Source organism: Mustela nigripes, chromosome 2 (genome assembly GCF_022355385.1).
Source record: "Mustela nigripes isolate SB6536 chromosome 2, MUSNIG.SB6536, whole genome shotgun sequence".
Classification (NCBI taxonomy): Eukaryota; Metazoa; Chordata; class Mammalia; order Carnivora; family Mustelidae; genus Mustela; species Mustela nigripes.
In genome coordinates, this window is record NC_081558.1 from 133,585,718 (window position 1) to 134,162,433 (window position 576,716).

A 576,716-nucleotide genomic window follows, 5' to 3' on the forward strand; every position below is an offset into this window, starting at 1 on the left:
AGCCCTTTGGAAACTATATATATATTTTTGCTAACTTGGGACATCCTCATTATCACCCCTTTGCCATAACAGGGGAGAGGCAGCAGTTTGCCCTTTACCACTGAGCCCTGGATAGAACAAGCCCTTCCTTAATCCCCCACCAGAGCTAAGTTGGCAAGGGAAGCTTAGTACAGGCAGTCACTCCTTACTGCTCTTAGAAATGGTTTCTGTCAAAGATGCCTTCCCCAGTGGGGCCCTGCCTTGAGTGCCTCTCCGTTTGGCCCACATTTATCTTGATGTCTCAAGATCCACATCATACTCCCAGTAAGAACTCAAAAGAGAAAAAAGTTCTTCTTCTCTAGTTCCTGTACCTCCTCCATCCTTAAATTTTGCAACCCAGTAATTTATAATTACTAGTCAAGTGAATGATCTCCAATAGAATTGTTTCCCTTCAAAAGAATCACCATCCAAACAGGGCTTTGGTTATTCTAAGCTCCACCCCACTCTTACCCCTCAGGATAATTATGACCCAGTGGCAGACAACATCAGGACATTCTGAGTTATGGAATCTCAGTGAGCATATCCATAATCCACCCTGCTAAACTGGACTAAGTCCAAGTCATTTCTTCAAAGTCCCAGAGATAGATCAGGTATGACTATCTCTCCTACAGCTTTCAGGTTCTGCTCCTAATTCTCTGTGTTACTCCACAAAGAAGAACACGTATCTACACATCTCCAGCAATAAAAACCAAACAGAATAAAATCTAAAGCCAAATCTGGAAAATAATCCATTCTCCTGTGGAAGACACAAGTCTGCATGGTCTTGCTTTGCTAAAATACCAGTCTTTGGCAAGACACATCAGTTTTTCATTACAAAATAAAATATCAGGCTTAGCTTCTCAATCTAAACTTCTCCATTCTGGTAGCCTCAGTTTCCCTCAGGCAATACCTTTGTGTCTCTAGAAGTGAGGAACATTCCAAAACAACACACACAAAGACTCCTCTTCCATTGAAGATTACTGTTTCAGTAGCCCATTTGTTGGCTACTGAAAGCTTATAAAGATTAGGGTACAGTGTCAATACACTGTGTGTGTGTGTGTACCATATTGCAATCTGTGGGGGTGATACATGATAATGTGTGAATATCCCATTGCCCAATAATCCTCAAAAATCTTCCATCCAATAATTTCAGCATCCGTTGATGATCCTTGCCTGAATGATAACAATAGTGGTTGCAAATGGTGATTTTCCTAATTCTGTAATTTTTTTCACATTTATTAGCTGGCAGCCTTTGAAAGAAGATAGCTCACCTCCACCACCACCTTTGTTTTGAGTGTCACTATGGACTAATGGGTTCTTTTCTGACTCAAGATGGTATAAGCTATTATCATCATTGCTCTTTTTGATGTTCAATGTATCATAAATTTGGGCAGCAGGAAAAACTTTAAGCTAATTCCTGTATCTTTTTGACATGTCCCCATTAATTTTTAGCAATTTCTCAGTTTTTCACACAAGATGTTTTCAACTTACTGTGTATTTCCTGTATCCCAGACATAAAATCAGCCATTTCCTCAAAGAACCTGGGTTCCTTTAGAAACTGTGTACGAGGTATGCCCAGTATTACTGGAACATTATTGCTTCAAGGCTTCTTCAGGAGACAGAGCTAGGAAATAAACACTTTTAAAGAAGTATGAGCTAATACTGATATTCCAATTCAATTAAATCTAATTAAACACACACACACACAGCCTGATTCTTCTTAATCTCCTCCTATTCCAGTTGGAATCTCCCTTCTCCCATAGTGAGGAAAGATCTCCTGGTTTCCAACAATTCTCTTAACATGTAAAAAATAATTTCAGAATTTCTTTACTGATAGCATTCTAAAAACCAGACCTATGAAGAAAATGTCATTATTCTGTTAAGGAAGTACTGTGCTTAAAAGTAAACGGAATTAAATTTTTTTTTCTGAGTGATTATGTTACCAATGCAGTAGTTTAATTAGTGAGGTTAATTTGTAGCAGTGTTCAACATTAGGGTTTGTTTTTAAATTTTTATTGATTTAATATGCAGAACATTTACATGGTTCAAAAGTGAAAACTACATAAAGAAGTAAGCTCAGAGAAGTCATACTATTTCAACATTTTTATTCATTTCTGGTGTATCCTTGTATTTCTCTTTAAAATTAGATGCAAATACAGGGGCACGTGGGTGGCTCAGTTGGTTAAGTGTCCAACGTGGATTTTGGTTCAAGTCATGATCTCAGGATCATAAGATTGAGCCCCACGTTGGGCCCCACTGCTTGGGACTCTCCCTCTCCCTTTTCCCTCCCCTCCCACTCCCCATCCTCATTGGAGTGTGCTCTAAAAAAATAGTAATAATAATATGCAAATATCTAGTCATCTTATTTCTCCCATTCCTATAAAAATGTTTGTATTATAGTAGTATATATACTCTTCCACAACTTGCTTTTTTTTTTTTTTAAACAATATTCCTTGAAAACACTCCATGGTGGTTTACAGAGATCTCTACTGCATAGGTTGTTCTCTATCCCTGCCATGAAAACTGATTTGTTTAAACTTTTATCTCTACTAGGGACAATTTTGGAAATTTAAGTTTCCTAGTAAATTATTTATTTCAACTAGATTTTCAAGGGCATTTGCACAAAGTTGTACAAAGTAGTCTCTAACTTTAAAAATTTTCTATTGCAAAGCTTAGGTCTTCCTTGTCATTTCTTGTTTTGTGTATTTACGCTCTGTTTCCTCTCCTGATTAGGTTATCTGGTAGTATGTCTATTTAATTTTTGCCTAGAACTATTTTGTTTCCTTTTCCCAAGGATTTATTTATTAGTTCTGTAATTTATGCTTTTCCAATAATTAATTTCTGCTTTATTATTTTATTTTTCCTGCTTTCTTTGGTTCTTTTACTCTTCACTTTCTAGGCTTGGAATTGAAAGTTTAGTTCATTTATTTCCATTTTCCCGTACTTTTACTAATACAATTTTTTTTAAGGATTTTAAAATCCTTTAAAAAGATCATACAGATCACAAGTAGGCAGAGAGAGAGGAGGAAGCAGGCTCGAAGCAGAGAGCCCAATGCGGGGCTCGATCCCAGGCCTGGGATCATGACCTGAGCCGAAGGCAAAGGCTTTACCCCACTGAGCCACTGAGCCACCCAGGTGCCCCACTAATAAAATTATTTTAAGCTATTGATGTTTCTCCTATCACTGCTCTAATTATGCCTCTGTCCCCCATATTTCCTGTTAGGTGAGTTAGAAGCCTAATTAGATTTTTTTATGCAAGAATACTTAACTGATTTGTGAATTAATAATGTACTCCAATTATATCAAATGGTTGTGTATGTCCAATTACATCACACCACAAAGTACACATTTTTGTCCTAGCTTTATTATTACTAAAAGTGATCATTGGGTTCTAGTGGTATAGCCAGTTTTCTCTATTGTAAAGTTACCTATCAACATTTTACCTAATATGTCAGTGATGTTTCCCAGATAGCCTTTACATCACTAGAGGATGCAAAATGGTGATGGTCTATCCTATCATTGTTTCCTTATTCATTAGCTGGCACTCATCTACAAAAAACTTTTCCTCAGGGCACCTGGCAGGCTCAGTGGGTGGAATGCATGACTCTTGATCTCGGGGTATTAGTGCAGGCCCCACATTTGGTGTAGAGATTACTAAAAGTAAAATCTTAAAAAAAAAAAAAAAACCAAAGGGGCACCTGGGTGGCTCAGTGGGTTCAGCTCAGGTCATGATCTCAGGGTCCTGGGATCGAGCCCCGCATCGGGCTCTCTGCCCAGCGGGGGCCTGCTTCCCTTCCTCTCTCTCTGCCTGCCTCTCTGCCTACTTGTGATCTCTCTCTGTCAAATAAATAAATGAAATTAAAAAAACACACACACACACAAAAACAAAAACCCTTCCTCACCTACAAAGAACTCTTTCTTATCAATTATTCCATTTATACAGGAAAGGCAGGATACTTGACTACCCCCTCACTCATTAATGTTTAAATGACATTACTTAGTAATCTGGCAAATTCCAATGGTAACCAATGTGTTCTTCAAAGCATCGTCATGAACAGATTTATATACATTTGACATTTCAATTCATTACAGTCATTACTGTTTTTACTTAACTTTTGAAATTTTATACTTTTCTTTTGCAGTGAAAATCTCAAATTCTAATGGTATTAACACAATTATTTATCTGTCTTTTTCTCCTGTCATCACTATTTTTACTACAGATAAGACAACTAAATGCAGTGTAAAATTTCTTCACAGTTCTTTTTTCTTTAGAATACATCCCATGAGGGGTATGTTGTATTTTAAAATGAAGTAATTATTTTATCTACATAGCTACGGTACCAAATTGATATATGGTTATGTTCATTTGTTTCCATTTGTTTTCAATTTTAGGGGTTTATTTTTCCCATTTTCTAATTATAGAAACCACTTATATGCTTCAGAAGCCACAACTATATAACAAGATGCACCAACAGAACTTTTTCTTCTCTTTCTCCTTTGATCCTGCACTCTCTCTCCCAATATAGGAAGCCATTTTTATTAGTTTTTGATGTATTGTTTCATTGTTACTTTGTGAAAAATACAAACAAGGGTTTTCTCACCGTACCAATATTTTCTCACCATTTCTCATACAAAAGGTAGTGTACCATAAAAAACTCTTGCATTTTGCTTTATTTCACTTAACAATATAGCCTGGAGATTGTTCCATACCAATATATCAAGATATTTCTCATTCCTTTCCACAGCTTCATAGTTCTCCACTGCTTAGATGCACCAAGTTATTAAACCAGTTCCCTGTCACTGGACATTTGGGTGGTTTACAGTTTTATAGGTTTGTGCCTGTAATTTCATATTTTTCCAAGTATATCTTTGGGAGACATTCCTAGAAGTGAGATTGTTGGGTCAAAGGTAACATTGCCAAATTCCACTCCCCGCCCCCATGGTGCTTATACATTTTGCCTTTCCACAAGCGAGAAGACTCCAGTGTCATGAAGATTTTCCTCTACCTTTTCTCCTATGAGTTTTATGGTTTTAGCTTCTATGTGTAAATATCCGATCCATTTTTAGTTAAGTTTTGTATATGTTGTTAGGGCAGAGTCCAACTTCATTCTTTTCGACATGGCTATCCAGTTTTCCCAGCACCATTTGTTGAAAAGACTGTACTTTCACCATGAATGATATTGGCACCTTTGTTGAAGTCATTCAAACATATATACGACAGATTATTTCCGGGGTCTCTATTCTATCCCCTTGGTCTTACTGCCAATACCACACTGTTTTGATTAGCTATAGCTCTGAAATAAGTATTTAAATCAGGAAATGAGACCTACAACTTTGTTCTTTTCAAGATTATTTTGGTTATTCAGGGGTCCCCTGAGATTCTGACAAATTTTAAAATGGATTTTTCTATTTCTGCAAAAAAAGTGCTATTGAATTCTAATAGGGATTGCACTGAATCTGTAGATCACTTCAGGTAATACTGACATTTTACCACTATTAAGCCTTTCAGTCCATGAATACAGAATATCTTTTTTTTTTTTTAAGATTTTATTTATTTATGAGAGACAGTGGCAGGGAGGGGGAGAGCAGGGAGTGCTGAGTGAAGAGTCTGATATGGGGCTTGATCTTAGGACCCTGAGATCATGGCCTGAGCCAAAACCAAGATGGGATGCTTACCTGGCTGAGCCACCCAGGCATCCCCAGAATATCTTTTCATTTATTCATGTCTTCCTTCATTTCTTTGAGCAATGTTTTATAGTTTCCAACATATGAGTCTTTTACCTCCTTGGTTAATTCCTAAGCATTTTATTCTTTTTGATGCTGCTGTAAATAGAGTTGTGTTCTTAATTTCCTTTTCTGATTATTAATTGTTAAATATTTCCCTTATTATAGACAGATTGAGCATCTTTTCATACATTTAGAGGCTATTTGTATTTCTTTTTTTTGGTGAAATTGTCTGTTCATATCTTATACTCGTTTTTTTTTATTGTGTTGGTATTTGTCTTCTCAATTTTTACTCTTTATATATTACTATTATCTGTGGATAGGGGTTTGAGTTACACAGGTGTATGCATGTCAAAAATCAATAAATGCACACTTAAGTTTTGTGTATTCATTGCATTTAAATTTTATATCTGCAGACACCTGTAAACAAATATTTAACTGTGATTAATGATAAACATGAAGAAGTACTTAAAAAGCAGTATAATGATGTTTAAAGTTTACTTCAAAACAAATAAAAAATGAGTGCATATATAGGTGTTCCCTGCATAATTTTTCAAATTTGCTATGTTTGACAATGTTCATAATGAAAATACTGAGGAAAAATAGTGGCCCTTTAATCATATACAACACAAATATTTTCTCCAAGTTGTCAATTTTTTCTACTTTTCTTTAAAGATTTTTCTCAAAAAAAGTTTTTAAAATTGTTTATAGATACATTTGTGAATCTATTATTGCTCAATTTTGAGTCACATTATGCAGAATTTTCCTTCTCTCTCTTTTTTAAAATATTATTTATTTATTTATTTATTTATTTATTTGACAGACAGAGATCACAATTAGGCAGAGAGGCAGGTGGAAGCAGGCTCCACAAAGAGCCCGATGCGGGGCTTGATGCAGGGCTTGATCCCAGGACCCTGGGATCATGACCTGAGCTGAAGGCAGAGGCTTTAACCCACTGAGCCACCCAGGCACCCCCAGAATTTTCCTTCTCTTAAAAAGTAATTTTCCGTTATTTTTTTCTAGTACTTGCATTATTTCCTCTGTGTGTGTGTCTGTCTCAGCCAAAACATTATTTTTTAAGAAACAAATCATTGTGGATCCAGTGAAGCGCCCTGGGCACTCTGGTCTCTGTCTTTTTATCCCATCCCCAAAAGTAATCACTGAGCTGATTTTGGCATTTATCACTTTTGTGCTTTGTTATATATGTTTACCATACATGTGTATTGACAAACAATATATAGCTATGGGCTTTCACGTCTATAAAATATATTCATAAATAACACCTTTCTAGAACTTGCTTTCTTTGATCAATATTATATTTTTGAAATCTATCCAAGAACAGAAATAGAGTTCTAATCCATCCATTTCTACTGTTACATAAAATTCTTCTTAAGAAAATACTGCATTTATTTATCAGCCTCCCATTTGTTTATTTTCAGTTTGTTTTAAATTCCTCTCGGTGTAAGACCTCTGTCATAAACTTTCTTGCAGATGTCTTCTTGTTCACATGTGCAAGAGTTTCTCCAGGGAAGACACCTGAGTGCAGTTGCTGGTTTACAGGACAGGTATACATCTTCAGTCTTGCTAGAGAGGTGGTACAACTTGCTAGAGAAGTGATACACAATACCTTCACCAGCAGTGATGATATACTAACAACAGGGTATTACTAGATTTTAAAATTTCTGGGGGTATGAAAGTATATCTCATTGTGCCTTTAATTTGCATTTCCTTGGTTCCTATGAAAATGTGCATCTTTTCAAACACTTATTGACCATGCAGATTTCCTCTTCAGTGAATTTCCTCTTCATATCTTTTGTTAGTTTTTCTCTTGGTCTTGCAGGGCAGACTTCATGGTCATGGAATTTCATGCATTTAGAACTGTGCTTTGTTTAATGCTCTGCTGCTGCTATCCTGAATTTAATAATTTAACAAGGGTCCCTGCATTTTCATTTTGCACTGGGCTCCACAAATTATATAGCTGGTTGGAGGTTGAGCCGTGTTTGAAATGAGTTTTGAAGAATGAAAAGGGATTTGTATAGATTTGCAGTGTTCAACATGGTGGCCACTTAGCTACATGTGGCTACTTAAAATTAAGTAAAATTTAAAAGTGCAATTCTTCAGTCTCATTAGCTACATTTCAAGTGCTCAATAGGTACAAGTGATTAGTGTCCACAGTATTAAAAAAGAGACAGCATGTTTATCTTTACAGAAAGTTCTATTGGACATTGCAGATCTAGATTCTTCTCCTTGAGGTGTGGCCCACCCACTAGCAGTATCCTATCACCAATCAGTCTGTTAAAGTGCAGAATTTCATACTCCATCCAGGGACTTACTGAATCAGAATCTGCTTGTAACAAGACACCAATGCCCCCCACCCACACCCCTGGCAATTCTCACGCATATTCAAGTTTGAGAAATACTACTACAGAAAGCATGGACCTTGAGTGAGGTACATAGGTGAGTTTCCAGGGTGGAGGGATTCAGAGAGTGAAACTACATTCTGAGGGTACAGTGGGTGCAAAGACAAGTGCATGAAAATGTGCCCACAGTAGGAACCAGACAGGAGAAACTTGTAGGCTGAGAGAGATTGTGAAGAGCTTTATAGCCCTTTGGACTATACCCTGCAGGGAACCACTGACCAATTTAAAACAAGAGTGCTTGAAAAGATTTGGGTTTGAGGAAGACTGCTCAACGTGAAAGACCAGACAGGCAACCCGGATGTCAGGGGAGCAGATAGAGAGCTCAGACATAAACCCAGGTGTGAGATAAAGCTTTCTAGGAAGCAGGTGATGGATCAGAAGGGTCGTGGTCTGAGAGAGAGAGAGAGAATCCACAGGATCTTGGTGACTGACTGGACCTGTGGAATTTAGGGAGAAAATGAAAGAACTGAAGGTCAAATTTGGGTGACTGATAAATGGGGCTGCTTTTAACCAACTCAGGTATCTGGAGAATAAAAAGATTTTATAAGGTTGACTTGGACATGTTAAATTTGAGGTATTCTGGGACATCTGTCCACTGGTTTCCTCACCTGACAAATGAAGACAGTGATAGCATCCATCGCACAGGACTGATGCATTAACAATCAGGTGATACAGTATATGTGAATACACTTTGTTAACGCTCAAGTCATAAGATATGTCATCTAGTATCAGCCCTGCATGTATTCACAGTCTGATGGAAGGACACAGAGAAGAGACTGAAATACTGCCTGCCTTTGCACAAAAGCAGCACCATCCATCTAGTTCAGTAAGACAGGATACACTGGAGGAAATGCTGAAGAGAATGAAAAATGTGGACAGTCAAGTAAGAAATATAAGATAACAAATCATCAATTAGAAAGCCACCCCAGCTGCTTCTAAACATAATAAATTGTCAAAGCTTTCCATCAAATAGAAGAAGACAGAGTTACAATGAGATTTGGGAGAAAACATATATTAAGAAATTCAACCGAGCAATTAGTAGCAGCATTTACTGTAGATTAGAAACCCTCTCTGGAATCACTTTTGCCTTGGAACATACCCAGCATATATTACAAACTGTTATTACGTTTCGATTTTCACCTGCAGACACATTTAAAGTTAAAATGTAGTAAGTCTTTAAAGGTGATTGCTAGCTCAAACTTATCATTAAGCAGACTGCTTCCTAACTCTTGACTATGTGTTTGGAAAATGTCTAGGAAGTTTAACCTTCTGATTGGTTAGACAGGATCTGGGTATGAAATATAATTCTTTGATGCATGCTATTCTTCTAGAATGTATAGGTAGTACTGGGATTCTTAAATTTGTTTTTCTTTTGTGAAGTAAGCAAATAATCAGACTTTAAGCTTCAGAAAACTATTCAGTTAAATTCAATACGTATCTGTGGAAGATATATCACAGTGGGCAGGTATAATCACTTCTCCCAGGCAGTGGATAATCACAAGGCAGAGGCACTTCTAAACAAGTAGTGAGGAAAGTGAGTCAATGCGCACAGAATCAGAAACAGGATGTTAAGTATAATGGCATCATAAAGTGTGAGGGATTCTTTCCATCTAATCAAATCTCTCAACCTTCCTGCTAGCTTACAGGAAACGCAGGAGTAAAGGATACAGGAAGACAATAAGCTCCCATCAGAGATCATAAATTTGAAGTTTTATGACTCAATCTGAAATGATCCGAATAAGGCTCTCAGAGCCAGTCTAATGTCAAGGTCATCATCCACCCTTGATCTTCCTTGGTGGGGCACACAGTGGAAATCTGCCATTTAGTTCCGCTAGCTGCAGCCACAGTATCTACAGCAACTCCCATAGAGAGTGAGAGACTATTTGCCGAGCCCTTGAATGCATGGTGGCCTCTGGATTTCCTCTGATCCACAGAATGTGACATAGGTGACCTTGTTGATTCCCCAGGCTATGCTTTAACAAGTCTGACACCCTCCACCTGCATAGATGCTGCCCACACAAGGACAGTGTAGCCTGTGAAGGATGACGGGCCACATCCTCCTACGAAAGAATCCTCCTGGAAAAAGGAGGACTCCTTCTTCCTTCAGGAGAAGACTTGTGGCCCTCCGTGGATAGCATCACCGGCGGCCAGACATGTGAGACTACTTTGGACCTTCAGTTCAGCTGACTCTCCAGTTCAGCATTTGGAAAACAACGGGGCAAATCTGGCCCTCAGCCTGTTGTATGTTGGGCCCTTGAACTAAGAACAGCTTTTGCTTTTCAAAGGTTTATTAAAAAAAATGAAATAAATAGGTAATAGAATAATAGGTAACACAGACAAAGCCTTAAATATGCATTATCCGGCCCTTTATAGAAAATTTTGCTGATCCCTGCTACAGCTGAACATAACTATGTAAGCCCAAACAAAACCACAAAGGAACCAACCAACCAACTCTCAGAATCATGAGAAATATCAAATGTGTATTTTTTTTAAAAGATTTTATTATTTATTTGACAGACATAGATCACAAGTAGCAGACAGGCAGGCAGAGAGAGAGAGAGGAAGGGAAGCAGGCTCCCTGCTGAGCAGAGAGCCCAATGTGGGGCTTGATCCCAGGACTCTGGGATCATGACCTGAGCCGAAGGCAGAGGCTTTAACCCACTGAGCCATCCAGGCACCCCTCAAACATGTATTTTTAATATGTGGGAAAGTTCATTCTACTGCAGTGGATAACTGAATCACAAGCTTCTAAATGCTACACAATGAACAAAGAAACTGCCTCAAAGGAAATAATCTCTTAAAGGTTTTGGACCTTTTCTTCTCACTTGTTTAATTTAGGTGGATTTCTTATCCCAATCTGGCTGTCCACGGCTCTGTTTCGCATTCTAGGAGGATTCTGGCAGCTACAAGCACACATACATGCTAGTTATTCATGGGGCATTAAAAACATTTTTAAAACAAGTATTGGAGGGCTCCTGGCTGGCTCAGTGAGCAGAGCCCGTGACTCTTGATCTAGGGGTTATGAGTTCGAGCCCCTCATTGGGTGTAGAGATTACTTTTAAAAAATTAAAAACAACAACAACAACAACAACAACATGTATTAAACTGTAACTTTCTAAAATAAAAACACAAAATTTGTAAGATATATTATCAATGTCCTACAGCATCCTTCCAGATACAGAGGTCTTTTCCTCCCCTAGATTAATCTATCTGCAATGGAGCCTGCCTAGTTTTGTTATCAACGGACTTCCTTTACTTAGTGAGGTAAACTGTTAGCCAAGGTGGGGTGAAGAATGGCTGTGACAAAGGATTAGCTAGCAGTAATCACTTTACCCTTTGCAAAGGGTGCACAGCCACCCGCCAGGGCTGAAACCAGGAAAAGAATCACAACAATGATTTAGATCTGAATATTCATTTCCACTACTACTGTCTAAATGTAGTTTCTTTGTACACCCATTTTATTTATTTTTTTGGTGTTTTTTTTTTTTTTTAAGATTTTATTTATTTGACAGACAGCAAATACAAGTAGAGAGGCAGGCAGGGCGGAGGGAAGCAGGCTCACTGCAGAGCAGAGAGCCCAATGTGGGGCTCCATCCTAGGACCCTGAAATCATGACCTGAGCTGAAGGCAGAGGCTTTTTAACCCACTAAGCCACCCAGGAGCCCCTGTACACCAATTTTAACTCCTATATTCACCTATCTTATTTTCAAAGAGCCTTCAAATGATTACAAATGATTTTTAAATGCATGTTTCACTCCTCTATCCTTTCCCTTTTGCAGACAAAGGGAAGCAGCAGTATGATAAGGAAGCAGTAGCAGGTGGATCAAGGAATCTGTAAACAAAAAGAAATTGTGGGCCTTATTTACAGCTGATGCAAATGTGTGCGTCACAACTGGGGATGGGCAGTTATGACTAGGCTCAAAGTCAATAGATGACCCAGACCCACTAGATTTTGAACAAAGGACTAATATGATCAATAGTACACATCTAAATTTGCATTTGGCATAGTGCAGTGTAGTAGCTCCCTTCCAAATATTTCCCTCCTCTCTCACAGTGGGCCTCATCTCCTGGTGATCATGCCTTGTCTGATCTCCTCCATTTGAATCCTGAATAGTCCGACACTTGCTTTTGACCAATATACTGTGACAAAAATGACGCCACATCACTTACAGGGCTCACTTCTGCTTAGCAGCTTCTGGTCTTAGGGCTTTCAGTACGCGGACTCTGATGAAATTCAGATCAACTGTTAGGGGCAACAGCAGATGATAATTAGCCAATGCAAACGAAAATTCACTGATACAACCCGGTGACTCAGACCAGCTTACTAAAAATTGTCCTCTTTTGAGAAGTGGGGATATGGGCTGTTTAGAACTCTCCATTTGTGCACTAGATGATGCCCTTTGAGAGTTCTCTTGTGGAAGTTGAGGCAGCCATTGTTACATAGAGTAAACTTGGCATAACTCTTGCCCAGCACAGCTTATAAGCTTAAAACGGATGAGCTTACATAGATATTTATATGAGCCAGAGACCAGAAGACCACAGGCAGAAATAACACACAGCATTACATACTCCTGATTAGTTTCTGCTATTAGAACAGAGCTGGTAGTATACATCAGGTATGCCCAGGTAAACATAGGACACTCCTGGATCTTATAAAATCATCTTAAAACATGCATCACAAGGCTTGTAGAAAAACCCACTGCTTTTACAGAATTAGCCACAAGAACTCTAAAGTGGCCCAAACTCTGAAGAGACCAGAGTTTTGCTGTTCTTTGAATAAAGCTAGAATTTAATTCACTGAAGCATCTATTACAAGGTGACCTGCAGTAGGAGGTACCAGAATGAACCAGATGATTACCCTACCCACCCAGGTCAATGGATTTTTAACCTGTGTTCTCCTCACAGGAATCTAAGGTATTCTCTTACAAGGAGTTCCAAAGTCTCCACTGTCTGGATTATCTATTAACCACAAATGGGAAAGTAGACTTTATAATGGACTATATGAAGAAATCCGGACGACAATTCAGATTTCAGTTATTAATACTGGGGCAACCTAATATTATATATTTAAAGGTTAATATTACGTGTTTAATATTTAATACTATGTTCTTCTGGATGGGAAACAATATGAAGAGCACCTCTTAAAGTCCGAAAGATTCTTGACATCTAACCAAACCTCCTGATCTTTCTTCTACTTTACAGTAAATAGGGAAGCTAGAGAAGAGGTTGAATGATATCAGGAGGAATAAAAGGTCAAACAAATGGAAAGAGCCGAAATCTCTGCCCGGTAACTGTCCTAGACTCTCCAAAAAGTTACTACCATGAAAACAAAAATGTGGGGGGAGGTTGTTCTGCATTAAAAGAGAGGAGCATAACAAATGCAATGCATGAATTGCATTTGGACTATCCTTTTACAAAACCAATATATAAAACATCTTTTGACAATCAGAGAAATTTGCGTATGGGCTAGAGATCAGGTTAAATTATCACATTACTAAGTTTCTTAGATGCGATTTTCTATTTTTTTTAAAAGAGATTTCCATTTTTTAAAATAAGATTTTATTTATTTATTTATTTGGCAGACAAAGATCACAAGTAGGGGGGGGCGCAGCAGGCCCCCCGCTGAGCAGAGAGCACGTTATGGGGCTCGATCCCAGGCCCCTGAGATCATCACCTGAGCGGAAGGCAGAGGCTTAACCCACTGAGTCACCCAGGTGCCCTTTAGATGTGATTTTCTGATGTGGTTGCACAGAAGGACGTCTGTCTTTATTCTTACGCAGGCTGAAATATTTAGGAGACATGAAAACCAATTATGGCAAATGTTAACATTTATTCACCCCTGGAGTTAGGTACTTGGGTGCTCCCTGAACTATTCTTTCAACTTTCCACGTGGTGATGCTGGAACCAAGCTGTTGACAGTCCCAAAGCCAAGCGGCCTCAATGGGGAACTGTTTTCATAGGGCACTATGCCAGCGGTGCCGAGAAAAGAGGAAACATTATTTCTGGATTAATTCTACCACCTCCACCCAAAGACGTGCACGACCAGAAGAACCCATACAGCAACACCCAGCTCGTACGCCTAAAAGCCTCACCGCTTCTTCCAGTTAGTGACGACTGTGGGTAGGACAGACTCTGAATTCTCCAGACCAAAGAAGAGCTTCGAGATGAATCCCGAAAGCAAGCAACTTCCTGGGACTCCTGTTCTTACACCAAACCATTGTAACCTGACGTTTCCACCCCCGCCCCCCTTCACTCTCCATCGATTCTAAGAAGAACGCACATTTCTTCTGAGATACGGAACTTCCCGAAGTTTCTTCGGTCCTTAGCAGCTCTCTGCGCACTCTAACAAGTAAATCCCTCCAGGACTGCCCGGAGGCCTAGCACTTACGCCTCTAGTAAACAAGGCAAAATCCTTGCCGGAGGTCCGTCACTAAGTTACCCAACCTCGGCCCGCTGCAAATGGAAAACGCCTACCGTCCTCCGAACGCAAGGTGATGGCGAGGAGCAACAGGGCGCGCCCAGGAGAGTGCGCACGGCCGCCGGCCGAGCAGGGCAGCGCTCGCCGGGGCTCGGGGCCCGCGCCTGCGTGCGAGCGAGCGAGGGGGCTCCGGGCCTCCGCGCGTGGTCTGCGCGCGCCCGGCCGTGCGTGCGGCTGCGGGAGGCTGCGTGTGCGCGCGGGACGGCAGCATCGGCCGCCCGCCAGCGGGTGTGGGAGCAGGCTTCGTGCGGTGTGCGGGAGGTGAGTGTGAGGCGGGGTCGCTGGGGGCGATCCGAAAGCCCTGGAGACCCTAGGGTGGCGGGCTTGGTCCTGGGACTCGCTTCTCCCGGACGGCACTGCGGAGGCGGCGAAGCCAGGGGGCGGTCAGGGCGGTGCCGCCCACTCCGGCCCGGGCGGTGCCGCCCACTCCGGCCCTTTCCCACAGCGCCGCCGTGGTGGCGCCGGAGCAGCGGCGCCCAGGGGCTCCGGCCTCTGCGACGAACAGCTGCCGGATCCCGGTGAGCCGGGAAGAAGGAGCTCGGCGGGGCCCTGGCGACATTGAGGGAGCAGAGACGCGTGGCGGGCCCTGGCCGCGGCTGCAAGGAACACACTGTCCTGCCGGCTCTGCCTTAGGGCGCAGCCCCCGGATACCCGTTGCCCTAGGCCGCTCCGGCGACAAACTCAGGGAGCGGCCCGGGGCGCGTTGGCCGGGGCTGCGGGGGAAAGGAAGGGGACAGTGTCTCAGTTTGGGTGGATTTCCCAGCAGGCCCGGGGCGAACGCATTCCCAAGGCGTTGGGGAAGGGCCTGGGAGTAGGATTGTGGGAGGTTTCCTCTTCATCGGGAGGGGTTGTAAGGAATATGGACCCAAGGAGGAGATTGGGCGGATTGGGCAGAGAAAAAAGGAAACCCCAAGGAACTAGGGCTATCCAGAGGCGATCTTAAAGCTTACAGGCATTTTAAAAGAAATCTGAAAGGTGCAATGGAGCCTCACTTTTCCAAGCAATAAGGAATGATGCCAGTAGTAAGCAACGCCTTGCATTCCGTATTTCCTTCTCTTCCACTCCTCCCTGTTGGACTAGGAGGGAGAGTTGCAAAGCAGAAATGGGGTTTTTATCCTCTGTATTTTGCACATAGTACCAGTGTTTTGGATGGGCTGCTTTGTCTGGAAAAGCTGGTACCAAGGAACAGATTACCAAACAGTATCTTTTTTTCTGTTGTCAGAGGAAAGGAAGATTGGAGTTTGCAGTCTTCAGCTGAGAATAAGTTTGTGTTTTAGCTTTCCCCAGGTGTCTTAGAGGGATGGAGGGAGCTGATTTTGTGCTCTCAGAATGTGTTGATGCCTGATGAAAGCACATCTGAACTTGTATCAGTCTAAAGAAGGGAGCTATTTATTAAGAGATAAGAGTCTAAAACATTTTTTTTCTTCTAGACTAGAAGGTTCATTCGAATGAATGGTCATTGGGTAATTCTAGCCATGAAAATAAAGCATGTTACCAAAACAGTGGTCAAATTATAATTCCAGAGTGGGTGCATGAGGTGATTTGAGAGCAAGAAGGAAGAAGAGAGGACCAAACCTTTTCCAAAAATGAAGAGAATGCTGATGTATGGTACTTTGCTCCTGTAGCAGCTTGCTAGGTATAGAACATTGATTTTAGATGTCATATTGCTAGATGGTGTTGAGTTATGATTTAGATGTATTCTTTTTCTGTTCTTTTGTTCAGTAGTTCACAGCAAATCTTTTAATTAAGCATGGGATATGGAAAACAACAGAAAAACTTCTAGTGCTTCAGTCTCCTCTGAAATTCTGTAGGTAAGTTCATCTTATTTTAATTTAGAAATTATCCTAATTGGTTAAAACTGTGAGTCTCCTTTACAAGATTTTAAGGATCATTTACACAGCTACAAGTTCTGTTGTATATTCTAGTATATCTTTTTTCCCTGGAGGATTTGAGGAGTTGTAAAGTTAAGCTTTACTAAACCCTCCTGGATGATACATGTATTTCTAAAAATTGGGTTATTATTAAAATATTGTGGTAACTCAGGAAAAGTTAACTATGTAAACTTAATTTGGTGGCTTTCAACTTAAACTCCACTCTCTTTATTTCTAAGAAAATACTCCAGTGGATACTGTTTCCTCTGTTCTTATCCCTTGAAATGATTTGCCCTCTCTCTCTGCCCAGTCCGGAGCTCTGTTCTTTACACCATCGGGTGATACAGGTAGAATCTCCATTAAGCGCCTTTATCCCATTCACAACAATATAACGTCGAGGCCAAATACACTTTCTTCTTGCAGCTCTAACAGTTACCATTGCTCCTTCGTGCTCACTATGTGGTAACCACACTGTACAACTTCCTGAACAAGGTCAAATGTGGTGGGTCAAATAGCATGCTCTTAAATGGCCTTGCACATCAGATGCATTCAAAAGTTGCAGTTCATTTGACAGAATGTCTTTTGCAAATATCTCTTTTGGGACTGTGAACAATGGTTTTATTTCAGTAAAAAATTGCCTATTATTAATATTGATTTGCTTTTGGCACCAGAGCTCTTGGTGCATTGTGAATTATATGTGAGGAGAAGGAGAAGGTATGTGCAGGAAGAATAGCGGTTTGTAGGAGGCTTGTCTAGATGAGGGAAGTTGAAGCCACAGAATACCCAGGGTGAGGCCCTGAGACACTGCAGGATGGAAGATTTGGCCAGGAAGATGACTTCTAACCCCTGCAACTCTGAGAAATCAGGGAGTAAAACCAGAAAGCTAGGGTAGAGTATGAATTTTTCATTCTATGTGTTTCTGACCCTGAATTATGAAGCCAGGCCTTTTGTTGTCCCTTTAGAGCATCCATAGGTAGCCTAGGGTAATACTCATCAGCCCTGTCTGCCCTTCTGGAACCATTTTATGTGGGAACATGTTACCACTACTAGGATCTGCTCTTCAGTCATAAGGAAACACAGAGAAGAAAGATCTTAGGAAATTGAGTTTTTCTTTTCCCTTTTTTTTTTTTTTTTTTTTTTTTTGTAAGCTCCATGCCCAGTATAGGGCTTGAACTCACAACTCTGAGATCAAGAGTCACATGCTCTAGGGACTGAACCAGCCAGACACCCCCAGGAAATTGAGCTTTTCTTGATGTTCTAAGGTATGCCATTTCATGGGCCTAGAACAACATTTCCAGACCAGCGACCTGTTTAGTGAATAAAGTTTTTTGGAGCACAGCCACACCTATTTGTTTAATATTGTCTACGGCTCCATTTTTGCTACAAAGGCAGAATCAGGTGTCTGGGATAGAGACTGTATGGCCCGCAAAGGAAATGTTTGCTATCTGCCCTTTTATTTAAAAAAAATTTTTTTTGCCACTCCTGGAATAGAGCACAGAATTCTGCTAAATCCCAAGCTGTGTGTTTTGATCAGGCTTTTTAAAGTTAGCATAAAGAATCAGTGTGTTTGGCTCCTATTTTGGTAACAGACTTTGTTTTCAAGGATGGGGATACCCCCAAGAGAAAAAACTCTTACCAACTCTTTTCTCTTGATTAGATAGGTTCTGTAATTTTTCTTTTTATCAAGCGTCTGCACATTCTGAAAGTGCAAAGATGGCTCCGGGCCATGGACCCTGAGCACGCATTTAGAGACATAGAGTTGAGCTGGGAGGTCTCGACCCATCTTCTCCAGGTGCGCTTTACCCATCATGTTCAGTCTGAACCTTGAGGAGTCCTCAGCCTTCCTCCATGCTCTGCATGGTATCAACAACTCAAGGACAAGGCAGGGATCTTTTTCCCCATTGCTGTCCCAGCCGCTACCACAGGCCTAGCCTGTGTTAGAAATGAAGAAATGAATGAAATACGCTTAGATAACTGAGGGAAAGGTAGTTGGTGACTTAGCCTGACAGACAAGGTTACGATGACAAAGATACATAATATTCCTAGCCTGGGCAACAGTGAGAAGAAATATTAACTAGAGCAGCTTCCGCTGTCCTTTTCCTCCAATGAGTAAAGCTGTTTATAACAAAACAGAGATAGGAATCCCAGCTTTCAAGTCAGCTTTCCTGCTGTTCTGCCTGACTTGTATGATCTTTGCTCTGCTCCCATTTTCCTAGCTTCTCTCCAGACCCAGTCATCTTGTTGCCTCTTCCCATGAACATATGGCTGTTCTGTCATGTGGCTCTTTCAGATTGCTCGCCTCTGAGGGCAGAAGTACATCCACTTTTGCTCTGTTTGGGTGTTTTGGTCAGTACCATATTCTCACAGTCCAGCATGAGCCCAAGAAGTGTATGTTAAACACATGACTGGCTGTGGAAAACACATTGGCCATGGGGGATCAACCAGTTTTGAAACCAGCGAGGTGCCATTGTTGGGCTCACTTGTCCACTTCCTTCAGAAAGACCATTCAGTGCCCTGTCCTCTTCAGAGAAACTTGATTCTCATGAATGATCTAAGGCTCCCTTGATCTTCAGGTGGAGGAACCTTTTGAATATGGAGATGAGTCAGTCAGACAAGTACTCTGAATCTCTGCAGGCTCCTGACAGGTCTCTGCTTTTGTGTCTGAGTGTTTGCTAATGTGTACCGAAGCTCAGTAATTTATTCAGGGTTATTTGGAATATAAACTCATTAGCATTATTCTTTTCAGCAGTTCCTCCTTTTCTGAAACGTGTACTTGAAAGGAACACTCGTTGGATATTGTCTGGATGAGAATTCGAAAGAGCATGATCTGCTTGGAAATTGAAGAGTGTTTGCGCAAAGGATTCCCCTCCCCGCCCTTTTAAGTTTCTGGGTTAGTTTTGAAGCTCTTCATCCCTGAGGAAGATCAGAAGTGCTACACTGTGTGGAAGAAAGCATGAAGATGCCAGGCCAGTGAGATTAACACAAATTAGGAAAGATGCCTAGTGGTGCTGTGGTTGGGGAGTCCACTCAGAATGAGGACTGCGGCGGGATTCCCAGCTGCGCTTGCTGGCTGTGAGAGCCTGACTCTTGATCAGGTCTCCACGTCTCAGTCTCCTCAACGGGAACAAAGATGCTATGGTCGTAGTGCCTACCTCCTAGATTGTTTTAATCAACAAATAGTGGAAGTATGGGAAGTACTTGCCACAGTGCCAGGACCAAGCGGGGGCTTTTGCTAAACTTATGGAGAGAGGGGAATGTGAAGAAATTGGATAAAAGCAGAAAGCAAGTTTGTTTTTTTTTTTTTTTTCAATTAACTTTGTTTGCCCTGACAGAGTAAAGCATATTTCGTTTTCAAGTTATTAAATTTAAGTTATTAAATTCGGCAAGTATAGCGGTTGCAGTTCATCCATTCAGTCAATAAAATTTGATTCTCTATTATATGTCCAGCTGTGCTTCAAAGTCAGAGGGAGGAATGTAAGCTTTATCAAATATGCCCAGTCCTTAAAATAGATTGATGCCACTTGAATATTTCACGCCTCAGTTTGAAAAGATTAATGTATTTTGTAGTTCTCCGCCAGTTGCCAGAAATACCTATTGTAGGGCTATTGACAGTTCAGATCGTTCCCAGTTATGGGAGGATCATGGGGCAAGAGGAAGATCATGAAAGAGGGCAGCTTGTGTGGAAGAGGAGCCGAAAAAGTTCGTAGTTGGCATGTGAACCTCTGCTAGTAGTTCCTATGAGCTTAAATGTTCAGGGTAGCAAAACGTTGGGAACTTTAAGATGCTAGAAGAAACATCATCTTTGGATTTTAAAAGGAAGCTTTTTTTTTTTTTTTTAAGATTTTATTTATTTATTTGACAGAGACACAGCAAGAGAGGGAACGGAAGCAGAGGGAAGCAGGAGCAGGCTTCCTCCCGAGCAGGGAGCCCAGTATGGGGCTCGATTCCAGGACCCTGGGATCAGGACCTGAGCTGAAGGCAGACACTTAATGACTGAGCTACCCAGGCACCCCTAAAAGGAAGCTTATTGGGGTGCCTGGCTGGCTCAGTCGGTAGGTAGAGCACGTGACTCTTGATCACAGGGTCACAAGTTCAAGCCCTACATTGGGTGGGGAACTTACAGTGGGAAAAAAAAGAAAGCTTACTGATTTGGAGAGGGAATGTGGATAAACTAGGATTTAATTGCATGTCTACATGTGCTGTAGACCATATGGTGTCCTATAAGAGACATTGGGAGCTAGCTGTAGGGTCTGTAAATGGAACAAATACAAGCAAATAAGAGTAGGGTAGAGGATCATGTAGTGGACTTCAGTAATAATAGCAGTACCATCTACGCAGTTCTTAATGTGTGCCAGCCCCATCCTAAGTGTTTCTGATTCACTGAGTTTCGCTGCATTCAGATGGGGTTGGGCCTGAGGCTCTGCATTTCTAGCAAGCTCCTAGATGGTGCACAGGCACTGTGCTTGGAATAGTTAGGTCTAGAGCAGCACATTGGAATGATCTGGAAAACTTTAGAGGTACTGCTATCTGAGCCTCACTGTCCTCTGCAACTCTCATTTAGTTAGTCCCGGGTACAGCCCGACTTCCAGGGGTTTCCAAGTTCTCCAGGAGATTATAATACACAGCCAAGTTTAAGAACCACTGGGTTCAGAAAAGGAAGAGAGAGGTAGTGGTCAGGCATCACTGATTCTGTTTGTTTCTAATATAATCAGAGGAGGTCAGAATGGTGGAATTTTATTTTGCTTTGTTTATGAATTAATATGTTCGTTTGAAGAGGGAGCTAGTAGGGGAATTTTCTTCATGATGTGTATTGATACATGGTTCTCCCTCTATAAAAAATAGGACATGACTGTGTCTACTAAACTCACTTACACTGGGCCTTGTTGGGGCTATTAGGATTTCTGCTCTTTGCACTACTGTTCTTTATGTGGAATAAGAGTCATAGTTTACAACTGGCAGTAATTCTATAATTATCCTTAATGATAGCACATGTTTTCTCCTTGGATGACCCCTAAAGCTCATATGCCCAGGCTTTGAATTTTATTGAAATGCAGTTTTTGGTGTTTTTTTTTGTTTGTTTTTGGTTTTTCATGTCTGGACCTTTTAAAATGAAGATGATCAGAATTAGAAGAAGGCTTTGTATCATGAGAGGGCTGAAGAAAAGTAAGCATAATCTAACAGATTCAGGAGTTTGCTTTTGGATTCGGTTTATTCTTGGGGATCTTTTCTTAATATATTGAATGGATAAAAGCACATTATCGGACCATTTGCACAGCATTCAGATATCCATCTAGCACCTACTGTGAGCTAGGCTCCAGGCATGTGGGGAGAACAAGGCCTTTTCCCTCACAAACCTCAGATTCTTGGGAAGGGAACAGATAATAGAAAAACAGACAGAAAATCTGGCTGGGTTAATTGCCCAGAGGGGAATAATGAAGGGTGTGATAGAAAGTATGGGTGGGGATTAACTTGGGATAAGGGGTCAGGGAGGGAGTCTCCTAAGTGACATTTTGCTGGGATCTGAAGCAGAAGGAGCCAACCTTTTGAGAAACTGCTTTTGAGTTAGAGGGACAAGCAAGTGCAGACTTCCCAAGGTGGGAAAGTTTGACTTAGGGTTCAGAAAGGAAGCCGTTACAGCTGAAATAGGGATCGGAAGAGGCATGGCAACAGATGAAATGGGGTGGGGGGGTGTTGTGTATTCCTAAGAGACAGACAGGATAGAGATCTTCTTCAGAAAGTGTTAACATTGTTACCCTTAAGCTTTCATTGCCTGTGCTTTGTTTTTGCATTCCCAGTTCTCTAATGAACATATATCATACTTGCAGTTAGAAGAGTTTAAATGTTTTTTAAAATAATTGAATTTGCTTTCCCTTTGCAGAAAATAAGCACCATTTTTGTATCCCAGGAAAGAATTTGAGGTTATTTTGGCTTAAATAACGGTACCATTGAATGATTCTTCTGTTTCTCTGGAGTCCTTGCATTTGGACTGATCCCTCCAACCACCCTCTCAGTCCCCTAATTTTCAAGCGTCCAGCATATATATATATATATTTTTTTTAATTTTTTCTTTATTTATCTGACAGAGATCACAAGTAGGCAGAGAGGCAGGCAGAGAGAGGAGGAGGAAGCAGGCTCCCTGCAGCGCAGAGAGCCCGATGTGGGGCTCCATCCCAGGACCCTGAGATCATGACCTGAGCCGAAGGCAGAGGACTAACCCACTGAGCCACCCAGGCGCCCCCAGCATATATATTTTAAAGATTTATTTATTTGGGGGTGAAAGGGGGCAGAGGGAGAGGGAGAATCTCAAGCAGACTGTCTGCTGAGCACAGAGTCCAATGCTGGGCTCCATCTCACTGCTCTGATATTATAATCTGAGGCGAAATCAAGAGTCAGATGTTTTAACTGACTGAGCCTCCAGGTGCCCTATTGTTCCCAGCATATATCTGAAGTAAAATAAGAAAGTCTATATCTGCATAAATTATTAGTTATCATTTTTTAAAGATTTTATTTATTTGAGGTAGAGCCAGAGAGAGACGACGAGTGGGGAGGGGGATAGAGGGAGAGGTAGAAGCAGTCTCCCCGATGAGCAGGGAGGTGATGTGGGGCTCGATCCCAGGACTCTGGGATCTGCCTGAGCCGAAGGCAGACACTTAACTGACTGAGTCACGCGGGCACTCCATTATTAGTTATTATGTTTGTGGTGTTAACAACCCATATTTCAAGTTTGAGAGGGAGAATTTTGAGTCTTTCTATATAAAGACGATAAGGTTGCGATGCTCCTTTACTGTTTCAAGGTTCAGCGGTCACGAGAATTAAAACCACTCAGAGCAACTCTGGTCAGTGGGCGTGCGGCGGATTGCCTGGGATAGGAAGAGTAGTGCCAAGAACATGAAATTTGGAGTCTTGTTTGATTTTGTCTCTACCACTTAAGAGCCTTTGACTTTGGGCAAGTTTCTGGCTCTCCCTGAGCCTTAGTCTCCTCACCTCTTCAGTGCAAACAGTAAAGATTTCGAAAGTGCCTGCCTTTATTCGTGGGCTGTCTTGAAGTTCGTGAGTTATTGCTTAGTAGCAGTTCCCAGTGCTCTCAGCACAGCTGGACATCTAGGGCCAGAAAGTCATGTAGACACCTGCCAACACTGATGGTGCACAGTAACCAAATAAACAGAATGACTGATTGGATTGCCAGGCTGTTTTAAGTTTATTTATTTTTTTTCATATAGCATTCTCCCTGCAAAAAAAAATGTACAGATGAAGAAATGAAATATCACAGTGAACACACCTGTAGGCACCATCTAGGTCAAGAAATAGAACGTGCCCTGCCCCCCGGAAAGTCCCCCTCAGGCCCTACCATTTGCATTTCCTAATTATCTCCAGGGTTTACCAGTGTCCTTGATAATTTCTTAACACCATAGATTACTTTTGTCTGCTTTTCCACTTTGTGTAAATAGAATCATAGTGTCTACTCTTTATGTGTCTGGCTTCGTTAGCTCAACATGGAGTTTGAGAGACTCTCTAGAATGTCACGTGAGGATGCAGTTTGTTCACTTCCATTTTGTATAAGGCGCTGTTATAGAAATTTGTTTCTCCCTCGTACCATGATTGTTTCCAGGTTGGGGTCATCATGGATAGTGTGCTGTTACGAACTTCTCTGAACATGTTTTGGTATTCCTATTTACATATTGTTGAGTGTTCCCCCAGGACTGGGAACTGCTACATCACTGGGTACATGTTTACTCAGCTTTAGTGACTAACACTAGAAACTTTGCCCAAAAAAATGAACCAGTTTTTAAACTCCAAACTAGTGCTTAATTTTTTTTTAATTCGCCAAAATTAGTTTACCAATACAGTGACTACATGATGATCTAGGACAGGATTTTCCAAAGTGTAGAGTTCAGTCCTTGCTAGAGGCACTGAAAATTAAAATAGGTTCTTCAGATAAATTTGAGAAATGTGGCATAATATAGTCTCTTCTCAGAGAAGGTACACTAGCATATTAAAAACTGAAATACTAATTTAAGTTTATTTGAATAACTTCATTTTTTTTTTTTTTTTTTTTGGTCCATGGAGCCCTTTTGAGGACTCTGTCACACTTGTGGGCAAGACAGATGCAGCCCTCTTTGGCTCCCAGAAAGTTCTAATGTTAATAACTGAGATGCAGATTTATTCTCTGAGGGTGAAGGTTTCATTTGATGGCTAAAGCATTGGAAGCAGCTAACCTGTTTTGTTTCTGGAGGTTTTCCGGGCTTTTCTATTATTTAGATGTTTCTTCAGCTGTTGTAGATCAACCACCCAATCGACAAGAGATTTCTGGTGGCCTGCTGTGCACCAGCATAATGCTAGGCTTTTGGGGGGAGAGAAGATTTTTTGTTTAAATTATTTAGAATCTAGTTAGTGCATGTACACTTAGTTAATATAATCACAAGTTCGTCTTTTATAAAATGGAAATTATTTTAAAATTATAAGTGTAATTTCTTCACAGTGATATATGACATTATTACTTAAGAAGTTGATCATAAAATAATGGTATATTTTCTTGTTGGGCCTTTTTATATTTTTCTCTTCATCAATATTTTAGAGTCTATTTGTCCCTCTCCTGGGACATGCAATTCAGAGCAGTGTCAGGGTGCACAAAGCTCGGCCTTCCTAAGGAGGCTTGTGCTAGGAGAACAGCTGCCCTGTGCTCCCACTGTCAGAGTGTGAACCAATCCCAAGTCTCAGGGCAGGCCACTTTGACTCCCGTGTCATCAGAGTGGGTCCACATTCATCCACACACCTGAGTGTCACTTTAACTTCAAGAACTACCAAGTATACTGACTGAATAGCCCGTGTTCTCCCACAGAAACCTCACAGTAACTGAATTGGTATTGTGGCACTTGGTTTGTAGCTGAAAAAAGACACTTTTGAGAAATTAAGTCATGTCCCCAAAGTCACACAGCCATTAAGTGTTACTGAGTAAGCTGAGATTTAGGTGAGCCATTTAACTCTGATGTCCAAGCATTTTTATCATGCTTTTTTCCTGTTTTGATAAATTTTAAATACAAGGAAAACTAAAATACAAAAGAATGCCTATATTTCCATCACCTTGAACTAACAAATGCTCATACTTGGTAGTGTTTGTGGCTAGCCTTCTCTTTCCCCTTTTCACCACATGCCCCTTTCATTCTTCCCCAGCGACACCCACACTGCTGAGTGTGGGAGGTATTCCTGCAGTCTCTTTAAAAAATAATTTTGTGTGGGGGCTCCTGGGTGGCACACTTGGTTGAGTGGCTGACTGGCTCAGGTCATGATCTCAGGAGCCCTGCATCAGGCTCCCCACTCAGCAGGTGGTCTGTTTCTCCCTCCTCCTGGCTTTCCCTCCCCCTGCTGACTCTGGCTGTCCCTCTGTCTCTCTCAAATACAAATAAAATCTTTGGAGAGAAGAAAAATTTTTTGTGCATAGTTGCTTCTGAAAACCCAGTTTCTTGGGTGCTGTTTACAATGTTTAGAAGTACTTATATAAGTGGTATTACATATGTATTTAATTTTTCAACTTGTATATTTTATTCAACATTTTATATTTTAATACTATCCAAATTGATACTCTGTGCATAAATCCAGTTCATTTCTTTTAACTGTCTTATAGATAGTACCGGGTTTTATTGATTTATTATCTAATGGATAGACATTTAAATTGCCTCAGATTATGTTTTCATAGCCCCATTGTGAGCATGCTTGCACATATCTCCATGTGTCTACACATGTAAAAGTTTTTCTAGGATGTAGTCCCAGAAAAAGAAAGTCTGATTTTCAGTTTACTAGATGTAGCCGTATTGCTTGCCTACCAAAGGGGCGGTGGTGGTGTACTTCGACCCACTGTGTGTGACAAATAGCATTTACTCCAATACCTGATTAATAATAAATTCTTTGATATTTCCTGATGGGTTAAAAATTTGGTATCTGACTTCAATTTGCATATCCCTGATCACTAGTGAGACTGACCCTCTTTTCATGTTTATTAGCTTCTCTGATTTCCTCTTCTGTGAACTTCTTATTCACAGGTCACCTGTTTGCCTTTTTTTTTTTTTTTTTACTTTTTAAAATTCTCATATCCACCTGAATTTTATTTTTGAAAATAAATATGAATATGTTTTATTTTGGCCACATTTATTCTGAACCATTTACTAAATCTTTTCTGCATGGGTTTGTGATGTAGCCTCTGCCATTTTTCAGGTCCCAGTATATGTGCGGATCTGCCTCAGGTCTTGGCGCTCTTCAGCTGTTAAATCTGTTCGTCTGTGCCTCTGTTTTAATTACTGTAGCTCTTTCATAGACTTTGATAACACCCAGTCCATCCCCTGCTTCATGCTTTGTGTTCAGATTTGTATTGGTTATTCTTAGATCATTAAGTTCCTTTCATAATCCTGTGAATTTATTGATTAATTTAGGGAGGTAGAATCTTTACTTTTTACTTCTCTTACCCCTGAATATGTGTCTCTCATTTATTTTTTTATTCTTCAGAAAATATTTTTACCTTTCCACATGAGGGTCCTGCACGTTTTTTGGTTAGTTTTACTTAACACTATGTCGTTTCTGTTGTTGCTGTGTTTTTCCTTAGATTTTTGGGTTTTTTTAGTGTTTTGGATATATGTGTGAGCTCATACCCAACATCTTGGTAAACGGGTATCTGTTGTCTTTTTCTCTTTGAGTTTTCTATGTAGATGATTACATTATATGAAAAGAAGGGCACATTTTCTTCCCTTCCTTAACAGTTTTTACATCTTATTTCCTCTTCTTGGTTGTGGCAGTAACACTCTAGAAGAGCAGTGAGTAGTAGAGGCAACAGTGGGCAGCCTTGTCTTTTTTCTGGCTTTAATAGAAATAATTTAAAAAGTTTCACAATTAGGATTGCTACAGTTTCTCTAACAGATTAGGTATTTCCCTTCTCTTCCTAATGTTTGTTTTTTAAAGTAATCTTCCTTTTTGGCTTTTTTGTTTTTCTTTGTTTTCTGCTTTGTCTTTATTATTCCTTCTGTTTTCTTGTTTCTGTAATAACACTGGAATTTTTTTTTTAGCTTCTTGAGCTAAGTACTCAACTCATTTATTTTCATTCTTTTTTTTTTTTAAGATTTTATTTATTTATTTGACAGAGAGAGATCACAAGTAGACAGAGAGGCCGGCGGGGGGCGGGGAGTGGTGGGAAGCAGGCCCCCGCCGAGCAGAGAGCCTGATGCAGGGCTCCATCCCAGGATGCTGGGATCATGACCTGAGCCGAAAGCAGAGGCTTTAACCCAATGAGCGCCCCAGTGCCCCTATTTTCAGTCTTTTTTAAAAAATTTATTATTCATTATACATGAGAGTCTGCATATTGTGTTTATTCTGTTTATGTGACATATTCTGGTTTGGCAAAGCTATAGGGATGAAAAACAGTGTCAGTGGTTGCCTGGAGGTTCAGGGAAGGATTGATTAAGGGACATTAGGACAATTTTTGTTGTGATGGAATTGGCTCATATCTTGATTGTACTGGTGGTTACATGTCAGAACAGTAAAATAAAAAAGGTGAATTTTATTGTATGTAAATTGTATACCAGTTTGGAAAAATCCAGAGGACACAAAAAATATATGTAAGATAATTCTACTTTTAAAAATGTGTATTGTTTTAAAAGGCTATGAGTTTTCTGTAAGGACTGCTTTAGTTATATCCAGTGTATTTTTATATGTAACACTTTAAAATGGGGAGGGAAATTTTTAATTTTTATTTTTAGATTTTTATTTATTTTTGACATAGACACAGTGAAAGAGGGAATACAAGCAGGGGGAGTAGGAGAAAGAAAAGCAGGCTTCCCACTGAGCAAAGCCTGATGTGGGGCTTGATCCCAGGACACTGGGATCATGACCTGAGCCGAAGGCAGATGATCAATGACTGAACCACCCAGTTGCCCTTGTTTTCATTGTTTTGAATTTTAATGTATTCAGGTGTTTTAAGAATCAAATTAATGCAAAAGCTATATAACTTACAAAGTAATATTACCAAGTAAATGAGAAAGGGATACTCTCAGGGAGCCTGGGTGGCTCAGTCAGTTAAGCATCTGCTTTTGGCTCAGGTCATGAGCCCAGGGTCCTGTGATGAAGCCCTCCATTGGCCTCCTTGCTTAGTGGGGAGTATGCTTCTTCCTCTCTGTCCGCCTCTTCTACCCTTCCCCCTGCTTGTGCGCTCTCTCTCTTATTCTCTCACTCACTCTATTTCAAATAAATAAGATTATTTTATAAGATTTTATTTATTCATTGGACAGAGATCACAAGTAAGTGGAGAGACAGGCAGAGAGAGAGGAGGAAGCAGGCTCCCCACCGAGCAGAGAGCCAGATGGGATCCTGACCTTGGGATCATGACCCAAGCTGAAGGCAGAGGCTTTAACCCACTGAGCCACCCAGGCACCCCTGTAGCTGAATAGTATTCTAAGGTGTAGATATACCACATTTATTTACCCAGGAACATTTTCTTTTGTAGCCTGTTAACATATCGTACCTGAACAGATTAATAATTCTCCTGGCATCACCCAATACTTAGGTTGTATTCAGATTTCTACAGGATCCAGTCCAGGACCATACATTGCAATGTATGTGCCCTTAAATCTTTTTTAATCTACAGCTGTCTCTTTTTTCGTGGTACTGACTAGCTAAAGACACCATGCTAGCTGACAATCCCAGCTCTTGGATTTCTTTGAATGTTGCCTTTGGTGTTCCTTAGCTTGTTCTTCTATTGTCTGTATTTTTTGTACATTTTGGTTAGACTCCAGTTAACATTTTTGGCTAGGATTCATCAGAAATAATATTGTTATTTCGCACTGTTTCTCATTAGGAGATAAATAGTATGTACTAGTTCCACCATTTATAATGCTAACATTGATTATTAGCACTCTGACTCTTCCAATGTAAGGTTTATATTGCTGCTGTCCTTATGAGTAAAAGGTTATCTTTGTGGTGTTACTTTGGTACCATATAGATGTCCAATTCCTTATTAATCTTCCTTTGATGTTTAAAACACTGATTAATAATCATTGCCTGAATCAGTAATTTCATGAGAAGTTGTAAAATGATAGTTTTCTTATTCTGTCATTCTACCTACTTTTACAATTGGAGTTTTTCTATAGGAGTTTTTCCTCTTCATTCGTTGAAGCTATTTTTCTCCCTCAAACTATTGATCATTCTTTAAAGCAGGAAAAAAAAAAAATGCTTGTTTTCTTTCTAACATTTTGCCCCAAACCAATAGTTTTTCAATAAAGGAGCTGATGTAATAGTGCCTCACTGAAATGTAGTAAATTGATCTTACTCAGTTGCACATATTGTATACTTTCCAATATGGCATTCTCTTTAACTTTATGGATTAAACAGAAATTTATAAGGACGTTGAGTTTCCAAACAAGTTTTTTTTGTTTATGTGTTTTTTGAGTTATGTTTTTGTTATATTGTGGTCAAATAATGTGGCCTCTGTTAAATTGAGGTTAGTTTTTGTTTTTGTTTTTGTTTTCTTTAACTAATCTCTACACCCAGTGTGGGTCTTAAATTCCCAACCCTGAGATCAAGAGTTGCATGCTCTATCAAGAGCTAGCCAGGCGCTCCTGTTAAATTGAGTTTTAAAAAAATTCTTGAAATGGCTTATAAAACCTAACATGATCAATTTTTTAATAAATGTGTCATGTGATTTTGAAAGGTGTATTACTATTCTATTAAACCAAATTTGTTAATACTATTTGAAACATGCCTATCCTTATTTTTGGCCTGCTGATATATTAGTTATTTAGAGGGATTTGTTAAAAACCTCCCATTAGGATTATAGATTTTTCCATTTGTACTCATACATTTCAGAGTTTGCTTTATATATTTTTGAGGCTATGTTTTTATGTTTATATAACTTCACGACTGTTAAATTATTTTCTTAGATGGCTCCTTTTATTAGTAGCAAAATCTTGTTGTCCCTTTTAAATACTGTTCATTTAAAATATGTGACATTAGTATTTAATTGCAGCAGGCTTCTGATTGGCATTTTCCTGATATGTTTTCTTATTTACTAATATTAAAACTTTTGTGTTGTTTTGTTTTAGGCATGTGTCTTATAAGCAGTATAATGGCAGAATTTTAAGCCAGTTTGAGAATCTCTCGTCTTTTAGTAGGTGAGTTTATATTTACTCTGATAGTACGTTTATATTTACTTCTTTTTTATCTTTAAAAATTTTTTTTTTTACTCTTTTAGAGTGGGAGTGGGGTGGGGGCAGAGGGAGAGGGAGAGAGATTCTCAAGCAGGCTCCACGCCCAGGACAGAGCCTGACATAGGGCTCAGTCTCACGACCCTGAAATAATGAACTGAGTTGAAAGCAAGAGTCAGAGGCTCAACCAACTAAGCTAGCCAGAGGCTTCCATTTATATTTACTTCCAATATCTTTTGTATTTTCTATTTGCTATGCATTTTCTCTGCTTTTTTTTTTCTCTTATCCTACCCTCTACTGATCTGATAGCTTGCTTTGTTTATTTCTTAATCGGTATGGAAGATATACATTCCATAACTATTAATTCAGTGCTCCTTCTAAACGTTAATGTACATTCTTAAATGAATTTTTTGCACAGTCTTAAAGTTTATTACTCTCTCCTTGTTCCTCCTCAATTAGATAAGAATATTAACATGTTTTAATTTTGTGAAAATGTTTTTACAGAAACCATGTCATTTTTACATGGTATTTTACTTTCACTTTTTCACATTAAAAAATTGTTTTTGTTCTTTTTCTTCTCCCTCTCTTTTTGTTTTACTCTTTGTCTTAAATTTTACTATCTTTTTTACTTTTTACTTATTTAATTTTTACTATTTTTTATTATCTCTTTGCTTCCACTTGTTTCTTTCGTGTCATTCCTTCCTCCTGAGTTCATTTTTCTACATACTGAAATATATTCCTTTGGTGCTTTTCAGCTAGTTTATGGACTTTATAAGTCCACGTCAACTTGAAAGTGTCTTTATTTCATCTTCAATTCACTTGAAATCTCTAAAATTCATCTATAAAGTAGGTACAGTAAAACCAACTAGCCCACCATATAGAGATATTGGGGGGAAGCTAATATTTGTTGTGAACACTTCATAAATTTTTGTATTTATCTGTGTGTGTGTATATACATGTAGGTAAAATACTATTATTATTAGCTGATGTAAATCCTGTTAAATTTATATTAGAATTACTGTATTTTGAGTGGATTTTAAAAATCATTCCTTGTTATGTTAAGATAATATTCACTAAAATCAGAGAGAATTATACCTTATAGAAATATCATGAATTGTACATGGTCACACTTTGGGAGAAGAACTAGGATAAGATGAAACTCACAATCCTGACTGCTAGGTTAGGGTTACTACTATTCAATGGAACATATGCAAACATAAAATTAAATTTTTGGCTTTGCTTTTATGTATTTACAAAGGTAATACATGAATAGCATGGAATATCCAAATGATATAAAAAGAAAAACAAAAGAAAGAAGAAATTCTTCCAGAAATCCCACAGAATAGAAATATTGACATACTGGTACATATCCTTCTAGAAATCTTGCTCAGCATATGTGACTCTATGGGTTTATAATTATCTTTTCATTTTTCAAAAGGACTCATAGCACATAAGCAGTTTTACAACTGCATTTTTCATTTGGTAACATATCAGGGGGATATAGGTAAGTTTCATTGAATATAATGAATAAATATATGCTCTTGTATGGATGTACCATAATTTGTTTAACCAGTTCTCTATTGGGAGGCATTTAAATCCATTTTTTTTTTCATATTTTAAATGACACACACAGTTGCCTGCTTATTTCTTTAGGATAAATTGCCAGCAGTGGTATTGCTTGGTCAAAGGGTATGCAGGTTTAAAAGTTTGATACTTGTTTTCAAATTTCCCTCCAGAGCGCTCAAGAATGCCTTTTCCCCTCACACATGAGTATTGTCATGTTTTTTTCCTTGAATTTGCTAGTTTGGGGGTGGGGGTTGTTTGTTTTTTTAAAGATTTTATTTATTTGACAGACAGAGATCACAAGTAGGCAGAGAGACAGACAGAGAGAGAGGAGGAAGCAGGCTCCCCTCTGAGCAGAGAGCCCAATTTGGGGCTTGATCCCAAGATCCTGGGATCATGACCTGAGCCAAAGGCAGAGGCTGAGCCACCCAAATGCCCCTGCTGGTTTGTGGTTTTTGTCAATATTTCTGCTTACTTGTGAGTTTAAGTACCGTTTCTTATTTTATTGATGATTTGTAGTTCTCTTGAGAATTTCTCTTTTGGCCATTAATTCTCTTATAATATTTGTCTTGTTCTTAATTTGGGGGTCTTACAAATCTTTGCCCTAAAACTTCAGGTGTTTTTATCCCAGTTTGTTTTTTATCTTTCAACCTTGTTTGTGTTTTTCATTGTTGTTTATTTTTTCAGTTTTTTGTTTTATTTTTTTGCTTTTCAATCTCATGCAAGAAATTTTTGAAATTGTATTATTTCTTACAGTTGAGTAATTGAAAGGTCTTCCCCACTTCAAAACTATTAAAATATTTATCCATATTTTCTTTTAGTACTTTGAAAGGTGCATTTTTCTCTTACTTGAGTATTTAATCCATTGGGAACATTTTTTGTATGTCAGTGCCTCCCTGTTTTTCATGTCTTGCTCTGGTTTCCAAACTTGACTAGTAAAAACCAAAACAGGAACGTACTGAATCATGGCGGCAAGCGAGATTTGCCTCACTGTTTCTTCTTCTCAGTTTATCAATGTGCCTGGGGTATCTGTGAATAGAGATGGAGGTTCAAAGGGGAAGGGTTGGTTGGGAAGTAGTAGTCGGCAGTCCCACGCCAGGATTGCCTGCTGTGAATGCATGTGTGGAACAGAAGATGAAAGAGAGGACACCAGCACAGTGTCTCTTAGAAGTTTTGTGTTTCACTTATTTTAGTGACCCCTGCGTTCTTATTCAGGAAAGTGAAACTGTGGTAGGGTGACCGAAGATACCTGGTGATGTGAGAACTTAGATGTATGTTTTAAGCCTTGAATACCAAGTGCTCTTTTTCCATGATGAAGCCATGAGATGAAGTCTGATTTCTGTAGACTAGTGATAACTTTTTATTTCAGTATCTGTTTCTAGTTCTCAGAAAGAGCCTGGAGGAGGTGGACTTGCTTTTTTCCTCTCTTTGACCTCTGATTCCTTGACCCATAAGTAAATGCTGTAAGTTTCTTCTCTATCTTGTAGAAATTTCAAGCATTATTTGTGACTGCTGCATACTACCGACTGTTCAGTTGGTGAAATTGAAGGTCTTTCATGCAGAAGAAATAAATCAAGATGGCAAGAAATAGAAATATATTTATGGCTGTGAAACCCATTTTTCTTTAAATAGTAAGAATTCAGAAAGATTATTATTTTTTTTAAGATAACTCCTTTGACAATAAAAATCAATTTAGAGAACACAGATGGGAAAGAATAGTTGCCCAGGGAGGAACACAGCTGGTGATGACAGAATCTGTTTACTGAACACTTAATGGCCAGCTACATGTTTTGTTTTGTTTTGTACACGTCATTCCCCATTTACACTGTCCTGACATCTTCAGTGCAGAGATGCAGAAACTGGGGCTCTGAAAGATAACATACCTGCTCACCCTGTTTGTTGAAGGTCAGAGCTGGGGTGTGGACCATGGTCTGTGCCTTTAGAACCACCTGTCTAAAGTCTGTCTGGCCGGTCCTGGAAGGACCTTTCCCCTTTTCTGGGCTGGAGAGTTCTTCTTCTTATCTTTGCTGCTGCTTTATTTTCTTTGTGGGCCCACAAGCAGTAAACCTCAGAACCACAGGCACATTTTCACTCTTGGAAACCATGGTTTACAGAACGCACATAACATGACTTCCGTAATAAGATTTGCCGTTTTGAGTTCTTCCCATTACTGAAAAGTAACGGGGCCTTCATTGCCTCAATGCAACTGTAAATGCCGCTCCTCACACAGGACACTTTCCTTCTTTTAGTCTGAAGTTTATGGCTTCATTATGGCTGATTGTTGGAGTGAGGCGTAAAACTACACCTGACATGTACAACAAATGTACAGGCTATCGTTGGCCAAGGTGTAAATTGAGCATACTAAGGTTGTGCAGTGTCTAGTAGCCCAATGAGGAGAAAATGTAAGAAGAGGTTAATTACTTCTGTAATCCTTCCTGTGGGTCACTTCTGTTTCACATTTTTCCAGGAGCTGGCTGTGCAATGCTAGTAAGGGGGGGTGGGGAGGTTGGAGTGGGATTGACAGACTTACCTTTTATCCTTATTACAGCTAGAAAGAGCATAACAGTCAAGTCTGTGTTCCTTGCACTCCTGCTGTAGGTCTCTCTCTGTCTTGCACTTTGACGATTATGAGAAAAACTTCGCCACCAAGGCCATAGACTATAAATGGAGAGGGAAGACACGTGTACATGAAACTGGAGAGTTTGCCAGAACATTCCATTGTATTGTGTGACTTTAAGTACAGAAAGCAGTAGAGAAAGTGCTAGTTCTGTGACCAGAACTAGTCAGAGCAGGTACGATATGGCCAGAGAACACAAGGAGTCTTGAGATCCTGCCATCTTCATAGTATTAAAAGGCAGAAGAGCTGTGTGTCCAGAGACCTTAGACTGACCCAAAGTAGACCCCTTGGGAGGCCAGCCTTCCCATATGATGACATTAATGTGCAGCCCACTAACAATTCTGGCTCCCCAGAACACTACCCCCAGATGATTGTGGGTGAAGAGATACCATCAGAGACCCTCAGCCTGCCCCCCATTTTGTTGATCTGTCTCTTCTTCTGATATCCCTTAGTGTTTGATGTAAACAGTCTGCCATGTTTCCCTGTTGCCTTGGATTTGTCTTCTTCTCCTGTCTCCTTCCTTTCGTCTTTCTAGTGCATGATGTAGTCTGAGAATGGGGAAGATCGAAGAAACACTTAGTGTATGTTTGTCTTTAGACCATGGTGCCAGGAAAGCCCTGCAGGATCCTGAATTTCAAACCAGCCACATCCTTGGGTTCTAGCACAGAGCTGAGGCCACACTGTCATTGCGGGCTGTGTGCTCTGTGTCCCCTACCTCTGTTCTCATCTCAGCTGGGGTCTGTGTAAAAAGCACATGTTCTTGGAGATTCCATCCCATGATTCCGATCTGGCACAGGGGGGAACAATCAGTACTGGGGACCCGCCTTTAATTTAAGCATTTGCTATCCAGATAGAGCACTGAGTTCAGCCGACATGGTAAAAGGGGTGTGCTGGGATGTGTTTGGGCAAGTAAAAGCTCTGTCACAGTCTTGAGCATTTAAAAATTCTGGAAACAGTTATCCTGTTTGTATCTAGAAGATTTGCCTCTCAGGTGAAGAGTCTCTGCTTTCCTCCCATCTCGCGTGAATAATTATAGCTACTGGATTTTCCTTATTCCATGTTTGCTAGAATCCACCTCAGATCACACAGCTGAGAAAGGCCCTTGGTTTATTGGGACATGTTGCTGGTAACATCTCCTTGTGCTAATTTCTTTATGTCTTTTCCATACCAGTGAAGAAAAAAATCCAGCTTTTGTCTTGGGGTTTTTTTTGTTTTGTTTTGTTTCATTGCAGGTTTATTTTTTAACCCTAGTTACTCATCTCTCAATGTCCCTCTGGACATCCAGGACAAAATTGTATTTCACCAGTTATTTAAATCAAACAAAAAGTATTATTTTTCCCACAGTCATGAAGGATATGTTTTTAACCTTGATCTTGATGTAAAAAAGCTAAAATGCACTCTTGGTTGTTGGTATCCATTTGCTTCTAGTTAAATGAAATTAAGTAGGCTTGGATCAGGATTCTTGGTTTTGCTTGGGAACTTCTAACTAATCAGGTCTTTGATAATCTTCCAGAACCTGAGGCTCGTGTGCTTCTGAACTGCTGTGGATGGCCCTGGCTCTCTTGACCACCCTTCCAAGTAGGATGTCACTGAGATCCCTCAAATGGAGCCTCCTGCTGTTGTCACTGCTGAGTTTCCTTGTGATGTGGTACCTCAGCCTGCCCCACTACAACGTGATAGAACGTGTAAACTGGATGTACTTCTACGAGTATGAGCCCATTTACAGACAAGACTTTCGCTTCACTCTTCGAGAGCATTCAAACTGCTCTCACCAAAACCCATTTCTTGTCATCCTGGTGACCTCACACCCTTCAGATGTGAAAGCCAGACAGGCCATTAGAGTTACTTGGGGTGAAAAAAAGTCTTGGTGGGGATATGAGGTTCTTACCTTTTTCTTACTAGGCCAGCAGGCCGAAAAGGAAGACAAAATGTTAGCATTATCCTTAGAGGATGAACACCTTCTTTACGGTGACATAATACGACAGGATTTTTTAGACACCTATAATAATCTGACCTTGAAAACAATTATGGCATTCAGGTGGGTAACTGAATTTTGCCCCAATGCCAAGTACATCATGAAGACAGACACTGATGTTTTCATCAATACTGGCAATTTAGTGAAGTACCTTTTAAATGTAAACCACTCAGAGAAGTTTTTCACGGGTTATCCTCTAATTGACAACTATTCCTATAGAGGATTTTACCAGAAAGCCCATATTTCATACCAGGAGTATCCCTTCAAGGTGTTTCCTCCCTACTGCAGTGGGTTTGGTTATATAATGTCCAGAGATTTGGTGCCAAAAATCTATGAAATGATGAGTCACGTAAAACCCATCAAGTTTGAAGATGTTTATGTTGGGATCTGTTTGAATTTATTGAAAGTGGACATCCATATTCCAGAAGACACAAACCTTTTCTTTTTATATAGGATCCATTTGGATGTCTGTCAACTCAGACGTGTGATTGCAGCTCATGGCTTTTCTTCCAAGGAAATTATCACATTTTGGCAGGTTATGCTGAGGAATACCACATGCCATTATTAATTTGACAAAAGCCTAGAGAAAGTCAGGGTACCCTATGGAAAGTATTAAAATTAAAGTCTCCAGTGGAAAACTCATGAGAAGGCCACTGTGTTGATTTACACTGAACCGAGACTCATGAGGTGCCCGTGGACTGGGGACTGGAGGGTTACACTTGATTTATTTAGATGAAAAAAATCAAGTCAGGCCCTTTAAAGGTGATCATAAGAGGAATTAAACATCTCATAAAGGAATTGGAGATTTTTGTTAATAAAACTAATAGGACCAAACTATTTGAACATGCCATTCTAGAAACTAGAACTTGTTAAAAGGGTTTCATTGAATTATAAGCTCATTAGCCCATAACAACAAAGCAATGTGGAGTCCTATTTGTTGAACAGTCTAGTCAGATAAAGGTTTTGTGTATATCTTACATGGATTACCAGTTTTTAAAAATACATAGTTCTGTGTAAAAAAACTAAAGTTAACGCTGAGAAAAATTTCATCCGTTTTGGTCATTCAGAAGGTACGTCAAGATATTACAGCATTTCAAGGTTATGAATTACTGTTTAATACTACTTAGGACTTTCTGGTGTTTAAATGTTATGGTTGTTTCAATACTGTATAAAGAGAATAGTGAATCACCCTTCACATTGTAACTTTTTTCTGGTTACTTCACTGATGAGTTTATTATTTGATAGCTCCATTAATGTAAAGTCATTGGTCGTTATTGCATATTGGTAATCTCTTAGACTTTGATAAATGTTTTACTGTGGTAATGTAGAGAAGAATTAAAACAAGAAGGTCTGAATTATTGTCTTGTTTTTAAAAAATATAACTTCCAATGTTTTTATGTCACTATATCTGTCTCATTTTTCCACTTGAAAATTGGGAATACTATAGAATGCCAGGCAGCATGTTTCCTTTTGGAAAGGACTCTAAAGACAAAAAAGAAAAGAGAGAACCCAACGGCTGGGATATTATGAGTGTTGTTATTAATCTGATCCATGTGTGTGCTCATTAACAATCAATTTGAGAATAAAGAGGGAAAAAACATGCTGCTGCTGTTGTTACTAGTTTCACATCCAGAGGAAAGCCTTCATATGTGGTCAGAAATCATAACGGAATTCCATGTCCTGTGGAAGCACATTTCTTCATAGCAGTGGTGATGGAGGTCACCTCTTACCTACCAGTGGGTCAAAGAAGACTCTTTGCTCCATATTCTTGGGGTTGGGCCATTTCCCATTGTGGCTGATATGGGACAAGTGATTCCTTTTTCCTGGATGACAGGTAGGCAAAAGATCAAATCCATTGGCAGAAAATACAAACTTAAAAATATGTAGTTAGCTCTAGTAATACCCAATATTTATAATTCTGTAAGAAATGCTTGATTTCAATCAGATTTATTTTATTTTTCTAAAGATACATTTATTTGAGAGAGAGAGATAGTTGGGGGAGGGGCAGAGGGCGAGGGAGAGAGAATCTTAAGCATAGACTCCCTGCTGAGCTCAGAGCCTGACTCGGGCTTGATCTCACCACCTTGAGATCATGACCTGAACTGGAGTCAAGAGTTGGATGCGCAACTGACTGAGCCACCCAGGTGCCCCCAATTAGAACTATTTTAATGTGTGATTCTTTAATTCTTTAATGTGTGATTCTCTATAAGACGGTTATTTCCCTTATCCTGGTCTCAGACCCGATAATCACTTATCATAAAATCAATTAAGTGAAATAGTCTATGGAATCAAGCTAGGCCGTTGCTAATCCCTATTCATACAGGAGTCACTTTCTTTAAGACAGATGGTGGTTATTTTTATGGTATGATTAGAATGGTTTTGTAGAAGCTTATATTAATATTGGGGAACTAAGTCAAAGAAATTCTTAAGAGAGAACATTTAAAACAAAAAATTCTCTTTAAAACAAAAATCACAACTAAAATTTGAATAATTGCTAAATTTCAGATGATTGTTTCTTTTCAACTAGAAATTGGTACCTAAAAGATCTCTAAGAAGTTAAATGATTATGAAAAACAAGAAGCTGGGTCATTATGTTTTTTATTTTTAACTATGTGTTTCTTAATAGTCTAAACTTTCAGTAGTAAATAACAGCCAGCTCTATTATTAAAATCTTGTCCTCTTGCTGTTTAACCAAACAGTATTTTTTATTTTAACTCATAACACAGTTTAATGCTGGAGGCTAACCTGAGACCGATTCTCTCCTGCCTGCCACAGCCCCACCATCCCCATGGCCTTCCATACTGTGCCTCACTCATTTGCTTTGCTTGCCCATAGCATTGAGTTTGTGACTCCCAGCACATTAGCTTCTGCCAGATTATGCTACAAGAAGAACTCTCAAATCTCGGGGCGACCTCAGCCATGTATTCTTTTCATGCACATCACAGGCCACCAGTTGCTGGCATTGGCCACAACCTGATGCTTCTATCTCCACATCTTGGGATCTCTGCCGTAGGGCACGCTGTCTGGAACATGCCCTTCCTGTAAAGGGGAGGAAAAAGAGCAGGCAAACCACATTGGCACATATATATACACACACACACATACACTGACCAATGCCATGCCAAGCCCAGTGCCAGTAGTGGGTGGGGGCAGTGTATTCTCACAGGAAATAGTGCAAGTCATGTGGTGGCAGGCAGGACGTGTTGTATAGGATGGGGTACGGTAGTAGAATCTGCCACACTTAGTGTGTAAAAGGGAAAGGAGGCTCAGGGATCTGCACTTCTGAGTCTGCCCTGAGTGGCTCAGAAGTTGTCTGGCTCATTTGGAGCTGGTGTTGTGTTTTGTTTTGTTTAGATTTTATTTACTTATTTGACGGGCAGAGACACAGAAAGGGAACACAGGCAAGGGGAATGGGAGAGGGAGAAGCAGGCTTCTTGCTTAGCAGGGAACCCAACATGGGGCCTGATCCCAGGGTCCTGGGATCCTGACCTGAGCTGAAGGCAGACGCTTAACAACTGAGCCACCCAGTCGCCCCTGGAGCTGGTGTTTGGACCCCTCCCCTGAGCTGGCTACCCTTTCACCCCTGTTAATCTTTCCCTGCCTCCACCCTAAATGTGCTGGACATTATCGTGTTCCCAGCAACTCACCCGATGCAGAGCAGCCAGAGCTGAGCTATTTTTAACAATAGTATTTAGGAGCATTAGGCTGGGGACAAAGCCCTTCTCTCTTGCGGTCTGGTAGACAGTTGTTACAAGATGGAGGGGGAGAAAGGGGAGTTAGAAAGGGACCAGATTTCAGTGAGGGGGAGAGGGAGTATGTGGCAGGTCCATCCTGCCATCCTTGGGGTTCCATTCTTTAATCGACAGGGAATTAATCTTTATATTAATCCAACTTCTCTAGATTTTGTGTGAGCTGAAGACTAACTCTCATTGGTAATCCCCTCACACTCTCCATCAGCAACTTGGTTGTCCCAGTGTGGTTAACTTGGGGGTAAACCCTCAAGGAATCCATCAGAATAGATGGCACATGTTGATGGTGTTGGTAGGAAATGGAAGTTAGCAAGACCCTGAAAGTCAAGGGCAGATTTAAGTGGGCAGTCCCTTGACAAAATCTGTGCCCAAGGGAAGGGCCATCTCATGGGTCTTGTAAGGACAAGGAAGGGCCCAACAAGGGTAGATACCATCACTTTGTGTCAAAGGTAAATGATGGAGGCACAAAACTTAGACTTAGTCTTTGAGTACTGGGATGGTCAACACAGCCAGGGGTAGTAGTTAAGAGAGTCTACACAATTTTCAAAATTCCAAAAGTTGAGAGGAATCCATATACTTACCTAAGATAAGGTTGCCCAAGTTAAGGAAATTATTTCCACTGGCTAGAACTTAATCAGCTAGGACAGTAGCCATGATCAGCTTATAATTAACAGAAGCTTAATTGGTGGTTACTTTTGTTTGATTGATAAAATGGAGAAACCAGGGTTGCTTGGGTGGCTCAGTGGGTTAAAGCCTCTGCCTTCGGCTCAGGTCATGATCCCAGAGTCCTGGGATGGAGCCCCACATCAGGTTATCTGCTCTGCAGGGAGCCTGCTTCCTCCTCTCTCTCTCTCTCTCTGCCTGCCTCTCTGCCTGCTATCTGTCAAATAAATAAATAAAACCTTTTAAAAAAAATGAAATACTTTTAATAAATAAATAAAATGGAGAAACCAAGTTATAATTCAGTGAGTGCAAAGTCATGGGTGATGGTTCATTGAGGGCAGAGAGATCTTTGCCAACAAAAGATTTGGGAACTATTGTTCTTTGATATGAAGGCATGTAAGTTGTCCAAGGTCATTGTCAAGCCAGGACTAGAATGCTCCAGGTCCAGCTACACCGCTCCTCCCTTGCAAACATCGAGTTTGGTTAGAGAATATTCCTCAGTGGAAATGCAGAATTGGGTCATGATTACACCTGACTCAGTGGTGAGAGGAACTTGGAGGTGCCAGGCTATAGTCTCCAAAGGATTTAAGGAAATATGTGACCACCAGTCATCTTGGGAAGACGTGCAGGCTGCTGGGTAAGATGCCAGTGGGCAGTGGCCAATCGAGCCAGGGACCAGTGCTGCACCAGCAGCCTGACAGGTTCCTGTAGCCAGGCCCCAGCAAAAGAAAACCTCACAGGAAGCTTGCTGCCCAGGCATTTCAGAATAAATGTGTGTCCTAGGTACATACGTCAGGTGTTTGCTTATGGAAATGCCTTGGGCTGTGTAGGAGGTAGGGATGTCGATTTCAGGTTTTCCAGAAGGTGGCAAGGCCGAGAGCAGGGAGATACTTCCAAATAGGACCTGGGTCTATGTGCCACAGGCTTCTGCATGTTCCTTAAAATTTCAGTTACCCAGCAGAAAAGAATACAGCAAAATGTCTGTTGCAACCCTCGAGTCATTTGTCATGGGGAATATATTAATTTGCGGTTTCAGACCCCAGTGCCAGAAACACTAGAATGGATTCTCTTCTTCTTCTTGCCCGGGTTTGACTGAAGACTCCTGATTACTAGCCTTGTGTCTTGGTTTCTTTACCTACAAAAAAAGAGGAAGTGACCTAACTCATAGGATTGTTGGTACAGAGTAAATGCTATGGAACAATTAGTTGTTTTCTGTGTTGTTGATGAAAAACTGTATTTGGACTTCTAAAGGAGTAACTGAGAATTTGTCACAGTATGGCTGGTTAGAGGAGAAATCGTAGGCCAATTCAGTGTCACAGAAGAGATGCTGCATGTCCTCCTAGAGTAGGTCAAAGGAAGACTTACAGCTTTGCCTTGGTCTTCTGGAATGGGTGCTTCCGTAAGCAGTCCCGCTACCCTGAGCCCGCCACACGAAGCAAAACTAAGCTAGCCCCGTGCAAGGCCAGGTGGCGAGAGAAGTGAAGCCCGGCCAGCTGCCAGGCTCCTGTCAAGCCAGCCGAAGCACTGGACATGTGAGCAAAGAACTCATTTTGGAGTTGAGCCTTCAGACAACTCCAACCCAAACTGTTTAAGACCTTAAATGAGAGCCTCCCAACTGTCCCCCTCAACCCACAGAACCATGAGAAATCCTAAATTTTGCTTTAAGCTATCAAGCTTTGCAGGGGTTGGTCATGCACAGATCATTAAAACATCTCTCCTCAAGAAAAATTTCCCATCATCTGTAGCCCTCTGTTATGGGTGGAATGTTTGTGTCCCTCCAGATTTCTTATGTTGAAATCTAGTCCCCGTTGTGATGGTATAGGAGGTGGGGACTTTGGAGGATAATTGGGTCAAGAGGGTAGAGTCCTCATGAATGGGATTTGTGCCGTTATAAGAAGAGGTCAGGGAGTTGGCCTTCCTTTTTCCACCATAAGAGGTTGCAACAAATTTGTCATCTGTAACCAGGAAGAGGGACCCCCACAGAGCCCGTCTGTGCTGCTGCCCTCGTCTCGGACTTGCAGCTTCCACAACTGTAACAAATACTTTCTGTTCATAAGCCACGCAGTCTGTGGTACCATGTCATAGCGGGCCTCACCCTCCCCATGCCCCGGGCCAAGCCTTCCCTCCACACATTTGACCCTTTCCCTACAGCTGCAAGGCTTCACCCCTGTCTTAGGTCATCAACTAATAATTTAAAAAATGTCTCTCAATTTAGTCCTCGTTGTGTTTTACTGTTGCCTTTTAGACTGTGTGGCAGGTAGGGTGGAGATAAGTGCCACTTAATGTTTCCCTCTTAAGGAAGTCCATTGGAGACGTTTCCCAGATAAAAAGAAATCAGCTTCCCTCAAGGTAAATGACGGCATTCTCTTGAAAGTTTGCAGCAGCTGACATGAAGATTTTATTTTATTTTTTTTAAGATTTATTTATTTGAGAGAAAGCATGAGTGGGGGAAGGGCAGGTGGAGAGAATATCGAAGCAGACGCCCAATGCCAGGGCTTGATCCCACAACCCATGAGATCAGGACCAAAGCGGAAACCCAAAGTTGGATGTTTAACCAACCGAGCCACCCAGGTGCCCCTACAGTGATGATTTTAAATGCCACTCTCCCCCCTCCCCCATTACAGATGGAGAAGCTCTACAGAAATAAACAGGATGAGAATGTACCAAAATGTTAACAAGAATCGTCTCTCGATAGCATTTTCCTGTTTAAAATACCTTTTATTACTTCAAAACAAGGATAGATTACTTTTATGTTTGAACAAATATATGAACAAATTTAGGTAAAGGTGAAAAGTGGAGTCAGAAACTGTCCTGGGGAGAGGCTACTTGTCCTGGGGACAAGTACCCAGTGGTGTGCTTGCTGCTGAGCCACGGCCCCTTCCGTCGGCCCACCCTCCCACCTTCTCCCACGCCTACCACAGAGGCCACAGCTTGCAAACCAGTCCCAGCTGGTGGGACCCCAGGAGATGTCTGGGGTGGGAGGCGGTTCCTCCCTGATAAACAAAAGGCAAAGGAGAGGGCACCTGAGTGGTTCAGTTGGTTGGGAGTCTGCCTTCGGCTCAGGTCATGATCCCAAAGTCCCAGAATCGAGTCCCACATTGGGCTCCCAGCTCCATGGAGAGTCTGCGTCTCCCTCTGACCTTCTCCTTGCTCATGCTGTCTCTCACTATCTCTCTCTCAAACAAATAAATAAAATCTTAAAAAAAAAAAAAAAAAAAAGACAAAGGAGAAAGGCTCTTGGTCAGATGTTCTGTCTACAATGGGGAGCCTCCACAGCTTCCATGTTGATCCCAAGAAGCAACAAATCTGAAGATCAGGGCCGTGGACTGAGGTGATGAGACTGGACAACCCTGAGACAGCTTACTTCTAGAACTTTCATATAGGATGTAATTGCTGTGGTAAGGCCAGAAGCCTGACTCACAACAAGGGCATGCTAACTGTGGGGCCTCAAGAATGGTCTCCCAGTCTGTGGGTTGTCCTCCCAGGGGAGTGAGGAGATGTGAGGAAATAAATGAAACCCTCCTCTGGTTTGTGACCTAGGAACTTTGCGGGTGTGGGATAGAGAACGGTGCCCCCCCTGTGAGCAGTGGGGAGAGTGGAGCAAAATGCCTTCTCTCTCCCTCTCTGCCAGTGCTTGTCTTCCATTTAAGGCAGCAGGGTCTGTGCTTCCCTCTGCCAGGAGCAGAGAGAGAAGAGCAGGAGGCCAAGGGTTGTAGCCCCAAGAGTCTGTACGTACACCTCTCACCGGGGCAACCAGAGCCTCTTACTTGGATGTGAAGAGAGGTCAGCCACATTTGCTTGCCTTTTAAGGTTTGCTCCCTGGCTATTGTCAGAGAAGGTTTGTTTTATGAGCTTGGCACAAAGTAGTTTCAAGCCCTGAGTAACAACACTCAGTATGTCCTCTTCATAAATGAGGAGCTGGAAAATCTCTGGCTGTTGGTAAGGTCACAGTGAAGTGACTGGTGCTCAGGACACAGGTCTTAACCATTCTTCCTGCTCAAGGCTGCTGTAATTACTTTATTCCAAATGAAGTGTCTCAAGGTTTCAGGATAGTCGAAAACCTATAAATAGTGACTAATTTGATATTCTAAAGTCAAGTGATAATTAATCCTATCTCTTCACTCAATGAGTAGTAGGAGAGTAATTTAACCTCACTTTTGTTATTGAAATTCTTTTGATTTATACCTAAACAAAGTAAAATTTTAAAAAGCATTAAGTTTGTAGAAGTGAAATTTTATATTTCTCAGCCTTAAATTTGAAAGCAGGTAGAGGGGGCATTACCACTTTGCCTGCCAAATAACCTCTTTTCTAGAACCTTCTAGAAATTTCTGAGAAATGTGTCATCAGCTAACTCCACCTACATGATTAGTACAACTCACCATGTTAGTAAAATGTGACCCAAGAATTCCCCCTCTTAAGATCTCAGCATCCTGGAGATAGTCCATTGGTCTTCTTGACACTATTTGTCAATGGCAGACCTTCTCAAAAAATTTAGAATGAAGACTGAGCAACCCAAACTAAGAATGAGCATTGTTTCCAACTAAGGAGATAGAAATCTGAGAAATTTTATTATTACCTTTTTTTTTTCTTTCAAAATGAGATTTCATTTTTTTTAGATCAGTTTTAAATTCACAGCAAAACTGAGAGGAAGGCACAGCAACTTCCCATATGCTCCCTTGCCCCTACATGTGCACTGCCTCTCCCACTACCAAACCTCCTCACCAGAGTGGTACATTTATTATGGTGGTTGACACCACAGTGACATGCCATTATCACCCAAAACTCCATAGTTCACATTGGACTCTTGGACTCTCAATGAAACTAAGATTGTGCTCTCTGGGAAGAGCTTCAGAAGTGGAGTCCAGGACTCATAGAAGAGCAGTAGCTTATGGAAACAAAAGAAATACTCATGTTCAAATAAACCCTTAGCCAGGACCAGTGCCCCTTTTCCATGGCTGGTCTAGGGCCAGGTTGGTAGGCCTAAGACTCTATAGGTTTCTCCTTCATTAAGACCTTGCAATAGATAATAAGGATTCCCGTGGGTGCCAACCCCAGATTGGTCTCCCTACTGGGCAGGCAGATATAGGCCCAGAGGGTAAAGAGTTGATATTTGGAGTCAAAAGATCGTGATGGGGCACCTGGCACATTCAGGAGGTTTATGGTTCCAAACCCCAAATGTGTCAGTTTATTCCTCTTATTGCCAAGAATTCTTCTGTTATATGAGTAAACAGCAATTTGTTTATGCATTTTGGTTATCTCCAGTTTGGGGCTATTATGAATAAGACTGTTATGAAGATCCTTGTAGAGGGTTTTTGTGTGTGTTACTTGTTTTCGTTTCTCTTGTGTAAACACGTAGGGATGGAATTGCTGTGACATTGGGTAGATGTGTGTATAACATCTATTATAAAATGCCAAATAGTCCTCAAAAGTATATCATTATACATTTCTACACATTTTTTTCTTTTATGGTTCATGGTTTTTGTGCTCCACCCAAGAAATCTTTACCCACACAAAGGCAGGGAGATTTTTCTCTTATATTTTCTTCTAGAAGCTTTATGAATTTTAAGTTTTAGATTTAACTCTATAATCCATCTCCAATTTAAATTTTTAATGATAGTGAGAAAGGGTTTGAAGTTCATTTTTTCCATATAAATACCCAGTTTTCTTGCCAACATTAAAAAATGGGTGTTTTTAGGGGGTGCTTAGTCCATTTATATTTAATGTAATTATTGATATGAATGGGTTTAAGTACACCATACCATTATCTGCTTTCCATTTTGCACCTTTGTGGCTCCTTCCATCCCCTCTTTTGAGCTAACTAAGCACTAATATTCCACGTAATTTCCTCAATTGTCTTCTTAGGTATTTCTCTTTTTTAAAATTATTTTTTAAAGTGTTTGTTTTGGAGTAGGACTTCTCAACCATGGCATTGCAACATTTTGGGGTGTTTCTTTCTTTGTGTTTAGCTTTCCTGTGTTTTGCTGATCTTCCTGGTTCCATATATTGATATTTTCCCTAATATTTGAGAAATTTGTGATCATTATTTCTTCCAATATTTTTCTGCTCCATTCTCATTCTTGCCTCTTTCTGGCATTTGAGTAACATGTATCTTATACTGTTTTGTAGTTTCCTACCTATCCCTAAGGTTCCATTACTTTTCCTTCAACTTTCTTTTTTTCACCTTTTCTTCAAATTGTGTAATTTGACTCCTTCTTTTGCCATCTCCAAATTCTGATAAGCTAATTTGTGAATTTTTCATTCCAGTTACTTACTTTTCTGTTCTAGAATTTTCACTTTTAATTTTCCATTTCTCTGTTGAGAGTCCTTATCTATTTTTTCATTAAGATCATAACTGCCTTTAATCCCTTTAATATACTTATTATAGCTGCTGTAAAATATGCTAAGATCAATTATGTAGGCCACTCAGAGATTGTTGCTATTGACTGCCATTTCTTCTTGACTATTGGTCATGTTTTCCTATTTCTTTGGGTTTCTGGTGACTTCCTGATTTTGTATTATACCAAAAAATGTGAGTGATATGTTATAAATATATAAATATTCTGGATTCTATTATCTTTTAAAGAGTTTTTTCTTTTTATTTTTGTTCTAGTGAGTAGTTCAGTTATTACCTGGTCATCTTGACCTTGCTTGGAAGGATGAAGGGAAGAAGGATGGTACATGTTATGTTTGTTTCAGTCTGTCTATAAAAGCCTGAGGTGTTCTCAAGCCCCTTCAATTTGTTCGAATTCAACTTCCCACCTCAGCCTCCCTTGTGGATCTTGTGAGCCCTTTGTTTTAGGCTCAGTTAGGTTAGGTCTGAAGTATGCCTTAACCTACATAGTGGTTTTTACTCTTAAGGCATGGCCTAAGTGTCTCAGGCTCAATGTCTGGGTTATCAACAATGTTTTTTGTTTTGTTTTGTTTTTAAGATTTTATTTATTTATTTATTTGAAAGAGAGATTGAGAGAGAGAGAACGCGCACATATTAGTGAGGGGAGGAGCAGAGGGAGAGGGAGAAGCAGTCTCCCCACTGAGCAGGGAGGCCTCATGGGGACTCACTCTTGGGAGCCTGAGGTCGTGACCTGAGCTGAAGGCAGACACTTAACTGAGCCACCCAGGCATCCCTGGGTTATTGATAGTGTTAAGAAGGTCTCCCCACTCTGCTTGGGCCAGAACTTGGTATTCTCCAGCAATGTTCAGTATCCAGTAATTCTCTTCCACTGTCAAATGGCAGCAGCCATTTTCTGTTAAGCCTCCAATATTTCACCTCACACACACTCAGTAAAGCCCTCGGCTAAGGACTCCCGTGGGACCCACCCATAACTCCAGAAGCTCTTCTTCTGTATCGTTCTTCACAAATTCTCGTTACATCACTTGCCCCGAACTCTGTACCTTTTGTTCAGTCCAGTTTGGACTTCAGCTTGCTATGCCACAATCAGAAAACTACCTGCTTGGGGCTCCTGGGAGGCTCAGTCGGTTAAGCGTCTGCCTTCAGCTCAGGTCATGATCTCAGGGTCCTGGCATTGAGCCCCACATCGTCAGCGGGGAGACAGCTTCTCCCTCTTCCTCTACCCCTCCCCCTATCATGCTCTCTCTCTTGCTTTCAAATAAATAAATAAAAATATTTTCTAAAAAAAGAAAAAAGAAGAAAGAAAACTGTCTTCTTACAGACAGCTAAGTTGATCATGGGACAATATGTGATCCTTCTCTCAAGGATTACTATCTTGCATTGTCTGTTGTCTAAAGCCTGAGAACAGTTGCTTAATATAGCAAGTCTGGTTTTAGAGTTGTTTATGGTAGATGGCCTAGTTCAATAGCAGTTAATCTGTTTGAGCTGGAAGAGGAAATTCTGTAGACTCCTTGATAACTTCTGAGTCTTAGGTGTGAATTGTTCCCAAGACTGCACTTAAATACCGACTGACCTTGAATTTCACAAGGCACCACTTATATTGAAATCCTTAAAGTCCCCTTTCTGCTTAAGCAACCAGGATCTGTGGCTTTTACCTCAAAAAAACAGAGAGATTTCCACTACTACATTTTTAAAGCAAAACAGAAAGAATGAAAGAGAGAGAAAATACAAACCATCACTGTAAGTCAATGCAGGGTGTTTGTGGCTCTTGGTTCCTATTTCTTTGGGTCTGTGGCTGGTATTGAAAAAGTCTACCCTTCTTATTCTAACCCAGATGACAAACATCCATCCTGAAATCTTGAATCGCATCCCCCATTGTATATTGGAAAATTTCTGGGCTATCTGAGTGGCTCAGTCAGCTGAGTGTTCAACTTTGATTTTGGCTTGGGTCATGGTCTTGGGGTTATGGGGTCAAGCCTTCGTTGGGCCCCATGCTGGACATGGGGCTTGCTTGGGATTCTCTTTCTCCCTCTCCCTCTGCCCCTGTGCTCTCTCATTCCCCTCTCTCAAAGAAAGGAGGAAAGGAAGGGCGGGAAGAAGGAAGGAAGAAAGCAAGAAAGAAAACCTAGAGAAAGGGGTAGAAGACTAGAATTTCTGGGAGGCATTTTCTACTCTGGCTATCAAATATTTTAACAAAAAGGAGAAAAATAATCCAAGGCCATATTTACCTGCTTTGTTATACCCAATGCCAAATTCATTCAGCAATCTGTTGATTCAATTTTATTGTTCTTCATCTAGGCTCCAGGTACTGTTCACGCTTGAACATTTGGTCTTTAGAATACACATGTAATACTACATGTGTGCATGTGTTTAGATGCATATCTATTTCACTGTGTCCAGATTCCACAGTGTTCTTTCTGGCATCTGTGAAAAATTTTGTAGGTGGTTATCCTCTTCTTCTTTTTTTAAAAATTATTATTCCTATTCTTTATTTTTCCCAATTTAATTTATTTTATTTCTTTTCAGTGTTCCAGTATTCATTGTTTGTGCATCGTACCCAGTGCTCCATGCAATACGTGCCCTCCACACTACCCAACACCAGGCTCACACAACCTCCCACCCCTCTCCCCTCCAAAACCCTCAGTTTATTTCTCAGAGTCCACAGTCTCTTCTGAACACTCCTTAGAGGTGTGTCATGACACTAGAGTTGGCATGTAGGTACAGCTTCTCGAACCCTTATCACCTAATACTGGTTATATACTAGATCAACTTGGTTGATGAGGTATAGAGCTGGGTAAAAGTTGTATTGTGTGAACAACAAACAATTTTTGTTGCATGTACTTTTAAAAGTTACCTTGTTTTGAACCAGAGCTGGGCTTCTTCCTGTTCCAAATGAAAGCACCCAAAGTTTCAATATCTCCTGTCTCTTGCTTCTATCGTGCTTTGGTCTTGGCCTGGGAATTGTTCTTCTGCTTTCCACGTGGCATCTCATCTCAATAGCTACTCTAACTGAACAGCACTAAGAAATGATAAAACTCCAGAGGAAACATGAGAATGGAAAATGAGTTTAACCAAAAGAAAAGACTAGCAGCAGTCCCATGTATAAAGTCCAATAACTTTAATGTTTATTTTTGCTTTAATCTTGTCATCAAGGGTGAATTTTTATCTGTTCATTTTGTATACAACAACACAGAATCAGTGATTGCATGAACACATTAGTCTCTACAAGGCTAAATCTACCCCTAACACACATCAAAGGGACCCAAATGACACGCCATGCATCTCGAGTGACCGTGCACCGCCATATACTCTGAGCTCTACACCAAACTGACAATTTTCACATTTTTTCAAATGTCTCTTAGAGACAAATATAGAATAGTAGGTATAAAAACCTCTGAAGAGTACCGAGAGTAATGAGGTTTTGTTGTATTTATTATGGATAGTATACAGGGACTGACTTACCAGAAAGCCTGATTGATTTGAGTAGCTATTTTGACCTGCAATTACAACCTGAAGATTCCTAAAAGAAAGCATTGTCTAATAAATTATGGATCCTGGAATCTTTTTATAATAAACCTCTTACAATTTTTAAAATAGCAAGAAAATGCTGATGGAAAACGTTCATGATGGTGAAACTGGTTTAATAAAAGTTTATGCTAAGTCACTGTTTCCAAATCCAGCAGGGAATCAGATCAGAACTTTACAGATATAATATTCATAAAAAACACTACTCAATTATGTGTTTTTTTTTTCTCTTCCTCTCTCCAACTCTCCTTTCCTTCTTTCCTTCATTAATTATGGGGCTCCACCTCTGGTTTTAATACTACCAAATCATAAACTGTTTTGACTTAATTTGAATTTTCTTTTATATGTTCTCATGTTTAAGAATAAATGGCAACAACCCCCTCCTTCTGATCCCTATGAGATATTCCCAATCTCTTATCATTCACTTTCTATTATTCTAATTTGGTAGGATTCTAATGTAATTTGGCAGTAGCCAATATTACTTGGTAAAGAAGCAGTTGGCATAAAAAGAAAGAGATGTCTAGAGAAGATGACCAGGCAAAGAACTTAGAAGTGGTGGCCTCTGTGGGTAAAAATAAAAGTCTGGTATTTCGTTTTGCTTTGCAATACAGAAAATAGATGTTGCTATTTTGTTTAAAACATAAAACTTAAATTCCATGCCCAGACTCTGGAATGTCTAAAGTTACTATGGATACCAATTTTATGATTAAAAAAAAAAAATCTGGCATTTAGTCTTCTGTTCATATTTAAAACCAAGAAATTATTATATTCCTGAGACATGTCAATTTTCTGTGTAATGAATTCACTAATTTATTGATTCAGAAACACTGTTGATAAACACTACCGGGGAGGGTGCCTGGGTGGCTTAATCGGTTAAACATCTGCTTTCGGCTCAGGTCATAATCCCAGTGTCCTGGGACTGAGCACCCTATAGGCTCCCTGCTCAGCAGGGAGTCTGCTTCTCCCCCTCCCTCTTCTTCTCCCCTGTTTGTGCTGTCTCTCTCTCTCTATCAGATAAATAAAATCTTAAAGCAAAACAAAACACTCTCAGTTCTGGGCTCTTTTTTGGGGGAATAATGTTGTTACACTATATATCTTCTTGGGAAGAAAAAACAAGCCACGGAGGGATGTTCTCATTATTTCCTATTCTCTTTTTCTGCAATTCTCTTTCATCCAGGAAAGGATCGTGGAGGGAGACACATTGGCTTTGACCATCCTACTCCTGAGCCCTTGTATAGCTACTGTCCCACTTAGGGGGAGGCCTCCCAATGGGAATAGCCCTTACCCCTGCCCTGGTCCCCAAGGGCTCCCTGTCTTACTTCCTCACTCCATCCTTAGGAAACTTGGGTGATCTAACATGGAGTAACTATCTGATGGAATTTGATTGGATGTGAGGAGGATATACCTAATCTTTTGTCATGCGCTCTCTTATGTGTAGGGAAGAATTACTGTAATTTTGCCTCGTCCTCACAAATCCAAGGCCATGGGAGGAAATCATGAAAGATGCCAATTTTCACCCCATTCAGCCAGTTCTGAGTGTTATACTATGAAGCCTCCACTGGGCTGTAAACTCCAAGAAAGCAGAGATGAGGCCTGAGTGATCACCTCTAGATCTACTCAGACCCTCTATGCTTGGCACATCATAGGTGCTCAGGAAAAAAAAAAAAAAAAAGGAAAGGAAATAACAAAACATAAAAGCAGATGTACTTACAGCAAATATAATGACTTTTCCAATTAAATCCGTTCATAAGGTAAATCAATCTGTTATGAATGCAACGATGCTTAGATTTAAAAACATACCCTATACATTTGGCATATAGAAATTATGTACATGAACATGGTTCATGTTGGAGGGTTTTGGAATTAACTTTTTCAGTACTATCTTCCAGGCTTGTCAGAATAACTGTTCTTTGATTTTACTAAAGATTTTCTTCTTTTGTTCCTGTTTTCTTTTCCTGGATCACCATAGAAATGCCTGAGGCATCACAAAATAGATTTTAACTGGACAGCCTGAACTGATGTCCGTGTAAGTGCTATAAATCAAATCCATTTGCTTGAGTAATTAGAGGGTAAACTGGAGACGATGTCGTAGGCATTAATGTTTCAATATGAACAAGTGTTGCAGACAAATTAAAAAGGACAAACACTGCTTTCTGACTTTTTTAATAGTAATCTCTATGCCCAACGTGAAGCTTGAACTCATGACCCTGAGATCAAGAGTTGTGTGCTCCCCCAATGGAGGCAGCCCGGTGTCCCTGCTTTCTAAAATAGAAGCAAAAGTTATTGGCTCTTCTCCATTTTTGTGGTTATTACTCTATTTTCTGAATATATACCTGAGATAAAAGGACACTCAAAATGACTGACACATGAAAACCATTTGGCTGTAGTCTTGAAGCCTAAGTGGGGGCAGCAGTCTTGCTTCATGTCCCATGGTTCTACTTTTTTCTCAAACAGCAGGATTTGTATCTCATTAGCACACTCACCAATCATTGTTTGTTCTTATAGGTACTAATACAGACAGAAATTTAAAATTTGCACAGGAGACCTCATTCTCTTGGGATAAAGATGTTTAAAACATTTCTCCGCAGTTGGTGGTTTTTTTAAAAAAATTATATGAATATGACCCTTTGTCACATATGAATTAGAAAACCTCCAAAAAGCAAGAACACTGAATCACTCTGTTTTTTGTTTTTGTAATTGTTTTAAATTGCGTACTCATTGGTATTCATGTGGGTGTTTGAAAAATTATGTCTACTACAACTCGCTCTCTGTGGGAGCTGTGACTGCATTGATCTGACTTTGGTTTTATCTGGGCACTCTAAAATGAAAGTCCTATCACTTAGTCTATCTACTTTAAAAACTCCAAAAGGTGGGTATTTCCATTTAAAAACTCCAAAATGCAAAAATTGTAAGGATGCAGGGTAAAACCATGTCTAAGATTGCAAAGTAAACAGAACCTAGATTAGTAAAGGTGGTTTAGGACAGCAACAAGTAAGTACACGTATCCATTTTCATTGGGAAAGAATGGAATAAGCACTGGCTTTACAAATAACTCAATGTTCGTTTACTTATTTCAGTTTTATCTCCTTAGCTTCAGAAAAAACACAAATATCAGAAAGCATGATTCATAATGTAAGAACATATACCTCCTTTTTATAATTTAAAATATTTCATCTTATAGTATTCTCTTTTAATTTTGTCTTTTATATTTTCTGAAAAATGCTTTTCTTTACTTTCTGACTTTGACCATACTGGAAATTAATTTTGCCATTTTTTTAAATTAAGAAATGTTCCAAGCTCTTTTTCTTAGATGTGCTTTTGCCTTTTCTAACAGTCCTATACAAGCTTTAGAATTCTGTCTTTATTAATACGTAAAAAGAAAACATTAGCCAATACTCTTCATAGGAAGCCTCTCGTTTGAATAGATGAGATGTTGGAACAGCTGCCTTCCACTGATCTGTGTGCTGGTGTCCACAGTTGCCATGACCGAAGTCTGATAATCCAACTTTCAGAAAACCTACTTTTTTTATTTTTAATGTCTGGGTACCCTAAAGGTTCCCTTCCCCAATTCCTTGATTATTACTTCTGCCTTTGCTTCTACGTGAACACGTTTTAAATTAGGCATTGTCAGATTTATATAGAAGCATGATATCATCTTTAACCTCTGACTTTCCTCGTGACAAAAGGTAAAGACAGAGTGTGGCGGTTACACGGTCCCTCTCCCAGAGTCAGTGAGTGACCCAGGCACACTGTCCCCCCCCCCCAACCCTCCCCCATCACAATCTGCCAACAGAACCTTCGTAGCAATCTGCTTGTGCTCAGAGCCAAGGACTCAGGTCTTTGGAGATTTTGAGATTAATTTGGATTTGGCAAATGTCAGAGGGGATTTTTGTGGTTAAATGTCAGATTATAGGACTTCTGGAATAAATGGAACCACATCTCTAAATATAAACCACCTCTGCTGCTTGCTTGCTTGTTGGCAGGGTTTCAAACTGTGAGAAGCCCTAAGATGATTTGTTAAAATGAATAGCTACTACATGCTCTCTTCAAAGTCCTTAACTTGGCTTTATTAAAGTGATTGTACAAATGATGGTGCGGTTATTACTAAACACATCAAAATGATCATAATCCACCCTCAGTTAAACAGTGGTAAGAAGAAAAAATAATGGACAAAGCATCAACATTAAGAATTAGCAAAAAAGTTTACATATTACCAAACATGTTTAGAAGCACATATCTAATTCCACTGTCACTTGCCCTCTGAAATCTGCCACCTAGCTTAAGCAGTTCTACTGTCGGTTTTTTACTATTTTGGGTAATGTCCACAGGATGGATGTATTCCTAAACACTGGAGGTAATTCTGATTAATGGCTTTACCCTAAATTCACTGTGCACTGTGTTTGGGACTAAATTTGTTTCATCCATTATTTCGGAATTCCCTAGAGCTTCGCAGCCCTGCCCAGGCCGAGTGACGAGACTGCAGCTACAGGCAAGCCCTACATTTTAGGCAAGAGATAACTCACCAAACTTAATCCTATACATAAAATGTCAAAGGTGGGAAAACATGGGACAGGGATTTTAGAACGAATGAACTTTGATTGATTTCAGAGTTTTTTCATTGAATCTGGAAAGAATGACAGAGGAAAGTAAATAAGTGTTAATAGTTTACCTTAACATTATTATACAATGGATACATAAATTTGAAAACCTAGTTAAAATTTTAAAATGATTTATAACCAAATGACTTTTTCCCCCTTTTCTATTGTTTTAAATATATATATTTAAACTTTCACATAATGATAAAATGTAAAAATATTTATTTTGGTTCAATCTGGAAAGCAAAGATGACTTCAAAAGCACAACTGAAAGCTCTTGGAATGAAATTTGAGAACCCCCTAGCTATATGGCAAGGCTCCTGTTTATTAGTAACATTAAAGAGAGAAGTTCAGGGCTTCAGGCAGGATTGCTGGGCTTCTGTTACCAATGGGAAGCTGCTGAAGGGTCTTATTAAGTCATAGTTTCTTATCACCGCTTTCATTAACAAATTCAGTCTAACAAATTCCCAATGTGGGTCCTATGGAACACAAGCTCCTTGGAATGTTACTAGGTGTTACTCAAAAAAGTTTCTCTGGCCAAATTAATCTGGAAAACCTGAGTTGGCTGAAATTACATCTGCAGTGTGTTTCTTCCCCTCTCCCCATCGTCCACCCATAGGACATTTAAATTAAAACCTTCTATGTGCTTATATGCACTAACTTTTTAAGATAGTATGTTTCCCAAACTCATTTGACCCTGGAACCCTGTATTTGGAAGATCACTTTGGAACTCATGTTCTATGGAACACACTTGGGGGTGGGGGACACTGGATTCTATTACTCCTGCAGTGTTCAACTAAGTAGTTCAAAAGTCTAGATACCAATGATTTAATCTAGAGGCAATTACATAGGCCCCAGGGTGGTATCTAACAGTCAGGTCATTTCTGCAGAGCTAGTTCAGGAATGCTGGTGTGACGCACTAAGGCAATTTTAGAATATTGAGAGAAGAGCAGTCTAATGATGATGGATCAAAGGAGAAAAAAAGTCATTTCTGAAATCATGGAAGAATAAAGCTTCATCCCAAGCATGTATTCACATGCTTTCAAATGCACAGTGAAATATTGCCCTTTCCAAACCTTCTTCATTGACAGTTGTAAGAGTATTAGATCTAACAATAATTCAGTGGGAAGAAATCCGGAAAATCAAGGTATACTTGGCAAAGGAAAAAGTGTCACTCCCTTGTGTATCCTTCATTTATTGACAGATATCCCAATGATCCAATTCAATAATGTAATCAGTTTCCCAGAATTACTTCTAATAGGATTGAAATGATGCAATCATCCTCACGCAATCCCGTTTGCACAGAATGTATGTGGGTTGAAATCATTACAGTTGTATAAAATAAGCCTTGTTTTAAATCATCCAGATTGCATATGCTCCTTCACTCTAGAAAACACTCTCTGTAATTCTCTTATTATATAGACAAGATTCAAGAGGCCAGTACCTTCCATCTAAGGCAAAAAATAGAACATAGCCACTGGTTACTGGAAATGTGTACATATGAGTAGTCACGTTATATTAGAATTAGACTGCCTTAGACTTCAGAGCTCAGTGCCTTGGGCAAGTTGGTCACATAATGCAGGCCTTGGGAACTAGCTCTGGAGTTTGTAATGTAAGTATTGTCTACTCCTTTAATTAGAAAATTGCAAATACAGTGAGTATTCAAAAAAAATTTTCCTATCTTGTCTCCCCCACCCCAAGTCCCAAGCCATGTTAAGAGTACAAATTGCCAGTGGGGCAGCAGTGGTGCATGGAGGGGTCCTGAGCTCTGCATCTGGTGTCTTGCTGGGGGCTCATAAGCGTGTGGTCATTCATTCCCACGTCATTTCTAAAAGACTGTAAAACTGTCCCAAAATTTGGCACCATGGGGCTATTGGCAATGCGAACTCGGGATGGGGAGTCTGGGCAGCCTCATGTGACAATTCCAAAGCTTTGGCAGTGCTGTTTAAGGAAGCTTCACATGCAAACTTCTCAAATCAATTTGCCTAAAGGCTAGATTCAACTTTTCCCTTGTCCCTGGAAAATGAGCCACAGGGCACCCCGGGCAGCGGGGGATGGGGTGGGGATGTCTGCAGACCCCTAACGGCTGGACAAGGGGCAGAGAGAGAGCTCCAGGATCGGGGAAGGAAGCAAAGCTCTCTGATTTTAGATATAACTCCTAATCAAACAGCTAATATTTTGCCTAAAATGTCTGTCTTTTAAGAAAATCTAAAAGCCAAAGTGGGAGGAAAAGAGGCAGAATGAAAGGGAGTAGGAAATACACACACTAAATAGTTAAATTCAGAAATGAATAATTCCACAAAGCAAACTGTAGAAGACACCCGGTAACCTCAGGTGGAGGAGAAGGCGAGCACTGCTGCCCTCGGCACCACGAGGAAGACCCTGTGCAGGTGAAAAAACACTAATTTCCTGTAGCTTCGCTTGTTCGTCCTCACTAAAACATGTCTGTTTTCATTTTAGACAGTAGCAATGATCATGGAATTTAAAAATCTCTTTCCCTTGTCAATATGAATTTTAGGGTTAAGTTAAAAATAACTTAAAATAAAAAAGACTATGTAGCGTAAAATGCTGAAACTGCTTGTTCCTTTAGATGGTGGGCTTTGGTAACTCTCCAGAGTCAGAATGTCCTAGATCTCCAAGCAAGCTCAGGCCACCTGGCTTGCCCATCCCATCACTGAACACAACCAGCCTGTCTCCTACCTTCCTCTCCTGACCCCTGCCCCAAATACAAGAGTTCACTGTCTCTCATTAGGCAAATATTTCAATCTAAAATGGTGACAGATATTTTGTACTAGAACATTCTATAGCTAAAAAAATAATAATAATAAAATAACCAGGGTTCTAATCTAACATGGAAATTCTAATGTTACAGTTTATAAAAGTGAGCAAATCGCTTGGGAAACCATTATTAATTCTCATTGCAGTCAAAGGATGGTGAGTGTTTGGAGAAATTGAGGCAGGCTGCAGCCCTTGGCAGCCACAAGGGAATCTTTCACCCTCCCAAGTTCTCCCCTGGAACCTGCTTCAGGAAAGCTCCACAGTTGAAGAAGGGCAGGGGAGGGAGGGGCACTGTGGGCTGCAGGTGGCCTGTGAATTGGACTTCTGAGAAGCTCTAACGACAAGTGCCCACTTGAGAATGACAAAACCAAGCGGACAGCTTGACATTTCAGACACAGAGGGATGGGGACACAACAAAAATCTTGTCTGGTTTTTAGAGCCACCTCAGTCAGGCAAACGGGCTGACCCAGCACTCTCTGTCAATTAATTTACAAAATACTGACACTGGAAAGATGACTTTGGTGACAGGACACGAAGAGCAGCAAGCTTGGCCCCGAAATAACTCTGAGCCACTTAACAATACAAGCTTGATCTTGAATCCCTGCCGGCGTGGTTGCCGCGGAATGCAGGGCTGTGTGGAGCAGGTTGTGTTTGCCTGGGGAAAGCTACCTGGTAGGGACGGTGATCTACAACCAAATGTTACAGGCGGCTGCCTTTCCACCATCAAGGAGAACCACATGCCAGCATTTTGTCACCAAATGCTTGACCATGCTGATAACTGTGTACTTGGCTTCAAGGAACACACACGCAGTTCCAGGCTGTGCTTATCAGAACACCGCTTAAAAGACACTTGGAAGTTACTAGGGCGGCGGCGGGGAGGGGGGGGTGCTGCAAAAACCCACCCCAAAATGGCCGCTGGAGCTTAGTTCAGGGTGGTGACAGTCGGAGCTTTCTCTCCTGATGCAAACAGCAGATTTCCCAGGGGGGCACTGTGACTTATTTGGCCTCTATTTCCCTCTATCTACCCTTAAAGACTGAAGAAATTATGGCGTTGTGATTTGCTTTATTCATTTCCCCTAATAGGTTTCTTGGTAAGACAAAAAATCATGGTGTCTGGTGGTGAAGTTTCACAGCTGCCTATTACATAATGTAAAGTAGAAGCAAAAGGCTAAGGTCATGCACGATTAGGATAAACACACAAAGATGGGTCAGGTTGTACCCAGGGTCTATTTCAGTAAGAAAGGAAGCCAGGGGAAAAGGTTAAGTCTGCTGTACAGGCGGATCTCACCCTCCCCACTTCCCTCTGTCTCCAAAAGCAGCCACGGAATAATAAACCATTTCAAATCTGTGTCTGGGCAGCCGCTGAGCAGAAAAGCTGGGCTCAGGAGGACAAAGCCTCCTCGGGATGGCTCTGCCTCTCAGCAGCGGGCATCGACCCATCTGCCCAGACGCACAGCGGCCGCAGCAGCCTGTCTCCCGCAGCTCTGGAGGTCTGCCCCATGCACCGCTCCAAAGAGAGGACTGAGTCTGGTGGCTGGAGAATCCTGGAAGAGGTCTTGAAAAGAACCCCAAAGGGGAGACTATATGGCACATACGCCGTTCGCGTCATACATGTGAATCTACAGCTATATATTTATACATGTGGAACATCGGAGGAAAGAACTGGGAACACATGAAGAAACCATTTTCCAGCCTCTCAGCTATGTGCCAAGAGCACCCTGTGTTCATTACTGGATATAGACCTATGACCATCAGGGAGGGGAATCCCCGTCTAGGTGGCTGATCCTAACTGAAACTCCCACGCCTTTCACTACATTAAAAGAGACCAGTGTGTTTGGAGTCCTTTAGTCGAAGGCAGCCGAGACCCGGAAGGGTTCACTGCTCTTCTGTTTTGCTGCTATTCCTGAACTTCACCACCATGACCGTTATATTGTCAGGGCAGCCTCTGTAAAATGACTGTAAAACTATGCTCTTAGCCCCAAAGTGAGGTTCATCCAAGCGCTCCTTGATGAATCGAACGGCTTCTTCGTTGCTGAAAGCATCCCAGAGGCCATCTGATGCCAAGATCATGAACTCGGGCTGGAGCTTGTCCAGGTCAAAGGTCAGGATATCTGGGTCTGGGATGACCACATTGAGATTTTTCAGCGGATAATCCCCCAGAGACCGGGACATGGCCAGGATTCCCTGGACCCTCCAGGAGCCATTGAAACTGATAAAACCACCTGCAAAGACAGAATGAGCCCATTAGCTTGAGCAGCCAATATCTCACACACATGGTAGAGTCTGGGGGCACGTACATGAGGCTCACCTCCTGCGTGTGTCCCCCTCATCTCCCCCGGGCACTGCCAGGAAGGAGTAGCCTTCCCACCACATGGCTTGCGGTTTCACACACTACCAGGAGATCCTCATGTCCTCCTCCCGGGCATCTTAAAGGCTCTGAGGAACATATCAGTAAAAATACTGAGGGTAGGAAGATATATATAGGTGAGGGTATTGGTTTTAACTTAGTAACACCTTGGCGCCTCACTGACTGACACTAGGGAGCCCTAGGGTAGGGATTCAAGGACAATGGCCAAAGAGTGCTGAAAGGCACGAGGATGTGCAAGGGAGACCACCACCGGGCTACTTCATTTAGCTTGAGCCACCCATGGGTGCATCTAGATCTCAAAACAGCTCCCCAGTTAGGACTGGGATTAAAGAAGGATGTATGTTATCCCAGTGGGGAAAGGCTCAGGCTCTTGGGTTGGACTGCGCAGATTTGATTCTTGGCTCTCTCGTTTCGGATGAGAAGCCCTAGCTTTCTGATTCTAGGTTACCCTGGCTACAACATGAGGACAGTAAGAGTACCTATTCCACTGAGTTGTGAGAAATACAGGAGTTATGCCTTATAAAATCACTTTTCATAGTGCCTGCCCGTCATATGCATTCCACGTATTCAGTGTCATCTACCACTATTTTTTTCTCTAAGGGAGCTAGAACTTTGTTCATTCACATATTATTTGTCAGATATCTATTAAACGCATACTCTGTGCAAGGCAATTTGCAGGCTATAAAGTTACAGAAGGTCTGGGTCTTTTTCTAAAGAAGTAGCTAGTCTAGCAGAAAGGAGAAGCTACATGTATTAACAACTGTGAGCACAAATGGCATTCTTTTGGGAAGAAGCTAGTACCTGCTCCGTGCTGTAGTTAGATGGAGGAGGAGCAATGATGCCTGGTTGTGATGATCAGGGAGGAGTGAACAAAAAAGCAGGGCTTTGAACAACGGGTAGGACTTCTGTGGGCAGGGGCGTATGAGAACATTCCAGAAAGTGTGGTCTAGCAGGCAAGGGCGTGAGCTCTGGAGTCAGTGTCCTGGGTCTTGGCTCTCGTCTCACCGTTCACTAGCTGTGTGTCCTTGGGCACACACGCCTCTTTGAGGCTCTGCTTCTTCGGTTGTAAAATGAAGGTAACGTTAACAGCCTCAGAAGGTAAGTAAAGAGAAAGAGTACGTAAAGAACTGGGCTTAGCTCCCGGCACAGAGTGAGCAAACAATAAATGGCAGCTGGTATCATTGCTATTGTTGGAAACAACAAAAGGAGTGAAGACAGAAGGACCAACATGCAGTTGGCCCAGATTGGTCGCAGTGTATTGTGACGCTAAGCAGGACAGGAACAGTCCCTGAAAGGAGGGCTAAGGTCAGAGAAAATACACACAAAGGCAATAAAACCAATCACTGTCCCTTAAGCCTTGCTATAAAATACACCCTTGACACAGGCTAGATTAACCTCCTTGGAGACAGTGTCCAAATCGGCTCTAGAAAGCGTCCCTGGAGGTGGGAGTGCAGGTGGGGGGTATGACAGGAATGAGAAGAGAGGATAAAATGGGAATGCCATTTTAGAAGGGCACACGGGATGCTAAAGTGACATTTCCAGGTATCGTATGTACATCCTTGCCTGTGCTTCCGCAAGAGTAGGCTAGTGGAATCTTAAGCCCAGGGTCACAGCAGGTTCATGGGGAAACAGTGTCTTTGTAAGTGAAGAAGCCAGAGTAGTGCTTGCCACTCATCAGGGCTTGACAGACTCCTAAAGCATCGCTTGTTCCATCCCACCAGCAAAACCCTGACTAAAGCTTTCATTAAAAATTATTCTGCATCTCAAGCAGATACTGAAGCAGGAGGTTGTAATAAATTTCAACACTTTTTGACTCAACAGGAAGTCTCCTACTGTGAAAACTCAAATGTTGATTAGGTTCCCGGCAGAAGCTGACCTGTAGAGACCGAGAGTCAGCTGCAATTACCCTGGGCAGCAGGGGCCCGTTCTGGTTAGAGACCAGGGTATGTGAGCTCCCCTTGCACAGCTGGCATAGTGTGCAGAGCCTACATGCTGCAGCTGTCAGTTTGGAGAGGGACGGATCCCTCCTTTCCGTGGGCAGAGAAGAATTCCCCAAAGTGAATCATGAAAATGTAACCAGCAACTGATAATCTTCTTTCAAGTCTTTCTCCTGAGGTCACCTTAGTGAACCCTGGAGTGACCACCTCTAATACTCCCCATTCCCTTGCCTGCTTTATGTCTCTTCGTAGTGGTTATCATTTTATAATATACTAGATAATTTCCTTATTTTACTTATTTATTGTTAATGGATGTCTACTCCATTCCCCATCCCATCCCAATTCCAAATGTAAGTTTGTATTCCTAGTCTCTAGATGTTGATAAAATGAATGAAAAAAGGAGACCCCGGCCCCTGCCACCCCACCAACCCCAGAATATTTACATATGCCAGGCACTGAGCTAGATGCTGGGAGTATAGAGAGGAGCAAGACCAAGTTCCTGCCCTCAAAGAGCTCACAATCAGGAAGGCAGACCAGATAAGAGAGCCAAGTGTGTCTGTACATTGTGAAAGGTAACCCGACAGATTAACCACATAGGCTGTTGGGAAAATGAAGGGGCGCCAATCTAGATTGGGGAAACCTTCGGTGCAGTGACAGAGAAGGCTTACCAAAAGAATGCCCTTAAACTGGGTCTTAAAGGACAAGTAATTGTTACCCACTGGCTGGTGGGGATGGCGCTCGCCAAGGCACAGAGCTAGAAGAAACATGGTTCGTTTGGGAAACGGCTACTTTAGTATGGCTGGAGGGGAAATGTGTATGGTAAGCAGGAGCCCAGAGATCCCATTAGCCTTTTTTGGGGGGCTCTTCTGGAATCTTTGGCCATGAGGAAGGGCAAGTTCGGCGGCCATTTGACAAGAAATGTCACAAAGTCAAGTCTCAGCTGCATCAGCAGCAGCCCATGTGCTGATCTATGAATCATGAGTTAACCGAACATCATATCCCCCACAGGCAATCCAAGCAAGCCACCTGGTTCACCAAACAGGATGGCGGCCAGTGCTTGGAGGCGTTCACAAGCTCACCAGCTCTCTTTATCCTCTTTCTCTCCTTCAGTTGGTAAGGCTTGTGGTCATGAGACAGAGGAATGGCATTTCCGTCCTTGTCACACAGGACCCCTCTGGAGTCACCCACATTGGCCACCGTGAGGTCCTTATCTGATAGGAGAGCGATCAGACACGTTGTACCTGAAAAACCAGAGAGAGAGAGGCACTGTAAGAGGTTAGTGGTCTGGTGAGATTCGACCATTTCCTGTTGTTACTGGATTCTTTAGTCATTAAATCTGCTCCCGCTGGGTGAGAATTTAACTCCAGACCCTCCAGAGAATGACGGCTGTTCACTTCAACAACACTGATCAAATCTGACAGTCAATTTTCTTAATCATGTTAGGATATTACTGAAATAGGCTAAGATAACATTATCATTTCCCTCAAATCATTTTTGTTTCTGCTCCTCTTAATTTAAACACGTATCACATTTAAAAGGATTAGGAGAGAATCAAAATCAGTTTAAAGGTTCTGACAATTGATATATGTTTTTGGCTTCTCACTGGTGCCTCATTTCTGTGGAGTCCCCGTGGAAAGGGGTTGCATGGGCTCCCCAACTGGAGGGTCTCGAGGCAGTAAATGACAGAAGCTAACAGTCCAATCCAATGGCAGCGTGAGGAGCTGCCCATACAAACTTGTCTAGACAAAGTCTAGCACAAAGACTGGTAGCCAAAAACTGGTCAGCTCCAGGGTGTGATGGAGGCAGCCTATAATGGCAGAAACATATAAACCTACAGCGATGACCGAAATGAGATCTAGGTAGATGGGAGGTGGGGATAGGGAAGTCGGAGTCAGAAGGGAGCCAAAATGATGGCCTGCTTACCTGGAAATGATACAAGACACAACAGGCCAAGCTCTTTGCAAACCCTTCTTGAAATGAGAATGGATAAAAGCAAACCAGAGATGGACAGTCTGGTCCACCTGGGGCCTGGCCTTCTCTCCTGCCTGGTGTCCTCTGTCCAGTTCTTCCCTTTCTCCCTCCTCCCTCCTGACAGTGTCACTGAGTATGCAAATGCCTGCTGAAATGTACAAACCAGTAAGCTGTTGCTTCAAACTGTTAACACCTTTGTTGTGAAAACTATCCATCAATGTCTTCATTAATATTTCCCTCCTCATTTCAAAGGTCATATTCTACAACAGAATATAAACTGCATCTACACAGCTCTTTAGCCTTCACAGAACAATAAAGAGGACTGAATTCTTAAGTGGACATAAAGAATAAATACAGGTCAATATCAAGAGCAGGGAGAATGATGAGAATATTTAGCATATTGGGGTAATATTTTAGTTTGAAATTCCATTCTTATGCCTATTTAACTCAAAAGTGCCTTGATCAGAAGTGGAAACACATGAAATATTGGTTAATTCTGGATTTCTGATATGAAAAGCTTTGTGAAAGAAAAATAAAAAAAGACTAATCTTAGGGATTCCAAGCAAATTGCAAATCTTTTGCTTTTAAAAACCACCGTAAAAAGGAAAATGTAAACACAGAAACAATTCATATCATTCGAAAGCATTATTCTATTTTTGATATTAGCTGCCTTTTGGTTTTCAACCATTCTCACTTTGTCCTCGAGCCACTGATTGGGTTAACTTGTCTTACACAGTCAGAGACTATAAGGCACATTCACAAAGTCTGAAGGTGAAATAGAAACATTCTTGAATATTGCATGGCTTGGAGGTAGGGCATTCATAGATCTCTTCGAGCTGTCTCTTTGGCCCTCTTCACCTCTTTCCTTCTTACTCTGCACACTCTGGGAGACCATGTTCGTGACCTTGGCCTCCACTATCACCTAAGCCTGTGCCGTGAGCCTGGTTGACCTTCCTGAGGTCTGGATCAACTGGCATGGAGATGTTTCAATTTGCCTGTACTGCTGGGGATCCAGGGAAGGGCTCTGTGGCTGCCTTGTGAGAAGGGTGGGGGGATCCACCTGGCCCTGGGCCCTTTCCCCACCCCATTTCATTACAGCAGCTTTACACCGATCTGTTAGCTGTACTGAGCTGTCACGATAAGTCTTTTCTTAATAACAGAGGGAAGGGAGAGGTCATTCCTACAGCTGGAAAAAAAACCCTGAAATGTAATCGCATATGTGATTAGGAATCACTGAAGGCTTTTAAGCAAGATGGTGTCGTGATGAGATATGTGTTCTAAAAGATCGTTTCCGTGGCAATATGGAAGATAAAGTGGAACCAGGGAGAAAGAGATAATGAAGATCAGAATTAATGTAGTAAACAGAGATAGAGGGTAGGAGGCAGTTTTTTTAAAACCTGAAAGGAGAGGTCATAGAAAGTGAAGGAAATAAAGGAGAGGGGAACAAGTCTAGGGTAATGTCCTATTACCTAGATGGGGGGGAATTGGTGCTCCATAGACAAGGACTTCAGGGGATGTCTGCTTGGAGCTTCTGGGAGAGGCCTCTTCACTGAAGGAGACACAATGAAGAAAATGACCTACTTCTTTGGTGCAGTGTTGGCTCAGGTGTTTCCCAGAACTGTGGCAGCCATTTTGAATTATGAGGTGATATGCCTCAGGATCAAGGCACTCTGCTGCCGGTAGAGATATGCCTGAGTCCCTAAGATATCACAGAACTGCTGCACCAGCCTGAAATGGACTTGTTCTGTGAGACATCACAGAACAATATCTTCACTGCTCATGGATTTTTAGGTTGGATTTTTCTGTTCCTTGTAGCCTCCTAACAGGTTCAGGGACTTATGGTCCAATACGGGGGGGGGGGTGTCTATGGGCAGACTTCGAGTTACTGCTTTGATTTACTCACATGTTGTTGCACATACTTAAGACTCATGGCCTGCCAATTCCTTTGTCAAGGACACAATTCCATTGTGTCTGTGGGTAAAAATGATCTATCTCATGACGCGGATTTCATAAGTTTACTGCTTTGAAGCAGTGAGGACTGTCTCTGTTAGCACTAGAATCTTAGGCCTGGCCAAAACGGGTGAGGCCCAGATGGTGGAAGGAGAGCTGCAGGCAGGTTTTAGGATGGCTGAAATGTCACCGTTCCCTCTGCAGAAACCTGCCTGTACCCTGGATGGAGGCCCGAGCACAGTCTTAAAAAAAAACCAAACAAAAAACAAAAAAACCTGCTTGGCTGTAAGCAATTTATCGTTTAGACTTTGCAGTCGTGATTTGCAGTTGCAAGAGACAGTTTATAATGTAATTTTACTTTACTGAACAAACTACCTTGTTTCTGAAATACTCCAGAGAAACTTCGTCTCCGAGAGAAAATGGACAAAATCACCTTTTCTTTTGCTTGCATGGGAAAAAAAATGCCTCCCCAAATTTTGGCTACAAGTTTTGATATAAAAGGTTTATTCCACAATAGTACTATTTATACCAGGTCTGATAATTATTACTTCCTACCTCAGGCTGTTTCTATATTAACAATTTAATCTAGAAGAGAACATAATTGCAAATCTGGAAGGTATCTTGGAAATTTAACTTATGAACCTCACTTGACAGATTAAAAAAATGAAAAAAGCGAATTCACACAGACTAGACTTTGATTTCCTAAACGAGTGAGGTCTGGCAAGTTATTTAACTTTTAAGCCTCAGAAAATGGCAGCGCAATCCAGTTACTCAAGCTAGGAGTCACCCCTGTTTTTCTTGTTTCTTTCCCCCCCACCTCATTCCTGACTTTCACTCCTGCATTAAGTTCTGCCACTCTTACTTCTAAGGTGCATCTTAAACCCTGCCAGTGCTCTTGCTCTCATTGCGTTGATTCGGGTCCAAGCCACTGTCCTTTCTAAGTGCTGCTATTTCGGCAGTCAGATGAAAGAGTGGTGGCTACGTCCTGCAGGGTCTGGCCCCCACCTGAACTGTCCAACGTCATATAAAACTACTCTTTCCCTTGCTTTCCCTCCCTTCTGCTGCCCAAACATGCCAATCCTTTTGCTGTCTTCTGTTCCCTCTGCCTAGTATATTCTGTCTTTGACACTGGCTGACTATGCATATGGGATGTCTTAGGATGAGGGTGACATCATCAGACATATCTTCTCTGTTGGGGTGGATCTTATCTCCTCTTTGCTTCCCCCATTGCCCTCATAACATGCAACTGTGCAAATATCTTGCATATTTATTTAAGCAATTTAATTAATGCCACTCTTGCCCCACACAATTAAACTTCACAAGGGTAAAGACATTGCTTGTTTTCCCTACTACAAAGCTGAGGCCTAGAGCATGGCAGTTACTCAATATTTGCTGAGTAAACAAATTAATAGATGAATGAATAAATAATCACACACTGTCTCTTTGATTCTGATCTGACATAATGCTAAGCTCCTCCTGACTTGCTCTAAACATGTCCACCTAGGTCAATAATACAATGCACACCACCTCCTAGATGCTGCCACATCAGGGAGATGCTCAACTATAGCAAAATATATTTCACAGATGGATTGAAACATGAGGACTGTCCTATACAGGTATAACCACTTTCACAGGCACACTGACCATAATTAGAAAGAGCTTCCTGCCCAGGCGTGTCCCGAGTTCTTCCCTCAGGCCCAGGCTCCCGGTCCAATGGAAATGAAACATGGGTAGGGCTTCTATTGTCACCATGCCCCCCAAAGCCATGGCACCTTGAGAAGTGATGAAAGTGCCTCATGGTAGTCACTACACGTACATTCCGTGTCTGCTTCTAACCTCAATTTGTACGTAAGCAAGTCAGGATTCATGTTGTCCTGTCAATTCTTGTCTTCTTTAGGGAGAACCCACAAATGCAAATTAGTCATTAGTCTATTCCTCTATACCAGCAATCTTGCCTCTAATTTCTGGCAGGCAGACAAAGTAAAGGCACACAAGAAAATCTTTTCTAGACTTACCTAAATATTCTGGTTGGGTAATGTTGGGCACTTCATTCCCTTGGTGAGTTGAATTTGAGAAAATGTAAATCCTTTTTTGTTCTTTTAAGTGGACTCACATCTAGCATGGAACTCATGACCCTGAAATTAAGACGTGGGCTGAGATCAAGAGCTGGACGCTTAATCCACTGAGACACAGGGGCGTCCCGAGAAAAATGTAAATCCTACTGGAGCTTAAGTAACTTGGGTTAGTTCGGGCATCTTTGGAAACCCTAGCTATCAATATTTTTAAAACTTAGTTTAATTAATAGCAAAGTGGTAATAACAATTTGCTCAGCGCTATAAACGTCACAGAGTGGCTCACAAACACGCTTATAGTTGATTTCCTGACTCGTCAGGGTAGGTGAGGGGCAGGCATTATTCCTCTCTTTGAGCAGACAGGAAAATGGAGCTCAGAGACTTTCAGTGTCTTATCCACGGTGACACCGCTCAAGGCATATATACTGAGTGACTGAGTGACTGAAAAACCTGGCAGTCCAGAGAGATAACTCTAGTAAGAACAATAGACCTTACAACTGAAAATTTTCATTATAATGCCTAACACTTACTTACATTGTGTAAGTTGATCTGCACTACCCTTTGAGATCAGGCATAGCTGTCCCCATTTTCCAGATGGGGAACTAGGTCTTGGGTAGGATAACAAGCCAGCCAAGTCACATACCTGGGCCATCTGACTCCACTTTTAACAATCAGCACCTCTTCTTGTTTGAAGCTGTTCTCCTACTCCCAGAAGTAAAGATTTCCATGACCCGTTTCTACATTTCTGTTTCGAACAGTCTCCATCAACTCACCCCCTTTTACAGTGTATACTTTGGTGCAAGTCACAGAAAAGTTTGTGAATCAGGAAAAAAATTTGATCATGTGATATGAAGTTCCCGTAATAGAACTGGGGCTGTATTCACTTAAACGAAGCTGGCACAGTGAAAATTCTCAATAACAAGCAATCAGGAGGCAGCCAAAGCTGTCTGAAATAAAAAACAAGTGGCTGGGATGAGTTGACCTCTAGGTCCTTCTCAACTTTAGTATTCTGCTGCTCTTGAACTGGAACTACAAACTCCAATGCCTCCAGGGAAGTAGGCCAGGTATAAGAAACAGCTCGAGGCCCTCTTGGAGAAGCTTTATCCTATCCTCCTCTCCTTCTGAAGGGTTTTCTACCCTAAGAGAGGGCCGGCAGGAGGATAAGGAACAAGGGACCTCGGGTGTCGATGTCAGGTGCACAACATAGAATGTGCTTGGGGTTTGCGGGGAACACACGTGAAAGGGGGCAGCAGGTCCTCAGCAGTGAAGGTCACTGCCATGTAAGAATGCACGCCCCTGGTGAACAGTTCTTCAGATTTTTAAAAAAATATTTATTTAAATAACCTCTACACCTGATGTGGGGCTTGAACTCACAACCCTGAGATCAAGAGTCACATGCTCCTCTGAGCCAGCCAGGAGCCCCTTTCTTCAGATTTTTTAAGGGAAGCCATTACTATGGGAACTCTTCTGATTTTTAAGATTTTTATTTATTTATTTGACAGAGATAGATCACAAGCAGGCAGAGATGCAGGCAGAGAGAGAGGGAGAAGCAGGCTCCCTGCTGAGCAGAGAGCCTGATGTGGGCCTTGATCCCAGGACCCTGAGATCATGACACGAGCCTGAGGTAGAGGCTTAACCCACTGAGCCACCCAGGTGCCTGAACTCTCCTGATTTTTAAATGTTGGCAGCTTTTATTTAAAAAACCAACCAACCAACCAAAGAAACAAACAAACAAAAAAAACCCAAAAAAAATCAGTGTAAGCCAAACAAAAGGCAACTGTGGCCAAAAGATTCTTTGACTCATTAGATTAACACCCTCTTTTTGGGCCAGGATGATGCCTTCCTTATTCCTTGGTGTATATACATATTTTTAAAATCAGAAAGTCCTTTAAAAGAAAGTGTTTCTTATGGTATTCCATTGTGGTATTCTATAATTGTGCTCTGTACAGACCCCAAACGCTAAGGGTGATGTTAAATACTGAGGGGACATGAGATGCTTTCCCAATACGTACTGATGGGAGCATCAGTATGACTCAAACTTTGGACTTCGTAAATATATATATTCTAACCATGTAAATATTCATACACTTATTTTAAAAATGTATTTTAAAAAATATATATATAGGCAGGGTTATCTAGGTAATGAGATTTTAGACTACATTGTTTTCTTGATGCTTTTTTGTATTAAGATGAACACGATGTGTCATTGAAAACCAAAAGGTACTCACAACACTTCCGGAGCAGATCCGCTGCGTAAAGAAAGTATACAAGACATAAAACAGGAAAAGCAGAGCTGACAATCTCGGGATAGGTGGAAACAAAGCCCAGGAGAATACCAGTGACCATGGTGACAGCAGCACTGCCCACAGACGAGTTCAAGTTCAGATTCAAATTCTACCACCAGTGACTATCCATCAATGAGTCAGTGACAGACAAGCAAGCCTCAGCTTGCTTGGGTCCCGCACCTCCCCCACTCCCTGTCCAATAGCCTCACCTTATCTCTAGCAGAGCTACCTTCAACTTCTAGTCAGAGCAGAACTACCTGCCCTGATGCCAATCAAAGCACATTACCCTCTATCCTTTGCGCTCCCCACCCCCACTTTCTGTATGCCCACAGCTGTGATCTAAAAATTGGAGTCACGAGGGGCACCTGGGTGGCACAGTTAGTTAAGCATCTGACTCCTGGTTTCAGCTCTGGTCGTGATCTCAAGGTTGTGAGATGGAGCCCCATATCGGGCTCTGCTCAGTGTGGAGTCTGCCAAAGTCTCTCTCTCCCTGGGGCTCCTGGGTGGCTCAGCCAGTGAAGCATCTGACTTGGGCTCAGGTCATGATCTCAGGGTCCTAGATTGGAGCTTCGCATCATCTCTTGCTCAGCAGGGAGCCCCCTTCTCTGTTTGCTCCTGGCTCGTGCCCACTCATGCTCGTGGTTGCTCTCTCTCTAATAAAGAAACAAAAACTTAAAAAAAAAAAAAAAAAGACTCTCTCTCCCTTTGCGCCCCCTCAGACATTCTCTCTCTAAAATAAATAAATAAATAAATAAATAAATAAATCTTTAAAAAAAGATAAAAATTGGAGTCTCGAGAATCTTTATTTTCTGAAACTCACCTTGCCACAACATTTCTTTTCTTTTTTTTTTTTTTTTTAAAGATTTTATTTATTTCTTTGTCAGAGAGAGAGTGAGCGAGAGCGAGCACAGGCAGACAGAATGGCAGGCAGAGTCAGAGGGAGAAGCAGGCTCCCTGCGGAGGGCAAGGAGCCCGATGTGGGACTCGATCCCAGGACCCTGGGATCATGACCTGAGCCGAAGGCAGCTGCTTAACCAACTGAGCCACCCAGGCGTCCCGCCACAACATTTCTTATTCGAGAGACACTGTAGTTATATTTTTTCTTTGAGTGGGAATAGGAGGCTGGGCAGAATGGAGAAAACCAGCTAGAATGAATATGGTTCAGGAGCCTTGTTTCATAATGCTCCAGGACATGCTTCCACACAATGCCACATAGTGACTCCCCTCTGTGACATCAAGTCTTTTGTAAAAGTAAAAGAGTCATTTTTTCTTTAGGGAGCAAGAGATTGGGGGTGGGGTGGAAAAGAGGTCACCAGCAGTAGGGAAGGGGAGGGGAGAAGGGGACACACACACACACACACACACACACACACACACACACACGCAGCTGCATGAGAGAGAGGATTTCAGTGAAGGTGCTAACCGCTTAAAGGCCTTTCGATGTATGCAGCATAGGAAAACCAACACATTTATAGGATGAGGAGAAATAGGTTTATCTTGTAAAGTTTTGACAACGAATGTTAGCTCAGTAACATTTCCAGATTCCAGAGCCTAGATGACATGAGGGCGCAGTGACTGACAGAAATTTATTGGTAAGCACCATATTGGAAAAAGAGCAGCGAAGGCAGTCATGAATGATAAGATCATTGCCAGTGGCGACTTCCAGCCTCCACCTCCCACAGCCACCACTGTGCTGAGCCCGGAAACACAGATTAAGTGCCAGGAGTTTGTAGATAAGACTCCCCGGCCTCCATCCCTGTCTGCATAATCTTAAAGTTTGACCTGCCCAGAGCTTGTTCTCTGGTCTTTCTCGTAACAATTAACGCCACGGCAGAGACAGACCTGTCAAGGCCCGTTTGTTGTCTGGAAAACTAGAGTGAGCGCTAATCTTGCCTTCTTTATTCCTGTTCTCTCATCTACCGCCCGAGTCCTCGTAGGCCCAGATCTCAACTCCCTCAGACACAGTCCCTCTTCACAGTTGTGTTAATGCACATAGCTAGGCGGGGAGAATCACCATTCATTCGGCTAACTCCATGCTCAAAGTTATTGAATTAATACTAATTAATGATTCATACTAAAAATCAAAAGTTCCACTGTTATGAGTCTTACAGCAGTAATGAGCCTGAAAATTATTTTACACCCCGAGACCCGTGAGTAGGAGGTGTTTGGAAAGAGATCTATGTGTGTAGGGAGGCTTTCACCAGCCAAGGGCTGAGAACTACCACATACTGACCATTTACTGTGAGTTGGGCCCTGTGCCCAGTCCTTGGTATATGTAATTTCTTTAATCTTAACAGCCTATGAAGTACTATTACGTCCATTTTGCAGATGATAAAACTGAGATTAAGGGATTAGTTCAAGGTCCCACAGCTAGCAGTGGCAGCACTCAATCAGTGTGTTGGCAGAGAGTCTGTTGTTTTCAACCTTGAGGCAAGCTGTTGCTAGCCCATATTTAATGTTTTGTGCAAAGGAGAAAGACGTATTTCTTCCCTGAGACATTTTACCACCATCTCCATAAAATCACTAAAATACATATTCCGGTTGAGAATGACCACAGTGTGAACGGTACCTCTTAGAGCCATGGAGTCAAACCTGCACGACGACATGGGGAACCCTGCTTCTAGGCCATACCCTCCCCCACCCATCCTGGGAAGAGAGCCAGTACAGGAGAAGGCCACGCAATGAGGAATTCCAGCAGAAGGTTACATGAGAGGGTTTCTGCTTCACAGAGACTGGTAGGAGCCCCAAAGACAACCTGAAGAATGAAATATCATTAGCAACAACTCTAAGGCCAAATGTGGGTGTTAACTGAGGATACATCAAGGACTTCTTCACTCAGGATCTGAAGTACTAGTATGGCAAACTATCTTTACCGGTTTCCAAAGGGAGGAAACAGGGACACACCTGTATATGCAGGGAGGCTTATGGGAGTCCCTGGGCTGGGCACAGACAGAAAGTGCCTCCAAATTGCACCTTTCTGGGTCCCCCTTTGCAACCCAAAGCTGCCTCAACTCTCCCTCATTCATTCTAGAGGGCAGAACAGCAGGAATAACATTTTACGAGAAAGAGGTCTATTACAAATTGCGAATATTCCATTTCCTGAGATTTTTGCCTGAGCAAAAATTTCACCCATTGAGTTTGACACTGGCTGAACGTGAGCCGGTCAACTTGATGACAAATTCTACTATTTTAAGCCCTAGTGCTATGTAGTTTAATTCTAGATTTAGATATACTCGGGTTCTTCCTTGGTGAACATATAGTAATTAATAAAATGACTGGATGGAATAAGAAACAGTGTATAAGTGCCAGAAAGGTTTTTTCCACAAATGAGGTGTAACATCCTAAATACAAAAAATAATCAATTTAATGGGGTGGGGAGAGGTCACAATTCCAGCTTTTAGAATCTGATGGAATATTCTTTAATTGTCACACTTCACTGGAGTTAAAATATAAATGTGTTGTCTGTTTCTCTTGAATGCCGTTTTGAAATTGAAATATTCTTCAACTTCACTTTCAACTACTGTAATAATAATCTTTATTTTACCCTTGAGTGTGGTCTTATGGACACCCTTCTAATCCTTCCTTTTCAGTTAAGTATGAACATGTTAAAGAGAGTTGGTTCCTATTAAACTTGTCACATACATTGGGGAGTCTTAGAAATCCCTAGTAGGCCTTCTAGCTACAAGAGATTTCATCTAGACTCACAGGGCATGACTATTTTGAGGTACAAGTGAGCAGACAAGCTTTTGTGTTGCCTACTTCTCCTAACTACTGCTGACATTTAGTTATGATAGCATGCTACTGAACTTAATTTATAATTAAATTATCACATACTGGATCCTAAGTCCAGTATCTTTCAATGATAAATAAAGTGAATTTCATGGTTGATTCTTCCTCCATAAGCCAGAGAAGCACTGGCTACATATTTTCATATCTTCACGTTATATGAGAATTCTTCAGTGAGTTTTCTCACTTCTCTTTAGGGTTCCCAGCAAATTACAAGTACTATCTCTGCCTCTTTATGAATACCGTGGAAGTGGATATAATAGAACTTCAGAAATTGAGCTTTACAAAAGGACCTTTGCTTTTTAATAAAAGGCAGAGAGGAGGAAGGTGGAAAGAGAAGAGGGGAGAGTCGCAGCCCAAGTCTTCTAGTGCTTTAACCACAAATTACTTTTTTTTACTTCTTTTTCTCTTAGTGTAGAATCAACTCCCATTCCTTTGGTTTCAATGAAAAACAAACCAGGCCTTTCAGTTTATTCAGTTATCATTATTTAAATTACCATAGAGCTATAAATCTATTTACGTATTCATGTGTTGGAAGAATGCCATTTGCAGATAGCCACTGAAATTCCTGTCCCCTCTCGTGTACATGATCCCCCCTTCATTCAGTCTGTGGCACTTGTCTAGGATTAGGATGCTGTGGCCAAAGTGTAAAGAGAAAGTGTAAAGAGAAAGAAGTAGTCATGTTTAGCTTTCGAGCTTTAAAGAGACTATGGAAACTCACAAGGAAACAGTATTCTCAAGAGAAAAATCTTTTTGAGTATCCATCAGCCCAGGTTCTGGACTAAACTAGAGGCATTGAAGATGGAGCAAACAGCAAGCTTTCCTGCCCATGAGTCCTCCCTTCCCGCCACCACCCCCACCACTAAGGTTGGCCAAGTGGTGGGGGAGGGGAGGATGGCTGGGAGACGAAGAAGAAAACAGGAGGGAGTCTTTGATGTGTGGGTCTCCAAGAATCATGGGGAGCTTGAAGCACAGAAAACGTAGACCTTGCTTTCCAGGTACAGCCCAAGAAATCACAAGCTTTTGTCCCAGTATGGAGATGCAAAGGTTGAATGAGCTCATGTAGGCAGCCTCATGTGAAGCAGACAGAACCACTGAGAAGTGTTGGGCTTCCCTGAGGGAGGAATGCCTACTCTCGGGGGCTTCAGAGCTGGGATGAGTGGGCCTTCCAACCACAGGTTCTGGAGACCATGGGTCATGGTCATCTCAGCAGATACCAGGTCAGTAACAACATTAAGACACTCAGATCACCCCTGGGGAAGAGGGGGAAGGAAAACATGAACTTAATATAAGAACCTGAGAAAAATCAGGAAATTATGGAGTACACTTGGAACTAAGTAGAGCAAGATTTTAGTATCAGACCCAATATTCAAAGTCCAAGTTATATTCAGTCGTAGAGAGATAAATGAAGTTACATCTTTATACGTTTATCTTGTAGCTGTGCAGGGTGTGTGGTTGGATAGACAGAGGATAGGTATCTCATGTCTATTGCACATTACACATCTTAAGTTTTACGTTGGCCTAGAAATTATAAAATTTAACTTAAAAAATACTATAACCAGTACCAACAATGTTTGATAACCAAAAGTGACTTCCTTGTCACCTCGTCAGTTATCACACATCTATTACTGAGGAATTCTAGCTGGAAGGAGAAACAATCTCCAAAGCCGAGTTTGCCTTCAAGAAGCATGCCATTGGCAGGTTCTGCAGTTACACAGAAATTATTTCCAGACGATCTCTCCAGACGATCTCTCCATCCAAATACAACATAGTTACTGATCTCCCCATTTAAAGGGACAAAATAAAGCCTGTATAATTATGTTCATTTAGAACAAATAAATAAAACCAAATCAGATTTGGGGCCAATTTTATCCGTACTTATTAACTTCCCAGCTTGCTTTGGGTTCAGTGGACTATGAAACTCACCCTAACGCTGTCTCCAGGCAAGCTGCTATCCCAGAGACTGCTAAAATCCTTCTGGCCCTTCTGGGTGCATACAAAAAAGTGATATGCCATCTATGCCTCCACAACTGGGACAATACCAAATGCCTGGGTGGCGCAATCAGTTGAGTGACCCTGATTCTTGGTTTTGGCTCAGGTTATGATCTCTGGGTTATGAGATCGAGTCCAATGTTGGGCTTCGTGCTCAGCGTGGAGCCTACTTGGGATTCTCATTCCCTCTCCCTCTGCCCCTCCACCCTGCTCTCTTTCTCTAAAATAAACAAATCTTTAAAAAACAAACAAACAGGAAAACGTAACCATGTTTTTTCGTGAAAATGACCCTCTTTCTCCTCTTTCTCATAGATCTATCTCCTGTACCTAATAATAATATAAGATTGTGTATGTGTGCATGCTAAATTGTTTTATGTTCTTTGTTTCTTATTCAGTGCCTTTGGCATGCAAATTATTAGGCTTGATGCTGGAACAATAAAGATAACAAGATACAGCCCTTAATCCCAAGGAATTTATTGCCTAATGACCAGATGGAAACAGACCTGAAAATCCAGCCTGGCGAATGCTTTGACAGTGCTAGGAAAGCCTGTGTGTGCAGACGGGAGTGACGGCAGAGAGGGTGCTTGGCTCAGTTTAGGGAGATGGTAGGTGGTAGGGAACAATCCAGGAGGACGATGGGGAGCAAATGAGACCACAGCTCTCTTTCTTTCTTTTTAATAGATTTTATTTATTTGAGAGAGAGCGAGAGAGAGAGCATAAGAGAAAGCATGAATAGGGGTGGGAGCAGAGGGAGAGGGAGGAACAGACTCCCAGCTGGGCAGGGGGTTTGACGTGGGGCTCCATCCCAGGACCTTGGGACACGACCTGAGCAGAAGGCAGACACTCAGCTGGCTGAATGATCCACCCAGGTGCCCTGACCATAGCCCTCTCTTGAACATTTAGCAGGGTAATGAATTTGCATTGTCAAAAGAAAGAGGTAAAAAAAGAAAAAGAATTTATAGAATAAGAATGCACGAAAGGAACAGCTTTCTAAAGGGGATTTCTTCATATTTCATTTTTTGAAACAAAGAACAGAATAAACATTTGTTTATACTCTTTTGATACAATAATGCCAATTCTTCGATTTTATCCTAAGAAAATCAGGGATATGGGAGGTACTTGGGTGGCTCAGTCAGTTAGGCACCTGCCTTGGGCTCAGGTCATGATCCTGGAGTACCAGGATCAAGTTCCGTATCAGGCTCCCTGCTCAGCGGGGAGTCTCCTTCTCCCTTCTCTGATTAGATGCTACTGCCTAGAAAGTGACAAGGGATGACCATCGAGGGTGGAGGGCAGCAGGTACAGGTTGATGGTGACCTAATTGTTGCACAAGGACCCTTGACCAGGGAGAGCCAGTTCTCCAAGGCAGCCAGGTGGTTCCCGATGCAAGCCGTGGCTGACTGGGTGTCACATTACAGAATGGGAGGCTGAACAAAGGTTAGGGGACCGAGCAGGAGACAAAAGAGGAGGAGTTACAGGATGCCAGAATTTCAAGTCACAAAAGAAAATGAAAGTCATGAGCTCTACAAGCTAAAATGGGCCAGGCACTCTGCTTGCTGCTCATGCGTACCTGAACTGATTTAGTCTGAAAAAAATCCTGCAAGGTATATATCATCATCATCATCATCCCTCCATTGTACAGATTTGGAACAAGAGGCTCACCAAGGTCACATAAGCTTTTGGGTGGATGAGCTGTATTTTGAACCCAGGTCTGACGCCTTCCATCAAGCTTTTAAAATCTTCTCTAAGAGGGCGCCTGGGTGGCTCAGTGGGTTAAAGCCTCTACCTTCAGCTCAGGTCATGATCCCAGGGTCGTGGGATCGAGCCCCGCATCAGGCTCTCTGCTCGGCAGGAAGCCTGCTTCCTCCTCTCTCTCTCCCTGCTCTCTGCCTACTTGTGATCTCTATCTGTCAAATAAACAAATAAAATCTTAAAAAAAAAAAAAAATCTTCTCTAAGATGCAGAACCTTCTCAGGAGTGTGGCAAGGAAGCAGTCAGTCTGGGCAGCAAATAGCTTTATTTAAGGACTCTCTAAAGTTTGTATGTGCTTCTACTAAAAACCAGTACAGAACAATATATAAACTAGATATTCAAAGAAAACTTTTTTGTAAAGTATACTAATGCTGTATTAAAAAAAATTTTTTTAACTGTTTTTAAATACATGGCTGGAAAATGAGGATGTGGTTTTCCTGGAGAGCAAGAAGAATAATAAAATGAAAACCCCAAGGCGTAAGTGAAGGAGAACGGCTGGTCAATTTGGAAACACCGTTGGACACACACGGTCTCTCATATCCCTGAGACAAAGGCATTTAGAATGTAGTGTTTCCAGTGCAGCAGATGGAGGGTTGGATAGTATTCAGAGTTTGTGAAGTGATGTCAAATACTTCCTCTGATGACCTTGAGTGACATTATTAATTTCCATTTATTAAATGAGGCAACAGGCTCAGGAACTAAGATCAGCGGCTGGTTTATAAGGGGACCAGAACTTATGGTGCATTTCAGTGGCTCCTTCTGGTACTCTGGGCACCTCCTCAGAACTGGGGCATATTCCCGGCTGCTAGCATGAGCCTCTGTTGAACCTAAAAGCTCCTGTTTTCCAAATGTGAAAAGAAAGCCTCAGCAGTTAAGGGCCCAAGAGCTGAAATTGATACTTAGGGCATGAGCCTCAGGAACATAACTGATCAACGAGCTGGCCAAGTCAGGTAAGAAGGAAGAGATTCTATAAAGAAACAGGGAACACTGTGCTTTAAGTAGGTCTAAATTCCCTCTTGAGCCCTACCTTCTTACATGTGAACTGCTGGCAACATCTTTTGAACTGAAAATCAGAATAGCTCAAGGGGCACCCCGTCCGTTTATCTGTACTCTACTCCCAGCATCCCCCGAAAGCCCTCCCTCTGCTTGGCCTCGAGAGGTGAAGCTTCCCACAACCCTATGGCTCCCTTGGAGCCATTCCAAGCCGGACTGCCTTCTTCTGAAGGCAGTTTCTTCACCTGTCACCCAGTCTGTGTTCCAGGCCAATGTAATGAAGCCAACCTCTGGCTTGAACAGAAAACAAGGTTTTTAAACACGAAGTATGATTCATGTAATTGAATTTTGTTTACAGCCCCACAGGGGAATGTTTCTCTTCGCCTACTTCACTTCTTGGAGTTCCTGAATAGGCAAAATGTTTGCAGGAGGCTCGCTCATGCAGAGCTCATCCTGGCCCACAGACAGCTCGAAACTGCCAGGCAACAGGGGTGTGGGGTGGGAGAGCACCCCAGCGTGTGGTTTCCCATGTTGGTCTGGCCTCACACAGCCCCTGAAAGACCTATAAACCCCAGGGTGGCCTCTTCTCTGACTTGCTGAGTTTCTGCTGCTCTGGCTGAGCTTACAAATGATGCATATAGAGCCTCTGAACTCATCTGTGAGCTAGCCTGGGGGCTGAAGTTATTCATTCATTTAGCAAGCTTTTCACTGGCACTTTCTGGTTATAAATAGCTTCAGATATACTGTCACTGCTTGCCAGGCATTGTGATAGGACTGGGGACTCCAAAACAAAAGACGTGGTGAAGAAGTCACAGTTTAGTGGGGTGCCAGAGAGGAGAGAATAGAAAACTTCATTTGAGGTTGAAAGAGGTGAGCACAGCAACCTGTTTGCAGTGGTTTGAGAAGATATCTGAGCTGAGTTTTGAAGGATGAATAGGAGTTAGTGGAAAAAGTTGGTGGGAGGAAGGCTCAGACCATATATGTACATGTATGTGTGTGTACGTGTGTACGTGTGTGGAGGGAGTAGGGATAAAGGAAGTGAATGAAAGGGGATCTTTTTTCCTTTTCTATACTTGAGAAAGATTTTTCAAATATTCTTTTCATATGATGATGACTAGGACATCTGAGTTAACATGAGTCCAAATATATGTCAAATCTTAATATGGAAATTAGTGACATTAAGAAATGTCAAAGCTCTTAAAAATCACTGAGTTGTAAATATGAATATGGACCCACAAGCAATTTAAGAAAATTGTGTTTAGAAAGAAAACATGATAAAGAAGCAAATTCCCAGCCTGACTTTAGAATGCTCACAAATCATCCATGTGGAATTTTCTGTGATTACCTAATTAATAGTAAAAGCTCTGGCCATATGCTGTGTGCCCAATTTCCACACTGGAGATAGTAAATTACCGTACTGGATTTTCTTTTGCTCTATTTTCAGTTTACGTGCTTAACCTTCTAAAGAGCTTTTGCTTGCTTGCAAATTTAAATGAATATACAATGGGAAATTCCCAGCCTTTGGGGTCTTAAATTAAAAACACATGTTATAATTTTCTCTTTCTTAGGAAATCTGATATAACAGTCCTGACTGGCTGACTGACATTCAGTTGAGAAGTTTTAATAAAGGGTGGGAGGAATGTCTTAGCATTATTTAAGAATTAAATTTCTAAGGCTATAATTTAGAAATAATTATAAAACTATGTATTGTACTGAAAGTTTCTGATTACAAAACACTGAACTGTCACTCCATGAAAGAAATAATATAAAGAAGAAAGTAAAGGGTTATCCAGAGATAAAAGAACGTATTTCACTAAACCATCAAGGAACCGGCCAGCTAATACTTTTCAAAACATGATCATGAACTCTAGCAAACTCTTATGGCCTTCCAGAGTGTACACAAATGGAATAGTCCAACCTAGACCCAAACCTGGTAGATTTATACCTACTTTCCAAAGGGAGTATTGGATGCTTGAGATTTAGGACCACCTTTCTGGAAGTCCACTTTTTTTTTTTTTTAAAGACTTTATTTATTTATTTGACAGAGAGAGAGACACACACACAAGTAGGCAGAGAGGCAGGCGGGCAGGGAGGGGAGGGGAGGTGGGGGAAAGCAGACTCCCCGCTGAGCAGAGAGCCCAATGCAGGGCTCAATCCCAGGACCCTGAGATCATGACCTGAGAGGAAGGCAGAGGCTTTAACCCACTGAGCCACCCACGCGCCCCTCTAGAAGTCAACTTTTAAAGATCCAAAGACTTGCAGAAACCATATTTTAGCATCTATACTGGAGAAGTTTATTTAATTCAGACTCCAGATGGAAAGCAGTTTCTTTCACTCAATGCCTTTTACCTAAATTTGCCAAATGGTGCACATTATGTATAATAATTTAAAATATGATAAGGTATGAGCTTCATACAATTCTAAGAGAAACTGAACCTTGGAAGTTCCAATACTAAGATAGCTTCAGATGGAAAAAATACATGCTTCCTCCTTACTGCTTCTTCATTCAGTTACCCTGCTTTGTAACAGGGCAGAGGACCAGGAACCTGGATCATTTTTCCAGAGGGAGTCTTTGGGGCTGGCTCTTCCTTGTGTGATCAGAGGCAGAACCACTATAGAATATGGAACAATTTTCACATGATTGTCAGGCTAATTACTAAAGAGAAGAGACTGAATTATAATATGCACCAAGAAGATGAACTTATGATAAAGAATGAAAAGGTGTCAGGCAGAGTCAATTTTGCTTTTAAAAGAAAAATAAAACTCTTGGCCTCACTTATTGTTATATACAAATTGTAACTGGCCTTCTGCTATAAATTATGTGAGGCAGTGTGAATTAGCCTATTGCTGAAGAGATGGATACAAGATTCATTCATCATGACTGCAGCTTAAAACACTTATTATTTCACACAGCTTCTGAAGGAATCCTAGAATGGTCTAGCTCGGTGGTTGGGATTCAGAGCTTCTCATGAATTTGCAGTCAAGCTGTCAGTTGCCTAGGGCTCAATGAGGGGAGGGTACGCTTCCAAGTTCATTCACATGGCTTTTGGCAGGCTTCAGGTCCTCACTTTGTAGGTCTTGCCAATGGTGGCCCAAGTGTCCTCATGACATGGCAGCCTACTTCCCACTCCCTGGGATACCTCATGATGACACCTGACTTCCCTCAGAGCAAGTGATTCAAGAAACAAAGGGAGAGTACAAGAGACACCCAAGACAGAAGCCACAGTCTTTTTATAATCTAGTATCAGACATGACGTCTGGTCATTCCACAATCTCCGGTCACTAGAAGGGACATACAAAGTCCAGCCCACACTCAAAAAGGAGATAAATTAAGCTCCACCTCTTAACAGAATAAGCATCAAGGAATATGTGGGCATATCTTTAAAATCATCACTGTAAATGTTTGCTAATGGTTACCATTATCAGCAAATAAAAATCTAAACTAGCAAAGCATAGACCAGAATATGAAGAATTATTTTTAAAAGATTTTTACCTTAAATACTGACTTCCTTTGGGATTAAAAAATGAGGGACTTCCTAGAGAACTAATCCTCATCTGATCAAGAAATAGAGTCACATAAGGATGCCTGGGTGGCTCAGTTGGTTAAGCACCTGCCTTTGGCTCAGGTCATGATCTCAGGGTCCTGGGATGGAGCCCCATATCAGGCTCCTTGCTCAGCAGGGAGTCTACTTCTCTCTCTTCCTCTGCCCCTCCCCCCTTCCTGTGTGTGCTCTCTTTCTCTCTCTCTCTCTCTCAAATAAATAAATAAAACAGTCACATGGGATTTCACAGAAGCCACTTACATTCTTGGCAGGGAAAATGGACTTGTCACATACTTTTTAAGATTTAATGGGAATCTCTTAAAATCATGGATCTCACTCTGAAAGAACCCTTGAATTTCCAGTATTAAACACAAGTAGAATGCCCTGACTGGTGACCGATGGTAACATGAATAAAGAGGAAAAAAAAAAAAAAAACAGATAAACACGAAGGAATGCTTGCTATGGAACAAAAACTCCCTCACAGCTCTGTAGTCTTGCACAGCACCTGGCTTGGCTTCATCAAACTGTACTACTATATATGTAAAATTCACTATTTACTCAGAGAGAATAAAAACAGCTCACATTTATTGAGCACTACTCTGTACCAAGCATTGTCTGAGTTCATGGTGTGCTCCCATGGTTCTGGCAAGCAGGAGGTCAAGAGTTTCCCTAAGGGCACCTCTATCGTGGAGCGGCCTTCACAGTCGCCTCTGCAAATGGGCTCCATGGCCTAGCATCCCCATCCCTGTCACCAGTGATCCTGCGCAGAGGTTTCCACCCGCCCCCAAGTGACAGCACTGCAGCCATTCCCTCCAGTGGCTCACTTGTGGCCACTCACGACTATTACCGGCGACCGGCGCCACCGGGGCTTCACTTCCTAACAGCGCCTGTGGAAGTGCTGAGTATCCTGGGGAAGCCATCCCTCGCCACCCAGGTTTCCCCAAGGCCGGCCCGCTCACTGGTGGGCAAGCTGCTTTTTTGGGAAGTCTACTCTCCCGTGCATGGCTATAGGGTTTGAGTCCCCAGAAATCTCTGACTCTGCCCAGGCCTCCAGCAGAACGCTCACCTGTGAACTTGGCTCTGGAAGCCAGGAGGAAGCGGCCTAGCGGCCAGCCTGGTAAAGCCAACACAGAGCCCCATCCTGAGTGGCCAGCAGCAGACTCCCGCAGGCGCTAGCTCATCAGAGCTTCTCCCCTCCCCATAGACCAGGCAGGGGGCAGCCCAAAGAAGACAGGTGCACAGAAAAACAGCAAACACCAGAAAGGAAGTTGAGAAAACCCCACTCTTTCCGATCCAAGTCGCCCAAAAGCCTTCCTGACACCCTGTAACCCTATGCTTTTCACTAAGTGGAAAATCAGCTCCAAGCAGCCAGGTAGCCCTGAGAGAAAGAAAAGAAAGAAAAAAGAGAATTTCCTAAGAAATTCCGTGGTCCAGCTTGGGCTCCGCCTTTTCTCTATAGTTTTCAGGATCTTGAGGAGGCCATGGGGGAAGAAGAGTGGTAGGGGCGGTAAGGGTCCTGATATCAGGAATATAACCAAGTTACACCTTTAAAAAACAGCCCAGGAAGCAGAGAGCTTAGAGGCTCCCTCTTTTTTGATTCCTCTCCCTGGAGCTGTTCTGTATCCTAGCAGAATAGTAAGGAGAGAAGCATTTCCGTGGGGTGAGGGTATTAAGGGTGATGGGAGAAGGTAAGATGGTTCTCACAAAGTGGTATGTATAAAAATGAGCTCCTGTAGGGTGAGGTAAACAGCAAAGTTAAGAGGAAATGGTGATATATTAAAATCCTCTTTTGGGGGGGCTAATGAGAATATACTTTTAGAGATTATTTAGAAGCATCTTCTATATGTTCAGATACTACTTCTAATGGTAATAGTCAAAAATATCCTGCCTACATACAGCTTTCTTCCCAAAGTTTTCAAGTGCTTTCACATAGCTTATTTATCTCAAGTTTATGACATCCATATCAGGCGTGCAGGCCAATTTAACGTGCTTCCATTCTGACATGATTATTGGAAACGATAGGAACTTTGGAGTGAGATGGGCAGTGGTTTCAGGTTTTAGCTCTGTACTTACTAGTTACATGACTCAACTCCTCATTTGTTCACTAAGTCTGGCTCTTTCCCACAGATACCTCAGAGGGTGCTCGAGAGGATCCAAGGAGATAACCTACGTAAAATATCGGGCATAATGGGCACTCCATAGTGCTATTTCCCTGTGAGTGAGACTTCAAACCCACCTCTGCCCTTTTACATGAGCTGCCATTGGACTCCACAGTCAGGGTTTTTGTTTGTGTTTGCTCTGACCCTAGAGCCGAGATGAAAAAGTCAATGAGCATTACGATCACGCTAAGTGTTTAAGGGCACTGTGAGTGTAATATAAAACCACAAATCCATTAAATGTGATCAATTAGAATTCCGTTAGTACATATGACCTCCCTGAATCCACACTGACCAGAGTTCATCAAGATTACTGTTATTACATGGAGTTGCATGTTAAGGAGTATAATCTTACCAGTTAAAATTTTATAGGGCATGCACACTGGCATTCTGTCAGCATCCTGATAAGTTTTATTAATGAACACCTCAGGGATAGAGGACCTTCTCCTAACATTCTGCCATCTGGGAGGGCCTTTCTGTCTTTGATGTCATGTATCCCCCTTTACTGATGTGGGCAGGATGACAGGAAAAGAGATGTGTGGTTGCAAACAACAGGGATGCTTATGCCGGCCTGTTTGAACTGACTGCTTTAACTTGCTTTCTTCATTCATGTAGCCTAAATCAGAGAATAGCATCAACCTTAATCCAAATCCAGAGACGTGGGAGTCAATACTGATACCTTCCTCTATGCCCATAGCTAATTACCCAGGGTCTTGATAATTCTATCACTTCACTGTCTCTGATATTCCTTTTCCTGTCAGTCCCTTTCTAATTATGAGAAGAAGAGCATAGTGGTTAAAATCACTGGGGGTGCCTGGGTGGCTCAGTGGGTTAAGCCGCTGCCTTTGGCTCAGGTCATGATCTCAGGGTCCTGGGATTGAGTCCTGCATCGGGCTCTCTGCTCAGCAGGGAGCCTGCTTCCCTCTCTCTCTCTCTGCCTGCCTCTCTGCCTACTTGTGATCTCTGTCTGTCAAATAAATAAATAAAATCTTAAAAAAAAAATCACTGGCTTTGGGTCTGATTTCCTTTTACCACATAATAGCTATGTGGCCACGAACAAGGACCCTAGCCTTTCTGAGCCTTAGTTCCTTCATCTGTAAAATGGATATAACATCTATTTGCTAATGCTTTGCAAACTTGAGCACATGTGAAATTCACCTGGAGGGTTTGCTGAACCCTAGATTGCTAGGCCCCATCCCACCAGATGTGCATTTCTAGCAGGTTCCCTGGGATATTGACTCTACAGCTCCTGACCCCACACCTCAAGTGCTCCAACAGCCTAAGGGTCTCCTGGCCTGCAGTCTCCCCAAGCCCACATTTTACCTTTTCCACAGCACTGTCAAAGCCATCCTTCTAAAACATGATCTAATCTTTACATGAATTTTCTTAATAATTGCTAAGCATCAGACCATGCTAAGTGCTTAACATGAATGAACTTATGAAAGCTGAGAACAGCCTGTGAGATAGATAATATTTTCTTCATGTTATAGAGAAGGAAACTGAAGCATGGAGAGTATAATTGACTTGTCCAAGCTTGCAAAGGTAGAAAATTTCAGAACCAGAATTCGAGGCCAGATTCCAGCCTTTGATTCTGGAGCCCGGGATCATAACCATTGTACTCGATGCCCTTACACTCTGTTATTTCCCCATCTTAAAATCCTTCAATCCTTCAGCCTACGGGATTAAACCCAACCTTCAGCATGGCCTATGTGACCCTCAGGCCTCCTTTTTCACTTTCTTTCCTGAGCTTCAATCATTAAAAACTTGCTTGTCAAGTATACTTTTCCCTGCATGAAACACCCTCCTATCAACTGCTATTTATCTATTATAGAGTTGAGCTGTTAGCGCTTTTGAGAAGCGTCCTGCTCTTCCCCACCAACTGTGGATTAAGGGCCCTACTTTTGTGGAAGTTCTCGTTGCACCTAGCTGTCTTTTGGAGCTCTACCGTGCACACCTGCTTACTTGTCTAATACTTCAACAAATAGTGAGCACCCCTCCTCAGGGCAGTGCAGACTCTTGCCAATGTACCTGGCAGGCAGTTAATGATATCTGTTAATGAGTGAATGTAGACCACATCCAATGGCACCTTCAGGCCCTCTCCTACTACCTCCTCATTGGTCAATTCTTTGGGCTCCCTCAAGACTGTAGGCAGAACAAGTCTTGATTATATATATAGACACATACACGTACATATGTATTTTAAAGATTTATTTTAAATAAAAAAAATTTATTTAAAAATGTATTTTAAAGATTTATTTATTTATTTATTTTAGAAAGGGAGAAAGAGAGAGTAGGAGCAGGAGGGGCAGAGGGAGAGGGGGAGAATCTCAAGCAGACTCCATGCTGAGCACGGAGCCCCAGGCAGGGTTTGATCTCACCACTATGATATTATGGCCTGAGCCAAAACAAAGAGTTGGACATATAACCAACTGCACCACCCAGGTGCCCCTTGATTATATATTTTTAAAAAACTATTTTATGTTTATTATTGAAAATTTCCTTCAATGATAAAATGTAAAATACAACAAGTATCCATACACCAACTACCCAGCTTTAATAACTTTTAACATGTTATTTTGTTTCAGATCTTTTAAATATCATGTTACAGAAAAATACCTGCAACAACCAATCTCCTAATGAACTAGAAAAGATACTTGATCTCAAAGAGTTTTTGTTTAGAGTTAATTATTTAATTTAATTACTTAATTTTAACAAATCTATAAATGGGGGATTTCTGGAATTGCAGAGTAAGGACCTCCAAAGATCTGCTCCTCCATAAAGCAATGAGAACACTGGTAAAAGCTGTCAAAATCAACTTTTTCAGAATTCTGGAAATTAACCTAAGGAGTGTTTATTGAAGAAAAAATGGCCAAATCTTGGTAGGAAGAGTGAGCTTTGTATTTTTAACTTGCCCTATTTCCATTTCTCTCTTCCCAGCACTATGGTAACCTTGAAAACCAGAAGCCTTATGAACACAGCAACTGTAAAAATTAGTCTAATAGCCAATAGAAGGGGAAGAGCAAGTTTGGAGCTCCTAAAAAAGCTTTCTCTCCAGACAACTGTTGCTATTTGGCTTATCTGGCAGCTCCTTGGAAAGGCTCCATCTGTAAAGCTTATTATTATTTGAACTGTTTCAGAGTTTTCTCAATGGGAAAGCCACTGTAATCTCCAAAGCAATCACTAATAAAATAACTAAAAATATACAGTAAAACACACACACACACACACACACACACACACACAAAAAAAAAAACCAAGAATGGACTCAAAAGAGAAAACATCTACTTAATGCAAAAGAAAGCAATAATGAAAAAAACAGAGGGACAAAAAGACATGATATACAGAAGACAAACAGCAAACATAAATCCTACCTTATCAGTAATTACATTAAACATAAAGACTCTAATCAAAAGGCATGGATTGGCAGAATGGATTTGGAAAATGCTCCAACTGTATTCTGTCTAGGAAATATTTTAAAGACACAAATAGGTTGACAGTAAAAAGGGGGGAGAGAATATACCATAAAAAGACAATCAAAAGAGAACTGAAGTGGTTATACTAATATTAGACATAATAGACTTCACACAAAAATTATAACTAGATACATAAAGGGATATTTTAATATGAGTAAAATGTATGTATCAGGGAGATACATCAATGACAAACATGCATGCACTTAACAACAAAGCTCTTGGATTCATGAAGCCAAAGCTGACAAATGAAGGGAGAAACAGATAATGATAACTAAATGGAGACTTCAAAACTTCATTTTCAGTGATGAATAGAACAACAAGACAGAAGATCAACAAGGAAACAGAAGACTTGAACAACGCTATAAATCACAAGACCTAACAGACATCTGTAGAATAGGCCACCCAACACATTGTTATCAACTGTACATATTCTCCAGGACAGACCATATGTTAGATCATAATACAAACTTAAATAAATTTAAAAGGGTGGGATCATACAGAGTATGTTCTTTGACCACAAAGGAATGAAATTAGAAATCTACAGCAGGAATAAATTTGGGAAATTCAACAATACATAAAAAGTAATGTACACAATGATTCAAAGAAGAAATCACAAGGGAAATTAGAAAATACTTTGAGATGGATGAAAATGAAACACCTGTTTCCACCCTGAGAAACTGGAAAAAGAGGTGCAAACTAAACCTAAACTGACTGGAGAACAAATAGAAAACTTGAATAGACCTTAGCAAGTAAAAATATTGAATTAGTAATCAAAAAATTCTCACAAAGAAAAGTCCAAGTGCAGATGGATTCACGGTACATTCCACTAAACATGAAAAGAAGAATTAATACTAATCCTTCATAAACTCTTCCAAAAAATAGAAGGCAGAACACTTCTAATTCATTCTATAAGGATAGTGTTACCCTGATAACAAAACCAGACAAAGACATCTCAAGAAAACTACAGACCAGGATCTCTTCTCTCTTATGAAAATAGTCAAAAACCCTACTAGCCAAATACTAGCCAAATAAATAAAAATACTAGCCAAAAAATTCAACAACATATTAAAGTATTATATACCCTGCTCAAGAGTAATTCATCCCAGAAATGTAAGATTGATTCATCGCATGAAAATCAATGTAACATACCATCTTAAGAGAATAAAAGACAAAAACCACATGCTCATCTCAATAGACTCACAAAAAAAGCACTTGGAAAATCCAGCACATTCAGTTATTCATATAAAAACAGCTCACAAAAAAATGAGTACAAGAGAATGTGATCAACCAGGTAAAGAACATCTACCAAAAATAGAGCTAACATCATATTTAATGTTGAGAGACTGAATGCTTCCTCTCTAATTAGGGAAATAGACAAAAGATGTCCACTCATGCCACTTCTATTCAACATTGTACTGGAGCTTCTAGGCAGGGCAATTAGGCAAGAAATGAAATAAAAGTCATTCAGAGAGGAAAGGCAACATAGATAATATGATCTCGCATATGGAAAATCCAAAAGAATCCACATACATACAATACAACAACTGTTGGAATAAATAAGCTGCACAGATTGCAAGATCCAATAAAACATACCTTATCTAAACACTAGCATCAAATAACCTGAAAATGAAATTAAGAAAATAATTCCATGTATAGTAGCATTGAAAAGGTAAAATACATGTAAAATACAGGTATTTTACCTTTTCAATGCTGAATACCTGGCAGCTTCAGTCATGGAACTCTTGACCTTGAAATTGTGGTTCAAGTCCCACATCCAGCATAGAGCTTACTTTAAAAATACTTTCTTAAAGATAAAATATGGGCAAATATATTTAACAAAAGAAAAGTGAGACTTGTACACAGAAAACTATAAAACACTGTTAAAAGAAATTTTAAAAGATCAAATTAAATGCAAAGAATTCCACGTCCATGGATTAGAAAACTTAATATTGTTAAGATGGCAATATTCCCAAAATTGATCTATATATTCAACTCAATCCCTATCAAAATCACAACTCCTTTTGGGGGAAAGAAATTGACAAGCTGCTCCTAAAATTCACATAGTAATGCAAAGTATTCAGAATAGACAACACCATCTTAAAAAATGAACAAGTTGGAAAACTCAGACTTCCCAATTTCAAATACTTACAAAACTTTGTAACAAAACAATGTGATATTGCCGTAAAGATTGAACTGTCAAAGGAATAGAAATGAGAATAAAAAATAAACCCTTATATTTATGGTCAATTAATTTTTGACAAGGGTGTCAAGATAATACAATGGGGAAAGAATAGTCTTCAACAAATGGTGGTAAGACAACCAGATAACTACATGCAAAAGCGATGAATCCATGTTGATCCTTACCTCACACTATATACAAAAATGAATTTAAAATGGGTCACAGACCTAATTATAAGAATTAAAACTATGAAACTTTTAGAAGAGAACATAGGACTAAAGCTTTGTGACCTTGTATTATGCAATGGTTCTTAGATATAACACTGAAAGCAAAAGCGATAAATAAATTGGACTTCATCAAAATTAAAAATAGTTGTGTTTCAAAGAACATCACCAGAAAAGGAAAAGACAATCCACAGAATGGGAGAAAATACTGCAAATCATATATTTGATAAGGGATTTATACCTAGAATACAGAAAAAACAGTTACAACTCAACAATAAAAAGATAAACAAGCCAACTTCTAAATAGGCAAAAGGTACAGACATTTCTCCAAGAATGTATAGATGGTCAATAGACATACAGAATGATGTTCAACATCACTGATCATTAAGGAAATGTAAATCCACAGTAAGATATCACTTCCCACCTGGTTTGATGGCTAAAATTAAATATGCAATAGCACCTTTTGGCAAGGATGTAGAGAAACTGGAACCCTCATACACTGCTGGTAGGAATGTGAAATGATGCATTCAGTTTGGAAAACAGTTTAGCAGTTCCTGAAAAAGTTATACAAAGAGTGACCTTAAGACCCAGCAACTGCATTCCTATATATACATACCCAAGAGAAATGAAAAATGTGTCCACATAAAAACCTGTACATACTGTGTATTTGTCACAATAGCTAAAAAGTGGAAAGAACCTAAATGTCCATCAATTGATGTATGAATAAAGCAAATGTGGCATATCCATACAGTGGATTATTATTCATTTCTAAGGAGCAATGGAGTCGTGACAGATGCTATGACATGGATAAAATGTGACAACATGCTACATGAAAGAAACCAGCCACCAAAGAGCACATACTGTATGATTTCATTTACATGAAATGTCCAGAATAAGTACATCTAGACAGATAGAAAGTAGTTTAGTGGTTGTGTATGGAGATGAAGGACTAGGGAATAACTCTCAAAGGGCATGAGGTTTCTTTTGTGGGTGATGAAAATACTCTAAAAGTCAGTAGTGGTGATGCCTACAAAACCCTGTGTATATACTACAAACCACTGAACTGCATTCTTCAAAGGCATGCATTTTATGGTCTGTGAATTATTTGATTTTTCACAGCTGTTTTATAGATATATTAAAAAATAAGCAGGCATACTTCAAATTACTCTGGCATCTCCTGAGACCCTGAATAATCCTTCCTAAGAAGCAAAAGTCAAGCACCATATTTGTTCCTTTAGAAAAGGAAATCTGGTAGAGGCAATAACCACACTGGAATTGAAGCACTCAGCTATTGAGTCTGGGATGAGTTATCTTTCATTACTGGATCTTTCTGAGGCTGTTTACACAGACCATGTTCACGGTTCCCTGAAATCTGGACTGTATGTCTTAGGCAGAAACCGCCCATCTCTCTCTCTCCCCTCCATTCTGGTTTCTGCATGTATGGAACATGACCCCATTTGTCCAATTTAAGTCAATGGAGAAGAAGAATGCCAAGGATGGCAACATTAATAATAGTGTCTATAATTAAGCATGGATTGCAAAATGATCACATGAAATGAAATGAAAGTCTCCACATAAGCGGACCTTCATGTGAAATCTTATGTGGCGCGGTCAGGAAAGTTAATTCCCAAATAACAGAATGTCTTTCGGGGCCTCTTCATCTTTTGAATGTTCACCCCACAGAGACATCAAGCAATTTATTTCTGAACATTGGTAAAAGGACAGCAATAAAAACCAGCCCTTGGGCCAAAGGCCATGAGTAAGCTGTCTTCTATGGCTGTTTTTATATATTTTTTAAAAGTTTTTTTTTTTTTTTAAAGATTTTATTTATTTATTTGACAGAGACAGGGAGAGAGTGAGAGCATGCGCACAAGCAGGGGGAGTGAGAGAGGAAGCAGGCTCCCAGAGGAGCAGGGAACCCGATGAAGAGCTTGATCTCAGGGATCATGACCTGGGCTGAAGGTAGACACCTAACCGACTGAGCCACCCAGGCTCCCACAAAAGTTTCTTTAGAAATGAAACTAAGCAATTAAACAGATCTGTATTTAGAAGAATAGAAGAAATGTTTAGCTTATTCCTGTGATTGCTTTTCTTCATCTGTGACCCCAGGATTTTGATAGGACCCTATTTTAACTTGAAAACTGAAGCACTGTAAACAATTTCCTTTCAATGACAGCAACCTGCTTTCATCATATTCATCTAATTTTGTCTTTGGGTAAAACTGCCTAGGTATAGTGCAGACATCCAGAGAACCTGTTATAAAAGCTAATCAGCTAATCAACAGCCTGTTTCACGTGGCCATTTCTAGATATAAGACATAGTGCAAGTACAAAATGCTCTAATTATAAAACTCTGGAAGTGTCAGTTGTAGAAATATTTGTAAGCATTACCAAAAAATGGTTATTTTGTACTCCGGCTACTTTCAATCTCCTTTCAAGAAAGGAGATTCTGAAATCCTATTCAACTGACTATAAGGACAAACCCCACATTTCAAAAAAACACAAAAGGTATCATCAGTGGCCTGGCTCAAACTTCTATGGAAATGGAGGTTTATCTTTTTTTTTTTTTTTTTAAGATTTTATTTATTTGACAGAGAGAGAGACACAGCGGGAGAGGGAACACAAGCAGGGGGAGTGGGAGAGGGAGAAGAAGGCTTCCTGCGGAGCAGGGAGCCTGATGGGGCTCGATCGCAGAACCCTGGGATCATGATCTGAGCTGAAGGCAGACACTTAACGGAGAGAGCCATCCAGGCGCCCGAAATGAAGGCTTAGAATCCAAATCTGCTTCCTCCATTTCCTGCTTTCCTTCTACATAATGATTCACAAATCAGTTTAAAAGAACCTCACCATTTCTCCACACCAATGTAGTGATTCAAGCTGAGAATCAACTTCTACCAAGACCAGAGATTTTATTTATACAGGATGCTAAAGAGTGTGTGTGAGAAAACGGAGGGAGAGGGTGTGTGGCAACAGGAAAGGAGATTCTAGCGTAATTACCTTCTTCTGTCTCCCACTCTTGAGCTGCTTGTCCAAGAGCTGAGAAAGTAGAGCTATCACCACATGGTCATTTGTCCCTACCATTAAATAGTGACCTCCTTAAAGATAAAGACTGTGTTTTCTTTATCTCTGCAAGCATGGGATAGCATAGCTGCTGCTCAAAAAAAAAAAAAAAAAATATTGGTGAAGGGAAGGAAGGGAGAAGGGAAAGAGAAGAAAGGGAAGGGAGGGACAAAAGGAAGAAGGAAGGGAGGAAGAGAGGAGGAAGAAAGAGGGAAAAGGGGGAAGGGAGAAGAGAAAGGGGAAAGGAAGAAAGGAAGGGACGGAGTGAGGGAGAGAGGAAGCTTGATTTGTGCTGTCCAGGGCCAGGGTCCCCATCCTGCCAGCCCGGCCCTGGCACAGGACGAGGGTGTATCTTGGGAAGAAGAGAGGGGAGGACAGTCTGGAATGCAGGCTCCAAACTGGGGCACTCTTCTTTCTAATTCATGATGAAAGAGGAGGATATCACCTCGGGCCCGGACCCAGAAATTGAAAACTTGATGAAAATGGAAGAAGAGGAAAGAAAGGAGGGCCCGACCAGGTTGACAGCCCAGAGTTTTCGCAGTTAGAAACAGTGGCAGGAAGTGTAGTCATTTTCTGTTGCTCCGTACCAACTTGTGGCAAATTCAGTAGCTTAAAACAACACAAATCTATTTTTGTGCAATTTTTTTTGGATCCGAGGAATCTGGGCACAACTTCACTGGGTCCTCTGCTCAGAGTTGCCCCAGAGTACGGTCAAGGAGTCAGCCGAGCTGGACCGTGGTGTCCTCTCCAAGCTCTTTCATGTTGGTGACAGAATTCAGGTTCTTGAAGTTCTAGGACTGCTGCCATTTTCTTTCTGGCTGTTGGCAGGCAGGGCCTCTCAGTCCCTAGTTCCCAGCCACCCGGCCCTCTTACAACATGACAGCAGTCAAGCCAGTGGGAGCTGTAATCTTAAAGAACGTAATTTCATCATGGGATGACTGCCCCATTTACATGCTCATGTAACATGACCCAGTCCAACCATAAGCCCAACATGCTCCCATGGGCGAACCTCACAGAGGGTTTCTCTGACTTCTGATGGGATTCTGGGCCGTTGCCTGGAGGTTGTGGGGCTTGAAACTCCTCTTTCCACACCAACAAAAGAAAACCCCTTTTTAATCTTATCAAGGATATTCAGATTTAATAAAAACACCAGTTAGGCACCCAAACAGTGAAAGGCAACCTGAATACCATGCCAAACCACTGCAGCATGTGGATTCCAGCTGGGGCTGAATGGCAGAGTGACTGGGAAGCCTTTAGTTAGTATGCCCTTCTCAGACTCATCCTGCTCCCTTCCACCCTGAAGCAGGTCTTTATTAGTCCCTTGCTTTTCTTTGTAGTTTAATACACATGGACAGTTCTCTAAGCAGTATATTGTTTTGTTTTGTTATGTTTTACTTTACAAAAATAAAATCGTTCTGTGTGTATTCTTCAACTTGCTTTTTTCATCTAATATATTGAGATTTAGCTATGTTGACATAAATGTTGTAATTCATTTTCACCAATGCATACTATTCCATTCTTTGTATACACCATGTTTTATTTATTCATTTTCCTGATGATCAGTATTTTTGTTTCCAGTTTTTTCTTTAAAAAAATTTATTTATTTGAGAGAGAGAGAACACAAGTGAGAGGGGCAGAGGGAGAGAAAAATCTCAAGGAGACTCCTCGCTGAGTGTGGAGCCTGTTGAGGGGCTCGATCCCATGACCCAGAGATCACAACCTGAGCCAAAACCAAGAGTTGGATGCCCAACTGACTGTGCCCCTCCAGTTTTGTTGTTTTTTTCCCCCCTAACTATAAGGAAGTGACTTCAAATGTTGCTGCACATGTTTTCTAATACAAATATATACATTTCTCTAAGAAATATACCTAGGGATGAAACTGTTGGGTCAAAGCACATGCAATTTCAACTTTACTAGATAATGCCAAATTGTTTTCCAAAGTGATTCAGTCACTCCACAGCCTCAGCAATACTTCCTATTGCTGACTTTTTAATTCTTGTTAATCTGATGTGGATAAGATGGTGTCTCATGGTGATTTTAATTTGCATTTGTCTGATTAGTAGTGCAGCTGAACATCTTTTTAAGGGATATTCCTATCTCCTCTTCTCTTAAATGCTGTCTCATGTTGAAGTCAGGCTCCTCAATCAGCTCCTTCAAAATAAAGTTTTTATTTTGATTGCTTCTTGACTATCTCCTATGTCTTATTTCTCAATTGCTTATAAACTGTAGAGGGAAATGAGGTATTATTTTAGACGTCCTGCTGAAGCAATAAATAAAGAACAAATTTGACTACATAAGAGTTTAGGACTTAAGTACATGTTCAAGTATTTTGAAGTGCTAGAATATATTAGAGCATAAAATTGAGTCATAAGATGGCTTTTTTTTTTTAACAGTTATCCTGGTTTAAGAATTTAGAGGATAAGGCCAATAAGATGGATACATTATCTTGTCAATACGTCACTGTGATCCTAGCAGATATATGTCATGTAGTAAACACTCAGCAAATATGACCAGACTGAAAAAACACAAACCTACTCAAATTTACTCATTTGTGAATTTGCTTTATACATAAAAGTCTTACTACTAAATGGTCCTTTGATGATATTTTACTTCTGAATGAATTTTCATGTTTGTAATATTTAAAAACTAGTTATTGACCTCACCAGAAAGCATCTAGAATTTATCTTAGTAGTTAAAAAAACAAAAACAACCAATTACTAAAAATGTCTGAATTTGGATTGATATTTCAATAATGTATGTCATATTATGTAAAATTGATAATCAATGACTGAATTCATCAAATAATCATATTCTCTACTTCCGTTCTTCCCAAAGTGGCTTCCGTGGAGGACCAGTTTAACTGGAGTTAATCAGTAAAAGGGTTCATGCTTTAGTAAGTATGGAAAATACCAAGTTACCAAAATTAAATAGGTTAAACTATAGGTCTTTAGAGATCCTATAATGTACTGTCAAATGGTGGATCCCAACAAAAGGTATGGTATGCAACATACCCCAAATGTCTTTTATACCAAAATACTTGGAATGCCTGAGTTCCAAGAAATGTACATTAGAGAATGTGCAGCTCTGCTTTGACTCTCTTGTCACAGCTTCCTATAGTAATAGAAATCTTTGTTTTCTTAATTTTTCTATTGTTATCTATTTTAGAAATATTACTCTTGGATTTAAATTTTATATTGGCGTTATAAGCCATTGGACAGGGTGTAATAAATTTACACTGCAAGAAGAATATTCACAATCCTGAAACTCTACAAAATTCCTTTCTAAAAAGATACAATTCGAGTTCATTAAAATGCTAATTAACTCTAATCCTAAACTAATTAAACATTGTCATCAAGTGTAGTTTGACATCTTACAAAATATGATGGCCTAAACCCAAATTTTAAAAAAGCCCATAGCCATACTAGTAGAATTTCATTTATAAAAATATCTATGCTACCTTTCACATTAATAGAAAAAATAAGACAAGATAGGCAAACCACTTGATATTATTACGTTGAATAAACAAAGTATATCTGAAGATTTCTACTTGAGAAATTCTTGTTTAGAGCCAATTTACTTGTAAAATGAAAAGAGCACTTTTAAAAATGGACCCGTCATGGTCTTTTACGTATAAATGCAAATCCTGTATTTGTGATGTGCCGTGGAGCATTCTTCTTCAAAGATGGCCCTTTATGAAGAACCGCTGTAGAAAATAGGATTGCCAGCACTTAATCTATGTGAGACAAACACATTCACACACAGTCTGCATGCAAATTTAATTTGGTTGATAATCTGCTCACTTTCTTTTAAGATTGATAGCTGAATTAAATAATGCCAGGCTATATGCCCCATTTACTCCTATAAAGACAGGCTGGCACCTTTGCTCCAAGGACAGAATGGAACACAGAAGAGGATTTAAATGAGCTAATTACCCTCTCTCTTTGACCACTGAAATGTTTTCAACCTCCCACGACAATTCTGAGCTTTGTGAATTGTAACACGATAAGCATAATGGGCACTTACTTCTGAGGTTGGCATTTACTTATGAAGATGGAATCCAGTTGGACCTTCAATAAAACACCAAAATGGAGGCAGGCCATTAAGCAATGTGCTAGAATCCTGAAGGTCTTTGGAGAATAGGAAAATCAGTGAAGAAATGAAACTGCCACTGAAGAAACAATCAGCATAATCAGTAGAGTCAAGATGCTCAGACTCCATAATTGGGCAAAAAAGAAAAACGCAGCACTGCTCTCTATCTCCCTCAAACTCTCTACACTTCTGACAACTGGCTGTTCGCTGTATTCTGTGACAGTCCCTTTCCTCTTCAATTTTTCACTACAGCATTTATTCAAAAACTGTTTTTTAACCTGGGATCATCATGGGAAGATTATAGCCTTGTTTCTTGAGATAACTGGACACGCACCCTCAAGCCCCTCTTTCTAAAGAGTCACAGGCAAAAACCAAGGCTGTGAAGCACCTCTACTCACCGCTCTACTTTAAAAACAATGCCATCTCCAATGAAACAAGATGAAGCCAGTGAGGGAGACAAACCATGAGAGACTCTTAATCTCAGGACACCAACTGAGTGTTGCTGGGGTGTGGGAGGGGGAGGGATAGGGTGGCTGGGGGATGGACACGGGGGAGGGTATGTGCAATGGGGAGCGCTGTGAATTGTGTAAGCCGGATGGATCACAGACCTGTACCCCTGCAACATATAATAATACATATAATGTATTATATAATACATTTATATAATGTATTATATAATAATACATATAATGTATTATTATATGTATTATTATATGTTGCTAGTGATTTTAAAGAGTTAAAAAAATAAAAATAATGATGTATTCTATAAATCCATTCATTTCCAGCTAGAAATGCCAGCTGAAATATTTCAAACAAGCTCTTTCATGATCTTGTGAGACAAGCATTAAAAAAAGGAAAAAAAAAGTGAATTATGTTTGGCTCAGACAACATTTCAAACATCATCTTGTAAGAAACTAGAAAACAGAATCTTCTCCTCCGGATGAATACCCCACCCATGAACATGTGCTGTTCTCTTAAGGACTGATTAACTAGTTAACCTCTCAGTTTCCAAATAATGGACAGATTGTTATACATAGGGCCCAATCCAAATACAATTGAGAATTAGGAAAGCTGCTCTTTGCCCTCTCATTGTGTCCTCTACTCTCAGCCTTTTATTTATTTCTCTTTCCTATCAAAACCTATTTGGACTATGCTTACTTCTCTAACAGGGACGTGATAAAGGAATAGCTTCCTGCAAGAAGCAGTTCCTCATCTGTTCTCAGGAAGACACAGGTCACATCTCTCCTTTCTGTAGGATCCCCCAAAACTGGAAGGCTTTTTTAAAAAAAAAAAAAATTCAATTATTTATTTATTTATTTGAGAGAGAGAGAGAGAGAGAGAGAGAAAGAGGGAGAGTAAGCACAAGCTGGAGGAATGGTAGGCAGGGGCGGGGGCGGGGGGGAGGGAAGCAGACTCCCTGCTAAGAGAGGAGCCCGATGTGGGGCTCAATCCCAGGACCTGGGATCATAACCTGAACTGAAGCAGCCAGTTAACCAACTGAGCCACCCAGGCACCCCTGGAAGGCTCTTTTCAAGTGGGGATAAGGGATAAGGGGATATTTGCATGCCTTTTTATAAGGGCATGCAATTAAAAAGCAAACACTGGGGTCAGATGGGCTGGGGGTAACTCACAATCCCCATCTGTGCTAATGAATAAAAATGGCACTCCCGTTCGGCACAGGGTAGGATTTGTCTTCGAGGCTGCCTGCCCTCACGCTGAGCAGGTTTTCATTAGCCAGTCTAAACAGCAGTGAGCTTGGTAAACTGATTCTTGCTGAAGAAATAAACCAGACCAATAAGACAACCACTGAAACCAGTTGGACAAAAAGATTCAGAGCTAAAATATATATTCTGACATGAAACAGAAGGGTCCAGACCTGGCTCAGCTGCGTGCCACAGAAAGCCTTTGTCTGGAGACTGGTCCCAGGTGGTAGGTGTCAGATATAACTCAGGGGATTTAATTAGTGAATGCAGCTGAAGGATATAAATAATGACCCGTTTTGAGATGCAGCTCGCATCTTCTGATCAACTCGGTCAGCACCAGCATTAACACAACACATCTGCTGGAAAATCCCCTTTAGGATTTCAGATCACACTTGACAAATTGTTTTTCTACAACTGCATTATCTCCAGGCACCAGCAGTGAGGTTTTATGAAGAACTTGCACATATCAGTGGCACAGCCATATTTCAGTCTACTGCTAATTTCACCGTGGTACCTTGTAAATAACTACTTAGCTTCCCAGCAAGTTTGGAAGCACCGAAACGGAAGAAGGATCACCATATTATCTCACAAATGAGACACAGGGTCTGCAATGGGACTCTAGAGCTGAAATGCCAAAATCTGGAGAGTAGAACCCAATGTAGTGCATGATTATTAATTTAAAAATAGACTATGTCTAAATAAAAACACATATTATGATGCTTTTGTGGGGTGTGTGTGTGTGTGTGTGTGTGCAGGGAGAAGTTAGAGAATTCATTAACAATTTTCCCCATTTTCTCCTTTTCACCTTCCCTACAAACTGCCTTCCACACACTTAGACCTAGTGCTTCTTGATTTACAACTGTGACCTTTCCCCAGGTAGGTATCTGTTATTTGTCAGCTCCTTAAATACAGAAGTGGGGTTGCCAGCACAAAACTCAGGCATTCTTGTTTCGCTCTATGAGTCGCAGAATTCAGTTGCTTGGGGGTAGTGTAATATAACTCCCCAACACCCTCAAACAAAAGATGAAGGCAAGGTGGGAGAAATCTGAAGAATTAGTGCTTCCGCTACTTTCTACTGCTGGACTATTAAAAATCTTGACTGTGGAAAAAGAAAGTGATATTGTTTGGCTTTAATGAGCTGACAGTGTCAATTTCTTGTTCCCTAATTTAGAGACTAAGGACACAAAAACAACATGAATATTTTATGCTTTGGGGTTGGTGTTAGAAACAATGACCTCCGTTAATGACACACTGAATTTGAATATCTTCTACAATATACTTTCAGGAAAAGGTAAATCATGACAAGCAATGCTTTCCGTGCTTAATTAACAGAGTGCAGCAGGCCAAAATGTTTGCTTTCAAAGTACAAAGGACTTTGACTGTAGGACACATAGCATACAACTGGTTTTGAGCTTGGCGTTTGTCACCTTCTAGTTTAAAAAAAAAAAAAAAAAAGCCTCTGGAAAGAATAGAAAAGGACAGTCTATATATAGCCTTTTTATCTAGCCAACTTTTCTGACTCACACTAATTTGTGGCCAGAGGCAAGGGAGGGAGGTGGAATAACAAGCGAAATCAATAGGTTCTTACACAGCATATTAACAGGGTACCTTGAATGCTCAGGGTGGGAGATGAATGAGAAGAGGGCTTAGGTAACAAATCTAGCTGGACTGGGATTTCAAAACATCATTTTCAGTGAGATGATGGAGAGAGCTGAATTGCATCCCATTACAAAACAAAACACACCAAATACTACACCTTTAAATAGTATGGGTAATATGTAGTTACATACATACACACACACACACGTATTTTAACTTCTGGAGAAAGTTATCTTAATTTTCCATACAAAAGCTTACAGAATAGTAAATGTTCCATTCCAAAAGGAAAAATAAAAACAAAAACTGAGGGCGCCTGGGTGGCTCAGTGGGTTAAAGCCTCTGCCTGCAGCTCAGGTCATGATCTCAGGGTCCTGGGATCGAGTCCCGCATCGGGCTCTCTGCTCAGCAGAGCACAGAGACTGCTTCCTCCTCCTCTCTCTCTCTCTCTGCCTGCCTCTCTGCCTACTTGTGATCTCTGCCTGTCAAATAAATAAATAAAATCTTAAAAAAAAACAAAAACAAAAACAAAAACTGAAGCCACCTATGGGGAAAACACTGGGCAAACTATCCAGTACACTGGTCTCACCACTGATTCCAAGATCAACACCATGTACGTAAGCAAGAGCAAAGATCACACTGGCAACTGATAAAAACACTATAGAGATATGTATTAATCAGAGGCCCTTGCAAAGGAATTTTTTTTAGAGAAAGCAGTCTCCCACCTCACCAGCTGCTCCTTAGCCTCCGCAACTTCCTCATTTGTCCCACGGTGAAGGGGGCACCCTAGGGCTCAGCCCATAGAAGACTTCCTCAATTACACTTACTCCCTAGCTGGTCTCATGCAGTCTCATGACTTTAAATACCATCTATCTGCTGGTTATTTCTAGACTTTTATTTCCAACCCTGCTCTTTCCACTGAATTGTAAGTAGACTCATAGATTCAATTACCTACTTGACCTAATTTGGCATCTCAGACTTAACATGTGCAAAACTAATATCCTGATAATACCCCAGGAAGCATGCTCCTCTTGTAGCATCCCCTGTCACAGAATACAGTAACTCCATCCTGACAGCAGCTCAGGCCAAAAAGCTTGGCGTCACCCTTGATTCTTCCTTCTCTTATACTTCACGTGCAAACCATTAGAATCCCCATTGGCTCTACCTTCACGATCTATCCAGAAGCTGACACTTTTTTCACCTCTGGTGCTACCAACATTTCTGTCCTGACTTGCCTCCCTGCTTCCCTCTTCTCCCTCCTACAGTCTATTATCTACTCAGGTGTCAGAGAGACCATCTATAAGTTAGATCATCCCTCTGCTCTGCATCCTCTAATGGCTTCCATCTCACAGTAAAAAGGAAGTCAATATGATGGTCCACAGAGTCAATGCCCTGCCCCTAACTTCTCTCTGATCTGATCTCTATACCTCCCCACTTGCTTGCTCTCCTCCAGCTCCAGTGGATTCTTTGCTCTTCCCCAAACCCATCAAGCTGTCCCTGCCTCTGGGCCTTTGCTGGTAATGGGCAGTCTTCCCTCAGATATCTACCTCAGTCTTCCCTCAGATATCTACCATACATCTTCCTTCATTTTCTTCAGATATACTTACTCAAATGCCACCTTCTATGTGACGTTTCCTTGGATTACACTGAATGTAATAGCATTCCTCTTATGCCCTTGCATTCCTCTCCAGCTCACTTTATTCTACTTTCTCTAGAGCCCCTAACACCATCTGACTTACTATATATTTATTATTGTTTATTATCTGACTGCTTCCCATTAGAACAGAAGTCAAGGGCTGTAAGGATTCTGTTTTCTTCACTGCTAAATCCTACTGTCTAGAATGTCTAGCACATCGTATATGCTCAATAAATATTAAATGAATGCATGACTGGGAGGGCAAGAGGGATAATTAGAAGTGGTGCATTTTCCTAATGGCAAAAGGAAAGGAGTAACATTGGAGAGGGTAGGATTTCAGAAGGTGTTATATAGCATAAAAGCTTCAAACACCAGAGCAAAGGGGAAAAAATGGGATTTTTTTTTAGAAAACTGATAAATTAAAAAAAAATTTTTTTTTCCACTTTGTCTTCAAAGTTTATTTAAATTTAAAAAATTAACTGTGGTAAACACACACTATAAAATTTACCATCTTAGCCATTTTTAAGTATACCTTTCAGTAGTGTTAACTATATTCAAATTGTATGAATTTTTTCACTCGCAAATCTGAAACTCAATACCCATCAAACTCCCCGTTTCCCCCACCCCATCCCTAGCCCTTTGCAACCACCATCATTCTACTTTCTCTTTCCATGAATTTTATTACTCTAGATATCTTTTTCCTTTTGTGACTGGTTTATTTTACTCAGCATAATGTCCTCAAGGTTCTTTCATATTGTACTATGTAATGGAATTTCCTGTTTTAAAAAAAATATTTATTTATTTGAGAGACAGCGAGAGTTGGTGGAGGGACAAAGGGAAAAGTAGAAGCAGATTCCCTGCTAAGTCAGGGAGCCTGATGCAGGTGTTGATCCCAGGTTGCTGGGATCATGACCTGAGCAGAAGGCAGATTCTTAAAGGACTGAGCCACCCAAGTGCCGTGGAATTCCTTTCCCTCATACGTATGTGCCACATTTCTTTATACATTCATCTGTTGATGGACATCTAGGCCACTGCCATCTCCTGGTCATTGAGAATAATGTTGCAGCGAACATGGTTGTGCAAATACCTCCTTGAGATCCTTTCAGTTCTTTTGGATATAGATCCAGAAACAGGATTGCAGGATCCATATGGTAATCGCATTTTCCATTTTTTAAAAAATCTTCATACTGTTTTCCATAGTGGCCTCATCATTTTACATCACCAACAGTGCACAAGGGTCCCAATTTTTCTATATCTTCACAAACACTTGTTATTTTCTGGTTTTGATTTAGTTTTTGTTGTTGTTTATAGTGGCTATCTCAATGGATGCAAAATGATATTGTGGTTTTGATCTGCACTCTCTAATGACTAGTGATACTAAAGATCTTTTCATATGCTTGTTGACCATTTATATGCCTTTGGGGAAATGTCTATTTAGGTCTTTTGCACAATTTTGAAATCAGGTTTTGTTGTTGTCATTGTTGACAAAGTAGTTCTTTGTATTTTGGATATAACTCCTTACTAGGAATTATATTCCTTAATTCCTTATTAGATATATGATTTGTAATTTTTGTTCCCATTCTGTAGGTTGGCTTCTCATTCTATTTGTTGCTTCCTTTTATGTGTGGAAGTTTTTAAGTCTGTATAGTTCCATTTGTCTATTTTTGCTTTCGTTGCCTTTGCTTTCAGTGTCTTATCTGAGAAATTATTGTCAAATCCATTGTCAAGAAGCTTTCCCTTTATGTTTCCTTCTAGAAGTTTTATAGTTTTATGTTCCAAGTTTATTTTTTTAAATAATCACATAAGCAGTTAGTTAATACTTAAGTTTATCTTTGTTAGTAAACTTTATCCAATAATGTAAAATGTTGATGTTGTTTACTGCATTTTCTATGCTTTTTTTCCCCTCATTTTAATGGCAAACTTATTAACCCTTTAATTTCCTCTGGATCTGGATCATACCTAGGAAGGCCTTCGCCACCCTGGGATTATAAATAAAAATTATTTCTATTTCTTTTAAGACTTCTGGGGTTTAATTTCTTACATTTCAATCTTTGCTCCTTCCAAAATTCATTTCATTCTGACTCATTTTTGCATGTCTAAATCCTACTTATCCTATCTTTCAAGGTCCAATCTAAAGAATAATAGCCAATAAATCCTTTGTAGAGGACTTTCATTATGTTCTAAGGGCTTTACATGTCATCACTCAATACTCAAAAGAGATCGATAGGTAAATACTACTATTTTCATTTCATAGATGAAGAAACTGCATCATAGCTTACTGAGTACATTGCCCAAGGTCATTCATAAGTGACAGTTAGGATCTAAAACAGGCAACGCTGGTTCCAGATCCTGTTTTGTTTTGTTTTCTTAATATCTTATTTATTTATTTGACAGAGAGAGACACAGTGAGAGAGGGAAATAAGCAGGGGGAGTGGGAGAGGGAGAAGCAGACTTCCCACTGAGCAGGAAGCCTGACGTGGGGCTGGATCCCAGGACCCCGGCTGGGATCATGACCTGAGCCAAAGGCAGACCCTCAATGACTGAGCCACCCAGGTGCCCGCCAGATCCTGTTTTAATCACTATGCAGTGTTACCCTCTCAACTACCACTCTTTCATAACACTTTCCCACCCTGAGCATAATATGGCCCCTTCTTTTCCCTAAACTCTAGAAAACCTGTACTCCTTATTTTTTTTTATCTTAGATCATAGTTAATTGAACACATTTCATGCTACTTTAAAAGGTAGCTTTCATTTTTAATTCATCACCTATTTTTCACAGAAACTAGTATTACACAGAAAGCTCAATAAATATTTATTGGGTGAATAAATACATAAATTAGAAAAAATGCTTCAAATGTAAATACCTTGAGAAGGTTCATATTAAATTCACATTGTTACGAATGGCTGAGAAAAAAATCCTTTTGCAATCCTAAATTCTAATAGGAGGGAGAAGAAAGAGGGTTTGAGGGCACTGACAGCTCGTGATGTTTGATAGGAGGGAAAAAGGAGGCCTGGGGGTGTATAATCAAGTTTCTTTTTAATGGATGAGGCTGATATATAAACATATGGTATTGAGTTTCATATACTATCCTATCATTGGGAAAAATCTGGTGTTTTGTGCTTTAAAACTACAACCTTTTAGCTCTTGGGTGTTTTCTTGCAGTCTAGTCTATAGAATGCTCTAGAATTGGTCAAGCAATTGGTCTCTGAGTCTTAGGAAGATAACTGAGAGGAACAAATAGTCACTGTTATTAGCCTTGATGAGAAATTATAATTACTTATAGAAGATCTTAAATCTTAATAGTTTGAAGTATACTCAAGCCATATTCCTGAAATTAAATTCCCAGGAAGTATTTAAAATACACCTGAACCTTAGGAAGTAAAATTAATTCTTCAATAATCTTATCACGGTGTTCTTATTATTACCTGCAAGAAACCACCCAGCATAGCCTTTAACGTCATCACTTATGGGTTAAAGAGGTTTTAATCAGACATATCTTGGAGCTGTGTAAAGTGTTTACAAAAAAATATCCAATGACCTATTAAAGAATATACTCTCAGGTGCTTGCCTGGTTAAGTTGGTAGAGCATGCGACTCTGGATATTGGGGTCATGAGTTCAAACCCCATGTGTGGCACAGAGTTTACTTAAAATTTAAAAAAAAAAAAAAAGATGATACAGTGCTAATGGGGAGAAATTCTTAAAATTATTCCTGTGAAGCTGGGATCAACCCAAATGCCTATCTAACTGATTTCTCCAGTATATCTTTTCAAAAATCTTACAAAAATGACAAAAGCTTACATATTGGGAAGTAGTTTTTGTTAAAAACTGATGCAATCAATAAAAATAAGTCAGAAATGTGAAAAACTAGTCCACTGGAAATGAAATGTTAAAGGTCTCTAATAACTTTTTTGGTTGTTGCCGAATTTCTTGGCCTTCTGTCCCTCATTTGTCTTGACCTGCCTTATGTAGCTGACCCTGCTTACTGGTAGATCATGTGTTTCATTTGCTTGTTTCTATTGGTCATTTTTGAAACTCACTTCTTTCTCAGCTTCTGGTACATGCATGTTCTTGAATTTCTTCTAACCCCTCGGAATGATACTTCTCTAGTTCTTTTACCAGATCTCATTCTCCCATACTTCATGTGTGTTCCTCAAGGCTCACTCTTTGCTTTCCCATACTTTTCTGCTTTTCTCTTTAAGACCTATCTTGAATCACAGCTTCAACCTTGAATTCTTTGTTGGAAATCAGAGTGTATGTACAGCTCTCACCTCTTATCCAATTTCTGGCTTCTAACCTCTGATAACTTAAAGCACACGTGTATTTGAATGTTTTACTCTCAACTTGCTGTACTGAAGAGCTGTTCCTTTCTATGGCCTGTTTTTTCAATCATTTGCTCACACAGAGAACATTCATGTAATGTCTGTTATGTGCTAGATTCTGTAGATGCAAAGGTGTTCTGCATCTTGGGATGCAGTGTATTGAGAATGAAAAACACCTGTAAGTGAGTCCTTAAAATACAAACACACAAAAGATTTTGAAGCTATAAAACTGCCACATTAAGGGGTGCAGTTAGAATTGGGGTACACATCCCCTCCTGATTCTGGAAAGGGCATTTCTAGAAGCAAAAAATAAGAAACTTTGCTTTGTCTTTGGCGAAGTCCTGAGCAAAGCAAAATGACCCAGATTATAGACGCTGTAGACTGAGATACTGGCTTTGTATACTGAGGATGGACTTTGAAAATCATTAGGTGATTTCAACTGAACTCCCAGGAACTGCTGAAAGCTGTGTCCTTCCTGAGGTCAGAGCTGGGGGATTGAGATGGTGTTATCCACAAAATGATTAGGCCTGGCAGAGCAGCAAAATGAGGGTATGAGAAGTGAGGCAGCAAGGTAAGAAGGCCAGAAAGAAGACACTGAGCACATGGGAAGCAGTACCCCGGGAAGCAGAGCTGAGGTTTGAGAAGTTCCTATTTCCCTCAGCTGGTCGGGGCTTATGGTACAATAATCTGGATTCCAAATGTGTATTATGAGTCACAGATTAGGACAGTGAAATCTGACTTACTAAATGCCAACACAGTACGACATAAAGCTGTGGTAGACAAGAGGCCCTGGGAATCAGACTGTCCACAGTAAAGGCCTGGCTTGGTCATTTACAAGTAATGTCATCTTGAGCAAGTTACTTGACTTTTCTGTGCTTCCGTCTCTTCATCTGTAAAAACAAACACATTAATAATTCCCTCCTTCATCCTAGGACGGCTGTCAGGATTAAATGAGCTACTATATCTAGAATGCATAAAATACAAGCACACAGAAGGTGCTAAATCTACTATCATTAGGTGTTTACATTTTATTCCATGTTGCACCAAAACTGCATGTTTTGCCAGGAGGTTAGCAACCGTTATACTTTGAGTGGCTTTACTGAGAAAACATGGTTCCTTTCACAAGTATTTTTATTTTGTTTTGTTTTGTTTATTTATAGAGCCATAAAAACTGAAACCCATTCTTTTACCAGGTCAAGTTCTTTACTAAGAAAGCCATGTACCTTTGTAACTCAGTATTAATAAATCCAATTATGAAATAACTTTCAGGTCAACCCTGTCAGTTCTGGGCTTATAGGCATCATATCGCTTTCCATCCACAGTGTTTTACAAATGGTCACTGTTACAGTTATATAACTCAATGGTCAATATTTATTCTTGCCTCATAAAAATTTATACTAAAGAAAAGACTTTTTAATAATCTTGCTAATACTGCCAATAAATCTATTCATTCTTGCTCAATTTCCTAAAATGTCATCTAGGGGCTCCAAGTCTCCCCAGACACCTCTCAAAGATGTCTGTCAAAAATCTCCCTCAAGGGTGCCTGGGTGGCTCAGTGGGTTAAGCCTCTGCCTTCGGCTCAGGTCATGATTTCAGGGTCCTGGGATGGAGTCCCACATCGGGCTCTCTGCTCAGCAGGGGGCCTGCTTCCCTCCCTCTCTCTCTCCCTGCCTCTCTGCCTACTTGTGATCTCTCTCTGTCAAATAAAGAGAATTTAAATAAATAAAATTTAAATAAATAAAATTTTTTAAAAACTCCCTCGAAAAAGTATTTTTGAATTTTTGACTCTAATGAAGGTAACAACAAAGTCAGGTAAATTTATGATTTGCTATAAAGAGAAAAGGGAGGAAAGAGGGAGAAAAGCATAAGAATAACAATGATAAGAACCACATCAGATTAAACAATATTTATGTTTTGTTCCTGTTTTATCAGTTTGCATATACTTTTTGCTGGTTGGCCGATAAATACATACTCTAGCAGGGGTGATAACAAAAACATTAACAACCAGTAAGGCACAGATGCTAAACAATTAAAACAGATGCTGGTTGTAAACAACTGGAATAGTGAGTCCCAGGTGACAATCAATCCTGTTACGCCTAAGTATGGTGTTTGTGGTCATTTCAATACAATCTGGGGCACTTTCATTAAGCTGTTTCAATGGAATGTGGAAATGTCTTCCAACAGAGAGAAATTTTTCCAGCAATGTTATTTGACTTGAATGCAAAAACTACTTGTTCTTTTTTTTTCTTTCTTTCTTCCTTTTCCCTCCTTCCTCCCTTTTAGAGAGAGAGAAAGAGCATGCACACAGGCATTGAGGGTGAGGGGCCGAGGGAGAAGAAGAGAGAGAATCTTAAGCAGGCCAGAGCCAATGCAGGGCATGATCTTACAACCCTGAGATCATGACCTGAGCCCAAATCAAGAGCTGGATGCTGAACCAACTAAGCCACCCAGGAGCCCTACTACTTGTATCTTCAAAGTAATTTGTACAACTGGAACTCTTAGTTACATATCACTTTTCTTCTGTTATACTTTCAAAATAGGTTCTGTGAAAACACTCTTCTCAAGTTTCTCATCAAGACAGGAGGAATTAAGATGGCAGAGTAGTAGGGGGACCCTATGCTTGCCTTGTCCTTCAAAAATAGCTAGATAAATATCAAATTTTTCTAAAACCCAAGAACTGATCTGAGGACTGAGAGAACAAACTTCACAACCAGATGCAGAAAAGAGGCCACACTGCGGAAGGTAGGAAGTGTAGAGACATGATTTGTGGGAGAAAATAATTATGGATGCTGTGGAGGAGAGGAAGCCCTGATCACAGAGAGACAGACAGACAGAGTGAAAGCAGCACAAAGGGGATTACATAAGAAAAACTTCCCCAAAACCACTGACTGGGAAAATAAGAGGGGCTGATTATCCTGTTTTTACAAGGAATGGAGCTCAAAAACAGAAGTTTTAGAAGTCTATGCCATCACTGGGGTGGAGTCTTGTGGATGTAAAAGTTTTCCTGTGGAGAAGGAGGGCAGAGGCCCAGAACCAGCGAGCATGGACTAAGGATCCTCTGGGTTGCACTGGGAGAGATAGTTCCCCTTTTGGATTGCATTTGGGAGAGGTGGCACTGCCTTTCAGGGGACAAAAGTGCCAACAGGTGCCATTGCAAGGCTTGTTAATCAGCATAGCAGCAGAGGCAGCTGCTAAGGGTAACTAACCTGGGTATCAGCTTTTCACTGAGCTTTACCATAAACTCCAAGTTCCTGCACATTCATGCAACTACCCTTCTGGGATAAACCAGCACCAGCCCTAGTGCAGTGAGATCATCTCCTAGAGGATCAGTGCAAATCCATGCTGCACTGGGGCCCTAAACTTTTGAGTTTTGAATCCAGCCATGTCTGAGATAAAATGCAGGAATACTATGCCACCAGTTGAGCAGACAGCTCAGACACAGGGTGAAGGCAGGTATCTGAGGTTTGCCTGGGACACATGAAAAAAGATTATTTACTCTTCTGTGAGAGCTTCCCGAACAGTGGCCCACGTGAACTCCTCTCTCCTGGGACAAGAGAGCAGACTGATGCCATTTTTCCCCCACACATAAGCACAGACAGACTTCAGTAAGCAGCACAACAGCACAGCAGAGGCCTGGGCTGCTTACACCAAGCCCCATCCCCCTGTACTCTGCAGGTGCTTTTTACTGGGCCAAGTGTGCTTGAGAGTCAGAGCAGCAGCACGCCCTTCCCCCAGAAGACCAGCACTAACCCCCACATGCACCAAGTCTACTAACCATAGGGTGCTGCAAAGCTTCAGCTCTAGTGGAAATAGGATAAGGACACACACACACACTTTCTCTCTCTCTCAAGTAATCTGTATACCCAACGTAGGGCTTAAACTCAGAACGCCAAGATCAAGAGTCACATACTCTTCCAAGTCAGCTAGTCAGGAGCCTCCAGGTCTCTATTAAAAAGCAAACTAGAGCACACGTAGGTAAAACTCACCACACACTGGACAAGGTTCAAATACTCCCCACTGCAGGCAAGGAGAAACTCTGCAGAGGACTGACCTGAGGGAAAAGAGCAGCCAAAACACAATAGCAGAGTGCACAAAGACTACACCAGAAACGTTTCCTAAAGCACCTAGCCCTGGATAGTATATGACCTCTTCTTTTTTTAAAAAAGATTTTATTTATTTATTTGACAGACAGAGAATACAAGTAGGCAGAGAGGCAGGCAGAGAGAGAGGAGGAAGCAGGCTCCCCGCTGAGCTGAGAGCCCTATGCGGAACTCGATCTCAGAACCCTGAGATCATAACCTAAGCCAAAGGCAGCAGCTTAACCCACTGAGCCACCCAGGCGCCCCTATGACCTCTTCTTAATAAGGAAGGATACTAGCTGGGCTTGAGAAAAGTATAGAAGACATCAGGGAGTTCCTTACTGCTGAGATAAAAGACCTAAAAACTAATCGGACTGAAATAAAAAATGCTAGAACTGAGACAATATTTGACTGGATGTAATGACTACAAGAATGGAAGAAATAGAGGAATGAATAAGTGACATAGAAATAATAGAAATAGAAATAATGCTGGAAAGAGGGAAAAAATATTGGGTGATGAATGTAGACTTAGGGAACTCAGCAATTCCATAAAGCATTATATCATTCATATCATAGCAGTCACAGAAGAAGAAGAGAGGGGGAAAGGGGCAGAAGGTTTATTTGAGCAAATTATAGCTGAAAACTTTCTTAATCTAGGGAGGGAAACAGACACCCAAATGCAAGAGCCACAGAGAACTCCCATCAAAATCAGCAAAAACTGGCTAACACCAAGATATTTTATAGTAAAATTTGAAAAATACAAAAATAAGGAAAAACTCCTGAAAGCCACAAGGGAAAAGAAATCCATAATTTACAAGGGAAGACAAATAAGGTTAGCAGCAGATCTATCCACAGAAATCTGGCAGGCCAGAAGAGAGTGGCATGATATATTCATTGTGCTGAATGGGAAAAATATGCTGCCAAAAATACTTTACCCAACAAGACTGTCATTCAGAATAGAAGGAGAGATAAACAGTTTCCCAGAAAAATAAGCTAAAGGAGTTCATGACTACTAAACCAGCCCTGCTAGAAATACTAAAGGGGACTCTTTGAGGAGGAAAGAAAGACCAAAGGAATAAAAACTAAAAAGGAACAGTGAAAACCTCTAGAAATAACATTATAGGTAATACAATGGCACTAAATTCATATCTATCAATAACTGCTCTGAATATATATGGTCTAAATGCTCCAATCAAAAGCCATAGGGTATTAGAATTGGGGGAAAAAGAAAAAACAAGATCCATCTATATGCTGCCAATAAGAGTCTCATTTTAGACCTAAAGACACCAGCAGATGGAAAATGAGGGGATGAAGAACTAATCATCATGCTTATGGATGTCAATAGAAAGCCAGAGTAGACATACTTAAATCAGATAAACTAGATTTTAAACTAAAGATTATAACAAGAGATGAACAGGTCACTATATCATAAAAAAGAGGTCTAGAGGTGGCTCAGTGGGTTAAAGACTTTGCCTTCTACTCAGGTCGTGATCCCAGAGTCCTGGGATTGAGCCCTGCTTTGGGTTCTCTGCTCGGCAGGGAGTCTGCTTCCCTTCCTCTCTCTCTCTCTCTGCCTGCCTCTCTGCCTACTTGTCTGTCAAATTAAAAAAAAAAAAAAAAAAAGAGGTCTATCCAACAAGAAGATCTAACAATTATAACTATTTATGCCTCCAACTTGGGAGTACCCAAATATATAAATCAATTAATAATAAAAATAAACTTATTGATAATAATATAATAATGGTAGGGGATTTTAAGACCCCACTTACAGCAATGGACACATCATGTAAGCAGAAAATCAACAAGGAAATAATGGCTTTGAATGACACACTGGGTCAGATGGACTAAACAGATATATTCACAACACTTCACCCTAAAGCAACAGAACACACTGTATTTATTTATTTATTTATTTTGAGCGCAAGAAGAACATTCTCCAAAACAGATCACCAACTGGGTCACAAATCAGGCCTCAACAAATACAAAAAGACAGATCTTACCATGGACATTTTCCTACCACAAAGAGGTCAACTATGAAATTTGAAGTTAACCACAAGAAAAAATTTGCTAAGACCACTAAGACACAGAGGTTATAGAGCATCCTACTGGGGCACCTGGGTGGCTCAGTGGGTTAAAGCCTTTGCCTTCAGCTAAGTCATGACCCCAGGGTCCTGGGATTGAGCCCCGCATCAGGCTCTCTGTTCAGCAGGGAGCCTGCTTCCTCCTCTCTCTCTCTGCCTGCCTCCCTGCTACTTGTAATCTCTGCCTGTCAAATAAATAAATAAAATCTTAAAAAAAAAAAAAAAGCACCCTACTAAAGAATGAAAGGGTTAACCAGGAAACTAAGGAAGAAATAAAAAAAAATACATAGAAGCAAATGAAAATGAAAACAGGACAATCCAAAACCTTTGGGATTCAGTGGACACAGTCATAAGAGGGAAATCTATTCACTACAGGCCTGCCACAGAAGCAAGACAAAAATCTCAAATACACAACCTAATCTTATACACCTATAGGAGCTATAAAAGCAACAGCAAATGAAGCCTAAAGCTAGCAGAAGAAGGGAAATAATGAAAATTAGAGCAGGAAAAATAATATAGAAATAAACAAACAAACAAACCCCAGGAGAACAGATCAATGAAACTCGGAGTTGGTTCTTTGAAAGAATGAGTAAAATCGATAACCTCCCAGCCAGGTTTATCAAAAAGAAAAGAGAAAGGACCCAAATAAATAAATGAGAGGGAGTGTTCATAACCTACATCATATATATACAAATAATTATAAGAGAATATTATAAAAAATTATATGCCAAAAATTGGGCAATCTGGAAGAAATGGATAAATTTCTAGAAACATATAAACTTACCTCAACTGAGACAGGAATAAAAAATTTGAACAGAGGGGCACCTGAGTGGCTCAGTGGGTTAAAGCCTCTTCCTTCGGCTCGGGTCATGATCCCAGGGTCCTGGGATCGAGCCCCATATCGGCTCTCTGCTCAGTGGGGAACCTGCTTCCTCCTCTCTCTCTGCCTGCCTCTCTGCCTCCTTGTGATTTCTGTCTGTCAAATAAATAAATAAATCTTTTAAAAAAAAATTTTTGAACAGAGCCATAACTAGCAAAGAAAGTGCGTCAGTAATGAAAAATCTCCCAATAAACAAAAGTCCAGGGTGATGGCTTCCCAGGGGAATTCTACCAGATATTTAAAGAAGAGTTAATACCCATTCTTCTGAAACTGTTCCAAAAAATAGAAGTGGAAGGAAGACTTCAAAGCTATTCTATGAGGCCAGCATTACCTTGTTTCCAAAACCAGGCAAAGATCCAACTAAAAAGGAGAATTACAGGTCAATATCCCTGATGAACATGGATACAAAAATGCTAAAAAAAAAAAAAAAAAAAACAAAAAAAGTAGCACATCAAATCCAGCAGTACATTAGAAGGACTATTCACCATGAGCAAGAGGAACTTATTATTGGTCTGCAAGGGTGGTTCAACATCCTCAAAATCAATCAATGTGATATACAACATTAATAAAAGAAAGTGTAAGAATCATATGATCTTCTTGACACAGGCAGAAAAAGCATTTGACAAAGTATAGTATCTATTCTTGATTAAAAACCCTCAACAAAACAGGGATACAGGGAACATGCCTCAACATCACAAAAGGCCATATGTGAAAGACCCGCAGCGGATATCATCCTTGGTAAGGAGTAACTGAGAGCTTTTCCCCTAAGGTCAGGAACAAGACAGGTATGTCTACTTTCACCACCATAGTACTAGAGTCCATAGTACTAGAGTCCTAGCCTCAGCACTCAGACAACAAAAAGAAATAAAAAACATCCAAATCGGTGAGGAAGAAGTCAAACTTTCTCTGTTGACAGACAACATGATACTCTATGTAGAAAACCCAGAAGACTCCATCAAAAAATTGCTAGAACTGATACACAACTTCAGCAAAGTTGCAGAATATAAAATCAATATACAGAAATCTGTTGCACTTCTATATACCAATATTAAGCAGCAGAAAGAGAAATCAAGGAATTGATCTCATTTATAATGGCACTGAAAACCCAAGATACCCAGGAATAAACCTAATCAAAGAGGTGAAATATCTTTGTAAACTGCAGAACACTTATGAAAGAAATTGAGGAAGATACAAAGAAATGGAAAAAGATTCCATACTCCTGGATTGGAAGAACAAATATTGTTAAAATGCCTATACTACCCAAAGCAATCTATACATTTAATGCAATTCCTATCAAAACACCCCTAGTATTTTTCACAGTGAGAACAAAAAATCCAAAAATTTGTATGGAAACACAGAAGACCCTGAATGACCAAAGCAATCTTGAAAAAGAAAAGCAAAGTTAGAGGTATCACAATTCCAGACTTGAAGCTATATTACAAAGTTATAGTGATCAAGACAGTATGGTGCTGGCATGAGAACAGACACACAGATCAATGGAGCAGAACAGAATGGAAAACCCAGAAATGGACCAACGATGATGTGGTCAACTAATCTTCAACAAAGCAGGAAAGAATATCCAGTGGAAAAGAGTCTCTTCAACAAATGGTGTTGAACAGCAACATGCAGAAGAATGAAACTGAACCACTTTCTTACACCATACACAAAAATAAATTCAAAATGGATGAAAGACCTAAATGTGAGACAGAAAACCATCAAATCCTAGGGGATAACACAGGGAGCAACCTCTTTGATATTGGCCCTAGCAACTTCTTACTAGATCTCCTCAGAGGCAAGGGAAACAAAAGCAAAAATAAATGAGTGGGCTTTCATCAAGATAAAAAGCTTCTGCACTGTGAAGGACACAGTCAACAAAACTAAAAGGCAGGGCACCTGGGTGGCTCAGTTTGTTAAGCATCTGCCTTCAGCTCAGGTCATGATCTCAGGGGCCTGGGATGGAGTCCCATGTTGGGCTCCCTGCTCTGCAGGGAGTCTGCTTCTCCCTCTGCCATTCTTCTCACCACTCGTTCTCTCTTGCTCTCTCTCTCTCAAATAAATAAATAAAATCTTAAAAAAAAAAAAAACAAACAACTAAAAGGCAACTTACAGAATGGGAGAAGATATTTCCAAATGACATATCCCATAAAGGGTTAGTATACAATATCTGTAAAGAATTGACTGAACTCAACATCCAAAAAACAAATAATCCAGTTTAGAAATGGGCAGAAGACATGAATAGACATTTTTTCCAAAGATGAAATACACATGGCTACCAGACACATGAAAAGATGCTCAACATTACTCACCATCAGGGAAATATAAATCAAAACCATAATGAGATATCACCTCACACCAGTCAGAATGGCTAAATTAACATGCAGGAAACAACAGATGTTGGCAAGGATGTGGAGAAAGGGGAGCCCTTCTACATTGTTGGTGGGAATGCAAGCTGGTGCAGCCACTCCGGAAAACAGTACAGAGGTTCCTCAAAAAGTTAAAAATAGAATTATCTTATGATCCAGCAATTGCACTACCAGGTATTTACCCAAAGAATACAAAAATACTGATTTGAAGAGCCATATGCTTTCTAATATTTATAGCAGCATTATCAATGGTAGCCAAATTATGGAACGAGCCCAAATGTCTACCAGCTGATAAATGGATAAAGAAGTTGTGATGTGTATTTACACACTGGAATATTAGCCATCAAAAAGCATGAAATCTTGCCATTTGCAACAACATGGATGGAGCTAGAGAGCATTATGCTACGTGAAATAAGTCAGAGAAAGACAAATACCATATGCTTTCACTCATATGTGGAATTTAAGAAACAAAACAGATAAACACAGGGAAAGGAAGAAAAAAAAGAGAGGGAGGTAAGCCAGAAAACACTATGGAGAACAAGCAGGGTTGCTGGAAGGCAGGAGGGGCAGGGGATGGGCTAAGAGGTATTAAGGAGGGCACTTGTGATGAGCAACTGGGTGTTATATGTAAGTGATGAATCAATGAAATCAATATTACACTACATGTTAACTAACTAGAATTTAAATAAAAACTTTAAACAAACAAAAAGTTTCTCATTAAACCTATTTCCTGGGGCATCTGGGTGGCTCAGTGGGTTAAAGCCTCTGCCTTCAGCTCAGGTCCTGATCCCAGGGTCCTGGGATCTCTGGGATCTCTGCTCTGCAGGGAGCCTGCTTCCTCCTTTCTCTCTGCCTGCTTCTCCGCCTACTTGTGATCTCTGTCTGTCAAATAAATAAATAAAATCTTTTAAAAAACAACAAACCTATTTCCTTATCTATGAGACTAGGATCCTGCTTTTCGTATTCTCAGCTGCTCTAATTCCTGGTAAGTTCTTTAGGACAGGAACAATTTTATTTTGATCTTCAGTCTAGAAGAGAAGAAACCATCTATACTACTAGAAAAACACAACTGCAAAATATATCAGCTTCTTTGCTTCCCGCTTTTCCATTTGAGTTTTTAAAAATCCAATCAAGAGAATTTTTGAGCCAGAATAAGAGTAGCTACAAAGACCAGGAGTTACTCAGTCTCATTCAAGCTCAAACACTGTCCTGAAGATGACAAGGAGGTAGTCTTTAAATCTGCCCATTCGGCCTCTGAAATGCGACTACTTAGAACTGCCAGATTTCTATGATGTACCCAAACAGCCATAACCGACATGTATAAAAGAATCTAATAAATAATTTTCCAATCTGGTTTCCCCTGCTGGCATCCATCTATCTGCCAACAGCATTATCAGTCTCCCTCTCAGTCAAGGTCCAAAACTCAAAGGACACCTACAATGGATATTTAACATATTTGGGAATATTGCCATCTTTTGAATTAAAGGGGAGAGAGAATCCAATTCCTGTTACAGAAGTTGAAAAGCCAAGAGGCTCTCTTTTGCATTTCCCTTGCCAGCCAGGATACTGCACATGAACAAGGCCTAACCAATCACATTTCCTGGCCCAAGACACTGGAATCCAGAGTTAAGCATAAAAAAAAATTATAGGGATGTGGGAGAACTCTTTTAGGTAGTGCGAGTATCAGCCAGTTTTCAGGGGGGTGGGGGGAATGGCAGCCATTGTGTCCAGCACCCAGTGTGGGTAATAGAGATTGTGGAAACAGAGACCTTACTGGATTCCCTCAGTGAGGGTATTCTAGCTGTTGTCCTGGTAGGCCACCTCCTCTCTTCCTGCATATTTTTCAAGCCTGGTTGCCCAACCTAATCAAATTTTAAATACAGTAGAAACTCCCTTAGCCAGCACATTTGAGGCTGCTAGTTTGCCTGATCCCCAAGTTCCAGACTGTCTTTTTACATAAACCACATCCATTAGGAATCATCTGAAACAGTTCTTCTCAGAATGTGGATCACAGACCAGCTGCAGCAGCAGCATCACTTAGAACCTTGACAGAAATACAGATGTTCAGAGCCCACTCCAGACTTACTGAGTCAGAAATCCCAAGGTGGGCCTTGTGGGTGCCTCTGTTGTGTGCTGAAGACTGAGCACGACAGATCTCAGATGTCCAATTTCAGATTCTCTAAGCAGAATATGTCATCCATTTAAAGACAAGTACAAAAACAAACAAACAAAAACAAAAACAAAAAACCCACCTGCGAGCAAAATCTTCTTAATTTTTACATATTTCCCCTTGTTTATTTGCTCATTCAATAAATACCAAGCAGTTCTAAAGCACCTAGTATATACCATTAAATAGAACAAACAAAAACCCCAGCCCTGGTACAGCTGACCTTCCAGAGAAGTGCATGCTCAAGAGCAGCTATCTTCTGCGAGGGTTTGGCTTTCGTGCATGTCAGTCAGCATCAGTTTTACACGGGGACCAGAAACAGTCAGTTCATCTGACAAGTCAATTATGTGGAGGTTGGTGGGGAGACCCTCCTAAATAGACTTAGGATTTTTTTTATATTGGTTTATTTATTGCTGTTGTCTCCTTTAATTCCTAATTCATGTTTGGCCAATTATGCCTGTCGTTGCCAATAGTGAAAAGTTAGAGCAGCCTAAATGTCTAACATTAAATGAATGATTAGAACAAACTAAAGGTGCACACTAGGGATTAGCTGGAATAGCTGAAATATTCAAAATTAGTGGGTGGCTTGAATAAATTATGGTTAAATTATAAAACGGCACATACAGAATGATTTCCGTTTTCCCGAAAATAATAATATGATTATATATGTATAGAAAAAGGATTCTGGCAAAATAATACATATGATGATGGAAGCAGTATTCATCTCTAAAGAGAATTACAGATTTTTAAATATACTTAATGTTGTCTGTATTTTCTGGTTTCTCTAGAATAAGTACTTTTGCTTTTCTAATAATTAAGATAAAACATTGAAAAGTAAACCACATTTCCCCTGAATATGACATTTTAAGGTATCCATGGTATGTTTTCTATTTTAAGTGGTTTTCCCATCCAAGTACTAACCAGGCCCGACCCTGCTTAGCTTCCGAGATCAGACGAGATCTGGCACGTTCAGGGTGGTATGGCCGTAGACTTTAAGTGGTTTTCTAACTCACTTTAAGGCAATTATGTTTGCTTGCCCTTATTCATTTATATTTTTAGTTTTTACGTATAAGGCTGAAGTACATTTAGGTCATTCTAATTATTGGACATCTCTTTTTTCCATCTAGTCCTTTATTTTGAAGGACTGAGGTTGTTCCAACTAATCTTCAATGGGTGGATCTCGCAGGCTATTTTGAACTTCCAGCTTATTCCAGTTATCCCCTATTGTCAGGGATACAGATTCTCTGACTTTATGCTATTGCAAACCCAGATACTCCCTTTCTCAACCCCCTTGATAGCTGGTGACTAGCACATAGCCCAGGTCTGCCAATCAGGAGAACCAGCCCTAGACTCTGAATCCCAAGCAGTCATGCCAAGTCCCATAAGGCCCCATTTGGCTGCAAGGAAGGCTGGGGAATACAGTTTCTATTCGAGACAGCATTGAGCATTGTGTCCAAATAAAAATTGAGGTTCTAAGATATGAGCGTGGGCAGCCAGCAGGCTCTAGTCCAGACAGCATTCCCTAAAAGGAAGTTATACTCATGTCCCCCTAAAAGATCATCATGTACCTTTTGGCATGTCCCAAAAGTAGTTACTCTGTCACCATGGAAGGTTCAAGCCTCATTACCAGGACTCATTCCAATTCACCTTTATATATCCCCTAAGTTGTCCCCCATTTTGCTTCTCCCTTTTGCTGTCCCTTTCCAACTTATCCAGTATGTCTACTATAACTTCTAATCAGCATAAGCTCCTGATGCACAAAACTCTTTTTTGACCATTGCCTTCACCTTCTTGCTTCCACTAGGCCTGGTTCTAAGCAGAGGGCATTGCTTCTCCAGCATACCTCTGAAGTGGTAGTGGGCTTCTTTTCCATCCCTAACAACAAAAGATCTAAAGCAGAGCAGAGCTCTCTTCCCTTGGGGCTACCTCCACACCACTTCCCCTCCCACAAACATCCAGCTCCTTTGAAGGGTCTGCAGTTAGACAATTCAATCTCCTGCTCTATGTTGTAACCATTTACTATCCTCCTGGAGGACTGGAGGACAGCACCTCTACCGCTTTCTGTACCATTGCCATCGTCAGCATCCGCATAGACCATCCATTGGAAGCCCAGCCACTTGAATCCATCTAAGAAATCTTTCCTTGAAGCATCTTTTTCTCAAACAACTCCTCCCAACTTTCCACAGCACTCTCACTGGTACTTGGACTCCAGTAATTCTTCAGCCCAAAAGAATGTATGATCCATTAGTCTACCACTTTTTTACTATCTCCCAAACCCCTTAAATCATCATACCCTCTCTCTTGCCCAGCACATCACTGAAATTCCTCCCTTGCCCTTCCCTCTGTGGCCTGGGCTGGAAAACCTCCAAATCTGGTTAAATCCTCTTTTGACCTCATGTATGAACTCTATAAACACAATCTTCCTGATGGTTTTCACCTTTAATTTTATGACTCTAAATCTCAGGACACTCAGCATTGCATTTTTATTCTATTTTTCTGGTTAATTCCATATCTCAGTGTCTGAGTTGACTATTTCATATATTTCCACCTTTTCTCTAACTTCCAAAACTACCTTTCTTATCCTCTCTCAACTTATGACTTCCGTGTTTTACTAAGAAAAGAGACACAATCAGAGAAAACTAAGGTATTCTCCCATCGTCAATTTATTCCCTCACGGAACCAAAAATCTCGTGTCTTCCTCCCTGTTCCTGGCTCCCTCAACTACTCAAGCGTTTCCTCTTAAAATTCTTCTCTCTTCTGCACCCCATTTCTCCCATTCTACAGGACCATTCATTAGCATATCAGTATGTTGTTACTTCTTTCATCTTAAAAAAATTCTCTACCTAAACACAAACAAACCCTCTGGCTACTGGCACATTTCTTTCCTTATCTTTATAGCAAATTGAAAGCAAAATGTGTCTTTCTTTGAAATCTCCCTTTCCTATAACTTCCACAATTTTTCCTTAACCCACTTCAAAGAGGATTTTGTTCTCACAGTGCTGACAAAGCTGCCCTGGTGGAAGAGCCCAACAATGCTATCTTGCCAAACCCCACTGTCAACCTTTGGTGTTCATCTTGAACCACCACTTCATAGCATTTAAGGTCAGTCTCTTGACTCTCCTCATCTCTCTAATTTTACATCCTACGTCCACTGGCTTTCTCATTCTGTCATTCCTTGAACAGGCCGAACATTCCCGCCTCAGGGTCCCAGCATTTCCTGGTCACTTTGTCAGGAACGTTTTTGTTTTTGTTTTTTCATTTCTTCTCTGCGTAACAGAATTCATTGTTTATGCACCACACCCAGTGCTCCGTGCAATCCGTGCCCTCCGTAATACCCACCACCAGGCTCCCCCAACCTCCCACCCCCTGCCCCTTCAAAACCCTCAGGTTATTTTTCAGAGTCCATAGTCTCTCATGGTTCATCTCCCCCTCCAATTTCCCTCCACTCCCTTCTCCTCTCCATCTCCCCATGTCCTCCATGTTATTTCTTATGCTCCACAAATAAGTGAAACCATATGATAATTGACTCTCTCTGCTTGACTTATTTCACTCTAGCATAATCTCCTCCAGTCCGGTCCATGTTGATACAAAGGTTGAGTATTCATCCTTTCTGATGGAGTCATAATACTCCATAGTGTATATGGACCACATCTTCCTTATCCATTTGTCTGTTGAAGGGCATCTTGGTTCTTTCCACAGTTTGGCAATAGTGGCCATTGCTGCTATGAACATTGGGGTACAGATGGCCCTTCTTTTCACTACATCTGTATCTTTGGGGTAAATACCCAGTAGTGCAATTGCAGGAACATTCTTGCAGAGCTCTTAGAAGGCTTTGCTTTCTGGCCTGAGGTCAGATGATTTACCCATTCACCTCCACTCCTCCTTTGCCCACTCACTCACCTCTACCCCTCCTTTGCCCCACCCTCCAAGCTCTAATGTCTTGTCCTGCTTTATTTTCCTCCAAAGCACCTAATCACCATTTGCCATCCTATCAATCACTTGTTTATCATTTTGTCTCTGTCAGGACAAGGGGAACTTGTCTGCACAAGGGGAACTTGTCTGACTTGTTCACATTTAATTTCTACTACCCGGAACCATGCCTGGCATTTTTTGAATGAATGAATAAAATTTAACAACTATAATTAAGGCTATTATTATTAATGAACAGATAGAATACTTTCCCTCCAAAATAAATCTTGAGTAAGACTTGCAAAAGAGACCAGAAGAGACATTGGATGAATTTGCTTAATGCCTGGGAAAGAAACGTTCAAAGTGAAATTAACTGAGCGGCCAGAGAAAAAGGGAAAAATGGCGGGGGTGGAGGGGTGGGAATGGAAGAGGAAAGACTAGGCTTTGTGTATTAGTCCTTGATGGGAGAAAAGTGAGGAACTACAGAGGATCTGTCGGATGAGTCCAGAATGGCTCTATCATTAAAAAGAGGGGCAGATGCGAACATTATGTTTGTAGACACCATTTGAAGGCTCAGTTTTTGTAGCATGGGTGCACCTGAACGGCTACTCTGTGTTCTTGCTGGAGCACATGCTCTTCTATAAATTACATTTTTTTTTTTTTTAAACTGCAATTCTCATGTGTAGCTGCAGAACAGACTTACTGTAGGAATCTGGGCCTCTCCCCATTTACCAAATGAGTCTCCAGGGTTAAAGCACATGAGCTATAGTTTTACAAAGCTCCCCAGTTACCCAATGTATGCAGTGATGCTGAAGGTTTAGAATCATTACCAGAACAATGTTTTCCAACCGGCAGATGGAGGGCAGGCAAGAGGCAATTTTTTGCCACCTTGTGGCCATTTTATTCTGACCCTCTTTAGCATGAAAGGTTGTAGCTCAGTTCCCATGTTTTCTTACCCGACTTCCTTTTCACATCCTCAATTCTGTTTCAGAGAATCAGATAATTTATCAAACTCAAGAGCAACCTAGATTAGAAAATCTTGTGCTATAATGCATGTGTTGGTGACAAGCCTTGGGATATTGCTGCTTAGCATCACCTGAGTCCAGTATACACTGTAATGTTTTTTGGAGGACATGCATTACTGAGACAATAGCAAAAATATCATTTTCACTTATGAGCATATAATAACATCAGCTAGCAATTAATGAACTATTATCCTCTGCCAGGTACTGTTTATATATAATTCTATAACCTCATGTACAAAACAAAGAAAAAAAACCACCACATTTCCTGGACCAACAATTCCATTACAAGTCAGGAGATGCAATGGTCTGGCAATGCAGAAATAATAACAGTCAGATTCTGGCTCAGTTTGGGTCCTTGAAGCAGCGCGACCTGTTATTTGTAAATGTCCAGCATTGCTTTCCCCAGGGAGCCACCTATCTTCAAAGTCATGAGGTCCCTAGTTGCGGCCCACCCGCCTGCAGAGGGATTAGGCAGATAAGCCTGCGGCTCAGGCCGGACAATTAGAGTCCATCCTCCTTGGACCCTGTTCTTGACTCAAAGATGAGCATGTGACCCACATTGGCCAATCAAAATCTTCCCTGTGGATACCAGGAAAGAGTCTCTCTCTTCCTCTGGAATTGCAAGCAATGAACATATTTTGTGGTTTCCAGGAGGAAACTATTTGCAGTGCGTAAGAATAAGGTTAACATGCAAAGAAAAGCAGAGTACAAGGAGGGAGAGTTAGAGCTTTGATAGTGTTTGAGACCTGGATCAAGTCATTTCTAAATTGTGTGTATCCCCTGGACTTTTCACTTACAGATCCAATAAATTCCACATCCCATTTTTTTTTCTTTTCTTTTTGCTTAAAAGAGTCAGAATTGAATGTCTATGAGTGGAATGGAGAATCCTAGGCCCAAATGTTTATGAACTGATTGAAGGCTACACTTACTTTCTCAGTTTTAGAGATACTGCTGTTCATGTGTTTCTGGTTCCACTGGAATTGACACAGGTTGTTCCCCATAGACACTTAAGGAATAAAGTTCTAACAGCACTACCAGTTTTCTCAACCACCACCACCTCCAGACAATTAGCTTGATCAGACCTGGGAGCAGGATGATATTTAAAGAGGTACCATTTTATGTATTATAAATTGTCAACCCACATCCTTTACTAATACACGTGCAGCATAATGGTGAAGAGCATGTGTTCTAAAAACACAGACTGCCTGGGTTCAAATTCTGCTTTGCTACTTATTATAGAGCCTTAGGGGAGTCACTAAGCCTCTTTGTGTCTCAGTTTCCCCATGTAAAAATTCTCCGTGTAAAAAACATTTCCCGCTTAGCACTCTTGAGACAATGGAACATATGAAATGCTTGGAACAGTGTCTAGCACATAGAGGTGCTCAGTAATTGTTAATTTTCATTATTAATTATATTACAGAGGGGAAAGTAGAGATTAAGCTCTCTTCATTAATTATCAAGGCATATGCATATGTATAACTACCCATATAGAGTGAGATAAGTGGTATAAACTTACAAATACCAGGCTAGCCTATTTCTGGTTAAGCACTTTGGGTTCTCACTATTACAGGAGTGGCTTCAGGCATCTCCAATAACTCATTCCTATAGGTCATAGACCTTGGGACTGTAAGTAAGACCCAGGACTTACTGGGTAAGTAAGTTTCCAGGACTTCTCAGAAAATGAAACAATGTAAACTGCTCCTAGGAGATTCTAATACACTTACCATAGACCTAGATTAATCCTAGAAAGAAGAACATTTAAAAAATTTCATAAGATAGTTACACTATTGCCCAAGACATAACCGACCCCATTTTCTAGGTCCCTCAAGATGGTGTTTAGGCTCCCAATTCCTGCGATTGGGAGTCTTCTTTCCCTGACCAAACCTATCTTAAAGATTCTAATGAAACTCAAATGGTTTTGTAAAAGCCACAGACTGAGCATGCCATCATAACCATCATACTGTCTTTCTTTTTCCTCGGAAGATCCTAGGATCTTAAGGTTCTAATATTTGAAAATGAAACAGTCGCCCTTAGCCTCTAAAACCAAAGAAAAATAATCAAAAAACCTTCAAAATGGACTCAAAGACTCACATCTTTCATCTGAACTTCATTCTTCACCTCTGTTCCAGACTCTAGAGCACTGGTTCTGAATGGGGGCATTCTGAATATTTGTGGGGACATTTTTGGTTGTCACAGGAACTGTGAGTTCCACACACATAATTAAAACCAAGGGACAGTGACACTAGATATTCTGCAACACAATGGACAGTCTTACAAAACAAAGACTTTCCTATGGTCATATGCAACTTGCAAATAATAGAAGTGAAAAACCTGTTTGTAACCACATAAGCCTGGCCCTTCTGCTTTTCATGTTAACAAAAAGTGTTTGGGGGATGGTTTTGCTATACATTGAATTTTCCAGTAATGCAGCAACCACTGTGAAAATGAAGAGGAACTTCCACTTTGTTTTGTTCAGAACTTTACGAAGAGTTAGCTCCATCTTGGGAAAATAAGTTCATCAACAACAGAACCACTTCTTGTATTTGAGCTGTCAAAACAACCCAGTCACCAGTCTGCATTCATAACTGTTGTATTATTAGGACATTTCAATGAATTTTAAAAACATCATGCACATGAATTTCTGAATTTCATTTCAAGATGATAAGTAGAATGTTATAAAATATTTGTTATAAAAAGAACGTGTTGGTTTTGTAAGGATGAGAATTACTGTTTTAGTGTATTAATAGAAATACTTAAACTGTTCCCACTTCTAGAGGAACTTATTACAGGGCAATCATCATGTTGGGCTACAGGACTTGGTATGATAAAAATTAAAGCAAAAAAAAGGAAAAATGGGCAGTAAAGAGATCCAAAGTAAATGGATTACGAAATATTGATATGAAAGGAAACTTCAACATGAGGCACTGAAGTTCTCAAAGTCTTCAGGTGACAGATTTTCCTAAGGAATTGTTCAGTTCATTTCAGGCTATTTCCTCCTTCCCCCCTCTTAACGGCATTCACTTGAATCAATACATTGGGTTTTATACTAGCCAGCTCTGGTTTGTTCTTTTCTACAAAAGAACCATGCCTTCTTCCTTCCCATAGCAATTTTTTTTTTTTTTTTTTCTAGTAAAGGTTCTGGTTATCCTTAAAATTGGCTACTCATGAGATCCACAGACATTCCCTGGCCTCTTCTCAAGCATGAAGAATCACACAGACATCTTCAGCTAACTGCACTACTGCTATAAATTCTATCTGAACAGAAGAAGCAGGTTAGTAGAGCATAAAATTGTGGCTCCCAGGAAAGCTTTGGTAGTTAAAGACTGGCTATTCTATACTCATAGGTTGTTCTGAGACCCTGAGAAAGTCTCTCAGCCTCCCTATGAATTAGTTCTCCTAAGCAGAAAGGAAGATCAGAAGACATTTTATTTCTTTTTTAGTGCCTGCTCTAGTAGCACACACACCAAAATTGGAACCATATTTTTCCTTTGCTTACTACCCCAGGATGCTAGGCTCAGCTAAGCTGATCAGTTAAGCAGCTTGAGAATCTCCAGAAAGATGTTTCATTCGGTGTTGTTAATTATTGACCGGGACTGACATGCTAAAAGCCAAGAAAATCTGATATTTAACATCTGCTTCTAAAAGTCGGAAATCTGTAGCAGCTGTTAAATGGTTCTATCATTCTTTGATTTTCCTCAAGGTCAAAACTGTTCTCCTTTCAAAAACAAGGTTGATTTTCTCATATCATTCACTTATGGCTTAACCTGAATCCTCTCAGACCTCACTTCCTTGTCGAGGTCATTTAAAAAAAAAATAACTCAATGTCTTCCTCTTGACAGAATCAGTGCCTCCCAGGAGCTTCAGTTACCTCATAACATTTGCCTCTTCCTCTCTCTTGCCCAGGTCCCCTCTATGCACCAGACTGCTTCTGGAAGGCAGTAATATGGTGACCACTCTGGACAGCCTCTATGCTAGAGATCTCATTATTTCCTTCTCATTCATGAACTCCTCTTAGACAGCCTGCTTCTTTCAGAGCCAGGGAAGAGACTTTGGACTAATTTGGTAAGCCTGCCCCTTTGGCCAGAGCAGGCAGGACCAGAGGAATGATCCTCTGAATGAGCTGAGCCAATCAGACTCCCTAGTTCAAGAAAAGGTGGAGTCTCTGACCTTTCATTGGATCTGAGTGGGGTTTTGACTACTTTGACCAATAGCATTTGGCAGAAGTGACTCCCAGGGTAGATCAAAAAGGCAAGCAACTTCTACCTGGATCAATGATCATTCTTCAGATACCCCCCTCTTAGGACACTTCCTCCCAAAACACTACATTGCCATATAAAAAGTCTGATTATCTTTTGGCCTCCAAGCTAACCAAGCCCATGTGTAGACACTGTGGCCAATAGTACAAGGGAAGCCCATTCCTACACTGAGGTACTAGAAATTTAAATATGAAGAACCTATCTTGAAAGTGGCCTCTCCAGCACCAGGTCCCCAGCCATGTAAGTCTTTCTAGCTGAGGCCCCGCACAACAAGAGGCAAAGACAAGCCATTCCCCTTACGCCTTGACCCCTAGAATCCATGAGCACAATAAAATGTTGTGAGGTCCCACACACACAGAGAACTTGGGGTAGTTTGTTACATAGCAGTAGTGACTAAACGCCCAAACAATGCCTATCAGAGCCCCCGAATGACGATCTGCATACTCCTGTGAGAGCTTCCAGAGCTGCCTTCCTTATATCCTTCTCTAGCTCTGCCTATTCAGCTCTTCCTTAAGACCCCCAAAGATTCTATTCTTCTAATAATCCTCCCATTCCACAGACCCCTTTCTTTCGTAACTTTGGTCGGCCTGAGATGGTTCTCGTTCCCCATCTTCCTTCATATCTGCCCTCCTTCCACATTGCAAAGAACAGGATTTCCCACATTCATCAGAATCTTACAGTGTAACAGTGCTCAGAGTATAAAAACTTACTGGAGGTCGAAGGAAGGATTTGAAAGTGCGTTCTTTCACCTGGCAGACATATTTAGGGCAAGGTGTCACCCAGATGATGATCTACCCATCCATCTTCCTCCCTCCCCCCATCTTCCTTTCTTCCCTTCTATGCATGCGTCCATTCATCCATCATCTAGCTATCAATCTTAGAATGAGAATTCAGACATAAGATGACTTTTACAGAGAATTGTTTTCATATCTTTAAGTTGGAAAATGAACACGGGCATTTTCTGATAGAAAAGTAAGTCTGATTTGGCCCTTTTGTTTGACAGTAAGGACTGGCTTTAACAGTAAGCTAAAAGTTAGCCATTTCTCAAAATTTTATGATCCAAATATGTGGCTCAAGATTTGGATTAAAATATTTAAAGCTTATATGTAGTATGCCAGAAATTATATCCTTTGTAACCACTAAAACTATTAAAACGTATGGTGTAAAGTTTTATAAATGTGTAAGAGGACTCTGTAGTTTTCAAAAATTTTTTTAGAAGATATGCAAACATTTTAATTCTTTTTTATGAAGGTATGGTTTTAAAATACTAATGAGTGTTGGGTGCCTGGGTGGCTCAGTGGGTTAAGCCGCTGCCTTCCGCTCAGGTCATGATCTCAGGGTCCTGGGATCGAGTCCCGCATCGGGCTCTCTGCTTGGCAGGGAGCCTGCTTCCTCCTCACTCTCTCTGCCTGCCTCTCTGCCTACTTGTGATCTCTGTCAAATAAATAAATAAAATCTTAAAAAAAAAATACTAATGAGTGCCTTTCCCTAGCTTTTGCTTCCCACAGCTAAATAGGTGTCTGGAGCAGGGTTCATATCTGCGTGATTCAGGACAAAATATACACTGCCCAGATGTCAGTTGCTATGGGCCTCCCATTCCTACAACTCTGCTTTCTTCTAGAAACCTTAAGATCAATTACTGCTTAAACGATGATGCACTTTTTCCTGTCATCAACTCTCACTTTTGGTTGGAGGGGGTGGCTGGCCATGCTGTGATTGGTGTTCGATACTGACCTGCCCTGAATAATCAGCCTTTCTTCTGCCTTGAATCTTAATATCAGACATTTACGTTCCTTTGCTTGGGTTTTATGACCTAATCTAAAATGTAATCAGAGTATTTCTTTCCTACATCACTGTCAGAAATGATAGTAACTATCAATATAATTGCATTAAAAATCGCCTGTCTGATTCTGAAGTTGTAGAGGAAGGAAAGAATCAGCCCTGACCAAAGGCAGATTTACTTGAAATAATGAGGCTTAAAGTTGAGGGCTCATCCTTGCACAAGCCCTGTCTAAGGCCTGCATTATATGTTTTTGGAAAATCTGGAGAAGATGTTTGAAGTAAGAAGTAATCAGGTAAGACCACTGTCTTTCTTTACTCTGACAGCCCTTGGTTTTATTTTCCCTGTATAGAAGGAGGTTAGATTAGCCTCCAGTGGGGAGGAAGCTAAGAGGCACTTGAGTCCAGGATATATCAAGTTTGAGCATAGTGAAATATATTTATGTAGCTTGCAGTTACCTTCACATATAACTAGGGTTTTGCTAGCGAGTTTTCGCAGGCCCATTGGGGGAAGATTGAGGATTCAAATCAGAATTTGGTTGGCTCTCTGGCCAGTGACACTAATATTACACCATGCTGCCTTTATATGCTCCATGGTCCACCAATGGCCTTGCACTTCTTACATTAAAAGCACACCAGACAGTCTATCCTGAGGCACCTGCCAATTTTGACACTTTCCCCCTTGCCTGCCTGGCTCCAGAACAACTTCCTAGACCTCTTCCCCACTGCTTCCCTACTTATACACTACACTGCATCCAAACTGGACAACAGGCCTTTGCCAGATCATACCATTGCTCTCCTTTGACCTATAATGGCCTCTCTCAGGGGCGCCTGGGTGGCTCAGTTGGTTAAGCAGCTGACTCTTATTTTCAGCTCAGGTCATGATCTCAAGGTTGTGAGAATGAACCCCATATCTGGCTCTGTGCTCAGTGGGGAGTCTGCCTTGAGATTCTCTCTCTCTCCCTCTGCCCCTTCCCTTGCTCCTATGCTTGCTCCCTCTCTCTCTCTCAGAATAAAATAAGACTAATAAAAAAAAAAGGCCTTGCTCCATTACATCTCAGTACGTTCTTATTGGTAATCTGACATTCAATGAAGATAAATAAAACTCATAACACGCCATTACAACAAGGACAATAATAACCAATCGCTTTATGAGTATTATAAATTCAAGGAGTATTTATGATTAGCCACTGCATCAGAAAACTTCAAATGACCTAAAATCTTCCAGCTCATGCATGTAAGAAACTTTGATTGAGTTCTTCCCAGGTTTGGCAGCAATTCTCAAAACTGACATGACATTACCAATAACAAGTTGAAAAGCTGAAAGGAGACTTTCTAAAACAATTAAAAAACAAAACAAAATAAAATCCTTCAAATTTTGTTCAACCATTCTAAAGAAGAGGCTAAATTATCTTCTTAGTCCCTCTAGAGGAAATAATGTTACAAACGCATCATTATAAGAAGAGGTAAACAAAGAGTATGCCAAAAGTGTGGAAAAAATAAAGCATATGTCAGACTAGAGCATATATTAGGCAATGACTAAAAATATTATTTTGGGGGGGCACCTGGGTGGTGCAGTCAGTTAAGAATCTGACTCTTGGTTTCAGCTCAGGTTGTGATCTCAGGGTCGTGAGATTAAGCTGTGTGTTGGGCTCCACACTCAGCATGGAATCTGCTGGAGATTCTCTCTCCCTCTTCTTTTGCCCCTCCCCATCATGCCTGCTCTCTCTTTCTTAAATAAAAAAATAAAATTTTAAAAATAAAAAATAAAAATGTTATTTTCTAGGTTCTGTCATATTTGTATATTTGTTACCTCTTTAAATTTGCAAGTTATTGTGATTTTTTTTCTCATTCTAAAAAAACAAAATCTGCATTTTGTACCTGATTTTTATTCTTTTTTCTTAAAGAGTATTCTCCAAATTATGTAAGCCTTGGCCCACAGGAAAACTGAGCCTCTCCCTATCCTGTCTGAAGAAACTGACAAACCAGCAGAACACAGACAGTCCCTGGGCTCTGGGGTCACTACCACTTTCTTCCTTATTCCCATGTCCTTTGACTGCTGTCCAGCACCTACTGACAGGCTTGTGGGACACAGGTAGAAGAGCAGATTAATGACCCAAACTTTAGATGGTTCTCCATGAGTTACACCACACTCTACTCCTGTAGAGGACCCAGAGCAGGGCAATCTGATCTCCTGTGAGGCTTTGGGACAAATGTGGACAAAAACAGTTTTATCATCCACTAGGCAAGCATATGCTAATTTTTATAAATGGAATGCTTTCAACAATATAATACATCACTAAGAATAGTTCAATTTACCCTTCACTGTCAAAAGCTTTGAGATGCATTTATGGTTTTTTGGGGAGCTGGTTCGGGGTTCCCTGAGGACCTGTGCCATCAACACAAGCACTTAAAGTAAAATTAAAAATTACACATTAATAAAAAGTATACATTATAAATACTTAGAGAATATTTATTTGTTTAGAGTGACTGTCCATGCATTTGAAAATTTGGTTTTCAGTGAGAGAACATGGTTAAGAAAGGGATATGGGAGGACATATTCAAAGCAAAAAGTCTTATTAGATCCAGTTGCTTTGCCTAGCACATGGATTCAGATAGACACAAACGATGAGGCTTGTTCACCAAGTCATAAAAACACATCAGAGACCTCTGAGGAAAATAAATCAATGCTCCCAACATCCCAAATGTTAACTAAGTGAGCTTCCCTGACTAAAGCTACCTAACAAATACTTGTTATCTCCACTTACCACCAGGAGAAAGAACGTATTTTACTACACAGAACCAAGGTTCAGAAAACGAACTTCCAATATGGCCATGACAATAGAAGTTCTTGATGCTTTAAGTGCTGGCTTTAGAGAATATAAAACGTTCCCACAAACTCACTTGAATCTCACAATAATACTACAAATGGGACATTGCCCATACATCAAATCACATTTAAATAAGGCCCTTTCAGGTCTTTTAGTAAGGAAACCATCTGGGATGATGCCTTACGCTAGACTTGCCCTCCAAAATTGTTTGCTCTAAAGTAGCGGCTCTCTGCCTTGGCTGTGCACTGGAATCACCTGGGGAGATTTGAAAAAGATTGACGCCTGGGTCCCACTGCTCAGAGATTCTGATTTAATCGGTCTGAGTGCAGTCGGGGCATAAGTCCCCCCAAAATGATTCTAATATGCCACCAAGGTTGAGAACACCTGTTCCAAACCAGTTCTCAACCTCAGTGCAGCATTTGGGGCCAGATAATTCTTTGCTGTGAGGGCTGTCCTGTACATTCCAGTAAATTCTACCAGCATCCTTGGTTTCTACCCAATAAGTACCACTGGTCCTCCATGTTGACTCCTTCTCTTCAGTTGTGACACTAAAAATGCCTCCAGACATTGCCAAATGTCAGGAGAAGGGTAAATGTGTTAAAAAATTTTCCCTGGTTGAAAACCACTACTGTAGAGTATTATAGTAAACCAATTTTATTATTTTGGGCTGTTAGGAAACAATTTCTAACAAACAAAAACAGAGCAAAACAGAACCTCCTCTGAGCCTCGAGTAAGTAGGACCCAGTGCACAACAGTGAATAGTGTCGCCAAAGCATAGAATGCAACCGAGTACCCCCAAAAGTTTAGAAACAGAGATAATGCTGAGGAGGTCATAAATCTAGTATGACTTTTAAAAAGCCATTTAAAAATTAACAGAACTGCAGCTACTCAGGGATTTACAGATTAGAAGTGGACTTGACCACATCTGTCATGTATGACCTCATTCCATTTTGTAAAGCTTTCATATTACAAAGGAAAAAAAATCTTCTAAAATCTTCTCAACAGGCAACTATTTTTAGACAAGCTCATTTTCTTTGGTGGCTCTGGAATACTGATTTCCCCTACAGGGGTAAGGTTTACGAGGAAGTACAGCCAACTGAAGAGGCTTGACGTTCTGACATTACATCCAAAATGGAAAATTAACACGCCTAATTGTACTCTGAGCACTCGACCTTCCCACATTTTATTTGCAAATGCAATTACACCAGGCCCATAACATTTTCAGGTATGATTTTAAAACACATGTAGGCCTCCAGATAAGTAAAGTCTAAGTGCAAAAATCAAACACATCTCTAATTTGGTAAGGGCATTTTAATTTTCTTAGCTCTTTAATCTCAGACTGAATCTCGTGTAGATCAGAAAGCAATTTTAAAAGAGTGGTAGGTTAAAAAAAAAAGTGTATATATATATATATATATATATATATATATATGCATTCTCTCAAAAATAACACTTTTCTCAAAACATTTTTTAAAAAATCTAGCCACAGGGCCACCTAGGTGGCTCAGTCAGTTTGGTGTTCAACTACAGTTTTCGGCTCAGGTCATGATCTCAGGGTCCTGAGATGGAGCCCTCTGTGGTGCTCTGGGCTCAGCAGGGAGTCTGCTGCATATTCTCCCGTTCCCTCTGTCCCAACACCTGTTCATGTGTGTTGTCTCTCTCTTTCTCTCTCAAATACATAGATAAATCTTCTTTAAAAAAATCTTAAAAAACCCCAAAAACCTTAAAAAAAATCTGTCACAATGAAGGAGTTTGTAGTATGTGGGGGAAAGTTCTTTTTCAGTTCCATCCTCTTCTTGCACTAACACTAACACAACGAGAGACTCACTTGTTTACTGCTGTTTTCTCTAGGAGCAAAGAATCTGAGGTGGTAATGTGGCAGGAGAGGAGAAGCCCACAAGCATGGGGAATGATGGTATAGTAAAGAGTGGAAAAGACAGACAAATTCAGTGACTTCTTCATTTTTGCTTCTTTACTTTTCCTCTACACAAAAGAGAAGGCAGCCAAGAAGAAATAAAGGAGAGGAAACTCTTCACTGAGGGCAACTCTTGGGTCAAATGTAAAAATAATTTCTCTAGCTATTCTATTCATCTATTTTGAAAATGAAAAACAGAACAGATCCTCAAATTATCTAATAAATACAAAAAATTCAAATGTGATGAATTTTAGAACATAGCTAGCTAAAGGAAAGAAACAAAGAAAGAAAAATAAAGTAAGGGAATGACAAAGGAGAGACAGAGACAGAAACTACTATCAGCTAGAGATAGTATCCTTTTTTTAATCCTTTTTTTTTTTTTTAAGATATTATTTATTTTCCAGAGAGAAAGAGAGAGAAAAAGAGAAAGCACCAGGAGGGGTAGGGGTAGAGGGAGAAAGGAGACTCCCGCTGAGCAGGCAGCCCAATGCAGTTTTTGATCCCAGGACCCTGCGATCATGACCTGAGCCGAAGGCAGATGCTTAACCAACCGAGCCACCCAGGCGTCCCCCAGTGCCTTCATCTTGAAACAGTTAGGATACTGCTGTGAAATTGAAGCTGTAGTTTTATATCTGCAGACAAACCTGAAGGTTCTGGCCCAGATATTTTTCCCCCCGCCAAATTCTCCTGTTGAAATCCTAATATGATGTTATTTGCAGGTGGGAGTTGATTAGGTCATGAGAGCAGCACCCTCTGGAATGGGTTTAGTATCCTTTTAAAAGAAGCCAGAGAGGGGTGCCTGGGTGGCTCAGTGGGTTAAGCCGCTGCCTTCGGCTCGGGTCATGATCTAGGGGTCCTGGGATCGAGTCCTACATTGGGCTCTCTGATCGGCAGGGGGGCCTGCTTTCCCCCCTCTTTCTCTGCCTGCCCCTCTGCCTACTTGTGATCTTTCTCTCTGTCAAATAAATGGATAAAATCTTTAAAAAAAAAAAAAAAAAGCCAGAGAGAGCTTCCTAGCCCCTTCTACTGTGTGAGGTTGCAATGAGGAGGCAGAAGTCTATGGGCAAGAGTAGGGCCCTTACAGGATCATGCTGACATCCTGATCTCAAACTCTAGAGTGCAGAATTGTGAAAAATAAATTTCTGTTGTTTATAAAACCACCCAGTCTGTGGCACTTGTTACAGCAGCCTGAACAGACTAAGATACTAGGCATTTATTAGGAAGTTCTAGAAGGAAAGTTCATCATCAATGAGAAGGGTCAGAAGTAATATTCAAAATATTTAACAACGGATACATTGATGGCATTGGCACTGGCCAAACAAAACACAAGATGTAGTTGTGGGAAAGAATGCTAGGTCTAAACAATCCTAAGACTATCCAAGTGCTGAGTGTGGGGCTGAACGCTCTGGCTTTGGACTTAAGGGAAGCGGTGTAAAGGTATGGATGAGAAAATGAGAGGCCAGGACGAGAAGGGAGGCGAAGGAGCTGGACGAGTTAAGAGTAGATACTTTTACAACTCAGACCATGGTACCTCGCCTCCAAGATGCCCCCAGTGATCCCCACCTCCTGGTATTCATACCCTTGTGTGGTCCCCTTCTGCACCGAGTTGGGGTCAGTCTTTGTAACCAATAGCATATGGCAGAAATCACGGTATGTCACTTTCAATATTAGGTTATAAAGATCGCTACTTCAACATTGGGTACTCCCTTGCTCTCTCTTAGATCTCTTAGAGGGAAGCTTGTGGAGAAGCTATGGGGAAAGAACTGAGGCCTGTGCCAAGAGCCACGTGAGTAAGCTGGAAAGCAGTAATTCCAGCCCAGTCTTCAAAGACTGCAGTCCTGGCTGACAACTTGACTGCAACTTCACAAGAAAACCAACCAGCATTCTGGATCTTCAGAAACTGTGCGAGATGATAAACAGTTATTGTTTAAATCTGCTAAGTTTTGGATTTGTTATGCAGCAAGAGGTAATTAATACATAGGATTAGGAAAAAGCAAAACCAAAAACAGAGTACCAATACACTTGAGGAAATGCTTTTCCATTCAGGACAGCACAAGGAAGAAAGAGGAGGTTGACAGAGCTAGTATTTTGCTGGTTTTTGTTGTGCCATCTGTGAGAAGTTAGTTTCCACACAGTAGAAAATAAGTAATCCTCTCTACCTTGAAGGGGTCTGAAAAATGCCCTTGTATACCAAACTAAAATTATGCCAAGTTAGGTAACAACAAAGGGAATAACAGAAAGGCCATCACTTAGAGCATCTACCCTCTGTCCATCATTTTCTATACATTATCTTTAATCCTCATAAAAAGCCCCATAAGGCATGATATTATCGTAAGAAATTATCTTGAAGCCAGTCTGGATTCAAAGCCCAAGCTCTTTTCATTGTGTTACTACTTCCTTGCAAGAAAATCAGTAGAGGTTTGGCTATAGTTTGGGAAAGAGAATTAGACGAAAACGCCAGGTAAAGCAGCAAATCAGGTAACTTGTCAGACACAGGAAAATCAGGTGCAGGTGAGGCAGAGGCAACTACCAGGGAGAAGATCAGAAAATGGTGAATCCAATCCAGATTCAGAGGGGCTCATGCATCCCGATGTTTATAGCAGCATTATCACAATAGCCAAACTATGGAAAGAGCCCACGTGTCCAACACCTGATGAATGGATAAAGAAGATGTGGTACATATATACAACGATATATTTATTACTCAGCCATCAACAAGAATGAAATGTTGCCATTTGCAATGATATGGTTGGACCTAGTAGGTGTTATGCTAAGCAAAATAAGTCAATCGGAAAAGGACAATTGTATTTCACTCGTGTGGAATTTAAGAAACAAAACATGAGCCTAGGGCAAGGGGGGAAAAATAAAGAAGGAAACAAACCATAAGAGATTCTTAACTATAGAAAACAAACTGAGGCTTGATGGAGGGAGGTGGTTGGGGGTTGGCCTAAATGGGTGGGCCCATTCCAGAGGGTGCTGCTCTCATGACCTAATCAACTCCCAAAAGACCGCACCTGCAAATAAGGAAGGCACTTGTTGTGATGAGCGCTGGGTGATATACGTAAGTGATGAATCACTAAATTCTACTTCCAAAACCAATGTTATACTATATTTTAGCTGTAATTTAAATAAAAATTTGAAACAAAAGAAAAGAAGAATCCACATCAGCTCACTGTCCATGAGTCCTATTCTCTTTCAGGTAAACTTCCCCGCCTCCTCGCCCCCATACGGCTAGCTCACACTGTACTCTGGCACCAATGCTGGCTCAGGACACAAAGACTTCTAAGAACCCTATGGCAGAAGCCCTGGAGCCCAGGTGTTCATTGGCAGGGTACTGAGCTGGTCTCACTACTGACCTTCTCTGACCTTGACACTGCAGTTCCATGATGGCTGACCTTGTTGCTGAGTTCCTTTCTTGACTTATTCCAGGGATATACCCGATGACTTAGGGGTGAAAAGCTTTACTGAAAATAAGAATGAATTTCAGCCTTATTATATTCTATTTTCAGCATTGAAGATAAGAAGGGAAACGTACTAGAAATTTTATTTATTTTTTGAAAATTAAAAAAAAAAAAGAAAATGCATGAACAAAAGTTAAAAATTTGAACAAAACAGTAAGAGGATAAAAATGTAAGTCCGTTCCCCAGCTTCTCTCCAGAGTTGCCACTGTTGTGGGTTATCTACGGGAGGTAATTAATTTTTACACATGTGAAAAGCAGGATCTCACTGCACCACTCGGGTTGAAGAGCCCAGGTACTTGAATTCATTAGCCATAAAAATGAGGATTAGTCAGTTATTTTGGTTTGAGCTGGGAAGCTGCCAACTATTACATCAAACAAAATACCCTCTCCTTTTGTGTTCTGCTGTCTGTAAGATTTTTCTATAAATGCATTTGAACACTCTCTGCATTGGGTAGAGCCACATGCTATACCAGAGCTTTGAAAAACATGAATAATGTATCTGTGGCTTTTATAGATGGTTGTTATGCAAGAAATGACAATAAGACAAACTCACATGTGTTTCCTATGAAGTTTTCTTTTTTTTAAAGATTTCATTTGTTGTGCTCCTATGGGACATCTCCTAAGTACCATTTTACATTCTTTTGGTCCTATCTCTTAACCTGGCCCCTGGTGCAAGGACTGGTTCAGCCCAGATACAGCCTTGCCCTGAGCCATTTCTCACTTGTTTCCTTCCCAGGAGATTCCCTGATGCTAAGGTGTGGGAAGCCTGCAGAATCCACTCAGCACTCAGGCATAGGTAAATCAGAAGTGCAGAGAAGTTCATGTCTATGGCACTACCGTTGAAAAATGAGGAGTGGGACTAGTAGCTAAATGCTTCCCCTTTCCCCTCCTGGTGGATGATTCTGGAATGCAGTTCATAAGCTTCCTTTGTAGGCAAAAGCTGCAGTCACCCTCCAGGGAGGCCAAATCCATAAAGTGTCCTCATATTAGCTTTTCTTTGTTTCTCTTTTCCCTTGCTTCCTTTCTTACTCCCAAAGCCCCTCACTCTCGTTCTTTGGGAAGGCATTCCTAAATTAACTACTTGCACTTGAGCCTTTTGTTCTAGGCTCTGCTTTAAGGGAACCCAGGCTGCGATAATGTTGCTCAATGTCCCATTTACAAGGTGTCTTTTGAAAAAGTCTACCTAAGCTTAAGTACCAGAAAAGACATTGTCCCCACTGAAAAAGTTTTTATTTTGTCGGTTCTTATGGTTAGTACATTTGCTGCCTTCTCTTTTTTGGCCTTCCTTTTCTATTTTTATTGGAACTTCATCATTGTATGGGTGTATATATTGATTGTATGTAAATCCAACTCTGAGGAAGCAAGTAGGATATAAATAACAAGAGTCCCGTTTGTGTTAGTTACCTCCTTGAACGAGAAGGACTTCTCGAGATTGGAGGAATGGAAGCCCAGACTTGGAAAAGGAAGATTCTGTTAAGGTGTCATTTGGAGGCAGGTCTCTCTTAGAAGACAGATTTACAGAGACAACAGTCAACACTAGCAATAAATTCAAAGGGAAAATAAAGTCGGCAGTCCTTCCCCATTTCTTAGATTCTCAGCGCTTAGCCAGAGCCCGGTACACGGTGGACGTGTGTGTTGGACGAACAGTGTTGGTCCTAGTGACGTCTCTGTGGTTGATTTACAGTTTCTGGGGAATGATGGCAGAACGACAGTAGCACACTCAGGTGGCTCTTGAGGGGAGGTACCGTAGAGCTTCATCACACCGGCCTCGTCAGAAATAAACCACACAGCCTTGAGACAAGGACATTAACTAAAGAAAGAAACACACAAGAGAATTCCTCCAGGCAAGAGAGGGAGGCTTGAAAACAGTGCCTTTCAGAAGGCAATTTACCAAATGCAACTTCCGAGTGTCTAGTAGCTCCCAAAGATTAAATTTAACATTCTTGCAAAATGACATTAAACAGCAGTCCAGCTGCCTATGATTACAGATCTACTGAGTCTGAAAGTCAGCCAGAGGATGCATTATGCTTACATCTCGCTACTGCAAATGGACGGTCATGGTACATTAGAAATTCCGGCACTTTAAAAACTATCCTATTTTTCCCTACAGGCTGAAGGTTTTACAATTAACTCGGATCTCATTAAAATTTATTACAAGCATTCCAACGAAGTCTGTAGAATCTCGGTTACAAAATTCCAATAGTGCGGAGAGGAGGAGATACAGATAGTTATCAGCAGCCTGTCTCTGGCTGGCCAACGCCGTCTAAATTGTGACCACCTGGTCCAATTATTTTCTTTGAAGTGTCCACATTTTCTTCAGTCCTCGTAATCAAATACTACTTTAGAGCAGGTAATAACATTACTTCCCTTGTGGCAAACAATGACAACTTGATTAGAAAGATAAACACAGCTCCACTGAAATGTTTTAATCACGAGAGGTGGCCCTTCCTGATTCTAAATCTCAATGCTAGCTTGCGGTTTCCAGTATTCTCAGCAAAGTTCTTCAAAATCTAGAATTTGATTCTGCACATTACAAAACTTGGAGCAATGTCTTTTCAGAGTGGATATGAGGGTTTCTGTTAAAAATGCAAGATGAGGGGCACCTGGGTGGCTCAGTGGGTTAAGCCTCTGCCTTCGGCTCAGGTCATGATCTCAGGGTCCTTGGATCGAGCCCCGCATCAGGCTCTCTGCTCAGCAGGGAGTCTGCTTCCCCCCCTCTCTCTGCCTGCCTCTCTGTGTACTTGTGATCTCTCTCTCTCTGTCAAATAAATAAATAAAATCTTTAAAAAAAATTGTAAAAAAAAGAAATGCAAGATGAAGTTGGGGAATATGATTTAAAAAAAAAAAAAAAATAACTCCCCGCTGTACCACTTCTACAAATTCAGTCTGAATTATCTTTTCTTTGAATTTTGGAGATCTCATAAGGAAACAGGCAATGCTGACAATGTATTGATGTAAGCTAATTCATTAAGCTGATTAATATTAGTTGGAGAACAACATGTAAAATGTGGAAAGTGAGGGCACCTGGGTGGCTCAGTCAGTTAAGCATCCAGCTCTTGGTTTTGGCTCAGATAATGATCTCACGTTCCTGGGATGGAGCCCTGTGTAGGGCTCCACACTCAGCATGGAGTCTGCTTGAGATTCTCTGCCCCTTCCCTGAATCGCACGCACACACGTGTGTGCTCTCTCTCTCTCAAATAAAGAAATAAATCTTTTAAAAAATAAAGTTAAATGTGGAAGGTAATGCTATGGCAGAGGTCAAGAATAGATTCTGGCGTATAATCACAGGAAGCAAAGAAGAAATAAAGCATTAGTCACAATAAGGCTACCTTTAAAAATGGAAGTGACATTTGGATTCTCTTACGATTTTCTGATTTAAGAACATTCTTCATTCCAAACCTAATTCTTTCCTCCTCTACACATTTACTATCTTCCCAACACACCCTCTACAGCACTGACTGCACTGTCCTCTAGTTCTATGTTTCCAATGCTGTCTCTGCACACACACACACACCTGAGGAGAAGAACCACCACATGGTCACCTGGGCATTCCCAGTGGCAGGCACCATGCCTGGCTTGCAGGTGCTCAATGTTTACAGAGTGAATACACAAATAAACCAATGAATGTCAAATGAACTAAAGGCAGAATCACACATTGGTAAAGCAGAGGGCAACTGAAGAAAATACCTAATGCAATGTCCTTTTGTTTTAACAGTGGAAGAAAGCAAGCAGAGAGAGGGGCAATGTCCCATCACAGACGTGGAGATTGGCCCCAGGGCTCATAGATCACATGTCTGGATACTTTCCAACAGCTAAGGCCTACAGTCTTCTAGTTTGTAGATGGCGGTCACTTTGTTACTACTCCCTGACCCCTTATCTTTTGGCTTTTGAAATCCACGATAAAAAGGGGGAAACAGAAGAATTATAACTGAAATTCAAATTAGTATGGTTAAAAAAATTGTTATCCTTGTCCAGAGAGTTCTCAGCTTATAAGTGGATTCTGACTACCTATTTTAGTCTTCTGCTCCCACTGTTATATGACTAATAATTGGCTGCACTACAAAAGTCCTCATTATGTTTTTGTTAATAATATTACCATTCTCATCTTTTCACAGACCTCCAAATTCAGGGATTCTATATGGTGATGATAACTGAAATGTGGAAAAAAAGGGAGGCACTGAGTGCTGGAAATATGAAAAGGTTATGTGAACGGTTACTAGAGCATATCCACTCCATAGGTTATTATGCAATTATTACCAATTACTTTTCCAAGTAGTTTATAAGAGCCTAGAGAAATATGACTACATTTCAGTCTTAAATGAAATATATATATATATAATATATATATATATATATATATATATAAAATTGGGCATAAAGAACTAAAACCCAACAGAGAAAAATGAGTGAAAGTAATTATGCTAAAGATGGTGGTTAATTTAAGTGGTAGAATTAGAGATTACCTCTTCTATTTTTCCATTTAAAAAAAAATCCTAAAATGTATTTCTATTACTTTTAAAATGGAAAAATAAAACATTTAATTTTTTACAGAATTTCATTAGTTGGGGGGGCACCCAGGTGGCTCAGTCGGTTAAGCACTTGACTCTCGATCTCAGCTCAGGTCTTGATCTCAGGATTATGAGTTCAAGCCCAGTGTTGGGTTCCATGGAGCCTACTTAGAAAGAAAGAGAGAGAGGGAGGGAGGGAGGGAGAAAATTCAGAAGCTGGTTCACAGGTGGCACAATGAATACTGAATTTCCCTTAATAAGTTTCTTTTGGGTCTCTGTTTTTCCCTTTTTTCCAAATCCCATCATCAAGGCTCCAGCAAGACTATCTTTTAAGCCCAGAAATGAGATCCTGATTGAAGATACAAGGTAAGGAAACCTTAGTGCTACTCCTTCCCTCAGGACATGTTTGAGAAGCATACTGAGAAATTCACTCTATTTGTTAGAGTGAAGAACTTCCTGCAAATGCCTTTTACTGCATTTTTTATGTTCTTAGAAAACCCAAAAGGGCCCTAAATAATTCACAGTCTCTTTCCTGGGTTTGGTTTCCCGATAGGTGTTCATTTTTTCCCCCATGACAGTAAATAGCTTTCCTTTTGAGATCACTGATTACTCTGACACTAATGGCTCAATTAAATCGTAGGTGTAACTTTTAGGTAGTGTCTATTTTAAGAAGAATAACATAAGCTCAATAGGAGGTAACCCTCTGGCTACTTCCTAAATTGCTTAGAGCACATTCTCCACCCTTTTTAAAAGCTATTTCTCCACAATGTGCATTATAGTACTCGGTGTATCTTCACAGCAGGTAGCTTTGCTTGGACACAGCTCCTGGGAATTTTGAATGCAGAGCTGCATCAAGGGAATCACAAAGCCAAGGCTGAAAAATTAATGCTTCTCTTTCTTTCTCACCTCCTCTGGGAAAGTTGTAGGTGATTGTCTGACACTTGTAAATGGATCTGCAGGTCCCCAGCTTTAACCGATGCCCAAATGAACACCATAAACGGCCGGCTGAGTGCTGTCCTTCTCTCATCTGCACTCTGTTTCACTTCCTACTTGGAAGTGCTCTTTCTATGAGGTGGAAACATACGCTAGTCGGAAAGCTAAATGGGTTTCTAGTGAACTGTCCAAACAGAAATAAAATCCTTACTGGTCTTAGGTTTAACTCTGAGAAGAAGCTCTAATCAGTAACTTCGGCCCCTGTGTCTTTGGCTTGCAGCGAGATGGCACGACTGGGCAGGCCACCCTCGACAAGTACATTTGGCTGTTTCCCAAAAGAGGAGGTGGGCAGCTCTTTACTCCTGTTTCCCATGCCTCAAGGGTTTTCTGAGTGTGAGGCAGAGAATATAATTCTCAAATAACTGGGCCCACTCTCCTCACAATTCCCTCAAACATAAGGCATTACAAGCCACACCACTTTATCCTTAACAAGAGAATGTGTAGGTTATTTATTCATGCCCAAACTAAAAAAACAAAACAAACAAAAAACTCCTTAAAAACAACTTGAGATTATTTAGAGAAATATGAATAATATACCAGCATAAAAATAAACAATACAAGGAAAAATTCCCTTTTCTGTGATTTCAGCCCTATTTAACTTTTGCCCGCTATGACAAATTAAGAAAATTTATGTTAATCACACTCTGTGAGACAGTGTGAAATGCTATTTTGATCTCTTCTCAAATCATGCCACTGCTTTCTTTGTAAATGTCTCTTTGCTAAATTCAACCTACTGAAATGTGTATGAATCTGTACTTCAAATAAAAACATTAATAGATCAAATGCAAAATGTATCCTACTTCTTGCTCTGAATTTTGCTTAGTATTAATAAGTGCTAATAAAAATACCTAAGCTGTCTTAAGGAGAACCCATGAATGATGGCTCAGAACCTCTCCTTCCAAATCTAGTGCTTGATTCTTACAGTCTCATTCCCCATCCCACTAAGAAAAGTATGTCTAGGCATTTTCATGTGCAGATGCCAGAAAAGCTGAGAGGTTTTTTTTTTTTTTTTTTAGTCAGATATTTTGTACAAATTACACAGGCTACATGAGAAGAGAAGAGACATTCAATAGAGCAAGCAAAAGGTTCAAGATGAGACCACATACAACCTTGAAGAAACTATGGCAATCTGACCTTTTTTCAGTGTCAAGGGACAAGTTACAGTTTTAGAAATGGAGGATATCTATGAGATCCTGCTCATGCCTTCTTTTAAAGATTTATTTATTTATTCAAGATTTATTTATTCACTTTAGCAAGAAAGAGCATGAGCGTGGGGAAGGTCAGAGGGAGAGGGAGAAAGAAACTTTAGCAGATACTCACTGAGTGCAGAGCTTGATTCGGGGCTTCATCTCATGACTCGGAAATCATGACCTGAGCCAAAACTGAGTCAGGCATTTATTTATTTATTTTTTTAAAAAGATTTTATTTATTTATTTGACAGACAGAGATCACAAGTAGGCAGAGAGGCAGGCAGAGAGAGAGGAAGTGAAGCAGGCTCCCTGCTGAGCAGAGGGCCTGATGCAGCACCCAGGCGCCCCTGAGTTGGGTGTTTGAACAACTGTGCCACCCAGGTGCCCCTATGCCTTTGATTTATGGGAAAATAGGCCTTAGGGAGTTTTGGTGACTCACTCAAGGTCACATACCTGGTTGGCAGTAGAGTTAGAATAGAGTCTGGGTCTCTCTTGGTTCCAAGAGCTCTTTCAATTATACCACAAAACATCTTTATTCCTGTCAAAACTTAAAAATAAACCACTTGGATGAAAATCTTTCTAAACTGGTTTACACAATTCCTATTTTTATATACAAAATATAATTAACATTGTCTGTGAGTCAAGGTCACTACTATGAAGATCAAGGACGTCAATTCTATAATACAGGGTATGAATGCTGATTTCACAGCGTATAGTGCAAGGCTGAGAATACGACAGCTGCTTCTGTGGATTTCTGGGGATTCACTCTACTCGTATTTCTCACTGCCCTCAGTGTCTCTGCTCCAACTATCATCCCCTTCCAACCACCTTCTAATTCTAATTTTAAACTCATGTTTTCTAAAGTCCATTCTCTAAAGTAATATGAAATACAGTCAAATGCCCACCATATCCATTGCAGCAGAAACAAAAACCAAAACCATAAATGTCCAACATAGTAGAGGAACGTTTAGCGAGTAGTACTTTCAAGAATAGAATATTGTGCCACCATTAAAATTATCTTCACATAAAGAAGTTTTAATGAAATGAGGAAGCATTTACATACTAATGTTAAGTGAAGAAAGCAGAATATAAAACCACAGAATATCAACCATATTATAAAAATGTTTGATGAGAAATACACCAGAATGTTTACAATGGTAGGATTATTTATAATTATTATCCTCTTATACCATGCTGTCTATTTATATCTTTGTCTGCAAAGTCAGAAAAAGAATTTTAAAAAAGAAAATATCACGTTGGGAAAATGTAACCTAATTGGTCAGAACAATATAAAATAAAAATATATAGATTCTAGGTGAGACTCTGAAGCCTCTGTTATATGAGCTTGTCCATGAATTCAGCAACAAAGGATGGTTGCAGGTGATGTTTCCTTACTTCCCATTCCTTTGCTAAATTTCAGGTATGTCAGGTTGCCAGATATTTGAACTGTGGGTGAGTAAAGCATTAAGGTATGTATACTTAAAGGAAAAGAGAGAATGCTGAAGAGAAAAGATTAAGAAAGAGAAGGGAGGGAGAAAAGGTTCTAAGCCAATGCTTCCAGACAAGCATCTAAGGATTTTTTTCATTAATTGGTTTTTAGAAGTTTATAAGCCACAGATGGTGGCAACTGTCATTAAGTCACTCAGACTGATTTATCAGTGGATGAGCATTAAAGACAAATTAACCTCTCTAGAGACCGGGCTAGTGTCCAATTAACAATTAACTACTTCCTCAAACCAGGAGAGCTGAATTAAGAATGTGAGAACATCAAAGCCTTGATAGCATGAGAAGCTAAGCAGTTGAAGCAGATGAGTGTCTTCATACAGGATGTTTATACCTGAAAGTATTGGAGATATATATCTATATCTACATAAGATAAAAGATATATGTATATATTTTTACCAATTTACCAATTTGTTATCCCAATTCTTTTGTAATATGATGAAATATTTTTCTGTTAAATAGCAATATCTTTTTCATATTTTCTTTTCTTTCTTTAAATGAAATCTTTGTTACATGCGTAATGGAGGAGGAGGCAGTATGACCTTTTGATCTGACAACACACAGTGACACTCATTATTCATATACATATACTCAGCCTCCATAAAATGTGTCACCTCATACAGGAATGACCAAGGGCAAACTGAGCCCAGAGTAGATTTAACAAATAGATGTTGCCTGACTTCTCAAAGCGTCTGAAGATCATTTTTTTAAAATTTCATTTTCTAAAACTTTCCCTTTGCCTTCGTGAACATTATATGTCAAGAAAACACTCTTAAGAGTATTTTATACTGGTCTGAGGGACAGACAAGATCCAGATCTGTTCTCATTCAACATTAACAGCATTTGCGATATGATTTCTAAAGACTTCCCAAAACCTGCTATGTTTTATGATAATAACCCTGTGAGATATTATTAGCCCCACTTAACAGACGCAGAAAGAGAGGCTCTAACAGATAAATTTGCTAAAGACCATACTAATATTGAGCTAGAGGAACAGTCGCCCAATTTAGATCCCTAGCTCCCAATCCTGTATTCTTTCCACTGCTTCACGCTGCAGGCTTTACCGATAACTTCCATGTCAAAGTATTTGTCTCTAGAGTCCACGTACAAGAGCACCTCGGCAGATTAGTAACTGCTTAACAATAGGGCAGGTTGAGTGGAAAATGATACCCGAAGAAGTTATAACTGAGTGGGAAGCGGTTGAGGCTGATGTTCATTGTCACCTTCGTGTCCACTTGGGCTCCCGCATCCACGCAGACTTTGTCTCTCTTCTCTTCACAAAACCATGTGAAGGACAAAAATCCTTTGTCCTTCAGATTTAAACAAGCCTGGCCCCAGATGAAAATCTGAGCCCCTTTCACTATTCCTTTACTCCACATCCCTCAGCTTACCTCTGATAGCTCGTAGCTATGATGGAACGTGCCTCTGCCCCAGTTCCTCAGGAATTCTTTCCCCACAAGTTGTACACAGATGCTTTAGCTCCCCAACTAAGCTTTCAGTAAGATCTGTGTTTTTTACATCTCAGATTCCTCCCCGCCTTTTCGACACTCTCCCCTCTCCCCTGTCTTCCGACTGCCTAGGATATAGGATATTGCTGTGCATTCAACAAATGCCTTCTGAAGGAATGAGAACCTGCGTGAGTGTGGGGGAAAGCCCAGCTTGATTCATAATTAGGAAGCCGGAGTCCCAGCTCTACATGGAAATGTGTGTGATTTCAGGCAGGTCCTGGTTTTCTCATCATAAAATGGTTGTGGTAACAGGAAGTAGGTGGACTATATGAGTTCTAAGATTGCTAAGATACTATGAATATTTATATTATTTTGATTGGGCTGTTCACAGCCTTACTTTTGTTCATTAGGGATGAGAGAGGAGATAAATGTGAATTCCAAAGAAAAGAATGTTAAGACAAATACAGAGATCAAATAACTAACCATGTAACAGGCAGAAGGAAGTCAATGTGTCTGGAAAATTAATAAGCAAAGGAGAACAAGAGGAGTAGAGATGTCTCGGGCTAGAAGTGTGGATGCTGTCTGAAAGGAATGTAAAGGTCTTGGAGGGTGGAATGTAAATGGGAACAGATCGGTAACTAGAAAATTGCTATAGTGCTTAGGCATATGCAGTGTGATGTTTGCTTTTTTAAATTTGCTCTTCTGTTGGCTCCCCAAACTTGAAATCAAATGTTAAGAATGTCAGCACAGCGAGATCATGCACTGCTGAGATCATGAGGAAAAAAATAAAATGCAAACCAACAACTTCCTTGTGCAAATGAAGACAGAAGTTCCTGGTATTAAAATGGGGATTGATATTACCAACATCTGGCCATTAGCAGCCTATTTTCCTATATTTTCCTCCATTTGCAGGGAAGAAGGAGCAAGTAATGACAATCTTAATCAGGCTATTTCTCCAAAGTTTAATTTTATTAAAGATTTTTAAATTCCAAGTAATACTGTACTGGTTTCACTAAAATTGGGGTTTAGCTGACAGACCTTGTAAGAGATCAAAATGGTGTTATAAGGAGGTCTGTCCATGCCTTCATTAGGAAACTCCCTTAGATGGGATGAACTTATGGCAGGTAGGGAGACAAAGTCTCCAATGGGGCATTAGGGCTAAGAATTCATCTGAAGAGCTAAACCAAAAGAAAGTCAGGTTCAGCTTGAAACTTCAAGGAAAAAAAAAATGTACCTCTTTAGAAAAGAAAAATCTCTGAAATTAAAAAATAATACCTGAAGTAACAATTGTGAGATTATCAGATGTAGGAGCGTTTAGTTGGTTTCCAAACCTGAAGTGACACTTTTAACGATTAAAGCAATAAGATAACATGGTTCATAAAAGGCCAGAAAAAACTCCATTAAAAAAAGAGCAAAAGTTTTAAAGGGATTTGATTTAAGAGCCATTTTTAGAAGCCTCTTGATGAAATTTTTGATACTAAAACTGCAGAAAAGAAACTTACTGTTAATCCATGTTATATAACTTTGAATCCAGTCTGCCCTTCATCTTCTACCTCAGAAGTGGGCCTAAATTTAACCAGTCTATAAAGACATTTCTGCTGGGAAAATAGTGTGTGTGCATGTGCGCATGTGTGCATGTGTGTGTGTATGTTAAAGACAAACATACCTGCTTCATCATAGGATACAGTCAATTTTTCTAGCATTTCTCGGTCAATTGACAGAATCTGCTGTTCAAGGATGGTCTGGTAAGACAGAACACTATTTTCTTTGTCCTTCTCGTAGTCCTGAAGATGTTGTTTAAGGGCCTCTGGGAGTCTCGATTTTACATATTCAGCAGCAGTCTGCAGTTAAAACAGGTAGAGAATCCCATTAGTTTTTCTCATCTTAGGCTTTTCACTTGCCCTCATGGGCTGTGGTGAAAACTCAAAGCACCGTGAAACAAACCCTTTAGACAAGCATATCCTTGTCATTGTCAATTATTAGACTCCACTCTACCAAGTCAGATGAATCTCCACATAGACAACTCACAGACCTCTAAGAATTTTCCACCAGGTTTAAAGGTACGAAAGATGATGGATTTGGTTTGGTATACATAGAGTTAATACTCAGAGTTTCACCTATTCCACTGAACTCTGAGGGCCCCATGATCATAATTTTGCTGGCTATAAATCTGCCTTGCCCTTGTCTAGAATGCAGAAGCCCGTCATTCATCCCCGCAGTGAGCCCACCTATGGGATGGCGTCCACATCCCTGCTTTGATGTGCTATGCTCATTAATGCTTCCACGGGAACTCTTGTGAAGTGGATAGAAAGGAGAGTCCTCTGCAGGGGCTGATAATGGAATAACGGGATACACAGAGAATGAAGAGATCTAAGACAATGATGCCCCTTAACCTGAAAAAGAACTGTTCACCAGTGTCTTGGTCTTTACATATATATACGAGATACATATGTCATTCATATATATATAGCTTAACTTGTTTTTTCTCTACTACGCAATCTGCCCAAAGCACTCCTAACTAATAATCTCTGAAATTACATGCAATGATTTTTCAACCAGGTGAGCATGTTTTCGTATGAGGCAGGAAGGAAGGCATGTGTACTTCGAAAAAGGCCTCCTCAGAGAATCTGATAGGCTCTGCTGGTGGGCTGTGGAAAGCATACTCCTCTGCCTCCCAACTGAGAATCACAGTTCAAAGTTAAACAGAACTTTGAGCAAGAAATTAAGTGACACAGAGGCATGGATGAATTGGGGGAATTCTGAAATTCTTAAAACATCTCTTTTTAGAATGCCAAGAGTTTGGCATCTCCTTGAGTGCTGTCCAGCATCATACACATAGGGTCTGAAGTTGATGAAATAAAGACATACATATATTACTTAAAATTATACTCACAATGACTGGAAAATGTAATAAAATGTAATGAAAAGGAAAATGTAAATAAAAGCACTATTAAAAAGGACCACTGTTGGGGCGCCTGGGTGGCTCAGTGGATTAAAGCCTCTGCCTTCAGCTCAGGTCATGATCTCAGGGTCCTGGGATCGAGCCCCCCATTGGGCTCTCTGCTCAGCCGGGAGCCTACTTCCCCCTCTCTCTCTGCCTCCCTCTCTGCCCACTTGTGATCTCTGTCTGACTTGTGATCTGTCTGTGAAATAAATAGATAAAATCTTAAAAAAAAAAAGACCATTGTTTAGATATGTGCCTAGAAGGCCCATCCACATGGTTTAATATTTTTAAAAAATCCTGTACAGCTATTAATTGCATAATCTAAAACAAGTTGAGTTAAACACACGCACAGCCATATATCTAGTAAATGCTCATCAACAGGGGTTTGTTTTGTTTTGTTTTCATTTATCAAACAGTATTCTCTATAACCTTTGGGAAAAAATGAGATAGGCCAATATGTACCTACAAGGAAGAACGTCATGGTATTGCTGTTAAGGTTAAAAAACAAAGTCACAGAATACCAGTGACAATATATCCTTTTTACATAAAGCATACATATATGCGTATGTCAGACTCCATAATATCATTTGTGTGGGAGAAGATTATTGAGGGCTATATTCCAATTGCAGAACATACTCATTTTTTACTCTCCACATTTCTGTACTGTTTCAGTGCTCTTACTATTGCAATATTTTTTTAAATATTTTTTTATTTATTCATTTGAAAGAAAGAGACCATGAGCAGGGGAGAGAAGCAGAGGCAGAGGGGAAAGTAGACTCCCTGCTGAGCAGGGAGCCTGATATGGGGCCATCCCAGGACCCTGGGATCACAATCTGAACCAAAGGCAGACACCTAACCATCTGAACCACGCAGGCTCTGCACTATTGCAATTTTTAAGAATTATCTTTGGGGCACCTGGGTGGCTCAGTGGGTTAGGCCTCTGCCTTCCGCTCAGGTCGTGATCTCGAGGTCCTGGGATCGAGCTCCGCATCAGGCTCTCTGCTCAGCAAGGAGCCTGCTTCCGCCTCTCTGCCTACTTGTGATCTCTGTCTGTCAAATAAATAAATAAATCTTTAAAAAAATTAAAGATAATTTATTTTTTTGGTAACCTTCATTGTTTTCCTCTTAAATATTAGCACAATTTAAGATGAAGAGAAGCTTGCCAGAACAATGGACAATGGACTTTCCAGGAAAGTCTACTGGGAAATGGTGGGGAAAAGTTATAGATCAGTCTTCAGAGTGGTCATATGCAGCACACAACACTTTTTATTTCCAGATTTACATTTAGATTCCATAAGACAGTTGTTGATGGAATTACAATTTTAAAACATCACCAAACATTGTTCAATTTCTCTGCCAGCCAGCTAGTGCAGAACAAATAAAATTATTCCATAAAATGTAAATGGACTCAGCACATTAGCACAGCATATTTAATCCTAGAATTTAATAACAATTTTCTCCCGACACTGGAAAATGAAGAGACACTTTGCCAAATAACTATTTTTAGACTCCTACTACCTTACTATTCAGTTTAACATCTGTCTATAATTTTTTTTCTTGGAGATAATCTATGAGGTACCAGAAGTTATTTAAAATGCACATTTTACAAATACTGGTATACTCTCTATTATTGAAAGCATACATATTTCCTTCCAAGTGTGTCTACTGATTCACTTTTATAATTAAAATCATCACACACACACACACACATGCATACATATATGTGTGTATATATACATATATATATTTTTTACTATATTGGAGTTATATTTTGGCATTTCTTTGTTTTTTTAAGATTTTATTTATTTTAAAGAAAGAGAGAGCAGGAGGAAGAGCAGAGGAAGAGGGACAAGCAAGCTTTGCACTGAGCATAGAGCTAGATGTGGGCTCGATCTCACAACCCTGAGATCATGACCTGAAACCAAGAGTTGATGCTTAACCAACTGAGCCACCCAGGTGACCTGCCATTTCATTTCTAAGTGGTATAACTTCACGTATAGAGTTCTTTCTGTTGGAAAGTGTCTCAAGAGGAACAGAAAGAAAGCAACTCTAGCAAAATACTAGATTCTGTCAAGATATTTCAAGAAATCACCTTTATATGGAGGTGATGCCCTAGATGTATACAAATGGCAGTTAAAACCTTATGTTCAAGCATGAACCTGTATTAAAAAGAGGCTGTTTTACAAATACCATATGATCTCACTTATATATGCAATCTGAAGCCAAATAAAACAAAACCGAACTCACAGATTCTGAGAACAGACTAGTGGGGTGGAGGTGGGTAAAAAGGTAAAGGTTATCAAAAGGTACAAACTTCCAGTTATAATATAAATAGTTATGGGGATATAATGTTTTGCATGGTAGCTACAGTTGATAATACTGTATTGTATATTTGAAAGTTGCTAAGAGAACAGATCTTAAAGATTCTTACCACAAGAAAAGAAACTGAAACTCTGTGTGGTAGCAGATGTTAATTAGGCTTATTGTGGTGATCAGTTCATAATATATACAAATACCAAATCATTATGTTGTATACTTGAATCTAATATGTCAATTATACCTTAATACAAAACCAGGTTGTCATCTTATTAACTGAGATTATACTTACTCCACAAGTAGTAGATAATACAAAGAAAAATTTAAATTTAAAATTTTCACTGGAATTCTAAAAAAGTAAAAAAAAGAAATTAAAATTTAAAATTACTTATCTATTCTTTAATCAATGAGAAGTACTACTGGAAGTTTAAATTTTAAATTGCACATTCTTATAATCAACCATTCCAGAAACAATAATATTGTTACCATTACCAGTATTTTGCATTTGTGTGGTACTTTTTACTTTTCCTAGCAATTTATGTTATTACCATTCTGTTTGTTCAGAATAACTCTGAATTAAAGTAGACAACTTACTGGTTTGGGCCAGTCCCTCACATCCTTCAAAATTTGGCTCAAATGCTACAAATTCTGTTAGTGAACACACCCAAGAGCAGCCAACAGTCTTTCAAGTGTTTATATAGGCATTTGTATAGGTGCAAGTATTTTAGTTCCCCAGTTTAGCTGCCATAAGAACTGTATCTTATACATCCTTGAGTTTGCCCATTATCTATTTCAGTGCTTTGCACTGAAGAATTTAATATCTTGACTCTATCCAAGAATCAGGTACTTTGAGATAGCCTTTGGAGAAAATCTTCTGACAGTTTATAATTCTTTGCCTGCTATCTGAAGTTGCTTTCATGATTCCAGATAGAGCCTAGGAGCCATTTTCCACTGGCAAATGGTACTTAACTACACTTACTCTTTAATTATCATCAGTGCCATTTATTTTAGGAAAGCAAACTCTTAAACCCAAATCATTATTTATATGCCAAAATAGCAAATTATGTACTTCACATACAAAGCCATGAATGAAGCTTTATTTAATGTTCCTCTTAATAATTGTTTGATCTTCTCCCTCCTTGTGTTTTTTCATCCATTTGGCAATGGGCTTGCTCCTGCTAGGGACCCTCGGAGGAGTCATGTGGACCGTACCTCAGAACTGGGCCCCTTAGTTACGGGTAAGCTCAAGTCTATGCTGGTGCCGGTTGTGGCAGAGACACCTCAGGGCAGAGAGTGGAGGACATGTAGCTCCAAGGTTACACCTGAGCAGATGGTGGAAAAATGAACTTAAAGCTTGTGAGGCAGGACACAAAAGGTTCCCAGCCAGTGTACCTTCTTACAGAAGTTGTATACACCTCAAGTTCAGTCTGGAAGACAGTAACGGGCCAGAGCAGAACCTACAAAAAAATACTCAAAGGGATAAAAGAAAAGCAGAATGACTAAGGGTCTAAATTTGGGAGCTTCATGGGTAGAATGTTGATACTGTTCATCAGGCTAAAAAACTATTTACTATTATAGTGCTATGTTCTTTAAGAAACAATCAATATATATGAAAGAATGGGGGGAATGCAAAGTATTTTAAATGTAACTAAATGCTTCACAAGCCACCTTAAAATCCTGGCAACCCACCAGTTCCAACTTATTGAGTGTGTGCTGTGTAAAGTGTATTAGATCCACTGGTGCTGTGAGAACAAACCTTTGCCATCAAGGAGCCTGGAAGTATAATGTGCAAACAAAACCCACACATGAAATACTAGAAGAACACTCTTCACAGTACAGTAAAAAACAACAACAACAAACCATGCATGGATCTTAAAATAAATTAGCATATTTATTTAATACATGAGCCATATTAGGTGCTGAACGGCCTCTAGGAAGAAAAACTAAGGATGGGGATAAGAAAAGAATCAAGAAATCACTGGAGTTTAAAGAGCACTTTTGAGGTAAGAGGCACTTACCGGAGGAAAGAAAAGCAATCTAGAAAGTAGTGAAGGAGAGTTCGTAGGAAGGAATATTAAGAAATGAAGTTGTAGAGTAGGGCATTTTGATTTGTAGCAGTTAGCAATAGGAAATACTGAACCTCTTAGAGTGAAATAAATGATCACATCTCTGAGTCAGGCTCCAGGCCCAGTGTGGAGCCTGCTTAAGATTCTCTCTCTCCCTCTGCTCCACAGCCAACTCTCTCTCTCTAAAAAATAAAAATAAATAAATGAATAAAAATAAAATTTACTTGAGGGGGGCACCTGGATGGCTCAGTCGGTTAAGCACCTGACCCTTGATCTCTGATCAGGTCATGATCTCAGGGTCATGAGTTCAAGCCCTACATCAGGCTCCATGACCAGCGTGGAACCTACTTAAAAACACAAATACATTTGAATAAAATTAAAACATAGAGACAAGTAAAAAGTCTGAAGAAAAGGAAAACTGGCCTTCTACACTGTAGTTGGAGTATAAATTGAACAATGTCTTTGGACAGAAAATGAAAAAATATCATACAAATTTTAAAACACTTTATAGCTTTTACCTAGTAATTGCCTTCCTAGGAACTTATTTTAAGAAAAAAGTTAAAGAGGCGCCTAAAGACTTGGGTGTAAACATATTTATCAAAGTATTATTCATGATCATAAAAATCAGTCTTGAAATTGGTTGATTAGGGTCATCCATGCAGTGGAATACAATGCAACTATCCAAAATCAAATTATGAAAGAACGATAAATTATGTGGATAAATGTTCATAATGAAAAGCAGATTACAAAGCAAATACAAAGTTTGTATACTACATGTGTGAGGAAAAAATAGATGGAAATATATAAATATTGATCACAGTTATCTCAGAGTAATAAGAGTTCAAGGAATATTAATTTTTTTCCCTATGTAGTTTTCTGAGTTTTCCAAATTTTCTAAAATAAAAATGGCAGGAAATGCTTGCCTACTTTCTCTGTGCCAGGCACCAAGCTGAATGCCTTACGTGTATTCACTTCTTTAATCCTCATCACAACCCTGACAGATTTCTACAGATGAAGAGACAGATTAAGAAAGGTTAAATAATTTATCTCTGGCTATGTATCAAGTGGTGGCAGGCAACACCAACTCTCTGTGAGCCAAAAAAGAAAAAAAAAAAAAATTTTTAATAAAGAAGGCAATGCATACTGTGGTCATTCCTTTGTGAGGTAAAGCAGCCCCAGGCCCAGATAAAGGCCCTGAGAGTAGAACAAAAGAACACTTGAGCCAAGCGTGGTGACAGATGGGAAAGAAAAATACGTAAAATGGCTTCCCTGTTGCAAAACCAGAAACTAGAGAGGAGATAGTGACGCTGAGAGTAAATGGGAAAACTGAGTAAAGTGAAACATAGTAAATTTACTTTTGAACACTGAACTGTAAGCCTAAAGACTATACCTCCACCACCACCTCTCAAAACAGAAAACCTCCACCAGGAGAACGTATTAGACTTATTTTATAGAACTCAAAAGAAAAATACCAGACAAATGACTCTGGTTACAAGTTCTAGGAAGGCAAAAGCTATTTTCAGGAAAAGATACTAGGTGATATTGAATTAAATTCTAATAGAGCCCCCATTTGGGAAAGATCACTAGCAAATTAGACCTACGCTCAAATTGTTTTAGTGCTTTTCCCTGAAAACTTGCAGAGGTCCAGTTACTATCCATTTTGAACTTTAACAGATATAAAAACAAGCTTCTGATGTCATAAATGAAAATTTGCTTGACAATTTTTACTTAGTACTGCATATTTCATAGTTGTGGGAGTTTTAAATTGTTTGCCCCTTCTTTTCTAATCAAATATTCTATCTTATTACCAATTCTAAGACTTAGTTTATCATATTTAATTTTATATTTAAAAATTTTAGGTATGGTGTTCAAAAAAAGGAAGCTCCTTCTAAATTCTTACTGAGAAGATATTTTTAAGGGATGCCTGGGTGGCTCAGTGGGTGGTGCATCTGCCTTCAGTTTAGGTAATGATCCCAGGGTTCTGGGATTGAGTCCCACATCTCAGGGAGCCTGCTTCTCGCTCTGCCACTCCCCCTGCTTATGCTCTGCCTCTGTCTCTCTCTCTCTGACAAATAAATAAATAAAATATTTTTTAAAAAGATATTTTTAAAACCAAGGAATAGTTTTTTTTTTAAGATTTTATTTTTTAAGTCATCTCTACACCCAACATGAGGCCCAAACTCATAACCCCAACTAGATCAAGAGTCTTATGCTCCACCTACTGAACCAGACAGATGCCCCTTTTTTCATCAAGTTTGTAAAGACCTGTGTTATAAATGCTAGTCCTGGAGGTGACTGGGTGGCTCAGTGGGTTAAGCCTCTGCCTTCGGTTCTGGTCATGATCCCAGGATCCTGGGATCTAGCCCTGCATTGCGCTCTCTGCTCAGTGGGGAGCCTGATTCCCTCTCTCTCTCTCTGCCTGCCTGTCTGCCTACTTGTGATCTCTGTCTGTCAAATAAATAAATAAAATCTTAAAAAAAGAAAATGCTAGTCCTGATGTAAAGACCCAATTTCAAAGCAATGCTGAAAAACTAACAAATGAGATTCTAAGTTTACAAAATCTGGAAATGCATCTTAAAAAGACATACCCACTTTCGTCTCAAGGATGGTCTAGAGTACGCTTAAAAAAGAAGTTTCAGAATTTAGTATCTTTCAAATTCTCTGATTTTATAAATTATTCTCCCCCTTTTGTTTTATTTAATGCAAATGTGTGTGTGTACACACACTCAGCACACACACAACTGTAATTTAGCTGAAAGAAATCCTCCATTGACATGAATGGAACAATTGATGGTAGCACCATTCAGCTTATATTTATGCCACATATACGCCTGACTTGGAACACACAGAGCTATTGCTTCAGATGAGTGCTGACTGTGAATGAACACAGGCTTTTAAAACTGGATCAAAAAGAGACTAAAGGGGCTGATCCTTGGCGCCACGTTATCCTCAAACACAATAAGGGGCTGGATCTGGCTCTAAGCACATCTGATCAGTGACCCTTTAGGTGAGAAGCAGACTTCGGTGCTGATGAAGACCTCTGAGAGGTAAGTTGGAAATCAATTCCGCAAATACTGAGTAGAAGAAAAGCTGAATTTGGGGAAGTGGTGACCCAGGAATGACAGCTAGTGTTCACAAGATAAAGGAGAGCCCCGAAGGGAGATCCTTCAAAATTCGTGCCACAGGAAGATGGAAGAGAGAAGGGAGTAGGTAATATTTTTACTGCAGACAAGGTTTGCCTGACCTTGAAGGGAAGTGAGGGTGCACGTGCTGGTTTGGCAACAGCCAGCCCACAGATCACACATTAATTTACTTAGGTCCACCTTGGACTCCATCTTTCTTAGGGGAACATATCATTAACGTCTGACAACTGCTCTGTGGCTCCGGGCACTTTAAAACAAAGTCAGAGTGAATGCCCTTGCCCACCAGCAAGAGGACATAAGGCAAGGGAGCTGTTCCTCTCTCGCACCTGCCAAGAGCCTCATTTCTTGCCATTTTTAGTCTCTGCCACTTCTAACCTGGAGGGGGTTATTTAAATAAGAAAGGCATCTGTGAGAGGACCATCTTGCACTCCTGAATTCATAATCCTGGCTCAAGAAGGTGAACTTGATTCCTCCAAGAGAGACGGCATCAGGAAAAAGTTCCAGGCTCAAACCTGAAGTATATAAATGAAATCCTTTGCTTATTAGGGAGATTTGAGATTGCTCTGGAGGACCAAATCTGTGGCTGTGTAAATGTTAGTCAGTCGTGTGACAAAATGACCACCTCAGAGGGCATAAGACTCAGCAGGTGAGGGACTTGAAATCATATTACCTACTTAATATGGAGATTGAAGTTTTCGTTTAGTTTAATCATAAAGGTGCTGACTGCTAAGTTATAGATTATTCAGGACGATTCACCTGGGATTCTTCAAGTGACAAAACTTCAATAACTTTATCAGTCATCTGATCCATATTTGATCTCAGGCCTTATTCTCATAGCTCCAAGCATGTCAGAGTGTGAAAATATATATCAAATTCCACTCCTTGAATGATGGCTTCCCAGACTGCAGATGGTTGTTTTTCAGACATATAAAAACCAAACTACCTTCCTTTCTAGTTCCCTGTTCTGCCATCACAATAAGCTATAATTAACCAAGGTATCAAACGTTGTTCAGCCACATGGTCTATTTTCCTAATCTTATTACTTTAGTCAAATCTATATTCAAACTCTAAGGGATTTTTAAAAATTTCATCTCTTTACAGTCTGAAGAAAAGGTGAAATTATTTCTCTATACCAAAGTGATGGATCATGAAGCCTTTGTCCCTCATTTACTACACACATTCTAGAGAGTCGGGGGGATTAGATTATACAAGAGCCATGGTCCTTTTTCTAATTTTTTTCTTAAAAGCACACATACACATCTAAGTTCTCCTGAAAGATGGCAACATAAAAAGAGAGTACCAGCAGACTTTTACATAAATCTATTGAGAAAATAAGCAGTACTCAGCCAAAGCAGTCTTGTTAAATTTGGGGGATAGGTGAATTCCTATCATTTCAGCAGTTGTAGATAGAAGTAAGAAATTATTTCACATTCTATATACTTGAGATCTATAGAGGAAAAAAGGAAGGTAATGTTTATTTACAGGGAGAAAAATATTGCATATTTCAAAGAAAATTATAGTTAATTACTGATAAAATTCCCCTCCACTTCTGAATCTTGGGCTTGGAGAAATACTATTTTCCCTAGGTGCTATCCAAATGTGTTCCAGAAAGTTCCGTGCAGAATGCTAACTGAAAATGCCCTTGGTGATTCAGGAATTCAATGGAACCAACTGTTATAAATGAATTATAAAAAACTCATGAGTTATTAATCAAAAAGAACTCTGTAACTATAACAATTGAGCAGTCCCTCAGGGAGGCAGCCAGAACATAGTCAGACAAAATGTTCCTTGGCTGGCAATAGGGCCAGAGAACTCCTCTTTGGACTCACTTGGCTCCATAGCTACCTGTAGTCTCTTCGGGGAGCACCTCCAAACAGCAGGTGTGGCCAGGTTGGCAGGGTAGTCCAAGGCCAGAGCCAATTGAGCTGATTTCCCCAGCCTGATAGGACTTTAAAAAGTGCCTTCAAACCCAGTATTAGATTTAAGCTCCTTGTAAGTGTGGTGGAGGTTTGGAGAAGGGTCTGTCTTTCTGTCCAGAAAGCTGGGAACTATCTCATTCTACAATTTCATTTTTTGCACGGAACTTTCAATATCTGGTTTATGCTAGCTCTTCCCCTATTGAAAGGCAAACGTCTGAAGGAGTAATACCCTAAGAAATGTTCAGTCTTAACACGGACAAGATGAACAGGTACTTACATATAGGGCTACAGAATGAGAAGCAGTAAAGCACCCAGAGCAATTCCTGAGAATGAACCTCAAAGTGGGGAAAATGAAGGTCAGGAGAGACAGACATTATTATTCTGAAATTTAACTCTGCACAGAGAAAGACACAAAAATCCACACACTACTTCAAGCTTTAATTTACTCTTCTCCACCTCTGGCTCCACCTGCAAGACCTACCATCAAAACTTTTTTGAGGCTAATCTAACAAAAAAAACCCTTCATCTGTTGCACCTCACACATGGGGAAGTAAAGAATGCATTCAGTCATATCTACCGAGCACACTAGGTTCAAAATTCCTCCCGTGCAGACAGGAGTCATTCCTTAGGTTGTAAAACTAGTCTTCCAGAACAAAAGCTACCGTTTTCCTTCCCTGTCCCCGGTCCTTCGTTCGGACCTCTGTCACAGCTCTCAACCATTTGCACTGTCTCTCCAGTCACCTATTTGCCTCCTCACTAATTTATGAGCAACTGGTGGGACAAAAGTGTTTTTACATAGATGGGTTTCCCTAACATCAACTCAGTGTGGGTTTGCAGGGAGAAAAGGGTGGAGAAGGGGGTACTTGAAAATGAAGCTTAATGTGCTATGAATGTTAATTCTATACAATCACAAACACAAAAGACAAAAGGATCAAGCCTGTCATGTTTCCTCCTGTCATTCTGTCATTTGCCACTCTTCTGCCATTTATATAAATGTCATACTATTTTACACTGCTTGAGCACCAAATCTTGTTTAATAGCACAGGAAACAGGACTGTTAGCTTGGACAGAGCCAACACCTGTTGTATCTCAAACTAAGTGTTTCTTTTAGTTTTTGTATAATTTTGAACCTAAGTGAAAATCTGGGGAGAGCAATGGATCCTCTTTCCAGAAACACACACACACTATATAGAGACATACATATACATATGGAAAAAAATTAAAAATATACAAAAGAAAAAAGACTCATATGTATGTATAAAGTGTGTGTTACACACACGTGTGTGTGTGTATGTGTGTGTGTGTGTGTGTGTGTGTGTGTGTATTTATGTATGTAGTGTCCCATTTGAGGAACTCAAGTATGAAGTTCATGAACCAGGCCTCAAGAAGCCTTATTAGAGCCACTCATGGAAAGAACATTAGGGACAGGGCTTTAGTTTTCTCTACAAAATCTGGTGGATGGACTTGACCAGTGTTTCTCAGGGCTGTTAATAACACCAACTGCCTCCGAACCACCTGGAATGGGGATAAGGGATGTCTTCTTAAAAATGCAGAACTATGAGTTCTGTCCCCTCTTTAGCAAATCAAGATATTTCAGGTGGGAGGCTAGAATCTGCCTTTTAAACTTGTGCTATGATTTTTAACAAGCTCAGTAAAGGGTGAAGCCTACCAGTTTCTACCCCTTAGAGTTCTGATTTTATAAGGGGTAGGCACACATATTTTTGTAAAGCTGTACAACAAATTCTGATGTATATCCAAAGCTATACCAGATCCTTTACAGTAACAGCCCTTCTGCATCCCCCAGGACTCAGTTTGGCAAGTAAATACTTTTAATTCTTGTAAAAACCTTGACTGTTATGCACTGACATTCCCACACGGCCTGTCCACCCTCTGTGCCAGAGGCTTTTTTGATTGTATAAAATTGCCAATCTGTTCAGCCTCTCAAAGGCTGAGCCCTTCCTAAAGCATGCTAACTGACCTTGAGTACTTCTGACGCCAGGAGCACCTGGAACCCTTTTCCAACAGCTTGTGCGCAATCAAGCAAGTCTCAGCAAGCTGTGTGAAACAGGCCACAAAATGACCGGTGGCAAAGCACCTTGAAAACACAGTGATATCCTCTTGACCAAGCCCAGGCATGGTCAGAACACTGTCTTGACCTCTGCCGGGAACTGCAAGTGGAATTCCGAAGCCTGGAGAGTCTCAGCAAAACATAGCAGAAAGAAAGCAAATCAGCATCCCAGCAGTGTTGCATAACTTTGCATACAGAGTTAGAAAGGGTATCTTATTTTAGCAAGAGGAAAATGGGATACCTAATTGCGTGGCAAAGCTATAATTTAGCAGTGGGTGCACCTGCTTATGTAAATATAAAACGACACATTTTAAAATATGAATGGGCAAATAGTTCACGGACACTACAGAGAAAAATAAATCCTTTCCCAAGTCCTACTACAACCCCAAACAACGAGAGCTGGATAAGCAGGCATGCAGTCATGGGCTAGAACTACATTCTTTCAATTAATATTTGTTGTCTAGTGTGTGCTAGGCACCATCCTGGGAATAAATGGTGAGCAAAAGTAGACATATCTCTGTTCTCATCGTGAGGAGATGAAAATTAACCAAATATGTAGTCTCTTATGTAAGCGTATAAATAAAAACAGAAGCGCTCTAAGGAAAGTAATAAGGTTCTTTGAGGGGATATAACAAACCTAAACAATGTGGTGGGGGAAAGGGAAGCCTCCCTGAGAGAATGATGCTTGAGCAGAGATCTAAAAATTTAGGAGGTGCTCAGGTAAAGGGGTAAGGAGTAAAGACTTAAGAACAGGTCAATACAGGCAGTTAAAAGAGCATATTTTATTGATATGGATTTTCTAAAATGTGGATCAATGAGAGCCAAAATGAATAGAAGTTGCAATTTTATAGGAAGGAAGGCTTCAATGTGGACTTGTTCCCTGAGGGGTTAGATAATGGGCCACCGAGTCCACTGAGGAGCATGTGCAAGGGAGTAAAATGCACTACACTTGCCCAAGCTAAACCAATATTAACTTTCTATTGTGTGTGCAAGGGTTAGTTTTTGAATTTCTTTTCGTTAACGTGGGTTTCTTATAAAGAAGTTAAGAACAACGATGTGCCCCAACAAGTTCTTGACCTTCCCAATTAATGCCTCATGTATTTCTATTTTTTTATCTTTCTCACCGAGTCCTCACACCATTGCCTAGCTTTGTTTGGCACAGGCAACTGGTAGACCCTTGGCTTTCCTTCTATATTACTCTCAAGTGTTGAATTTATACCAGATTTTGACCTTTTGCAATAACATACAGAATCATAACACTTCTTTGGCAATAACATACAGAATCATAACACTTCTTGGAATCTTATTCTTTTTTTTCCCTTTAAGTCAGAGATGATGCTTGTTTTATTTATTTATTTATTTATTTTTTTAAATTGTTCATTTATAAAGAGAACCGTGAGCTAAAATAGCATCAACTAATAAGCATATAATAGCTTGGAATCATTCCTCCCAAGTTGTAAAATTCCTGCCCCTAAAGTCAGAGGAATAAAACTAAAATGAAATCAAATAAAATAAATAAAACTAAACTTTTTATAAGAAATGTATGGAAGTTGCCTTAGCAGGATAAGAAATAAGCTCAGTGGTCTCCCCACTTCATGATCCATCTACGTGGATACATGGTCCTGTTCCACACAGAAAGTTCCCCACCAACAAAAGAGTAGGGAAAAAACCCCAATGTATATATAGCTTAGTGTTTCCCATTGGGAGAGACCTCATTCAAAAAGATAAAATCTGAGTAAATGCAATTCACCTCTCCAGGGCTTTCGCTACCTACCTGGGAAGACGGCTGAAGAATCATAAGAAATGTAATTTACCCTTCTGGGTGGGCTGGCCCAGCTCTTTTGTAGACGTGTATTTGACAGCTACCATTTAATGAGTTCTTATTGTGTGCCAAGTACTATGCTTCGTACTTTATATAAATTACATCATTTAATCCTCACAACAACCCTGAAAGGTAGATATGACTGTTGATGTTTTGCAGATGTGTCCCTGCACCTCTAGTAGTCCTTTGGTCTTCAACAAAATCTGTAGTATCATAAATATTTTGTGTGGGCAAGTTTTAGGAATTTGGGGCTAAGAAAAATAAGATAGTAAAATTGAGATGAAACCAGGAATAAACTTGAGACACGAAATATATGCCTTAAGATTCCATTTACTTGTTAAAGACTAATTAAAAACCGACTGAGTTCCCTGGCACCCAAAGCAAAGAAATAAAGGCAACCATGTGCACAGGTCATAATGGCCTTAGAATGAATTATAGAAAGGGCCAAAGTAATTCTTCTGGCATTCATTACTATTCAATCGAAGAATTATTTGTCACTGAGCTCAGACCCATACTGAGAGCCCTCCTTAATACTGTATTCCAGGCAGCTGCCAATCAAAATTAGCACAAGAGGTGAATCCTGTTTATGAGCCTTGGTCTAAATCCGGGGTGGGAAACTATATCCCAATAACCCTGTTTTTGTAAATAAAGTTTTACTGGGACACAGCCTCGATCAGTTGTTTACATATTGTCTATGGCTGCTTCCAACTTGAATGGCAGAGTTGAACAGCTGAGACAGAGTACATACGATATACAAAACCTAAAATATTTATTATATGGCTCTTTACAGAAAAAGTACCAACCTTTGTATAGATGAATAGCCAAACTAAAGCAAAATCAGTAGGGGTGTGTGGGTGTGTGTGTGTGTGTGTTTGTGTATACATATTACTTATATGTATATATATTATTGATAATGTTGAGCTCACATTTATTGTTTGCCTTCATGCATTGAACAGTGTGTTGCATTCCAGGTGTATACCAGTAAGTTATACAGAGTCATCACCTATAAATAGCTCACAATCTAGCTACAGAAATGACTAGAGGTAATTACAAAACAATTTGATCAGTTCTAAAATGTTAAGTACATACTATTTTTTATGTGAACCCAACGAAGTGATTTAAAATATCTAACGCCCCAGAGAGAGAATTCTTAAACATTCTATTGCTTTCCACATGACCATATAACCTAAAAAGTCAGGGGGAACAGCAGCTCTGCAGCAATCTTCAGAGGAAATGGGTGGATAAAAATGCAGCCAGGCATTATAAAGTGCAGCTGCTTTAACTGGATGTAACATTAAAAATGTAAAGGTCATTAGGCATTCAAGTAACAATGAGCAACTGGCAATGCACCATAAAAAACTAACTTGAGCAACTTTGGATTCTCACAACTGTCATTTTTCAGGAACCACATTATCACAAGAAAATTAACAAGGTTCCAAAGAGGCATGTAAAGTTTGAATTAGGATTCATAGTAGATTGGCAGGGACATAATAAATTCATAATTATAATAATCCACAGCTGCTTCAAACTTAGAAAATAATGAATTGCTTGGTATGAGCTGGTGTCTGAAATGGCATGCAAAAACCATTTGCTCTGGAGCAGTGTCCTATCTTTATGTCCTGTACCCAGATAGTCCAAATCCAAGAAAAATCCACCTAAAGATTTATTGTTGCAACAAGCAATTTCCAAATGTCATAAATCAGCATGGAAATTGTCAGACTAGAAAAAGTATAAACTTTGCCATCTACACCTTCCTTTTACTTCACAAGATAGTACCTATGATTCTTCTTCAAAACATTATGTTGATCTAAGTGCCCTAGGATGGAAAAGGTCATAAATAAGTCAACATGACTTAGGAGACACACTCAAAAAACCAAGCTTCTTTTCTAACACAAATCATGTACCCACATTCAGGAAATTAAATAGTGAAGGTTAATAGAATTTCAGAGACAGGTAGCTGGCCATTTAGCTCTGAAAAGCTATTTATAGGTTAAGTGAGTTGCCAGTTTGTTTTGAAATCTTTCCTTCAAGACTTTTACAAAACAAAATTTTATATGTAACACATTTTAATGTAATGCTTTAATGGCATCCTTCCCAGGAACTAGGTAAATTCTCAGGGTGCATTCCAGTTCTTTAGTTAAGGAGAAAACTAGATTTGGATGTGTGTGTGTCCTATGTAATTTTTCGAATGAGAGTTCTATAAATGATAACTCAATTCTGTAGTATCTCATTTAATAACTGTCATCAGGGAATGAAGAGTTTCATGTAAGTGGATGTCCCATTTAACTCTACTACTCTAAATGATGAAAAATTATTTTAACCTCTTTTGATGGAAATGTTTCTAAAGCAAAACACATACTTCCACATCTTTTCAACGAGAATACACAGAAGAAAATCTAGCAGTTTTTTAATGACTTGAGGCCATCTTTGGAACATGAAAGAAGGTGAAAACATTCATTTCTCCTGCATATGAAGTTGGTTCCTACACTCAAGAACCCTGATTGCTGTGAGAAGCTCTTGGTTCTGCCTTCATAGGTGGATAATCCTGCAAGTAAGTGGCTACATTATTGTATAATGATCTAACCTAAAGACTTGGAAATTGTTTGACCTTCTTTATTGGAGAAAAATACATGGGGTTTGCGATTATTTTCTCCTTGGCCCTTTTTGGCTTACTGTCTAGTTCATTACAGTGCTCTAGATAGTTAAAATGGGGGGAAGGGAGTCTAGCTTTCAGATCGGTGGAGTGTAAGTAAAAAATATGAATATTGGAAGCGTATCTACTATTTACTAAAAATCGTGAGGAATCTCATATGCTCTGAGAAAATCCATCAAAATGGCATGAATAGAACCAGTAACTTTGTACTTATGAAGCTTACAAGGCACACAGATGGGTCAATGAAAATAAGGAACTCATGAAAATCTAAATGGAGTTGGTATGATTTGCCTTATGAAAAGTTATTTAGCTTTCCATTCTTACCTAAATATTCACTATTTGGGCCAAAATGGAACTATGTCTTTCATCTCTGGTTCTTTAGCACTTTGTACAATACTGGGCATTAGTTACTGAATCAAAGCTTGGGGAATGAATGAATTAAAAGAACTCAATGTCACAGAAACATTTTAAAAACTCAATATCTAGGGGCGCCTGGATGGCTCAGTGGGTTAAGCCGCTGCCTTCGGCTCAGGTCATGATCTCAGGGTCCTGGGATAGAGTCCCACATCAGGCTCTCTGCTCAGCAGGAAGCCTGCTTCCTCCTCTCTCTCTCTCTCTGCCTGCCTCTCTGCCTACTTGTGATCTCTGTCTGTCAAATAAATAAATAAAATCTTTAAAAAAAAAAAACTCAATATCTAAATTTTAGATAAACAGTTGACCCATCCTCACTTGTTACTGCACTAGATTTTTCTCCATTTTATTATAAAAACTCATATGCAGTCTAAGAATTTATACACTGGATAGCTCATTTACTCTTGGATCTCTGCCACTGGTTTTCCCTATTTCCTGTATGAAATAAAGCAACTAGAAATTAGGATCTGGGAAGTTCCTAAATTCATAAAGCTTAAATATTTTCATAAACAAGCATTATAAAACTTTTCAGTTTTATTCTATCACATACTGGAACAGGTAAACCATTTTTAGTTATATAATCATATTAGCCAAAGTAATGTTTTCAAACATTATTCATAATTGACCAACTTCTTAAAATATTAAGAAACCAAATGTACAAGAATGAAAGAACAATTATTAGGGAGGTTTTCCTGACTATGCTTCAGGAAACTTTTGTTTTAGGAAACTGTTGTAAAACAGTGGAAACTTCCATATTATTTTTCATTTTCATTTCCACACGGTTTTGGTTAAGTACGCACCTGTAGTAACTCCTCCCTCCACCAGATGGCATGCACGAATCAATCGAAATGCCCAACTTCCAAGCTAATCAAGAGGGAAACTGAATAAATGTAGTTAAGGTGTGGTTGTCCTTGTCTACTAGATGAACAATTGTCAAAAATCCAGTTATGAAATGTAGATGGATGCCTGTACTGGGTTACAAAGTAGGCTTAAGAATTCATTCGAGTGTTCACTCTTTCAACATTTATTGAGTGGTGAGGCTCCTACATTATGCTGAATACAGATAGCAAAAAAGAAGAGTCCTAGCCCTCAAAGAGCTTATGATTTAAAGAAGCCGATGAGTGGTAAAGAGACAGCTACAAAAGAGTATAATAAATCCAAGAAGGCTTGGAAATACCAAGACACACAAGATAATGTGCACTGAGTCTTGAGGGATGTAAAGGAAGAGCAGAACAAGGGCAGGGTAGCAACTGGAGCAAAGAGTACAGATTACACAAAGACAGAGGCATGAAAAATCCTGGTCTGAGGCTAGTATCGGGTTTTAGGCTGGAGGGCAGAGTGTGTACCTATGTTTCACGGAGGGAGGGAAAGGTGGAAGAAGAAGAGGCAGAAGGTGAAGAACATTAGGCTGGAACTGTGTATGTACAATTACGGCGTTAAATTCTACGATAAAAATAAAGAGCAGTAGCTAATATATATTGAAACATTTCTATGTACTGAACATTAAGCACTCATATTCATTACATAATTTATTCCTCATAATGACTCTCCCTACTTTTCAGCTAAGGCCCCCAAAAGTACACGCATCCAAAATGAGTTCAACTTAGCTTAGTAAATGGTAGAGTTGGGATTTGAACCCAAGACACAATTTGATTGTAGGATCAATATATTAAATCTGTAGTTTGTAAAGGATCTTCTTATAGCATCTACAATATAAAAGATTCCTTAATGTATTTTAAACAAAAGAACAGACCACCAGGTTTGTGACTTAAACCAGGAAGTGGGGCAGCAGTGTGGAAATGCATTGATGGGGGAGAGTCTGGCAGAAGGGAGACCTGAAGTAGATAGATTAAGTTCATTAAATTTTTAATTTAATTTAATTTTTAAATTATTTTCAAACACAACTGCTTACCAGGGCCTTAAACTGACTTTATCATATTGAGATTAAAAAGCCTTTTTTAGAAACAGTTTCCAGCCTGCACAGTTAATTATGCTTTAGGGTTTTATAAACCAAGTATTTCCCAGTGAATTTCCAAGATGTGATTGAATCAAATTTGTTCTTTTTTTTTTTTTTTCAGCTTTATTAGGGTGTAGTTGACATATAAATGTGCAAGACATTTAAAGTAGCACACATCATGGTGAATTGATATGTGTATACATTATGAAAGGATCCCTCCATCTAGTTCATTAACACATCCATTGCCTCACATTTTTCTTCTTTCTTTTCTTTTCTTTCTTTTTTGCGGGAATATCTAAGTTCTACTCTCAGCAAATTTCAATGATACAATTCACTTGTTCTTTAAGTAAGGAATAAGTAGAGAAGGAATGACTTAATACAATCTGTGAGATAACTTAACTTTTCTAATTCACTTTCTAATTGGAAAAGCAAGAAATGTTGAGCTATGAACCTGTGAATTAAATGGGTCAGAGCTTGCGAGTGCACAGAAAATGGAGTTCTTGTTCTCTCTCTGACTTTAAGAGTTGAACCAATTTTGGATGGATGTTGTTTTAAAAAATAAATTTCCCAGCTAATTCTCGGAACTCATTCTAAACAATATGTTGGAGCAGTCTTGTTGGTCTGTCCTTGTTGGACCTGTTGTAGTAACAGTCTCTCCCCACCACCCACCTACTTTAAAAACCTTTAGAAGTAGGCTAAGCATTCTTTCCTTGAGCAATTCATTCTACTCCACAGTAAACGGGAAGACAATAAAGTTTTCTGTTGTTCCAACTTCTTCTGGAAGGAGTCCCAAACAAGATAGGAAGGATGGGTCCCAGATCCCACTGCAGTTGGCCAGCTCTGCAGTTGTGTGCTCTTAACCATATTTCTTCCTTTCTTTAAAGATTTTATTTGTTTGTTTATTTATTTATTTATCTGAAAGACAGTGAACACGCGAGCGTGCGCACACACGCAAATGGGGGAAGGGCAGAGGGAGAGGGAGAGTCAGAAAGCCAAGCAGACTCCCCAGTGAGTCCGGAGCCTGTCGCAGGGCTGAATCTTATAACCCTGAGGTCATGACCTGAGTCAAAACCAACAGGTGGATCCTTAACTGACTGCATCACCCAGGAGCCCCTTGAACACATTTCTTAAATATCTCTCTGGCCTTCAGTAAAGCCATCTATAAGACAGCGGAGTGGGCTGAGGGGAAAATACTAGGTCCGAGGATCTTTAAAATCCCTTTGTGTCGGGCACCTGGGTGGCTCAGTGGGTTAAGCTTCTGCCTTCAGCTTAGGTCATGATCTCAGAGTCCTGGGATCTAGTTCTGCATTGGGCTCTCTGCTCAGCAGGGAGCCTGCTTCCTCCTCTCTCTCTCTCTCTGCCTGCCTATGATCTCTCTCTGTCAAATAAATAAATAAAATCTTTTTTAAAAAACCCCTTTGTGTCTTAAATTTTACTGTAGGATTGTTAAAATTTTATTTATCATCTGTCTGTTCATTCTGTCCCTCCATCATACCATCCTACTTTGGAGGTGCTAATGAGTAATACAAGGCAGGATACAAAGAATTTATAAGATCTATATAACCTAGAAAGCCTGAGAATTCATTATAATTCAGTACACTAATTGCAGAAGAAAAATAATAGTTCACGGGTTCCTAATATGTATTTGCAAGCTTTTTCTTTTGCAGGTCTCATAGTAAGTAGTAACCTCTCAAAGTAAAATTGCATAAGCCTAACCAACAGAAGGCATATTGATTATCTAGACAGTTAAAAATACACTCATATTTTCATGTATCATTGGAACAGAAGTTTCTTGCAAACCTCTATGTGAGCTTTAGTGACTTAGCAGCCATCAATGGGCAACATGAAGCCATTACTGAACTAACAGAACCAGTTAAGAAATCAGAGGGCTTCAAATTCCTTCTGTCACATAAGTGACAATGAACAAATCCTTTTCTTAAAGAACAGCAATTCTCTTGCTGAATCTTAAGACAGCAAAAATGAGACCTAGTTTGTCTTTCCACACTACAAGAGTGTGATATTAAAAAGTGTTCATGACTTAAGAGTAGAACAGAAAAAATTCTTGTAAGAATTTAAAAACACAACATTTAGGGAAAGCACTCTTGATGCCAGTCTTTAAAAAAAAAAAAAAAAAAAAAATTGAAGTATCAGGTGCACCTGGGTGGCTCAGTGGGTTAAGCTTCTTACTTTGTGATCTTCGCTCAGGTCATGATCTCAGGGTAATGGGATTGAGCCCTGCATCAAGACTCTGCGTTCAGTGGGGAGTCTGCTTCTCTCTGTCTCCCTCAACCTCTGCCCTTCCCCCTGTTTGCATGCACTTGCATTCTCTCTCTAAAATAAATAAATGTATTTAAAATAAAAAATATTTTAGGACCACCTGGGTAGCTCAGTGGCTTCAAGCCTCTGCCTTCGGCTCAGGTCATGATGCCAGGGTCCTGGGATCGAGCCCCCCATCGGGCTCTCTGCTCAACGGCAAGCCTGTTTCCCCCTCTCTCTCTCTCTGCCTGCCTCTTTGCCTGCTTGTGATCTCTGTCCGTCAAATAAATAAATAAAATCTTTTAAAAATATATTTTTAAAAATTAAAATACCCTCAAACTTACAACCATATGTTCTTAGTTGTATGTAGATCTATACATGTAAAAAATAACATGCAACAATAATTTAAATATGGAAATACACTTAGAAGATATCCTGAATATGTGGCATAGGTTTGTACCATTCAATGACTCACACTAATTCATTGCACTTTGGGGCCTCAAACATCTGGGACCTAAATTAACATAGGATTTTAAAAATATACAAAGTACTGAAATGCTTTAACCAGACAACAGGCATTTTATTCCTGTTTTGTCAAAGATTTCCCTTACATGATTTTGCATTCTTTTATCATCAAATGAAATGGATGATAAATTAGAAGAGTTTTAATTCAGAGATGACTATGAAATGAATTTAGATTCTTTTACTAACTCTTGGGAAACACATTTTATTAAAATTTATTCAGAGTTTATTTTTTTAATTCTGTGAGACTATGTAAATACTCAGAAATTAAATTATTTCAAACAAAAACATACGAGCTGCTACTGGAAGTAAAAAAAAAAAATTAGTGGAAATATTTTGGTGAGTATACAGAAAATGGTAACAACTGCTAACGTTTCTTGAGCGATTACTATGGGCCAGACACTAGGCTAAGAACCACACACACGTTACTGCAATGAAAGTAAACAAAAATTGGGGAGGAAAAAATATCCATTTGGTCAGCACAAAAATCCCACTAGATTGGTTTTCTCAAGTGAAAGTCACTCTACAGAGTGATTCTGCTAAGCATTGCGTAATTATTAATACATATGGGGCTCCACCTAGGTGAAATGAAAAATATAAGAAGGTAATTTTAAAAGGTCATGACCAAAACCATAATTATGGTGACAAATTAATTAAACTCTCCTAAAAAGAAATATAATATTATTAGGCAGGAATTATTAAGCCCATCTGGGAAACATAAAACTCGCAACTATTTTTAATGCTTCATAGTTTAGGTGGTTTTGCATTGTAGTGTTTCTGCCATTCGAGATCTGGTATATTACACAAGCAAAATACCTAGTATGTTAAAAACCAATTCTGTTAAATCATATTTCAAAACAAAACCAAACACAGTGTTGGGAATACTAAAAATCTACTCAAACTCTATTCATTCACGGCTGTTTAGCGAAGATACTGCAAAACTTCTTTGTGTGTTGTTAGACTGCTACCTAAGACTGAATGAATCTTGGGCCATGAAAATAATGTCAAGAAATTCAATTAAAAATTCTCCCCCAAGGGCATCTGGGTAGCTCAGGTGTTTAGCGTCCGCCTTCCGTTCCGGTCATGGTTCTAGGATCAAGTCCGGCATTGGTATCCCTGCTCAGCGGGGAGTCTGCTCCTCCCTCTGCCTCTGCAGTTCCTCCTGCTTATATGCTCGCTCTCTGTCCTCTCTCTCTCTCTCTCTCTCTCAAATAAATAAATAAAAATTTTAATAAGTAAATAAATAAAATTATCCCCCAATTCCCCACACAAGACAGTTGTAATAAATAAGAGAAACAGACAAGCAATGCCTAGATCACAGATCCACCTCAGATCTGACCCAGGTGAGTCTTAGGTTATTGCCAAATCTTGGAATTTCTTCTGCAGGGCCTCGTGAGCCCTCGGATGTCGGCCTGGCAGAGCAATGCACCCGAGGACATGGCAGCTGGGACCTCCAGCTTTGCTAGATTGTCAAAATGTTTTTCTGATCTTTCTACAGTACAACAAAACATGAACCGTTCAAAGGGAGCATGCATTCTTTAGGAGCTGATTTAGTACAAGGGCCTGATGACATTTTCCAGCTCGTAATTAAATATCAAGCGGTTAATGACCTGGCTGACTCAATGAGCTTTGATTTGGTGCAATTAGGACTCCTTCCTGAGCCTCACTCTCCTCCCGGGTTCCCGAGGTGCACAGCTCCGCGCCCCAGCACCCGGCAGCATCCGCTATTTCTATACCGCTCCTCCAGCACCGCCTCAGCCTACGCTGTCTTCACAGTTCCCAGTGTCTCTGCTGCACTGCAGCACGTTTATCCCCGGCAAAGTGGAGCTGATGGATCACTACTCTTTTGACTACACGGAACCAAATATGAGAGAGAGGCCGTTGAGACACCCATACAAAAGGATGCAGCTAGTCCCTCCCTTAGTCTCCGCCCCACCAGAAAGGTCATCCTGGCCCTTGCAAATGACACGGTTCTTTAAAGACGGAACTGGAGCAGAGATGAGATGAGATGACCAGATTCGAATCTAAACTACATTCTGCAAGTTGACAGAATTAAATGATTGCCAATATAAAGTTCGTAGGAGTCGTTACTTATAATTAAAAGGAGTTGAACAGTCCCTGTAGAGTACATGTTCTCATGGCTTTCAAGAAAAAAAGTGGTATATCAATTATCTCGTTCGCTTCAAGCGATGATAGCTGAGAAACCCTCTCCCCAGGCTTTTCTCAGCCACCCAGGGAGCGAGGCAGCAGGCAGGAGAACACAGGGATGGAGCAGTCCAGATCCTCCTCAAAGTCCTGGGGGCCCACCCAGCGCAGGTCCTCACCAGTGTGGGAGGTAAATGGACTGGGACTTACTTCTGGGGTTCAAGGCTTGAAGGCTGTTGACTTCAGATAAATACAGTTTGCCCCTTTTTTAGATACATTTAGATGATAAACCCCAAAGAGCCATCAAACACGATGAGGTGAGAGAAGTGTTAACAACGTAAAAGATTTACAATATATGGCTAATTGGAAAGAAAGTTTTCCAAGGTGCCCTATGGTGTGAACTCACGGACCTGTAAAATCAGGACACGCTTCAATACAAAGATTCACTATCAACAGCCATTCTCTCTGGGTGGAGAAATTAGAGCGATTTTCTTTTTTCTTCAAGTTTTTTGTACTTTTTAAGATTTCTAAAACGAGCACACGTTACTTTTGTAATAAAATAATCTTGGGTAAGAAGAAGAGAAGAAAAAAAGAAGCAGTAAGATCATCCCACCTCCTTTTCCCAACGAAGAGAGGGCAAAGGAACAGTGAATGTGTAATCTCTTAAATGTATGCCTTAAATGTTAACCTTCTCTCATTTCCAGTCCTTTGACTTTGGGCACAGCAGGAAACCTACCAAAAAAAGTATTTGGGGTGGGGAAGAGCAGAGCTGGCACAGAAGCAACCTACAGAAAATCAAAGTCTAAATATAGAAGATGCAGCAAGAAGTTGTTTTACATTAATCCCAGCACAGGAGAAGGGTGCTGTGAGGCATTCTTTTTAACACAGTTTAATGGTTTCCACTTTTAAAAAAAATTGATTATCTGGATTTCTTATTTTTCATATCCTCAATGTGTCAACTTACATTTAAAATGAATAATGGCTAAAGTTGAAAACATTTGCTCTTGTTACCCTTTAGCTTTGAAAGGGAAAAAAAAAAAGATAAATTCCCTGTGGGAATAGGATTAATGACATATGGTAATTACACCATTAGGTTGAAATACCCATAATATGCGTAAACCTCCATTAAACATATTCCTCAAGAGGCACTTCTATAAAGGACGAATTCAGTCATTTTAAATTCATAAACAGAAAGCTATGTATCAAAATCCTTTTTTTCTGTAATCAGATTGTCTGAAGTCATTGGTTCCACCATTCCCAGCTCAGAAACATTTCAGATAAAGAAAGTTAGGTTACATTCCAGGCAAGAGACAACGCACATGCAGATGCAATATTTGAGGCTCTCAATTCAAGAAAAGTTGTCAAGGCAACAAAAAGAATGTACATTTTCTATTTGCGCACTGCAAATACTTGGTCAACTCTGGCTCATTTCCCACCAACCTCCAGAGCTCCCATGTCGCCCATTCCCACAGATAATGAAGAAGCCAGCAGGGAGGAAGGTGGGGCATACTCCAAGAAGGACAATGAAAACTCCTGGTACACAGACAAGAAACACAAAAAACAGGGAGAGCGCTTGTTGTCCTCTTCTCTAGGAGGGACTTTTTGTTGCTTACCATCAGGCCCCGGAAGGCAGCTAGCTGCTTATCTTATTCTTGTTCCAATTACATTTTTAATTGCTTTGTTTTCTATCAGGCTTAATTTTGTAAACAGTCTCAAAAATTTTCCGAAAAAAGGTAAGATATAAATCCCATATAAAAAATAATTTACAAATAAATAAATAAATAAACAGATGCATGCACGTGGGAAAAAATAATAATTTACTCAAGTGGTGACATTCCAAATTGTAATGAAATAAAAATAAATTGCTTCCTATAATACTTCTATTAAAAAACAGCCGTCCTCAGTTCCATTATTAATAAAAGGTGTCCAATGCTAAAATATTAGAAAACAAGAGCAGAGGTGTTTAATTTTCTCAGCTGCAACATAATGTGAAAAGAAGCTGAGTCTGTGTTCATCATAACCCCTCCTCGATCCTTTCATTTTAAGAAATCTGTTTTGGGGGCACCTGGGTGGGTTCAGTGGGTTAAGCAACCGACTCTTGATTTTGGCTCAGGTCATGATCTCAGGGTCATGAGATTGAGCCCAGAGTCGCTATGGGCTCTGCACTGGGTGTGGAGTTTGCTTAGGATTCTCTCTCTCCATCTCCCTCCCTTCCTCCCTCCATCTCCTCCCCTCCGTGCTCACGCTCTCTCACTCTCTCAATAAAAAATAAACAAATAAACATAATCTTAAAATATATTATTTAATTTAACTTAGCAAAACATAGATGTTTAGGTTACCAAAAAGATTTCAGAAATTATTAAAATGTACCCAAAAAACTTCTTCTCACTTACATTTATTTAATTTCTTGTTCTCAACAATTATGTTTAGATTACTTATAAAAATTCATTATGCCATGTCATTTTCCTTACTGACGGTTCCTAACAAATCAAAATGAAATTATCAGACTAATAAACCAAGGTAAAAAAAAATTTTTTTAAATTAAAAAATCTGTTTTTGCAAATCCTGGGAGCCATACTGTTTGTTTTAAAGGGCAAGAGCACTAGCACTAATTAAAAGCCTGACACCAGGCAGTGTGTTAAGCGTTTTCATAATTTGTATCAACTAAAGTGCAGACGGAAGAAATCCACCCCCCTACTCCAGTGTATTTAGCATGAAATGACGGGGTTGAGCTTCAAACCCAGTTCTCTTGTGCTTCAGCAGACATACTTCTGGAACATATGCCGTAATGAGGAAGACCTGTATGAGCAGCAGCCATGTCAGAACCATGTCTTTCATCCAACCAAGTACACAGATGAGAGATCATAAATCTCGGCCTCAGGATCAATGAACGTGGGGAGAATGGTATCACTGGCTAAGATCAGTCATGAACAGAAAAGTCAACATCAGACAGATGGTGATGACAAGGATGTATCAAATATGAAAGTTTTTATGATCACAACATCTTAAGGTTACCTCACTTATCCTCACAACAAACCCGAGAGGCAGTGTGACAGGTACAACTGCTCCCCTCCTCTCGGACCTAGGGAAACTGAGGTAGCTACCACCACCTGACTCACCAAGGATGGCCAAAAGTCAGCGGCAAAAAAGAAGTCAGAAACCAAGCTTTCTAATGCACTGCTCAGCACTACTTCTCCCACGTTGGGCAGTATTCAGGAAATAGTTCTTACCAAAATAAAACTGAGAACTGATAGGTTGGGTAGGTGTAGCCCACACTTCAAGCAGACATCGCATCCCAGTGAAAATACAGGCCCTTTCTGAATTCATCACATTTCAGTCTAGCCAAATTGTTCTGTGTTCACAAGATGCTCCTAACCATATTCACTTTTTTGCTTTCTTGAAGGAAACGTCAAGTGGTTTGCTTTGGAGAAAATACTCTTATTAGTAAACTATTCAGAGCTAAAAATACTTTCTCACTCATCCTTCTGACCCCTCCCCTTCCCTGGGATCCCTGCTTTGACAGGGAATACACAGAAGGATTAACCACACCAATGAAAAGGCAGAAAATGAAAGAGTAACTCCTTAGGGAGCACTCTTCAGATTTCTGATTGCATGAAGCTCTCAGAGGGCAGACTTGACCACTTAGAGAAAATATTATACACAAACTTCTATTCCAGTAAACAGTGATGTCTCCCAAAGTAGTCTTTTCAAACAAATTCTAAGCTCTACTTGGAAAAAGAATAAAGCACATCCAGAAACCAACATTTGGAAGAACAGGCCTCAGTAGTACCCTTAGAAAACACACGTTCTAATCAAATGCAGTATTTCATTTAGAATTACTGACTACTGCTAGTTAATTAGGAATACATGGGAACTGCAGGCTTGGACAAATAGTGGGACCTACCCTTCATGATTCCTTTGCCAGGAAAGCCTACAGACCTGAACTCCAAACTAAGGTAGGAGATCCTTGCCCTCTCCTGTCCTATCATTATTATTCTTGTCACTTAGCACAATTTACCACTGTACAGTTAAGTGTGTATCTGTTTCCCCCATTAGATCGCATGCTCTGCTGGTTTGACTCACCACTACCTAGTGGCTAGTGTAAGCACCTGGGAAAAACAGGCATCTGGTAAATAGCTAAATGGATGAACAAGGACTTGTGGATTCCAAGTGATAAGGGCAGTTTCCACTAGCTCTCTACTCTTAGAATTTCTACAACTGTTGAGTGAAGAAAGGATTTCTTTGAGTGAAGGTTAAGATGGTCAGTTTATGGATCTTTGTAAAGTATCATAACCACTGTGTGGACGGACATGGTGTATATTTGTTCAAACTGTATTTGTACAAACTGTAGTATAAAAGAAGAGAAATGCTGGCTCTGTGGGTGATTCACCCTTCATTTCAAATGTTTGCCCCCTACTGTCTTGATTACTGCCATTTATACATATAGTTAGAAGAGCAGCACTGTGTATTATTAACAATTCTACCTTAACTAAGTAATGAGACAATGCAAAGTCACCCTAACCTATATAAATCTCTTGGAGATATTTGCTTCTTCAAGAACTACAACCACATCTTTTTCTTCATTCTATTGCATTGTGTCCCTACACCTCTTCAAGGCAAAGGGAGTTTATTGCCTAAATTTGTATAGTACTTCACAGTTTACAAAGCACTTTTTTTTTTAAGTCTGTTAAATTAGAAGTTTCAGTCATTGAGATACCAAAACAGTGGTCAAAACATTCCAGCTTGAAGTCCAGGCCCACATGCACTTTTGTCAGAGAAACACAGAACCACTTGCTTTGTGATTCTAAAAAGCCCTAAACCATGCTCAAAAGAAAAGGGTTAAGAGAATGAAAATGAAGAGTTTCTGAGGGACAATTCTTGGGAGAGTGCTGTGTTATGCGTCCCTTCTCACACATAACACAAAAGAAAGGGTACATCTCCCCTCAATTCATGTCAGGACAAGAAGGGCTTCAAAAGGGCAACTGAGGAGTGGGAAGTCAAGATGGACTCGGACTAATGGAAGTCAGAGAAGTAGCAGGCTGAGACAATATCAGGTAGATAGCTTATCAAACCTTGAGAACACCTACAACTCCAACAGGAAATCAAAGAGAAGAAGAGCAACAATTCTAGAAACAGAAAATCGACCACTTTCTGAAAGGTAGGACTGGCGGAGAAGTGGATCCAAAGTGACGGGAAGACAGACTGCGGGGGGCAGGGGCCAGCTCCTGGCAAGCGGTGGAACAACGGAGCACAAAATCAGGACTTTTAAAAGTCTACTCCACTGAGGGACATTGCTCCAGAGGCTAAACCAGGGTGAAGCCCACACCGGGTCAGCATGGCCCCAGGTCCCGCAGGGTCACAGAAGGATCGGGGGTGTCTGAGTGTCACAGAGCTCACAGGTATTAGAGCAGGGAAGCCAGCTACAGAGACAGAGCTGATGAGTGAGCTCTCAGTTCGGGGTTACCTTGAACTGGTCGCAGGCTAGATGAGCTCAGAGCACGGCTAGAGGCCAAGGAGACGGGAGTGATTGAGTGCTTTTCCCCAAGCCCGGCCAGAGGCCAGGGAGACAGGAGTGATTGAGTGCTCTTCTCTGAGGGCGCACTGAGGACTGGGGCCCTGAGCTCTTGGCTCCTGTGGGTCAGAGACTAGAAGACGCCATTTTCATTCCTGTCCTCTGGAACTCTACGGAAAGCGTTCAGGGAACAAAAGCTCCTGAAAGCGAACCAGAGCGGATTACTTAGCCTGGCCCCTGATAAGGTCGGTGCAATTCTGCCTTGGGCAAAGACACTTGAGAATGACTACAACAGGCCCCTCCCCCAGAAGGTCAATAAGAAATACAGCCAAGACCAAGTTCACTTACCAAGGAGAACAGTGGAATTCTAGAGGAGGAGAAAGCAAAGCATGGAATTCATGGCTTTCTCCCCATGATTCTTTAGTTTTGTAGTTAATTAATTTTTTTTAATTTTATTTTTTTCTTCTGCTACATTTTTTTTAACTTTTACCCTTTCCTCTTTTAACATTTTTTAAATACTTTATCTTAACAATACCTTTAATTAAAAAAGAATAATAATAATCTTTTTTGAACCTTCACTATTATAGTCATATTTTATCCTTCATTGTATCTAACTTTATTTTTTGTAACACATAGGGTTTTCTTTTCTAAAATATTTGGGGTACAGCTTCTTCTAATAGATCAAAATATACCCTAAATCTAGCTCCGGGCTTGTTCTAGTCTCCAGCCCGAGAAAATTCTCTTCACTTTCTTTTTCTTTATTCTCCCAACCAACTTACTTTATCAACTCCTTTTTTAGAAATTAAAAAAAAAATTTTTTTCTCATCTTTATAGGCATATTCCATCCCTTCATTGTGCTTACCCTTATATATGTTTTTCATTCTTTAAAATTTGGGGAGGTAGTTTCTTCTAAGAGACCAAATTACTCCCAAAATTAAGTGGGTGACCCTGTTCTAGTAACCAGTCTAATATATACATATGTATTTTCTTTTTTATATTTTTTTCTTTTTGTTTTTAACTTGTTTTTTTCTGAACTTTTTATCCCCTTTCTCCCACCCAAGATTTGGAGTTTCTTCTGATTTGGTTAAAGCACATTTTCCTGGGGTCTTTGCTACCCTTTTAGTATTTTCTTTGCTCCTTCATATATTCCTATCTGGACAAAATGACAAGGTGGGAAAACTCACCACAAAAAAAAGAACAAGAAGCAGTACCAAAGGCTAGGGACCTAATCAATACAGACATTGGTAATATGTCATATCTAGAGTTCAGAATAATGGTTCTCAAGGTGCTAACCAGGCTCAAAAAAGGCATGGAAGATATTAGAGAAACCCTCTCTGGAGAGATAAAAGCCCTTTCTGGAGAAATAAAAGAACTAAAATCTAACCACATTGAAATCAAGTTATTAAGGATGTGCAATAAAAAATGGAGGCTCTTACTGCTAGGATAAATGAGGCAGAATAAAGAATTAGGGATAAAGAAGACCAAGTGACAGAGAATAAAGAAACTGAGTAAAAGAGAGACAAACAACTATTGGACCACGAGGGGAGAATTCGAGAGATAAGTGACACCATAAGATGACACAACATTAGAAAAATTGGGATTCCAGAAGAAGAAGAAAGAAAGAGGGGAGCAGAAGGTATATTGGAGAGGAATATTGTAGAGAATTTCCCTAATATGGCAAAGGGAACAAGCATCAAAATCCAGGAAGTATAGAGAACCCCCCTCAAAATCAATAAGAATAGGTACTAATAGTAAAATTTACAAGTCTTAGCAACAAAGAGAAAATCCTGAAAGTAGCCTGGGAAAAGAAGTCTGTAACATACAATGGTAAAAATATTAGATTGGCAGCTGACTTATCCACAGAGACCTGGCAGGCCAGAAAGAACTGGCATGATATATTCAGAGCACTAAATGAGAAAAACATGCAGCCAAGAATACTATATCCAGCTAGGCTATCATTGAAAATAGAAGGAGAGATAAAAAGCTTCCAGGATAAATAAAAACTGAGAGAATCTGCAAACACGAAATCAGCTCTACAGGAAATATTGAAAGGGGTCCTCTAAGCAAAGAGAGAGCCTAAAAGTAGGAAATAAGAAAGGAACAGAGACACTCTACAGTAACAGTCATCTTACAGGCAATACAATGGCACTAAATTCCTATCTTTCAATAGTTACCCTGAATATAAATGGGCTAAATGCCCCAATCAAAAGACACAGGGTATCAGAATGGATAAAAAACAAAACCCATCAATATGCTGCCTACAAAAAACTCATTTTAGACCTGAAGACACCCCCAGATTTAAAGTGAGGGGGCGGAAAACAATGTACCATGCTAATGGACATCAGAAGAAAGCTAGGGTGGCAATCCTTATATCAGATCAATTAGATTTTAAGCCAAAGACTATAATAAGAGATGAGGAAGGACACTATATCATACTCAAAGGGGCTGTCCAACAAGAAGTTCTAACAATTTTAAATATCTATGCCCCTAACATGGGAGCAGCCAAAACTATATAAACCAATTAATGCCAAAATCAAAGAAACACATTGACAATAATACAATAATAGTAGGGGACTTTAAACTCCCCTCACTGAAATGGACAGATCATCCAAGCAAAAGATCAACAATGAAATAAAGGCCTTAAATGACATATTGGACCAGATGGACATCACAGATATATTCAGAACCTTCCATCCAAAAGCAAAAGAATACACATTCTTCTCTAGTGCACATGGAACATTCTCCAGAATAGATCACATCCTGGGTCCTAAATCAGGTCTCAACCGGTATCAAAAGATTGGGTTCATTCCCTGCATATTTTCAGACCACAATGCTCTGAAGCTAAAACTCAACCACAAGAGGAAATTTGGAAAGAACCCAAATACATGGAGACTAAACAGCATCCTTCTAAAGAATGAATGGGTCAACCAGGAAATTTAAAAAGAACTGAAAAAATTCATGGAAACAAATGATAATGAAAACACAATGTTTCAAAATCTGGGGACACAGCAAAGGCAGTCCTGAGAGAAAAATATATAGTGACACAAGCCTTTCTCAATTATAAGAACATACTATGAGCAACTCTATGCCAACAAATTTGACTATCTGGAAGAAATGGATGCATTCCTAGAGACAGAAAAACTACCACAACTGAACCAGGAAGAAACAGAAAACCTGAACAGACCCATAACCAATAAGGAGATTGAAACAGTCGTCAAAAATCTCCCAACAAACAACACCCCAGGGCCAGAAAGCTTCCCAGGGGAATTCTACCAAACATTTAAAGAAGAATTAATTCCTATTCTCCTGAAACTGTTCCAAAAAATAGAAATGGAAGGAAAACTTCCAAACTCATTTTATGAAGCCAGCATCACCTTGATCCCAAAACCAGACAAGAATCCCATCAAAAAAGAGAATTACAGTCCGATATCCTTGATGAACACAGATGCAAAAATTCTCACCAAAATACTAGCCAATGGGATCCAACAGTACATTAAAAGGATTATTCACCACAACCAAGTGAGATTTATTCCAGGGCTGCAAGGTTGGTTCAACATCCGCAAATCAATTAATGTGATACAATACATTAATAAAAGAAAGAACAAGAACCATATGATACTCTCAATAGATGCTGAAAAAGCATTTGACAAAGTACTGATCAAAACTCTTCAAAGTGTAGGGATAGAGGGCACATACCTCAATATTATCAAAGCAATCTATGAAAAACCCACCGCAAACATTATTCTCAATGGAGAAAAACTGAAAGCTTTTCCACTAAGGTCAGGAACATGGCAGGGATGTCCATTATCACCACTGCTATTCAACATAGTACTAGAAGTACTAGACTCAGCAATCAGACAACAAAAACAAATTAAAGATATCCAAATCAGCAAAGAAGAAGTCAAACTATCACTCTTTGCAGATGATATGATACTGTATGTGGAAAACCCAAAAGACTCCACTCCAAAACTGCTAGAACTTGTACAGGAATTCAGTAAAGTGTCAGGATATAAAACCAATGCACAGAAATCAGTTGCATTTCTTTACACCAACAACAAGACAGAAGAAAGAGAAATTAAGGAGTCAATCCCATTTACAATTGTACCCAAAATCTTAAGATACCTAGGAATAAACCTAACCAAAGAGGCTAAGAATCTATACTTAGAAAACTATAAAGTACTCATGAAAGAAATTGAGGAAGACACAAAGAAATGGAAAAATGTTCCATGATCCTGGATTGGAAGAATAAATATTGTGAAAATATCTATGCTACCTAAAGCAATCTACACATTTAATGCAATACCTATCAAAATCCCATCCATTTTTTTTTTTTCAAAAAAATGGAACAAATAATCCTAAAATTTATATGGAACCAGAAAAGACCTCGAATAGCCAAAGAAATATTGAAAAAGAAAACCAACGTTGATGGCATCACAATTCCGGACTTCAAGCTCTATTACAAAGCTGTCATCATCAAGACAGCATGGTACTGGCACAAAAACAGACACATAGATCAATGGAACAAAATAGAGAGCCCAGAAATAGACCTCAACTCTATGGTCAACTAATCTTCGACAAAGCAGGAAAGAATGTCCAATGGAAAAAAGACAGCCTGTTCAACAAATGGTCTTGGGAAAATTGGACAGCCACATGAGAAAAATGAACTTGGATCATTTCCTTACACCACACATGAAAATAGACTCTAAATGGATGAAGGACCTCAATGTGAGAAAGGAATCCATCAAAATCCTTGAGGAGAACACAGGCAGCCACCTCTTCGACCTCAGCCACAGCAACTTCTTCCTAGGAACATTGCCAACGGCAAGGGAAGCAAGGGCAAAAATGAACTATTGGGATTTCATCAAGATTGAAATCTTTTGCACAGCAAAGGAAACAGTTAACAAAGCCAAAAGACAACTGACAGAATGGGAGAAGATATTTGCAAACGACGTATCAGATAAAGGGCTAGTATCCAAAAATCTATAAAGAGCTTAGCAAACTCAACACCCAAAGAACAAAGAATCCAATCAAGAAATGGGCAGAGAACATGAACAGACATTTCTACAAAGAAGACATCCAGATGGCCAACAGACACATGAAAAAGTGCTCCACATTACTCGGCATCAGGGAAATACAAATCAAAATCACAATGAGATACCACCTCACACCAGTCAGAATGGCTAAAATTAACAAGTCAGGAAATGACAGATGCTGGCGAGGATGCGGTGAAAGGGAACCCCCCCTACACTGTTGGTGGGAATGCAAGCTGGTGCAACCACTCTGGAAAACAGCATGGAGGTTCCTCAGAAAGTTGAAAACAGAGCTACCCTATGACCCAGCAATTGCACTACTGGGTATTTATGCTAAAGATACAAATGTAGTGATCCGAAGGGGCACATGCACTCGAATGTTTAAAGCAGCAATGTCCACAATAGCCAAACTATGGAAAGAACCTAGATGTCCATCAACAGATGAATGGATAAAGAAGATGTGGTATATATATACAATGGAATACTATATAGCCATCAAAAGAAATGAAATCTTGCCATTTGTGACAATGTGGATGGAACTAGAGGGTATTATGCTTAGCAAAATAAATCAAGCAGCGAAAGACAACTATCATATGATCTCCCTGATATGATGAAACTGAGATGCAATGAGGGGGGTTTTGGTGGTAGGAAAAGAATAAATGAAACAAGATGGGATTGGGAGGGAGACAAACCATAAGAGACTCTTAATCTCACAAAACAAACTGAGGGTTGCTGGGGGAGGGGGGTTGGGAGAGGAGGGTGGGGTTATGGACATTGGGGGAGGGTATGTGCTATGGTGAGTGCTGTGAAGTGTGTAAACCTGGCGATTCACAGACCTGTACCTCTGGGGATAAAAATACATTATATATTTATAAAAAAAAATTTTTTTTTTTTTTAAACAGGGCCACTAACAAAGCCTAGCGTGTTCCCCAGTTAGGAGTACATGCGGGATGTAGGTCTGACTCCTGCCTGGAAAAGGTAAGGAAGGAGAGCTGAAGGAGAGTTGGGAGGGCAATGTGACTGTGCCAGACAGGCCTATACTCCCTGTCTGTCCAAGGACCATGAGGGACAGATGACATTCTGGGACAGATGTAGGCCACATGGGGGAGAGAGCTGGTCTGAAGCCACTTAGGTCATGCTCAAGAGGGCTGCCTGGAAGGATAAAGAACTCCTCAGTGCCATCAGTGTAGACCAGACCACTAAAAACCAGGAGGTAAGGAAAATGCATTGCTTACATTACAAGAAAATGCAGGGGGCACTTCTACTGCCTGAAAAATTCCCAAAAGGGAGCAGGAGAGAAAGTATGCACTTTAAGCACTTATGAGACACTGAGAGCCTGAAGTCATTTTGTGTCACTTTCAGTCCAGGAGCACTTCCCTGCCCTTTCTTCTTCTTTTTCTTCCTTTGCCAGCTTAGACCCTAGCAAGATCAGAAACTTAAGGTAGGAGTCCCAATTGTCAAAGGCCTTAGTTAAGGGACAGAGGCAGAGAGATTTAATTTCAAATCAAGTTTGAACTCATCAAACTGGCCATTCTATTGTCTGATCCAAGACATATTCAAAACTTAAAAGTGACTGTTATCAAGTGTATTTCTTACAAATTATTAGACAAGTCACAGGACTGCTCAAGTTTTTATCATGGGGCACTGGAAAAACTTCCTTTACTGAATACATTCTAATGGGCCATGGGAAACAAAAACAAAAATACCTTCTGACTAGATCCCGTGAATCCTGTTTTTTCAATTTATGGTCTAACTGAAACTCTTCAAGTAGGAAGTCGTAGACACCCAACAAAATGCCTGTTATGAGCTGTATCCTCTAAAATTCATATCTTGAAGTCTTAACCCTCAGCATCCTACAGTGTGGACTGTATTTGGAGACAGGGCCTTGGAAGAGGTTACTAAGTTAAAATGAGATTATTAAGGTGGGTCTTAATCCAATATGATTGGTACCCTTATAGGAAGAGGGGATTAAGACATAGACAGGCTTGGAGATCATGTAAAGACACAGAGAAAAGAGAGCCATCTGCAAGCCAAAGAGAGAGGCCTCAGAAGAAACCAACCTGCCAACACCTCGATTTTGGCCTCCAGCATCCAGAATTGTGAGAAAATACATTTCTGCTGCTTAGCCGCCAGTCTGTGGTACTTTATTCTGGCAGCTCCAGCACATTACCTCAGACACTAAGTAGGAATTTTGAGGTTAGAAAGGAGGAAAACTGTAGCAAAGACAAGAAGTTTACCTCATGGCCAAGGAACTTGAGACTCCCTGGCCCTTTATCTCTTACTACTCTGTCTTCTTACTCTCCAACAATGAGAACAGGAAAGCAGGGAGTAACCACTAGAAGCTCCAAGCTCAGGTCCTTACTGCAGTACCCAATAAGAAAAAAGGGCCTTGTCAGGTTTGGTTTGAAGAATCCCACAGAAAGACTCTTACTGGTGTTAAAAAGAAAACCACAGGCCCAAAATGGTATCACTTAGGCAGAGTCTCCAAACTGGGGCTTAATATATAATCTAATTGAAGTTTCAACCTCCCCCAGAAATAGTCTTAACTGGTCAGTCAGGAACTTTTGGATCAACACCAAAGAGTCTGCCTCCCAAGCCCTCTCCATCCCCCAAAGGAAGATGAGGGTAATCTGTGTGCTACCTCTCCTTGCTTTTTCCCCTAAGGGAAAGCTGGCCTTGCCTAGAACAATCCTTCTCTTTTGCTAATAAGTGTCTTGCTCCACCTTCCTTCTATGAAAACCTTCCACTTTGCACAACTCCTCAGAGTTCCCAATCTACTTGCTGGATAAGATGCTGCCCGATTCATGAGTAAAGCCAAATAGATCTTCAAATTTATTTGGCTGAATTTTGTTTCTTAACAATGGTCCTGTTTCAATCATGTTTCCACATCCCAGACCAATTGCTGTGTTCAGCTGGGGTGAGGTACTAGACCCTGTGTCCAATATTCAGGATGGGGGTGTCATCTGTTGCTAAAAGTACAAAAAGGTCCCACACAGAAAAAATTCATGAACCCTACAATTTGCATCCATTTCTCATCTTATCCTTCAGAGGGCAAAAAACTGAGTAATATATCCAAGGTCATACAAAAAAGCACGTGGTAGGGTGCCTGGTTGGCTCACTTGTTAAGCTGCCGTCTTCAGCTCATGTCCCGATACCAGGGTCCTGGGATCGAGCCCTGCATCAGGCTCCCTGCTCAGCAGGAAGCCGGCTCCTACCTCTCCCACCCCCTCTGCTTGTGTTTCCTCTCCTGCTGTGTCTCTCTGTCAAATAAATAAATAAAATCTTAAAAAAAAAAAAAAAAAAAAGCACGTGGTTACCTGGTATGGCACCCAGAGCATCAAGCTGTATATAAATCTAATACCCTTTCCCATACTCTGAAGTTCTTTTTAAGAAGATTTTCTAGAGCAAATAGATATAGTTAATTTGATATCTCCTAAGAGAGAACTAGATTGACCTCCAAGGTCACTTCCAGCTGTAGCATTATATGATTCTAAAATAGGACATTTACTGATTTATTCCAGGTTTTGTAGTATGCTCCAGAGTCATTCATCATGCTGTTTATCTAGTTCACGCAATGTCCATTTACTGAGCACCTATTACCTACTGCTGCCAGGCAACCTCTTCTCTTACTGTAGATTGCTCAGGTAGGAGCCCCAAAACAGAACTAAACTGCTGAACCACAGAGCAACAACCTGACAAAGAATGGAAAAATTAGCAATAACAAATTCATATGGTCACCAATTAAAATAAGCTAGTAGTGTCAAGATTCATTTGACCAGCCGCAGGAGAAGACAGGAGCAAACAAATTTTCTTATCGACATGTTAATCACTAACACAAACATACACACAAACACACACACACACACACACGCATACACAAGGAAATGACGGAAGTCATAAAAACGAGAAGTTTCACAATGCAAAAATCACATGATGTGTAACAGTTTCATCACCAGCATGTATAAGTGTCTAATTTAAAAAGAAAATTCCCCAGCATCAGAATCCAGACACAGCTACAGAGTAAAGGAAGAAAGTAATATTTTATGAAGGTTACTTTTTAGGCCTTAAATGTAGTTGTTCAAATAGTTCTTCTATTTATCACTTTATAATTTCTCCCTATTTTAAAAATATCCACAGTAGGTATTAAAAACCCATGATAACACACCACACAACTTCAAAAACACAACTGGAAATTATTTTGCTTTTCCAGCTGTACTTTCCTGAGAGAACTACTTTCTGGTCAGAAGAGATAACACAGCCAGCTTTGATTCTGGCCCTCTGCTGATGTTGGTGTATTAAAGAGACATAGGTTAGGGTTTTCTATCTTCCCTTCAGGCATGGGATGTTCATTGTACACACATCTGGCGAAGGCAAAGATGCAGAGAAGGGCCTCTTGCCCCACATCCTTCAGAGTATCTATTTGCACCATATGAACCCATTTGCCTTAGGTAGAAAACTTAACAACTCTGGCTTTCTTGATTCATCTGCAGCACAGAAATACTTGCTGTGAGGCATCCTGGCAGGATCAATGATTATTTATAGGGCCATAACAAGCTCCTTGGAATATACTTGAAATAAAACAAGCGTGAGTGTCTTGCTTCTTAAAGAAGTTCCTCTATCAATTCACGCTCTACACATCCAATATTCCAAACAAGTAAGGAGGCTCAGGAGAATATTTTCATGATGACCATTTATTTGGGGCAGCGTGCAGTCCCGTGAAATTAGTACTTGACTCTGTTTCCGTGCCCACAGCCATCACTGCTATAGCACATTCGTAGCGAGCCAGAAAAGGACTTCCCAAATTGAGGCAAATACCTCCCCTATTTGGTTTTGGGGGCGATGAGAGAGCCAGCACAACCAGCAGAATTCTTTTGCTCCAAAATCAATTCAGTATGTACTTCCATGACCTTAGGAACGTATTCAGCACTGTGGAATGGTCATGGAGAGATCTAAGAAGTCCTTGTCCTCCAAAAACTAAATTCTTGGTGTGGAGTCTGGCTTATTGGAATAAAACTACAGAAAACAATCATGTGGTGGAAAGACATGAAATACGAATTCTGGTTCCAGGCCTATTATTTATTAGGTGCTTCATCTCAAACATGGCAGCATCTTCACTCCACTAATCTGCACAAAGGACTTGGCTAGAAGATCTTTTGTTTGCAAATTCTGGAATTCTAATCAAGTATCAAAGTGCACTGTGCATTCTATTAAGGTTCAGAAATCATAAAGAGAGGGTACTGCTCGAGCCTTCCAGAAAGAGGAATTACTACAATTAGGATATAAGTTGGCAGAGAAGCAGATATAATCATCCACCACCCTCAACTCTGTCACCACAATCCTTGAAAAAATGCTAGCAGCCTGGAAGAATAGAATGGGTGGGGTTTCTGTGAGGCTGGCTCTCGCCTTAACTAATGCTTCAGCCCTAGACCATTTACCTCTCTAGACTTTAATTTCCTCTTTCAAAATATCGGTTTTAGTTATATCACCAATTTTATTTGAGGGAACTATGTGAAGGACTATTTGAAGGACCGAGGGGCATCTGGCTGGCTCAGCCACATTGGGTGTAAAAGCTTACTTAAAAAAATAATAACAATAAGCATGTCTACAACTTAAGCTCTCTAAAATTATAAGATAGTTCTTTTTATCCTTATTAATAATGATACAGATGTAAAAACTTAATGGGACCAAGAACTAAAAGAATTTGATATTCTACTTTTAGCAATGGTAGACTAGTCTATGCAAAACGGCCTCCTGAGAATCCAAGGACAACTGTTGTAAAAATTCAAAACCACAAATTGTGCGGTTAAAACAAAACACCAAACTCAACTCAACCATTGTTTTGATCATCAAATGGCTAGCTTAGAATAAAACTATATTTTATTTCCATCTATGTGCTCTATAACATATGGATACTAAATAAAATAAAAAGCCTCTCAAAAATTTCATGTTTCCTACTTCCAAAACTCACTGGCAGCATGGATTGGAATGAGAAGTTCAATTTTATGCATGCAAATGTGACACTTATAAATAGGGGTTTTAGGGAATGGGTAAATCAGATTTGCAGAACAGAGGCGGTTGCAAATGGTCACGACTGCTTCTCATTTGATAATAACACATAGTTTCCATATTTAAAATTCTAAGCTGATTTCAATGATTAGGAATAGCTTCTTGATTTTCTGATTTTTACAAGCTGAATTTGGACAGATGCAGTTTATTCTTAAAGGGAATATAAAACATACAGGAGAAAAATAGTCATTTTGCACACTTTTGCTGAGCTAAGTAAATATGAACCTTCTAGTTTTTCTACAATGAGGTTTCATGTCAGTGAAGAGTTGATAGGAGGATAACATAAGTGGTAGGAAATCTAAATGTGAATTATTTCCTATCATCAGACATAAGTCAGAATTTAGCTTGTAATTTTAGGTTCCCTTTGCAAAAATATGACTGACCTATCTTGGTCCCATATGGAGAAGTCAGCCAATATAACCGCTCCCTCTGCTCTAGAGATTTTTCTCTATGATATGCCATGAGATGCTATATATTACTTTTAGGTTGAGGACGACATACGCCAGTACCTCTGTCGAGCTTTTAAACAGCAAATGTTTTTCCAGGCATTTTTCTAACACTTAAGCTCTATGATTTATTAAACTATTTTATGTTATCCTAGAGAAAATGTATAGGTAGGTACGTGCTGAGTTCTGCATTTGGAAGTTGCCCCATTGATTATCAGGCTAGATTTGCCTGGCTAGATTTGATTCTCTCATTCTCTAGGTTAGAATACGCCAAAACTAAAGATGATTCCCTCTCTGGGCTAGACCTTCCTTTGATCCTGGAAATTTCAGAACAGAAAAAGACAGAGAAAACCCAAAAGTTTTAAACGTCCCTCTCAAATACAGTCTTTTATTATTACTAACACTGCTTTTAACCTTCTGCAAAAGACTGGATTCTTCACTGTATCCATCTCTCTAGGCTTTGAGTTCATGTGGCTGAGTCCACAGCCAAGCACTGTGGGAGCAACCAACGGTTCCAGAGAGAATTATTATTTTCCCAGGGACAAAAGTTGTGGCTCACAGGCAACATCCAATCATACCCTTTCATCATCTGGAAGAGATGGCAAACCTTATACTCTTTTCTAAAAGAAACAGAAACAAGTGATTAGAATTTCTAGAGACTTTTACCAGGACATTTGAAGAAAATTTTCTATCTTTCTTTTGCTAAAGTAGCTCATCCTCTGGGAAAGGGGAACACAGATCCTGGTTTAACTTGCCTAAGAATAGCAGATAATGGAGTCTGTTAATTCCATCTGCTCCCCCTGAAAAGGAAAACAAAACAAAAAAACATCTTGTGAAGGTGTCAGGACTCCCAGAGTCCCAGGAAAAGATATCCTGAGATTTTATTATTCTCAAAGGTTCAAACGCACCCTAGCATACTTCGTTGAAAAACACCATTTTGCCTAGCAGAGAATCATTTTTGGGTTCTATCAAACACAGGTAGCATCTGAATTTCCTCAATATTCATTTAAAATGATGATGACTGAAGAGGAAATGGTTATTTCCTGTGGCTAACTACTTTTCTATTTAATCTTCTAGGACCATATCCTTTGATGCTATGTCATTTGAGAGCAGTGGTGAGAGAAAAATAAATCTCTTTTCCAAGCATTGCCATGAGCTGAACTCACTTAGGAATTCACTTGCATATGCTATTTAATGACCTAAAATTTGTGAAAATAAGGCCACATTTTTTTAAGTCATCTTGAGTGATTAAAATGAGCTCTAAAAGGGCTTTTCTTGAGAATCAGGAAGTAAAACACGAAGGTCTTTAAGAATGATAAATATTCATTCAAAAAATATCTTCAAGTAGAAATAAGGCAGGAATCAGCCTAATTGGTTTCTGTAATGTGTGACTCATTCCAATTTCCAATGATCAAGTTTTATTGTGATATCTATAGTAAGATCTTAAAAGGCAGAGTAGCTTCATTCTAAAATAAAGCTCATCAGTGAATAGGGAATAAACTGACTGCTTTTAGAAGTGAACTTTTTTCTTTGTTCCATGAGGTTACTCTTGATGTAACCAAACGCAAATTCTAGTTACTTTGCTAGTAATCATCTCCAAGTCAATTTCATAACAAGTCCAACTGAACAGGCATTAGTTTCACACCATAGAAGAGGAAAATTAGTACCTTTTATTTCATTCACTGTCAGAAATCAGGCTCATATATAAATATTTGCCCTTATAGTCCCCAGATTTCATTAAGATATGGTCAACCTCACTTTATCATATGCTTTAAGAAAAGAGAATCCATGTTTGCTTTAACAATGAGTACATTCCTTTGCCTAGCAGAGTGCCTGATAAAGAGATGGTTCTAAAAAAAAAAAAAAAAAGTAAGATGTTACATAAGTTTGCTTATCTGCAAATATTAAAAATGCATAAATCTTTTCACTTTTTACTGCTGTGGGACAATGACGTCATGAGAGGTTTGAAGTGTCATCTAGTAACTTCAAAGCATCATTGCAGGATCTACAGTAATTATATGTTGGGGGGGAGTAGATTAAATACAGGCATTTCTTGAGGTATTGGGGGTTCAGTTCCAGACCTCTGCAATAAAGCAAATATTGCAAGAGAGTAAGTCAAATAAATTTTTTGGTTTCCCAATACGTATAAAAGTATGTGTACACTCTACTATAATCTATTAAATGTGCAATAGCATGATGTCTAAAAAAAAGTACGTACCTTAATTTAAAAATGCTTTATTGCTAAAAAGTGCTAGCTATCATCTGAGCTTTTAGCTAGCCCTAATCTTTTTGTGGTGGAGGGTATTGCTTGGATGTTGATGGCTACTGACTGATCAGAGTGGTGGTTGCTGAAGGCTGTCATGGCTGTGGCAATTCCTTAAAATGAGGCAGCACTGAAGTTTGCCTCATTGATTGACTTTTCCTTTCATAAATAATTTCTCTGTAGAAGGTGATACCGTTTGATAGCATTTTACCCAGAGTAGAACTTCTTTCAAAATTGGAGTCAATCCTTTAAAACTCTGTGGGGGCTTTATCAACCAAAGTTTATGTAATATTCTACATCCTTTGTTGTCACTTCGACAGTCTTCAGAGCATCTTCACCAGGAGAAGATTCCAGCTCAAGAAACCACTTTCTTGGCGCATTAGAAGCAAGCCCTCACCCATTAATGTTTTACCATGAGATTGCAGCAGTTCAGGCTCCATGTCTAGCTCTCCAGCTATTCCCACCATATCTACAGTTACTTCCTCCACTGAAGTTTTAAACCCCTCAAAGTCATCCATGAGGGTTGGAATCAGTTTACTCCAAACTCGTATTCATGTTGATACTTTGGCCTCTTCCCATGAACCATGAATGTTCTCCTAATGGCATCTAGAATAGCGAATCCTTTCTAGAAAGTTTTCAATTTACTGTGCCCAGATCCATCAGAGGATTTACTATCCATGGCAGCTACAGTCTTATGAACTGTATTTAAGTAATAAGACCTGATGTTGGAATCACCTCTTCCTCCAAGGGCTACAGAATGGATGTTGTGTTAGCAGGCATAAAACAACATTAATCTTATTATGCGTGTCCATCAGAGCTCTAGGGTTACCAGGTACATTATTAATGGGCATCCCTATTTTGAAAGAACTTGTATTCTGAGCAATAGGTCTCGCCAATGGGCTTAAAATATTCAGGAAACCATCTTGTAAACAGATGTGTCGTCATCCAGGCTTTGCTGTTCCACTTATAGAGCAAAGAAGAGTAGATTTAGCAAAATTCTTAAGGGCCTTAGGATTTTCAAACTGATCAATGAACACTGGATTTAACTTAAAGTCCTCAGCTGCATTAGCCACTAACAAAAGAGTCATCCTGTCCTTTGAAGTTTTGAAGCCAAGCACTGACTGCTTCTCTCCAGCTATGGAAGTCCTAGATGGCATCTCTTCTAAATGCAGGGCTGTTTCAACTACATTGCAAATCTGCAGTTTCATGTAGCCACCATCATGAATTATCTGAGCCGTATCTTCTGGATAAGCTGCTGCAGCTTCTACATAGCCCTTGCTGCTTCACCTTGCACTTAGATGTTACGGAGATGGTTTCTCTCCTGAAACCTCATGAATCAACCTCTGCTAATCTTCAGACTTTTCTTCTGGAGCTGCCTCACCTCTTTCAGCCTTCACAGAACTTGAGAGTTAGGGTCTTGCTCTGGACCAGGCTTTGGCTTAAGGGAATGTTACAGCTCATTTGGTTTTCTACCCAGAGCACCGAAACTTTCTCCACGTCAACAGTAGACTGTTTCACTTCCTTATCGCCCATGTGCTCGCTGGGGTAGCACTTTTAATTTCCTTTAAGAACTTTTCCTGTGCATTCACAGCTTGGCTGACTGTCTGGTGTAAGAGACCTACCTTTCAGCCTGTCTTGGCTTTCAACATGCCTTTCTCACTAAGCTTTATCATTTCTAGCTTTTAATTTCAAGTGAAAGACATGTGACTTGTCCTTTCATTTGAACATTTAGAGGCCACTACAGGGTTATTACTTGGCTTAATTTCAATATTGTTGTGTCTCCGAGCATAGAGAGGCCCCAGGAGAGGAAGAATGGCCAGTGAGTGGAACAGTCAGAACACATACAACATTTATCGATTAAGTTTGCCAGCTTATATGGGCATGGCTCCTGGCACCCCAAAATAGTTACAATAGTAACATCAAAGATCATTGGTCACAGATCACCACAACAAATATGCTAATAATTAAAAAGTTTGAAACATTGTGACAATTACTGAAACGGGATACAGAGGCACAAAGTGAGCAAATGCTGTTGGAAAAATGGTGCCCAGACTTGCTTGATGCAAACTGTCAATATGTCAAACTTTCACTAAGTAAATATTCAATATCTGCAAAGCATAATAAAGTCAAGTTGCAATAGAATGAGGTATGCTTATATTAATTTTTTATTGTCTTTGTTTTCTGGTATCCTTTATGGGAACATACTACAGTGCAGAACAGGGATTGTCTAAAACAAGTTTCAGGAGTTTTGATGACTTTTGACTGGAGAAATCTGATCATATTTGTATATCTTTGGCAAAATCAGAGTTTAAAAGGAAATTTGTAAATTTCTGATTTAAGCTAAGCAAGATAGAGTTGGAAAGCTGAACAAAAATAGAAGGAAAGGCTGTCATAGTCACTACTGTGCACTGACTCACAAGTGTGGCCACGTTATAACGAGGAACTTCTAGTAACTATGCTTCCTTAGGTGCCGGGACACCTGGGTATATGCTACATTCAACACTAAAATTGGATGGTGTTATAGTCAGTCTCTAATATACAGAGGAAGTATGGTGGATGAGGAAAAGATAACTATAAAATTAGCATTCTGAGACAAAGATTCCCTCACCACCACTCTTTGATTGCTAAGAGATTTTCCAAAACAAAAATTCTCAGATCTTTAAGAGTATGTGTGTCTACGTCTGAGAGAGAGACAGAGAGAGACAGAGAAAGATGAAAGACAGAGACAAACAGATCAATCTTTAAGATTATGTGACAGCCACATACTTGCAAGGAATGTAAGACCCTAAATCCTTAAGCTATAGAACATGCCATGATTAAACTTGAAAAAACTTGGGTGGGGAGGAAAGCAGGTCATTAAGAAGTTAATGTGGCAGGATATGAAAACAAAATGCATAAATGTAACTGCTGGGTTTCAACTACCTCATGTAAAGGTACAGTCTATCCTTGGGAGATATGAGGTCATATTACTGCATTCCTAAAAATTAAGACCCTCTTATGTGCAGGAAAGGTAAACAGGCTTTCATGGCCAGAGAGTTTTATCCATTTAGAGCTTCCAGATGGGTCATTAAACCTCACTGTGAAAGAGGAGGCCAAGAAAGGCCCTTCCAGAGTTGAGGTACTAGGAGGCTGGGAAGGAAAAGCAGGCTCCAGTCTGGGGACCCCAGCCTTTATTCCCATAGGGCACCCGAGGTGGCTCTGAGCAGGGTGCCCACAAATAGGTGGCTTTGGAGCATGCTGCCCTTAACTGGCACTTGTGGAGCCCGACTGAGAGGACAAGGACCATGGGAGGGCAATTCTGTGAGTTCCCCATGCCCAAGTGGTGGAGCACTTGGTAACGTGAACAGAAGGAGTCATGGTGACCGTGACAGTGGGGTAGGACCAGGCCTCTCCCATTGTTCCCAGGACCAAATAAGCCCTGAGAAACCAAGGATGGGACAGTGCAGTGTGTGTTTGTGTGCACGTGCATGTGTGCATGTGTGTGTGCAGCGGGGGGAGGGGAGGGGGAGGCAGAGAACCCAAATAATGGCTGACATCAGATTCCTCACCAGCCCTGGCAAGAAAAGGTTCAGAAACTGATTTAATTTGAGCGATAAAAATAGACAAGTAATGCTTTCTTGAGCCCAAGTTTCATAGAGCAATTCACACCAGCTCCTCTCTTATTAACTTTCAAAAGCAAAACAGGAAAAAGCAGGTATCTGACATTTTGATGCAGCTATTTTTGACAGGAAGAAATTTTTAACCAGTCTAAAACTGAACTATCAAACTTCAGCTTTTGTATAAATAATAATACAATATGTTCAACAGACATCCTCTTTCTTCCCAAGAGCCTTCTTCCATCCCCAAGCCTAAGAGGGTATCCTCCGCAGGCGGCATGAGGACGAGGTCTGTGCATACTTATTACATTCATTGGTTTGGTTTTTCTTTTGAGAGGTGCCTTTTTATTTTTAAGACAACACTGTTAAATGGCCACAACCAAATACCCTATTTTGGAAGAAAGCCCAGTTCTTAAGTGGCTCAATTATGATCTCAGATAATGAAAAAGCAGAACATAGTTGACACAGGCCAGATGAAGCGGGTAAAGGAAGAAAAGAGAAGACCTCAGAAAAGGCTTCCCAGGCAGTCAGCCTGCGAAGTCAGAGGGTTCACAGAGCTGGCCCTATATTAGCCAGTCTAACGCGACTCTTCCTGTATTTTGTGGGTTTCACTAATTTTATTCTAATACTAAATAGTACTAATGACTATGATTCTCACTCAGACAAATAAAAGGAATTTCAAAGCATTATCCAACTCAGAAAATTTCACGATCTTTTTCACTAACCGTCCAGGGTTTAATAACCCTTCTCCTTAATCTCTGTTTTATTCCTGGTGCTGTACTTAAGGCCTGGTGCCCTCTTCATTCGTATGTATCATTGTGCTTCCGAGTCTAATGACTTGAACGTGACATTTTGAAATTTAATGCTATCACCTAATGTTTTCTCCTGCCATCTAATTTTTGGTCTTAGCAAACTTGTCAGTAATGTGCTTTTCTCTTTTCTGGATTCAAATTATTCCATATAACAGCATTTTATTAATTACTAGACCCATGAAATAACACGCTTCTTACTGTTCTCTTTCAGCCAAGTCAATGGCGAACTATTAATCATTCTTAAAAGTATCATTTTCCAAGATAATTTTTTAAATTATAGAAATACAGTACATTCAATTGTGTAATTTGATGTGGATAGTTTAATATCAAGAGCTCTTAAGGAACAATACATTTAATCCATAACTTCTATATTATGTAGAATATTTATACGTAGTACCACTTTTTTTTTAAAGTTTTACTTTCTAAGTAATCTCTACACCCAATGTAGGGTTTGAACACACAAGATCAAGGGTTGCATGTTCCAATCACTGAGCAACACAGTACCACTGTTTAGATTCACCAACACAGTACCACCACAAATATATATATATATTTTTTTTTAGATTATCAGATAGGCATTTTTTTTTTATTTATTTTCAGCGTAACAGTATTCATTGTTTTTTGCACCATACCCACTGCTCTATGCAATCCGTGCCCTCTCCAATACCCACTACCTGGTTCCCCAACCTCCCACCCCCTGCCCCTTCAAAACCCTCAGACTGTTTTTCAGAGTCCATAGTCTCTCATAGTACCAGTATTGAGATCCAGTTTTGTTTTTCACATCTGGAAGATATTCCTGATCCTACTCTGAATTCTAATCCACTGTGATGCTTTGTAACAGAAATTTCCAAACAGATTAAAGAACAAATTTTCAAAAGATTTGGGCATGGTGCTTTCCACAGTGGCTGCACTAGTTTGCAGTCCCATCAACAGTGGTGAGTGTTCCTTTTTCCTCACATTCTCGTAACACTTGTTGTTTCTTGTGTTTTTTATTTTAACCATTCTGACAGCTGTGAGGTGATAGCTCATTGTAGTTTTGATTTGCATTTCCCTAATGAATGATATTGAGCATCTTTCCATGTGTTGGTCGTGTCCTGTTTTTTTTTTATATGGTGGTCTCTTCCTCTCATCTGCTATCAGTGTTTCTGTATATGATAGTGCTTCTCCAACCACCTGCCTTTTGCTTTTAATAACTGTGGACGTGGAAACCAGATAACCAGGCTTATGAAAATCATGTCTTAGATGCATAAGGCTGAAGGAATTCTGCTATGCCTAAAGTACATGCAATAGGAAGAAAGGGCCTTATGATATCTATTTTAGTCATCCAGAGACCACTTTGTTTACTGTCCATTGATTAGTTATGTTCAAAATGATTATGGCCAAAAATGCAAGTTCTAGAAAGGTCAACAATTTCTAAAAGTAGAAACACTTTCACTGGTCTGTCACTCTATAGTTTACATAACAAAATAAGCTTAGATGAATCTAGCTAGAACAGACTATTTTATAATGCCAGTAGATTGGGAGATTTCTTTAATGCCTTCAAGCATTAGTGGGATTGTGAGACCAAATTTGTCCCACTAATGTATTTGCAGGATGACTAAATGTCACTGACCCCAGTGCTGTCATGTGTAGCCTCTAAGTCAATGAGTGCAGATGATGATATGCAATTGCAGAGGAACAGAAATGAATGGCCTTGGAAGCAGAAATGAATGGCATTGGAAGCATTCAAGAATCCTAATTCCCTCTCTTGTCTTCAGCACCTGTTCCCTAAGCTCTTGAGAGCAGTGTCTGTGTTCTGCCCCATGAAGTTAAACTTAGAAGAATGCACAGAGACAGAATTAAGAAATAGCTGATGAACAAGTGTTCCTATAGCTTAAAAATTAAAGTTCCCGGCAGAAAAGGGTTTAGTGCTATATGTTTCTAAATCACTTTAAAAGTTGGTGGTGGTCAAATTTTCTTTTCTCTCATATTTGGAAAGCCTAACTCCACCAATAAGTTCCATGATCTTAATCATGCCCGTATTCAGTCCAAATGCCTTTCTGATACCTAGAAATGGAACAAGAAGCATATGGAGTAAAAAGCAGTAGCTGAAGTTGGAAGCATATGTTTTTCAAAGGTGCTGCCAGAAAAAAAAAAACTCAAATATAAATTTGGCACTCAACTGGCAGCTGTCTAAAAAATATATATATTTTTTAAAAAGGTGGATTTCAGAGTTACTGAAAAGAGATAAGTAGGCAGGAATCTTGCTTGAAATCTGACATCATGAAAGTTGAAGATGACAGAGTATTTTTAATCTCTATTTTTCTTAATCTGTATACCCAAATGAATGACATCACAGCAGATGTGTTACATTTTAGCATCTAGATCATTATTTTTGTTTCAATTATGCACTGAACCCACTACTAAAACAAGATTTCCAGTAATTTCTAAAAAATATTAGTCTCAATATTCACAGCACATATAGCTGATAAAGAATTTCTATCCAGAATATATAAAGAAATCATACAACTCAATAGTAAGAAGGCAAACAACACAATTAGAAAAAAAAAATTGACCAAAAACTTGAATAGATGCTTCACAAAAGAAGATACGTATGACTTAGAAATTCCACTCCTAGGTATTCGCCCAAGAAAAATGAAAAGATATTTCTATTCAGAGATTGTACATGAATGTTCACAGCAGTTTTATTGATGGTAGTCAAAAATTGGAAACGACCCAAATATCCACCAATAGCTGAATGGATACATATTATTCAGAAATGAAAGAAAGGAACTACTGATCTATACAACAACACAGATGAGTCTCAGAAACATGCTGAGCAAAAACAAGCCAGACACAAAGGAGAAGGTACTGTATGAGTCCATTCAGATGAAACTCCAAAAAAGACAAACTTAATATACACTGACAGAAAGCATACCAGTGGTTGCCTGCGACCAAAGGTGAAGGTAGAGGATAAATGACAAGAGGCACAGGGGAACTTTCTGGAGTGAGGAAGTGTTCTGTGTCTCGGCTGTGGTGGTCATTACACAGCTGTATAAATATATCAAAACTCACTAAAATGTACTTAAAATGGTTTGTTTTATTGTAGATAAATTATACCTCAATAAAGTTGATTTAAAAATTAGTTTCGTGTTAACAAAACTAAAAAATCAGATTTTCTTCAGCCTCTGACATCGTGGTTCACTATCTACTCCTTGAGAGCCTAGGTTCCCTACACTTGTTCAGAATACAACATTTACCTATTTTGCAACTTCATAATTTAACTTTTTCTACATTATCTCCTTCAAACTCATTAATCCAACTCAACTAGCTGTTGAGAGACCTAGGACTTTCCATGCTGTTAGGAACCTCTACTCCTCTTCCTTTTAAACATAGTCCCAGGTATAGTGCATTTATCTAGAAAAATTCATTTATCATCTGCATGGGATACCCATGTGCTATTCACAGAACATCTTGGTTAGAGGACATCCCACTAAACATCTCATCTATCCTCTGGGAATTTGCTTCATATTCAACTGAGCACATCACATAATGCCACCAGATAAACCTCTAAAATTGGTTACCAAATTCAACTTTCACAAAAGAAAACTTAGGGTTATTTATATCACTATTCTTCACTTCCCACTGCTACCCTGTTTCCAAAATCTCCCCCTCTCCCGACTAGAGGATCTCCTACTACATTGTAAAATGTCTGGGAAAGAGATAACTTATTATTGCGCATTTTATCCCTCACAGTACCTACAGCAATGCCCTGAACTTCACAATTTCTTAATAACTGTTTGTCACATGAATTTGTACATCAAACTACCAGCCAATCTCCTATAATTAACTACTTCTTCAACAATTTCTATATGACACACTTCAATTTAAGCAAATAACTCTCTTGCATGGACAGTCCCATCCTTATACAAGGTCATAGAAGACTTAGAGAAGTAATTTGCTAGAATCAGTGGAATTTCAGGTCTTAGGAGAGGAAAGCGAATGCTTTCAGAATCTCTCCGATAGTTGCCTATTAACCTTTTCCCTGCATTTAAGGGTTTGCTCTCCCAATACAGAATATGAAAAGAAGGTAGCTCTGCCGTGTTTTCAAGAGCACCAACCCTAGATAGAGGCTTTACTCAAAGAGGGCCTCAGTTTCTTCCTCTGTGATTAATAGCCTGGGTTAAATGTTAATATATGGGGAAGCCCTTTGTAAATGTACACTAACAAATAGAAGGATTATTTCCTAACCTGTAAGAGGTGGGGATGTATGGATTTGCAATAGGATGGCAAGTACACCCCTCTTGCATAATTGCCTGAAACTCTACGTTAGGAAAAGCTGAAAGATTTACCCTGGGCTCAGGAGAAGTTCTGAAGAGTAAATATCCCAGGCATTCTCTAAATTCTGTGCAACTTTCAGGAGGTGTGATCATCTCAAGATAACGTCAAGATGATCCCTTAACTTCATCACTCTTTATCTCCTCTTTCAAAAAAAGTCCTTAGAGGCCATATAGAAAATGTAAAGTTTTTAACAAAGCATTCAAGGACCTTGACAATTGGCCCTATTCTCTCTTGCTGGCACTGCTCTTCTACCAAATGCTCCTGAGCACCTTTCACTGCCATCGTTGCTTGTACATACATGAGTTCACCTGCCTTCATATCTGTATTTTCATTCAGCTGTGCCTTATTCATGCCATTCCCTGAGCCCAAAATGAATTCCTCTCTCCCCTACTGTATTATTATACTCACTGCTCAAGGCTCAGCTCAACGACTAGCTCCTTTTTGATCACTTCGCACTCTTCTAAAGGAGAGCGAGAGCCTATGTCTCCATCAGAGTACATGGGACTCTACCTATCATTGCTGTTAGTTGCTTACACATTTAACTGCCCTACTTGGTGGTGAAATGCTTGAAAGCAAACGCTATCTTGGTGATCATCATATTCCTACACTATTTATCTCCATGCATTCACATTCAGTAGACAGACCTCCATAAATACTTGGTGAATAAATTTCATCAATCCTCCTTGCTTCTCTGTAATGATTACTGTTTCCAAATATAAGATATGCTTTTAAAAAAGGAGAGTAGTGATAAGTAGATTACATTCTCAATTATGTTAAGCAGACTTTCTCCTCCAAGTTTATGGGTATTTATAAAAGAGGGCTCAAGAAACTGATGAACAACTATTTAACAAAAATTATTTATTTGCATAAGCAGCATGGCATCTATGTCTTATTGTTCTTCCAAATTTAACAAGGATCCATATTTCTTCCTTGTAAGTCATTTTAAGGACAGACATCCACAGTAAAAGCAACTCTAAGGTCATGACTTTGAGCATAAATAGAATCTAATATAAACATGAGCTAATACTTAAAAAAGAAAGCCTAAAGCCAAGTTTCTTGAGTTAGTTGTAACCATTAAAGGGTCGTTATTTAAAGACTAGCAAAAATTCAAAACTTTTAGAGTAGACGGCAAGTACATCCAAAGGCGTTCATATTCCAAACAAGGACAATACAAAGAAATAAAAAGACTTTTCCTTCTTTGCTGAATATTCTCCTTTTGTCCCTCTAAAGTCATTCTCTACCCTCTCCTATGTTCTGCCCTGAGAGACTGACCTATATAGTCAGCATCAATTGGACTCTCTTGCATTCTGGCTTCTCACTGGGTCTGGCCAGTGGGAAGCAGGAGATCAGAACGTGGGAAGAGAATGAAGTTAAGACATTTATCTTCTTGGATTCCTCTCTGCCAAACTACAGGCTGGCAGTGGCTGTGTTCCTGTTCCTGGAGAGCAGTCTCTCTTTCCTATCTTCAGTTCTTGCTGGTTTCCACTAACATGATAGCCCTTGCTTTAAGGCTTAGGGGTAGTGACAACTTCACACTGTTGCAGGCCCAAGGATGCCTCACCACCCCTTTTTTATTTTCCTTAACTCTGACCTTTGTAAACAGTCGTTTTATTAAACATAGTGACAATACTTGGAAAGGAATTTGGCAAGTTAGTTTATAATGAAGAACATACTGAAATCTTAGTAATAGATAAAACAAAACAAATAAAATATAATATATACCTGAGGGAAAACACTAAATTGTCAATTAAGAAAAATGAAGAAATGCAGAATAAAAAAATATAGACTTAAAGAAAAACGTGTGTGAGTTTTTTTTTAATTTTATTATAATTTCTTTTTTTTTTTTTTTAAGATTTTATTTATTTATTTGAGAGAGACACAGTGAGAGAGAGCATGAGCAAGGAGAAGGTCAGAGAGAGAAGCAGACTCCGCATGGAGCTGGGAGCCCGATGCGGGACCCGATCCCAGGACTCCGGGATCATGACCTGAGCTGAAGGCAGTCATCCAACCAACTGAGCCACCCAGGCGTCCCGATTTTATTATAATTTCTTAAACATAAATTTTTTAATTGTTCTGTTTTTGATGGATTTTTTTTCTAAGTAAACTGGAAATTATGATAAAAACTTTTCTTTAAATTTTTTCCTAAGCTGCTTCTTAATATCTGTATTTTTTACAAAATCATGCTATAGCTCTAGTGTTGAAACTCAAGGCATTATATGAAATTTATACTTTCACTGCCTTCCATGTTCCATGGACACTATGCTTTTGTTGCATCCAAGTATGTATTATGTTTCATTCTTAAAAAAAAAAAATAAATAAGATTTATTTATTTATTTTTGGAGAGAGAGGATGTGTGAGCATGGTGATGGGGGTGAAGCAAAGAGAGAGTGAGAGAGACTCTCAAGCAGACTCGCCACTGAGTGCAGAGCTAGATGCAGGGCTTGATCTCATGACCTCAAGATCATGACCTAAGCTGAAACCAAAAGTTGGATGCTTAACTGCCTAAGCACCCCCGACTCCTGGTATTTATGTCCTATGCAATCTCTCCCCTTGAATGTGGGCTGGACCAAGTGACTTGCTTCAAATGAATAGAATATGGCAAAGTGATGATTCTGTAGTTAGAAAAAGATTATGACTTCTATCTTGGGTGCTCTGTCTTGTGCTTTTCTGGTATTCTTAAAAGTTTCTAAACTATGTTTTCTCTAGATGCGCCTGGGTGGCCCAGTTGGTTGAGCATCTGACTCTTGTTTTCAGCTCAGGGCATCATCTTGGGTTGTGAGACTGAGCCCCACATCAGGCTCCTTGCTCATCATGGACTCTGCTTAGGACTTCCTCCCCCAACACCCTATGAGTATGTGTAGGCTCTCTCTCAAATAAACAAATAAATCTTTTTTTTAAAAAAATGTTTTCTTTAGTTCTACCTTTCCAATCAAAAAGTAAATGGGAAAAAGGTTAGCCAATACTAGATAGACTCTTACCAACAGAAAACTGTTCTTAAAAGGAACAAGGACTAAGGAAGGAAAAGAATCAGTGAAAGATAATATAAAAAGTTACACAGACTTGAATCTGTAAGATGTGATGACTTTCTCTTAGGGTACTAAAAGAAATTGCTTAAATCTTTTGATGATCACTTGTCCTAATTATATACAACAAAGTATCTATAATGTATAAAATTATAAATATATTGTGATTTTGATTAGGACTATTAAAAGAAGATAGCCCTAGAAGTGACTGTTTTGTAAGCTTAACTTCAAAGAGGGAGAAGAGTCACCAAAAAACTAGAAAAATAAATACAGTTCTCAGAACTATTAGATGGACATTCAAGTGATTGAAAAGTCAAAATTCCATGCCTATCAATGAATCAGTGTCAATCTGTAAAAACAATGTTCCAAGGTGAACAGGATTCCGTTGAGGTGTAATGAGATTGAAAATAACTGACTGGCAGAACATGCTTTTTATAATAGAGAGTGATATCAAAGCTAAAATGGGAAGAGAACACTAATTCTGAATGACAATGTTATACATTAGAACTGGAAAGAGAATGCAAAAGGGAAATTCAGTAGAGTCCTTTATATGAAGTTAGGTTAGTAAATCACATGGTCAGAATTACCCTTACGATCCTGGAAAGGGTCATGGGAATACAGATTGTGACGTCGCTCTGCCAGCCCTTCCTCCAGCACAGAATCAGGTCTTTATCTTTCTGCTATAAACTCAAGATAAAGAAATCGGAGCATGCTGTACAAAATCACATATCTTTCAACACCAAAATAATGCCAAGAATAGCAAAAGGCTCACAACACGAGAGGCACAAAGCAACGAAGATGACTAAGGAACAGCAGGTTCACATCTCACATTGCAAGCTTGCTCCAGGAAGAGCACAGGGGAATCACTCGTATCATGAAAGATGTTATATTCTGTCTCTCTCCCCCTCTTACCTTCTCTCCCTCCGTCCCTCCTTCCCTTCACCCCCTTTTCTCCCTCTCCACTCCCATAAGGTAAAACACATATGACAATAAGCCATTACAGTCAAATGGGGTAGAAAACATCTAATTATAATGGCAGCTGACAGCAATGTAGCACTGACACTTTAAAAAAACAAGGTCAAAAAGCACTTGTCCCATTGACTTGAGCTCAACTTCTAAGCACAACAGGCCATAGTCATACCCTTATCGTTTGTTCCTTTTCTACCCTGGGATTACACTAAGCACTCCCCTACCGTGGAGGATAGACACCTGGAGGGGGAGGGAGTGGAAATACACCACTCTAAAAGTCAAGAGACCTGGGCTCGAGATTGGTTCTACCCTACCCTGTGTAAACATGATCAGGTCCCATGACTTTTGTAGAACTCGACTTTCTCTTCTTAGAAATATAACCATTATCCTAGACAGTGATCTCTCTAAGACAATTTTTGGCTTTAGATTATGCATCTATTTTCCACTATATCATGCTGTGAAATCTGCTTTTTCTGGTACTGTAAAGACTCTCTTGTGAAGTGTCACAGGCTGGTGCTTAAGAGCTAGTGCTCTGGAGTCCAGTAAATCTGGGTTCATATCCCAGGGCTGCCACTTTCTAACTGGCAAGTTAGAAAGACATGGGCAAGTTAGACATGGGAAAGTTGCTAACCTCTGTGAGCCTCTGTTTTCCCATCTAAAATGGGGACAATAATACCCCTTTTGTAACAGGACTGCTATGAAGATAAAGCTGGTAACATATATAAGTACCTCATACAGTGTCTAGCACACTCTGAACATTAAATATATGTTATCACTGATGATGATGATGGTGATGATGTTACTGGAATAAAATGCATTAAATGTCTGTTTAGGGTGAAGTCTCAGGCCTTACTTACAGAAGAACAGGAAGCAAATGACATCCTAGGATATCAAACCAACACCCTTCCCTCGTTAGCTCCTTGTGCCAATCCACAAAACTCTCCACATCAAATCTTGTCCAAAGTATCATATCTATTCTGGCTTCACAGTCTAGGACAGGCTTCCAAACTATGGACAATAGTCTTTGCCTATACGGAAATAGGAAACATGTTTAAAACTGAGATTATTTGCTTGTATAAGGAAGTCAAAGAAGTTTATCTGAGATTTTATTCTGCTATAAAAAATCACACACCCCCTCATCAACTTTTTTAAGCTTAAAAGGTAGATTTTAAAAGGAAGAGAAAGAAAAAGAGATGAAAATGCTTGAATTAAAATTATGCTAATAAAAAGGTCGAACACAAGAATTTATATGCCATACAAGAAAGTTAATTAAAAACAAATTATTTGAAAAGGCATTGTGATAACAGAAAACACAATTAGCATGTTTCAGTTGGCTTTTATCCATCCAAGAGCAATTTAATCCCAAAACACAGAACCAATTCAAGTCTAGAAAATACAACAGCGATAGTAAAATGAGTATTTCTTTTCTTAAAAAGCCTGTTCTTCTAATGGGTATTAATCTAATAAAACCTTACTTTTAATGGCATACACAATATGTCCATTTTGTGCAAGAAAATGTATTCACAGGGCACCTGACAGGCTCAGTCGTTAAGTGTCTGCCTTCCGCTTAGGTCATGATCCCAGAGTCCTGGAATGGAGCTTCGTATCAACCCTTGCTTAGCGGGAAGCCTGCTTCTCTCTCCTCTCCTGGCTTGTGCCCACTCATGCTCGCTGTCACTATATCTCCCTGTTTCTCTAATGAATAAATAAAATCAAAGAAAAAAAGAGAGAGAGAGAGAGGGGAAGGAAGGAAGGAAGGAAGGAAGGAAGGAAAGAAAATAGATTCATTTGGCTGATAAGTTGCTTTAGCTGATGAGTTTTCCAGTCATATCAGCTTCTGGAACACTTGGGCTTCAACTGTTCTATTTTACCTGTTTGCTCTAAGTGGCATATATTTCAGTGTATTTTATCCACACCTTGTACTGCCCTAAATCTCAACTGATTTTTATTCTGAAACACTTGTTCTTGATTTTTTTGTTGTTGTTCTTGGTTTTCACTTCATCACAGCTACTGGAAAATAAATATAATTTCAAAGGAAATAAAGATGAAATCAAACATCTCAAAGTACTGTCTTGATTTGTCCTACCTTTGAAGGTAAAACAGGGCTTTGCTTAAAAGTAGCCAAGAGAAAGCCAAGGTTCTCTAGATTCACCCTAAGGGCTCAAAATGGTTTCCTTTGCCAGTCAGCACAAGGAACCTAGAGCTAAGAATAAACAGCAATAGGATGCGATAATAAGAGGGCAAAACAACAACAAAACAATTTTTATCTAATATCAATTTTAATTAATTAACACCAATTAATATTTGGATAATTAAAAGCAAAAGAAAACAAAAACATCAACAAAAAGCTATGATTAATTTTTACAATTTGTCAGTTTGTTGATGAACCTGAGCGTGTATATTATTGTGGAGAGTTCTGAAACTATCTCAGAGATACCTGACTTCAGTACCTGACTCTATTTCTGAAACTGCCTCCAGAGCCTTTGAGTATTTATTTAAGTTCTAGGCCTCAGACTCCTTGCAACTTCATCCAGATGTTGGAAGGATCAATCTGACAGATTAAAAAGATATGAAATATCTCCTTCCCATAATACGTATGCAGGAGAAAACTTTTAAATAGAGCAAAGGACAGAGGGGAATGGTATAGATATTGAACTTTAAGGTAAGGATCCCTACCTATAGAACAGTGGTTCTCAAATGTTAGCACACATTAGAATCATCTGGAGGACTTCTTGAATGAAGAAGACTATCTCCCTGAGGAGAACGTGCCTCACAGGTTGCTCAGGGATACTGACATGATGCTGATGTGGCTGCTCAGGACCACCCTGAAAACACTTTCAGAATGCTGGATGGTAAGCCACATCAACTCTCCACACCTCCATACCTCCAAGTGCTGGGATAGATAACCAGCAAACAAATTCTTGTCCATCCACACAATACCCAGTTTTCCCTCTCCCTGGCACTCATTCATTCACTAGAAAACAATTTTATAATACCCTTAAGACAATTTCACTCTAAAGTGAAAGACAATGCTTTCATTATCCAGAAGAGAGAAAGAAAAAGGGGCAGAAACAAAATTCGAAAAAATAGTTTCATAATTTATCCCCAATTAAGAGTATAAACTCCTAGAGGACAAGTGACTTATCCATCTTTATCCTCCTCACACACATACCTAATACATGCCTGATATATAGTAGACCCTTAATAAACATTTGCTGGATTAAAAAGAAATGATAATCAAAGTAATAGAAAATGTCACCCTTAAAAATAATAGCTACAACCTATTAAATACCTTTCCCCCAAAAGATTCTTAAAAATTGGTCTGATCATAATTCTAGGGAAAAAGGATTAGGATATATAATTTTATACCCTTTTTTTAAAAAAGATTTTATTTATTGTAAGAGAGAGAAAGAACAAGAGAGAGAGCACAAGCAGGGAGAGGGCAGGCAGAGGGAGAAGCAGACTCCCTACTAAGCAGGGAGCTCAATAGTGGGACTCGATCCCAGAACCCTGGGATATGACCTGAGCCAAAGGTAGACTTAACTGACTGAGCCACATAGGCGTCCCTACTCATTCATGATAAAAAAAATCTTGTATTTTTCAACTATGCACAGACATCAACAAATGTTTATGGAGGAGTTACAACATGTGAGGCACATTCCAAGCACTGGAGATAGGGCAACCTATGAGCAGAAACCTGAAGGAAGTGGAGGAGAGAGCCATGCTGAAATCTGGGAGAAAGTATTCAGGCAGAAGGAATGTAAAGGCCTTGAAATAAACACTTGCTATGAAGGAGGAACAAGGAGATCAGTGTGGCTAGAGAGGAGTGGGTGAGGAGGAGCATGTTGGAGGAAGATGAGTTCACAGTGGAGGACAGGGGGACACATGGGAACAGATCTTGTAGACCATCATATAGATATGGACTTTTACCCTTGGTGAAAATGGATGCTGGCTGGCTGCTAGAATGAGCTCTGGAGGACCAAAGGTAGAATTGGAAAAACCAGCCAGGGGCTATGCAGCAACAGAAATAAATGATGGTAGCTTGGACAAGGGTAGTAACCAGGATCATGGTAAGAAATGGTCCAATTCTGGATATATTTTGGACAATAGAGCTTACAAGATTTTTCAGTGAATTCAACAACCTAAAAGTTTTACTTTGTTTGATGAACTGGATGACCCCAGTGCTTTTGGCTTAAGCAACTGGAACACTAAATTTGACACTTAATAAGATGAGTAATACTTACAAACGTTCAGGTTTGGGTAGGGAAAATGAGAGTTCAGTTTGGGGCGAGTTAATTTTGAGATATCAAGTATACAGTGGGAGGTATTCATTCACAAGAGAGGTAAGAGTTAAGATGTAAATTTTGGATTTATATAGATGGCATTTAAAGCCATGAACCTAAACGAGATCATTTAGGGAATAAGAGCATAGAGAAAAAAGCAGAGTTGAAAAACAAGCCCTGAGACACCGCAACATAAAGAGACTAAAAAGAGATAAAGAAGAACCAGCAAATAAACACTGTCCAGTGAGCTAAGAGAATTTTTAAAAATTTTAATTCCAGTGTAGTTAACAGACCGTGTTATACTAGTTTCAGGTGTACAATAGAGTGATTCAACAGTTCCAAATATTACTCAGCACTCGTCAAGATAAGAGTACTCTTAACGCCCTTCATCTATTTCACCCATCCCCCCACCCACCTCCCCTCTGGTAATCCCTGATTGTTCTCTATAGTTAAGATAAAAGGAGAATTGTTTTAAAGTGGCATCTTAGAAGCCAAATGAATATAAGAGAAAGTGATTGTCAGTTGCTACAGAAAGCTTAAGATAAGGACAAAGAACTGATTGTTAGGTATAATAATACTGATGGTACCAATAATACTGTCTACTCAGGCACATTTTATGGAAAAATTACTTGAGGAAGAAAAATTACTCCAGCCAAATGACAAATAAATCCAAATAAAAAACTCAAGAAATGCATGTGATAGCAGGCACAAAATAGTTAGGCATAATGAACCCAGTAAAACAAAGTTAAATGTGGCTCTAAATGTGGCTCTCACTGTGGCTCTAAATGTTCATGTAATTAATCACGAAGACATAGGTAAAATATACCTACATGGATGATGATATGAAAATAAATTTTCATTATTTCTATAAAATATTGAAAGTACTGAAGGAAGAGGGAGGAGTAGTGATAAATTAAATCCTGCTGAATATGTATTCTTATTTATTTGGAGGTTATAGATATTTTTATTTTGAATATTGGTAATATATATATTGATTAAAAGATACCACTAAGTAAGAAAGAAAATAAGTAATTCTCTGACATTTTTAAAAGAAGTCAGTAAGTGAAAGGAAGAATTGAAGACTAAAATAAAACACACCAATAAAGTATCAAAAAAACACAAAATAAAATGGTGGCAGGCACAGGACCTGCCATATGAACAATCAAAATAAAAATTAATTGGCTACATTTTTAACAAGAATAAAAACTATTAATATAAAAGATAATCCTAAAACAAAATGACATAAAAGGGCAGTGGATAAAGTGTATCTCATATATAAACAGATCAGCTATGACAGTATTTGTTTTAGAATAAATTTTTTAATCTTTTTTTATTGAATATAGTTGACACATAATGTTACATTAGTTTCAGGTGTACCAGTTAGTGATTCAACAAGATATACATTGTGCTATGTTTACCACAAGTGTAGCTAAAACCTGTCCCCTTATATCATTATTACAGTATCACTGACTGTATTCCCTATGCTGTGTCTTTTATTCCTTTGACTTATTCATTCCATAACTGGAAGCCTATATCTCCCTGTCTCCTGTTTTACAGTAAATTTAATTCACAAAAAATTAAACAGAGCAAAATAGATTTTATATTGATTAGCAAGTATAATTGAAGTTGATATAACAATCCCACACTTTTATACAGCAAAACATACAGTATCTAGTTGTATGAAGGAAAAACTGAGAAATATTAAGAATTTCATGAATCCAAAATACCAGTGGAAGACTCTTATCTCAGAATTTGTTAGCTTATTAGACAAAGAAAAAGTAAGTAAGGATTAGAATAATCCAATTAATAAACTTGATAAATGAACAGGTCCATAACTTTGACTCTTTAGAAAATTTATCAACATTTGAATATTCATTTCAAATATCCATTGAACTTTAAAAAAAAATATTTATTATCTATTTTAGAGAGGGGGAGGAGCAAATCAAGAGGGGGAGAGAAGGGGAGAAAGACTCTCAAGCAAACTCCCTGCTGATCAGGGAGCAGGACGCAATCTCACTCTGCAATCATGACCTGAGCCAAAATCAAGAATCAGATGCTTGGGGCGCCTGGGTAGCTCAGTGGTTAAGAATCAGATGCTTAACAACTGAACACTCCAGATGCCCCTCCACAGAACATTTATAAAAATCAATCCTTTAAAGGCAACATAGAAAGCTTTAGTGAATGCCTAAACCAAGAATAATTTAGTAATTTTCTTTGACCCCAAAACAATGCAAACAAAAACAACTTGAGATAACAAAAAAAAAAAACAAAAAAAAAAAAAATCTAACCAGTTATAGAATCTGAAAACTAGAAATTAAGTCATGAACCAATGACAAAATTAAAACTAAAGTTACAAACTTTGAAATTAATAACAAAAACACTATACATTCAAGTCCAAGAAATATGGCCAAACCTCTACTCAAGGCGAAACAAGTTCCTTGGTCTGAAATCTGTTTCCTTTCATTCCCTGTATCTTGAAATCCAGTTCATTAAATGCCTCTATCTTGGCAAAACCATTCAGTACCTTTTACTTGGCATTAATTTTCCTACTTCTGTGCTTCCCCAGCACCTTTTAAAAATCACTTCTTTTCACATTTACATCATTCTACTTGACTTTATAGACACTTGAATTTGTGTCCATCTCAACCCAGTGGACTCCCTGTTACTAGAGCGTAGGGAGTAGGCTTTGTCACTTTTCTACCAGCTCAGGACACACTACTGGAGTCCCAGCCCTCTAACAGTAAGAGCATAGTTGGGAGATCAGATAGACTCAGCTTAGCATCTTAGCTCCATTATTTTGGAGCTAACTTCAAGCTTATCTGACATGGGACAAGCTGCTTAACTCTCTAGCCCTCCTTCTTCAGTCAGAAGACTATTTCAGAGGTTTGCATAATAAAACACCAAGTATAATATCTGAAACATACCTTTGCTAGATAAATGGAAGCTGTCGTGAACATTAAGAAGTTACACAAGTAAAGGAAAAATACAAGAAATAGATGAGTAGTGCGGAACCATGGACTCTGGAGCCAAACAGACACATGAAATCCTGTTTCTGCCAATCACTTAACAGTATAACTTTGAGCAAATAACTTAACATCTCTGAGTCTCCGTCTCCTCCTCTGTAATTCTGTAAAACTACTATTGAGTTTAGAAACTGGCAATATAAAATGCTTAGTATGGTGCCTGGCACACAGTAAGTGTTTATAAATAGTAGCCCTTGTTGTCACTCCCACATTGCCTCTGTGAGAGGTCTGCATGAATGCCTGCTGATCTGAATGAAAACCTTACTGTCGGACTCTCACTTGGGTTGGGTTGGTCCCCTGATAACCCAACAAGGGCCAGAAATGATAGTAAGTTATCAATTTAGTGAGGCAAGTCCTCAAAAAAGTCCCAACATGTGACTATGGTTTAGTGGGGTCGGAGTAACTGAGGCCTCACAATTAAAAAAGTAATCTCATATGAGGTTGTCTTGCTGAATAATTTGTTAAAAATCCTTTTCATGAAGTTAGATCATTAAAACTGACACCAGAGCAATCTCTGAGAGAGCCCTAGGCAGGTCTCACTCCTCATTAATATAAATTAAATTTCTCAGGAGATGTTGTGAGTCTCCCCACCTGACAAACAGTGTTGACATTTACTGGATTTCCCTCTGACCTTTCTGGACTTAAGAAATCCCTCCAAATATTAGCTATGAATAAGCTATTATTCTGGTTTTTACTTCACAACTATTCTTGAGAGTTAAGTGATTTTGTCTACTTTATTTTTCAGAAAGATCCTTCATTTAATGTGTCACCTTCCATTTTATGCTTAAGAACACATGAGGTTCTGCATGCCTAAAAAGGAGCAAGTGTGAAGTGAATGACAATTCTGGGGCTTTATTCTTTATTAGAGGTCTTTTTTCTTCCATTAAATAAAGACAGGAGATTTTTTTTCTTCTTTGGAAGTCAAACCTTAAAGTCTTTCAATTGGTTTCTCAAATACAAGCAATGATATTAAAGGTTTATTAAAATATCACTGTTACTCCTTTTGTTGGTACTAATGAATTTCATTAAATTACATAGTTGTAAAATGTTAAGAGGGAGAAAGCTTCTTGCTAAGTGAGTGATTGGGTGGAGGTGGGATGCTGAGAATACTGTTATTAAAATATGCAAACATGAATGTTCACCAGGGATAGTGTAGACTGAAGCTTTTAGCTCTGCCATTTCCCTGCATCCAGCTGTCAGTCTATCTAATTATTACAGTGCCATTCTGGCAGATGCATTTTGATGAATTATAGAATCTTACAGCCAGAGGCATCTTTGAAATTACCTAATACAACCTACATATTACTGATCAGAAAAATGAAGTCTAGAGTCATTTGCTCAAAGCTCTAAAGCTCATTAGTGGTCAGAGCCAATGCTATCACTGAGCTCTCTTGGTCTCTTTGCCCCATTCCACATTCCTCTACATTAGGATTAAAGGTAAAGGCCACCTCCACTATAGAGGTTCATGGGGGTAGGGGTCACAGCGGAAGACTAAGAAAAGCAAAGAGGGACTACCTAGTCAGAAACTTGAGGAGTACGTCATCGTCTGATAATGAATCTTCAGGAAAGTCAGTAATAACAGAAAGGTCAGTTGGTCACTGCAGTTGGCTAGTAATCGTCATTAAGAGATGTTAACAAAGGAAGGGTGCACACTAAAGCTATACTTAGTGGGACCACCCAGAGATTAAAACACAAAACATAAAGCACTATTTCTACTTGGTCATAGCACCATCTGATTATCTAAAGTTTCCAAATGACCTCCTAATAAGGCTAGACAAGATTATAATGAAGTGATTCCCATTAATGTCACCTTGAGTTATGATTCTATCGAAATCTCCATCATAACTCCAGACAAAGACTTAGAAACACAAGACCCTCAGCCAATAAATATCTTTTTTCTTTTTTTACTATAATATTGTAAAGAATGATCTTTATCACATTAGAACACTCTAGTAGCGGAAAACAAAATGTGAAGCATCATTGTTAACAATGGTTCCTACCCGTAATTTTGAAAGAGGGTAGGAATTCTCTGGTCACCATCTTGAACATGTCATCAATATTTGAGACAACACACTTTTCTCCTAAAAATTGATTCTCTATGAGTAAAAAGAAATAAACTTCCTCTTAAAAAATGAATATAAGGGCACCTGGGTGGCTCAGTGGGTTAAAGCCTCTGCTTTTAGCTCCAGTCTTGATCCCAGGGTCCTGGGATTGAGCCCCGATTCAGGCTCTCTGCTTGGCAGGGAGCCTGCTTCCCCCTCTCTCTTTCTCTGCCTGCCTCTCTGCCTACTTGTGATCTCTGTCAACTGAATAAATAAAATCTTTTTAAAAAACAATGAATATAGGGGCGCCTGGATGGCTCAGCCTTTAAGTGTCTGCCTTTGACTCAGATCATGATTCCAGGCTGCTCAGATCAAGCCCCACAGCGGGCTCCCAGATCAGAGGAGAGCCTGCTTCTCCCTCTCCCACTCCCCCTGCTTGCATTCCCTCTCTTGCTGTCTCTCTCTCTGTGTCAAATAAATAAATAAAATCTCTTTTTAAAAGTCTTTAAAAAGTGAATATAATTTTCTGAGGAATCCTTTGCCCAAGACTCAGTTCTTAGCTTTGAATATGATCACTAAAAAAAATATGAATGGAGAATAAGATTTAAAAATCAAGATGGGGGCACCTGGGTGGCTCAATGGGTTAAAGCCTCTGCCTTCGGCTCAGGTCATGATCTCTGGGTCCTGGGATCGAGCCCTACATCAGGCTCTCTGCTCAGCAGGAAGCCTGCTTTCCCCTCTCTCTCTGCCTGCCTCTCTGCCTACCTGTGATCTCTCTCTCTCTCTCTGTCAAATAAATAAATAAAATCTTTTTTTAAAAAACCAAGATGTACATCCAAATTGATTTATAAAATAAATTATGATCCCCTAAAATGTTGCTTTTTTTGACCTCTCAAATTTCAGTTAATAAAAATATATATACTGAAAGACACTTGAAGGTAAAGATCTTTTTCCCCCACACTATTATTTCAACTCTAGATAAACAACTCAAAGTAAAATTATAAGGAAGGAATTGAGAAACAATACTAAAAAAAAATGCATTTTCCCCCAAAGTCAATTTAATAAATATTACTGAATAACTACAGTGTGCAAGACCTTCTCCTAAATACTTCATGACAGCTATCCTGAAGAAACTTTCATTCTAGTTATACAGTAACTATTAAAAAAACACTACCTAATGTAGAGGGGAGAATGGGGAATCAGAGAAGCTTCAAGAAGAACAGCATTTGAGAGAGGACAGGAAGGAAGAATAAGATTTTGAGAAATAGGACAGGATAGCAAATAGCAGAGTACAGCAATTTCCTGGTGCCAAGCTATCAATTAAAAAACTTTTGAAGGAGGGGGGTTTCCCTGCTAACAGTATTAGACCACTTTGTACTGTCTTTAGATTACATTTTTCAATTCATAAAACATTTTCTTCTCCTCCTCTCCCTCTTCATACTCCTCCTCCTCTTTCTTTTTCTTCAGGAACAGATACTGGGGGTTTAAGGAGACCCCTTGATGTCCCTACTGAGAGAAAATACCCAAAAGGATCAAGGCCTTCCAAACAAAATAAAGCACTCTTTTAAAATTTCTCAGAAATTAGGGCGCCTGGGTGGCTCAGTGGGTTAAGCCTCTGCCTTCGGCTCAGGTCATGATCTCAGGGTCCTGGGATCGAGTCCCGCATCGGGCTCTCTGCTCAGCAGGGAGCCTGCTTCCCTCTCTCTCTCTCTCTGCCTGCCTCTCTGTCTACTATGATCTTTCTCTGTCAAATAAATAAATAAAATCTTTAAAAAAAAAAAAAAAAAACTTCTCAGAAATCCAGGGCGCCTGGGTGGCTCAGTGGGTTAAGCCTCTGCCTTCAGCTCGGGTCATGATATCGGGGTCCTGGGATTGAGCCCTGCATCGGGCTCTCCACTCAGCGGGAGGCCTGCTTCCTCCTCTCTCTCTCTCTCTCTCTGCCTGCCTCTCTGCCTACTCATGATCTCTCTGTCAAATAAATAAATAAAATCTTAAAAAAAAAAATTTCTCAGAAATCCTATGAGTGTCACATTCTAAGACACAGACTGGACAAGAATTATTCCTATTATATCTATCACAAAACAGGTTTAGAGAGCATAGTGATGACCCAGATGAAAATAGTGGGTGAAAGGAAGCAATTGCAGGAACTCAGCCAGGTCATCCAATGTTAAGAGCATTTCACACTAGCTCACCAATGTGAGGATGAAATTCAGAGTCAGGCTGTACCATAGTAAAGTCTCAATGACATCTAACCCCAGTTCTTAAGCAATAATGTGAATGTAACATCAGATACAAGCTATGAATATTTCCTTTCCTCCTCCCAGACACAGTGTAATAAAAGACACAGGGAAAAAAGGAATATATTTTTAAAAACCTGTATTTTATTTTATTTTTAAAGATTTTATTTATTTATTTGACAGAGAGAGAGATCACAAGCAGGCACGGAGGCAGGCAGAGAGAGGAGGAAGCAAGCTCTCCGCAGAGCAGAGAGCCCGATGTGGGGCTCAATCCCAGGACACTGGGATCATGACCTGAGCCGAAGGCAGAGGCTTTAACCCACTGAGCCACCCAGACGCCCCTAAAACCTGTATTTTAAAAAAAGTAAAAAAACCGGTAACACTAAGTTAACAAGTTTCTATGAAGTGAATTAAAATATTGTAAAAAATCTAGAATTTCAAAATCATTAGATCCACACTTCTCAATTGATCATGATGCCTGATTATGGGAAAATCAAATCTGCTGAAGGCAGATTCATTATTGAGGATATTTTTATGCAAAAAAAATATTATGCTAAAAATATGGGCAAAGCCAACATGTTTTGGAGTTGTTGGTGGTGGTGTCTGACAAGATTCCATATCTATTGAACTGAAGTATGAATAATAAACTGGGGATCTGGCTAGACAGCTAGATGGCTCCTCACTCAGCACTGTTACTAACTGGCTTCGTCAAGGTAACTATCTCTCTAGAACTTAGTTTCCGATCTGAAAAATGAAGCAACTCAACTAGGTATTATTTACGGGTTCTTCTTTCCTAAATTGAGTCTATTAATATCCAAGCTTCTGGACATATCAGACACAATTCAAAAGACTCCATGAGCCATTTTTCCCTAATGGAATATAATAAAACTTACACACCTGAATACCTAAAGTGCACAGAGAACAGATAAGTCAAGCTTCATGAAACCAATATAATACCCCAATACTTACATAGCACTTTAGTGTTTCACAGTGCATTTTCCCCTCATATTTCCTCCACACCTTGAAGCCACATTCATAAGTACTTGCAGCAGAAACAGAAACCAATGATCTATATCTTTCTTGCGATGCTAGAGATGTTAAAATAGCAACAGAGATTCAGTGTAGTATTTATAAAGGTTCTGGAAGCATTTGTTACAATGATTATCCAAGGTCCATGATAATTTTACTCTGGTATAATTTATAACAGCAGATTGTTATATAAACTCAGTGAAAATGGCCTCCAAGTATAGTATATTGTTTTAACCTACAATGAAGGTTAAAGACAGTTTAGAGACACATAGGGTCATGGGTGGCAGGGGATAATCTTGGTTTGATTTAGGGAGCTCAGTAAATAAAACAATTTCATTCACTTTCACCTTTATATTTTGACATCTGGAGACTGGTTTGTGGAATCAGGAAAATGACAGATGAGACTGAACAGGAAATGCTATTCGGTTCATGTCCCAGGGATATTATTTAACAAAAGTGCTGAGTGAGCTATTTCAAAGGCTCAGCTGGAGGGAAGGCATTCACTATATTCTATTTATGATGCTCATAGAAACATCTCAGAAGGTGTAAATTTTGGCAACTTATACACATTCCTTTGGGCATTTTTCTGTATTGGTTCCCTGCCTTCTATATACAAAAAAAATTTTACCCTTCACAAAAAGGAGAAATATTATCATTTCCAATAGGAAGCATATGCATTTTGATGATGAAAGGAAAGCCGATTCAGTATATTTTGAGGTACTTGATCAGAAAGTAAACACATCTTGCTTCTGAGTACCACTAAAAGCAATCTTCTACGGGTATACTACATGATACTACATTAGGTATGTAATTTTGCACACGCGCGCATACACACATACACACACACACTCCCTCTCTCTATCTCTCCCTCTCTCTCTTCTACTTGGAATTATTAAGAAAAAATTAGAGACCTTTGTCAAAATACTAAACATGTAGATTTAAAAAAGAAATACAGTTATACAGCCAAAAGAATAATGATTTCTACTGAAATGACTGATCCCTATTATCAATGAATTCCAGGAATCTAATAAGCAAGTATAATCTCCCCCAACTTCCACAGATGATAACATGCAGCAAAAATTTGAATTTTAATTTTTTCTGGACTCTTAAAAAAGTGCTAAGAATCTAAAAATCAAAAGAAATGTGCAAAGAGAAGTAATAATCATCTGCAGAGCATATCCTTGATAATTCTGAGCTAAATCATGTGTTTTATTAAAATCTCAAAATATCAAACCTCAATCTTTAGCAGAATGTTTTCTATACATTGTATTGTTTGGTTTGAGGATACATTAGTGGGGTTTAAAATATTCAAGGCAAAGTAAATTAGGCTTAATAAATTTTCAGGTCACCGGAGTGGTGCAGTCAGTTAAGTGTCCAACTTTTGGTTTCTGTTCCAGTCGTGATCTCAGGGTCATGATCTCAGGGTTGTGAGATGGAGCCTCCCACACCATGCATCAGCCCTGAGATTAGTTCCCCAAAAAGCTCCACATTCAGCGTGGAGTCTGCTTGGGTTTCTTTCTCCCTCTCCCTCTGACCCTCCCCTCTACCCCTTAAATAAATAAATAAATCTTTTAAAAAGAAAAATCAACTTTTAAATTCTCAAATGTATTTCCTTTGCATGATAATAGCCCAGGTATGATATCTGCTGCTATCTTAGAGGTGATCTATAACCTATTTTGCCTTTACTTATGTTTATATTTCTATTTTTCTTCACAACATTTCTTTTTTGTTTTGTTTTTATTATGTTCAGTTAGCCAACATAGTTTTTGATGTATTGTTCAACGATTCATTAGTTGTGTTTAACACCCATCCAGGGCTCATCACAATATGTGCCCTCCTTAATAGCCATCACTCCGTTACTTCATCCCCCCATCCCCTCCCCTCTGAAACCCTCAGTTTGTTTCCCAGAGTCCCAGAGTCCAACAAACCATGAGAGACTCTTTACAACTTTTCAGTAAGATTTTTCTTACAAAAGTTGAGCAATTATGGCTTGAGCTTTAATTTAACTGTTCACACAACTGAGAGCCTAATTTATACCTTAGGTCTGGTCAGAGATGGGAAGGAGATAATGAGTGGGAGGTTGGAGGAATGGACATGAGATATCAGGATCACCAGGGAGCCTACACTGCCCCTAACCTGCTAGGTACAGTCCCAGTCCTGCCCCCCCCCCCACTTTCCCCCTCCCTCCCCCCCCACTACCCCCAGTTCTCAACCCCCCCACCCCCCCCCCCCACCCCGCGCGTTTGTTATGCTGGAAAGGGATAAAAGTAAGGAGAAGGATGAGGATGAGGATGAGGATAAGAATGAGGATGAGGATAAGGATAAGGATAACGTCTGCCTTTGAAAAAGCTCCACAGCTCTAAGAATACTGATCCTGGTAACTGGAAGAGAACATCTTTGCAGAGATATCAATATGAAGTCAAGAAACAAAAGGTTCTGAGGATCCATAAACCTGGAAACGACACACACTATGTATCTCCCTTCATGGGACTCACACTGCATATTAGCACAGTAAGCTGTCCCAAAAGTTTAGGAGTAAAGAAACCTGTTTAACTTTATTTAATGATGTTAAAATTTTATTCATCTATTAAGCTTTCCCTTAACATCAATTTGGGAGGATAATTTAGAAATCCTGAAGTATTTTGGAAAATGTCCCCATTCCATTGTATGGGGGCTCTGTGCCAGAGTATATGTGTACTGGCACTTTAGTACAGTGACCAGATTTCTAAAAGCATCCAGTAAAAGCTTAATCTTATTCAAGTACAAGGTTATTTACTTGGTAATGGTGTCGTAGTGGTTATTAAATGCATTAGTCTACTCAAAAGCCACCATTAGCAGTGCTAAAACTATCTGTACCACTGGGTCCCTGAGAGCACACAGGCCACAAAGTTCTAATGGTTGCTTCATCTCAACTCTCTCTAGAGAAATAAGGCCACTTGTTATATCTCAAATGTCTTTTCTTTCTCATCTCCAGATCATTGCTTTTGTTTTTTGCTCTGCCTGGAACGCTGCCCCTACCAGGTCTCTGAATGTCAGTCTTACTAACCCAGGTCCATCTACCTACCTAAACACCAGCTCCTCTACAAACCCTTTCCTGGTTTATCATGACTGGTTGGCTTCTATCAAACTCCCCGACCACCGTGAGTACTTCTTAAAGCAAGAATCAAATTCCTGTCATATAACCACAGGTCTTCTAATCTCATCCTCTAATTAGATGGCAAATTCTTCAGGTATGAGAACTGTGTTTTCTCCCCATGGAAATGAAGAAATTTAAGCCTAGGAAAATGTAGCAGCTTGTCTAAGGTCACATAACTAGTAAATTGCAGTGCTGGGATTTACAACAGATCTGTCCAACCCCAGGAGCCAGGATTTTCCCCTTATCCTCCATGCCCCCATCTCTCAGACAGCAAGCCAATGGTTCCTATGGCAACAAAAAGAACACAGGTCACCTCCTATTGGAGACAGGTAACATAAAGTTTCTACCTATCTGCCCTAACTCATTGCCGGGTTTCTGACTTAATGTGTGAATAACTCTATCTTCTGCTTTTAGACCTTCATTTCTCCAAGTATATTCTGGGAAACAATAGTAATGAGAGATGAGAGATGTAAATCATTTTTTTAAAAGAGCTTTATGGAAAACTGCATGCTAACCGAAGTTAAAAATATTGGTTCCTTACTGCACGACTTTGCATATCATTTAATATGATACTACGCAGTATTATATATAGTTTTGTATATATATTTCATATTTTTAGAGGGCACAAGATATTGGCACATATTTTAAGCATCCAAGAACAGAACCATCCTTCATAAGTGTCATCTAATTCAATAGAGCAATGTCTCAAGGAGTTTTATTTTAATAGCATCATTTTTACAATATAAATTCATTTCAAAACTACTTAATAACATGCATCTAAATAAGAATTATCACAATCAAATGCAATAGGATTTAATGTTACTAGGATTTAAACTAGCAACAATCCACTTTGGGCCAGCAAGTGAGTGATTAAGTGCTACTCATATAATGTCTGACATTTAATGAGGGAGTCACATGGATATAGAATATGTTTCATTCAATGATAAATATAGGTTCACTATATTTAGTTCCTATTTGAACATATCACCTTTTTTCTCCCCATCCGTGAATTCAGCCAAGGACATGGGATAAATCTGATGACTAAAAATCAAGAAGTTTTGATGAATGAAACAGATGAGAACAAGACTAACTCTCCTAGGAGAAAATGAGACTTTCCTCCATTAAGTCATTTTTAGACCAGTTGCAATTATTTAAAATAAACTCAAATAATATTGGTGACCTCTCAGGAGGGCAACTGGTTGACCTCGGAACACAGGTGAGAAAGAAACTTTTCATTTACACACTTTTATATCCGTAGTAGGTAGAACCATGTCCCCAAAAAAGAGACATGTTCAAGTCCCAACACCCTTGACCCCATACTTACAAATGTAACTTTATTTGGAAAGTGGGTCTTTGCAGATATAATCAAGTTAAAAAAAGGTCATAGTGGATTAACCCAATAATCAATGTCCTTAAAATAAGAGAGAAAAAATGAATGCAGACGGAGAGGGGCACAGAGAAAGAACCCCACTGATGACAGAAGCAAAGAATGGAGTGACACAGTTGCAGGCCAAGGAACACCAAGGATTTCCCTATGTAGCAGAAGCTAGAAGACGCAAGGAAGGATTCTTTCCTAGAGTCTCAGGGAGACCATGGCCCTTCCAAAACCTTGTTTTCAGACTTGTAGCCTCCAGGACATAAGAGAATGTATTTCTGTTGTTTAAAACCACCCAGAATGGTACTTTGTTCTGGTAACCTTAGGAAAATAATACAGTACTTTTAAAATTGTATCCATTGCAACTACACTACATGTTCAAAAATTAATCAAATAAAAGTAAGCGCAACAGAATGAAAACACAAGCCACAGACTGGGAGAAAATATTAGCAAAAAAATATCTGATAAATGAGACTGTCATTTAAAAATATATATTAAAACAAACTTCTTAAAACTCAATGGTAAGAGGGGTACCAGGGTGGTTCAGTAGGCTAAGTGTCTGCCTTAAGCTCAGGCATGATTTCAGCGTCCTGTGATCAAGCCTTGCATCAGGATCCCTGTGCAGAGGGGAGCCACTTCCCCCTCTCCCTACTCCCCACTCATGCTCGCTTGCTCTCTTTCTCTCTCAGATAAATAAAATCTTTAAAAAAAAAAAAAAAAAAGCTCAAAGGTAAGAAAATAGACAAGTAAACAAACAGTGAGAAAACAGAAAACACTCCAATGGAAAGTCAGCTTAAGTCCTAACAGACACCTCACTAAAGAAGATATACAAATGGCAAGTAAGAATATGAAAACCTGCTCCATGCACATCCTATGTCATCAAGGAAATGCAAATTAAAACAACATTTAGATACTACTACATATTTCATAAAATGATCATAATCTGGAACACTGACACCACCAAATAAATGCTGGTCAAGAGCAACCAGGAACTCTGATTCATTGCTGAGAGGAACATAAAATGGTGTATTTTATTTATTTACATTACCAAACTGGAAGACAGTTTGACAGTTTCTTACAAAACTCAACATACTCTTATCACAGAATTCAGCAATCACACTCCTTGATATTTACCCAAAGAAGTTGAAAACGATGTCTACCCAAAAATCTGCACACAAATGTTTATAGGAGCTTATTTATAAAGGTGAAAACTTAGAAAGAACAAAGATGTCCTCCAGTAAGTGAATGAATAAATAAACTGTGGTACATCCAGACAATGGCATATTATTCAGCGCTAATAAGAAATGAACCACCAAGCTATGAAACGACATGGAAAAGCTTCGATGCATATGACTAAATTAAGAAACTAATCTGACAAGGTTACACAAGCACAATTCCAACTATAAACATTCTGGAAAAGGAAAAGCAATGAAGACAATAAAAAGATTAGTGATTGCCAGGGATTAAGGTGGAGGGAGGGATGAATAAGCAGAGCACAGAGGATTCTTAGGGCTGTGAAACTTTTCTGTATGAAACTACAACGGTGGGTCCATGTCATTATATATTTGTCCAAACTATAGAATGTGCAACACCAAGTGAACCCTAATGTAAATTACAGGCTTTAGGTGATAATGATGTGTCACCATAGTTTCGTCAACTATAAGAAATGTACCGCACTAGGGTGAATGTTGATAATTAAGGTTATCTATGTGTGGGGTAGGGGGTAGATGGGAAATCTTTCTACTTTCCACTCAATTTTGTTGTGAATTTAAAACTGCTCTCAAATACAAAGTCTAATGAAAAATATTTTTAAACCATAAAGTAAGCAAAAAGTTCTGCTTTTTCTTTTTTTTTTTAAGTAAATTCTTTACTTTCCCATCTCCTCCCTCTCCCCAGCCCCAGGGCACCTGTTTGGCTCAGTCAGTAGAGAATATGACTCTTGGCTTTGGGGTTGTGAGTTTGAGCCCCATGTTGGGTACAGAGATTACTTATTAAAAAAAAATCTTAAAAAAGAAAACAATCTCTACTCCCAGTGTGGGGGTTGAACCTACAGCCTCAAGGTCAAAAGCCACATGCTCTACTGACTCAGCCAGCCAGCCAGGTGCCCCAAGTTCTGCTCCTTTTTTTTTTTTTTTTTTTTTTAGATTTTATTTATTTATTTATTGGTTCCCTGTTGAGCAGGGAGCCTGAAACAGGGTTTGATCCCAGGACTCCAGGATCACGACCTGAGTCAAAGGACTGACCCACGCAGGTACCCTCTGCTCTTTTTTATATTATAAATTTACTAGCCATCTTGAACCCATGACTAAAATATGCTATTTTTCCTCAAAGTTGTACATGTTCCTTTGTTCATTTCACTTGCTTATTCAAACTTCAACTAAAGTGTTAATTCTGGCCAGAATACTGCAGTAGCCTGGGAAAGGTTTTAGAGAATCCAGAAATCAGCTATTTCTGTCCTTTAAGATGATGTCTACTCTAATAAATAATTGTAGAGAAAATAGATTATATCAATTTGTAGTGAAAGCATTATTCATGTATCTTGGAGAATTAAGATTAAGATCAAGCTTTTAAGTGATATTCAACTCTACACGAGACAGATGATCTTTCTCCTTCCCTCTATTCAAAGATTAATGATATCAAATACACATTAATTACTTGACTGTTTCGAGAAGGCTCTTGTGAGATAAGATGCAAACTTCAGGAAAGTAAGGTCACTGGATATGTACCACGGCATGAAAACCCTGTAAAAATTTCTGAAAAGGAAGAATACATATAAAAATTTTAAAAAACACACTTGAAAGAATAGTTGAAAATGGAAGAAGACTCTGAAATCACTAAAACTATAGTGGTAAGAGAATGATTAACTAGAGACAAATGATGGAGGATTCTATCATCTTTAAAATGTAGGGGAAGGGACCCCTGGGTGGCTCAGTTGGTTGAGCAGCTGCCTTCAGCTCAGGTCATGATCCCAGCATCCTGGGATCAAGTCCCACATCGGGCTCCTTGCTTGGCAGGGAGCCTGCTTCTCCCTCTGCCTCTGCCTGCCACTCTGTCTGCCTGTGCTCACTCTCACTCCTCTCTCTGACAAATAAATAAATAAAATCTTAAAAAAAAAAAAAATGTAGGGGAATAGGGCGCCTGGGTGGCTCAGTGGGTTAAGCCGCTGCCTTCGGCTCATGTCATAATCCCAGGGTCCTGGGATCAAGTCCCGCATCAGGCTCTCTGCTTCGGCGGTGAGCCTGCCTCCCCCTCTCTCTTTCTGCCTGTCTCTCTGCCTACTAGTGCTCTCTGTCTGTCAAGTAAATAAAAAAATATTTTAAAAAAAAATGTAGGGGAAGAGTGTCTTAAATTTATTCTGAAAAGATACTGATCAAAAACAGTATTATGTACAAAAGGCTAAACAAACTTCTTCACACTCCCTCCCTCCCTCTTTCACACTTCACTCCCTCCTAACCTTCCGTTCCAATGCTACTGCCAAATTAAGAAAAAATTGATAACTCAGTTTCCAGAAACTGACAGCGTAAGTTAGTGTTTCCTTCTCGTGAAAAAAATTGGAAGAAAACGTTTAAAAGAAACGGTGCCCTCTCTTGGAACCAGGTCCTCAATCTTCTTAGAAGTAAAAATAGAGTAAAAGTATCAGACATCATATTAACATGCATCTTCACATCCAAAGGACTGTTGTATAAACTTGTATTTAAATCCTTGTACAGGGGCGCCTGGGTGGCTCAGTGGGTTAAGCCGCTGCCTTCGGCTCAGGTCATGATCTCAGGGTCCTGGGTTCGAGTCCCACATCGGGCTCTCTGCTCAGTGGGGAGCCTGCTTCCCTTTGTCTCTCTCTCTGCCTGCCTCTCCATCTACTTGTGATTTCTCTCTGTAAAATAAATAAATAAAATCTTTTAAAAAAATAAATAAATCATTGTACAAAAGAATTTTTTAAGGAAAGGTATGGTCTTCCTTAGTGCCTAATTATATGTATGTATTGGTATCCTTCAAGATAAAAGAACACTACCTTAGAGAGTGGGATTTGTTTAATGCTGCTAAAAAAGTAAGAGAAAATAACAAGCAGCTCTCTATATTAGGAATCACACGCAACCAAGCATTTAAAAAATTACCATAAAGTAAAAGAAAGAACTACTATCCTATGAAAGACACACAGAGTTTCACTGTATCCCAAATCCTTATACCACTGTATTTGGGAAGATGAATGTGTATCAATAGAAGAGAATGAAGAAAGGCATAAAGCTGAAAAATCTGGGTTGGAGGGGAGAAGGACTTGCGGTAACTTCTTCTTGCTCAGAATGCCCCAGAGCAACTTGATTAGATCAGCCTTACGTTATCAACAGGTTAGGAGCTGTTTCCCCAAAAGACAGAAATATTTGAGTAAAACTTCTTATTCTGCTTGTACTGGTATTTGATAAAAACTTCAAATCCAATAAAGTAAGGATTCAAATGCATTAAAATAAGGATTCCTTGGCTTAAAAAAAAAAAACAGCTGCATAATGCTATTTCCTCAGTAATACGAAGTAGTAAGAACACATATTTGAGAGTAGGATTACCACTAACTTAATAGCAATGAAACCTTGCGCTTTGCTGCAGTAAAACACTATGACAAACCCCCATCTAGAGGATGGGAAAATGTTATGGCACTTCTTCTCCAGGAATGTATATACTCAATCAGCAAATGTTCTTCTCCAAGCACCAAATAACTCCTTCCAAGGAAGCTTGTTTTCTGAACTCTTCACCCTACGTTATTCCGAGATTTTACTCCTCTCCACTTTCCTAATTTTAACTTAACTGGTCCTGAATCCAAAGACACATGTTTCTGATTTGCATTTGGCTGCAGAAAAAATTCTTAATGTACATTAGGGAATGCAGGGGTGAATGTGGGAGGTAGGAGCGTGTTGAAAGATAAAATAACAGTGGTCAGAGCAAAAACAAGAATAGAGTTTCCTTCCTATTATTGCCAAGAAGACAATATAAATTTCCTCTCCTTGTAAAGAATTACCTAATTATAGGAAAGAGCTTGCTCTCTGCTTATGATATCACAAGTGGATATTTTCAAGAGTGCTACAGCAGTCCTTTTAAAATGGGGCCAGAAAAGCGAAACATGGATAACTGCATCACATGGGGGACAACAAGAGGCACCATCTCAGCATCTGTCAATCATAACTTTGCCATCATCTCTCTATTCTCTGATCTCCTGGAACAGCAGTTAGCAAGTTGCTGGGTCCAGATCAGCATCACCGGCACCAGCTGGGAAATCAAAAATCTGAATTCTTGGGCCCCACTCTAGACCTACAGAATCAGAAACTCTAGGGGCAGGACACAAAAATCTGTTTCAACAAGCATTTGATGGGATTCTGACTTGATTAGCCATGTCCTACAGCAACTTATTATCTGCCAATTCATTCTGGCTTTTAATCATATGCTACTGGAACTGTTACATTTTTATGTGTATACATTCTCCAACTATTTATAAAATCCTTGGGGCAAAAATTCTCTCTTCCCTTGTCCCCTTTACTTTCTCTCCCCCACTAGTACCTTTCCTAGAGCTAATAAGAAAAGCAAACATAATGAGCATTCCTAATGACAGAAACTGGGGAGGGAGACCCTGGACAGAGCTCCCCCTTTTTTAATATGATGCTCCCATCCACCTGAGATATCTACTTCCTTTAATTATGATCTAGGAATAAAGGACCCATATTCTCCAATTTATACAGACTAGAGAGGATTCGCTCATTCTTAAGATAGAACTGCTCAGTTTCTGAATTTAGATAATCCAACTGAAAAACAAATTAAAATCTTTATAAAATATTCCCCTCAAAGGCCTGGCAAACTTCAATGGAGATGAGAGGAAGAAGAGGTAGCATTTCTTTCTCAGAAGCACACAGTAGGAATCATATACATGGGAACATTCATTAGTTACCCCTGTGGCAAGATCTAACCTTCCAAACTCTTTTAATATGAAAGTGCTGTTTTGTTTGCCTTCTCTTTCTTTGCTACATTCACAACATGAAAGGCAAATACCTCCCCTCTCTATCCTTGAGCAGAGTGGAAATGATTGCTCGGTTGCTAATGATTTAGGTTCTGAGTTTTAGAAATGTTGGGAACTCAGTGGTGGTTCCTGGGGAGGATCTAACCACAGGGAATTCCTCCATCTGGCATAAATAAATGAAATTTGTTCAGATGGGTTCTGTTAGCACTGAGCATGTATCCTGTTAAACTGAATGTACAGAGATGCTCCACATTATGATGGAAAGGATCACCTGTACCTACCCTATCCTAAAACCCGTATTTTTTTAAGTGTCTACACACTTAAGAATAAGGCTTCTCCTAGGTTCTTCCACTCTTCCAATGAATATGTCTGGTAGGTTCTTCAAGCCAATCTGAAAATGGGCCTTCTTTTGGACTAAATGTTTATATGCCCCCCAAATTTATACGTTGAAACTCTAATCCCCATGGTAGTTGGAGGGGGGCCTTTGGCAGGTAATTAGGTTTAGATGAGGTCATGAGCTTGGGTCCTCATGATGGGATTAGTGCCCTCCTAAATCATCCCAGAGCTCCTGCATCCGGGAGAGCTTACTCTCTGTCTGCCATATGAGGACAAAGCAAGAAAGCAGCTGTCTCTAAGCCAGAAAGAGAGCTCTCACCAGGAACCAAATCTGCCAGTACCCTGATCTTGGACTTTCCAGAACTGTGAGAAATAAATGTTTATTATTTAAGCCACCAGGTCTATTATATTTTGGTAGAGCAGCCTGAGTAGACTAATGTAGTCCCTAACCCTGAGCTTCTCTTCCATGGCTTCTCACTAGACTTCTGACCCCAAATCCTTAGTAAAAATAAGAAAACCTTTTGTCTGTCTATGCCAATTCAGGTGTGAGCTGAATTATCTGCATGCAGTCGAACTGGGCTGATGTAAGTGGTACCCTATGGAGAGGAGATAGCAGCCTCCAGAAAAACAAATGAACCAGGCATAATCTGAAAGCCAGAACTTGCCAGACCTGAAGAGGAGGTGAATACTAAGGCAAGCGGCATCTCAGAGACGATGGCACTCTCCAGCTTGCCATGAACTCAGACTTGGGAAGAACTTTAAAGATGGCAAAGATCAAATTTCTCTCCAGGATGGTGGGAATGGACAAAGTCCTCTGCTGAAAATTCAATGAACCAAAAAGCATTTAAAAATTGTATTTCTTACAGACCCAAGTTTGAAGTCAGATTTATACCTGTGACACACACGGCTCATAATAAATAGGCCTTACAGGAGATTTCAAGTCAAATCCAGGTCTCAGCAATGAAACACCAGAGCAAATATTAGACTTAAAAAAAAAAAATGCAAACCTTTGTCCTAGGCTGAATTCTTGCAAACCTAGATGTTCTAGAATATGGCCATGTCCCTTTCTTTGTGGCTAATTAGTAAAACTGCTCTTTTCCTCTGTGGTTGGGGGTCCACAGCCTATGACTGGTTACCTAGGTACAGAAATCATTCTCAAAGGATATAAAAACAGCAAAGGCTTTTTTGTCATATGGTAGGCTCAGGTTGCTGTGTACAAGACTCAAAAGAAAATAAAGTCTTTTTTCACTCCCTTTGTGTCATTAGGGATAATGGGACATGCCCATCTCCCAATAGGCATGTCAAGCATTGTAGCTGTGCCCTCACGGAACCTGTGAATGAAAAGGACTTCTGGTAACTCGATACAGGGTATATAGGCATTCTGAATTTCCAGGACCCTGTTGTTTGCCAGGAAATCAATTCCTCTAAATAGAAATTTCACCGATGCTAACATATGGCATCACATTGTATCTGCAGTAACATACAGGAGCACATTCAGAGAAGAGATTTGGGCTTTGGTGAGGAACACGGCAATGAATTTTTTCTAAGATCTTGTTTGCAAAATTTCTCCAATATATCATCTATGTTGATGAAGCTAAGCATGATGTACACACTTTAAAAAAAAAAAAAGCTGAAGTAATCAGGATCTCATTCAACACCAATATCATTTTCCCGTTCTCCTTCAACTCGAGGTCTGCAGTTCACTGCCATCCCATGCTAACAATGTGGCAGGGAAAGTGCTTACACACAAACACACAAAAGCAGCAGTCTCCAAGTTCTTCCTTTAGAAGCCCTCAGTCCCTTGCATTACTGTCAAAGTATCTCCAGTTTTAAGTAGTAGGGGTAGGAATCTTCAACTTTAAATACTTACCAATTAGTGTCATCATGAAGGATAAATTACTTTACATCATTTGTACACAATGTGTACACTTCCTACAAAAAATAGATTTGACTCAAAGAACTGGTGGAAACAGGTGCCACAGAGGCCATCGAGATCCCCATAAAGGGGATCTGTTCTCATGCTTTTCCTAAAAGAAGTGGAGCTTCTTCAAACACTTCAAGACTAGGGAGAAGATGTGAAAAGTGCCCCTTTGTCTGACTCTGAGAGGGAAATTTGCAGAAAAAGCTAGAGTTTGTGTGTTTTGTCCCTGATTATCAGGGTCCCCAAGGATAATCCAGGACAAGGAAGAAGAAGGCAGGAACCAAGTATCACTCAGAGCCATGCTGATTGAACAGCACAGTAGTTACAAATACATGATGGCTTTAGAGACACATACAGTTGTGGGTTCAAATCCCAGCTGCCAGCTATGTGATCTGGGCAAATTTTATTTATCCTAAATGTGTTTCCTCACCTATAAAATGGGGAGAGTAATGAAATCTATCTCATAAAATTACTGTGGTGATTAAATGAGAAGACCTGGAGGCACTCAGCATAGTGTCTCACACATAGTTAAATTCTCAATAACTTCTGGCTATTTTTCCTTCCTTCTGGCTAATTTCTAAAATTCCTTCTAAATCCCTCATTAAGTGGGGCATCCAACCCAAAAGAAAATTAGGATTTTCATTTTGCTTCTGAAAGATGTGCCTTAACAGAGGGAATGAATTTCATTTAGAGACTTATTTACATGATGTCCTAGCACGTTTTATCATGGCCACAATGGAATCAGATGTAAGCCTGCTATAAATATCCAGAAGACAAGTTTTAATATCTTTAATATCTCAATATTGAAGATAGCCTTGATATTTTGTATTTCTAACAACAATAAAGCTCTTTAATATTATTCCAGGTAAGTAACTCTATAACAGACCAAATAAATACCACTCTCATAATCTATAAAATGCAAAAGGGAGGAAACTAGATCAGTAAGTCCATTTCATATCAATATTGCTATCTTTTAAGGATATGAACGCATGATTCTATACTAGTAGTTACAACTAGTATTCTGGTTTGAATATTTATCATAGTCATAGTTCTGGATACATATAAAGGCTGTATGGTAAACCCAAAGTGTCCTAAAACAATAGCAATACTTATTTTGTTCATGAATCTGCAATGCGGGCTCAATGGCGATAGTTCATTTCTGATCCAATCAGCATCTGCTGGGCCAGCTCGAAGGCTGGGGGCTGAAATCATCTGAAAGGTTACTCACTCACTGCACTTCATCTAAACTGGAAAACTCAATCAGCTGGGAGCAGAACAGCTGGTACTCCTCTGGCTTCCCCTCTAACTTGATGTAATTGTCCTTCCATGTAATCTCTTCAGCATGGCAGATTCAGGATACCTGGACTTGGGCTCATAAGGAACAGGGCACAAAAGACAGAGAACCAGGAAGAAACTATTGACTTTTATTGTTTCCCTTTGGAAGTCACCTCTCATCAGTTCCACCATATTTCATTGATCTGCACAGGTTTAAGGAATAGGAACACACATCTCCTGGAGGTCTGTGAAACCACACTGTAAAAAGGGCATTTAAGATATATATATATATATATATATATATATATATATATATCTTATATATATACACATATACATATACATACATATATACATATACATATATATATATTTTTTTTTTTTTGAAAGATAGAAGCAGCTTCAGTTGGCTTTCACACAACAAACCAGTCAGGGTTCTTGGTTATAAACAATAAAAACCAACTCTGGCAGACTTAAAGAAGAAAAAAAGGAGTTTATTTGAAGGATATTGAGGATTCTAAGACTTAAAGAAAAGGCTGGATGCCTGGCCTGGAAATGAGCCAGAATTAGCGGAGGCTGGGAAACAGAAATCTCAGAAGAATCTCACTGAACATACCTTTCTCACCAGCAGCTGCAGTGACTGGATAGTGATGCTGCTGGGCTTTCAAGACCATGACTTTTCACAAGAATAAAGTGCCTTTGCTTCTTGGAGTCGTGCTTTCAAGATCCAAAGATCTGAGTGATGCCGACCGGCTTAGCCTACCACATGTCTGAGACCTAGTAAGCAGGGGCAAGAAGAGGGAAGATAGGGTTCCCTGCCTCCCACGAAGGCCCAGACAGCAAGTAACTCACCCAAATAAGAAAAGAAGTCCAGGAGCTGGGTAGCCAAAATCCCAGCAAATGATACACAAAGAAAACTAACAGTTCTCTACAACTTTGGGAAATGAAAGGTCATAGGCAGCAAAGAACAACAACAGTGGCTGATGAATAACCAGATTTTAGCACGGAATACATGCCAAATCCTCAACCCCTGATGCAATCCAGGAGGATGAAAAACGTCCTCACAGTGAAACATATTAAGTTAACTAAGATAATGATTCTACTGGAGCATTGCAAATTCTAATAGTATGGACATCCCACAGATAGAAATGTGCTTGTTCTCTTCACAGAGGATGAAGATAGATAGACAGACAGACAGAAAGATCGATCAATCTCCAGTGCAAGGGTATGTAACACCCACCTGGTCAGCTGTTCTGAGTTTAAAACAAGATTTCCCAAACAATGACTAGATTGCCAGGTTGACACATAAGCATCTAACTAATCTAAAAAATATATGCAGCGGACTACAGACAATAATATTGCCTACAGAACATAAGCAGTGTTTAGAACATGGCTTTTATGGGGGGAGGAGTCACCCAATCTCATCAAAACCTTGAACACCTTTGCCTTAGCCTTGGCATCAGAAAGATTCTCCTTGTCTCGTCTTTGGTAGTAGCAAAGGAGGTACACTGATATGATGGGAAGAAAAAGCTTCCCATGGCAAGGTGACTGTCTACATGGAAGGAAATTTTGCATATTGACTTTTTTTTTTAAAGATTTTATTTATTTGACACAGGGAGTGATCAGAAAGAGGGAGAAGCAGGCTCCCTGCCGAGCAGAGAGCCTGATGTGGGCCTCGATCCCAGAACCCTGAGATCATGACCTGAGCTGAAGGCAGAGGCCCAATCCACTGAGCCACCCAGGCGCCCTGAACACAGACTTTTTTTTTTTTTTCTGAAGATTTTATTTATTTATTTGACAGAGAGAGATCACAAGTAGATGGAGAGGCAGGCAGAGAGAGAGAGAGGGAAGCAGGCTCCCTGCTGAGCAGAGAGCCCGATGCGGGTCTCGATCACAGGACCCTGAGATCATGACCTGAGCCGAAGGCAGCGGCTTAACCCACTGAGCCACCCAGGCGCCCCTGAACACTGACTTTTTAAAAGTCATCTTAGACACCACCTAAATATCAAAACAAAGGATCTACCTAAATCTTGAACAAACTTTTTAATGCAAATGTTGACAGACTAGTAACTCTCCCAAAATCCTAAACATTATAGTTAATATCTTTATGTAAGTTTTGAATGTGTAAAACTAGAGGTACATCCAGTGTTTTCCTTGTATTACTTTAACAATAAATTAAAATGTAATCAAAATATTTACTATGTGCTACATCTCAGACACTAATTCTAGTTTGTTCCTGTTGTGTAGGTGAGCACAGAATAATTGAGAAAAATGTAACCTCCATGAGGGCAAGAAGAACCTGCCCTGTCTGTCTTGTTCAGTACTATGTCCCCAGTTCCTAGCATGGGGTATATGGAGGTGTTAGACAAAAATTAATTGTTGTTGAAGCTTTAAGTGGATGGAAAAGGAGAAGATTAAAAAAAAAAAAAAGCAGTAAAAAGGAAAAAGAAAATGATAGTGGGTTTAGGTTTTTTGGTGTTGTGTTTTGTTTTGTTTTTTAGAAAAAATATTTGGGCCAATGATGTCTTCTGTAAAAATTGTTCATTCACTTCTTCTGGATAGCTGGATGCTGTAAATCACCCCTAACCCTTTTTCCTCCAAAACTTGGATGCCTCATTTCTTGTCTCCGCCCCACTACCACCCCACCAAGAATGACAGAAAATGGCCAACACACATATCTTAAACCACTGAGTGATTGCTAGCTATTAGCTTCAGTGCACACTAAAAGCCCAGATCACCTTTCAACACTACAGAGGTGTCTCACCTAGGGCAAAGATTTATTTCTCTGGAAATTATTCTTCTGCATAAGATAGACAAAAGATCTGTGTTGCATATAATATAGCTTCTGTGTTCAGAAACTGCTTTAAAAAGTAAATAATGGGGGGGTGGGGTTATGGACATTGGGGAGGGTATGTGCTTTGGTGAGTGCTGATTCACAGACCTGTACCCCTGGGAATAAAAATACATGTTTATAAAAAATAAAAAATTTTTTAAAAAAGTAAATAATGGATCAAAAGTATGCTTTAGTTGGGACACAAAAGTGGACATTTCCTGCTCAACAAAAATGCTCCAATTATGCTATCTAAACATACACATGGACCAAAGTAAAAGGGGGCACTTTAATTTAAAATTTTCAAATGATACCTATGTAAAATAGTCTTCAATAGTACACAAAACAAGGGATAAAAGGGAGAGAGGAAAGTAGAGAAGGAGGGAGGGAAATATATACATAATTCAGCTATGGAGTCTGCTGAAATAAATCACTAAATATTGGGATTGGAAATAACCCTGAGACATACTTAACCATCTCATGTCAGTTTTAAAGCTATCTAGGGAAGACTTGAGATTCTACAACCTAATCAGACTAATAGGATGGAATTATTGGCATACTTTGTCTTGTCTAGATGGTTGAGGTACTTGGTTTAATAAACAAATATTTCTAAATTCTTCCTTGTCTCTCCTTAGCCTCTTCATGCTTTAGTCTTAAACCATTTCCTTTTATTCTGCCCTTAGCAGAGATGAAGAACAGTTAATCCCCAAAGTCTACGATCAAACAGTTCATGTGCATAAAGACCTTTATAATAATATATCAGCTTTCTACACTTGCTCCTCTGAAATAAATCAAATTGTCCCTTCAACCTCTTTTTATTGTGATTTTTAGATCCCACTGTTATATACTTCTTGAATCTTCCAAACCGTCTTCTCTTCCCACTCAAGTTCAAATCCTATTCCAAAAAGTGTCAGTTATAAGAAAGTAGTTTAGAAGAAATGTAACAGCAGACTTGGAAAATGAAGTCTTGATATATGTTATATAAAGATATAGATATTAATGCTGGGATGAAAGGGGAATAAAAATTTCTAAAGTATCCCAGAATAGATCCTTGGATTTCAAGCCAATTACTGTGAAGTTACCTATTTAAATTTCCAGCTTTGGATTCAATCAAAGGGTCATGCTATTTAATTTCTGAGAAATCACAAAGGTGTGCTCAATAGATAAGTGGGCATGTCCCACTTGTCTACTGAGATTTAAAAATAACTGTTCTTTTCCACAGCTGCTTTCACTCGATGATGATGATGATGACGATGATGATGATGATGATGATGTCAAGATCTGCCAAGAGCTAAAACCATACTATAACATTTGTTTAAATGAAACATTAGAGAAAACAAATTTAAGTAATTCTCTCTTAATTATTCCATTTTCATAAATTGCATGTAAAGACCTGTCTTATGTGCGAAGGCTTCAGGAAGTCTAGTATCAGCTGCAGAATAACAAATCACAATTTTAAGGTTTTAGATTCAATGGCTTTAAAGCCGCTGTTACTTGCCAAAACACAGAAATGACAAAGAACTGTCGCAGTTTGTGAATTACCACGGAGACACAGCAATGTCCTGCTAAGTGCTCACCACCCGGTCTATGCTGTGGGTCTTAGGCCACCATGACATCATCAACTAATGATCTGCTGGTAAGTACCATGTGCTGCACAAGAGCAAGTGGCTATTAATTATTTCAGTGGCATGATTTTTTAACTGGGTAATAAATGTAAAATCCTTTTTGAACTATTTAGATATCCCTAGCATCTTGACTCCCAAATACTCGGTCTTCCATTATATTCTTTTATTCTTGGGTTACTTTAGGAGGATAGTTGCTTTGTAGCCTTAGACCAACCTTGACTCTGCTGGAAAAGAGGACAGGATGACTTTCTTACAGTGGTGAAGAGGTAGTTATAGCACTCTGCCCTGAGAACTACCCAGTATTTTAGCTTTGTGGACTGCTTTACAGGGTCTGTCATCCCCCCCCCCCACCCCTCCCCACCTTTCTCTTATAGTTAGGGTCTGGCAGGTGCAAGCAAGAAATACTAATCCAGAACCAATTCTGAGCTGTGGCCACCACAGATAGATATTAGGAGAGATCAAGTTACAGAGACAGCTGGACAAAAGCATCAGCCAAGGCAACACATGATTCGGATAATGGACAAGCCAAGGCCACAGCATCCTACAGCAATACCTGAAGTACATGCCAGGGCTTCAGAGCTCTGTTCCACTACATTCTTTCTAGAATTTACTTGTCTGGAGAGACCCAGCCATACCCACTCATGTTTGCATTATCTTTTAGTACTGAAAAAAAGTGCAATTTACATAGGAATCTTCTTCCACTTTAATAATGAAGTCGTGTCCAGATAAACCCATAGTAAATTGAAAATATCACAAATCAAAAATGCATTTAATATACCTACCCACTGAACATCACAGCTTAGCCTAGCCTACCTTAAACATGCTCAAAACACTAACATTAGCCGACAACTTGGTAAAATCATTTAACACAAAGCCTATATTATAAGGAAGTGTTAACTGTCTCATGCAATTCATTGAATCCTGTACTGAAAGTGAATAGCAGAAGGCCTGTATGGGTTCAGAACAGCTGTCAGTATATCAGTGTTTACCCTCCTGACTGAGTGGCTGACTGTGAGCTGTGGCTTGCTGACACAGTCCAGCGCCACATACAGCATATCACTAGCCCAGGAAAAGTTCAAAATTCAAAACTCAAAATAAGGCTTCTACTGAGTGTGTATCAATTTCACACCATCCTAAAGTACAAAAAAATCGTAAGGCAAATCATTGTAATTTATGGATTCTCTGTCCATACAAATGTGTACTCAAACACCCCACCACCACCATCACCACCACCAAAGGCAGGAACTACAAGAAAAAAAATTAATATTCTCTTTCACTGAAATTAAGACTGTTTTTTTCACATTTTGACATCTCTAAAAATCAATATATATCATGCAATCAATGGTTCATATGTTAAAAAAATATGTATCTCATGACATGAAAACAAAACTTTAAATCTCTACATGGCAGAAAACACCACACATAGATGGTTAAAAGGCAAAACAAAAAAATATTCACAACATGCCTAACATAAGGTTTCTATCCATAAAAGCTAGAAGCTTTTATAAATGAAACCAAAGCTGAACAAACTATCAAGAAATGGGCAAAGGACGTAAACAGGAAATTTGCAAAAGAGGCAGAAAATTTTTATATGCAAATAAAATAATACTGTTACTATTAAAATAATGTTACTATTTCTGTTACTATTAAAATAATGTTTTATACTTATATTGTTACTATTAAAATAATGGTAATTTTATAGCTCTGCCTCTACCCTAACACTCCTAAATGTCCAGTTATTAATTTAGGCTGAAGCAAAGGGAACAAAGAAAGAATCTTTTTTTGTCCCTGGCACTGTACTACCAGGTTTCACAAACATGAGCTCATTAAAACCTCAAGACAACCTGGGGAGCTAGAAATCATTGTACAGTTGGCAAAATTAAGGTTCAGAGAAGCTGAGTGATTTAAGCAAATTCTTTGAGCAGGTATGGCAATGACCAGACTCCCAGTTCAGACTGAGCTCTGATCCAGCTCCTGAGCACAGCACAATCCTACAAATTCTACTCAGATAAAAGAGGCTTCCTGAGAACAAGAGCAAGACTTTGGAGTTTTAAACCCAAAGCAGTAACTTAGGGCCAGAGGCATCACATTTCATGAATCTGAAATGTATGTATCTAGTTGCATAGGAAATTTCTTAAAATTCCTTCTTTTTTTGGGGGGGGGGCGGGTGGATGGTGGTGGAGGGGCAGAGGGAGAGGGAGAAAGGGAATCTTATGCAGGCTCCATGCCCAGTAGTAGCCTGATGTGAGGCTCAATCCCACAACTCTGGAATTATGACCCAAGCCAAAATCAGGAGTCAGACGCTTAACTGACTGAGCCACCCATGCACCCCCAAATTTCTTAAAGTACTGAATGCAATTTTCTCACTTTGAAAAAGGCAGTTAAGAGTCATATTAAATATGTTTAGATTCAAAGATTAAGTGTGTTTGATTTAAAATCTAGATAACTTGGTACTAATAGTGAAACCATGACTTAAAACTTAATTCTTAAGTGTTACCAAACCATCTCAGAAAAATAAAGCAGCTGCATCAAGGGATAATTAGATCCCTATTACTCAGTTTAAGGTGGAAAAAAAATGAAAAGTAAACCTCACACTTTTATTGAAACCCATCCAAGGAAGAAGGACCAGTTACAAGTAGGCCCTGCTCTGGTGGCCAGGAGGTAAGGAACACTATATAAATGATCTGACACATCAGGGCCACGGGAGTCAATGTTATGGCTATGCTGATCAGGTGAGGCCATGAAACCTGACTCGAATCCTCCAGCTCCCCCTCCACTGAAGTCTTGGCAGGGTGTCTTGAAGACAAGTCGTAGTCTAGGGAGTCGCCAATGTTGCATATGCTGTCAGCCACCTACACTTCCAGGTGAAAAATTGCAGGGCCCTCCTTCTCTCAGACCAGGGCTGTAGGAATAGGGAGAAGAGGTAATAGACGTCATTTTCGTATTTGTCACTGTCCACAGAAAAACAGGTCTCAGCCCTTTTAAAAATACCAGGTATTAACAGCACTGAGTCTGACGCATGTGGCTGGGTTACAGAAGATTAAAACAGGATGCCTCTAATTCCTTAGTCTTAGAAACCTAAGGCTTCTATGATACTTCTCAGTTTCATCAAAGACTGGTATTTCTTCATAGCCTTTATACAGACCAGCCTGCTCTTTTAAAAACCAACTTCATTTTTTCTTGACAATCAAAATGTAATCCAGTGGGAAGTGAAGTGGTTGAAGTTACTTAGCCTAAATTCTGATCATTTTTGAGAATATATTAAATATGTTAAGAGTGTCATACACATTCTGTCCTCAGCCTCCAAAAAAGTTCCCAGTTAAAAGCAGTAAACCAAAATGACTCTTTTCAGCACAGCTCTTTAACTCTTAGGATGACAGCATGCCACCAACAGCACTGTGCCAGCTGCGTTTCACTAGCCATTCATCAAAACCTCGCCACAATGTTTTAACTGAAACAACAAAGAAGAAAATGAATCCTATTTTCTATATACTTTATCAACAAAGATGAGGTTTACAGTTGTTTGTTTTTAATACTGACTAAAAAATATTTTATTCAGGATAAAAATTTCTTCTAGATTTTAACATCTAAGGGAAGGGGGAGAAGGCGAAGAAACGTGAAATCTCAAGAAAAGCTGGGGCACCTGGTGGCTCAGTCTGTTAAGTGGCTGCCTTTGGCTCAGGTCATGATCCCAAGGTCCTGGGATCAAGTCCCATGTTGGGCTCACCACTCAGCAGGGAGTCTGCTTCTCCCTCTCCCACTAACCCCCCCCACCACTTGTGTGCTGTCTCTCTGAATTGAATAAATAAAATCTTAAAAAATATATCAAGGAAAGTTATCTACAACTAATAAAATTTAGTAACATATTAACAGTATAGAGTATGTGTCAGGTGAGGGAGAAGGAGAGAGAGAACCCAAAGTAATACTTGGATATATGTATATATATATTCAGATATTTGAAACTAATGAAATTAATGGTTAATGAAATTAACCATCCCATTAATATTAAAATTCCAAAGAGTGTTTGTATGACCAATCTTCACAGTACTAAGTACAAAGAGGTATTTTGCAAGTAGGAGGCTCTTGATATTCAAAAGTGCTTTAGCCAATAGTACCTTTCTGGACATAGAGAGGAAAACACTTCCCTGACTATGTCTAATGGGAGGTGGGGTACAAGGGGAGCCACAGCAGCTGTAAGAGTTCAGAATAATACAAGAAATGCCTTTTGAATATGATTAACTGTAGACTTGGTATTTTGGTCTCAACAAAAATATCAAAACACATTTTAAGAAAAAATACATTTGCTCTCCATAACAATGTCTGATCCTAAGAGACACACATTTAACACTGTCTATCCCTTTAATAAGAATCTATGAATCTACCATCCACAATTAACAGGTATCAATTTACTAAGTCTTTACTACTCACTGAAATAATTTCTACTTGTATCTGAAAATCTGTTAAAAGACCCATTTGCCTTATAACTTCAGAAGGAAAAGTAAAAACAAAAACAGAACAATTCTGAAATTAATCCAAAGATGGATAATTACTACAATAGCAAAAGATAGTCTTCTTAAAGTTATCTTGTATTAGGCAATCTTACAGCGTTAGACCTTAAGATCAACAATAAAATACAATCCCTGTGGTCTTCCATCTACCCTACAGTTACTTTTTCAAAGCTTTAAAATGTTTCTGAAATTGGATGAACGAGTTCATATTTGCCCTTTTCACATACTTCATGATTTCAGAAAACCTGGATCATGTCTCCTCTGAGACTTTGTCTTTCTGGAAAGTCAGTCTTCCTGGTTAGTCATTATACTGAAGCCACTTTAGAGCTTCAATTACCAACTTTCCCAGAACACCTCAGCTCTCTGCTTTCTGATATTTGACATCAGAACTGTCTACATTAAAAACAAACTGTGACTAGGAAAGAAATACTAGAATTCTTTAAATTTGTTTTATTTTTCGAAAATCTTTCTTGATTGGCTGGTTTTTACTGAACTATACAAACTGTTACATCTGCAGACAACACTTGGTAAAGTGCTGGATTTTTACCTGAAGCTTTGGACACTTGATAGATTCAAGTCCATCTTTTCAGAACTAGCCTTGGATTTTTTTGGTAAATGCATTTCTTTAAACTTGCAACTCTCAATTCAACTCATATTGGTTAATACTTTACCCAGAAACTTCCACAACCTTCTACTCTACACTTCCCACTAAGAATAAAGCACTATAATTCTGCAAGAGGGAGCATTAGGCCTTTCCCTGGGGACAAGAAGGATCTGTCATGGAAATGGCACCATGTCAGTGGTGGTGGTTATCCAAGAGGACAAGACCCATTACTTATCCATTTATGCCTAGCACGTGGCAAATAGTAGCTGCTAAAAAACAAGACAAAACCTGCTGAAACAATCGATCAAGATCCAAAAGCTACTCCATGGAGACAAATGTATTACTCTGGAATTCTAATTTTTGAATTTCTAACTTTCATTACATTTATTACTTTCATTTATCCTTTCACACCCTCCTTCTGGGGCAGTGGTAGATGGTAGTAAAGAAAGACAGAGAGAATGAGGTTTGACATCTCCCTGGGACATGATTTTTCTAAAAAGAGTTAGAGGGACCTACAGTTTGATATCGGGTGGTAGCAAATCTAATAGAATTCTGAGTGATCAAGATAGAGATTCTGAGATGGTCTGTCTGAAGGCTTTAAGGCAGTGTTGAAATCAGCCTCTTTACCTACCCAGCATTCCTTCATATTGCTACCTCCATCTAGCTAGGTTTTCCAGCTCAAATATTCCAATGAGATAGGTTAACTTCCTCACAGAATGAACTTTCTCACCTTGAGTTCTCCACAGGAGCTTTCAGGGGACTATCAAGACCCTAGAACTGAAATTCTGACATCTGGAAGAAAAAGTGTTCAAGGAGAAAAGTGGGTTTCAGATAGAAAGGGGCCAACCACTAATAATAAACTGTGAAGGTTCAAACTGCAGCAACACACTTGATAACTGCCCAATCTAAAAAGTGATCCTCACAGTCTCATAACTTCAGAGTCATACTTTATGCAGATACTGCACACTTTTCACAATAGCACATGTCTTAACACAGGGCCAGAATCAGGGTCTGGAGCTTTAGTAAGAAATGACAACCTATTTCTAACTCTCTTTCTTTCTTTGACCTTTGGAACCAAAGATTTTCTTTCCTTTTTTTTTTAAATAAATATTTATTTAGTTGAAAGGCAACATTCTTCTTCTTTTTTTTTTTTTAAAGACTTTATTTATTTATTTGAGAGTGAGAGATCACAAGCGGGGGAAGGGTAGAGGGAAAAGTAGATGCCCCACTAAGCAGAGAGCCTGACATGGGACTCGATCCCAGGACCTGGGATCATGACCTGAGCAGATGCCTAATCCACTGGGCTACCCAGGCGCCCGAAGAAATGACAAGCTGCTTCATCACTAGGTGATTATGGCTGAGCTGTCTCCAGGCAGCAATAATGATGGATGACGTTAGATTTCTATAATATAATCCCAAAAGTCAGTTAGGAGGTGAAGGGAAACATAAATGCCAAGCAGGAAGGAGTGAGGTTAGCTGGCTGGGGGACAGCACTGGGTACCCCAGGAGCTGGGAAAGAAGGTCAGAAAGCTACAATCAGACCAGATAACAGAGGCCTCTGGTTCACTACAGATTGTTTGTACATGGTCTTCAGGTCTACAGACCTTAGTTTTAAAATTACTATTCTACAGACTTAAGTTTTTAAATTACTATTTTATTTATTATTTTTTTAAGATTTTATTTATTTATTTGACAGAGAGAGATCACAAGTAGGCAGAGACGCAGGCAGAGAGAGAGAGAGAGAGAGGAGGAAGCAGGCTCCCTGCTGAGCAGAGAGCCCGATGCGGGACTCAATCCCAGGACCCTGAGATCATGACCTGAGCCGAAGGCAGCGGCTTAACCCACTGAGCCACCCAGGCGCCCTAAAATTACTATTTTAATCTGAGCTATTTTATTGAAGAAAAAAATTCTAATCTATGCTATAAATTGATAAAAGCACCCAATATGTGAAAATATTTGGTGGAAAATTCTGGAAAAATAAAACTATGTGGACATTGGTCTGAGAAAGGCTAGTAAACAACCACATTAGGTGGTTGTCAAAATTAGTGGAATATCCTCATGTTGTGCAACAATTTGTCCAATTTCTGTTTTTAAAGGACATGACTGTCCTTTAAAAGGCTGCTCCTTTTTTTTCTCTTCAGCAGACCTATAATTTATAATAAATTAGGAAAATCAAAGCAAGAGGTATTCTCTACACTAGTGTTTGTAAAAAACTGATTGTTTATTCTACTGCCACTTCACTCAAGCTTTTTTTTTTTTTTTTTTTGGACAGAGATCACAAGTAGGCAGAGAGGCAGGCAGAGAGAGGTGGGGGAAGCAGGCTCCCTGCTGAGCAGAGAGCCAGATTCGGGGCTTGATCCCAGGACCCTGGGATCATGACCTGAGACGAAGGCAGAGACTTCAACCCACTGAGCCACCAGGAATCCCTCAAACTTTTTTTTTTTTTTTTAACTACTTTCCTGAACATGGTTTCTTCATTTTTATTTTTTTTTCTTCCAAATTTTTATTTAAATTCTAGTTAGTTAACATATAGTGTAATATTAGTTTCAGGAGTAGAATTTAGTGATTCATCACTTACATATAACACCCAGTGCTCCTCATAACAAGTGCCCTGCTGGCTTCTTCATTTTTATCTACAGTTTTCCCTGAAAACTAACACTCATTACAGAATTTGGCAGTATTATGGTTTCAGAACTGTGTGTGTGTGTGTGTGTGTGTGTGTGTGTGTGTGTAGGATCAGAGAGGAGACAGAAACTTTCTGTGCATTTTCTGTGTAAGCCTGTCTCTTCACAGGGACACCTGGGGGGCTCAGTCAGTTACGCATCTGCCTTCAGCTCAAGTCATGATCCCACAGTCCTGAGATAGAGCCCTATGTCTTCAGGTTCTCTGCTCCATGGGGAGTCGGCTTCTCTCCCTCTGCCCCCACCCCCATTCATGTGTGAGTACATGTGCTCTCTCACTCTCAAATAAATAAAGTTTTAAAAAATAATAATAGATTTTAGAAAACACTGTCCCCTCATCAAACTTTAGCCAAATTGTTCAGTATTTCGCATATGAAAACTCACCTCCTGATATGAACAATTCCTTTACATCATTCTAAATCACAACCCACCTGTCTTGTTTCACATCATCTTAGCGCCTCACTTGATTTTCCTAACAGTCACTTGTACTAGGCTGATAGTTGGTTTCTCTCCAGAAAACATAAATGCATTCTTGCTAGCCTTTCAATGTTTGAATCAAAAGGATGACTAATGTAAACCTTCCAGGGGTTTCCAGGCAGTCCTGTGAAAGAAGCCATTTTCATCTGTAGGGTGAAGAAACTTTTATCAAATCAGCTCAGTTCCCTTATTAGGCCAGCCTTGCTCTTCATACATGTTTTGGGACAGAAGAATTTATTTTCTTTGGCAAAATACTAGAAATAATTTGGCGAACAAGTAAAATATTAATAGTAGCTACTATTTCTCATTGTCTTTAATTGTATAATCATTATCATCAATACAGTAGGCATTGTCTCTTTTACTGTGGCTAATTAGTAAAACTGCTCATCATCATCAATATGGTAGGCAGGCAAAACAATGATCCCCAAAGATGTCCACATCCTAATCCCTGCCACAACAGGGATTATTTTACATGGCAGATAAGACTTTGCAGATATTGGCAGATATGATGATGTTAAAAATCTTGAGATGAGGGGTACCTGGGTGGCTCAGTCGGTTAGGCATCCAACTCTTGATTTTAGCCCAGATCACGATCCCAGAGTTGTCAGTTCAAACCCTGCATCTGGCTCCCTGCTGGGCATGGAATCTGGTTAAGATTCTTTCTCTCCCTTCCCCCTCAGACCCTCCGAACACCTGTCTCCCGCTTGTGTAAAAAAGAAAGAGGAGGAGAAGAAAAGGAGTAGGAGAAAGCAGAATCCTGCAATGAAAAGATTATCCTGGATTATCTGTATAAGAAGGACATAGGACAATCATAGTCAGAGGAAACTGGACAACGGAAGCTGAGTCAGAGTGATGCCACTGCTGAAAGGGGCTGTGAAACAAGGAATGTGGCACTCTAAAAGCTAGAAATGGCAAGGGGCAGATTCTCCCCAGAGCCTCTAAAAGGAATACATCTTTGTGTCACCTACCTCCATTAGACCCATTTTCAGAAGTCTTATCTCCACACTGGTAATAATAAACTTGTGTTGTTTTAAGTCACTAAATAATGAAAATTAGCTATCATAACATTAGCAGATCCTCTTTATACTCCTAACTCTTATCACTACAGGGTCCATTGTAATCTCTGGGTTGATGTCATAGACAGGCTATATGGTAAAGAAAGAACACTGGCCTTGGAGTTAGCAAATAAAAATTTATTTCTAACTGTGTTACTAGCAATGTTTTTACTATGTGATTTCTCACTCAGATTCAACTCCTTATATGAAAAAACCAAAGCCTAATGACTTTGTAAGAGGCTGCTATAGACTGAACTCCTTCCTTCCCACTCCCCAATTCATATGTTGAAGCCAGAATCCACAACATGATTGTATCTGGAGGTAGCGCCTTGAGGAAATAATTAGGTCATGAGCATGAAGCCCTCAGGAATGGGTTTAGGGGCTCATAAGAGTCACAAAAGAGCTTGCTTCCTTTTCCTCTCTTTCTACCATGGGAAGAATGGCAAGAAGGCAGCTGTCTGCAAACCAGGAAGAGGCCCCTGACCAGACAGTGAACCTGCCAGCACCCTGATCTTGGACTTCAAAGTCTTCAGAACTGTGAGAAATAAATGTTCACTGCTTCAGCCAGCTATTCTGTGGTATTTTGTTACAGCAGCCCAATCTAAGACGGGACCTTTTAAGGTATAAAGTTCAATAACTTTATAACTTCCAAATATACAGGGACTCTCAAGTGCTTGTCCTAAATCTGCAACTTTCTACACGATGATTCCAGTTGGGTGTCTTATCACCTCATCATGGGCTCTTTACCAACTTGCCTCCTTCTGTTAATAATACCACCACTGTCCCACTCTCTCAGATACACTTTTACTCAATCTTCAATGCTATCTTTCACTCTCTATACTGTATCAGTCACCACATCCAGCCTACTTCATGTAATTAGAGTATACTACTTTTGAGGAAGGGAAATGTGGCAATAGGATGTTGCATATAGAATATACTGGCATCCACCAGGTGAGTGAGGAGTTTTTACTGGTTGCAGGAATGAAGAGAAAAGAACAAAGGTTAGGATATGCTCTGGAGGAAGGCATCTAGAAGCGGTAGCTAACACTCACTTCTTTATACAAGTTTAAACTTCTCAGGCTGGATTTCAAAATCTGAAACTGTCTCAACATCTAATCTTATCTCCCAGTATTTCCCAATCTGTTGCTTCTGTCACAAATTCATCAATGAAACTCACTGAATAAACTAGGCTCATTCATTCCAAAATGATTTCAGCCATCATCAAACTGGTATGAAAACTGCATCTACACACACACTTTAAACCACATTATCCTCAGAGCAAACAACCCAAACATGAGGGCAGATGAAGACAGCTTACAGACTTAATCAAGGTTGTAGGTAAATAAAGGGTAGTCAGGACACTCACCTGGGACAGAATTCTGCAACCACATTACTTCATTACTGCGTACCAGTTATACCATGTTACTGTGTCCCATCCATTCTACTTCACTACCTCATGAACACTCCCACAAACACATAATTTTTCAGGCATTCCCCAGGTGCTTTCTTTTATATATTTATGTAGTATTTCTAAAAAGTCATCATCACAAAATGCACATGTTAACCCAGGGGTGGAGTGGCTTACAACCTGAGGGTCTTGAAGGGGCAGGGGGTGAGAGGTTGGGGGAACAAGGTGGTGGGTATTAGGGAGGGCACGTATTGCATGGAGCACTGGGTGTGGTGCAAAAACAATGAATACTGTTACGCTGAAAATTTAAAAATAAAAACAACAAAAAAGGACCACTTGTGCATGTGATTCAGAAAGGAATAATTTTTGCTTATCATTTCTAGTATCAAACATAGCTTTTCTTTTCTTTCCGTCTTTCTTTCTTTGTTGTTGTTGACATTTTATTTTGTAGGCTCTGGTGAGTACAATTGGATCAAGGGTGTGTAAAAGTTAAAGAAGGTAAAGTATGCTATAAAATAAAGAAAAATGAGATCAAAATGTAAAACAATGACACTTGACCCTTCTACTGATGTTTCGCAAATGGAGAAGTTATTCCTCCAGAAAATATCCTGTTATTATTTGTCTAACCTTATTAGACCAAAGTATTCTAACTTGCATGTGATACAGAAAGGCAGGAAATCAGAGAATGTGGAAAATGGAAAGGCTCTGGAGGTTAACTAACCCAAATGAATTAGCCTATACTTTGCTATTCACATGAAACAGAAGAAAGGACAACTCAAACTGATGTAAGAAAAACAACATATATTATTGGGCAAATACCTGAAAAGGCAGTAGTCAATCTCAGTATCTACCGAATCTGCTTTCCTCTGTACAAACTCCACCTCCATCTCCCCATGTAGATGTTCCCTAGAATTTCAGCTTTCTATCCTACTTAACTTAGGAACCTTCTGCTAAGAAATTTCTCAATAGTTCCAGACAAAGCCCAGCAGTTGACTTCTGATTTGTCCAGACTGGAGTTGCCTACTGACACTAACCAACTACAGTGACCAGAGGAGGCAGAAATTAATTGACCTGGTCTGGGTCATACACACCTCTGGATAAAAGAGGCTGGACTGGGTTGGACCCACCTGAATAATGAAGACCAAATATGGGAAAGCAACTCCCCCAAGAAAAACAAGGAATGGAAGCTAAGCAGAAAATAATAAATGTCTACCATATTACTATTATAGCTGGAAAAACTGAAGTGCCTAAGCTCAGAGTTAAGACTGTATCTCAAGCTTTCAGTAACTCATTCAGAATTTAAACAGATAATACCACATATACAGATAATCTTGGATTTTATTCACCTGTGTTTCATTGTTTAGCAAACACCCTTAAGCCCTTATATTTTTACTCAAAATATATTATGAAATAAAGGGAGAAATTTGGGGGCATCTGGGTGTCTCAATGGGTTAAGCCTCTGCCTTCAGCTCAGGTCATGATCTCAGGGTCCTGGGATAGAGCCCAGCCTCAGGCTCTCTGCTAGGAAGGGAGCCTACTTCCCTCTCTCTTATTCTCTCTCTCTCTCTGCCTGCCTCTATGCCTACTGGTGATCTGTTTGTCAAATAAATAAAATCTTTTTTAAGAAAGGGAGAAATTTCCCTTTAAAGGTAATATATTCTCTTTCATTATAAAAACAAATAAGGAGATAAGTCTCTACTGTGATTCATCACCCTTGAAGCCGTTTTTAAAGCTGTTTCTCCTAAAATGCTTTACTTATAGCATATATATGTGTATATGTGTGTGTGTATGTATATATATATATATATATATTTGTGTATATAAATATGCCTAGTTCCATACTCTACAAGTAGGTCATATTATATAATATGGATACTTTTCCTTTTAGGACAATAGGCTCTGCTATTTTTTCATATCAATTGCAACACCTTAAATACTTCACAAATAATAAGACACATTATTTTTCTCTCTGTTAACATTTAAAGGCAAAGCTGGAATATTAGAGAAGGTTACTAGAGCAGTCAATAAAGAAAACAATCACAGGAAAAAGTTTTTACACCTAAAATGGGGAAAACTAAAAGCAGAAAAAAGTAAGTAAGCAATATGTACGTGTGTATCTGAAAAAGAAGTTGAGGGACAAGGAGAAAAGACCCATGGAAGGAAATAATCAGTTGGGTAATGTGGGTAGAGAGTTAAAGTCACAAGGGGGACTTTATCTTACCACTGTAATAGCGTTTATTATTTTAGGCCATAATTACTTGTTTATATGCCTGCCTCTCCCACAGCTTATAACCTCTTCAGGATAGGGACCAGGCCTTGCATTTCTGTATTCACAGGACTGGTAGAGAGTAGATACTCAATGTGAAAGAATAAATGAATAAGCAGAATATAAATAAAACGGTAGCCCCAGAAAAAGTATTATACATATGAAGTTCAGAAAATCATATGGTCCCAAAAGACAAGAGATGACTGGCTTTTGCATTATACTTTTAAGGCAGCCATTGTAATTTACCACTTAGTCACAGAGTGGTAACCTTGATGATCCAACCAGAAACACAAACAAAATAATTTTAGTTGTTTATCAAAGCAGGAGTTCTGCTTTGGTTTTTAATTCTAAACTTGTAGTTTCTTATGAATAATGGTTTATGTCTTATGAACTATTACAGATAAAGATAAGATGTGTTGAATTTTATGAAAAGTACATTTAAAAGTTATGGTAGTATAATTTGCAGGGCCCATACTGTCAGAATTTTAAAGAACATAATTAGAAAGAAGAAACCATGACCTTCTGGAAGCAAATTTCCATTTTTTTGTCTGGAAACCAAAGGCATTTTTTAAAGAGAAGTGTAACATCAAGAATATTAACTTCTTTCTTTTTCTTTAAAGAGGTAGAAACTTTAAAAATTTAAAATCAGGTTTTTTTGTTTGTTGCTTTGGCCAAGTGAAGGACAAGAAATTTAGAATGAAATCTCAAAACACACTTTGGGAAGGAGATTTAAAAATTTGTTTAAAATTATTAGAAAGGAAAATATTACTGATCAAAAAAAAAAAGATTTAAGCAAATCCACTGCCATCTAGGATGAGTGAGAAGAAGGAGATTAAATTAGAGGATCAGAAAAAGTACAAAATCCAAATTTCTAAAACTATTTTTAAACCCCTGGGGGTAAAAATATATGTTTATAAAAAATTAAAAATTTAAAAAAAAAAAAAGCCTTCCATGATTAGGATTCAAAGAACGGTTCCACTCTTATCTTTCACTGTCCTCTATTCACTCTCTGTGACACTCAGACAGGTATATTCTAAAAAGACCTCACTTGTACATTCCACCAGTTTTATCACTCTGTGGAAAGATAGAAAAACACCACCCAGACAAAAGTCTAAGAACAGTCCCCAGAGATACACCAACTGGCTCCGACTCCTTCAAAGTGAGTTCTCTGGATTTCAGGTAAATGTGAACAAACAAGAACAATTCCTTCCCAGGCCCTATCTTCATTTTTAAACTAGCTGAACCACATAATGGGGTCAAGGTATCTATTTGATTTAGACAAAGAAGACATTTTTAAGGCCCAAAATAGAGAGATCTCTAAATAACTTGGCATTGCCCCTTTAGCATGTCAAGACCCCCTAAAAATTCAGTAAACCTTACTAGTTCGGTACACACAAAGACACTGTTATCAACAACTGATGTTTGTGGATTCATAATTATAAACACCTGTTTATGTAAGAAAAGTCCACGTATAGGCAGAGAAAGTTTAATTAAAGTTTGACACTACATGCTCTTTATTCCAAATACTATAAAAAGATGAAACATTTTGTTGACATCTGTCAAAATGAATTAAATTGGAAACAAATCCAGTGCAAACTATCTTTAGTTTCACAAATACTTTGAATCAAAGTGCTCTTACCAAATTGTTTATAATGTATGCACTTTATGGATTTTTTCACTAACAAAATTTCAACCCCAAATAAGTTATTGTCAGTATCCATTCAGCATAACCCAAATGTGCCTCTTATCATTCAGTACTTTCTAGCTGTATAAATGATGGTAAAAATAACTTTTAATATTTTAGTGATTTTAATATTTTTATACTTTATGGTTGGCCAAGGTCAAATATAAGCAATACTGGGATTATCTTCCCTTTCATATTTTCTATTTTCTATTCCACTAGTGCAGTCTAAGCATGAATAATTAAATTGAGGTTGATTATTGGGAAAGGCAAAAGTTCATATTTTTCACCTCTATCTAGATCTACTTAGAACTGTAGAGAGATTATGACAACAAATTCTTAATGCAGGGAGAATAGGTATATTGAACATTCTAAATCTTATAGACCAGTAAGAAAGGACAAAATAGGCTGAATGATGGCCTCCAAAAAGGTCCACACCCTAATCCTTGGAATCTGTGAATATTACCTTATATAGCAAAAGATATGATTAATTCGAGGATCTTAAGGAGCTTAGTGTGTCCTAAATGCAATCAGAGGGAGTATTCAGGGAAGGAGGAATATGACCACAGAGGCATAAAATGAAGTGATTTAGCCAACAAGCCAAAAAATGCTGGGACCCACCAGAAGTTGGAAGAGGCAAGGAACGGATGTTTCCCTTGAGCCTCCATAAGGAGCACAGCCTTGCCAGCACCTTGATTTCAGACACCCAGCCTCCAGAACTGTGAGAGAACGAATTTCTATTGTTTTAAGCCACCAACTTTATATGTGGTAATTTGTAACAACAACAAGAAACGAATACAGTATCATAAAGAATATCTGTTTTCAGTTAATTTGGGGAAATGATTCTGCTTTGGGCAAACCCCAAAGAAAGTAAAATATAGATACCATTGTATTATAAATTCTACAATAAACCACCTCAAGTACCTTTAGAGGTGACTGTACACAGAATGCAGTTGGAAAAATACAATATTAAAAGCATAGTTGCTGACCAGCAGTGAAAAGCTGGGACCCTTCATACCAGTTTATTTAAAGGAGATGAATTGGTTTTTGCAGTAAAAGGGTCTGACTTTTGGCATTTGGGTCATATGCTCCTTTGGATGATAGATAAAATGACCAATCCACTGCATCCTCAATCAATAGATTATGCAACTATAACAATTTTATTCGCAAGAAAAAATAACAAGATGAGAACCGGGGAAGCTTTTCCTGGTTCTTTGAACTCTGTCAGGAATTAACATGCTTCATTAAAATAGAGTTCGACTTTTAAAAAGTCCATATTTTCCTTAATTGCTCTGGAGGAAGGAGACTGCATAAATACGTAATTTTTTTTTTTTTTTGTAAGATATAAAACTGCACAAGAAATCTCAGCTGCCCCAGGTGCCCTGATTGTCCTGGATGCTTAGCAGCCCCAGCCTCTCTCGCTTCTGACATGTTGACATAAATCTTACTTCTCAAAATGGTTTCTTATCAACAATTTCCTTCTGAGAAGGGATAATAGCAAGCATCTTCCCTTATGAAACACTTGTCATGAACATTAAACTCACAGAGTTTAATACATCCTAACTAATCTTCATTTGCTCTGAAGATTAAAGCTGAATTTTGCTTGACAGTTCAGAAAATGATTATCTATAAAACAGACCATGGGGCCTTTTCTTCATCAGAGAGTTCTAATTAGCTATCCCACAGGGGAAAAACAGACATGATGTCAAAAACAACAATGAACTCATTTTCTATGAAGAACAAAAGGAGGACTGACACTTGAAAGGATGGAAGATCTTGGCTCAGAGAAAACGGGCTCAAGCCAGGGTCGCTCTAAGGAAGAAAGGTGTGTCTACCTGCCTTCCCACATTCCTCTTTCCCTCCCATTTCCTGGCTTGCCTCTCTCCATTCCCTGAATATCTGATCCTTCCCTCTAGTTAAGCAATGTTCCTACAAGGCACTTAACCCAAGATATCTTCCTTATAAAAAGTTTTATTCTCAAAAATTTATCTTTTCTTCCCCCATCAAAGCGTCATATTAGATGTTCAACAAAGGCTTTCAATATTTTGATAAGTAATTCTTCTCAAAGATGAAGTGTTTATTTCTTCCAGGAAGATCTAACTTCCTACAAGGAATAATTTACCTCAACTTAGAAAGTCTTGTACTAAACCAAATTACCCTTGCTAAGCAGCCATGAAACCTACTGGCAGAGGTAATTTACTTCTAAGAAAAATCAGTCATTTGGATTGCCTTTTTTCACATAGGTTGGCCTCAAGTTTGGACATAGCCTTCAGCTTTCCAAAGAAAGAAATACAATCACTGCTCTGATGCCTTTTTTTTAACTTCGGGCCATAGACAATCAAAAATACATCTACTCAAGTAAATATAGGTTAATAAGAGGCAGGTAACTGTCTTTAATTGTAATCATCTCTGATGGCAGGGGCTATCCCTCTGGTTTTAGAAACAAGATCCCATCATCACTCCCATGTTTAAAAAAAATCCTACCTATAAGGTAAGTGAAATTTAACATCTGTCAGGTCCTATAGCTGCATAATACTTCAAATCCTCTGTGAAAGAAGGAGGGGAATAAAAATAAATGTGTAGGTTGGCAACATTTACAAGGATGGCTTTAGAGAGGGATGGGCACTAGGAATAGAAGACATAGAAACCCTTATAGGAATGACTGTGGAAAGAAATTACTCTCTGAGTATGGGGAAGGACAGAGAGAAAATAATGACAATCTTGGCAAAAAAGCAGCCTTCCTTAAAATAAAGTAAGCTCCCTTCTCCCATGGAATCAGCAGTGGAGCCATGACATGGAGCCAGCTAAGCAGCCCCATTCCCCACCCAGCCCAGAAAAAATTTAAACTGTCAATTCCAGCCTAAGCTCTGTGACAACCAGGAGAATACAGGTCTCCTGGACATAGCAGAATCCTCTGTCTGCCACTCAAATACAGGGTATGTTGAATGTGAGGAAGGGTCTGGGACACATTCCTTAATGAACATGCCATGTGGCCCTGTTAAAGACCTGTCTTTCAAGGTCTAAGGTAGTCCAACGCATACTAAGGCAGTGCACACCAGCAGAGAAATCAATAAATAGTGCAAGTGTAGATGAGGAGGAAAAAGAGATTTCTGGTCCAGAAATGTCAGGACCAGAAAACAACACAAATATTTAATGTTTGATATATACCCATATAATTGACAAGTCTTGGATTACTAGCCTGAGGTTCAAAATGAAATCACTGGGCTGGCTGGTGTCAATTTCTCCACTCTTCACATCAACTCCCCAACCTGCAGCATTACCAGAAAGGGAAAGCAATAGCTTTGGAATATAAAAATTAATTCGCGGGCGCCTGGGTGGCTCAGTGGGTTAAGCCGCTGCCTTCAGGTCATGATCTCAGGGTCCCGGGATTGAGTCCCGCATCCGGCTCTCTGCTCAGCAGGGAGCCTGCTTCCCTCTCTCTCTCTCTGCCTGCCTCTCCATCTACTTGTGATTTCTCTCTGTCAAATAAATAAATAAAATCTAAAAAAAAAAATTAATTCGCAGAAAATCTGGGAATAAAACTGAGAGGTCTTCTCGGCTAATTTGAAAGGGCTAAGTGAAGAAGAAAGATCTAGGTCACTAGCTTTGGTAATTGAGTAGATGGTGGTTTCACCAAATAAGAGAAAGAAAATGAGAATATAGGAGAAAAATTAATTCAGCAGGCAAGAAGGGCAATTTCATTTTAGACATGTAGAGGTTGTGAGGCTTTGGACTATCCTGGTAACAATGCCAAGGAGGCAGCCATGGAGATGAGAGCAATGCTCATAAATGTGTAGGTTGGCAACAAGGACTGCACTAAGGACCCCAATCTGGGGAGCACAGTCAGAGAACAGAAACAGGGAGAGTGGCTGGGGTTCTCCCGTGCAGTGTAGAGAAGAGTGGGAGCAGAAGACACAACCTGGGGACACGAATTTAAGATGCAGTCAGAGGAAGAGGAGCCTATGGAAGTGTAATGGTTGACGTGAGGGGCTGAGACAAATAGCACTGTTCCAGAAATAAGAAAATAAAGAACTTCAATAATGGAGAAGTTGTATCAGTGTCAAATCAGCCAAGAGCTCCAGAAAGAAAGCATGGGGAAGGGGGGAGGGTACACTGGATTTGGAAACTAGGTCATTGTTTACTCACTAAGAGCAATTTCAGTACTCTGATGGGTGCTGGAAGCTTAACTGGAATGTACTAAAGAGGTAATAAGAAGTACCAAACCCTCAATTTATCCTGAAATTTAAAAAAAAAAAAAAATCCACAGAGTTTCCAAAAACAAAATTATCTACACTACCATACTCCACAAATTTTTGTCATCCAGAATTCACTCATTAATTCAAGAAAACATTTATTAAACCTCTACTATGTGTCAGAACCCATATGATGCACCAAAATACAAAGATGAATACAAGACGAGCCCTGTCTTTGATGAGTCTACAGTTACAAAGAGTTATACATCCATAACCATCTCTCTCTACCAAACCAGACTGCCCACAATGACGTAATAATATACCATGGTAATTTTAGCAACAGAGTCAGGAAGAGGGTACCTGAGTAGCATAATAATAGGGAACACACGGACAGAAATTATGTGAGCTGGAAATGAAGGAAGGGATGGGGAATCTGACAGAATGGGGCAGAACACGTTGACAGTGGGGCATCTGAGGCAGAAATAATCTGAAAAGGGCTGGATATTGATCCAGATCTGTGAAAAGTTTAGCATATTGTGAAGGGATTTCACACCAGGCTAAGGATTGTGGGTAGGGCTTTGGAGTTTGTTGGGTTGTTTTGGTTGTGTATTTGTTTTGGTATGCCAAAACTTCAGTTATTTCCAAGGCAGAATTACTAGAGGCAAAGAGAGAATGTGTATTTAGGAAGGGTTCTTGGGATCATACCTCTTGCCAATTGAGATCAAACACAACATTGATTTGAAGTCTAAAGTATTTCATGCAAATTTTGCATTCTACTTATGTATATTTTATATTTTATGTATATTTTATATTAAGCAATATTTTCAAATTAATATAAAATATTGATTTTTCTCTAAAATGTGTAGGTAGAGTTGATACTATAAAAAGATTTGCAAAGTCTACCCACACACAAAAACCCCTACCCCTACGGACCCACCAAGGTTATATGCATAACCTTGAATGAGTCTCATTCATTAACTTGAATCATGACCTTTGGCTGTAGGAATCAAAAAGGAGTTTTAAATAGGGAAGCAGAGAGATATGACCTGTTTTTAGGAACAGAATTTTGGATGTGATAGAAGTGAAGCACTATCAGACTCAAAATGGTAGAATTACACACTTTGCTTAAAAGAATATTACATTAGCTTCAGTTTAAATTTTTCGTATATTTATTCCTCCCAACTAATGTTTTTGAACTCTTAAATCATACTGTTACAATGAGTATCCTATTGTAAAATACCTCTGATCTGTTTTTGACATAAAATTGGCAAAAATAAATCAAAAGGGATTGACAAAGAATAGATATAACATTCTACAATTAGTGGTGATGATGGCACAACTCTGTGAACATACTAAAAACCACTATCTGTATACTTTAAAAAGGTCAATTTTATGATATGTGAATTATAAAATTACATGCCAAAAAAAATATTTTAAAAAGAACATACCAAAAGCACTATACACATTGTCAAAATATACTTTATAACTAATCGATTTCACTGATAACCTGCCTATAGTATATAGGATAATTCTGTTATTCAGGTATTCTAGATAAAAGGAGATTGTTGCTAAAAAAAAAAAAAAAAAAAAAAAAAAAAAAGGCAGGGGGCCTGCATGGAACCCAACGTGGGGCTTGAACTCAAGACCCTAAGATCAAGACCTGAGCTAAGATCTAGAGTCAGTCACTCAACCTACTGAGTCACCCAGGTGCCCCAAGATGGTTGAAGTTTTAAAGACTTATCTTATATGCCATAATCTTTTTTGAAATATAGTTTTCAAATTGAGCAACTTAATGATCCACATTTCTGAAAGAACACAATGACATATACAGCATCTAATGCATGGCTGCAAAATTTAAGAGAAGGGTAATTTAAAATAAATATAAAGTATCTGCAGAGATTTCCCAAGACAGAAAGGCCAAACTTTCATTAAACAAAAGTTTGTCTTAAAACAAAATAACTGCAAAGAAAGAGGCAACAAAATCACATGGAAAATTTATTTTCTATTAATGAGGTGTAACTGCACCATATGTGCACCAACTGTTAACAAACAACCTAATAAAAAGCCATGGATGAACAAAGTTCCAGACAAAAAGATTTAAAATATGAAAAGCCAATTCTTTTTTTTTTTTATTGTAGTTCATTATTTTAGCTTGAAGTCTTTGGAACTTTAAAAATAATACATGTGTTTTCATCTTCAAGGAGAAACTTCCTTTCCATTTTCTTTATTGGGAAGTAATCTTATCAAGTGCTTTTCCATTTGTAAGTCTTTTAAGTGACATTATCAAATACCTTTATAACAGGAAATTGGTATTTCTGGTTTTAATCCTCATATTTTTATTTTGGCAAGAAGAATTATCTTTCTTTTGCAGATAGAAAACTGAGGTAGTACAACCACTTCTTAGATTCTTTTTTTTTTTTTTAAGATTTTATTTATTTGACAGAGAGAGACAGTGAGAGAGGAAACACAAGCAAGGGGAGTGGGAGAGGGAGAGCAGGCTTCCCACTGAGCAAGGAGCAAGCCCCGATATGGGGCTCGATCCAGGACTCTGGGATCATGACCTAAGCCAAAGGCAGACGATCAACGACTGAGCCAACCAGGTGCCCCTACTTCTTAGATTCTTGAAACTTCTACTTCCTATTTACTTTTCTCTTTTAAAGGCTAGTACGTGGGAGCACATAGGTGGCTCAGTAGGTTAAGCATCTGACCTCAGGTCAGGATCTCTCCATATGTCCTCTCTACCCCCGCCCCCGGCTTGTGCTCTCTCTCTCAAATAACTAAATAAAATCTTTTAAAAATAAAGGCTAATAAGTGCAAGATTCCAACTCAAATATACTTCTTTCTGAGAAGAAAAACTAGCTTGAAGTCTGACTACATATGGGACAGTTAAATTTTAAAATAAAAATTTTATTTGAATTCACTAAATGGTAGTGGCACAATTGGACAGAACTTTCACAAAAATAACTGAAATGGATCACAGGCTTAAATGTAAAACTTAAAGTTATAAAACTTTAAAGCATAAGGTATATGATGAATAAGTTCTGGGATGCAATGTACAGCTTGGTGACTATACTTAACAATACCGTACTTCTCCTCCATCTTGACCAATTAAAAAAAAAAAAAAACCAATACCGTAGAACTTGAAATTTGCTAAGAGAGCAGATCTTAAATGTTATCACTACCCAAAAAAGGTAACTATGTGAGCTAACAGAGGTGTTAACCAACCTTATCGTGGTAATCATTTCATAATACATGCGTGTATCAAATCTTTATGTTGTATATCTTAAACTTATACAATGTTATGTGACAATTATATCTCAATAAAGCTGAAATTTTTTTAAGATTTTATTTATTTATTTGACAGAGAGAGAGATCACAAGTAGGCGAGAGGCAGGCAGAGAGAGAGGGGGAAGCAGGCTCCCCGCTGAGCAGAGAGCCCGATGCGGAGCTCGATCCCAGAACCCCGAGACCATGACCTAAGCTGAAGGCAGAGGCTTTAACCCACTGATATTTATGCCATACACAAATAATTAATTCAAAATGGACCATAAAACTAAACATAAAGTTAAAATTATAAAATTCTTAAAAGAAAACATTGGGGTAAATTTGTGACTTTGGGTCAGGCAGTGGATTCTTAGATATAACACCAAAAGCACATAGAAGACAAGAAAGATAAATTGTACTTCCATGAAATTAAAAATCTTTGTATTGCAAATGATGCTATCAAGAAAGTGAAAAGACAATCCGAAGAATGAAAGAAAATATTGGTAAATCATCTGATAAGAGATTTTTTCTCCAGAATATAAAGAACTCTTATGAGTCAACAATAAAAAGATAAATAACTCAATTTAAAAATGCGCAAAGCTAGGGCGCCTGGGTGGCTCAGTTTGTTAAGCATCCAACTCTTGATTTCCACTCACGTCATATCTCAGGATCATGAGATCCTACTTAAGATTCTCTCCCTCTCCTTTTGCTTCTCACCTGTCCCACACTCTCTCCCTCCCTTTAAAAAAGGGGGCAGCACACAAAAGATCCAAACAGGTATTTCTCTGAAAAAGATATACCATATTCTCTTCATGTGCACATTACGCGCAGGCACATGCGCGTACACATACCCGAGCGCATATTCTCATAAGGGAAATACTAATTAAAATCGCAATGAGATATCACTACACACTTATCAGATCAGCTAAAGTAAAAACAACAAAAAAAATAGAGATAATATCAATTCTGGTGGGAACTGTAGAATGAAGAGAAACTGGATCTTTCACACTTCGCTTACAGAAATGTAAAACACTACAGCCATTCTGGAAAAGAGAACTGCAGTTTCTTATAAAACTAAACATGTGTCGGGACGCCTGAGTGGCTCAGTTGGTTAAGCAGCTGCCTTCGGCTCAGGTCATGATCCCAGCGTCCTGGGATCGAGTCCCACATCGGGCTCCTTGCTCCGCAGGGAGCCTGCTTCTCCCTCTAACTTTGCCTTCCACTCTGTCTGCCTGTGCTCGCTCTCACTCGCTCTCTCTCTGACAAATAAATAAATAAAATCGTAAAAAAAAAAAAACAAAACTAAACATGTGTCTTTCATAAGACTTAGCAATTGCACTATTGGGTATTCATCCCATAGAAAAGAAAACTTACATCCACAAAAACCTGTATGTAAATATTCAAAGCAAGTTTAAAGGTATTAGCCAAAAACTTGCAACAATCAATGTCATTCCAGTGGGTGAATGGTTAAACCAACTGTAGTGCATCCATATGGTGGAATATTACTGAACATTAAAAAGGAATGAGCTACTAATAAACACAACAACTTGGACGGATCTCAAGGGAATTAGGTTGAGTGAAAAAAGCCACTCCAAAACGCTTAAAATGCAATTACCTTAATAAAAAATTCAATTAACAAAAAAATCATGCACATCAGTTATGCATTTTCGTAAATATCTCTGCAAAATAGGGAAGGTATCTTAGAGACTAGAGAGAGGATTAGCTGTTGTTTGTCCTTCTCCTACAGTAAAAGACAGACTTAGAGAGTGGTTCCTAGGCCCGGAACGTTTGCCTTAAAAAAGGAAACATATGGGCGCCTGGGTGGCTCAGTGCCTTCGGCTCAGGTCATGATCTCAGGGTCCTGGGATCGAGTCCCGCATCGGGCTCTCTGCTCAGCAGGGAGCCTGCTTCCTCCTCTCTCTCTGTCTGCCTCTCTGCCTACTTGTGATCTCTGTCTGTCAAATAAATAAATAAAATCTTTAAAAAAAAATTAAAAAAAAGGAAACATACTGCGTGATTCCATTTATATAATATTCTTGAAATGGCAAAGATGGAGAACAGATTAGTGGCTGCCAGGAATTAGGGAGGCAGGGAAGAAGAGAGGTGGTTAGGGCTAAAAAGGGTAACACAAAGGAGTCTTATATTGAGTGAATTTCTCTGTATCTTGACTGTGATGTGGTCACATGAGTCTATACATATGATAAAGCTGCACAGAACCACACGCACACACATACACACTCACACTGCGTGCATATGAAACCAGTGAAATCTAAATAAGCACTGTGGATTCTAGTTGTGACATTGCCCTATAGTTATGCAAAATGCTACTATTGGGGGAAAATGGGTGAAGGGTGTATAGGATATCTCTGTATTATTTCTTATAACTGCATGTGAATCTAAAATTATCTCAAAATAAAAAAAAAATTTAATCCAGTTTAAAGACCCAATTAGACAGATGATGAAAAATAGATGAGTTTCTACAATAGCAGGTTTGAGTACCCAAAGGATATCTTCAGATACGTGACAAATGTTGATACATATTTGTTGTGACATGATTATGCAGTATTTCACTGAGTCTGACCCTTGGCAGTTTAGAGGTGAGGACCATTACCGCTATCTGCAACTACAAAGCAGAAAGTGGCACAAAGTGTGTATCGGTGGGAGCTGGCAATGAACTCTGTTGAGATCACATCTCAAATCCTGAGACCTCATAATTAAAACAAGGAATAATGATAATGCTAGACTCAGTCATTACAAACAAAACTTTAAACTGTTTAACTGGAAAGTCAAAATGCTTCACCGATTAAAAACTGAGGATAAAATATTCTACATAAAATATTCTACATTAAGAGTACTGGCCAAATGGAAACACATTTATGGAATATTTCAGATGATTACACATCCATTAAGAAAAACATCGTAATTGGTTTTGTTTCTATGGGGACACTGGTCTAAGTCACAGGAGCATACTGAATACCTTGGCAGAGACTGCTAGTTAGCCATCAAAATCTTATCTTCCCACCTTCCCCGTAGAGACCACCCAGGGTGGAGACTACGTCTCCCAGTCTCCACTCCAGCCAAGTGTGGCCAATTGACTAAGTTTTGGAATGACAGTGTAACTATCACATGATAGCGTGTTGGCACCCTCCTTACAAGACTGCTCTGATCTCTAAGGGATTTTTTGTTTTTTCTTTCTCCTAGCTCAAGATCCTAGGCTCTGAACTTACTCACATCCTCTAGGGTGGCAGGAAAGGAAATAAAATACAGGAAAAAGAAGAGCACAGTTGGAAAAAAGAAAAATTAAAGCCACCCAAATCTCACTACCAACAATAATAACAGCTACTGTTTTATTGACCGCCTAATATGGGCCTCATATGATGCTAAATTATCTATTTTTATCTTAGTAACCACCCTGTAAGGTATAATTCTCCGTTTTAAAGATGAAGCAACTGAGGCTCAGAGAGGATAAAGGTCTAGAATATGAGGTGGCATAACCTTTAATTTCCCTTTTTGCCTACAGATTTTCTTTCCATGTCCTTGACTCTGTATCTCAATAGATTTCAGAAGGTCTCTAAGCTGAGATACCCTTGAAAGTCTATTTGTGTTTTTATCCATTCTGTTACTGTGAGTCTCCAAATAAATTCTACTTATATAGAAAGAAAACCTGCTTTAAATTCTACCCATGGAACTTGGAAAATGACATGTAATCAACTAGTATACTCAGGTCACCCAGGTGGAGTGGCAAAGGAAGGATTTGAAACCAGGTTTTTCTGGCTCCAAAGCCTGGACTATGATCTATTCCCCTTCACCACAACTGCTACTAATCTAAAACTTAATTTTAGACACTTAAAAGTTTAACTTCTACCAATGGCTCAAACTTCAAAAAGAATTTTTTTAATTCCATTTCAATAATTTGTGAGGTATAAGAGGACTAAGAATAAGAGAATTTTTTTTAAGAATTATTACCCAATATTTGGAGAGATTCTATTACAAGTATTGCTTTTTATAGTGGAAGCCAAAAAATACTCTGGAAAAAGTGGAATGAAGAGGAATCTAAATATTCTTAGCTCTGAGTTATATGCCTTTTGAGTCTGAAAGACCCAGACAAATATTTAAGCAGAGAAGAAAAAAACACATACACTTTCAGTTAAATGGTGAGTTAGAAGTAGGCCACATCTCACTTTTCTGTCCCAAAGTGCTTAATTTAGAATCAGATTTTAAAAACAATCCTCCACAGGCCAGGTTTGGCCCTTCCAGTTGGCTCCTGGACATCAAACTCTTGTGACAATCTGGAACAACTGAAAATAGCTTTGGGCATTCAAACTATCATGCAGTAAGAAAGGTCAAATTTGAATTAATGTATTTTAAGACTTCAAAAAAAAAGGTTTTTAGAAAGCTTTTTAAAAGAGAACAGGAAAAATAAAGGGAAGAATGAAAATTATATCCCCCTCACGAATGAAGACAGATCTGCTCACACTTTTTACTACTGTCTTCCATCGTAAGGCAGCTCACTTCAGAGATGTGCACTGCTTCACCTCTAACTACAAAGCCATTTCTTGCATTTTCTACTTATTTTTGTCCAAGAACCTTCACTATTTATCCATTCGCTACAGAATAAAGTCCCAATTCCTTTGCCTGATGTTCAAAGACCTTTCCAATCTGAATTCACCCTGCCTCTCCCACTTTATTTTTCATTTTCCTCCTTCAGGAGTCCTACGTAGAGCCAAACAGATACCCTCACTGGTGAAAAGGCTGGCACATTCTGGTCTAGCTGCCTTTGGTAACACCACTGGAGTCCCACCTAACCTCCATCTGGCTAAATCCTTTCTGTCCCCAGGGACCAGCTGAAGGCCCAGCTCCAAAATGAGTGCTGCCTAACTACCTCAGGAGGCCAAAAAAAAAAAAAAGGTCTCTCTCTTCTGAAATCCTTATACTAGTTATGTAATATTCTAAGCCACTCATTTGGGACTCATCACAACCTTTTTCATATTAATATTTATTTATCTTAATTCTATGTCTTATCTCCTCGAATAGACCTGAAGTTCCCTGAGGGAAAGAGCTTCAATCTTCTTTATCCCTATATTTTACATAAGATCTAACCAGGGACCAATTAATGTTACATGACCTTCGGCTAATAGGATTCTAAAGCACTCGTGCAAGGATGCTAAGCAAATTGGCTATTTATAAGCCAAAGAGAGGAAGATGTATCACCAGAAAACTTCAATATTTCATTGTTCCCATATTTCGTAAAACAATAGTTCCTTTAATCTCGTTAATCAAAATAAAACTACAGACATTCTGATGTGTTATCAAGCCAGGAAAGTTTAACTACTGAAGACAAAGTTATTTGCACCTGCTGAAAAAAGCAGCAGTAAGTTTAATCGCAGCATGCAGGTTTCTCTGCTTGACTCCACATAAAATATGACTGTGTTGCTCCCTGCAGTCAATGGAAGAAAAGGATTATAAGAAAGCCTATTCAAAGACTAATCAATGTTTGGGCAGGAAATAATTTTCCTGCTGTTTTAAAAATACTAATCAATTTTCCTCTCAATGTTGTCATTATATGCTAAGAATACACAATTGAGTTGTACCTGCAATCATGATTTCATATTTGGAAATAGAGTTCTGCATTCGTTTTCCTTATTCTAGAATTAAAGAAAGTGATGTGTTTCTAAAGCCATATCACTCTATAATCTGATCTCTGATTCTTGAAAACAATCCCCATATAGATAACAATCACATTCATGGAGTCCTAGCTATGGAGATATAGCTGATACAAGACAAGCCTTAGGAAGCAACCTCCCAAGTTCCCTTTTAAGAGGTGAACTACCAGGAGAAGAAAGATACTAATAAAGGAAGTGGTAAACTCTGGGATTTCCAGGCTGACTCACAATATGTAGATCCAAATTCCCAATTCCAGATTGCTGAGTTCCATTTCTGCCCAGGTCAACACTGGACAATTCCAGGTTCACATAGTTGGTAAGGAAACACGCCAGAACACTCAGGTAGATCTTATGGAACCCAGTGCAAACAGGGACTCAACATAAATTCTGAAAGCTGACTAGACACATCTCTTCCCCAGGAGAATTCCAGAAATACTTCAATTTCACTGTGTTCTTAAGACCATGCTTTGCAAATATTTCATGATGCTTTCTAAAGGCACTGATTGCCAAAGGAAACATTTTAAAAGTGTCATTAGCAAATGAAGTTGGGAAAAACTACTTACAATGTGTTTGTACTGGGGATCACCAGTTAGATGAAATGTTTTGGAAAAGTACTCTTAAAAAGAAATCAATTTTTTAAAAAGGAAATCAATTTACCATCACTTAAGCCAGCATTTCCCCAACTTCTCTGAAATCCTAGTAACACTTCCATGGGGCTACCCCCTTTCACCCCATGATTTTAAGGCACTATATGTTTCAAATAGGAAAGATGCATATACTCAAGGCATATTTTTGGTCTCACTTACAGAGAGGCCTCCTAGAGGGCCTCTCAAAGTAGCATTCACTACTTTGGCAAATTTACCATAGTGTAAGGTCTGGCCCTAAGCTGTGCAAGTTCAAAACTGAGTTTGTCAGCATATCAAAGAGATTCTACCTTTCTCTGGCAGCTCCACAATAACCGCACTCATAAACACAACATCAGAATGCCAATTTATTAAATTACAATGAACAATAAGTAGCCATAGAAATCCCTATATTCTAACCTGCAGAACCCACTCATTCCCTCCCTCTGATAGATCCAATTTGGGAGGTCAAGTCGAATTCAGGTGAGCACACAACCTGGTCGGAAGTGGTTAGATCACTTTACATTTTTAACGGCATCAGACTAAGAAAGCCTGATGTGTCCATCTTGTGATATCTTCTTTAACAATAAGCCATAACAGCACTGGGCAAAAGATTGGTCTGGGGCTGTGAGAAGCTTCTATTATTCCTCCTTCAATCTCTAACAGCCCTAAAACTGCGAAGAAGAGCAGTTACTTTCTTTTCTATCTTACCTAAAGTGTGGGGGGAAATGTATTAGAGATAGCCAGCTTTTTATGATCTACGTCATATAACCTAAGTAAAAACAGTGAGTTTGCTAAGCAAACTCAGCTCAAAATAAGTCCCCCAAAACCAATGTCCCTTCTAACTTCTAAGCCCCTCCAATATAGAAAATATGGAATTTCTTTTGTATCATAATCCTCAATATCCGCTGGCAGGTCTTGCCCTAACTCTGTACTGAGGATGTCTTCATCAAAGATACTAAAATTAGGTCCAATAGGGCATTTGGTCCCTCCCTCAAAAAAGTAATTTAGTCACTTCCCATGTTTACTTATAGAAAATAAGTTGTTTTAAAATGTCTACTTAGGGGTGCCTGGGTGGCTCAGTGAGTTAAATCCTCTGCCTTCGGCTCAGGTCGTGATCCTAGAGTCCTGGGATCAAGCCCCGCATTGGGCTCTCTGCTCAGCAGGGAGCCTGCTTCCTCCTTTTCTCTGCCTACTTGTGATCTCTGTCAAATAAATAAATAAAATCTTTTTTAAAAATGTTTAAAAAAAATGTCTGCTTAAAGACTGAAATGAATTCAATTGGACATGTTTAATTTAGTCCACACAGCATTTTTTTTTTTTTAAATTGGAAACTCTCACAGACAAAAATAAATCCAGATTTCCAGCTCCTAAAAAACCTACAGGGGTTAGCCACTGTGGACAAGGATATGGCTGAATATAACATGGCAATAACAGGCAGAAGCAGAACACAGGCCATGCTTCCCCTGATGCCCACCCTCCTGCCTACCACTCCCTGTTGTCTTATAATCATTCTTGGTGAGTATTTCCATTTGCCAGGCCCTGCTTGGTCCACCATGGGTTGACTTTACAATGTAATTAACAGAGAACAATCTTACTGCACAATGTTTTCAAATTCTTAAGGATGAGTTCATTGTATCTCCCGGGTTTTCTTTATATTATTTGTTATTACCCTATAACTATAAAAGGAAGGTAGGAAGGCAGCCCACCACCCTAGAAGTTTAGGGTGAAAGAAACACTTGTTAGCCCCTTTCACTTGTAAGCCAAGGTCAATCAGAAGAGACCCACCAGGTGAGACCTCAACTCAACTTTTTGTAACTCATTTCTAGTTTTCATTCTTCCATGTCTACCCCATGAACATATACCATGAAGCCTTCTACAAACATCCCCCTACCCTACCCTAACAACTGGCTACATCTGCAGGGCCTATTACAAAATAAAAGTGTAGGGCCCCTTTTCCAAAAAGTATTAAGAATTTCAAAATGATGATAGCAGAACATTAAACCAAGTATGGGGCCCTTCTAAATGTGGGAACCTGAACAACCACACAGGCCACATGCCTGTGAGGCTACCCCTTACCCCCTTTCCTTTAACCTTGCTCTCCAATCCTACAATCTATTTTTCTCACTGCTAGAGTCTTGCCCTAGGTTTGACAGTCTGAATCTGATTTCATTTTCTTCTGACTCTGTTTTACCTTCCTGCAATAAGGACAAGTATTCCTTCCCCTAGCAGACATGAACCTTCCTGACAAGATGTGTAACAAAGCATTTACATCCACCTGATCTTCACCCCAGTGTTGCTGAATGAAGAAAAATCGTAAAAAAAGAGTGTGCAAATATTTAAGGCCCAAAATGGAATGTCATTTTGTTAGACTTCCTTCTTCACATGCACAGTCTACCTTGACGATAACAAGGGCTTAAAGTCAAGGAAACTTCCTTGTCTTTTATAAACTCATGTTTCCATTATCGTTTATCACCCATATAAGTTATACACTTAAAAAAGCATCATTTTCATTTATCTTTTTTAAAGTATTTTTTTTATCCCTCCCTTCTTTCAGACCCAGATAATCTTAAGGTTTTCCAAAGCATAGTACATACACACAAGAAGGCTTTAGATGGCACAAGTATACTTTTTTATATTAGATAATTTTATTATAGTAAAGCAAACTAGAAATAATATAATGAAACATATATATAATAAGCAATATGTAATATATAATAAAAATATATATTGATCCAATATAATGAAGAATATAATATCAACCTGTGAGTTCATGATTATTACACTTTTTAAATATAATTAATTAATATAAAGTACATCATTTTAATGAAAAATGTTAAGGAAATAACAGTAGAGGTGGCATTCAGGAAAAAATTTTGAGGTAGAACTCAAATAATTTAATGCAGAAAAGATGCTTTAGATTATAGGCCAAGAGAACTCTGATTCTTAAGATGAAACAAGCTTTTGCATCCTTTTCTTCCACTGGCATTAATGCCTCTTTAAGAGAGGTGGAATATCAGTTTGCATTTAGAAAACATTATTTAGGGCTTCCATAATCCTTATCAAGTGAGACTGATAAAAATCCACTGAGGTCCTAAGGATACCAACCAATCTAAGGAACTGTAAAATGCTTGGAATGTACATGGCAATAACCAAGACTGCTCAGTTGACTAAAGGAGTCCATACAGAAAGCAAAGAAGGTGTCCAACCTCTATTCAACTAATTGACTATTCCTGTACAAAGCAGTTGCTCTACAGACAAAGATGAGGGAGAAGAATGGAATGTTAACAATGACAGAGTTCCAATGTTGGCTCTACCATAAGTGAACCATGTGACCTTAAGTTCTATGGATGGCTATTTGTGTCTGTACCAAAATTTGTATGTTAAAGCCCAAATCTCCAATTTGATGGTATCTGGAGGTGAAGCTTTGGGAAGTAATTAGTTTTAGATGAAGTCATGAGGGTAGAGTCCCTATGAAGAGATTAATGTTTTTATAAGGCAAGGAGGAGATAGAGCTTTCTCTCTCTTTCTCTCTTTGCCTCTCCACCTATGAGGATACAGCAAGAAGGCAGTCATTTGCAAACCAGGAGGAAAGCCCTCCCTCTCCAGACACCAAATCTGTTGGTGCCTTGGTCTTAGACCCTAACTTCTAGAACTGTGAAAAATATTTCTTGTTTAAGCCACCCAGTCTATGATATTTTATTGCAGCAGCCCCAACTGACTAAAACACTTAATTCATTTAGCTTCTCTGCATCTGTGCATCACAAATACCAAAAGTTTAGAGTTGAAAAAAACTCCCTTGAGCCCCCATATTTTATAAATTATGAAAATCAGGTTAAAAGACTTGCTCAAAGGCACACATCTTTTTGCTAGAGAACTACAAGAACAGAACGAAGCAGAAGGCTCCTGAGTGCCCTGGCCAGCATTCCATGCTTCTCTGAGGCACTCTCCTCTTGCTGGAGTGTCCCTCCACTCTCTCTGTGTCTCTCGGAACTCCATTATATCTCAAGACCCACTTCAAGGACATCTCTGGAAAGCATTGCCTTGCCTGAGTTCCCACCCTACCAGGCAGATTTCAGATTGTTCTCCTCCATCCCCATAATCCACAACAGCATATCCATTCAGAGTAAAATGTTTCACCACATTGTACTCTGGTTAACTAACTTTGCATCCCTCTTCTTCCATACACTGTGAATTCTTTGAATAAAATGAAGTCTTATTCATCTTTATACTTGTAATATTCCAAAAAACTTGCTGCATAAAAGGCATACAGTAAGTAAATATAGATTTTCATCTGATGTATAATGAAAACACTATATTACAAACTGCAATCAGTGTAAGAACTAGTTATAGAACAATATAAAACTATGATTAACTACATAAATATTACTTTGGAACAATCCACGGTATCTGCCCCAGCACAATTTCCCAGCTAGAAATCACTAAGAGTTGAAGAGAAATTGCCAGCACTCGCCTGAAACATGTCAGACATTGTACTAGGTTCTATGGATTTAATCTTCACAACCTCCTGCAGCTAAGTACTATTATATCCATTTTGCTGATAAGAAAACCAAACTTCAGAGAGTTTAAGCTTCATTAAAATAACATAGGTGGTAAATAATAGGGAGCTAGGATTCAAATCTAGATTTCTTATGCCTCTGTTCATTGCTTTGCACAAATCCTGAGCTTCTCACATACAGCCTGTCTGGCTCTAGAAGGTAGCCTAGGGGGAAAAACACAAAACACTAAATCAGTCCCATGAACTAGCAACGCAGGGGAGCCTAGCCACCTGCCTCTCATCCTCTCTGTACCAGTCTTTGTGTAGCAGAGGTCATGTTAGCTGGCTGAGATTAACTTCAAATAGTATTGAAATATAATGTCTTAATTATATAATTCTGAACAGTTTAAGCTTAATTCCACTCAAATTACAGAATACCTAGCATCACAAAGGATTGCTGACAAAAAGAAAATATATATGAGAAAAGCTTCTACTGCCATCAACTCATATTTAAACCATACCTAATGTACCCTTACTCCTAACTCACCACTGATTTTTATTAAAAATGTTAATTTGGACCACACATAGGTTGATTTTTAATCATCTGCCCAGTAATAAAAAACCCGGGTTCTCCCTGGCAACATATAAAACATGTTTAAACAAGTGCATTTCCAATGTGTCCACTATTAAACCCTCTTGGGTGCTGTCCAAGGTAGGTGGAGGCTATAGCTGGTACTGTTTCACTGAATTCCATCCCCCAACACCCAACATAGTTCCTGAGAACAGGAATTTGGAAAATGTTTTGTTGATTTATAATCTGTGCCTAAGTGGGCAATTAGAAGGCTTCTTTAAATAGTTCTTAAATACTCTTAAATCTACTACTGCTGTAATCTTAGGCACACTTACAAGTAGCAGACTTAAGGATATTTTTACACTATTTAGTTTTGAAATTTCATGAGAAATTATAATATCCAGATTCACCAGGGGAAACAAAAGCTTTGAGTATAATTTGTAGGTCTTAATTTTCCTCACTACAGAATGTGCAATTATAGACTGATGGTAGAATCTAACCTATCAATCTTACATAATCTTGAGACCAAAATATTCAGCAATAAATGAAAATTTCTTTTCAGAGCAACAAAGTATCATTATGATTGACTTGTTTCTCTTCCTTGTGAATCCAAACCTTTCTAATCCATTTAGAAAACTAAATATTAAACTTTTAGGATAGGGTGGGAATAATACAAAGTACTCTCGCTCCCAGGAAAAAGTTTTGAAGTGAGTTGCCTTCATGGTTTTACCCTACCTCAAACTAATGCCTCCAAAGGAAAATTTATATGCTTTTTCTTTCTCATCTAGTACTAGGTTATGGTTTAAAGCTCAGGGTCAGTCTTTGCTTGGGAAGGTTACTGGGAGACTAAATGAGTTAATCCATGTAAAGCATAAAGACCACAGCTGGCTCAGAGTTGACATTCAACAAATAGCAGCTATGACAATGACCAAAAGGGTAATGAGGAGGAGAATGACAATGATGACAAAAGAAAACCAAACATTTTGTTTTTAAAGTAAGCTAAAAACCACTGTACTCAAAGAAATGCCTAAACATAGAGCACAGTCAGCTTATAAAGCCAAGATTCATCATGCCAGGCTTTTGAAATTCTTTCTTGTTTTCTCAACTACCCTAACGACTTTAGTCCTGTTTATGTGACAGGCCAATCCACTGGAGTTTCCCAGGGCTGAGAAGCCGCTGCCTGCCTCCACATTTGCAGGCGGAGGTGCAGCACGTGTGAAGGACAACCTCATGTGTTGAGGAACAGGCCAGGAAAGGTAGCCAGTGGGACCAAAGCTTGAGATTTCCACCTTCTTTAATGAACTGGAAAGGATCTGTGGATTCATCTTGCACCTCCCACCCTCTGAGAAACCAAAGCTGCTGTTCCCTTACTAACCTGACCTCCCAAGCCCTTCTTAATGCTCAACCATAGCTCTGCCAACTGAGAAGCAGCGCTAACGGGCTACAAATGAAACCCTGTGCCAGCCTGTCTACCTGCAGAATGTGAACAGTTAGTGAGGCAAGAAGGGAACAGAAGGCCCCCAGTAAGGGAAAATCAGCCATGTTTTTAAAAGTTGGACAGGAAAACAGTAAACTCTCTCTGATGTACTCAGAGATATAAAAGCAGAAGAGCCTCCCTCTCTGGTAACTGAGTGAGTTGTCTGGGGACTTTCCTGCCCCGGACCTGTGACCGACTCCTTCTAACAACTGGTCTTCTTAACTAAGCTAAGATGACAATCCTATTGGAGGTATAGAGATGCAAACACAAATGTTTCCACTGAGACCGGGGGCTTTTTGTGTTTTTTAAACTACATATCTCTCTCAGGGTATCTAAGTATTTTGGAAATCTATTATAAATAAAAGGTGTTTTGGGTGTTGTGTTTTGGTTTAGTTTTTAGTGGTTCTACCTGTCTATGTTGAAAGGTTCTCCTTCCTTGAGGCCGGAGCAGTTTATGGAATCTAAGGGGAAAACATAAGAGACACAAGAGCTGTGGTTGGGCAGAACACATCAAGTGGCCCATGACCATGTGTTCTACTCCTTATCAAAAACTGCAATCCCTGCCCACCCCAGCAACACTGGCTAACCTCTTTCTATACTTTTTCTCCCTAGTACCCTTCACTATTTAACCTACTCTACTTTTTTTTTCCTTTTTATCTATTAATTGTCTATCCCCCCATTGTAGAACATTTTGTCACTATTGCATCCCCAGCGTCCATAAAACTGCCTGACATAGAGCAAGAATTCAATGAGTACTTGCTGAATGCATGGTGAATATATACGAATTCTATGGGATAGACCCAATTCTAAATACTTTGTTACACTATCACCATAAATATCTCCCTAACTACATCATGTGTCATGATTTAGTGTTTAGCAAATGTGATCAAACAAAGCATGGAATACATACATGTGTAGCTATAGTAGCTGAAATCTGCCAATCATAGTTAAAAGTACTTAATAGTTGCCATTTCTAAAGATGGGTAAGCACCTTACTTGGGTAGCATCAAGTAGCACTAACCTACTAACCCACATGGTTTCTACATAAATTTATCTACACTAATGACATTAAGTCATCAGTCAATTGGATGGAGCGCAGAGACCTGTATGAATACCTAATAGCTATCCCTTTGTCAGACATTGTGATCTGGCGATATACTTCTATATACTTCTATACTTTCTGTCTTACCCCTTCAAGTGTCTTCTTTAAAACAAGTCTTTCTGGATATTAGAGTACACACACACTTTTCCCAGTTCTGCCAGTCCTACCCTTGGGATTTAAAATACATGCATATACACACATGGGCACACACCTAATAGCAAAACACTTTCCTGCAGGCATTTTATACATCAAGGCATGCATACCCCTAGAAGGGGGAAAGAGAAAAGAACAAAAAGGACTCTTACTTATCTATCTAAAGAAACCTCTTTAAAGATCACAACTTTTTTAATTGGCCAGTAAAAATGTATCTCAGAGGATAAAAAGATTTCTTCTGGAAGCTAGCCCTTGCGGAGGCTGACCACATTTGCAGATGCAAAATTCCATTACATCCCCCAACAACCTTAGCAACATTAGTCTCTGGTCAAAGGACCAGAGGAGGAGGGAGGAGGACTGTCCTCCTTCTAAATGGGGAGGGAAAGCAGCCAAGCAAGAAGAGTTTGAGAAAGAACAATGGCCTCCCAGTGAGAAAGCGTGTTAAGTAGGTCGGTATTGGAACCGCATTTCGGTGCACACAAATCCATCATTGTTCCTTTATATTTTCTTTTCCCTTTCTTTCCCATTTCTTTTCTTTCTTCTGCCCTATTCAGGGTTACTGTCATCTCATGTGAGAGTTTTTTTAAACCATGATATATTTGTTCAATTATCTGTAGACCTAGAGCCTCTTCATCAAATTAGCAGATCTCTATTTATAGCTGATAATTCTGTACGGGGATCTAATAAAAATTCCTGAGGGTGATCAAACTAAGTCAAATTTTGCATTGCTGTTTTTGACCGAAGGATCGTTGCCATTATCCAATAAATTGGCTTCAATGAGTGTTGTAAGTACGTATTTTCTTTTAAAGATAGTACTTTTCAATTAGAATAACTAGGCTGAGTAGTAGCAGGAGATAACATTTTCACCATTTGCTTCAGTCTCTACTCCAAGATCACATTATCTTTTAAAATGATCTTTAAGAGACATAAAGATGAAATAAATCCAAATAGACTTTGCATAATGATTCTATCAGGGAGGGGATTCATCTGTACCTGGTAAATATAATCAGGTAAAAGGTGCTGATACATTTTTAACAATTAATATGTAAAATTGCCAAAGAAGCTCTATAATACTCAATACTCATGTGACTTTTTTTGTCACTATCAATACATCTCCATTAATTTCACAAAACATTTCATTTACTATACTTAATTTACCAATTGTTCTAATGGCTTTTGATGATATTTAAAAGTATAATGAAGAAAACAGTAAAGCAAATGGCATCATTAAGAAGAATCTAACCAAGATCGCAAGCCAGGGGCTCAGTTGGTGAAGGGTCTGCCTTTGGCTCAGGTCATGATCCCAGGGGTCTGGGACAGAGCCCTGTTTCAGGCTCCCTGCTTCTCCCTCTGCCTCTGTCCTTCCCCCTGTTTGTGCTCTCTGGCTCTATCTCTCTGTTAAATAAATAAGTAAAATATTTCAAAATTTTTTTAAAAAACACCCCAAGCCAGAGTCTGAGATCAAAACCCATGTGAAAGCCCAAGCTGCAGGTCATCACATTCTTTCAACAATTAAGACTGAAACACTTAACTGCCAGTACATGTCTATGTCTATCATAAGACTAATCTCAGAGGCAAGACTATTGCTTTTACCTACATGGAGGTCACGTCTGAAAACAATGAGATCCTGATAAGGTAAGTGAAACCTCAGAAAGCAAAACTGCAGGTAAGGGAGGACTGACTACTGTATACAATTTTTTTGCCACTGAGGCTTTCAGTGACGAGCTTGGATTTGTGGTCGTCACCCTAGTGAAGACGGTGCACTAATCTATCCACATCCTCACAGCTGACACCCATGATGCCCAAATGCCCACTTGTGTCAGATGGGCAGCTAGGGTTAAAAGGACAGACTTTGACCACACAGATTGAGCACGCTAATGGACACCCACAGGATTCCAGCCCATGACCTTTCCCTCATAAGAACTCCCTCCTCTAATCACACACTAACAATGTTAAAACATGCATTCAAAATACCACCAACTTTGTGATTCAGTAGTTTAACAAGCACTCATAAATAACTTTTTGAAATTCAATGAGAACTTTATGTCTAAATATGAACTGCATAATAAAAGTGAGAATTGTTCTAGTCTCTGGATACTATGTCCACAGCAATGCAAAAAAACCAACTTTAGATTGAATCAGCCTGGTCATCTATATTGAATAGCACTGTTATCAGGGCTACTGGGATTTAAATCCCAGGCTTGGAAGCTATAGGAACTTAAATTATTTAACTTCTCTGTGCCTCACTTCAATCATCTATAAATGAGGAGTCCTAATATGCCTACCTCTTGGGTTCTTGTGAAAATTAATACACCAATACATAAAAAGTACTTAGCAGAGTACCTGGCACATAGTAAATATTGAAAAAAATGGTAGCAGTTAGTATTACTGTTATACTCATTACCTCTGCTCATATCTATACTAATAATGATTTTATAAATATAGAAAATGAATGATGAAAGATGAATCATTACATATGAAGAGCAAACGTATAATCATTTATACATTTGCACAACAGATTAAGAGTCTTAACATTACTTCCTATTAATATATATCAACCATTTTTTAAAACTCCCTCACTACTCTAGCTATCTGTAACCAAGAAGAGCATTAAAAAATCGAAGGCAGTAAACAACTAGATAAAGAACAGAAAACAACATTAACTGGTGTCTTGTAAATTAGAACTCCCCTGAACTTTGCCTCACCAAAGGCTATGCTGGCAATCTTCCAGGCATACAGAGCTTGTACAAATGATGCATACTAATTTATGTAAATTGAGGTTTTTCTTTTCCTCTTGAGATAACAGAAGACAGTTTCAGTCTTATGAGTAGTAACTTTTTTAAATTTTCTTTGTCTTCTAATATTCACTTTTCATATTCCTTTTGTCTCATAGTTTTTATTTGTATATTTTCCCCTCTTGAGCTCGTATTCTCTTTTTCCTCCAAATTTTTATTTAAATTCCTATTAGTTAACCTACAGTATATTAGTTTCAGGTGCAGAATTTAAGTGATTTATCACTTAGATACAACACCCAGTGTTCATTACAACTACTGCCATACTTAATACCCATCAGCCAAGTAACCCATCTTCCATCCACCTGCCCTCCAGTAACCCTCAGTTTGTTCTTCATAGTTAAGAGTCTGTTTCTTAGGGGACACCTGGGTGACCCAGAATCCTGGGATCAAGTCCCACATTGCACTCCTTACTCAGTTGGAAGCCTGCTTCTCCCTCCGCCTGTTGCTCCCCTGCTTGTGCTCGCTCGCTCTCTCTCTCTCTCTCTCTCTGACAAAATCTTTAAAAAAATAAAAGAGTCTACTTCTTGGTTTGCCTTTTTTCTTGTACCCATGTTCATCCGTCTTGTTTCTTAAATTTCACATTTGAGTGAAATCATGTGGTATTTGTCTTTCTCTGACTGACTTCACATAGCATAATACTCTCTAGCTCCATTGACATCATTGCAACATGCAAAAGAATGAAATTGGACAACTTTCTTCCACCAGACACAAAAATAAATTCAAAATGATAAAAAACCTAAATGTGAGACTGCAAACCATGAAAATCATAGAGGAGAACACAGACAGTAACCTCTTGGACATCAGCCATAGCAACTTCTTACTAGATATGTCTCCTGAGGCAAGGGAAACAAAAGCAAAAATAAACTACTGGGACTTCAGCAAAATAAAAGGTTTCTGCATAGCAAAAGAAACAATCAACAAGGGGGCGCCTGGGTGGCTCAGTGGGTTGAAGCCTCTGCCTTCGGCTCAGGTCGTGATCCCAGGGTCCTGGGATCGAGCCCCGCATCGGGCTGTCTGCTCCGCGGAGAGCCTGCTTCCTCCTCTCTCTCTCTCTCTCTCTGCCTGCCTCTCTGCCTACTTGTGATCTCTGTCTGTCAAATGAATAAATAAAATCTTTAAAAAAAAAAAAAGAAACAATCAACAAAACTAAAAGGCAACCTATGAAATAGGGGAAGATATTTGCAAATGACATACCTGATAAAGGGTTAGTATCCAAAATATATGAAGAACTATCAAACTCCATATCCAAAAAAACAATCAGTTAAGAAATGGGCAGAACACACGAATAGACATTTTTCCAAAGAAGATATACACATGGCTAATAGATACATGAGAAGATGTTCAACATCACTCATCATCAGAAAAATACAAATCAAAACTACAATGAGATATCACCTCACACTTGTGAGAATGGCTAAAAACAACATTAGAACAACAGGCATTGGTGAGGATGAAGAGAAAGGGGAACTGTGTACACTGTTGATGGGAATGCAAACCGGTGCAGCCACTTTGGAAAAGAGTATGAAAGCTCTTCAAAAGCTAAAAGTTTAAAAAAGTTAAAAACTACCCTACAATCCAGCAATTGCACTAACATATTTATCCAAAGCATACCAAAAACAAAACAAAACAAAACAAAAATGATTTGAAATGATATATGCACCCTGATGTTTACACCAGCACCATCAACAACAGCCAAATTAGGGGGCACCTGGGTGGCTCAGACAGTTAAGCACCTGTCTTCAAGCTCAGGCCGTGATCCCAGATTCTGGGGTCGAGCCCCATATTGGGCTCCCTCCTCAGCAGGGAGTCTGCTTCTCTCTCTCCCTTCTGCTTGCACTCTATCAAATCAATAAAATCTTTTAAAAAAAAAAAAAATAGCCAGGGGTGCCTGGGTGGCTCAGTGGGTTAAAGCCTCTGCCTTTGGCTCAGGTCATGATCCCAGGGTCCTGGAATCAAGCCCTGCACCGGGCTTTCTGCTCGGCATGGAGCCTGCTTCCCTCTGTCTCTCTCTCTGCCTGCCTCTCTGCCTACTTGTGATCTCTGTCAAATAAACAAATAAAATCTTAAAAAAAAAATAGCCAAATTATGGAAAGAGCCCAAATGTCCATCAACGGATGAATGGATAAAGAAGATTTGAGGGGTGTGTGTGTGTGTGTGTGTGTGTGTGTGTGGTGTGTATGTATGTGTGTGTATTCTTTCTATCTCTGCATATATATGCAGGAAGAGAGAGAAAGAATGGAATATTATTCAGTCATAAAAAAGACTGAAATCATGTTCTTTTTCTTAAATACAGTCCTTTTTGAATATTCTTCCTTTTAGATATCTAATTGAACTTTTCTTAATTTTGTATTCAATTTTATGCACTATAGGCTCTGAGATAATGTGTTAAACATAATAGATACTCAGCTATTTGCTTAATAATTGTACAAGAGTATCTATGGTAGCCCAGCCATTTCAACATTGTAGGATCTGGTGCATATTAGCTTTCATTACTAGTAAAACATTTTCACCACTGTGACTACATAAATTATCACTTAATCTTGGGTAATATCTATTTGACCACATTTGAAATTAAAATATGACTTCTAATCTATACTGCTCATAGGTAATTACTATCATTATGATCAATAAAATTAAGAAGGAGGCGTGCCTGGATGGCTCAGTCAGTTAAGCATCCAACTCAGTTTTGGCTCAGGTTGTGATCTGAGGTGGTGAGCTCAAGCCCCAGAACTCTTGGCTGTACTGTTTTAAACTAAAATTTATCAAAGAAATCTAATTATCTATTATAGTTTTATTATATTAAAACATCCCTATCTAGAGGCGCCTGGCTGACTCAGTTGGTAGAGCATGCAACTCCTGATCTCAGGGTCTTGAGTTCAAGCCCCATGCTGAGGATACAGCTTACTTTAAAAAAGAAAACTACTATCTTTAAGATGCCAGCTAAGCAAACAAATTTTAATGTTACATATAAAACTGCAATCCATTGTTTCAGACACTATATGACAATAACACTGGAGATAAGAATTCTAACATATTTCCATTTTTTAACTGCAGAAATAAAGAAAAAACAAATGATTAGAATTGGGCAGATTCATTAGTAAAAAAACAAATTAAAATGAGGGGTTATAATAGCTTTAGAGATGATATAAGTATTAAATCACCTAGCCACCAAGTTGAAGGTTCTCAAAAAGCAAGTAAGATTCATCAAGTAAGGACTTCTTATAATCAAATTAGCCAGTTCCCAATACCAACAACTCATATATACCAGTGGGTGAAAACGTAGACAGAAATAGAGGAAGGAAAAGTGTGTGCTTTGGGAGGTGGTTCTCCTGTATCACATACCACCTTGCTCCTGTCTACACTAGCACTGGTCTACAAAAGTACTAGTCTACAAAATATAGGTTTACTTCCCATCTGTCAAGTCCAAGAACACTCTCCACAGTGCACACTGCTGGTGCAACCCATTTGGAGAACAATTTAGTAATACCTAGTAAAGTATAAAGTGTGCCTACCCTACCATCTAGCCACTCCACTCCTACAAGTGTATCTTAAAAACTTTTATACATGTGCAGAGATGCCTAGGTGGCTCAGTCAGTTAAGGATCTGACTTTGGCTCAGATCATGATCCCAGAGTCCTGGGATGGACCTGAGCATCAGGCTCCAATGCTCAGTGGGGGGTCTACTTGTCACCCTCCCTCTCCCTCTGCCTCTCCCCTGGCTATTGCCCTCTCTCTCTCTCTCTCTCTCTCAAATAAATAAAATCTTAAAAGAAAAACTCATAATAAATGTTCATAGCATCATTGTTTATAGTAAAAGAACACAGAAAATATTGAAATGTCCATTAACAAGAAAAGAGATAAATGAATCATGATATAGCCACACAACAAACAGCAGTGAAAAGGAGGAAATTAATGCTACATGCATCAACATGAATGAATCTCATAAATAACTCAGCTAAATAGAGCTGCAAAAACATATATACAACAGAATACCATACATACAAAGTTTAAGACCATACAAAATGATACTATAAATTTCTGAGAGATACATATATATATATCTCGTTTTGTTTTGTTTTGTTTTGTTTTGGGGAGGTTTTTTTGTTTTGTTTTGTTTTAAAAAGTAATGATACACAGCCAATTTAAATAGTAAAGTTACTACTATGGCTGAAAAGAAGGAGATGAAATCAAGGAGCAGAATACAGGAGCTAATATATTTAATTTCTTACCCTAGAAAGTATGAATATGGGAGTCTAATGCATTAAATTTTATATCCTTTTACATATATTTTTATGTCTTAAATATTTTATAATAAAAATTTAAATCTCATATAACAATTCTGAGACTCTCTAGCTTTGTAGCACTAAATGTTGAAAGTATGAAAGCAAATAAAACCAACAGTGATTTCATCATGATGCACCTTATCTAAACATGTGTGAAGAGTCAGTGAACAAGAACTTTGCCACAATGGAATGCAATAATGCATTCTCTCCTAAATACAACCCCACGCAGTTCTTCATCCCACTGTCCCTGCTCAGGTTATGCCTCATCATCCCTCACCTTGAATTGGTCACCTCACTTCATTCCCTGCCCACCTCCACTCTGGACTCCATGTTGTCCCCACTGACTGCTTTAAAAGAGTCACTTCAATATATGGGAGGCCGACAGACACATGAACCGATGCTCAACATCACTCACTATCAGGCAATGCAATTCAAAAACCACACCTGTTAAAATGGCTAAAATCAAAAACACAAGAAACAAGTGTTGGTGAGGATGCAGAAAAAAAGGAACTCTCAGGAACCATGCAAACTGATGCAGCCACTGTGGAAAACAGTATGGAAGTTCATTAAAAAATTAAAAATATGGGGCGCCTGGGTGGCTCAGTGGGTTAAAGCCTCTGCCTTCGGCTCAGGTCATGATCTCAGGGTCCTGGGATCGAGCCCCACGTTGGGCTCTCTGCTCAGGAGAGAGCCTGCTTCCCCTCCTCTCTCTCTGCCTGCCTCTCTGCCTACTTGTGATCTTCTGTCTGTCAAATAAATAAATAAAATCTTTTAAAAAAAAATTAAAAATATAATTACCATATGATCCAGTAATTCCACTACTGAGTATTTACCCAAAGAATATGAAAATACTAACTCAGAGATATATGTATCCCCATGTTTATTGCAGCATTATTTACAATAGCCAAATTATGGAAACAACCCAAGTGTCCATCAATAGATGAATGGACAAAGTAGATGTTATATATACATATTGGAAGATTACTCAGCCATAAAAAAGAATGAAATCTCGTCATTACAACAACATGGGTAAAATGCTAAGTAAAGTAACTCAGAGAAAGACAAATAATATGTGGAATCTAAGAAACAAACCAAAAAAGGAGAAAACCAGGGGCGCCTGGGTGGCTCAGTCAGCTAAGCGGCCAACCCTTGATTTCAGCTCAGCTCATGATCTCAGGGTCCTGGGATCCAGTCCACATTGGGCTCCGTGCTCTGTGAGGAATCTGCTTGAGGATTCTCCCTCTCCCTCTCACCATTCCCCTCCTGCTGCTCACTCAATGCAGTCTCGCTCTCTCAAATAAATAAATAAACCTTTAAAAGGAGAGAAAGAGAGAAAGAAACCAAGAAGCAGACTCTTAAAATGATAAGTTAACAGAAAGCAGATAGGTGGGGGGATAGGTGAAACAGGGGAAGGGGATTAAAGAGTACACTTACCATGATGAAGCACCAAGTAATGTACAGAATTGTTGAATCACTATATTGTACACCTGAAGCTAATATAACATTCTGTGTTATATTTAAATTTTTTAAAAATGAGAAGAAAAAGTTCTTCAAAATAAGACACAAATAGAACCTACCTAGTAGATCAAAATTAGTGTCAGTGTTTCAGCTCTTGGCATTGGTGATAAGGTCATAGAAGTATTCCTTACACTTTAGTACATTAAAAGCTTAACAATAAAATGCAATGATCCAGTTTGTCACAAAGCAAAGATTACGATCAATCTAATTCTATATACCTAATGTTCGTTTAAAAAAAAATAATGATGTCAACCTAGCTCTCCAGATTAAGCTACCTTCCCTCATGGATCTTACATGCTAGTGAATAAAGAAAGACAACTAACAAAAGTAACCTATAGGGGCGCCTGGGTGGCTCAGTGGGTTGGGCCTCTGTCTTCAACTCAGCTCATGATCTCAGGGTCCTGGGCTCAAGCCCCCCATTGGGCACTCTGCTGGGCAGGGAGCCTGCCTCCCCCTCTCTCTCTGCCTGCCTCTCTGCTTACTTGTGCTCTCTCTCTCTGTCAAATAAATAAATAAAATCTTAAAAAAAAAAAGTAACCCATAAAATTTATAGTATGTTAGGAAGTGAAACTTATTTTACTACCATTTAGTTACTTTTTCTAAAACGTATGCTCCAAGAGGGCAAGAATTTTTTCATTACTGTATCCCCCAGCACCCAGAATACCACCTGACACACAGTAGGTGATCAATAAATATTTGTTGAAGGAATGATCAATATATGGCAAAATAAATGTCCAGCAAATGAACTGCTATTATTCCTATCACTGTATCTGTCGTATGGTCTTCCCTACTACACGTTCAATGAGAAGGGGAAATGAATTTTGGAAAGGCAAAACGTCTTTCCTTCAACAATGCTGGAATCTGAAGGAAAGCTTAGCTCTACAATCTAGACCTCCACCAAGTGATTCTTACCACTTGAACTACTCAGCTTTTTATTTTATATTCAATGAGACTACGTAATATCACCAATCCACATCTTGGCATACCTTACAAAAATCCTAATTTTAAAAATGTGTTTGTTATGATGTAAAAGAAAAAATTTAGACCAACTGTCAGTAAGCAATTTGCCTGAAGTCAGACCTATTATAGACAGGGTTAGTACTGTTGGACTCACAATACCACTTCAGACTCAGCACTACTTTCTACCATAATAATGATACTCAGCTTATACTCCTGAATTTCTTTTCACCCATTGTTCAGCTTTGCCACCTAGGTTGTTAAACAGCTATATATCCATCACTTCTGACCAAATTATAAATATCAAGGCAAGATTTCTGGCAGCACACCAAAAGAGGGCAACAGAAGTTAGAAGTAACTATGCACAAGCAAAACAAAGGACGGTTTGTTTTTGGTTGTCCCAAAACATATCAGAAGATAGCCCAGAATGATCGCAGAAGAAAAGCAGGCTGAAAAGACCAATGGCAGTTGAAAGATAAGGAGAATCAGATTTTTAATAGGATGACTGCTACATTTTTCTGTGGGCTCTATTATTTTCCAGAATTTAAAAAACTATTGATTGATTATTTTAGTCAGTATTTTGGTGTACTAGAAATGCTACTAAATGGGGTAAGGAACTGAAAGAAATGTAGGGCAGTGACTCAATAACTCAGTTGGACATCAGATCAAAGGCATTCCAGTTTACTAGAACTGTGTCGCAAATACTAGACAAAGGCTTTCAAACAAATACACTGTCTGTGCGGTCTTGCGTAAGGCACTAATTTCCTACTAATTTCCGTGTCCTATTCTCATTAAGGCTATACTAGTCTCAACTTCACCACAACCTTTTCTTTTTTTTAAGATTTTATTTATTTATTTTTCAGAGAGAGCATGCACAAGCAGGCAGAGTGGCAGGCAGAGGCAGAGAGAGAAGCAGGCTCCCAAACAAGCAAGGAGCCTGATGTGGGACTCAATCCCAGGACCTGAGGATCATGACCTGAGACAAAGGCAGCGGCTTAACCCACTGAGCCACTCAGGCATCTCACCACCAACCTTTCTTAAGCTGCAGTTTTGTCTTTGCTCCATAACCATTCCTTTGTTGATACTGCACTTAACAACATTCCTTTGTTGATACTGCACTTAAAGATTTCCAAACTTCTTGACAGATCTGGTATGCTGAGTTCACTTTGATATCTTTGCAGCATTTGGCAATTTTAAACTTTTTCTTCAAAGCCTTTCTTCCTTGAGCTTCTCGGACTTGTACATTTCTGGTTTTCTCATACTACAATTCTCTCTTTAAATTATCCTTTCTCCTCCATCTGCTAACTATCCCTTGATAAACAGACCACATTCCAAGTCTTAACCAACAGCTCTGCATAACTGACTCTCAGATCTCCACTTCTAGTCCCTGTCCCCAAAATCCATTTAGGGTATAGCTGATAACAGATACTTATCTGGCTAATTGTCTCCTTAATCTAAATATGTCCAAAACGGAACTCACCCTCTTCCAAACCACCCTCACCCCACAACCAAACCAGCTCCCGTTCTCAACTTCTCTATCCTCATCAATGCCACCACAGTCTCTTGGTGGCTAAGGCCACTCTGCCGTCACCTTGGTGTCTCTGACTCCTTCAGCCATTAAGGTACTGAAATCTATACTTATGGAGATGAAAATCAGGAAATGATCTACAAAACTGAAAGAAAAAGAAAAGTGTCACCATGAAAGCAAAGCAATTAAAGAAAAGATAGGTTGAATATTAAAATATTAGGATTTGTCAAATAGCACTACAGTTTGAAGATAGATATTTGTAAGTATGTGCTATGTAAAAATCCAGATGTGTGGCTATCATACACATCCAATTACCATCACCTCCATCTTGGAATTTCTTGTCTTCATAGCCATCCTCTCCTGTCTACTCACCAGCATCATTCCTCTAATTAAGCTTTCTTACTCTCACATCTTAACATATCTTGCCCCTCTTCTCATCCACTTGTCTCATCAACCTCTGACATCAACCAGTGGTTCAAATTTATTATACTATTCACTTGTCCAAAGACTTTCAATGACTCTTCAAACTCCTTAGTCTGGCACATAATCTTTTTTTTGTGTGTGGGGGGTGGTGCATATAATCTTATATTCCATTCTGCTGGGACTGGGAGCCCTTCCACTTCAGATATATCCTCACAGTTCACAGATTGAAGGTGCCCATGCAGGTGTGAGATCAAGAAATGACTGGCAGATTCAATTCACACCTACAGCTTCCTTTTTATTCTTTCTCTCCTATTTTTCTCTTCATAACTTTTTCTTCTTTTCTACCACTTTCTTGTACTTCTTTTTCATCTTCTTATCTATGCCAATGACACCAACAGGAATTTCTAATCCACAGTATTCAAAGCACTAAAAACATTGACCATTGTTCTAGTCAATAGTTACCAATAAGAAAGACTCAGATATGGGGCGCCTGTCTGATGCAGTCAGAAGAGTACGTGACTCTTGATCCTGGGATGTGAAGATTACTTAAATAAATAAATAAACACTTGGAGAAAACGAAGAAAGAAAGGGAGAAAGACTCAGAAATAACAGAATGGAAAATAGAAGGAAGGATATCTTCGCTGTGGAATAACCATGTACCCAAGCTTCTCATAGCAATCCTAAAACAAAGTCAGGAGTGATGCCGTACAAGCTCCCATATCTGCTGATGGAGGCCTCACTGAGGATGAAGAGTATGCCTTGCTGCCCATTTGTTCAAGAATACAAAAGTAGCATGAATATAACTTCTCTCAGTATAGTCTTCTAGAGACTATATCTCATCAGAAGCTAGACAGAGCCCTGGGTTTTCCTCCAGTATAGATAACTATCACATGGAAAAGAACTCAATATAAAATAAAGGAATCTTGGGAAATTTTTAATATTATTTTCCCCTTCCCCCAACAAACCAAAGATAGTTTGTCTTTAGAGAGCCTGTAAGTTGTTGGGTTAAAAAACATACTTTCTCTGCTTTTCATAAATTTCACATTTCAACTACATTTCCTTTTAGGCCAGATTTACATCTTCGAAGGAAAATAAATTTCCTTTCCCATTTCATAAAACGTTCTGTTTTTCACAGAAAGAAAATATAATAAACAATTCTCACTGTACTCACAAATATTTAAAGCCCCGAACTTAGGTCTGTGGATTTCACCTAAAAATGAAATTCCTGTTGACTGCAGATAGATCATACACATACATACAATTCACTCCTTTGTCCTTAGCCCTGATACTTTTTACTCCTAAGAAGGAAGAATCAGTTTAATTGATATACAGGTATTTCTAAACTTATCCTTTCCTAGATCTCTTCCTGAGTTGAAGGAAAAATTGGGAGTTCTATGCAAAAGGCAAGACCATATACCTATTCCGACAGTGTACCTTTGCGAGGATGCAAAAACCAGAGAAGAGAAAGATGACTTCGTAACTGAGGAGTAGAGTTTACATTTAGGATTTTTCTTACTTTCACTTTTTGGCATACAGTTAAATACACTAACCTTCCTAGAAAAAAAAGAACTCAAAACATTTATAACCTTTCATTGCTCCCATATCTGTCCACTGGATCAAACGCGAGTCCTCATTCAGAGCTTTGCCCTAGGCAAAATGTAAAATGTTTGTTTATTTTAGCAAAGCTCCCGGTCTGCATTCTTTACCCTTCCCCTTCTCTTTATTTGTAACTGTATATCCCAGAAATCTGGTGCTCCCTGCACAGCCCCTGGGAAGACTTTCTAATGGAAAATATTAAATATTATATTTTGAGAATATAAGGACATTTGTTCATTGGAAGAATACTTATTACTAAGTACCAACTATGAACTACTAGGACCTTCCTCAAAATGTCAATCATTATTCCTGGAAAGGTTCTGCAATCAAAATTTCTTGTTTTTATTTCTTTTAAAAACTGGATTAAACAGGTTTCTCAGGACTTTTACTATGCTAATGAGCTCCCTACAAGAGGCAGTTTCGGAATGCAGGGAATCCCAGACTTGTTAGACCAGGGCTATTTTCAATGAACATCTATCTGCTGCTCTGCAAAAGGGTTTGGAAGAAGCTGTGCTGGGAGAATTGAGAAAGAGCAGAGAGCACGTATGTTGGAGTGGAAGAATTAGAAATAGCCTCAGGGAAGAACATTTGAACCAGGTCCTAAGGATGGATAAAATGTGACTGCGGAAACAGGAAGAAAGGCAGAGAAGCCACATGCGGGGCAGTCATGGGCAGCACCTCTCAGAACACTCTGTGTCATCTCCCTGCCCTGGCCTCTGGGACAAATCTACTCAGAGGCAGATCTATCGTTCAGACCCCACCAGGCCCCAGACAGGCATGAAGACATAGCTCCAAAGAGGAAGGGGAGCAATGAGACATAAGGCAGGAGAAAAAAAGCAACTTCCTAATAGAAGGTTGTGAGATGACTTCTCGTTCTCCCCTACCTCCTTCCAAATATTTCCTCATTTAACTCCCTTTGGTCTAAGCAAGTTAATGTATCTTGCCAGTTGCTGTTTTTAAATGACAAATCTTTTTCTATGTATCTATAACCAGAGTTTCCCAAATGTGTAAACTATACTACAACCCCAATTTGTTTCAGATATAGAGATCTGCATGTCAAGTTTTCAAAAATTAGTGCTTTCTAGCACAAAGGAGATGTACACTGTGTGCAGTGAGTTCCAATGAAACAAAACCATCCCCTACCCTTTGGAATCTCTCAGGCAGGAATTATTAAAGAAAAATATTTTTGAATTTCAAAATAAATGTTTTTCTTAAATGTAAGCATGAAGCTAAACCAATGGGCTAAATTTGCTCTAAAAGTATGGGGAGAGGGGTGTCAAGATGGCTCAGTCGATTAAGCATCCCACTCTTGATTTCAGCTCAAATCAATGATCCAGGGTCATGAGATTGAGCCGGGTATGGGCTCTGTCCTCAGTGTGGAGTCGGCTTAAGATTCTCCCATTCCCTCTCCTCTTGACCCTCCCCTGTTCACACATGCATGCTCTCACACTCTCTCTAAAATAAATAAATAAACCAACAAATAAATAAATAAATATTTTGGTATATGTGTTGCCGAAGCGAGCACAATAAATAAAAGTATGAGGAGATAAGGAGTATGTGTTAGTATTCCAAGAATAGTGCTTAAAAAACCCACTTCAATGCATATTTATTGAAAAACAACAATAATAAACTTGGAAATAAAAGCCAAAGAGAAAACTGAAAGTACAGAGAGCTAACTGCTATTTAATAATTTCTTTAAAACTAGGGCGCCTGGGTGGCTCAGTGGGTTAAGCCGCTGCCTTCCGCTCAGGTCATGATCTCAGGGTCCTGGGATCGAGTCCCGCATCGGGCTCTCTGCTCAGCAGGGAGCCTGCTTCCCTCTCTCTCTCTCTCTGCCTACTTGTGATCTCTGTCTGTCAAATAAATAAATAAAATCTTTAAAAAATAATAACAATAATAATAATTTCTTTAAAACTAAATGTTGAGGGATTCCTGGGTGGCTCCGCTGTTAAAGCGTCTGCCTTTGTCTCAGGTCATGATCCCAGAGTCCTGAGATTGAGTACTGCATCGGGCTCCTTTCTTAGCTGAGAGCCTGCTTCTCCCTCCACCATGACACTCCACCTGCTGTGTCCACTCACTCTCTCTCCCTGACAAATAAATAAAAATCTTCCAAAAAATAAAAATAAATTTTGATAATTTAAAATAGATTTTTTAAAGTTGTGGTAAAACATACACAACATGAAATTTGTTCTCAACTCTTTTTAAGTATACAGTTCAATGGCATTTCATTATATAAAATCGATTTTCACATACAGAAAACTTGGGTTTCTCAGGCCAGTTCAGAAGAGCCATCTGGCCCTTATACAACAACAACAACAACAACAACACTATTAATTGATAATACATAGGGGGACAAAGGAATATCCTCACAGAATACTTAAGTAACATCTTAATAAAGACTTCTACCCTTAAAGGGAAAATGCTACATGAATAAGAGGCATTTTTAAACATCATCTACTTTCTTACAAGGTTGACAAGGACCTTCTCAGTATTCAGGTTTCTTCACCTCCTGCTAAATGCAGCCACGTGCTAGTAGTGCAGAGCCTTAACTCAGCATTTGCTACCCATACTGGGTGTTAGAGATCTTGGCAAGCAGCCCTGTTGCTGAGGTCACTGTCAGGTCAGGCTTGCCCCGTAGCTTTAACCTTCCAGGAACAGGAGAACAGCCTGATCTTTGCACACACCTCTCAGAACCTCATAGGTTGAGTGTGGGGGATCCATAGGAAAAATCTGTCAAATCTTTCCTTGGAAAATCAAGTACTGCATAACTACATTGCCGGCGAACCTCTCAACCCCAATCATTTCAAAGCAGCAAGTGTTAAAGAGACTTTTTCTAAAACCACACCCACAACTTCAGCCCAGGTATTCTCTCTCCAGAATGCATGCTTCTGAGTCCTTCCGGTCTAAAACAGAGATGTTGTTTATTTTGCTTTATTTAGGAAGAAAAAGAAACAATAGTTTAAATCCCTTGCCTGAAGTCACTTGGAAATCACAGTGACAATTTAATAGAAAAAGTTTAAAAAAAAAAAGTGAATATTTTAGACTTGGCGAGCTATGCCAAATATTCGTTTTTGTCTTCTCTTACAACCCTTCCAAAAACATAAAAACCATTCTCAGCTCCTGAGGCTATATGAAAACCAGCCAGAGCCCAGTGTACTGAGCCCTGTGTTGGAATGCAGGGTCCAAGCAAAGCTCAGTAATTCTGATGGATGAGAACTGTGGCACTGACTCAATGTCTTAATTTACCAAGGTGCTTTTTGCTTCCGGATGGGGAGAAAAGAGGAAGCTAGGAGAGAATCAGTACTCAACCTAGTCACTTCATATACATTCCATTATTAAGCGTAGAGAATAGCAGTCCCTTATTCAAACTCCTTCATTAGAGTAGTTTTAGAAGCTATCCTGCATTTATTTCATTTGTTTCTTCTTTCTATATCCATGCCTTTGCCTATTCCAAGTTGGGCATTCATCTGCCACTGAAAATCAATTCTTTCTGCAGTCTAATTAAAACTGACTATTTCAGAGGGCTATAACATAATGAACAAGAACGTAGGTAGATATGAACTGACCATGGGCTCTTTCAATATAATCAAAGGCCATTGGGGTTCTCTGTTTGAAATCATAGAAAATATTTTCCATTCACTTTATGACCCTTGTAAAATGGGCTTTTGAACACTCCCTGCAACTTACAATAACCATCAAGTCAACCTAACAGATGTTACAAACTGGATCCAGTTAATCAACACTAGAGCACATAATGAAATGCATTTCAAATGGCATTCAGATTTTGCTATGCAAGGCAAAATAATGTTCAATTTACAACCTTCTTAATTGTCTTAGATACTGAACTTGCATCCAGGATTTGCTCTCAGGCCCTTCATAAAGCATACACTAGCCCTGTGTCCTGTCAGTTGGCTGACTAACCTCTGCCTTGGTCCAGGCAATACAACCTTAGTGCCAGTTCCAAGTGTTTCTGGTTAAAGTATTTTCAACTCTGCTGATTCATGCCCAGCTGCTTGGTAGCTACAGAGTGGAAGCAGAAGATGGCCACTAGGGACCAATTTAACAGCAACAAATGTTATTTTCACTGTTAAGCTAAACAAGTTGGAAGCCAGAAGGCGACAGATTCCAAAGACTGGTATCTTATCTCATAAGCCTGTATGTAGAAAGAACCACATAGCCCATTCTATAGGTAAATAAATACAGGCCAATTTTAGCCACAGGAACAGTTGGCAAATTGGAACCAGTGTGAGAGCAATTAAAATACTCCCTTCTTGGGGCACCTGAGTGGCTCAGTCATTAAGCGTCTGCCTTCAACTCAGGTCATGGTCCCAGGGTCCTGGGATGGAGCCCCGCGTGGAGTCCCACATGGAAGTCCCACACTGAGCTCCACTTCAAGCCCTCAATGGGCTCCCTTGCTCAGCAAGAAGCTTGCTTTACCCCCTCCCTCTGCCTGCTACCCTCTCTCTATCTCTCTGACAAATAAATAAAAAAATACTCTTTAAAAAAATAAAATAAAAAATAAAATGCTCTCTTCTTGGATTTTGCTCCCTTTGTCCAATTGCATAATCCCCTCCCATGAAACCCAGGGCAGTCAAAATAAAAACAGCTGGCCTAAAACCTACTAACACAGAGAAACAAAGACTAGAGAAAGTGACCAACAAAAAAGCCAGTAACACAGTGCAGTCAAGAAGGGAAGTGCTTCATTGTGCACAAAGGGCATGGCAATTTCAATCATGATGAAGACACCAAGCAGAGTAAGGAAAGGAATCAGATGTGAGTTCTTCCTAAGGACTTGGGAATGTGCTAGGCATTTTACATACCGTGTATGATATAATCATCATTAACTCGTAAGAAAGGAATTAGTATCCCTTTTTACAGATGGAAAAAACTGAGCCTCAGAGAAAAACCCTCTCTAGATCACACAAGTAGGAAGTACCAGGGCTGGGATTTGAACTGAGTCTGTCTGGGATCAAACCTGCCCCTTCATTCCATCAGACTTTGTCACCCACAGGAAAAATACCAACCTCCCAAAAGAGAGCATGGAGCAGACAACATTCAGGAGGAGTCAGACAGACCTGGTAAACAGCAGGTCTCCAAGCTCAGGCCAGATCTACCATCCCAGGAGAGAGACACCAAGAACAAGCCAGGACATGAGTGCCACAGGAGCAAATGACATCATACTTGGCACCAACAATCTTCCCAAAGTACGTTCCCAAGGCCCCACACTATCAACATGAAGCTGGAAACCAGTATGCCAAGTATGGAAGTGGGAGAGCTGAAACTCAGTGGGCACCATGGGAGTCCAGAGGGGTCACCAGTCTTGACATCAGGTAACCTGGACTCCCTGACTAAGAGGCTGAAGCTGTTTAAATACTGTCCACCTTGGCTCCTGATCGGTCCAGGAACTTGAGTTGAGTCTTCAGATTAGAAACATGACGTGGTGAAGAAGAGGAAGCAGAGGCTAAGGGCCATGACAAATACAATCAACTATCCTTTCCATGTCATCAGGTTGATAACCTTCACAGAGGGCCAAATCTCCACAATCAAAGGAACAGAGAGAATCAGAATAGTAATCTAAGCAAAAGAAAAAAAAGGAGTATATTTGCCAGAATTAAATCAGAATTCTGTTTGACTTTCCAAACACAGCAGCCTCGTGCTGAGAGAGCTGGGCCTTGGGAGAAGATTCTGGGAAGAACATTGGTGCCAAGCACACCAACATTAGCAGCTGGCATTGCTCCCCTGCCCTTGCTGCCAGCTCTCTCACCCTTCTGTGGGCTACTGCCTACCACTTCTTTACCCAAGTCATCCAAGCAAACGTATGATGCCAGTCCTAGATCATGTGAGGCAGAAGGGAAGGCAGCTGGCAGCAGAAGCAGTCAGCAGAAGGCCAGGTGTCCAGGGAGCAGAAAATGCCTCCAATGGCGACCTTTCTGTCCTCTCCAGAAAGAAGGAACTGCTCTACAAATATAGGGTGGGTAGGGGCAGGATTTCAAAATTCAACCCCTAATTCATAAGGCTATAACTGAAGAGAGATCCAGCTAAGTGTGCCAGGCTGAGTAGGTGATTAATCAGTCCCTTTCTCTGCTCTGTGACAGAACACACTGTCTCAAGACAAGAAATTATATCCCAGGTGTCCTCAGGTCCCTGAAGGTGGCATCCAGGCTGGGCAGAGCTTTGGGTCTGGCCCTTCTGGGCTGGTTGCCTCTCTCTCCAGGACAATGCTACTGCTCCTGGCCTGGAAATGAGCCAGTGGGGGTCAGGGCTGGGGCCGGAAAATGAGGCCACAGCTCCTGGCCAGGGCTCCCCAAGCAGCTCCTACATCCTTCCAGAAGCCCAGCATCTCCCCACCCTCCTACCATAAGGAGGAGAATCCCTGGGAAGAGAGGTCAGAACAACCAGATCCCTCTCTCCTAGCCTCTGTTAGCCCAAAGAGGAAAACAAGTGGAGTCAACAGAACATTTTCAGAAAAGCTTAAATACTACAGCAGTAGGTACTACTGCTAGAGTCAATCTAGATTTATTTCCCAGTAAGATAAATGGGAACTTTGAAAAAAGGTACTTGCTTCAGATACAAAAGATTAATTGGAAGAGATTTTCTAATCATACAGATAAAAGAAATCTCAAGAAGTTATCCGATCAGATAGTAGTCAATCTTCATAAAATTCTCCTAAAAAGAGACCACACAGAGTCTTAATACCACTAAGAGTCTTTATAAACAAGAAATGATTCTTTAGACATAAATCCTGAAAACTCCCTCAATTGTAAACCAAATGCCTACTACCTCATTCTCGGTGGAGACAAAAATTACCATCCACCAAAAAAAAAAAAAAAAAAAGTGTGTCCATACAGAAATTCTTTTGCCTCAGTCTATTCTTCTTCAACATAAAGACAATTCTAAGTCATAAACGTTTCCTCAATTCTTTCACTATTTTCTTTTCTTTTTTTTTTTTTGCTGAACCCTCTCCAAACTAATCATGAGCTCAGGACTGATCATTTAATTACTAGACAATGCAGCTGGTGATAGCTTTCACCAAGTTAAAATGGCTTTTATCCCAAGTGTGTTTTCCACACGACACCAATTAATGTTTTGGCTTTGTCTATTTTCCAACTAGCAGTTCCAATATAAAACAAAAAAGATTGCAGAAAAGAGAAGCAGTTGGTATTGGAAACTCAACAAATGCCTGAGCTACTTTACAGAGTGGCTGAAAAATAATTCACTTGAATTTTAAATCAAAATGCAGCAACATGGGAAACGGCACATGGCTACACAATATAAACTACCAAAATTATAAAAAAAAAAACTCTTAATGTACTGTACATGACATTGCCGATTAGCTGTCACCATTATAGCTTGCAAAATTATCTGACTGTTGTAAGAGAAACTGGTTTCTTGAAAATAGGTTCCTACTTATTTCAATGCTCATGTGCTGCCAAAGTTAAGTAAAAATGTTCATCCCAGGTGGACTCTCTTAAGATCATCATGAAATGTTCTAATCCCAAACTAAAATCATGGCAAATTTCTTCAGATTGCCCTAGTCAAACATCCTAGACCAGTGGCTTTCAACTTTGGCTGCCCCTTGGAACCACCTAAGGAACTATTAAAAACTACTAATTCCTGGACCCCACTCTCAGAATCTGATGTAACTGGTCTAGGGTGAAGTGAAGCTTGGATACTGGGATGGTTTAGGGCTGTCCAGATGATTCTACTGGACAGCTTAGGGAGAGAAGCCACTGCCTTACACAAAGTTAAACCTATCAATAAGTAAAATTGATAGTAACTAGTTATTAGCAAAACATGAGCCAAGAATTGTGACTGAGTAAAAGGAAAGGCGTAGGACAGACTCTGCCTCCACGGCCCTCAACCTAGGGGAGAGAAAGACACGGTAACTCAACAGCTGCCACACAGTGTGCTGTGCTATGACCTCGGCACAGAGAATAGTAAAGGGAGCCTGGGGGAAGGGCATCTAACACAAACAGGCAGAGAGGGAGTGGCAGCTTCTCAAATACAGGTGACCAAGTCTTGAAGGCTAAGTAAGAGTCCTTGAGGTGGATATAGTAGGGAAGGCATCACAAGAAGAGAGCCTAGAATGTACAAAGACCCAGAAGCTGAGGAGGACGATCCTCGATGGTCTGCAAGTTGGTTTTTTTATCAGGTAAAGTGGAGAAGGACATGAATACAAGAGGGCAATGAGGCTGGAGGGGTTTCCAGGGTGCCTCAAAGGCCCAATGGGTAATGTAAACGGACCAAGTACTCAGAGTGTAAGGCAACAGTTGGTTTGGCAGCCCGCCCAACCCAAGGGGTAGGGGGGCTGTTTCTTCTTAGCTCCAGCTAGATTTAGCATAAAGGCTCAATATTGACACAGTTTCCAGATTTTCAAGGGATGCTGAGAATCTGGTCCTTATGTAAACTTTACAGGTTTTTAAATGCTGAGCAGAACAAATAAACAGGTCTACGAGGCAGACACTATGGGCTGCAGGTATGGGCTATACTTTTTCATTACATTATGAAAAATTACTAGGGATTTGGTTCCTTTTTAAAAAAAGATTTTTATTTACAAGCAATCTCTACACCCAATGTGGGACTCGAACTTACAACTGATCCACCGACTGAGCCAGCCAGGCATGCCTTAACTGAAAGATTTTTAAAGGGAAGAAGGGGATATTGTCCAATTTAGATTTCATGTTTTCAATATGAAACTGAACTTCGGTGTTGCAGACAGCAATCTGACAAGTCTGACAACACAAAGCTTTACCCCCACAGTAATGTGAGTTGAGCTACCACAGTTCTGAAATTAGGCCCCTACTTTTTCATTTCTCAGACTTAATACAGGACCTTCTGACTTTTAACTGTAGGGAGAAAAAACAACTTGGCAAATATTAAGATGTAGGTAAAGACTACACTTATTAGGCTTCAAGGTGATAGAAATTACAGTCAGATTTGAATTACAGATGCCGCTAGAGTACAGAGGTAGTAATAAAAAAAAATCACAGATGATCTGCCAATCTGGGCTAGGGCTCTAGGCCCTGGGCACTGATCCTCTGTAGGCTGGGAACACAGCCAGCTACCTAGTCAGGACAGCTTGACTGGACAGGGTGGAAAAGCCAGATGCCAGGAGAAGGTCACCCAGTCCCCAGAGAGGACTTTGCTTCTTCCATTTGGCCCCCTCTCCAATCTCCTCCCCAAAGTCAATTTCCCAAATGTAAGGGAGGAAGCAGATTCCTTACACGTCATGATCAGTTGTCAAATAATGTAAGGGCCAAGCGCAAATGTGAATTCTCTGCCCCCTCTCTAGCAGTTGGTATCTACTTAAAGTCACAAGACAAAGCCCCATGCATGGCAAACAGCACTTACAGAAGATCCTCCAAGATAACTATAACACATGGCTTAAATGTGGCAGAGGTGTATTTCACAAATATAGTTGTCCATAAACAAAATACAGAAACAGGAACATTTGTACGCTCTCACAGACTTGATTAGGAGAAAAAAAAATTCTGAATCAAAAACTGGGCAGTGGTAAGGAACACATCATAGACATAAAGCTACAACTGATTCTCAAATCAAATAAATGGACAGAAGGACTGTCCAAAGAAAGACTGACCTTTTTTTTTTTTTTTTTTTTGAGAGCTACCTGGTTGATTTATTTCTTCAAGTTTTAACAAAAAGAGAAAACATATCATTACTATGTCTGGTAAAACGCCTGGAGTCTCTGCATGCCATTTCTAATTTTAGATATGGAAATGGGATTCTCTCAGGCATTCTGACTTTCAAAGAGTGGTTGTTGAACTGTGAGATATTAGAATCTCTGAAAGCTCGAAATTAGACAATAACATTTATAATTCAGTGAAAACAATTGTCCTCTCTTTCATAAAAAAGAGGTTATTTAAATTACATTTACCAATCCCTATGCTGAGTCTCTCAAATATTTTTAAAGATTAAATATTACATAGACTCACAAAAGACCTCTAAAGGCAGAGAAGGGAAAATACCTTTGACTATGAAGGCTCTGAGCTTAATTTGAAAAATTCTTCTCCATCCATCAACTGTCATGCATAATTAAATAGCTAAATAAAGAAATAACAGCAGTAAAATCATTAGAAGAGGGTTTTTTTCCAGTGAGAAAACAGTCACCTTAGGGAACCCATAAAGTATGTATTAGAAAGGATTATATATTAGAATGTATCTTATCTGAACCTGTCTGCCATACTATTTTCTCTTTTTTTGATATGGAAATTAATATTTGTGCAAAATTACCAGTGGTTTCTTTCAAGTATGAGACAAGTTTTTAATATCCAAAATTTGATTGAAAGAAAATATAACTTTGATTAAACAAATCATCCATGCTTGAATGGGTTGGTCCCACCAAGGAATGAGGCCTACATTAACAACACCACACAGGAAAGAGGGAAAATAAATATATGCCTGCCTCTGCCGGGCAGGGGAGGCACAAACAAACAAACAAAAAACACCCAATTCTTTTTTTTGAAACCCAATTATTTGTATTACTCCTGATTTAGCTTCTGAGTAGCACCCTAAGTTCTTCTGATGCATAATTTACAGAGTGTTGAGTTATCCCGAGGATTTGCTTTAAAGCTGCAGCCAGACCAGCTGGCCAGCCTGGTTTCTTACATTCACCTGTGTAGGCTTTCTGAAAAATCTAGGAATCGTGCAGTTAATTCATGGAGGGAATTTTGCAATTCTCTTTCTTAACAGAGTCTATGTTCTACCTCCAAAGAGACTATACAACCATACCAGTGTTAAGAGAAGTGAGATTTTTTTCATTTAAATTTGTTTAATTGTACTTTTTTTAACCAAAACTCTGTATTTGCTACTTTTAAAAAGTACATTGCTCCAGCAGGACTACTGCTTTTTTGGGGATAAAAGTGAAATTGAAACTCAGGTCTCTGATTTTCCAAAACCATACCATAACACATTCTCTTCTAGTACGACTTTAGTAGGCACACTTACAATTTGTGCACCTTTTTGTATCTGTATTTTTGTATCTATATTTGTATCTGTTTTCTTAGCTATATCTGCCACCCACTTGCTTCTCTACAGGAATGCTGTCAGGGCTGAATGAGAACAGGGCTCAGTACACATTAGTGTCCTTCCTATCTTTCAAGACCCAATTGCCTATCTTTTTAAAATGAAGGCATTCTGGGGCTCCTCAGTGACTCAGTGGGTTAAGCCTCTGCCTTCAGCTCAGGTCATGATCTCAGGGTCCTGGGATCAAACCCCACATCTGGGAGCCTTTGTCCCCCCCTCTCTCTCTCTCTGCCTGCCTCTCTGCCTACTTGTGATCTCTCTCTGTCAAATAAATAATAAAATCTTTTTTTTTTAATTAAAGTTAAAAATTTTTGAAAAAATTTAAAAAATAAGTAAAATGGGAGCACCTGAGTGGCTCAGAGGGTTAAGCCACTGCCTTCGGCTCAGGTCATGATCTCAGGGTTCTGGGATTGAGTCCCGAATCTGGCTCTCAGCTCAGCAGGGAGCCTGCTTCCCTCTCCCTCTCTCTCTGCCTACCTCTCTGCCTACTTGTGATCTGTCTGTCAAATAAATAAATAAAATCTTAAAAAAAATAAAATAAAATGAAGGAATTCTAACAGAGTGGATTTTTTAAAAAGATTTTATTTATTTATTTGACAGAGAGAGGGAAAACGAGCAGGAGGAGTGGGAGAGGGAGAAGCAAGCTTCCCGCAGAGCAGGGAGCCTGCTGCAGGGTTCCATCTCAGGACCCTGGGATCATGACCTGAGCCAAAGGGAGATGCTTAACGACTAAGCCACCCAGACACCCCTAATAGAGTGGATTTTTGCCTGCATAGGATCGTAATGGTATCTTTAAACTCTGATTCTGAAGTCTGGTTTGTAGGTTTCTAGCCACTAGCTTATATGCCATACTACAACCTAGCCACACAATGACTACCTCCTTCTCTACTAATCACATGACACAGCACTGTCACAGATCCCAGAGAACGCCTAGAGTGGAGCTGGAGACCGTAGGTAAGAAAAAGTAGAGCAAAACCACGAGGGCAGAATTGGGAGAAAGCTACAGCTTTTAGAACATTGCAGAATCAAAGAGACAAAGATGAGTCTTTCCAATGTTAAGAATCAGTTCAGGAAAGAGTTTTTAGACTTAACTCCCAGGAAAAAACATCTATGTGGGGTCCTGCTGGGCAGGACCCTGGTTAGCCACCAAGACGCCTTCTATGAAATTACAAAAAACACCTCTGATATCTCTGAAGCTGAGCAGGCCGTGGGGAAGCAGTGTAGGGGGAGGAGACTGGAGCTTGCATTCCCAGTGACCAAGACCATGGAAGGATAGAAATAGCTCCAGCCCAGATTAGACAGTGGTTGGAAGTAGGAGAAATTGGAAGGAGAGCTGGAAATGGCTGTACAAACTCAAACTCTGCGTGACACAGAGCTAACCAGGATTAAGCAATGTGACTCTATATAACATCCTACTTTGTAGATAATACAAGCCCCCAAATTCCCATATACTATGGAAAGTTAAATTTATCTTAGGCTGAGACTCTGTGAGAGAGGAAAAATACTAAAACAGAAATGTGCTGGAGGAAGTGGACACAGTTTGGGAAAAAAAAATAAAAAGAAAGAAAGAAAAGAAAAAACAACCTGCCTGAGTCCCTTGAGTACAGTAAAGAGAGGACCAGTTTTCGTGGCACAAATGGCCAGGCACTGCCCTGCTGGAGGGCTGTGCTATGCCAAGCTGCACCACCACAACACAAGAACCCCTTGGCACAGGGGAACAAACATAGTTGGAATTATTTGCTAATGTACATAAAACTCAGAAAATACAGACAATTTTGCTTTAAACAGTCCTCATTGTGGGAATGGCTGTGGACAGGCAATCTTACATCAAACCATGTTATCCATCCCAGGGTTCTAGACATAAAATATTACTACTTCTCCAGCTCCACGGGATATAAAATCCACTTACTTAACAAATTTTCCTTCGTTCCAAGTGCAAAATGTCCTTCAAAGCAAAGGTTTTATTTTCATATTTCAGAAAAGACTGGTCCTAAAAATGGATAAACCTCCAAGATAAAAATCACAAATGTTAGGGACGGTGTTGGTAGGTACAGTAAATAATGTGGTAAATATTTTTCTTTTTCCCTTATTACTAAAAGGACAAAAAAAAAAAAACCTACCATATGACCATTAGTAAACATTTAATAAATCTGAATTTCTACACTGAAAAGACTTATTTATAGGTCTTTGTTTTCTCAAATAAAGTATGAAGCAAAGTAGAACACTCTCAGAACAGGTGGTACTAAACAGAAAATGAAAAACATTATGCAATCTCATTAAAAAAAAAAAAAAAAAAAAAAGGCCAGAAGTCATGAACTAGTTCATTACAAAAATCACTTATCAAATTTCTTTTAAAAACTGTTTAAACTGTTTATCATCTTTCTCTACCTGAAATTAAAAGACAGATAATACATGAAAGTCATAGAATTCATAAGGATACCAGATTTTCCTGTTCTTAAGAATGCTTTCTTAATCGAAAGAAGGCCAGGTACAGAATCAGAGGTAAAGCATATATAAATAGAGCAGAAATAGAACAGCATCTTAGATGAAAGTTTTAAAGATTCATGGCAAGGGACACCTGGGTGGCTCAGTCAGTTAAGTGTCTGCCTTCAGGTCAGGTCATGACCCCAAGGTCCTAGCATTGAGCCCCAGATCCTCATTGTCTTTGGGTTCCCTGCTCAGGAGGGAATCTGCTTCTCCTTCTGCTCCATGCTCTCTCTCACTCACTCTCTCTCTCTCTCAAATAAATAAAATCTTAAGAAAAAAAGATACTTGGCAAATCATTTGGCTGACAAGTATAATTATCATCAGATTGCTAAAATTAAAATGACCACAACTCCAGTTGTCTAAATATTGCATGCTACTTAATACTTAATTTTCCTTTTAATTTTAATTTTCTTTTAACTTTAATTGTTTAAATTTAATTTAATTTTCAATATTTAATTTTTAAAAAGCAATTCAGATTTTTCCTCATAGTAGCCAACTGGGTTTTGATCACAAACTATTTCTTGACACCAATTTAGGTTACTGAGAAAATCTACCTCAGTGTTTCATGTATTTCAGTTTCTCCATAGAAAGGAAAAAGTACTGGTATTTTGACAATCAGCTGAAGGTCACAAAAAATTGATATAAGTAGAATATAGGACTTTCCCTGTTTTCCCAATCCACCACACAACAGTGACCTACAGACAGGAATGTTAATGATACAATTAAAAGCTCTCTAAAATTATAACTGTATAAAGGAAAAAAGCCTCAGAAGAAATCGTATTTTAATATAAAACAGCGAAGGCTAAAATTGGTCCCCTTTAAGTTGAATAAATATATTAATAACAAATATTTAGAGGCAATAATAATAAGTTAAATATTTTACTTTTTTTTTTCAATTCAATCCACAGTGTTTTTTCTTGAAAACCTCAATAATGTAGCATGAATAAAAAACAATATTTATTTATTCATGCTTCTAACAAATATTTATTAAGTACCAAAACAGGCCAAGTATTGTCCTAAGCCTGAGCAATACGGCAATTAGCAATGAGTCCCTGTCCTTAAGAGGCTTCTCTTCTATTCTAGTGGGGAGATATAGATGGTACAGAAACAAAAATATACCAATAGATGCTGAGTGGCATGGGGAAAAAATAAGCAGGGTAAGGAAGTTAGGAAGTACCAGGATAGGGAGCAAGCCCTATTTCACAAACAATGGTCAGAGACGGTTTTCCTTTTTTTGTTGTTTAAACATTATTTATTTATTTATCTTTTTTAGAGAGAGAGAGAGACTGTGAATGTGCGAGGGGAGGACCAGAGGGCGAGGCACGAGAGAATCTTATGCAGACTCCACGCCCAGCACAGAGCCCTACACAGGGCTGGATCCCACGACCCTGAGTTCAAGACCTGAGCTGAAATCAATAGTCAGACGCTTAGCCAACTGAGCCACCTAGGTGCCCCCAGAGAAGGTTTTTCTGATAAGTGACATATGAATAGAGACCTGAAGGAAGTGAAGGAGCAAGCCATGTGGATATCTGAGAAGCATGTGCCAGGCAAAGGGAAGAGTAAATGCAAAGGCCCTGGGGCATGAACACACTTGGGGTGTTGAGGCTTAGAAAAGATAGGCAGAGTGAACATAGGGAGAGGATGCCCTTTTGTTCATTCTGAATTATCCAAAGTATGCGGAATTGACTGGCTTTAGTAGGTGAAGGATAAGAGAAGTAGGAAGGGAGTGAAAGGACAGGAAGCACACTTCACTGAGCTCCTACCAAGTACCTGTAGAAGACATTATCCCATGTAATCCACATTCCTATCCTGTGAAACTGGTGTTGTTCAACACCTGTTTTACAAATGAGGCACAGAGAAGCTAGGAAACAGAGCTAGGAATGGGCATAATCAAATTTAAATGCAGATCCTTCCAACCCCAATGTTGGAGCCCTTAATCATTATGCTCCTCTGCTTCCCCAGGATAGCCAAGGGTACCAGCTGCAAAAGGGAGAGCATTCAAATTAAATGAGTCCCACAGAGGGAAAAATACAGTTACAAAGCTGATACCCATGCAATCCTTCCATGTATACCTTCTACTCAGGGTTTCTTATTTCTTCACCTCACTCAAAAGAAGACAATGTGTTAATTGATGTAAAAGATACTTTCAAAAATTGAGGATGAAAGGTAGATTCGGAAGCAGAGTAGCAGAGATGAAGCCCAAAAATACCTTCACAGAGTCTCGACAGCTCATTCTATCCCATCCTCCATCCCCACCCCTAATTCCAGCCCCTGGTCAGAAGCAACCTCTTAACCTATCTTTTGGATGTACACATATCCGAAAGGAAAAGATGACGGGAGCAAGAGATGATGCTTGCAGGTTTTCTTTTGCTTTACTTTATTCTTTCATAACAGCATCTAAGCAAACGGCATGAACCTTTATCAACAACATACATAAGATGTTCAAAGAAAGCCGTAGAGATTTATTCCTTTAAGTATTCCCAGGCCAGGGTTTCCTAAACTCTCAGCTTTGAAATGGAAGAGGTAGAGAGGAGGACATCTGTGATTGCTGGTTGGTTCCCTGATTGAAAAGAAAGCATTGCCTTTCATGGCTTTAAGTTCAGATTTAGGGGAAAGTAGTAAAGGGATTTCCCTGAGATCTACCCCTTTAGGTCTTCAGGGAGACAACTAGTTGAAATCACTAGCACAAAACCACTCTGAGATCAAAGAGCTGTAAACAAAAACTGCTGGGGGAGCCCTGTGAAGATTTACAAAGAGGTAAGTGGGGGGATGTTTGTAGTTTTCTTAAAAGTATATAGAAATGTAATTAAGCAGTGACAAGATAGTTTAAATTCACCTGGGGAAATGTACTTAACTTGTAAATATAATTCGGATTACTTTAAAACTGTTCAACATTGTGTCAAGATATTCCCTATACAAAGTTATTCATTCCTGCTTTATCTTCTAAACCAAATCCTGAAACACCAGAAAAGGGCACAAATAATATCTCTGAGAGAAAAGGAGGCTGGTGGTGATGCATGACACTGACGAGTTAAACATGACAGTCAAAACCGGGGTCTGAAGTTTGTCTTGCTAACTTTAGAGCAGTGGTTCCCACCTAGCGGTGATGTTTGCCTCCTGAAGGATATTGGTAATGTTGAAAACAGTTTGGTTTGTCACAGTTTGGGGTGGGGGTGGGGGTTGAGCAGGAACCAAGGATGTTGCTAAACATCCTACAATGAACAGGCCAGCCTCCAAGACACTGAAGAATTCTCTGGCCCAAAAGGCCAACCATATCTAGGTTGAGAAACCCTGATCTAAAGTTAATTAGAAAAAGAGCATATTTGTTGTACATAGATAGAGATAGATGATTGATTGATAGATAGATAGATAGATAGATAGATAGACAGACAAAGTTGGAAAAATTCTTGGGGAAACCAATACTTACGGATGGACCCACATTTTGAAGATGAAAAGGTACAGCAATACATTACAGAGCCTGTTGTCTGGGTGGGATTTCCCCACCCTTCAGTCCATAAGTAACATTTCTCCCTAGAAGTATTATTCCCTGGATGGTAGGGTGAGGTTCACCAGCTAATGTACAAGAAGCAGCTTTTTTGTTTAGTTAGATATGGACCCAGTCAAGACAACTAATCTACCAGGTTCAGCCACTGCCTCAAACCTGATCATGTTACCATCACCCCCAGGGTCAAAGTGGAGGTAACTCTTGTTCTCAGAGGGTGTTGTTTGGATTAATCAGCCCATTAAGAACTGCATGTTTTATAATGAGCACAAAAGAGACTAAGTGTTTTTAGATGTTACAAATGATGTCTGTTGCTTGGAGCACTTGAAAGAATAATATTAAAAAGATGCAAATCAAACTACAAGGTGAGCAACTTCTCTTCCCCCAATCGCAGACCAAATGCCTTTCCGTGAATATTCTGACTTAAAATTTCATATTATTTGCATGTGGCTGGAAGCTAGAGTTTTATCATGAGGACAGCTATATGCATGAGGACACCTGTCACAGCAGGGTTCTCAAAATATTTTAACGAAATCAGAATGTATTTTTCCCACTCACCAACTATCAGATTTAATATCTGATCTTTACTCTAAACAGTCTTACAAATAATTTGACATCCCAGACCACAGAATCTGAACATACATAAAACATTAGAACAATTTTCCCATAAGCCAAAAGTTGAACCTTTCAAATAACAATAACAAAATCAAAATTCAAGTTCTATAAAAATCAACCTATAGAAGAATTAAATTTCATGGAAAATAGCATGCACACCACTTTAATAAGCTGAAATTAAATAATGTGCACAACCACCGTACACATGGAAAAAAGCAGCTCTTACTGTATTTCCTATCACAAAACACGTTTGAAGGTTGAGGATGAGGGGGGCGATTGGGAGAAAACTAATGGCTTTTCATTCAGCAAGGTGACCATAGGTCACATCCCACTCCACAGACAGCAATTTGATACAGAAATGTGTAAATGCAGCCCTTGAGTTATTACAGTCCCTCTCCCCACCGGAGGACTCTGTCTCAAACTATGGCCCCTTCAGGTCCCATCCAGCTCCAAGATGCCATTTTTCTAATATTTGAAAAAGGTTAACAGATTCTAATGACTTGCAGATTTCAAATCTTTTCTCTTTCTATCAAAAATACCTAAATCTTACTCCATGCCCAAGGAGGCAGAGCATAATTCCCTAGTCCTTAAGTGTGGACTGCACATAGTAACTTCTTTCCGAAGAGCACAGTATGAGAAGGGGGGGTAGGAAGGGAAGCATAACTAACTCTATGGTGATAAACATTATCTCAGTCAGATAACTGAGGTCAACATCAACAGTCCGAAAGTCCTGTTGATTATGTACCCTTGATAAAATGTGGTAAGAATGGCACTTTAGCTCTATGGTCTTCTTCCCTAAAAACCTCTAACCCCAATTTAATCATGAGAAAAGCATCTGACAAACCCAAACTGAGAGCCATTCCACGGTGAGCTTTCCTGGTTGGTAATCATATACATCAATGTGCCTCAGGGTGTTGCTTCCCATCTGGGACCCTCCCACACCTGGCCCTATGCATCACTTCATTGGTTAGTCCTGCTCTGTATTCTTTATAGTAAAAGTGTAATCATAAGTATAGCACTTTCCTAAGTTCTGGGTCATTCCAGGATATTACTGAACCTGAGGAGTAGTTAGTGGAAACCTCTGAATTTATATAGCTCCTTGGTCAGAAAGGCAGGTGGTCTAGCAACCCCGATGCTCCCGCTGATGTATCAAATGAGAAGAGTCTTGTGGAGAACTGTGACCTCAGCCTGTGAGTGTGCACTAACTCTGGGTCATTAGCATCAGAATTGCTTTGCAAGTAAAAATTTCATTTCCCAACAATGTATCAATATTGGCTCCTCAATTTTGACTAAGGTACCATACTACTGTAAGACGTTAGTAAGGGCAGAGCTGGATGTAGAGTATGTGGGAACTCTCTGTACTAACTTTACAAGTTTTCTGCAAGCCTAAAACTACTCTAAAAATTTTATTTTAAAAAATGTGCCTTTATCTTTATTCTAAGCTACCATCAAATATGAGTGATGTTCAGAACAAATTCGTTACTTATGTGGTCATAACTTTTCATATTATGCCACAATATCCCAAGAAGAGTTATCATAAACTAAATGTCACTAAGAAAAATAATTAAAAGTTAATTATATGAGCATACTACTTTAATCACCTCTCATTACCTAACAGAAAAATTAGTTATGTGTATTAGGCCTCACTTTAATTTTTAATCCACTTATTTCACTATATTAAGATAAGGCTCTCGTTCTCATTCTCCCTGAAGGATAATATTATATGTATTATCTGGGTGCATGTTGAGATTAAACTATTACCACAATAGTTCAGCCATGGTAATTAACACACATCCGTAGATTTTAGGCTTAGAGAAACTCCAAACCAAACTCTAGATGCTGGCCTATGAGGGCCCTCCAGATCTGGCCCTTGTCTGAATTGTTAGTTCCATCCTTCTATTCCTGGAGCAGAACAAGCTCACTACCACCTTTCTGCTACCTGGTGCCTCTGCCTGGAATGTTGTACTTCCAGATCTTAACACTGCTGGCTCCTTCTTATTCAGGTCTCCGTAAAATGTCACTTTATCCAAAAGGCCTTTCCTGTCCATCCAATCTAAAGAAGCACTTCTAACCCTGGATTTTTTTTATTTTATTTTATTTATTTATTTGACAGAGAGAGAGATCACAAGTAGGCAGAAAGGCAGGCAGAGAGAGAGGAAAAAGCAGGCTTCCCGCTGAGCAGAGAGCCCAATGTGGGGCTCCATCCCAGGACCCTGGGATCATGACCTGAGCCGAAGGCAGAGGCTTAACCCGCTGAGCCACCCAGGCGCCCCTAACCCTGGATTTCTATCTCTCCTTGTTTATGTTTTTTCTTTTTCTTTTTTCTTTTTTTGGCACATTGCTAATCACTCATCTGATATTTTCTAGGTTTTTTTTTTTTTATCTCTTTCTACCTATGCATTAGAATGCAAATTTCATAAAAACACAGACACTGCCTGCCTTAATCTAAGCCCCCTGGAACAGTGCCTGAAACAGAGCAGGTGCTCAATAAATGGTTTTAGAATGAATGAATGAAATGAAACCAGACTTAAAGAAAACCATGCAGTAAAACTAAATTATAAGCTATTAAGGGAAAGGAATGAATTTATTACAAAATTCATTAAATGCTAATTACACTCCAGGTTCATCAGATACATTATGTCATTAAATCTTCACAAACCCCTGCAAAGTACATATTATCATCTCTATTTTCTATTTACAGATGAAGGCTGAAAGAAGTCTAATAATCAGTTCAATGGCAAAAGTAACATGACTTCACATCTCATTGATTAAAAGCCTGTGTGCTCTTTGCACTCCTTCTTTAAGGCATAAAACCAATTCTTCATGTATGACCCTCTTTAAAAAATGGTCTCATGACAACTGGGAATCTAGTAGAATGCTGTCCACAGTGACTGTGTTATGACCTTAGCCTGATAAAACCATAAGAGACTCTTAATCTCACAAAACAAACTGAAGGTTGCTAGGGAGAGTTGGGGGATATGGAGAGGGTGGTTGGGTTATGGGCATTGGGGAGGGTATGTGATACAGTGAGTGCTGTGAAATGTGTAAGCCTGACGATTCACAGACCTGTACCCCTGGGGCAAATAATACATTATATGTTAATAAAATTATAAAAAATAAACAATTAATTAATAAATAAGTAAAAAGGTTTTTCTAACACTAAAAAACAACAACAACAACAAAATCCTATGGAGTGAGACCAGAAGACAGAAAAACACTTACAGAGCTGGGCATTGTGCATGAAAATACTGTGAGCTGTGAGGTGCTTACAAGCTGAAGAACTTCTGAATGTACTGGCCACCTTGCCAGCAGCGACAACTTCCCCACGAGAACATGGCCCTCATGAAGGACCTCCTACACCTGACCCCGGGAGAGGAGAAGAGGAAGCACAAGAAGCAGCACTCGGTGCAGAGCCCCAACTCCTACTCCATGGACACCAAGTGCCCAGGATGCTGCAAAATCCCCACATCTTCAGCCATGCACACATGTGTGTCGGCTGCTCCGCTGTCCTCGTGGGAAAGCAAGACTTACAGAAGGATTCTCCTTCAGGCGGAAGCAGCACTAAAATACCTTGAATCAAGATGAGTGGAACAATATCCCAATAAACAGATTTTCAATTTAAAAATAATAAATAAATAAATAAAAATGTATTGGCCAAAACACTAAGGTTAAATTCGAACGAAATTGGGGAGGGTATGTGCTATGGTGAGCACAGTGAAGTGTGTAAACCTGGCGATTCACAGACCTGTACCCCTGGGGCTAATAATACATTATATGTTTATTAAAAAATATAAAAATTATTAACAAAAAATTCAAACGAAAGATGACTTCAAGAAGCCTTCTACTGCCTAGAATCCTCTATGAACACTGTACAACCTGCAAATAACTCGACCAGATCAGCTTAACACTGACTGACATAATCCTTAACAATTTCCTCCTCCAGTCAAACATACACACTTTGACTAACATGAATGAGAAAATGCCAACCTTCAAGATTCGGCTATAGTTCGTCTTTCCATGGTAAATTCTGCTATCCCTTAGCAAATTCCCCAAGGCTTGACTTTGTCCTGCTATTCTATGTTGACAAGGATCCAACAGCTAAAAATGATCACCTAAACTCTCACAAATAGTGTCAAATATATAAACACATGTCACTAATTAATATTAGACTCAATCAAAATAGGCTAATAAATCTATGTTATAACTAAGAAATATATCAAAGCCGTATCTCACAAAGCACCAAGCCCAAATAGTTACACTGACAAATTCTACCAAGTTTTCAAAGGAATTGATAATTCTAATGATAGTTAAATGTGTGGGAGTAAAAGATACAAAGATTTAAAATTCTTTGTATAGGGCGCCTGGGTGGCTCAGTGGGTTAAGCTGCTGCCTTCGGCTCAGGTCATGATCTCAGGGTCCTGGGATCGAGTCCCACATCGGGCTCTCAGCTCAGCAGGGGGCCTGCTTCCCTTCCTCTCTCCTACTGTGATCTCTCTCTGTCAAATAAATAAATAAAATCTTTAAAAAATAAAAAAAAAATAAAAAAAAATTCTTTGTATATTGCCAGAAAAACACCAATTCAAGCACCCTTTAAAAAAAGATAAAAATCCCTAAAACCATCTCATTCACGATTCATACAGATATTCATGTAAATATTAATGTAGAAATCCTAATGAAAATATCAATAAACTGAAACCATCAATACTTTAAAAGAATAATATATGCATGATTATATGAGGCTTTTACTAGTAAGACAAAGATGGTTCAATATTAGGAGACTTACCAAATTTCATTAGCAGGTCAAAGGAGAAAAATGAGAATATTTATAAATTTAGAAATATGTTTGATAAAATTCCACATAAATCTATTTTAGAGAGAAAGAGCATACAGAGGGGAGGGGCAGAAGGAAAGGGAGAAAGTCCCCACCAGACTCTGCACTGAGCAGAGCTCTACTCAGGGCTTAATCCCACAACCCCTGAGATTGCGACCTGAGCCAAAACCAAGAGGCAGTCTGACTCTCAGCTGACTACACGACCCAGGAACCCCTTAAAAATTCTTAGTAAAACCAAAAAGTAGTTCTAGTTCCTTAACATGATTATATGGGGGGGAGGGTAATATGTGTATCTGAAATCCAAGGCCTATATTATGACTAATGATAAAATTCTAGAAATAATTCTACTCAATTCAGGAAAAAAAACATACACATTATCACCAGCATTATTTTAAGACTACCCAAAAAGTATGAGTCAATACAACTAGAAGAGAGAAAGAAATGAGAGACCCAAAAAGCAAAGGAAGAAGCAAAATTATCAGTATTTACATTTAATATGATATATATGAAACTGGAAAAACTGTTATGAACAAAAAACTCAGAAAACATTACACCGAAAAAGATCCCATTTATAAGAGCAATAACTAAACAAAAAATTCCTAAGAATAAGTTTAATAACAAACTTAAAAAATCTAAATGAACTTTAAGACTACAGATAGCCATAATACAGTTGCAAATAAATTTTAAAAGTATTCTGGTCCTGGGTATTGTAAAATTATCAACTTATCTCAATTAAATTATAAAGGCAATGCAATCTCAATAAGAATACTAATGGAATTTTTGTCATTCTTATCGTTTGCAATCAGATAAACTGATTCTAAAAATCAGATAATAAAATGAAACAGGCTAGTATAGCCAGGAAAATTCTAGATTTTAAAATACTATAAAGTTATAATAATTAAAAGTTTGCACACACATGAAAAGCAATGAAATAGAAAAATGTTGAGCAATAGACCCACTTATATAAGAATTAAGTACACAATAAACTGTACTCAAATAGGTGGAGAAAAGACAGATTCTAGCAGGCTGGAAAAATAAAACTAAATTTCTACCTACCTCATTTCTCATAACAATAAATTCTGATTGAGCAAAGGTAAAAATAATTAATCTATGAAAATACTAGAAGAAAACAAACAATCTTTCAGGCCTCTAAATGTGAAAGTGCTTTCTAAATAAAACGCAAAATCCCAAAACTATCAAAGAAAAGAGTTAAATTAAAAAAATTTTTTAATTTTTTAAAAAAAAGCTAAATTTGACAGCATAAGAATTTTTTTAAATACACAAAGAAAAAATTGCCATAAGTCAAAACATAAAAACAAAATGCAAAATATACTGGCAGCACCTATGACAAAGGGCAAATCTTCTTATACAGACAGAAGAGAACTTTTCTTTTTAATTTTATTTATTTATTTGACAGAGAGAGATAGCAACAGAGGGAACACAAGGAGAGGGAGTAGGAGAGGGAGAAGCAGGCTTCCTGCTGAACAGGGAGCCTGATGTGGGGCTTGATGTGGGGCTATGTGGGGCTCAATCCCAGGACACTGAGATCATGACCTGAGCCAAAGGCAAACGCTTAATGACTGAGCCACCCAGGTGCCCCAAGAGAGAGAAAGGAACTCTTACAACTTGATCAGAAAAAGAACAACAAAGCATTAAGAAAAAGGCAAAGGACATGAAACCAGAAGTTCACAAAACAAATACTAACAAATGGCTTATAATTCATAAAAAGATGTTAAACTTTAGTCTAAAGAAAGAAAAGTTAAACTGAGATAAAATTTTCACCTAGCCAACAGGCAAAGGTCAAAAAGTTTTAAAATGCAGTGTTCTGGTAAGAATGTGTGGATTCAGGCACTCTCACCTAGCACTAATGGAAGTATCAATTAGTCAATCCCCATGAACCTCCTTTTGACCCTATGTATCAAAATTGGAAATATATACTCCTTGACCCAGCAATTCCACTTCTAGAAATTTATCCCAAAGATACAAACATGGGAAAGATATATGTTAAAAAAAATAGATAAATTTTTATATATAATTGTCTATTACAGTAAAAACCTGGGGAAATTTAATATGTCCCTTGGCAAGGGATGGTTAAACAATGAACAGTTTACCCAGACAATGGAATACTGAGCAGCCAGTAAAAAGGAATGCACTTGACCTTAGAAAGTACAAGGAGCAGTACAGTTTATGTAATATGTTCCCATTTGTATGAAAAGGGAACTGGAATCACATATGTTTGTACATGCTTAAACTATTACTCAAAATAGGGAACAGGAAGCTGATAAACAATAGTTGTTTCTGGGGAGGGAGATCTGGAGTAGAAGGGAATGTAGAGATCTGGCGTTGAAAGGAAGAACTAGAGTAAAAGGGAATTTCATTTGTTATTGAACATTGTTTTTATAGCATATGAGTTTTTTAGTTAGGGTATTTTTATTTTTTTATTGTATATTGTATATTTATATTGTATATATAAGAATATATACATAAGATTTTTAAGTAGGCTCCACACCCATCATGCAGCTCAATGTGGGGCTTGAACTCACAAAAACTGAGAGACAGACCTGAGCTGAGACCAAGAGTCAGACACTTGAACAACTGAGCCACCCAGGTGCCCCAAATTTGGGCATTTTTAAGTTATAAAAAGAACACTTCTTTCACCTTAGTCAGACATGTTACTTACAAAACACCAATTTCCCCTTTAAATAAATCTTTTTCTTTTTAAATAAATAAAATAACTATTTACTATTTCTTACACAAAGCTTTAAATTATATAAAACATTCACAGTATTCTAGGAAGTGAACTTTTAAAATTCTTTCCTATAAAAATGTAGATACTAAGACCCTTAAGTACAAATCTAATGATTTAACACCATTTTGAATACCTAGCACACTGGTTAACACAGAGTAAGCAAATACTTTACAAATGCTTGTTGGATGAGATAAAGCAAAAATGAACTGGGTAAAACAAAACATGCTCCCCAGTATAAGTTTTTCATATCGGACAAACAACTTCCTTATTGTGTCAAAGGTTTAGAAAGTTTTCAGTTACCCTCAGAACAACCACAGAGCCAGATATACTGGTTGGAGTGGATTCTTGATAACACACTCTTTCCCAACAATCACCACTTTTGTCTTCCCAATTCTGGTTTGTAGATCAGCACACCGTTTCTTCAATCTCCCAGCTCTTTCCTTAGAGTAAGGTTTACCTGGGACAAATAGAAGAAGTTCTCTCCATTCAACGAACCCAACTGACCGTTGATCTATCCAAAGTTCAATATTTATCCAAAATTCTATGCTTACTACATAGTAGGAGCACAATAAGAATTTGTTGAGATAATTAAGATTTGATGGGTGATTATACAAGAAAATAAATTCACCTTTGGGTGAGACAGTATATAGGGAAAAAAACAAAAACAATCTTTTTAAGTACTATTTAATAAGCATAAAGCCCAAACTTTTGTGGACTGTGGAACACACTAGGTAAACTTCAGAGCCTACCAATTATTCACTGTTTTACAGGGAATACAGAGTATGTGTAACCTCACCTCATTTTACACTGTGTGGCATTGTTTTTCCGTTTTCTCTTTCAAAAGTGAGTCCTATCTAATATCCATTAAAACTCCAACATTTTCTGCAAGATACTCCTATTGCTGATTAACTATTCATATAGTAGAAGATGGTTTGCTTGGCTCTTTACAACTTTTTCCAGTCCATTATCAATATCAAGTCACAGTCCAATAGCCACATAACTCCAGTATATGATATTACATATGAATGAAAAAGAGTGTGGCAGATGAGAAGAATATTAAAGCATTTTAAAAATACAGTGAAGATACAGATATATACATCCTAATATTTATTTGCTACAAGATACCCTAATAGAATGAAAACATTATTGCACATTCAAAAATGTCAAGTCCATGATGAGGTAGTTGCTCAGGGTATAGCTAAATTCAACTTGCTTATTTTACATAGTAGTTCACATTCATTATGCAGCTTTCCCAGATACTTCTGACCTAAAATAAATGTAGGATTCTCTTCCAAATTCCTCTTTGGTACTTCAAAAAGCTTACTGCTATGGCCATGTCTTCCACCTCTGAAGGCATTTCTTCAGTACAGTTACTGATTCCCAAGAACGCAGTTCTAATCAAGCATCCCTACATAATTACAAAGAGTCTTTGGGAAACTCCAGGAGACCATGTGGTCAAGAGTGAAAAAAAAACAGGCATTTAATCAGGAGCTGAGGAGGGAAGCAGTTTAGTGAATCCAGTTAGCCACAATCTTTGGATGCCTCCTATTTAATGTTTTAACATAGTACATGATAAATACCATTCTACTCATGAGAATCACTGAAAAAGTACATGTTCATCTGTATCACCATGATGAAGTATTTGTGCCTGAAAAAATTCAGGTGAGATGGAAGTTATCTGGTCCTAAAACCTTTGGATAAAAGCTGTGAGGGAGGAGGCCTCTTTAAGAGTTTTGGACTCAGTCTTCTATGATGATAAACAGACCCAAGTTTGGAAGCATGTACATTTCCACAGTTGCTCAGAAGTTCCACTAGACCCAGAACAGACAATGGTAATTATTTTTATGTCTTCTTTTTTATTATCATTATTATTCTAATTCCAATATGGCAAAGTGTTATATTATTATTCAGGTGCGCAAAACATCACCCTGTGCTCATCATCACAAGTGCACTCCTTAATCCTCATCACCTATTTCACCCATCCCCCTACCCACCTCCCTCTGATAACCATCAGATTCTTCTCTAAGTTAACAGTCTGTTTCTTGGTTTCTCTTTCTCTTTTTTTTCCCCTTTGCCGGTTTATTTTGTTTTTTTTTTTTTAATTCCATATGAGTGAAGTCATATGGTATTTGTCTTTGACTGAGTTATTTTGCTTAGCATTTTACTCTCTAGCTTCATCCATGTCATTACAAATGTCAAGATTTCATTCTTTTTTATAGCTAAATAGTATTCTATGGTGTATATATACCATTTTTTTAACTTTTTCTTTAAATTCCAGTTAGTTAACACAAAGTGCAATATTAGTTTCAGTGCACAATACAATGATTCAGCACTTCCATACAACATCCAGTGCTTGTCACAACAAGTTCACCCATTAATTTCCATAACCTATTAACCCATCCTCCCACCCACCTCCTCTCTGGTAACCATCAGTTTGTTCTCTTGTTCTCCATACTTAAGAGTCTGTTTCACGATTTGCCTCTCTCTCTCTCTCTTCCTTTTTCCCCTTTGCTTATTTGTTTTGTTTCTTAAATTCCACATATGAGTGAATTCATATGGTACTTGTCTTTCTCTGACTTATTTCACATAGCATAATACTCTCTAACTCCATCTATGTCATTGCAAATGGCAAGATTCCATTCGTCTTGATGGCTGAGTAATATTCCCTTCTGTCTATATACAGAATAACTCCTTTATCTTTCACCAATTGATAGACATTTGGATTCTTTCCATAATTTGGCTAGTATACATAATGATGCTATAAATAAACATTGAGGTGCAGTATCCCTCTGAATTCGTATTTTTGTACTCTTTGGGTAAATACCCAGCAATGCAATTGCTAGATCATATGGTAGTTCTATTTTTAACTTTTTGAGGAATCTCCATACTGCTTTCCACAGGGGCTGCACCAGTTTGCATTTCCACCAACAGTACAAGAGGGGGGTTCCCCTTCCTCTGCATCCTCACCAACACCTGTTGTTTCTTATGTTGCTGATATTAGCCATTCTGACAGGTGTGAGGTGTTGTCTCATTGTGGTTTTGATTTGAATTTCCCTGATGATGAGTTATGTTGAGCATCTTTTCATGTGTCTGTTGGCCATCTATATGCATTCTTTGGAAAAATGTCTACTCATTCCTTCTGCCCATTTTTCAACTAGGTTATTCATTTTGGGGGTGTTCATTTTATAAGTTCTTTATAGATTTTGGATACTAACTCTTTATCAGATATGTCATTTGCAAATATCTTCTTCCATTCCAGACATTGCCTTTTAGTCTTCTTGATTGTGTTCTTCACTGTGTAGACGCTTTTTATTTTAATGAAATCCCAATAGTTTGTTTTTACTTTGGTTTCTCTTGCCTCAGGAGATATATCTAGAAAAAAGTTGCTATGGCTGATGTCCAAGAAGTTACTGCCTATGTTCTCTTCTACAGTTTTTATGGTTTCAGGTTTCACATTTAGGTCTTTCATCCATTTTTTTATTTATTTTTGTAAATGGTGTAACAAAGTGGTCCAATTTCATTCTTTTGCAGGTTACTGCCCACTTTTCCCAACACCATGTGTTGAAGAGACTGTCTTTTACCCACTGGATATTCTTTCCTGCTCTGTCAAAGATTAGTTGACCATAAAATTGTGGGTTCATTTCTGAGTTTTCTATTCTGTTCCATTGATCTATGTGTCTATTTTTGTACCAGTACCATACTGTGCTTTTTTTAATGCCATTTTTTTTATCTTTACCATTTTTTAATATAACTTTAAGTCCAGAATTGTGATCCTTCCAGCTTTGTTTTTCTTTTCAAGGTTGCTTTGGCTATTTGGGGTCTTTTGGGGTTCCATATAAATTTTGGGATTGTTTGTTCTACCTCTGTGAAAAATGCTGGTGGTAATTTGATAAGGACTGCATTAAATGTATAGATTGCTTTGGGTAGTATACACATTTTAACAATATTTGTTCTTCTAACCCATGAGCATGGAATATATTTCTATTTTCTTGTGTCATCTTCAATTGCTTTCATCAGTGTTTTATCGTTTTCAGAGTACAGCAGACCACAGTAATTTTTACGAAAGCTTACTAAGAGTAATCTTAGTAATCAATCACCATTTGGAAGGAAAAAATTTTTAAACTTTCAGAAACTTTAAACAGTGTTAGAATGTAAAACAACACAATTTAATAAGTAAGCATTGCTATAGTATATTTAAAAGTTAAGTAAAAATTAAGTAGGTTATATGATTAGACATAAAAATAGTTTAAGTATAAACTCTATAAAGTGAGAGGCAGGATGACAACTCTGTTTTTGTACTTAACTCTTCTAACATTTACATATCTAAAAAAATTTTCAATCAGCATATATTACTTTTGAAATAAAAATAGAGATTCAAAAAACCAATCTAAATTATTAATCTAAACTTTAAGTTAATCTCAGTCATGGAGAAATAATCAATTCCAATCCTTCAGAAATCAACTAAGTGTAAATACAAATATATCTTGTGTATTTTTTTCAAAAAACTAAATGAAGAAACAAATAAACTTAAACCTTCCCATATAAGCCAGAAGAACAGATTTCTCAAACCATTAAGCTAATAAAACAGAGCCCAGATTTGGCAGACAATCAGAAATCTTCAACAGGCTCAGTTAGTTTCGTGGAAACTACATAGTAGTTCACATGCACTGAAATTTTCATAAGTGATTGTAACTAAATGTATGTCATCTTATGTCTGAGGACAATTTCAATCACATAGTTGTTGGTGGTAGTGCTGAAAATGCAACCCCAACTCAACTTCAGGATGGACGTTAGATGGGACAAACCTCTATGTAGAAGGCCACACAACTGTCATGACACCCTGCAAAAGACTTCTATGAAATAAAGATAGCTAATGACATTTATTTGGCAAAACTAAATAAATAGAATGTGGAGAGTAACTGCTAATGGGTAGAGATTTCTTCTCAGGGGTGAAGAAAATACTCTTGAATGAGATAGTGGTGGTAAATACCCATACTAAAATCCCTTGACCTGCACGCTTTAAAGAAGTAGATTTTATGGTATATGAATTATATCTTAATTTTTTAAGTTAATAAATTTCAAGAAATAAAACACTGGCCAAAAATGACTAATGACATTTTGAAATGCATGTACAATATTTTAGCAGAGCCATTAGCTGGGCCCAAAAAAAGTTAAACAAGATGTACAAAACAAGACTAATGTCCTGGTGATTTCAGAGTTAATGTGATCAGTATTTTGATTTCAAAAAAAAGATATAAAGAGCCTCGAACTCAACCCTCTTATTTTTATTCTTCCTCTGAGAAGCTGCCTTCTGAAAAATTCCCCATGGTTTTCTAAATATGTCCAGACAAAGCAAAGGGAACACACTGTAGTCCATTACTTCCAGAAGTAGCCAGTCCTTCAGCCTTATCACCTTGTTCAATGACAGGAGATGAGCACCCACAAGTGCACCCAGCACTGTGCCATCTTCCTCCACCATAGGATTTCTTTTATGTGCCTTGAGCTCTTTTGAGTGTGGAATGCTTTTAGAGAAGACGTCTAAGAGATCTGTGCAGCTAAGCCAATTTCCTTTTCTTTTAGTACAATGGACAACTTTCTGGTCTCAATGTACTTCTACAGTATGGACAAATAAAAGCAAAGAATACATCACCTATTTGCAGAGGACGATCTACGAGATCATTCAGCCTATCCATGTTCAAATGCAACCACCTGCAGGACTGAAATCCCTTTCCAGGAGGTGTGCTTTTTAAACCATAAGAAAATAAAAGCACATAATAAGGCCAGCTATAACTGTCAGCCATAGCTATTAAGAGTTTACATAAAGCCACACATGAGTAGCTTTGATTGTCACTAAAGAGAAAAACAGGGTTTTTTCCTAAAAACTAAAAGATAATGGCAAGAAGGGAACAGGAGTGGGGCTTCTGTGGTACTGGTAACATTCTGTTTCTTGAATTAGGTGTTGAAGGCATGTATGTGTTTAGTTTGTGAAAATTCATCAAGCTGCAGAATTATGACATGCACTTTTTTGAACATGTATATGTCCATAAAAAGTGAAAAATTTAAAAAGGGAAACAGAATTTCTGAATAAATATTAATAGTTCCTTATTTATTAATATTCATTTGTATTAATAGTTCCTAACTAAACTGAAACATAAGTTGAAGAGTAAGGATGATGTTGATGGCAGCTAACTCTCAATAAAGCACTACCATGCCAAGTTAAACCCCTTACATACACTTTATCTTACAATGAGATAACATTCTCATATTCTAAAAAAGGGCTGGACCATGTGTGCTCTAGAACTATATCTACAACCAAATACCTAGCAGGGACTGGTACAGCAGGATATTTGGTTCTACTATAAACGACCTTTGAGTGACTCTAAACCCCCTATGCTGTCAAGAAGGAAAAGACCCTATACCTGAAACACCCACACCCCAAGGATAAACAGGGAGTTCAAAAACAATCAAACTTTTCCTGCCATTTCTCTACTTCCTCTTACCAAGGGGCTTTCACAAAAGCTGGGCTACAAAAACAGCTATTTCTAACCCAAACATTCCTCACCACTCCACACACTCAAGTGGCTGTTCTAGTTGCCCCTTGTAATTCCACAGAAGTCTGGCTAGGCCTGCAATTCTTTAAGCACGTTTTGAACCTGGGTCCAAAGGAGCCTTTGCCAGGGACAAGTAAGAAACAAAAGAATGACCAGTTTTCTTTTGGATCCTGAAGAATTCTTAAGATCAAATCCCTACTAATTTAACTTCAGAAGCTAATGAAATTTTGATACGATGGCATTATATTATAATAAGCTGTCACCTACTAAAATTTAAATTTTGAAAAACCACTTAGTTATCAAGCACCTGCTTTTGCTAGACACAACAGAGTTCTTTTCATCCTTTATCTCAAATTAACCCTCAAAAAAGCAAACATTTACTGTGCCTACTATGTGCCAGGTATCACTTTAAGTGTTTTACATTTATTAATTCATTTAATGTCGTAACAGCCCTATAAGATAAATACTAATATAATTATTCCCATTTTTCATATGAGGAAACTCAGGTCTAGAAGAGGGTGAGAAACTTACCAAAGGGCACACAACTAGAAGTAGCTGAGTGACGATCTGAAGCCAAGCAATTAGGTATGAGAGTCCACAGCCTTAACCACTGCCCTTCACACTCAGTGAAGCAGATATTGTGCCCCTAGCAGAGAAGGCAATACTATGTTCAGAGTATATAATTTACTTGACCAAGGTCAGACAGCTAGTAAGGAATGGGCCTGGATTCAAATCCAGGTCAAAGTCCATGCTATTTTTATTCTCCCAACCTACCGGACTAAGTGATAAAACAGAACTGACATGTAGCTCCTCTGCAGTGAACCAAGTATTGAAAGGAAGCCATCTAAAGCACATTCCCTCAACACCTTTGCTTGCATTCTCTAAGCTCCAGGATCTTTTGTATAGTACTGTTGGCTTTTTTCAGGGGGGAAAAAAAAAAAAAATATATATATATATATATATATATACACACACACACACATACATACACACACACATACACACACATATACATACACATACATATTTTTTTAACAGCAGGAAGTAGCAAAGAAAAGAATGCAATAACAGGAACATGTTAGCCATACATAAGTGACTGCAATACAGAATAAAGCCGGGCAAAGCATTTTTAGACTGTTTACTACAGAAAATGTATAGTAAGCAGAGCAACTAAGCCCTCTTATTGTGGGTTATGCACAAAAAAGGAGAAAATACTTTCCCACACCTTATTATTTTACCAAGCAGAGTCTTCATTGTGTTATTCAAGTGTTCGGATGTGTTTGAGAGAGTTTCTGGGCCCGAAGCCTTCAAAGTCCTCCAGACAGGTTTTCTGCAAAGTCAGCTTCCCAAGGATAAGGCATGGTTTCTCTGCCTTGGCACTACTCACATTTGGGCTGGATACTTCTTTATTGTATGGGGATGTCCTGTGCATTGTAGGATGTTTAGCTGTATCTTTGGTTCCTATGCACTATACACCAGTAATGTAAATTCTCCCATTCCCTGCAGTTGTGACAACCAGTACCTCTCCAAACACTGTGAAAGGTCCGCTAGGGGAGGGGCACCTGGGCGGCTCAGTAGGTCAACTCAGTCAGCTCTTAGTTTCAGCTCAGGTCGCAACCTTGGGTCTTGATCTCAGGTCACAAAATCGAGCCCTGTGTTGGGGTCCTGCCGAGCACCAGTCAGCCTGAGATTCTTTCCCCGTCCGTCTCCTTCCCCTTCTGCCCCTCCCCCTGCTCCTTCATGTGTGTGCATGCTCTCTCTAAAATAAATAAATAAAACTCTTTAAAAAAAAAGACATTCTCTAGGGAAAAAAAATAATCCTATGTTGAGAAACATTGGGACAGGTCTCTAATTCTAATAATTCAAGTTATTCTTACTTTGGCCGGCTCTCACTTTTGTTCTTATTTGTATTATTCTCATCTGCAGTGGTTGCTTTATAAACATCCTTATTTGTTTTGCATATTCAGACAGGGACTATGTTTATACTTTTACATCTCCCACAGCTGCAAGTCATTTGTTCTGTTTAAAGGACTCAACAAAATGTCAAAATGTCAAGAAATCCAGGTGCTCCTTCAAAAAAATAGTGACTCTGAGATAAGGTTATATGGGAATTCCCTGTACTAGTCTTGTAACTTTTCTGTAAGTTTGAAATTATATCAATATAAAAGTTGCAAAAATATTTTTAGAAATATAAAAGAAAATATTTGCAAATCATATCTGACAAGAGATTAATATCTAGAACATAAAAACTGCTAAAACTCAACAACAAGAAAACAAATAATATGGTTAAAAAATGGGCAAAAGACTTGAATAGACATTTCTCTTAAGATGATACACAAATGGCCAATAAGGATGTGAAAATATACTCAACATTGTTAATCATTAGCAAAATGCAAATCAAAATCACAAGGTATCGCTTCACACCCACTCGGATGGCTACTATTTAAGAAACAGAAAATAATAGCTTTGGCAAGTATTTAGAGAAGTAGAATGCTTGTGCACCGTTGGTAGGAGTGAAAAATAGGGCAACCACTATGGAAAACAGCAGGGCAATGCCTCAAAAAATTAAAAACAGAACTCCCATATGATCTAGCCATCTCAGCTCTAGGTATATATCCAAAGGAACTGAAAGTAAGACCTCAAAGAAATATTTACACACCAATGTTCATAGCAGCATTATTCACAATAACAAAGAAATGGAAGCAACCCAGATATCCATTGCCAGATGAATGGATAACAAAATGTAGTAGGTACATACAAAAGAATATATTCAGCCTTAAAATGGAAGGAATTCAGGGTGCCTGAGTGGTTCAGTTGGTTAGCATCTGCATTCAGCTCAGGTCATGATCTCAAGGTGCTGGGATTGAGCCCACATGGGTTCCCTGCTCAGTGGGGAGTCTGCTTCTCCCTCTTCTTCTGCCCCCCACCCTGCTTGTGTACTCTCTCTCTTAAATAAATAAAATCTTTTAAAAAACAAAGTGAGAGAAGGAAGGAAATCTGATTGCACTCTACAATACAGATGAATTGAGAACATTTTGCTAAATGAAATAAGCCAGTCACAAAAAAGACAAATACTGAAAGATTAATTTAAGAAACATTTATGGAGTCCCCTCTCTATATAAAACAAAGAGGTGGTGCAGTATATCCAAAAGTAGACATACAAGAACCGATAAGCAAAAGCAGGCATAATGCTAGCCTAAACATCTCTACCCATAACTTCTACCCAATTTCAGGAAAGTAAAAATGTTTTTCAACGCAGATTCAATACTGCCAAGGAAATACCATGTTTTCATCCTGAGATCTCATCTTTCTCTGAAATGATGATTAGTGATAATTACATGGGTGAAAAAAACCACAAAGCAACTTCTGTTTCCCATGGATAGAGGAGCTGAGAAAGAGGTAGCTAATGGCATTACTGTTAAGAAGTGAATTACTATGGTTTTCAATATGATTCATAAGGATTCCCAAAGTAGAAAATGTCCCTTTTGCACATGAGAATTCTATAAACTCCCTCATGTTGGATGTTTTCTAAAAATGTGATTCCATTAACTCAATAATTAGCATAGAGGAAACAAGTATATTTTGATGACATTATATAAAATAAAATAAGGTTGATGATTTCTATTTCTTTCAAAAGTATTCCCACACTATCAATAACTGTTTCCCATTCATACAACTTATTGATGCCTCTCGTCTTTGACTGAACATAAGCCAAGAATGTTTGAGTTCCAAGTCTTTGGGGGGGTGGTGCTGGGTGGCAGGGGGCAGGGGCAGAAAACAGGGAGAGGGAGAATCTTAAGCTCCACACCCAGCTCAGAGCTTGGGGGGCAGGGGCAGGGGTTGATCTCACAACCCTGAGAGATCATGACCTGAGCAGAAATCAAGGGTGGGATGTTTAACCAACTGAGACACCCTGGCATCCTGAATTCTAAATCTTAAGTCTATGAATCACTATTTCCACCCCCAGGCAGCTGAAATTGTTCATTTATATTTCCCCACTCTCTGACAGTCACTAAATACTATGTACAATACTACTTTGCACGATGCTTTTGGGAGAGACCCTAGATACTGAACCTCGTTTTCAATTGAACTCTAGGACGTATTCTTGTGTATTTATATTTAAAAATTGGAGCATGACTAACATCCTATAATCCATCCTACTAACCAAATAAGTGAACCACCTTTTGAAGGGCACATTGAGGTAAATCTGAAAACGTTGCCTGGCTTCCTCTGAGGAGCCAGCCTCAATTCCCCAAATTTCTGCTTTACAACCAGAAATTGTTACCTATCAACCACATGAAAATCACGTGCCTAGGCTATCCTGCAGAATTCTCCATACTTAATTTGTGTTTTCCTTGGTCATTATTTAAAGGACTTCTAGGTGGACTATACACTGCATAAGCCCTGAGAGTTGATGAAAGAAACAAGGAAAGTAAATACAAGTGAATAGTATAAGTAAATTATTTTATCTCAACTTGATTCCATTCCCATATACTTGAAATATTACAGATAATCCAAAGTGTAAGATATCTCAGAGACGACCCCCATATGAATGCCTTGCCAAGCCATCCCTGCAAAAAGACAGTGTGGTACAGAAAAGAAGAGGGTTTTCAACTCAGACAGACATGGAAAATATTTTAATCTCTGCTCTGCCACTTAGCTGTTGTGTAACCTGGGCACAAAGACATCTGAGCTTCAGTATCCCCAACTGTAAAATGGGTAACAACTGCCTCAAAAAACCATGAGGACTCAGTGAGAGAGAATCAGTGAAAGCACCTGACCTGCTGCAGGCACTCAAAAGCCAGAATGAGCAGAGCCCTTTGGTCTCCAACACACAAGACATAGAAAATGCAATCAGGGGCACCTGGGTGGCTCTGTGGGTTAAAGCCTATGCCTTCAGCTCAGGTCATGGTCTCAGGGTCCTGAGATGGAGCCCTGCGTCGGGCTCTTTGCTCGGGGAGGAGCCTGCTTCCCCCCTCCCTCTCTCTGCCTCCCTCTCTCTGCCTGACTCTCTGACTACTTGTGATTTCTGTCTGTCAAATAAATAAATAAAATCTTTAAAAAAAAAAAAGAAAAGAAAATGCAATCATACAACTTGGTGTTTCCTTTTCATTTGTTAAACATCGTTCTTTCTAGAATTACTGTAAGGCATTGTTATTATAAATGCAAGCATCTGGGACAGGGCAGGCACACCATAGAAACTCATCAGAGGCTTGAGACTCAAGGCAGCTGAACTCTGGTTGGAGAGAAAAAGTACCTTAAAAATGAAAAAGAACGCAAAATGTTCAATTGCCCATCACAGACAATAAGTTCAAAGGAGGTAATGATTACTTAAAGCTGACACGACCAAGCAGGAACTCACAAAAGAGCTGGAAATTGAGGGGAGCCTAGAAATTAGGACGACACCAGATATGGGAAGAGGAATAAGAACTCTCTCAGAGAATGGAATAGGGCTGACAAAGGAGCAGCAGTGATCATACATATCCATCGGGCATTCAAGGAATAAGAGACCATTTTTGCTCTAGTTGCAGAGTTTTGTGTAGAGAAGACACAGAAGATAAGGTTGCATAAGATAAAGTAGTCATGGATGCCATTAGGAGAACCCCAAAAATATTTTTTTAAAGAAATAAATCATGGTTGGTATAAACCATAGACTTTTAAAAAAGAAACAATGTATAACCCAGTGAGCTGAGAAGCCAGATCTATCAGAGATATCAGTGAGTAAATTGGACAGGCGAGAGACTACAAACTGAGTGAACACTTAAGAAGCCACTGTCACAATGCAGGCAGGAAGTGATGAAAGGCTGAATTAGCATGGTGGTGGTACAAACATAAAGATGGAGACAGGGATGAAAGGTATTAAATAAAGTCTCACAGACATGAATGAAGAAGGAAGAAGCAAAGATGACATGGTAATTCCAAGACTGGGAGACTAGGAGAATGACAGCACCATGAGAGGAAAAGACAAATCTAGGGAGGAAATTAATCTAGGGACATAAAAAGCAACTACAGTTTCAAACTGATTGTTATCACGGTCATATCCAGAAAGAAAGTACTAAGTCATCATGCAAAGACATGAGCTTAAGACGGGAAGGAAAGCTCTATGCTCAGAAAGGATGGCTGACTCCATAGAAGCTGCTGGTGCAAACAAATTAGGACCAGCACACTGAGTATAGCCTTCCTCAAAATTCAGGTTCATGAAGGAAGTGAAACCCTCAAAGACACTGGAGAAGGAGCAAAAAAAATTTAAGTGTTGTCATCAAAGTCGAGAAGATGAGTCTCAAGAAGACAGAGGTAGTGAAGAAAGCCAGAACCTACAGAAAACAGTAAGGGCTGAAAACAGGCCATCCTACATGCCAAATAGGAGATCCCTAGAAACCTTGAGAAAACAAAACTAAACAAAACAAACAAACAAACAAAAAAACCCTCAGGCTCAAAAAGTGTCAGAAGAGCAAATGAGTAAGTAGGAAGAAAGTGGAAGCTGTGTCGACAGTGTGTGCTTTCAAAAGAAGTTTAAATCTCATTCAGATTTTTAATCTGAAATACAAGTACGTGTAGATTTAAGAAAACAAAAGAATGGGGTGTCTGGGTGGCTCAGTGGGTTAAAAGTCTGCCTTTGGCTCAGGTCATGATCCCACGGTCCTGGGATGGAGCCCTGCGTTGGGCTCCCTGCTCAGTGGGAAGTCTGCTTCTCCCTCTGCCTACTTTTCCCCCCTTGTGCACAAGCCAGCGCTCTCTCTGTCTCTTTGATAAATAAACAAAATCTTAAAAAAAAAAAAAAAGGGAGGAAGATAGATAGATAGATAATTGATAATAGAAGCTGTCTTTAGTAGTCACAGGCCCTAATCTTTCTCTTCTGCTCTCCTTGTTTCATCAGATTTATTGGTTACTTTATGCATCCTCTCAAGACCTCTCATTTCTGGGCTGCACTTCTAAGCCTTTCTCCTTTCAGTGAGAGAGGGCCATGTCTCATCACTCCTATCCCTTTTACCTCTTTCCTTTTTTCACTCACATCATGGAGGCAAGGACAAAAGTCAGATTTTATAAGAAAACCAAGATTTGATAGTCATTCTTTAGTATTTTCAGAAGAAGGACATTTTCCAAAAAGCACATTAGAAATGTACTCAATATCATTAGTCATCAGTAAAATGCACATTAAGAAACCACTTCATAGGGGCACCTGGTTGGCTCAGTGGGTTAAGCCTTTGCCTTCGGCTCAGGTCATGATCCCAGGGTCCTGGGATCAAGCCCCGCATCGGGCTTTCTGCTCTGTGGGAAGCCTGCTTCCTCCTCTCTCTCTGCCTGCCCCTCTGCCTACTTGCAATCTCTGTCTGTCAAATAAATAAAATCTTTAAAAAAAAAAAAAAAAAAAAGAAACCACTTCATAACTACTAGAATGACAAAAATTAAAAAGACTGGCAAGGATGTGGAGCAACTAGAACTCTTCATACATCACTGATGGAAATGTAAAATAATACAACCACATTGGAAAATATTTTAGCAGTTTTTTAAAAAATGAACATACACCTAGCATATTAACCAGCAATTCTACTCCTAGGTATTTGCCTAAGAGAAACACCTATGCCCATACAATGACTTCTACATGAATGTTTACAGTCAAAAACTGAAAGCAACTCAAATGTCCAACAATAAAGGCATGGATAAACAAATTTTGGTATATCCATACAATATAATAGTAAGTGATAAAAACGAATCAACTATTGATAGATGCAACAACAAAGATGAATTTCAAAATGATTCTGCTTAGTGAGGGAAAAAAGCTAAAAAACAAAAAAGAAGTACATGCTGTACATTTCCATGTATATAAAATGTTACAAAATGTAAACTAAGTCTCTAAGAACAGAAAGCAAATTAATGGTTGCCTAGGGATGGAGAGAGGAACTCAAGAAAGACAGAAGAAAAGTATTACCAAAGGGCATAAGGTAACTTTAAACAGTGTTGGATATGTTCATTATCTTAATGGTAGTGATGGTTTCACAAATATATGCAAAACTGATCAAATCATATATATTAACATAGGCAGTTTATTTTATGCCAATCATACCTCAGCTATTTTTAAAAGCAGTTGGGACAACAGGCAAAATTTGAATATATACTGTGTATCAGATAATACTGTAACAATGGTAAATTTTTTTTAAAGATTTTTGATTTATTTATTTGACAGAGAGAGATTATAAAGTAGGCAGAGAGGCAGGCAGAGAGAGAGAGAGAGGAGGAAGCAGGCTCCCTGCTGAGCAGAGAGCCGGATGCGGGACTCGATCCCAGGATCCTGAGATCATGACCTGAGCCGAAGGCAGCGGCTTAACCCACTGAGCCACCCAGGCGCCCCAACAATGGTAAATTTTTAAAAGTGAAGAAGGTTCATGTCCTAATCACCATAATATAAAGTCACCACAAAGGCTGGAGAAGAGGGCTTCTCTCTGGTAAACTGGGAACATCATTAGGGCACTTCCACTATTACCTTATTTTTGAGAGAGAGAGAAGGGAAATAAAACAAAAACTAGCTGTCCTCTTCATCAGAGAATGCCCTCTTCAGCAATGTTTCCGAAGTACATGCCTGTATGTCCTCCTTCATGTCTAAAACTGTTTGCATTACATAATCCTTTGGGGATAAACAATTTCCATCTCTGTGTGGCTTTAATAAGAAGATACAGAGAACTTCTCTGGCTACTGTCAGGTTCTCAGTTCTCTACCGGCATGATTCTTTAGCAGCAGCTACTCGGATCCTGTAAAATACAAGCTTCTTTTCCAAGAATTCTTTGCTGCTCAAAGAGTCTCACTTTTAGACAAACTCATGGCCAGACATTTATCAACATAATTTAGACCGACAGGTACCTTATCAGGTACTCAGGAAGGATGCCAGGAAAATGGGAATGGTCAGAATCCTCGACAGGTCTCTCTTCTGAAATCACTGGAGAATAAAACCTCCCAGGGTCTCAAGCCATAGGCAAGAAAGAAACAGCAAGTGTAAACTTTTTGTATGTATTTATGAGCATAAATTACCGGGCTAAGTGCCCATCTCCATATCCCCCATCTGGTGTCAAAGATGTGGCTGGCACTTAGATTAAAAATAAAGCACTCAATATGGCATTATAATTATCTTTCTAAAATTGACTTTAAAAATAATCAGGATAAATTAATCTTACTCCCAACTCCAAAAGCCACATATTTATATGCTGCTTTGTATCCTTAACAAACTAAATTTTCTCAAAGTGATCACACATAGAAATATACAATATGCTCTCTTTAAAAGAAGAAAAGTTCCTGTCATCATCTGAAAATCTCAAAATATTCATCAATTTCTTATTCTATTATCTCTCAGAGGCATAGTGAAACTGTACTATTCGCAAATTTACACAAACTCAAGATACTCTTTTCTTACCATTTAAAACACTATAAAACTATATTTTATAGGCATATATACTTTATTCTGTACTATACATTACTTTGGATATATAGTTACACATTTATAATTACATATAATTCTACAGAGTAAGAGATGAAAATCACACACTCTTCTTTATGGGCAATTTGAGGGATCTTACCTAAGATTTCGTCTCTGTACACTAATACTACCTAACCCTACTCAGGATGAGAACCTTCTGTAAGCAGCTGCAGTTTCCTTACAAGACAGGTAACAGAAATAGGGCAAGGATTTTCTGCAGAGGAAATTCTAGAGAAAATAAGGACAACCTTCACCAAAACTAGCAGAAATGCAAGGGCAAGATGGCCCCAGGCTTCCCACTTCCCGAGAACCAGCAGAAGATATTCCTGTGTGTATCTTGCTAGGTCTTCACAACCTGCAGAATCAGTATAAGCACAATATATGGTTAGATACTGTGCTTACTGTTTAGACTATTGCTTTCTGGGACATTCCCATGAAATGGATCTAGTGATGATGATTCTTCCCCAAAGCAGAAAAGACAGTGTTCTCCTCTTCAGGTAATCAATACACACTAATTGTCAGCATCCATCTACACCAAGTTCTAGTCCATCTTCGTGATCATTCATTCTCTCAATTACCATACCTTGAATATCTTTTCTTCTTTGACTCTTACTTAACCTTTGGATTTCATCTTTCATTATATCAGTAAAGATATTTTAGCCATATTACCCATAAACCAAAGCCATTTCACACTTCCCTGACATCAAACTTTTTCAATAATCTCAAATACAAGAATATAATACTCACTGTCTTGTGTATTACAGAACGTTATTCTGTTCTAGTTAATGCAAAGAGGCAGGAAACAAAAACAAAAAGTATAACTATTTAGAAAGCAGGAGACAAAATTACATTATTTGTAGACAATATGATTGTATATCTCTTAAAAGACAAAAAAAAAATTAAAAAAGTAGAGAGAATGAATCACCAGAAAATCCACCAAAACTAAACAGGAAGTTTAGTCAGGCAGCATTTCTATAGACTGGTAATCAACAGTCAGGAAAACATAATAAAAAGATGGCCTTATTGAAATCAATTTATAGCAGTAGCAGCGGGATGAGTATTTCAACCTCAAACACAAAACTTAAAAACTCTAAAATGGCGTAGAGAAAAATAGGAAGACTTTAATGCCCTCCCTTCTCACTGGAGCCTAGACCACTTCCAGGCTGTCCCCCTCTTAATTGTATACAAAAATTCTGACCTTCCCAGGTATCTCTTCCCTCAGGCCTGGAGCAGATTAGAATATTTTAAAACAAAATAACAAAACTTAAGATAACCAATAATTAAGAGACAAAAATCCTACCAAATTTGAACGAATTCGTTGTCTAAAGCAGGAAGGTAGCAAAAGAGAAATGGACGGCCCACCAGAGAACTGCTGGGATACTTCCACATTCATCAGCAGCAGTACCTGTACTGAGCAGAGAGTCATATACTACAGCAAAAAGCATCTTGCTGTTCTCCAGTCACTCAGGGCACTCTTTGTTGCTGGTTTATACAGAACAGAGAGAAAATCTGAGTTAGAAAACTACCTAATAGTTTCTTAAGACTTGTTGGGCCCTTAACCAAATTTATGTCTCAGCTCTAGGCAAAGTCACCTCTAAGCCAATCCAAAACTAAGACGGTTTGCCCTTTTCTAAAGTCTTCTAAAGATTTCTTTTTTACTCATGTCAGTGTTACATATTTCACAGCAACAGTCTCCAATAAGTCTGTTAATGTGCAGACAAGAAATGTTCCAGGCTACCCTCTCTGAACCCCCTTCCCAACTGTGTGTCCCACTCAACAACTACTCCCACTTCCCCTTCTTCCTAGACAACAAAATTCTAGCCTTGTTCCCCTTTCTAAGCTGCCATGACCTCCAGAGAAGGCTGGGCTCCTCCCCAGACCAAGATGAATTATGTCGGGTCAGAGTTCACCATGGTGATGGTATTCCCATGGCCACGTCCCTGGTTTAGGCATGGACACAATTCTGGCCTAAAGATGTAGGAGTGTTTCTAGAAAGGTTTTTTCGAGCTTTAAGAACACAGGACAGGTACAATTTCTTTTTTTATGTCTCTGGATATAGTTATATAAAGATTTGGAGACATTGAACCACTTGATCAACCAACTTTTGGAAATACCTACACTTCCAGACCTTTTGTTAAGTTAGATAATAAATGTCTCTAGAGTTTAAACTGCTTCCACCAGAGTTTTCTGTCATTTGTAACCAAAATCTTCCAAATAATATACCATGTAAATGTCCAGCTAGAATATACTCCACCTATAGTCTAAGCATCTGACAATGGACACAAAAGACAAAACTAGCCAATCTGTAAAACCTGAAGAGGACATTTTCCTTATTGCCAAAACAGCTCGTTAGTAAGAGAAGCTATTATTGAACATCTGGAAACTATTCTGTCTTTGGTAAAATTACCTTGTATCTCCTTTCTTTGAGATGAGTATTTCTCCTATAAATTTGTTGTACTTATTTAATAAAAGGGGAGGAAGATGTTTGATTACCATAATCTTACTGACTTACAAATGGTAACAACCTAATCCTAATATATCTCTGTTGAGGCCAAACTAGAGAAATAGGTTTAAACCAAAGGTAACTAGTTCATATATAAGGATGAATTTCCTGAGAGAAAAGACCATAGAAAAAAAATTCTCCAGGGACAGTATGGGATCTCCTTGATGAAAGTCTTTGAAAATAGATTATTCGTGTAGCTGTGAAGCTTTAGGACTATATTTGGATTACATGACAATTCAAGATTCCTGCCAGGCCTATCTAAAGAGAAAATATATCTTCTTCCTAAACAGTGAAGTAGAAAACCTCTAAGTGTTTAAATAAAAGAGAAGCAGAAACTTCTTAACCCCAAATTCTGGGTCAGTCATATTTATCATATATATGCAAACCAGTTGTTACATCAAATTCATCTCTTTATTGTAGAGAGCAAAAAGGTAACAGTATGACAAAAAATCTGACTACGTCTCAATTCCCAGAAAATTCAAGTGTCAGTAAGAGACTTATTTGACCAGAAAATGCCCAGTGACTAATTAAACTGTAAGTTAATTTGTTTAACTAAAAAGAGATTTGAAAGCACATATTGGATTAAAAAGAAATGGTATATACTTAACAGAAAAAAAAGTTTTTGCCCTATGGCAATTCTATAACTAAAATAACAAATTTTTATTTTTTTTCTTAAGATTTATTTATTCATTTATTTAAGAGAGATACAGAGTAGGGAGAGGAACAAAAGGAGAGGGAGACAAGCAGACTCCCCTCTAAGCAGGAAGCTGGATCCTAGGACCCCAAGATCATGACCTGAGCTGAAATCAAGAGTCAGACATGTAACCAATGAACTGCCCAGGAGCCCCTTAAATGTTTTTAGATGAAGAACTTTACTGTCCAAGAGTAGTGCTGAATATAGACTGTCCTATTAAAAATACAATTTGAAGTCTTTAAGATTTATTCCTACTGACCATTAAATCCCCAGTCACATTTATAATGACTAAAATCTGGAATATTTGTGTTGAAGAGCAAATGCAAATAAGTGTTCACTTCTCTAGGGAAGTCATACGGTTTGCTGACATGATGTGCAATAGAAAACTGGTCTTTGGTTTAGCAACTAAGACAAACAGATTATCTGTCAACTGCTCAATCCTGGAGCAGAACAAGGAGAGCAATAATGATGGATGGTATGGTGAAGATGTGAGTCTCAGAAATACAGACTACTACTGTGGTGCTTTTTCACTTTTGTACCAGTTAGAAAAAGGCACCCTTCCCAAGTGATTATGCCTAACTTGGGGAACAGACAGTCCTTTTTACATTAGGAATGGTATCTATCTGGTATCATTGTTCAATGAACATTTTACATAATTATTTGTAGTAGCCCCAGATTTACCATCAGGAGCCTTGTGCCTAGTAGCAGACAAGAACTCCCTTGTCTTCTAGGAATGGAGGAAAGTCAGTCAGTTTCATTTTTAACAGAATCAACCACCAAAACATTCCCTCATTCTAGACAAGTTGAAGGCAGCTAAGGTTCCATTAAATTGAGTCTTATTTTCATTAAACAGATCAAAGTGATCAAACTTTGTAGATTTGTTTTTCAGATGTTATTATATCTTCACTTTTTAAGCACAGTTTTTCATACCACAGACTTCAACTTTATTGAAAGAACATCAATTTATCAATATGTATAATTTTTCTCTACATGAATACTTAAAGTGCTTTATAGGGATGACTTATAATCATAAAATATATATATATATATATATATATATTTTTTTTTTTTTTTTTTTTTTACAGAGAGAGATCACAAGTAGGCAGAGAGGCAGGCAGAGAGAGAGAAAGTAGGAAGCAGGCTCCCTGCCGAGCCGAGAACCTGATGCAGCACTCAATCCCAGGACCCTGAGATCACAAGCCGAGCAGAAGGCAGAGGCTTAACCCACTGAGGCGCCCAGGTGCCCAGGATGACTTATAACTATAAAAGAAAGCTATAAAAGGTACTGTAGCACCATTAACTATTTTTTAAATGATGGGCTTCCTTTGTTTATTTAAATTTTACCTTTGAAGATTCCTATTAAAAATAGATTATTTAAAAAAAAAAAAGATTATAACTAGCCATAACCAAAGCTTGGGCTCAACTTAAGGTTGACTAAGGGAACAATGTATGAAGCAGCCTTCTAGAATGGAAACAGAAGACCTTATCTACTCAAACTGAACATACCAACTGAATATTATAAACAAATGAAAAAATAATATTTTGCTACTTAAAATTAATAACTTTACATATGACTAAATTATTTTAGTTCTAAAAAAAACAATTCTTCAGTATAAAGATAAATTGTTCAAACACATACACACAACTACATACTTATCTTGAAGTCAAGCCTTTACTACTTTAAAGTAAAATAAATAAAACCTAAATCATTTTTGCAAATGGCTATGTTAATGCCACTGTATATTCTATGCAAGCCTTTCATGAACTAACAGGCAAAAATGTTAGAGATTCTCTGTAATGGGTCAGAGATCCTGCCGACAAAGAAGGGGAATGGATGTGAATGGCTGTTTGTGAGTCACCACCTGCTGACTTCTGACCCTAATATTTTTTAACTGTAGGACTTCCTTAGCCAATTATAAGCTCTACTACCAAGATTTCCAGCATCGAGTTTTCAACAACAATACCACATGTCACAGAACGACGGTCAGAGTCAAATGAAAAACTCCAAGTCCTACTGAGCAACATGCAAAGACCAGGCACTGCTCACCTAACAATGCTATCCACACTTCATTGCCCAGATTACAAGATTCATGGAGTTTAAACTGATACCATAGGGGTTTGAAGACAGCTCTAGATCAGAATCCCAGTTTGAAATTCTAATTTCACCACCTATGAGCTACAAGAGACTCTAGATGAATTACCTAACTTCTCAGTGCCTTAATTTCTACATATATATAGTACTTACCTCAAACACCGTTATGATCATTAAAATTAGATAATATATATAAAGTACTTTAAAAACTGCCTGAAAATAGTATACATATTCAATAAATGTCAGCCATTATTATTACTACTACTATTACGACCATTAATGGTTAATAATATTTCTGATCCAGAAATCCCACTTCTAGAAATCCACCCTGGAGAAAAAATCCACTACAGTAGAAACACAAAAATTATTATAATTTCAAAAAGAATAATAATTATTATTACAATGTTATTTACAATAATAAAAAGTTAATGCTACCTAAATGTATACCAATTAGAAAGCAACTGAGTTACTTACCAAATACCTATACAGTAAAATATTAATGTGTCACTAAGAAATATATTAGAAATATAATAAAGAATTATAGAGCAAACAACTTCATGTTTATAGGCTTACAAATACCGAAAAAAAGCCAAGATTTTAAAACTATATGTACATCATTATAATAATGTAAAAATATATTTAAAATCATATTAAAAAAAGGTAAGCAAGTAATACACCAATATCAAAAAAACAGATAAGACAAGAGGATGAGATTTTGAGTGATTTTTTTCCTTTTCTTTTCTACACTATCATGTAGTTGTATTACTTTCATAATTTTAAAGTCAATCTATTTTTTTCTATTTTTAAATATGTTTAACTTGCTATAGATATATCCACTAAATAGGATTATTCAAATGGTAATAAAAGTTACACCACAAAAATATATTACTGAAGTGGTTAAAGTTCAAAATAGAAATAAAGAATAACCAAATATTTCAAATATTAGCACTCAAAATAAAAATATTACTTTTTTGAGTTTTTCAAGTATACTTTTATTGAGGTATAGTTGACATACAACATTATATGAGTTCTAGGCATATGACATAATGATTTGATATTTATACATATTAAAAAATGATATTAAGAAATGATCACCACATACTGAGAAATGAAAATCTAGTAAATATCTATTACCATACATAGTTAACAGAATTTTTTTTCTTGTGATAAAAACTTGTAAGGTCTCTTCTCCTAGCAACTTTCAAATATATAATACAAATGTATTAACTATAGTCACCACACTGTACATTATATTCCCATGACTTATTTATTTTATAACTGCAATGTTTTACCTTTTGATTCTTTTCATCCATTTTGCCCATGCCTCCCCCTGCCTCTGGAAATCACCAATCTGTTCTCTGTATCTTTGAGTTTGGATTTATGACCAATGATGACTCAAGTACCAAAATTGGTGAATTATTTATTTTTTAAACTAAGCTAGAAGAGATTCAGGTTTATTACTATAATGTCTTCTCATTTACCTGCATTAGAAATGGGGGTGGGATTTCTGCTAGACCACTGGGAACTGCCCATAACTCTGGGTTCCCCCATGAAGCTGACAATGAAATCTCAGCTGCCACAGAAATCTTAGCTGCCACTTTCTGCTGTGTGAAACAGAACCAGAGTTCTTCAAAGAGTGGCATCACTAGATGTGCCTTCCACCCAGGACAGGAAGAAGCAGCCTGACTTTCCTCTTATTATGGTCAACAATTAAATTTTAAAAGCTACTTTTTTGTTCATAAAAAGCAAGGCAAAACAGATAGTGAGACTCTAGAGGCAGCCAGAGACTAGAAGAACCTTCTAAAAAATCATTCTAGGCAAAAATTAACAAGGCAAGAAACAACAAATGTTGGAGAGGATGTGGAGAAAGAGGAACCGTATTACACTGTTGGTCGGAATGCAAGTTGGTGCAGCCACTTCAGAAAACAGTGTGGAGATTCCACAAAAAATTAAAAATAGAGCTACCCTATAACTTGGCATTGCACTACTGGGTATTTACCCCAAAGATACAGATGTAGTGAAAAGAAGGTCCATATGTACCCCAATGTTCATACCAGCCATGTCCACAATAGCCAGACTGTGGAAAGAGCCAAGATGCTCTTCAACAGACGAATGGATAAAGAAGACAAGGTCCATATACACAATGGAATATTACTCAGCCATCAGAAAGGATAAATACCCAACTTTTGCATCAACATGGATGGGACCAGAAGAGATTATGCTGAGTGAAAAAGTCAAGCAGAGAAAGTCAATTATCATATGTTTTCACTTACTTGTGGAACATAAGGAATAACATGAAGGACATTAGAAGGAAAGGAAAAGTGAAGGGGGGAGTATTGGAGGGGAGACGAACCATGAGAGACTGTGGACTCCAAGAAACAAACTGAGGATTTTAGAGGGGATGGGGGTGGAAAGATGGCTGAGCTTGGAGGTGGGTATTAAGGAGGGCACGTATTGCATGGAGCACTGGGTGTTATATGTAAACAATGAGTCTTGGAACAGTACATCAAAAACCAATAATGTACTGTATAGTAATTAACATAATAAAATAAAAAATGTAAAAAAAATTCTACTCTTTTAAAAATAAAATAAAATTAAAATTAAAATCACTTTACTCCATCACAATGGAGATGGCTTCTTAGCAGATTAGAGGCCAAAAACTTCATTTAATGATTTTTCCACTCACAGTGCTGATATGAAGTTTCTTTTTTAAATAAATATACTTATTTTTTAAAAAGTCAATCTAAAAAATATTATTGACTATCTCAAAATACAGAGTACTCAAAAAGGACAAAAAATAGGTACTGGCTTCTAGAATAACAGCAGTTGAGGAAAGCCTGTTCTCAACATATGGACTACCCGTGTTTTTTCCAACTGTGCTGCATTTTACTTCCTCTATAACATCATCTTTTTCTGTCAACCTGTAATGTCATCTTCTCATCCTCCCTCCGCCTAATCTGTCTCCTGAAATACTAGGATATAATCGAAAGTCAGCTCCTCTTCAAATTTATCCAAGACTCCCCAGGCTCCCTCAGTCAAGCCGTCACCCTCTCGTGGTTGGCCTGACCCCACCTCATAGCTCTGCTATTAAGAAGCTCATCTGTCCAAGTAGATGCAATGTTGTCTGAGGGCAGAGAATGCAATGATTCACCTTTAGGGATCACAGAGAACATAACACTGTTTTCCACATGCATCCGACTATATAGAAAATATTGGTTTAATTGAACTGAATTTCTGAAGAATCTGTTCAGAAGGTGCATCAAGGTCAGCAGTCATGATCCTACATTCACCTACAAATAGGTTCCTAGGCATGAGAACTGGCTGACTAAAGGGGAAACTACCCTTTCTTTTTTGGCAGAAATATCAATACGTTATTTTAAACCAAAGTAATCTGACTTTTCTCTTAAATCAAAAGGCATTTGTCCACATTAAATCCATAGGCCTCTTGTAACCTTGGTAATGTAGGAGCTCAACATTTACTAATAGCACCTATACTGTCTGAAAAGCAGATCATTCATCATGCCACTCATAATTTAATTATTCAAAGTTATATCTTATTTCAGAAAGAATCCAATGAAACCTAAATAAATACATATAAATACAAGATAAAATGACATATCTCAGAAGAGAAAGAAAAAAAATAAAACAAAGGAAAACTGAATGTAGGAAAGATAAGTTGTCCTGGGAGTGAGATTTTGTATACCAAATCAATGTATTCTATAAAAATCTGCACATTTGTTCGAGGTAGGTCAGAGGTTTGGTTCTAACACCTAGTAGCCAACAAATACAGGATGATCCAATCAGTCACAATCTTAAGATTCAATTCTTAAGATAAAAACACGAAGCTATCAAAGAACTGTCTTTCCCTTGCTCCTCATAAAAAGGATACTATATAATGCAACAAATGAAGTCCTTGAGGACATCTTTGCCGTTGATTTCTCAGAAAGCTGTGGGAAGTCCATTCCTCATAACAACCTTCTTAGGCAAAGGATAGCACACAAGTTAAGAAATGCAAATGATGGAGAAGATGACAGTCAGGCCAAGGAAGAGGTCCAGGTACACAGCTCCTTGCAGGTCTAGATTTATCAGAATCAGATTTTATTCTACCTGAGCCAACTTAAAATCCAGAGGGTTCATGCATCCACTTATCTTTAAAATTATAAAGAAAACTTGATGCACATGTCCATTCTTCTTGGGCTATGTTTGTAGTTTCATAACATCCTCAAAGGGAAGCATGACTCAAGCAATGTTAAGAACCAATGATCTAAAGAAGTAAACTATCAATATCCTTCAGGGAACGTTCCATAAGCAGTTTCTTCTCTAAACTTCCAAGAAGTGCTAAGCCTCAACACTGCAGCCCCGACAAGCATCTGAAATACAACTTCTCTGATGCCAAGTGTGGAGCTCTAAGTTTAACCACTGGCCAACCTATGTGTCAACTGTATGATACCATGACCTTTAATAAGCAGTGAGGGAGCACATAACCATCTACTTTTTCAGATAGGTTTAAGCCATGAACATTGACAAAGTTGCCTCAAAGGATTGGTGATATTTCTTCTACATAATATAAAAAGGAAAAGAAAAAAAAACACCCACCTTTCGCCTGTAGATAAAAATTACAGATAAGCACACACACACAACCCCTTTTTCCTAGATAAAAATTATTTTTTAATTTTAAAAATAACCTTTCCACATCAGTTGGTATATTTGAGTATTTTTTCCTTTTTGTTGTTTCAATCTTTTTATATCTTTTGTTATACAGAAAAACAATCACAGCCATAGCTTTAGACAAACACACACACACACACACAGAATCAACCATCTACCCACAGTATCATGGTTAGAATGTCTCAAAGGCCCGACAGCATCAAGTGAGGAAGCTGGCCTATTGGACCACTGAGACAAAGCTCTTTAAGATTCATTCATGTAGAAGTCACAGCTATCCAGAGTCTGATCCTCAGAATAAGTCGTCCAGACATATATCTTTGTCAAAAATACACAACTGAATAGAGTAAAGGGTACCAACTCATTCTAAGAGGCTGAAGTGCAAATCAGAGTATCAACTTATTAATTAATCATAGAGAGCAATCTTTTCCAGTAATCAGAAAATTTGCACCAGAAGCCAGGATGCTGCTTCCCCAATGCTAAGACACCTGAAATCCCAAATTGATAATCAGTTTACCATAAGTTAGAATAAAGAAATATAGAGTTTGAGGAATACCTAATAAATTATCCATATCCAACATATGCCTTTCTAGTGATCAAAACTGCAGCTTTCACACAGAGTCTCTCTTTCTAGGATGTTGTTGCCCTAACAGTGCAGACTTCTTGGTCTCTAAGCTTTATTTTCCACATTCTTCCACATCCATAAAGTATTTTCCTCAGTATGTATAATACAACTGAGAGATGTGTACCTTATCTGCATTATTATCCCTATTTTTCAGAATAATTCCCAGATAAAGTTGATTAAGCAATTGGTCCATGGTCACAGCTAGTATAAGGCAGAACAGAGATTCAAAGCCAGATCTCAAATCAAAACCTGTGCCTTTAACTTGCAGTAAATTATTCAGTGTCTTTCCCTGGGCCTCCCACCTCCCAGTGTGATTTAAATGTCCCTATTCAGTGTTCCCATAACACCCTAAGCACATCATGACTATAATTTTTGTTATATTTGATCGTTCTCACTACACTGAAACTTTGTGAGGACAGGAATCCTATCTCATTCACCTTTGTATCCCTAGTGTGCTATCTATCAAGATAAATATACAAACTAATTCGTCCAGTGGTTTAATATAAAAATCACTGGGGCACCTGGGTGGCTCAGTGGGTTCAAATCTATGCCTTCAGCTCAGGTCATGATCTCAGAGTCCTGGGATCGAGCCCTACATCGGGCTCTCTGCTTGGCAGGGAGCCTGCTTGCCTGCCTCTCTGCCCACTTGTGATCTCTGTCAAATAAATAAATAAAATCTATAAATATATATATATATATATATATATATATATATATCACCAAACTGGAGGCCTTGAACTAACCTTAGGAAGGTCACATCTTAAGCCCATCAATAAATATCTCATCTAAAAAATGGAATGAAGTATAGGTATACAAAGTGGCTTAGGTCCTTTCTACATTTAAAAAGCAGTACTATTGTAGATAAGCCCTCTTTTTTTATAGACCATCTTAATAGTTTGAATTATTAGAAGTAAAATTAAAGTCCTCATTTATCTTATGTATACAACATATATAAATAATAGGGAGTTCAGAAAAAGCTTCCTCTTTTCTGCAAGGAGACAACTATCCTCTATACCAAAATCAAACAGTGGCACCCTCCTCTGGTGAATATTACAGGAGCTAAAACAACACAAAAGAAAACAATTAGATGGTGGGGTTTTTTTTTAAATGAAAGAAAAAGCAAGAGATAAATTACCTAATATTATGTTATTATCACATTCCCAACTGCAACTAAAGAACTATCTTTTAAATTACTTTTCATATTTTGCCCTAAAACACAGCCAAGATGAATGAACTGGCCACATATTATAGGAGATTACAGATAGAACAATTACTCTATTTTTAAGGAGGGGACCTCTATGTGTAAAATTCTTCTTTTTACATAATGACATTGATCGTGTCCCTTTTATGGATGATGTATTTACCAGAAGACAGTACTGGAAATTTTTCAACCTGAAATCTGTTTAGATCCGCAACTTTCAGGTTTTAGAATATCAACTTAAAAGAAAATTTTAAAAAGTCATTCACTTACACATGCAGGCTCAAAATATGTCAGTACATCACATCCATGCAAGTACAGCTCAAAGTTTCACAACATTACTATTACATCTGGACCTTTAAATTAAAACTAAAACTGTGCTTTCTAAGACCAGAAGCAGATTCACAGCGGCCCAATTTCAATTTAAAAATACACAATAAATATAAGCTTGATTAAATGATTTAAAACTGTCTAGGCATATAAAATGAAAATATAGACATTCTGATCAAACCAAGAAAACAATTTAATCATTTTATTGGGAACATTATTATTTAAATATGTTTTACCCAAGCACAGAACATCTCCTCCCTCAATTAATTTCAGGTCTTTTACCTACCCTGTGACCAAGGAGAAAAGGAACCCCACCCTACACAAAAAGCTACAAAATTACAACCAGTAAGAAACCTTCATTTTGAAAGAGGGGGCTAGGTTGGATGGAAAACAGCAAAAATTGATTTCAGCTTTACCAAATAAATTTTCCAACTAAGCTGTCATTCCTGGCAAAGTTGGTTTAAAGCAGATACAGTAACTGGAAAGATTAGCAGAGTGGTGGGTGAAGTGACTTTGTATCAAAGACAAAATGCACATAATATAACCAATTGAAAGCTTTCTCAATGTTCATCCAAAACAAAGGCCAAAGAAAAAGCAAATCCTGAAAGAGCATGACCTGCTGGCATTCCCTAGAGCCCACCAGAGAGACCAGAAGGACTAAAATGAGAGTTGGAGGGAAAGTTGGATGCCGGCACAGAGCCGGGTGGAGGTGGGGGGTAGGGGTGCTAATGAAGAAGGGGTGACAAAGGAGGCAGAGGGAATATGAGTAAGAAAGTATCCTGGAAAAAAATTTAAAAAGTACACAGCTTTGAAACTCTTACAAACTGCCAATAGAGAGAGATGGGTTTGCTGTCCTGATGCACTTGGGAGCTCGGCGCTGAAGCCACATTTGCCACTCACTTCCCCTGGGCCATTGCCCAAGGACCAGAGCCAACACTGGCCCCGACCTCCAGGAAATCTGAGCCCCGGCACTCAATCAGGGTGCCGCAGAAATGCGGCAGAGGGAGCTCAACCGGCCTCTAACATCATCTTTGCCCCAGATGAACCCCAAATAAGGGACTTTAGAAGCAGAGAGATGCCTGCGCACCCACGCCGGCTAGGGCGCCAGGGCGAGATCTGGGGACCGCCGCCTCTGCGGTCATTGCCACCTCTGCAAAGGCCGGAGGCATCCCGATCCCGTGGCACGATCCTGCTAGAAGCAGGCGGCGCCGTAGTCAACTAGCTCGATTGCACTTGCAAAGTTAATGGAGTTGTGAAGAAGTGCGGAGCTGCCCTTCGGGTTCCTCCTTTAGGAGAATGGGATGTGAAGGAGTCAGAGCTTCCTTCATCCTTAATGAACTCTCACTGACTCGGCTCTGCAGATTTTCTCTTTTCCCTAAAGAGAATCAAAGATATTTTCTTCCTTCTCTGTGCCTCGTTTAGCCTCAAACCCTAGAACAGGGGCGCTGAAGCCCTAGGCCAAAGTTCACAGTAGAAACTGTAAACTCTCCCCGAAAAACCAGCACAGTCATTTGCTAGGTTCTGGCCTTGAGAAACCTCACAAATTATGAGGCACAAAATAGATTGTGGACGAAACTCCCTCCCCCTAAATGGCCACTGAGACCAAGAGGTCTGGATCTAGTAGTATTTTTTAGCAAGTTGAGCCACATTTGGATCAGGTGTCTTTGTCCAGCCGGGCACCAGGTCATCACCACGCCCCTCGCACCCAGTTCCAACCCCGCTGGCCACACGTCCTCTTGTTTACCACACCCAAACAAACAAAACCCCAGAGAACTCCTACCTCGCCCCCGTGTCCGTCAAAGATCCCGAAGATGGACGGGTGCGTCTTGTTGGCTAGGTCCGTAAGAACTTCAAATCGGTCCTCCATGTGGTCTCTCCGGCCCTGGATGGAATACACAGCCACGTTGTGGCTCTTAAACTCCCAGGTCTTGGAAAACTCGGCCTCCAGGACGTCGAGCCCCCCAAGCCGATCGTTCTGCATGATCTCGGCCACCTTGCCCTTCACCATCTTCACGGCGTCCCGGCTGGACTTGACGATGGTCTTCACCTCGTCAGTGTGGAAGAAGTAACTCCACAGTGCCAAGCTGATGCAGAGCAGGAAGAGCGTCTCGGGTCTCAGCAAGAAGTAGCGCATGATGCGACCCAGCAGAGACAGCAAAGTCATTGTATCCTCTATCATTTATTATCGCTACAGCCCCAGCCACCAGCAGCGACGCGCGCCCCGAAGGCTCGCCGGGTCCCGGAGCACTGCGGGGACAGCCCGCGGGGAGGGAGGCGGAGCAGCAGCCGAGGGAGGGGGGGAGGAGACTCGCGGAGCCGGGCAGGAGGCTGACGAGCAGGCTGCTCCCAGCCCGCACGGCGAAGAGGCAGTTTCCCTTTTGTCTCCTGGCCTCGGCGGCAAGGAGGCCCGCGCCTCGCGCACCGGCGCCTGTGCCCGCGGACCGCGCCGCCTCCCTTCCCCGAGCCCCTTTGTGAGGCGGCGGCCGAGACGGCAGCGGTGGCAGCAAGGCTGCACCGCTGGTGCCCGAGATGGGCTAGAGGAATCAAGTTAAAGTTGCGCCGGGCGAGTCTACGGTGGTGGGCGGGAGAATTCGGGGGGCGCTGGGGCCCGCGCGGCCCTTCCGCGGGTGCCCCTCGCCTCTCTGGGGAGCGATCAGCAGCAGGTGAGGAGGCGCGGGACGCGAGAGCCCGGCGGGCAAGGGATGCACGTCCCCTCGGTTGCCGCGGCAGGGGAGCGCAGAGCCGGCCGAGCGCTCCGATTCCTTCAGACACCCCGGGAAGCCCCAGAGAATAAAAGTTTTGCGGGAGCCTGGGCAGAGTCGGGGGTACGCGGAGCCCGGCGACGCAGCACGATCCGCGCGGAGCCGCAGGCGGCCGCTTGGCTCAGCCTGCCTCTCCCCAGTACCTCCCTGCTCGGCTCGGCACCGCTCGGCTCGGCTCGCGCGCTCGCTCCTCTCGCCGCGGATCGCGCTCGCCCCGCCCCGCGCACTCGCCCCGCCCCGTCCCTCCCCGGGAGCTGGGACTCCAGGCCCGAGGTGCTCGCGCCGAGCTGTCAAAGGCTGAAGCAGCTCCGCCACCGCTGGCGCGCTGGCGCGCTGGCGGCTCGGGGCGGTTTCCGACGAACCGAGGGGGGAGAAAAGGGGCGCGTCCGCTCTCTGGGTCCAGTAGCCGGCCTTTCCTCCCTTGTGCGGACTCCCAGGACAAAATAATACTGCTTCTGGTTGTCTGAACGGCGATTTTCTCAGGAGCTAGTACGCTGGCTGGAAAGCAAAGTGCCGCACGTGAGCGATCCCCCCTCCGGCTGGCCGCACTGTAGTGCGGTCCCCGCCTCGCCTGGCATAAGGCAAGCGAGAAGGGACTCACTTCTTCAAGCTCGCAAAGCGAGGCGGAGAGGATCCGGCCGCTAGGTTCTGCGACAGAGGGCTGCTGGGATCTCAGGAGAGGCGGAGAGCGAACCTGAGGCCTAAAACCTTTCTCGCGACGAGAAAAGACCCTCCCGACAACAGCAGGATGTGGGGACTCGGAGCCACAGGGACGTGCGATCTGAGGATAACTTCGGCAGGGGCGAGGATGGGCTGGCCTCCCGAGGGCGGCGGCCGCCCCTGGACCTGAGGACGCAACCACGAGGGCGTTTGGGCGGTGACAGCCCTTCGGCGGGGAGACCAGGAGCCTCCTAGTGGAGCCGCGGGGCGCTCCCGACCCCACTGCGGCGCGAGGGCTGTGACTGGGCTGTTCCAGTTTCAGGATCCCTTTGAAGCTCCAAACTCCAGGCCTCCTACCGCCTGCTCCGTCATCACGGGAGAAAGCGCGGTCCGGGTGGGAGTCTTTCGGTGAGCAGAAGTGAAAGGCCGCAGAGAAGAGTACGGGCTCCCCGAGACCCTCAAGGATAACTTGGTGACACACGGGCAGGTGTCGACGGCCTTGAAGATTTGGGGGAAATGACCAATGTGCAAATCAGCTTAAAATACAGAAAGAAGGGAGCTTTAAAGGAAAAGAGTCACTCTCGCTACCCCTGTCCAGGAAGAAGAGTGCTGATCTGCAGGTTCCATTCCGCTAGACTGGAGAGTAGGGGCTGCCTGATCCAAGCCCAGCCAAGGTCTGTCTCCCCAAGCATTCCTGCATTGGTATGATTCCCGACTACGCTTTTTAAAAAACAAAAATAAATAAAAATAAAAAAGGAATAAAATACTGGAAGGAAATACACCGAAATGTTCAGTGTGTTTAACTACAGTAGCAAATGATATGTGGTTTTCATGTTCTGCTTTGGACTTTTTGTCAGCTTTCTACAACTTTTCCAAAACATTTACAAAAAGCACAGATAACCATCAGAACAAGAAAGAAAGAGAAAGAAAAACTTTGACATTTAAATGGCATATACAGTATGTTCTCAATTATATATGCATGCATAGGCAAGACAGGAAAGAAATAGGAACTGTTAACAGGATGTTGTTTTTGACAACTAAGATATGGTCCCCTATTTTGTTTTGCACTTTTTGGTAAATTCCACCTGATAAATAGAGTAAACAGCTTTGAAATTCAATTAAGTCATTTTGTTCAAAAGTTTTAAACCATGAGATTCCAAAATGAGATAATGAATTTTAAAGTCTTTAGGAACTATAAAGCAAAAGTAATACATTAGTGTTGTCATGAAGATAGGAGGTTACGGTATTTTTTACTGTAAATTAGCAAACGGCTTTTGGGTGAATTATCAGTTTTTGTGTACATGAACCTTTCTGGAATGGCAAAGGCAATTTCCAGATAAGTTGATCAAGATTCCAGAACTACAGGTTTAACCAGGCCCTGGAGCAGAAGTAAGATTCCAAACTTGGTGACCCAACCAGCCTGTCCACAACATTACTACATTGATGAGAGCAGCAGATACTCATGAGAGACATAACTTGTGTTTCCTCCATACCTAAATAAAGAAGAGAAAGGACCATACTGGTTTTCCTGGAAGTTAAATAGCAAAAGGAAGGCTTGACTTGACTAATAAATCCAGATACCCTGTGTATCCTGTGGAGATACGCTTTGACATTTACATCGAAGTAGTTCATTTTTGTGAAAAAGCAATAAAATGATTTTTCAAGCAGACTCTATAGGCATTTTTAAATTTCTATGAAGAAATTTGTGTCATTTACATAGTAACTTTTAAAGGCCTAATAAAGCATTTTGTTATAGGTCATTCTGAATGTTAATATGTTTGAGAAAAAGACCTTCCTCTAGTGACAAACCAACATTTGCATATTCCTAGAAACCATAAAGCTTTTTCATATGTATCAATTTATTTCCATTCTCATAACAATCCTAGGAAGAAAATAAAAGAGGTATTACCTCTGTAATAAATATGAGGAAAATGAGGTACAAAGATGTTAACTGAATACCACAATTCAGTCTTAAGAAGTTGAAAACTCAAACTCAGTTCTTCTGACCACCAATTCAATACTCTAGCCCATTGATTGCCCAGTGATACTGAGATGACTGGTCTAATTTTTATGCTTCTCTAGTAACATTTCTTTGTTATAGAAATCTGGAAGAGAGTACACAAGCCCCACAATGCTCACTTTAACCTTTGACTTTAGCCTTATCAGCACCACACTCCACGCACCCACTGAGAATAAGTGCTGGGCAGAGGATAAGAACAAGTAAACTGTCCTTCATCTCTACATAAAAGCCTTAAAGATTTGTTGCTATAGTAAATACTATCTGAATTTCACAGGGAAGAAAAGAGTATCATAGACTCTGCCTTACGCAAATACTATACCATTACAGGTGACATAGTAGTGAACCAAAAGTTAATTGCAATCTGGTTTTCATGAAATGATATTTATTAGTTAATAATAAAAAAGTAATTGAAAATATCTATTAGTAATATTTACCATGTAATTACCATTTTAACTTGGCAATGAACTCATGTCAGCCTTACAAGAATATAAAGAACAAAAAATATAACTTTTAGAAGTAATACAGTCTCAGAAAAAACTTTCAGAATTGTAGCTCTTAGGTTTAAGAAATCTTTAAAACAGAGTTTGGTAACAAATGTATTTTTTCTGTATGATGGTCTATGATGTCCTCAGTTCCTTTTGTTTTTGACACTTACTGCAAAGTTGTAAAGGTTAAGTAAAATGACATCAGCACTGGATTATGAATATCATAAATATCCCTGAAGTAAATTTTTAATTAATCTTCTATACATATAGAAATTCTCTGCACATTTTTCAGTTTCCCAATTAGGAGTTTGATTTGTGTTCTATTTTGTTTATATCTGTGTTCTGTGTTTTGGATTCTTTTGTATTTGTATTCTTTATTGTTTCTGCCTTCTGCCTATTAATATATACTGAGTAATGACTTGTATTCTTTTACTAATACTCTATCAATATAAGCTATATTTTTAAACTATACATACAAAAGTGTGCATAAGGCACAAAAACAATGAGTACTACACCCATGAACCCATGAATCCACCATCCCACCTAAAAACCAAACTGTGACCAATCTTTGTACCAGCTTAGGAGTTTCTTTCCCTATTCCACTTCCCTGCTTGTCCTCCAGAGGTAACCACTATCCTGAATTTTATATTTCACCATCCCCTTGTCTTTTTCAAAAATAACATCATCATGTATGTTTATATCCCTAAGTAATATATTTTTTTAATGCTTGCTCGGTTTTAAGCTTTTTATAAAATGGATATCTTACTGTGTGTAGTCCTCTGGTATTGTTTTGTTTTTTTTTTTTTTACTTAATACTGCTTAATACTGTATTTCTAGAACCTTCCATGCTGTTACATATAGTTCAGTCATTTTCACTGCGGCATAATATTCTACTGTGTGACTACAATTTATCTATCTTCCTTCTATAGAAGGAAGTACTACACCCATGAACAGTAGTATAGACTACTATAGACAGTAGTACGCCTAAGGAAATAAATCCATCATTTTTTTTAAAGATTTTATTTATTTATTTGACAGACAGAGATCACAAGTAGGCAGAGAGGCAGGCAGAGAGAGAGGAGGAAGCAGGCTCCCTGCGGAGCAGAGAGTCCAATGCGGGGCTCTATCCCAAGACCCTGAAATCATGACCTGAGCCGAAGGCAGAGGCTTTAACCCACTGAGCCACCCAGGTGCCCCTAAATTCATCATTTTTAAGTAAATATAATATATTAATCTCGACTTGTAATTTTAAAATCTCAATCATGTCAAATGGAAAACTAATCTAACAAACGCCAATCATATTATAGCATAATATGATTTTATTTCACTGGACTCCAAAAACACAAGGTCCTTTTCTATAACCCATGTTTTTGGATTAATTATAAATATATATCAAGGAGACTTTTTTCTGAGTAAGATTTTTATATCATTGCACCAAGTCTGTGTACATAAACCTCACCCACCTGAAGAATCCATCATCTAATTACCCTAGGCTTCTCTATGATAATCTTCAAACAAGCTTCCTAAATTATAAAGTTAATATAAAGCATTACCTTAATTTTTATACTAATTAACACACATCAACATTCTAGCTAGCTCATAACGTGAAACATTATGAATAGCTGAATAATCTTGCTTAAAACCCCTAAGTGATTTCTCAGCGCTCTTAGAATAAAGACACAAGTCTTAACTACAGCCTTCTTGTCCTTCTCAGTGTTGGCCTTCTCAACCATGGCCCCTGTTCCCTCAGCCCATCCACTTCAGCTACATTTGCCTTCTTACAGCTCCTATAAAGCTCAAACTCCGTTTTTACTCAGGACCTTTATTCATGTTCCATTTAGCTAGTATGCTCATTTTTCCCAAGGCCATTATTCCATCCACACTTCCTCGTTACCTATCATCCATCAGATCTCAGCTCGTGTATCACTCTCTCAAGAGCCCTTCCTGACTCAACAATTGAAATGAGGTCCCTCTTGTACTCTCTCATGGCAACCTGTACTTGACTTCAGACTGCTCATCAAAGTTGTACATATATATTTGGTGTGATTTTATAAAGTTAATGTCTGCTCCCTGCCCCGACTCACTACAGTTAAAATGATCCATGAGAGCAGGAACCGTTTCTGTTTTGCCCTCCAGTGTAACTGCAGCACCTAACACAATGCCTGGCACACACTATATATTATAAATATTTGTTCATGAATGAATGAAGACAGTTATTCTAAAATCATTATTTCAGAACCACTCAGATTCTCTCTACTATTGCGGGTAATAAGTGAAACTAATCAATGAGGCTTTGAATCCTGGAGAGCAATAAAAAAGAAAAGTCAAAGAATAACTAACCCATGGATAGTTAAAAATTGATTTTACTAACGGACAAAACATTAAAAGGCCATTCAAGGTTTTATGGAGTTATTTTACCGTTTTTTTGTTTTGTTTTGTTTTGTTTTACATTGTTGCTTTTCTTAAGATCATACTTTCGTTACAGACATGGGGGAATTCTTTGCAAGAACATTTTTACAAAATGAGTGTTTTTTGTCCTTTGCTCTACTAGGATATTTGTCTTTTCTTTTGAAGTGTGAAAGTTGTTTTTTTTTTTTTTATCCTAAGGCTATTATTCAAGGTGTAAATATTTTTCCCATCTTATCATTTACCTTTCCATTGTTTATGATGCTTTGAAATATAAGGAAATTTATTTCTGGTTTTGTTGTTTATATTTTATTTTTACAAAACCACTTCTGGGGCACGTGGGTGGCTCATTCCATTAAGTGTCTGCCTTCAGCTGAGGTCATGATCCCAGACCCGCATCAGGCATCCTGCTTGGCAGGAAACCTGCTTCTCCCTCTCTCACTCTCCCAGCTTGTGTCCCCTCTCTCGCTGTTCCTCTCTCTGTCAAATAAATAAATAAAATCTTTTAAAAAAGAAAAACAACCAATTCTATCTCTCTTTTTAATAATTTGTGCCTTTTATATCATGCTTAGAGTAGGCAAGCCCGCTTTTTATTCCTATATATAGAGAGAGAGAAAGAGAGAGAGAGAGAGAGGAATAAATACACTCTATAAATGCACTCAAGGTACATTTCTCCAGTTATTTTTCCTACCATTCCCAATACAGTGTAGAATATAACTCATTCATTCACTCAATCCTCTGTTTATACGTTTGTCATTTATTCAGCACCGGCTCCAGTCAGTCACTGTACTAAGAACCAGGCAAAACTGACATGTTTCCTACCTTCATGGAGCTGATAGTGAAAAGGGCAGTTCTTTAACATATAAGCACTCATCAACATACTACACACTGACAAATGTCATTAACAAGAGCATAAGCACACGGTATACACTTCCTGTGGTGAATGTGCTGATGGTAAAGTCAGGGAAAAGTGCCTGGTAGCCCTTCTGCAATGGAATAAATTGCAGTTTGGCACTGCCTGTGTGGTGTTCACTACTGCCACAATGTTGGAATCTCTTGTCATCTCCACTGCAAAATCACCAGCCCATTTTCTCTACACAAAACACGCTATGTGTCTAGGCAAGTTATTGAACCTTGTTTACCTCCATCTTCTCACCAGTAAAATAATTATCGTACCTATTCCATAGGTCCTTTTAAGCATTACAGGAGCCAATATCCATGAAGTACTTAGCACAGTGCCTGGCACCTAGTAATCACCCAAGAGAAGTGAGTTATTATTAATCAAAGGGGAGGAATAGATACAGTAAGTTTATAGGCAACTCGTCAATATAAAGCAGGGTTGATAAGACCCTATCCGATACAAGACATTTTGGGGATTTTTAGGAAAAGAAATCATACCTGACCGGAGGGATCAGAAGGTCTCACAAAGGAGGGGATGGGAGGATTTGGATTGCAAAAAAGTAGGGTTGGATACAGCCAATAGACATCCAAAAAGAAGAAACAGCACTTATTCTGTTTGCTTACAATGTTTCAAAAAGAGGAAAGCTTGGAGGAGTAGCAGGAGGTAAATCAGAATTCATCACTTGGCCCTGTATTTTGGAGAACTTTGAATAATAATACATTTATATTATTTCATTGGTTATACAGAGAGGCTCGCAGGTTTCCAAAGAAGGAAAACAACAAGATCAGAAATATGGTTACTATAATGTGACTATATCCACTCAGATCCATCATCAGAGTATCCTTCAAATATCCTTCAAAACTTATCCCTTGTATTTGCACCCCTATATCCATAGCAACACTATTCACAATAGCCAACAGGTGGAAGCAACCCAAATGTCCATTGACAAATGAATGGACAAGTAAAATGTGATGTATACATGCAATGATATAGCTTTAAAAGGAAAGGAAATCCTGCCATGTGCAGCAACATGGATGCTAAGAGGGCATTATGCTAAGAGGACATTATGCTAATAAGAGTCAGTCACAGAAAGACAAGCACTATATGATTCCACTTAAAAGAGGTGTCCTGGGCACCTGGGTGGCTCAGTTGGTTTCACATATGTCTTCAGCTCAGGTCATGATCTCAGGGTCCTGGGATCAAGCCCCATGTTAGGCTCTCTGCTCAATGGGGAGCCTGTTTCTCCCTCTCCCTCTGCCTGCTGTTCCCCTGCTTGTCTCTCTTTCTCTCAAATAAAGAAATAAAATCGTAAAAACAACAACAACAAAAGAGGAATCCAGAATAGTCGAATTCATAGGAAAAGAAAGTAGAACGGCAATTACAAGGAGTTGCTGGGAGGGGGTGGTGGGGAATTGTTTTTTTAATGGGTATGGAGTTTCAAAGTTTTGCAAAGTCAAAGTGTTTTGGAGATTTATTGTATGACAAGGTAACATACTTAACTTCCTAAACTATACACTTAAAACAGTTAAGATGGTAAATTTTATTAATGTATTTCTTACCACAGTAACAACAAAAATAATAATAAACCTTAGACTTTGCTCCTGGCAACTTTAGTATTTACCACTCAGGAACTGATCCTAAGTCTTTTTTTGAAAAAAGAGTCAGCCTTGTTAACATTTATTTATGTGCCAATAGTATCAGGTCTAATTTTATGCAAAGTCTTCCTTTGAAACAGGCCTATCACATTTGGACTTAGTGCCCCCACAGTTACAATTCTGGGAAAGCCAAGCTCAAAGCAATGCAACTTTAGTACCAGAATATCTAGGAAGACATTAAGAAACAGAAAGTCTTAAATATTTCGGCATCCAAACATGGAGTGAGTTCATTTAAGACAGATGTTGAAATCATGGTTACACTTTTGGTAAGAGAAAGCTGTGAGTGGACATAAAGCATAAAATATCACTCCATTGTGACTGTAGACCCTTACTATTCACTGAAAATGTCTTTAAATATGAACCCATGCTTGAAGGGGGTACCTGGGTGGCTCAGTCGGTTAAGCGTCTGACTTCAGCTCAGGTCATGATCTCAGAGTTCTGGGATCAACCAGCACTGGGCTCCCTCCTCAGCAGGGAGCCTGCTTCTCCCTCCTTTTTGCCCCTCCCTACTGCTCAAGAATGCTCTCTCAAAAGTAAATAAATAAAAGCGTTAAAAAAAAAAGAAAAAGAATCCATGCTTGCTGGATGAGACCCAATCAGAAGTTGAAGAGAAGTCTTGATTGATGTGATTATATGTCTGAATCTCATTTTTAAATATCTGTAATCTTACAACAGAAATATCCTGTGATTTCAGAGCTTAAGAGGGGAGTACATTTTTATTTGGGATTCATCCCAAAGATTAACAGTTACTGAGCAGTAAAGCCTCATCATTCCCACACATGATTCTCATGGGGAATGAGAGGAGAGGAGGAGAAAAAGGATCACATAGGAGAATTACATGGGAGGAAGTGGGATATGTGGTTTGACAAAGTGTATTTTTAAAGCTTCCTTTTTTTTTTTCTTTAAGAAATTCAGGGGTGCCTGGATAGCTTCGATTTCTGATTTTGACTCACGTCATGATCTCAGGGTCGTGAGATCTAGTCCCTGTGCTGTCCTTGTTGGGCTCCTTACCCAGGGGGAGTCTGCTTTGAGATTCTCTCTCTCACCCTCTGCCCTTCCCCATCTAGTACTCAAGTGCTCCCTCTCTCTCTCTCTCTCTCTCTTTCTCTCTAAAATAAATAAATAAATCTTTAAAAAAAAATAAATCAATAGGGGCACCTGGGTTGCTCAGTTGTTAAGAGGCTGCCTTCGGCTCAGGTCATGATTCCTGCATTGGGCTCAATGCTCAGTGGGAAGACTGCTTCTCCCTCTCCCACTCTCCCTGCTTGTGTTCTGTCTCTCACTGTGTCTCTTTCTGTCAAATAAATAAATAAAATCTTAAAAAACAAGTAAGTAAATAAATAAATAAACATAATAGTGAGTTTAAAATAAATCTTTTATTTTTTATTTTTTTATGTTTTGTTCTTATACCCTTGAGATTTAAAAAAAAAAAAACAGTAAGAAGTCATTTCCCTCTTCTTCTCTGAGGAGGAACCTCCAGCTCTTAGGCTCTAGATATCTGGGTTCTTTTAGCCCAAGAGGGCACCAGTGATTTATTCATTGGTATTGAGGTTGTTCAGCAGACCACCCACACTGATTTGAAAGGTCTGTACCTCGGGAGAGAAGGAGCCTGGAACTGTGAATGGGACAGAGTTTTTGGAGAGGAGGAGCACCAAGGGGTAGGGCCATAGCCCCTGGGGGTGCTGAGTGACCTTACAGAAGCAGGTTCAGTCCAGGCTCAGAAACCCAAGCTTGGCACAGGGGGAATGGATGCCACCATCAGGGATTACCTGATGCCTCAGGGTACAGCCAAGAGCAAGCTGACCTGGGCACAGATCCAGGCATGCAAGACCTGCTTCAAATGGACAAGGTCGCTGGATGACCTCAAGGAGAGGTTTCTTTTCAAGTCAGGATTCCCTAAGACTCTGGTCAGTAGGGCTGCTTTAAAACTGTTAGAATTTCCTGGGCCTCTTGAGTAGCTCAATCTGATAGGAAGTCTGCTTGAGATTCTCTCTCCCTCTCCCTCTGCCCCTACCCCCACTCTCTCTCTCTAAAATAAATAAATAAAAATCTTTTTTTAAAGAACTGTTATAATCCCCAAGCACTTACTTTCAGAGACCCCAACTTACCACATATAAACTATATTGAAATGCACCCATGTCCCACATTAAATAAAATTTCTTTGGCCAAAAATTTTTTTTGAGTTTCTATAACTTTGCTTCTGAGATTATTTTTCTATACCTAATTCATTTAATATATGTTTGGCTCTAATTTCTGAGGAAGATATTAGGCATATTCTAAAACAATTTTGAACCATTTTCAAATATGATGGAGTGTTTTATACTAAATTCTATTATTAACATACAACAGTAGAACATTTTGAAAAAATTTGAGCAAAAAAAATTTTAACTAAGCAGCCGTTCATTTTGATTTAGCTAGTATGAGTTTTTCTAATGAATGAACTTCTTAAATCCTCAGGTCTTGTTTTTCAAGATGAACTTCTTTATTTTTGAGAAAAAGAGGGTGGAAGAGGGGCAGAGAGAGAGAATCTTCAAGTAAACTCCCCACCGAGTAAAAAGCTCAACTCAGGGCTTAATCACTCAATCCATGAGATCATGACCTAAGCCAAAACCAAGAGTCAGATGCTTAACCTACAGAGCCACCCAGATGCCCCTTAAATCTTCAGGTCTTAAACATTATCACAGCCCTTGTAAAGCTTGTGGACCCTAACACACTGACTCTAGGGCCTCATGAACAAAATATTCCTGGATGTGTCCTAGGAAAAGGGATGGGACTAGAAGGATGACCAACAATGTGTGGAAATATATTACCAACCTTTTGGAGTAGAGAGCTCAAATCGGGTCTAATTTAAGGTATTAAAGAAATGTAGCATTTCTCCTCTAGGGATCATGGAAATATTTGTGCCTGAGACGGACACTGAAGAGAGTCATTGTAGGGGGTATAGGATTTAAAAGTTTGAGAAGCCCTGATCCACTCAGTTCCTGTTCCAAAGGTCTTTAAGCAGCACAAAACAAAGGTGCTAATTGAGAAGGGCAGGCTCTATCAGATAGTTTACGTGAAGTGTCCATACACCAAATGTAGGCCACTAGTTTCCAAACTTTTGAGAATAATTGCACAAATTTTGAAGTGATTAATCTCCAATAGTAAATATTTTTAAAGACAAAATCATTTAGCTGAATGTTTGCATTTGCCAGTGTATTTAATTTTATTTCATGACATCATGCTTATTACTTGTGGCACATATAGGTTAAAATGCTGATTTACAATAGGATATTTTTAATTGATAAACAGACTGTGGTATAGTTTATTTTCTTTACAAAATGTGAATTTGCATACCACATAAAAGGAAGCGATATCTTTGTCTAATGGCAAGGAAGTGAGTTAGATAATCTCATTGGCCCAAATCGATTCATTATGCCTTGATAGCCTACTACGCAAGGCACCAACATTTCCTCCACTTTGCCCCTAGTGTGTACTGATCCCTGCCCTGGACAGGTTATGCCTCTTTGTAAGAGAAAATGATATACTATCTTATCCCAAGTCCCCTAGGAAACAGAGCCTGAGGCAACACTAATATGTGATCTCTCATTTGTGGGAGTACAATACCAGGAAGCAAAAGTAAAGGGAAAATGGAAATGAATCCAGAAAAGAGGGGAAGATATACACCAGGCGACAGTTACACCAGAAAACACAGCTGGGTGTTCACTGTGACATTCATCTCTCAAGAAACTACATGGAAACATTGCATCTCAGAACAATTCATGGGGGAGGGGAGAAAAAGTATTTGCCTGTTTCTTCACATCTACTCTTTTTAATTGGTCAAAGTTACCTGAAGGGGCACTAATTCCCCCATACTTCCCAGTTGTGACTCAGCCCTCTAGACAGCTATTAGATATGCCAAAGCCTATGTTGGCCAAGGGGGCTTCTTCTGAATGAGCTAAAGATCAAGAGAGAGTCAGCAAGGACCAGGGATAAAAACAGGACTCTTGCCTGCATACCTACAGCCTCATAACTGTTCAGACCAATATTGCATTCCATTGCACCAGTAGTACATTCCAAGCCATCTTGCAGCATGTGGTGCCTCAGTAGTGACAACGAGGCCTCAGGGAACCAGAGGAGAGGGATGTGGACTGAGGCGTGAGGTGAGGTGCTAATGAGTTGTGCCATGAGCATGGGGGACTAGGAACAACCACTGCAGAGAGCCCAGCTGCCAACTAGTGAAACGCCATGATGACACAACTTCCAAGGTAAGCTCCTTGAAAACCTTCCTCCATTAATGATCATAATCTCCTCTCTGTGATTTGTAAGAATGTGGTTCATGCCAGGCAATTTTCTCAGGGAGTCATCAGTGTCCTTGAGCAAAAAGCCATCTTCGAGAAAATCTGGAAAGTTTCATGAACTAAACCTAGTACCTACTCAACGAGAAAATAATTAGAGATTAGTGCAGGGCAGTATAAGTATATACCACAGAACATCTTCCCAGTTATCATTTTCCTGGTACGATGTTTCTTGATTTCCTTGGTTTTCAGTATATCTATAAGGTTGTGCAACCTTCATCACTCTCTAATTCCAGAATGCGTTTATCATCCCCAAAAGAAAGTCTGAGCACATTAGCAGTCACTCTCATTTGCGCTTCCTCCAGCCCCTGTCAACTGCTAATCTGTTTCCTGTCTCTTTATTTGCCTATTCAGGACTCCCATATAAATTGGAGTCATATAGTTAGCTCCCTTTTTTGAGTGGCACCTTTCACTTTGCATATTTTCAAGGTTCATCCGTGTCGTAGCGTGTATCAGTACTTCATACCTTTTTATGCATATATAATATTCTACTGTTTGTATATACTCCATTTTGTTTATCCCCTTATCAATCAATGGACATTTTGGTTTTTCCCACATTTTGCTATCTCTTGATTTTTAACACTCAAGTTCCATACAATGTCACATCTCTTGAAATATTATTTTTCAGCAATGTTTATATAGGGGAAATTTATATTTCCATCCTCAAAACTTAATATAACATTTTAAACAAAATTATGTAGGCAGAAAGTAATGGTTTATATTCTAAATGAAATTGGTAGAATGTCAGAATCAGATAATTTGAAAAGTGTGGCGAGTGTCAATGAAGGGGATGTCCATCTGGGATATTATTACAACTAAGAAATAGACTAAAACATCACAGTCACCTGTAGTGCATAAAGTTTATGGTCAGAAGTCTTGGGTATTTGAGTGCAAATACCTATTTGGTTAATAGTCTAGGAAATGCCAGTAAGGAAGTCTCAGAGCTATTCCACCTGAGGGGTAAGGGAACAGCTGCCTTTATCCACCTATTCCCATCACTCATTGCGTGAGAACTGCTCCCAGAGGGCATTAATTGGAAAACATTTCTACCCTATAAAAAGGTTCTCATCCTGTGGACTGTGGAAACCCTCAGGCAAAGAATCTCAGGTGCTGGCAGCTAGAAATCAAATTGCTGCAGAAAAGGCTAGGGTCACAGACAGCGTCTGCTAGTCTATTAGTTAGGGTTCTCTAAAGAAACAGAACAAATAGAACCAATGTAATAGGATATATAGGAGGAGAGTTCTTGTAGTAATTGCCTTATGCAGTTACCAAGGTCAAGGAGTCCCACAGTCTGCCACCTGCAAGCTGAGAGCCAAGAGAGCCAGGAGAGCTGCTCATGTGACCAGTCTGAGACCAAAGGCTTGAGAACCAGGAGCTTCGAAGTCGAGGGCAGGAGAAAATGGATGTTCCAGCTCAAGAAAAGAGAGAGAGAATTCATCCTTTCTCTACATTTTGTTCTCTTCTGGCCCTCAACAGATTGGATGGTGCGCATACACATTGGTGAGGGCAGTCTCTTTCCTCAGTCTACTAAATCAAAACATCCTCTCAGACACACCCCAAAATACTGTTTGACCTGCTATCTGGGCATTCCTCAGCCAGTCAAGTTGACACATCAAACTAACCATCACAGTTACATAGGACATGTAAACTGTGCACATTAGTGCATGCAGAGCAATCATTAGTTAATTGCATGAATTTTTTTGGTGATCAGAAAGTGATAAGTGGAGCAATGTACATCCTAACATGAGCATTTTATTTATTAGCTGTAAGATTTTTCACTGTATCATGTTGCATTTTAGGATTTGCTTAACATTCACCAATACCCATTACACTTTTTCCATTTAAAATAATAACAAACAGGACCTGGTTAGTGTCTGTTGCATATAATACCCGCAGAGTATTCATATTCAGAGGGAGAGGCCTATTTGTAAGCAAATGCTATCCTCTGGGTCAGATCCCATTGTGTAAAAAGAGGTCCTTATGCACTGAGGACCTAATGCACTGAGGACACAGCCTGAGAGGAGAGAGTTCAGCAAGGAGCAAGCTCAGAATGTGTGCAGAGGGAGCGAGATTGAGGTGTGCTGGGGGCGGGGGTCAGATGTATTGCTGAAACTCCTGCAAGGCAGCTAAGCACGGCATAATCTTTATTGAGCTACCCTGCACCAGCAGGCAAGGAAGCCCATCTTCTTCTATGGACAGAACCAGGCTCTGTCCATACGCCCATGGAAACTGGTGACTAAACAACTCTGTCCTCTGACTTTTTAGAACAAATCAGAGGTAGACAGAACAGTGTACGGCTACTGTGTCACTTCATAACTAATACTGAGGAAGCTATTTATAAAAGATCATTTCCAATAATTCATAAAATAAACATCAAACAGAAGGTATCTATTTCCCACGGTCTCAACCCCTTTGACCACCTCGGAACACGAGGGGCAGGACACACCACACCAGTTTCTGGGGGTCTGGCTGGTGTTTCTCTCCCAGGCAGCGGGCCCCCATGGCTCCTAATGACCTCTTGAGTTGGGGTGAAGGGGCCAGGGTTGGAGCTGGTGGGCACTGCAGAGAGACAACTCCCCAGCTAATGCAGATACCCTCTCTGTGGCCAGGAGAATGCATGTCTCCACCACCAACTATAACATAATTGATGACCCTGTATTAGAATCCATTGCAGAGTTTGGGGAGAGGTCAAGGTTACCACAAGCTCTTCCCAGCCAATGACTGAGTGCTCCAGAGACAGTAAGAACCAAGACAGGCCCAGTCGTGGGAGACATGGGACTTCTCTAGCACAGGACTTTGGTTCTAAGACTCCCTGACAGCCTTGATGAGCTTCTACAGGGTGCAGGAGACCTAGGACACTTCCATCTAACAACCTTCCTTCTCCACCTCTTTCACTGGAGTCAGGCTTGCAACAGAATTTGATGGCACTCCCAGCTAATCTGCTTTCCTCCCCATTTTCTCTCACTCAGATGTTTTCCTTAATAAAATCCTTTCACATCTAATCTCATTTTGGTGGCTGATTCTCAGAGGACCCAGAATAACACACTTTCTTAGTTTATAACAACTGATTTAGATTCTCTTTACCCAGAATTTTTGGCACTGCCTCAGAAATAGAAAACTTGTAATACTCGGTTGTGAATGTTCTTCGGAATATTCCTCTAGCCAGGAGGTTGCTTTTCTATGAAGTTGCCTGCTACTCTTTACAATTTGCCCTCAAAATAAGCCCATTTAGACTTAACGTCTCAGCTTTAATTCAACAAATTAATGATTATTTTCTAAATGATGCCATATCCACAAAACCTTTTTTTTTTCTTTTTTAAGGCAGTTGGTGTCCTTACAGTCTCCTTTTCAACAACATAAGGGGATCAAAAATATGTTTATTTTTCTGGTATATTTTTGCTCATTTGAGTTTTTTTTTTTTTTAACGAAATTATGAGTATTTCCAGGTTCTAAAATACTGTTTGCTGAAGTGGTGATTCTCAACTTTTATTGGGTTCAGAGACACTTCAGGGACCCTGCACTCATCCCAGAAAAAGACGTAGGCATGCAAAATGCTACAAAAAGCCCCTAGGTTAAGGGTCTATCTAGGTTATGAGGCATTCCGGAATGCCCCAGTTGCTGCTCTTTTTTTTTTTTTTTTAAAGATTATTTATTTATTTGACAGACAGAGATCAGAAGTAGACAGAAAGGCAGGCGGGGCTGTGGGGGGTTAGGAGGTTGGGGAGTGGAGCAGGCTCCCCGCTGAGCAGGAAGCCTGGCGCAGGTCTCAATCCCAGAACCCTGAGATCATGACCTGAGCCAAAAGCAGAGGCTTTAGCCCACTAAGCCACCAAGGCGCCCCCCAGTTGCTGCTCTTAATTGAATATTTTTTGCTTCCTAGTCTGAGCTGCCTTTGAAAAGGGAAAGTCAATTTTGTTGTCCACACTAATTCTTTGGAATCTGTGTATAAGTCAATCTAACAAATGTAGAGTACGGTAGTGATCTTTTTCTTTTCCTCACATAATCTTCCTGTCTGAAGCACAGAGTTTATGAAGTTTATGAAGGAGGATGCAGGACATAATGTGGGTATACGGAAGGCATTATAGAGATAGACTTGCTGGGTTTTAATACCATATAGCCACTCCTTAAATATACCACAAGCTCTCCTACTTCAGGGCCTTTGCACTTGCTATACCCTCTTCCCAGATCACCTTTTTCTCCAATAGTCACAGGGCTCATTCCCTCACTTCTTCAGCTAATTTCTCACGTGTGACCTTATCAGAGAGTCCTTCCCTATAAAAGCCTTCTCTCCATCATTCTCTATCTTGACTTTGCTTTATATTTTTTTATAGAACTCATGAATCACCTATTTGCTTATTGACTGTCTATGTCCTCCTGAAAGGATAAAAGCTCCACGTAAGCTTATAGGCATGCTAGGGCAGTGCCTTACACATGGTAGGCGCTCCACAAATATTGGTTAAATAAATTGTAGAACCTTCAGATAATACACGTTTTGGAGTATTTGTATAGGATGAAACCTCCTCTTAAGATGGTCTACTAAATTGGGACGCCTGGGTGGCTCAGTTGGTTAAGCAGCTGCCTTCGGCTCAGGTCATGATCCCAGCGTCCAGGGATCGAGTCCCATATCCGGCTCCTTGCTCCGCAGGGAGCCTGCTTCTCCGTCTGACTCTGCCTTCCACTCTGTCTGCCTGTGCTCGCTCTCGCTCGCTCTCTCTGACAAATAAATAAAATCTTTAAAAAAAAAAAAAAAAGATGGTCTACTAAATTACATTTAATTAACAGAGCTCTTCGTCTTTTATTGAGATGGTTAAATGACTTTTCAAAGCAAATGTCTGCAAAAATATAGTATGAAAGTACACAATGATTTAGTTATCTTGGGACTCCAATAAAGCTTCCTTCCATCAATGTATCTTAAAGTTAAATGTATCAAATAATTGCAGCTAATGCTTACACAGTGCTGTTTTAAATGTATTAATTAATTGAATATATTAATTAATTGAAGCCTCTAACAATCCTATGGCACAGGTAATTATTATCTCCATTTCATAGACGAAGAAACCTAGGCACAGAGAGTTTGTAATCCATCCAAGATCACCCAGGTAACAAATGGCAGAGCCAGGATTCAGGCAAAGACCTGGTCTAGACCCGAGCTCTTATCCAATACTGTATACAGCCTTTTTCGTATCTGAAAGAGGGAAGCTGGAGTCTATGGTCAGGGAGAGATCAGTGTTTTCCATCACTTGCACTTCCTACTTACAGTGTGAACATAGCACTGCTGTGGTTATTTTAAGTGTCCAAATTGTCTTTTCTAAAAATTGAAGAAAAAAATAAAAGGTTAATGGCTTAAACCACAGACAATCTCAGAGCGTTTGAGAGAATTATCGTTGGCTACTTCTTTCCTCCCTCTCCTAAGCAGTTTATTTATATACATATCGCACCACATTGAATTTTCAAAATCACCCTTCCCATTCAGTCAGGGAATACATTTCCATAATAAAAGCAATTAGCTTGTAGGATGGTTTTTCTGAGGGAAAGTAGCAAATTCGTTATAGCTTTGGGCGTGGATAACGTCACCTAACTGGGAATGTTTCTAAAAGGAGAATCTTGGGCCAGCCAATCCTGGGACCACAGTTTTTTTGTTCCTAGTTTGTACTGCTCTGATCAAAATGACAAGGACCTCTGAGGGCATAAGGTTCTTTTCTGAAATAGATATCACATTTTTTTTTACTGATTCCAGATGTCCAATAAATGTGAGAACTGGATTTACTCTGATCTATAATTTTGTACAATATGCTGGAATTTTTGCCAAATCCGTCTGGGAAAATAAGTTGGCAGTATTTCCAGGCCTTAAAAGCAGGTGTGAAATAGATTTAATGTTTACAGGGTGATGAGTACCTAATCCAGGCTCTCAGATGACCATGGTTTGCCACTGAGCATCTTGTGCCAAGAATCCATGCAAACGTAGGCTGTGGATTTCAAGTGCCTCTGCAAATAGCTACTTGTATATCCTGCCAATTTTGCTTAATTTTCTGGTGCAAATGGCAGCTCTGTCAGTAGTGTCTGTGGATTTGACTGAATTGCATTGCATTCTTTTTTTATACTAGTGTTTTAAAAAAAAAAGGAGACAACAGGTCCAAAATGGAGTTAATTGTGCTAAGCCCCACATCAGCAAACCAAGATTGAATACTTAATTTCAACTTCTCCCAGGAATGTAATCTTAAACCAGTAAATCTATAATCTCCTGCTCAGCCCTAATATGGTAATCCACCTGATGGACCCATTCTTCCCTTTGAGAAAGAAGAGGTAATCCACTCTTTCCCTGTTCCTGCCCTTTTCTGCCTGTAAAAAAGTCTCCCTTATTGTAGTTCTTCAGAGTTCATTTCTATTTGCTAGATGAGATGCTGCCCGATTCATGAATTGTTGGGTAAAGCCAGTTTGATCTTTAAATTCACTCAGTTGAATTTTGTTTTTTAACACTAGTAATTTTGGATTTCAGAAAACTGAAGGTGTTGAAAAGAGTTCACAGATTTTTAAATTTCCCATTAACATTTTTAAAGAGCAAAGAATTTGACATTTCTCCTGAAGCAGCTGTTTTAAGTCACTATTGATTGCCTTGACATCTAGTTCTAGAAATAAACGAAAGTCTTATCTTACAAATGGTCAAACTAGGACTTCACAGAGGTATACAGACAGTCAGAGCTATACTTGGTTCACCAAATCTCGTACTTTAGTGGTAACCCAAGGGCCTAAAGTCATTGGTTATCTCCATCCAATACTCTTTTGAGAGTATCAATACATTTCAAACACATTTTTAAAAAGTCCCTTTACATTATAATTCCAAGTCTGTGGAGTTGACATTTCATGCTTAGTTCCCAGCATTTCATTTCTCCTTGCCAATCTCCAGTTTTGATTTAGGGACTTCTTAGAAATTTGATTCCATCCTCAGATCCTAAGAGGAGCCTAACTTAAGCTAAACCAAGGTTCAGTCAGAGTTTGAGGAGTGGAATAAAGTCTGAAATAACTGTAATGTTTTGCACCATGAAGAAAAACAGCCTGAAGAAGAAGCCAAAACATGGGGACAACAGAGTTGAGAACATCAGGCCAGAAAAGCCAGATTACTGATGACCTCAAGAAATCCTAAATCAAACCCCTTGAAGCCTGCCCTACCTTTAGAATTCTCATTTACATAAGCCAATGAATTCCTTTTATTGTTGAGTTCTGAAATGTGGTTTCTGCTACTTATAATTTAATGTTTTCTGCCTTTTTGTTCCAGTAATAGCCTTTTAAGGTATAAACTGGTACACAGAAAAAGTTTCTTAATATTGGAACACCATCTGCCTCACTTTATGAAGTAGGATGCTTTTGGCTGAGACTATAAAATATCTATCTAAAAGTGGCTTGAACAGTAAGATCCAGGTCCGCCATTTTGTGCAATGTGAATGGCTCTCCCTAGAACTATGCAATATAGTGGCTTTGGTAAGACTATTTATAACATCATATCATAAGAAATTCAGAGGTAGGCCTGAAACAGTCAGTCAATTTGCAACTCAACAAGATCATTAAAGATCTAGATTCTTTCATCTTTCTACTCTGCAACCTCAGTGGTTTGGCTTGGTCCCTTCCAGTCCCAAGATAGCCGATGAGGAAAATAATATTTTCCCAGTAGTGCCCTGCAGTCTTTGACTAATATCTCATTGACCAGAACTGAATCACTTCCCTCCACGAAAGCAAAGATGAATGGGATTGGGAAAATCATAATTCATCTTTTGGGGCTCAGAAGGGATCCCACCTCCCCTTTAAACATTACCACCTGTAAATCTGAAAAAAATCAGGTTCTTAACAAGCCAGCATGGGTGACTAAGAGTGCTGCCGTATCCACCAAGGGTATCATCAAAAATATTTGTTAAGAACTTGTTTATGTTCGGGCGCCTGGGTGGCTCAGTGGGTTAAGCCGCTGCCTTCGGCTCAGGTCATGATCTCAGGGTCCTGGGATCGAGTCCCGCATCAGGCTCTCTGCTCAGCAGGGAGCCTGCTTCCCTCTCTCTCTCTCTCTCTCTCTGCCTGCCTCTCTGCCTACTTGTGATTTCTCTCTGTCAAATAAATAAATAAAATCTTTAAAAAAAATAAAAAAAAAAATAAAAAAATAAAAAAGAACTTGTTTATGTTCTATCTTGAGAGAAGTATTTCTCTCCAAATACTCCAAGGGCAATTATAAAGTGAAAAGAAAAAAGTAAAATTCAGGGGCGTCGGGTGGCTCAGTCAGTTAATGTCTGCCTTCAGTTCAGGTCGTGATGCCTGGGTCCTGTGCTCAAGACCCACATCAAGACCCACATTGGGCTCCTCACTCTGCAAAGAGCCTTCTTCTCCCTCTCCCTCTGCCTGTCACTCCCCCTGCTTGTGCTGTCTCTCTCTCTCTCTGTGTCAAATTTTAAAAATTTAAAAAAAAATTCAGATTTGAGTTTTTAATATTCATTATGCATCAGTTATACTTCAGTTAAGTTGTTAAAATAATCAAGTTATAATTAGTAGTGGTATCTTAACCCTCATACCTGATCCTGATTGATTGATTGATTGATTGATTGATTTGAGAAAGAGAGGGAGAGGGAGACAGAAAGAGCCCAGTGGAGGGAGGAGGTTAGAAGAGCAGAGGATATGGGGAGAGAGAATCTTAAGCAGTCTTCACACCCAGCGCAGAGTTTGGGATCATGATCTGACCCAAAACCAAGACCAACACCTAACTGACTGGGTCGCCCAGGTGCCCCCTGATCCATGTTTTAATATTACAACACAAAGTCCCTGGACCTCAGTGAATTCAAGATCAAAGATATTAAACACAAGAGAATCTCAATGGCCTGTTGTACAAGCAAGGTATATCAGATCAGGAAGTTAATATCCTCTCAGCACCTCCCTTGAGAAAAATAAGTTGTAACCTGAGAATAACTAAAATATTTGTTTCATATATTTGTGATTCAAGATATATTACTGTAAAGTCTAGTTATATTTATAAAGTTAGAAACAAAGTTTAACTAACAATAGCTTAAGAAGTGACATATAGAAGAAACAAAAAATTAGATAGAAAAGAAAAAAGAAATTGAATTAAGGAAAAAGGGAAATACAGAAAGGGAAAGCAATAAAAATAATTTTTTAATTGTATGCGCCTCACTACCATTAAGAAAAAACCCAAATTAAAAAAAAAAAAAAGAAAAAAGAAAAAACCCAATATAAGTGACATCTATGTTTTCAGAGATATTGCTATACACAAAATACTATCTCTTTTGAGTTTTTTAATATCATCAGTCCCTCTCTATAGAAATTACATTTTCCATGCCTTTTTTTGCATAAAATCATTCTCACAATAACAAAAGACATAATGTGGGTTTCTGTTCTAATGTATGGTTTCCCTTCAGTTCTTAAATATCTAGATTAGTATGATTTATTTTACTATTATTATTATTTGTTACTTTAAAATGGATTCTAGTAACGGAGAATTTGGCTTTGGCTCCATCTTTAATATTTCACTTTTCTAATAAATGCTCTTAGGCTTCACCTATGTCAACACACATCTCCTACCTTTTTACTGATTTGTTGTTTATGTCAGTTGCAAATCTGTTAGGAAGAAACTGGTCCAGTACAGAGAAATTCTGTCTAATCATCATGGTAGATAGTAGAATTAATGTATTGTGGCTACTCTTTGTTCGGTATGACTTAGTTTATATTCATTAATTAAAAGTGCACGTTGTCACTTCTGAGATGCATCATTTTCTAGTGTCACATCCTCTACATTTATCTTTCTTTAAGGGGAGTTAAATTGACATGCATTTCTTTATGTCTACCTGAGGATATCTGAGGGAAGGCAGATGCCATGTTGTAAGTACCCAGTGGAGAGGCCCATGTGGTGAAGAGCTGAGGGAAGCTTCCAACTCATGGTCACCAAATAACTGAGGCACTTCAGTCCTCTATCAGGGAGGACCTGAATACCACTGAAAACACACAAGTGATCTTAGAAGTGGATCCTCCCCTAGTCAAGCCTTTAGATGTCACCCTGACTGCAGCCTGAGCCAGAAGCACACTACTAAGCTGTATCCAGATCAATGTGACCCAGAGAAAGAGTGAGGCAATAAATGTTTCATATTTCAGCATCTAAATTCAGAGATAACTTGGTAAGCAGGAATAAATAACTAATATAGTGGTCAATTCAGTCCTTTCCACCTTCAAAGACTGGATTGGGAATGTTGTGAAATGGACTGTCAGCTCTGAAAAAAGGAGATCGGGTTCAAGGTTATCAACTCATTGAAGCAGCCCACTCTCTTTATTTTCATGGTGAGGTGGAGGTAGAAGGAAAACCACAAGACAACTTTCTGACTCCTCTATCACCATATGGTCTGTCCATAATTAATATTTTTAAGTAGATTAGGGTCCATTTTTCATTGCCTCTTTCAAAAACTGGTTTGAGGCAGCTCATATTAAAAAGTATAAACACAACAAAATTAATATTGAAATAAAACATTATTTGGGAATTAAGGTTGTAGGTAGAATTAGATTTGTTAATCAGCCAACCTTGAAATAAAGACATTATCCTGGATTATCTGGGTGGGCCCAATGTAATCACAGGAGTCCCTAAATGGGGAACAGGAAGACAAAAGAGTCAGAGCCAGAGACTTGGCATCAAGAGACAGCATTGACTAATGCTTTGTGGATGGAAGGGGGTCTGAGCCAGGGAATTATTTTTTCTAAGTTTTCAGACCCTTCAGACCTTTCTCATTTTATCTGGTCATCAGACAAGACGATTTTAGGAATAAATAAGCACCAAGGCAGGGTTACAATTTAAAATTACTTCCCTCCTCTGTTCCTTCAGTATTGACTCACCAGTAATTTAGAGAGGCTGAGAGCTGTATGAGCTAAGAGCCCAGAAGATGAGAAGGACAAAGCATGGTTTCTGGGCTCTAGGGATCAGCTCAGGCTCCAAATCTCTATGCTCCACGCACTCAGAGAAACAAAAGCCCCATCACAAAATAAACTACATGGACTTACACATCTTAGAAGGAATTTTACCATGATTTGTTGCTCTTAAAGCAAGTCTCCTTGGAGGTCTCATAATCCACATCCATGACCTTGTAAAAGTGTTCTGGCCCATCTCCTTCCCCTGTGTTTTCCACTCCAGCCACACTGGCCTCTTTTTTGTTCCTCAAATGCCTCCTGACTTCTGACTCTGTTTTTTTCTTTGTGGTATGATCTTTCCCATTACTCCCTTACGCCATCTGATCTCTGTTCAAAGTCAGCTTTAAAGTCTTTCTTCTCCATCCTATATAAAATGTTTCTCCCCTCACACTGTCCCCTTAATCTGCTTTCACTTCTTCATAACTCTTGTCATTCCCTGGAATTTTCCGTAGTTCTTCCGTATTGTCCATATAGTCTCCATAAGAACAAAGGCTCTGGTTTTATTCACTGCTGATTCCCAGCATCCAGGACAATGCTAGGCATACAGAAAGCAAGCAGTGAATATTTAGTAAATGATAAATGAATGCTTTCCAACTACCTTTAGTCATCCCCCCCCCCCACAAAAGTTCTCATAAGTCGGCTTTTCTCCACCTTGCTACATTTCACTAACATACATACAAGCCAGCAATTTGGGGAGTTCTCCAGCACCTGGGAAGCTCCTTGTTGACCTTTTACTTCAATAGTCTTTGAGAAGCCACAAATTTGACTCTGAATGCTTGTCAGAGTGTCCATGACATCTGTTCCATTCAACTAGAACTTTACTTCTGCCAATTCAAATCTATTTCTCCAATAAACAATAGGCTTTAGTATTGTTTTCAGATTTAGCTTAGCCCCAAGCCCTTTGTGAAAAGGATAAGAAGTTCAGGTACAAAATTAAACAAAGCAGCTATGCTTCATCTTGCTCCAAACTCAACCCTCCACTGTTTCCAGCTTTCACAGCTCCCTACTCTTCTGAGATCACATAGCAGGAAGACATCTGTCTCCAGGCATATATTATTCCTATTGATCCCTCAATTCAGAAGTCAGTAACAATTAAGTCTGCCGAACATCATATAATCTGAGCATTTATTACCAATATACTGCCATCAGAGTCACAGGAATATGTCTAAAGGGTACGAATTTATGGAGTTCCACAGTCCTTCTCTTGTAGCTGAAATGTCCCCTGGGTCTAGGTAATCTACAAATCTAGGTAATCTACGAATCTGTAAATCCTTCTCAGATTCCACAACATCTGCCAAAAGGCTTAAGATGTTTGAATTCAGACAACATTAAGAAGACATCATTAATGAAATCAAAGGAAAGTCCTACATTCTCTTTTTCTGTGTTACAAATGGTATATGCAGTCTTTATTTAAAAAAAAAAAAAGAAGAAGAAAGAAAAAAGAAAAAAAAGAACTTTCAGGGGCACCTTGGTGGTTCACTTGGTGAAGTGTCTGCCTTCAGCTCAGGTCATGATTCTAGAGGCCTGGGATCCAGTCCCCTGTTGGGCTCCCTGCTCAGCAAGGGGTCTGCTTCCCCCTCTGCCCCCCCCCCATGCTCTCTCACTCTGTCTCTCTCTCAAATAAATAAAATCTTCAAACAGAATTTTAAATCAAAGAATATGGAAATGAATGAAATTGGTATAACCCACTTCACCAGGTTGGGATACAACTACAATGACATCTCTTTTATTTTCCCTTTAATTGCTTGGGTTCCATATGTTCCTACAAGCAGGAAGCCTCGAATCTCCTTCCTTAGGCTTCCTCTCCTGCTTGCCTTCATTTGGTCAAGAACTCCATGCTTACTCGAGCAAGGATATCAAGCCTCCTGCTTCCAAAAAGGATGCTGTCACCAGGGTCACCAGGGAGTAGCTGACCTCTCTTTTGGCTGATTCTCTTCCACTGCTGCCATCCAGGATCGCTGTGAAAGTCCTAGTCTGCTGCTCTTGCCAATCAAGACTCTTGACAAAGTCACCAGGGTCTCTCTATCTTTCCCTGGCAACGTGCACATTCAGCCTTTCCTTTCTTTGAGATTTTATTTATTTATTTATTTATCTATCTATCTATCTATTTATTTATTTATTTTAGAGAGAGTGTATGTTGAGGGTGGGGAGAAGCAGAGGGAAAGGGAGAGGGAGACACAGAGAATCTGAAGCCGGCACCGAGCTGAGCACAGTACCCAACACAGGGATCAGTCTCACGACCATGAGATCCTGACCTGAGCTGAAACCAAGAGTCAGACGCTTAACCAACTGAGCCACCCAGGTGGTCATTCATCTTACTCACAGAGCCAAATGTGTCTATTCAGGCAGGGAGGAAAGATTAAACAGGAACTATTCCATAGGGGAATTCCTAATCTGGGGCCCACAGATACCCAATTTTTCATTATAATTAGTTTTCTTTTAAATTATATGTATTTAATTTTGTGCTTTTAAAAATACTATTCTGAGACTATATAAAGGGTTCATGGCATGAAAACAGTGAAGAACCCTTTGGGAAATGATGATCCTTGGGCTTAAAAAAAATTAGAGTTCCCCATCTTCAGACATCCATCATACATAATACATAAAAAGTAAAAATCTCTTCTAATTCTGTTCTTCCTTATCTCCCCAAATCCTGATGCTCCTCTAGGATTTCCCTATTAAATTTTGGAATTCTTCCTTGAACCCTCAAGTGACAACTTTGGATTGTACCTTCCAAATATGTCTTGAATCCATATACTTCCCTTCCTCTCCATGGCTACCACCACAAGCCACCATTCATCCCATCCCAGGAGTATTGCCCCCACCTCCCAGAAAATCCACTGCCCCTACTACTGCTCATTCCTGCCCCTGAATTCCTGCCATTTGAGCAGAGTCCTGAAGGAGACGAGCGAGCAAGTTAAGCAGATGGTGGGAAATCTGGAGGGGGCAGAATTGTGTCCAGGCAGAGGAAATAGCAGATGCAAGGACCCTCAATGAATGTTTATGTATGTTCTTTCTTGCATAAGATCAAACTATTTGTAACTTATATTTTATATCCATCTTGAATATCTTCTGATAAAATCATATATAGATCTACCTCTTTACTCCTTTTTTAAAAAGATCTCCTTATTTATTTTGAAGAGAGCGAGAACAGGGGGAGGGGCAGATGGAGAGAAAGTCTAAGCAGACTAGACTAGGAAATGGAGCCTGATAAAGGGCTCAATCTCATGACTGTGGGGTCATGACCTGAGCTGAAACCAAGAGTCAGATGCCTAACCAACTGAGCCCCCCAGACTCTTAATGTGGCCTAATATATCACTGCACACATGTATAATTATCGCCTACATCGAGATATTTTAGGTTAACTCTAGTGTTTTACAACCTAAAAATAAATGTCTCCACTATCTCAGCCAGATGCTCAAAGTTGACATCAACAGTGATAAATCATGTTGATAGTATGCACACTTGGTATGTTTAAAATGACACTGTACCTCTGTTTTCTTCCTCCAAAAATCCATAACTCCATGCTAATCATGAAAAAAATCAGACAAACTCCAATAAAAGGGTATTCTGTGAAATACTTGACCAGTACTCCTCAAAAATGTGGAGATGATAAAAAAGGAAAGTCTAACTACCTGTCACAGCCAAGAGGAGCCTAGGCAGACATGTTAAGTACATGTAATGGGATATCTTGGATAGAATCCTAGAACAAAAAAGGACACTAAGTAAAAAAGAAAGAGATATCTATATGAGAAAATGGATGTTAGCTGAACCTTTCGTGGTAGTCACTTCACAATACATGTAAATCAAGCCATCATGCTTGGATGGTATGGATGGAAGTTTCTGTGATTCGTCCTGCATAACTGACCCACCTTGATCTGCATGTACACAGGCAGGTTAAGGAATGTTGCTTGTGAGGCTTGTGCTGCATAAGTGACGTTAGGAGCCTGATTAATTGACATCCGTTGGCCTTCAGGTCAGATTGGCCTTTCTGGTCTGGAAACCAAGAACTGTAAATCTTGCCTTATATCCCCTCCGGGTCTAGGCTCCAGGCTGGACTGTGCCCTCCCTTCCCTCTCAATGGAATCTGGGACAGAAGGCAAGCACCCCTAGCTCAGGCTCCTTAAAGTGTAAAGACATGATACCACAGAAATGCAGTTCGCTCCAAACAGCACGTAGGCAAACAAATGTTTAACCTTGGACACAGATCATTTGCCCTATAAATACGGCCCTTCTGGGGATGGTCTGTTGGAAGTCTCACCTGAGGGGAGGACGCTTTTCTTTTCACCCAAGCTTCTCAGTCAGGACTCCAGCAGGGCTGTCTCCATGGGGCTACCACAGTTAATGAAGTTGGATGTTGTAAGTACCTGTTTTTTTTTCTTTTTTTCTTTTTTTTAAGATTTTACTTATTTATTTGACAGCATAAGGACGTGATTGATGCAACTTTGTCTTATTCTCCTTTAATGCTTACTATTGCCGTTATCTACGTGCAGATTTCCCTTTCTTGCTGCTTCTTTTAGATTTTCATGCTACGGATGAAGTATTTTTCCCCTTTCAAAAAACTGAGAATATGGCTGCCATGAATTTTCTCCTCAGAACAATGCTGTACACCCTAAACTTATATGGTGAAGTATGTCATTTATTTTTTAATAAAACTGGAGGAAAAAAGGGAGGAATCTGAATATATTATGGAGTTTTGTTACTATTAATATAGCAGTATCAGTTCATTAATTGTTACAAACATACCATATTAATGGAAGATGGGGCTAATAAGGGAAACGTGTTGGGGGGGGTCTATGAGAACTCTGCCCTATCTTCTCAACTTATCTGTAGATCTAAAACCATTCTAAAAAGTAAAATCTATTTAAAAATGCCTCAAAGAGCAGACATATATACATCTTTATATATATTTAGAAAAGTATGTTTGAGTTAGAGTATTTTTGCATTTAGACTTTTGATAGTTGTTGCCAAACTACCCTACCAATTTACTCTCCCAGTAGCAAGGTATGAGTGCAACTTGCTCTTTTTCTCTTAATGTGTAGTAGCCCTGTTTTCATAGATTGTTGTTAGTTTTCATGGCTGCATATTCTCTTCTGTGGATATATCTTAGTTCATTTAACCAATCCCCTATCATGAAATTTAGGCCGTTCCTGATATTGCAATAAACACCTTTGTCCATTTGTACACATGATACTTAGGATTAATTCTTATAAGTCGCATTGCTGAATTCGAGGCCTTACACACTAAAAAATTTTCATATATATATTGCCTAGCTAACCTTCAGCAAAGCTGTACCAGTTTACACTGCCATCAACAAAGTGTTTCCTCACACTCTCACCAACGTGACTTTTTCATCTTTGGTAGTCAAACTGGAAATAAAAAGTCATCTCATTTTAATTTGCATTTTTTTTATTGTCCTGAGTTTATTGGTCAAACGTTTATTGGTCAATTGCCTTTCCTCTTTTCCTTCATGTCCTTTGCTCATTTATCTATCAAGTTGGTTACCTTTTTCATCATTTATTTGCAAAGGCCCTTTATTCGTGAAGAGTAATATTTTTCTGCCACACATGCTTAAGTATTCTTCCCAATTTTTCATTTTAGCTGTTTTTGGTGTCTTTATACACTCAAAGTTGTCAATCTTTTCTTTATGATTTTGACACATGAAACTTCTTCCTATCAGAGATTATATTTTCTTTTTTTTTTTAAGATTTTATTTATTTATTTGATGGAGAGAGATCACAAGTAGACAGAGGGGCAGGCAGAGAGAGACGGGGAAGCAGGCTTCTTGTCGAGCAGAGAGCCCAATGTGGGGCTCGATCCCAGGACCCTGAGACCATGACCTGAACTGAAGGCAGAGGGGCTTACCCCACTGGGCCACCCAGATGCCCCAGAGATTATATTTTCTATTACTTCAGTATTTTCCCTTTTATATATAAATATTTCATATTTCTGGTCATTATTTTAATTATGATATGAAACAGGAACATATATATATTATATCATACACACATATTTCGAATGGCTATTCAATTAACATAGCACCATATACTGAATAATCTGCATCTTCTCCCACTGACTGGAAGCATAATATCTTTATAGTATACTTAACTTAAACATACATATTTATGTGTGTGTGTGTGTATATGTATGTGTATATATATATAATTCATAGATTTCACTTTATATATTGATTCCTGGATCAGTACTACACTTTTTAACAACTGTAATTTATAAAATACAATATGTTTTGATGTTGGGTAAGGCAAGTCCCCCATAATTAACATTCCTCTTCAAAACATTCATGGTGATTTTAATTAATTTATTCTCCCAGAGAAATTTTAGTATACATTTTTCATCTGTCTTTTCCACACGCCCCACCCCAGACTCTGAGGTTTGGATGAGGATTGCACTGAATTGGGGAGGACTATTATATTTAAGATATCGAAATTGCTCATATAAGACTATAATATATTTCTCAAATTATTGAAACCACTTTTATATTCAATATATTTATGCCTTAGATACTCCTTGCTAAGTGTTTTTCCTGGGTATTTTATAGGTTTTTATTGTGAAAAGAGGTTTTTTCCCCTATGCTTTCTTACCAATTATAGCTAGAGGAAAGAAAAGCTATTGGTCTTGGGGGTGTGTGCGTGCATGTGTGTGGGGGGATGGTTGGTGTTATCCTAAACTTCATCAGGTTTCGTGTTAATGCTATGCTAGCCTTAGGGTGCTTGATGTGTTTACCACTGTTGGCTTGGCTGTAACCTCTACTTAGTGCAAATGGCCATGCTGTATATCACGATTTTTAAAAAATATGTATCTCATATCTGGATATCTGATTCTTCCATTGGTTTAATATATCTTTAGGTCAACTATATTGGGATTCATAAATATATATATCTAGATTATATCATCTGCAAATAATTTTGCTTTTCTTTTCTAATTGTATGCTTTTTCAAAAACTTTTCTTATGACATTGACTAGAGCATTCAGAAGAATGTTAAAAAATAGCAAAAAAGATAGATATCCCTAATTTCTAAACTTAACAGAAAAAAATCTAGTCTTATATTTCACTCTAGTACAATGTGTGTTATTGATTCCTGGAACATAATTTTGATATCATTAAGGTAATTGTCTTCTCCTAGTTTACAAAGAGTCAATTCTAAGAGTAAGAAATTAATATTTTATTTTATTAAATTTATCCTTTCATCTATGTGATTATTAATATTTCACCTTTAATTTGTTGATGTGTAATAACTGATATTATAATACCGAAACATTTTTACTTTTCCTTGAGCATTCTCAGTTTCACTTCTAGACTCCTGGCTGATTCAGTTCCCTGCCCCCATCTAGTCCAGTGGGTAATACCTGACCAATGCACTTCAATTTCAAGCTATCCAGGATCTATTGCATTATATGACTGGACTTTAAAAAGAGGAATTTTTTTTTTTTAAGTAATCTCTACACCCAACTTGAGGCTTGAGATCAGGAGTAGCATGTTCCACAGACTAAGCCAGTCAGGTGCCTCCAAAAAGGTGAGTTTTTAATTCAGTTGCCATGTATTTTTTAGTTCTAGAATTTCCATCTGCTTTGTGTGTGTGGGCGTGTGTGTGTGTATGCTTATGTGCTTTATAGTTCTCCTCTGAGATTTTGGGTCTTCTTTTCTTTTCCTTTCCTTTTCTTTTTTTTGGAGGGGGCAGAGGGAGATAGAATCTTTTCTTTTTTAATTTTTTATTTTTTATAAACATATATTTTTATCCCCAGGGGTACAGGTCTGTGAATCACCAGGTTTACACACTTCACAGCACTCACCAAAGCACATACCCTCCCCAATGTCCATAATCCCACCCCCTTCTCCCAACCCCCCTCCCCCCAGCAACCCTCACAAAACAAACTGAGGGAGATAGAATCTTAAGCAGTCTCCACACCCAGCTCAGAGCCAGATGCGTGGCTGGATCCCACAACCCTGAGATCACGACGAGGAGAGCCGAATTCAGGAGTTGGTTGCTTAGCTGACTGAGCCACTCAGGCGCCGCCTTTAGTTTTCTTGAACATTGTAGGGTAGCTAAAGTCTGTGAGTCGTAACTCCAATATCTAGACCCTCCATAGATCCATTTATTTGTAGTTTGCGTTTCTTCCCACAGTTTTGAACATGTTGTCTTGCATCTTAAAGTCCTTATTATTAACATCAAATAATGTATATAAAAAATTGTAGGGAGGATTTATGTTTACTTCTGGTTGGCGGCTGGAGACACTAGCAATTGTAGATTTCTTCAATTCTGATCGAGACTATTTAAAGGGGGGGCTTCTGTGCTCAGGAGGGCTAGTATATTTCTGGTTTCCTTTAGGGTATGGCCCTTCCAGATCACAACCCAAAGACTGGAGGGATTACTAAGTCCTCGTGGTTTGATGGGCCTTGAACACCATTTTTGTCTTTCTAACCTTAGGAGTCTCTCAGAAACTCTACTCAGTTTTTGTCCTTTGACTGTTCTTCTAGAATTGACAGATGTCACTAGGAAAAAGCAGTCCCAAATGGGCTCATATTTCTCTCTGTGCTTCTATCTTCTCCAAAGAAATAAGAAGAGAGTGAAAAAAAAAAAAAAAAAAAAGGAAAGAGAGGGAGAAAGAGGTTTTTTTTTTTCCTGGAGATTTTTCTAGTTCTCAGCAGGAAGCTTACACCAAGGTTAAACTGGGTTTAATATTAAGTTTATCATTACTGTTGACTCCCTATTTTAAATATGTTTTACATACATACTCACATTCTCTCCCGTTTTCTCTCTCTTCCTTTTAAACTTTTTTTTTCTTCTACTGGTTACTGTCATTGCAAAATGAAGATTCAAGATAGAGCCATACCCCTTATCAGTACCACTCACTTTTGCCCTTCCTACAAGGATGAGGCTTTATACTCCATTTTCTTTCCAACTGTGTTAACCTTTAAATGTTAGAAAGGAAAAAAAAAAAGTCCAGAGTTAATGTTTCTATGTCTTTCTCCCAAAATGATAAAAAGTTTGTAATGCTTTTTACTTGCCTCTTCTCTGGTACATTTCTCCCCACATTTGTACCATACCATTTCCCAAGTTTTCTTTCTAAAAATCTAGATCTAAAATTATAGGCTCTTATAATTTTTACATTATTCTTCTATTAAAAAAACTTTTAAGTGACTACATTAAACTCTTCAAACACAACTTAAACAATTACTTATATTTAATTATAATTTTTAATAGTTTTATTGCTCAACACCATTTCTTATAGACTATGTTTTTTTTGTTTTTTGTGGGGTTTTTTTTGTTTTTTGTTTTTTTAGGTTTTTTTTTCTGGCTCACATTAATTTGACTGAATTAACTTCCTCAAGTACATTTGTCCTAAAGGAGATATAAGTTCTTGCATATTTAAGGTTGTTTTTCTTCCCCCATTATGTGAACAATGGTTTAGCTGGGTATAGAATTCTAGGGATACAACCATTCCCTCATAATCTTATAAAAATATTGATTTATTGTTTTCCAGTACATGATGTTACAGATTAGAAATCCAATACCAAACAGATTCACTTTACTTTGCATGGAACTCTCTTCCAGATATTAACGTAGCTCTTGCCCTCTCCTCCTTCAGATCTTTGTTCAAATTCAACCCACTCAGTAAGGATTTCTCTTACCAACTCTTTAAACTGCAATCTTCAGGGCACCTGGGTGGCTCAGTGGGTTAAGACTCTGGCTTTGGCTCAGGTCATGATCTCAGGGTCCTGGAATCGAGGCCCACACGGGCTCTCGGCTCAGCAGAGAGCCTGTTTCCTTCTCTCTCTCTCTCTCTACCTGCCTCTCTTCCTACTTGTGATTTCTCTCTCTGTCAAATAAATAAATTTTAAAAATCTTTTAAAAAACAAAAACAAACTGCAATCTTCATACTTTCATTCCACTTCTTCATTTTCTTCTGTAATACTTAACCTCATAACCTCATAACGTACTATATAACTCATTAATTTTGTTTAGTCTTTGTCTCTTTCCACCAAAATACAAGCTTCAACAGAGTGAAGACTATTTTCCTCCCTTTAGTTTTACCCTTCCATTTAACACTGAAGCCTGACTCTAAACATCAGCATCAGGAGGCTGGATTTTTTAGTTGTTAAGGATTCCTTGATTAATCACCAATTCAGCCCTTCTCCCACTTTTAAAATAAAGACAGACCTCTCACCCATCCCAAATCTTACACTGGAGCATTTCTTTGAGTGTAAAAACCTCCAGGGGGCTAAACAAAGAGTGGATTACTTTAATGATTAATCAGGTCATTATAAATGCTTAGAGCTTCTATTCTCTCCCAGTCTTGTATACTTTCTGTTAAGAGGAAAATAGAATGCAATAAACAGAGTATTTTGACTTAAGGATTCTTCTATGTGGTAGTAAGGTAATGGGAAAAATGAAAATTCTCACATAAGGACTTTGCCTCTTCCATTTCCTCTCTGTTGATAAAAAAAGGAAAAAATTAAAAAGCATTATTCTGGAAGAGTTTCATAAAAGCAAAGCAAAAAAATAATCAGTAAGATATATTTAGTGTTTAAAAAAAATGAAGACTTCTTCCCTCACCATATTTAAACATAAATAATTCTTTTGAGATATTCTAATATTATTTCCTAGGATTTGCAGCTATTTATAAAGAAAAGCACCTTAAAAATGACAAAGCTGAATAGAATAATATTATTATTTATCTATTACTGCACAACAAATTATCACAAACTTAGCAGCTTAAAACAACATGTTTATTATTTCGTGGGTTATGAGTCTAGTCAGAGTTTAGCTGAGTCTTCTGCTTGGGGTCTCATAAGATTGCAATTAGAGTGTTAGTTGGGCTGAATTCTCATTTGAAGGTTTGACTGGAGAAGGATCCACTTCCAATCTCACTCAGGTTATTGGCAGAATTCACTTCCTGGAGTTGTAGGACTGAGGGCCTTGGCTTCTTGCTATCTACTTCTAGCAGTTTTTAGCTTTTTAAGAGCACAATCAGCTCCTAAAGGCCACCCACAGTCCCTTGCCACTAAGCTTCCTCAATATGCCCAATTACTTCATCAAACCAGCAAAGGAGAGATTCTAAAGTGTTTCTTAGCAAGACAGATCCCTGTATAACATTATATAGTCACAGAATGGCTTCCCATCACCTTTGCCATATTCTGTTGGTTAGAACTGAAGGGAATGGATTATAGAAAGGTGTGAATTTCAGGTGGTAAGGTTCACGGAGACTCACCTTAGACACTATCTACTATGGTAACTGATTCCTCATGTATCTAAAATGTTTCTGTTCTTTTTTTTTTTAAGATTTTATTTGTTTATTTGACAGAGATCACAAGTAGGCAGAGAGGCAGGCAGAGAGAGAGGAGGAAGCAGGCTCCCCACTGAGCAGAGAGCCCGACGAGAGGCTCGATTGCAGGACTATGGGATTATGACCTGAGCTGAAGGCAGAGGCTTTAACCCACCGAGCCACCCAGGTGCCCCTAAAATATTTTCTTGAATTACCAAGAATTTAAAGACTCAATGTGTAAAAATTACCTGTAAAACTTTACAGTGTTCTGAATTCATGCAATATATATAGAGTTACAGTCTACTTTAATCAAATCATACAATGAAATATTTCTTTCAATTACAATCAATCTTGATCTTATTTCATCTCGGAATTTTTTTTTAATAGAACTTTTAAAGATTTTATTTATTCATTTAACAGACAAGTAGGCAGAGAGGCAGGAAGAGAGAGAGAGGAGGAAGCAGGCTCCCTGCTGAGCAGAGAGCTCGATGCGGGGCTCGATCCCAGGACCCTGGGATCATGACCTGAACCAAAGGCAAAGTCTTTAACCCACTGAGCCACCCAGGTACCTCTCATCTCAGAATGTTTTGTATTTTCTTATTTTTTGTCTTAAAAAAATAAATGTTAGCAGCTGAGCTGATTATTTTCAGTAGTACTATTTATATTTCTTTTTATTTAAATATATAGGAAGCTTGGTCATTACACCTAAAAAATTTAATGAAATCAATTCTAATTTTATATATGACTTTTTTTTAAAGATTTTATTTATTTATTTGACAGACAGAAATCACAAGTAGGCAGAGAGGCAGGCAGAGAGAGAGGGAGAAGAAGGCTCCCCACCAAGCAGAGAGCCCGATGTGGGGCTCGATCCCAGCAGCCTGCCATCATGACCTGAGCTAAAGGCAGAGGCTTTAACCCACTAAGCCACCCAGGCACCCCTATTTATATGACTCTTATTTAGTCACTACCAAAAGCTCAATACCAGTATCTCAGTATACTTTTTATCATACTCTCTATCTCACAAATAAATAGTATTTTAACTTACAAATTACACCATATCGTTATAAATTAAGTAATGAGAACTAACATTTTGATTTATTACCTATTTATAACTTTTTTTAACATTGATGAATTAACCATGTTAGATCTACATCATTTAAACCTTGACTGCTTTTAGTAATATGTCTTACAAAAATGTTCCATAACCATTTCCTAGTGATTTCCATACTGTTTTTTAGAATGTATAACACATATATTTAAGTTGAAAAATGAAGATAGACTTTTTCTGATGGACAGTATGTCGGATTGAAGCTGATTGGACTAACAAAAACGACAGGTTTGCCAATTAGACCCTTCTACTATCCAAATAAAGAACATTTTCAGCTCCAAAATTGAGATAAAAGTATGTTTAAATGATGTGCTAAGATAACAGCATTTTATAAAACATACTGTATTAGCACAGGTATAGAAAATAAATGACACTTCAATTTTCCCAGTTCTCCCTCGGTATACTTAATTACTTATGGTCTCTCAGGGTCGAAGTGTAATAAGTATAATTAATAATCACTTGTTAAGTCCTGGTAAAGCCTTTCTGATATATTTTCCAGAAATTTGGGAAACCAAATGCCTCTGATGACTGAGCAACAAGTTGTTTTGCAAGTCGCGTAGTTTCCAATTCATTTCTTTTGCCCATTTGAAAGATGATCTAATTAAGTTGTCAAGTAATAGATGAGTTAAAATAATTGTTCATTATCATTATTTTTGGCATATAATTCAGGAGGAGCTCAAAGGATTGGATGGAGTTATTATTACATAACTCCTTCCATTTTTGTTAACTATTTATAATGATATTATAATATATAAATAATATAATAATATGTAAATATAATGTATACTGTAGATAATATGTAATAAATATAATAATAATATATAAATAGTATTTCTTAGCACAGATATCTTAAAAACAAAAAAGTAATAGAATTAATACAAAACTCTCATTCCAGTGGTAAGTAATAATCATTCATAGTTCTATGAACTAATTGTAGGGAAAACCCAGTCATTTTACAGGGAACTAGATTTCCAACAAAAATTTTATGTATTTACTGATTATTTACCAAAATTTTTTATCTTTGTGTTGTTTTGATTATGTGCTGATAATTGTTATAATAATTCAACGCAAAAGATAAACGTATTAACCTTCAGAATCTCATGGTTATTGTCAAGAAGACAATTTTAAATGATGGGGTTTATTTTATTTGCATTTCAGTGGGGATTTTTTTGCAGAGAAATAAGACAGAGTAAATAATAAAATACTTCCATGCTTAAAAATATATTCAGGGCTAAATTCTGTGGAAGAATTAAAATGGAAATGTGAATTCAAGGAAGAAAAAAGAAATATGGGAAAATTCCAACCATTTTAAAAGATATTGCTCATAAATATGCAGACACAGTAGTGGATATCAAATCATTATAGTATTCAGATTTCCCTGGAAGCATTTAAGAGAGTAATGAAACAGTTTTATTTTAAAATGTTAACGTCTTACAAAATGCCAAAAATTACGCTTTTTGCAATTATTTAAACTAATGGTGAAAAATTTTAGCTGCTAACTAAATGCGTTGAGCAGATTCCTAGTCTTAAATGTGTGAGGCGATTCAGAGTTTTCAAAATTGGTTTGCAAGCTTTTTTTTTTAATTTTTTTTTATTTTTATAAACATATATTTTTATCCCCAGGGGTACAGGTCTGTGAATCACCAGGTTACACACTTCACCGGCCTCAACCAAACACACACCCTCCCCAATGTCCATAACCCCACCCCCCTTCTCCCAACCCCCCTCCCCCCAGCAACCCTCAGTTTGTTTTGTGAGATTAAGAGTCACTTATGGTTTGTCTCCCTCCCAATCCCATCTTGTTTCATTTATTCTTCTCCTACCCACTTAAGCCCCCGGTTTGCAAGCTTTTAAAGCTAAAACATGAAGACTGCTGCTGTCTACAGCCACCAACGGCTGAAAAGGGCAGCTGCGCTCCAACTCCAGAAGGCTTCTCTGGCACAGGCACCTTGAGGTCATGCTACTGGCACCCACCTGCATTAAAAATCTGTTGACCACCCCTCGTGCAATGGCCAGGCCGACTGCGAAGAGGAACAGGTCACCTGCAGCCACTTTCCTTTCTGCCAATCAGAGTGGAGTGTCTGCTCCTTCCTTGTTCAGAAATTCGTGCTGCCCATTAAGAGCCAATGGCACCAGTGTACTCTTGCAAGAGCAGGACTTGGTCTAGATCTCAGAAGAACTTGTCTCCTGAGTAGGTACCAGCACCTCAGGGTCAAGATAAGAATCCATTTATTAGAACCTGGGTGAAAGGAAAGGACTTTATTGCCGGGAACATGAAAGGGATTTATTATTAGAACTTGAGATATAAGATCAAGGTGACTTGATGTAAAATAGTCTGGATAAGTGCCTGGGGCTTCTGAAATTCCACCTGGCTAAGAACAGAATCTTTCCCCAGCTCCTGGGGAAGCAGAAAACCTACAAACAACAGTGAGAGACCCTCAGCTGACTAAATGATCCAAAGGTATTCAAACCCAAGACTCCTGACTCCAAACCTAAAATAAATTGTGAATTGTGTCCCCCATAAAGATATGTTCAAGTCCTAACGCTGGGTACTGTGAATACTATCCTACTTGGAAATAGAGTCTGCAGATTTAAATAAGATAAAATTAAGATGAGGTCATACTGATTAGGGTGGGACCCTGTCAAACACTGGTGACCTTATGATACAGACACGCAAAAAGGGAAAGCAACCACGTGAAAACAGGCAGACACGGAAGTGATGCAGCAAAAGCCAAGAAACACCAAGGATTGGTGGCAACGGCCAGAAGCTAGGAAGAAGCAAGGAAGGGTTCTTTAGACTTCAGAAGGATCATGGCCCAACTAACTCCTTGATTTCAGACTTTTAGACTCGAGAACTCAGAATAAATTTCTGTTGTTTTAGGTTATCCAGTTTGTGACAATTTGTGACAGTAGTCCTAGGAAACTAATACACCTCCCTCTTGAGAAGGTATAAGAAATCTCGGGAAATCGGCCTCTCATCTAATATTTGCTTGTATCCAAGTTACTAGCATTTCTAAAGCTCAGTTCAGTTCAGCTAAACGTTTATTCACTGTATACTTACTACTTGTCAGGCACAATATGAGTTTGTGTGCTGTTTAGGGTGGTGAAAAAGACAAGATCCAACCAGGTCCTGACCCCAGAGAGCTTTCAGTCTAGAGAGGAAAAGGCTGGAGGTTAAATAAGAAATCATAAAAATGAAAGGATGATTTCATGTTCTTTCAATGTTATGCCTGGTCATTGTTTATCAGGTCTGCCCAAGGATTGTTTGATCCCTTAGAATTTACCTTGTTTGACTTTCTTATTTGCTATTTGATCAGAGCTTCCAAAATTACAAGTTACATATTAATTTGTAGATTTCTGTTCGGTAGAAAAAAACAATACCAAAGGTTACAATTTTATTGTCTGTAGTACATTAACAATCTTTTTTACCCCATTAACAGATTTTTTAAAAAACTGGGATATAATTGGCATATAATTCTTTGTAAGTTTAAGGTGTACAAATATACTAATTTGATACATTTATATTGTAATACAATTGCCTTTGTAATAGTAACTAACACCTCTGTCACATCACAAAATTATAATTTCTTCTAGTCATGGAAACAACTAACATCTAGTATTGAGTTTAAATAGTTATAATACAGTTTGTTGTGGGGAGCCTGGGTGACTCAGTGGGTTAAAGCCTCTGCCTTCAGCTCAAGTCATGATTTCAGGGTCCTGGGCTAGAGCCCGGAATCAGGTTCTCTGCTCAGCAGGGAGCCTGCTTCCCTCTCTCCCTCTGCCTGCCCTCTGCCTGACTCTCTGCCTACTTGTGATCTCTGTCTGTCAAATAAATAAAGAAAATATTTTTAAAAAATACAGTTCGTTGTGTATAATCACTGTACTGTGTATTAGATCACTGGGACTTATTTCTACTAGTTGCAGATATGTACCCTTAAGCAACATCTCTCGCATTCCTCCACCCCCTACCTCTTGATAGCCATGATTTCCCTGGGTTTTGTGTTTTTTTATGTTCAGTTCTTTTCAGATTCCACATAAAAGAGATATTGTAAGGCATTTGTCTTTCTTTGTCTGATTTACTTAAAAAAATCTTTCTATGTGCTATATAAACCCCTCTCCCTCAAATGGTCTTAAAAAACAACTTTGCCATCTTCCCAATTTCTCCATTCATCATTAATGAGTTGAATATATGTTTAACACATGTGGACTTTATTTTCATGTGAAAGTCATGTTTTTAACTTTGAAAATTGTACTTTGACATAAAGTTATTGTAAAGCTTAAGTGATAAAGAAGATTAATATGGATCCTGGAATGTGGTAGGTGTTGAATGAGTATGAGCTCTCCCTTAGCAACTGAGAAAAGCCTGGAGGATTCAAGAGAATCAATCTTCTAGGGACTGTCTTCACTGCCAAGGGACCAGGGTACAGCAAAGCAGTTGTGTTCTACACTAATTCTTTCCTTTATTCTCTTCTTACCTCCTAATCCCTCTTGTTCTTGTCTGGTACTAAGGCAGACATCTTAAATGACAATTTTTAAACTTTTTGAATTCCTCTGTGTTGAGGAGTTGAAATCTTTAATCCTATCACCCTTTTCTTCCACTCCAGAGCTTTGACTTGCTTTTGGCCTCCTCCTATCTCAGGAATTCACTCCTGGTCCAGCTAACCCACTCTCAAGTCTTCTTATTGGTCTTCTACAGTGACCCCTTGATTATAGAAACTCCTTTTATTAGCGTTATTAGCATGCTTCTTCTTCTTCTTCTTTTTTTTTTTTTGGAGAGAGGGCATACTCAACCAAGGTAGGGTGGGGTGGCAGAGAGAAGGAGAGAGAGAGGATCTTAAGCAGGCTCCATGCCCAGCACCAAGGCCAACAGTGCTCCATATCAAGACCCTGAGATCATGACCTGGGTCAAAATCAAGGGTCGGTTGCTTAACCGACTGAGCCACCCAGGTGCCACATATTTAGCATTCTTTTTCTTAATCTCTTAGTAGCTTTGTTTAAAGTTACAGGGCAAAATTTATGCTAAATCTAGAATGTTGGTAAATTTGAAAACAAGTCTTGGCAATCTTTGCTGCAGTGCAAAAGCAGCAAAATACAAGCAAGATTTCTGGGGGAAAAACAATAAAGTGAAGGGACAGTGCTCAATAAGGTACCTTTGACCTCAGTGGGACACCATCACTCCTGAACTTGTAAAGAACACTTACACAATAACAATCGCTTAAAAATATGCCATTTTTCAGAAGTTAATATGACCTGAAACAGCAATGAAAACAAGCATTTATAGGCTAGTATAAGAATCATAATGTATGGTTTCTGCAGAGGTTAAAACGGGCTGGAGGGGAGAGGGAAAGAATCAAGCCACCTAAGAAACTGGAACCTGGGGAACTTTTTACCTCTGCGAGCAAGAAACAGGGCCAGGTGTTTGGAGGAGCCTGGTGACTTGGGGTGAATAGATAATAGAGCTAGGCACCACAAGAGGCAGAGAGAATTCATTTGTTTATTACCATTTGCACAGCAAATTTTATTTCTTTCAGAAATTAAGGAACACGTGTTTTCCAAATGCCTTTTAAAGTAAAATTTACAGGGCCATATCTAATTCTTTGTGACAATAAACATTATTGTTATTTTTTTCTCTTATCTTTGGCATATTATGCTGTCCTTGATATAGTGATTTTTAAAATAGCTTTATTTCTATTCATAAGAGACTAGATGAAGATAAGTACCTGAATGCCACACATAAGAAAATTGGACCACGGTAATTGCTGCCACCCTGTGGGAGAATGAAAGAAATTCAAGATACTGTTACCTCCCTAAGCTTCCTAGCAAGCTCTGATTTAGACCTTCATGTGTCATTCACCCTTTCATTCAACATTTACAGGGCGCCACGCCCTGGCTAGTCTCTGGGGATATGAGACAAGTAAGACAACAGTCTGTGCCCCCGAGTCGGTATGTCGAATGAAGTAGTCCAGATACAATGTGCTGTTAAAATATTGCCCCAGGAGTAAGCACTCTTACTGTGCAGGGTAGTAGAGAAGCCCAAAGACATTCCCTAGGAGGTATAGTCCACAGATTCATAGAGAGCCAGGCTGATTCTATTCAATGTGACTTTCCGTTATGAAAATAACTTCCTAAACAGGGCTTTTCTGCCCCTTCCTGCTGGTTCTTTCCCAATAGCAGAAAAGAAGATGGGGGAAATGGAAGGCTGACCAGCCTCAGAATCTCAGAGAGTATGTGGAATGTCTTTCCTTTGCCTCACCGGAAACAACTTCCACCCACTTTCACCCGTTGGCTCTCTTCCTAGAAGGCTGACCCCTGTGGACTGTCTCTGTCTCCTCTCTTGCACGCTGACTTCTGGCTCCATTCAGAGCATATTGGTAGTGAGAAAGTGTTGGCAGGAGATCTGCAAAAGGAAAGAGAATTAGATCACGGTATTTATGCCTGGTTTCCCTCCAATCCAGAGAGGGGCCCTCAATGAGAGGTCTCAGTTTATCCCCCTTCAGATCCCACAGTTACTAGCCTCAGTGTGCTACGCTAATTCTTGTGGTTTTTCTCTATTCTGCCCACACCTTTGTAAATAATCCCTTCAAATCATCCTAATTTGAACATGCCATTGATTTCCTGCTTCCTTGACTGATAGAGAAAAAAATTAATAAATGTAAACAAATGATTGAATTCAATAACTGAATGAGTGAAGGCATGAGAAAATGAATGAATGAGGGCTAGAATAATGTGAATGAATGTGTGAGAACTGAAGGCAGGCGTTTGGAGTATTTAATATTTCATACATGAATAAATGCATAATGACTAAGCAAATGAATGATACCCATGTGAAAACATGAATGGAAGCATAAATTAAGAATGAATTCATAAAAACATGAATTGAGATAATTTTCAAACAATCTGAATGCTTGACTTCACCATCTCCCCAGGGTCCCATCTACTAGAACAAATGAAAAGAAAAGGAATGATGAGCTTCTTTCTAAATCGGGGGTATTGTATGAAAACATAGTTTAGAGAGAGGTACTCAGAGATTAGTTTGGGAGGGAAATCAATAAAAAGGTAATTTAACTTCAAAGGAAAAAGGAAGAGAGTGAGGGCAGATATTTCCTTAGAGAGGCAGAAAACAAAGATGGAATAAAGTAGAAGGAATAAGTTTCCTTTCTCTAGAGGAAATCAAGAATGGTTCAGAGACTAAGAGACGAGGATCTATGAGCTAGGAACCCAGCCAGTGAATATTGCCTTGAGGATCAATTAAGCCAGGGATGGGAGAGACTGGGAATAGCCACATTGAGATGTCAAGGTGGGATAGCCAATGAAATATTTTTTCTTAAGACTTTGAAATCATCCATTAAAATACTGGTTCATATTGCAAAAATCTCTTCCCAAATGATCTTGATCATTAGTATAAGGTCACAGATCTAACTCACTTGCTCTGAACATGAGACCCTGGTCAAGATTCAGAGCTTAAACATTCAGGGATGGAATTAGAAGCAATTTAAAAGTCATAAAACACCAAATGGTAATCTGAGTTCATGTTTCTTAACTTTCCTTTTCCCCAAGTTTAAATGTTTACTTAATAATTTAAAAAGAGATAATGGAACACATCCATATTTGTAAGTATAGTCCAAGAAGGATACAATTTTCATGCTATAAATCTTAAGTAAATTCTTAAAAGTATAAAGACTACCATTCAGGAAAATGGTCATGATTTTGGCTCTGGAAATCTCATTTCTGAAGTAAAGAATAACAGAAATATAAAAAAAGATGCACAGACAAGAATATTCATTACAGCACTGTTCATAAAATTTTTTTAAAAAATAAATGTCCATTATTAGGAGACTATAAATCAATAGCTAATAACAGGTAACAATGGCAAACATTGATCTTCATATATATTAACTCATTTAAGCCCCATATGAATCCTGAGAAATAAGTACCCTTATTATAACCATTTTAGAAATAAGGAAACTGAGACACAAAGAGTTCAGTTTACTTTCACAAATCTAGAAATTGATGGAATGAACATTTGAACTCAAGCAATCTGGTCCAGTATCAAAGCTCATAAAACCATGTCATACTAACTATATATAATAATAAAATTTTTCATATAAATTTATCTTCATCGATAAGATACCTACAGAGCACTGATCTAAAAACATAGGTTCCAGAACCACATATGTAGCCAGATCCCATGCATGTAAAATTATAAACACAAGCACAAAGAGATACCTAGATGAATGGTCACCAAAATGGTAATTTTTTTATAATTAGTATGTGTCATTTTAACAAAAATGATAAAGCAAATGTCACAAAATTAAGCAACATCTTAGTTGGATATTCATCTGCCTCACACCTAGGAACATCGTGCTTTTTCAGCTGTTGTCACTGATACTGTAGGTTGATACTCTGGTTTCTCTTCAGATCGCATAAATCTTTCGCCTTTTACTGTAGGTTGAGACCCCCTGGTCGCCATTCTGGCCTTGTTGCAGCAACTACACCATTTTGCCTGTGGTGCTGTCTACTAGCCCCTGCCCTTCTAGAATCCCAACATCCCCACCAACATCAAGAAGTTCCATTTCAGAGTCTGAAATCTGAATTTCAGAGTTCATCCAGTCTGGCTCAGTCCATAGAGTGAGTGGCGCTTGATCTCCAGCCTGTGGGGAGCAGCCATTACAAAGCTTTTTGCTCAAACGTCAGCAACCTTTCTCCCGTACATTTCTTATTATCTAAGTAAAGGGAGTGTCTAGCTCTCCTGGGGAACACAGGTAGGTTATGAGTTCTTACACTTTGCATAATAAATCCATTCTAATATTCCCACACCAAGAACCAACTCAATACTATGCCAAGAAAGTTCTGGAAACTTCAGAAATTTCACTTCATTTACCAGAGGCTTTCATCATGTTCAGGTTTGCATCATTACAGAAAACTCTTAGACCAATTGCAGTGTCTCTGCTAGACGTTAAGTCCTGAGTCACCACTGAGTCCTCCTTTTTTAGCATACCAAACACTCCTTCCACTGTAATCACACCAAGATCCACTCACATATCTTTTTCTCACGTCCTTCCTGATTATATTACTAAAGTTCTGTAATCCCTTTGTTGTAGAAACTATTTATTCCTAGGACAGGGTTCATATTTTACTTCTAAATCTGGGTTTAGAGAAGATTCTAGTTGTAAGCCTGAAGGGATAGTAGAGGAAGACCTTGAAGAAGCCAGTATCATCTTGTAAGGTACATGCCTCACGTAAGGTCTGTCATGCATAGTCTTCTGCAAGGGGAGACTTTTCTTCAAAGGAAAGACTCTCTCTGACAGCTAGTAAGTCTCAGGAAAATCTGAGGTTTAAGATTCCCAGACTCATGCACCAAAATGTCCCTATCCCAGGTCTCAGGGGCCCTTTCTATCCCTATTGGGGGACTGATTTTCAGGATTCTGCAGAGGGGTCTACTTTTGAGTTGCCACTGAGGCCTTCTGGCTTTCAGGAGCATTCTTTAGGTTGGCAATTACTTAAACATAAGCATATTGTTTTCTTTTTCTAAGGCCTCCCATATGGTTACAAAGCAGTATCCCATTCTACAACCCTAAAAATCATCACTGACTCCATACTCATTTAGAGAATCAGGGAGTTGGTCTCCCAACACCTTGCCCTCCATCTGTAACAATCCCAATTAATTATAGAGAAAAGCCTTAGAAATAAGCTAGTATATGGCAAGGGTTATTACTATCCCACTTATCACCAGTGATGGAAGTCTTTGCCACATTCACGTAGACAATAATCTCTTTCTTTCTTTCTTTTTTTTTTTTTTAATGATTTATTTATTTGAGAGAGAGAGAGAGAAAGGACAAGTGGTAGGCGGGGCAGAGGGAGAGAGAGAGGCAGAGAAGCAGATTCCCTGCTCAGTTCAGAGCCTGGGAATCAATCCCAGGACCCCAAGATCATGACCTAAGCTGAAACCAAGAGTCAGAAACTAAACCCATGGAGCCACCCAAGAGCCCCAACAGTAATGTAACTCTTAAATTCTGACCTGTAGGTCTTTTCTCTTCCACAGCCTGGATTTGTTGGCAAAAGCCCACTCTTGACAGCTATGTGAAGTATTCCCAAACCAAACCTCCCAGCTTTTGGAAGCATGAGTGTGTAGGTATCAGACAAATGATCCTGGACATTTTACATATGTTCTCACTCAAACTCTCAACCCCACTGGCTGCAGGAGAATGGGGATATCTGCCTCCTGAGGACACCCACAGATAATTCGTATATGATAAAAGGTGAATGGCCAGGATGCTCACATAAAAGATGCTCACTTTCACTAGTCATGAGGAAATTAAAAAAAAAAAAACAACAACAATGAAATGTAAAATTTTCATCCTTAAAAATGGAGCAACTGGAAAATATTGCTAAAATTCAGTATTGGGGGGTGCCCGGGTGGCTCAGTGGGTTAAGCCGCTGCCTTCGGCTCAGGTCATGATCTCAGGGTCCTGGGATCAAGTCCTGCATCGGGATCTCTGCTCAGCAGGGAGCCTATTTCCCTCTCTCTCTCTCTCTCTGCCTACTTGTGATCTCTCTCTGTCAAATAAATAAATAAAATCTTTAAAAAAATTAAAAAATTAAAAAAAATAAAATTCACTATTGGTAAAAATGTAGTTAAGGGGCTATCAAATACAGTTGATGGGCACATCAACCATCTGTATCATTGATCACGCCTTACCAGTTTTGATACATGATTTTTGGAGATACAGTATTTTTGGAAACCGATTTGGTGGTATCTATCAAAATTTTATAAGCCGATATCTTTTGATCCAATGATGTTACTTCTAAAGATATATTCTACGAAAGGATAAGCAAATATAAGAATTTTTATGCATATTTATTGCAGCATTGTTCTAAGATCGAAATATCAGAAGCACCCTGACAACCCATCAGCAAGAGAATGCTTTAATAATTTATGGAATACCCATCCTATGCAACCAGCAGACAGAGTTAAATACACCTAAGTGGAAAAGTGATAATGAAATGTCAAACAACGAACAAGACGTAGATCATAGTTCCATTTATGTAAAATCATGACACATACTTATAAGATCATAAAAAATTTTAAAAAATAACAAGTGGGACTGGGGAGAGTAGCGTTGAAGGAGACTCTTACTTTTCCTATACATATTTCTGTGTTGTTTGAATTTTTATTATGTGCATGTGTTTATCATATAATTTTTTAAAATGTAACCTGTGCTCACTCGCCTTGCAAGATGGTAGGACTGTACTACAGAATCTAATTATATGTATCTGAATCTGGTACAGAAAATAGGGAATTCATTATATTAGCAAATATTAACAGTCTGCTGTTGAATTTTCACCTCAATCCATCATTAATAACCCAACACTTACTTACACTAAAGGAGCATTGCATTCCTTTGTTTTCTAATGTGAAGAAAACAAAAGATTGCATATGATACTTTCATTTTTTCCAACACAATATTTCTCTTGATCTTAGCCAAAAGGCCCAGAAGCGATCTTCCAGCACAATATTTACCGATTGCCTTCCATGCACCATGCCCTGTGCTAGGGTTTGGGTGTACATGGGCCCTGCCCTAAACTAGTGAGACTTAAGATTGTAATGAATAAACAAGCAAAAAAGTAAATAACAGTAGAAATATATTTTGATATATAACAAAGGTCATAGAAGAAAAAAGCATACTGTAAAGAATGAATTGTAGTGGACAGAATGGAGGCAGGTTTAGAAAGAGTGAATGATTCCAAAGTCTGTGTTCTCTCTACTTGTAAGGGAGGAAAAACATTTTTTCCTTTTCCTTTAAGTTCTTGGCCAATACCTCCTGTAATAAAAACTATGAGACTTATAAGGCAGTTTATATATATATATATATATATATATATATATATATAGACATATACACATACATATAAATAGAAAGAGAGAGAGAGAGAGAGAAAAGACCAAGATGATAAGCATGTCAGGGTTGAAAGGCAAAAATGAAAACGAAGAGCCTCATCTTGACATCACTGAGGGGGCTCTCCCATCTGGGCCCAGGGGAAGAGAGAGAGGATACAGAGATGGTCACCCTCACCTTCAGATCTGAAGAGTCAGCTCTGGCTGGCTGCCTCTCTTCCTCTTTTGACCTTCCTCTCAAAGAGGAAGGCATGCCCGGTGCCCCGTGGGCATCCCAGATACATGCTGTGGCTTAGCGGAGGTGTGGCATGAAGTGGCGCCCGGACAGAGCAAGAACTCTGTGCAGCCCTGAGGATCATTTGCAGACCCGCGGAAGATGGAGCAGATGCTTGATCATGAGACATGGACTTTGGAGTTAAAAGGCCTCTGTGTTCTTTGCGCTCCACATGACCACCATCAGTCTGGGTGGAGGAGTACTTGAGGAAGGACATTAAGGAACAGTTAATGGGTCTCACCCAGAGACCTTTTTTTCAGACTAGATAAGAAATCCTAGTCTGAAATCCTTAAAATTTTTTCAGACTAGGTAAGAAAAAAGGCCCCATATCCTCTACAGGTCTGCTTGCTTTAACCACAGCCAGAAATCTGGATGGCGTAAGGAAATGTAACACCCCCTCTGGAAAAAGTTGGCTTGGCTATACCATCTTTTTTTTAAAATGATTTTATTCATTTATTTGAGAGAAAGCAGGAGAGAGAGAGAGAGATTATCGATCGGATGGGGAGCAGCAAAGGGAGGGGGGAAGGAGAATCCCTGCTGAACGGGGATCTCAACGTAGAACTCCATCCCAGGACCCTGGGATCACAGCCTGAGCTGAAGGCAGATACTTAATGACTAAGCCACCCAAGCGCCCCTGGCTAAACCATTTCTGCTCAGAGACTCTATTTCTCTCTGACAGGAAATGGGAATGCTGACTGGATGTCACTTTGTTTGACATCAGCATCACAATTTCTCTTTAGAGAATTTGTACTGGGCCAACAACTTCACTTTGTTTGCTAACACAGCCCTGCAGGTATTAGACTTATTACCACACAAAATGGCTCTCAGTGTGCACAGACTTGAAGCCATGGACTGGGATCCCTGTGCCTTTGGGATATGGATCTCGAGGACTTGATATTGGACATCTAGTGTGAGTCCTGGAATGTGGATAGCAGGGGGACCGTTAGAGAGAACCCTACCACCACAATCTTTCCTTTGTGACTCAGGGCAAAATTCATGCAGCCGCCAATCAAGGGAGAGATATAAGCCATGTAATATTAAAGATGATAATGGTGATGATAGCTAATATTTATTAATGTCACTAATAATGTAACATAATATTTGCTATTAGTATTTAATACTATGTAGCTAAAGTAAGACTAACACAAAGTGGTGCATGAAGAGGGCTCCATTAAAACAGCAGACCTTATGTTCTTAGAGGAGGTTGGAGTGAGAAAAGATTATTTGGTGCTGCAACACCTGCAGAGGTTCCTTCCAGTCACGGGGATTCCACTTGGGCCTTAAAGGATGGGCAGGGTTTGGGAACCACCTACAATGGGAGCCTCTCTTTCCTGATACTTCAGAAGTTTTCCAGAAACAAGATCTGCATCTCTTCCCTCCTTCTTCCCTGCTGCTCTGCACTACATACTGCATATTTCTTGAATGCAGAAAATGTCTTGATCCTTCCTTGGTGCCTCAGCGGTGCCCAGCAAATGGGTGTTGGACTAAAGCTGCTGCTTGCAGGGGCCCCTTGATTTGGTTAGTAAGTATGTCTAATTCGGGTTAAAAGCAGTCTATGACCACATTCATCAAGGCTGCGGTTTAATATTTCCCTGGCACAAGTCTGGATTTGGCCTTCTCCCAGGCCAGGACTCAGGAAGGACATTCACATGTGGAGGATGAAGATAGTATCTCTTCCTGTGGAAGCTTCTGCTGGAGATGGAAGCTGGACACATTCAGAGAATGCACGGAGGGCCCAGAGAAAGACCAGGCCTTTGTAGGAGACACTACTGTGGCTCCTTATGCTGTAGGATCCAGCCTTTCTCATATTATCACTTAATTATCTGCTTATGTTAATAAATCCCCAGCTTTAAATGACAGCTGCCCTGCAGAGTTAATTTGGAAAACTGAAGATTACAGATAAAGAGATATTGCGGTATACAACAAACATTAGTAAGTAGAAGTTACCACAGTTACTTGTGTCTGGAATAGAAACAGCAGCCATGACTAGTAGAAACACAGGGGTGTGCCCAAACAGTGAACACAGCAATAGATCCTTTAGGGCCAGAGGTACATCTGGCCCCCATGCTTTCCTTAGGGTTCAAGGAGAGACCCTCTCTGGGCTCTGGGAGCTTTGAGGACAGTTCAGGTATTGCGGAATGCCACTGCCTTCACCAAATTCACAAGGATGGTGTGAGGAGTCTACCAGTGCTATTGTCAGGTCATGTATCTGTACTCACATACCCCCTCTCCACTCACCCTTCAACACCCTTGTCCCGATGGGTGCTGAGGACCTGTGCGTGCATTTGCCTTCTACCCCTGGGACTGCCTTGAGGAGGCACCGGTAGGACAGCCAGAGGGCTTGGGCACAGAGACTGGGGAGAAAGTATGTAGCCTTAAAAGGCCCTCATTGAAGAGAGCCTGCTAACGTCTTAGTATTCATAGAGATTCACACACTTACCTTATCGGATGACCCTGTGGTTGTTGCTCTTCCCCAACTTCTCACTTCCTGCAGAATGCAGCCCAGAGCTACCCACCACCCAAATCCCTGCTCCCCATATGCGTTCTTTTTGAAATACTTCTCATATTGCCTCTTTGCATAGTCCCTACACACAATTAAGGCATTGATGGGGTTCAGGACACATTACCCCCAAATATGGCACCTTGAAATCTTAAGTAACTTTAGATGAAGGGATTTAAAACAAAACAAAACAAAACAAAAAACAAGGAAACACTAGATGCCAGAAGGTCACTCTGACCTTCCATCTCCCCTTTTCCCTGAAATCAGTCATAAAACTCCCCTGTGAAAGGTACCCTCCCCATGCCAGGAGCAGGAAAGACATATTATTACAGAGACGGGAATTTGGAGCCAAGAAATCTACACAAACAAACCTTGTTAAACTCACCCTTTTCCTAGTTACTTCTACACTATTTACCACCCCCAGCCCAAACCCCTTCGTCTTGGCAATTCTTCACAAATTTATTGGGCTTTTTTGTCTAAAAGATACAAATCTTTCTGCTCTAGTCACTTATTCTGGCCTTCATTCTCTTGTGAAGGCTCTCATGTATAGGTAAAAAATCAATAAATGTGTATGCTTTTTTCCAGTTAATCTGGCTTTGCCAGTTTAATTTTCAGACCCAGTCATGGACATTAAGAGGCTTGAAGAAAACTTCTCCCTCCCTTACGATATCAAAGAGATGGGACTCATGGGAGGGAGATGTTTTAAAGCGGAAACATCTGGAAGGGGTAAAACAGAACAGAAGTGGTATGCTGACATTAGGGGAAGGGATGGATGGCTTTTCTTTCCCATTTTTTCCTTCCTTACTTTTTCACCAAGGACTGGTCCTTATACTGAGTAAGAAGTGCCTAAGATTAAGGCTCTTATCCATGGTTCATGGTGCTAAAAGTCTGGTCCATCTATCTATAAGGATTTGATGTAAGGGTTATATTTTATTCTACTGAGAAAAGAGACATCCATTATCATTCCCTTTTTCCTTTTCTTCCTTTACCCTTTTCATGGAATTATTTTGCCAGGTTTCCTGTGGCAAACTATGCCTCAGATTTTACCTTGTCAGTCATTAGTTGTTTTCCTCTAGCAAGAAATATTTCCAAAAGTATATGTAAAGAAATGCCTTGCTTTAGAATTGCTAAAACAAAATAAAAATACTCCTGAGCTGATTGAGAATATATCCTAGCATGAACTGATCAAATATCAGTGAACTAATTTATCTCTCAAAATGTATCACTAAAGGATGTACATGTTTAAAGGTAAAAATCATTACTCTCATACAAATATAAAATGAACATGTGTCAAAGGTTTTATTTAATTATTTCACAAGCTGATGGAGAAACCAGCAAGTTATTATAATTGGTTTGAAGAAGAATTTAAAGAAGAGAGCTAAATAGGTATGTTTGGATTGCTGGAATGAATGGACATATAGATACAAACTGGTTTTTTTATACCAGGGTGGGGAGAAAAATCAATAGCCCCTCCCCTGCACAGAATTCATTTGCACATTCATGGCCAAGTGTCATTTGCATTGTTCTTTGTTATCTCCCATTTACAGAGTTATAAATAAAGCAAGGAAAATCAGAGGAGGAGATAAATTGAAAAGATATAATGCTCAGTAATCTTTTTTTTTTTTCCATTTCAAAGCCTTGCACAAATTTTCCTGAATGTAAAGTCAAGATGCTTAATTCTTTGTCTATAGTGTATAGTTTATATTTGTTAAAGGGTAATCTGATATTGGGCACCTGGGTGGCTCCATCAGTTAAGCATCTGACTTGATTCAAATCATGATCACTGGGTCCTGGGATCAAGTCCTCCTTCAGGCTCTCTGCTCAGCGAGGAGTCTGCTTCTTTCTTTCTCTCTACACCTCCCAACTTGTGCTCTCTTTGTCTCTCTCTTAAATAAATAAATAAATAAAATCTTTTAAAAAATCTGATGTTTCTGGTATGGCTTTTTGTTATTATTCAGAATGAAGAGAGGAGTTCTAGTTTTGTATTGGTGTGTGCAATTTATACTTGTAAAATTTGTGGTTTTTAAAATTTTTTAATTTAAATTCAACTTAATTAAAATACACTGTATTATTAGTTTCAGAGGTAGAATTTAGTGATTCATCAGTTGCATAAAAACCCAGTGCTCATTACATCACATGCCCTCCTTAATGCCCATCAGCCATATAGCCCCACCCCCCACCCACCTGCTCTCCAGCAACCCTCAATTTGTTTCTTATAGTTAAGAGTCTCTTATGATATGCCTCTCTCTCTGTTTTCATCTTATTTTATTTTTTCTTCTTTTCCCATAGGTGCATCTGTTCTGTTCTTTAAATTCCACATTTGAGTGAAATCATATGGTGTTTATCTTTCACTGACTTACTTATGTTGCTTAGCATAATACCCTCTAGTTCCATCCACATTGTTGCAAACAGCAAGATTTTATTCTTTTTGATGGCTGAGTAATATTCCAGTGTATATAGATACCACCTCTTCTTTACCTAATCATCAGTAGATGGACATCTGAGCTCTTTTCATATTTTGGCTATTGTGGACATTTCTGCTAAAAACATTGGGGTGCAGGTGCCCTTCAGATTACTGTTTGTATCCTTTAGATAAATCACAAATAGTGCAATTGCTGGGTCATAGGGTAGCTCTATTTTTAACTTTTTGAGGAACCTCATACTGTTTTCCACAGTGGCTACACCAGTTTGCATTCCCACCAACAGTGTTAAGAGGGTTCCCCTTTCTCTGTATCCCCACCAAAAATCTATTGTTTCCTTAGTTGTTAATTTTAGCTATTCTGACAGGTATGAGGTAATATCTCACTGATATTTTTGTTTGGATTTGCATTGCCCTGATGATGAGATAATGAATGATGTGAAGCATCTTTTCATGTTTCTGTTAGACACGTGTATTTTCTTTAGAAAAATGTCTATTCATGTCTTCTACCCATTTTTAAACTGAATTATTTGGTTTGGTTTTACAAGCTTTCTCTCTCTCTCTCTCTCAATATATATCTATATCTATCTATCTATCTATATATATATATACACGTGGTTTTTTTTGAGTTTCAGATAAATAATGACTTTTTAGTATTAATGAGTGTCAAATACTGTAAGAAAAAGGAAAAAATTCCTGTTGAGTAGACGACTACACTTACACCTTACTAAACTAGGTTTTACTTTGATTTTTTTTGAATTATGAAGAGATGGTGGTTGCAGTGCATGGAATAAGCTGAAAGTTTTAGAGGCTTTTAAACTTTACTTTTATTACTCATTGTAGTCAAGGAAAAAGTTTTCATCAACTCACTTAGGGTTCCTAGGTAGATATGAAAATGAAACCTGCAAAGACAGAGATACAGAGAAAAGCATTCACATGCATTTAACATAGTTTTACATGACAGGGAAGTCTTCCTAAGAAAATGAAGATCCAGAGAGTAGGTTAATTCTGACAATTGGAATAATTCTATGCTAGGCTGATGAAGAGTGGATAGTTGTGAAGAGATATGACAGGTCAGAGTGTGAGGTAAATATAGAAAACTATAGGAAACTTAGCAAGACCTATTCAGTCAGAGTCTTCTTTGTGTCCCTCTGACTTCAGAGGTAAGAATGCTCCTTTCTGGGTATAGGGAGGGGCTTCTCTTCTTTATTATTATTTTTTTAATTTTTAATTTTTAAATTATTTTATTATTATTTATATTATAATATAAATATATTATTATTTATTATTTTATTTATTTTTAAATTAACATACAATGTATTACTAGCTCCAGGGGTACAGGTCTATGAATCGCCAGGTTTACACACTTCACTTCACTCACCATAGCACATACCTTCCCCAATGTCCATAACCCAACCACTGTCTCTCTTCCCCTATCCCCCCCAACAACCCTGTTTGTTTTGTGAGATTAAGAGTCTCTTATGGTTTTTCTCCCTCCTGATCCCATCTTGTTTCATTTATTCTTTCCCTACCCTCCAACCCCCCAACATTGTCTCTCAACCTCCTCATATCAGGGAGATCATATGATAATTGTCTTTCTCTGATTGACTTACTTCGCTCAGCATAATACCCTCTAGTTCCATCCATGTCATTGCAAATGGCAAGATTTCATTTCTTTTGAAGGCTGCATAGTATTCATCGTGTGTGTGTGTGTGTGTGTGTGTGTATACCACATCTTCTTTATCCATTCATCTGTTGATGAATCGTTCTAGATTCTTCCCATAGTTTGGCTACTGTGGACATTGCTGCTATAAACATTTGGGTGCATGTGGGAGGGGTTTCTCTTAAGGGCTTTGTGACCCGTTTCAGGAAAGAAGAGGTGGGTGAAGTGTCAAAGTGACTTTCCTGCTTATACTGTTTTTTCAAACTACTTCAATTTAAAATATTCAATATGCTAATATACCATATTTTGGTGTAGTATGTCCTGAACCCCATCGCTATCCAAAACAATGCTAAGCAATAATTATTTCTTGCATTTCTACATGAGCACCACCAGGCCCAACTGCCCAGGAGGGAAGGTATATGGCCATATCGTAACTTTTTCTCAGGCAGGAATGGTGAGCCTGTGATGACATCCAATCACATTTGCTTATATCACTTTAGGCAGGTTCAATTATGATAACCAATCACAACTTTCTAGGTCTTTCAGGACAGTGAAAGACACATCCCTCCTTTTTTTCTCATAAAAAACTAAATAGCAAGTGTAACTCTTGGATATAGAAGGACACCTTATGGGCGTTGGACAAATATGACAAGTTTTCTCCCTATGACGTTATCATAATTTATCTTTTTGCACAGGGTCAGACCTTGGTCTGCTCAACAGTCCATTTACAGTTAATTCTACCTATTTTGCAAAACAAAGGAAAGAGCTGCAATGTGGGAAAGGAAGAGTGTTTCTTATAACACCAAGCAAGGCTGTAATTGTGTGAATAAAGAGTGAAATTTTGCAAGAGTTTCAGAGGTAGAGTCAACACTTTGATGTGTGTGATTAAATGGAGGAATAAATTGAAGCAGGCATTGAGAATGATGCCCAGGCTTCTGGGATTTGTAGATGAATGAATGGTAGGGCCATCATTGAGCTGAAAAACAGAGGAGGAGAAGCAGCTTTGGCTTGTGTGTATAAGAGACTGTGTAGAGGTGGGATCTGAATTTTCTCTCTTGCATATTCCCCTTCCCTTCAAGTGCTTTTCCACATTCTGAATAATTTTACTGAGCAAACTACTTTAAATTTTAGTTTATTTTCTCTTTTATTCATTCTAATTTTTTTTAGATTTTATTTATTTATTGGACAGAGAGAAACACAGTGAAAGAGGAAACACAAGCGGGGGGATTGGGAGAGGGAGAAGCAGGCTTCTAGCTGAGCAGGGAGCTCAATGTGGGGCTCAATCCTAGGACCCCAGGATCATGACCTGAGCTGAAGGCAGGTGCTTAATGACTGAGCCACACAGGTGCCCTTATTTTCTCTTTCAAGAAACTGGATACCTGATTATCGCATTGGAGGTTTTTTGTTTTTTGTTTTTTTTAAGATTTTATTTATTTATTTGACAGACAGGAGATCATAAGTAGGCAGAGAGGCAGACAGAGAGAGAGAGAGTTAGTGGGAAGCAGCCTTCCCGCTAAGCAGAAAGCCCTACATGGGGCTCGATACCAGGACACTGGAATCACGACCTAAGCCGAAGGCAGAGGCTTTAACCCACTGAGCCACCCAGGTGCCCCCCCATTGGAGTTTTTGATCCATCTAAGATTATCAGTGTCCCTATAATGAATTCTTATAAATTCCAAACCAAAGCAAATAAACATGAAATTGTAATCACCCTATTGAAAACCAACCTCATGCTTTGGAGCCAAAATATAACCAACAGAGTTTGGGATAAAGACAGAACAAGAGCTTTATTGCTTTGCAGGGTGAAGGAGGCTGCTGCAGGCTAAGGCCTTCTTAACAGCAAGACTGCTCTAGAAGGAAAGCGCTGAGGGGTAGGGAGAGAAGACGGTGTGTATAGGGAAATACGGTCTCCCTGGTTTTGACAGGAATAATGTACTGCTGCCAGCTCCTTTGTCCTGTCTTCAGGGTGGTACTGGGATCCTGAAACAAAAGGCTAAGAAAAGAGGAAGAGAGGTTTACAGAAGAGAGGGAAAAGGTTACTTAGTTTAAAACCAAGCTTCAGTAAAGTATTAGTGTAGCCATTTTGATTTTTGTTCAACTTTATGCATTTAAGCAGTTTCAACCCTACTGGGCCTTGTTGAAGTGAAACACACAATTTCCTGTGAAGGTCTTTTGACATAGTGAAAATAGTTTGGAGGTTCCCGGCCCCTAGCACAGCCTCACCCATGTTCCTGAGTCACAATTAGTGCCCTATAAATAACTGCTGAGATATAAATCTTTTTGCATATCTCATTTAGCTCTAATGTACAATTCTAAGATTTACTAGAAACTTCTTTTCTTCTGAATCACCCACTAGTACCAAAATTAATTTTGATTAAGTTAAGGTTTATTTTGGTTTTCTTACATAACGAATATTGCCCAATTAGTTACAACTTATCTATTATAACAATGTTAACAAGAGAGGACCATGTCACAATTCAGTTTAAAATCTGCTGGGTTCCCCCATGGAACAAGATCAAAACTCAATTTACGTCCCTGGATGGTTTGGCTTCTATCTACCCTTCCAGGTAATTTCACTTATATTCTGTCCTCCAAAACATGCACTAACTGTACACCTCTGCCTAAAGTGCCAGTTTCTCTGCTTTTCATTTACTCATATTCTCACTTTACTCATATCAAAAGACCAAACTCAAATGTCACCATCCTTCAGGTTTTATTTGGAATCCTCCAGGATCAACATATAGCCTGCTAAAAGACAGAAGCAAATAAACTCAGAAGTGAGTTTTTTAGTATTGTATTCCAAGTACCTTATATTGGATTATCAAGCCAAAACTCTTCTAGATAACAATTGATTTAGTCAATTAAGAAAAAAAAAAGACCACTAGCATCCTTGAAAAGAAAATCTTTGGTAATATCCTTTGGAAATCAAGCACAGAACATATTCTTTTGTTCCTTTTTTTCTTTAATCCAAAGTATTTTTTTTAAATTTTTATTTGTTTATTTGAGAGGGAGAGAGTGAAAGAAAGCAGGAGAGAGGAGGTCAGAGGGAGAAGCAGACTCCCCATGGAGCTGGGAGCCCAATGTGGGACTCCAGGATCACCATCTGAGCAGAAGGCAGTCGCTTAACCAACTGAGCCACCCAGGTGCCCTAATCCAAAGTATTTTTCATGTAAAATAACCAGATATATTTTGTAAACATATCTCCAGAAAAACTTGTTTTAAATTATTATATCTTTAAGCGCATTCCAAGCAGAGGGACCTGAAGCATAGTGGTGAGACAGAAGTGGTAGATGAGGTAGGTGAAGAGACACATAGATCAAGTAATTCTTTGTAAGCAGGAGTGTGGATTTAAATCTCCAAGTAAAGAAGAAGCCATTGGCAGACTTTAAGAAAGGAATCAACATACTCTAGATTATAATTTTTGTGGTTGGTTGGTTGTTTTATAAAATCACTTTGGAAGCTCTGTTAAGATGGATGGGGGGTGGGTGAGGCCAATAAGGCAGTACTAGTCCAATCCACAGATGATTTCAGCTCAGACTATGACCGAGAATGGAGAGATTTATCCAATTTTGGAAGTCAAGTCAATAGAATTTGCTGATCCAATTTATTGAGGGGAAGTAGAAGTGTAAATTAATGTCAGAATACTTTTCAACCTATTTATGTGGTTCTTAAGATTCTTTGTAACATCATATAGGTTCCTCATTAGGGAATTCTTTGACACATGTTCATTTTATATTTGTGTTTGCACACAAATATACTTGTGTGATCTTACTGTTTAAAAATAACCAATCTTTAACAGGTAAAATGGGTTGAACAGTGAATAGGAAAAAAGGAGCATAGGCAGCATGTGTATACACTTTAAAGAAGTTTGGACTGGTGGTCATGTTCTTTTATTACTCCTTCTACATCACTCTGGGGGAACTACCCAAAACCTAGCGCATGCTGTCTCAGTGCAACTGTCAGACAAGGCGCCCGCTTGGTCCAGATACGACCCATTCAGAAGGCCGGAGCCCTGAGTCCCTGCACACTGACACAACGCAAGCCCAACCATTCCCCAAATCTGTCTGCAGCTCCGGCCAACCAGTTTCCAACATCCTTGCGGAGAGAACACCAGAGTGCTGACGTCAGGGCGCAGTGGAAACTGGGAATGCTGTGACGTCAATGCCCTGCGCTAGCCTCCCTTCGGCCTTGACTGGTTTTCCTCCTCTGCTCTGGGGGACACTCTAAGGGTGTGGAGGGGGTTTGCCCTGATGTTATCTGGCGCTGCGGCCTGGCCCTACTCTGGATCATGGGCCCCCAGCAGGTGTGAGCGGAGGTCTGGATCCTGCGTTCGTGGTGAGTGAGCGGTCTTTGCTTCTGTCTCCTGGCTCTCTGGCCCTTCCACCACTCCCGAATCCTCCCAACCCTCGGAAGTAAGTACCTTTCAAAGTTAAAGGACCAGAGGCTCCGAGTGGAATTTAGACAAGATTACACAGCAGAGCTGTGTTCTAGATTGTGTTCTCTTCTACACAAAAGGAACACAATCATCTCTTACTCATGAAATGGTTTGAGGTGATGCATGTAACGTAGCTTATAGCCTCCAGTGTTGAGTCTGCCTGTCCACCCCAGAGGAAGAACTAATATGTTTTTGGAGTAACGTTGTAGTCTGGAGCTCACAGACAAGAAAGAATCCTTCAGATGTCTTGAGTGCAGAAAGGAAGTTTTATTAAAGCCTGGGGACCGACTGAGGGCAGGAAGAGCTGCTTCTCCTGGATTGTGAGGAGCAACTGATTATATACTTTGGGGCTAGGAAGTAAAGGTAAGGGAAGTGCCAAAAAGACTTTCATATGCTAAAGAAGACTTACATGACACTGAGGCCTTACTGTGGTCCAGTTAAGGTTGTTTTTCCCTCTAGCAAGGCATTAACATTGAGATAGTTGGGAGCTTCCCTCTGCCTGCCTCAAGGATTTGTAAACGGGATACAGTTTATAAGGATATTTAATTTTATCTACATTTTATTCTGCCTTGTTTCCCACATCAGGACCAGTTAGTTCTGCTTTCTAGTTGGGTCCCAGGCATCTCCCCACAAAGGAGAAACAGTGCTGAGCAAAAGGACTGAAGCTGAGAACTGCAGATCTTACCCAGAAAAAGGTGAAGCCAAAAATGTAGACGTCTCAGCTGCAGCCTACCAGTCACACATGCAGGACCCTATCCAATTGTGCCCTTTCTCTCACCTAGTTTTTAACGTAGTCCACAGTTCTGCAGGTGTTGGCAGGGCTGTATTCCTGCCAACAAGGGGCTCTCGGGTGGAATCAGTGTCCTTACTTGTACCAACCACTAGAGGCTGCCTGTATTCCTTGGCTTGAGGTCTCTTATTTCATCTTCTTGCACCACTCTGAGCATTCTTCTCTGGTCCCATCTCCTCCTAACTGTGAACTCAGACAGGAAGGTTTCTCCAGAGTGAAGGATCCATGCAATTAGGTTGGGCTCACCTGGATAATCCAGGATAACCTTTCCACCTCAATTTACTTAATCACTTTTTCCTTACCGTTTAAACTGACATATATTCACAGTTCCAGGAATTAGACAAGGATATTTTTGAAGACCGTTATTCTGCTTACCACATTCTGGGTCTTTTCTTGCTCTTGTCTTTAGCTTGTCATTTACTCTTCAGCATCAGCCAGGTGAAATCTTTCCTCAGAAGCATCAGTGGTCTTCTAGAAGTAGGGTAACCATATATGGTCCAAACTTAGACACTTTTGAGAGTGAAAGAGAGTACTGCTAATATTTACAGCAGGTCAGCAGATGTACACTGGACCGATAAAACATGGCAGGATGAAATGGGTGTGTGTGCTGTAGAGACTGTACCCTGAGTTGGACCAACTATATTATGGACTTCTACCCTCTACCCTGGTTTCGTAGAGATCAAGGAGATGTTGGGAGGCTTTACTTCCCTCAGGAAATCCATGCTTTAGGGTTTAGTTGGGACACTGTCTGACTCAACAGACAAAACAGAATTTTTCTTCCTCCACTGTTTTAACAACAAATAAATAACAATTTACAAAAAATATAATGTTTATACTAGGGACATTAGACTTTTTTTTTAAGATTTTATTTACTTATTTGACACAGAGAGAGAGATCCCAAGTAGGCAGAGAGGCAGGCAGAGAAAAAGGGGGAAGCAGGCTCCCCGCTGAGCAGAGAGCCCAATGCGGGGCTCGATCCCAGGACCCTGAGATCATGACCTGAGCCGAAGGCAGAGGCTTTAACCCACTGAGCCACCCAGGCGCCCCAGGACATTAGACTTTTATCTGTCATATATACTGCAAATATTAACTCCCAGTTTGACATTTTTTTAATTTTGTTTATGATAAATACTTTTTTAATGGGTAATTCCAATATACCCTGTAGCTACATGACTGAAGATGAAAACAATTCAGGATTAGGAAACTGGGGATCTATTCCTATTGGACTAGTCAATGGCGATTTTCAGCTTTGAGGAGAAAGGAAAAAACATACTAGAGTAAGGACCCTGTAGCTTTTCCTTTATCTGAGTAAGGCTTTCCATTTCAAAAATCTGTTAATCCTAGATCATAGATGGACCCAGAAGACATTTCAGGAAAACACCTTGTGATATTATTATACAGATAGGTCAAGTATTATACCCAAGATTAATTTTGCAATAGTGGCTTTCCAATTCTACCACATCCTCTACATTTTTCTGTATAAAAGAGCTTTGCTTTCCCCACTCTATACCATTTCCGTTTTGTCTTCTTGTATTTTTAATGAATATCATTATGAACTTATAGCTTTTGTTTTTATTTACTCATGTGATATAATTCATTACTGTCTATATTCTTTTATGATCCTCAAATTGACCAAATTTGGCCAGTGGGAGACTCTGTAAGTGATTCCTATAACCTTTGACATATTTCCATCAGCCTTTGAGTTCTTCCTTGTTTCCTTGCACAAGATATTTCAGGCTCATCTTTACTCTACCTGCCCCAGATCTGAACTGCCATTTCTCTAAGGAGCTCTGGTTCCTTTCAGTGAAGTATAATATTTAGAGACCAAGATCTGTATTTTAGTTGTACACATTGCTGCAGGGGTGTCACTACCTCTTGATCCTTTTAGTTTTCTGTTGGCATGTCCTACTTTTTCATTCTTTTTAAAAAATTATTTATTTATTTATTAGAGAGACAGAGGACGAACAAGAACTGAGGGTAGGGGAGCAGAGGAAAAGAGAGAAGCAGACGCCACACTGAGCAGAGAGCCAGATGTGGGGCTTGATCCTAGGATCCCAGGATCATGACCTTAGTTGAAGGCAGATGCTTAACTGACTGAACCACCCAGGGTCCCCATCTCTTTTTCACTCTTTAATTTGGCTGAGTAGTATTTCACTCTGAGGAAAAAAAAATTTTTTTTAACCAGTCTCCTATGGAAGGACATTTAGGTTATTTCCAGTATTTTACTATTACAAATACTATCATGATGAATAGCCTTGCACATATGTTGTTTCAGATCTGTGGTTTTGTATCTTCAGGGAAAAAAGGGACCTTTACATTAAAAGGTAAATGTGAATGTAGCTTTGTTAGATACTGCCAAATTCTCCTCAAAAGTCATATTGTATTTCTACTACTAGTAGATGATATTCTCCTTTTCCCACAGTCTCATCAGCAGAATTATAGAATATGTTATGAAACATATATTTCTGCAAACATGATAGATGAGAAATGGTATCTAAATGTAGTTTGGGGCGCCTGGGTGGCTCAGTGGGTTAAGCCTCTGCCTTCGGCTCAGGTCATGATCTCAAGGTCCTGGGATTGAGTCCTACATCAGGCTCTCTGCTCAGCGGGGAGCCTGCTCCCCTCTCTTTCAGCCTACTTGTGATCTCTTTCTCTCTCTCTATGTCAAATAAATAAAAATCTTTAAAAAAAAAATAAATGTAGTATTAATTTGCATTTCTCTACTAGCAAAGCTAAAGTTTTTTTTCATTTGTTGAGGGATCATTTGGATATCATTTATTGTTAACTCTGTCTTTAGTATTTTTTCTACAGTTTTGTTTTTTTTTTTAATTTGTAAGTGCTATTTTATATTAAGAACATAACACCTTTCTTTATGTTATACTATGCAAATATACGTTCCTTGTTTGATATTTGTCTTGCTTTTATGTTTTTCACAACTTGTATTTTTATGTGGTTGAATTTATCAATATTTCCTTTTTGTGTGTCTGGGTTTTCAGTCATAGCTAGGCAAAAACTACTGTAAATTTTGACATTAATTTTTTCCTGTCATAAATGATCTGAAATCTACAAACTTATTTATTTTGATGTCTTCAACACATAGTACTGTAGTTATCTGTCATCTAATGACTAAGAGTTTTTACACCTCTTTTTTCTTTTTAAAGAATTTGTTTAAAATAACCTGATTCTGACATTTTAGAAAGCTATTTGACAGTACATATTGAGGCATAGAACTGTTCATCCTTGAAATATTCTCCTAGGGGAAAAATCCCAAACCCAACACCTGATACAGTGCCTGGTATTTATTAGATATTCTGTTAATATTTGCCAGATGAAGGAATAAATATGAAGGAATAAACATGATGTTTGTTGCTGAATTAGTTACATGAAAAATTGACTGCAACATAAAAAACCAGTAGTAGAGAAATGATTAGGCTGTGGTACATCTATTTAAGTGTCATAACACTGAAAGATGATGGTTCTGAAAGATACATAACAATATAAAGATATATAATAAGTGAATGTGATTATAGGTCAAAAAAGATCTATTGAATATATGCATACATTGAAGAAAAAAAAGACTGGAAGGAAATGTGGTAAAATGTGAATAGAGAGTTTTATTTGCCTATTTTCCAAACGTTTGATTTCTGAAGAAGAACGAAAATGTGTTAAATAACCATCCTCTCTGCTGCCTAGCTGTTGTTCGACTCCAAGTAGAGCGATAGGAGATCTTTTCAGAATGAGAGACAGCTTAAGAGAGAATTTAAACATTTGCACAGAGGTACAGTGTGGAATTCTTGCCAAACAACTGTCAGCAGGAGCTTAATTGTATACACAAGACCACCGTAAATGACTTTCACAATTTTAGGTGGCTGGATGGTTTTCAGTTTCAGATATCTTCTCTGTAAATGGGGATAATGATGGTACTAACCCAGAGAGTTAATGTAAGAATTAAATGTGGAAATGCACATGAAATGCTTAAAACAGAACCTGGCCTACAGTGAATGCTCAAGGCATGTTAGCTGTTTTGTTTTTTGGCTTCTGGGTTTTTTTCTTAATTTTCGAAAAGTTAGTTACAATGCCCTCATGTGTCTATTTATAGCAATACTTCTAGTCTTTAAAAAGGATTTCTTATTATTTTAGATCAGGGCATTTGAAGTGACAGTTTTAGGGCCATGCATTATCCATTCATTATAGGCTATAAAGATTAAATAGCTCTTTTGAATATAATGTGTTTTTCCTTGAATATAAAAATAACACACACTCACTCTACAAAATTGGAAAACAATGAGCACTATAAGGAATTCTAGCCATAATGCAACCACCCAAGCATTTTGGTGTGTATTATATTTTCTATCTAGTTTATACACGTATATATAGATTATGAGGTCTTTATTTTCACCATTTAGAGTCAGTGTATTTTTACATGAGGTTAGGTAAGTAAATAAGATGAGTGTAAAATGTATCTTATGTTTTAAAAAGAGCAGGAAAGTAACTGTGATAATAAGGCTTATCTCATGATAAATAGAGGATGATTTTTTTACTATAATCTCTCATGTTCCCTATCAATAAGCAACAACAGTAGATACATTGAACTTGGGTGGAAAAATGCTTTCAAAATGCTTTAAAGCGAAAGAAAATCCAACCTGATATAGAAATACAGTATCACCTATGTATAGGTTGAGGAGGGATGTATGAGAACCAGTTTATTGTACTAAGGAGGCCTCTTCTTTAATATAATAATGAGTATGAACTACCTTTTTACATAGCTTTCACTTTTGAGGCATGTAAATTTTCTACAAATTCAAAAATTAATGTTAACTCAAAAAGATGAAGAGTCAAACCTTAAAATTGAATACAAATAGCAAAAATCAGCCTAAAATCAACATCATATTTACAATATAACCACACAAAAAATCAACTCAAAAAACTTTTGAACACAATAATCTGAATCAGGATAGAAAGAAATAAAAAGAAGTCTTCAACTCTCCTGAGTGGGTTTATTAGAAATAGTGATATTGGTATAGTGATTCTGAAAATATTTTTTTGTATTATAGCATGAAGAAAATGAATAAATGTATTGATGCTTTTTGGATGCAGAGTTTTTTGTAGGATAAGGGATACAATTAAAATGAGAAAGATCGGGAAAAATTCTATGATGTGGATTCAATTTGGATATATCAATATTTTAAAATATATATATATTTCCTTGCTTGCTTTTTCTACTGAATGGAGCTATAAACAATGATACTCCAGTAAAAATAAGCACAGGTAGCTTCACTATTTGATTTCTAAATTCCACAGTGAACGAAATGAGGGCTCCTGAGAAACAGTTAATTCCAGGTCTGAGGCAGGTAAGTAGGGAAAGTACAAGGTGACTCAGTGTTGTTCCAGACAAGGAAATACTCAAAGGCTAATAGGGACATGTATCAACAGAACACAGTAGCTAGCTGAAAGGTTCTTCTGGCCAAATTTGGGACAGTTTGAGCATCAAAAAGAATAATAAAGAGAAATGGATTATAACAAGGAAAATCAACAGGAATTCCAGAACTTCCTCTGCATTCCAGATATTGTGATTAATAGGTCTGGGTGGAGTTTGTAAATTTACATTTCTATGCAGCTTGCAGGTGATGCTGAGGCTGCTGATTCAGGGACTTCAGTTTGAGTAGCACTGGAAAATAAAACATTGAATTTAAAAAGTATGAATCAAGATTGAGAGAGAGAGAGAATGATGATTATGGAAATGGAGGATAAAAGAGAAAGCCTTTCTTTATAGTAGAATGCCAGCCAATAAATGTGCAATGTAAATCACCATTTTGCTCCTCCCAGTGTAATAACTGAGTCAGGAAAGGATCATCAATGGATGCTAAGAACATTAAGAAAAAGGCTTTGGGGAAGAGGATAATGACACAGTCTCAAAATATACTAATCATATCAAATTACTTACTAAGGACAGAGGGGAAAATTATATTTTTACATTGGGGAAATCTAGTGGATATTATCATAAAAGAAGTAATTGAATTTAGCATCATCAATAATGACACTCTGCCTCCTAATGGATACAATGGGAAGTACATCAGCTGTGGAATATTCTTGCCAAAAATGTTTAATCTGAACTTAATTGTGAAGGAACAATCAGACAAATTCAGACAATGGGGCGTTCTTTTTTTTTTTTTTTTAAGATTTTATTTATTTATTTATTTTAGGGAAGGGAGGGACAGGGGAGAGAGAGAGAGAGAGAAGCTAAAGCTGACTTCGCCCTGACCTTGAGCCCAACACAAGGCTTGATCTCACCATCCTGAGATCATGACCAAGCCAGAGAAACCAAGAATTGGATACTTAACCAACTGAGTGACCCAGGTACCCCCAGGCTGTGGGACATTCTTTAAAAAACCTGGCCTAGAGTCTTCAAAAGTTTTTAGGTCACGTAGAACTAACAAAAGTTGGGGGAAATACTCTAAAAAAGTGACGTAACTAAATGCAGTAGATCTTAGATAAAATAAGTTCTATGAATAAGTTCTCTTTGGGGGGAAATTTGACTATGGACTATTGGAAGATATTTAGTTAATGCTTAAACTTTTATTTGTAATAATGGTATTCTCATATGAGTAAATGTCTATTCTAAAGAGATAGATGATAAAATATTTGGGTGTGAAGTATCAGGATGATTGTAATCGTGTGTGTGGGTACTGTGTGTGTAGAGAGAGAGGAAGAGATGGAGAAAGAGCCCAGATATGACAAAATTGTAATAACTGGTGAATTTAGGTGAAAAGTACACTTGTCTAAATTTTACTTTTCTTTCAAGTTTTCTGAAGACTTGAAATTTTTCAGAATATGAAGTTGAGGAAAAATTAAATTCCCCTTTCCTTTCCTGTTCTAGGGTGAATCAAATGAGGGTCCTAGAATGATCAGGAAGACTGAGAAGAGGGGATTTAAGAGGAAAGGAAGCCTGGGAATGGAGGGTGTTGAGACACACGGGAGGAGCAAGAAGCATGATCCTACTTTAGGGTAATTAACAGTGGTGGCTGTAACAACTTCCAAGTCTCCATGGTTTAACACAACAAAAGTTTATTTCATGTTCAAGTCTCATTCTAGTCTAGACTCAGAAAGGTGAAGTAAACTGCCTAAAAGCTAAAACAAGTGATAAACCAGAATTCCCACCTAGTCATGGCTCTGAGGTTAGAATGAGAGTGCCCTAAGTCCAAATCTGCCATTCTTTTATCTACCCATTATTGGATCCATATTCCATCTTGAGACATAGCCTAAGGCTCTGACAAGACCTCTCTTTATGGCTCAGACCTTTCTTTCCTTCTTTCTTTTCTTTCTACAAATACCTTTTAAATACCGTATGTATCCTAAAACTGAACATCACAATGTTCTGGACCTGCATCCGTTCTAGGATACAACAGCCAAGTTCCTGCTCCCATGCAGTTTTCCATCTAGGGAGGGAAAGAGACATAAGTAAATGAGTAAATGATGTACTTGAAGTCCATGATAAATTCCTTGTAAAATAATAAAGGAGGGTGAGGGGTAGAGAGTGACAGGGATGAAGAGGTTCATTTAGATAAGGATTCAGGGAATGCCTGTGCATATTTGGCTGGAGACTTGAAGACTCTGAAGCTCTGAACCATTTGAAGACCTGACGAAAGCATATTCTGAGCTGGGGAAACAGCAAGTTTAAGGGCCCGGAGGCTGTAACAAATTAGGAGTGATAGAGGGAAGTTGAGAGAAGTGTGGCTGTCCTGGGAGTGAGGTGGGAGAAACAGGAAGAAGGTACCATAATGAGGTAAGAAGTGAACAGAGGTTTGTAAGGCAGGGCAGTGAAGTGTCTGTTGGTCATTTTTAGACCTCTCCCTTGTGGAGAATGTAGCCACCCAGGTGAGAATCAGTGGTGGCCTGTGGTAGTGATGGAGACTGAGAAGTGGCCAGAAGGGAGATGTGTTTTGAAGGGAGAGCTGACAGAATTAGCAGATAGATGTAAGACATGAGGGAAAAGGGAGGATGGCTCCTGGTTTTTTGGCCTAAGAAGTACTCTGGCCAGTCCTATTTGACTTAGAAACAAAGAAATTTGATGATGAAAGTGTATGTGCCACATTATTGTTAAATTCATTGTATGATAATAATTATACTTTTTTAAAAATCTTGGATATCAGAGGACTAAGGTTCAATAATGGCTTAATCAGTTCTTCAGATCTTTAAAATGGTGTTGACAAGATTTGCTCTGCCTCATAAGATTTTGAGAGAAAAAAATGAGGTAATGTTTATGAAAATATTACTCAGGGTTAAGTCATCTAATAACTCACTTTTGTATCTGTGTGGCACTTTCAAGGTACAGTGCACTTTCTCCTGTTTGAAGTAGCTGAATTTGTTAATAGTAAACACTATGCTAAACTTCTGGTAGACTGAAACTCCTGTGACCCTATATGCCAAATTATGTTAAACTACTCATTAGCACTACCAAAGAAGAAATCTGTCCTTTGCCTCTCTTGCTCTCTTTCTCTCATTTTGTCTCTCTCATTCTCCCTCTTTCACTCTGGAAAATTCATGCATGCAAGAGCAGGCCAACCCTTTGAGAAGCACAACGGATAATACTGTTTTGTGGGTTGTTCCTTCATATACTCAACACACTGAAGCCTCTGTAGACCATCCCCCAGTGCCACGCATAAGGTACAAGTACTTCAGGACTCTATCTGAAATTCCTGTTCTTCCCTGTTTTGGCAGAACACAAATCGTTTATCATCAGAACATAGTGTTGTTCAGCTTGTTAAATAGACAGATTTTAAGGTATATTAGTCACTGCTGCTGCTTTATTTATTTGTTATTCTTTATTCTTATGTTCTGTTGGGACTTCTTTTTTTTTTTTTTTAACCAGGGAATACTTAGAAAATCAGATAAAAATATTTAACTGATATTTACCTTTCAGATTTTTACATCTTTAAGGAAGGTACATTTCAGAAGTGATACGCTTTTGTTTGATACAGATACTTGGCAGTATATGATTTTGATGAATTAAAAGTTTTGCCTTGTTACATATAGATAATAGAATAAGATGAATGACAATAATAAATATCAAGGCATGAATATTCACAGTCTCTTTCCTCTCACCTGTCAAGGGATATTTTGCTTTTGTGCATCTCATCTTTTCCCCTACCCTCAATTTTGGGCTTTATTAGGTGGATCAGAATGAAGAATGTATAAGTATATGTTTGTATGTGTGTTGAAGGGTAAGAGGAGCACGCTAGGCAGAGCTGGAGGGAAATGCCAAAGAAAGGAAAGATTGGTAAAATGTACATTGGAAAGAAAGCAAGTGACTGATGAAAGAAAATAGATTGAAGCCCAGGGAAGAAACGCAAAAAGCATGGAAATGTTCAAGTTTCTCAAACAAGATTACTAGAGACTTTAAGGAAAAGCTGCTATCTTGGGGGAAGATGTTGAAATGACAGAGGAAAAGCTACTTTGTAACTTTGGGTCTTATATTAAGAATGTATCTGCCCAGCATACCCACAATATACAGCTAGAGCTTTCTCAAGTGAAAATTTTAATTAATTTTTATATTTGGGGGGATTGTTTCTTCTGAATTTTACATAATGCTGAGACTAGGCCGCAAGGGCTTCACTTAATTCAGAATACCAAAATACTGAGGACCACCAGGTGATGTTTTCTATTCAACCATTTTCTATGGACATAGGTTAGTGATTCCTGAGTTTAAGATTATTAGTAAGATTTTTTTTAACCACATAGGGAAAATGGTAAGGGAAGATGTGTTTTTTTAAAAAGATGCATATTTGTGGTTTTCATAATTTTGTGGAACTTAGAAAAAAACACTACTACCAAGCATTTAACATTGAAGATCTCTACTGAGATCTTCCTGAAATCAGAAACATTTTTTGCCAGTCCCTCGGCTTGGTTCTTAGATCTCTGTTATCACACTTCATATATTCTGTCTGGCTTGTTTTTTCAGAGAACCTTCTTTTTTTTTTTTTTTAAGATGTTATTTATTTATTTGTTGGGGGTGGGTAGGGAGGAGCAGAAGGAGTGAGACAGAATCTCAAGCAGACCTTACTGAGCACAGAGCCTGACATGGGGCTTGATCTCAAGAGACTGGGATTATGACCTGAGCAGAGGCAAATGCTTAACCCACTGAACCAGGTGCCCCTCAAAGAACCTTCTTAATATAAAGTATTATATGTTGGCCTGCATTTATTTTCCCCCCAGCTTTATTGAGATGTAACTGACAAACAAGATTGTAATATGTATTACATATATAATGCATAATGTGATTTGATATACATTGTAAAAGAATTCCCACAACTGAGTTAATTAACACATCCTCCTTATTTTTATTTATTTTATGTGTCTTTTATTTTCATCCTCCTTTTTTTTAAATGAGAGTGCTTAAGATTTATGCTCTTAGCAAATTTAAGTATGCAGTACAGTTTTATTAACTATAGTCCCCATGCTGTACATTAGATCCTCAGAATTTATTCATTTTATAACTGAAAGTTTGTGCCCCATTACAAACATCTCCCCATTCCCCCTTCCCTCATCCCCAACTTCTGTCAACCACTAATCTACTTTCTATTTCTGTGAGTTTGGTTTTTTAAGATTCCCCATAAAAGTGAAATCACAAAATAGTTGTTTTCTGTGTCTGACTTACTTCACTTAACTAATGTCCTTAAGTTTCATCCGTGTTGTCACAAATATTAGAATTTCCCTTTTTTGTGGCTGACTAGGATTCCATCATGCATACACACCACATTTTCTTTATCCATGCATCCGTTAATCCATTGATAGAAGCTTAGGTTGTCCCCATTTTGACTATTGTGAATAATGTTGCAATTAACATGGAAGTGCAGATGTATCTTCAAGGTAGTGATTTCATTTCCTTTAGCTATATACCCAGTGGTAGGATTGCTGGATCATATGGTAGTTTTATTTTTAATTAAGCCTGGATTTATTCCTTTTTTTCTAAAGATTTTATTTATTTATTTTTTAAATAATCTCTATACCCACGGTTGGCTCAAACTTACAACCCAGAGATCAAGAGTCGTATGCTCCACCAACTGAGCCAGCCAGGTGCCCCTAGCCTGGCTCTATTCTTAATTATGTATAGTAAGCTCATAGAAGATGGACAGCATACCTTATTTACAGAACACTATGACAATTAACAGTACTGGCCTTGAAGTTAGACAGATGAGTTTGAATCTTGTCTCTGCCACTTCTCAGTGAAAAAACAGAGTAGTTTTTGTGTGGTTGTTATTGTTACTTTGTTTAATCTCAGTACTCTCCTCTGTAAAATTGACATAATAATGCTAATTTCTCTCAGGGCAGTTGTCAACATTAAATGAGATGTATGAAAGTGATCAGACAACACGTGGCCCAGACAAGCATTCAACCGATGATAACTGTTATCATGTGTGTATCTCCTTTTTAAATTTGAATCCCTACGTGCAGCATTCAGATCTTTGCTATAAAGATCATGGCTAGGATGAGAGAAGGAAACGATAAGAGGAATTAGGGGCTAGCACCCTTGAACATTTATTTTCCTCTGTGACCTTAAGATTTAGAGCCCAGGGAGCTGCTGTTGGGGCTTGAGGCCTGCTTCTTCTAGCCCAAATGAGCTTTGTTAGAGGTTAGGCAGGAAGAAAGTGTCATTTTGTTAGTACCAGGACCTCCCTGGGAGTTCTGAGCCTGTCAGGGGAATTTCAGTTCAAACCCCAATTCCTTTTCTCCTCCCCTATAATGTCTTCAGGGTCTTCTAGTGATGGGAGCTTCCAGTGACAAACCTCCACCTTCATGGGTCGCTAGGAGCTGGGAACCATCTTAAAAACTACCTCCTGCATGAAGCACTTCCTGTTTTCCCAGGTCAGAAAGAGTCACTCATGTTATAGCACATACTTATTGCCCTATTCTAGCTACTAGCTTTATGTTGTTTCCTCCTGTGAATTGCAAAGTCTCCTGAGTTTAAAGTCTGGCTCTGGTTCCTTTTTGATCAGTGCTGTGAGCTGTACATATATTCCCAAGTACGGACTATTCTATTGAATTCTATGTAAGCCCATCTTGAGCCTATAACCTCAAGCTGAGTAAAACCCAGACCTTGTCCTAAACTCTAAGGTGCTAGCTAGCCTGACCCCCAGAACTTTAAGAGATAAACGTCTCCCTATGTTTCTGGGCAATTAACAGCCTGAAGTTCCTTATTTGACTCACTGTCAGAAGTTCCCACCAATAGATTTCTAAGAGTTTGCAGGAATCCAGAAAAAATCTTCATTTAAGTAATAGGGATTTACAAGATGTTAACATCAAACTTTTTCCTCTCCATAATTTAAAGTTCTATTTTTTACTAACTATTCTACAGGAGTGTGATAGAAATTCAGTACTGTAACAGCTGGAAACCATCTGAAAGAATTATGACCCTCTAAGCAGTTTACTTAAACTTTGTTCTAGTTGTCATATAAAAACAATAAAGCAATAATTTATTTGGTCCCAAACACGATTATTCTGATTCATACATAAATCCAACATATACAAAATTATAAAATTTTCATTCTCAACTATCATTACCACATAGTTTACTAAAGTGCCTGGCCAAAAATAATATTGTCTAGATATTATTCTATGTTTTAGCTGAATTTAGGTGAAATAACATCTTAGGACAAGTTTGCTAACTCAGCAACTTGCTTTTCTCATTTGGCATCGGAAAAAAGTTACCCTTTCAACTTCACCAGTATGTCACTGCTTGGATCTCAGTTCTACCTAAAGAATGCTAAAGTGTCTCCTCTTGATTTCACATGGCTTTTCACAAATTCAGTCAGTTTCCTGAACCCGTCCATCAGTCCATCCCCAGTGATGGCACAGCAGGGCTGTACATACCAGTTCCGGTCACTGCAGAGCTGCTTCACTCTGAACATTCTGGTGATGTCCTCGGCAGTCAGAGCTCCAGGCACATCCTGTTTGTTGGCTAACAGGACAACAGGCACATTTTTAATGTGTTCATTCTTCAAAATGTGCTTTAGCTCTCTCCTGGAGTCTTCCAGTCGCTGCTTGTCCGTACTATCCACAACATACATCAGCCCATCGGTGTTCTCACAGTAATACTCCCACACAGTTCTCATTTTCTCCTGTCCTCCAACATCCCAGACTGTGAGTGAAAAACTCTTTTCCAACTCGATCATCTCCACGTTGAAACCTATTGTTGGGACGGTAGTAATATCCTTAGCAAACTTTAATTTGTAAAGGAGTGTAGACTTCCCGGCTGAGTCAAGTCCCAGAAGAAGAATCCGGGCTTGCTTGGTTTTGGGGTTTTTAGAACTCAGTAGACCCATTTTAGGGTGTTTTTTTTTTCCTCCCTTCAAAGACCTTTTCTTTTGGCCAGGTTGAATGTTTGCTCTCTAGGTCTTGACTGAAAATAATAAGAGGAAAGAAGATAGCAAACGCTTCATGTTCTGTTTTACCACTGGGAATCTGTGTGCCTTTATGTTGCAGCTTATTGACCTCATTATAGGCAAACAATGTTTTATTTGCAGTCCCAGCCAATCCTAAGGAATCTGGTATGAGTCAGCAGCCAGTGTTACAGTGGCTCAAAGGGGAAATTCTTTGTGAGTGATTAGGGTGTAGGAGGGGCTGGGTGGGTGATGCCACAGCTTGTTCTCTTCCAGATACTGGAAATTTAGAGGTAACCAAAGGTTTACGGGAACATGGTTTGGTAGTAGAATAAAAACTTAATGTTACAAGTGGTTTATAGAACTTCTCTAATTATTATACTGAACATTTATCTTATCCCAGTTGTAAATGAGTAACCAGAGTTCTGAAGTCATGAAGGGAGAGTTTATCTCAGCGCCTGAAGTATCTTTAGTTCTCTTCACCAGTCCAGATTATTCAGTAGGACACTTTAACCCACCCAAGGATATGTGAACCTTACTCCCATAATATGCAGAAACACTTCTCTATTCTTCTAGAAAATTACAATGATTCACAAGGCCAAATATGCAGGGATAGGAGGGGAGTTTGTAACACAAACACTTGAAATTAAGCAGTCTGCTTAAAGGTGGTAAATTGAGTACGTTTATTTATCTCCTTTCCTCAAGACTCCACCAAAATGATGGCAAAGGAATAAAAAGAACATATAAACCCATAACAAGAGCAGGAGAATCCATCAGAGGGTGAGAGATTTCAACAAAATTCTGCAAGGTGGAATATGGATGGAAGACAAGTGGTGTTAAGATTCAGCTGAGTAAATCTGAAGATGTGATTGGCTTTATTAAGTGATTCATGAATTGGGCAGCATCCCATCTACCAAGTAAAGGGGAGTTTCAAGGAGTTTTACAGAATGGAAGCTTTCTATGGAAAGGAGGATGGGATAGGGATGGGCATAATGGGTATAGGGAATGGGAGATAGAGGCTTCCTATTACAGAATGAATAAATTATAGGAATAAAAGGCACAGCATAGAGAATACAGTCAATGATATCACAATAGCATTGTATGAGGATCGATGGTAGCCACACTTGTGGTGAGCATATTATAATGGATAGAACTGGTGATTCACTATGTTGTACACCTGAAACTCATGTGTGATTCACTATGTTGTACACCTGAAACTCATGTAACATTGCATATTAACTATACTTCAATTTTTAAAAAAATGAAAAGAAAGGACAATGGGGCAGGAAAGTTATTAGCAAAAGAGAACAAAGGATCGTTTCAGGCTAAGTTGCCCTCCCTGAAGAAGGAAAGGGGACCTTTTCAAGTGGATTATTTAATTTTCCTTTGAGGAATGGAGAGGGCCTGTGTGACAAATTACATCATTGGTGCTGTTCAGAAAATTTCTGATTGACAGGTTAAGACCTATTTCTGGGGGAGGTTGAATCTGCAGTTAGGTTAGATATTAAGCCCCAGTTTGGTGACTCAGCCCGGCCCAAGTGATGCCTATTTTGGGCCTGTGGTTTTCATTTTACAGTGGTAACTGATGCAACAGGATAAAACTGAACCTTGGAATATTGATACACGGATACAGATGGGAGGATGGAAATGAGGGACTAAGAACAGCAGGGCTTAAACGTCTGAATAATGACCCCCCAACAAACAAACAAATAAATAAATACATAAAACCACATGTACACACACCTCTGCTGACTGACCATTCAGCAACAAGATATTATCCCGAGCAAAAAAAAAAAAAAAAAAAAAAAAAAAAAAATTTTTAAAGTGATATCAGAAAAAAGATCTCCAGGTTTTGAGAGTTGGGAGTTTCCACATCATAATGTCTAACTTAGTATTTAATTAATTATACCCAACCTGACAGTTGGAAAACATTGCTCATGTATGCAGAATACCCAGTCAGCTTTTCAGTGCACAGAGGTTCCCATACGTAAAACATAGGATGCCTTCAGTATAATGAGAGAAAGACCAAAATTTTTTAAAAAGGCTTTATAGAAGTTTAAACAGGGTTAATGCAGTGATTTGAAAATATTTCCAGAGATTTGAAAAGGTATTGCATCCATAAAATAAGACAAAGATGCTATTCAAAAGCCTACTCAAAAAACAAAATAGAACTCTTGAAAAACAAATACATGACTTTCAAAATTTGAACAGATCAATAATAGGTTGGAAGAAAATCTTTCAGAAAGTAGAAGATAGAAAATATGAAGAATAAAAGGATATAGAGATCAATCCAGACATTTTATTTGTTTTTAAAGATTTTATTTATTTGAGAGAAAGAGCATGTAAGAGGAGGGGCAGAGGGAAAGGGAGAGGGATACACTGAGCCCATTGGTGGGCTCAGTCTCACCAGCCTGAGATCATGACATGACCCGAAACCAATAGTCAGCCACTTCACTGACTGAGCCATCAGTCACCCCCAATCCATAAGTTTTAATATCTAACCTATATGACTTTATTCCAGAGAAAACAAAAATATGAAAAGGAAAATTATCAAAGAAACAATGTAAGGGCACCTGGGTGGCTCAGTGGGTTAAACCTCTGCCTTCAGCTCAGGTCATGATCTCAAGGTCCTGAGATCAAGGCCCACATCGGGTTCTCTGCTCGGCGGGGAGCCTGCTTTCCCCTCTCTCTCTGCCTGCCTCTCTGCCTACTTGTAATTAATAAATAAAGTCTTTAAAAAAAAAAAAAGAAACAATATAAGACTATTTCCAGAGCTAAAGAATAAATTCTCCAGATTGAAAAATCTTTCCTCAGTTTAGCAAGTTGACATTTAAAAGAGCTGCAATAAGGCCAATGAAATAAAGGTTTTATTTTTACTAGAACTAAAATTTTATTTTTTAGAAGAAATTAAGTAGACTGTTCTGGGTGTAGAAAGAACATTTATAAAGAAATTGTTTAAACTTTTTTAAATTTTAAGTTTTTATTTTAATTCTAGTTAACATAGTGTTATATTAGTTTCAGGTATAGGATATAGTGATTCAAAAATTCCATACAACACCTGTTGCTCATCACAAGTGCATTCCTTAGTCCCCATCACCTATTACACACCTCCCCCTACTCTCTCCCCTCTGGTAACCATCACTATGTTCTCTATAGTTAAGAGTCTGTTTCTTAATTTGTCTCTCTCTCCTTTTTTCCCCTTTGCTCATTTGTTTTCTTAAATTCCACATATGAGTGAAATCATACGGTATTTTTCTGACTGACTTATTTCCCTTCGCATTATACTCTCTAGCTCCATCCATATCTTTGCAAATAGCAAGATTTCATTCTTATTTTATGGCTGAATAATATCCCTCTGTGTGTGTGTGTGTGTGTGAGAGACAACCTCTTTATCCATTCATCAATCAATGGACACTTGGGCTGCTTCCATATCTTGGCTATTATAAATAATGCTGTTATAAATATAGAGGTACTTATATCCCTTTGCATTAGTGGGGATTTGGGAGGGCAGCAAAGCAGAGTTTATTGAGCAATGGTAAAGTGATAGTACAAAGCTCCCAAGGAGGGAGGGGACCCAAGAGGGTTGCCACCAAAGTTTCTAAGTCTAGGGATTTTTATGGGTTTATTGGTGGCCTGTTTTAATCTGATTAACCCTCCCCTGCGCCTATCATCCAATCACTTATTTGTCTATCATATGGGAAAGGTGGAGACTCCTTCCATGTAAAATCCTTTTAAGGGTGGCTTCCTCTTAGGGCAGGGCCCCTTGTTCCTGCCTGCCTGTCTTCCAACTATCCACCATTCTCCTATCTGAAGAGATAACCCTAACTTTTGTTAGAGAAGAAAGGCAATGACTCATCGCAGCTACTTCCTGCTGGTCAGGGGTGTTGGATGAGGTGGCAGCCAGGATTCCTCTTGTCCTGATCTATCAAGGGGTCTCTTTGTAGATGTCTGGTTTGACCTCCGCGTGAGGCTCCATCTGAACCACCACCTGGAGTTTGAGGACCTTTCTTGGTTAGTTGTCCTTAACGATGGTGGAGATCCCTGACAAGCCCCTATAAATGTTACAAGATTTTTTTCTCAGTCAGTGCCCATAGTGCTTGTTCACGCCACTTCAAAAATGAAGAGAATAAAACAAAACAAAAAAGAATGAAGAGGTAGTTCAGACAGAGTGGTGGGCAGCAAAGCAAGGTTTATTGAACCAACAACAAAGTGATAATACAAAGTTCCCAAAGAGGGAGGGGACCCGAGGGGATTGCCCGTGTTTTTGTATTCTTTGAGTAAATACCCAGTAGTATGATTTCTGGATCATAAGATAAATCTATTTTTAGCTTTTTTGAGGAACCTCCATATAGTGGCTACACCAGTTTGGATTCCCACCAACAGTGTAGGAAGGTTCCCCTCTTTCTACAACCTCTTCAACATTTGTTGTTTCTCGCTTTGTCAATTTTGGCCATTCTAACTGGTGTAAGATGGTATCTCAATGTGGTTTTGAATTTCCCTGATGGCTAATGATGATGAACATTTTTTCATGTGTCTGTTAGCCATTTGTATGTCTTCTTTTGAGAAGTGTCTGGTCATGTCTTCTGCCAATTTTTTGACTTGACTATTTGTTTTTTGGGTGTTGAGTTTGAGAAGCTCTTTTTTTTTTTAATTTTTTAAATTAACATATAATGTATTATTAGCCCCAGGGGTACAGGTCTGTGAATCGCCAGAGAAGTTCTTTATAGATCTTGGATATCAGCCCTTTGTCTGTAGTGTCATTTGCAAATAACTTCTCCCGTTCCCTGGGTTGCCTCTCTGTTTTGTTGACTGTTTCCTTTGGTGTGCAGAAGCTTTTTATCTTGATGAAGTCCCAAAAGTTCATTTTTGCTTTTGTTTCCCTTCAAATTTTTTTTCATTAAACTTTGCTTTCCATCGGTAGCCCTCTTACCTCAAATAATGTAACCTGGGGCAAACAGCTGGTTTAAGGACATAGCTAAAATTAACTGCAGAATGAGAAATGTCAAGGTACAGATTAAATACTCTAGAAACACATCAGAGTACTTAGCTGGGTACAGGCTTAAAGCGTTAAACTGTCTAAATTTAATTAGTTTATCACAGACTCTGAAATCAGACAGATTCCAGTTACAGTCACAACTGTACCTTTTTTTCCCTGTATAAATCTGGACACATTACTTCTCATTTTAATTTCTTCATCTGAAAATTGGGAAATAATATCTACCTCTCAGGGTGATTGTAAGTAATAAGTGAGAAATAAGGCAGCCTGGGATGCCTAGTACATGATACATAGTACATACTCAATAAATGGTAACTGTTATTATTTTATTACTGGTCATAAGGATAACAGGTTTATATTTGTTGGGCAAATGAGATTTATATTTAATAACTTTTTTGAGAAGGAGTATAAAATTGTATCTTGGCTCTGTGGGAAAAAGTACTGTGCTCCATAACAAATGTCTGTGGAATGGTTAATCTATGTGTCAGCTTGACTGGGGTAAGGGATGCCCAGAAAGCTGGCAAAACATCACTCTTGGTGTGCTTGTGAAAGTATTTTTGGAAGAGATTGGCATTTGAATCTGTAAATGGAGTAAAGAAGGTTATCCTCAACCACACCATTGGGTATCATCCAATCCTTTGAGGGCTGATAGAAGAAAAATTCGAGGGAAAGGTGAATTTGTTCTCTGTGTGATTGAGGACATCCATTTTCTCTGGCCCTCAGACATCAGTAATCCTGGTTCTGAGGACTGCTGACTCAGAGTGGGACTTACAGGATTGGCTCCCATGGTTCTCCAGCCTTTGGGTTTGGACTGGATGTAAATCCTCTGCAGACTGCAGATCATGGGACTTAGCCTTTATCACATGAGTCACTATCTCATAATATATCTCTTTCTACATATCCATATCTGTGTGTGTTATTTCTCTGGAGAACTCTGACTAATACAGACACTTAGAAGTTTAAGAAGGGCATAGTATCCTATTTGTCATTCTCAGTTGCTGCTATCAGACACAACATGGTCCCTCGTCCTACAAACACTTATCCCCATAGTTGAGGCCTCTTGATCCTCTTTTATTTTTTTTAAAGATTTTATTTATTTGAAATACAGAGAGGACTTGAATTTGGAAGAGAGGCAGAGGGAGAGGGTGAGGAATAAGCAGACCACCCCCCCCCCACTGAGTCAGGAGCCCGGATTGGGGCTCAATCCCAGGACCCCAAGATCATGACTTGAGCCGAAGTCAAACCCTTAACTAACTGAGCCACCCAGGTGCTCCCACTTGATCCTCTTTTGGAATCTAATTGTCTCAATCCCTATCTGAAACATCAAGTAGTTAAGCAGCTCCAATCCTCCTAAGATCTATACAGAGTTATCCTAACCACTAACTTGGTCATAACATGGTATCCTAATTTTAACAACTAAACAATTGCCTATTTAAATTTTATTTGTATTTGTGTTTGCTTTTTTTTTTTTTTTTTTAGCCTTTTGAAATACATGCTAGTCCCAGCTGTTAAACTCAAGTCTATAACTCAGTTTCTTGCACTCCAGTCCCTTCCTAAAACAGGAACCCTGACTCACATTTGCCATATTTTTTCCTAAGCTAGCATCCTTAATGCTGAAATCTGACTTTCTGGACAAAGCCCTTGTTAATCATTGAAAATGTCTTCCTTGTTGAGTATAGGCTTCTCATTATTGCCACTCCATATTCTCCATCAATTTTCTATCCAACTACATGTTGGGACATCTTGCTCCATCAACCCTTTACTGAATACTTGCCAAGTCAAAAAGATACACATAAGTTTGTATGAAAATATTTGTAGAAATCTCAGTATGAAATGTAAATACCAAAAAGTAAGAAATACTTCAAATTCACAGATTATATGATGTGGCTTTCTCTTGAATTCAGTATGGAAAATTTTAATTTTTTTAATTTTATGGGTTTACTTACAGAAATCAAATATATTCAGAAAATATCCCTTTGCCAGCAGTTAGACAAATATTGACTAATTGTCATATGCCAAGTACTGTGCAAGTTCTAGAGGGAAACGAGCACAGAGGCGACTAAGGTTAGTGGGACAATCTGTGATTCAGTCTTAAATCAAGGGAGCCTCCCAGGGCGGCTGTATGGTGCTAAATCTGAGGCCCAGTGAGTCATGCTGGTTATCGGCAAAGAATAACCTGTTATCCTCCAGGAAGATTTGGGCCTTTCTTATAGAGTCCAGATTGTGGGGGCCCATCATGGAAGCCACAGCTTTCACTTCCATCAAACTATTTCTTCTGTAGAGTGCTGCTTCCCTAAGAGTTTGGGCAGAAAGGGCCTGGAACAGAATCTCCATGCATTCTCTGTTTCAGCTGCACATGAGGACCATCATCTCACAGAGGACAGGTGTCATGATCACGAAGTGAAACTGGTCTTGAGCTACCAGGATTCTAAGTTTGTGTATTACTGTTGTACAGCCATGCTTGCTGGTTGACAGAGGGAGGAAGAGTAGATAAAGAATGTTCCCAGACCATGTAATACTGTGTAGCACCAAAAAGTAATGAGATAAGTGTCCATATATTTAAAGGAAGAGCTTGCTAAAAGGTATTAAGAGGAAACAACAAATTCTAAAATAGTACAGTTGATGTAATATCACAAAATAACAAAATTTTATTTTATTAACCCTGCCCCACAAAATAACAAACTACATGTTTCTCAATATATGCATAGAAAATAATTCAGAAAGCTACACATAAAACCAATGAGTTTATCCTCCTCTGGAGCAGACTTGGTTAAAAGATTTTTGCTTTATCTTATTTAAAACTTTTTTTAATTTAACAAAAATATGAAATATCACAGTCTGAAAGATTATATAATATATATGTGCATTTTAAAGAAGAACAGAAGTAAAAATTTAAAGGGTCACCAATGTCTGTCCCACACAGCTAAGGAAATAGAACATCACCAATATCATTGAATGCCCCTAAATAATTACATTTCTCTCCTTTCCTAGAGAAATAACCTTTAACCGGAACTAATGTTACTCATTCCTTGCTTTTGGTTTTAGTCTTTAGTTTCTATAAAAAGAAATGTATAAGTAAAATATAATTAGTAGTACTTATTATGTACTTCTAAGTAATATGTTATTACCTAAGTAATATTTACTGAGTAAAAAGATCTAAGTAATATATTACTAATACATAAAAGTAACATATATAACTAAACAGTATATTATTTACTTTATTTTCTACTTCTTTAATTTTTGCTATTTATTATTTTCCACATTTTGCTTTCTCTGCCTTGTCTCCTATTGCTTTTATTTTTGTTTCTAATAATAGCTTATGGCAAATTCTCATTTGTTCTCAATCTCATTAATTATCAGTTTTTTCTTTTCCTTATATTAGCATTTAAGTCTGTAAATTTCTCCAAAGTATCATTTTATCTGCATGCCACACATTTTTTATTCATTGTTTTTATTAGTTGTTTTAAGTATTTTCTGACTTCCATTACACATTTTTTTCTTTGATCCATCAATTATTTAGAAGTATTTTTCTAACTTTGCATAATACAGAAGTTTTAAATTCTTAAGATTTATTTCTAGCTTAATTTCACTGTGGTAAAAAATATTGATTCTTGGACATTTATTGAGATGCTTTATGACCTAGTATATAGTCACTTTTTGTAAATGTTCCATATATGTTTGAAAAAAATATGTATTCTTTAATATTTAAGTACACTATTCTGTATCTCTATCTCTTAGGCCAGGTTTAATCATTGCCCATTCAGACCTTGTCTGCTTGACTTATTGACCAAAGAGGGAGGACTTGTAAAATCTTGCCAACTAACGGTGGCAACTAATGGTGGTTCATTTCTTCTCATACCTTTGATAATTTTTGCATTCTGTATGCTGAAGCAACTTTATTAAGTATTGACAAGTTTAGAATTTTATCTTGCTGGTAGATTGACCATGTTTTCAATTGCAATGACGTATTTGATCTCTAGTAATATTTTTTCTCTTGAGTTTGCCTGTTTCTAATATAACCCCCTCAATTTCCTTTTGGTTAGTGTTTGCTTGTCCTTTCAACCTTTCTGTGTTCTTATGGTGAGATCTATTTCTTTTAATAATATAAACTTTTTTTCAAATTCTGTTTGACACTCTTAGTCTGGAGAATATAGTTTCTTTTTTTTTTTTTTTTTTAAGATTTTATTTATTTGACAGAGAGAAATCACAAGTAGATGGAGAGGCAGGCAGAGAGAGAGAGAGAGGAGGAAGCAGGCTCCCCGCCGAGCAGAGAGCCCGACGCGGGACTCGATCCCAGGACCCTGAGATCATGACCTGAGCCGAAGGCAGCGGCTTTACCCACTGAGCCACCCAGGCGCCCCTGGAGAATATAGTTTCTTGACATTGTATTTATTTACCATTTTATTTATATTTTGTTTATCCCACTTAAGTGTTTTTTTCCCTTATCTTTGTTTCAATTAACTGTAATTTTTCTTCCCTTCCTTTTTTTCACCTCAACTGATTTGGATATTATGGAATCTAATTCAACTGCAGTAGGCAGAATTTAGAGAGCCTCCTGAATTCCCATCATGTGGCTTGTAATTCCCTTTCTATGAGTGCAGATGTGCCTGTGAATGTGATATTACTCTCCTCATTAAATTATATGGCAAAGGTGAAGACGTTTTTAAAATATTAAGGTCTCATGTTAGTTGACTTTGGGTCGATCAAAAGGGAGATTATTCTGGATGAGTGTGGTCTAATCAGTAGAACCTTAAAAGAGACAGGGCCCTTCCTGAGAAGGGAAATTCAAAGCATTGGATTTGTCCTGCTGGCCTGGAAGAAAGCAGTCATGTTGTTAATGGCCTGTGAAGAGGGGTAACCTCTAGTAACTGAGCTCTCAGGCCTATAACCACTAGAAACTAAATTCCCCTGATAATCTGAATGAGCTTGAAGAGGACCCTGACCTCCAGATGAGAATCCCAGCCTGGTCAGCACTTAGGACTGTGGCCTTGTGAGACCCTGAGCAGACAATTCAGGTATGCCATGCCTGGACTCCTGACCCATCAACCCATAGAAACTGTGAAATATAAATGTACATTACTTTAGGCTGCTAAATTTGTGGGAATTTGCTGTGTAGCAATAGAAAATGAATAAAATTGCCTTAGAAATCTTAACATTCATATTTAACACCTGAAGATAACCAATAACATTATCCATGTTTAGGAAAATACAAGGACCTTAGAGTGTTTTAATTCCTTTTTACCACTCTTTCATGATACATGCTATTGTTGTTTGGGTTTGTCTAGCTTAACTTATTTCACCCTCAAAGCAAACACTGTCATTATTGCTTTATTCAGTAAATGCTTGCTTAGATTTATCTACATGTTTACCATGTTCTTTGCTCACCATTTCTTCTTATACTCGGGCTTTCTCCAGTGTTTATTTATCCTCATTCTTAAGTATAGTCTCTAGAAGATCTTTTAAAAAGGGTTTGCTGTATAAAAGCTCTCCATTTTTTTATTCAGAAAATAACTTTATTTTAACCTCATGTTTGAAAGATTATTTCACTGGATAATAGTATAGTTTGACATTTATCTTCCCTTAGTACATTAAATGTACCATTCCACCATCTTCTGGCTCCATTTGTTGCTGTGGGAAAATCTCTTGTCAGTTTAAATATAGTTCCTTAACAGATACATTATTTCTTTCTCTAAATGCTTCTAATATAGTCTCCTGACTTTTAGTATCTGAAGTCTCATTGTAATGTGTCTAGGTGATTTATTTTTATTTATTGTTTGTAGTTTGTAGTTCTGTTTTCTGAATCTGTATGTTGGTGTTTCTCATCACCAAATAGAAAGAAGAAATTCTTTCCTCAGAATTCAAGAAATTTTCAGCCATTATCTCTTTTATAATTTCACCCTCTTTGTTGTCTTTTTCTGAATGTTATAATTTCTTCCCATTCACCATGAATTATCTCTTCAACTGTGCTTCTATGCCTGAATTTCTAAATTTACCTGAATTTCTAATTTTTTAAAAAGATTGTATTTATTTATTTGACAGACAGAGATCACAAGTAGGCAGAGAGGCAGGCAGAGAGACGGGGAGGGAAGCTGTCTCCCTGCTGAACAGAGAGCCTGATGCAGGGCTTAATCCCTGGACCCTGAGGACCCTGAGATCATGACCTGAGCCAAAGGCAGAGGTTTAACCCACTGAGCAACCCAGATGCCCCCTTGAATTTCTAATTTTAATTACTACATTTTTGATATGTAGAGCTTCTGTTGATTCTTTTTCAAGCCTGTGTGGTCAACTGACAATTTATAGTTTGACATTCTTCCAGTAATCTTTTAAAATGTTTCTTTAAATATATTAAACACGCTTATATTTTATTCTGTACCAGATCATTTCATTATTTGAAGATTTTAATGTCTCACTTTGCAGTGTTTTCTACTATTGCCTTGTATATCTGAAGTCATATTTCTTGAAAATGTGTATGTGAAGTTGAATGTAATGACTTTTATTTTAAAGATTTTTTATTTGTTTATTTGACAGAGAGAGAGAGACATCACAAGTAGGCAGAGAGGCAGGTAGAGAGGGGTTGGGGAGGCAGGCTCCCCACTGAGCAGAGAGCCTGATGCAGGGCTTGATTCCAGGACCCGAGACCATGACCTGAGCTGAAAGCAGAGGCTCAACCCACTGAGCCACGGATGCCCCAATGACTGTTCTTTTTTTTAAAAAAGATTTTATTTATTTATTTGACAGAGAGAGAGAGAGAGAGAGAGCACAAGGAGGGGGAAAGGCTGAGGGAGAAGGAGAAGCAGGCTCCCCGCAGAGCAGAGGAAGCCCCATGTGGGACTTGATCCCAGGACTCTGGGACCATGACCTGAGCCAAAGGCAGTGGCTTAACCAGCTGAGACACCCAGATGCCCTATGACTGTTCTTTTGAAGAGGATTTGGATTTATTTCCTTTAGCTATTGGTGGAATGTCACTAATGACATTTCTGACTTAGGGCTTTGAGGAATGTATGGTTAATAAGAATTTGGGTTCTAAACACATGTTAAAGTAGATTTATGATTAAGCCTTTTTCTCTTTGTTCAGCTCTGTCCAGAGCACAGATAAGATTGGCAAATATAGGGTGCTTGGATGGCTCAGTTGTTAAGCATCTGCCTTCAGCTCTGGCTCCCTGCTCAGCGGGAAGCCTGCTTTTCCCTCTCCCACTCCCGCTTGTATTCCCTCTCTCACTGTCTCTCTGTCAAATAACTAACTAACTAAATAAATAAATAAATAAAATCTAAAAAAAATTAAAAAGATTGGCAAATATAGGGGTGCTTGGGTGACTCAGTTGGTTAAGCGACTGACTTGTGATTTTGGCTCAGGTAATATCTTAGGGTCATTAAATGGAGCTCCACATGGGGCTCAGCATGGAGCCTGCTTAAGATTTTTCTCTCTCCCTTTCTCTCTCTCTGCCCCTCCCCACCACCACATGCACCCACAGTCGTTCTCTAAAAAACAAAAACAGGGGTGCCTGGATGGCTCGGTGGGTTAAAGCCTCTGTGTTCGGCTCAGGTCATGATCTCAGGGTCCTGGGATTGAGCCCCGCATTGGGCTCTCTTCTCAGCAGGGAGCCTGCTTCCTTCTCTCTCTCTGCCTGCCTCTCTGCCTACTTGTGATCTCTTTCTGTGTCAAATAAATAAAATCTTGAAAAAAAAAACCTTTAAAAAAAATAAAAACAAAAACATAAAAAGATTGGCATATATCACCATTAATGCCCTCTGCTGGGTGGAATTTTTCTAGTTCGGCCGCTGAGTCATCCTTGAAGTTCTAACTCATTATAGTTTTCACCTTGATTGGGGCCCAGGCTTTATCTTCAGCCCTGGTACAGTGAGCCCATTAAAACTTTGCCTGGTGGCCAGTAGGGATCATATAAACACTCAGGGCTTCCTAACTCTACAGATTGTTGTTCTCTCCTTTTTTTCTGGCCTCTGAAAAACTCCCTTAATTTCTCACCAGCTCAGCCTCAGACAAACATACAAAAAATATTTATTGAGTTTTGTTTGGTTTCTCTAATATTTTATACTGCATTTTTACATGTGCTATACTGGGAAGAGTTTTACTTAACACCTACTTCATTGTATTGTCAGAAATTAAATTTTCAGTTAAATTTTATTTCAGAATTTTAGTTAAAAATACATTTAAAATATAATAAAATATTAGAAGAAAATATTGAAGAATGTGTTAATAATTTATAGATGGACTACTTAAGCTAAAACTGTAAAAAAATTGTGAATCCTATAAAGAATTAATATTGATTAATATATTTAACTGTGTAAGAATTTAAAATTTTTGTATGAAAACATCTTAAACAAAATCAGAAGACCAAAAGAAGCTAGAAGAAAATATTAACAATGTATGATGAAAGATCCATATACATAATATATAATTAACCCATACAAATCAATAAAGGAGGCATACAGAATCAATTAGAAAATAAGCAATGGATACGAACATATAATTCAGAGAGGAGGATATACAATGCCTAAAAAGTATATAAAATTATGCTGAATGTGACTGGTCATCAGAGAAATCCATATTAAACTAGTAAGATACCATTTTTCATTCATCAAATAATACTTTAAAAGATTGATAATATGTTAGACACATTCAATATCAGTGGGAGTACAAATGATGATACAGGTTTGTTGGAGGGTTGGCAATATATCTATCATAATTTAAAATACAGTATTTTCAGGGAATTTTGATTCAGTGGTTAGAGGATTATACTCATCCTCCTGCCAAAACCTCAATAATTAATCATGTTTTTGTTCATATATATATATATATTTTTTTTTACTTACTGATATATATATATAGAGAGATATATATTGATATATCTCTCTCTATATATATATTGATATATCTATATATATATCAGTAAGTAAAAAAATTCAGGAGACAGCAGAAAAGTTTTTAGGAATGTTACTTTTTTTTCCCTCAAGATAACACTAAGTGTTCAGGTAGTACCCACTCTGGTTTCTCACCACTCAGGTGTAAGATTTTCCTTATTAACTGTTTAACTGTGTCCATGGAGCAGAGAGATTCAAATCTTGAGGTTTATCACCTTGGCTATAACTTGGTGACTCATTCTCTTGAGATGACTCACTTCCCCCCTTTTGAACAAGTGATTGACAATAATATCCAATAATAACATTTCCTTCCTCATTTGGAGTACTGAGGGCAGCTTCCTCTATTAATTAGCAGAAGTATTACAAAGTAGCAAACATGCAAAAATCCTTAAGATACAATGCAAATGTATGGGAAAAGACTTAGAAAGACATTTTCCGTACTGCTATGCAATGGAGGAAGATTGCCACAGTATGTTAAAGGGATGTTAAAGGACATCATATAGTCTGTTTATGGTCACATAATTTACATAAACTATCCCCTTGGACTGGAACAGCCTAAGTCTTGCTGTGCCATTCTACCCTAGTACAGTTTAGTAAGTCCGTTTGGTTTACAAGTAATTATATGGCAAATGGCCAAGAAAGCCTCTTCCTCAGGATTGTCTCTAGCACCTAAATATACCTTTAACTCAGCAAGTAATCCTCTAAGAATCTATCATAAAAAAAAAAAAAATTGTAGATGTGCCCGAAGAAGCAGGTATACAAGTTGATGTTCATTGCTTCATTGCTTATAAACAGTGAAAAATTGCAAACAGCCTATATGATCATCAGTAGAGAAAAGATTAAATATATATTTTTTAAGATTTAAATATATTTTAAATGCATTTTGGTTCATCTGTGCTATGGAATACTTTGCAGCAATTAAAAAAAGAAAGAGAGGCATGTATGTATAGAGACATAAAATGACATCAACTTACTAAGTGAAAAAAATGCAAGTAGTGAAATAGTACACAACAGCATAAAATCATAGACTAAATATATGTATTAATATGTAATACCTATTAACACTAATAAATTAACATAAACACATATATCTTATTTATTTTTATTTAAATTCAATCAATTAACATATAGTATATTTTTAGTTTCAGAGATAAAGTTTAATGATTCATCAGTTTCATATAATATCCAGTGTTCATTATATCAAGTACCCTCTAATACCCATCACCCAGTTGACCATCCACCCACCCACCTCACCTGCAGCAACACTCAGTTTGTTTCTTATATTTAAGAGCTTCTTATGGTTTGTCTCCCTCTCTGATTTCGTCTTATTTTATTTTTCTGTCCCTTCCCTTATGATCCTCTGTTTAATTTCTTTAATTCCACATATGAGTGAAATCATGTGGTAATTGTCTTTCTCTGATTGATTTCTTTCACTTAGCTTAATACCCTCTAGTTCCATCCATGTTGTGGCAAATGGTAAATTCATCTATTTTAGAAGATACACATTGCATATATAAAAATGTATGGGAGAAGGTTTAGAAAGTTATTCCCATAGTACTACCCAATGAAGGGGTTTACCATAGAGTGGCATTTAAATTTTCTTTGTATTATTTTATTATGTTACACCGAGGATATCTTCATGTAGTACTTGGGTAATTAAACAATTTGTAAAAGAATTTGTTTTTATAAAGAAGAGAAAAGGTTGGTTAAGATTAAAGGGGCTAGAGGAGGATGCTTGACCTGTGTCCAGGCCAGCAGAGAAGAGAGGTTTAGAGAAGCCTGAAGTGAGGATCTGATGGCAGAACTTGGAGGATTCATGAATTACATTTTGTTTCATTTCAAAAACTTTTATTATGCCCCTATTATATGGTACCTATTGGATAAGGAATATTCAGAGGTGAAGCCTGTAATTCACTGCTTTCTAGAGGTTCACAGAGAAGTAAACAGACATTTCTAGTACAGTGAGAGCAATAAGACCTCATAGGCCTGGCGAATCAGAAAAGTACAAAGTGTGGAAGAACCCAGGATTGTCCATCCAAGTGCAAGACTTGGCTTTCTGCTTCCCCCAGTGACCACCCTGACCCTGTGTGTGTTATGCGTGTTACACCAGGAATTTCAGGACTTCAGACAAAGTAGGATCTCCTGGGGTTGGGCAACAAGGTCTCCTCTACAGCTAACAAAACTTTCTGAGCTGTAATGATGTGGACAGCAGGATTTTAGTCCTTTAACCACCTCTCTCCACTGCTACCATGAGGTTTCTATGATACTTTCAATTCCTTTAAACGAAAACAATACCTTTCATTATTAAATTGAAGATCTGAAAGTTTTAATGCAAGTGCTCTCTCAAAGCTATTCACATTAAAATATACATAACCAATCTGTGGGCAATAAATACAGAGCAAATTAATGAAAGACCAAATAAATGAAATCAGATCTTCCCAAGTTTTGACAGAATGAGGAAAGGAAAAAAAGCAACTCCTATAGCAGATTGATATTTTTATATTGGCCAGTGTATTTTTTATTTTCTATATTTCCCTTTTGCTCTGCGACCTTTTCCTCAATTTGAGGCAGCAGAGGGTAGATGTTTCTATGGCTTTGGGGAAGGAAAGTTACAAACAGATAACACAGAACTAAAGAGTCCATTTTCAAACTAGACTTTTGAGTTTCAAACTAGACTTTAAAAATTCCTGGCACAAACAATAGGCAAAAAGAGTTTTGAGGATCAAAAGCCAAAGTGAATGCCATAAACACTTCATTTTGGAAGGAGACATGATATCAGAATAGTTTCCGTTCTTGTCTTAGTCTGCTAGGGCTGCCATAACACAATACCATGGACTGGGTGGCTTAAACAGAAATCTGTTTTCTCACAGTTCTGGAAGCTGGACATCTAAGATCAAGGTGCTGGCAGAGTTGGTTTCTGATGAGTCCTCTCTTTCTGGTTTACAGACGGATGCCTTCTCTGTGTGTCCTTATATGACTTTTCTTCTATGTGTGCCTTCTTGGTGCCTCTTCCTCTTCAAATATGGGCACCAACCTTATTGGATTAGGGCCCTACCCTCATGACTTCAGTAAACAGTAGTTACCTACCTAAAGGTACTATCTCCAGGTATAGTCACATTGGGGATTAGAGCTTCAACAGATTAAACTGGGGTGAAGGCAGAGGCAGCACTCAGTTCACTCCCTGACACTTCCTTAAACTTGTTAGATGAGCTCTGTCCAAAACAAATATAATTAAAATTTTTCTAGTAGCCGCATTTTTAAAAAAGTAAACAGAAAGAAGTAAAATTAATTATAATACTTTCTTTCATTTAATTCAGCATATCTAAAATATGATCATTTCAATGTGTAAACTATAAGGAGATATTTTATGATCTTTTTCTCATAGTCTTTGAAATTGGTGTGCATTTTTACCTTCAGTACATCTCATTTTGGACTAGCCACATTTCAAGAGCTCAACATATGTGACTAGTGGCTACTATGTTGGACAATGTAGTGTTAGACAATTCTCTAAGCTGAAGAGAGCAGTCAAATAAGAGAGCAAGAGAGAATGTCTCCAAGATATGTTTTTTTTTTTTTAAATGATTTTATTTATTTATTTGAGAGAGAGAGAGAACAAGCACGAGAGGAGAGAGATCAGCGGGAGAAGCAGACTTCCTGCTGAGCAGGGAGTCTGATGTGGGACTTGATCCCAGGACTCCAGGATCATGACCTGAGCCGAAGGCAGTTGCTTAACCAACTGAGCCACCCAGACGCCCCTCCAAGATATGGTTAAGTCCCAAGAGGAAATGAGAAGGGTCATGATGATTGGTAGAATTTCCAGGTCAATTTTGGGAATCTGAGAGCAGAGGGACCTGTGTTCACTGCCTAGATGCGGCCAGGTAAACAGGAAAGGGCAGAAGTGGCAACCAGATGTGTCTAACACAGTCCCCAAGTCTTCCACAGCCCATGGAGTCCACAGAATGGCACAGGAGAACGTCCAACAATTTCCCAATCCCTAAGAGGGGTGAAGACATGGCTCTGAGAGCATCATCACAGTCAGGGAGTTACAGGTTTCCAGAATCGAAGATGATAGGCATGTCATAAACATAGCTATGAATGACAGGCTGGAGGTCATCAGTGGCCAAGAACCCAACACTTCACCCCATGTCCCTAGAACGTAGATGCCACTCTGGGAACAGAGAAAGAAAAGGGGAAATTCTGAATTCATGGAGTTTACCAGAAATGATAAACTGGAAATAAGCTTATCTGTAATCTACTGAACTCTATTTCTGCTATTGAACAGAATGGAAACTTGAAAGAGAAATTTAAGTTCAGTTGTAAATTTTAAGTTCAGTTTTGTGAAATAAAACTGGTCTTAGCTACCCTAGGTATATCCAGCTACCCTAGACTCTGCAAAGAGAACAGTAACTATCAAGAGAGTTAAAGGGTCCCTCAGAGTACAACCAACACCTTTAAAGCCACCTGGCAGGAGGCCTCTGTCAAGACCCATGTCCAGCCCAGCAGAGGGAGTGTTGGCCTAGGAGGAATGCCATGGCCAAGGCTTTGTGTATGTAATTCATTTTGACCTGGCTCTTCCCCCCACCCCCTTTTCACATCTATTTCTATTGACTCCTGGAATTGTTCCTTGCTTTTTGTGGGTGCTCCTAGGAGAGCAGGGGATTAGCAGGCAACATTAGGGCTCTGAAACTGCTGGAGTTTGGTAGCCTGAAGTCAGAGATAGTTCACAACAGAGCACAGAGAATTTCTCTGTCTAGCTCTTCCTTTGATTTGATTGGCTTCTTGAACTTACACTCCTAGCTTCGAGATTCCCAGGTTTGTGGCTGATTTTTCTCCCTGGCACAGACCTCATTAAGACCTTTTCCCAGGGCTAGACTGCTGGGGTACAAAATTCAAGGAGGCACTCACTCTTTGGCTGCCCTTGAGAGTAGGTACCTTTTAAAATTTTGCGTCCCAAGTGCCTCACTGCCTCACCCTAGCCAAAGCCCTGTCACTTTCTACTACCTTAAATCAAACAGCTTCTAGTGCCTGGCCTCTCCTGTAATCTCTCTTTGTGGGCTGCCTCATTAACACCTCTGTGTTCCGGGTCTCTCGAAAACTCCCACATCTCCAGAACAATGAGGAAGTTGCCACACAGCTGCAGGTCAACCCTGGGTGCCATCCACTGGGAGAAACTGCTGGAAGAGCTTTTTTTCCCTTTAAATTGTAGAACTTGGACTAGAAGAGACTTTAGTAATCATGTAGCTTATGTGTATTATGCTAATATTCAGGATTTTGAAACTTTGTTTAACACTGGAGATTCTCAGGAGTGCTACTAAGGAAGGTATTTCTGTAAGGGGGGGGGGGTTTGGAGAGGAAAGGTCATTCCCAGGACTGTCATCTGTTGGGAAGACAGTCAAATTCACATGACCAAATCAGCCCCAAAACTGAAGCTCCTAGCAGTCAGTGACACAATAATCAGAGCACTGGTAGTAAGGAAGTCTTGGCTAAACCAGTCTGTAGTGGAACCATTTATGTTTCTGTGATTGGATTCAAGCAAATATTTCCCTGCCTGTTAAGATTGGATGGGCCCAAAAGTAATATTAAAATACATAATTCAAAGTTAAAATTATGAAATCTCCAGAGGACCAGTTTGAAAGACACCAGAATAAGTAAAGTCAAGTAGAATATATAATTCTATATCCAGGCTATATTAGAGACTGACATACTATTGCTCTAGACTCCCTAGCATAGCAGTTTTCCTCCAACACCAGCAACTGGGTTCTATATTTAGCTAAGTAAATTTCTCAATCCTAGGAAATCCATTCAAACATGACAGTAATGAGTGAGCAGTTTTTTAATATCTGTCTACTCTGTATGTTATGATCTAATAACATTCAGGTTGCAGCCTTCAAAGCATTTTATAGTTCCTTGACCCTTTACCATCCACCTATATCTACAGATACCATTATGACAGTATATTGGTGAGGATCCTACACATAGACATTAGTGCCTCGCCAAGAGAGCCAGGTTTAGACCCAGTCATTCCAGATCCCCAGTCCAGTGATTACTGCGTATGGGCAGTCTCACTTCCTCTGCCCAGAAATGAGTCAATTAACTGATCTGGTGACAGAAACATCATTTTACTAATTCAATTTTTTCCTAATTCGATAAAGTCCATCACACTAGAGCCATCAAACAGAAATGCTTAAATTGTGTTTATGTACACTTTAGATATATGTGTTGTTTCTTGGCTTCATAAATTTATTCCCACTTATTCCAGATTTCCCAAGAAATCTGAACTTACATAAATATTTTTAAAGAGGAAATTTAATTCAAAAGATTAAATAAAACTAGTTGTAAAATATCATCATAATTAACTTTAAGAAAACATCCTTAAAGGATAGTTCAGAGAAAAATCAATTGCGAGGAGGACTGCCAATATTTGTGAAGTAATGAAATTATCTGTCTTCTGAATTTTCTAAATTATACTTCAGAGAAATTAGCGAATATCTCATCTGTAAAATTACCAATAAATCATCCTGAAGAGTATTGCTTAGATTTTACCTATAAAACATACTAGTGCTTCTGTTACTACAGTTTTATTTTTCTGATCCTAAATGTACAGGATGACACAGCTTCTTAAATAAATTCTGCTGGTGTTTCATTTCCTTTGTAGCTATAAAAATTATTGCCAAATTATCATATGACCTAATATAACATTTTAAATAAAGTTCGCATTTTATTTATAATATGCTGGAGTCTGTTTATTAACTACAAATCCAAAACATCATGAAATCAAATATAAAATGCTATGGTCTTATTTATTAGCCATACAGCAAAGATTTGCTACCTTCTTTTAGCTGTATAATTTTTCATCCAAATCAAAGACACATTCAGCTTAGTCATCATAAAGGTTAAAAGACGAAAGCTCCTCTTGCCAAAAGTGAGGAGTAAAGTGAATTTTAAAATATTGATTTAAAAACAGGGACCTATGTTGAGGTGGATCTGGCTCGAAGTCAAATACAAATAGCAGAAAGACTTCTGCTTCTGGGGAGAGCTGCAACTTCTCTCTCAGATTTATTTAGCATCAAGTCTTATGTTAATACAGAATTTAAAAGAGCAAACCAAAACAGTGGCAGGGAAGTCTGTTGTACATCAAATAGCCTTGCATCTCTCATTTTGAAATCAGTACACAAATTAAAGATAAGAATGAAGAGCTACAGCAGCTTTTTATCAATTAACTCAAGGACAAGCACTTGAAGAATAACCAGAAAATAAGGTGAATGAATTCTGAGTAATAAATTGGAACTCTAGGTTTGTTGGATTTTGGGGGGGAGTTGGGGGTGTTTGTTTGTTTAAGGCACTTCTGTCACTGATTTGTTTGCAAAGTGAAGTGGGTTTTCTGCAATCATAGGATCAGTGCAACTGTCAAATGTTATCATTCAAGGAGCAGAGATTCCTAAAAATCCAAGACTGCTTCAGCTTTCCTTTGGCTGTGTTTGCAGAAAGTCACTCTGTCACTCTGGCCAAGGAAATGAACATCTACATCCTATTTTGCTTTTCTGTAAAATGTTGGTCTCCTAGACTAGAAAAATGTATTCAATAATCATTGTAAAAGACTTTGCAGGCTTGATGTACTAATTGCATGTTAATAATAACGATTACAAATAAGGATCCTTCAAAAGAAGCTTAGAGAAAACAGGAAACTACTTTGGGGTTCACTTGGGAATGATTGAGACTCAGAAAAAAACTCACTCCAACTTTGAGCAGCCAGGGATTCAGGAGAGAAAGTTCTTCTTCACCTCATTTCAGAAAGATACATAGGAAAACCAGAATATAAAGGGAATTATTTATGCCCTAATTACTGATGCCTTCTAATGCCAGTGCATATCCGTGTGTGTGTATATACGTGTGTGTGTGTGTGTATGACTAAATTTTAGGTAATGTTATATTGTAACTTTATTCGGAAGATCACATCTATTCTTTAAGTGACTTTGCTCTTTTTGACCACATCAGGATATGAGAAATTAGTTCAGATAATTTCATAAGAGGAATATCAGTATTATTAATTAAGTCCAGTGAGAGAGCTCTACAAAGTAGGTTGGGATGGTAGTAGCATGGATTTTGGAGTTGGGACAGACTGGGGTGAGAAAATGGCTCTGCCATTTTGCACAAATTACTTAGCCTCCTGGGTCTCACTCTTCTTGCTTGTGAAACAATGAATAATAACTCCCTCATTGGACTGCTGTGAGGATTAAATGAGATTACATTTGAAAAGCACCTTATTCAGAGTCTGGCTGCCCAATAGTCACTTAAAAATGTTGACTGTTCTCTTTTAACTGCATACTCTAACTACATGAGCCTAAATGATTCCATCTGAGAGAATCTTGCCCAGCCCTTAATTGGTATTTTCACAGAATTGAAACAGATTAAGACTTCTATGACTACAAGCATTATCAAATCTTCAGGGACAATTATTCTTTTCATGAAAGATTCTAAAGTTCTGTTAGTACTTCATGAATCTTACATGGGATACCCATTTTGTAAGTTTTCTAAAGCAGGATCTTTTATATGTGTGTGTGTCTGTCTATGTGTAAATATACATACATATAATAAATACAAATATGTTTAATATTCTTTTGTGGTAGAGAACCACTGACAGCCTGAAGAATGCTAATACTTCATCATTTTCAGAATGTCAGAGATGAAAAACCTGAGCTCTCACTAGTCTAACACAAATGAGAAAACTGAGGCCCAGAGAGTTTGGGTAACTTGTCCAAAGTCACATAGTGCTAGAATTGTGAAAATTCTATCAATCCAATGTTCTTTTAGTGCCTTACTTAAACTTAAAAAGCAATATAACATACTGCTGCTTTTTGGGAAAAAAAGTTTCTGATCAGAGACTTTACATGTTCCTTTGGCAGAAATTATATGGTATCATTGTGTTCATACAGTGGTTAGCAGAATTCTTTGGAATAGTGAGTGCAGCACACTACATATATTTCAAATGAATTAATGGATTTTTCTTAAGGCTATAGTGTGTGTGACTTTTTCTTTTGGGGAGTATAGTTCAACAAAATTGGATTTTGCTGTATATAATGGTTACAAATTATATTAAGTTTATGATGACATAAGCAAATGAATAATGGAACAGTTACCTGGAATTTTTCAAAATTATCTGGCATCTCATAAAGGAAGACTGACTGCCAGCGTGGATGATACAATACTAAAAGCCCCTTGTTCTAAAGATTCTAAAGAGTGAACATTATGTTTTTGTACTTAAATGAAACAGTTGCCTGAAAATGTCACATTTCTTTTCCTGGCTACATTGAGTCTTGGATTATGTCTCTGTGAGGTCACACATCTTGATGAAAACTCAAAAATAAGATAACCTGATGAAAACTGTAAAATAAGATAACCATCAAGATATTGATGTAATCACAACATAAATAAGCATACAACTCTAATTAGAAAAGTTATACTTATTGACTTGGTACCACAATATTATACTTACATAGTAAATTTACATAAAAAAGCCATTCCAACTGTTGCAGTATTGCACGGCCTCTAAAATTCATGCCCTTAAAGATAATGGCAACATGAGGAAAAATGTCTGTTTTAATATTTCACTAGGAAATCGGTATTCACTGTTACATAGTTTTATAGAAGAGAATTCTCCAAAGAAAAGGGACAGAAAGAAAATATACCAAAATAATAACCGTAGCTGTGTTAGGGTGGCAGCAATATGAGTGCTTCTTTCTTATCCCTAGTTATATTGCTCCTGTAACAGAAAAAGAAATTTACAAGTACAAAGAAAATGAGTTCTATAAAAGAAAGTATAGTAATCATCTGTTATTTGTGGCAGCCTCAAATCTTTTGAAAAACCACCCCACATTTTGATAGTTTCCCACATTGTGAATTCTGTCTTCCCAAAGTAAATTCTAAAATTAAACATTTCTTAATCTCCCTAGCCTCTGAGTCTAGGGTGAATTTCTGGAACTTAGTTTCTAGCTCTCAGTTGCATCTATTAGAAACTACCTGAAAAACAGACAGGGTCCATATATCCATTCTGCCAGCACAAGAGGCTTTGATGTCATTGTTCTGGGGACAAAAGTGGGAACAGTAGCTTCCCAATTGCAACAAAGAGAGTTAGGTTTTGGGATTGGTGGTAACATAGGTTAGAACCTGTTCCTCTAGCCTTTCCAGTGGTTACCTGGACTTTCTAATTTCCCTTAAAAATCCCTCTCATTTAAATGACATAGGGTTGATTCTTTTGTCTACATGTAAGAATGCTAACAGATAGAAAAGGCTAACAAAATTGGAATTCACCTAAGAAAAGATGAATGAGGGGTGACACAAATAATGAGAAGATCACTCTGAACTTCAAAAGAACATTGTGATCAAACAAAAGATCTTTAAAATTTAAAAAGACTGTGCGGAAGAGACCTCACCCTTGATCCAAATATGACATGTGATGTGAGCAAGAAAGAAACCTCTGTTGTGTTAGGTCACTGAGATTTGAGAGTTAATTTACTACCGTAGCATAACCTAGCCTAGCCTGATAAATACTATAAATGGTATCTAAAATGGGATGTGTTTAATAATCAAATAAATATATAAATATAAAAGCTTTGTACAATTAGAGAACATTTTATCTAATAAAACTACATCAAATAAAGAATGAATTCAGGATTTGTTGTCATTTTGCATCAGGTAAAGATATCTGGGTTTACGTGAAAGCAACAACAACAAAAATGTAACACATTATGAGAAACCCTAAATATTTAATGATTTTAAAAGCAAATAGGTTATGCTTTTCAATTCTCACACTGTAAAAAGTATAATTTATGATGCATGTTTCCTTAAAATAATCCTCCAAAAAAGCCATATGCAATAAAAAGGTAAACCATATTTACTTATTGTGAAATTCTTGATTGTCTGCAGAAAGGAGTGTTAGAAAGTTGCTAATAGGATTTGTTGAAATTACTTCCAGCACAAGTAAAGATGTGAATCCTCCTTTCACTTGAAGAGATTCTTCAATGTCTGCTTGCTTTTGCAGCCCTTTTCCTTTCCAAATGTCTGTCTGGGGCTATACAACAGTAGTATTTTCTTTTTTTTTTTTTTTTTAAGATTTTATTTATTTATTCTACAGAGAGAGATCACAAGTAGACAGAGAGGCAGGCAGAGAGAGAGAGAGAGAGAGAGGGAAGCAGGCTCCCTGCCGAGCAGAGAGCCTGATGTGGGACTCGATCCCAGGACCCTGGGATCATGACCCGAGCCGAAGGCAGCGGCTTAACCCACTGAGCCACCCAGGCGCCCCAACAGTAGTATTTTCAATGCAGTAGTAAATGACCTTTATTTCATAAAGCATAGGAATTCTTTCACCTGAAATAGCCACTGTTAGTTGTCTATTATAATCTCCACTACCCTATCTGCACAAAGTGATCTGGGCCATTGAGCCAACACTAGCAGAATCATCATGATATGTAGTGTGAATATTCCTGGTGTTCAGACACCATAATACATGATCCTTTACTATATCTTTAAAATGGTAAAGGATTTTTGTTTTGTGTATAGCAGAGAAGATCAAATAAGGGGAAATGGGATTCAACTAGGAGACATTTCTATTGGATACAAAGAATTTCTAGGCTGCCAGAATGAAAAAGAAACAAAAAAACAAAAGACCTGGAATGGCTTATTGAGGGGGAATGCCTGGTCTTTTGTCAGACATATCATTAAAAAAGACTGACTTTTCTTAAGGGCAGGAGACCAGGTCAGATACTCTTTCACAATCCTGTCTAATTCTGTGGTTTTATGATCATAAAACTAATAGCACATCAGAATTCTCTTGACTTCTCTTGTTTTCATTTATATCATTCATTGTCTCTCATATTTGCCAATGACTGGTGTTGCCGGGGGATGATCTATGCCCCTTCTCTGGCCAAGTGAAGACACACATGTACACCATAGAAGGGCAGTCAAATAATTATTAACTCAAGCATTCCTGCAGACAGATTCCAAACTGTACGACTCTACTAGGGGAAAGAAGTTCACCATTGCCCCCCGTATCAAACTGATTCATCTCTGAGCATGGTCCATTAGCCTAGGCTTCAATGACCAGTCTTTGAGGTTGTTCCTCCATGGATGTTCCCTTAGCAATGGAAAGTGTTCCCATAGACACCTTGTGTATCATCCCCCACCCCCCTTCTCCCCTACTCCTACTATGCTTTCACTTCGTTTCTCTCTCTATGTGGTCCCCATCTTCCTTCTCCAGCAGGGGCCCTTCACCAACCCTAGCAAGCCTTTGTCCTCGTCCTATGACCTGGAAACCCTTTCAGTCCCTGCCATAGGCATGAATCATAAACTTTCTTTGTTCTATTTGTTCGTGCTGCTGGATGAGAGAAGAGGGAAGATTTATATCCTGATGGTGGCGATGTGGTCAGAAGGATATGGGCTGGCAAGATTTGTTTTCTCTTTCTCCCACCCACCCCACACCCTACTTTGGCCTTCTCTTTTAAAAATTCAGACATCTTCCATCAGATTGTGAATCCTCTTCCAATGGCTCTCAACACATCCATATATGGGAGTCATATTCCCCTTGCTACTATAATTTAGGACCTTATTAGTCAAAAGAATACTACTTTTCTTACAACCTCATATAACATTGCATGACTCTCTTTTATTAACTAGTCTTGGGACTAGCCATTGCCCTCTTCTTTCCTTTTTTCTTTTTCCATTCTTTTCTTTTCTTTTCTTTTCTTTCTTTCTTTCTTTCTTTCTTTCTTTCTTTTTTTTTTTTTAGAGTGCATGCATAAGACAGAGTGGTCAGGGGCGGGGGGGGGGGTGGGGTGGCCAGATAGAGAGGGATAGAGAATTTTAAGCAGGCTCTGCACTCAGCCCAGAACCTGATGCAGGTCTCAGTCTCAAAACCCTGAGATTATGACCTGAGCCAAAATCAACAGTGGGACATTTAACTGACTGAGCCAGCCAGGCACCCAGCCATTTGCCCTCTTCTAAGAGTTGAAGGCCAGGTAACCACACATGTGTAACCTTACACATGTGTAAGGTATTATGTAAGTTGTGGAAGTCAGCGAACTGTAACTTATGAGCTGTGAGCCACATCCAACCCACGGACTGTTTTACAAGTAAAGTTTGATTGGCCACAGCCATACCCATTAATTTACCTATTGTTTAGGACTGCTCTTGCTCTACAGCAGCAAGGATGAGTAGTTACAGCAGTGACCAACCAACCACATGGTCTCAAAACCTAGAATACGTACTATCTGGCTCCTTATAGAAAAGTGTGCCAACCCCTGATATAGTGTATCACATCTAAAAAGAAGACAGTCTCAACCTAAAAGATTGCCCTTAGAGGCTGATTCCATAGGTTTGGATAGTTTCCTCTTTTTTCTTTTTTTCTTTGAATAGGAGATTTACACTTCTGAGAAGTTTATTTTTTATTTTTCTTTCCCTACATCCTGCATGCCTTCGCTGTAGTTAAGAGTTACCATATTTAAAATGACAGAATCCATCAAATCAACGTTGTCACTACCAGATATTTAACTTGGATGGGCAAGTTCATAAACTTAAAACCTTGGAGTGTCTCTCATTTCCCTCATCCCTCTATCCATATCCAGCTGGTCACCATGTTCCATTCCTACGTTAGTTCCCCTTTCTATTCCAAGTACACCATTTGAAGACCTTGTTTCTTACCTGAACTGTATCAATGGGCTACTCACTCTCCCATTCTCCAACCCATCCCACCCTTACTCAGTCATTCTCACTGTATATATAGTGCCAACCCACCCTCCCCTAATTCCCTCACCATGGGTGCAGCCTCCCTCTCACACACTAGTCATTCTCACCTTATACATACCTCTAATCTCAGAATTAGGGCTTCTGGGGGTGCCTGGGTGGCTCAGTGGGTTAAAGCCTCTGCCTTCGGCTCAGGTCATGATCCCAGGGTTCTGGGATCAAGCCCCGCATTGGGCTCTCTGCTCAGCGGGGAGCCTCCTTCCTCCTCCCTCTCTCTCTGCCTGCCTCTCTGCCTACTTGTGATCTCTATCTGTCAAATAAAAATAAGTTAAAAAAAAAATTAGGGCTTCTGTATCATGAAAAAGCACCGCTATTTACCTACTCACACAAGCTGGAAACAGGACTCATCTTTGATCTGTCATTTTCCTTTATACTCCACACCTAATTAATAAGCAAGCCCTGTCAATTCTACCTCCTAAAATTTACAGTAATTCTAACAGAGGTAAAGAGTTTAAATGATACTTAAGTTCCCAGCCCAAGTTAAGAACCAACTAAAAGGCAAATACAGAAGTCACACAAATGACAATCAAAAGATGACCTTTATCAGTAAGAGAGCTAATATTCATGGCTCATGCTACCTGCAGGGGGATGCATCCTAAAATTGTGAACCCACAGCTAGACAGGCTTCTTACCCAAATTGCAGGCTCTGTAGGTCACTGCAGAGCCCCTGTGCAGGGCAGAGTGCAGCTCTTGGAATACTAATGGCATGGAAGAACAGGGTGGAACATGTGTGCAGCAGGCAGGCCAGCCTCCAAGAATAAGGAGGAGGGAGACAGGAGAGGAGCCTGCTGGCACACAGCCAGCACTGCTTGTGCCGGCAGTAAGTCTGACAAGTTCTGGGAGGAGTGAGTGATGAGGAGGAAAGACCAGGAAGGTTACCAAGAAGTCACAGGAAAGAAGATTCCCCTCCTCCAACATTCTCCAGATTTTTCTTCTCTTACTCTATTAAGCTTAACCATTAGCTAGTGGTGTGGCTGCCCCTGGAGACCAAGTTAACAGTCTACCTGGGCAATCCTGGTCCTCGACTTTCAAAAGACCATTCCCCCAACACCAACTATAGTTCTTCTGGATGCTGGTGGGCAATGTTTTCTTTTTAATTCTGGGAGGCTCTGAAATGAGTCAGAATAACACAGTAATTAATTCTAAAACCTGCATTCAAGGCTAAAAATCCTTTCTATATTCTATTTCCCTTCCCAAAATATGTCCAACCACATTGTTTAACGTAGTTCATCAAAGGTTTGGCAATGAGGGAAAATAACAACATAAATATCTTTAAATCATAAAAATGTCATCAACAGATGAAGTCCCAAGTGTAATCTTAACTGTCTTTTCTGGATTTTCCTGGGAGGAAATTGAAGTTAAAAATTAAATTCCATGCAAATTAGTCCAAAGATTTCAGAGGTCAAAAGAATTGAAGTGCAAAATCATATTCTCTTGCACTTGTGAGTTAACTATCCAAAGAAATTAAGTCCAGACTTAATCCTTTCTGGTTTCTTATTTCTGCCTACTCTCAGCTAGAAGGGTCTTTACTGCCATGTATAGCTGGGGTGTCTTTGGCAGTTCCAACCCTGGCTGTCTTCTGTGGAATGGATATGGATCCTTTTGGGTGCATACTGACTGCGTGTCTAGGATGTCCTGTGTTTAGAGACTCCAAGACTTAACAGAACACCAACGACCATCACAACACTGGCCCCCCAACCTGCCAAATCTAGAAGAACAACTGAATCTTGTTATCATAAATAAAATGATGTTTCCAGACCCCAGAGTTAGTGTCAACAAAGACACTAACAGATTCAGTAGTATATGACAAAAGGCAATGAGGTCAAGAAAATATCTTGGTTTAACCTCTTCATGATGCCAGTGAGTCTAGGCTAGTTACCTGAAATCCATAGTCTCTGAATTTATACTGAATCAGGGTCAATCTCCCATCTAGTAGTTAATTTTGACACTATGTATCTTCATATGGAAGGGGTGCTGGGGCTTTGTGCATAGTCTTCTTTCTAAGATAGTAGCATTTGCAAGTACAATCTTGCAAAGTTAGAAATGTGCAAATAAACTCACTAGGTTTTATTTGACATGCTCCTGCCTTTCTACATAGTCATAATCTCTAATTTTGCATTGTCCTTTTAGCTCATGTTTCTGGCATCACGACGCTAAAGTAATTTTGAGTCTCATCAACAAGCCATGAGGAGGCCTTTTTGATCCTAGGCTACAGAAGGTGCTTCTATAACTCCTTGCTATTAAATTGGTTAGGACTGTAAAATCTGTCTAGGAAAGAGATTTTTGCCTAGTTGTCATATTTGATTCAGCTGAAGCATCACTCTTACCAGATTCCTGAACTATATTACTGTTAATGCTTCAGAGCTTATGTTTCTCATGGTCTTTGTGAATCAGTTCTTCTCCAGTGGGCTCCTTGATTCACTGTTTTGTCAACTTCTGTATAGTCCAGGCTTTGAAAAGCATCTGTGTCTAGGACATCGATAACTGATGTACTAGTATACGCCTATACCGATTCATTCCCCTCTGCCATTACCCTGCTACTTCTGCAGAGACTCAATTGTATTTCTAAAGTTGAACCTACTCTTAAATTGATTCCTTTCCTTTTATAACACACATAGGGCTAGAATTGGGGGCCTTCCTTTATTTGTTTTTTCTTTGCCTTCTGGCCCCCAAAATGGTTTTTCTAATATATTCCTCTAGCATTTGATTTGTATAGGCCTACCTTAGTGAAGAACATGAAATCAATACTTTTTAAGTCTACCAGAATCTATGCTGTTTAAACAAATCTTGACCACCTTTTCCTACACATGCTGGATGACTATCATGTTGCTCTTCCTATGTATCTAGGCTGTCCAGTAAGTGCTTATTCTGTTTCTACTATAGATTGTTTTAAGTCCTAATGGCCAATATGATTATGTTTAGAAGTGGTCGTCTTTGGGAGGTCATTAAGTATTGAGGGTGGAACTCTTGTGAATCAGCTTAGTGCACTAACAAAAGAGGCCCCAGAGAGCTCACTTTAACTAGATGAGATCAGAGTGAGAAGATGGCAGTCTATGAACGAAGAAGCAGGCTCTCACCACTTGGAAGATATTTTCCCATCAAATCTACATCCAATCTGGACCTAGAGTCAGTTATTTCTGTCTGGCTTTCCATTTTTATTTCTCATCTCTGTTGTGCTTTCCCTTAGAATGCCAGTTCCATAAATTTCTCTATAATGTGTCCTCAGGGTACAGGCAAGATCTCCTTGCCACCTGCATTAATTGTCTATCTCTGAATCAAACCCATATAACAATGATTTCAGTATAATGTGGTTTTCTTCCTACTCATCCCTTCTTAAATCTATACAAATCCCTTAAGACCACTCGGTTGGACTACCTCAGTCTTCAAAAGATTGTTCTTCAATGCTTTTACTATGGATTCTTCATCTGCTTTTTTCAGAGGAACTTCTGAGTTCATTCATGAATTTGGTTTCTTGTGAGCAGGGAATCAGCGATCTTACCTCTTTTGTTTTTTAATGGGCTCAGTCACTACTCCTGAACAAATAATAGTTAAAAACATCTTTACCTTTTCTAATACCCTTTTTATGAACAGTTAGACCCCAGTACACCTCCTTTTCCTTTTGTATATATCCATCCTTATTGCCAAGAGCTCATGTTGATCTTCCTGTATGTCTAGTCTATCCACTAAGTTCTCATTCTATTTCTACTATAGATTGTTTTAAATCCTAATGGCCAATAAAATGATGTTTGGAAGTGGTGATCTTTGGAAGGTGATTAAGGTAATGAGGGTGGAATTCTTCTGAATGAGCTTTGTATCCTTACAAAAGAGGCCCCAGAGAGCTTCCTTCCACCAGGTGAGATCAGAGTAAGAAGATGACAATCTATGAATCAAGAAATGGGCTCTCTCACCAGACACCAAATTTGCTGATGCCTTGATATTGGACTCCCTAGCAGCCAGAAATATGTTTTTATAAACCACCCAAACAATGGTATTTTGTTATAACAAACAGACCAGGAGAGTTTCCTTTAAAAAAGTTCACCCTCCAGGGGAGCCTGGGTGGCTTAAGTCAGTTAAGGATCCAACTCTTGGTTTTGGCTCAGGTCATGACCTCAGGGTCCTGGCATCAAGCCCTGAGTTGTGCTCCACACTGAGTGTGGAGTCTGCTTGAGAAGGATTCTCTCCCTTGCCCTCTGCCCCTCCCTCTGCTCTCCCTCTTTCTCTCTCTTAAAAAAAAAAAAAAAAAAAAAAAAAAGTTTACCTTCCCTCCAGTTAATCATCTTTTCATCCTTTATTTTGATTTCATTCTTCCACTTTCTTTGCCTTATAGTCAGAACAAAGCATAACTTTCATATCACCCCAATTTCTCCTTGGTTGCCTGAGGAAGCTTCATTGCTAGGGATGGAGGGCCCAGACACAGGCCTTTGAGTTGTTTTTCTATCTCAACCCTTAAAATAGCACATTCTCCTTACTTTAAAATTTTCCACTCCTGTATACATGTTTATTAACAAAGTTTAGCATCTTTTTATGGGTGAGATTTGCAATTTGGATCTCCAGAACCTACAGCCATGGTCAGGACTTGTGTAGTAAATCCAGAGCCACTTGAGGTTACATTAAGGAGCCCAGTGTGGGACTTGATCCCAGGACCCTGGGATCATGACCTGAGTGGAAGGCAGTCGCTTAACCAACTAAGCAACCCAGGCATCCCTTGGAGATGCTTTTTGAGTCTGTGGACAAGCCACATGAATATTAGTTGGGCTACAGTTTTCTCTCTTGAGCTCAAAACAATATAAAGTATAGCAAAACTTCAGACAGCTGATCTGGCCCTGCATACCCAGAACTGACAATGATGATTTAAAGCCAGAACTTTCCCCACCATCCAAGCTATTGTCCTTTCCTGCCTGGATCACTGCAGTGGTTCCCAGTCCATCTCCCTGCCACCATTCTTGCTCCCTAATAGACCATCTTCCATATAGCCAGAATGATTTTTTAAAAATTTATATAAGGCAAAAAATATTATCAAGAAAGTGAAAAGATAACTCATAGAATGGGAGAATGGTTTGTAAATCATATGATTAGGGCCAAGTATCCTGAATATAAAAAGAGCTCTTACAATTCAGTAATAAAAAGACCAATAACACAATATAAAAATGGGAAAAGGACTTAGATATTTCTTCAGAGAAGTATATAAACAGCCAATAAGCACATGAAATGACTCTCAACATTGTTAGTCATTAGGGAAGTGGCAAATCAAAACCACAGGGAGATACCTCTTCACACCCACTAGGATGGCTATAATCCCCAAAACATAAAATAACAAGTGTTGGCAAGGATGTGGAGAAATTGGAATCCTCATACTTTGCTGGTTAGAATATAAAATTGCTCTTTCCCAGAATAGCCATTTTGGAAAAGAAATTAGTAGTTCCTCAAAAAGTTACACAGAGAATTACCAAATGACCTAGCAGTTCTACCCTAGGTATATACCCAAGAGAAATGAAATCATATATTCATACAAAAACTTCTACACAAGTGTTCATAACAACATTATTCATAAAAGTAAAAAAAGTGAAATAGCCCACCTGTCCTTTAGCAGATGAATGGATAGACAAAATGTGGTCTATACATACAATGGAATATTATTGTGCCACAAAAAAGGAACGGAATACTGTTATATGCTACAACAGAAATGACTTTGAAATATTATTCTAAGCGAAAGAAGCTAGGCACAATAGGCTGTATGACTCTATTTATGTAATGTTTGGGATAGGCAAATCCATAGAGATGAAAAGCAGATTATTGTTTGCCAAGGGCTGAGGAAATGGGAAAGGAGACTAACTGCTAACAGGTACGAGGTTTCTTTTTGGGGTGACAAATATTCTGGAATTAGTGGTAATGGTTCACTCATTATGACAGGCTATAACCAGTAAACTGTACAGTTAAAATGATAAAGTTTATGTTATGTGAACTACATCTTAATTTAAGAAAAAAAAAAACACTAGTTAGAAAAAAAAAAAACACCTTAGATCATGATCTTCCACTGGTTAAACTCTTCAGTGACTTCCTATAGCACTCAGATAAAACTGAACCTTCTTACTTAGTCCTGCAAGGCCTATATGATGGGACCCCTGCCTACCTTTTTTTTTTTTTTTTTTTTTTTTTTAGGTTTTTTTTTTTTTATTTGTTAGAGAGAGATCATAAGTAGGCAGAGAGGCAGACAGAGAGAGAGAGGAGGAAGCAGGCTCCCTGCTGAGCAGAGAGCCCGATATGGGACTCGATCCCAGGACCCTGAGATCATGACCTGAGCCGAAGGCAGCGGCTTAACCCACTGAGCCACCCAGGCGCCCCCCTGCCTACCTTTTTTTAATCTCATTTCCATCACTTCCCTCACAACCCATCCTCCATTTAGATTATAGTCCAGGTTCACTGGCCTCTCACTTCCAGTGCAGGTTTTTACACTTAATCTTACTCCTTTGTAGAGTATTCTTTACCCAGCACTTCTCGTGGCCACCTCTCCCTTATCATGGAAGTCTCAGATTAATGTCACCTCCTCAGCAAGACTTCTCCCACCATCACTGTCTACCATATTACCTTTTATTATTTTCTTCACAGCATTTATCACTACCTGAAATTATTTGTTTATACTTAAATTCCCTGAGAGCAAAGATTTCGCCTGCCTAGTTCACTGCTATCACCCAAGTTCTAAGAATGATGCCTGACACAGAGTAGATGCTCAAAAAATATATTTTGAGTGAATGAATGGGATCTAATTTGTGTACATTGGAAATTTAGACATTTTGATGGTATTTGGGGGGCTGTCAGAGCTTCACCTGATTTGAATGAGAACTTTAGAGACCCCAGTGAGGCCATGTGTATAGTATCTAGGGTGGGGAATAAGAAACAGGAAGAGTGGAGAAATGCACCTTGTCATCATTTCCAAATTACCCAAGGACAAAATTTTATAGAAACCATGATCAAACTGCCCAGAGTTTATGAGATTAGCTATAGAAATGTTGCAGTGTAATTCACCATTCTGTTTATTCCCTGCGAGGAGAGTTGGGGCACACATGCTTGATTTGGATGTGCTGGAAGAGATCAAAGGGAGGGAGGATGGCTATGAGGCAGCACAATGAGTGTCCCCATGATTGCAGCTCAGCCCAGCCTCTAGTTCAGGCTTTGATCCTAGAAAGGGACAGTAATAAAGAACAGAGCCACTGACCACAAAGCACATCCGGGAAGAGGGTAGGCCAGGAGAGAAGGATGGTCTGACAGCCCTTAAGAATGGAATTAAGGAGCAACCACAAATATGCCTGTATTGGGAGTGAGAGGGGTGTCAGGGTAGTGGGAAGCACAGAGCTGACATCAGGAGGGCAAGTGGGGTCATGAGAGCCAGGAAGACGCCCACTGAAGAAGACACCCTAAAGCTTCTGTGAAAGATCTGAGGCCTGGGATCTCCATATTTTTCTAGTTTAAACTGAGCCACAAGCTGCTATTTCATTAGTGTGACCTAGAGAAATGTGATTACACATATAATAGGCAACAGTGCTCCTATTTCCACCTTCAAACAATGGACATACTCCATTTCTATCCTGAGATCATCTGTGAATTATATATGGCATAAATTAAACGGAAGCAACATTGGAGGGAAAACCCACCTGTCACTGGATATTTTTGTGAGTCTAATCATTAGGCAAAGGGAAATGCTTACCTCTAAACTAGGCCAGGTGTGAAAAGAATGTAAAGATAATTTAGATTTAGATTATGAAATGAGGAGAAAGGTTATTGAGACTGGAAAGAAAAGGCCTGGAGGGCTGAGAAGGTGAGGCGGTGCAAGGAAATTAAAGGCTGGTCTGGGAATAATGACCAACAATGTAAGATGGGAAGAATAGAGTTTTAAACTTGGAAAGGCTTTCTTTGACATTTGCTTGAGCAATTACATATTAAGTATTGAAAATAAGTGAAAGTGATTTTTAGAAAGTTTGAATAAAAGAAAAGCAGAACATGACATGGCCCAGCTTGCTCAGACACACTGAGGTAATTTCTAAGGATGTTTTAGATTGTGAATTTAATAAATTTCAGGCTGTAAGAAAGAACGTGGTGCTGGCTTATACAGATTTGGATTTCTAGAACAGCCTAATAGGTGGCCTCCACTGTCAAGCTATCTTGCACACCCCACTGCCTAACTAATCTGCCTGAGAAAGCCTTTATAATCACTGTAAAACCCTGAGCACCTTCCCATGTCTTACTAAATCCACTCTGAGCTCTGCCTGGCCCTCTGGCCCACCTTAGCTGTTCCATCTTCCTTCTTAGTTCTCTCCAGCACACAACCCTGTCTCAGACCTGTCTCTCCACTTGTTTTGCTTCTGGACCTTTGCCCACAATGCTGCCTTGGTCTGAAATGTATGCTTTCTCTTGTCTGCCTTGCCAAATGACATCCTTTTGTCAAGGTCGAGCTTATATTCCAATTCCATCATGGGTCTTTCTAGATTGTCCCTTTCTTTGAACTCCTAAAACACAATTGCTCAATTATATACTGCCATATATTAGTCCTTATACTTACATGTTAGTACCAGGAACTGGAGGAAAGAGAAGAGAGAAATTAATAACAGAGAAGTGTGAAATTCTTGATTTAGATTCTGATTTAGAGGTGGGTGTTTGGCAGAGGATGGAGGAAGTACAGCAAAATGGTCCCAGAAGCCTTTGGTACCAGAAAGGAAGCAGGGACAGTTGTAACGAGCATCCTGCTTTTGCATATCACTTGGCAATAACACCTTAAGTTTTAAGTTCAGCATCATGAGGAATAAGAAACTCAACTTGTGAATGTTCTAGATGACGAAAGTTTATCATGCACAGTATTGGATCCCATTCCAGACCTACTGAATCAGCATCTCTGAGAGTGGGGCCAACATTCTGTGTTTTAATAGCATTCTAGGTGGTTCTGATGCACAATAAAGTTTAGAGAACCAGTGCTTTAGAGCTTTAGTGCTTTTGAACATTACTCACTATATAAAACTAGTTCTTTAATACATGACATACTTCCTTGCCTTCTGGAATAGGACAGGCTAAACACAAAGTGCTTCTTTTTTGTGGGACCAGAGTCACCATGATCATTACTTCTTGCCCAGTGCCATTATAATAGGCAGCACACCAGACAGAACACCCAGGCACCGTGCTGCCAAGGCCACAGGGCACCAGGTCACCTCACTGGAGCAACTGAGTGCAAGTGCTATCCGGGTCCATCATTTGGGTCATTGTCTATAGCTTGGGGCTTAATGAAAACAATATAGACCAGTTGAAATTGACTGAATTACAGTACAAAAGAACACAGTTCACTAATTATGCCCACACCAAAGAGTATAGTGAATATCTTGCAGAGTTCTCTGTGCCCCATTCCCATGTCTCTTCACTAAAGAAGTGGTGGAAATTCTTCAGCAACTCCTGGGAATTCCATTCTCAACTGTATTTGACTCAGTATCAAGGCTTTACTGATCTTCCTCCAAGTAGCACTCTCTCTTTTTTTTTTTTTTTTAAGATTTTATTTATTCATTTGACAGACAGAGATCACAAATAGGCAGAGAGGCAGGCGGGGGGCTGGGGGAAGCAGGCTCCCCGCGGAGCTGAGAGTACAATGTGGGGCTTGATCCCAGGACCTTGAGATTATGACCTGAGCTGAAGGCAGAGGCTTAACCCACTGAGGCACCCAGGCACCGCCCTCCAAGTAGTACTCTTCTTGCTACAGACCAGTTTGCCCAGGAAAAACTCCTTCCTTAGAAGTCATTAAAAATTCTAAAACTCTACATCTGCAATTACTCAAAGTTAAGATTTTTATTAAGATATCTCCCCAGATGATGGCTCTCTGGGGTTAGCATTCCTCGACTGCATTATGCTGACTTAATACCAGCTTCTTACTGCCAGGGAAGAGCAGCTTTTCCATAGGCACAGTTTTGTATCTATCTCTCATCAGAATCTCTGTGCTCTGTCCCCACGAAGGCTTTCAGTAAGATTTACATCCAGATTAGTTCCTTTTGGGAAAAAGTAACTTCCAGTTGAGTCCAAATTGAACAAGATTTCCTTGGATCTGAGGGTAGCTGCGTATGAAAATTTGACCGCTTCTGCCAAAATGCCTCTCAGAGGTGTTTCCCAGTGTTCCCCAGAAATGTTGTGTGCCTGTTTGCCCACACCCTCAATGGCAGAGACAGAAATATCTTTTTCCTGTAGATACCTTGGTGCCCTATGACATCTTCACATAGTAGTTGCCACTAGAAGAACTTCAATCATCTCTCTTCAGATGCTGACTCTTCCTCTCATTCAGTTTTCTATTTAATTCAAACAATTGAATTGAAAACTTACTTTGAAACTAGTTCTCACAACTATAAAATCACAGAGCTTACAGTTTTGCTATGACATTTCTAATAGCTTCTGTTCTTTTTCTTTTTGAAGATGAGTTAAGAGTTTTAAAATCAGAAGGAAAAGAAAATTTTACATGATCTAGCATCTATTTGTATAATAGACTTTGGAGTTTTGTTGTTATTTGTCTCCATATTCTAAGACATCTCTTTATTTCCATTCATGGAAAAGCATTGCCATTTATTAGGAGTCAAAACCTCCCTTACCTAGTACTGTCCCATTATTCATTTCTAGGGCAGCTGAAGTTCAAAAATTAATCACTAATGCAGGATTTTAATAATAGAAGAAACTGGTTTGGGAGTGGGGAGAGTATATGGGACCTTTCTGTACTTCCTGATTAATTTTTCTGTAAACCTGAAACTACTTAAAAAAAAAATAAAGTCCATTAATTTCTTTAAAGTAAAAAGCAGAATAGGCTATATATCAAAGCACTGTTTTTATAACCAAGAAATGCATGCACAGAAAACAATAAAACACATTTTACAAAAGCAGACATAAAGAGAAGACACTCATTTAATATGTTAGAATGATGGTCTTTGTGGGGAGTGATAATAGAAGTAGAGTATGGCAAGAAAATGAAATAAAGAAAAGGAGACAGAGAGATAGTGCATGAACGAATGATGGTAATGTGCCATGAACTGAATATGATCAAATCTGACCTATAAACTTGAAATCTTAAAAAAAAAAAAAAAAAAAAAGTAGTGGTTCTTTACTTGGGCAGGGAGGTAGAATTTAGAGAAATTTTAAAAGAACACACATGCTTCAGCCCCATTTCAGACCCAACTGCATCAGAAACTCCAGACACAGAGCATGTACATTTTGCAAAAGTTCCTATATTAGCCAGGACACATTTAGTTACAAAACCCCAATTCAAATAAGTATAAGCAATAAAAGGAATTGTATTGGCTCACATGGCTTGGAAGTCTGAGGAGCAGTAGCTTCAGGCACAGATGGATCCAGGAGCTCAAGATATCCAATCAGGCTCTCACTCACTGCTGCTCACTCACTGCTTCCCTTTCCTGACAGGTTCTCTTTCCATGTGATCGGGAAGCTTTTTATTGACATTTCTGGTCCTGTGGAATGAACACTACAATTGACAATGCCTCAAGGGCCATGGGAAGTAGAGTAGGAGTTCCCCAACAGAAGGGTTAGGCTAAGCACACCAAATGAGGTAATTATCATATCTTCCCAGGAATTTAATTCAGAATAAGTCACACATTCCCTTGTAGGGTGATATCACAAGATCCCTTGTAGGAATCTTCATGGCAAAAGAAAAAGTCACTAAAGCATTTTCCAGGTTTCCCATCCTGGTCTCTTGGCTCACTTTAGCTCAGCTGCCATGTTCAGTCTAGTTTTGAACACACCATCATGTTCAGTCACACCTTCCCCTGTCCCAGGAACACAAACACATTCATCCAAACTTGCTATGCATCTGGCTTACAACTCTCCTGGATAGGTTTAGAATACAAAATAAAGATATTTAGGGCACCTAGGTGTTCAACAATATAGGTGATGAGTCTAAGATGGAGAAAAACTGGGTAAGTTAACTTATCCCAGGTCACAGCATGCAAAACTGACAGAATTTGAACTCAGGTTTTATACCTCCAAATCTTGTGCTCTGTCAAAGTTACAACATTGCACAGATAGTATTAATAATAAAAATGGGACGCCGAACTGCCTCAGTCGGAAGAGCATGTGACTCCTAATCTTCGTGTCGAGAGTTTGAGCCCCACGTTGCCTGCAGAAATTACATACATACATACATAACTTCAAATAGTAATAATATGTGGCTAGAAAGGCATGACCTAGTTACAGCTGCTGTAGAAGAAAGAAAGAACAAATTTTGGTGGAAAACTAGCTGTCAATGCCACAACAATTTAGTAAACTTAACCATTTAAAAACAAACAATTAACCATTTAAACAAATCATATTTGCTCCAAATCCTACGCCCCTGCACTCTGACCCTGCAAAGACCAATTTGTCATAAAAGTTAGGAAACTTAAACTTCTAGGCCTCTCATTTGCATGGACTTTTCTGAAGCCCTGTTAGGGGTCTGTATGAGTTAGCAATTTCTGTATAACAAATTACTCCAAAACTTATCATCTTAAAACAATGACCTTATTATCTCACACAGTTCCCGAGAGTCTGAAATCTGGGAGCAACTTCTCTGAGTGGCTCTTCTCCAGAGGGTTCTGTGACAGTTCTCATGACATAGGAGCTGAGTTCCCCCAGAATGAATGATCTGAGATAAAGGGGTCCAAGTCATAATGTCCTTTATAACCTAGACTCCAAAGTGCCATCACTTCTGCTGAATTCTGTTGGTTTCACAGACCAACCCCAATACAATACGAGTGAAGAGTTATACCAGGGAATGAATACCAGGAGACAAGGAAAACAGGTGGGTGGTGGGAATCTTCATATGTGAAGCGGGCTATCAATAGGCATGTTCACATGTTTTTTGTAGCATTGACAAAAGTAAGACTTACTTTATGTTGTCTTAATGAGTCCTCCTCAATTGTATTAGCTTATGGCACCACCACAAAACATGAGTCCTTTTCTTATATGACCTTTCCAGAATCTTTAAAATCATTTTAGAACATGGTGAATCAATTCTACAAACTAAAACCATTATAGCTAAATTCTGAAGGGATGAAGGACTTTTTCAAAGTGTGTTTGTTTTCATGACTGTTAATGTTATATAGTTGTGCACTGCTAATTTGTTATCAAAGCTAGATGAGAAGTTAGGAGATGCATGTCAGTCTACATTCTACCTCTAACAAACTGGGTGATTCCTTTGATATAATGCATTCTGCTCTCAGAACTAGCTTTGTCAATACCAGTGGTTGCATTAACTAATGTATACAGGCACTTCCAGACAGTTCTTTAAAAGTCTGTGATTAAATGATAGGTCTCTCTATGCTACACATTTCTCATCCATAATATGGGGATGACAGTATCTACTTCACAGAGGTGTAGTGATGATTAAATGAGGCAGTCTATGTAAAGTATGCCAAATATCCTAGCAAGCAGTGCATGCTCAATAAATATTAGCCATTCTTACTCTTTTATGCCTGAAAATTAACCACCTCAGGAAGCCCATTTTGAATAGTTTTATAATATCATAGTAATTTGTAATTTCAGTTTTCATCTCAGATGACTCTGTAAGCTTTTATAAGTGACTTAAAGGTAATATGAAGTACTATCAAGGTTGTGGAACAACTGGAACTCTCATATGTTTATTGATGGGAGTATAAACTAGTGTAATGACTTTGGTAAAATATTTAATAATATATCCACTTAACCTAAACTTATACATATCTTATGACCCAGAATATCCTCTCCTGCTAAACTCAACATACAATAGTGCTACGTTCACAAAAAGATATATGTGAGAATATTCATTATAGCTTTATTGATAATATTCAAACTAAAAACACCCAAATGTCTTTCAACAGTAGAATGGAAAAGTAAACCATATTCATAAAATAGAATGAATATAGCAATGAAAAGAATAAATCTCACCATGATGTTGAGTAAAAGCCAAATATGTAAAATGCATATTTCATGATCCTAATACTTGGAGTTCAAAATCAGGCAAACAAAACTGAGGTAATGGAGGTCAGAAGAATGGCTCTTTGAATAAATATTGATCGGAAGAGAGGGCAAAGGGAGTTTTCTTGGGTGCTGGAAATGTTCTACCTATTGATATGAGTAGTGGTTTCACAGGTGTGTACATATGTCAAAAATCAGTCAAGCTTTAGATTTAAGACTTGCACATGTTATTGTAAGTTGCATCTCAATAAAACATTTTTAAAGTTGGTAATAGTATAAAGAAATACATTGCTGATATCATTGGTGTAGGAAAAGAGTCTTGACCATGATTCAGATTTTATGCAGTTCTGTTTCATTTTAGCTAAATTTTGACAATTATGGTTCTAGGTAGTAATTAATGAATAATTAATTATTACTCCCCTATCATATACTACCTTATTAACTGTGTCAATTGTCCCCTCATTTCCCAAATATTTAAGTGCCAGATGCTCTGCTACATGATGGGATCATTAACAATGAACAAAATAGATATAGCTCTTACTTCCACAGGGCTAGGTATTTTGGCAAGACAGAGAAATAAATCAGAAGTTAAAATTGCAGAGAGACAGTAGAGTGCAGAGGGGTGCGCATAAGAACACTTCCCCAAAGCCATTGGCTGGGAAAGTGAGAGACTGATTTTTGTGTTTTTGCAACCAGTGGAGCTCAAAGACAGGAGTTTGAGAGGTGGGTGGGCTTGGTTGGGGTAGAGACCTGAGGGTGCTGCCCTACTTCTGGAGAGAAGGCAGGCAAGCAACCCAGGACAGATGATGTGATCTGAGGATCACCTAAGGTCAATGGAGAGAGTGTTGTTCTTGGAGTGCATCTGTGGGAGGTGGCATTCGCAGACACACCTCTTTGGTGACAAAAGAGCCAATGGGCACCATTTGCCCCCCCCCCCCCCCCCGTCCCTAAGCACATGCACAGAGACACCTGCTGAGGGCAGCTAACCCAGACACTATTTAACCTGTTTGTTCCAAAACCTACGCCCTTGCACTCTGATGCCCTTCTCACCAAACTTGAATCCATTCTAGCACAAACAGACCTTTCCTTGGAAAACCAGCACAGGGCCCTCCACAGCACATTCCTCAAGTTTTTGTTTTTAAGATTTTAGTTATTTATTTGACAGAGAGAGAACACAAGTAGGCAAAGAGGCAGGCAGAGAGAGGGGGAAGCAGACTCCCTGCTGAACAGAGAGCCCAACATGGGGCTCGATTTCAGGACCCCCGAGACCATGACCTGAGCTGAAGGCAGAGGCTTGACCCACTGAGCCACCCAGGCGCCCTCAAGTTTGAAGTTTTAAAAGTCAGCAGACTTGGCTGGGATAGAGCCCAAAGTGTACTATGCTGCTTCAGGTAGGCAAAGACAGATAGTATGAAAACAGAGATCTGAAAAATGCCTGGGATGCAGGAGGGGGAAATTATTTACTCTTCTGGAGGGTTTCCCTGAGAGCAGCAAACCCTCTCTGGGTACAAAGGAATTGGTTGGACACATTTCCCTCCCCCATGCCTCAGCATAAACCAACTGCAGTAAATAGCACAGCACCAACACTGGCTCCCTAACCTGCTTAGAGAACTATACATCACAGAATGTATAAAGAACTATACATCACAAGAATACACTTAGGGAACTCACTGACTCCATCAAATGTAATAGCATTCATATTATAGCAATCCTGGAAGAAGAAGAAGAGAGAAAAGGGTGCAGAAGTTTTATTTGAGGAAATAATAGGTGAAAACTGCCTTATTCTGGGGAAGTAAACAGACATCCAAATCCAGGAGGCACAGAGAACTCCCATCAAAATGGCTGATATCAAGACATATTGTAGTTAAATTTGCAAAATATAGTAATAGGAAAAAATCCTAAAAGCAACAAGATGAAGTCCTAACTTACAAGGGAAGACCCACAGAGCTAGCTGTAGCTCTCTCCACAAAAACCTGACAAGCCAGAAGAGAGTGGCATGATATATTTAACATGCTGGATGAGAAAAATCTGCAGCCAATAATAGTCTATCCAGCTAGGCTGTCATTCAGAATAGAAGGAGAGATAAGAGCTTGCCATACAAACAAAAGTTAAGGAGTTCATGACCACTAAAACAATGCTACAAGTAAAAGGGCACTCTGAATGGGACAGACCAAAAGTGACAGACTAGAAAGGAACAGAGAAAATCTCCAGAAACAATAACAAGACATGTAATAAAATGGTACTGACTACACATCTATCAATAATTACTCTGAATGTAAATGGAATAAATGTTCCAATCAAAAGACATAGGGTCTCAGAATGGATTTTTTATTTTTTATTTTATTTTTTATTATTATTTTTTTAATTTATTTAACAGACAGAGATCACAAGCAGGCGGAGAGGCAGGCAGAGAGAGAGGGGGAAGCAGGCTCCCCGCTCAGCAGAGAGCCTGATGCGGGGCTCGATACCAGGACCCTGGGACCATGACCCAGGCCGAAGGCAAAGGCCTAATCCACTGAGCCACCCAGGCGCCCCCAGAATGGATTTTTTAAAAGAAGCTATATATGAATATATATATATATATATATTCATATATAGTTGTTGTTGTTTTGTTTTGTTTTTTAGTTTCTAGATCATCTATTTCTGCTCTAATCTTTATTACTTTTCTTCTGCTCATGACCTGAGCCGAAGGCAGAGGCTTTAACCCACCGAGCCACCTGGGTTCCCCCAAAATGGACTTTAAAACAAAGACTATAACAAGAGACAAAGACAGACACTATATAATAATAAAGGGGACAATCTAACAGGAAGACCTAATTATAAATATTTATGCAGCCAACATAGGAGGACCCAAATACATCAAATAGTTAATAACAAACATAAAAGAACTAATTGATATTTTACAATAATAGTAGGGGACTTTAACACCTCACTTACAGCAATGGACAACATTTAAGCAGAAAATCAACAAGGAAAAAAATGGCTCCGAATGACACATTGGACCAGATGGACTTAACAGATATATCCAGAACATTTCATCCTAAAGTAGCAGAGTACGTATTCTTTTCAAGTGCACATGGGACATACTCCAGCATAGATCACATACCAAGTTACAAATCAGGCTTCAACAAATACAAAGAGATTAAGATCATACCATATATTTTTTTCTGCCCATAACACTATGAAACTTGAAATCAACCAACAGAAAAATTTGGAAAGACCACAAATACATGGAGATTAAACAACATGCTACTGAAGAATGGATGGGTCAGCCACTGCCATGAATAGCATGGGGGAGGCCTGTACCAGCGTGAAGTGTGAGTTTGACCAATGCTTCAATTGGTGGTTTGCCAAGAAGTTTTAAAGCGTCGGCTCGGAAGACCCATACACCAACCCCTTCGAGTGCTATCAGCAGTATTCAGAAAGCAATAAAGGAGAGATTCCCACTGCAGGACTGGAATTCATGGGCCATGGCAAAGAAAAGCCCGAAAACTCTTCTTGAACTTGAAAGTCACCTTGACAGTCACTCCTCCAGTCAGGAAATTGAGGACACTAGATTTCATCAATTAAGACTGTGAAAAAAGTCATCAATTCGATGGGTTTAGGAAGGAGGAAGTTTCTCTCCTTCCTGTCCTCTCTCTTGTGAAAGATGATGAACCATCACTCTGCTTTGAGATGATTTCTCACTTGCTTTGGCATCCTTGCAGGAACTCCATGTGCTAAAACCAAACGATTTCTTGGATTATGGTTGCAATACTTGGTCTGGGATCAGCTTTAAATATCCTTTGTATGTAAATACTGATAAACTTGTCAGAATGATCAGGGTTGCCTGACCTCTTGAGTTTTGTGGTATGTTGTATATACAACCAAGTATATTGTATATACACTTGTATATACAACCAAATATATTGGTAGGAGGTATAATTCATGCAAGCAATTAATTAGGATCACTCTTTTCTCTCAGGGAGCTAAGGCTTTGAAAAGGGATCCCAGCCCAGTAGTTTTAACCAATGCTTGGGAGCACGGTTTCATTTTCATATAATAACTTTTAAGATTGCTGGTGGATTGGGTTAGCCAAGAGGAAGACAGCTTAAACAGACAGTTCCCTGCCTTAAGAAGAGGTGTCAATTTCTAATTAAGTTGTGAAAGCTTGAAGAATGTTGCAGTATACACATTTCAGAGCTCATAGTGTAAGTTAGGAAATAAAATCCTTGGAGTAACAATGGAGGAAGATACTAAATTGCAAAATTTGCTATTGCCAGCTTTCAGATCAAGTCAGTTAATGAAGCCAACCTATATTATCATTAAAATTGCCAAAATGCTGCATCTGATTAAATGGAAGAAGAGTTTGTTTTATTTGCCTATGTACCCTCCCTGTCCTGTGATATCTGTAATCATGAAGATGGAATAAATAGTAACATTTAGTTACAAAAAAAAAAAAAAAAGAATGAATGGGTCAACCAAGAAATTAAAAAATACATGAAACCAAATGATAATGAAAACATGACAGTCCAAAATCTTTGGGATGCAGCAAAAACAGTCATAAGGGAAAGTATATAACAATACAGGCCTATCTAAAGGAGCTAGAAAAAGAACAACAGATGAAGCACAAAGCCAGTAGCAGAAGAAAAGTAATAAAGATTAGAGCAGAAATGATCTAGAAACTAAAAACTAGTTTTTAAACTAATGATCTAGAAACTAAAAAACAAAACAAAACAAAACAACAACAACAACAACAACAAAAAACCCAGTAGAATAAAACAATGACACCAGGAGCTGGTTCTTCAAAAAAATGAGTAAAATTGATAAACCCCTATCCAGACTTAACAAAAAGAGAGAGAGGGAGAAAGAGAAAGGACCCAAATAAATAAAATCACAAATGAGAGAGGAGAAATCATAACCAACAATACAAACAATTATAAGAGAATATTAAGGAAAATTCTATACCAACAAATTGGACTATCTGGAAGAAATACATAAATTCCCAGAAATACATAAACTACCAATACTGAAAGAGGAAGAAATAGAAAACTTGAACAGACTGATAACCAGCAAAGAAATTGAATCAGTAATAAAAAATCTCCCAACAAACAAAAGTCCAGGGCCAGATGGCTTCACAGGATAATTCTACAAAATATTTATTTTTTTTTTAAAGATTTTTATTTATTTGCCACAGAGAGCGAGCGCAAGCGAGTACACACAAGCAGGCAGAGAGGCAGGCAGAGGCAGAGAGAGAAGCAGGTTCCCTGCCGAGCAAGGAGCCTGATGCGGGACTCGATCCCATGACCCTGGGATCATGACCTGAGCCGAAGGCAGTGGCTTAACCCACTGAGCCACCCAGGCGTCCCCTACAAAATATTTAAAGAGAGTTAATACCTATCCTTTTCAAACTATTCCAAAAAATAGAAATGGATGGAAAACTTCCAAATTCATTCTGTGAGGCCAGCATTACCCTGATTTCAAAACAAGAGAAAGATCCCACTAAAAAAGAGAACTATAGGGAAAGAAGGGAGGGAGGGAAAGAGGAAGGAACAAAGGAAGGAACGAATTATAGGCCAATATCCCTGATGAACATAGATGCAAAAATTCTCTACAAAGTACTAGTAAATCAAATCCAGAAGTACTTTTAAAAAATCATTCACTGTGATCAAGTGGGATTTATTCCTGGGCTGCAAGGGTGGTTCAATATTCACAGATCAGTCAATCAATGTGATATACCACATTAATAAAAGAAAGGATAAGAGCCATCTGATCCTCTCAATAAATGCAGAAAAAGCTTTGGACAAAGTACAACATCCATTCATGATAAAAACCATCAACAAAGTGAGGGTAGAGGGAACATACCTCAACATCGTAGAGGCCATATATGAAAAACCCATATCTAATATTATTCTCAATGGGGAAAAACTGAAAGCTTTTCCTCTTTTTAGGAACAAGACAGGGATGTCCACTCTCACCACTGTTACTTAACATAGACTGGAAGTCTTAGCCTCAGCAATCAGACATCAAAATTAAATTTAAAAAGCATCCAGATTGGCAAGGAAGAAGTCAAACTTTCACTCTTTGCAGATGACAAGATACTCTATTTAGAAAGCCCAAAAGACTCCACTAAAAAAAATTCTTAGAACTGATGCACGAATTCAGTAAAATCACAGGATGCAAAATCAATATACATAAATCTGTTGCATTTCTATACACCAATAATGAAACATCAGAAAGAGAAATCAAGGCATGGATCCCATTTACAATTGCACCAAAACCCACAAGATAACCAACGATAAACCCAACCAGAGAGATAGAAAATCTGTACTCTCAAAACTGTAAAAACATTGATGAAAGCAATTGAAGATGAGACAACAAATTGGGAAAACATTCCATGCTATAGATTGGAAGAACAAATATTGTTAAAATATCTATACTACCCAAAGCAATCTACACATTTAAAGCAATCCCTGTCAAAATACCACCAGTTTTCACAGAACTAGAATAAAAAAATCTTAAAATTTGTATGAAACCACAAAAGACCTCCAATAGCCAAAGCAATCTTCATAAAGAAAAGCAAAACTGGAGATATCACTTCCAGACTTCAAGTTATATTACAAAGCTGTAGGGACCAAAAAAGTGCCGCAAACACAGACACACAGATCAACGGAACAGAGTAGAAAACCCAGAAATGAACCCACAACTATATAGTCAATTAGTCGTTGACAAAATAAGAAAGAGTATCCAATGGAAAAAAGACCATCTCTTCAATAAAAGGTGTTGGGAAAACTGGACAACTGCATGCAAAAGAATGAAACTGGACCACTCTCTTACACCATACACAAAAATACATTCAGAATGGATAAAAGACCTAAATGTAAGAACTAAAACCATAAAAATCCTAGAGAAGAACACAGGCAATAACTTCTTTGACATTGACCATAGCAACTTCTTACAAGATAGGTCTTCTGAGGCAAGGGAAACAAAAGCAAAAATAAACTATTGGGACTTCATTAAGATAAAAATCTCCTTTGGAATTAAAAGGCAACCAATGGAATGGGAGAAGATACTTGCAAATAACATGTCTGATAAAGGGATAGTATCAAAAATATATAAAGAACTTGTAAAATGGAACACTCAAAAACCAAATAATTCCATTTAAAAATGGGCAGAAGACAAGAATAGACATTTGTCCAAAGAAGACACATACATGGCTAACAGACACATGAAAAGATGCTCAACATCACTCATCATTAGGGAAATACAAATCAAAACCACAGTGAGATGCCACCTCACACCTGCCAGAATGGCTAAAATTAACAACACAGGAAACAACAGGTGTTATTGAGGATGTGGAGAAAGGGGACACCTTTTGCACTGTTGGTGGGAATGCAAACTGGTGCAGTCACTGTAGAAAACAGTATGGGTGTTCCTCAAAAAGTTAAAAATAGGGACATCTGGGTGACTCAGTTGGTTAAGCATCTGCCTTCGGTTCAGGTCATGATCCCAGGATCCTGGGATCAAGTCCCACATGGGGCTCCTTGCTCAGCAGAGAGCCTGCTTCTCCCTCTACCTGCTGCTCCCCCTGCTTGTGCATGCTTGCTCACTCACTCTCTCGCAAATAAATAAAATCTTTAAAAAACAAAACAAGTTAAAAACAGAACTACTCTACTATCCAGCAATTTCACAACCAGTTGTTTACCCAAAGGATACAAAAATACTGATTCAAAGGGATGCATGCACCCCAATGTTTATAGCAGCATTGTCAACAATAGCCAAATTATGGAAAGACCCCAAATGTCTATCGACTGTTGAATGGATAAAGAAGAGATGGAGTCTGGCTGACACATTACTCAGGCATAAAAAAGACTATTAGAAATTCTTTTTTTTTTTTTAAGATTTTATTTATTTATTTGACAGAGAGAAATCACAAGTAGATGGAGAGGCAGGCAGAGAGAGAGAGAGAGGGAAGCAGGCTCCCTGCCGAGCAGAGAACCCGATGCGGGACTCGATCCCAAGACTCCGAGATCATGACCTGAGCCGAAGGCAGCGGCCCAACCCACTGAGCCACCCAGGTGCCCAAGACTATTAGAAATTCTTAAAGGTTTAGAATCTTTAGAAGAATTAGACTGCATCTCAGCTTATTGTGTATTCAGGAACCCACATTTTCACGTCTAAGGTACAGGTTAGGGTTGGGGTAGGGTTAGGTGCAGAGTTAGAGTAAGGGTATGTGCCTGGTATCCAGCAGTTCAAGATTTCTCCTGAGAATAAAACTCCAGACTTCTGCTGGGGTTATAATATATATGGCAGTCTTCTACCAAGCTGAGGCAATGAGGGGATATGTGTCTAAATACTCTTTAAAAAAAAAAGCTACAATTTCATGTCACAGATGTATTATGGGGAAGTAGAATATTACTTCCCTGCTATTGGGGAATAAAGCAGAGGCAGTAACAACCAGAAGAAAAATACTTGCTAAAGAAAATAATATCTAAGCTGAAATTAGTTCCTTCAGAGCGGAAATAGCATGCTGTTCCACAAGATAAAGATTGCATGGTGTAGTCTAGGACCTGAGAGAAGTTCATTAAGATTGCATGGCGTAGTGCAATTGCTGGGTCATAGGGCAGTTCTACTTTCAACATTTTGAGGAACCTCCAATTGCACTACTGGGTATTTACCCTAAAGATACAAACATAGTGATCCAAAGGGGCACGTGCACCTGAATGTTTATAGCAGCAATGTCCACAATAGCCAAACTATGGAAAGAATCTAGATGTCCATCAACAGATGAATGGATCAAGAAGATGTGGTATATATACATAATGGAATACTATGCAGCCATCAAAAGAAATGAAATCTTGCCATTTGCGACAACATGGATGGAACTAGAGCGTATCATGCTTAGCGAAATAAGTCAAGCAGAGAAAGACAACTATCATATGATCTCCCTGATATGAGGAAGTGGTGATGCAACATGGGGGCTTAAGTGGGTAGGAGAAGAATCAATGAAACAAGATGGGATTGGGAGGGAGACAAACCATAAGTGACTCTTAATCTCACAAAACAAACTGAGGGTTGCTGGGGGGAGGGGGTTTGGGTGAAGGGGGTGGGATTATGGACATTGGGGAGGGTATGTGCTTTGGTGAGTGCTGTGAAGTGTGTAAACCTGGTGATTCACAGACCTGTACCCCTGGGGATAAAAATAAATGTTTATAAAAAATTAAAAAAAAAAATCAAAGATTGCATGGCGTAGTCTAGGACCTGAGAGAAGTTCATTATGTCTGGACCTAACGTGTGCTAGAGAGGGAGCAAGGAGTGCAATAAATGATGCTAGAGAAGCCAACCCAGGGAAAGCCCTATAAGCCCTATGAAAGTAGTAAAGATTTTATTATGTGCATATTATGTGCATGACTTGACATGTGTCCTAGACATAATATTCTGTCTCCAGTGTGACAAATGAACTTGAGGAAGGTAAGACTACAGGAAGAGAGACAGCTTGGGAGGCTGTTGCAGTAAGCTGGCTAGAGTGATGGTGTCTAACGCAATAGACATAAATGCAATAGAGATGAAATGAGAGATATTTAGAGAAGTAGAAACAATGGGACTTGAAGATTGTTTGGCTAAGCAAAGCAGAGTGAAAAGTGAAGGCTGACACCCAGTTTCTGGCTTAAGCAACTCTGTTGGCAGTGATGCCATCCCCCAGGATAGGGAATATATAATAAGGAGTACTATCTTGCTAGTTTGCTAGTTCGAGGAATTTTGAGGAGGTGAGGGGGGAAGCCAATGAGTTCTGTTATGACTATCCTGTGTTTAAAGTGCTTATGAGACAACGACGGAGAGATATTTAGAAAGTATTGGTGCTTAGGAGACATAACTGTCCTGAAGAAATAAATTTGGAGGTCAGCACTGTAGCAAGATTAACTAAAGCAATGAAGTAGAAACAACCTAAAATCACCCCTAAACAATATGTAGAATGGAAAGATCAACAGATACTGTATACAACACTGAGAAATACTCACCTTTAAATGATAAGCAGAAGAGAAAGAAGGTCTACTGAGGAGGAACAAAGAAGAAAGAAACCAGAAGATCATGTGTACAGAAGCTAAAGGAAGGAAGGTTGTTCCCCAAAAGAGTGGCAGGTGGGCAACAGGGCCAAATGTTGCCAAGAGGGACGCCTGGGTGGCTCAGTTGGTTAAGCAGCTGCCTTCGGCTCAGGTCATGATCCCAGGGTCCTGGGATCGAGTCCCACATCGGGCTCCTTGCTCGGCAGGGAGCCTGGTACTCCCTCTGCCTCTGCCTGCCTCTTTGTCTGCCTGTGCTCGCTTGCTCTCTCTCCCTCTGTCTCTGACAAATAAATAAATAAAATCTTTAAAAAAAAATGTTGCCAAGAGATTGTGTCAGGGAAGTCCTGGTGATCTTAACAAGAGTAGTAGCAGAGGAGGTAGCTGCCAAATTTCAGTGGTTGAGGACTGAATGGGAGGTGAGATGGTTATTTCTGATTCTCAAATATCCACCCACTTTTCCAAAATTGGAGAACCCTCTTCCTCTGGCATTTGAGTAGAGTACTAGTTTTAGACAACAACAGTACACGCTCACTAGTTTAAATAGAAAGAAATTTATTCCAAGATTTTGGTTAGTTTATAGGACATTAAGGCCAAGACACCAAGCTTAGTTATCGAATGGTCACTGGCAAGACAGCCAGGAAAAAGCCCAACTACAAGATGGGAACTTTCCAACAGATATGTTCTTTTTGTCACCACCTGATGCTTGATATCCATGAATCAGGCTCTGGTCACTAGGATCTCTACAACAGCTGCAGTAGAAAAAACAAAAGCCTCTATGATCTGCACTTGCCAGAACTGTTGCCTTGGCCTTGCCAAGCCTGGCAGGGGCACATCTGCCTGGCAGAAAGCATGGGTAACCCTTGCTGCACTTTATGGGAGTCTTGAAAACATACTCTTTAGCTTTCTATCTCCTAAAACCCAGAAAGGCATGCTACAATGGATTGGAAAGGTGTAGAATGAGACAACTGGTAGTGATTGCCACTGTCCATCCCTTTGCCTATTCAGCATCAATTCATCTTTCTCCCCAAACTTCAAATTACAAACCACAAATTGCAACAATGTATAGATTCCTGAAGTTTTTCCATTGCTTTTGCCCCTGGGCATGGTAGTAGAAGGAGGCAAAGGATACTCTCGGTTCTAGATCTGCTCCCCCTTGCCTTCATTTTGTGGTAGAAACCCTACTTCCCCTTTAAAATCTTAAATACTCCAGCCAGTACATGTAATCCCCCTCACCTTGTTCATGAAGCATGAGGAATCCAAATAGACCAGGTGTCAGTCTCAACCTCTACTTCACTGTAAGCCCTTTTGTTTCCTGATGGACTCATCCCTTCCTTGGATAGTAAGACTATTAAGCCATCAAAACTGAAAGTTGTAGGGATAGAGAGAAAATTTTTGAGAATGGGTCATTAGGTTTATTGTAGGAGGTATCCCTCTTACTTCACATCCATTGTTTTCTGACCCTATGTATTGTGGCCATGAGAGATACATACTTAGTGCCTTCTGACTGACAGCTTTATAGCCGCACAGCTGGTACGTTCATTGGGTCTCCCCAAGGACTGTCTGCTTTTCTAAAAGCCCACCTGCTTTTGGGTGATGGGATACATGGTAAGATCAGTGAATCTCAACCGCATTAGCCCAATGCTATACTTCATTCATATATAAACAAATTCTCCGGTCAGAAACAGTAGTTAAAACAATACCATGACAACGAATTAGGTACATAATAGGACTATAGGTAATGATGCAGGTAAAATTTTGGCAAGCAGGGAAACTCAACCTAAATTTATAGTAAATACATATTTACAGTGAGGAGAATTGCTGCCCTCTCCATGATGGAAGAACCCTAGTTGTTAAACTGCCACTAGATGGTTGTTTGGTGTTCCAGAGCTGAGGGCACGATCAGGACGCAGCTGTTGATCACTACAGCAGGTATGTTAGGCACTCAGGAGTAATAGTAGCCAAGTCAGTTCCAGCACTGGGGGGAGGACAGAGGTAATATTGAACCTAGGAGTAATCTCCTTCCTTGCCACCACAAAGACTTTTTAAATGAGCCTACTGAACAAACACTTAGATGCCTGGGAAAAGGCCAGTTTTCGAATATTGCCCATCTCCTCTGTAGGAGTCCCTGGCAAGCATCCATGTGGGACATAGTCCTCAGTCTGCGCACAATCTGAAGATGTCCATCTATGCATTTCTTTCTCCGTATCTCTTTGTTACAATCTTTCATCCTTGTTTTTTCCATGGTCCGACTAGCTCTTCACATGAATCAATATAGATCCACACCTCACAAGATGTCCTTCCAAATAAAATAGAACATAATACAATCCTTCCAAAACTTGCACGAATGCATCTAAAAACCAAGAGGATGATTTCTTTTTCCCTGTGAAGAAGAGGTAAAGTCACCTGCTAATACTGAGGGAAGAAAGTGACAGAGTCAGAGATTAATACAGAAGTATTAAAATACCCACACATGAGAGAGAGACAACTTGGAAAACGAAGAAATGAGGTGGAGACAATTGTAAAGAAGTCAGACTACATGGTTATGTGATTTTCCTCCAGAAGCAGCACTTTAAGCCACTAAAAGCAAAACCACCACAATGGACAAATAAAGCATGTTTCTTGCAACCTCAAGACTTCACTCACCTGCATTTAAAAATATTTGCTAGCTCACAAAATTAATGTACTGGTAATTGTAGCTAAATCAGGGTTATTATTTAGATATTATATTTGTTAATATAATCTTTTGTCCAAGAATATATAAGAATAATATATAAGAAAGTATTATTTGGGATAATCATCTTAAAAATCTGTAAAATCAAGTGATATCAAGTCCCTGAGAAGGGGGATTAGGGGACTGGAAGACAAGAATGGAGGGAGATATACTTTCACTCCATACCCTTTTGTACCTTTTGAATTTTACATCTGTATGAAAAATACCTATACAGTCTCTTGATGTATCCAGCTTCACTTGATATAAGTATGTTTCTCTGAGAGGACAGGGATCTCTGCAACTCTAGCCCATTGGGTCTGCTTTGTGCCAAATGGCACGCAGAGATGGTTTTCTTTACTGTGTGTGAGTGTGTGTGTGTGTGTGTGTCTAAATATTTTATTTATTTATTTGACAGAGACAGAGATCACAAGTAGGCAGACAGGCAGGCAGAGAGGGGGAAAGCAGGCTCCCCACTGAGCTGAGAGCCTGATGCGGGGCTCGATCCCAGGACCCTGAGATCATGACCTGAGCTGAAGGCAGAGGCTTTAACCCACTGAGCCACCCAGGCACCCCCAGAGATGGTTTTCTAAGCCATTTCTCAATATCAGCTAACCAGAAGTGTTTTTTCCAAAATCCTTGTGATGGGAATAAATATTTTGTCATGTATCTACTCATTCACTTGTCTATGTAGTCAACCAATTTTTATCAAGGCTTGTGTGTTTTCTAAAAATCCCTATAAAATATGTTCTAGGAAACACAGAGCTACAAAGAAAAGGCCTCTAGTTAGTCACCTCAGTCTTTTTGAATGGGGCAGCATGTAAGCAAGGAGTGATCCCCACCCTCCATTTATTTACAGACAGATATGTAGGAAAGTCCTCAATAGAACAGGATGATGTAAAGCTGTATGTGACAAATGTTGTGCTATAGGAGTGAAGAAACAATTCATTCTGGGCATATCAGGAAAGATTTCACAGGGAAAAAAAACACATATGTGAACTAGATTGTGAATAATTATTAGAATTTTAGAGAAGAAAAAGAGATGGAAAATGCATTTCAGATTGAGGGAACAGCTTAAGCACAGGCATAAAAACACCAATATGTGTGGCAAATTTGGGAAAACGGTCATCATTTAGTGAGATACGAATGTAGTGTGCATGGAAATACAGGAGCAGGATGCCTAAAGGAACAGACAGGTTATGTTGCCTGAGACATGAACTGGAAGCCACTCAAAGTTTGTGAAAAGGAACAAGTTTCCCTCATGTTTTAGGAAGACATTATATTTAGGCAGTGTGATAACCTAAGAATCATAGGCTTTGATGTTAAGCTGACCTAAACTTGAATCTTATCTTGTACTCACTAGAAGAGTCATTTGGGGCAAGTCACTTAACTGCTCTATTTTCAGGTTCATCGTATCAGACCCGAGTTAATGAATGAGCAAAGCATACTTGCATGGCACATAGCAGAGGGTAAATAAATTGTAGGTACTGTTGTTGTTGTTGTTGTTATTTTAAAGATTTATTTACTTATTTGAGAGAGAGGACATGACAAGTCAGGGGAGGAACAGAGGGAGAGGGAGAATCTCAAGCAGACTCCCTGTTGAGTGTGGAGCCTAATGCGGGGCCTAACCCCACGACCCTCGAGACCATGACTTGAGCCAAAATCAGGAGTCAGTCACATAACCAGCAGGTCCACTCAGGTGCCCAGTATTATTACATTTATGGCAATATGGAAGGTATATTAGCAAGGTAGAATATTGAATATATCGGCTAGTTCAGGGACTGAAATGGCATCTAGGTGAGGAGATGAGAGCCCCCAAATAAATGATGACTGTAGAAACAGAAATGGCTGAACATAAGATATTGGCATCTAGTGGGCAGAGGCCAAGGATCCTACAATGTATAAAACAGTCATCAAAAATGAAGACTTATTGGGCTCAAAGTTCAGTAGTGCTCAGGGTGGAGAAACCTTATATAAATGGATAGAGATCAAAGAACAGGTTGAATGACCTTTCCTCATTTTTTTTTAAATATAAACTATTCAAAACATATTTATTTATTTATTTATTTTTAAGGATTTATTTATTTATTTGACACGGAGAGATCACAAGTAGGCAGAGAGGCAGGCAGAGAGAGAGAGGAGGAAGCAGGCTCCCTGCTGAGCAGAGAGCCTGATGTGGGACTCGATCCCAGGACCCTGAGATCATGACCTGAGCCGAAGGCAGCGGCTTAACCCACTGAGCCACCCAGGCGCCCCTTAAAACATATTTAAACCATAATAAATACCCACATGCTTATTACTAAAATTTAAGAAATATTCATAACATGGTTCATCGATATCAAGGAGAATTCTCGGTGGAGCCATGAGTCTGAATAATTCTTGAGAAACACTGTAGCCCTGTATGACAAAGAATCAGCTGTATCTGTTGGAAGAGTACTTAAATATCTTCAGGTAAAGGTCCTTTGCTCCCCCTTCATGGAACTTTAAAATGGAAAGTTTCTGAAAGGAATAATTTGTTAAGAGTAAGAATTTTCTCTGGCTCATTAATCAATATTAACAAATATCATTAAGATAGCATAGTATCGGGGCGCCTGGGTGGCTCAGTGGATTGAGCCGCTGCCTTCGGCTCAGGTCATGATCTCAGTGTCCTGGGATCGAGCCCCGCATCGGGCTCTTTGCTCAGCGGGAGCCTGCTTCTCTCTCTCTCTCTGCCTGACTCTCCGCCTACTTGTGATTTCTCTCTCTGTCAAATAAATAATAAGTAAAATCTTAAAAAAAAAAAAAAAAGATAGCATAGTATCTGGAAAAGAAAGAAAAATTGCAGTATGCTATAAAGAAAACTTTCAGTAAGTGAAGTGTGATATTTCATGGGGACTTTGCTTAAATGGAATCAGACAGAGAACCTAATCTAGTTTTACAAGACCCTCATAGTTCCATCAAAATATGACATTGGGGAAGGATTCAGTCTTAGCATGGGCAGGACCCCAAGTCTGTATATTTCCACTACACATGTGAATCCTCCCCTAATGTGCCACAAACATAAATGATTAAAATTAACTGACTCCTTCAGGCTTTTAGTGAACATTAATGCTTGTGAGATAAGTAGAGAAATACAGACAAGGCAGGTCAGACAGGCTTATGCCCCAGCAAAGGGACTGCTCCTGTAATCAGGCCAATTCAGATTCATACCACAACAAATTTATAAGAACTCCAGCAAATTCACAAGAGTCTCTCTTGGGCAGGTATGAAATCTACACATGCCAAGGATCCATTGTATAACTATTACATCATTGTACTTACAATGTCTCCCTTCTTTGATCCATGCCTGCCTAGCCACTCAAATCTTGTTTTATTTACCTATGTATAAAGGAGATATGCATTTTTAAAGATTTGTTTATTTATTTATTTTAGAGAGAGCACAGGGAGGAGAAGAAGAGGGAGAGAGAAGCTTAAGCAGACTCCATGCTGAGCTCAGAGACCCATGCAGGGCTCAAACCCACGACCCTGAGATCAGGACAGCTGTTGAAACCAAGAATTGGACGCACAAGCTACTGTGCCACCCAGGCGCCCCTAGGACATGCATTTTTAATTCAAAAGAATCCAGCTGCCTTATGCAGAATTTTATATGGATTGTGATGTCAGTGGTTTAACATGCTCATGTAAAGCTCTAAAGTTGTGTTTGTTCAATACACACTACATTTTTTTATGATTATGCTCAGTTAGCCAACACATAATACATCATTAGTTTTTGATGTAGTTTTCAACAATTCATTAGTGTATTACATTTTTTGAAGATTTTATTCATTTATTTTATAAAGAGAGTACAAGAAAGAGCAAGGGGAGGACCAGAAGGAGAGGAAAAGGGAGGAGGAAAGAATCTCAAGCAGATTCTGGGCTGAGCAGAATCCTTCACAGGGCTTAATCCCAGGACCATGAGATCATGACCTGAGATGAAACCAAGAGTTGGATGCTTAACTGACTGTGCAGCCCAGGTGCCCCAACAATACATATGTTCATTAAGCATGTAAAACATGGCTAGTCTAAATAGAGATACACTGCAAATGTAAAAAAATGTGGAATTTAGGGACGCCTGGGTGGCTCAGTTGGTTAAACGACTGCCTTCGGCTCAGGTCATGATCCCAGCGTCCTGGGGTCGAGTCCCACATTGGGCTCCTTGCTCAACAGGGAGCCTGCTTCTCCCTCTGCCTCTGCCTGCCATTCTGTCTGCCTGTGCTCGCTCTCTCTCCCTCTCTCTCTGACAAATAAATAAAATCTTAAAAAAAAAAAGTGGAATTTCAAGGACTCACTTTAAAAAAAAAACAAACAGAAAATATCTCATTAATTTTATTAAATTGATTACACATTAAAATTATACTCTTTTGGATATCTTGGGTTGAATAAAATATATTATTAAAATCAATCTTCCTTTTTCTTTTTCCTTTTTAAGTGCAGCTCCTAGAAAACATAAAATTAAATATGTGACTTGCATTATATTTCTGTTGGATGGTGCTAACCTACAGCTTACCCTTACACATCTAGCCATTTTTAGGAATAGATACATTCTAATTCAGACATACAGCTAATGTAATAGGCATGGTATGGAACCAGACATTCAGACACCAGTTTTCCAGAGAAATAGCTTTAGACTGTATACTCAATAAAAGGCACTGTGTTAGATTACACTGTGCTAGCATGCCTGGGTGGCTCAGTTGGTTAAGCGCTTGCCATTGGCTCAGGTCATGATTTCAGGATACTGGGATCCAGCCCTGCATCAGGCTCTCTGCTTAGCAGAGAACCTACTTCCGCTTCTCCCTCTGCTGCAGACACCCCAATGATACATATGTTATTGAGCATGTAAAACATGGCTAGTCTAAATAGACTAGCCCCTGCTTGTGCACTCCTTCCCATCAAATAAAAAAATACAATCTTAAAGAAAATAAAAAGGATGGACATTGGGGAGGGTATGTGCTATGGTGAGTGCTGTGAAGTGTGTAAACCTGGCGATTCACAGACCTGTACCCCTGGGGCTAATGATACATTATATGTTTATTAAAAAAATTTAAAAAATTATTAAAAAAAATAAAATAAAAAGGATTACACTGTGCTAGAGTAGGAGTTGTCCTATTCATGATAGAGATTTTGCCAAGGAAGGAGTAGCTGTAGTCCTATTTCCTTGAGACTGGAACTGATGCAATCAATTATGAAAGGTATTACTTTTGAATATGTACATACATGTGATCCCTGGGCACAGAAGGAATAAGTCTAAGCATTCTTTTTTTTTTTTTTAAGATTTTATTTATTTATCAGAGAGAGAGAGGGAGAGAGAGCGAGCACAGGCAGACAGAATGGCAGGCAGAGGCAGAGGGAGAAGCAGGCTCCCTGCTGAGCAAGGAGCCCGATGTAGGACTTGATCCCAGGACGCTGGGATCATGACCTGAGCCGAAGGCAGCTGCTTAACCAACTGAGCCACTCAGGTGTCCCAAGTCTAAGCATTCTTAAGGCAAGAGTTATACTTGGTTAGACAATTTTTTTGTAGGTAAATAATTACATGTAGGAAAAAAAAGCTACAATATCTGTTTCCTCAAAATTCATTATGTCCAAATTCCATGCTGAAAGGTATTTAAAAATGATTGGGAAATAATGTGTCAGAAAAGCATCTCAGTCAAGGATAGAAGTATTCTAATACATCTATTATCTATTGCTGCATAAAAGTATTGCTATAAATTTAGTGGCTTAAAACAAGACACATTTATTATCTTTGTTTTGTGAGGTTAATATTAGAATACAGCTTAACTGGGTCCTCTGCAAGATGCAATCAAGGTATTTTCACCCAAGATTAGACTGAGGGATCTACTTCTAGACTTATGTGGTTGTTGGCAGCATCTAGTTCCTTTCAGAATGTCAGACTAAGATCTTCAGTTTCTTGCTAGCTGCTGGCTAAAAGCTGCCCTCCATTTCTAACTCTGTGATTTTCTCCCTAAGGAAGCTCACAACACAGCAGCTTGCAAGAAAATTCTTCAGTAAGATGCTATAACCTTAGTAAGTAATCACACCCATGTGACCAAGTACATCCCATCACCGTTACTGTGTTCTACCTGTTGGAAGCCAAGCCACAGATACCACCCATACTCAAGGGAAGGGGATTATGCAGAGCAGAATACCAGGAGGTAGAGATCATAGGGCCTCCTTACCATCTGCCCTATGCAATAGGGAACTGGCTTAGAGATAAAAACTAGGAAGAGGTTATCACAGTGGTGCCCAAAGGATGTCAAGACCATTTCAGTTAGTATGTTTCAAATGATCTGGAAGAGAGGAGAAATAATTTCATTTATTTCCAATGAAAATAATTTTCCAGATAGTGCATGTCACTGAGAACAAGTAAAGAAAGAGTGGTAAATGGAATCACAAGCAGCAACAGTAGCAGCATCACTGGCAGGCAGTCTGTGGACTTATATCTGAGAACCAAGGCACAGAAGCAATAATTGGAACAGTCTTGGTAGAGTCTCAGAGCAAGACAAGGTGGCTCCCTTCATGAGTGTCAGGTAATGCTGCCCAGAGAAGTTAGCAACAGTGGAGGAAAACATGCTGGGCAGACCCACAGCAGAGAAAAGTAGGTGCATGGTGAAGTTTCTCAGAAATTTAAAAAAACTTTCCAATGAAAGGCCAGACAAGATAGACTCTGTGACTGCTTTAAAAGAGACAGAAATAGGAGCACCTGGGTGGCTCAGTTGATTAAGCATCAGACTCATGATTTCAGCTCAGGTCATGATCTTGGGATTGTGAGATCAAGCCCCATACTGGACTCCATGTAGGGCCTGAAGCCTGCTTACAATTCTCTCTCTGCCCTCCCCCCACTGCTCATGCACATTCTCTCTCAGAAAAAAAATTAAAAATTGATAAAAGAGACAGAAAGATAAAAAGATTTGTATTTGACTCAATAAGACAGGGGTATTTGATATGTACAAAGTTGACTAGGCCATAGTCTGTGGCTCTCAAAGCTCAGAAAAGATAACCAATTGGTTAGTTTCTTGCTGATTGATTACAGACTCACTTCTTTTTTTTAGATTTTATTTATTTATTTGAGGGACAGAGAGACAGAACAAGTGGAGAAGGGGCAGAGGGAGAAGCAGGCTCCCTCCTGAGCAGAGAGCCCGATGTGGGGCTCAAGCCCAGGATTCTGGGATCATGATCTGACCTGAAGGCAGACACTTAACCGATGGAGCCACCCAGGTGCCCTTAGACTCACTTTTCTTTTTTAATTAACATATATAATGTATTATTTGCCCCAGGGGTACAGGTCTGTGAATCCTCAGGTTTACAGCACTCACGGCACTCACTATATCACATTTCACAGCACTCACTATATCACATACCCTCCCCACTGTATAACCCAGGCACCCTAGACTCACTTTAATACTGCAATTCTCATAAACTAAACTCTACTGTGTTTTGGTATCTACCCTCATTTGTTTTCAACAAATATTTGTTGAGCAGTTTTTGTGCTAGAAAATGCTCTAGGGACTTGGAATACAATGTGAAAAAACAAACAGGTAAGGTCTCTACCGTCGGAGAGTTTATAATAGTGGGAAAGGTGGACATTGGATGAATAATTACATAAATAACCATATAGTTATTTTTAGTGACTGTTATAAAGAACAAGAATAGAGCATTTTGAGAAAAGTATAACAGGGGAATCCAATCTCGCCTGTAGGATCAGGATTAAAAGAAAAGTGACATTCAAGCTGAGATCTGACAAAGCGTTTCCCCACCAAGAGGTGGTGAAAAAACAAGGAAGCAGAGGAAACATTAAGAAGGTCCTGAGATGGAAAGGAGTTTGAGGGGTATGGAAGGAGGAAGGAGGTCTCTATAGCTGGGGGCATGGTGAACAAGGGCTCAAAATGACTGACAATTACATAGGCCCTGGAAAATCGTGTTAAGGATTTTAAAATTTTATCTTAAGGGCAATGAGAAGCCACTTAAAGATTTTAAGCAGAGAAATGACTACTATGGTAACCCCTCTACCCAATTCTTATATAAAATCCTAACCCTCAAAGGTGATGGTTATTAGGAGGTGGGGACTTTGGGAGATGATTAGGTCATGAGCCCTCCTGAATAGGATTAGTACCTGTAGAAAAGAGATTCCAGAGAGATCCTTACCCCTTCAACCCTGTGAGGGCACAGTGAGAAGGTGCAGACTATGAACTAGGAAGAAGACCTTTACCAGAAGGCCTTGATCTTGGACTTTGAGGCCTCCAGAGCTGTGAGCAATAATTTCTGTTGTTTATAAGCTAACCAGTCTGAGGCATTTTGTTACAGAGCAAGGGCAGGCCAAGACAAGTAACATACTGTGATTTCTCATCAAACTGTCACTCTCGTAGCTGTTGAGGATTGGATTGGAGAAGAGGCGAGTGTGAATAAGGAATAGCCAGTGAAGATTTTCACAATCATCCAGAGAGACACTTGTTGGCTTGGACTAGGGCAATGACCATGAAGATGGAGAGAGGTGGACAAATTCAACAATTATTTTGAAAGTAGAAAGGTCACTGATTGAATGTGAAGTACCCTTCACAAAGAGGTGGGATTTCCAAGCACGACAACCAAGTTTCTAGCATGAGCAACTGGATAGGTAGAGTTACCATTTACTGATAAAAGGAACAACTAAATGGGAATAAATTTGTGGAGAAGTTCAAGAGGCTTCAGTTAAAAGATGCAAGATGCTCCTTTCTTTTGCCTGTGGTGGTGGTGGTAATATTTTTTGTTTGTTTATTTGTTTGTTTTCTTTAAATTCAAGTTTGTTAGCATATCATGTATTATTGACTTCAGGGTAGAATTTAGTGGTTCATCAGTTGCATAAAACACCCAGTGCTCATTATATCAAATGCTCTCCTTAATGCCCATCAGCCCATTACGCCAATTTTGGGTACTGATTAGGTAACAATTGAAATACATGGTTTTTGCTTTTCAATACAAAATATGACTTAACATTTAGGAGGTAGAGTACATCTGCTACAGAAATAGACCATGATGTTACAGAGAAATCCTTGGACTTTTTCTACCATTTATTTCTGAATGGAAATACAAATGACACTCTTTAGTTTGGCAATGTTCTCCATAATCAACTCTGGCAAGTTAGTACTAAGCAAATGAAGTATGCCTAGTTACCCTTACTGAAGCAATAGCTACCCAAAAGGTAAAACCTTTCAAACTAGGACGAAAGAATTCTTTCAGAGTTCATAGAACACAAATTAAAATCATGAATGACCAAACATTGCTCCTTTAAATATAATGGAAGACTATTTCTGAGCTCTTGTCCAATTATCTGAGGATAGCAAGTATCTATTTCTCTAAAATAAAATAAATATTCTGCCAACATTATTATTATGTTTCACTGTGATACCTATGGTGGGTGACCATATTTTGAATCTATCTTCTGTATTAACATTTTATAAAACTGATTCATTCAAGTATGTTTTGCTTTTCCGTGAGAGGGTTGGCCTCTCGAGCCAAACATTGTGAGGGTACTAGAAGTTGCACTATGTCAAGGTGCCTCTGTGGCTGTCTGTTAAGTGTCTGCCTTCAGCTCAGGTCCTGATCCCAGCATCCTGGGATCTAGCATCTGGGCTACCTGCTCACTGGGAAGTCTGCTTCTCTCACTTCCTCTGCCCCTCCCCCTGCTTGTGCTCTCTCTCTCTCTTGCTTTCTCTTGGATAAATAAATATAAATAAATAAAATCATAAAAAAAAAGAAAAGAAATTTAAAATACTTAAAAAAAAAAAAAAAGAAATGGCACTAGGTGTTATCCAACTTTGAGCCATGGTAGATATTCATGTTTGCTGGATAAAGAAAGGAATGTTTATAGTATGGATTGTAAAACATAGTTAAGAATAACAATGGCTGTAAAAATGCAGAAATATGACAAGTGAATTCAGTATAGATAAGTGTTAAGAGAAATGCACTGGAAGAAAATAATTCAAATCACACTAACAAAATATTGGGTTCTGGGCTACCAAAATACAACAACAACAACAAAAAAAACTAGAACAAATACAACTTTTTTTCACAGAAAATATCTATTCTATGTTCGCTCTAGGATTGTAGCTTAATGCAAGGAACTGTAAAGGGAGACTATATCCAATATAACTTAGAAATGTTGTTTTCAGATATCAAAAACAAGCAGATATTGACCATGAAAAGATAAGAAATTTCTTTTTTTTTTTAAAAGATTTTATTTATTTATTTATTTGACAGATAGAGTTCATAAGTAGGTAGAGAAGCAGGCAGAGAGAGGAAGAAGCAGGCTCCCCGCTGAGCAGAGAGCCCAATGCTGGTCTTGATCCCAGGCCCCTGGTATCATGACCTGACCTGAAGGCAGAGGCTTTAACCCACTGAGCCACCCAGGTGCCCCAAGATAAGGAATTTCTTTTCTTTTTTTTTTTTAAGATTTTATTTATTTATTTGACAGAGAGATAAAGAGCACAAGTAGGCAGAGCAGCAGGCAGAGGGAGAGGGAGAAGCAGGCTTTCTACTGAGCAGGGAGCCCAATGTGGAACTCAATCCCATGACCCTGGGATCATGACCTGAGCCGAAGGCAGCCACTTAACCGACTGAGCCACCCAGGTGCCCCGATAAGGAATTTCTTATGTGAAAAAAATATATATAAAAAAATCAATGAATGAGGGGCACCTGGGTGGCTCAGTGGGTTAAGCCGCTGTCTTCGGCTCAGGTCATGATCTCAGGATCCTGGGATGGAGTCCTGAGTCGGGCTCTCTGCCCGGCAGGGAGCCTGCTTCCCTCTCTCTCTCTGCCTGCCTCTCTGCCTATTTGTGATCTCTGTCTGTCAAATAAATGAATAAAATCTTAAAAAAAAAATCAATGAATGAAAAGATAAACATTTACAATTAGACTTACACAAATAGAAACGAATTTATCTTTAATACACCTATCATTTTGAAACTCCTATCAAAGATAACAATTAAACAGTCATTCATAACAGTGAGGGTTGGGGAATATTCCATAAACCATAACTTCAAACCATAAACCAACTTTCATAACCATTATTTCATTTTAATGAAATTGCTTTAAATCTCTGATGCCTGTCCCACTTATTATCATTTTTTCCCATAGTTTGGTTTCTTTATCATAGTTAAATTGTAACCTGAATGGTACCTAGCAATGATCCATAATAGGGCATTCTAATTTTTATTGTGCAACAATTTGTAAACCATGGATCATGTCCACTTTAAATGTAAGCAACACCAGTGATGACTCTCAGGAAACGAGTGCTGTGTGGCTCTTTCCTACAGTGCTAAGATTTATAGCCCAACATGTTTTTGTTTTGTTTTTAAGTCTTTGAAAGACTAAGATTGAGTTGCAAAAGGATTAATGCACCACCTGCTCGTCAACCTTAGTTTCAGAAACTGTTGTCTTATTTAGAGGGAAACTTAGTTTGGGAAGATCTGGGAGGAAGATTTATTTTTTACTTGATAACTCCCTACTGTTTAATTTTCTTTATGTATTTTTACCATGTGCATTATTTATTACATTACAATAACCACAAACCACATAAAGAAAACATAAAACACAGCAACAATTTAAAAAAGTACATAAGTAGGGGTTTTTTGTATCTGCCTTGGAGATAGTGCTTTCCCCAAAGGTCCATAGAACTTGCCTATATTCCTTTTTTTTTTTTTTAAGATCTTATTTATTTATTTAAGAGAGAGTGCCCACAAGAGAGCAAGCTTTAGCAGGGAGAAGGGCGGAGGGAGAGGGAGACAAGTAGACTCCCCATTGAACCAGTAGCCCAGACAAGGGGCACTGTTCCATCCCAGGATTGATCCTGGGATCACGACCTGAGCTGAATGCAAACACTTAACCAACTGAGCCACCCAGGAGCCCCCTAATATTCTTACTATAAAATTCTCTATTGTGTTCTGTAAAAACAAAGCCGAATGTCTACATAGTCAATAAGAACAAGTTAATTTTCTGTATTCCCAGGGTCATGGTATCAAGAATAAATCGGACTCTTCAACATTCAAATCTCATTTTAATTAGATATTTTGATCACACCCCAAGAAACTTTTTTTAAAGCTGCTAATGAGAAATAAACTGGGCTAAGTCAAATTGAGTTTAATTGTCTCATTTCTTAGCCTCCAAGGTCCAATGAATGTGCCATGAACAGTGAAAATGCTTTTTTTTTTTTTTTTTTTTTAGAAAAAGAGCAGAGAGCTGGACAAGTATTAGAGGGATTCAGCCACTAGGTGAGAAAGAATTGGCTGTGTTTAGGCTCTGAGGTTAAGGTGCTAGGAAACAAAGCAGGCACAACTCACCTGGAGTCCAGCGTCCAAATTTGACCCAGAAATGAAACCCAGATAAATTGACTAATGTTATCTGTACTCATGTGTGGCTCAATTGTACCGGTAAATTAACTTATTTTGAATAGTGGGCAAAGAGATCTAGTTCACCTTCATTCCTTTCTTGGTGAGGAAGACCCGCTCAGGGATCCAAAGACTGGCTCTGAAATTGTTCTGGAGAAGTCCATATCAGAGTCTCTTATCTCTACATTCATCAAAATCCAGTAAAAGCATTTTCTTTGCCCTTCAGTTCTATGTTGGTTCAGAGAAATGGAGCCAGTTACGGGGAACTTAAAAACAGCTTGCTGACAAAGCCATTGGTTTTCCTTTAAGACTTTTCAACATGCATTTAACTTGATGTTTTGTGTAACAAAATTCAGGGGTTGGAAAACTTCCCAGGATCATCTACACTAGAATACATAACCTCTGCACATAGTCCAGATATCTCTCCAATTCCCCTTAATATTTCATATTTGTGGTTTTCAGTTAGGATAGGATGGGCTTGACCTGTGTACTCTTAGTTTGGAAAATATCCCACGGTGATTTGAATATAGTAGGTCTGCACCTGCCCACCCCTGGTGTACACTTGATACACACACACACACACACACACACACACACCTGGGTCTATATCATTATGTCAGATTTTACTCTATTCCATTATAGTGCCTTCTCACAGTAGACAAGTCATCCACCAACTGAATGGATTTTATCAAGCTTATTTTTCTTGGGTTATATTAGGAAAACAAGGGTGTGTGGCTCAGTTGGTTAAGCATCTGCCTGCAGCTCAGGTCATGATCTTGGAGTCCAGGGATCGAGCCGCACAGTGAGCTCTCCACTCAGCTGTGAGTCTACATCTCCCTCTCTGATTTCTCTGGTTCTCAGTTTCTCTCAAATAAATAAATAAAAATCTTAAAAACAAAACTATTATGTTAGGAAAACAGTAGTCATATTCTTAAAATTGCATATGGTCTCCTACCCTGAGAACCACTGTTCTAAGTTTTCTATTCAGTTCTTCTGCTAACAGCATCATTGTCCTAAAGATATTCCTCACACCTTTATGATGGCAAAATTCCAATTCATAATGATGTAATATGACATTACAGAAGATTGCTCAAATACATTTTGAGTGAGTTTATACATAAGTATAATGTCTCCATAATATATTATGGAATTTGCCACCATTTATTGATTGATATTGCCACGACTTTTATGATTCTGGCTTCCAAAAAACTGACTCACTTTTCACAAAATTGCATTTGGCATAGGAAGGCACCACTTGTCTTTGGATGGCAATGACAGGGCCTAAGATTAAAATGATAATAAAACAAAATGTTCATATTTTATTTAAAATAAGCATCTTTACTAAAATTACTCCACACTTATTATTTTAAAATATTTTAAGGCCACTTTTAAAAGTAAAGAGATTTAGGACCTTTATTAATAAACCCAGAGGCAGCTGCCCCAGGAGTTCTGTGCTGGGTCCAGAGTGCAGAAGCCTTGTAGCCAGGCTCTTGAGGAGGCCCACCTGAACTCTGCTTCTTTAATTTTGAATTCTTTCTTGAAGTTTCTTACTTCCTTTATGAATTCTAATTTATTTTGGTCTTTCATTTCTTATATTATTTTCTTCATGCATTTTAACCTCATTTTGAACTAATATAGTGCTTTGGACCTGCTTTCTCAAACATGTCTTTCGGGTATGCCTTTATTGTCTGTATGGATGTCATTATACATCTTATTCTTTATTCTTATAACTTCAAATGCCATCAGACCTTGATTTCTTTCTACTGCTCATTTTTATGTGAATTTAAGTTTCTTGAACTTGAAGAAGGAAGGCTGGTATAGATAGTATTTATAACTGCAGTTGTTAAAAATAGGGCAGTTTGCTTTTCGAGGTTTCCCGAGTAGTTCCCTCTCCCATATTGGTCTGGACCTTCTCTTTCCTTCTTTGCTGTTCCCATCCTGCTGAATTTTCATTGTGTGCCCAGCCATTTTTCTTCACCGTGAGACCCTAGCCTCCAGATGAAACAAATGCATCAGTGTTGAGAGTTTGTGGCTTTAAACCACCCTAGTCCCTATAGGCCTTCCCTTGAGATCCTCAGTGTTATAGCCACCCACTAGCTGTGTGACCTTGGACAAACTGCTAGCCTCTGCTTCCCTATTTGAAAAATGGAAAAAGTAATAGCCTAAGGAGTTTTCATTCAAGGTGGTTAGAATACCATTTGACTAGCAGTGATAACTTTTTGAATGTTTAATAAATAAAATACCCATCTGCACCTTCTTTATGAACTCACCTTTAAGTTGTAGAAGCTCTCAGGTCAATTGATGGCAACTATCCAAAATCCTTGGTGCCTCAGGAAGTCTGTTCATGTGATAACCATAGTTAAGGCTTTGATTTACTCAGTCAACATACCTCACATTATTTTGGTTTTAATAAAAAAAAAAAAAATCAAAAGAAAAAAAAGCTGCTTAGTGTCTTCTTACTGAGAACAAAGATGTCCTTGTCTCCAGAGGTTAGTCATTTCTCATTATATCTACTTCACTTTTGTTGCTCCCTAGACTCTCTAGGAACTAAGAGGTCATTTTATGTGTATATAATCAAATAGGACTTCTCAATACCTGGTACTATTAACAAATGTGTGGCAATCTTTTTAGAAAGGCCCTAAGACTTTCCTTAAAAACCTAGGGCATTGGGACACCTGGGTGGCTCAGTGGGTTAAGCCTCTGCCTTTGGCTCGGGTCATGATCTCAGGATCCTGGAATAAAGCCCCACATCAGGCTCTCTGCTCAGTTGGGAGCCTGCTTTCCCCCCTTTCTCTGCCTGCCTCTCTGCCTACTTGTGATCTCTCTCTCTCTGTCAAATGAATAAATAAAATCTTTAAAAAGAAAAAAAAACAAAAACAAAAACCTAGGGCATTAATGAAAGCATTTTGAAATTTTCATTTTTTCTAGTTAATGATTTACTGCTGCAGATTTCTATTATTTATCATCAGTATCCTACCTCTTTAACTTTTGGATCTTATTTTTCCTTTTTTAGCAACTTTACTTTAAAACATGTAAATACAAAACAACAAAAACAACAATTAACCAACCAGGTTTTTGAAATTCAGGTTGCCGAAAAGTATTTTTTTTCCCATCAGCCTAGTATTTACGAAAAAAGTATGTATGGTTAGGGACTCATGACAACTAAATGTAATGTGTGATCTTGGTATGAATCCTGAACCAGAAAAAATTTTTTCTTTTTCTATAAAAAAACTATTGGGAAAATTAATGAAATTTAAATAATGTGTACAAATATCAATTTTGAATTAATTTTCCTGATTTAGATAAATACACTGTGATTCTATAAGAGAATGAACCTAGAACATTTCGGGTAAAGAGTCATCATCATGCATGTAACTTATTTTAAGAGTTCAGAGAAAGAGCAAGATGTCAAAGCAAATGTGGTAAAATGTTAACATTTGGGGAATCTGGGTGAAGGGTATATGAAAATTCTGTGTATTGGTGTCTCACAGCTTCAGCAAAAATCTGAAATGGTTTCAACATTTAAAAAATGTTTTAAAAGTTTGGGAGGTTAAGAGCAGAAAAATAGCAAGGTCAATGTCCTGAGGGTTTATTTGAGCACTTACAACATCCTTTTTACACATGTTAATGTTACACATAGAACACAAAACCCTTATTTTGAAAGAAAACATGGGAACTTAGACTGCCTCAAATAATTTGCTCAGGAGACCTCTACAAAATCTCTCTCTCTCCCTAAAGGTACTCACTTTATGTTTGATGTTTGGTTCAATAAACTCCCATTCCATATTAGCAGAATCAATGATATCCCAGTGATCTAATAACTCAGGTTAATGCCATTAGAAATACCAGCAATATCAGATCAACAGAGGTGAAAGTGAGTTATTATGCTAGCATGGGGAGCAACAATGCAGGGTAACCATGGTGCCTATAACCTGTTGGTGGGATTTAGATTGATATAACCTAGTGTAATCTTTTGAGGAACAGTCGGGTTGTATGTGTCACATTTTAAATGTCCATACCCTTTGACTCAGCAATTCTACTTTTAGAAATTTATCCTAGGGAAATAGTGGGGCAAGTGAACAAAGATGTATGCTGAAAGATGTTCACTATCACAGCAAAGAACAGAAGACATACATGTCCATCAGTAGGTAGTTAAATTATGGTTTATCCATACAAGAGAGTATTCTTCAGTATATCCTTAATATATTAAATGAGAAAGCAAAACTAGTATATATAATATGATCCTATAATATTTACATTACTTATTTACATTTGAAATAGTATTTTATAGCCTTTTTTTTTTTTTTTTTTTTTTAGATTGAAGGAATACATGCTAAAAAGAGTTGTGGGTAGGGAGGTATTTAGGAGAATATACACTGCATTATCCAGCGCAGACTATATAATTTGCAAGGCTCAGTAGAAAATGAAAATGTGGAACCCCTTGTAAAAAATCACAACTTTCAAGATAGTGACAACTGAGCATTAAACCAAATGTGGGGCCCTTCTCAGTGCAGGGCCCTGTGAGACTATAAGCTGCATGCCCTGGAAGCTGACTCTGGCTATACACTCTGCTTTATACTTAGGTATATGCTACACTGGACCATACATTACAGGGTACGATATCACTAAGACACACACTACACTAGTGGTAACATACGAACAGGTGGTTAGAGATATATGTGTTATCTCTGCCCCACCCTACTCCTGTTATTTTGGGTATTATAGTAAGAGCAGTACTTTGTGATAAGGACAGTCCAAAGCGTGTTTAAATTATTCCTAAAAGAAGCTAGCACATTAAGGGTGCTGAGATTAACAATTTGCTGATGTACCTTTGGAACTCTTTGCATGCCACAAGAGTGCCTCCAAGAGGACTAGCAGAGATTCAATGAGACAAAGATGTGCAGCACTCAAAAAGATTTCTGTGGCAAATTTTAATTACTTTTAATGAGGTTTATGATAATGACTATCAGGACAGACAAATGATGGGTAATTTTTCCATCTTTTCGTATGACAAGTAGAAATAAAAGAAAAAAACAAGAACAAAAACTATAAAGGAATTTCCTATTTCTAGAAATTAAATAGGTCTCCTAGGCCACCCATACATGAATGTTTTTCTACTGTTCTAAATAGTTCTGTGATATCCTTGAATTAACTGAATAATATTACTCGATATTTGTTGACTTGATCTGTCTACAAGTTAAATGCTTCCTCTGATGCTTCTATTTATAAATAGAACTAAAAACCTGGGAGGTCTAATTTGGGATCAGTATGGTAGCTTATGTTCTGCCATGTAGAACATCAGGGTTTGATTAGGCAGATCTTAGGGTTGAAGCCAAAAGGCAAGAAAACAAGACATTTTAATACCTAGTGGGCTCTAAATAAGGTGGGTTAACACCTACCGGGCTCTGATTTTCATTAGTTATAAAGACAAAAACTTTTAACAGGGCCTAATGATGTTGGTTTAAGTATTAAATGAAAGGACAAATGTTTCCAGGATTCAACCAAATGGGAAGGGTGAGAAAAACATTAAAAGATTTGTTGTTAAATACTTTTCTGCAGTCCATCATAAGGTAATCAGTGGTCAAAGTCTAAAATACTCAAGGAGCTACAGACCTTTGACTTCACAGGCATCGGGAGAATCTGCTGAAGCTATTTGAGTTCTCCAAGAGACTTCAGGGTTTTGTATAAGATAGTGACAGAACTGTAAATAGAAAGCTGATGAATTCTATGAGGTATTGTGAATTTCAGGACTAACTTCTGGACTTAAAATAAGTCTTCTATCTTGTATAGTTTTATAGTTCATCTTCCTGAATTATAGGTGTATACGTGGGTACCATATGCCACATATAATCTCTACTCAGTAATAAATAAAAATAACTAATAAATACATCGGAGTCCTCCTCATATGTGATAATCCAAGGTACTTGCCTCTTTTATGGCATCAGTTCTGTCTACTCAAGTTATTAAAATCATTCACATTCATGAGGATTTTCATCAGTCTGACTAGCACTACTATTCTCTCAAAATTCAAAACAGGGGTGGTGGGGTTATGGACATTGGGGAGGTATGTGCTATAGTGAGTGCTGTGAAGTGTTTAAATCTGGCGATTCACAGACTTGTACCCCTGAGGCTAATAATACATTATATGTTTATTAAAAAATTTTTAAAAAATTAAAAACAGGACCCAAAACCTAGATGTAATATATTATAGTTGGTAGAAATCTATCATTTTCACAAATGCAAAAAATAGCCCTATTTAATGCCCTTGCCCTTTGTATTCTCCATGGATGCCTATCTGGTTAAACCTTAAGTATCACAATGACTTTTTAAGTAATATTATATATATACTTGTTTAATATGAAGAACTTTGTAACGATATTCTCTGAAGACTGAATGGGCTATGATTCAAGAAATATTGAGCTCCCAGTTAATGAATATGTTGCACATGATGAAACCACAGAAGTCAGAATTCAAGCACAAATGAGGTGGTTGGTGTAGATAACATGTATGCTCTCTTCTAACTCATCATGAACATGAAACACTTCTTACCTTTCTTGAACAAAACAGAGGATGGTAGCAGAGAATAGGGAGAAGGCAAATGAGAGAAATACCATATTCTATTTATTCGATACAAGTTGCCACTCTTTGAACATGGAACCCAGGAGAAAAGAATAAAAAATCAAAAACAATCTTTTCAGTTTAAGAAACTACATATAGGGGCGCCTGGGCGGCTCAGTCAGTTAAGCATCTGCCTTCAGCTCAGGTCATGATCTCAGGGTCCTGGGATGGAGCCCCACGTCAGGCTTCCTGCTCAGCTGGAAGCCTGCTTCTCCCTCTCTCTGTGATTCTCCTCTGGCTTGTGCTCTCTTTCTGTCTCAAGTAAATAAATAAAATCTTAAGAAGGAAAAGAAAGAAAGAAACTACATGTAGATTAGTGCCATTAGGTTTTTTTTTTTTTTTCTTTTTTTAAAGAAATCCATGCTGAACAGGGAGACTAAACCATGGAGATACTGGGATTTTCTTGTTTGTTGGTATCAGAGATGGTTCCTGGAGATCATTGCAGATGTGGCAGGGGACTCCATTCCGGACTAACTGTGAGGGCATGGCCCTAAGGTGGAAGCTAGTAGAGGGAAACCAGAATGCCTTGCAAATGGGCTCAATTGAGCAGAAGAAGAACAGTTAAGAGACAAGTTTTGTCTCTTTGGGAAGTGACTCAAGAAGGGAGACACGGGCCTGAGCCTTCAAGGAATGAGGAAAGTCAGCAGCAGAGGATATGAGATTTAACTAACAGCAAGGAACTTGGACTAGACTTCATAGGATCAGTGGAGTCAGTCTTTTAAGAAAAATGTCATCAAGAAAATGGCATTTGAGAAAATTCAAGAGAAAAGCTTAAGAACAGAAAGGAACCCAGGAAAATATTGCATAAATCTATTTAAAAAGTGAAATGAAATTGGCTAAATTCTGTCCTTAAAACATTATTTAGCACATTTTTTTAGTTAAGTCTATAACCAATTTGGGTTTTCAGTCTTCCAGCTGGTTCTAAAGCACCTTAAAGTTTGAGAACCACTGCCTTAGACATTTCAGAACTAGACCTCTTTGGAGCCTGTTTAGGAAAAAAAAAAATGTTTTCTGTCCAGTCACAGTACTATTCTCATTTCTGATTACCAATGTGTGGTAGTTTTTTCCTGCCCCAAACGATTCTGTGACACCAGCTGGGTGTCCTACAGATCCCACAGGTTAAGGGTTCAGCCGGACAAGACTCAGCACTGCCCCTGCCCCCGCAACTTCATACATCATCACAAGTTCAGGCTGTCACCTGTACATCTGACCAGCCAGCTATAAATCAGAGATCTATATACCAACCCCACTGGAGTGGGGGTTGATTAATTGCTAGAGCAGCTCACAGAACGGAGGAAAACAGTTTTAAGTAATATACCAGTTTATTATAAAAGGATATAACTTAAGAACAGTCAAATGGAAGAGATGCACAGGGCAAAGTATGGGGAAAGGGGCACAGAGCTTCCATATCTGTCTGGAGCACCTCCACGAGTCCACCAACCCGAAAGCTCTCCCAATCCAACCTTTTTGGGTTTTTATGGAGGCTTCATTAAGTATGCTTGATTGATTAAATCATTGGCCAGTCCCTCTCTCCTCCCCAGAGGTCAGGGGCAGGAGTTGGACTGAAATTTTGAACCCTCTAATCACACAGTTGGTTCCCCTGGCAACCAGGCCCCAGGGTCCTTAGGGACTTTCCAAAAGTCATTGCATTAACATACACTCAGATGTGGTTAAAAGGGGCTTGTTATGAATAACAAAAGACACCCATTTCATTGTGGAGCTGTTTCAGAAGCTGAGAAGGAAAGATACCCCTGTAATTGTTACCATTTAAGAAATTACAAAGGTTTTAGGAGTTATGTGCCAGGAACCATGAAGGAAGACCAAATATATATTTCTTAATATAAACCACAATATCATAGAGGCCCAGGGGAGATCTGTGTTATAGGCCAGAGAGGCAGCATGGTGGTTTTGTCTATTCAGGCTGCTGTAACAAAGTACCACAGACCGGCGCTTATAAACAACAAAAATTTACTTTTTTTAAAAAGATTTTATTTTCAAGTAATCTCTTCACCACTCAGTGTGGTACTGGAACTCACAACATCAAGATCAGGAGCCATGTGCTCTTCAAACTGAGCCAGCCAGGTGCCCCCAGAAATTTATTTCTCACAGTTCTGCAGGTTGGAAAGCCCAAGATCAAGGCAGTAGCCAATTTGATGAGAACACATTCCCTCATAGACCCCCATCTTCTCACTAACCTCACCTGGCAGAAGGATCTCTGAAGGGCCCCCTTTCTAAGGGTACTAATCCCATTAATGAGGGTTTTACCCTCCTGACCTAATTACTTCCCAAAGGCCCCACCTCCAAACACCATCACATTGAGGATGAGGTTTCAACACATGGATTTTAGGACACAAGCCTGCAGCCCATAGTAATGGTCAACTAGAAACAGTGGGAGTTTAGCAGCTAGTCAGACCTGAAATCAAACTGGGGCTCTAACACTTATTAGTTGCAAAGGGTCTTGAGCAAGTTGCTCAGCCTATCTGAACTTTGGGTTCCTTATTTAAAAAGTGGAAGTAATAATGCCTACCTTAAAAAGTTAACCGTGAACTGTGATGTTTATGTGCCTATATGGTAATCAGGAGTGCTGGCTCTGGTGTCCACCCCAGTTCAAATGCCAGGTTTTCTGCTTATTCAGTGACCTTGGACAAGTCACCAATCCTCTCTGTTCTTCAGTTTTCTCACCTGTAGAGTGAGTAATAACATACTTGCCTTATAGTGTTGTTTGGAGGGTTTAATGACTTAATGTATATTAGTTGCTTAGAAGACTGCCTGCTATAAAATTGCACAACAAGGTTTATAATAGTAGGAATACAAATAAAAACATGATAATATCTCATGTACATAAAACACCTAGAATATGGTAGGTACTCAATATAATTACTATCATTACAAAATCCTTTCTCATAAAGCATAGGGTTATAAGAAGTTCCAGTATATAGGCATCCCCTGATACTTTTATATGGTCTTTACATTCTAATGTCTTCCATCCCCCCTGAATAAGCTCTGTGTATTACAATAATAGCAATTTCCTGGTTTGGATAGTGTACTGTAGTACACTTGTATAAAATGCTACCATTGGAGGTGCCTTAGTGAGGGTTATATAGGGCCTCTTTGTACATTTTAACTCCTATGAATCTGAAATTATTTAGAAATAAAAAGGAAAAAAAAATATATATAGGGGGAGCTTACCTGAAGTGAGAAGTATTGGGGCAAGAGGTTGAACCCATACCTTATCCACCCCCAGGTCTTTATTTACCAGCCCCTAGAATCCTAAACTTCCTCTTTACCAGCATAAATTACTGGAAACGATGGGAGTCTGAATGGTAAGAGGCCAGGCCAGGCACCAGGTAAGGTATGAACTTGCAGAATGTCTGATGCATGGAATTCTAATGTAAGGAACATTGTAATCCTTATAACTTCAGTACCAAGACAGTTCCTGGTGCATAGAGGTAAAGATAAGAGATGTGCTCTTCCTTATCAAAATTGCAAATCCAGGGACACATGGGTGGCTCAGTGGGTTAAAGCATCTGCCTTCGGCTCAGGTCATGATCCCAGGGTCCTGGGATCGAGCCCCAAATTGGGCTCTCTGCTCAGCGGGGAACCTACTTCCTCCTCTCTCTGCCTGCCTCTCTACCTACTTGTGATCTCTGTATGTCAAATAAATAAAATCTTTAAAAAAAAAAATTGCAAATCCAAATATTTTCCTCATAGAAATACTGTCGCATAATGTGATTAGGCTCTGTGATGTTCATGGAAGTCCTTTATGGATTAAATAAGCCTTTGTAGGCTAACCTGAACACCTATCCACTAATCATGACCGTGTTTCTATGAATATATTTCAAAGAACTAATCTCAAAGCAAACTTCTGAAATACTAGCAATTTGTAAGTCATTATATGTAGTTGCTGCTATTAACACAAAAATGTTAGAGGAGTGATAGTGATCATTCTAGGCTCACTAATTTCAAGTTTCCAAATAGTGTTCTGCCTAACACTAATGTCTTAAAGTTCCCACTACCACTCACCTGTAAGTTCCTAAAACTGTTAAGACCAAGAAAACTTTTTTTTTTTTAAACAAACATTTACTAATACTGGGAAGTTCTGAGGAACTCTCTGTTTTGAGAGAAACTGCTCTAAGTCACACAATCAATCTTCTTGACCATTTGGCTTTTAGATGGCTCCTTCTGTAGTATTTATTTCTAAAAATTAAAAGCATTATTTTAGGCCAAATAAAAAGCAAGTTAGAAAATCTACTAGGCTTTCTGCCAGGTAGCAATACAAATAGATATCAATCAGTCATCAATGATTTGTACCCAAGAATTATAAGTTTTCTCCCATTTAATTAGTCAAAACTGAACTTAAAAAAAAAAAAAAAAGAACCCAAAAACTAAGTTAAAGAAAAACTGTGTGGCTCATCTCTCTCAATCAAATTAATACCCTCGGGTTGTTTTTTAATTCATCATCTTTTACCATCCAGTCAGAGTAAAGAAGTAGTTTTTTTCCAGAGTTCTCAAGTTGTAAGTCAGAAAAATCCTGGCAATAAAGAGGATAGATGAAGCCCCCATTCCTGACCAGCTATGTTTTCCTAAGAAAATAAGGTATATTACCAAAGGTCCAATGTTTTTTCTCTCAAAAAACGAACCAATCCAACTATAAAAAACACAAATCACATTTTTAAAAAAGATTTTATTTATTTATTTGTCAGAGAGACAGAGAGGGATACAGAGGGAGAAAGCATAAGCAGGAGGAGCTGCAGGAAGAGAGAGAAGCAGGCTCCCTGCTGAGCAAGGAGCCCACTGCAGGACTCGATCCTAGGACCCTGGGATCATGACCTGAGCCAAACGCAGATGCTTAACCAACTGAGCCACCCAGGCATCCCACAAATTAAATTTCAGTTAAGATTTAGCAACAGATAAAATTGCTTCCTGTTTCAGCATATACTACCCAGTTCTGCTCAAGAAATCATACATAATTCTCCAACAGAAACTGAAACTATAAGATCCATATTATAGATTAAAGAAACACTCCACAGTCTATTAATTTAATGTATGTATCATGAGAATACTCCAAATTGCTTGAGTGAATTATCAATTATAATTCTTTTTGAAATTACATTTGATCAACTAAAACCTGTGTAAACCTTCAAAATCCTTTCACAAATCTCTGCTGCAAAGAAAATTTCTTTATTCCAAAAGTGACCAAGAGGAGAATTTCATGACACATTCATTGAAAGCAAGGATCTCCATAATAATTTTAGACTTCTTATACTAAAGTAAATAAGTCAGGATATGATGTTACCTAACCTTGAATATCCTATTTGAAAATAGGTGTTATATATAGGTTTTATAGTTTGATTATAACTATATTTCATATACACAAAAAAGTCTGTTGAAATGGTATTGATGGCTGCATTTACTTCCTTAGTTCAGCAAGTTCAATTTCTGAAATCTCCTGACTACAGTTAGAGCTACCATATCTTGCCAATTAGGTTGCCAATATGCATTTAGATCTATTACCAACTCCTAGAAGAACTTCTTTACCCTTCTGATAAACTAGGTATGTTCTATCTGGGAAGAACCGAAAGTACAGAACAGACAGTTATAATTTCAAATGAAAAATTTAGGCCAGCAAACATAAGCATTATAATTAAGGATAATTGTTCCACTCTGCAAAGTGTGTCACAACTATTTTTAAACATATAGGGGGGTCTGCCCTGAAGCCTATGTCTGATCTACTTCCTGAACTTTGTCCCTGGACTAAGCATGACACAAAATTAAGAATTCTTAGAAGGGACCCAGTGTAAATTAAAAGCACTAACAGCTTGGGATGCCTGGGTGGCTCAGTCGGTTAAGCAGCTGCCTTCTGCTCGGGTCATGAACCCAGTATCCTGGGATGGAGTCCTACATCAGGCTCTTTGCTTCGCAGGAAGCCTGCTTCTCCCTCTGCCTCTGCCTGCCACTCTGCCTGCCTGTGCCTGGGTGCTCTCTCTGACAATAAATAAAATAAAATCTTAACAAATATATATACTTAAAAGCACTAACAACTTAATCCACATTCTTAATCAAAAAGTGATGGCTTGTATTTTAACTTACGGAACATACATTCAAAAAAGCTGATATTCAGGACCTGTGTTTGACAAATAGTCACTGAGGGCATACCATATGCGAAGTACTACTAGGTGCCAAACACATACATGATAGGGAACAAAACAAATATGTTCCTTGACTTCAGAGAAGTTGCTGTTTAGAGAGGAAGGAAGACCTTAGAAAGACATTAAATAATAATAATAAAAGAAAATAAATCATTTTGTGGCATTTCTTGTTTGTACTGCGGCCCTCTCAGTGGGTAACTGTGATCACGCCCTTCTCTTTAGGGGTATTCTGCAGAGAAACTCAAGTTTTTGTTTAATTACCAATCAGCTGTAGCTAGGAGAAATAGACATAGGATGATAGACAATTTGATAAACTTCATCATGAAAGCTATCACGGTATTTATACCAAGAAGTACAAAATATTCGTTTATATATGCATGTCGACAGGATAACTTATATTCATAGGGTGGGAATTCAACCAGTAATTTGTTTTATAGAATTCGGTTCATAACAAAAATCCATAATGGTGGCGCGCACGCACACACACACACACACACTCCATCTTTTCAACTGAACTTATCCTAAACTTTTTTTGAAAACCTCAGTGCTCCAGTGTGCAATGTTACTTCAATTAAATTATTATTTTGAGAATAGGATCTATAATGAACTTCATTTATATTTTAAGATCTGCAATGAATTTACATTCAGGTTAACCTTCAGTGTGAATTATTTCCAGATACAGCTTCTGTTCCGCTAGGCGGTTGAAAGTACACTTTTGAAGGTATTCAGATCAGTAAGGAAGTGGGAGGAAAGGGGCGGGCGAGGAGTAAAAGTTCCCGAAAGATAACACCATACCTCGCCAAATTTAAACGCACCCAATATTCCTACACGGCCCCCTTTCCTTACGACCGGAGTTTTTTGCTGCCTACTTCGTTTCCTACATATTTGAAGTGATGTTAATTGGTAAATATATTTTTAAACCATTCCTTCCCCCCTTTTTCTGAAATATTTGAACACGTTCCTTCGTAGCTTGTGTCATTTCTGCTTCTAGTAATAATATTCTGATACAATTGTATATCCTTGGGAATTCTTTTTCTTCCTCAACAGTTACAATACCACATTATTATGTCAGGTGCCACAGTCACCGCCTTACAGAAGTTAGTACTTTCTGGCCAAGTAACTTCTTTTAACTTTCTAAAATGAAATACCCAAGAGGCGGTATCCTTACCGGATCGTCCGCGTTTCCCAAGGTCCTACCTGTTGCGGGGACGTGGTCTGAAAGGATGAATCAGATTTGCCTACTGCGTCCTTTCCCTTTTCCACCCACTGTCCCTCTCGCTTTCCGCCGCGACTCCCGAACGCACGTCACCCCAGCCGGTCCAAACTCTATGGCCCTGCCCGGGGACCCCCAGCCTGGGAATGGACCTTGGGGAGTGGGGGAAGGGCGTGCCCCGACCGGACTGACCCAACGTGCATCTCCTACTTCCAGTAAAGTCAACGGAGCGCGCAAGCAATGCCCTGAAAGAGAAGGCGCGCCGGAAAACAAAACAAAACAAAAACTTTAACTCCGCTTCAAACCTGGAACACAGAGATCTGGGGCGGCCGGACAACAAGAGCAAACCAACTTGCTCCCAGGTTCTCTCCTTCTCCATCCCCGCCTCTCCTCAAGTGGTCCAATTCTCTTTCGCTTCCTCCCGGTAGCTCCGGAGGCACGTGGTCGCTCCCCGCCCTGCCGCCGCCGCGCCCCTCCCAGCCTTCCAGTCCTCCGGCCCTTCCTCCCAACGCTGCTCTCTTCCCCTTTCCGTTTTCTCTTCCGCCCCCGCTCTCCATCGTCCTTTTTGATTGGTGGAGCGCACCGGAGCCTGGTTGGCCAATCGGCGAACTGGGCTTGCGGTGATGGGCGTGGCCGCGGCTCCGGGGCCCTCAGATCGAGGCTGCCTCCCCCTTCTCAGCCGGCAGCACATTCCGCCGCCGTTGCCGCCGCCCGGCCCCGCAGTTGTCTTCGCCCGAGCTGCGGTCGCGGTGGGGTTAGGGCGGGGGGGGGCGGGCGGGGAGAGGAGGAGAAGGCCGCGGCGGAGGCAGGTGAGAGGAGGAAGGAAGCGGCGGCCCGGCGGGCATTGCAGCTCAGGCGGCGGCCCGGTTCCTGGGAGTGTCGGTGCGGCGTGGTGGTTGGGGCGGATCCCGCGGGGCCCGGGCGGGGGAAGGAGTCACCGGCCCGGCCATGGCGGACAACGAGAAACTGGACAACCAACGGCTCAAGAATTTCAAGAACAAAGGCCGCGACTTGGAGGTAAACTCGGGGGCGCCGGAGGGGTAGGGGCTGTGGGCCTCGGGCCGATCTCCGCCGGGACTCCCGAGTGTGGGGAGTAGGGGCGGGTGCCGCCGCCGGGCCGCGGGGGAATGGCGCTGGGGGCCGGCCAGTCCGTGACGCCTCTGCGAACGCGCCGGGAAGTTTGTGTCGGGCCTGGTCCACCTCCGCCCGGGAGCGAGGTGCTGGGGTACGGCCGACGCGGCCTAGGCCTGCCCCGGGAAGCCGGCCCGGCGCGGGTATGAGGGGCTGGGCCGCGCGGCGGGGAGGCCGGGCGCGGCGAGTGCGGAGGAGGCGTGCGTGTGCCGCGCTGCCCCGGCCGGGCTGCGGCCCCAGCCCCGGCAGCGGCGGCGATTCCGGCTCTCTCCCGGGCCGCGACGTCTGGCGCCGCGAGGAGGGCGGTGGGAGGTGGGGGGGACGAGAGTGTGGCGACCGAGTGGGGCTCGGAACTTCCCCTGCGGGGTCCGAGTCGTCTCCACTTAAAGGCATTTTTTCTGGTCTTCCCGACTCCCGCTTTACCCCTGCCTCCCCCCAATATCCAAACTACAGGAGTCAACTTCTCCGTTGAAAAAAACACCCCCGGCGTGAGAGGCCATCCTGATGATGCTAACAGTGCCTTCCAGCGGCCTGTGTTTTACTCTGGATATAGCTGATTGAAGATGTGGCTCACGGTGTGCCCTCTTCCAGGCAAAGAATACCCCTTATTTCAGCTTGCTCACAAATCTCTTTATCCCCTCCTGAGAGACCACCAGCTGCATTCTTACATATAAAGTCCACAGGGTTATACAAAGCTGTCATCCTCTAGTCTACAGTATCCTTTCCCTCCACCTGCTGGTGGTGGTAGTGGGGGATGGGGTGGGCTATGGAATGGCACCATCACGTTTTATTATTTTAAAAAGGTGAAAAAAAAACCCTTCACAGTTTCTTCGATACAGCTTTTCCCGAGGTTGTTAGGCTACATGAGGTGTGTGGGTAAAACATAGACAAATCACAGAATTTTGATAGAAGACTTCTTCCCTTTAGTTTTAAGAGTCTAGGTAAATCTTTTTTTTTTTTTTTTTTTTTTTTAAATGCTTGCATCCTGTATCTGAATCAGGAGTTTAGCTTATAAAAGATTAGTGGTCAAGTTGTATTTTTTATATTGTCCCTGTGTCCTTTTTAATACTAAAATCTTGAAATTCCCATCACCTGTTTCTAAACTTTGAGCATTTGCTTAACTGAGATAGTAATTATTTTTTGAGCTTTTCACAAAGCCATTCAATCTCTAAGGTAGTTTGTGTTGTTTTTAGTGGGTTTTGTAGTTTGAGGATGTATTAAATATCTGGGGCTGTGGCTGTAATTCTGTGATTGTTTTAAGGTTAATGTGAGATATCCTGTGATCCTTTTTTTAGTGAAAAAATTTTAACATTTTTATCGAAGTAATTCACATGCCATCCTTACTACTTTAAATGTACAATTTATGATTTTCTTCATTAAATTTACCTAGTTGTGTAGTGATGTAATGAAACTTTTTTGCTAATATCAATATTTAGAATGAAAAGAATTACAAAATTTAAAAACATAAATACCCTAGGTTATGAAATTCCAAAAAACAGCTATTAGATGCTTGACAGTTTCTAATCCTTTCCCCCATGTACATTTCTGGCTGCGTTTTTTTTTTTTTTTTTTTTTTTAAACAGCTTCATTGAGCTGTAATTCATATACTGTACAGTTCACCTATTTAAAGTGGCTTTTGGTGTTTTCACATAATTGTGCAACCATTAGCACAGTCAACTCAGGACATCTTTATCATTTCAAAAAGAAATCCTAACTCATGGGTAATCTCTGTTGCCCATTACTCTCTTGTCTGTCTTGATTTGCCTGTTCCCGGTATTTCCTATAAATGGAATTATACAATGTATGATCTTTTGTGACTGACTTCTTTTAGGTAGCATAATGCTTTCAGGGTTCACACATGTAACAAAAATATAACAATGCCTCCTTCCTTTTTGTGGATGAAAAATATGCTGAATAATATTCCAGCCTATGGATATACCACATTTTGTTTATCCATTCATCAGTTGATGGACATTTGCATTGTTTCCACTCTAACTGTTATGTGAAATGCTGCTATGAACATTTGTGTACACATTTTCATGCGGACTTGTTTTCAAGTCCTTTGGTTATATACCACTGAGTAGAATTAGTGGGTCATATGGTAACTTTATGTGTAACCTTTTCTGGGATTGCCAGACTGTTATAGTGGTCCTTTTTATTTGTTTGTTTTTGTTTTGTTTTGTAAATTGATATTTCCTCTTGCTGTGAATTTCTCATTACTTTAGTCAAAATAATATTGTGCTGACTGTTGAAACAATATTATAGGTGATTTTAAAAAATAACTATAAATACACATTAACCAGATTTTTTTGAGACGTTTATAGGGCCTATGGGCATCCCTGATGACTTTGATAACCCTGTGTGTACTAAAGGAATAGGGGTCTTTTCACTTAAGGAAATGACTTGACTCTAATTGAAGTTATACTTTCTCCTCACTTAAAGTCACATATACCTGTAATGAAATAGCAACTTCTTTTAAAATTCTTACAAAACACTAGAATGGTCTATTTGTATTTATTAATTACATGTATATCTGTGTTCCTCAGAATACTTACTATGCCCATAACCATGCCCTCCAAATATGGTTACTCTGTTTTGCCACAACAGATTCTAAGAAAATACTGCTTTTGGTTTAGGTCTTAATGATGACATCTGTTTCATTGGGAGGTTTTGTAAAGGAGTATGGACCTGGGGCATCTGGTTAAGCATCTGCCTTCAGCTCAGGTCATGATCCTAGGATCCTGGGTTGGAGCTCTGGCCCATGTCAGGCTCTGCTCAGTGGGGAGCCTTCTCCTCTCTTTCCTCTCCACAAGTTTTCTCTGTTGCTGTCTCTTCCTCTTAAATAAATAAATAAATAAAATCTTAAAAAAAAAAAAAAGTATGGGCCATCACTGTCCAGTGAATTGTATTTAATCCAGTACATCCAAGATACCAGTATAACATCAGCAATGTAAACAAATATTGGGATTTTTTAAAAATTTATTTGACAGACAGAGATCACAAGTAGGCAGAGAGGCAGGCAGAGAGAGAGGAAGGTAAGCAGGCTCCCTGCGGAGCAGAGAGCCCTGTGCTGGGCTTGATCCCAGGACCCTGGGATCATGACCTGAGCCGAAAGCAGAGGCCTTAACCCACTGAGCCACCCAGGCACCCAAATATTGGGATAGTTTATATTCTTTTCATAGTAAGTCTTCAAAAACCAGTTTGTATTTTCATTTAAAGTGTATCTCAATTTGTACTAGCTACATTTCGACTGCTTAATAGCCACATGAAGCTATTGGCTCTCTTACTGGGCAGCACAGATATAGAACAACATAGAATGAGGTAATCGTACCATTTTTCAGTTTGATCTGACATTGTTTGGTTTGAAATAGAGTACAGAGTCCGAGAGTTTAGTGTAATCTGCTGATCTCTAACTTTGTGGATGACCTTGAGAGAGTCCGTCAGTCTTAGGATTCTTTAATCCGTTAAAATAGAGGTACTTGACATCTGCTTTATTAGTGTTGTGAAAATTAATAGGTTGATGTTAGGAGGATGCCTAGCCGTTGTCTGAGCATTTTATCACTTTTAGATTTTCTGCTTGGGGGTTAGGGTGATTTAATAGGATTCATTGCAGTTGATTCTTTTACTCCCTTGTTTGCAATTGGCTCTTTGTTTTTTCTCTGTGTCCATACAGAATTTAAGTTACATTGAATTTATAATTAAAGGGGAAAGTTTTTAATTACTTACTGAAGGGCAGTTTGACCACAGGGAATTGTTGACCCTTCTAAAGTCACAATTTCTAAGTGTTAGAAGTTGAAACTGATTCGGAGCTTTCAAAATGATACTCATTTTTATGTTTCAGTAAGGTACCTTTCCAAAATGTGGTCATGCTAAGTTTTTGAAACATAAAGCATTAAAGAATTAGGCTTTATGTCAGTATCCATGTAAAATAATTTATGGGAATTCTTAGATGATACTCAAAGCTAGGCAGCTTTCTTGCAGTTTGGTAGAGGATCATCATTATTAGTTTGAGAAAAGTAACTATAGACAGGATACACTGAACTCTGCACAGGAAATGGGTAGTGATCAAACTTCAAATAAAATAGTTGTCAGAATAGACCAAATATAGCTCATCTAGTTTGTTTTAAAACTGGAAGGGGGATTCTTTTGTAGACTTTCCAATAAATCTGTGTGATTTTTATAGAAGTTCTGAGAGTATCCAAGTTCTAATGGAGCATAAATTGTTGGACGATAATTAGATCATCTAAAATACAACTTTAAGGAAAAAACTTACCCTAAAAATAAAAGAATAATCAAAAATTAAATGGCTGGAAACTTGTGATTGTCCACACAACATAAAATATGCAGTGAGCTTGAATTCTGCTTGGTTGGTAAGAGTTTAATAAATTGATCAGCTAATTTGTTGTTGTTAAATGGCTTTGGTAGTTTATAACTATACGGAGTGAAAGGCATTGTTAAGCTGTTAAGTCTTGTTAACTTTTAGACACTGACCTCTCTCATCACAAATCTTGGAACATATTTGCTATACTTAAAATAACTACAGTCTAATTTTTCATATAATTGTCCAAGCATGTGACAATATGAAATATCTGATAGAAGTATAGTTAGAAATGAAATAATTGTTTTTGTGCTTCCCTGCCAGCTTTCCTGGTTTTATAAGGCAGTCAGTTTCAGAATTTCTTCATTGATAATTTTCTTTGCGATATCAAAATATCTCCATTTTTCATAGTCTCTAGTATGTCAAAGGAATATATATACAAGATGGGAAGAGTTGTAGGAGTGATTTAGCTTTAAAGGGATGAATGTACTTTAGAAAAAATGTATATGTAGTTTTAAAGCATTGATCTTTAATTAATCTGATAGTTAATGTTGGTCCTCAAAAAATACATATTTTGGGGGGGCACCTGGGTGGCTCAGTGGATTGAGGTCTCTGCTCAGCAGGGAGCCTGCTTCCCTTCCCCTCTCTGTGCCTGCCTCTGCCTACTTGTGATCTCTGTCTGTCAAGTAGTTAAATAAAATCTTTTTTAAAAAAATACACGTTTTTCGGGGCGCCTGGGTGGCTCAGTGGGTTAGGCTGCTGCCTTCGGCTCAGGTCATGATCTCAGGGTCCTGGGATCAAGTTCCGCATCGGGCTCTCTGCTCAGCGGGGAGCCTGCTTCCCTCTCTCTCTCTGCCTGCCTCTCCGTCTACTTGTGATTTCTCTCTGTCAAATAAATAAAATCTTTAAAAATACACGTTTTTAAAATATTTTATTTATTTTTTGACAGAACGAGTCATAGCAAGAGAGGGAACATAAGCTGGGGGAGTGGGAGAGGGAGAACAGGCTCCTGTGGCGCAGGGAGCCCCATGCAGGGCTTGATCCCAGGGCCCTGGATCATGACCTGTGCCAAAGGCAGATGCTTAACAATTGAGCCACCCAGGTCCTCAAAATATTTTTAAATGTTTTCTGGAGCAGCATTTATCTACTTAAGGACTGTAGTGACAAAATGAGAGTTTGTTGTCAAGTCTAATCTTGAATGATGATTTTGGTACTTGCTGGTTTAGTTTGGAACAGAGAGGTATGATTGAAACACATACTGTATATGCTTTTAATTGTGTTCTCATTTCTCTCAGTGTAATAACAGGAATGATTCCTTTTATAGAAGAAAAATCTCTAGTTAAGTGACATTATAGCATCACATTTAAGGGAATGATTTTAATTCAGGTATGTGTCAAAGTAAAGTCTGTATATTTAAACCGTACCATATTACCTATTCTTAACTTCTTTCAACCTTGACACAGGTCTCAAAGTTGGTTAAAAGATTATAGTAAATGCATAGTCCATAGGATATAGTAGGTATTCAGTGTTTCCTTTTTGTCCCAGAGATTTTTGGAAATTGTGTATCTTTTGTGGACTTTAAACTCTAGAGAACACATGTATAGGCTTTCCATTTAGATTTAGTAAAAGACAGGGTTAGGGGAGACTCTTTTTTTTTTTTTTATAATTAATGTAAGAACAATCTTTATATGGCACCTACTAAATAAGAAAAATATATATTTGCTTCTAATGGCCTTAATTTGGAAGTTTTCAAAGCTTTGGGGGCTGAAGACCTGTTCATGCTTGTTAAAAATTAGGGACCCTTAAAGAGCTTTGTTTGTAGGTTTATGTCAGTATTTATCATTTCAAAAGAAAACACCATTTCAGAAATTAAAGCTAATGATTTAAGAAATATTAACTCATAAAAAATAATGAAGCTATTTTATATATACATAAATTTGTAATGAAAAATAACCTAAAACTTTGGTGAGACTTTTTTTTTTTTTTCTTTTGTTTTTTTTCAAAAACTTAGGTGGTGAAAAGAATGAATGTGTTTAACATTTTTTTGAGGTCTCTTTTATGTTTGGCCAAGAAAAGATAGTTGGATTGTCATACCTGTTTCTGTCTTTTGTGATCATGCTGTTTTGGTTGAAATATATGAAAAATACCCAACTTTACATAGGGAGTTGGAAAGGGAGGGTATTTAGGGTTAGAGTAAATAACCTTTTCAGATAATTATGGAAATTTTTGTTTGATACTGTATTATAACTTCACCAAATAGTAGTTTCTCAGGTTTAGTTGTAATATGGAATGTTAAGCCATATCAGTGAGCCTTTCATACTCTGTTATGTTAAAATGTATAGGTCTGTCTTATGCTTGGAATCTTTTCTCATGGCCTGATTTTGTGACATGTATTGGTCATTTGGAAAATAGTAGTTCACAGAGTTATGCAAATCTTCCAAATGCTGACACATTTTATTGTACAGTGAAAATTCACAATTATTGTCAATTAGTGTCACCAAACAGTTCATCAGAAAAATGTTAAATGTTGGAAATTGGTGAAGCTCACAGTGGTAGATACAGGTTTTCCAGAATTCTTATTTTCACTTGAAAGCTTTAATTTTATCATTAGCAATAAACACTATAAGTTTTTTTCCTTGAAGCCATAAACTCACTTTGCTCATTTTTGTGAAAACATCTGCTAGACACTGTCTGAATAGCCATAATTTGTCTGTCAGTCGTTCTTTCAAGTAAAAATGGTGTTCCATGAAAAAATGGTAGTTCAATTTGCAATTCAGTCATAAAAAACTTTTCTTGAGACAGTCATCATATTGCAGAAGTGGGTATGCTGCAGAAGTAGTTTATATGTAATCCCCATTTTATCACAAAATTTTAGAAAAGGCAGGTTTTTAGTAAAGGTAGTTTTTTTCTGTTTCATCAAGGACATTAAGTGAACCAGCCTTTTTTTTGTTGCCTTTTTTTTTTTAAACTGAAATACAGTAATTACTCATACAGCATGATGGCATTGCTTTAATTCATACTGAAGCACCAGTAGTTTTACCCACTGCATTGCATTGCTATACAGATATTAGCATTATAATAAATAGTAATAGTAACATGAAAATAGTTTTGATCTGTGGACCCTCTGAAAAGGTTTCAGCATCCCCACAGGGACCTATTGATTGCACTTTGAGAACCTCTGTCTTTGTTTATTATTGTTGCTTCTATAAGAGGTGACCTTCACTTTTAATTAATAAAAGCCCTTATAGTATCACATGTGGAAAAAAATGAACTATTGAGTCAGTTACACCTGGATTTGAGTCCTGGTTCCTCCATTTAATAGTTATGGCAGGTAATCTCACTAAACCATTTATTTTTTTATTTTTATTTTTTAAATCTCCCTAAACCATTTAAATGCTTAATAATGCCTGGCATATAGTATATACAGAGTGAATGGAGGGTCTTTTTATTTCTTCCAGCTTGCTTCATCATTCATTATATCCAAATAACCCCTTGTGTTCCCTGTCAGAATAACATTTTGTTTGCAGTTCCTTTTGTACCGCCGTGTACCATAATTCAAATCACATCACACGAATTGGGGAAGGCTTCCTTTTCTGTCCATTAGCATTCAAATAAAAGCCTTTCTTGTATGTGCTTCAACCAAATTGTGGCAAAATTACTAGTTTCTGACTTCATTTCTCTAATCCTGGTTGTAAGTAGGTTAGTAGATATTTTATGTAGTTTGTAACTGTTTTTCCACAAGATTGTAAATTTAACCAAAGTAGTTTTGATTCACACTGTTGAGTACCTGTGATGAAAAATGAGTTAAGATCACAGACATGCTGGCTTTACTTAAAACCCAAGGTTTTTCTATTACTGTTTGCTTACTATTAGACCAAAATTTTATTAGCTGTCACTTTTACCCTTAATTTAATTTACATTAAACCTAACATAAATTACGTTTTTAATTATGTGTTCTGAAAAACCTGGGAATTTATTACATTTTTATGAACAAAAGTCAGAATCCCAAGATAATGTGGGGTTTCATAATTTGGTGTGGTAGACATTTTTTCATATTAGAAAGCAAATCAGTTTCCTGTTCTTCTGTGGAAACTTAAGTTGCTCAGTATCTACTCTTAATATTTGTTTTAGTTTTTATAGCATGTCTTTGTATTCCTAAACATAAATTTGTTTAGTTAATGGTAGTTGTATCTTGATAGCTCTACAAGTAGTGTCTATTCGCTTATATTAAGTGACCCTGTCCTGTTTGCCACCCATCCTATCTCTTTACCCTTGTCCTCTGTGGTCACTTTCAGCTGCTTGCTCATTCAGAAAAGCAAGCAAAATGTAGTCTTAATATTGTCAAATCATTGTTCCATTATTCTTGGTTCTTCTGTAACTGTGAAACCCAGTATGTTTTGGCTCTTCTATCAGAATGTTCACATTTTTTCTGTTAATGTCTTGAATCATTTTCACCAGTTTCCTTTTCTTCTCCAGCTTCTCCTTTATCCTCAAGTGATGAAAAAGCTTAATTACGACCAATAAACAAATAAAAAATATGATCACCATTATTAGTCATTAGGGAAATGCATATCAAAACCGTAATGAGATACCACTTTAGCCTACTAAGATAGGTTCTTTAGTAAGTATGGAAACAAACATAAGTAAACAAAAAAATAGTAACAAGTGTTGGTAAGGATGTAGAGAAAGTGCAACCCTCCTACATGGCTGATGGGAATGTAAAATAGTGCATTCCACCTTGGAATGTAGTTCAGCAGTTCCTCAAAGTTAGAACACGTGACCCAGCAATTCCACCGCTAGGTATAAACCCAAGAGAATTAAAAATAACTGTTCACACAGAAATTTATACTTGAATGTTTATAGCAGCATTAAGCATAGTAGCCAAACCAGACAACCCGTTGTCCATCAACTGATGAATGGATAAATAAAATGTGGTCTCTACATTCAATGGAATGCTATTCTGCCATAAAGAGGAATGAAGTACTACTGCATGCTACAGCATGATGAACTTTGAAAATATTTTGCTGCCTGAAAGAAGCCAGTCAGAGGAGATGACATATTCTATAATTTCAGTTATGTGAAATGTCTGGGATAGGTAAATTCCTAGAGACAGAAAGTAGATTAGTAGTTGCCCAGACCTTGGGGAATGACTGCTCATGGGTATAGGCTTTTTATGGTGAAGACAATTATCTGTAATTAGATGGTGGTGATTTATGTGCAACTTTATACTAAAAACCACTGAATTGTACACTTTTAAGTGGGTGAATTGTATGGTGTGTGAATTATATCTCAATAAAGCTGTATTTTTTTTTTAAAGAAGCTCAATAGAAATAAAAAGGGACCGTGACAACTCTCCACTACCTAAGTGTTAGGTGACCTCTGTTAACTCTTTTTTACTGACTTCTCCATTTACCCTTCCCTATTATTGAATTCATATGTTCAGTGAATACTCAGTTTCTGTGTCTGAACTTCGGTTGTAAGCAGTGAGGATAGAACAGTGAATAACACAGACTAAATTCTCATGGAGTCTACATCTAGTAGGTCAAGATCTCTCAGATCCCTGCTCTAAACGGACCCTGTGAAGATATTCAACACTGTGAGCTAGTGTTGTAGTAGATCTTTTATCTTACTTTCGTAAACTCAAATTTAAAATAAGTGATATACCTCAAACATGAAGGGAAAAGACATCCTAAATGTTTACTGTCCAGTAACTCTTCCCATGAGATTCATATAAAAGCCTGATTTTTAGAGTGGGAGCTCCTAGGATTACATTTCAATAGATATATGCCATTAGGAAAGCTTAATCATTTTTTGTAACTTCAATTTCCGTAAAATTAAAATCCCACCTAATGGGTACTAGCTTTAATTAAGCTTTTAAGAGTGCAGGGAACACCTTTATCCAGACTAGGTCAAATAAGGGTGTGGGGAAAATTAAAGAACCATTCTCACATTATTCAAGATACTTGAGGTAAGAGTGTCTTGGTGGTAGGAGTTCATGGATCCTTTTTTTACTGCTCCACCAGCCACTAACCCAGTACTAGATTCCCCCCACCCTGCCGCCCTGATACTGTATTAGTCTTTATGTAATTTTGGGTTAAAGTTACTGAGAGAATCTGAGCCAATAAAGTTCTGCCCAAGGTGAAACAGATTGTTTTTTACTGCTGGTCTGCTTATGGATTGGCTTTTCCTGAGTCAGGCTTTCCCCTTCACCCCTTAGCCAGTCAGCAGTGGTGTGGAAGGGAGGATGTCACTGATAAAGAACAGCCTTTGCCTCCTTCTGCAGCAGCATCCCTGGAAAGAGAAGTTTCTTTTAGACAAGGTTGTAAGTGTGACATTATTTAGATACTGTCACTCCGTTCTTAATTTTCTGTTAACTTTCTACTCACTATTAAAATCTGAGGCACATCATTATAACCTCAGTATTAATCTCATCTCCATAGTGATTGCCTTATTTCTGCTTTTGCTCTTCTCCGGTTCATAAAACAGCTAGCATGGTTCTTTTAAAAAATGAAATCGTGCCTCTTCTCTGTTTCAGTAGGTTCCTAGCACACTTAGCTTCCGGACTCTTTACTGAGACCTTCAAGGCCTTGCCAGCTCTGGTCCCTTTTTCTCCTACCTCTGTCACTTTATTATCTCCTTTACTTATATTCTCATGTTCTTTTAATTGTTTTAACACTTCGATAGCTCTTTCCTCTTTAGGCCCATTACACGTACTGTTCTGTCTGAATGCTTTTTCCACCCCCCCCCCCTTTTTTTTAACCTTCGTCCCCTTTCCTTCACTGCTTGGTTATCTCTCATCCTTTGAGTCTTCAGTGTTATTTACTTAGAGATGCCATCCTTCCACCCCACTGCCCCTGTTTTCCTTAAGAACACTGATGATAATTTGTTAGCATAGTCACTCAGTGTTAATTGCTCCCATCAGACTAGAAGCTCCCTGAGAGTAAGACCAGGTCTATTTTGTATACCAGTCTTTTCTTAATTTTCATTACAGAGACTGGCATATCAGTGGCAGGGAATTAAATGAAACTTTAAAAAATGTGTGTGTGCGCTCTGATTAGAATTAGTGACGAGGGGCACTTGGGTGTCTCAGTCTGTTGGGTGTCTTCCTTCGGCTTAGGTCATGATCTTGGGGTCCTGGAATCAGGCCCCACATCAGGCTCTCTACTCAGTGGCGAGTCTGCTTCTCCCTCTCCCTCTGTGATCTTTCTCACTTTCACTCTCTCTCAAATAAATAAATGAAACCTTAAAAAAAAAAATAGAAGTAGTGACTCAATCAAATTTTTTAAAACAAGGTAATTTTTTGTCTCTTGAAATGGTTGGGGAATGGTAATTGTAGAAATTTTTTAGAAAAATGGGAAAATAAAGTAGTCCTATATAATCTTACTACTGCTAAATGTTTTAGAATGTTTACTTTTTCTTGTGTACATTTTTCCAAATGTATTTGAACTTAATTTGGGTTCTTATTAGAATAACTCACAATAGAATGCAGCCAAGTTTCTCCACCTTAACACTTTTGGTACTTCGAACCAAATAATTTTTTGTTCTGGAGAACCATCCTGTGCATTGTAGAATGTTTTAGCAGCTTCCCTTGTCTCTGGCAGTAGATGCCAGTACCATACCTCGCCCCAGTTGTAAAAGCCAATTACCTCCAGATTGCCAGATGTTCTCTGAATGACAAAAGTCACCCCAGACGGAGAACCATTGGAATTTAGTTAATGTACCCATATTTTAGTGTTTCCTTGTATAAGATAAATGTTTTTTACTTGTCATGTGTTTTGTAGAAGAGTATTGCAAAAGGATATGTATTACTTATACATCAACAAATTGGATAACATAGATAAATTCCTAGAAACACAACCTACCAAGACTGGATCCTGAAGAAACAAAATCTAAACAGATCTGTAACTAGTAAAGAGGTTGAATCAGTAATCAAAAATCTCCCAACAGAGAAGAGCTCAGGACCAGATGGCTTCACTGGAGAATTCTACCAAATATTTAAAGAATTAACACCTTTTTTTTTTTTTTTAAAGATTTTATTTATTTATTTGACAGACAGAGATCACAAGTAGGGAGAGAGGCACGCAGAGAGAGAGGGAAGCAGGCTCCCTGCTGAGCAGAGAGCCCGATGTGGGACTCGATCCCAGGACCCTGAGATCATGACCTGAGCCGAAGGCAGCGGCTTAATCCACTGAGCCACCCAGGCGCCCCAAGAATTAACACCTTTTTAAAGTCCCACTTCAACTCTTCCAAAAAACTGAAGACGAGGAAATATGTTTACATCTATTCTGTGAGGCCAGCATTACTCTGGTGCCAAAGCCAGAGACAGTACAAGAAAACTGCAGAACAATATCCTTGATGAACGGTGTTGCAGAAATTTTCAGAATACTAGCAGACTGAATTCAGCAGCATCTTAAAAAGATTATATACCCTGAACAAGTGGATTTAATCCTGGAATGTAAAGGATGGTTCAATATATGAAAATCAGTGTACTGTACCAAATTAACAGGATGAAGGGCAAAAATACCCAAAAAAGCATTTGACAAAATTAAGTACCCTTTCATAATAAAAACACTCATATCTAAGACTAGAAGGAAACAACCTCGGTACACTAAAGACCAAATACGAAAAGCCCTAGCAAATGACACTCAATGGTGAAAGATTGAAAGCTTTCCTTGGAAGAATAAGAATAGAAGGATGTCCACTTTTACTAGTATTATTCAGCATGGTACTAAAAGTCCTAGCCAGACTGGAAAGGAGTCAGTAAAATTCTCTGTAGATAGTTTGAACTTATATGTAGAAACCCCTAATGATCCTCCTAAAAAAATGTTAGAAGTAATAAATGATTCAGCAAAGTTACAGGATTTAAAATCAGCATTTACTCATAAGGAACAATTTGAGAAGGAAATTGAGAAACATTGAGTTACAAAAGGATCAAAAGGCATGAAATACTTAGGAAAAACCTAACTAATGAGGTAAGAGACTTTCACACTGAAAACTGCAAAATGTTGCTAAAAGAAATTAAAGAGAGCAAAAATAAATGGAAAGGCATCCCATGTTCATGAGTTGGAAGACCTATTATTAAATGTTAGTATGCCTAAAGTGATCTACAGATTTAATGGAAAAGTCCATATGGAATCTCAAGGGACCCTGAATAATAGCCAGAACAATCCAGAAAAAGAAGAGAAAGTTGGAGGTCTCACACTTCCTAATTTAACTTGAAGGTTACAGTAATCAAAACAGTGTGGTATTGACATAAAGTCAAACATATTCTACAGAATAGAAGAGAGAGTCTAGAAATAAACTCTTGCATGTATATTCAAAGATTTTTGACAAGAGCACCAAGACCATTCAGTGGTAAAGAGCAGTCTTCAAAAAATGGGGCTACGGGGCGCCTGGGTGGCTCAGTGGTTTGGGCTGCTGCCTTCGGCTCGGGTCATGATCTCAGGGTCCTGGGATCGAGCCCCGCATCAGGCTCCCTGCTCCGCAGGAAGCCTTCTTCCCTCTCTCTCTCTCTCTGCCTGCCTCTCTGCCTACTTGTGATCTCTGTCTGTCAAATAAATAAATAAAATCTTTAAAAAAAAAAAAATGGGGCTGGGAAAATTTGATAGCTGCAAGTAAAAGAATGAAATTGAACCCTTAACACCATATACTAAAAATTAACCCAAAATGGATCAAGGACCTAAGTGTAAGACCTAAAACAAAACTCTTAGGAGAAAGAATGGGACAGATATTTCATGACATTAGATTGGGCAGAGATTTCTTGGATATGACACTATAGAGTGTGTGGGTGTGGGTGTGTGTGTGTGTGTTGTACAAGACAGACAAAAAACTGGAAATTGAACTTCTTTCTTTTCCTACATTTATTTTTTAACTTTTCCAAAGAGGTAAATATAATTTCTGAATTTAATACATTTCTCTGTTGTTCAAATACTTAGTAGTGAAACTCTACTGTAATCCCATTCCTTGGAGTTAACAACTTTTTTTTTCCCCCTTAAGATTTTATTTATGAGAGGGAAAGAGCATGCACATGAGCAGGTGGAAGGGCAGAGGAAGAGGGAGAAGCAAATTCCCACTGAGCAGGGAGCCTAATGTCGGGCTCAGTCCCAGAACCCTGAGATCATGACCTTAGCTAAAGGCAGACGCTTAACAGAGTGAACCACCCAGGTGCCGCTGGAGTTAACAGTTAATAATTTCTCACATTTTTTTGTGATTTTTAAATTATATTTATGTACTAATTGTTTCAGTGCTTATAACTTAGATGTGGATCATTTTAAAGTATTATTATTTCTGGTAGAATTACTTTAAATTGTTCAGTAACTTGCCAAGGTTAAATCTGGCCGCCTGTTTAATTTACTTTCAAACTTCTCTATTACTCAATCTTGAGCAAGCTTTTTACTTGTTAGAGGTAGAAATTTGATTGACTTATGAAGACTTGCCCATCACTAGTAATGCATATAGCTACTACTATTAATAAATACTATCTTGAGAAATCACAGTTTGAGTAAGCATTTAACATTAAGCATTCAAAATTTCACTTTTTTTTATTGTCATAAATGGGAAATGTCATAAATAAAGTTGGAATTTATCTGCTAATCACAAGCAGTTTTGCCAGCATACGTGATACTTGGCAAACGCATGAATAAGCACCTTGATGGCTGCTGCTGGAGGGATTAGCAAATGGAAATGAAAGGAGGGAAAAGTAGGAAAGGAATGGGAAAATGAGCTTTTTTTTTTTTTTAAGATTTATTTGAGAGAGAGAATGAGCAAACGTGCAAGTAGGAGGGAGGAACAAAGAAAGAGGGAGAGAGAGAATCTCAAGCAGACTCCCCACAGGCAAGATTATGCTTACATTCATTTTTACTTACTGCAGACTTTCTACTGTCAAGATCAGTATATGCATGTTATAACACATTACATTTATTAGATGAGTAAAATCAAGTAATGTGTTATAAATGGTGTTTGGCACCAAATGTTTACTAAATATTAGGCTTTATTATTAACTTATTATATTTCTCTGTCATAAATACTACCTCCTTAAAGCCAAGGATTTCCTGTGTCTGGCCCATCTTTGTATTTCTGGTGTTTAACAAATAGGTGATTAATAAATATTTGATTGAATAAATGCTTCCCAGCAGGCTCTAAATAATAATACAGAGGTAATCCATGTTGTGGGGAGGGGAAGGTTATGTATGTTTGTGTGTGTATATATAATGTTTTAAAAATTGCTTTATAGAGATAAAATTTATCTTACGTAAAACCCATTTAAAGTGTACAATTCAGTGATCTTTTTAGTAAATTTTCAGAGTTAAGCAACCATTGCTACAATCCAATTTTAGAATATATTCCATCACCCCACAAAATATCTCGTGCCTGATAGTCTTTTACATTTTTATCTTCTTTTGTTTTTTTTGTGCTGTTACCTAAATATTAACATTCCTAAGGGATGGAGATGGGCTGGATGAAGTAAAATCAAAGTATTACATTCCTTATCTTTTGTATGACTAACTTCTAAAATTTTCTCTAGTGAGATTAAGTCAGCTAAACTCTCATATTTTACTCAAAAAATAAAAAAATATTCAGGTTTCATACAGTATGTTATTACATCATCATAACTTAAACTAGTATTTTGTAGAGGTTTGTTTTTAAGATTTTTATTTATTGGACAGAGAGAAACACAGCGAGAGAGGGAACACAACCAAGGGGAGTGGGGGAGGGAGAAGCAGGCTTCCCGCCGAGCAGGGAGCCCAATGTGGGGCTCGATCCCAGGACCCTGGGATCATGACCTGAGCTGAAGGCAGATGCTTAACACCTGAGCCACCCAGGCACCCCTAGTTTTTAGAGCTTTAAAGAAAAACTATACATGGGTAAAAAGTGACTTAGAAATTAAGTAGCCACTAGTTAGAAAATAGCCATAAATTGGAAGAGGAAGGACTAAACCCTATCCTCAGTGGACGAAAGTGTTTAATCCCTAGGATTTAGGATAGTGATAGACACAGTAATCATTTGTTAAATTAAAAAACTATATTCTGGGGGTGCCTGGGTGGCTCAGTGGGTTAAAGCCTCTACCTTCGGCTCAGGTCATGATGCCCCGCATTGGGCTCCCTGCTCAGCAGGGAGCCTGCTTCCACCTTTCTATTTGCCTGACTCTCTGCCTACTTGTGATCTCTGCCTGTCAAATAAATAAATAAAATCTTAAAAAAAAAAAACAAAAAACTATATTCTGTAACATTCACTTGTTTGAGTTTTTTGACAATTTCTTGTCCCCCTTTGCCTGAATTTAGGATTTTGTATCTGTATTTATTACAAGCAAAGAAGTACAAAAATACTGGACGATCTGCCTAAACTCCACCCCTTACTCAGTCTCTTTCTCTGCCTTTCCCCCATCCCCCCATTTACAGCCTTTGTCCTTTAGATAGCTCTTTGGCCTATAAATAAGTCTGGCCAGTTTGGCAGCCTTTTGGAATTCTAATTGACAGCTCACTGCATCAGTGTAAGTCATGTGAATTCACAACTATTACATTTGTATATAGTATATAAAACCTCTGCTTTTTGAGTTAAGACTTAGAAAAAATAAGCCTTATATACCCCTTTCATGGGACCCCAGAGAGATAGTCCTTTATTTGAGTTGGACTTGTGATTTGGTAAATGTCTAAAAATCTAATACCACTTTAAAGACTTGGCAAATAAATGCTGCCAGGCTGCTGCTTAGGGTGTCTTTCTGCTAGTTAATTCAGTCTTCTCTTTACCTTGAAGGTAATAGCCTTTTCTCAAAAGAAGAAAATTCTTTTCTTGCTTTCTTGCTCTGTAATAAAGAGATTGTCAAATCTCTTACTTTGCAAGTAAATTTCTGTGGGTAGGAATAGCCCGAGGCATATGTCACTACTACCATGTGAAATTGGTTTGATAAATCCTTTATTAATAGTTCCAAATTATCAGAAACTCCAGATTTAATAAGTAAGATATACTGTATTGGTAAAAAATTCTTTGGGTGTAAATAAGATATTTATATAAATGTGATATTTATTTATTTAATATCTTATTAATTAAAGATTTTATTTGATAGCACAAGAAAGGGGGAGCAGCAGGTAGAGAGAGAAGCAGGCTCCAATGAAGGGCATGATCCCAGACCCTGAGATCATGACCTGAGCCGAAGGCGGACAGCCACCCAACGCCCAGGCGCCCCAATATTTTATTAATTTATGTAACATTTTACTTCATTGAAAAGAAGTTAAAGCCCACTATGACTTCACTCTGCTTCTTTAGGTAGAAGATTTACTCATAGAACTTTTTTTTGACTTCAGCTATCTATTCCTCAAAAGTCTACCTTTTATTGAACAATTTTACAAGTTTTATTTTCTGTGTGTGAGATATAGGGCCTAATTTTTTGTTGTTGTTTACTGAAATTCAGTGTTTTTGTACTGTGTTACAGTACAAAGCCTATTGTCTTGATAATATCTTTTTCTTTACTATGAACCATAAGCTCCAAGATTGGCTTAAACTTTAAGACTTGGGGGAGAGGGCGTGGCTTACTGGTTAATTGGCTTTGTAGGAGACCATCTGAATTCTGATCCTAGCTATCCCACTTCTAGCTGTGTGATCTTAGCCAGGTAATTTAACTTGTCTACACCTTAGTTTTCTTATTTATTAAAAAACAAAACAAAACAAAATTTTTTTTAACGTTTTAAGGCTGTAATAGTTAAAGGATAGTGAATGTTGAAATTTTTATTGTAGTACTTGGCTAAGTTTTTTTTATTCATTTTGCAACCTGTCTTGTTGGTTGTTTATTTATTTATTTTTTTGTATATGTGTTGCCGAAGCGAGCACTTGTTGGTATTTTTTTATTGAGGTTTTTTTTTTTTTTTAAGGGCAAAGGATTCCAAAAGACTTTATGAAAGAAAATGTAAGATAGAAAATAAATACAAGAGGGGCACCTTGGTGGCTCAGTAGATTGAGTGTCCAACTCTTGATCTTGGCTCAGGTTTTGATCTCAGGGTTGTGGGTTCCAGCCTTGCGTTGGCATGGAGCCTACTTTAAATAAACAATGGAAAGAAAAAACACGTGAAAAGTTGCTCAGTATCATTAATCATAAGGGAAATGAAGACCACCACATATCTGTTAAAATTGACTACATGAAAAAGATTGACCATTTCAAATTTTGATAAGAATGTGAAGGCTAGAACTCTCAGGTACTGTTGTTGGGATGGACAGTTATATAACCAATTTGGAAAACAGTTTCCAGGGGTTTTGAGTTTTGTTTATATATTTTTTACTCAAATATAATCAACATACAATGTTATATTAGCTTCAGGTGTACAATATAATGATTGAACTATTCTCTGCTCATCATGGTATGTATACTCTTAATCCCCTTCACCTGTTTCACCCATCTCTCACCTAACTCCCTCTGGCCGCCAGCAGTTTATTTTCTGTTTTGTTGTTGTTGTTATTCATTGTTCATTTGGTTTGCTTCTTAAATTCTGCGTATGAGTGAAATAATGTATTTGTCTCTCTGACTGACTTCGCTTAGCATTATACTCTCTAGCTTCATCCATGTCATTGCAAATAGCAAAATTTCATTCTTTTTTATGGCCAAATAACATTGTGTGTGTGTGTATGTGTGTGTGTGTGTGTGTGTGTGTGTGTGTGTCTCATATCTTCTTTATCTGTTCATTGATTGATGGGCACTTGGGCTGTTTTCATAATTTAGCTTTTAGAAAGTAATGCTCCAGTAAACATAGGGGTGTCTGGAGTTTTGTGTTTTGGGGGGTAAATATCCAGTAATCCACTATTGGATTGTAGGATACTGCCTGGATTGTATGATACTGTAGGATACTCTTGGGTTGTAAGATACTGCCATTTTCAGGTTTTGAGGAACCTCCATACTGTTTTCTACAGTGGCTGTACCAGTTTGCATTCCCACCAACTGTACTCGTGGGTCCCCTTTTTCCAGTATCCTCACCAACACTTTGTTATTTCTTGTGGTTTCAATTTTAGCCATTCTGACAGGTGTAAAGTGATATCTCATTGTGGTTTTAATTTTCATTTCCCTGATGATTAGTGATGTTGAGCATCTTCTCATGTGTCTCCTGGCCATCTGGATGTTTTGGGGAAAATGTTCATTCAGTTCCCCTGCCCATTTTTTAATTGGATTATTTGTTCTTTTTTGGTGTTGAGTTGTAGATGATTTTTTTAATGTATTTTGGATATTAACACCTTATTGGATATATCATTTTATCTTCTCTTGTTTAGTAGGTTGCCTTTTTGTTTTATTGATGATTTCCTTTGCTGTGCAAAACTTTTTTATTTTGGTGTAGGTCCCAGTAGTTTAATTTTGCTTTTGCTTCCCATGCCAGAGGGGACCCATCTAGTGAAATGTTTCTATGGCTGATGTCAAAGAAATTACTGCCTATGTTTTCTTTCTAGAGTTTTATGGTTTCAGATCTCACATTTAGGTCTTTAACCCAATTTGAATTTATTTTTGTGTATGGTGTAAGAAAGTGGTCCGGTTTCATTCTTTGGGTATTTTTTAAATACATATCTGTACCAAAACTGAAATGATCATCAGAAGTTCACTTAAACAGAGATTGAATAAATTGGTTTGGTCAAAAATTGAAGTAAAGATTTCTGGACATAAAAGATTACCCAGTACATTTTAAGAAGGAATAATATTTATTCCTTGTGTTGTTCCTTATATAGTGAACTTACGTTCTAGTTGGGAGAGGATAACAAAGTTTTATATAGCATATTGGCATGTGATAAGTAGTATGGAGAAAAATAGAAGAGGAATAGAGAGTACCCAGCAGGAGAATTGCAGGTTGGGTAGGAAGGGAAAGACCTTACCATGGAGGTGACATTTGAAAGATGAGAGTGAGCACTGCAGATAGTGAGGGAAGAGCATTACAGCCTGAGGAGTTAGCAGTAGTAATAATAATGATAGCTAACACATACACTGTTATCTGCTAGGAGCTATTTAACTCCTTTACATATATTAACTTACTTAATCTTTATAGTATCCTGTGAAATAGATATTTTTACTATCCTCATTTTATAGATAACAAAAGGCATTGAGAGAGCTGGTAAGTAATATGGCTGAAAATTGAACCCAAGCTGTTTGGCTCTGGAGCTCATCCTTGGGAGTTGCTGCATAGTGTGTTAGTGAAGCAATAAGAGAGAGAGAATTGAAGAGGAGAATTTCCAGAATGTTAGAGGAATAGCAAAGTTAGTGTAGATACTGCAGAGTGAATCAGGAGAATGATAGGGGCTGAGGTCTGAAAGGTGGTTATTGGAGAAGGAATAATAACATAGGAAGATTTGAGTGGACTTAAAGCATTTTTATGACTGGGCTTTTACTCCAAAGTGGAGCACCATTGATGGTTTTGAACAGGCAGGTGATACGATCTGACTGACTTCTTAAAAAGTGGTTCTTTACTAAGTCCTTCCTCAGAGGCTATGGGTAGAATTCAGGAGGACCTGGAGACTTAGAAAAAATTACTTCTTTATTTTCACTAACTTTTAACAGTTCTTCTAACTTTCCTTCATTTAATAATATAGCCAGTAAATAGTAGTTATTAAAGTGACCTGTGACTTTTGTCACCACCAGTAGAACATTATTGTTGCAGGATCTCTTAAATCATTTAAATCATCAACATTACTTTGAAATTATAGTACTTACTAGACTCACTGTTAGATCCCACTTAATGTGATAATGAATTATATATATTATAGTTTGTCTTTTCATATTTATATATTTTTCATAATTATATATCAATATAATTATTTTTCTTTGTAATCTTTATCTATTTCTTATCTCTATTTAGAAAGTATTTGGGGGCACCTGGATGGGTCAGTTGGTTTAAGCTACTGACTCTTGATTTTCAGATATGTTGTGGGATCAAGCCCCGTGTTGGGCCTTGCACTCAGCATGGAATCCACTGGAGATTCTTCTCTCCCTCTGCCCCTTCCTCTGTTTGTGCTCTCTCAATTAATAAATCTTTTAAAAAATAAATAATAAATAACACTATATGGAAGGTGTTCATTGATTTCACCAGATTGTCAAAGGAGACTATGGGACTCAGAAATTAAGATTATCTGTGAGGATTGCTTTGGTTATTGTGATAACAACGAATACGGAGGAGGGCAAGAACAGGAAGAGGGGTACAAGTTCAGAGACTTTTGCAATTATCTAGGTGAGCGTTAATGGTGAGTTGGACCAGAGTAGTGGCAGAGAAGGTATATGTAATTGGATTTCAAATAAGGTTTGAAGGTTGAACCAGTGGGAGGATTTGGTATAATCGAATGTGTGACATGGGAGAAAAAGAATCAAGGATGGCTATAAAGTTTTTGGTCTGTGCATCTTGAAGGATAGAGCTGCCATTTGCTTAAAAATCCCTTTGAAATTATTAATAGATTTATAATGCTGAATATGTCTTAAAATTTTTTTAAAGATTTATTTAAGAGAGCCCATGAGTGACGGGAGAGGAAGAGAATCTCAAGCAGACTCCCCACTGAGTACAAAGCCTGTCACAAGGGCTTGACTTCATGACCCTGAGATCAAGAGTTGGACACTTAACTGACAGCCAACCAAGTGCCCCGGCATAAATTTTTTAAACAGTAACATAAGCCTTATAAAAATAAAGATACAGAGGATAAAAGAACTCTCAGTCTCTCCTCCCATATGAATCATGTGAGATGAGATAGAGTTATGTATGTTTGTTAAAAATTAAAAGTTCGGTTTTGGATAGAAGTTTGAAGTCTTTAATCAGATATATGAGTATTACTTTGTTACTTGCTGTTTCTACTTAATATGCCCTGGCATATGCAGTCACTAGAAAGAATGAGGAGAACTTATACTTAGAGCTTAAACTTGTATTGTTTCTGAAAGTTTGAATGTTTTACAGTAAGCATGAATCTGTGTACTAGGGAGGTTTAAAATGAGCAAAACGCATGTTAAGAAGTAAGAGAATGGTTACAGTATGTGGTAGAAAAATTTTGTGGTCATTAGAAATAATGAAAAAGATTTACTGTATTATACCACCATGGAAGGGCTCTAAAATCTATAAATTAAGTAAACAAAAGTAAGGTAAAAACAGAATAAGTAGATAAGTGTGTCAGAATCACAGTAAATCTCACAGTCTTTCCCTTTAGAGAAAATAGGAAGACACCTTCCCTCCTTTTAAGCTGCTGAATTTACTAGCCTTGTACATGTATTACTTCTTTAAGTGCCATGATTCATATGTGAGGTGAGCTTATGGGTTGGTTCTTTCATTCTTTGTATCTTTGTATTCTCACACATTATAGTTTTAAAATTTTATATCTAACATAGAAAGTCATGTCTATAATATGATCCTTATTTTGAGTAAAATATGACTTTATTTACATATGACTAGAAGAAAAGATTATGGGATATACATTGAAATGTTAATAGTGGTTTTCCTGGGTGATGGAAATTGAGATCGTTTCTTAAAAATATTTTTCTTTAATTTCTTGTAGACTATGAGAAGACAACGAAATGAAGTTGTAGTTGAATTAAGGAAGGTGAGTCTGACTAATATTGAGTACTTCCAAGCATAATTCTAACAATATTACAGCATATATAGAAGATACTAAATGTATATTAATCGCAAGTGTTTGCTATTTCTTTTTCTTTTGAAAACTGAAGGATTTTAACTAAACTTAACCAAGCTATTGAAGTTGGCAAAATACAACTTGGCCACTCTCCCAAGAATAGAGATAAATGAGTTATATGGTGTTTTTCTTCTGTAATCTTTAATAATTTATAGAAAGTGAAAGTCTTATCTATACAGTTATACTAAATATTTCAGCTGCTTGCAGGTGTAGTTATACACAAGTTCTGAAAAGAACTTATTCCATTTACAAATTTCATCAACTTTTCAAGTATTAAAATAGGTTATATTTCATGTGTGTAAAAAAAAGAAGGTTATAGTTGGGAGTATATCTTTAAATTTGTCCCGCACATTTTTTAGTGAAATTTGAGTGGGCCTTGATTTTTGTAAGGTATTGTTGATTTTAGTCTGATTTTGAACTGCCCAACTTTTGCTTTGACTTTGTTTTTAGGTGATAAAGAGAAGCTCCCAGATGATGTATAAAATGGTTTAGTACTTTTAAATAAATACATATATGTTTGGTTCTGGCTTAAACTACACACTGTCTTTTTTAATCAATTTTTTGTTTTTTAATTTCTTTTTACATAGTTCACGGTTCATTAAAAATGTAATATTTGGGGCTTGGGACTCAAATTTTGTGTTGCTTAAATATTTGAATCACAGTTTGGTTTAATTTTCTGCATTTGCATTTTACTTTTAAAAGGCACTTCCCATTTTAGTTTGTAGGCACAGGATTGCCTAAGCTTTTTGTATGAAAGTATTTAGCTTTTTTAACTAAAGTTCTTTTTTTGATACATATCTTTTTTTTTTTTTTTAAAGAATAAAAGAGATGAGCATCTCTTAAAGAGAAGAAATGTACCACATGAAGATATCTGTGAAGATTCTGATATAGATGGCGATTATAGAGTGGTAAGTTATTGTTATTCTAGTAACTTAAAAACTGCCAGTGAAAAATTTTACATAAATATAGAATTTTAAGGTGACTTTTTAACTTAGTTTTTTCTTTAATTTTTTTCACAGCAAAATACCTCTCTAGAAGCTATTGTTCAAGTAAGTTGAGTTTTTCCCCCGTCTTCATTTGTATTTCTAATTATTATGTATCTATATCAAAAATTGTTTTAATTTTTTATAGAATGCGTCAAGTGATAACCAAGGAATTCAATTAAGTGCAGTTCAAGCTGCTAGGTAAGTTAAGTTTTGGGGACATATTTTAAATTTATAACTTACCCAGGAGTTCTGTTTGAGTTTTCAGTGTACAGTAGTACTGTCACTCATATTTAACTTTGATGACAAGCTGTAAAGAATAGTCCATAGACCAACTACATTTACTTCAAAAATTTTTTCTGTGATCTAGAGTATTAAAATTGGTAGCAGTTTTCTAAACTCACAAATAAATAAACTTAAGTTTCAGCTTGCATAGTACATACAGATGCTAGGGAAGAGTTGTGTTGACAGGTTATTGCTGTCAACTAATAGAAAAACATTATTTATAAAACTTTACTTTTTATTAACAGGTTTAATTTTATAAAAAGATGTTTCATCTCCTTCCCAGGTAGCTAATTCTTTTCACAATCCCTATTTTAATCAAATAATAAATTGAGTTACAAGCTTACTGTAGCAGTGTACAGGCAAGTAGACATTAAGATTTAGGGCTTTAAAGTTGGCCAGTGTACTTCCAGGTAGGAATATTAACTTATGTTGCATATTTCTGCTGTGAAATCTATATTCTAGAGGTGGATGCTCCTATATTTTAAGGGGAGGACCAGAGAAACTTCTGAGACTTTTGTATTAATGAGTATGTCGGAAAACGCATGGTTGTCTCATAATATAATACAGTCTTTCCTTTCTCTATTTATAAATATAAGAATAATGCTCTGTGTTATTATTAGTAGGACAGAGACACTTAAGTAATTGATCCTACTCATAGAATTTCATAGCGAGAGAAGATTTCACTGGTCCATCCAGTATCTTAGCCAGTATACAAATCTTTTATTAAAAATATTTATTAGAGTTTCCCTACTTTTGTGTATTCATTTTAAATAACCTAGAACAGATAGGAAAATTATAGAACTAACAGTATTGCCAACTATAGGTAAAAGAACTTCTTGGGACTTGGTTATATTGGAAGAAAATCATAGAAGTACTCACATCTCAAAATGGCAAATTAATGTTTACAGATAGGATGATTAAGAAATTTTGATATATTATTCTCACTATTTCCAGAGTTGATTATTTGAAGTTAGTTTGGACCAGCTTTTCTCAGTAGACATTCTAAGGAAAGCCATAAGGGCCCCAAGGCCAATATTCTTGAATTATGGTCTTTGGATCCCTAGGGGAACCTGAGACAACTTTATAAGTATATAAGATCAAACTCATTTTCACGATAATACTAAGACTTTGTTTGCCTTTTTTTAACATGTTATGAATTTACATTGATGTTGGAAAAGTAACTGTGACTAGAATTGCTAGTACCTTAGCACAAATCAATTAGTGTCATCAAACTGATTTTGTATTATATTTTGTAGATATTGTAGGCACCATTGTGCACTCAAAAGAAAGGCCATTTTAAATCTTGAATGTCCTCAGTGAAGTAGTAGAAGAAAGTTCTTTTATTAAATCTGGAACCTAGGTTAAGAAAGACTGGGTTATTTCCTACTTTGTGCTAAGAATTGTGCCATGTGCTCTGGAAAATACTGTGAAAAAGCATGTGTAATTCTTGCTTGATAAGAACTTTAGAACCTAATAGAGAAGGCAAGGGTATATTAAAATTAGGGTGATACTCAACAACAAATGTAAGCATATTCTGTGTAAATGTTCTTGGAATTCAGAGAAGATATTGTGAAAACATACAAATTGAAATGGACTTTGAATAGATAGAGCTTGAATAGACAGAAAAGAGGGCATTCCAAGTGTGGGAAATAGAATGTGAAGAGCCTGGAAATGAGATTGAAATAGTGAGACAACTGATTTATTGTTGCATTACAGAGAATAAGATTCATTAGTTAGGTAAGACAGAGCCAACTTGTGGAGGGTCTAAGCTAGGGCAAGAAGGTTACATTTATTGGGTAGTAAATATGCAGCCATATTCTGCTGCTTGGTTTATATAGGAGAATGAGCTGATTAAGTTTTCATAAACATTGCTCTGTATGGTACTCAGATGGGTGAGGATTTGTGTAATCTTTATGTCAAGTATGAATTTGAATTTAATTATATATCATTAAATTTCACAAGAGTATGTATGTTTCTTATAGGAAGCTTTTGTCCAGTGATCGAAATCCACCAATTGATGACTTAATAAAATCTGGAATATTGCCTATTTTAGTCCATTGTCTTGAAAGAGATGACAAGTAAGTACATTAAGAAGTATTTTAGAATGTATTCTTTGCACAAGACAAGATTTTCTGGTAGTTTGATTTTTAAAGAAAAAAGAAAAGGGCTATGTGATGGAGTTGAAAAGCCAGTGAAAAACAGTGCAAGGTGTGTTTACACCAGGAGGTGAACATAAAGGCCAAAGAGGAACTTGAGAATGATACATTGAACTTTTAAGCTTTGAAAATTCGCAAAAACTAGTTTGGCTGTTAAGTGCTTGAGAAAACTGTTTGGGTAGTCATATGCAGCTATCTAAATAAAGAGTTTTTGAATGCCTGGATGGCTCAGTCAGTAAAGCATCTGCCTTCAGTTCAGATGATCAAGGGATCATGATCCCTTGATCCTAGGGTGGAGCTCCCTGCTGAGGAGGGAGCCTGTTTCTCCCTCTCCTTTTGCCCCTCCTCTTAGCCCCATTCAGTTTGTGTTCTTGTGTGCTAGTTCTCTCTCTCAAATGAAGAAATAAAATTTTATAAAAAGAAAAAGGTTTTACTAAAAATGGATGGGACACCTGAGGAAATTGTAAGCTTTTTATACTGAAGAGATACTGTAAATAGTCATTGGAGGTTTTAAAAAAGTGCTGGATGCATAGATCGATCACTTTCAAACAAAATATTTAATGCTTTAAAAAATGTTTGAAGGGAGGAATGGTTGGTAGATATTAGATTTGGGCCAATGTAAAAATCCCTACAGTTCAACATTATTTGTTTTTTGTAGTCCTTCTTTACAGTTTGAAGCTGCATGGGCTCTGACAAACATTGCATCTGGAACCTCGGAACAGACTCAAGCAGTAGTTCAGTCCAGTAAGTTGGTGATTAACAGATAAAATTGTGATTTCTAAAAAAGAAGTTAGTAAAAAAAAAAAAAAAATAGTGATTCTCTTAAAAGAATAAAGCTGTTTTTATTAAAAAGTAATAGCTATCCAATTACAGGTTGGTTGAAATAGGCCAACTGAAGTATGTTATTTTGATCATATCATTCCAGTGACTGACATTTTCTATTTTCAGAAATTTATTTGTTGCTAAATCTGAGAACATTTTCTAATTATGGTAGCAGATTACATTATTGTAGTTACATTTTACTTATAGGACATCATAGAAATAAAGGTGTTTTTCCCATTGTCATACTACCTCTTAGCATCTCTTAATGAGAGTTTCATCATACGGGTCAGAGAAATTTTGTATAAAGTAGTCCTGTTGAAAAATGGCTTGAAATTTTTTCATTGTTACTATTTCAGGATTGCTTTTCTTATATGTTCCAAGAAATATAAGTGGGAAATTATTATTGGAGGTAGTAACCTGAATGTATCGTTTTCATAAATACTGTTTAATTCTTCTATCAAAGAAATTAATAATTTAAAGAAGGTACTTTTAAAGTGCTCTTCACAGAGTTGTAAACAGTATACTTGTATAAGCTTATTAAAATCTTAAGCACTAATTTCTACATGATTTTAAAGAGGAACAAAGGTATTATTCAAGTAAACATTTAATTATGTAGACATTTCTGCTGTAATATAATATAGAGTATTAATATTATCTTAAATCATGATAAAACTGGCTTAATTTAGGGTTTAAATAGACTTTGGTTTTGTGGGGTTTTTTTTGTTTTATTTTGTATAATTGACTGTTTACTAAATTTTATAATCTCAAGACAATATTTTAAGCTCTCACTCTTTTTCCTTTCTGTTTTATGTGCTTTTTTCAGGATTAGAAGGATCCTTAGAATTTAATGCTGCCAGTCTCTCTTATTTTACCAGATATAATAAGTGAATGAATGATTTTTTGAGTAAAGTATGACCTACATGTATGGAAATAGCATTTTTCTAAGTACTATCAGAAGAAAGTAAAAATAGAATAATCATTTGTTCAGTGTAGTAGTATTCTGTTCAGATACAGACCTTTCTCTGTGTTTCCCATCCTTGTTATAAAGAAAGGGTGTTGTAAAGCAACAGAACCACTTTCTGATTCAGGAGGTCTTATATGGTATACAGGTATCACTGGCCTGCCTAAAGATCTGTGTGACGTTTATTTTTTTAATTGAGGTGTAATTGACATATATAGCATTAAATTAGTTCTAGGCATACGACATAATGACTCAAAGTATATACACCAAGACATGATACAATAAGTCTATTTTCCCCTATCCTCATATCAAATTATATGATATGCAGTACAGTATTACTGACTACAGTTACCATGCTATACACTTAATTCCCATGACTGACTTGTTTATGATTGGATGTTTGTATGTCTGGACTCCCTTGTACTTCACTCATCTCCCAAAAGCCCTATCCTCTGTCAGCCATCACTGTTCTCTGCATCTATGAGTTTTTGTTTTGTTTGTTCATTTGTTCTGTTTTTTAGATTCCGTATATAAGTGAAATCATACATTATTTGTCTTTCTTTTTTCTTACTTATTTCACCGAGTATCTCAAGGTCCATTGATGTCCTATATACAAGTATTTCATTCTTTTGGTAGTAGCTAAGTAGTATTCCATTGTGTGTGTGTCTGTGTACGTACACACATCTTATCCATCCATCATCATTGGACACATCGGTTGTTTCCATATACTGCCTATTGTGAATAATGTGGTAATGAATATAAGGGTGCATATATATTTTCAGAGGTTCTGAGTGGTTTCATCATAAGCATATTTGCTGAACACATTTTCCCCACTTGACTAATTGGTCATAAGGCAGTTTCACCATTAAAGATAGAAGAATAACTGGTTGACAGTTTGATTTGATGGTTTGTTGATTTCGTCAGCTAGTTGACAGTTTACTTTCATTTCTGCATTGACACAGTACTCCCATTTTTATAGTAAATCTTAGCCCTCATAATAGTCTGTACAATGCCATAGAGTTATGAGCCCACATTTTTCATAGAACTTTGGAACATCTGTCAATAAACATGTGGTAATATGCTAAGAACAAAGAGCAGTGTAGAAGACTTTCACAATGTAATGCAAAGCTGTTACAAATATGCATCCTTGTATTTAGAAACTGATACCTCTCTTAAGGAAGAAAGAAATTTTAGGAAAAAATGAAAACGTGATGCCAGATGAAGAGATGAATCAACAAGAAAAATAAATGTATAATATTATGAAAGGAAAACTTTGAGGACAAGTGCTTAGGTACAGTCTGCAAAATAAAATCAGTTATTTGCATAGAATTGCATGAATCTACACACATTTTAAATGTATTCAAATGTTTTATATTTTGCAATAAAGTCTTGTTAATTTTGTCAGTGCATTTTTCATGTTTCATTATGTCCTTTTTAATGGATATCCCTCTTTTATTTTTGTGATTTTATCTTTTATGGCATAATTGCCATATGGCCAATTAGTTATAGAGTGAAGATGTTTGTGGCAAAGATGCTGATGGTGAATATACTGGGCACTGTTCTTAAATTTATTGTCATTTGCTTCAGATAAATACCCAGAAGTGGAATTGCTAGATCCTGTATTTCTAGTTTCTTTACTAGTTTCTTCTTTTTTTAGTTTTTTTATTAGCCTCCATACTGTTTTCCATAGAGGCTGCTCCAATTTCTATGCCTACAGGCAGTGCACGAGGGTTCCCTTTTTTCCACATCCTGTCTAACACTTCTTATTTCTTGTCTTTTTGATTCAAGCCATTCTGACGGTGTGAGGTGGTGTCTTATGGTTTTGATTTGCATTTCCCTGATGATCAGTGATGTTGAGCATCTTTTCATTTGTCTGTTGGTCATCTGTATGCCAGTGCTTTCAGTACTTTGAATATATCTTACCACTCCTTTCTGCCCTGCAAACTTTATTCTAAAAAACCTCTGATAGTCTTATGGGACTTTTCTTGTATGCAACAAGTTGTTCTCTTGCCACTTTTAAGATACCATCTTTATCTTTAGATAAACTCTTGCCATTTTAATTATAATGTGTGTTGGTATGGCTCTTTTTGGGTTCATTTTATTTGTAATCTGACTTCCCAGATCTGGATATCTCTTTCGTTCCCCAAGTAAATAAAGTTTTTAGCCATTGTTTCTTCACAAGTTTTCTGTATCTTTCTTTCTCTCTTCTCCTTTTGGGACCCCATTATGGGAACGTTGTTCCCCTTGATGTTGTCCTACAGGTCCCTTAAGATATCTTCACTTTTTTTAATTCTTTTTTGTGGGGTGCCTGGGTGGGTCAGTCATTAAGCATCTGCCTTCAGCAGAGGTCATGATCCCAGGGTCCTGGGATCGAGCTCCATATCTGGCTTCCTGCTTTGTGGGAAGCCTGCTTCTCCGTCTCCCCCACCCCCTGCTTGTGTTCCCTCTATCTGTGTCTTTCTCTCTGTCAAATAAAAGATCTTTTTTTTTTTTTTAAAGATTTATGTATTTATTTATTTGACACAGAGAGAGAGAGATCACAAGTAGGCAGAAAGGCAGGCAGAGAGAGAGGAGGAAGCAGGCTCCCCACTGAGCAGAGAGCCCCATGTGGGGCTCGGTCCCAGGACCCTGAGATAATGACCTGAGCCGAAGGCAGAGGTTTAACCCACTGAACCACCCAGGCACCCCAATAAATAAAATCTTTTAAACAAAATAAAAAAATTCTTTTTTGTTTTGCTGCTCTGTTTAGGTGAATTCCACTGCCTTGTCTTCCAGGTCACTGATCCTTCCTTCTGCTTTATCCTTATCTGTTGTTGAATGCCTCTACTCTATCTTTCGGTTCAGTTATTGTGTTCTTCAGCTCTGTGACTTTTGTTTGGTACATTCTTATATTTTCTGTCTGTCTGCTGATATTTTTTCGTGTTCGTCCATTTTCTCCCAAGATTCGGGAGTACCTTTATAACCATTGTTTTGAACTCTTTATCAGGTAAACTTTCTCCATTTCAGTAAAGTGTTTTTCTGGGGTTTTATTTCATTCTGTTCTTCAGTTTACTTATGTAACTTGACTTTCTGTGTTTGTTTTTATGTATTAGGTGAAATAGCTACCTCTCCCAGTCTTGAAGGAATGGTCACTGGAAGCATGTGTTTCAGTCAGCTGTCTGTGCTATCCTTTGGTGGTGGTAGCCTGCCAGAGATTGTTTCACTCCTGTGGAGCCCAGAAATGCAGAATACCCTCCTACTCCCAGCGACCAGTGCCAAGCATTCAAGGGGTGTCCCTTATGTGGACTTTTGTGCTTCTGCCAGCTTTGGCAGGGCCACAGGGGCATGCCAGGCCCAGATGAACTATCCCACCGGGTTTGGTGGGGAAGAACTGTAGTAGTGCTCTGCGCCTGAGGTGCAGGGGTGGTGCAAGTATCACTAGCTAGGTAGAGTGTATAAAAAATGGCACCTGTCAGCACCTCCGTCCTGGAGGAAGTTCCAGTAGACCCTTATTCCTTAGGCAGTTGCTTTACAGTTGGCCAGGGAACCTCTTTCACATATGCTCTAGGCACTTTTCAGCCCACTGCTTTTGTGCTGGAGCCTGGAGCATGTGGGTAGGTGGTCTCTTAAGAGCATAGTCCTGGTTTTCTGCAGCCCTTTGGGGCTCTTGGATGATAGTTCTGTTGGTTTTCAAAGCCAGCCGTTTTGGGAGTTTGTCTCTGGTGTAGGTCCAAAGGGTTCAGGTGCCTATTTTGGTGCTCTAACCTCTCACTCTTCAGGGATATGCTCCGTATTTATGAAATCCCTCCGCTTGTAGGTCGCTGCTAGGTTGTAGGGCATAGCTTTGTTAGGACCTTAGTCTTTGCCTCTCCTGTCCTACTCAGTGTGACTTTTTTATCCTTTGTTGTGGAGGAGCTGTTGGGCTGCTTCTATGAAGGCATTATTGTATATGTAGCTATAGATTTGGTGTCCATGGTAGAAGCTGAGGTCAGCCACCATCTTGAACTGCACCCTCCTGTTATTTTAAATTTCTGTATTCAAAAGGTACTTCCAACAGTTGGAGTCCCTTTTTTTCTCTGAGTTTGAGAATAATGCTTGAATCTATAAGGAATGAATTAATCTACTTTATTTTTAGGAATTGATTTTAATTTGGAATTTTATTCAGGTTTAATTATGAATGAAAATTTACCAGCTTGATTTGATATTTGTATCTTAAAACTGTCATTTTGATGCTGGGTAAGTGGTTTGCTAATCAAAAGTTTTCCACTACTGTTATTCTAGAGAAAATCATTTAATAGATATATATGTTAAATATATTTTTGATAGGTTCCTTTCTTCTTAGATTCAGCAAAGAAAAGATTGACTTTTGGTTTAGAGTATAGTATCTTCAATCCTTTTTTTCCCCCCAAGATTATGAGATGTAATTGGCCTCTAAGACTGTCTTTAACCTTAAATGTTAATTTATGTTTTCCTCCTTCAGATGCCGTGCCACTTTTCCTGAGGCTTCTCCATTCACCCCATCAAAATGTCTGTGAGCAAGCAGTGTGGGCACTGGGAAATATCATAGGTTTGTATAAAACTTGTAATACGAGTCCAACAATTGTTATCAGATACTGTATAATAAAAATGACTGCCAGTAGTTGAAAAAGAAAAGCAATGTGTCTTTTTAGTACTGGTTTTTGTGCAATAATTTATAGAAATTAGAGCTGTTTTAAGTATAAGCCTATAATAAACAGAATGAACATTTTTGTTGCTTATGATACCATAGTATCTTTTTGTATATAGTCAACTCTTTTTTAAGTATATAGTCAACTCTTAATTACTTCAATAATTATGAAGTAATTATGTGATAATAGATCTCCTCTCCCTCCTTTATTATGTTAATGGATCTATTTTATTCCTTAACTTTCTCCACTGTCATAGAAACTAGTAAAAAGGAATATGTACAACATAAACCAACACTTTTTCTCCATAATGACAGTTCTAAAAAGAGTCTTAATTGAAATTTTTACTGTCTTTCCTGAATTTTAGTACAGTAAAAGACAGTAATGTTATCCATTATCATCATGAGGAGGTATTTGTAGCTTTATAGACAGGGTCATTAAATATTAAATACCATGATTACTCTACCTCCCAGATTTTCTCTGACATAATTGTAAGAATAATTAAAGACAATTCTAATATTTCAAGATATGTTTTTAAACTATAAACAGACTTTACCCAAACTCAAAAATTTGAAGAACTATCCTTCAGTGAGTAAAGAATGGAAAAAAATCTGGGGTCAGAATGTATTATGTCCCTTGATGTTAAAGTTTATTGTTCTTGCATGGAAGTAGTCAGTATTACTTTCATGTACCTCTTCTATATTACGCTTTGGGGGCAAGGATAGAATGCAGGGGATGGTTAGCGTTCCATAATTAAAATGGGAGAATTTCTCTATAAACTGTTCTTCACATATGGTATATTGCTGTTAGGAATGCTATCATTTGTGTATCTAGATTCCTTCACCCCTTTGCTTTTATACCAACTTTAGATTTATAACTGTTAATGCAACATCTTGATCTTTGGTTTTTAATTCCAGTGACATTGTAAAATAATTAGAATACATGGATGCCAAAAGAATAGGCATTCTTATCTTGAAATATTACAGTGCAAGGAAAAGGGTTTTCATTTGTAGAATGTAATACTTATTATGGTTTTAATGCTAGAAATTACAGTGATGCTATAGATACAGAAATTACATTTAACAGTTCACTAAGGCAGCAATTCTCAAACTTTAGCCTATTTTCAGAATCATATGAAGGGGCTTATTAAAACCCCAATTTTGGATCCACAGAGCTTGTTTAACAGATTTGGTTAGGGCCACTGTAGGAACCCACGGCTCTAGTGATACTGATTCATCCCCTCCTTTTGACATAGTTTTTTATTTCTGAATTTTATTTTGGGTGTAGTCTTTTTAATGTGTAGAGTAATTTATAGTTAATACTTTTGGTACTCTGATATTAGATCATAAGTATAAATTCTACAAATTTTTTCTAGTAATATTTTGATATATATGCATACTTTTTTTTTAATTACATAAAGGTTTTTTAAACTGAGAGTACCATTGAGAGAAAATAAAAGCAACAGTCCTCTGCTCAAAAAGTACTCTAAAGGATCCTTAGGCTTCTAATTTTTAATGGCACAAAAACATAGGTGAACAATTTTTTTTTTTTTTAATTTGACAGAGATCACAAGTAGGCTGAGAGGCAGGCAGAGAGAGAGAGGGGGAAGCAGGCTCCCTGCTGAGCAGAGAGCCCGATGTGGGGCTCAATCCCAGGACCTTGGGATCATGACCGGAGCAGAGGCTTTAACCCACTGAGCCATCCCGGTGCCCCATAGGTGAACAGTTTATAAATCTATTGAATAAGTGAATAATGTGCAAAAAATATCTTACTACTTTATGTTGCTTTTCTTGTCTCGGAGACCTAAAATGAGAACTTGGTTATTGTTGTCTAAAACTTCTATATAAAACTAGTGTGTCTGGTTAAAATACAGAAAGCGACATATTCAACCCAGTGCTTTATGTTTTCTTAATTCCTTATTAGTGTATTTTCACTCCTTCCTACAGGTGATGGACCACAGTGTAGGGATTATGTCATAAGTCTTGGAGTTGTGAAACCTTTACTTTCCTTCATAAGTCCATCTATTCCTATAACATTCTTAAGGAATGTTACTTGGGTAATGGTCAACTTATGTCGCCATAAAGATCCACCACCCCCAATGGAAACCATTCAGGAGGTAAACAGATGTTTTGTGTTTTGTCTTTTTGTTTTTTAACTAAACTGGATACCATTATGTATGTTTTTAAATCTATATATTTCTCTCTTCAGATTCTTCCAGCTCTTTGTGTCTTAATTCATCACACGGACGTAAATGTAAGTATTTTTTATGTGTATAATATGTATGTCTATGGTTACCCCTATGACATAGGGAAGAAAATGTTGTACTGGACATAATGTTCATGTACTCGATTAGGTTTTTTTCATTTCAAGAGTTGTAATAACATAGCTTACTATTATTGTATTTACTTTGTCTTTATCACAAATATAATTTACAGTGAAGAAATCAAGCCCAACTATATTTTGGTCTGGGATATAATGTATGTGGAGAGTTGGGGCAGTTAAAAACTCATTTTGGAAGTTCTTAAAGTTGCCAGTTAGTGATCCATCTCACTAAAATTATATCTTTGATTGGTCAAGAGCTTTTTATGGAAGCTCATTTTGATAGCCTGGCCAGTGTTTGAGAGAATATATAGGCCTAATAATATTTCATATTTTGAAAGATTAAAAAAATACTTGTGCCTTATGCATGGGTTTGTGTTGATACGCATACACCAATCCAAGAATATCATTTGGTCTTGAATTTGTTTTTACTATATTTTTCCATCTATAGTGACTGATAGTGGTTTCACATGTTGTAGAGAGAACTCATAAATATCCAAACAAGAAAAAAATTTGTGCAGACTAGATTTTAAGCATAATAAATATACCTTATTCATTCTAACCAACACAGATGGCAAAGGAAAAAGCACCTCATAAAGTATGAATGAAGTGGGAATCTGACTGCTTATAAAACCAGCTTTGTCGTCATTGTGTTAGAAAAGCTAGGAATATGACAGGTAAAAGAAATCACAGGAATACAGTGTATAGCAACATTCAGGAACTTGGGTTCCTTAAAAGCAGCTTGGGGTGATGACCAGTGTTTGATAAGCTGCTTCATTCCTTTTCAGTTTCTGGGGTAATACATTTTTCCAGGATCTCTCTAAAGCATATAGAACAAACTAAAGTTAGAATTCCACTACATCGTGCAGTGATAAAATTCATTAGGTGAACATGATCGTTGCTCTAAAGATACTTGGTTTTAGATCCCGTTAGTCTAGAATCCTTTAAAAAAAAATATATATATATATATATATATATATGCATGCTATTTGGGGGTTTGCTCCTTAGTGCCAAGTATTTTTATTAAACCAGAAATTTTAATATTTTACTTTTAAATGAGTTCCAAAGAAGATTAATCTCAAAGTTTATACCCCTACCAAAAACCAGACATCTTGGTTGACCTTATTCAGAGTTGTATTATATTCTTTCCACCTGTTTACCCCAATCCAGTTGAAATTATAACTCTGTTATCTTGTCTTTTAATATATTTTGAATTTTTCAAGCCAGTGTCATTGTTTTTCTGTAGTAATATAGGTACTGAGTAGTTTACTGTATAATAATGTTTACTGAAAATGCAGTCTTCTTAGGTAAACACTTAGCAGCAAATTCTTAAACCAGACCATGAAAGAAGTAAAAAATAAATAAAATTGCTTCTACAAATCATAAGTGAAATGCTTAAATTACAGTATAGTTATGATTAGTAAATTCATCATAGACTTTTAACTTCAATACAAGAAGTATATAAGAGGTCAAGTCTATTTAAGTTGTGATTTTGATATGAGCATATTCATGATGTTTAGTGTTAGGCCTTTAAAAAAATTGTTATCTAGATTTTATGTACAGTCCTGGAGAAGTAACTTGAAATTTTTTGCCTCTATCAACAAATTTTGGCATATGTTGGTACTCTGAAAAAAAGATTCACATTTGTAAATTGAAATTTAGTTCTTTCACATATTTTGATAACCACTTAAATGTGTGTGAATTCTTTGATTTGGTGTCTTGTTTTTAGATTAAAAATAGCCTAAGAACTTTATTGAGTTTTTGAAAGAAACAGTGACAAAGTATTGTTTTCTTCTTCTAGGAGATTCTCAGATTTTTATTTATTTATTTATTTATTTATTTTATAAACATATAATATTTTTTTATCCCCAGGGGTACAGGTCTATGAATCGCCAGGTTTACACACTTCACAGCACTCACCAAAGCACATTCTCAGATGTTTTAAACCTAACATTAGTTTAGAATTTAAAAGGTTTCAAAATTTTCTGACTTGTCTTTTGACAAATATAGTTCATATTCCAGAAAAGCTTCAGAAGTAAAATTCCAGGCACAGTTATTATTCCTGTGTATTTGTCAGTAACTATGCTGTTTATGCAACAATTTAACAGTTGTCATACTTTTTTTGGTTATAACTTCTAGTTATGACTTAATACAAAAGAAAGGTGAAACACAGTGGCCTGCTGAACTTCACAATAATGTTCATTAAGAATTCTAACATTTAAAAAAATAGTTTAATTTTTAGTCTAATTTAATTACAGAGGAGTTTTTTTTATAAATAGTTTTGGCAGATGCTGTAAATGATACCTTTTTTTTTTTTTTACTAGAATGTTTTTAATTATAGATCACACAGATTGACCTATGGTTGCTTTTAATGTCTTGATCTGCAACTGTGGGATGCTTCCACTATGAGAAGTTGCCTCCAGTTTTTTAAGGCAAAGCAAACTGATTGGAAAAGATGAAACTACTATACTCCTCTAATACTGAAATACTGGCTTTAGACATACCTACATTATACCAATGATACTAGAAAACAACTTGAATGTTTACATCTAGCCCCAATGTTTTGAATCACTGTCTATGTTGAATACATATAGTATTTACAACTGTATGTACTTACTACAATGTCTTTGGACCTATTATGCCTCAGTGTGAGCATTTATGAAAGATAGTGTCTTTTTCTCCTATTTCATGAACCATGTATCAAACTCTTTGTGAGTTAAGACTGGAAACTAAAAAGAAAAAAGAAAAGACTGGATACTGACCTGTGCTTGGGGTCATAATTAACTGAGGCATCCTAAATATGGCTAAAAGATGCACATACTCGACACAGACATTCAGAGATAGATGATGGTGTTTAGTATTATAGAGCAGATTAAGATTTCAGTGAATTGAGGTGAGACAGAAAAGGAAGAAAGGTAGTGAAACAATCATCGATTAGTTATCCTTAAGTTAACTATAGTTAAGAATCATTAAAGTGAGGGGCACCTGAGTGGCTCATTGGGTTAAACTGCTGCCTTCGGCTCAGGTCGTGATCTCGGGGTCCTGGGATCGAGTCCCACATCGGGCTCTCAGCTCAGCAGGGAGCCTGCTTCCCTCTCCCTCTCTCTCTGCCTACCTCTCTGCCTACTTGTGATCTCTCTCTGTCAAATGAATAAATTAAAAAGAAAAAAAACTTAAAAAAGAATTATTAAAGTGAGAAAATATTCAAAGACTTTGAATTTTCATTTTATCCATTAGATATTGGTAGATACAGTGTGGGCCCTCTCTTACCTTACTGATGCTGGCAATGAACAGATACAGATGGTAATAGACTCTGGAATAGTCCCTCACTTGGTTCCTCTGCTCAGCCACCAGGAAGTTAAAGTTCAGGTGAGTTTGTTGTTGATTATAATATATGTTATTTTGCTTTGTTTACCGCTAATTTGCTTTAAGCATGGCATTCAGAAATGGACAATTTAATTAGTTAAAGTATATTTCTAGCCTAATAACACATCTTTTAAAAAATCTTTTATTTAGGGGCTCCTGGCTGGTTTAGTGGGTTAAGCCTCTGCCTTCAGCTCAGGTCATGATCTCAGGGTCCTGGGATCGAGCCCCGCATTGGGCTCTCTGCTCAGCAGGGAGCCTGTTTCTCCCTCTCTCTCTCTCTCTCTGCCTGCCTCTGCCTAATTGTGATCTCTGTCTGTCAAATAAATAAAATCGTTTAAAAAAAATCTTTTATTTAATCTTTTTTATTGAAGAATAGTTGACACACAATGTTACATTAGTTTCAGGTATTCAGCATAGCGATCCATCTTCTCTGTAAGTTATGCTGTGCTCATTACAAGTGTAGCTCCCATCTCTCACAGTATAATGCTATTATAATAGCCCTGTCTATATTCTTTATGCTATACTGTGTATCCCTTGACTTATTCATCAGAGTACTGGAAGCCTTTCTCTCCCACTCCCCATTTTGCCCATCCCCCCACTCTGGCAAACATCAGTTTGTTGTCTGTATTTATGGGTCTGTTTCTGCTTTTTTGTTTATTCCTTTTGCTTCTTAGATTCCACATATAAGTGAAATCATATGGTATTTTTCTTTCTCTTATTTACTTCATTTAGCATAATGCTCTTTAGGTCCATCCACGTGGTGTTGTACATGACAAAATCTCATTCTCTTTATGGCTAATATTCCATTGGTGTGTATATACACAAACACACATCACATTTTTACCCATTCATCTATCGATAGACTCATGGGTTGCTTTCATATCTTGGCTATTATAAGTAATGCCACAGAAAACATAGGGGTGCATATATCTTTTTGAAATAAAACAAGAACATATCTTTGATGAAAAGAATGAGGTATTAAGTCCCCATTTTAAAGATGGAGAAAATGAGGTACAATAACTATAGGTCAACAAGAACCATTCCCCCTCCCCTTCCCTTTTCTTATACCCCACCAAAACCCCACCCGAGGCATCTCCATAGTAGATTACTAATTTTTAAGGTAGACCTAGGAACTTCACATGGTAACTTGGGTGGCATCTGAAACAAGTACTGATACTTTGTTTTTTTCTATGCTTCTTATTTTTCTTCATTTTTCCTACTCTTTTCCTTTTCTGCCCTCTTTTTCTTAACTCTCCATACTGCACTGGGCAAGCTTAATATTTAGTTTCATTGGCACTATCTATGATCAAAGGCTTTATACTGAAACATGCTGATTAGGGGTTTCCTAAATTTCCTTTTAGTTATTTAAAATATTTTTTTAATGGGGTGCCTAGGTGGCTCAGTTGTTTAAGCATCTGACCTCATCTCAGGTCTTGATCTCTGGGTCCTGGGACCAAGCCACCAGGCATTTCCTTGCTCATTAAGGAGTCTGCTTGTCCCTCTGCCTCCCCCACTATCCCTTCCTCCCCCCAAATAAATAAAATCTTTTTAAAATAAATCTTTTTTAAAATTTGTTTTATCCTTTTATTTTTAAATCCTTCCACATAAATATTTATCCCAAACCTGCATCTAGAAAGAGCCAAAAAGAGAGGGTGAGAAACTCAGACAAATATTAAAAGGAATAATTGTCAAACTGCAGTGGTAAAGGGAGATACAGCAAGCTTTAATTATGTGATGACTTAAGAGCGTATTTAGCAGTAGCATAAAGAAAAACTGTTAACCTAATTCCCTGTTTCTCAATCCTGGGTGGACATTAAAATCAACTGTGAAGCTTAAAGAAAAAAAAATACTTCCCTTGACACCTAGAGATTGTTTTAATAAATCTGGGATATTTCCTAGAAACCTGGGCTTCAAAAAGCTCTTCAGATGATACTTGTGTACAATTGGAATGGAGAATACAGACCGTAAAATTTAAAGTAGTTTAAGGAAAGAGAAAACACTTAGGTGAATTCAGGAATAGAGTAAATACTTTGCTATTTATGGGTATTTGTGGCACATTTAAAATATTTTAATAGGGGTACCTAATTAGCTCAGTCAGAGGAGCATGCGACTCTTGAACTCAGGGTAGTAAGTTTAAGCGCTGTGTTAAGTGTAGAGATTACTTTTAAAAAAAATAAATAAAGTTTAAAAAAAATAAAATATTATTATTAGATAATAATTAAGTTTACTTTTCTTAAGTGTAGTACTTATGTCTTGGTATGGGTATTTGGTTTGGTTTTGGTTATTTTTGTTTTGTTTTTTCAGAATGCATCATTAGTATTAATATTGGATTTCATTCAGAAATAGGGTTGAAATTTTTCTTTAGCAGCTCCCAATGCCCTCTGTACTTTACATGATACCTAGCAGAGATTTTTAAAATGTTTTCAACTTTAACCCCATCATTCAGGAAAAGAGAATAGTTGTAATGAACTACCATGTAGGTTTCCTCTACATCCCTACTTGCTCCGTCCCAGCAAATTACTTTCACACATCCCAGATAGCATATAATTTCATCCAGCTTCTCTTAAAAATAAGGTTATGTGTTTTTACATATCACAGTAGTGTTAGAGTACTTCTTAATTTTAATATTAAAACCCAGTCAGTATCCAGATTTTACTGATTGCTTCATATTTTTTCAAAGTTTGACCAAATCAGCCTCTAAACAAGATTAACACATTGCATTTAGTAGCTTTGTCTTATGTTTCTGTTACTCTACAATTCTATTTTTCTTTGCTCTTTTAAATTTATTTGTCAAAGAATCTAGGTCACTACAAAACATTTTTAAAAGAAATTAAAGAAGACTTAAATAAATGGAAAAACATCCATGTTCATAGATTAGAAGACAGTGTTGTTAGGAATGCAGTGCTTCTCAAATTTACCTACAGGTTAAATGCAGTTCCTGTTGGGGCACCTGGGTGGCTCACTGGGTTAAGTATCTGCCTTTGGTTCAGATCATGAACCCAGGGTCCTGGGATGGAGCCCTGTCCTATGTCAGTCTCCCTGTTCTGCTTCTCCTTCTTGTTGCTCTCTCTCTGTTCGTTCTGTCAAATAAATAAATAAAATCTTAAAAAAAAAAAAAAAAGACTCCAGATATAAACCCATATGATCAATTGATTTTCAACAAAGGTGCCACGAAAGTTCAATTAGCAAAGAAGAGTCTTTTCAAGAAATGGTAATTAAACAAACAGAGCTAAGACCACTGAATATCTACTTGTAAACAAATGAAATTAGCTCCCTATTTATAAAAATTAGCTCAGAATAGGTCAGACACCCAAGTATAAGAGCTAAAAGTGTAAACCTCTTAGAAGAAAACATAAGCATTAATTTTCATGACTTTGTATTAGACAGCAGTTTTTTAGATTTGATATAATAAGCATAAGCAACCAAGGAGAAAACTAGATCAGTTGGACTTCATCAGAATTAAAAAACTTGTGCTTCTAAGGAGACTGTCAAGAAAGTGAAAAGAAAACCCACCGAATGGAAGGAGTATTGGCAAATAATGTATTTGAAAAGGGACTTGGGTCCAAAATACATAAAGAATTCTTAACAACAGTAAAAAAATAATCCAATTAAAAATTGGCAAAACATTTAAATACAGTTATCCAGAGAAGACATTCAAATGGTCAGTAAGCAACATGAGAAGATGTTCAACATCATTAGCCATGAAAGAAATGTAAATCAAAGCTGCAATGAAATACCACTTCATAAACACAGGATGTATATAATCAAAAAGAGGTTAACAAATTTTGGCAAAGATGTAGAGAAAGTGGAATCCTTATACATATATAGAAATTAAAATGGTACAGCCTCTTTGGCATACAGTGTGATAGTACCTCAGAAAGTTAGGTACAGAGTTACTGTATAACTCTGCATTTTCCACTCCTAGATATATATATAACCAAGAGAACTGAAAGCAGATGTTCACACAAGAGCTGGCTCACAAATGTTTATGGCACTATTACTGTTAATAGCCAGTGAAAACAAAATGTTTATCCACTAATGAATATTTAAATAAAATACATTCCACTTATATATAACTGGACTATTATTTGGCTGAAAAGGAATGAAGTATCAACACATGCTACAACATGAATGGACCTTGAAAGCATTACATTAAGTGAAGGAAGCCAGACAAAAAAAGGCTACCTACTGTCTGATTCCAGTTATATGAAATGTCTGGAATAGACATCCACAGGCATCGTAGCTGTCAGGAACCGCCTTCCCCAACCATTGAGGGAAAGGCGAGTGACTGCTAATGGATACAGATACCCCTTTTTGATGTGATAAAAATATTCTGGAATTACATATAATGGTTGCACAACTTTGGAGGTACAAGAACCACTGAATTCTGCATTTTAAAAGGGTGAATTTTGTGTTATGTAAATAATATTTCAATTTGGGAGGGACACTGAGTCATTTGTCTTATAAATGTTAAAATTAGCCCCCCGCAAAAAGCTCTAACTTGAGAGAAAATGACCTGATACAACTATAAAAAAAATTTATAATTCAAATTCAGATGATAGTGAAATCTCATACAGGTTCCTGCCCTCCTTCAGAAGAGCCCTGTGTTTTTGTTTGTAATTTATTGAAACACTGAATCAAAAATTCAAAGTACTTATTGTCTTTATGGCCCTAATTACTACTCAAAATTATCCTTATTTGTTTGTTTATTGACTGTCTTCCACAATAATGTAAACTCCATAACCCTGTCCTGTTTACTCCTTTGTTCCTAAATTGGTATCAGACAGTTACTCAAAAACAGTAGGTTGGCATGAATGAAAGAGCTAATCTTTCATAATAGAACATGTCATTACATCTTTTGTTTCAGACTGCAGCACTTCGAGCTGTGGGCAACATTGTTACTGGAACTGATGAGCAAACACAAGTAGTTTTGAACTGTGATGCTCTTTCACACTTCCCAGCACTTCTGACACATCCCAAAGAGAAAATAAATAAAGTAAGTATTTTTAAATACTACCTAATAACACATAAAGTATCAGCAGTTTTCATTCGTAAAATTAGGGATTCAGAAGTATCTATAATGATTATTAATGTAAACCATCATTTAGACATCAAGAGAAGTTAGAATATTCTTTCTAACATGGATTTCTGTAATTTTTTTGTATATAAAAGCAGTTGTAAACAATGCAAATTTGGCTCTCTTGGAAATGATGAAATAGAGATAATTGGGTGTTGAATGTTGTGTGATTGGAAAATTTTAATGTGTGAGTCATGTAATTAAGCTTAATATTTTATAGATACTTAATAGTGTGTGTGTTTGTGTATGTGAGAGAGATCATGGAGGCTATTGAAAGGGGGCACTGATTGGTGATGCTGATATTGGAGTGCATCTGAGGCTGTTGTAGAAATACACGGGCTGTTGATTGCAACATTGCCGATGATTATAACCCAAGAACAGCTCACCTAAGTAGCCTGGCACCCTAACATCTCTAACAGGTTCATTAAACATGGTCCTGTGATCTGATCCAAAGAGCCTGCTTGACATTAGCTAATACTAATACTTTAGGGAATAAAATGTGTTTACTAATTTGTTTTAAATAGAGAAAATGTTTCCTTTTATGTTGAGTAATGTAATAAATTTATTTTATATCTGGTAAATGAAAGTAATATCCTACATAGGATATGAGGTTGATATTTTGTCTTATTTCATGCTAACTGGTCTTAGTGTGCATTTGTTGTTTGTGAAACTTGTGAACCACTTGACCGCCATCATCTTGTCAAAAGCAGTAAGCACTACTAAAGTGTAAAGGGTAGCATAAAAAGATCATTAAGGTAGACCAATGAAGCAATCAAACATCTGGTTCCACTTTAGCTCTTGAGAGAAATGGTGCAGTGAATGACTTATAAATAAGTATACTAAAATACCCCACTACTTAAATGTTCTTGTCTCCATTATCATGGATAATTGAGATTTACTGACTTTGACTAGCATTCTTGATCACAATAAAATAGAGAATAAAGCACATTATGTGAGGGGGATGCTAAATCTCATTTACAGTAGTTTTGGGATTTGTATCTATATTACAGCTCATGGATTCCTTAGTATTTGTTCAGGCAAGCTTCTTTTGAGTCTTATGTTTGGGAACATTGTTTTGAAGAATTTTCAGAAGATTTGGTTGATTATGACTTGATATAGGGCCATTAACAATTTGTTCAGGGTAAATACAGAAGGTGGGGGGATAGAGGAGTTAAGATTCCTGAGATTTTTATTATGGAACTTGTTCCATAATAAAATCATTTGGACATTGTAACAAATGTAGTGAATTTAGTTCAGATGTAGATTTTAATTTTTAATGAGAAATATTCAAGGGGTCCTTGTTCTGCAGGAAGCAGTGTGGTTCCTCTCTAACATCACCGCAGGAAATCAGCAGCAGGTTCAGGCAGTAATTGATGCCAATCTTGTGCCGATGATAATACACCTTTTGGATAAGGTAAGAAAATCATCTTGTATTATAATCTGAGTGAGAGGAAAAGGATTTAAATTTAACAAATTATGTGAATATATGCCTCTGTTTGTTTAATTAGAACCTATACAGTGGCATGAATACTACAGTAAAGTAGTAGTAACGTGAAAACTTTGAACCTAGCAGTTTTTATATATGAAAAAAAACATTTCTTTTTAGGAACCCCTAGCCCTTCTTCTGTATCATTCCTTTACCAATAATTACTATTACTCTGGGATTTATTAAAAATACATTATTATTTTAAAAAACTCATTACTGATGATAATATTCAAAATTATAATTGTTACTGCGGATTTAAAATGCTCACATACTATTCTCACTCCACATCTGTTACTTCATGTAATACTGCAACTCCATTAGCTTAAGAATTATTCCTTTTTGACAAATGAAGTAACTATGATATAGACAAATTGTCCAAAATCAAACAGTAAGTAAGTGTGCTATTTAATCATATGCTGTATCATCTCTCATACTTACATTAATGTTTGGGAAAGAGACAATTTAAAATGTCACATTCACAGCATGAGGGTTTTTTCTGAACATTGATCTGTAATTAGAAGATAACTCTATCTTCTTTCCCTCCATGTGTTCTACAAACTGGTAGTAAAGACTTAGTTTCCTATAAACTGGTAGATCTGGTTCAGTTTTTTTAGGCAAGGCTTAATGTATTACTCTGTATTTCCTAATGATTCACATCAGAAGACCTATACTGTTTTAACCTTATCTCCAGTTGTCCTACATCTGTCCTCTTCAAATTGATGAGTAAGCTCAGTTGCACATGAGCCTGCTCCAACTGATTGTTATAAACCTGTCCATTGGTCTTTGCCTAGTGGTTTTCAGGTAGTGATTAATGATGATTGTGTGGATCCCTTATTTTACTAGGAACTGCAAAATGGTGACTTTCTAATTCTGTCATTCTTTATTAACTGTGACTTCTCAATAGAAAGCTTTTTTCTTTATCAGCTATTGGCTTACTCTGAAATATGTTTCATATAAGAAAAGCAAGATAAATTCTCATCACTTAGTTTTTGTTTTGTTGTTTTGGGTGTGTGTGTGCGTGTGCAGGCTCCATGCTGGGCTTGAACATTGAAACCTGAGATCAAGACCTGAGCTGAGATGAAAAATCATACGCCTAACAGACTGAGCCACCCAGGCATCCCATTATTCACTTAGTTTTTAGAATAACATGGTTCTCTAACAACCTCAAAAGGATACTAGGGGGTAGTTCTTAGTGTTATTAGGAAATTAGGAATTTTTATCTGTATTTTGTAAGTTTTTGTCCATTGTTATTTTTTCTAACACTAAGGTTGTCCCTAACCATGGAAACTTTTTAAATTTAGCGCCTGAGTCTTTATTCCATTGCCTTTGTAGTTTTTGAGAGCTTCCTACCTTTGGAATATGACATAGTTCTCAAGCTTCTTTTACGTATTTTCTGACCTAGACTCTCCAGGGTGTCCTTTTAGGTAGCAGATAATATAGAAGTGTCATATGCTACAAGGTTGTCATTGTTTCTAGGCCTGAGTGAACAAAATGGGTGATAATACGTTTAGTTTTGTTTTTGTTTTTAGAAAATAGAAAATAGGGATGCCTGACTGGCCCAGTCAGTCAGTAGAGCTATGACTCTTGATTTTCAGGATCATGAGTTCAAGCCCCACATTGGGCATGAAGCCTACTTAAAAAAAAAGAAACAAGTAGAAAATATATAGTAATTTTGTGAACATGAGAATTCATAAGAAATCATGAATGAAAAGAAACTATCAGATATCACTGGATATTTAGGATAAGCTTTTTATTCTTTGATTTGTAGTTTTATCTCTTATGCTGGAAATCCTTCTAAAATATTACAATATATTAAGATACATAAAATTTATTAAAATAAGATCATATTGCCACTAACAACATGACTACTTCACTGTTAAGATTTCCTTGAGGGATTTTGTTTTTAGGATGTATTCCATCAGTGGTGCACTTAAAATGGTGGTGTGTCACTTGAAATAATTTTTGTATATGTGATTAAGTCACCAACTTGGTATACAGTTATGTTACTTATTTCTGTTTCTTTCTTTCTTTTTTAAGATTTTATTTATTTATTTGACAGACAGAGATCACAAGTAGGCAGAGAGGCAGGCAGAGAGACAGGAAGGAAAACAGGCTCCCTGCTGAGCAGAGAGCCTGATGCTGATGCAGGATGATACAGGATGTGGGGCTGGATCCCAGGACACTGGGATCATGACCTGAGCTGAAGGCAGAGACTTTAACTGAGCCACCTAGGTGCCCCTCTGTTTCTTATTTGGGGAAATTACTTTAGTATTTTTGTTTGTTTGGGGTTTTTTGGTTATATAAAGGCATATATGTAAATTTTGCTGTATAATATTATTCCCTTTCTGTAAGGATTGTACCATTTTACAATCCTACCAGCCTCACTGATAGATATTTGCATTTTATCAGTCTGATATATAAAAATAGGTATCCCACTACAGTATTAATTTTTGTTACTCATATTTATATAAGTTTTTTCTTCATTGTAAGCATTTTTCCAGGTTGCTAGTCTTCTTTATATTTAACAACAGGTCGTTATTCTATTCAGCAGATTTATTGTAGTTGTTTATTCCACTGTTGTTGAGAATTCTAGTTGCTCTACTTTTTGTCTAGTTAATCTGCTACTAAGATATTATCTAGAAGGATACATAATACTCCTTTGCTTTAAATTATTTCTTGGTAAATTCTCAGAGATTCTCACCTCTGAGAACCTCATGTAGTCATTAGATGTATTACTAAGAATGTTACTGAATCATAAAATGACTTTTTAAATGATTTTTAAGTATATTTTTTCAATTTGTACTTGAAAGGAATTGTAGGAGGGTAATGTTTTTATATAATAGTCTCATTAATGGTGGAAATCATCATTTTTAAAACTTTGTTTTGTGTTTAAAAGAATTACTTGACATTTCTTTGATTAAATTGAAGTGTATGTTTTCCTTTTTTTTTTTTTTTGACTTCTTATTTTATCACTCACTTCATTTCATCTGACTTAATTGAACAGTAATACCAAGTCAGTTTGTTGCCAGGAGAGTTTACAAAAGGGAGTCTGCATTTGTTTAGGGTTAATGTGTTGTGGGTTTTTTTGTTTGTTTGGTTGGTTTGGTTTAGGATAAATTGAATTCAAAATCTTCTCTTACATAAAAATATGTATGCATATAGAAAGGCTAGAAAAAACCTGGAGAAATAAGCAGTTGAATATAATTTCAGACAACATTTTTCATCAGTTTAAACTATGTTGCAATTTGTATCCTTGGCTTTTACAGGGAGATTTTGGCACTCAGAAAGAAGCTGCTTGGGCCATAAGTAACTTAACAATTAGTGGGAGGAAAGATCAAGTAAGTTCAGCTCTCACTTATTTCTCAAAACTGGTAAAATAACAGTACAGATGATTCTAAGATTTAGAGCTCAATTAAATCATAATATACAATGTAGCAAGATAACAGGCATTCTGTGATTTCTTTTCCCCCCCATATAAAAGGGTCACCTTGACTTCCTTTAATTATATTTTATAGATGAGAAGTGTTATACCGCCTTGGCCTACAAAATTTATATAGGTCATGGTAAGATCAAAACATATGTAGTCAGGGTTTATTTGGGTTTAGCAATAGGAAAAAACAGGACTTTTTAGCTTAATAGGGCAGACTGAAGCAACATCACAGATTCTCATAACAATTGAAGATAACCAAAGAGAACACAAAAACCAACAAAAATTTACCAGTAGCAAACAAAGCAAGGAACTAATGTAAACCAAAAGGCTAGGTCTGGGAATTAAGGAAAAGGAATATAAGGAGCCTAGGGTGTAAAGTTTAAAGAGGCACTCATTCTGGAGTTGTGTGGGTGACAAAGCTTAACATTGTGCCAACTGGCAAAAAAAAATGAGTTTCAAAGGTTCCAGGTAAATTTCACAGATAGGTAAAAAGAGTGAACTTAAAGCTGGTAAACAATAAGCTGAGAATTGTCACAGATAAGCTATAGACTGGTGGTGAGTAATGAATCCACTTAAGTCTGAATACAGAGCAGAATATACATATAATACATGGAAATGACAATATGACAAAATATAAAAATGATAGAAAATATTACAAAAATATTACAGAACCAATTAAACAATGAATTGAAGGTGGCCAGGTATTTGAGTGTTATAAATGTTACAGCACTCTTACATTGGATACCATAACATTGAACAGTTGTAGCTTTTAAAAAATATCATCCAGCCTCTGTACAGATTTCACAATTTTTTAACCTAAAGGGGAGGAAGGGGCCTTTGAAAAGAGTACTCCTTAAGGCAAATGTTTCATATGACGTTGAATGATTCCTTCATTTTCATTTGTTTTTTTCCTAAGTTCAAGAAAAGCACTACATTAAAAGGAGAAGGAATCTCATAGTAAAATAATAAAATAATCTACTATGGTCTAACATAACATGTGAGACATGTTTCCATACTCAAAATTTTAAAGTTAGAATTATTTCAGTGAGATCATATGGTACACAAAATTCACCTGTGTTTATTTTATCATGGTGTTTTTCTTCAGGTGGCCTATCTAATTCAACAAAATGTTATTCCACCCTTTTGCAACTTGCTGACTGTAAAAGATGCACAAGTTGTGCAAGTAGTACTCGATGGACTAAGTAATATATTAAAAATGGCTGAAGATGAGGCAGAAACCATAGCCAATCTTATAGAAGAGTGTGGAGGTAAGTTTATTATAAGCTGTTATTTCACACTTTAATGTTCTTTTTGTAGCTACATTTATTTTCTGACTTATTTAACTTAGCATTTATGTTCTTTTTGTAGCTACATTTATTTTCTGACAATGTAGCACTTCTGTATTTTTCTGTCTTAGATTATCAAGTAACAGAATAAACTAAATATTATATGCTATATGTACAGTCCTGCTCAGCTTCTTGCATATGCATAGGTAACTGAATTGCTGCCATGTATTGAACAGGCACTGTGCTAAGGGTACTGGGGAAACAGTGGTAAACAAGACACAGTCCTTGCCCTCAAGGCATGTAGTTCAGTCATTGAGATAAATATGAACTGATTTAATGTGCTAATTACCCTAATAGAAATGTACAACAAAATGAAATACCTGGAAGAAGCAGGAAGTGACACCTGAGCTGGATATTGAGAGATGAATAAGGATTAATAAAGTAAAAAGGGATGAGAGGTGTTCCAGGCAGAGATAACACCATGAGCAAAGTCTGAGGTGAGACCTAGCATTCAGCAAATTATAAGTAGTTCAGTGTTGCTGAATCACAAAGTATGGGGTAGAAACTGGAGATATTGCCACCAACCAGGCCCCTGCAGTCTTACAAGTTTGGTAGCACAGCAGATTCTTTATTCTATAGGGCAGTAGTTCCCAAATCTGATTCTGTGCCAGAGCCACCTAGAATGTAAACAGCACAGCTGAGCTTTCAGCACCTAGAATTACTGTGTAGATAGAACATGGAAGACTCAGTTGTAGCTGTGGACCAAAATGTAAATGTGACCAACCTGGATAAGCACAAAAGGAAGGTTATTTCTGACAGATGTTGAGAAGTAAATGAAAGGAAAAGTAACTGTAAGAGTAGGAGAACCATATTCTCAATTTGCTTGTGAAGGGAGTTCAGAGTCTTGAAAGAAAGAAGTATTTTTTTTTTTAAAGATTTTATTTATTTATTTGTCAGAGAGAGAGAGAGAGCACAGGCAGACAGAGTGGCAGAAGGAGAAGCAGGCTCCCTACAGAACAAGGAGCCCGATGTGGGACTCGATCCCAGGATGCTGGGATCATGACCTGAGCCGAAGGCAGCCGCTTAATGAACTGAGCCACCCAGGCGTCCCAGAAAGAAGTATTTTTAAAGTGACAATAGAGAGCAACAGAAAACACCTAACTATGAAGTTAGGAACAGGAGGTGGAGAATAGTGTTAGGGAACCTAATTGGGAAGTTGAGTACCAGAAAAATTAAAAACAAGTATAGTTTAAAATTTTTTACTAGTATTTTTTCCCCACATAAACATTTTAATTACTAAAAATTTTATTTTTATAAAAAAATTAAAATCCAGATCTGAGCCTTGCCCTTATCACTGGCGGTAAGGCCAGAAATCTATATCATATAAGCTTCCCCAATGAATTCTGCCCCAGGGTATTACAAGCCACTGAAAGTTTTTACCTAAGGGATAGGCATCTTTAAATGGAGCGTGGATATCAAGGAAATGAGACTGTTGGAGACAAGAGGCAGGAAACCAGTTAGGAAGGTATATAGCAGTCTGGGCCACAGTAAATGATGACAGGATTCAAGAGAGAGACTTTGAGGTTTTTGAGATTTGATGATAGAGTATTGAGGGAAAGGGGAGCGTATTAGGCTTTGTCTCCAATTTCAAGTTATTAATTATCATGAAGTAAGGATACAGTAGAACAAATAGGTTAATTGAGGAAAGGCAAGGAATAAATTGTGTTTGGACATTTTGAATTGTAAGTACACATGAAACATCTGGTGGAATTATCATGCAGGCATTTTAATTTTATGCTTCTGAAGCCCAGAAAAGAATAAGTCCTCACCCTATCATAGTGGCTAAATTCTTTTTTTTTTTTTTTTTTAAAGCAATCCCCATACCTAGCATGGGGCTCAAACAGCTCTGAGATCAAGAGTTGCATACTCCACTGACCAAGCCAGCCAGACGTCCCTAGCTAAATTCTTTACTTAAGGCGGGCTCACTACATAGAATGTGTAGAGTGAAAAAAGAAAAAAAAGAATGTGTAGACTGAAAAATGAGCCCAAAACAACTTCTCCCATGTAAGGAATAGATAAAGAAGAACACTCAAGAAAGGGCAGTTTTCACTTCATTTTAGAAACCTTAAAATTATTACTCCTATAAAGCAAAATAAGATGCATTTTGCTTATCAGTTAAGTTTATATATTCTTTTTAATATTTTTGCCTGTGATTTAATAAGCTCATTAATGTTTATGGGGAAATTCCCCTTCCCCCGAAGTACTGTGGTTGATCTTGATCATTTTCCATAATATTTAACAGATGTCTTAACATTCATATTTATTAATCACCAGTTTTTTCATTATTTTTATACATGTATCATTAGAAAAACTTGGCAGAGGCTAGAAAGTAAAAAGAATCTGCTTTTAACTTGTAACAAACAAAAGTAATCCATGTTATTATTCCTTATAAACATTGGTTATACGTAAACCGAATAGAGAGGTGTCCGTTGCTTGCTTAAACATACGAATTTAAACACTCAGGTGGTTAACTTTTTAAGATAAATATGCTATATCTTTGTGCATAAAGCCTTTTTAAGATTCACCTTTAGTATAGAGTCCCAAAAATCACAGATTTACTGTCCAAAAATTGGGATTATGTGGTCCCAAGATTATTGTAAATTTTTTGTTCTTCTGTTTTAAATATTACCATTGTTTCACTTCATAAAATTTCTTGCAGGACTGGAGAAAATTGAACAACTTCAAAATCATGAAAATGAAGACATCTACAAATTGGCCTATGAGATCATTGATCAGTTCTTCTCTTCAGATGATGTATTTAATAATTTTATGGTTTTATTTGTTTTATATACAAACATAAGTCTAGAAATAATATAAGCTAGGACATACACTTTTTTGGAATGTAATTAAAATAATATCACTTTCAGAAATAATATTTTAAAGTCCCTCAGGGCATTAAAAAGTACTGGTTCTAAGGGCAAAAAAAGAATTAAGGATTTTTTTTTCCTTTTACGGATTTATTGCCATTAGTAGTTAAAAACAATGAGGATTTTTTATTTTACAGGAATGCTGAAGGTTTGCTTGTAAAATAGCTTTTTTTTTTTTTAATCTCACTATTGGAAGTTCATAGTTTTTGACCACCTTCCTCCACTTTTCTTTGCTTGTACCCTTTACCCATGGTAACCACAAGTTTGATCTTTCCTATGAGCTTTTTTATTAGGATTCCACATATAAGTTAGGTCATACAGTATTCGTCTTTCTGTCTGACTTATTTAACTTATCATTAAATGCTCTCAAATGTTTATACATGTTGTTGCAAATGGCAGGGTTTCCTTTTAGTCTGTAATATTCTACTGTGTATATATATCACATTTGCTTTATCCATTCATCTTTTGGTGCACATTTTAGGTTCTTTCCATGCCTTGGCTATTGTAAATAATGCCACTGTGAACATAGGGTTAGAAATGTCTTTTTAGGTTAGTGTTTTCGTTTCCTTTGAATATATTGTTAGAAGTGGAATTGCTGAATAATCATATGATAGTTTTATTTTTAATTTTTTGGTGGAAATACTGTTTTACATTTTTGGTGGAACTACTGTTTTCCATAGTGGCTGTACTAATTTACAGTCCCACTAACAATGCACAAGATTTCCCTTTTCTCTATATCCATACCAGCATTTGTTAACTCTTGTCTTTTTAATGGTGGCCGTTTCACAGGTGTGAAGTAATACCTCATTGTGGTTTTAATTGGCATTGCCCTTATTACTAGTGATATTGAGCATCTTTTTATATACCTACTCATCTTTTGTATATCTTTTGGAGAAATGTCTGTTCAAGTCTTTTGCCCATTTTTTAACTGGGTGGTATTTTTTGCTGTTGAGTTATGATAAGAATTTTTCGACACTTGACAAATCAGTCTCTATTTTCACTTGATGTCTTTATAGTTCTCAAATTCTATATTGTTAATAGCATAACATATTTATAAGCAAAACAGTGATACTGGTATATTCTGTAATAGATCCTTAATGACAGTAGTTCATCTATATTTGAAGATACTATCACTGTTATTTTTGTTAGATGACCAAAAATAAATTTGAAAGTACATAAAATGGAAAGAGTAAATCATCAAGAAAGATAAGTTACATATAATGTAAGGTATAGTATGCAAGAGTATCTTCATATTGTCCGTATATGGTAGTTGAAATTAAAATATTAACTTATTTTTAATGTTGCTCCTTTGGAAAAATAAATCTAAAAGCAGCTATTCCTTAGAAAATTATGATTAGATATAGCCACCAGTGGATTTTTGATAATTCTCATGTTTTCAAAAAATAATTCATATACCTCAAACTTTTCCACATTATCAAAAAGTGGAATGTTACTAAATATTTTCTTAAGTGAATATGATTTAAACATGGCATAGAGACAGTACTAGAAAAGAAAATCTGTGAACTGTTTCCTTATAGATGGTCAACCTAAGTCCTATTTAGAATATAATGCTAGTTAAATCAATCAGAAATAAAATTTAGAAAAACATACTCTCTTAAGGGAAGCTTTTATCACATGTTCTAAAGTTGGATTTTTGGAATTCCTAATTTGCAGTTAGGTATACACAAGACATTACGATTTCTAATACCTTAACATGAAGTTCTCTGTTATCTCTTAACACTGTGAAAAGAATAATTCAGACGATGAGCATATTTATAAGAACTGTACTATAGGTCAGTGATTTTTGTGGTATTTCAAAAAAGAACCTGCATATATATTATACTCATTATAGCACAGCTATTATCTTACTGTTTTAAGCCCAGATGTCATTTGTCTCCAGTTGCTAGTAAAAAATTAACTAAAGATTACATTTACTGTCCAAAAGTGACAGCATTGTGTTTTTTAATGTCATCAACTTTTATCTCTTTGCCTAGGTAAAAGGGATATTAGAGTATCCTCTCAGTTTGATGTGTAGGACCATCTCGTTTATTACTTATATTTCACTCTTTTGGAAGATACCTATCTTGCATATTCTCTTAAGTTTCCTCTCATTTTGGTGTCCTCCAAGAAAGTCTTCACGAAGTGTTTCTAAAGAGGTGGTAGGACAATGTTGGCTTTCATCATCTCTCTTAGTTTTTTATGGAAATGAGAATATTTCTATAATGTTATTTATGTAACCTTTAAAACTAATTATCACTTACTTTTTCTTTTTTTCTTTAGATTGATGAAGATCCTAGCCTTGTTCCAGAGGCAATACAAGGTGGAACATTTGGTTTCAATTCATCTGCCAACGTACCAACAGAAGGGTTCCAGTTTTAGAAAGATGTTGTGGAAGTTAGGTACAATGCAGCACTGAGATATATATATATATATACATATATATAAAAAGGTTTGATCCATCAAGCTTGGCTCATGGGATCTGCTGCTGCATTAAATCGGGAAAGAAAATGTGAAGATTTCATTTGGAATCACAGAAAATGCCCAAATGAGGTCAAGATGGCGAGTGGGTGCGAGTGAGAATGAGTGGCAAAATGTAACGAAAACTTTACATGAATGCTTATTTAGGTTGTTCAAAGTAAAAAGGGCTACAGGTCACAGATCTTCAGTGCCTGAGAAGGAACATTGACTTACTCTGTATCAATTGAGGGGAAAGTGCAGTACTGTCATCTTCAAGCCTTGTAAGCATTAAAGAGGATATGATGCCCATATAAGTCAAAGGAAACCGAGCCCAGGCCTTGCTATGAAGCAGTGTGTGAGTGGACAATGTTGAATGAATGTCTGGCTCAGTGATAGGGAGTCAGGTTCATCTTTCAAATCTAGGGCTCTTCACTCATGAAGCAGACTCCTAGTCCTGGAGTGACTGTGTACGAGAGTATGGTTGTGGTGCTGTATGTGAACGCATGCAAGCTTGATTCGCCTTCAGGGGGCTGATAACAAACCTAGTAAATCATCAAAGTGAGATCATAAGTGTTAATGTACACTGGACATGAAAACAAAGACCGGTTTAGCAGCAGACATTGGTTTACTCTGCAGCCTGTGTTTTCTACTCCCCTCTTCCCTTTACCCACCCCCCTCCTTTATTTTTTCTTTTTAGTTTTTATTTACTTTACCTAGTATGGCTTTTTAGTTGCTTTTCAAGTCAGAAAACTTTTCAGGAAGGTTTCCCTGTGCATTTGCACCAGATGAATGTTTGATGCTATGAAAAGCTTTCCATATCATCAAAACTAATTTGTGTAGATTTTTGCATGAAAAAAATCATAAATTTCCCTCAAAATAGACTGTGTTGCAGTACACAAGTTGCCATAATAGTATAAAACAGTAAAATGTGCTTTAAAAAGCCATCCTTTTCATTTTCAGAGATAACATAAAGATCTTTGCATGAGGTAAATCTACAGCATAGTTCATTTTTAGATTTTGTTGAGTCCTGTAAAGAAGAAGAAGAAAAAAGTTTCAGTTGTGGTAGAATACCGTGCTGTGTTTAAATGTTACTTGTTTTCAAACTTTGTTTTCTATGAAAATGATATGGAAACTTCTAAAATGGAATTTGGTGCATATGTACTGCTGAATAAAGACCGATGAAGAGGTTTGAGTAGATGTACAAATCAAGTAATGGTTTGAACACCTTTAATAATATGCCTAATCTGTTCAATTGTTTTAGAATCTTTTTATCTTAGATGTAGGCAGCCATGAACAATCTATTTTGAGCCACTTTAGGGAGAAAACTTTGTATTTTTAAAACTTGCATAAAAGTTATGCAAGTGGTTTTTATAAATTGGAATAATACCTCAGTTTTGAGGTTATGCACACTAAATTAAATGTGACATAAATTAATTTGTACAAAAAGAACTCTTTATAAGGTGGCTCATTGTAGGAAATCCTGTGCCTTCCCCTTTGAGCACAAGTGTTGCATGAACAACAGTTTGCTATAAGAAACATACCAGATTAGCCACCATTAGCATCTATATCTACTTTGTGTTTAAAATCAACTGGTAATTCTGAAACACTGTAGAATGGATAAAAATTATTTTGTGATCATAACTCTTTGTTGAACTAGAGTATTTTTGCAGCATTCCTTGTCATCAGAAACATGGTTAAAGTTTAAAACTAGAAGCAGCAGAAAACTAGCTTGTAAAATTTATCCAAGTAGAATGCAGGCTAGGCTGTCTTGGGGAAATAAACATTAAAACTTAAAGCAATGTTTTACATGGGGTGTGTGTGTGTGCTATTTGGATTTTAATATATATAAATATAAACGTAAAGTTAGAGTGTAAATCAATGGCTTATTTTAGATTTTCCTTAGGCGTTTGACCTAGAACCAACATAACAGGAAATTTCTTCAATTTGTACTTTGAGTATAGACATACTAATATTCTAACTCACTGGATCTGTTCAGGTGACACAGTCTTTGGTTCTGGTTTCTCCCTGTCCAGCCCAACATTTTGACCTCTTTATTCTTCTAGCAAAGTGGACTGAGAGAGACTATTTGAACTATATTTTACATAGTATTATAACTTCAACACATGGCTATAAATGGCAGATTACACACAGAGCTTGTTTTTTTACGGAAGGTTTAAATTAGCAGAAGTTGACCATAACAGTAGTTTGTATAATCCATGTTTCTTAGTAAACAGATCTAGCTCAAAGTAAGGTTATAATAGGCTAAATGAGTCCATAAAATAGTTAATCCTGTAATACATCCTAGTTGTGGATGATAATCAACATCTGTGAATACAAGGGGTCCCTGATAGTCTAAATACTTCATTTTTCTACCTGTGGTCTCATACAGGACACTGATTTTGTAATAGAATGCTTGGAGGGATTTTTCATTGTCTGAAATTTGTTTCAGCACAGTTAACAGTTCATCATAGTTAGCAGATTTAAACACAACTCTTTGTTTATTCTCCAGTGATTAAGAAACTTTATTCATTTTTAACATAGAACATTATTTGTGAGGAGGGGGAAAAATGGAATAGTAAGTCTTTAATAAGCTTAGTTTTCCTGGCTTTTCATGTCTTAAACTACTTTTTCAGAGCATCAAGTCCTTCTCAAATTGTATAAAAATGAGAATGTTCTATTACAAATGTGTGAGTAGCCCTAGTCTAAAATATATCTTTAAAGATATTTTTTCTTCTCTAACTTGTCTCATAATGGAATAAGTACTTTCCACATTACTTTGAACCAAAACTAGAACATTCCTATAAGTAAAACTATTAACTAATCATTAAAAATAGATTTGGAAGACTTTTTAACTTTCAGTTTAGGCTTACCTGGTGACTGCATTTCGTAGGTTTTTTCTTTCTTAAGAGGTATCATTGCACTGCAAAGTGATGGGCTTTATTGTAACATTAATTTGTGGAGTACCCTATTTGGTTTCTCCATTGCCTCAGTTCCCTCAAAAAAAGAGAACTTGAGCTAAGCTCTGTAATTTAAGAAGTGATGTATCTTCTGTTGCTGTATAACAAATTACAACGAACTTACGGCTTAAACCAACATATATTTATTATTTGATAGTTGCCGCAGGTCAGGAGCCCAGATGCAGTTTTGCTAGATCCAGTGCTCAAGGCCTCACAAGGCGTCAGTCAAGTTTCAGCCAGAGCCACAACCTTTGAAGGTCAGGGTCCTCTTCCATGCTTGTATGGCAGAACCCGTTTCCTGGCAGCTGTAGAATTCAACGCAGCTTGCTGCTTCAAGGCTTACAGGAAAATCTGATTTCAGAAAAGGCCCTAAACCTTTTTTTGAGGGCTTACCTGATTAAGTCAGGCTCACCCAGGATAATCTCCCTCTTGACCACAAAGCCAGACTGATTGGTACCTTAATTAACCTGCAAAATCCCTTCCCCCTTGTCCTATACCGTAACTTATAATATCTATCATATTCACAGATCTTGCCCACACTTGGGAAAGGGGATAATAAAGGGCATGTGCATCAGGGGATCTTGGGAGCCATCGTAGAGTTTTGTCTACCACAATGGAGTATCAGTCTTTAGATCCCAGAGCAATTTAGAAGTGATCCTCTAGTATATTGCAAGTTTGTTTCTGGACAACCTATTCGAATTTAGTGCAAGCTCTGGACCAGCTTCCTCCCAAAATGCATAAGTATAACAGCTTTAGGGACTCAGGAGTCTGTGAATTTCTGAGTAGAAATGGTCTGTCATAATCCTCCCCTTTAAATGATTGCCAAGAGGTGACTTGTCCAGAGTCCCACAGAGTTTTGAAATTACTTGATTGCTTTTTGAGTTTTCAAAATTAAATCATTTGTTGTAGAAATTAAGGTGGTGAGCTATAAACAGGCCAATTTAGCTTCAATCAAAAGCAGTTACCAGTTAACTTTTGAGGTTTGGTGAATTATTTACTTCCTAAGTGTAAAAGTTCTCTTGTTGACTATTTTCAAGGTCATGATACCTGGCAAATTTTTGTACCTTTTTACTTCTTGATTATTTTATTCCTTGGCAAAATTCATTAAATGTCAGCTAGTAATTTAATAGGACTTGGAAAGAAAAATTTGCCCAGACATCCATTCCCATACTCCGAAATAGCAAATCCATTCCTAACTTGATGTTTTGAACGTTTGAAGGAGAAAATTATTTTCTTTTTAATAAATAAGCACACTGGGTTTCCTGGCTGGCGTAGTTGGTGAACCATATCACTCTTGATCTTGGGGTCATGAGTTCAAGCCCCACCTCAGGAGTGGAGATTAATTATAAATAAATGACGGATGTCTGGGTGGCTCAGTCAGTTGGGTCATGATCCCTGGGTCCTGGGATTGAGTCCTGACTTGGGCCTCTTGCTCAGCGGGAGTCTTTTGCTCCAAATCTGCCTGCTGCTCCCTCTTGTGCTCTCTATTTCTGACAAGTAGATAAAATCCTTTAAAAATAACCCATACTTTAAAAGTTCATCTACAAACCTTTAAGAAAATAAGCACATTAAAGTATGTTTTTAAAAACAGAAGTAGGGTAATAAAAGTTATACTAGATCCCTTTAAGCAAAATCAAGGTGCACATTGATAGCCTTATAATCCAAATTCCTAAATTAAAGGGAGACTTTAAAAATGAAGATTTGTCAAGCCTGTGTTAACGGTGTGACCAGAAGCAAATGGACTGAGTACAGTGCCGAATTGCATATTAGAACAGCAGAAACGTACAAGGAAGATAGGGTTAGTATTTTTCCCTAAGACTTAACCTAGCAGTTCCATTAGTTTTTAATTACTCCCTTTAAATTCAGGCCCCTTAGGTGGCAAATTTGGTTGAGAATATCCATCTTAAATTGTGCTGTTTATAAATATGACAGCTGGTAACTTGTGAATAAGGGCAGCTGAAAGATTGTTTCTGATCTACCTCTTACCAGAAGACTACTTTATCATTGTTTATATTTTTGTGTTGGTTTCTGCCTTTACAGATTTTGTATCTTGCAGCTCTAAATACGCTGCTTACGCCAGGTTACTTAGCTTTTCCAAACCATCAATTCTTCCAGTTTTATTCATGAAGAGTTTTTAAAGTTTTTATTTATTTGACAGAGACACAGTGAGATAGGGAACATATGCAGGGGAGGGCTGGAGAGGGAGAGGCAGGCTTCCCACCAAAAGGGAGCCTGACGTGGGGCTCGATCCCAGGATCCAGGGATCACGACCTGAGCCAAAGGCAGACACCGAACAACTAAGCCACCCAGCTGCCCCATCATGAAGAAATTTTTTACAATCTTTTCCACTTTAGTTTTTCTGTTACTCTGGAAAGCATGAATTCTATTTTCCTGCCCAGATCGTACTTCTATTTTGTATAGCTGATGGATTTCTTGATATTCTCTAACTTTACCTGAGATTTTATCTGTTTTTATTCCAAACAACTGTTTAAAATGCCTAATCAAAAAATATATACTTTTATAATATATATATCTATATTATAGATATATATAATATCTATTATTTTTGTGATGTTCCCTATCTCCAGTTGTTTGCCTTCTGGATAATTCATTCAGCATCCTGTCTTCTCCATTCCTCTGTCTTTGGAGCCTTGTGAGAGCCACCTTTCCCCCTTCCTCTGTACGTAGTTACCATTTCACTCTGTACACATACTAATCAATGCTAAATATCCAGCTCTTGGACTCAGGGGAGGGTGTTTTTCTTATCTCAAAACCCTCCCATTTTGGCTTATAATTATGGGATTGGGAAGGAATCAACATAGGCTTATTTTCTCCCACCATAATACCATACTTTTTTTGTTTTCTTCAAGTTGGCCCCTTGTTCAACTCATAAACATAAAACTTCCCTATTACGGATATTTTCCACCTCCAACCACTTCTCTTTGTAATGCCACTGTGCTCTCTCCATAAAAGTTAATATTGTGCCTCAAATCTTTAGATCCCAGGGTGGTCTTTGGGGTGTCCCACTTTTGTAACTGTAACTGGTGCATTAAAACTGGTCTTTAGTTCATTTTCGCCCCCTTTGAACCAATTTAGGATGGTTATAGGATAGCTGTTAAGCTGTTAAGGTACTTAAGTTCAGTAACCTTGTTCCAGTATGAGTCAACTAGTGCTCAGTGATGCTAAAGAGAACTGAAAGGTTGCTTTCCTGTTCTCTCTATCCCCATGTTCCTCGTTTTGCAGTTTTGCCCAGCTACCAAGAGGCAGTAGTTTCTGAGTGTCTTTTTTGCATCCTAGTTTTCTCAGCTCCACAGTTCATACCTTGAATTTTCCAGATCTCTGTCTCCTTCCAGAAGCTGAATTTGTCCAATACTGTCTGCTAACCTTGCCATCCCCATTAACTTATTTTGTAATGCGTGTCTTACATTTATGGAAATTTTTCAGTCTGTGGAGTCTGTCAGTCATTGGTCTTCTCACATCAGCATTTCTCCATCTTCCTTTCCACCTGGATTGTAAGCTTCTTAGGGCAAGATCTGCATATAAACAAAGCTCCATAAGCCCCCATGAAGGTGCCTTGAGTTCTGTGAAGGTTTACACTGATAATGATGCATCCTCTCTGGCAAACTGATTGTAGGGACTACTTCTAAAAATCATCCTTCTATCTGGAATTTAAAAATTTGCTTCGTTGCACATGAGGTTCAGAATGCTTCCTGTCAGAAGGAAAGATACTCCATCCCTTGCCAGATGAGTGGTCATTTCTTCATTTTTGATGTTTTACCCAATGTAGGATCTGGATATCTGACATACATAAGGTCTTAAAAAGGATCTTTGTGAGTTTTTCAAATACTGATTTTACATACTATGAAGCAGAAGCAGCCAAATATCTTAATACTGATGTAATTTTTTTAAACATGTACTTTATTGAAATAACTTTGCATCGTATCAATAGCTGTTTTTACAAAGAAGCTATCCAAACCTATGGTTTATCCAAACCATAAAGGTAAGTGGTTGCTGTTTTAGTCTATCTGTAGAACAAAATTAATAGAATGCTATTTTGGTTATTGATGTTGCAGTATTCATTGATTGAAACAATTGTATAAGATTTCTTTTGCCTGAGTAACAGTTATACAAATTTTAGTTTCTAGAAATAATTAGGAGCAAGCACAAGGAACTCCCTCAATTTTGTCTAGTCCCAATCAGAACAATTCTAATAATCATCATGGTGTTTACCCATTCTTTTCCTGCTATCGCAGAGGCTTTTGATACAAATTAAAACCTTGGACCATTTGGTAATCTGGCTTCATTCTTAATTATTGTGGGACCTTGTAAAGTTATTTTATCACTATGTGCTTCTGTTTCTTCATCTGAAAAGTGGAAAATAATCATAATGCCTACTCAGTGGGTTATTTGACAGCTTAAAAGAGTTATTAGTCCATGTAAAACGGGCATCTGGGTGGCTCAGTTAAGTATGTGCCTTTTGGCTCAGGTCGTGATCAGAAGGTTCTGGGACCGAGTCCCTCATTGGGCTTCCTGTTCAGTGGGGAGTCTGCTTCTCCTTCTGCCCCTCCCGCTCCCCACTGCTCTTGCTCTCAAATGAATAAATAAAACATCCTTTTTAAAAATTTCATGTAAAACACTTTGAATATCCTAGGTAGATAATAAGTACTACAACTGCTAGGGGAAATTGCCTTTAACTTCAATTGCAAATAAACAGAAGCTCTTTTCATCTTTATATTTGGTAAATATCTGAGAACCTACATTGGACTAGGCATTAAATCAGTAGCTTGGGATACAAAGCCAATTAAAATGTAGCATTCGCTCTCGGTTTATGGGGAGAGACACAGTCATAAGTGGATAAATGAAAAGCAGTAAATACAATGATAGATGTACATGATACCTTTGTTAGACCCCACTGTTTGGAGACTGTATGACAGCATTTGATGGAATACACAAAATTAGACTTATTATCTCTGGATTCACTTATTTCCACCTTCAGACCTTTCTTGACCTATTCAGACAATTTTATTCAAACCCTCAACCCCTGCCTCCCCCTCATTCTTAGTAGATGGTCTTTCCTATTTGGGAGGTGGAGGGGGTTGGGGGGGTGGGTGGCAAAGAGAACTATATGGGAGGAACTCCTCAGCTCACTTCCAGATTACAAATCCACATATAGGGGGACCTGAGTGGCTCAGTAAGTTAAGCACCTGACTCTTGATTTTGGCTCAGGTCATGATATCAAGGTCATGGGATCGAGCCCCATGTCAGGCTCCATGCTGCATGTTGAGTCCACTTGGGATTCTCTCCTCTCCCTGTGCCCCTTCCCCTGCTCCCTCACGTGCTCTCTCTTTTAAATAAATAAAATCTTTTTTTTTAATCATATAGATAATTCATCCATTTCTGCTCTGTTTAAGAAGATATCTCTCTTCATAACCAGGGCAGTCCCATTGTCTTGAATTCTATTTCTCGCTATTTCTCAGGAATCTCACACTATGAATTACAGCTTTTCTTTCTATCCAGCTATTCTTCAGTGTGATTTTTTTTAATGTGATTCTATCAACATTTAAACATGCTCAATTATTTCCTGTCTTAAAACAGAAGTGCAACACTACCATTCCAGCTACTACACCATCCTCACTTTACTATCAAAGCCAAAGTTCTCTTGAGAAGTTTGCTTGCTCACTCCAGTTGCTCACATCTCATTCACTTTCAATCTCCTTACACAATCTTACAATCTCCTTTACCCCATAATTTTATAAAGCCCTTGACAAATCACCAGTGCCTACATTTCATTAAATTAAATGGGCAGTTTTTCTCTTTATCTTGACTCAGAAACATTAGACGTTTGACAACAAAAACAATGCCTCATTATTTTTCCTCTTTGATCATTGCTACCTCTTCACATGCCATATCAGACCTTAGCCAACATTTTATCTCCTTTCTAGAAATCTTTCTAGTCATTAAATGCTTAAAAGAGTTTATAAATATTTTATTTATTTATTTGACAGATTACAAGTAGGTGTGGGGGAGTGGGGAGCAGGCTTCCTGCTGAGCAGAGAGCCTGATGCAGGACTCGATCCCAGGACCCTGGGATCATGACCTGAGCCAAGGGCAGAAGTTTTAACCCATTGAGCCACCCAGATGCCCTGCTTCAAGAGTTTAATTCTCAACTCAGATTCTCCTCTCACACTAAACCCTCTTTATGCAGACACAATAGCCAAACTTAAGTGACCATCTATGACATGCCCACTGATCCTTAATTTAGTGTCAGCTTTCTCTGAAATCACCGTACTGCCTCCTAGTTCCCATTGTATATTCTTTCCTCCTTTTTTGAAGATTAATTGACCATATAATTGTGGATTCATTTTTGGGTTTTCTATTCTGTTGATCTATGTGTCTATTTTTGTGCCAGTACCATACTGTTGATTACTACAGGTTTGTAATATAACTTGAAATCTGGAGTTGTGATACCTCCAATTTTATTTTTCTTTTTCAAAATTGCTTTGGCCTTTTGGGGCCTTTTGCTTCCGTACAGATTTTAGAATTGTTCGTTCTAGTTCTGTAAGAAATACTGTTGGCATTTAAAAAAAATTTATATATATATATATAAATAAAGCCTTAGGGCACAGGTAATTCAAGAATAAATACTCACAGAAGGCTACCAAGGGTAGAACAGGACCTTTACATTTTCAGAGGCGAATCATGTGTGGACAGATTGTTGATACAGGGCATTCTTGGCCAAGGGAATTCTGAACCCACATACAAACTTGAATGTGGAATAAACATGGTGCGTCCTATCCGGGGCCTGGTTAGTGAGCATATGACCTATGGTGCCAGTCCCATACTCAGCAGGGCCTGTGCTTGGCCTAAAACAGTGCTGTTACCACCTGACATTTTCATCATTTTTTTTCTTTTTGTAATTAACATATAATGTATTATTTGTTTCAGGGGTACAGGTCTTTGATTCATCAGTCTTATACAACAACCGGCACTCATCACAGCACATACCTTCCTCAATGTCCATTACTCAATGATCCCATCCCCCAACCTACCTCTCCTCTAGCAACCCTGAGTTTGTTTCCTAAGATTAAGAGTCTTATGTGGTTGACAAACTGTTGGCATTTTGATAGGGATTGCACTAAATTTGCAGATTGCGTTAGGGAGTATAGACGTTTTAATAGTATTTGTTCTTCCGATCCATGAGCATGGAATGTCTATTCATTTCTTTGCATTATCTTGAATTTCTTTCATTATTATTTTATAGTTTTCAGAGTACAGGTCTTTCACCTCTTTGGCTTTTTCCTAGATTTTTGGTTTTGGTACAGTTGTACATGGGATTGTTTCTTAATTTCAGATTCAGCTCCTTCATTATTAGTATATAAGAATGCAACGGATTTCTGTACATTGATTTTGTATCCTGCAACTTTACTGAATTCATTTTTCAGTTCTAGTAATTTTGGGGTGGGGTCTTTAGGGTTTTCTATGTATGGTATCATGTCTTCTGCAAATAGTGGAAGTATTACTTCTTCCTTACCAATTTGGATGCCTTTTATATTTTTCTTGTCTGATTGCTATGGCTAGGCCTTCCAGGAGTACTATGTTGAATAAATTTGAGAGTACACCTCCTTGTTTTGTTCCTGAACATACAGGAAAAGCAGTTTTTTTCCCTTTGAGTATGATGTTTGCTGTGGGTTTTTCATATATGGCCTTTATTGTGTTATGTTCCCTCTAGACCTACTTTGTTGAAGGTTTTTATCATGAATGGATGTACTTTATCAGATACTTTTTCTGCATCTTTGAAATGATCATATGGTTTTTATCCTTTGTCTTACTGATGTGATGCATCACACTGATTGATTTGTGAATACTGAACAACCCTTACAAAAGACAAACTAATACTCTTGCATCCTGGGAATAAATCTCACCTGTGATGATTTTTTTTTTTTTTAATGTATTGTTGGATCAGTTTGCTAGTAGTTTGTTGAGGATTTTTGCTTCTGTGTTCATCAGGGATACTCCCTGTAGTTCTCTTTTTTGGTGGTGTCTTTGTCTGCTTTTAGTATCAGGATGATACTGGCCTCAAAGAATGGATTTGGAAGTTTTCCTTCCTCTTCTATTTTTTGGAACAGTTTGAGAATAGGTATTAACTCTTCTTTAAATGTTTGGTAGAATTTGCCTAGGAAACTCTCTGGTCCTGGACTTTTGTTTGTTGGGAGTTGGGAGTTATTGATTCAATTTCCATGTTAGTATCTGGTCTGTTCAAATTTTCTATTTCAGCCTCCTTCAGCTTTGGTAGGTTATATGTATCTAGGAATTTATCCATTTCTTCTAGGTTGTCCAATTTGTTGGCATAGAGTTTTTCATAATATTCTTGTATGCAGCCCTTGCACCAGTTAGTAAAGGTGTAAATGTAAAGGGAAAGTTCTTGAAGGAAATTAAAAGTGCTACTTCAGTGACTACACAAAATGGTAAGAAAGCAAAAACAGCCTTATTGCTGAAATGGAGAGAATTTCAATGGTCTGGATAGAAGATCAAACCATCTACAACATTCCCTTTAAATCAAAGCCTAATCTGGAGAAAGACCATAACTCCCATTAGTTCTCTGAAGGCTGAGAGAGATAAGGAAGCTGCAGAAGAAAAGTTTATGCTAACAGAGGTTGGCTCATGAGTGTTAAGGAAAGAAGCGTCTCCATTACATACTACAAGATGAAGCAGCAAGGTCTCATATAGAAGCTGCAGCGTATTATCCAGAAGAGCTAACTAAGATAAGTAATAAAAGTGGCTACACTGAACAACAGATTTTCAGTGTAGATGAAATAGCCTTCTGTTGGAAGAAGGTGCAATCTAGAACTCTCATTGCTACAGAGGAGAACTGAGTGCCGGGTTTCAAACTTCAAAGGACAGGCTGACTCCCTTGTTACGGGCAAGTGAAATTGGTGGCTTTAAGTTGAAACCAATGCATACTGGCCATTCTGAAAATCCTAGGGTCCTTAAGAAATATGCTAAATCTACCCTGCCTTTGTTCTAGAAGTGGAAGAACAAAGTTTGGGTGATAGCACACCTGTTTACACATGGTTTACTGAATATTTTAAGTCCTCTGTTGAGACCTTCTTGGGGGGAAAAAGATTCCTTTCAAAATATGGCATTGAGGGGTGCCCGGGTGGCTCAGTGGGTTAAAGCCACTGCCTTCGGCTCAGGTCATGATCTCAGGATCCTGGGATCGAGTCCCACATCGGGCTCTCTGCTTGGCAGGGAGCCAGCTTCCTCCCCCTCTCTGCCTGCCTCTCTGCCTACTTGTGACCGCTCTTTGTCAAATAAATAAATAAAATCTTAAAAATATATATAGCATTGAGGGAGCACCCAAATGCTCTGATGGAGATGTACAATAGGGGCACCTGGGTGCCTTAGTTGAGTGTCTGCCTTCGGGTCAGGTCCTGGTCCCAGGGTCCTGGGATTGAGCCCAGCATCTGGCTCCCTGCTCAGTGGGGGCCTGCTTCTCCCTCTCCCACTCCCCCTGCTTGTATTCTGTCTCTACCAAATAAATTTTTAAAAATTCATCATTTAAAAAAAAAGATGTACAATGATATTAATGTTTTCATGCCTGTGAACACAACATCAGTTCTGTAGTCCATGGATCAAGTCTTATTATTTAAAAAATACATTATGTAAGGCCATAGATAGGATTCTTCTGACAGATCTGGGCAAAGTAAATTGAAAACCTTCTGGAGAGGATTCACCATTCTAGAACCATTAAGACCATTAGTGATTTATGGGAAGAAGGAAAAATCAACTGAAGAGTTTAGAAGAAGTTGAACCCTTACGAGTGACTGAGGAATTCAAGACTTCAGTGAAGAAAGTAACTGCGGATGTGGTGGAAATAGCAAAAGAGCTAGAATTAGGAGTGGAGCCTAAAGATGTGGCTGAACGGCTTCAATCTCATGATAAAACTTGAATGAACAAAGAAGGTTCTGGGGGCACCTGGGTGGCTCAGTCAGTTAAGCATCTGACTCCTGGTTTGGACTCAGGTCATGATCTCGGGATTGCGGTTGAGCCCCACCTCACACTCTGTGCCCATTGTGCAGTATGCTTGGGATTCTCTCCTCCTCCTCTGCCCCTCCCCCTGGTCTTTCTCTAAAATAAAATCTTTAAGGCTCCCTGCTCAGAGGGGAGCCTGCTTCTGTGTCTTCCCCGCCCCTCCTCCACTCCTGCTCTTACTTACGTGCTCTCTCAAATAAATGAAATATTTAAAAAAAAAAAAAAATTTTTAAGTGCTTTCTTGAGCTGGGATCTCCTGGTAAAGATAATTACAACAAAGGATTTAGAATCTTACATAAACTTAGTTGATAAAGCAGCAGCACGGTTTGAGAGGATTGACACTCCAATTTTGAAAGTTCTAATGTGGGTAAAATGCAGACAAACAGCATCACATGTCACAGGAAAATCATTTGTAAAAGGACAAGTCAGTCAATGCCGCAAACTTTAGTATTGTCTTATTTTAAGAAATTGCCACAGCCAGCCTCCAGCAACCACCACCCAGAGCAGTCAGCAGTCATCAACACTGAAACAAGACCCTCCACCAACAAAAATATAAGGATTAACTGAAGCTCAGATAATGGTTAGCACTTTTTAGCTACAAAGCATTTTTAAAGGTATGTACATTCTAGACATAATACTAATGCATACTTCATAAAATAGGGAATAGTACAAACATAATTTTATATGCACTGGGAAACCAAAAAATTCATTTGACTCACTTCATTGTGATAATTTGCTCAATTGAGTTGGTCTGGAACTAAACCTGCAATATCTTCAAGGTACACTATAACCATTTTTACTCTGAAAGTTCACATCAGGGAGTGGTGGGAAGGGACCAGAACAAGCTTTATTTAGGGAGAAGGACTTAGGGATTTTAAGTGGAAGAGGGTCTTTTCAAATTTTTTTAATAAATCAGTCAACTTTATTGAACGTGAATTTCAGGAAGACTAATTAGAAAACTTTTAGAACAATCAAGGATGAGATAAGGAGGTGCTGAATAGGGCAGTAAATAGTAGGAAGAAGGAATGGCCTAAAAAATATTTAGAGGCATATCTAATATCAGTTATCTCTCATCTCCAAATCCACCCTAATTTGCACTACTTTGTGACACTGGAGCTAGACCATGTAAACATTTTTCCATTACCAGCTGGCACAATGTTGGGCTTTGAATATAGAACACTGGCGTGACATCACAAAACTATTGTGGGAGGAAGACACTTCTGGATGCCATCTGTCCATTTTTATTATTTACCACTGGAGCCTAGTGACCTTTAGAGACAAGATCCTGCTGTGCATTCAGGCTGTGCTCTTTCAACATGGCAGCTGCTTCAGAGCAGCTCCAACAGGTCTCTACCATAGCATCGTGGATGTATACCATAAAGCAGATATGATAGTGGCACCTGGGCGGCTCCGTCTTTAAGTGTCTGACTCTTGATTTTGGCTCACGTCATGCTCTCAGCGTTGTGAGACGAAGCCCTGCGTCAGCCCCCAGGCTGGGTGTAGAGCCCACTCTACATTCTCATTCTCCCTCTCCCTCTGCCATCCCTCACTCTAAGAACAAATAATAAATAAATGTTTAAAAATTTTAAAAGATGACAAAAATATATTTACAAATTTTTATCCAAGGAGTAAACTTTATAAGAATATTGCCAGAGTAAGGTGAAGAGAACTTAAAATGTTAATGCAGGAAATCAATGTAATCTCAAAATATATAAGCTTTCAAAACTCAATAAGAAAATAACCCAATTTCGGGGTGCCTGGGTGGCTCAGTGGGTTAAAGCCTCTGCCTTCGGCTTGGGTCGTGATCCCTGGGTTCTGGGATCAAGCCCCATATTGGGCTTTTTGCTCAGCAGGGAGCCTGCTTCCTCCCCTCTCTCTCTCTCTGCCTGCCTCTCTGCCTAGTTGTGATCTCTATCTGTCGAATAAATAAATAAGTAAAATCCTTAAAAAAAAAAAAACCCAATTTAAAATAAGCAAAAATTTGCATAGACACATCATGAAGGATGATATATCATGACAAACACATGAAAAGATGCTCAATATCTAATCGTGGGGGAAATGTAAATAAAAACTACAAAATACCACTACGCACCTATATTAAAATGGCCAAAATTAAAAACAAAAAGACAACCAAATACTGATAAGGATGCAAAGCAACTGACCCTCTTACATTCCTGGTGGGAATGCAAAAAATTCCAAAGTCCAGCGTCTTTGGAAAACAGTTTTTCAATGTCTTTTATAGTTGAACATGTACTTTACCCTACAACTAGCAATCCTGCTCTTAGGTATTTACTCAAGTGAAATGAAAACATGATTCACACAAAATCTGCACGTGAATGTTTATAGCTGCCTTATTTGTAATCGTATAAAACTATAAACAACCCGAAATTTCCTTCACCTGGTGAATGGATAAACTGGTCATCCATATAATAGATTATTAGCCATCAATTGAAAAAAATAAGTAGATATACACAACATGAATGAATTTTAAAATGCACTTTGCTAAATAAAAGAAGCCAAATTCAGAGGCTTTATACTGTTTGATTCCAATTATATGATAATCTACAAGAGGAATAGGAATTATATGACAATCTAGAATAGGAAAACAACTATTAGTGGGTTGCCCAGGACTAGGGAGGGGAGAGTATAACTATAAAAGAATACAGGAGGGATGGAGAAGTGCTATATCCTTAGCGTAGTGGTGATTACACGACTATATTCATTTGCCAAAATAAACAGAACTGCCCACTAAACAGGATGAAATTTACTAGACGTAATTTATATCTCGATTTTTTTTTTAAGATTTTATTTATTTTGAGAGAGCACGAACTGGGGGAGAGGGGCAGATGGAGAGGAAGAAGCAGACTCCCCTCTGAACAGGGAACCTGATGTGGAGCCTACCCCCAGAACCCAGGGATCATGACCTGAGCCCAAGGCAGACACTTTAACCAACTGAGCCACCTGGGGTCCTCTATAGCTCAGTTTTTTAAAAATGCTATCATCGAACACAAAAAGATTTGAATTAACAGTCATAAATATCAGGGCACCTGGGTGGCTCAGTTTTCCCAAGTTGACCTTTTGAAAGAAAAAATATAACAGGAATATTCATGAGAATTCCAAAAAGGAGTACTAGCTCTACCAGGCTTTAAAAATAGAAATTCAGGGGCGCCTGGGTGGCTCAGTGGGTTAAGCCGCTGCCTTCGGCTCAGGTCATGATCCCAGGGTCCTGGGATCGAGTCCCGCATCGGGCTCTCTGCTCAACAGGGAGCCTGCTTCCTCCTCTCTCTCTCTGCCTACTTGTGATCTCTCTCTGTCAAATAAATAAATAAAATCTTAAAAAAAAAAAAATAGAAATTCATCATAATTAGAAGTGTGGAACTGAGTCATTAATAACAATTCACTAAAGCCCCAAATTTTGAAAACCCAGAAGTAGACCCAACCACATACAGGAACATAGTATATATTAAGAACAATATCTCAAATAACGGGAGAAAGATTAATTACTCAATAAATAGTAATGGAAAACTGAACAGTCTTCTAGAAAGAAAGTTGGTTTCATACTTAACATCTCATTCCAGGAAAAAATCCAAACAAAAGTACAAAACCCCACTAATACTATAAAAGAGCTAATGGAAGAAAGAAGCTCTTTCTGGATATAATACAAAAATTCAGAAGCACCATAAACAAGAAACTGATAATTTTACTTACATAAAAGACAATTATCTGTGCAGGAAAATCTTTACAAGCAAACTTCAAAAGAAAAACAACTTCAAAAATTAATCATTCTAGACAAAGGGCCATTTTCTAACATGAAAGTTCCTTCAAATCAACTTTTTTAAAGTCTCAGTGGAAATATGGATAATATATATGAACAGACAGTTTAAGGAAATATAAATGATTTTGAGTTGAATGGTGTCCCTCTAAATTTTCTATGTTGAGAACCTCAGAACATGGCCTTATTTGAAAAAAGGTCCTTAAAAAGAAAAGTTAAAATGTGGTCATTAGGGTGGGCCCTAATCCAATATAACCAGTGTTGATATAAAAAGAAATATGGAGACAGACATGCACAAAGAAAGAACACCATGTGAAAATGAAGGCAGCAATCAGAGTTTCTCCAAGCCAAGGAACACCAAGTATTGCCCACATCCCACCAGAAGCAAGGGATGAGGCATAGATCCTTCCTCACAGCCCTTAGAAGGAACCAACCCTGCCAATGCTTTGATCTCAGACTTCCAGCCTGCAGAACTGTGAGACAATAAATTGCTGTCGTTTAACGCACTTACCTTGCAGTACTTTGTTATAGCAGCCCTTGCAAACTAATACAGGCTCTTGGACATAGGAAAATAGACTCAGTCTCCCGCAACCCCGCCACCAAAAGTACAATTAAAATTGCAAGAAGCCATATGTGGTCTTCCTGATTGTTAAAGATCAAGAATCTGGTTAACAGGGCGCCTGGGTGGCTCAGTGGTTAAGCCGCTGCCTTCGGCTCAGGTCATGATCTCAGAGTCCTGGGATCGAGTCCCGCATCGGGCTCTCTGCTCAGCAGGGAGCCTGCTTCCTCCTCTCTCTCTCTCTCTGCCTGCCTCTCTGCCTGCTTGTGATTTCTCTCTGTCAAATAAATAAATAAAATCTTTAAAAAAAAAAAAAAAGAATCTGGTTAACAAAATGTGTTGTCATTAGTTTGTCTTACTGTTTGGGGTACAAACTGGTACAAATTTTGTGGAGGGAATTTTAACAAAAATCTCTCAAAATTATAAATACATGTAACCTTCTCAAAATGTGAGAAATGGCATACCTAGAGATGTATTCATTTCCACATCATTTGAAAAATCAAGAGACTAAAATTAACCACCAATATGGTACTGGTTAAATCAATCAACATACATATAAGGGAACATCATACACTTACTAAAAAATTAAGGAAGGGGCGCCTGGGTGGTTTAGTTAGCTAAGTGACTACCTCTGGCTCAGGTCATGACCCCAGGGTCCTAGGATGGAGCCCCGCAAGCAGTTCTTTGCTCAGAGGGAAGTCTGCTCTTCCCTCTCCATCTGCCCCTCCCCCTGCTTGTGTGCACATGCTCTCTCTCTCTCTTTTAAAATTTTTTTAAAAAAACGTACTTGAGAGAGAACAAGTGGAGGGAGGGCAGGCAGAGAGAGAGGGAAAAGCAGACTCCCCACTGAGCTGAAAACCCCATATAGAGCTCCATCCCAAGACCCCAAGATCATAACCTGAGCCAAAGGCAGAGGCTTAGACAAATGAGCCACCCAGGCACCCCTAAATAAAATCTAAAAAAAAAAAAAAAAAAAAAAACAGTAATAAATAAAAAATGAAAGAAGATTCTGTGCATCAATATAGAAAAATTCCCCAAATGTTAAAAGACTGAAAATGCAAAATGTATATAGTAATCTGTATTTGTGTTAAAAATATAACTACGCATTTGCTTAAATATGCTTAAAATACTCTGGAAGGATATTCACAAGAAATTATCAATATTGGATTCTCTGTGGAGAAGAAACCACTTTCTGAAGGATGATGTTGGAGAGACAGTTTTAATTACATGTTTTAAAATATATTTTTCGAATTTTCAGCCACATGAATAATAAAAACAAGAATATATTTTTTACATAAAGTTTCACTTTTGCTGCCACAAGGGGGCAGTGTTGAAGGCTTTGTGGTAGAACGCAATACTGAAATGAGTCTCAGGACAGAACTTTTTTCATTTGGCTTGTAATTTTCAAGGATCTAATTGGGGATTGAAAATACATAAAGTGTATTTTCGTACAAGATAGCATATTTGGAGAGCTATGTGAATATTTCCCCTTCATTTTCCTAATTTTATAATCATAGTCTGTTTTCTTTTTGCTTTAATTAAAGCACTATTGGCTTGTGGTTAAAAACAAAACAGATAGTACAAAAGTACTTTTAATGAAACATCAGTCTTCTTCTCTGTCCCACTTCGATTCCCCAGAGGTAACTACCTTTTACCAATACTGAGGTTACATCCAACACTTTAAATAATATGCATTGATCTCTAGTTTTTATTTTATCAACGTTAAATAGTAAATAGTTAAATAGCTACATGTAATATGAAAGTCAGGAATTAGCTCATAACACCTTCCACTTTCATTCTTCTCTTTCTCTTCCCAATTTTGATAAATTATTTTTGAATTCTTCTAATGGTTATACTTTGTTCATTGAACCTCTATTTCTTATTCTATGAGTTTTCAACATTATCTCTTAAGCTCCTGGTATGTAAGATAATTGTATTATCGCTTCAGCTCTTCTCTTCACCCCTGTGCCCCCTTCCTCCTCCCAACTTTGGTTGGCTTTTATTGAGGTATAATTCATATGCATGAAGTCCATGCAATTCGATGGTTTTCATGCACAACAGTTGGGCAGCCATCACCACAATCTAATTTTAGAATATGTTCATTACTCCAAAAAGAAATCCATTCCCATTAGCAGCCACTTCTCTTTTCCCCACACCTCCTCCAGACTACACAACCAGTACTCTGCTTTCCATCTCTATAGATTTACCTGTTCTGGGCACTTCAGATGAAGGGAATCATATACTATTCGGTCTTTTGTGACTAACTTTCTTCATCTGGCATAATGTTTTTGAGTGTCAGCCATGTTTTGGTATGTATCAGAATTTCATTCCTTTTTATTGCTGAACAATATCCCGTTGTATAGATATACCACACTTTGTTGGTCTTAGTTAATGAACATTTTGGTTGTTTCTACTTTTTTTGCTATTATGAATAATGTTGCTGTAAACTGTTCAATTTATTTTTCATTTTATTCTGTAACCGTAATTGTCTTATCTATCTTGACTGCAGATTGATTCTAAAAATTGAAAAATAATGAATAAGGTTACATTATTATGAACATGTTGCTCACTACAGAGCAAAATACTATGCTGAGATTATATTTACTTCTCTACAAAACTAATACCATAATCTCCTCCCCCCCCCCCCCCCCCCCCCAAAAATCTCATAAGGGACTTGATCCCAGGACCCTGGGATCATGACCTGAGCTGAAGGCAAACACTTAATCCACTGAAACACCCAGGCATCCCAAAAGCATCTTTTAACGGGTGGAAACTAGCATTGTGGAAAGGTAGTTATATATCTAAAGTTTACCTTCAAGATGTAACTGTTACTTGGAAAATTTTAAGTAAGCCATATAGAATTATTGCCTTCAACATAGGACACGCTAAAAAAAGATTTTCAGGAGCGCCTGGGTGGCTCAGTGGGTTAAGCCTCTGCCTTCAGCTCAGGTCATGATTGCAGGGTCCTGGGATCGAACCCCGCATTGGGCTCTGCTCAGCAGGGAGCCTGCTTCCTCCTCTCTCTTCCTGCCTCTCTGCCTACTTGTGATCTCTGTCTGTGTGTCAAATACATAAATAAAATCTTAAAAAAAAAAAAAAAGAAAAGATTTTCAACATAACACACAATAATCAGATAATTAGGTCACAAGTATTTCCTGTGTCACAAGCTTCCTATGTACTGGGTCCTGTCCTAGGCCCAAGGAATATTCAGTAGTAAATAAAATAAGAGATGGTTTTTGTTCTCACAGAGCTCATATTCAAGCTGATTATATAACAGGTTCTATATTTGTATATATGTTCTCTGTATATATGATATGTATTTTATTTATGATATATGTCGGATATGTTAACTATTAGGCATTGCCGTTGTCACTCTCGATCCAGGCCCACGAGTATGAGGAGTCTGAGGGAGATGGACAGGTCAACACGGGCTCGTTGTTTACACCGGCAGCGATGGTCTGATGGTCCTTGCTGCTCTGAACTTGCCGTGAACACCAAAGGGATAGCGGGAAGCAGCTCCAGACCCCTGCTCCCCTCTCTTCGCGTTCCGTCTTCTTCCTGCAGGGCCTTTCCTTAGAAGCGCGGTTCCTGCTTCTATTTCTGTTACTCCTTCAAATCCTGTGGTGTCTGGGATTTGATTTTTGAAACTTAATGAAGGCTCCTTAACATCGCTCCCTCGCAGTTTGCGTTGTTTGGCAACTCCCAAGAACAAGGACAGAGCCCCGCTACGCCGGGTGGTCTTTCTTACTCCAGTTTTCCCGTAAATCAGAAATAGGGAGGGAGGAGGATGGACCGGAAACTTGGTTCAGACTCGTCGAAAGCACCCCCTCTCAGCTGCCTGTCCCAACGAGGGGCCTTCCACTCCGGGGTAGTGAGGGAGCACGTTGGACAGAGGAGGCCCTCACGTTAGCCGTCACCCCAGCTGCCATGCGGTACAGACAGTGGCGCGGAAGCAGCCAGTCTTATACTGAGGCCCAGTGGGGCAGAGCAAGCGGCTCCCCCCACCCAGAGCCGAGGGTGGAGAACAAGGCTAACAACCGGAGAGAGAACGTGGCAGATTCAGGGGTCTGCCGGCAGCAGAAGTCTGGGAAAGCCAGGAGGCTAGGGCAGCCCCTGGGACCATTGCCCACGCTGAGAGGGTCCAGTCGCCCTACACTTGAACTGTAAAGTCTGGCAGCTCAGAGGGGGACTGAGGGACTGAGCTGATGATGGATTGTGCAGAGCCACCAGGTACAGAAGCAAAAACTGAGGATGGTTCTAAGGCCCTTGCCTCCCCCCATCCCAAGTGTACAAAGTCACAGAGCAGCCCCTCTCTCCTCAGCATCCAGACCTGCCTGAGAGAGAGAAGGAGCCTCAGCGGTTGTTTCCACAAGGCCAAACACTACCTAAAGAGATTTTTTAAGTGACAAACTTCAAATGGAAATTTTATTTAAAAATGTTGTTTTTCTAAGAACTTGTGAGTAAAAGCTTGTTAGTAAGATCACCAGACCTGCTAGACCAACCAGAGATAAAAATAAAGAGGGTACCTTTTCTCTGCACATCCAAGTTGTGGGATGCTTTACATTAGTCTTCTCCAAAGAAACAGAACCAATAGAGTGTGTGTGTGTGTGTACACACACATAAATACATAGATATGTACAAACGCACACACATATGCAGACAGAGAAATTTATGATGAGGAATTGGCTCAGAGGATTATGGAGGCTGAGAAACCCCACGATCTCTTGCTGGCAAGCTGGAGACTGGAAAGCCCGTGGTTTAGTTCTAGTCCAAGCCTGAAGCCTGACAAGCAGGAGTCAATTGTATAAAGCCCAGTCTGAGCACTGGAGAACACTGATGTCCCAGCTCAAGCAACTAGGCAGGTAAATTCTTTCTTCCCCTTTTTGTTCTCTTCAGGCCTCCAGTGGATGGGACGAGCCCCCCATACATCCACTGGAGGGAATAGTCTGCTTCACTCACTCTACGGATTCAAAGGCTAATCTTTCCGGAGGAATCCTCACAGACATACTCAGAAGTCATGTTTTCCTGGATCTCTGGATATTCCGTGGCCTAGACAAGTTCATACACAAATTGATGTATCATAAAATCCTGATATGGAAAAAGTCCATTTTGTCCTTTCTCTTCCTCTGTGGACCTCCCAGTCATAAAATTGGCCAAGTCTGATCCTTGATATGTTAATGGAGGACATAAAAGTTTTGTAGATGTTTTATTTCTCAAGACAATAGTGTATCATGCCTTACAAGGCTGTTATCTTGTTTTGGAATTTTCTTTTTGAATGTCAGAAGCTAATATTCCTCATTTCTCTTCTAAGCGGATGGATCCAGGGCTAATTCTAATGGTCATATATTCACAATGTCAAGGCATAATGCATGTTAGTCATTTTGAAAATATTGTTTCAGGCGTAAATATCTGCTCTGACTTATATAAACTCTTTTTAAAGCAACTTTTGCATTCAACAATCCTTATTCCAACACACTTTGTCTGAAAGCAGAATCATTACAAAATTCTATAGGTAGGAAAGAAGGAAGGAGGAAAGGAAGGAAGGAAGGAATGAAAAGAAAGAAAAAGAAAGAGGTAGCCTCCACGGAAATAGAGACTGTCCACCAAACCCTGTGTATGTGTACCACTAAGACTTTCTGGTCTCCTCCTTAGTCCTTAGTGTGGTGGAAAGAACATGGACATCTGTGTTGAGCAAGACTGAGCTTGAATCCTACCTCTGTCTTCTTTACTAGGTGAGAAAAACTATTTAATCAATCTAAGCCTTAGTTTGCTAATCTGAGAAAAAAAAAATATGTGTTCTATCTCCTGGTTGGAGTAAATGAGGTAATAGATGCAGAGTGCCAAGCATCCTTTCTGGAACATAGAAGGAGGAGGAGGAGAAAAAGGAAAAAGGAAAAAGGAAAAAAAAAAAAAAAAAAAAAAACAGAGCAAAAGGTCTACCATGGTTCTTTATCTCACAGAACCCCTCCTAGCAAGTTCTGTCTTCTTTATGTCTTAAATATTACTACTAAATTTATTTCTATATTTGCCATTTTGATTTCCCTTCTTAAAGACTTCCTCCTTCTCTTCGATAGTGTAGGCCTTCAGGTTTTTGGGAAATTAGACAGGGGAGAATTACTGAACTTAAAAATCCTTCTGCATATAGAGTTGCTAAAAAAAAAAAAAATTCCTAGTTAGTTTAACTTGTATTTTTTTGAAGCTTAAAACAACATACACTTACTTATATCTCACAGTTTTTGTGGGCCAAGAGTTCAGGAGTGGCATAACTCGGTTCTCTGCTTCAGGGTCTGCTGGCAGGGTTGGGGCAATCTCGGTTTGCAGTTTAGCTGGGGAAGGGTCCACGTGGAGCATGACTCAGAGTGTCGGCAGACTTCCGCTCCTTGAAGCTGTCAGGCCTCTGCCGAGCTGCCTGCAGATCCTTCCATGTGGGTCCCTTCTCAGGCAGTGCACAACAGGGGTGCCTGCTTCTTCAA

At 38.7% G+C, this 576,716-nt stretch overlaps 4 protein-coding genes, 1 non-coding gene and 2 pseudogenes across 17 annotated transcripts; 5 read left to right on the forward strand and 2 right to left on the reverse strand.

Moving 5' to 3' along the window:
* Positions 1 to 14,806: 14,806 nt before the first annotated feature.
* On the forward strand, positions 14,807 to 38,446 carry B3GALNT1 (beta-1,3-N-acetylgalactosaminyltransferase 1 (globoside blood group)). Of its 12 annotated transcripts, none has more exons than XM_059391618.1 (6): positions 15,050 to 15,158; positions 16,164 to 16,276; positions 16,363 to 16,451; positions 19,258 to 19,401; positions 30,590 to 30,658; positions 36,385 to 38,446. In XM_059391618.1, exon 6 carries the CDS (start codon positions 36,419 to 36,421, stop codon positions 37,412 to 37,414), a length of 996 nt encoding a protein of 331 aa, XP_059247601.1. In that variant the 5' UTR covers positions 15,050 to 15,158; positions 16,164 to 16,276; positions 16,363 to 16,451; positions 19,258 to 19,401; positions 30,590 to 30,658; positions 36,385 to 36,418; the 3' UTR covers positions 37,415 to 38,446. The 12 variants fall into 12 exon arrangements, 11 of the variants coding, with proteins under 11 accessions (XP_059247610.1, XP_059247607.1, XP_059247601.1 ...); XM_059391620.1 differs by having other exon boundaries at positions 19,261 to 19,401; XM_059391622.1 differs by having other exon boundaries at positions 16,366 to 16,451.
* Positions 38,447 to 55,177: 16,731 nt separating this feature from the next.
* Positions 55,178 to 342,193, reverse strand: PPM1L (protein phosphatase, Mg2+/Mn2+ dependent 1L). The gene is made up of 4 exons (XM_059391630.1): positions 341,795 to 342,193; positions 149,641 to 149,815; positions 63,890 to 64,051; positions 55,178 to 60,727 (listed from the first exon to the last, which is right to left on the reverse strand). Exons 1-4 carry the CDS (start codon positions 342,191 to 342,193, stop codon positions 60,381 to 60,383), a joined length of 1,083 nt encoding a protein of 360 aa, XP_059247613.1. The 3' UTR covers positions 55,178 to 60,380.
* LOC132010113 (small ribosomal subunit protein eS27-like) lies at positions 307,644 to 307,875 on the forward strand (annotated as a pseudogene).
* Positions 342,194 to 414,943: 72,750 nt separating the features above from the next.
* On the reverse strand, positions 414,944 to 416,004 carry ARL14 (ADP ribosylation factor like GTPase 14). Its single transcript, XM_059391633.1, has one exon. It carries the CDS (start codon positions 415,866 to 415,868, stop codon positions 415,296 to 415,298), a length of 573 nt encoding a protein of 190 aa, XP_059247616.1. The 5' UTR covers positions 415,869 to 416,004; the 3' UTR covers positions 414,944 to 415,295.
* A 44,824-nt stretch (positions 416,005 to 460,828) lies between these two features.
* LOC132010114 (TP53-regulated inhibitor of apoptosis 1-like) lies at positions 460,829 to 461,050 on the forward strand (annotated as a pseudogene).
* A 36,377-nt stretch (positions 461,051 to 497,427) lies between these two features.
* Positions 497,428 to 553,359, forward strand: KPNA4 (karyopherin subunit alpha 4). 2 transcript variants are annotated; one of them, XM_059391632.1, is made up of 18 exons: positions 497,428 to 497,669; positions 498,237 to 498,358; positions 520,591 to 520,635; positions 521,544 to 521,633; positions 521,745 to 521,774; positions 521,857 to 521,909; positions 523,976 to 524,071; positions 524,808 to 524,893; positions 530,392 to 530,478; positions 532,522 to 532,691; positions 532,784 to 532,828; positions 536,132 to 536,263; positions 541,128 to 541,256; positions 542,647 to 542,751; positions 546,090 to 546,161; positions 547,359 to 547,521; positions 550,259 to 550,353; positions 552,747 to 553,359. In XM_059391632.1, exons 2-18 carry the CDS (start codon positions 498,347 to 498,349, stop codon positions 552,843 to 552,845), a joined length of 1,509 nt encoding a protein of 502 aa, XP_059247615.1. In that variant the 5' UTR covers positions 497,428 to 497,669; positions 498,237 to 498,346; the 3' UTR covers positions 552,846 to 553,359. The 2 variants fall into 2 exon arrangements, with proteins under 2 accessions (XP_059247615.1, XP_059247614.1); XM_059391631.1 differs by lacking the exon at positions 498,237 to 498,358 and having other exon boundaries at positions 497,429 to 497,669.
* On the forward strand, positions 541,463 to 541,789 carry LOC132012773 (small Cajal body-specific RNA 7). The gene has a single exon (XR_009402751.1). It is a non-coding gene; the product is annotated as a small Cajal body-specific RNA 7 (non-coding RNA).
* Positions 553,360 to 576,716: the final 23,357 nt, after the last annotated feature.

Coding starts and splice junctions, on each gene's coding strand:
- B3GALNT1 (XM_059391627.1), top strand. CDS start 36,419: ATGGCCCTGGCTCTCTTGACCACCCTTCCAAGTAGGATGTCACTGAGA.
- PPM1L (XM_059391630.1), bottom strand. CDS start 342,193: ATGATAGAGGATACAATGACTTTGCTGTCTCTGCTGGGTCGCATCATG. Junction 64,052..149,640: donor TGTATCCTATGATGAAGCAG/GTATGTTTGTCT, acceptor CTGGTTTTTCAG/GTACAACGTGTCTGATCGCT. Junction 60,728..63,889: donor AAAGAGGATAAAGAGAGCTG/GTGAGCTTGTGA, acceptor CTGTCTTTGCAG/GTGGTTTTATCAGTTTCAAT.
- ARL14 (XM_059391633.1), bottom strand. CDS start 415,868: ATGGGTCTACTGAGTTCTAAAAACCCCAAAACCAAGCAAGCCCGGATT.
- KPNA4 (XM_059391631.1), top strand. CDS start 497,601: ATGGCGGACAACGAGAAACTGGACAACCAACGGCTCAAGAATTTCAAG. Junction 541,257..542,646: donor CCAAAGAGAAAATAAATAAA/GTAAGTATTTTT, acceptor CTTGTTCTGCAG/GAAGCAGTGTGGTTCCTCTC. Junction 542,752..546,089: donor TAATACACCTTTTGGATAAG/GTAAGAAAATCA, acceptor TGGCTTTTACAG/GGAGATTTTGGCACTCAGAA.